Below are 531,566 nucleotides of genomic sequence, written 5' to 3'. Positions count from 1 at the left end.
ATACAACGGTACAAGAAAGTTCCGAAGGACTCATGATGGAGGAGGCTCTCCAAATCCAGGAAAAAAAGAATTGTGGAATATGGATGCTGATTGAACCATACTATTTCTTTTGTTTTGGGTGCTGTTTTTCTTTTTTGAGGTTTTTCCTTTTTGCTCTAATTCTTCTCTTATAACATGACTAATGCAGAAATATGTTTAATGTGATTGTACATATATAACCTATATCGGATTACCTGCTGTCTTGGGGAGGGAGGGGGTGGAGGGAGAAAAATTTGAAATTAGAAATCTTATAAAAACAAATGTTGAAAACTATCTCTACATGTAACTGGAAAATAATAAAATACTTTTATAATTAAAAAAAAAAGACATACGAAAGGGAGCTGAAAATGAGGAGTGGGAAAAGACTTTGTGAGGAAGTCCAGGCTTCCGCAAAATCGAGATTCTGGGAGGAAATCACCAATTAGAAGAAGGGGCAGAGAGGTCTTTCCAGGTGAGAAGGCCACAAGGAGAGAAGCAACTTTGGGAATATAGAAGGCTGCTAGGCCATGGTGGAGCTGTCCAGAGAGGCAGGAACAGGAGTCAGAACCCTGAAAGGGATGACTGGTAATGTGATGGGACCATTTATACATGATTTCAACAGTAGGTGTACCCATACCTCAGTAGACAATCACAGTTGCTTGCTGTAGCTTAATAAAGAATGTCATGTGGTTGTCAGTCTTCTGCTGATGAGCCTTTCACAAAATAGAGAGTAAGCAATAAACAGTTTAAACAGTAAACCTGCAGCCCACTTCCCCAGTTTTTACTCAAAGCCTTTCCACATCAGTGGGATCTGCTAGAGCTTGGACTCTGCTGCCACAGCCTTCTGCGAATCTAGCATGACCACAATGAGACATCAAAGTGGAGGACCTGAATGGAAGATAGTTGGCAACACTTCAAGGAGTAAAATGCTGCAGAAAATATTGGCCAGCCAGGTAGCAGTAATTCTGCACATTTCAGTAAGATGACTCCACGGAGAGGCAGAGCCAAAATGGCAGAGAGTATCAGGAAGAAGTATAAGCAAGCTGTACCCCACTATTCCACACAGATCTAGAAAATGCTTGGGGTTGGTAAATCAAAGAAAAAAAAAATTTTTCAGGGCAGTGAGAGTTAAGTGACTTGCCCAGAGTCACACAACTAGTAAGTGTCAAGTGTCTGAGGTCATATTTGAACTCAGGTCCTCCTGAATCCAGGGCCAGTGCTTTATCCACTGTGCCACCTAGCTGCCCCCAAGAAAAAAATAAATACGTTTTTCCAGCCCAGGTTAGTGCCTGGAGACAGAATTTAGCCAGGTGCAACCTCACAAAATACTCCAGCGCAGGGTCAGAAAACAGACTAAAACTCTGCACCAGAGCAAAAAAATGCCTTGGACCTATACAGCAGAAACCCAACCTAGTGCCAGGTGCAGGAATGTGTGCCAGCTGTCAGCTTTGTCACACCACCCAGTTCCAGGTCAGAGATCCTAGGTGGACATGGAGGGGACCTAAGGGTGGCAGTCCACGTTAAGGACTCCTGGCTATGTACTAAGCAAAAAACAAATTAAGAAGAGACATCTTTGTGACTCTGACACCAGGAGCTGAGCAGGGTCTCAGTTCTGGCCTCCAGCCCAGTCTGAAGCCTACAGTAGAATAACAAGGACAGAGATCATAAACCAAAGGGGAGCCTGCAATTCTGTCACTTCAGACCCTACACAGCTTTCCGACTGGCTGATGGTGACTGAGTACACAGCAGTCTACTGAAACTCCCAACCAGGAGCATCGCTCCCAAACCTAGGTCAGAAACTTGGAAAGCCAAGACCAGGAATGAAGTGATCACTTTGCCCTATATCACAATACTTTGGGAGCACTAATAGTGCATGGATCCCTAGTCTGAGCTGTGCCAGAGATCCTGGAATAACACAGTATTCAATACCCCTATCAGAAAAACACCATTAGGCCCCAGGAGAACACAAGGTTAACCCAGACATTCCCTCCAAAAGTTCACAAAGCCCAGCCCTAACATAAAATCTGAAGGGGGGAAAGAAGAAAAAGTAGATTAGAAAAATGAGAAAACAAATATTCCCAACATTAAAAAGCTGTGGTAGGAGGGGCAGCTAGGTGGTCCAGTGGATAGAGCACCCACCCTAGAGTCAGGAGTACCTGAGTTCAAATCTGGCCTCAAAAACTTGACACTTACTAGCTGTGTGACCCTGGGCAAGTCACTTAACCCCAATTGCCTCACTTAAAAAAAAAATTTTTTTTAAGCTGTGGTGGGGCAGCTAGGTGGCGCAGTGGATAGAGCACCCACCCTGGAGTCAGGAGTACCTGAGTTCAAATCTGGCCTCAAACACTTGACACTTACTAGCTGTGTGACCCTGGGCAAGTCACTTAACCCCAATTGCCTCACTTAAAAAAAAAAAATTTTTAAAGCTGTGGTGGGGCAGCTAGGTGGCGCAGTGGATAGAGCACCCACCCTGGAGTCAGGAGTACCCAAGTTCAAATCTGGCCTCAGACACTTGACACTTACTAGCTTTGTGACCCTGAGAAAGTCACATAACCCCCATTGCCCCGCAAGGAAAAAAAAAAGCTGTGGTGATGACAAACACACTGTTTTTAAGGATTAAAAAACAAAAGAGAATGACCAAAACATCTACAAGCCAAGCTTCAAAGTAAAACACAGCTTGAGCAAAAGTTCAACTGGAATTCTTAGAAGAGATATAGCAAGAGTTGTTTTGTTTTGTGCCTTTTTAAAAAATAATAATTAAATTAGTATATTAGAAGCTGAAATTGGAAAATAAATAAGAGGTATGGAAGAAAGATTTAGAAAAGGAATTAACAACCTGGCATAAGAGGTACAAAACCTTGCCCAAACAAATTCCCTGAAAAATAGGATGGACTGGGGGCAGCTAGGTGGCGCAGTGGATGAAGCACTGGCCCTGGATTCAGGAGGACCTGATTTCAAATCCAGCCTCAGACACTTGATACTAGGTTGTGTGACCTTGGGCAAGTCACTTAACCCTCACTGCCCCACAATAAAAATAAAAAATAGAAAGAACCAAATAGAAAATAAGGACTCCATGAGACAAGTATTAAAACAAAGTTGACCCTTTGATCCAGCAATACCACTGCTATATTTATATCCCCCCAAAAGAAAAATATCTATTTGTACAAAAATATTTATAACAGCTCTTTTTGTGGTGGCTAAGAATTGAACATCAGAGGAATGCCCATCAATTGGGGAATGGCTAAATAAGCCGTGTGTGGTATATGTGTTGGAATATTATTGTGCTATAAGAAATGACAAAGGGGCAGCTAGGTGATGCAGTGGATAAAGCACCAGCCCTGGATTCAGGAGGACCCGAGTTCAAATCCAGCCTCAGACACTCACTAGCTGTGTGACCCTGGGCAAGTCACTTAAACCCTCATTGCCCTGCCAAAAAAAGAAAAAAGAAAGAAAGAAATGACAAGCAACATGATTTCAGAAAAGCCTGGAAAGACTTGTATTAACTTATGTATAGTGAAGTGAGCAGAACATTGTGCACAGTGACAGCAATATTGTTCGATGAAGAACTATGAATGACTTGACTATTCTCAGCAATACAATGATCCAAGACAATCCCAAAGGATTAATGATGAAGCATACTATCCACCTCCAAAGAAAGAACTGATATTGATTGAACACATACTGAAGCATGTTATTTTTCACTTTCATTCCTTTTTCTTTTATTCAAGTTTTCTTACACAAAATGACTAAAATGGCAATGCATTACATAATTGCACATGTATAATCTATATCTGATTGCTTACCACCTCAGGGATGGGGGGAAGGAAGAAAGGAGGGATAGAATTTGGAAATCAAACCTTTAAAAAAATGTTTATTAAAAAAAACAGTTGAAAGACTTCAGATAAAAAAATGTAAGCTATCTCAGCAAAAAAATCTAACTGGAAAACAGTTTTAAGAATCACTGGACTACCTAAATACCATAAAAAAACAAACCCCGAGACATATTGAGGTAAAGTGAACATGGAATCTGCCAGTCACTCCCTGGAAGAAAACCCAGAATGAACTCTCAGGAACATCATAGGCCAAATTCAGCTCCCAGGACAAAGAAAAACTACTGCAAGGAACCAAGAAAAATCCCAGTACCAAGAAACCACAGTCAAGATCATATACAATTTGGGAGCCACAACTATAAAGGAGGAAAGAGCTTGTAATATGATACTCCAAAAGGCAAAGCTTCTTACAACTAAGAACAACTTGCCCAGCAAAACGGAGTATAATCCAAGGGGCGGGGTGAGGGGGGTGAAGAGTAACTTTAATGAAAGAGGACATCCAAACAGTCCTAATAAAAAGACCAAAACTGCATAAAACTTTGAAGTGCAAACATAGGAGTGAAGGGAAACATAAAAAGGTAAATAGGGGCAGCTAGGCGGCACAGTGGATAAAGCATTGGCCCTGGATTCAGGAAGACCTGAGTTCAAATCTGACCTCAGACACTTGACACTAGCTGTGTGACCCTGGGCAAGTCACTTAACCCTCATTACCCCCCCCCCAAAAAAAGTAAATAGAAACAAACTACCTTAATTTGGAGAGATGATATGTGATGATACATCATCAGGGATTACAGAAGGAGGTCTGATTAGATGGAGGACCTAGAACTGGTTATATTGTTCTTATCATCTGAATAGAAGAATGGAAAGGGAAGGGAAGGGAAATACAGTAGGAAGAATAAATTGGAAGGACAGGGGAAATTGTCTCATAATTGGAGTGTGCAAGTAGAATCCTATACAAAAAAGGAAGGAGTGGGGGAACAGGTGACACAAACTTCACTCTCATCTGAACTGATTTGGGTAAAGGAAACAAGAATATGCACACACAGAGTTGGCTACCAAAATACATTTCACTCATGGGGAAATTGAGAAAAGAGGAGAAGGATGGAGAAAAGATAGAGGGTAGATTAAGGGATTAGTCCTAAATCAAACAAAGAATTTACAAAAATATTTCTAGCTATTTATGGCTCTTCTTTTTTTGTGTGTGTGAGGCAATTGGGGTTAAGTGACTTGCCCAGGGTCACACAGCTAGTAAGTGTTAAGTATCTGAGGCCAGATTCGAACTCAGGTACTCCTGAATTCAGGACCAGTGCTCTATCCACTGCACCATCTAGCTGCCCCTTATGGCTCATCTTGAAGTAGCAAAATATTCAAAACTGTGGGAAGCCATCCCTTGGGAATGGCTGAACAAGTCATGGTATATAAATGTGATAGAAGATTAATATGCTGTAAGATTTACAGGGGCAGCTAGGTGGTGCAGTGGATAGAGCACCGGCCCTGCATTCAGGAGGACCTGAGTTCAAATCTGGCCTCAGACACTTGACACTTACTAACTGTGTGACCCTCGGCAAGTCACTTAACCCCAATTGCCTCACCAAAAAAAAAAAAAAAATTTATGAAGGAGATGGCTTCAGAGAAACGAGAAAACTTAAATGAACTGATGCAGAGTGAAGTGAACAGAACTAGGAGAACAATTCATACAGTAACAACAATAAAAAGACAAATAACTTTGAAAAGCTTAGAAATTAATCAATGCAGTGACCAACAACAGTTCTAAAGGACTGTTTACAAAGCATTCTATCCACTTTCTGAAAGAAGTGATGATGGACTCAGAATGCAGATTATGGCATTTTTTTTACAGTGCAGAAATTAATTTTGCTTGACTATAAATGTTTGTAATAGAGATTGTGTTTATCCTTTTCAGTGGGATAAAAAGTGGATTTTTATTCATTAAATTTTTTTTAATTTAAAAATACTACTCCATGTTATTGCTTTTTCCCCTAAATAGTTGACCTAAAAAATGAAGTTTGCTAAACATGAGACATTGGGAATCACTTAAAATCTTCTAATGAGCATTAGAAGACCAAAGGACCACACACAAGGACACAAAGGACCAAGGGGAGCTTTTTAATAATAAAATGCTATTGAATCCCCTTTCTTGTGTTGTTCCATAGTGTCTGACTCTTCATGATCACATTTGGGGTTTTATTGGCAGATAGATTGTGTTTTGTCATTTCATTCCCCAGCTCATTTTATAAATGAGGAACTAAAGCAAACAAGGTTAAGTGACTTGCCCAGGATCACATAGTTAAAAAGTGTCTGAAGCTAGATTTGAACTGTACCACTTTGCAGTCCAATCCCTTTCCTAGTAGGGGTGAATTTATCATCTAATTAACAGGTATTTATTGACCACCTATTTTAGAGCCAACCTTTTCATTTCTCTCAGGAAAAGGTATTGACACTAGATTTCTATGAGATTCTGCCCAGTTTTCATCCTTCTCTGAACTTCTAAGAAATCCAACAGGTCAATAGTTAATAACACAGTGAGATCACTGATAGCTTATCTTATAGCTTGGCTTGTGTCAGGCCTTGTTCTACATCCTACTCAGGTGTTGGGCCCTAAGGAACTGTTCTGTCTTCTTGGAATTAGTGATTAAATGTTCATATCCCTTAGCCATGCAGACAAAGAATGGAGACAGGCTAAATTTACTAAGGCCCTCTTTTGGGGGGAAGGGAGGTAGCTCTTCCTTACTGTTGTATTCTTTACATCTGGAGAGTTTCCCCTACATATACTTGGTGAATGTGTTTATCAGTCATCAATAAATATTTACTAAGGCCTACTATGTGTACTGTGATAAGTTCTGGTGATACAAAGAAAGGCCAAAGACCGTTCCTGTCCTCAAGGAGCTCCTGATCTAAGGAGGGAAGGCACATCAAAAGAAACTAAAAAGGCTTGGGGGCAGAGAGGGTACCACGTACAAGGACACAGTGAAGTCCACAAGTGGGGCTGGGTGGGAATTGATGACTGCCTGGGAGCCCTGTTTCCAGGAAGTGTCTGGGAGGAGCTCTCCACACTCTCTTCATCTTCCCCAACCAGAGAGAAGGGGGAGGCTCTGAGAGCAGAGGATACTGAGGGGGTATGAGATTCTCGGTTGATGTGACCTTGCAGGATGATGAAATTCCAGAGGTCATGAAGTCCAGGAAGGCAAACAGTGGAAGGTGGTGGTTGTTGTTTGTCCTTTGTTCTCAAAGAGGACCATGACTTGCAGTGAATTGAATGTGAGAGAGGCCTGTACAAGGTCACCAACTTCTTTCTCTCTTCCAGAGCCATCTGGGTCCAGTGGCAAGATAGATATCAGAATGACAGGACCCAGTGGGAAATAATGGTTACCCGGAGTGTATGGAAAATTACAAGATGGCGGTTCTGGGTGCATCCCTAAATGGAAGGTCTAGAAAGAACATCCCACTGTCCACCTTCCACCAGAGGTAGAGAGGGGCCCCAAGGCAGGTAATATTTACATAAGCAAGGGAAATGGCATCTCTAGAAAGAAAGAAGCAGAGAGTGTTCTTTTCCAGTGATTCCAGCAAAGAATGTTATTTACTGCTTTGCTTAGGGAAGAATTCAGCTGGAGAAGCTTTAATTATAAGAATGTATCAGAAAATATAGTAAGAACCATGTTACTCATTAGGGGAGGATCTGGAGCTGACTTCATCCTGCTTAGATTACATGTATAGACAGTTCTCAAACCACAGTCTTCTTCATCCCCTATGATCAGCCCTGTTCCCTAGTCATTGCCCTCCCTACAGAGTAAACACAAGGAGAGAACAGAAGGAAAGACTGTGTGGCTTACCACATCCGCCTCCCTTCAACAAAAAGTCCATGACTACAGGGTTTATGGTCTTAGCCTATGGAAAAAATAAACAGACCATCCAAATCTGCGTCACTTAATCTTCTTTGCTGTTATTAATAAAAACATAAGATTCTGTCACTTCACTCAGCTTCCAGCATGGGTGGAGGGAAATCCTGGTGTTTAGAAGGTACAGACCTTTGTCTCTGTATTCCACAGGTCACTCAATGGCTCTTTCTGTAACCTCCCCACTCCCTGCCACTAGCAGAAAGGGGCGGGGCGGGGTTGGGGAAGGGAGGGAGGGAGGGGGGAAAGCGTACATGAATCACCATGGAGTTATTACTTGCCATAATCTTATATCAAGAGTAAGTCAGCTTTTAAAATATTTTAAAATCTATCATTGAAAACAGCTAAAAGAACAGAGGAATGCAAATATCTGGCATCTGCAGGAAGAGGAAGAGTGAGGAGAGGGAGGAATTAAAGCATGTTGTTACTTTTCTCAGTCTCCCAAAGAAGAGATCAGCCACACCCATCCGAGCCCCAATCATAGAGGCAGAAGGCAATGGGATCAGTCACCTTCAAACACCCAGTCTCTAATGTGGACTGGAATCAAGAATTACCTGTTGGAATTTCTCTCCTTTTCCCTATTCATATTCCTGCACTGAAGTTTCTCTCTTTGTCCCCAAACTCCCATATGTAGTCCCCTCTTCTTGTCAATTTTCCCTTCTAGACAAGGGAAACTTACACTGCCCATCTGAATTGCAATATGAATGCATTGTCACCTCCGAAAGAAAATAAGTTCCTTGAAGGCAAGGACTGTTTCATTTTTGTCTTTGAATCCCCAGCATCTAGCAGAGAACCTGGCACATAAAAGGCATTTAATAAATGCTTTTTGCCTGATTAAATGTTGTCACTGTACTAGGTACTGTGGATACAGTAAACAAAAATTAAACAATACCTATCCTGAAGGCGTTTACATTCTAATCCAGGGAAACACCATGTACATGGATAGGTTTATGTCAAATTTCTGTTTTTCAAGATTGTAATTAGAATTTTATTGTCTACTTCTTTTTTTTTTTTTGGTTTTTTTTTTTTTTAGTGAGGCAATTGGGGTTAAGTGACTTGCCCAGGGTCACACAGCCAGCAAGTGTCAAGTGTCTGAGGCCAGATCCAAACTCAGGTACTCCTGACTCCAGGGCCGGTGCTCCATCCACTGCGCCATCCAGCTGCCCCGTGTCTACTTCTAAAAGATAATTTGGGAGGGAGAGCACTACTGTTGAGGGCACTTTCCACCTGGATGGGGTCACCTAAAGAATCAGAGACTCATCGTAAATCTTGTAAAACAAAAATTTAAATAAAAGTAAAAATAAAAAATTTATTAGGAGAGAGGGGAATACTTAACCCCAATTGCCTCAAAAAAAAATAAATAAAAAAGAGAGAGGGGAATATATGGCCAGGAGACAGAATCACTATGGAGACTGTCTCGCTGAGAAAGAGAAGAGTTGGTCTTTTATATATTTACAAAGTTGCCAAAACAGCTGGGAAGAGATTGAAACAACTGGAGGGGATACAAAGCAACTGGGAAGGTAAACAACTGGGAAGAATTACCTAGAATATGAATAGCACCCATCCATATCAATCAATATATCATCTTTTTTCCTCCCAGACAAGTGATTTTGTGCTCGGCCACACCACATTCCTGAAGTGAGGGGCAGAACTGTTTTTTCCTTGGGAAAGTTTAAGGATTCCTTTGGGGTTAGGGTCTTTGGGTTTCTTGGGGTCCCACATCTCACTACACTACCAGCTGGAAGATCAGAAAAGACAATGTAGTAGGAGTGCTTGAACTGAACCTTGAAGGAAATTATTGAGAATTTTCTCTGCTAGTGGAATATTAGACCTTATAACCAAGTGAGGAATATGTTTTGATACTTTCCATGATGTTGGAATGTTATTATTGACTTTTTAAAAGATTAACATTGCACAAAAAGTTAGCCTGGAATGGTGATTCCTATTTAGTGGTTCATGAACCCCTTGGGGGTTCCAATAGTCCAAGGGGTGTGTGCTAAGAAAAGAAAAAACTTTAAAGGTGCCTTAAACAGTAAATTGCTCTATTATGTTACTGTGGTAAAAATTATTGTAGTTTTAGCTGACTCATTTGGGAGGGGCCACACCTGGCCCACCCCGAAGTTACATATGCTACTGAGGTCAGAAGGAGAACTCTCCATAGGCAGTTTTTGAAGGACCTCCCCCTTTGGGGAAGGAAGATTGAACTCTTCCTGAGGGGAGGCTGAGGCACTTCCGGAATGCTAGCTCACTCTCTCTGGCTTCTGCCGTGTAGACTTTCCAGGTTTTGGTGAGTGAACACAGAAAATCCTAAATTCCTTTGAATTAGCTTAATTGGAAACGATCTGGGGATTGCATAGGCTAAGTTTAGAGTTAAGAGTATTTATCTGTATTTCTTTTTCCTATTTCCTTATCTTTGATTTTTATTAGTTTCACCTTTGTTGTTTAATTAATTCCCAAGTAATAAAATCTGATCCTTCTGTGAATTAAAGCTGTAAGGCTCTTTTCTTATTGGCCTGGGAGAAATATCTAAAAGGGCAGTTCAGAGGGGAGTGTGAACCTAAAGGTCCCTCATATTTCCGGGACCCCAATATTTTGGCAAGTCACCCAATTAACACTCTGTATATCAAATTTTGGCCCTCATATTACAAATATATTTGTTCTCTTCAAATAAAAATGCACATTTGAAGCATCTATGATGCTTCAAACCATTATATAGATGAAGTAGGGGATGAGTTTAATTGATCAAACTGATGGTGAAGCATCCCAAATAATTACAAAACATATCCTCATTATCAAAACATATTCCTCATTTGGTTATAAGGTCTCATATTCTACTAGCAGAGAAAAGTCTTTCCTTCAAGGTTCAGTTCAACCACTACCTACTACATACTCAATGATTCAGTTTCCCAAGTTTTATTAAAAGAGTAGTGACCACCCAAAGGAAAAAAGTGTCTCAAATAGGGAGATGAAAATGGTTATATTTATTATAGTGAGAAAAGTAGGTTATCTCCTCATTATCTTAATCTGCTTGTGGGAGGTTCATATCCTATTTTTGACTTCCTGGGGTCCTAAAACATCCTCCAAGGTGGGTACCTCTTTTCGTAGGGGTGTGTTTTTTGGGTTTAAACTTCATAAGACAAACTTAAGGACACATTTGGTCCTGCTGCACATGTTCATAAAACATGTTTAAACTTGTCAGATCTTAAGGGTCTTTCTGTTCAGGATATCTCTTTACTTTAAGATCTGGTTTCTAGGTATGGTTTCTGTTTCCTGTCATCTAGGATTATTAAGGGCTATTAATGGTTAATGGTCCCTGGTTACTGTCTCCTTAGGCTTCTGTTGATGATGTTGGTTGATAGGGACTCGAACCCTCTTGGTTACAGTACTGTTGATAAGATCTCAAACCTTAGTTTCTCTATTAACCCTTTTAGCTACTATTGATCAAGTCTTAGGTTATTTGTTAACTCCTTTTAGCCTCCTCCATCAATCCTGCATACAAGGATTTTAGTGTTTGTACAGATTACTTGAAACTCTGACTAGCATTTCTGACTAAACCATGTTTTCTTGCAGTTTCTCAAATGTCATCAAGTTGTTTCCAAATAGCTACAAGAATATGATGTTCAAATACAAACCAATTCCAAATGGACTGTCAGATGTGCACACCTACCCTCATTTGCATTCTATACAGTACAACAGAGTAGTTCCCTGGTTCCCCTGTGTTACTCTCTAATTATACCTCATCAGCTATATAATCATGAGATCAAAATGTTATGAATGTATATAACTTATATCAAATTGCTTACCATCTAAGAAAGAGAGGAGGGGAGGGAGAGAAAAAAACTGGAACTCAATTTTGTAAAAATGAATGCTAAAATTATCTTTACATATAATTGGGAAAAATAAAATACTATTTAAAAACAAAATGTTATGAATGTTTGCATTCTTGTAGCGCAAATGTCAGGCTGTTTGAAAACCATGATCACTGTTCATGTACATTATAAGCCATCTTGAAATTATCATGGATCATCACAAATGTTCTGCAAACCATTTTTCTATTTAAAATGTATCCCCTGCTTATGTTACTATCCTTCTATCTAGCAGTTTTTAGAAGAACTGATAGGCAACATGGGTCAATCATTTAGTGGTTTCTATGAGAGTGTGGCCAGTTTGCCAGTGGTAGGAGAGAAGAAATTCATGTCTGAAGTGATACTTTTCCTTACAAAATTTACCTTATATACAAATAATGTTGCATAAAAAAGAAATATTTGCAATTTAATGTTAAGCACATTTATCACTTAATATAACACTTGTCAGTGTAGCTAGGTGGTGCAGTGGATAAAGCACTGGCCCTGAATTCAGGAGGACCTGAGTTCAAATCAGTCCTCAGACACTTGACACTTACTAGCTGTGTGACCCTAGGCAAGTCACTTAACCCTTATTGTCCCACCAAAAAAATTATTTATATATATATATATATATAAACACTTGTCACTAGTAGTGTCAAGTGGGAGAAGGGGTTGGTTCTTAGGTATTCCTTAATAAAGAATTACACTCACACACAGTCCAATTAGAATAAAAATGGTCTTTTATTTGGTGCTAGGGAAAGTGACCAAGAGGTAAGTTAAAGATTTCGCCCCTCAGGGAGGAGGGCTTAGAAACATTCTCCTCTTCCCAGAACGGAAGGAAAGTAAAAGCTTTCATAGAGGATAGATGGGGTGTCCATTTGAAAACTGGAAAGTTCCCTTTTGGGGTGGGGTGGGGAAAGCTCAGATGTTTTTCATGAGGTACACATGTATAACATATTGAATTGCTTGTGTTCTTTTTTGCAGGGCAATGGGGGTTAAGTGACTTGCCCAGGGTCACACAGCTAGTAAGTGTCAAGTGTCTGAGGCCGGATTTGAACTCAGGTACTCCTGAATCCAAGGCCGGCGCTTTATCCACTGTGCCACCTAGCTGCCCCTAATTGCTTGTGTTCTTAAGGGGATGGGGGTGTGGAGAGGGAGGGTGGAAGAGAATCTGGAACACAAAGTTTTAAAAATCAATGTTAAAAACTGCTTTTACATGTAATTTAGGAAAAAATAAAATTCTAAATAAAGGGGGGAGAGAATACAGAAATAAACTCAATAAAATACCAGACAATTTTTTTTTTGGTGTTAACCAAACATTGAAAAACTTTGTACAAATTAAAAATTCAATATCAAAATTAAATTTACATGTGACTATTATATTATGTTAAGCAGCTTCAAAGTTACAACTTAATTCATTAAAATGTTTATATTCAAGAAAATTTGTAAGAAAGAAATTTAATATGAAATCTTATAGATAATAGTAAGCTTCTGAAGTCTTGCTGAATTACTTTCAATTCTTATACAACGGCCCTCATAAAACATTTGAAATTATTTTGTAATTAGTTCTCTTAATTTTGTATTTAGACCTCATATTTATAGGTAGGATAAAATTTTATATTTTATCATTATAATAATTTTCATTTGGAGATTGAGGAGACAAAAGTTATCATTGCGGTTATTGTAAACACTTAATGAGCGATTCTAGTGGTTCACAACATATTTTTCTTGTTGAAAGTTATGTGTAAAAAAAAAAGAAAAAGAAAGGTATATGTGGAATAAAAATCATTAGGAACCACTAGCTTGGAAGTTTTGAAAGGTTTGAGTCCAAGAGAAATCTGCAAAGTTTAGTGAGATTCTGACACCAGGTGGCACCATAAATGTACAAAGAACTCCTACTGCCTAAAAGCATACAAATGAACAATGCCCAGAAATTTGACTCCCTACCAAATAGGCACATAAATGTAGCTTGGCAATGGGGTGAGGAAAGTAAAACAACATCCACAATGACCATAGTAATGTAAATAGAAAACAATAAAATAGTTAAAACTGAATGTTACAAAATTATAATGACCAAGCTTAGCTTACAAAGAAAAAATCTGAGAGCTCTTGTCCCAGTCCTTTGAAGAGTTGATGGGTCTATGGGTGTAAAACATTTCCCGAAACAACAGATTTTTTTTTTTGATGTGTTAACCGGTTTTCCAGAAATTTTTTTTTTCTTTGTTAGAAAGGACGAGTCTTTGGCAAGGAATGGGGGAGTAATAAACATAATTGACTAAGAACTGACTGACTTTATCTAGTTTCTTTCCTAGGCCAATGAATTGCCTGAGACTAACCAGATTTTGTCAATTTTAGCGTCTGTTTATTTTGCAAATCTCCCCCCAAACTCTCTGTTTCCTGAGATTCCCAAGGTTTCTTCTCAATTTTCAGCTTTTGCAAATGAACCTGTTTGAAACTGGGAGAAACTTACTCTTCCCAAAAGCAATCTGTCAGTCTCTCTGTTCTGTTACCCCATAGGTACCCTGTCCCCAGTTCCCATTGATGGAGGAGGCTAAAAAGCGTTAAGAGACAACCTAAGGTCTGAGCTCTAAGACCTGAGCTTCAAAAGGGGCTAATGATAACCTAAGATCTGAGCTCTAATCAACAGTCACTAAAAGAGGTTAACAGAGAAATTAAGGTTTGAGTTTTTATCAACTGTAACTAGAGGGCTTGAGTCCCTATCAACCAAGACTATCAACAGAAGCTTAGGGAAGGTAACCAGGGACCATTAACCATTAATAGCCATTAATATTCCTGGATGACAGGAAACAAAAACTGCACCTAGAAACCAGATCTTAAAGTAAAGAGATATAAACAGAGAGACACTTGGGGTCTGACAAGTCTAAACATGTCTTTAGGAACATGCAGAGAACACCAAATGTGTCCTTAGGTTCACCTTATGTTTAAATCCCCAAAACACACCCCTAGTGAGAAAGGTACCCACTTTGGAGGATGTTTTAGGATTCCAGGAAGTCCAAATTAGGATATGAACCTCAATAAGTAGGAGATTAGGATGATAAGGAAATAACCTATTTTTCTCACTATAAATATAATATTTTCATCTCCCCAGACTGAGACACCTCTCCTCTGGTTGCTTCTCCCTGTAGCCTCACAGTATTTTAATAAAACTTAGGAAACTGAGTCACTGAATCTTGTAATTCTTTCGGATGCCTCTTGATCAATTTGATTAATTAAACCCATCTCCTACATATCACCATCTTCGGGTATTCTTAGCATCTGCTATGCAATACTCCAAGTTATAACTCCTCTGCCTCAATTAAAGACCTTAATTCTGTTATATTGATTGTTTTAATAATTTTCAGGTTGACAAGGAGGAGAATGAGGGGAAAACACAGCTGATATAAAAGCAAAAGATATCTATTTTTTAAAAAATCTCTTTTAAGAAGGAAGTCAATGGTCCAGGCCCTATACTTTTATTTATATACCATACATTTCCCATCCATTCCCAATCAATGAGCACCTATTTTCCTTCCAGTTCTTTGCTACTACAAAAGGTGCTCTGATAAACATTTTTGTATATATGGGATTGTTGCGGGGATGGGGGGGAGGTGACCTGGATCCGGAAGTTAGCTCACCCAAAGAAATGGAGGCTCATCACAAATCTTGTAAAATAAAAAGAGATTTATTAGGAGATGAGTATATGGCCAGGGAAAAGAATCACTATGGAGATGGTCCTGCTTAAGTAAAAGAAAACCTAGTCTTTTGTATGTTTATAAAACAAAGAAAGGGGAGGGAATTACAAAGCAAGAGGAAATACAGAAGTGGAAAGGGCAAGACAACTGGGAGGGGATCTTTGAATAATGGGGTATCAGCAGGATATGCAGTATCCATCCATACCTTGCATATCATCTTGCAGACTTTGGTATTGTTTAACAACATACCAGGGTCATGCTCTGTCACACCTTATTCCTGAGGTGGGAGGCAGAGCTGTTTTTTCCCTTGGGAAAGTTTAAGGATTCCTTGGGGGATTGGGGTCCCTCATCCCACAACAGGACCTTTATTTAAGGTGCCTTTAACCAACTTGGTATAAATATATGGTGGTAATATTGATGGAGATGGCCAGAAGGGTTAACCGATAAACTAAGGCTTGAGTTCTTATCAACAGTAGTTAAAAGGGTTAACAGAGAAACTAAAGACCTGAGTTATTATCAATCAAAGGGTTCCAGTCCTTACCAACATTATCAACAGAAGTTTAAGGAAATAGTAGACAGGGACCACAAACCATTAATAGCCATTAATAATCCTAGATGACAGGAAACAGAAACTGTACCTAGAAACCAGATCTTAAAGTAAAGAGATATCCTAAACAGAAAGACCCTTAGGGTCTAACAAGTTTAAACATGTTTTATGAACATGTGCAGAAGGACTAAATGTGTCCTTAAGTTCACCTTATGACGTTTAAACTCCAAAAACACACCCCTGGGGAGAAAGGTACCTACCTTGAGGGATGTGTCAGGAATTCCAAAATAGGATGTGAACCTCCCACAAGGAAGAGATTAAGATAATGAAGAAATAGCCTACTTTTCTCACTATAAATATAACCATTTTCATCTCCTTATTCGAGACACTTTTTTCCTTGGTGTTCTCCCTGTGGTCATCACGGATTTTTAATAAAACTTAGAAACTGAATCACTGAGTCTTATAACTCTTTGGGATGCCTCATGATCAATTTGATCAATTAAATCCATCCCTACATTAATATCACTGGGTCAAACAGCATATACAGTGTAATGACTTTATAGAATGCCAACCTGTCTTCCAGAACTTTTGCAGCAATTCATAGAGCCACCAAAAGAGCATTAGCATGTCTGTCTTCCCACATCAACTCCGACAGCTATCGTCTTTGTCTTTTGCTATCTTTGCCAATTTGATAGCGATATGGGGTTGGGACATATGGAGGAATTAAAGGACTATTAAAGTTTAAACTGGCCAACTATCAGGACAGACATATCCAAGAAGTAAGGGAGATGAGCCCATTAGGCATGGCTGCTGCCTGATCTGGGTCTGGGGACAGGGATAACTCCAGAAGTCAGGACCACCATCTCTCATTCAAGTCTTTCCCCACCCCCAAAGGTAACTTTCCATAGTCAGGTGGTCACCCCATCCATCCCCCCCATCCATCCCCCCCATCCATCCCCCCCATCCATCCCCCCACCACCCAACCTCTATAAAAGCTTTTGTTTTTCTTCTGTTGGACAAGCAAGATGCCTTTAAGATATCTCCTTCCCAGGGGTAGTTAGGTGGTGCAGTAGATAAAGTACCTGCCCTGGATTCAGGAGGACCTGAATTCAAATCCAGCCTCAGACACTTGACACTTACTAGCTGTAAGACTCTGGGCAAGTCATTTAATCATCATTGCCCCGGGGCAGCTAGGTGGCGCAGTGGATAGAGCACCAGCCCTGGAGTCAGGAGGACCTGGGTTCAAATCCAGCCTCAGACACTTAACACTTACTAGCTGTGTGACCCTGGGCAAGTCACTTAACCCCAATTGCCTCACTAAAAAAAAAAAAAAATCATCATTGCCCCACCAAAAAAAAATCTCCTCCCCTCAAGGGAAGTTTTTGACTTACCTCTGTCACTTTCTCTAAGTACCCAAATAAAAGACCATTTTATTCTAATTGCATTGTGTGTGAGAATGTAATTCTTTACAGAGGAATACCTAAGGACCCCCCACCACCTATTTCCCATGACAATAGGAATAAGGTTAAAAATAAAAGATGTTTAAATATATATTTTATAACTGATGATTTGGAACATTTATTTCACATGGTTGTTGATAGATGCATTTCTTCTTAAAAACTTCCTATTCCAGTCATTTGATGACTTCTCTATTGGGAAATGGCTCTCATTCTTATACTACAAATATATTTTAAATAACAAACCTCAGCTAACTGCTAGCTATCTCAAGGGGATGGAGGTATGCATATGTACTTGAAGATAAGGATATGTAGTGTGGAGTAGTGGATAGGGTGCTTGGATCAGTAGGGCCTAAATTAAAATTTTGCCTAACATACTTTCTAACCACGTGGCTTCACACAAGTTTTTATCCTCCCTGAGCCTTGACTTCTTCATCTGCAAAATGATCATAGGAAAACCTATTCACAAAACAGTTGTAAGGTGACACTGAAGAGACAACACCCTCAAAAACAAAATAAAGGAATAAGAAAGAAATTGCATGGAAGGAGGGGGGGGAAAGTAAATGGGGTAAATTGTTCCCCTCGCCAACCCTGACACACAAAAAGGAGGCATGAAAGAACTATCATAATGGAGGGGAAGAACCAGTTGGGGCAGGGTGGGGTGTGGTGGCCAAAGTTAACCCTTATTCTCATGGAAGTTGGCTCAAAGAGGGAATAATAAATACACTCAGGGGCAGCTAGGTGGCGCAGTGGATAGAGCACTGGCCCTGGAGTCAGGAGGACCTGAGTTCAAATCCAGCCTCAGACACTTGATACTTACTAGCTGTGTGACCCTGAGCAAGTCACTTAACCCCAATTGCCTCACCAAAAAAAATTTGTTTTAAAATAAAATAAAAAATAAATACACTCAGTTGAATATAAAAATCTATCTTACCCTGTAAGGAAGTTCAAAAGAGGATGGGGATAATATATGGGGAAGGGGGGGACTGATCCAAGGGAGTGTGAGAAAATAATGGATTTGGGGACAGCCAGAGGCCCCCTTCCCCCAATTCAAGAGGATAGTATTGAGATTGATTGGATTTTCTTTGCTGATTAACTCACTTAAAGTTGACTTGATTGAAACCACACCTACCTGAGAGCCCGGTCCTCAGTGGGTGTATTCTCTGAACTCTGACCTCAGCACGTTCTGCTCATGGACCGACCTCAAGTCCAGTGAACCAATGGATTTGGGTGATGCTAGCCAATTAGCTTGAAGCAGTGTGTAAGGACCGCCTCTCTGGACCCAGAAGAAGCTTCCACATGCAGTTACTCTGAGGTACTCTTGGTGGCAGAGGACTTGGAGGAAGAAGCAGGCCAGGCTGAGCTCTATTCTCTCCTCTAAACCAGATAGGCCTTTTGAACTTTTAGAGACATGTGTGCTCTCTTTACTAATATTTAATATACTTTAATAAATGCTTAATGCCCCCAAACTGGTGCTAAAGCTTCTCATTTATATGAAAGAAATAAGGTGACCACATATAATTTTACACATTACAGTTTTGGTGACCACAAAAGGGGGTGCTGAACCCCTCAATCTTGTGATCTTCTCTGAAAAACAAGTTGGGTAAGAAATTTTATGTTTGTACATTTCTCCTATTTTCACTGATTTTATATGTGTGTCCCCTTTAAATTTTCAAAGGGGTTTCTTCTACCTGCTTAAGTACCTAAGGACCTCCTAACTACCTGCTTTTTTCTAACTTTAATCTTGTTAATCAGACAAACAGGGGATAAGAAAAAAATTTTTAAATTTTTTTTATTTTTGAGACAATTGTGGGCTGTAATTTCACAAGATCATGTTAACACTTTGTTTTTGTGAATTTTCTATTCCTATTTTTATTTTTGTTATAGTAAGGAAATTTTTGGATTACAGGAAGGGGATTAGAAATAGCATACCCTGCAATATTCCCTAGGACTCTCCATTAAGAAAGCTACTCATGGATTGGGATGAGAGAAAATTAACAGTGAAATAAGACATGACCAAACTTATAATTTTAAACGCCACAGGAGGGGATATTGGGGAAGGCAGTTATCATAAGTAAAACATTTGTGAGGAGGGAAAGGGTGGGAAGTAAGAGTTTGGGGGGGATAAACAAGTGAAAAATAGCATGGAGAGAAACAGTCCTCATAACTATAAATGTGAATGGGATGAACTCACCCATTAAATGGAAACAGAAGAATGGATTAAAAACCAAAATCCTACAAAATGTTGTCTACAAGAAACACATTTGAAGCAGAGAGATACACACAGGGGAAATGTAAGGGGCTGGAACAAAATCTATTATGCTTTAGCTGAAACAAAGAAAGCAGAAGTAGTGATTATGATTTCAGACAAAGCAAAAGTAGACCTAGTTAAAAGAGATAAAGAAGGAAATTATATCTTGCTGAAAGGTACCATAGACAATGAAGTCATATCAATACCTAACATATATGCACCAAATGGTGTAGCATCTAAATTTTTGAAGAAGTTGAGTGAGTTACAGGAGGAAATAGATAATAAAACTATCCTAGTGGGGAACCTTAACCTTTCCCTCTCAGAACTGGATAAATCTAACCAAAAAATAAACAAGAAAGAAGTTAAGGAAGTAAATAAAATTTTTGAAAACTTAGATAGGATAGATCTCTGGAGAATTGAATGGGAATAGAAAGGAATATACCTTCTTCTCAGTAGTATCTACACAAAAATTGACCATGTATTAGGACATAAAAACCTTATAACCAGATGCAGAAAACCAGAAATAGTAAACACATCCTTTTCAGCTCATAATGCAATAAAAATTGCATTCAATAATGGACAATTGAAAGAGAGGTTAAAAATCAATTCGAAATTAAATAATATGATCCTGAAAAACAAGTGGGCCAAAGAATAAATCATAGAAACAATTGATGATTTCATCAAAGAAAATTACAATGATGAGACAACATACTAAAATTAATGGGATATAGCCAAAGCAGTACTTAATGGAAAATGTATATCCTTAACTGCTTACATCAATAAAAGAGAGAAAAAGCAAATCAAAGAATTGGGCATGCAACTTTAAAAAACTAGAAAATGAACAAATTAAAAATCCCAACTAAACACCAAATTGGAAATTCTGAAAATCAAAGGAGAGATTAATAAAATTGAAAGTAAGAAAACCATTCAATTAATAAATAAAACTAGAAGCTGGTTTTATGAAAAAAACAATAAAAGGTAAGCCATTGGTTAATTTGATTTTTTTTAAAGCAAAAAAGAAAACCAAATTAATAGTATCAAAAAAAAGGGGGTGAACTCACCAACCATGAAGAGGAAATTAAGACAATTATTAGGAACTATTTTGTCCAATTATATGCCAATAAATTTGAAAACCTAAATGAAAAGGATAAATTTCTACAAAAATATAAATTACCCAGATTAACAGAAGAAATAAAATATTTAAATATCCCAATTTTAGAAAAAGAAATTGAACAAACCATCAATGAACTTCCTAAGAAAAAATCCCCAGGACCAGATGGATTCACAAGTGAATTCTACCAAACATTTACAATTAATCCTAATATTATATAAGCTATTTGAGAAAATAAGTAAAGAAGGAGGCCTACCAAATTCCTTTTATGAGACAAATATGGTGCTGATACCCAAACCAGGAAGAGCCAAAACAGAGAAAGGAAATTATAGACCAATCTCACCAATGAATATAGTTTGCTCTATTGAACATAACTAATGGGTGAATTTGTTTTGAGTGAGTATTTTTTTTTTAATTTCTTCTTTTTTTTTTTTTAGTGAGGCAATTGGGGTTAAGTGACTTGCCCAGGGTCACACAGCTAGTAAGTGTTAAGTGTCTGAGTCTGGATTTGAACTCAGGTACTCCTGAATCCAGGGACGGTGCTTTATCCACTGCGCCACCTAGCCGCCCCATTGAGTGAGTATTTTTTAAAAGAAAATAAACATTTCTTCAAAGTCAGTCACAGCATACAAAACACATGTACATAAACAACGATCAGAAAAAAAAGTATAGAACAGATTAGGGACAGGGAGCTTTTTAAAATCAAGAATCACTAATTCACAAGGGGAGAAATTGTCTTCATTTATCTGCATTTGACAATGAATTCAAGCTCATGATAAAGAAGATAAATTAGGATCCCTAAAAGAAAGCAAATTTGGTAAAATAAATAAATAAATTTGTTAAAAGCTTTGAAATCAATAATTTATCAAAACTGCTTTGGGAAGCCACCTTTTGGGAGAATTTCCTTCTCTCCTTTCTCCTTTAATAATCCTGTGCCTTCTTTATTTATTTAATTTTTTGGGGGGGGTGAGGCAATTGGGGTTAAGTGACTTGCCCAGGGTCACACAGCTAGTAAGTATCAAGTGTCTGAGGCCAGATTTGAACTCAGGTTCTCCTGACTCCAGGGCTGGTGCTCTATCCACTGTGCCACCTAGCTGCCTATTCCTGTGCCTTCTTGATGTCAGACTCTTCAGAATCAGCTCAGGACTTCCTGGCACAGACTACACAGTATATTTGTTCTCTAGAAGATAATTTTTGAATATTCATTCACTGAGCTTCCAATTAAATATGTCAATACATTATAGCAACATATTATGTCAAACACCATTGTCTATTGGACTATTGAAATCACCAAATCTCAATGGCCACTCTTTCCTTTTATAGAGGGCAAAGGTGGACGTTAGGACCAGGCTAGAGTTCAACTGATAAGCAAAATACATCAGAATAATAAAGAAATATCAAAGGAAATTGGGGGGTCTAAAGACTTAGTACCTGTGCTCTGAGGACTCTCACAAAATGATAAGGTTTCCCAATTCCTGGAGCATGGTAGAAAATCCAGAGAAGTCTCAAAGTAATACAGCCAGGTGAGAAATGAGATGTCTGTGCTAAGCTCTTCTCTTAAATGGAGATTTTGAAGTTCATGAGTCTGCTCTCTGATCAGAGGGGCAAAGGGGAGTAAGGTGTGAGTACTAAGGCTGATTGGATCTTACAGGATGATCAGGTTTCCCAATGAGGAGCTCCCTAGAGGCACTGTAGAGAGACTGATAAATCCCAAAGGAGTGCAGCAATCAGAAAACTATTGAAGTAGTGAAGGTAAGAGGTGATGAGGGTCTGAATTGGGATGGTGGCTCTGAGAGGAGAGAAGGGAATGTATATGAGGTGCTATGACAGGAGAATCAACAAGACTTGGCTACTGATTGTATATGGGGGAAGGGATAAGTGAAAGTGAAGAGTCACAAACCTAGGTAACTAAAAGAATAGTGGTACCCTCAACAGAAACAGGGATATTAGGAGAAAATGAGGGATTAAGGGGAAAGATAATGAATTCCATTTTAATTTTGAAATACTTGTCAGACATCCATGTGGAGCTGTCCTTGAGGCAGTTGGAGATGTAGGACTGGAGCTGATAAGAGAGATAAGAGCTGGGGGCAGCTAGATGGTGCAGTGGATAGAGCACCAGCCCTGGAGTCAGGAGGACCTGAGTTCAAATCCGGCCTCAGACACTTAACACTTACTAGCTGTGTGACCCTGGGCAAGTCACTTAACCCTCATTGCCTCGTGCAAAAAAAAAAGAGAGAGATAAGAGCTGATTAGGGAGTCCTCTGCAGAGAAATGATAGTTGAATCCATAGGAGCTGATGAGGTCACTGAGAGAAACAGTATAGAGAAAGAAGACCCAGGACAGAGCCCTAAAACACAGTCAAACACTGAGGGAAGGAAATTAATTATGGTCTTGCAAAGGATATCGAGAGGGATTGGTCAGATTAGGAGGGGAACTAGGAAGGAGAGTAGAGGAACAAGGGGGTTATCAGTGTTTAAACACAGCAGAGAAGTCAAAAAGAATGAGGACTGAGAAAATATTTATTGGACTTAGCAATAAAAGGCTCAGTGATAACCTTGAAATTTCTTTCAAGTGAGAAATTTCAGTCAAGTGGTGGGATTGGAAGCCAAACTGTGGAGAGTAGAGAAGTAGTGAGAGGTAAGGAAGCAGAGATAAGTGTCAACTTTTTCTAGGACTTTGGCTATTTAAAAGAAAAAAAAATTTTTGTATGTATTTTGTCTTCCTTTCAATTTGATCTTTAAATACTCTTGGGGATGACCTTCCTTAGCTGGATATCACACCAAACTTTGTGCAAATGTTTTCTTCCACTACCTCTTGCTATTATGTGAGATGATACTATTTATAAACTTTCACTTTCCTTCTCCATAAGGCTTTATGATTGCATATATATTCTAAATTGGCATCACCATTAGTTTCTTTGTTTGTTTGTTTTTTGGGGTTGGGCAATGAGAGTTAAGTGACTTGCCCTAGGTCATATACCTAGTAAGTGTCAAGTGTTTGAGGCCAGATTTGAACTCAGATTCTCCTGACTCCAGGGCCGGTGCTCTATCCACTGCACCACCTAGCTGCCCCCACCATTAGTTTCTAAGATCAAGTGATTGGTGATTAAGGTAGCTTCTAAGATACTTTCATTTTCATCATCACAGTGATTACCTTGACTACCTGGTTACTATCCGAGTTAAATTTGTGTTGGAAATGGCAATAGCCTGTGTTGATAACTTGGTTAAACACATCAGGCTGAAGTTATTTTAATTGAACATTACATATTCTCATATTTATCCTTTCTTCTAATCTGGTTTTGATTTTAACATTTCTTTTTAAAAATATTGATAACAGTTTCCCAGCACCTGGAATGTGGTTTCACTGGTGTGGGTATTACCTCAACCAATAGTGCCTCTACAGCTTCGAAAATCTTTGATAGTTGCTAAGGCTAAAAATATGTATTTCTTCTCTGGTCATTTTGGTAATAGACCTCAATGAACTTTAGCCAGGCCAGTCTTCAGACAATGGGCAGATACTGAGACTATACCTGAATCTGATTCAGCTTGGTAGGACCAGTCAGGTCTTTCATTCAATTGGTATAACCTTTAAAAATCCATGGTTGCCTTTTTACCCTAATGAGGTAGCACAGTTGATCTTTAGTGAAGGCAAAGTAGAATAATTAGCCTTCTTAAAAGGGATAAGTGAAAAAAAGTGGGTCAGGCTCTTTATTTCCTTTTTGTCAGTTTTTTAAAAGTCTGTGGGGCAAGTAAATCATAAAAGCTAGACTGGCAACTTTCCTCAGGCTTCCTAGTTAGATAGCCCTAACTGAAGAAGAAACAGGCAATTCTTGTAGTGGGGACATTGAGTCATTCTGTTGCCCTCTTTTTTGCATAGGGGAATTTCCTCTTCTCTGTGTGTGTGTGTGTGTGTCTGTGTGTGTTTTAAGCATACTATATCACACCCACTCCTAAGGCTCTGCTGCCTGCCTAGTCACCAGTTCTCCCAAATTCACTGCATGACCCAAAATGAGCAACTTGAATAACTATATTGACTCTCCCACATAAGTACAACAGTGAGGATAAGGCAGTAGTTGCTACAAATGATTGCTTCCCATTGGGGCAGGCTTTTTCGTTTAGCTAGGGTTTTTCAACATGTAGGAACCATTTTTATCTTTGTATTGCAGCAGGAATGTGGCTTTAGTGGGTTTGAATAATTTTTTATTTGAAGCCAGCCTTGTTTTTCTGAATCTCATCACAGAGTCAAGTTAACATGTTTTGGTTCTCAATAGAGTCATTCCCACTAATGGATTGGCAATGACAATGAATGTGTGTGTGGTTTTATATAGGTACCCACATATATATATAACATATATATGCATATATGTGTATGTATGTTATATACTTTAGTACATAATATTGTATGCATATTATATGCTGTATAGTACTACATGCTATTTATAGTATATGATAAATAGATAGATGATAGATATCTTGATATGATATGATAGATTTGTGACTGAGCTAAGGACTGGATCTATGATTTCATTGGAATAGGAAACTCCTGGCATTTAAGGATACTTGGTTTTCCAATGCTGGCTGTCACTTTCTCTGCAACATATATATATATACACATATATATGTATATGTGTGTATATATGTATGTATCATCATATATATAATCTATATGTATATATATTATCTGTTATGTATGTGTGTATGCAACACATACATATGCACACACAATGTGTGTGTGTGTGTGTGTGTGTGTGTGTGTGTGTGTGTGTGTGTGTGTGTAATGAGAGAGCAGGAATTATTAACCTGGAGTATGTGAATATTTAAAAAAAACAATTTGGGCAATTGCATTCCAATATAATTGGTTTCCTTTGTAATCCTTTGTAATGTATTCTATTTATGTATTTAAAAACATTATCTTGAGAAATGATCACATGATTTCACCAGAGTGCCTGAGGGCTCCATAACCTACCTGTCAGAGAGTTTCCTTAAGAAGAGAGTTTAGTGGTTTGTCCAGGTTAAGTGATAACCTATATATGTCAGAGGCAAGATTTGAATTCATGAGCTCCTAGCTTCAAGGCCAGTTCTCTTTCCGCTAAGCCATTCTGCCTCATAATATACATGTACATATATAACATGTATTAACTGTGTTATACATGTCAATGTATGTTCACATCATTATACACACATATTTTTGTGTATATGTGTGTTTTGTATATAAAAACATACACATGTAAATGAATGAATGCATGAATGAATGAATGAGTTTTTAACTGCTTACTATTTACTTGGCAATGTACTAAGATCTGGGAATACAAATTCATAAAAATAAATATGGTCTCTGCCCTGGAGGTACCTACTTCTTAATGGTAGAGACAAAACACAAAGGGGAAGGGTAGCCAAGGAAGGGCACTTAAGTAAGAAAGTTACTGGGATGTTTGGTAGGACTATAAAAGAGCAGTGTGACACATTCTATCTAAAAACATGGCAGAGTTGAATCTATTCATGATTCCAGAACTTGTGGAGGTGAGGGTGGGGATCAGAGAAAAAATACTCAAGGAGGCAGCTAGATGGCGCAGTGTTTAAAGCACTGGCCTTGCATTCAGGAGGACCTGAGTTCAAATCCAGCCTCAGACACTTCACACTAGCTGTGTGACCCTGGGCAAGTCATTTAACCCTCATTGCCCCACCCCCAAAAACAAAAAGAAAAAATACCCAAGCTGGAGCCAAGCAGTCGGAGATGTTTTGGAGTTGGACATAAAGCAAAGTGAATTATGGCTAGGACTTTTCCTGAAATAATGGACTGGGAGAGGGAGACACGACTGAGAAGAGTAGAGGCCTCAGGATGGGAAGTAATGGAAAGTCTATGGAGAAATTCAGATCCCTATCCACTTCTCCAAGCTGCCTTTCTAATATATATGTCTTGTCTTATGTGGGGTGTTAAATCATATTATATTATTATAATTATATGGTGGAAGAAGTTTCTTCATTGGGTAGTTACCAATACCAATGAAATTGCAGGGCCAGTTCCTATGATATTTATCTATTATGTTTTATACTTGGAGTAGTGGTCTTGGAGATAGAATGTATATGTGTGTGTATACATACACATAGACATAAAAGTAGCTAGCATTTATACATTGCCTACTATGTGTTCCAGGTACTGTACTAAGTGCTTAACAAATATTATTCCATTTGATACTCACAATAACCCTGGGAGTTAGGTGCTACATATGTGTGTGTCTTAAACATATGTTTAAACACACACATATATGCCATTAAACATTTAAAAGCCTACTATGTGTCAGACACTGTGTAAAGTGCTGGGGATAGTAAAAGAGGCAAAAGACAGTCCTTGCCCTCAAGGAGCTCACAATCTAATGGGAGAGACAACAAAGAAATATGTACAAACAAGCTACATATAGGATAAATGGGAAATAATTAAAAGAGAGAAGACATTAGAACAAAAAAAAGTTGGAAAAGGATTCCTGTAGAAGATGGAATTTTAGTTGGGATTTGAAGACAGGGAACCAGTGAGAGAGTATTCCAGGCAAGGGGATGTGGGGAAGGAAAAACAATGACCGGAGCCAAAAGATAGAGTGTTTTGTTTATGGAATAGCCAGGGGACCAGTGTCACTGGATCAAAGAGTAAGTGGTGGAGGATAAGGTGTTAAGAAGACTGGTATTACAGGGTGGGACTGGGTACCAAACAGAATTTTGTATTTGATCCTGGAAGGGATAGGGAGCCACTAGAGTTTGTTGAGTAAAGAGGGGGTAACTTGGTAGGAGCTCCACTTTAGGAAAATCACTTTAACACCCGAATGAAAGATAGATTGGAGTGTGGAAAGTCTTGAGGCAGGTAGATGCACCATCAGGGTATTGCAATAGTCCGATGTGAGGTGATAAGACCCTGCACCAGGGTGGTGATAATATCAGAGGAGATAAGGGAGCATATTGGAGAGATGTTCAAGGGTGTTATATATCTATATGAAAAGACACACATGCATACGTATCCTATAAGTGTCTGTATATGTATATATACACACACATGCATATATTCATATGCATGTTTTATTCAGTTGATGTTTCAGTCATATTTGACTCTTTGTGACCCCATTTGGGGGTTTTCTTGGTGGAGAGAGTGGAGTGGTTTGCCACTTCTTCAACTCGTTTTACTAATGAGGAAATGGAAGCAAACAGGGTTAAGTGACTTGCCCAGGGTCACACAACAAGTAAGTGTCTGAGGCTGGATTTGAATTCAGAAGGAAGAGTCTTTCTGACTCCAGGCCCAGCATTCTATCTACTGTGCCACCTAACTGCCCACATGTACATATACATAAATACAGTCCATTGGATCAAAAATTCCTTAAGGGCAGTGCCTATCTTTTGCCTCTTTTCTGAAACATAGTAGACACTCAATACATGTCTGTGTATATATACACATATATATGTATGTACATATATGTGTGTGACTTTTACCTGAAGAAAGTGAAAAGGAAAAAGTCTATTGTATTTACATATATGTATTTATATGTGCATGCATACACACAAATACTTATCACCAGGCTTCAAAAACTAGTACATATTTTCTTTCCCTTAACAACCTTCTATGTGCTTAAAAAAAAAACAAGATAAATTTATACAAACACACATACACATGTGTATGTATCCTGTGAGGTCAAGACGATTGACCTCAAATGCTGACAAAGAATTCAACAGACTAAGTATAGAGATTATCCCTGGCTGTTACCAGGGCAACTGTGAATATTGAGCAGGTATCTTTTCCTGCTGAGAGGTAAAGAAAGATGAACACTGAGAAAAGGTCATTGGATTTAACAGTTTAAAAATTCATCTTTGGTAAATTTAGAAAAAACAATTTTAATTCAGTGGGGAACAGAAGATGGGGGAAGCCAGAATTTCAACTTCCTTGCTTCTCTTGCTTTCATTGTGATGTTGCCCAAGGCTTGGAATCATAGCCTGCTATGCTGACCTTTTCCCTCAAAACCTTTTATCTACTTAAATTTTTTTATTCCAGAGATGTGGAACTGCTTTGAATACTAGAGGGAGAAAGCAACCTAGTAGAAATGGCATCCCCAAACAAAAGGTGAATAAAAGACATCTTAACATTCCTGAGAAAAAGAGATGCCTCCAGAGACTGTTTTCTTTAGATTCTGGATTACATAAAATAAAATATTTAGGATAATAAAGGAAATAAATTATATTGAAATATAGTTATCAAAATGTAGTTTAACTCTACATATCCTTTGATCCAGCAAGACCACTGCTAGGTTTGCATCCCAAAGACATCCAAAAAGGGGGAAAGGACCTATTTATACAAAAAATATTTATAGTAGCTCTTTTTGTGCTGGCTAAGAATTGGAAATAAAAGGGATTCCCATCAATTGGGGAATGGCTAAACAAGCTTTGGCATATGATTGTAATGGAATATTATTGGGCTATAAGAAATGACAAGCAGGATGATTTCAGAAAAACATGGAAATACTTACATGAACTGATGCAAAGTGAAGTGAACAGAAGCAGAACAACATTGTACACAGTAAAAGCAATATTGTTCAATAAAGAACTGTGAATGACAACTATTCTCTGCAGTACAATAATCCAAGACAATCCTAAAGGACTAATGATGAAACATACTATCCACCTCCAGAGAAAGAACTGATATTGATTGAAAATTTATTTTTAAAAAAGGTCTTATACCTGAAGTCAAGAACTCTTGTTCTAAAGACTAAGAACTGCCTAGGCTCAGGGGAACACCAGGGAACCAATGAGAATGTCATACTAGGTGACTCCAAACAATATAAACAAGACACAGGTTCATGGTCTCAGGAGCAGACCTCACATTCTCTTCCAATTATGTCTTTGGAAATTCATCTATGAAATGTATAGGATAAAATGACTCATGAAACCTGCTTCCTACATGGTCTCCTTGGCCACTAAACTATGAATAAGGTCCTTGCCTAGGTATTCTGTGAAATATTGGTACTCTTTATATAAATGATTCAAGCTCTCTCCTCCCTTTCTTTCCTCCCCTTCATTTGCAGATGGAGATATTTTGCCCCCCCCTAGAGTTTTTGACCCCATGGATGTTTTTTATTGATCTTTTTGTTTTCTGTTCTGTTGATGTTTTTTTCAAAATCTAACTCTTCCTCTGAAAACTGCTGAAGTTGAGTCTCAAAAGCTGTTATGAGTTCTCTCATTGTTATCATTCTTTTATGCATGGTTATTGTTTCCATGATTCACTCTGTGTGGTCACTCTGTGACCCAGTTATTAATTAGAGTATTAAATAGCCTTTTAGGTTCATGTTGCTTATAAGTAATTACATTGATGACCATTTTTATTATAATTATTTTTATGAAAAATGTATTTAGTATAAAACAGCTCTAAGACTTTGGGTACATTAGCATTAATATGGGCATATATATATATTCTTTTCCTTTACTATTCTTATTCAGAAGATGGCACAAGACTTTAAGATTTAACTTCCCTAAAAATCTGTTTAGTTCTATACTTTCCTTTTTGTTTATCTTTCTGTAATACTTATTCGGGTCTGAGAAACATTAAAATCTCCTAAGACTGCAATTTTATAGATATATTTTCGCATTTGAGTTAATTTTTTCTTTATGAATCTTGATTCCATGTCACTTGGTGCATATATTGGCATTGTTTCATTGTTTATTCTACCTTTAGGAGTTGCTATAGGCGCATATATTCTTTTTTTTTTTTTTGGGCTGGGCAATGAGGGTTAAGTGACTTGCCCAGGGTCACACAGCTAGTGTCAAGTGTCTGAAGTCGGATTTGAACTCAGGTCCTCTTGAATCCAGGGCCAGTACTTTATCCACTGCGCCTCTTAGCTGCCCCCGCATATGTTCTTTATCCATGAGCCTCACTACTCTTGTCATTCAAGTTTGTGCCCAGATTCTCCCATGGATATTCTGTTCATTGGTGGAAGAGTAAACCCCAAGTTTATGAGTGAAGTATTTTGTAATTTTTATTCTTGATTTTCCTTTTTTCTAAAGTAAAGAAATTATACCAGTGGGGGCTCAGGGTTATAGCATCAGTAGGAATAACCACCTCTTGTAATCTTTAGAGTAGGAGTTATATCAGCTGCCCTCTCTTGGGAAACCCTAAGTGTAGATTGAGGAGTAATGAGCCAAAAGAAGGGTAGGGAAGTGGGGAATGGGGGAAGATAGAGAAGCAGGGGAGTTTCTATTAATGCTATCATAGCATTATAGGATCTTAGAGCTAGGAATGGAAAGGTAACTCAGAGTCCATCCAGTCCAACTCCTTCATTTAACAAATAAGGAAACTGAGGCCTAGGAAGGTTAAATGACTTGTCCAGCGTCATATGGCTAGTAAATATAGGAAAAACCAGATCCAAGCAAAAACATCTTATCTACAAAACAGCTGTTAGCTTTCTGGATGGAAAACCCAGGATACAGAGAAGAGCTTATTGGTAGCTTCTGACACTGGAATACCTCAGAGTAAGCAAAGGAACCCATTTTCTTCATTCTGAGTTGATTGGGACAGTAAAACAATAGAACTGCTGTGTCTAATGCATAGAATGGGAAAAACCATTTATTACTTGCTTTTGTTGTTATTGTTCACTCATTTCAGTTGTGTCTCACTCTTTGTGACCCTGTGTACATCTGTCCATGGAATTGTTTTGGCAAGGATACCAGAGTAGTTTGCCATTTCCTTCTCCATTGACAAACAGATGTTAAATGACTTACCCAAGGTCACACAGGTAAGAAGTTTCTGAGGCTGAATTTGAACTCAGATTTTCCTGACTCCAAGCCCAGTGCTCTATCTGACTGTGCCACCCAGCTGCCCCATTACATGCTTACTATGCGCCAAACACTGTGCAAAGATCACAAATAAAAAACTAATGGAGGGGCAGGTAGGTGGCGCAGTGGATAGAGTACCAGCCCTGGATTCAGGAGGACCTGAGTTCAAATCTGACCTCAGACACTTGACACTTACTAGCTTTGTGACCCTGGGCAAGTCACTTAACCCTCATTGCCCTGCAAAAAAACCCAACCAAACAAACAAAAATACTAAGCCATTCCCTGCTCTCAAAGAACTCACACTTTAACTGGGTAAGACAACACCAAAAAAGAAGGTACCGTTTTATGGATGCTTGAAAGGCCTGGAAGTGCTTCCTTCCACTCTGGTCGATGAAGTCATTTTATGATTAATAAAACTATAATTCAGTTGTCTTCCTCTGCCCTCCCTGGAATTTCACATACATACTCATAAGTGTCTTAGACATTCCCAATAGCCTGCTCGGCCAGCATTTGGTGAACTGGTAAAGAGGGAAGGATTCTACTTTAAATTCATGTGGGGTTGTCTAATGTACTCAAGTCCTGTAGATAACTGCCTGTAGGAGAAAGATTCTCTTGGTGATATCATGGAAAGAATATTGAATTTGGAGACAGAAGAGCGGGATTTAAACTCTAGCTTTGCCACATTTTTTGTGTCATGTTGGACAAGTCACTCCTCTCCAACTTCCTTAGGCCTCAGTTTCTTCATCTGTAAACTGAAGGGACTAGATTAGATGACCTCTAAGGGAACCTCTTGGCTATAAATACATGGACCCCAAATTTGTCTCCATAACCTTGCTCCAGGACTTTATACTCTATTTTGCCAACTAAGCACAAATATCTTGCAAGTGCTCAATTCTTCTCAAAAGAGAAGCATCCTCTGTCCCAGAAAAATGCAGTATTGGCTCCAAACACTGGACACTGCAGTGCCACAGATTTCTGCAGGGAAAGCTATGCTGTGCTGCTCCAAGACAGCAGAGCTGAGGACAAATGATCAGCGTGCTGACACAAGATGAATTATTCACCAAAGCCTCGACTCTGACTCTTTCTGCTTTGTGCATAGTTATCTCGGCATTAAACTGTGATGAACATACATAAGGGAGGTCTGCTTTGCCACACTCATGTGAAAGCTCTTTTCTGAGCCCCAACGTGTCTTTTTCAAGTCAATAGCTGGCAACTCTCTCCATCACAAGGGATCACATTCCCTGAAGCTGTCTTTGTTTTCCATTTGTCTTTGGTGTGTTCCTCTGCTCCCAATGCAGACAATTCCATTGCTGTCAGCCACTGAGTCTCTGGTAAGCACAGCTATTTCCACCAATCAGCTCTGGCCACCAATAAGGCCTATGATAGCTTCTAAAGATACAAGAATGCCTGTATGTGTCCATATTGAAACACTAATTTTCTTCCTATCAAGAAAGAACAAATACAAAGAGACTGAAGTATCCATGTGCCCATAACTTTTATGGCTGGAGAGAAGATAGGGCCGTTGCTTTCCCCATACCTGGATCTTAGGAAGGTGGCTCAAAGCAGTCCTCCCACTTGCTAACCAAAACGCATAGATGCCCACTGAATTCTGGTTCAGCAAACACTGAGTCATCAGTCTTTCAGGCTTAAGCGGTCAGAGAACTATTTTTCATCATCACATAGTATCACTCCAGCCCCCCTTATCCCAGTCATGGCCAAGAGTAGACTCACTCCAAGCTTCTGTGTGGTTGATTAAACTATAACCAGTGGGTGGGGGGCAGCTAGGTGGCACAGTGGATAAAGCACTAGCCCTGGATTCGGGAGGACCTGAGTTCAAATCCAGCCTCAGACACTTGACACTTACTAGTTGTATGACCTTGGGCAAGTCACTTAACCCTCATTGTCCAGCCAAAAACACAAAACACAAAAAACACACCACACACACACAAAACTATAGCCAGGCAGGGAATATCTGCACGTGCACCAAGAACTGCACCCCCGATGCCCATAGGCTACTATACCCTCACAACACAAGTAGTTATCATTTTAGCTAGTCAAACCTTTGTGTAACCCTAATGGTAGATGTTTGCTCTTTAAAAACAAAGCAAAACAAAAACCTTTTTCTGGCTAAACTTTGAAGAACTTTTCATTTCTCTGGATCATTGCCCCAACCCAAATAATCCAGGAATTTTCTTTCCAACAAGAGCCCAGGTTTTGTCACCAATTCCTCCTATAAGTACCTAATTCACAAAGCTCGAGAAATTTATGAGTTTATTTATATGTCAATGAAAAGAAATATAGTTCATCTGAGGTTCCATAAAGGTAACAATACCAACTGAACAATGAGCAAACTTTTCCCATAGGCCAATATAACAGACACTTAGAGCACACTACATCTCTCCTGTATGGCCTGTTTGGCTTCCTAAGATGTGTTTCCTATTTAGACTTTCAAAATAATAATAGCTAACATTTTACAGCCTTAAGGTTTGCAAAGCAAATTACATAAGCTCATTTGCTCTTTACAACTGTAGTAGGTAGGTGCTATTATTCCTGTTTATAGATGGGGAAATTGGTGCCAATGAAAACTAAAAGACTTGCCCGGGATCACATAGCTAGTAAATATATGAGACAGGATTTGAACTCAGGTCTTCCTGATGTCAAGTCCAGAACTCTGTCATCATTCTACCTGTGATTCTCCTTAACTCCCAGAACACTGCAGCAGTGACCCTTCTGCATCTTGTTTTCTTCCAGTAGAACTATCAGACTTTCCTAGGACTCCACAACACTGCTGTTCTCTCGAAGGAAGGGGGAATGGGTTGAAGAAGGCACAAGCTGTTGTCCTTCATTCTTCCTAGTTTTGCTTCTGACTCCCCAGACGTTGCCACTATGCCCACTTGACATTCTCTTCCTTCCTTCCCTCTTGTCCCCCACTGCCTGCACTTCCACTCTCTTTTTTGTGCTTGTTGTCTTCTCCCATTAGAATGTAAGCTCCTTTAGGGCTTGCTTATATTTTTCTCTCTAGCACTTAGCACTTAGCCTGGCACATAGTAAGTGCCTGGTAAATGCTGGTTGACTTGACTTGATGCTGTAGGAAGCAGCTGGTGGGTGTCGTGGACCCAAGTTTATATTCTTCCTCAAACACTTATTAGCTGTGTGACCTTGGGTAGGTCACCTCACCTCCATCTACCTCAGTTCCCTCACCTGTAAAATGGAGCCACTGACCTCCCAGGGTTGTTGTGAGGGGAAAATGAGATGTTGGTAAAACACTTTGCAAACCTTGAAGCACTATATAAAATCTTGCTATTGTGATGTTTAAAATCTAAATTGTGGTCACCTTAAATCAGAAGCTTCAGCACCAGTCTTTGGGCATTAAACATTTATTAAAGCATAGAGGTATTCACAAGGAGTTCAGAAAGTTAAGAAAAAGAAGTCCTACCTAGCCTAGAGTTCCAGCTTGGTTGGGTTTTTCCTGAAGTCCTCCTCCAGGAGCCTGCTTTAATCAGGAACTCTCCCCAGCAAACTGATTGTGGAAGCTTTTTATAGGTCTGGAACAGAGGCGGTCCTTACACACTGCTTCAAGCTGATTGGTTGGTGTCATCCAAATCCATTGGTTCTGAAGGTGTTCTCAAGGTGTGATTACAATCCAGTTAACTTGAAGTAGGCTAATCAGCAGTTAATCTCTCTCACTTGATTCAATCAGTCTAGATTAATCTCCAGGTGGGTCTTTGAGTATCTGCTAAATCTCATTATTTCATCACACTATTATTACCCACATCCATTAGTGCTTGAGTGTATGACTGTGCAAAGAATTGAATTAGAAATGCAAAAAGAAAAATCATCTTTGCCTTCGAGCAAATGTGCGTTGAGAGGCCAAAATGTTAATGTGATTGACCACAAGACACCAGTGATTGGCTTCATTTGATTGCCAGGGCCATGCTAATGACTGGTGAATAATCAGGCATGTTGTCATGGCACCAAGAACACTCATTCAGACAAACTGTGCCAAGTTGTTATTTTTTTACTGTTCTCAGATATTGCCTAATGTCAAAGGAGGAGAGAAATGAAGAGGAACAAGGCACCCTGGAGGGTGAGTTGTGGAACAAGATGAGAGTGACATGGGCCTACAATCAATCAGAAGGGGTTTCCCTGTGAGAAATAAAATCAAAGGTGCAGCAGGGCCTAGGAAACTCTTCCTGTGAAAAATTATTAACCTGCCAGATAATAGGGCAGACATATCAAGGAATCCAAGGGTTATAAAAGTTTCAACCAGGTCTGTCTACCACCTGGCTGGAGCCAGGAGACAGAAATAACCCCAAAATTGTAACTTTCCACTTTGAAGTCTCCCCCTCATCTCCCATCTATCCTCCATAAAAGCTTAGCCTTCCCTCTGGCTTTTTGGAGGAAAATGTTTTTGGTTTTTTTTCTGTTTGTTTATGGGGGGGGGGGGTTGCAGGGCAATGAGGATTAAGTGATTTGCCCAAGGTCACACAACTAGTAAGTGTCAAGTGTCTGAGGCTAGATTTGAACTCAGGCCCTCCTAAATCCAGGGCTGGTGCTTTATCCACTGAGCCACGTAGGTGCCCCCAAGTAAAATGTTTTTGAACTTTTTTTTTCCCTCCCCACGAGACTAAGTCTTTGACTTAGAACAGCCAGCCCAAAAGCAGAGATAGAAGATGAAGTGTGGTGTGTGAGGAAAACAGCACAGGTCGATGTACTACAGAGTCGGGGAATAGGAATAATGTATGATAGTAAGATTGGTAAGGCAGGTTGGGACCAGATCGTGAGTCAGTCGGGTGAAAAGTATTTATTAAGAGCTTACTATGCGCCAGGCACTGCACTAAGGACTAGAAAGACAAATAAAAGCAAAAAGAAAGACAATCCTTACTCAGAAGGAGCTTACATTCATTCTAATGGAAGAAAAGTACGCAGAAAAGGAAGCTGAAAAAGTGGTTGAGAAATGGAATTCCGTGACTGAATGGATCTTCCAGTTGGAAGAGTTTTCTGGGAAGAGTGCACATTGTAGCCTGGTGAGAAATTAAGAGGGCTTTAGACAACTCTTTCATCTTCCACCCGATCCTCTCAATTGAGTCCACCTTCAAATTCAATGGCCGGAAATATTACTAACAACAAAACTTTAAGATTAACAAATATATAGTTTGAACTTCACAACTACCCTATGAGTTAGGGGGCCATGCAACGAGGGACTGGCCAATAAGGATCCAGACTTCAGAGCATTCAGAACATTCCTACTGGTTTCAGTCAAACACATGGAAGTTCAGGAAGCCTAATTCCAGCCAGGAGTGACTTACAGAGCTGGTGCTTTGTGGTGATGACTAAGGTTTTCTTTGGTTTCAGAACCAGAAGGATTGATGATGGAGACGAATCTGAGTTCACACACAAAAGAACCTTTACATTCCTTCCATGGCTCTTTTTTTTTTTTGTATGTGTTTCTCTCTTCCCTTGTGACTTTCAAGGAAGAAGGAGGGAAGAAAAAGGATGAAGAACAGCTATAAGCCTCCAAGGAGGGGAGGGGAATGGACATCTAGGTGGTGCAATAAATAGAATGCCGGGCCTGGAGTCAGAAAGACTCATCTTTCTGAGTTCAAATCTGGCCTCAGACACTTACTGGCTGTGTGACCCTGGATAAGTCACTTAACCTGGTTTCCTTATCTATAAAATAAGGTGAAGAAGGAAATGACAAACCACTCCAGCATCTTTGCCAAGAAAATCTCAAGTGGGTTCACAAAGAGCTGGATGTGACTGAACAACAAAATGTATTAATCAGTAGTGCTGAATTTTTCCTCTCCCTTTTTTTTCTTTAAAAAAATTTTTTTTATGTCAGACAGCTCTCTGGGAGGGAGAAGAGATACTAGGGAAAACAAACTTTTTTGTAAAAACAAAACCAAAACAAAACAGAAGATGAATGTAACCCTTGGCTCAAAGGGTTAATTGCATAGGGTCTCTCCTCACTGATGGAAATTGATTACTCAATACCCTGCACCTGTGCAAGGGTCAGGCACAGTTAGAGTTGGTTAGAGCTAGAGAGAAGAAAGATCAGCTGTCTTCCAGCTTTGAGAGAGAATATGTACTATTCCAGCTTCTCTTCAGATCCCGAAAGGGAGAGAAAGATGCTGGGAAGAGCTGGCAATTTTTATCATGTCCCTAACCCCAGCTTGTTACATTAGAAACTTCAGGGAAATTCCCCTTGGGTGAAATCTGAGACTCTTCTCTCGGTTGAGCTGAGTTGTCTCACTCCCAATGAGAGCTCATTCACTCTATATTATATATAATCAGAAAAAGTATACAGAGGAGAATATACAGCAGATAGATGGATTTGGAAGAAGGAAGACCTAGATTTAAGTCCAACCTCTTATACTTACCAACTCTGATCTCCATGTACTCTATGATGCAGCAATCCTGAAATTCTTGGTGTTGTGCACACACTGTAATCCAACTCCTAACTGTGCTTTTTTCACTGTCTATCCTCCAAGCCTAGAAAACTCTCCTTCCGAACTTTCACTTTCTAGTTTCTCTGGCTTCCTTCAAGATTCAGCTCAAGGAGTTCTGAAGCACACGTGAGCAACAAGATAGTAGACTAAACATTTTCTCTGATCCCCATGGCATCTCAAACCTCTCTAAAACACCAAAGGAGGAGGGAATGGAACAATGTGTTCCAAAGAGCATTGGCACTCAGGATGAAGCCTGGAGGGACCTATCTTGCAATTCTGAGATTAACCATAAAGGACAAGAGATGAGCATTCAATAATAAAGAAGAGTTTGAAATACTTTTAGAAAGGAAACCTGAACTCAAGAGATTAATTGCTTCTCAAATACCCCCCAAAAAACCGGAAATTCAGGAAGTGAATAAATGAACACTGCTACAGCAACGAAAAGACCACCAAAAGACCTTTTTCTAAAGGCACACAAGGAGATAGAGGTGAAGGTGGAAATCTGATAGAGATAATGGTGAAGAGGGAGATGGGGTATTATGGACACCTTGCCTACAGATGAATGTTTCTTTTGTGGGATTACATCACAACTTGGGAGAGTACATGAAAGTGGGGAGAGGAGCAAGGGGATAGAGTAGAGTGAGTGATGTGCTGGGGTCAAATCAAGGACTAGCAACAAGGGAAAGGGGACCTCAGTGGTCAAAGAAAAAGAAAAATCGATAGGGGAGTGGGTCAGAAGTGGGGAAAGATTGAAAAGGGAGGATAGGAAGAAGGTCTTACTTTATTTATTTTTTCATGGGGCAATGAGGGTTAAGTGACTTGCCCAGGGTCACACAGCTGATAAGTGTCAAGTGTCTGAGATCAGATTCAAACTCAGGTCCTCCTGAATTCAAGGCTGGTGCTTGATCCAATGCGCCACCTAGCTGCCCCTGAAGGCCACTGATGAATGCTGTTATGGGTTAAAGGAGCTATGGACCTTACATGGGATGAGTCCTAGGAGATTTGGTGCCTATAAAGTCTACTTGCCCAGGGAGCTGGGAAGATGAAACCCCTGGGGGCAACTCAAATTTGGAGAAGTGGGAGAGCATGGACACAAGGAGAAGACATGGAGAGGACATAGAGGCAAATGAAGAAAAAAGAAAAGGTAAACAGGAGAGGGTATGGGAAGGGGCCCTACAGTGGTGCAGTGTTCTTTCTGACAATAATTTACCTTGTTCTGAGAGTGAGGCACAATGGAAAAGAACAATCTGTGGGTTAAGTAAGTCCTACAATGCAGTGTCAGAAAGTGTTAATGGATACCTTGGAAGCTTTGATTATATAAAGAAACCAGAAAAAAGAGAGAGGCCAGATGATCGTACAGGTGATGAAGCAGAGAATGAAGGTCTAGAGTAAACAGAAAGAGAAGCTGGATAATGAAGAGAGGAGATAAATCCTTTCTGGAAAGGGATGAAAAATGAAATAAAAAAACTAATGAGTAGGGCTAGCTAAAGGAGAGGAGAGGAAAAGGGAAGAGGAAGATAAGATAGAAGAGGCTGAGGGAGGAAAAAAGAGAGGAAAGAAATACACAATCAGATAAAAGCAGGAGAGAGAAATAAACAAAACCCTAAAGGGAAAAAGGGTAAGAAACAAGAAGAGGGGATCCAGGGATAGGGGAAAAGAGCTCATGGGAACAGGGCCACCTTTAAAAAAAAAAAAGATTACTGTGTTTAGGGGCAGCTAGATGGTGCAGTGGATAGAGCACCAGCCCTGGATTCAGGAGGACCTGAGTTCAAATCCGGCCTCAGACACTTAACACACACTTACTAGCTGTGTGACCCTGGGCAAGTCACTTAACCCCAATTGCCTCACTAAAAAAAAAAAAAAGATTACTGTGTTTATAGTAGAACATGGAGGAAAATCATAACTTTAGAAAAATCCCAAATTTAGAGACAAGTGGAGGAAAATATAAATCTCTTATAACATTAAATGTGAATGGATTAAACAATCCAATAAAATAAAAAATAGATTGGCTAAGAAAACAAAAACCTACGATCTGTTACTTGCAAGAAACACATTTAAAAAACAAAAACATGCACAAAATAAAACTGAGGGAATGGAAATAATGTATTATGCATCAAGTGAATACAAAAATGCAGGAGTTGCCACCACACTATAAAACAAAACAAAAAAGCAAACATTCAAAATATAAAAGAAACTAACAAACTATAACATGCTGAAAAGAACCATAGATAATAAATTAATAACAGTAATAAACTCATACACCCCAAATGCCTTAGCATCCGGATTCATGAAGGAAAAATTATCTGGGCTTCAAGAAGATATGGACAATAATACCATGGTGGCAAAAGACTTCAATATTTCTCCATCCAATTTGGATAAGTTTAAAAGAAATAAAAACAAAAGGAAAACTATGGAACTGAGTGAATTTCTGGAGAAACTAGAGTTAAAGGACTTAGGACAACTTCTAAATGGGACAGCAAAAGAATATACATGTTTATCGGCAGCAGATGGAACTTTTATAAAAACTGACCATATACTAGTATACAGAGTTATTGCAAATAAATGTAAAAAGGCAAAAATAATTAATATATCCTTTACAGAACATAATGCAATAAGAATAGAAATTGGTTCAGAGATTACAAACAAAAGAAACAGACCCAAATGGAGACTTAATAATGAAATCTTAAATATGATTAAAATATAGATATAGAGAAATACCTTCAAAAACATAAAATACTTAAATTATCAGAAGACCAGATAGAGATCCTAAATAACCTGATTTCAGAAAAGGAAATAGAGCTTTCTGTAAAAGAACTACCAAGGAAAAACCTGTGGACCTGATGGACTCAAAGGAGAATCTTATAAACTTGTAAAGGACAGCACCCATACTCGACAAATTATTCTCAAAAATTGAGAAAGAAAGGATCCAAACATAATCCTCTTATGAGACAAATATAGTTTTTGTTGTTGGTGGTGGTTTTTTTGCAGAGCAATGAGGTTTAAGTGACTTGCCCAAAGTCACACAGGTAGTAAGTGTCAAGTGTCTGAGGCCGGATCTGAACTCAAGACTTCCTGAATCCAGGGCTGGTGCTTTATCCACTACACCACCTAGCTGCCCCACAAATATAGTTCTAATACCTAATCCTGGAAAAGATAAAACATGAAAAGAAAACTAGGCCAATATCATTAATGAACATTGACTCAGAAAATTTAAACAAAATCCTGCCAAACAGGCTACAGTGATTTATCTAGGAAATCATTCATTATGATCAAGTGAGATTTATAACAGGGATACAGGGATGATTCAATATTAGAAAAAACAATTAAAATAATAATATTAAATCAAAACATTCAAAACCACATTATCATCTTAATAGACACAGAAAAAGCCTTTGACAAAGGATGACATTCTTTAGTACCCCAAACCCTACAAAATTTAGGCATAGAGGTACATTTTTTAATCTCATAAAAAAGTATCTATTAAAAACCAAAAACCAATCATCATATGCAGGGAGGCCACTCTTCCCACTATTATTATTTTCTTTTTTAGTGAGGCAATTGGGGTTAAGTGACTTGCCCAGGGTCACACAGCCAGTAAGTGTCAAGTGTCTGAGGCCGGATTTGAACTCAGGTGCTCCTGAATCCAGGGCCGGTGCTCTATCCACTGTGCCACCTAGCTGCCCCCGCCACTATTATTTTATATAGTTCTGAAGGTCTTAGCAATAGCAAGAAGACAAGAGAAAGGAATGAAAGGAATAATGATAAATAAAGAGGAGATAAAACTATCCCTGTTTGCTGATGATATGATGGTTTACTTGAAAACCCCTGAAGTATCAGCAAAGATACTAACGGAGACAATTAATGGCTTCAGCAAAGTTGTAGGTCACAAAATAAATTATTGGAAATCAATAGCTTTTTTATATAATAATAACAAAACACAAGAAGCAATAATAGAAAGGGAAATTCCATTCCAAATGACTACAAAAGAACAAAAAATCTTGTCTAGATTCAATTATAAAGCACTCCTTAAATAAATAAACATCAAACTAAATACCTGGAGGAACACTGAGTGATCATTGCTAAACAATGCCAATATAATAAAAATGAAAATATTACCACAATTAATTTACACTTGTAATTCTATACCAAGAGCAGTTTGATGGTGCAGTGGGTGGAATACTGGATCTGGAGTCAGGAAGATTTGAGTTCAAACCTTGCCTCAGATACTTACTAACCATATGACCCTGAGCAAGTCACTTAACCCCTATTTGCCTCAATTCCTCATCTGTAAAATGGGGACACACTGGAGAAGGAATGGTAAACCACTCCAGTATCTTTGCAATTCCAATTTTTTTGGGTGGGGCAATGGGGGTTAAGTGATTTGCCCAGGGTCAGACAGCTAGTGTCAAGTGTCTGCAGCCGTATTTGAACTCGGGTCCTCCTGAATCCAGGGCCGGTGCTTTATCCACTGCACCATCTAACTCCAGTATCTTTGCCAAGAAAACTCCATGAGCAAAGTCTATGGGGTCACATAAAGTTGAATACAACTGAACCACTGAACAACAACAAAATGGTATATCAATCAAATTACAAAGGGGATATTTTACAGAATCTGACAAAATTTGTTTGGGGGAAAAACAATCTAGAATATAAAGGGGAATGATAAAAAGAAGGAAGGAAGAAGAAGGAATAGCACTTCTGGACCTCAAATTGTATTATAAAGCAGCAGTCATCAAAACTATCTGGTATTGATTATACAATGAAAAGATAGATCACTGGTGCAGACCAGACAAGGGAGATTCAGAAACCATAGAATTCAATAACCCAGCATTTGATAAAATGGAAAATATAGATTACCTAGAGGAAAACTCCCCATTTGATAAAAATTACTGGGAAAACTAGAAAACAATTTGACAGAAATTGAATTTAGATACATGACCATCTTCCACAATGCATTATAAATGAATATACAATGTTAATAATAAATATCATACTATAAAAAATTAGAAGTGGAATAGATCATATACTTCTCATATCTATGGAAAACAAATTACAAAAGGTTAAATAGATAACTTTGATTATTTGAAACTGAAAGACATCTGCACAAACATTAATGCAATAATGAATACAATAGGAAAGGAATTGGTTGACTGGGAAATTTTTTTTGTTAAATTTCTCTGATAAAAGTTTGGCATCTAAGATACATAAATAATTAATATATGATATTCATTGCCATTCCCCAACATAAATGGTCAAAAGACATGAATAAACAGTTGTCAAAAGAACAATTGCAAAGTATTCACAACCACATAAAAAATATTGCCAATTACTAATGACAAGAGAATTACAAATCAGAACATTCCTGAGATTTTACCTCATTCTCTCCACATTGGCAAAAATGACAAAAAAGTGGCAATAGTCCACGTTGTAGGGGTTGTGAGAAGATAGGCACATCAATTCGTTATTAGTAGACCTATGATGTTATACCATTTTGGAAAGCAATTTGGAATTATGTAAAGTGATTAAAATGTCTGTACACTTTAAACCAGAGACTCCATTACTGGGCTTATATTCCAAGAGAGTCATGAATAAGAAAAAATTTCCATATACTCCAAAATATTTATAGCAGCACTTTTATGACAGCAAAGAATTGAAAACAAAGCAGATGCTCATCGATTGGAGGATTATGGTTAAACAAATTGTGGTGCAGGAATATAAGGGAGTACTATTTTTCTATAAAAACACTACATTTCTGTTGAATACAGAGAAGCATGGAAAGATCTATATGAACTGATACAGAGTGAAGTAAGCAGAGCCAAGAAAACAACATGCAGAGTAACTAGAACAATATAAATGGAAAGAATGACACCCTAAAAAATCAGAAGTAAATATAACAAAATTATAAACATCAAGAGGGACTCAAATGAAAAGATATGAGAACACACTCCTAACCTACCCTTCATGGAGGTGGGAGGTCCACAGGTGTTACACATTGCCCATGTTTTTGAAATGTTTCAATGTATGAATCAGTTGTAATGACTTTTCCCCCTTTTTAATAAAATATTATCATTCATATGGAATGACTTTCAGGAAGGGGGAAGGAAATAGATATACCAGATACCATGGTGATATAAGAAGCAGAAAATAGGAAAAACTTTTTTTAAAAAAAGATTCAACTCAAATTCGATGAAATATCATTCTCAGTTTCATCATCTCCCTCTCCCTAGTAACACTGCTAGTGCCTTCCCTCTGACAGTACCCATGTATCTTGTATTTACACAATAGTCTACATGTTGTCTCCACCATTAGAACAAGCTCTTTGAAAGCAAAGATTGTGGGGGGTTTTGCCTTTCTTTGTATACCCAGTGCTTAGCACGATGCCTTGTATATGGCAAACATTTAATATGTGCTTATTGTCTGACCTATTGACAGACATCCTAGTTCAAGCTCTTATCACCTTTTCCCTGTGAATGCTTCCTATTTGACCTCCCTCCCTCAAGCCTCTTCCCACTTTACTCCATCCTTCACAAACCTGAAAAGTGATCTCCGTAAAGTATAAGTCTGATCCAGCCACATGTACTCCCACTCAAAAAACTCCAGTGGCTCTCTGTTGCTTCAAGGGTCAGATATAAACCCATCTATGTGAAGCTTAAAGCTCATTCTAATGTAGTTCCTTTATATATTTTCAGTTTTTAATACTTTACTATCTTCCTTGCACTCTGTGATCCAGCCATACCAACCTCCTTGTTGCTCCATATGCATTCTATGCTCCATTGCCCATTAACATGCCTTCACATTAGCTGTCCACAATGAGTAGAATATGCTACCCTTAATCTCTGACTCCTGGAATACCAGTTTTCTCTCAAAATTTGTCTCAAGTGCCACATTTCTTCATGAAGCCTTTCCTCCTCTTATAGCTGCAAGTACACCCCCTTCCAAAACTACATTGTATTCATTTTGTATATACTTTATAGACTTCCGTTTGTATAAATGTTTCGCTCAATAAAATTTAAGCTTCTTTGTATCACTAGCACTTAGCATATTGGCTGAAAAATAGTGTATATTCAATGTTTGTGGATTAATTTATTAATGATGAATTGATAGACTAATATAATTTTGTACAGCATCTAGTATAGGAAGGATACTGCCCACAGTATTTGCCTTTATATTCTGCATCTTTGCTAAAGTTGTTAGTTTTCAGAATCAACTAGTTTTTTTAGTTGATTCTATGGGACTCTCTAAGTATACAATCTGTTTTTGTTAAGGGTAGCAAAGATTCTTTTCTCAATTCTTCCTCTAACTCTCTGATTTTTAAAAGATTTTTTGAGCTCTTCAGGCATTCTTGTTAGCCTTTTGTCCAATTCACATTTGGGCAATGAGGAAACAAAACATCACTCTTTATAGTTGATAGCCAGAGATAAAACCTTGCCTTTCCCTAACAGCCCACGTGAAGTTCTCTGCCACCACAAGTCAGTTCCAGACAAAAAGAGCCTGTTTCTCAGTGGCTTCTCCCAGAATCCCTCTCTGAAACAGGAAGCAGGGCCATCCCCAAACATAGCTCCAAGCTAATTGGCTGGTAACACTGATTGACACAACCCACAGGCAGTAGACACAACTTCTGGACGCCAATCTGACCTTTGAAACCCCAGAAAAGTCATTTCCGGATGCCAAGTCACATATTTTCTTTTGAGGCCTAATTCTCATGATGCCCCTCTTAGCAAGGGGTGTCATTCCAATTCTCACATTACCAAGCTGTTGACTCTTTTTTCATAATTTTGTTTGCATCACTCTCATTTCTTTTCTCAATTCTTCCTCTAACTCTCTGATTTTTAAAAGATTTTTTGAGCTCTTCAGGCATTCTTGTTAGCCTTTTGTCCAATTCACATTTATTTTTGAGACTTATGTTCTTCTGAGTTTGTATCCTGATCTTCCCTGATGCCATAGTAACTTTTTTTTTTTTGGAGAGGCAATGAGGGTTAAGTGACTTGCCCAGGGTCACACAGCTAGTAAGTGTCAAGTGTCTGAAGCTGGATTTGAACTAAGGTCCTCCTGAATCCAGGGCCAGTGCTTTATCCACTGTGCCACCTAGCTGCCCCATAGGAACTTTTTTAGAGTCAAGTTCTTTTTTCTTTTCTTTTTCCTTCTTTCTTTATTTCCTTCTTTCTTTTTCTCATTTTTTTTTCAGTCTATTTCTTGACTTTTAACTTTATGTTAAATTTTGGCTCTGCTCCCAGGGTGGAGGGGGCAATGTCCCAAGCTTCAGGGGTTTTATGATACTATTTTCAGAGCTAGTTCTGGAGGTCTGTAAGTTTTTGGTTCCTCCAAGATAGTATGATCTAAGGATAGGTATGTTCACAGCACTCTTGGCATGTGCTCTGGTCTGTGAATGACCACACTTATTTTTCTCTGCCCTTGACTTGTGTGACCAGGGCCCCTACTCCCCTATAACCACAAGTGCTAGTGCAGTAGTGCTCTTTTTTGCCCTAGGACTGCAACTCAGAACTGTGTCTGGGCCATGCAACAGGTTCCTGCACCCAATGCCAGCAAAGGGTTCCCTGTAATCTCCTTCTGACCAGTCATCTAGATGCCTTACAGTCTATGGTCTGAGAGTTCCCAAAACTGCTACTGCCACTGATGCAGCTGCCTTCAAGGCCTGCTGCTGACTTGCCAGGCATGGCCTATGCTGCATTGCACTTCAGACCCAACTACTACCCCAGTGAGACAGACCTTACCTGTTGACCTCCTAAGTTTTCTTGGGCTGGAAAATTGTTTCATGCTAATCTTTTGTTGGCTCTGCCTCTCCAGAATTTGATTTAAAGTATTATTTTAAAGTTGTTTGGAGGGGAATTTGAGGGAATTAAGGTGAGTTCTATCTTTACTTTGCTATCTTGGATCTGCCTTTCTTTCTGGCTTTTAAGAATCTCACAATATTGAAGTTATCACCTCCTAACCCAAAATAATTCATACCATGGCAAAGAACCAAGGCCTATATTCATGGGTTACATGCCCAACTTGGATGGGGAGTACCCACAGCTACTCCCTCCCAACACTGTCTCTCTTTCTCTCACTGGAGTGCCAACATTCAAGAAGAAGTCAGCTGAAGAAAAAGGCTGAGGCTCTAGTCAGCTACACTCTTTTTTTCTCTCTCTTTTTCCTTTCTTTTTTTAAAGTAATAAATATTTTTATTTATAGTTTTGGGTTCCAATTTTTATCCCCTTTTCCCTCCCTCCCCTCTCTCCTCTCTGAGTCAGTAAGCAATCAGATATAGGTTATATATGTGCAATTATGTAAAACATTACAATATTAGTCGTTTTGTGTAAGAAAACTTGAAGAAAAATTAAGGAAAGTGAAAAATAGCATGCTTCAGTCTACGTTCCATCAATATCAGTTCTTTCTTTGGAGGTTGATAGTACGTTTCATCAATAATCCTTTGAGATTGTCTTGGATCACTGTATTGTTGAGAAGAGTTAAGTCTTTCACAGTAGCCTTTTTTAATGTATCCCAAGTTCCCACCACACGAACTCCACCAATTAAAGAAGCTTCTCCTAACTGTATGATCAGAAAACCATAAACCAGCCACAGAACAAATGTACATGCTACACATTTCTCCAAGCCACTCTCATTACATGTCATTATAGCTCTCCAAGAAGCAGGTTTCTCAGCCTCTTCCATACAGTGAATTACATGGAAGACACTGTGAGCATGCTTATAAGGATTGTGCTCATTGGCCAATCAATCCTCATTGCATAAAAGTTCTTGCAAATTTAAATTATGTAGATACCTCCCTATTCAAATTGTCAGTGGGAAAAATGGAAAGTTTTTCATATGGAACAGAAGTGCCACAAAAATAAATGCTTCCTTGATCATGGAATCATTAGATCACAGATCCAGAGGTAGACATGATGATATGGTCATAGATTCATAGCTGGAAAGGATCTTGGAGGCCAAGGAGTCAACCCCCCCTTGTTTATAGTTGAGTCACAAAGAAGATAGCTTGTCCAAGGTCAACAAGTGTCTGATGCAATATTTGAAGTCAAATTTTCCCAACTCCAAGTTCAGCACTCTATGTACTACTACACCATTTAGCTGCCTGAGTAGCCCTACACGGTATTTAATCCAAACCCTTAATCCTAGATATGAGGCAATTAAGTACCAGAGAAGGTCTTTCTCCCCAAGGTCACACATGTCCTGTTCAAAAGTCCCCTTTCCCCTTTCCGTGAAAATGAGAAATGAAAAATATTAATTCTGGGGATTATTATAGACTCAGAGTACCATGTACTGCCTCCTAATCTCTGTTGCTGCAATGTGGAAACCTTCAGGTAGGTTTTGCCTTTGTATGTAGATAGGAGCAAAACACAAAAAAAGAAAATCCTTGAGCATTAATCAAGATGAAGTAAGGGTGTACCCCACTTCAAGGAATCTCAATTAAGCAACATTTGCTCAGCTTCAATCAGTAAATAATTAATCAGCAAAGCAATAGTTTATATTGAGCCATTGTGCTCAAGATTGTGGGGACACAGAAGTCATGTGATCACATTCCTTTTCTTTGTTTCATCTATACTTACCTTGGTCTTTAAAGCATTTATCCCTGAACTATAAGGGATTTTTGGCTTCAGGGATTTTATGATCAAAAATAGAAAAGATGTTAGTCTTAGACTTCACCTCCCTATCTTCAAGAAGGGACTGGTGGACAACTGAGTCTCTAAAATATAATCTCACAACTAGAGTGATTTTAGAGATCATACAGTCTCACTTCTTCCTTGTACATAAGTGAAAATGGCTTACAGAGAGAGGAAAATTGATTTAGCCAAGGTCATGCAACAAGTTCAAGGCAAAGCCAGAAAATGAATGTTAGTTTTCTCATGGTCATGTGGTATGGCACAAGGAACATTGGCACTGGAGTCTGTTAAGGGCTAAAATTCTAGCTAAACTGTCTAAAATATCTAATGAGTGGTCGCCAATAAATTATAAGCTTTAGCAAGAGTTAGACTTTAAGCATTTATTAAGGAGAATAAGAATTTGGTAAAGAGAGAGAGAAAGGCCTAGATTTCTATCTATTAAAGGGAGAGCACATTTTTAGCTCCCTTCTCCACCAGAGTCCAGAGGAAAGAGCGCGAGCCTGAGCGCCAGTCTCTTCCTTCCTCCTCCCACTAGCCCGCGTCACTTCCTGACTCCTGGTCTTGCCCTCAAAGACCTTCCCTTCATGGGCAGAACTCTTCTACAGTAAGTATCCAGCAGGTGGCATTATTCCAATCGTTACAAGTCAGAAGATTTGGGTTCAAATCCCACTTCTAATTCTTACTATTCATGTGACCTTGAACAAAACCCTTAACCCTGTGGGCCTTATTTTCCTTTCTGCAAAATTAGGCAATGGGATTAAATGATCTCTGAGGTCCTTTCCAGCTCCCCTAATTCAATGACCTTTCCACTATATTAGGCTTCAAAAGGGTAGCTATAAAAGCAAGTGAGAGTTCAGAAAACTAACAGCATGACCACTCATCACCTCCTCCCTGCCACCCACCAAGCTGAACAATGGGTTTACAACAGAACCCAACTCTAACCTCTGACTACCTGCATCCAAGGGGCACAGAAATCCAAACTCCAGGTCTATGAGTGGCAGAAATTTGTTGTCAGCTACAGTCATATGGCAGCATTCTGTGTTGCAACAGCTTTGAAGGAAAGCAGAGGAACAGAGGGAAAGGGCAGGTCATGTGTCCATAATAATATGTAACAGAGCTTAAATCTATTCCCTGATCTCTCTCCCCTTCCCACCCCACTCCTCACTCTTCCCAGTGTTCTAGAGATCCAACCTCCAAATGGCAGAAATTTGTTCAGGCTGATATGGCAGAAAAGCAGCACTCTGTGCTCAGAGAACTGAGGAATAGGGAACAGAGGAAAATGTGTGACACTCCACAAAACCTGAAGGACAAAGTTCAGCAGCCATCTGGGGACATTTCTATTCCTCCATAAACCACTTGGAGCAGAGGCCTAGGTTGGTGAACCAAAAATTGCCCCAAATGGGAGGAGGTGAAAACACCTTGAGATCCAGCCCCTAGGGCAACTATCATTAGAGAGGAGGGAGTCAGAAAGTGAAAAAGAAAGGAAAATATGTCTAACACAGACCACCTTGGCCACCTGGTTGCCAATAGCCTTTTCAAGGTGATTAAGTTTTTTGGTTTGGTTTTTTTTTTGGTTTTTGGTTTTTTTTAGTGAGGCAATTGGGGTTAAGTGACTTGCCCAGGGTTACACAGCTAGTAAAGTGTTAAGTGTCTGAGGCCGGATTTGAACTCAGGTACTCCTGACTCCAGGGCCGGTGCTCTATCTACTGTGCCACCTAGCTGCCCCAGGTGATTGAGTTTTAATAGCACAAAAATATTTTTTCTGATAAAGCATGCTATCCACCTCCAGAGAAAGAAGTGATATTGAATGAACACAGACTGAAGCATGCTACTTTGCATTTTCTTCTTTTTTAAATTTTACTTGAGTCTTTTTATATAAAATGACTAATATGGTCATGTTTTACATAATTGCACATGTATAACCTATATCTGATTGCTCACCACCTCAAGGAAGGGAAGGGTAGGGAGGGAGGGAATGAGAGAGGGATAGAATTTGGAACTCAAAACTATAAATAAATGAATGAATGAATGAGTGAATTAATTAATAAGATAAGATAAAAACAACCAAGAATAAAAGGAAATTACATGTCATTTTATAAGTGATAAAGTAATCACATGACTTTCAACTGCTCTTGGTTGTTCTGTAGTGGTTGCTCTGAGTCCCCAATCTAAATGAACAATTAGATAAGTTTGTTGGATGGGGAAAATGAATAGCACACACCTTTCTCCTGTATGAAAAAGTCCCCAAGTCAAAAAGCATGCACATGCAACAGTGTATGACTTAGAACAACCCAAAAGTGAGTAGTTCCAAAGTATACCTGTCATTGAACAGGCAGATGGGTGCATGTGGACTGTGAAGTATGTTCAGTTATTTAATGCATTCCCATTGAGACATGAGAATGTGAATTGTGAATCCCTGGGTTCTAGAAGGAAAATTCAAGTGAACTCTGTCTATTATATGAGACTAGTTCTCAAATGCTATTGAAAAAAAAGGCAAAGAAAAACAATGGCAAAATAGACAAAGATTATTTTAGTCAATCTACGATTGGAAAATGTGATCAGGTACCATCAGTAATAATATTGGGACCACTCAGTCAATGCCTTCTTTCTCCTGGCAATAACAAATAAACTAGTAGTTCATAATCTTCTCAGGTGTTAAAGGGAACCAAAGCGATCTTGAAATCTCAAACAAAAGTGAAATGCAATGTGGTGGTAATCTTTTCTTCCTCTGAAAATGTAGAGCTGTAACAATGGTTGGGCAACCACCTCTCTTCCCTAGGGCACTGACATTTATCAGGTGTAGACAAGTTATACTCCTTAATCAATGTTGAAACAACTGAACTTAGCACCTTCTTAGCAAGAATAATTAGTTAAAATAGGAAGCTACCAGATGGTCCATTTATCACTTAAGTGAAGCAATTAAATCACCACTCTTAGAGATCATAGGATCATATATTTAGAGCAATAAAGTCCCTTGGCAGTCATCTAGTCCAGCTTCCTTATTTTACACATGCAGGAATGAAAGCCCAGAGAATTTAAGTGACTTGTCAAAGATCACACGGGTAAATAATAAGCTGGGATTTAAACCCAAGCACTTTGATTCCAAATTCAGAAGCATTTCCCACTCCCCCCCCCCCAACACTGTACCATACTGCCCTCTTTGAGCTCTTTGGGGAAAAGAAAACTACTAGTCAGTCTTTGAGGAAAATTCAGTCACTCGCCTCTGAAGGTGAGGGCCTGGACTAAGAGGAACTCCTAAGATCCAGCCAAATGGTTACATAATTCTATGATGTCATAGAGATGAGGCAAGTAGGAAGGCCACCTCTGCCTTGGATGCTTGCTTACCTGGTTGGGGAGGAGAAATGAATGATCACAAGTGTTCCAGCTCAGTAGTCCCTCCAGTCACCTCATACTCACCACATTTATGGGAAGGAAGTAAGGCAGTGTGGGTAAACTCCACCTACACAGGAAGAATGTATATTATGGAACTGAACTAATAAAAACAGCAACATCCCCCAACCCTTCTGTTCTTCTGTTTCTAGAAAACTTAAAGAATAAGAGAAATTCAAACAGCTGGAGGAAAACATCTGGACAGTCTGTGATTGGTTGAATTGAGAATTCATCTGTGTTCTTTGAAATCCTAGGAATCTGCATCCTCATTACTCTCCTGATATGTGTCATATTTCTTCTCATTTTAATAATGATTTTATCATGCCAAAGGTATCAATCCATATTAATAAACTAGTTTAAGATTCCAATCCATGATGGAAGCATGACTTAGATCTTCAATCACATTTTGAAACTGATCAAATAATATCTTGGATATTTATTATTCTTCATTTCTGTATATTCTTCTTCTTTTTAAAATAATAAACATTTTTATTTCAAGTTTTGAGTTCCAAACTCTATCCCTCCTCCCCTCCTTCCCCTTCCCCTCCCTGATGTGGTAAGCAATCAGATATAGATTATACGTGTTCTGTATATTCTTCTTGAAGATACAAATATCAATGCCACTCTACCTTTTGTATATTTCTCAGTACCCAAATGAGGAAGAGACCTTTTTTAGGGAATATGAAGCTAGTCCATAAAAAGTTACATGCAGAGACCAAAGCTGAGATACCAGGTCCTTTACCTCCCATGAAGGACAGGTGAATTTTTTTCTTAGAATATGGCCTTACATGATAGAGTTTTTTTTAAGTCCTTGATGCTTTTAAAAACCCTTCCGTAATTGTTTTGTAGATCATCTCAGTACTGCAGTGTGTAGATGGTAACATTCCTGTGAAACCTGTCATTCTGGTGCAAAGACAGGACAGTAAACATTCATTGGTTATGCCACTGGAAAATGCAGAAACCAGAGAGGAAAAGAGGAAGATTATGGAGTTCCATATACCCAAGTGGTCGGATGGTGCTCCTGAGAAAGAGGTAATATGCTTTTCTGCTTAATCGGTCACTTCTTAAGCATCCACTTACTATGTGTCAGGTGCTGGGTATACAAAGACAAACTTGAAGCCCTCAAGGAATTTTTGTTCTCTAGGGGGAGAGGCACACATAGGAACACATACAAAATAAATACACAGAAATTTGAAAGGGAGGCACTAGCAGTTGTGGAGTGGAGTGGGTAGAGAGATAAGGAAAGGCCCCACAAGTTGAACTTTGAAGAAAACTAAAGGCAGAGGTGAGGAGGTGCTGCATTCCAAGCATGGGGGACAGACTCTGCCCACACATAGGATATTATCATATATTATATATTATAAATATTACCTCTAATTTACCTTCTGTGTTTATGTGTATACAATGTTTACACCCTATAGATACACAATGTGTATACATTGCATAGACACATGATGTGTATACAATGCATATACAAATATATACACACAGAAGGTAAAGTGGATTAATTAGTCTTAGGGGGAAGACACTAGTGATTTGGGAGAGAGGGAGGAGGACTAGGAGAGAGCTCTTACAGAAGAATATCTGAGCTGAATCTTGAAGGAAGCCAGAGAAGAAGGGAGACAGAGGAGAAGAAACATTCCAGGCATCGGGCAGCCTCCATTTCCTCGTCTGGTAAATAGGAGCAATAATTAGCACCTGCTTCGCAAGGTTGTTATGAGGATCAAATAAGTATCCTATTTGCAAACCTTAAACCTTATGTTAGTTTTATTGTCATTCATGTTTTGAGAAATATTGCTAACCTACAAAGGTAGTTGGCAAATTGACACCTTGTGACAACTCATAATATGTCTCTTGGTTTCCCTTGGATCTGGACAGGTAATCAGTCACTCAGTCTATAAACATTCATTAATTCTTACTCTGTACTAGGCACTGTGCCAAGCTCTGATGATACAAAGAAAGACAATAGTGAAGTCTTTATGGAACTGACAATTGAATGGGGGAGACAAGAGGCAAACAACTATGTAAAACAAGCTATATATTCTCATGTTCTTATAACATAAACTTCCTGGGAAGAAGGATATTAGTATTTGGAGGAATCTTGTTTCTCAAATAGGCCAATGTATTACAAAAGTATTATGGAAACATGGATGGAATGGGATTGTTATAATTTCTCATGACCTTCACACACCATTTATACAAGGATAGGTGATTGCTTCTAATATCACCCACTTTCAAATTTTAGATTTAAAGCACCTTGGACTTTATTTTGTTCATAAAGTATGGTATTGTTTGAGGTCTTTTGTCTTATCTTTTCTCTGTCACATACTCTTTTTTAAAATTTAATTTTATTATTTTCTAGTTACATATTACATATAAGCATAGTTTTCAACATTTGTTTTCACTGGATTTTTAGTTCCAAATTTTTCTTTTCTCCCCCCTCCCTTCCTTCCCTCCTCCCCAAAACGAAAAGCAGTCTGATATAGGTTGTATATGTACAATCACACCAGACATATTTCTACATTAGTCATCTTGTGAAAGAAGAATCAGAGCACAAAGGAAAAACCTCAAACAAGAAGGAAAAAAACAGTCCAAAAGTAGAAACGGTATGATTCAATCTACATTCATAATTCACAGTTCTTTTTTCTGGATGTTGAGAACATTTTCTATCACGAGTTCTTTGAAACTGTTTTGGATTGTTACACTGATGAGAAGAGCCAAGTCTATCCCCATTGTTCATCACACAATGTTGCTGTTACTATGTACAATGTTCTCCTGGTTCTGCTCCTCTCAGTCAGCATCAGTTCATATAAGTCCTTCCAGATTTCTCTGAACTCCTCCTGCTCATTGTTTCTTACAGCACAATAGTATTCCATTACATTCATATACCACAACTTGTTTAGCCATTCCCCTTACTGATGGGCATTACCTCAATTTCTAATTCTTTGCCACCATAAAGAGAGCCACTATAAATATTTTTGTACATGTGGGTCCTTTTCCCTTTCCTATGGTCTCTTTGGGATACAGACCTAGCACTGGTACCATTGGGTCAAAGGGTATGAACAGTCCCATAGCTCTTTGGGCATAGTTCCAAATTGCTCTCCAGAATGGTTAGATCAGTTCACAGCTCCACCAACAATGCATTAGTGTTCCAATTTTTCCACAGGTTCTCCAACATTTATTATTTTCCTTTTTTGTCATATTAGCCAATCTGATAGTTGTGAGGTGGCACCTCAAAGTTGTTTTAATTTGCATTTCTCTGATTAATAATGATTTAGAGCATTTTTTCATATGGCAATAGATAGCTTTGTATGTCAGATACTCTTAAAGAATTGCAAGATGTCAGAAGAAGAACACTTGATCTCTAACCCCTTTTCAACTGAGAACAACAGAAGACCAAAAAGAGAAGTAACATTTTCTCAAGAGGTCATAGTTGTGGATCTTGGGGAAGAAAACAATGACGAACCTCAGTGTTACACCAGAGAACATAAAGATAAAAAATGAAACACCTAAAAAGAAGAAGGGAAGAGATTGAACACAATAACTGTGGGCATGAATACAGTGAATTAGCAAAAATCAGGATGAAGCATTTCATCAATATGGCGGTTCTTTTATAAGTGAAACAATGAGAGCTTGAGTATAGTTTTTGAAATACCATACTTGAATTCAAGAAATTTATTGTGTATTTATGCATAAAATTCTCTTTCTGCTAGACCTCTGAACTAATCATGTGAATTATATCCTTTGTTTCTTCAAATGTTCAACAAGAGAGCAAGGTCAAGGTATGACTCTTTAATTTATTTTTCTTTTTTAGATCTGGGCCTGTGATTCATTGGTGGAGGGAACTACCTACTTAGGAAATTCCATCTACCAGTGCAGGTTACCACCTGTTCTGAAACTTATCTTGAAGAGTTTCTTTGGACACTAAGAGGTCAAGTGATTACACATTTGAACCCAGGTCTTCTTGAATCTGAGGCCAGCTCTGTATTAACTATATAATACTCCTTTACCTTTTGTTTTTGTTTTTGTTTTTTGGTGAAGCTATTGGGGTTAAGTGACTTGCCCAGGGTCACACAGCTAGTAAGTGTCTCATGTGTCTGAGGTCAAATTTGAACTCAGGTCCTCCTGAATCCAGGGTTGGTGCTCTATCCACTGAACCACCTAGCTGCCCCTTCCTTTACCTTTTAAATTACTCTCCTTAATATTCTGACATGTTTTGATCTTAGGAATGTACAACTAAATAAACTTATTGTCGATTTAGAAACTCTCATGATACATCATACCATTGTGTTATCTCTCAGTGTAACTATAAAAAAATATTTTTCTAAGGTTTTAGTACATAAAAGAATTCAATCAGCTGTGGAAAGAGATATGTGGGTTTCAATATTAATATTACTACCTAAATACTAAGATGGTCCTACTATCTTAAATAGTGATTTAATAGTGATGATAATGAAATTGATTATGATGATATAGGATTGATTATCTGTATGTGGGTTATGGATGAAGAGATCAATCCCTCTTCAATTATGATGGATCAGCAAAATAATGGTTCATCATTTCATAAATGTTTATAGTCTACCATCTTTTACTCTTAGTGCCTACTATATGTGGGCACTAGAATTCAAAGAGGTGTAAGATGTAGTCTCTGATCTCAAATAATTTATAATTTAGTTAGAAATGGTGTGGTTCAGTAGAAAGTACTCCACAGTCAGAAGACACCTGTCTTTTGGTCCTTAAACTGACACCTGATTGGTAACCAAATGCCTCCCTGAATTTCGTTTCCTTATTTGTAAATGGGATTAATAAAGCCTGAAGCATCTATCTCTCAGAATTTTTATGAGAGTCATCATGAGTCAGGTGATTTGTAAGTCTGTAGAGAGACCAACAATTTTGCCCCTCCATTCTCACTAACTGAAGCTACTCAAGTGATGAGTTGCATGGACCACAACCAGAATCAGCAGAATGCAAAGGAATTGAAAATAATTTTTTCATTCTAAACCAAATAAAGGCATAGTTTTCTCAAACAAAATCAGAAGAGTTCCAAAAGATGAATTGAATCTTATCTTGCCTGCTAGCTAGGCTATACTTTTGGTGTTTAAAGAGGCGGATAGAGTGAAATAGGTAGGGTGTGGAAGCCCCTCAGAGCAGGGGGCTTTAAAAAGGCAGGCAGCAATTTAGTAGAAGAGTCAGATAAGGTGTCCAGTAAGAGCTGAGGACCAGTTGATGACTGTCTTAACCCACCATGTACATCAATTGCAGTTCCTGGGTTATCACTGTGATGAGTCAGATGACATACAGTTAAGTCTGCAGAGGTTAAGAACCTGAAATTTCCCTGACTTCGACCGTGTTCTTGTGGCACATATGCCCTTGACACAAATGATCCTTCTCCCTGCATATTGTGGTGACCTGGGGACAAGTATACTCCTGGGTGGATGTGGGAGAGGATTTTCTCCCCCTTTAATTTGCTATGCTTTTTAACACTTTGAAATAATATATCCTCTAGTAGATCCAATAAAAGGGACATCTGTCAGGGCTTATGAGCTGTGTTTTTGAGTGGATACTGACCTAAATCAGGCCTTGAAACTGGGGTATCTTTCACAGAGCCCAAGGGGAAGATAAAATGCTACAAACTGAAGAGCACCATATTAATGTCAGCTATTATTATTTGAGGAGACAGGACAGATAAATAATACTACAAAGAAGTAAATTATGGTACAGAAAATAAGGGACATAGGAGGAAGAAATCACTCACTATGGGTTGAGTGGTTGGACATGTCTTTACAGAAAAGATAATGAAGCTGTGAACTAGTTCAACCATTCTGGAAAGCAATTTGGAACTATGCCCAAAAAGCTTTTAAACTCTGCATACCCTTTGACTTAGCAATACCACTACTAGATTTATACCCTAAAGAGATAAAAAAGGGAAGGACCCATATGTACAAAAATATTAATAGTAGCTCTTATTTGGGTGGGCAAAGAATTGGAAACCGAGGGGATGCCCATTAATTGAGGAATGGCTGAAACAAATGGATATATGAATGGAACAAATTATGGTATATGTGTGTTATAAGAAATAATGAAGGGATGATTTTTGGTTTTGTTTTTCCCCCGAAAAACCTGGGAAGATTTTATGAACCTTGCCAAATGAAGTAAGCAGAACCGGAAGAACAACTTATACAGTAACAATAATATTGTAAAGGTAATCAACTTTGAAAGACTTAGTAACTCTGGTCAATACACTGACCAAACATAATTCCCAAAGACTTATCACGAAACATGTTATCCACCTTCAGATTTAGAGCTGATGGACTCAGAATGCAGATTGAAGAATCTTTTTTTTCTCTTCCTTTCTTTTTTATGGGTTTTATTATTCTTGCCTTCTCAAGAGATGGAGGGATGGCAAGAGAGGAGGGAGAGTATTCAGAATTGAAAATAAAGTAAAATTGAATAACAAAATAAAAGTACATTGAGTAATCCAGAAGGAAATTTAGAAACAAAGACAAAAAAGAGGGGCAGCTAAGTGGTGCAGCAGATAAAGCACCGGCCCTGGATTCAGGACCTGAATTCAAATTTGAGCTCAGATACTTGACACTTGATACTTACTAGCTGTGTAACCCTGGGCAAGTCACTTAAGCCTCATTGCCCCGCAAAAAAAAAAAGACAAAAAGGAAAGACAGTTTTGAAAGAAATGGGGTTCATTTATTATATTCTCTTTTTAAAGCAAATTGTTATGGAATAAGAATTCATGATTTCATATGTAATTTTTTGTGCTCTTCTTTGTATGTAGAAAATTTCTCTTTTTTGGTGTTAAGAATAATATATGTCTTAAAAACAAATAATGATAGTAAAAAGGCTCACATTTATGTAATATTTTATGGTTTGCCAAGTGCTTTACATACATTAATTAGAGAACTTGATCGAATTCAATTCAACCTATGTCCATATACTCTTCTGTGAGCAGCATTGTGCAAGGCACTGAAGATCCAAAGTCAGAAATAAAAGTAGTCCCTTCCTTTAGGAAGAGCCAGAACTCAGGGTATGAATAAAAATCAGTGCCAACAGTTTGACTGTCCATGAATATGTAGGAGTGGAATCATGACCAACTAAGAGATCTATTAGCAAGGCATTTGGCCTCTTCAGGCTTGGTTGGAAAAAGAGAATTTATCATCTCAGTAAGTGCTTGGACAAAAGGAGGAGAAGTCATACTGGGTTCAGGAAAAGGACAGTTAGAGTAGGGGGCAAAGCAAGAAAGTCCCAATACTGAAATTAAAGCTAAATAGGCTTTGGGATTTCTGGGACTGTCAGGGTCTTTGTTTCTATGGAACTCAGTAATATAGATAAGTACCTGCTATCAGGGAATCAAGAAACAAGAAATCAACAGGAATCCGATGGCAATTTCTGATCCATGGGGAGAAGCTCATTAAGAAGGAGGGGAAAATTAGTGAGGAAAAGCAGTAGCTCTTAAATCATGTTTTACTCTTGGGGCTGAGATGACTTGGAGCCTTCACACCAGGCAATTGCGGAGGACTCAGATGTTGACTGATTCAGGGTCTTTGGGTGACCACAGTTATTCCTTCCATATCTCGACTTTCCCCATTGCTGGTTCAGTATACTGCAGGTCAGCATCAGAAATCAAATGGGAATTTGGGGGGAGTTTTGTGGGACCCAAAGATGACACATTAAAGTTTAGAAACTGAGAAATACATAAAATATGTGTCATATAGTATAATATCGGCCCAAATTTTACAAGGTACTGTAAACACCCCATAAAAAATGTAAAAATTAAGACTTCTCTGGTATGAAGGGTAGACCAAAAAATTTTATGTGGATTATCCAGATCTCAGGGGTGCTATGCCCCTAATCCCTGTGATATGAAAGGGATAACTGTAGACTTCTTGGAGTTGGTTTAGGAAATGATGAGTGGAGGCAGCTAGGTGATGCAGTGGATAAAGCACTGGCCCTGGATTCAGGAGGACCCGATTTCAAATCTGGCCTCAGACACTTGACCCTTACTAGCTGTGTGACCCTGGGCAAGTCACTTAACCCTCCTTCCCCAGAAAAAAAAAGAAATGAGTGCTCTTTTCAGATATGGCCATAACTAAGAAGGGGTAGCTATTGTGGAAGATGGTCCTCAGGTAGAGAGGCTGTGAAGTATAGTTCTCTCCCCCATGCCATGGAAGGAGGATTGGGTAACTTTGGGTATTACAAATGTGGTGGTAATTGAGGTAATGTTTGAGTTCCTTGGGTTCTAGCATTCAAGGTTGTTCAGGCCACTGATGACTTCTCAAACAGGAACTCCTTCAACAGACCGAAGATATACCAAATATTTTAGATTTTAGACTGGTTGTTGACCTCTGGGGCAGATACTAGGGCTTCCCTTCAGTACAGTGACTTGCTGGAGGGCTTTCACCAGAAGGGGTCTGAGAGAGAACCAACTACTTCAGTACTACCCTGATGATTACTTCATTATCTTCTGTGAAGAGAGGACTGTTTCTCACCCACTCACCACATACTATTCAAATTAATTTAAGCATTAAATGAACAAGACAATAAACAAGTGAGTTTTAAGGGAGCATATTCAAATGTAACCCCTATCCCTAAGCCCATTGGTATGGGACTCTCCTTATTGGTGGAGATGAATCTCCTACCCTGCATGAGGGGCAGGGCAAGACTTTTAGTTCTCAGCTAGTAGTTCCTTTGGGGACTATTCAAGCCAGAGTTCCCCTTTTAGAAATCTCTCAATGAGAGAACCTTCAAGAGAGAAGATGGAAGAGGCTAACCCTAATTCTGGTTGCTGAAGGAAAAGATTATGGGAAGACACAAGAAGGCAGTGTCTGAAATGTCCCTATTCCCAGGTTGCTACTCATATTGGTGTTGGTGGTCCTACACTTTGAATCCAACCATCCAACCAATTCTGCTACTCTAGAGACTATGGGGAGTTTCCCCTGGGGTAAGATGCAGGATTCTCTTGGTTAAGCTGATACCTTTGCTCCCAATGGGAGAGATCCTTTGCTTTATATTGTCTGGTATATTCTTCTCTGTGTACTTTCTCTGATTTCTGTTCTGCTAGGTTTTGAATAAATGGGTTTTTTTGCTATTTACTATGTGAGTTCATTGTAGAACTGGAAGTAAGTGGAAAAGGGGTCAAGCCTTGGATATAGAGTTTGGAGTTCTCTCCCCACCCCCCACCACCCCCCCAATGAAAAAGCAATCAGAAATTAGATGAAACCTGATCATATCCCCCAGAAGAATAATATTTAAGGCATGTTAAACAGAAACCTGTCCCCCATAAAAACAGAAACCTGTCCCCCATATAAGCAGAATGAATCACAGTTACAAAGACAAATACCCATTTTTATTTCTTAGCAACTCAATTACGTGCAATTGTATGGGGAATCTCTCAAGAGATTGCAATGAGATTTGAGAAACAAGAGTATTCAAGCAGTCCCCAGACAATTGCTAAATCAGTAAGGTCCAGATTGATTAACTCCCCAATTCTTAGTTTTGCAACAGGATGCTCTTAATCCCATTTGTACAATGCAAATCAGTCTGATAGTTCACTTCTTGTCACCACTTGCTGACACCTACATGGGCCTGGCAAAATTATAATGATTGGAAGCCTAGTGAGGGCAGTCATGTGACTGTTAGAGCGGCAAGACAATTGGTTGGGGGCTATGTAGGGTTTCGGGGAATAGGGAGAGTAGCCATTCTAGCTGGAAGCTGGAAGGCAACAGGAGCAAGGCTGTGTATTCTCAGCTGATTCCTGGTTGGTGGTATTTTTTTCAGGTTGTATAATTTCCCTTTCCCCATTTTATTTCCTTTCCCTTGATCCTACTGATCCTATTTGTGGTTTTTTTTAAGTTCGTTCTTGTTAAAATAAATCCTGTTCTGTTTTGAGGGAAGCTGCTGGTCTCTTTCCTTGCCCCAGTATTGCGGCGAGCCGCTTAGCTAACACTCCCCAATTAAAAATTGGTCCCTACAACCATAAGAGACCTTTGATTTGTTAGGCTAAGTTTTCATACAGTTCCTGGAAAAATAAGGGAATTTTACCAAATACTCATTATGATTTTCATACAGTTCCTCTGGAAAAATAAGGGAATTAATACTAAATCATTAGGGAGTAGATAGACATAATTCTAGTCTAATACCCTCTTCCCCTCTGAAGAGAGCAAAGTGGTCTCTGGCCCCAGCTTCCTACTTCCCCTCCTGACAGGAATGAAAGTCTTCCTTGGAAAAAAAAATGTGGGAAATGAAAAGGCTAGAGGTGTCTATTCTGTTTCCCTTCAAGACACACAATGAAAGGTCCCCATTACAGATGGGCTTCTCTCCACATGTGGGACCTTCTCTCATACACACACACACACACACACACACACACACACACACACACACACACACACACAAGCAATATCAAAGGGGCTCATTCCATCTTCCTGCTCACCAACAAGGACATCCAATTTTTTTTTGGTGGTTCTCCAAACTAGAGGTATGGCATACATCTGGAGCTAGACATCAACATTTAAATGAGGTTATAGTTCCCAGCTGCTACCCTGGCTTCTGTAGATTTCAGACACTTTTATTGAGGTTAAAGAAACAGGCATCTCCACCAAGGTGGGCTTGTGAGAGGGCCTTCTTAGAATGTTCCAAGATGAGGGAAGAAAAAAATCCTCAGACATAGTTAAATATTACAATTACATGGTTACTCTAACTTTCCAGTCTCATGAATGGAGGATATTTTTGTCCAACATGTTGCAGTCTTAGATGACATTCTGATCCTCTCCCAGTATGAGCAAGAGTACTTCTGGCAAGTTCATGAAGTACTTACTCACCTACTCTGCCAGTTTATATTGTAAAACTGAGATTTTTTTCCTCTCCAGAGGCAGGCAACCTTCCTGGAGTTAGTTTTGAGACTAGAAGGTTGATGTATAGCTTCATGGCTTACTTGGGGCCACCTTACTTCCCTTGTCTTTTCCCTTCAACCTCTCCTCCAGTTCAGCCCATCTCAGACTCCATCCCTGAAGGCTATGCATCATGAAGACCTGGCACTGTTGAAGATGTGCTAATCCCTTGTTTTTCCCTTTCACAAGAGCCACTTGACTGCTCACATGGCTTGGAAGGCACAGGAGTTTCCATTCCTTATGATGAGATGGAGCACCACCAGCCCTCATCATGTACCCTGCCCCATCTCCTAAGATGCTCTTGGCCTTGCCAATCTGCCCTGCCTCTAAACCCTACAGTCCTCTGGCACTGACATCTGACCTCCTGATGGAACCAAGGAATAGGCTTTGCTATCTACCCAAACATTGTACCTTTGGGACTTCTGGACCAATCAGTCAATAAATATTTATTAGGTGCCTACTGTGTGCCAGCCAGAGAAAATGCTCCAAGCTGAGAGATGAATTGTTTTCTTTCTGGTATAGCCAGGAGGCCAGTGACAACAGATCAAAGAATATATGGTAGGGAATGAGGTGTAAGAAGACTGGAAAGGTGGGGGTAGGCATAGATTGTGAAGGGCTTTGAATACCAAAAGATGGATCTTTATTATGATCCTGGAGGCAATGAGGGTGGTGGGGGCAATGGCATTTATTGGGGGGGGGGTGACATGATCATAATTGTCCTTTAGGAAAATCACTTTGGTGACTGAATGGAGGATGGAATGTAGTGGGAAGAGCCTTGAGGCAAGTGACTGCAATAGTCCAAGCATGAACTGATGAGGACTGTGCCACCAGGGATGGTGACAGTATCAGAGTATAGAAGGGGTTATAATTCAGCAACATTATATGATTATCAACTCTGAATGACTTAGCCCTTCTTAGAAATACAATGACCTAAGACAATTCTTAGGGACTCATGATAGAAAATGCTATCCATATCCAGAGAAAGAACTGATGGATTCTAAATGCAGATTGAAGCATAATATTTTCACTTTTTTTTTCCCATGGCTTTTTCCCCTTTTTGTCTGGTTCTTCTTTTACAATATGACTAATATAGAATTATGTTTCAGATAATTGCACATATATAACCCATATTAAATTGCTTACTGTTTTAGGAAGAGGAGTATGGTGGGAGGAAAAGAGAATATTTGGAACTCAAAATTTCATAAAAACAAATATAAAAATTGTTTTTACATACACTTGGGAAAAATGCTATTAAATAATTTTTAAAAGGAGTTATAATTGAGATATGCTGCAAACATGTAATTGGCAGACCATAGGAACATGAGAGAGACTGAAGAATCGAGGATGACACCTAGGTTGCAAGCCTGTGGGACTAGGAAGATGGCGGTTCCCCTTGACAGGAATAAAGAAGTTAGGAGAGGAGGGGGAGGGTTTAGGGAAGAAGATAATGAGTTCTATTTTGGATATGTTGAGATTAAAATATCTACTGGAATGCAGTTCAAAATGTCTGAAAGGCAGTTGGAGATGAGATATTAGAGGTAGAGATAGGTTAGTCGAGGCTAATTAGATTCAAGAATCTTCAGCATATAGATGGTAATTAAATACATCGGGGTTTCCCTTAGGTCTCCTATCACTTGTCTCCCAAACAATGTATTCCTTTTTTGAGCCATTTAATGAATGGACAAGGAGTAAAAGGTATAATTAATAGGGAAGGGAGCAAAATGATAATGGAGTGTTCAGATGGGGTATTAGGAAGAGTTGAGGATGAGAACTACCCAAAGAAGAGTAGGACATGAACAACAAGGAAGAGGACAAGGTTGATCAGTGAAACAAGGTACACAATACACAGAAGCAAGCAAGCATAGTTTCTTAATGTTCCATAAACCCAGAGATACCAGTTTTGGGGCCAAGAACTCACATTTGATTAAAAAAAAACTATTGGGGAAACTGGAAAGTAGGCTGGCAGAGACCAGATAGAGAGCAATATCTCACTAAGATAAACTCCAAATGTGCATTTGACTTAGGGTGAAACAGAGATCTCTTTCCTGGCTAAAGAGCAAGCAAACCTGTGGTTACTTACAGACCACAGCACAGGCCGGGGAAGGGCAGAATGTGCCTCTCCTTAAATCGTACCTTGTGGAACCCCCAGAAGCTTGGGACAGTGTACCCTAGAAGCAGTGCCCCACTTTGAGAAGGAGTTAAAAGTCAAGAAATAGGCTGGCAAAATGAGAAGACAGAAAAAGATGCTGACCCTGGAAAATTTCTATGGTAACAAGGAAGATCAAAATACACCCTCAGGAGAAGATAACAAAGTCAAAACTCCTATATCCAAAGCTTCCAAGAAAAATATGAATTGGTCTCAGGCCACAGAAGCACTCAAAAAGGACTTTGAAGATAAGGTAAGAGAGGTAGAGGAAAAAATGGAAAGAGAAATGAGAGTGATGCAGGAAAGTCATGAAAGAAGCCAAAAGCTTGAAAAGCCAAAAGGAAAAAGAGATACAAAAGCTCTCTGAGGAAAATAATTGTTTAAAAATTAGGATTGAGCAAATGGAAGCTAATGACTTTATAAGAAATCAAGACACAATAAAGCAATCCAAATGAATGAAAAAAAAAGAGGGCAGTGTGAAATATCTCTTTGGAAAAACAGCTGACCTAGAAAATAGATCCAAGAGAGATAATCTGAAAAGCATTGGACTACCTGAAAACCAAGATCAAAAAAAAAAAAAGAGCTTAGATATCATCTTCCAAGAAACAGTCAGGGGAAATTGCCCTGATATTCTAGAAAAAAGAAGGTAAAATAGAAATTGAAAGAATCCATTGATAACCTCCTGAAAGAGATCACAAAATGAAAACTTCCAGGAATGTTATAGCAAAATTTCAGAGCTTCCAGGTCAAGAAGAAAATATTGCAAGCAGCCAGAAAGAAACAATTAAAGTACTGTGAAGCCCCAGTCAGGCTAACACAAGATCTAGCAGCTTCTACATTAAAGGATCAGAGTGCATGGAATATGATATTCCAGAGGGCAAAGGAACTGAGATTACAACCAAGAATCACCTACCCAGAAAAATTGTGTATAATCTTCTAGGGGAAAAAATGGGAATTCAATGAAAGAAATGACCTTCAGGCATTTGTGATGAAAAGACCTGAACTGAATAGAAAATTTGACTTTCAAATACAGGACCCTAGAGAAGCATAAAAAAGTAAACAGGAAAAAGAAATCATGAGGGATACTAAAAGGTTGAACTGTTTACATTCCTACATGGGAAGATGATATTTCTAACTCATAAGAATTTTCTCATTATTAGTACAGCTGAATGGAGTATACTTAGACAATGGGCATAGGTGTGAGTTGAATAAGAAGAGATGATATCTTCAAAGCATTTAATTTTTTAGTTGTTTTTTTTCCTATGGCATAGTTGGGTTGCCTAGGGTTGCATAGCTGGTTAGTGTCAGATGTATGGGGACAGATTTGGGCTCAGGTCCTCCTGGATCCAGGGCTAGTGCTTTGTCCACTGCACCACCTACCTGCCCCACATTGATATCTTTTAAAAAATAAAATTAAGGGGAGAGAGGAATGCACTGGGAGAAAGGCACAGGGAGAGGTAGAATGGGGTAAAGTATCTCACATAAAAGAAGAAAGAAAAAGCATATGGATTGGAGGGGAAGATGGGGGAGGTGCAGGGGAGTGAGTGAACCTTACTCTCATCAGAATTGGCTCAAAGAGGGAATAATATACACACTCAATTAGGTATAGTAATATATCTTGCCCTTCAGGAAAGTAGAAGGGGAAGGGGATAAGGGGGTAGGGGTAAAGGAAGGGAGGACAAATTGGGGGAGGAAGCAGTCAGAAGCAAAATACTTTTGAGGAGGGATAAGGTGAAAGAAGATAGAAAATAGAGTAAATATCAAGGGGAAGGAAATAGGATGGAGGGTAATATAGTTAGCAGTAGTAACTGAAAAAAACTTTAAGCAAATTTGTCTATTGATAGGCCTCAGTTCTCAAGCACATAGAGGACTGAGTCAAATTTGTTAAAATGAGAGCCATTCCCCAACTCATAGATGATCAAAAGACATGAAGTTTTCAGATTAAATAATCAAAGTCACCTATAGCCATATGAAAAAAAAATGCTCTAACTCACTATTGATTGGAGAGATTCAGGTCAAAACAATTCTGTGTACTAACTCATACCTACTGGATTGGACAGTAGAGGAAAATGACAAATGTTGTGGGGTATACGGGTAAAATGAGACATTAATACACTCTTGGTAAAGCTGTAAACTGATTCAAACATTCTGTAGAGAAATTTGGAACTATGGCCAAGGGCCTATAAAACCATGAATACTCTTCGACCTAGCAATACCACTACTAGGTTGGTTTCCTATAAGAGATTTTTTTAAAAGTTGAATTCAAAATTGAGGTGATGCCTATTACTTGGGGGAAGGCTGAACAAATTGTGGGGTGAGATTAGGATGGAACACTATTGTGGTGTAAGAAATGATGAGCAGGATGCTTATCAGAAGGACTTAGGAAAAATGTAATACATCTACAGAGGAAGAACTGATGGTAGCTGAATACAAATTGAAGTACAATTTTTTTGTTAGTTCTTTCTAAAGTTTTTTTGTCTGTTTTCTTTCACAACTTGAGTAATGTGGAAATGTTTTGCATGACTGCACATGTATAACATATTGAATTGCTTGAGTTCTTAAGGGGGTGGGGAGGGAGGGAGGAAGAGAATTTGGAAAACAAAGTTTTAAAAATCAATGTAAGGAGGGACAGCTAGGTGGCGCAGTGGATAAAGCACCAGCCCTGGATTCAGGAGTACCTGAGTTCAAATCCGGCCTCAGACACTTGACACTTACTAGCTGTGTGACCCTGGGCAAGTCACTTGACCCCCATTGCCCTGCAAAAAAACAAAACAAACAAAACAAACAAACAAAAATCAATGTAAGGGGGGCAGCTAGGTGGCGCAGTAGATAAAGCACCGGCCCTGGATTCAGAAGGACCTGAGTTCAAATATGGCCTCAGACACTTGACACTAGCTGTGTGACCCTGGGCAAGTCACTTAACCCTCATTGTCCCACCCCCCCCCCCAAATCAATGTGAAAATTTCTTTATACATGTAACTTGAGGAAAAAAATCTAAATAAATAAATAAATTTGAAATAAAAAAAGAAAAATATATCTAGAGCAAATTGCTATGGGAATGGAAATCTTGATTCTTATGTTAACTTTTGGCAGCATAGGAAGTACTATTTGATGTTTCTTGTGATTTAAATGTTAATGGTCATCAACTGGATTTGACCACAGTATAAGTTTCTCATGTAAGAGTTGTTTTCCTTGTGATTCTGTTTTGAATTCATTAAGAAACATTATCATATCTGTAGCAAAAGCTAACTTCCAAAGCTATTCAGCATTCAATAATAGTGGTTAAGGGTAGATCTCATTCAGAAAAATTTCATTCTCAACCCTGGGATAAAAAAAATACCATATTAAAACATTTTCCCCCTCTTCTTTTGTTTTGATATTAAAGGTATGCCCTGATAATTTAAAAAAACAACAATGACAGTTGTAGTGTGGTGATACATGTGACCCCCAAAAAGCAGTCTGTCAGGTTATAATTGTGTCACTGCAATGTGGAGTATGACAAGCAGCAGTGAGAAGTGATGAGAGCCATAAATACTCAACTCTGAAATAGTTTGAAAGTAGCTATAACAATATGGAAATTGAAGACTGTGGCTGTGTTACAATAAAAATTTATTTATGGACACTGAAATTTTAATTTCATATAATTTTCATGTCTTTTTCCTTTTTCAACCACTTAACAATGTAAGAAAAAACCCATTGTCTTGCTATACCAAAACAGGCAATAGGCCAGAATTGGCTTACAGGACATAGTTAGCCAACTCCTGACTTAGACATTAAGTTTAATGATATATCATAAACAAATTAAAGGAGCAAATCTATGGATGGAGAAGAGTTCATGTCTAAACAAGAGATAGAGATGGTCACAGAAGATAAAATGGACAATTTTGAATATATAAAATTTTAAAGTTTTTTGCACAAACAAAACCAGCTAAAATTAAAAGAGAACCAAGTAAAGGAGAAAAACATTGTTGAAGCTAGTTTCTCTGAAGAAGGTCCCATTTGTAAGCTATATAGAGAAATGAATCAAGCGATTAATAGCCATATGGGAAAAAGCAACTCTAAGGTTTTACTTCATACCCATCAGAATGACAAAATTGACCCAAAAAAAACTAATGACAAATGCTTGATGGGCCATGGAAAAAGAAAATGGGTACCTTAATGTACTGTTGGTGAAGGTGTGAAGTGGTCCAGTTATTCTGGAACAATTTGGAAATATGGCCAAAAAGCTATAAAATTGCATATCCCTTTTGATCCAGCAGTATGATACTAAATGTATACCTCAGAGAGATTTTTTTAAAAGAGGAAAAGAACCTATGTGTACAAAAATATTTGTAGCAAGATCCATCCCCAGGCAGGCTGCACCAAAGAAACTTACCCCCGAACCTCCAAATCAGTTAAAGTGCTGGTGTCTTCTGGTGAGAGGGCTTAATGGCTGGGCAGGGGTAGGGATGGGGAGTCTACAGGGGTATATGTAGGAGCTAAGAGGGGATTTGGATGTCCTACCCCAGCGGGGAACCAGGAAGAAACCTTGAGTGGTGGCAGCCCAAGTCAGGGAGGGGTGCAGGCTTGTAGGAGCTAACAACCAACAGCACACAAAGTTTTGCTGCCTGGTTAATTAGCAAGTTGGCCTGGGATTATATACAGACCAGAAAAAGGCCAGGTGAGTGAAGAAACTGCCCCTCATTAAATTATAACACCTGGTACCCCCTGAAGCTTGGGACAGTATAACCTGATAGCAGGACTCCACACTAAGAAGGAGTTAAAACAAGTAAAAGACGGGCAAGATGAGCAGGCAGAGAAAGTTATGAACCATAGAAAGCTTCTTTAGTGACAAGGAAGATCGAGGGGCACCCTCAGAAGAGGATAGCAACATCAGGGCCCCTACATCTAAAGCTTCCAAGAAAAATATGAATTGGTCTCAGGCCATAGGGGTGCTCAAAAAGGACTTTGAAGATAAAGTTAGAGAGGTAGAGGAAAAAATGGAAAGAGAAATGAGGGTGATGAAGGAAAGTCATGAGAAAAAAGTCAACAGCTTGAAAAGCCAAATGGAAAATGAGATACAAAAGTTCTCTGATGAAAATAATTGCCTAAGAATTAGGATTGAACAAATGGAAGCCAGTTACTTTATGAGAAACCAAGACACAATAAAGCAAATCCAAATGAATAAAAAAATAGAGGGCAATGTGAAATATCTTCTTGGAAAAATATTTATAGCAGCTGTGTTTGTGGTGGCAAATAAACTGGGGAATAGCAGAACAAATTATGGTATGTGAATGTAATGGAACACTATTGTGCAGTAAGAAAATAATGAAGGGAATGGTTTTAGAGAAGCCTGAGAAAAATTTTATGAATTGATGAAGAGTGAAGTGCGCATAATCAGGATGACAACCTATATCATAACAATAATATCATGAGGACAAACAACTTTGAAAGATTTGGAAGACTGACCAACAATGAACAACCACAATTCTGGAGTAAACATACAACCTACCTCAAAATAGAGATGATGGACCCAGTGCAGATTGAAGCTGATGGTTTGTGTTGTTTTGTTTTTTCGACATAGCCAATTTGGGACTTTGTTTTTGCTTGTGTAGGGAAAGGGCTCTAAATGTAATGAGGTCCCATGGGTGGTGAAGGCTGTCATTAAGTGCTGTGAAGGGAAGCAGAATCAACATCTCTACCATTTTCTCTCCTCACCCTCCTTCCAAGGGAGACTTTAATTCCTGCTATTAGGAGAAGCAGGATGTTGGGGCTAGAGGTCTCCAAAAGGGAATGCTGGACTAGAAATATGTCTGATAGATATATAGAAATAGAAACAAATCTCCCTTAAGTATTATTAATATATGGGAAGTGATCAGGTTCAAGCTAACTTCTGATTGCTTTATCATTATTGGAGGGAAGGTTAACCCAAGTCTTAGATCTAATAGAAATTCCACAATGAACACAGTAGCAAATAAGCCCGTCATAGCAACACAAAAATTAGAGCGTATATACACAGGAGGATATATATTAGATAATATAGAATAGAGGAGCTCTCCCATTAGGAGCAAAGGAAGAGGGGGAGGGGGGAGTGGAGAGGGGAGGGGGTCTTAGATCTCACCCAAGGGAAACTCTTAAAGTCTCTATTGTAGCTGCCTGGGAATAGGGACATGTGAACGGAGACTTCCAGCTCTTCTCATGTCTTCCCTGATGTGGTTAGGTATTTCTCCTCCCCTTCTGGGTTAAATTTCTTGAGAAGATCATTAACAACAGATGCTTCCACTTCTTTTCCTCTCACTTGGTTTTAAACCCTCTGCAATCTGCCTTCCCACCTCAACATTCTAGTGAAATTGTTTTTTTCCCCAAGTTCTCTCAGGAAAGCTATATGGTTGTGAATTATAGGACATTGGTATCTCAATTCAATTTAATTTGAAGAATTTCTTAAGTTCCTACTATGCTTCAGACACTGTGCTAGGCTCTGGCCTATAAAGATAAAAATGAAAATCCTTGTGCTCAAGAAACTTGCATCCCACTATAGGGGAAATAACGTATCTAGATAAGTAAATTCAAAACACATATATGTAACATGGGTGATTGGCCCTACTCTCTCAGGGATAGACCTGCTACATTTTACCCCCTATAGCATTTTCCAGTACTTTGAAGGGATTGAGAAGTATTTTTTTCTCTGTCATCAGTTAAAACCCCACTGGCTTTGTTCATTGCTATTTTTAAGGGCCCAATGACTAAGAGCCCAGTTCCATTTAACATCAGACTGGCTTGTATAAAGGGCAAATTACTTCAGAGATAAAACAAGAACATCTCCCTTAACACCCTGGAAACACAACCCTCTCCTCCACCCCTTACCCATCTGCTGGGGGTGGGGCAAGGAGGAGAGGAGCAAGTAGGTTCAGAGTTTAGCTCAGTTCCTACATACCTTTAATTTCATTAAATTCAAGTCTAAAACCCTAAGTATTGGCTTCGATTGAGATGGATGATTACAATATTCTGCCTAGATTTCTAGACCCCTGAGTACCCATGCCTCCTGCTTCTAGGCCAAATTAGAGAGTCCATTCCCTGTACCCAGAATGGAAAAGAGTAAGTGAAAAGGCCAAGGACTGAGCTCTGTTCCTTAGGGTAATATAGCCCAGGTACTGTGATGGGGTGGGTTGGGAAGGAAAAGAAGTGCTAGGATCCTACCTGGTTGGTGCCTGGTCTCAAGACTCATTTTCACCCTCACTTGTGAAGGCAACAAAAACCTACCATGAATGCTGAATCAGGCAGTTTTTAAAGATGCCAAAAGTTCTGGCTAATCACTCATTAGACAAAGGTTCTTCCAACTGTAGAGCAGGCCAATACAGGATGTTCATGCATGTTCTAGTCCTCACTGTATTCTCCTGGAAACAGGTCCCTAGCATCTACACATGGACGATGCCACCTTAGTGTAACTAATGGTTCCTCCCCATTATATATGCAAACTAATTAAAAGGATATTCAATGGTGGGCAAACACTAATAATTGGAGGGATCAGGAAAAATGTCTTGTAGGAGATGGCACTTGAACTATGGATTCCAAGAGGTAGAAAGGATTCAGGCATGGCTGATGGTCTATGTGAAAACACAGAGGCAGCAATGCACGTTAGATACAAGGAACTAAAAGTCAGCCTGATTGGCTGGAATGTAGAGTGGATGAAGGGAATAAGGTGAAATTACCTTAGAAAGACAGTTAGAGCCAGATTGAGAAAGGATTTAAATGGCAGAGGAGTTTGAATTAGAAGCAATAGGAAACCCCTGGGGCTTCTTGAGGAGGGGATTGGCATGGCCACACCTGTTCTTTAGTAATACCAATTTTGTTTCTACTTTTGTGAAGGATGGTTTGGATGGGGGAGAGACTACAGGCAGGGGGACCAATTAGGAGGTGATTATAATTGTCCAGGCAAGAGGCAATGAGGTTCAGAAATAGTGTATCAGTTGTATGAGTGGAGCAAAGTGAGTAGATGCAAGAAATATCAAGGTGGAATCTATAAGACTGGGCAACTGATAGATGTTAGGGGTAAGGTAGATTGCAGAGTCAGTGATAACTTCAAGGATGTGAACCTGGGTGCCTGGAAGGATGATAGTGTCCTCGACAGAAATAGGGAAGTTAGGAGGAGGGTTGGGATTAAGAGGAAAGATAATGAGTTTGATTTGAGACATATTTAAGATCCATATGGAACATCTAAGTGGAGATGCCCTGTAGAAAGATAGTGATGCAGGGCTGGAGCTCAAGAGACATATAAGATGGATAGTAGTAGTTCTTGGATCTATCAGCATGGATGTAAATAGTTGAACTTATGTAAGCTAAAACCATCAAAGTGCAGAGAGGACAAAGGACAAGAATGGTGGGATACATTATTGGGCTGGGCATAGATGGTAGTTCTATAAATCAGAAAGAGTGGTGGTCTCCTGGCAATTTTTCTTTTCTTTTCTTTAGAAAATGATCCAAAGGTCAATGAAAATACTTATGATTGCTGTAAGTAGGTTGCAGCATCTTACCAACTCCCAGAATCCCAAAGGAAGCATGGTACAGTTGAAAGGAGTGCTAACTCAAGAAATCTGAGTTCAAATCCTGTCTCTGCCTCATTACTATCTGGAGAAACCTTGGACAAGTCACTTACCTGCTCTGGGACGAAGTTTTATCATCTCTAAAATCAGTGGGTTGGACTAGAGCACCTCTAAGATTTGTTCCTTCCAGCTCGAAATTTGAGATCTTGTTAGGTAAATAACAACATTCATGATATAGATGGCAAAAAAAGAAGTGGACAAATCATGTGACAATGAGGGATGCCAGACAGCGTTTTTAAAAAATTAGCAGACAAAGTTTAATGTGGTCTCATGCACCTAAGGGAGGTGGTGACTGATTTGGAGCATGGTTGGTCTATGCAAATAAATCTTCTATTTGGAATTAGAACACAGTAGGGTCATAGAGTCTCAGTCCCCTTTCTGCCAGAGGTTCTTTTAAGACCTGTAAAAACCATAAGCAAAATTGAAGCGTGTGGCCTTCTTTTGAGCTTCTGGGTAGATGTGGTTTACTAAATTGGTCAATTCTTTGAGGGCTGCATCCATCTACGTTTAGATCTGCAGCTTGCTTAAGGGCATGGTTCTGCAGGAGAACTCTTCCAACTCAGTAGTGTTGGCCATTATTGGTGGTGAAGACCTACAGGAGGAATGGGCACAATATGGCTCTATCTTCGCTACTCTACTGAAACTAAATTTTCAAAGGTCAGCAAAGATCAAATTGCCAAATTGAATCCATTCTTTTAAGTTGTCATTTTTCTTAAGATTTATGTAGCCTTTGACAAAGTAGGAACTGAATAGGTTTGTTAAATGGAATTTGTAATTATATTAGAGTATTATTATTAAAAATTTAGAATATAAGGACATGTGATATTAATTATTAGACTTATTAAAGGGTCATCATTTGTTATTATTAGAATACTATGGCATGGATCTCAAGAACAAAGTCAAGATTTTTGCTATTAGATACTATTAATTTTTTTTTTTGTGAGGCAATTGGGGTTAAGTGACTTGCCCAGAGTCACACAGCTAGTAAGTGTTAAGTGTCTGAGGCTGGGTTTGAACTCAGGTACTCCTGACTCCAGGGCCGGTGTTTTATCCACTGCACCACCTAGCTGCCCCTATTCTATTCTATTCTTTTTTTTTTTTTTTTTTGGTGAGGCAATTGGGGTAAGTGACCTGCCCAGGGTCACACAGCTGGTAAGTGTCAAGTGTCTGAGGCTGGCTTTGAACTCGGGTCCTCCTGAATCCAGGGCCGGTGCTCTATCCACTGTGCCACCCAGCTGCCCCTATTCATTTTTAAGAATGACAGAAGATGGTGGAGGAAAGGCTGTGGCTCTCTGTGCTCCCGGCAAATTCATCCACATACCTCCAAAAAAAAAATACCATAAGAATGACACACATAGTTGTGAAAAGATCCAACCATTCTGGAGAGCAATTTGGAACTATGCCCAAAGGGCCAAAAAACTGCATACCCTTTGATCCAGCAATACAGCTGCTAAGGTTATATCCCAAAGGCATCCCCCAAAAGAGAAAAAGACCTATTTGTACAAAAATATTTATAGCAGCTCTTTTGGTGGTGACTAAGAATTGGAAATCAAAGGAACGATCGTCAATTGGGGAATGGCTAAACAAGCTGTGGTATTTATGGTGATGGAATATTATTGTGCTATAAGAAATGACAAGCTGGATGACTTCAGAAACGCCTGGAAAGACTTGTATGAACTGATGTAGAGTGAAGTGAGCAGAACCAAGAGAACACTGTGCACAGATAGCACAGTGATGAAGAACTGTGAATGACTTGACTAATTCTCAGCAAGACAATCCCAAAGGACTACTGATAAAACGTACTATTCACCTCCAAAGAAAGAACTGATATTGATGGAACACAGACTGAAGCATGCTTTTTTCACTTTCTTTTATCTTTTTCTTTTAATGAAGTTTCCTTGTACAAAATGACAAATATGGTAATGTTTTACATGTATACATGTATAAGCCATATCTAATTGCTTGCCGACTCAGGGAGGAGGGGAGGGGAGGGAGGGAAGGATAAAAATTGGGACCCCAAACTATTATTAGAAATGTTAACTATGTATTAGAAATGTTAGCTATAGCAATAAGAGAAGAAAAAGAAATTAAAGAAATTAGAATAGGCAATGAGGAAACAAAACTATGATTCTTTACAGATGATATGATGTTATACTTAGAAAATCCTAGAGAATCAACTAAAAAAGCTACTTAAATATTAACCACATTAGCAAAGTTGAAGGATACAAAATAAACCCATATAAATCATCAGCATTTCTATATATTACCAATAAAGTCCAGCAACAACAGATGGAAAGAGAAATTCCATTTAAAATAACTGTGGCCAATATAAAATACTTGAGAATCTACTTCCCAAGACAAACACAGCAACTATATTACTAGAATGGCAAAACACTTTTCACAGAAATAAAATCAGATCTAAACTGGATGAGAGTTTAAGTGTGTGGAAAGTCAAGGAAGGAAAGGGTTTGTCAAAGCAACTTAAACTACACACCTTGCAGCAGCTGAGAAGAGACGCGAGGGATCTTGCATTAAGCGAGACGGCCAAAGCAAGTGGCCCCACTCTCACTTGTTCCCCCAGCGCCCCGTGTATCCCCGACGCAGTTGTGGGGAACAGTGGGGCGGAGCTCAGGCGGAGGCGGGGCCAGGGGCGGGAGTTTCTGGTACTTTCTCGGTGCTACGAGGATTTCAGCTCAGACACAGAAGGCCGGAAACGCGGGCGAGGATCCGCTGCTGTCGCCGCTCGCTCCAGCCGGGTCCGCTTCCACCTCCAGCGAGTCGGAACCCAGAGTTCTCGACTGTCACTGCGGCCTGAGACGCCATGGCCAAGTGGGGACATGGGGATCCGCGCTGGATCGTGGAGGAGAGGGCTGACGGGACCAACGTAAACAACTGGCACTGGTGCGGGGTTGGGAATGAGAGGGCCGGCGGGACGGGACGGGACTGGGGACCCCCGCTGCAGGTGAGGGCGCATAGAGGCTGGGGGAGGGCGGCGTGCCGGGGAGGCTCCCGGGACCACGTTCCATCGCACACCAGGCGCACGTTCCATTGCTCCCCGTCAGGGCTCTGGAGCGCCCCTTGACTCGTCTGCGTTCGAGCCGGTGACTAGGGTGATTCCGGGCTGCGGACACCGCCTGCCTCTCCAAGGCATGTGCCAGCACCATCCCATGCGTCTCTTGTCACCAGCCTCAGGATCCTTTCCCCTCCCTTTTCTTCGCACATCCTGTGTGCGCTTGCCTGACCCATCCTTCTTCCTCCCCATCCCAGACCCGCTCTTTAGAGCTTTAGGTGTGAAAGACACCCCTGGGACCCTCTTCTTCACTCCTCCCTCTCCAGTCCAAGGCGGACCTGGGTCAGGCCTCCGTTCCTACTGACAGCGTTTGCGGGGAGGGAAAGGGCAAGTTCTTTCGTTTCTCCCTGAGATGGGCGTGTGGAGGGGGATGTGGGAAGGGGTTTCTTATTTCTGCTCCCGTCTAAAGCAAAGGGGAGAAAAAAGGAACCTCAGCGTAGAGCATGTATGGTTCTGTGACCTTGGGTAGGTAACGACCTCCCTCCGCCTCTGTTGGACTGCAGAATTAAGATGTGGGAAGGTGGTGGACCTGTCACTGATCTCCTCTCCCTTTTTCTTTTGCAAAATCTCGGGGTAAGGCGCCTGGGGTCTGAGCGGGTGTAGAGGACATCAAATCCTCCATAGGCCTGAATGGCCTTTCGCCTTCACAGAGAGGGTTGTAAATGCCTTGACTAGTTCTTGCTTTGCACTATATTTAACCCTGTGTGAAAGGGTGACTGGGGAGGTAGGAAAGCACAGGAAATTAGGATTGATGCTTCACAAATCTGACTTGAGACCTAGAAAAGGTGGTGAGCTTAACTGAGAACCAAAAATATGTTCCTGGGGTTGGAATTGGCGGAGGGGGGGCGGTGAGGGAGGGGTCGCCGAGGAATGTATGCCCCAGACTTGTTCAGGAACCTGGAGTACTATCTTCTCCTTCTGGCTGCCTGTGCTGGCAAAAAGGGAACTAGTTATGATTTATAAGGTGCTTGTGGATGGTGCCTTCAACCTTGTGTTATTTAGGGGTGAGTCTGGGCCAATTAATGCAGGTGGTTAGAAGGAGCTAGGTACTAATTAGGACAAGGTCATGGACCAGTTAGAGAAAACAGACTTTCAGACTGCTTATAAGCAGTTATGCTTAAAGATTGGATGAAGGCAGAAATTGAGCCTTTGGAGTTCAGTGGAATCATTTGGATTAGCTTGATTTGGGTTTTACAGCATCCTTGTGACCACACATTACTGATTGTTTAAGAGATTAAGTGAGATAATGTATGTAAAATACCTTAAAGCTATAGAAATAAGAGCTATTGGTATCATAGATTTGGTGTGTGAAGAGACCTTCTAATCTTTTGAGTCCAAACACTCTCATTTTACAGATGAGGCCCAGAGAGACTTAAGTGGTTTGTCCTAAGTCATATAGATAGTGACAGAGGCAGGATTTAAACCCAGGCTCTCTTATTCCAAATTCAGGACTCTTTCCATTTTCATTATTGATTATTATACTTATGAACTTTAAGCACTGGTAGATTTATATAATAATAAAGCTAAAATTTATTTAGTACTTGCTCTGTGTCAAAGACTGTGCTAAGTACTTTACAAGATTCCACATTTGATCCTCACAACAACGTTGGAATGTAGGTGCTATTATTATCCCCAGTTTACATATGAGGAAACTGAGATAAGTAGAGGTTAAGTATCTGAGGCAGGATTTGAACTTAGGTCTTCCTGACTCCAGGCCCACCACTCTATCTACCTGTGCCATCCTAAGTCCCATATCCTCTTTAAAATTTTTTCTCAGGAAACTTATACACCACCCTTTATATGACAGTGACAATTACGCCTGAGTCTGGAAAATGACTTGGGCTGTTTTTTCACCAGTAAGGATGGGTTTGACCTGAGCTCTCCAAACCCTTTCAGCTCCTCCAGTGACCAAGCATAGGTGGCTTGATTTGGTGTTGTGGTTTGGGCCAAAGTTCACACTAGCATATATGGCAATCCAACTCAAGATCTTGGCCATGCTAACTCTTAGTGCAGCCCAACTATTTTATCCCTCTGTGGTGTATGTAGACTCAGATTTCATTGTTGCTTTACAGGTCACAAACACATTACCTTATTTAATCTTGGCAAGGAGTTTTTTCATGTGTATCCAACAAGACTTTAAGTTCCTTGGGAGGGTCACAATGTTAGAGCTAGAAGGGGCTAGTCCATGTCATTTTACAGAAGAGGAAACTGTGGTCCAGAGAGAGAAATATCCCAGGAGACCACAGAACCTCCATAACACTCTCCAAGAAGCCCCTAGGAAGGCACATCAGTATAGCTACTGTTTGCCTCCTATGTGCTTAGTAAGAAACTCTTATCACTATAGCACTTTAAGGTTTGTAAAGCATTTTCCTCGCAACAACCCTGTAAGGTAAGTATTGTAAGTATTACTGTCCCCAGGTTACAGAGGAGCCTGTTGGCTCTGAGAGGTTAAAGAGATTTGCATGAGGTCACACCGATAGTAATTAGCTGAAGTAGGATTCAAACTCGGGTTTTCTGACTCCAAGACCAACGGTTTCCATTGTACCAGGTTGCCTTCTGATGCTGTTGTAGGGGCCTTGATTTCATACAACAAAAGGTATAGGAAATGTGGTCCTCCTGTTCAAGGAACAGTCTTGTTGGAGAGGCAACCCAGTCCTAGTGCCTTCGAAACAATTCAAGACCAATGTTAATTGAGAGAATCTCTTTGAGAGGTCTTAGTTAACTGTAGAGCCATGTCTAGATACAGGTTGTATCCTTGAAGACTAGATCCCAGATAACTTGCTCAGTGTGGGAATTCAGAAGGGAATTAAGGATGGAGAACTTTGAGGTTCATGGAAGACATGCCCCCCCTTTTTTTTCTGGGCTTGGCAGATAGGATTTGGATAGGCAATGAGGGAATGTCAGAGGGCATTCTGGTGGAGCAGTGAGGGTATAAGTGAGGTTGAACATGCCAACTTTGTAGGAGGAGTAGGTCACCCTGGCTGGAGCAAAAGGTTTTTATTGAGAACAGTGGGGAAATGGCATTTGTTAGATAAGGTGGCTCTGTTGCTCTAACCTGGCTTGTCTTCTCTTTCATTGTTCCAAGGAACAATGGCCCTATATTCATCCCCTACATCCCCTACTACAGCTTTTGCTTGAATTATACCCATTTCCTATGGTTACCATACCCTTCTTCAAAGGCACTCCACCCATATGCTCTGTGAAGCTTTTCCTGGTGACCCTGCCCTATGCTGAGCACTCCTTCCTCTGAGACATCTATTGGCTCATTTCTCCACTTGTCTATGTCTCATGTTCTCTGCTAGACCAGAACTCCTTGAGGGCATAGATTTCCTCTCATGCTTTTCTTATATTCCCCTCAGTGCTTGGTGGTGATTTAGAATCTAGCTTCTTAAACTGTGGGTTGTGACCCCATATGGGGTCCCATAGCTGAATATGGGGGTTGAGAAAAATTTGGCAACAGTAAAGTTTATGTATACCTATATACCCATGCCTACATTAAAATTTTTGGAGCAAAAGGAGATTGTGACTGGAAAAAGTTTAAGAAGCCCTGATTTGGTATACTAGAGACTTGCTAAATGTGGATTGAATAAATGGATTTGGAGGAGGGGTCTGCATGCCAGAGCTGGTATCTTGAGGATTCTTTAAATTTGAAAGTGATATTTTAAAGACAAAGTATTCCTATACACATTCAGTAGTGAATATGGAACTTTAAGGAATGATATAAGCTAAATTTGCTTTATTTTCTTGTATTTAGATAAAGTCACAGAGGGCAGATTAGCAGCAGGTAACTGATTGAAATGATGTTATGGGGGACAGTGCTAGAGGGGAGCCCTGTTCCCACTCCTTTGGTAACCTTTCAGGGATAGAACTCGGGCTGGATGGGAGGTAAGCCTGACCCCATTGTGGTACTTTTATTCTTTGGTAAATTTCTGTAGTGAACTTCCTGCCAACAGGACAGAGCGGGATGCAACCAACTGGTCAAAGGGGAAGCTGCGGGAGCTCCTGGTGGGGGTCATGGTGGAGAATGAGGTTGGCAGCTGTGAGATCAGTGACCTGAAGCAGGTGGAAGGGGAGGCCTCCTGCAGCAGCCGCAAGGGGAAGCTGATTTTCTTCTATGAGTGGAACATCAAACTGAGCTGGAAAGGTAACCGGGGCAGTGTGGTATGGGGTCTTTAAGAACAGTGTCAGGACCACTGATGCTGAGAAGGAGCTGAAACTGATGAGGAAAGTTAAAGCAACCAAAAGGGTTGTTGGTTTGTGGTTGTTGTTTTAACTTTTGTGTTTTGCTTGTGAAGCTACACTGGGGAAAAGAAGAGTAAAAAAGAAATGGGACCACTGTTCACAGTGGGTGGGATGATACTGTAGCTAGTAATTGAGAAGAGGCAGAGATGTTCAACTTTGATTTCATCTCCTCTGTTGAGGAGAACAATCTTGAGACAAAAGATCAGAACAAAAATGGCTAATTGGGAGTTGTTACTTAAGATGATTAGGAAGAAAGCAGAGAACATCTAGATGCCTTCAATTGATGGATAAAGAATTTGTCAAGCACTTATGATATACCAGGCACCTCATGAGTTCAAGTTACCAGGTTCACATGAATTACATCCACAGGTTCTGAAAAGTTATGGCTGAGACATCATCAGTGTATTTGAAAGGTTATGGAGAATAGGAGATGTATTCTAGGAGGTGAGCTGAGTAAATTTCCTGGATTTCCAAAAAGGGAGGAGAATGGATACTGCACGCTATAGCCTGGCGAGCTTGACTTTAAGTCCTGGAAACATTCTAGAGTGTATTATTGATGAGGAGTGTGTTGTAGTGAGTGAGGTGTTACACTTAAGAGTCAAGAAAAGCCAGGTTCAAATCTTGCCTTTGATATTTTACCGGCTTTGTGATCCTGGGCAAGCTATTTGACCTTTGTGTGCCTGTGAGCCTGAGCTTCTCTAGGATTTACCTATTGAATCAAAGATAGGCTGTGCTCTGGTTGAAGAGTGTACTCTTTTTTTTTTTTTCTTTTTGGTGGAGCAATGAGGGTTAAGTGACTTGCCCAGAGTCACGCAGCTAGCAAGTGTAAAGTGTCTGAATCCGGATTTGAACTCAGGTACTCCTGAATCCAGGGCCGGTGCTTTATCTACTGCGCCACCTAGCTGCCCCTGAGGAGTGTACTCTTGAAGGTAGTTCTTTCAACATATTTCTAAATACTGACAGAATTCTTCTCTTCTTCCTCATTATTATTATTTTATTGTCTTTAGAAAGGGTAAGCAAATATCTAGAAAAGGGAATTGGGGTTACAAAGACCCATCCTGACTTCTTCAAGAACAGATCATGCCAGTTGTAACTCATTTCCTTTTTTGACATGATTACTTTGCAGGTAAATGAGGGGAGTGATATAGGTATAGGTTACCTCAGATTTAGCAAATCAATAACAAAATCTCTCACATTTTTCATGTGGAAGAGGTAGAGATGTGGTCAGGGTGATTGTACAGTGAGGTGATTTTGGAAATATTTGAATGGTTGATTGAGACCCAAAGGCAGTCATTAATGGTTTGCTATGAACTTTGAAGGTCTCTAGTAGAATACTTCAGAGAATCTGCACTTGATCCTATGCTTTTTTTTCCCTTTTTTTTGTGGGGCAATGAGGGTTAAGTGACTTCCCCAGGGTCACACAGCTAGTAAGTGTCAAGTGTTTGAGGCTGCATTTGAACTCAGGTCCTCTTGAATCCAGGACTAGTGCTTTATTGACTGTGCTACCTAGCTGCCCCAATCCTATACTTTTTAAAAACATTTTGATTAATGACTTGGATAACAGCATTGATGACGTGCTAGCAGATTTGCAGACGACATAAAGCTAGGAGGGATAGTTAACTCACTCCATGACAGAGTCACTGTTCAGAAAGATTTTGATAAAGTTAACTTAATAAGATGAAGTCCAGTTGGGTAAATGTAATATCTTATACTGGGTTCAAAAATATCAATTTCAAAAGCACAAGATGGGCTAGGCATATGCTTTAAGGGGAGCAATGACAAAAATAGGGACCTCACATTCATCAAAATATTTATGGTAATGCTTTTTTGTGGTAGCAAAGAACTTGAAACAAAATAAATGTTGGGGAATGGCTAAACACATTGTAGTGTGTGGATTTAATGGAATATTTTTATGCAATGAATTTGAAAAAAATGAATATGATAAAAACCAGGAAGCAGGGACTTATATGAACTGATGAAAAGCAAAACAATCAGAACCAGAATAAAAATACACACAATTAACTGGAACAATGTAAATGGAAAGAACAGCAGCCCATTTGAAGCTGAATGCTGCAAAATTATCATGAACAAACTTGAACCAAAGAAGAGTTATGAGAAGATACCATCTGATTTTTTTTTTTGCTGAAGTGGGGAATTATGAGTGTGGAATGCTGTGTATAATATTAGACTTCTTTGAAATGTGAGTTTTTCTCAACTTCTTCTCCTTCCTTTTTTAATTATTCATTTTAAATGATGGATTGGGAAGGGATCATGGGAGGATACATTCGGAAATGTAGGTGATGTAAAAACAAAAGAAATCAATACATTTTTAAAGTGAAATATGGTGGGGTGTTGGGGTGGGGGACATAGTTCCATCTGTAAAAGATCTGTGGGTTTTAGTGAACCACAAGCTCAATGAATCAACAAGGTGGTATGGTAGTCAAGAGAGTTAATTTGCTCTTAGACTGCATTGAAAGAGGTTATGTATCCAAGACTAGGGAGGTAATTGTCTCACCCTATTCAGTCCTCCTCAGATCACACCTTGGAATATTGTGTTTAATCCTGGCACCACATTTCAGGAAGAATGTTGATTGGTTAGAGAGCATATGAAGAAGTATGACTTAGGATGATGAAGGGACTCAAGAGCATGCCATATAATTGCTAGATGAAGGAACTGGGGATGTTTAACTTGGATAAGAGATAATATAGGTCAGGGCAGCTAGGTGGCACAGTGGATAAAGCACCAGCCCTGGATTCAGGAGGACCTGAGTTCAAATCTGACCTCAGACACTTGACACTTACAAGCTGTGTAACCCTGGGCAAGTCACTTAACCCTCATTGCCCCACAAAGAACAAACAAACAAACAAGAGATAATGTAGGGAAATTATAACAGTTGCTTTATTTGAAGGCAGCTATGATATGGAAGAAGAATTAAGTTGTCTAGTTTGGCTTCAGTTAGCAGAGTAGAAGTGAAGAGTGGAAGTTTGTGTGTGTGTGTGTGTGTGTGTTTGTTTTTGTTTTTTTTGAAGAGTGGAAGTTTTAAAGAGACAGGTTTAGGCTTTATGTAAGGAAAAACCTCACAATTACAACCTATCTAGAAGTAGAATTGGTAGCCTAGAGAGGTAGTGAGTTCTTCCCTCCAAAGAAGTATCCAAGCAAAGGCTGGGGGTACAATTTGGCAGATATGTCATATGGTGTACTTTTTCTAAAATAGGTGAGGCTTGGGGGCAGCTAGGTGGTGCAGTAGATAAAATACTGGCCCTGGATTCAGGAGGGCCTGAGTTCAAATCCAACCTCAGACACTTGACACTAGCTGTGTGACCCTGGGCAAGTCACTTGACCCTCATTGCCCCACAAAAAAAAAGAAAAGAAAAAAGAAAAGGTGGGGCTAACAGTCCCTGATGTCTCTTCCAAATCTGAAATTGTGACTTTGAGAAGCAGTAGGCATTGACTTAGAGGGAGCAGAATGAAAAATGAGGCCAACTGTTCCCAGGCCTGAGGAAGTCCAGGTTCTGGTATGGTAACCTGGGATTTTCTTCCATAATGGGCTGCTTAGGTAGATATAAGCAGCCTGATACATAGATTACTGTATCTCCTCCAGGCTAAAGACATAGTGAATGCTTATTGATTGTTACTGCCTAGGATAGAAGCTGATATTTAAGGAAAAGGTAGAGAGGGCTTGGGTCTCTTGCTTGGATTTGGTAATGCTTATAGTGCTATGGAATTTCAGCCTTTTGAGTCGCTACTAGCCTACAGTGCACCTAGATTTCCTACTCTGTAAAATGGGGATTATCCTTCCTGCCCTGTTGTCCTCTTGCTGCAGTTTTGGAGATATTAATTTATATTTGGTGAAGTGCTTTGTGGGGTGGAAAAGAGAGGGTTTAAGTGCTGGCATGTATTTATATTTGATTCTAGTGATACTATAATATAAAGTCCTCTGTTCAGCATTTAGGGCTCTTTATATTTTGATCCCTTCTTATCTTTCCGGTCTTCTTACACATTGATCCCTTTAAGGCATTCTGTGGTTCAGCCGTACTGGCATGCTTCTCACTCAGGATGTTATAGTCCTAGTCTCCATACCTTTCCACTGGCTTGTAGAAACTCTGGTTTCTTTCAATACTCACCTTAGATACCACCTTCTGAAGGGCTTGGTTGGGCTCCCCAGATGCTAGTGCCTTCTCCGCTAAGGTTACCTTTCATCTACTCTGTATGGTGTGTGTGTGCGCGTGCGTGCACATGCATCCTCACCCCTCCCTCCATTTACATACATGTTGTTTCTGCCAATAGAATGCAAGCTTCTTGAGGATAGGGTATGTTGGGGTTTTTTCTTCTTTATATTAGAGCCTGTTAGATGATGAAGGGGATAGAATAGTGCATTTAGAGTCAGGAAGGCCTGAATTTGAATCCTATCTCAGACACTCCTTCTCTCAGAGTTCATTTCCCACCTGTAAAATGGGGATAAATAACAGCACTTATCTCACATGGTGGTTGTGAGGATCCGATGAGATCTGTGCAGAGCACTTTTTCAACCTTAAAGCTGTCACGTAAATGTTTGCTATAATTAATATCTTTACTGCTTAGCACGGTGCTTGGCACACAGCATTTATTGATAGATTGGTTATAGTTAATTTTATGATGGATGAAGAGTAGGCACGAGACTTATGTAGGATGGTCCATGACGGAATACATGAACCTCTGAGATCATTCTCTTCCTCAGGATGCCTGGAATGTCTTCTTTCCCTTACTTACCTTCTGAGCTCATCTTGTCTTACCTCCTCCAGAATAACAGTGTGGCCACATTGCTCTTTGCTCTTCCTCAGTGTGGCCACATTGCTCTTTGCTCTTCCTAACTGAGCATGTAGAATCAGAACTTGACGATTTGTGTTCTGTCTTACATTGCTTTCTGTTTTTGATGTGTCTGAGCTGTATCTTGCTGGTGAGATGATTATGACCTCCTTGAGGACAGGGACTATGGTAGGTCTTCAGCTGCCCCACCCCACCCCCGCCACCACAGCCTTAGTTTTGATAAATATTAGCTGGGGAAAAGCAGCATATAGATAACTTTGGAATCACCTTTTAAGATTGGATTGTCCTTTAATGCTTGGGTATTTTTCTCAAACTTGGAAGTTAATTCCTTGTTGGGACACCCCGACAGTGAACAGAAGGGAGCAAACATTTATCAAGTACCCTGCTAAGTACCAATGCTGAACAACTTACAAATATTTTTTCATTTGATCCTCACAACAGCCCTGGGAGCTAGGTGCTTTTATTCTCCCCCATTTTACAGTTCAGAAACTGATGCAGAAGTTAAATGACTTGCCCTAGATACCTCTACCAGCTAGCTTCCTCTAACAGAAACAGAAGTCTTATGTAGGTTTCTGAGAGGCTTGAATAGCAGGTACTGGCAGATATTTTTCTAGAAGTCTCAGGAGTGAGTATCTTCTTCCCCAAATCAGGAAGGGCCCAGTCTTACATTGGGCAGGGATTCCACCTTATCAGAGCATTTGTGGTCTGTGGCAATTTCAGTAAATTCAGGCACTGTCACCAGGATCTCAGAAATGGTAGGGTATGTCTAGGAAAGACAGTTATTTGAAGGCAGTGTCTTGAAACACAGAAATGAATTTGGTCCTTGCCAAAATTAGGAAGTAGGTAGACCTCAGCATCCTCCCTTTTTCATTACCTTGGACCAATCCTTGAAGACCTTCAGCTATACTCTGCTCAGGGTGCCGTGGATTTAGAAGATTCCAGAGTGAGGGGGGAAAAAACCCAAACAACCAACCAGAATATAACCTTATCCAAAGCATTAATTCTCTCTATGATCTCCCTGATATTAAGGTAGCCCCTTCCCATTTGGGAACATCTTTAATTGTAAAAAAGTTTTATCTTAAAATTTATGTTTTTCCTTGTAACTTGTATCCATTGGTCTCTGTTCTTCCTTCTGGGGCCAAGAAGAACAAATCTCACAGCTGTGAGCTTTTCTATGATTGCATTTCAGATCTTTCAAGGCAGTTTTGTTTATCGTTCCCCCAAAATTCTGCTACCAAGCCTTCTCTTCTCCATGCTAAATGTCCATGCACTATATAGTAAACATTTAATAAGCACTGGTGTCTGCAGAGCTCTGTGGTAGTCACTGGGGGAATAATAAAATGTCGATAAATACAGATAATGACAGTACACATTATTGTACTTTTAGCACATTCAAGACTTGTAAAATGAAGTGGTCTTGGGGAAAACAGAGGTATGAAAGGGAAGGTCATTTTCAGAAGGGGAAAGTGAGAGTAAGATATCATCAGGGAAAGCTTCATGGAAAAGGGAACATTTGAGTTGGATTTTTTTTTTTTTAATTGAGGCAATTGGGGTTAAGTGACTTGCCCAGGGTCACACAGCTAGTAAGTGTTAAGTGTCTGAGGCCAGATTTGAACTCAGGTACTCCTGACTCCAGGGCCGGTGCTCTATCCACTGCGCCACCTAGCTGCCCCTGAATTGGATTTTAAAGGATAAGTAGGAATTCATCAGGTAATGAGAGGAAGTAAAGTGGACATTTCAGGTATAAGAATGCCATGGGGAGGCATGGAGGTGGGAGAGCACAGGGCACATAAAAATACCAAGTCCTTCACCTGATTAAGATATATGTGATTAAGGATACCCTGTATGTCTTCTGAACGGGCTGTAGTTTGTAATGTGGCAACTATATGTAGTACCAGTCATAAAGTTGCTGGGCTATCACTGCTGTTTAAACATTTAAATGTGAAGTTATAAAGCCGCATTGTAAACCTGCATACTTCTGTTAATGCAGCCTGCAATAGAAAAGCTTTTTAGCTTGCCCTGTCACTTGGCTGACTCATACGGAACCCTGTAATCTAATAAAACTCCAGGGACTTTTTCATATATGCCATTTTCTAGAAGCTTCTGCTCTGTGTAAAAGTTGGGCGGTTGATTTCTTTAAACCAAGTGCAAAACTTTATATTTATCACTATTGAATTTAATAATATCTTCAACCCTCTTTTTAGTCTGTCGAGATCTCTTTGGATCAAGATTCTGTCACCTAGTATCTCAGTGATTTCTCTCAGCTTTGTGTTATCTGCAGGTTTAAGCTTACCATGTCCAAGTCACCAATAAAAATGTTGAACAGGGCAGCTAGATGGTGCAGTGGTTAAAGCACTGGCCCTGGATTCAAGAGTACCTGAGTTTAAATCCGGCCTCAGACACTTGACACTTACTAGCTGTGTGACCCTGGGCAAGTCACTTAACCCCCATTGCCTGCAAAAAAATAAATTTAAAAAAATGTTGAACAAAAGAGAGCCAGAGACACAGTACTGAGACATCCCACTACAGACCTTCCTCTAGGCTGACACTGATTTATTCTTTGGGGCTTATCCTTCATCCAGTTCTGTCTAATTGTACTTCCAGCCTGCATCACTCCATTTTCACCACCAAGTTGCCAGGAGTGACTTTTATTTTGTTCAACTTGAGGTAAATACTGTCCCTTGACCAATCTCAATCTAATAATAATTCTGTCCCCAAAAAGAGTTTAGTCTGTCCAACGCTGCTCCATAGAGAAGCACCAATGAACTCTTATGTGTTTCATTAGTGGAGACTTTCCTGGCTTGTCGCTGATAGAACTTCTCTCCTGGTGTTGTTTTAGTGGACAAACAACCCAGCATAACCATTATTTGTTAGCCCCAAGTCCAGTACTGTTACTGGCTTAGCAATGGATTTGGGATTTGGAAAAGGTGGCTACCTCTCCCTGGTACTAGGTGAAATCTAAGATCTAAGAGTGTGTGTGTGTGTGTGTGTGTGTGTGTGTGTGTGTGTGTGTATACATACATACATAGTATTGCAATATTATAGTATCTATATGATACTTATATAAATGTACTTATAAATATTACGCAAATATGATTAATTTATACATATAGTATTAATATATAGGCATTCAAAATATACATTTATATAAGCATATTATATAGATATGTAAAATATATACATAATATAATATGTATATATAATGATTGTGTATATATATATATATCTCTATATATTGTACATTCTGAAGCACACGCACACGCACACACACACTCTTTCAAGGTTGCTCAATATTCCCTTGAGCATAATTTTGCCCAGATAGAAATGTGGTAAGTAGACTAGTAGGTGTGTCTTAGGTCCTGGTCTTCCTACTCCTCTGTCTTCCTGGATAGCTCTTAAGGCCCAGATAACAAGCTTTTTAAAAGATAGTGCTCTTTTCCTTCCCTTGGTTGACTGTTTCTTGACTCAAATGGTAGGACTGTCTAGTGTCCTGGGGGAGAAATTTTGGTGCAGGCAAAGCCCTTGGATAATCCCTGCTTACTACCCATAGATGGACTAGAGCTAGATGCTAGGAAGACTTGAAGAGCTAGAGATTCTGAGAATGTAATATGTGTTAAGTGCAGTAATGGAGCTTTGAGTTTTATATTCCTTTTGTTACATTTTAGTAGGGTGGCATGTGGGTTAGGCAAGGAGTGGCTGACTTTTGTGTAGGATGGGGGTTTGTTTTTAACTGAAGAATTGATTTTGTTCCTTTTAGGTACAGTCAAGGAATCTGGTGCAAAGCATAGAGGATCAGTTGAAATACCCCACCTTTCTGAAGAAAATGAGGTGGATGATACAGAGGTATGTGGTCATTTAAAAAAAATTGCTGTGACTTTGGGGCACTTGGAGTAATTCCATTTGGCAGTATTAGTGAATTACCACTGTCACATTGTTTTGTTTTGTGGGGCAATGAAGATTAAGTGACTTGCCCAGGGTCATACAGCTAGTGTCAAGTGTCTGGGGCTGGATTTGAACTCAGGTTCTTCTGAATCCAGGGCTGATGCTTTATCCACTGTGCCATCTAGCTGCCCCTGTCACATTGTTTTAATGAGTGAATTCTGTTAAGCTAGTGGTTTTCCTCTTCTCCCTCTCCTTCCCTTCTCCCAGAGTTTTCCTATATGGTTGCTTTTCTTTAACACCGAATAACTTTTAAAGAAATAAAATAGCTATTCCCTTGGTTAGTTTTGACTTGTTCGGATGTCCTTGACTTTTCATAAAAGGGGCTGGTGAGAGTTGCTTATTAGAGAACTCCTTCTTCATTACAGGTTGCACCATATATGGAAAACGTATGAGGGAGGAAAGCTCGTGCCCTTCTTATAGGGTTTCTGTGTTGTGCTGAGAGACCAAATGATGGTTTGAAGGCATTTGGCTCTGACATTAGAGGATTTAAAAAAAAAAAATTCCACTTTTTTCGATGATCACAGCCTATGGGAAATTGGGCAAGTCACCTAACTACCTAGGGCCTTCTAGTTTTTTAAATCTGCAACATGAAGAAGGTGGACAAGATGGTGTCTGAGGACCTTTTCATCTCTAGAACAATGATCCTGTGATGCATGTTATTCTAGTCTTAAGCCTCTGGAGAAGCTTTTTATAAAAGGAAGCGTATTCAACCCACTGTGATGATTCTACTTTTTAGAGATTAGGTTTTTATTAGGTTCATATTTTTCTGGTTTATAGATAAATGTGAGTAAAAAGAAAGGAGATGGAGATTCATTGAAGGATCTTATGAAAACTGCAGGCGTGGACAAGGTCAGAGAAGCCCTTGAGGATTACTTGAAAGCCCTGAAGACAGGTAAAGTCAGTGAGCTGTGCTGTGGTCTTTTTTTCTTTTTTTTTCTGTAACTAAGTTATCCCAATCTCCACTTTAATTCTCAAGCTAGTTTAATTTAATACCAGACTCTTCAGGAATAAATATAACTTTCTGCTCTGGGATTAAATTTTATTCTGGAAGAATGGAACTGATCACAGTAGAGACAAAAGACTTTTACTTGGTGGGCAGAATGGGACTTTGTGCATCAGTAGTAGCCACATGTTAAGTATGGTCTCAAAAAAAGAGTTGCTTTTCACACAGTAGGTGCTTATGACACACTAAGCAGTGTTTTTTACACCACAGGTTCACACTTAACACATGGCCACTACTTATATACAATGTCTCATTTTGCCTGTATAAATTCATATATAGTCTTACTTATCTGGGGGTGGTGGTGGAGCATCAGGATCACAGGCATCCTGATAATCCCTGTGGTGGATAATTAATAATAACTGAGTAATACAAGTTATATGATTTATTAGCAAAATAGACAAAATAAATGGGTCAATGGACTCCCCAGTCAGTCTAAAGATCCTGAATACGTGAGGCAGATTTTTATGTAGTAAAAACAATCAAATAAGACCAGTTAATTAATTAAAGTAAATAAATTAACCAGAATACAAAATTAGGTCATCTGATTTCTAATCAGAGGAAAGATAAGGGACTTTCCAAGGTGGGTGCAATTCCCTTAAACTGGAAAACAAGGTGCTCCACTTCCCCCAAGTGTTTGTATTCAGTCAAAGGAATATGGAAACAATAACTGATTGACCAGTATGGGGCCAGTTTTCAGATAAAGACATATGGATTGCTTGAGATATATAATTGTGAGAAAACTCCTTGCATCGATCTTTGAATATGACTGGGTTTCTGGTCAGCACAACCCAAGGTCCTTAAAGGTCTCTAAGCAACAGGTAGAAGTGGTCCAACTTCCCAGCCATGCAGAGATAGATCAAAACAATGCAAAAGTTTTCTCACAATTCTGATAACTGAATAAGATTTTCTCACAAGACCTACATAATTGAAGAGAAAGGGAACTAAGTTAGCTCCAAAATAGAGTCACAAGATGGAATTAGTGTGACTTACTCAATTCCCACATGCCTAAGTCATGTTTTAGTCTGATACTTCTAACCTTGGGCTCTGTAGAACCCTAATGTCTTCCATGATATAAATCCAGCTCAATATTACAATGCCTACAATGTGCAAGGAAAGCTCACTACCAGCTAGAATATAGAAAGATAAAAATTACAGTCCTTATACTCTCTGGGATTCCAGGGACAGGAGTGAGTGGAAAATAGGTATGACAGAAGGTGGGATGTGATAGGGCAAAGGAGAAATCAAAACAGAGTGCCCTAGGAATATTTGAGGAGGGAAACAACACATTCAGCTATCAGAGAAAGCCCCAATTAAATGAGTTAATAGATACAGGCTCTGAAAGTCTTCAAGTGCTATATAAATAGTATAGTGTTGTTGTTGATATAGCTGTTACAGAGAGGAGGTGGTGCCCAAGCTGAGCCTTTAAGAGAGAGAAGGCATTAAAGGATGGCCTAGGTAAATGCACAGAAACAAGAGAGGGTCTATTGTGTTTAGGCACTAGCTAGGAGTCTGTTTTGGCTGGATCATATAAAGGATGGGGAATAAGTATGAAAAACATTTGGGTGGTACAAGCAGATGAAGATAAGGACCTGAACGAGGGTGGTAACAGTATGAATGGAGCCATACATTGCTACTAGAAAAAACAACAACATAGCTTTGACTCTATGGTGGACCTTCGTTGGCAAGGTGAAGTCTTGGCTTTTTTAGTATGCTGTGCAGATTTGCCGTAGCTTTCCTTCTAAGGAGTAAGTGTCTGCAGTGATGTTTGAGCCCCAGAATATAAAATCTGACGCTGCTTCCATTTCTTTTCCCTCAATTTGCCAGGAAGTGATGGGACCAGTTGCCATGATCTTAGTTTTTTCTTTGATATTAAGCTTCAAGCCAGCTTTTACATTCTCCTCTTTCACCCTCATCAAAATTACTCTTCACTTTCTGCCATTAGAGTGGTATCATCTGCAACTCTAAGAGCGTTGCTATTTCTCTTGGCAACCTTAATTCCAGCTTGTGATTCTTCCGGGTTGGCATTTCACATGATGTACTCTGCAAGTTAGTTAAATAAATAAGGTGACAGTATACAGCCTTGTTGTGGTCCTTTTCCAATCTTAAACCAATCAGTTGTTCCATGTTAGGTTCTAAATGTTGCTTCTTGGCTCCCATCTGGGTTCATCAGGGGCCAAGATGATCTAGTACTCCCATCTCTTTGAGGACTTGACATATTTTGTTGTGATCCACACAAAGACTTTAAATATTATGTCAATGAAGCAGAAGTATATGTATATGTGTGTGTGTGTATGTATGTTTGAACTCAATTTCTCCATAATTCAGTGAATATTGGGAATTTGGTCTCTGCCTCTTGGAAAACCAGTTTACTCTTCTGGTAATTTTTCAGTTCACATATTGTGGAAGCCTAGCTTGCAGAATTTTAAGCATAACCTTGCTGGTGTGTGAAATAAGTGCAATTGTATAGTAATTTGAACATTCCTTAGCATTGTCCTTTTTTAGGATTAGGATTCAAACTGATCTTTTCTAATCCAGTGGCCAGTGTTGTGTTTTCCAAATTCGCTGACATATTGAGTGTGGCACTTTAACAGCATCATCTTATAGGATTTTAAATAGCTCAACTGGAACTCCATCTCCTCCACTAGTTGTACTGATAGTCGGGCTTCCTAAGGGTCACTAGACTTCCATTCCCCAGGATGTCTGGCTCTAGATCAATAACCATACCATCTAGTTATCAGTGATGTTAAGCTCTTCTGTGTATAGTTATTTTTTGTATTCTTACCATCTCTTCTGCTTCTGTTAAGTACCTAACATTTGTGTCTTTTATCCTGCCCATTTTTGCATGAAACTTTAATTTTCTTGAAGAGATCTCATCTTTCCCATTCTATTATTTTCTTTTCTATTTCTTTATATTGCTCATTTAAGAAAACCTCGTCTTTCCTTGCTATTCTCTGGAATTCTGCATTCAATTAGATGTATCTTTTGTTTTCTCCTTTAGCTTTCATTTTCCTTTTTTCCTCAGACATTTATAAAGGCTCATTAGACAGCCTTTTTGCTTTTTCTTTAGAATGTTTTTGTTGCAACTTCCCATATAATGTTGCAAACCTATGGTAATAGTTCTTTAGACACTCTATCAGATCTAATCCTTTACAGACACTCTTATCAGATCTAATCCCTTACATCTATTCATCACTCCACTTCATATTTATCAGGGATGTTACTTAAGTCATACCTATGTGACTGACAGTTTTCCCTACTTCAGTTTGTCTGAATTTTCAGTAAGAAACTCATGATCTGATCCACAGTCAACTCCGGGTCTTGTAACTCACTGTATAGAGTTTCTCTACCTTTCCATGTTGATTATCTGGTGATGTCTAAGTTTAGAGTTGAATTTTGGGTTGTTGAACAAGAGGGTTTGTTAGGACCAACGAGTTATCCTTCCATTTAAGTTCACTCACACCCAAGGTGTCAATGTTTAATCTTTTCATCTCCTGTTTGACCACATCCAGCTTACCTTGGTTCACAGATCTTACATTCTAGGATCCTATGCAATATTTATCATACTTTCCTTTTGTCTCCAGTTGCATCTTCAGCTGAGCTTCCTTTTGGCTTTGGCCAAGCTGCTTCATTAGTACCAGAGCTACTTGGAGTTGTCCTCCATTCTTCCCCAATAATATACCGGACACCTTCCAACCTGAGGAGCTCATCTTCTGATACCAACTCTTATCACTTTAGTACTATGCATGGGGTTTTCTTGGCAAAGATACTGGAGTGGATTACTTTTTGTCAGAATTCTCCACTATGATTTGTCTTAGGTAAACCTGCATGGCATAGCTCATAGTTTTGTTGAGCTTCCCAAACCACTCTGCCATTACAAAGCAATGACCCAGAGTGTGGCTTAAATACTTCAAGGATGTGTAATTTCCTTTGTGTGGGGCACTCCCTCTGTTCACCCAGGCTTTGAGAATCCAGGGTCAACTCCTTAATATGAAGGAACAGAGTGGTAACTTAGTAGCAGGTCTCACAATCATCAATTATCAAGAAAGATAAAATGTGTATCATTGGATTTTATAACAGTTCCTTATTTAGATCATTTTATGATTTGCAAAATTTAAGCTTTTCATCAGCCCTGTGAGAGTAGCGCAATCATGAGCCCCATTTTATAGATGAGGAAATTCAGAATTAGAGAGGTGAAGGGACTTGACCAGGTTTATACAGCTGGTAAGTGCCAGAACATTGATCCCAGGTCCTTTCAGTACAAATCCAGTGCTCTGTCCAGTTCATATTAGTGATAATATTCTGATAAGGAGACTTGAAACAAAATAGTCAAGTAAACATCTCAAAAAGGGCATTTGAATACATCTGGCTTCTATAATTAACTAGTTATTAGGATGAAACTCTTTTAGTATGCTAAATATGATTGCTTTAATGAACCTCAGGAGGCAGCTACGTGGTAGAGCCAGGAAGACCTGAGTTCAGATGTGGTCTCAGACACTCACTAGTTATTATGGTCCTGGGCAAATCACTTAACCTCTGTTTGCTTGAATGGCAAACCATTCCAATATCCTTGCTAGGAAAACCCCAATGGACAGGGTCACAAAGAGTTGGACTAAACAATAACAACATAGTGAAGAACCTCACATTTTTCTCAATGTGTCATTTCTAGAAATTCTCTTTCAATTCCTTTTGTTGCTTTGGCCCCTCTGCCTTCCCCATTTATGCTGAAAGAAAAGAATCTTTAATTACATGCCTTTTCTTTATAGAATTTACAACAGGAATGATTTTACCAACAAAAACTACACCTACTCAGGAACTGACTACAAAAAGAAAATTGACTGAACATACTTTTCAGGTAAAGGTTTGTTGGCTGCTGTGAGGATGGTACAACTGAAAGGGAAGGCTAGAAATGTGAATGGGATATCTAACCCACTTTTTCTGATAGCCTTCCTAAAACACTACTTCTTTTACATACAGACTACCATATTGCTGAGTAACTAGTAGAGTAGTCTTTATGTCTTTGTGTAGATGTACAAGCTGGGGTTTTGTGGGATCAGTATTAGTATATTTGAATTTCCCCGTTAGACGCCAGTTTGCCCACACAGAACTGGATTCACTAATGCCATCTGAAAAGCCAGTGTAACCATCCTATCGCTGGTTGAGAGGCTATGGGAGAGGGTGCCAGGTGTGCTTCAGCAGAGAGCTGCCTCTCCTTTCTTAATGGCCTTCTGGATTGGTAAATTTGAAATTAGCTTTCTAGGGTCCCAGGGGAGGTGGACAAGTCCAAACCTTACCTTTAGTGCTATTATATTCACATAATATTAAAGATGACTAAAGGTACATAGAAGAGTTCAGGTTGTGAACTTTAGTAGCCCTCCAAGATAATTGGCAATTAAGATATTAAACCTGACTCGGGAATCTTTAGTAACAGATTTTAACCAAATGAGCAAACCAATAAGGGGGGTAGACAATAGGTCTGCCTGGTGGTATCCTCATGAATTGTCCTTTGGGGCTTTTTTTCCTGCTTGGGTCTCAGGATTCCGTCTCTCCGATGGCTCGTGATGCAGTAGGTGTGAAAATTCCAACAGTGACAATACATATGAGGGAAATATTTGACACATCAGTAGAGCAGCTGTATCGCATCTTTACCACTAAGGATGTAAGTGTCCCTAAACACCAAATCTTTATTTTTGAGATGAAACTGCCTTTTGGTCATGTTCCTACAAGAGCATAATAAGACTAAAGTTTTCTTCTAACTAAGGGGAGGTACGGGGCAGCTTCTAATTAACTTCAAGGAAGAAACAGACATTTTAAGTGATATTCAGCTGAAGCACTTCTTCAGTTATTTAGTCAAGATTTTTTTTTTAAGGAAAACTGAAGATATTAATTTTTAGACTTGTTTCTCCCATGACTTTGTCCAGGTTAAAAAGCTAAACTGGTAGCTCAAGATGTGCCCTGCAGTCTTTCTCATGATAAAAGTGTTAAAAACTTTCACTTAATGGAAGACCCGCATATACTACAACAACCCCAAAGGCTTTTTGTGTATGTCTTGCTTGTTTAGTTGGTGCAAAAGTTTTCTAAATCTTCTGCTGTGATAGAAGCTGAAAAAGGAGGCAAATTCCAGATGTTTGATGGGAATGTTACTGGTGAATACCTAGAACTGGTAAGTTAACACTTAAATTGAAACTTGAGTAAGCTTATTGGTAGGGGCCAAATTCTCCCAGTGGTATTAGCTTTCCCTCTCCCTCCAAGTCCTTTTTTTCCCTTTAAGACACAGATCAAGCACCATTTTCTGATTGAGACCTTTACTGATAGTAACTGCTAGAGTATCTTGTAACATTTTTAATTACTTTGTATCTATTTAATTTTAATTATTTTGTATATATTTGTATTTAACTATATCACCCCCCCCCCAAATATAAACTCCTAACAAGTTGCTGTACCTGTATAACCAATGTATACACAGTACTTGGCCCCTAACAGGTGCTTAATCACTGCTTGTTGATTGATAGGATTTTTTTTCTTTTGTTTTTCTATTGGAGTGAATTAATATACCTCATAAATGAAAACATGTGTCAGGTTGGGACATACAGCCCATATCAGTTTATATAATAGCATACACAGTTTCTGTGAAATGCTTAAATTTATTTTGCTTGCTTTTTTTTTTTTTTTTGCAGGGGTGGGGTTTGTTTTCAAACTAGTAATCTTCCTTTAAGGAACTGAAGGCAAAACCTTGGACTTTAAAATTTCTCCTATTTTGAGTGGGTGGCTAAGGTAGCCAAGTCCTCTCAGGAAAGGGACACTTGTGGTGATACTGGCAAATCTATTGGCTCTTACCTTTGCTCTCGACAGTGCTTTTAAAAGAATTTTGTCGGGGCAGCTAGGTGGCGCAGTGGATAGAGCACCGGCCCTGGATTCAGGAGGGCCCGAGTTCAAATCCGGCCTCAGACACTTTACACACTTACTAGCTGTGTGACCCTAGGCAAGCCACTTAACCCCAATTGCCTCACCAAAAAAAAAAAAAAAAAGAATTTTGTCAGCATGCTCTAATCATGCAGTTAATGAGCAAGACTGTATCTAGGGTTTTTTCTTAATTCTTATAGTTTTAACTTGATGATTTTGGTGAAGTATTATTCTTGGAAATAATTTCAGCGAGTTTTCTTTCCTTGTTTTCAGTTATCCAATAAAAGGATTCTTATGAAGTGGCGATGTAAGAGCTGGCCAGAGGGTAAGTAGTTCTTGTCTTTGCTGTAGCCTAATTTAAACAAGCAGAATCTCTAACAAAAAACAACCCCTCCCCCCCCCAAAACCCCCAACAACACTAGCTCATTTAAATAATACTTTAAAGTTTACAAAGTATTACCCCCATTTTATAGATGGAGATGATAAATTATAGGGGGAAAATTTACTCCATTCTTTAAGGTAGTTTTTTTGCTAATATTATTTCTGCTAGTTTGGAGTGGTGGTCCTGCCATTCCTTATCTCCCTCCATCTCCAGCCTCCCACCCTAGTCTCTCTTAAACAAAAGACATCTTAGGAACTTACCTGAGATGTTTCCAAGAGTTGCAAGTCAAGCACAAGATATATGTTGCCTTCTCCAAAACTCTTATTCAACCAAACCCATATTTATTATAATACACCGAACCTAGCAGTATCAAATGAGATTTTTCTGTTTGGGGGGAAAAAAGCCCACAATATGCTTTCTATTTTATTTTCAGAACATTATGCAACTGTTGCACTGAATTTTGTGTCTGTGGTAGGACAAACAGAATTACAGCTAAACTGCAAAGGAGTTCCTGTTTGTAAAGAAGAAAGTATGAGAAAGTGCTGGGAGAAGCAGCATTTTGAAGAAATAAAGAGGTTTACTGTAGCTTTTGGTAACCCTGAACAGTTGAATTAGGTAGAAGACATTTTATAAGGGCATTACTTTTTTATAAGTGGAAAAAAGTTAATTCTTCACTAACCCTTTTTCTTTTTTAAAAAAAATACAAAACCCTTAATTTATTTTGTGCTGGTCAAAATTCATCAATACATACACACGATTTTAAGTATCACCTATGAGTCTTCACTGTGAACAAAATTATGAATTTAGAGCTGAAAGCTGTGAGCAATTTAAAATAAAACAGTAATTTTGTCTAATTTAAAACTCTGGGACTGGAATGGCAGTTCTGAACACTGGGTTAGTAGTCTAGATTTCCTAATCTAAAGTTTGGGCCTATAAGGTGGTATAAATTAAAGTTTTGAGGTTTCCCCTCCCCAGGGAGTTTGGGGTAGATTGGGGGTGGTAATTCTGTGTAGTAAAGGGCACATTTTAACTACAGCAAGACTAACCTGGGTGGTACTGGGGACACCTGGTCTAAACTGAGCAGCCCTATAGGTAAAGGCACACTTATTTGGTCCTCCTTGAAGGGAACTGAGAATGAATGACTTGCTTTTTAAATCCAATTCTCTACCACTGATACAATTAAGTGAAACATAATGGATTCCCTCCCTTCTTCCCCTGACCCAATTTATTTACCTGAAAAATCTGAAGACTGAAGCAACTTAAGTAAACAAATGAAAAGTAATCACAATCAGTTTAATGAAGTGCACAGAATAGCATCGGTCATGTCAATAAAAATAAAACAATTATTTTTACATCAAGTGTGCTTTATTTCCTCCACAGGTATTCTGTTAAATAAAGCACCATATATATACTGCCAGGCCACAGCTAAAGAGGATTCTTTACAGAATCAAATTTCTTGTGGTTGTTTCGTATACAAGTAAACTTAATTTTGATAATAAGAACCACAGCGATCTGAGGCAATCTGCCTCTATTATAAGGTACAAAACTGGCACAGAGGACACCATATTATACACAGTAAAAATGCCATAAGTTTAAATTACATTGTACAGGGCCACGAAACCCTGTTCTCCCAGACAGCCATATTAAATGAAAGCCACTACAGTGAACTCTTAATTACATAAAACATATCCATTATCTGATTGCCCTTAAGAAAAGTGTACTGGAGATGCAAAATTTCTCATCTGGAGTTCTGCCTGACCAAGAATTAAGCCTATAAATCTATCTTGCCATTCAAGCAGAGAGCACTGGACAAACTGAAGCACAAAACAGAAATAAGCAAAACTTATACAAACAGCATCTTGGAAAAAAAGACTTAAAAGCAGACATGCTACATCTAATGTCAAGAAGCAGCTTGGTTTCCTTTGCCAGCTATCCTCGTGACCACAAGAATCGTAGATTCAATGGTCCTACACAGGGTGTCTAAAATGTCATGTTGCTGCATGTGACTAAAGAGTCCTCTGGAATGGCCACAACTGAGTGATAAACTAGTCTCAGGATCCTGGGAGGACAAAGCTTGGCCATCGCAGTTTCTTAAATCGGTTAAGTCAGACAAAACCGCAGAAATTGATGTGGAAGGGAACTCAGGTTCCTCCTCAGTTATGTTAGAATCCTTGGAACTCTGGGGGTCTTTAAACTCTCTACAGACTTCTTCAAACTTGCCACTGCTGGACTGATCTTCCATATGCTGTGACCTAATATTTGAAATGTCTTCTGAAAATGAAGATGGAACTTCCATTCTGTACTCTTTGACAGAACTATTTTCAGGGGAGGGAGGATCTTGCTCAGTGCCTGGATCAATAATTGAAGAGTCTCTTGTCTCATTATCTGAAGTGCTAGTTGGAGTCAATACCTCCCTTGGTTCAATTTTCATGTCACTGATGCAGCTGTCTACGGTATGTTCCTCATCACTGCTAACACGCCTTCTTTTGACAGGAGTTGCCTCTTCATCATCTGTGAAAGAAAACATCCGGACTAAATGCTTTATTTCCTAACATAAATCATTAAACTCGGCTGAGAGTAAAAATCAAGTTTGCTTTACAAGAGAGTTACAGCATTTTCCTACTTGTATTTGAGAAGTAAGAAATCAGTTTCGTTGCTCCATGGTATACTTCAAGTTTTTTTAATTTCATCATTGTGGGCACTGCCTTCTACTGACACAGACTGTAAGTGCCCTAAAAACTCAGTATATGATCTTTAAGAGTTGTCCCTCCTCACCATAAATATGTCCGTAAAGGCCCATACTTGTATCTTTTCTGTCTTGGGAGTCTGACTTCCCAGAGGTGGCACTCCCTCTAATCACTTTCAAGAATCCAAGAATCATCTTCACCCCCCCACCACCACCAAATGAAGCACCAGAGGAAAACTTTAGAGAAGGTGATCTTTAGTTCAGCTACACACATATATATGTGTATGTGTGTATGTATATTATGTACACACACACACACACATATATTTATTTATTTTAAAAAGGAGGAAATGATACTATGAATAAGAATTTTAATTGGGCTTTACATGAATACAAATATGTGGCACAATCTCAGAATAGTGTCAGGAACTGATAAAACTTGTAAATCAGCTAGTGAAGAAACATCTTAAGATCAACAAAAAGGGGATAGTAAAAATTTTTTTAAAACCCTATATTCAGGAAAAGAGGATCACAGACGGATGGTGCTACTGAACCATGACAGTTGAAGAGAGGGGAAGGTAGAGATAATCAATTTTCTTAGCTTTTATTTTCTTTGCCAAGGAGAATGACCTTTGAACTGGATAAATAGGGAGATAGTGTCACTGAAAGGCTCTTGATGAACTCAGTTGTCCAAGATAAACAATATCTTTGGGTTCTAAAAGAACTGGTGGATTTGATTGCTGAGTCATTCTCAGTGATGTCCAAAAGATCATGGAAGACAGGCATTGCAGAAAAAAGTAGTATGTTTGGACTTTTTGAAAAAGCAACTAAAGTCAATTCCTCCTAAAATCTCATAACACATTACTACAGAGATAGGGAATATCTAGAAAAGGCAGTGAAAATCACAAAGAACATGACCTTAGGTCATATGAGATTAATATTTTTTTTTTGGTTTTTTGACAGTTGCTCAACTGAGAGATAAAAGAAATAATATTTACCAGGTTTTAGCAAAATGCTGATAAAATCTCATGCTATTTATGTATAAAAGATGGAGAGATGTGAGCTAGAGTATAATGTAGTTTAGAAGGATTTGGAACTGGTCAAATGGCCAGTCTCATCGGTGGTTTAATGTCAAATTGACAGGAGGTCTCTAGTATAGTGGTTCAGGGATCTATCTAAAAAAATCACTTATTTGGATAAAGGCATGAATGACATGCTTACCAAATTTGCAGATGACACAAATCTAGAGGGGTTATAGAACACCTTGAATCAGAGTCAGAATTCAGCAAGATCTCAATAGGCTTACTCTGGGCTTAAAATAGTTAACATTTATACAGTGATTACTATGTGCCAGGCTTTGTGCTAAACACATTACAATTATTGTTTATTTGATCCTCACAACCATCATGGGAGGAAGCTGATATTATAAGAACCATTTTACAGAGGAGGAAACTGAGGAAAACAGATTAAGTGACTTGCCCAGGGTCACACAGTTAGGAAATGTCCAAGATTGGATTTGATCAGTTCTTCCTGACTCTAGGTTTGAGACTATATCCACTGTGTCACCACCTAATAAGATAAAATTTAAAACCGAAAGTGTGAAGTCTTACAAGGAATAAACAAATCAATTTCACAAGTATAGAATGGGGGAAGGTATGGTTTGCCATTATTTTGCCTGAAAAAAGATCTGATGTTTTAGGAGTCTGCAAACTCAAAATAAAATGTGAAATGGAAGCCCAAACGAATGTGATCTTGGGCTAAAAGAAGAGGCAGAGTTTCTAAATAATGGAGGTGACTGTACCACTACACTGTTCTGGTCAGACCACAATTTCAGTTCCGGCTGACACAGTTAAAAATGGATACTGACAATCTACAGTGTGTTCAGGGAAAAAGGCCTTTAGATTATGTCATATGAGGCTTGGTTAAAGGAACTAGACTTAGTAGGGAAATGATAAATGGATTCAAGTATCTGAAGGGCCTCTATGTAGAAGAAGGATTATACCTGTTCTGTTTGGTCTCACTAGTTAGAATTGGGAACAATTGGAACAAGGTACAAAGAGACCAATTCATGATTTCAGGAAAAACTTTCTAATAATTTGGACTATATTAAAAGAGAATAGTCTGGCTTTGGAGGTAATGAAAGCTCAATGACCACTTATTCAGTAATGTATTGGAATTCTTTTTGGGTGCTGGCTGAAAAAGATGACCACTAAGATACCATCCAATGAAATTCTGAAGTTCTCAATAATCTCAAGATAAATACTGTAAGTATTATTTACATTTCAGAGAAAATAGGTTCAGATGGATTAAGTGATTTTGCCCAAATTCACAGAGCTAAGGGACAGAGATGGGGTCAGAATTCAGTTATGATCCCAAACCCTTCTAAGCACCCTTTCTACTCTGGAAGTCTCTATGAACTATACATAGTCTTCTTTCCCCACTCCAAAGAACAAAAGTCCAGACTCGTACATAACAACCAACCTTTAGTTTTCCTTTCTTTGGTTTCTTGTTCTTGGAGTGAATTTCTTTGTTGTTGACAAGTCCTGCACTTGCTTAAAAGCTCTTGAAGAGTTGGGATCAGAGCTGGGTTCAGTTGTTTGGGAGTGTGCACCGAAAGGAGCAAAGCAAGTGCCCGAAGGTCCTATAAAAATCCATGATAATGTGAAAAATTCTAAAAACAATTTTTTGGTACATAAAATTTATAGTTAATTTGAAAATCTTCTCATGAGATCTTTCCTGGGTTGTCTGAGTATATTAAATTCCTAGTACTAAGCACTCAGACAATTACATATAGGGTCGGATCAGGTTATAGAGCTAACTAGTAAACTCTAGAAGAAAAGAGAGTTAGCAAAAACGTAGGCCCACAGGAAGGCTTAGTGTTTCAAAATATAAGCCAAGGGAATTACCCATCCTATTATGTGAAGATGATTGGGAATTGCAAATGACTTATATTTGACTTAATCTTTTAATGTATAGTGGTTCATCTAGGATCAGAGAAGATTTCTTCTGTGTGTTCCATGATGTGATTTCTAGCGGATTTTTAAAACAGCAAGATTTTTCCTTCTAGGCAGTCTTTTCCATCTCATAGGTTTCTCATCTTAATAATATTATTGCTATTCAGCTTACCATATATTTTTCACACTGTTATGTATTACCGTGACAGAAAATATACAGTTGACTATGGTTATATCCCTAAAAGAAAATAGCCGAATAAATCCTGTCCTATTCAGTAGTTTTTATCGTTTTCACAATGGATAGTGCAAGAATCAAATGAATTTGACAGTCTTAAGCAATAATAGTTCTAGAACAGGGCTTCTTAAACTTTCCTCCCTTGCAACACCCAAGAAATTTTTATACAACCCCACGTATGTAGATACATAAAATAGGTATACATAACCTTTTACTATTGCAAAAATTTTCTTGATCCCCCACATTCAGTTAAGTAACTCCACATGGGGTCGCAACCCAGTTTAAAAAGCTAGGTCCTAGAATAATGGTTCTAGATTCTTACGTTTTGCTGGTTAAAGCAGATCACAATCGCAACATAATATAAAGATATTTATTTTCAAAAGTAAATTATGCTAAAGCTGAAACTCAAAAATATTAGTCAACCATAAGTGATTTTAATATAAATGTGCTTTATCTAAATCTTACCCCATTTAAGGAAGAACTTGCTTTGGAAATTTCAACTCGGTTGGTGAAATCAGACTGTAAGCTCTGATACTGATTGATTAAGTTTGTAATAAGAGTGCTAATCAAATTGGCACAATTTGCTTCAGAAAACACCTGACCTTGAACCTGAAAAAGAACACAAAATTTTAAGCTTCTAATGACCTACATTATGAAAAGAAACTTTAGTAACTAATAGGAAGAATGATTTTTTATTAAAAAGCAAATCATACCTTTAAGAGGAAGTGGGTCAAGAATGTATAAACAAAGTTGTTATTAAGGAAGGTCCTTTCATCCATTAGGATACATTTAATATACTCTGCGAAAACGGGATCTTCACATAAAAGCTTAATGCAGTTTTTTGACATAGCAGACTAAAAATGGGAAAAAGAAGCATTGAAATAACCTAAAACCTTGACATATACATATATTCCTATTTGAGTTGAGGAGTCACTTGCAACTGTTTCTCAAACATCTAACTGAAGTCTATGGGACTAACAGGGTTATTTTTTAAAGTAATCCTTTCCTTGAGATAGTACCATTTTATAGAGAATGAAGTTTTTATTAAATAATAGAAATTAAGCATATTTATTGTTATCCTCACAGTAAAGTTAAAACATTTTATTACTATAAAGTAGTTGGGGTGGGGGTGAGGTGAATAATCTCAATTTGTGAAAGGTTCAAATCATAAAATGTTTTTAAAGAGTAGTGGATTCCTTTAATACTTAAAAAAATCAATAGCACTAATTAAGACTATGGCTATAAAACATTATCCTTAGTGATAATCTTATAGATAAATATGATTCATGGATCAGAATATCAATTATGTGATTGTTTTTCAGATGCTAACAAATTTATTCTCAAATAAGCATTCATTTTCCTGTACTCTCCTAATCTGCTTCTTTCCCTCCACCTCCCCCCATAATATAGCATATAGGATAACTTCAACCAATCTCTTCTTAAATATCTTATCCTAAATTAGCCAGTTTAGATGAATAAGGTTTTACTCTAATTTAACATTCACATTTTTATATAAACAAAGTTCTTAAACACAAATATCTTTTAAACAGAAATAATTTTTACTTAATCCTTTTGAAGTTTATGGTTGTTGTCTATTAGTTACAGCCAAAAAATTAGGTAAAGTCAATAGTTTCCAAAGAGTAAACCACTGCCTCTTGAAGTCCAGGGAATACCTACTATAAATAAGTTACTTAATGACTGAAGTGTAAAAAGTGTATAAATGGTTTTTTGATCAATAAAAATACAAATTCATGGGAGTTTTTGGTCAATGCATTTCTTTAGAGGACAGTAACAGTACAAATACTATGTTTTGGGTCCAAGAAATTTTCTGATGTAAAACAGGGATCTGATGGGAACCACTTAGATCCCAGTTTCTATTTATGCCTTAATTTGGCTGTGTAGGGAAGAAAATTGGACAGGAATGTTATAGATTTAGAGCTGGAAGGGGCTAATGAGTAGCAACTTATATGTATGTGGTGCTTTCAATATATTCTTTCACTTGATCCTCACCATAACCTTGTGAAATGAGTACTACAGATCATTTTACAGAAGAGGAGACAGGGTCACAAAGGTTGAGTAACTTACTCCACAGTTAATAAATGTCAGAGGTATTCAAAAACCCAGCCCTCTCCTGTCTCCAAGTTCCTCTTTTCAACTAGAAAAAACAAAAATAAACATAAAATCCCCCAATCTTTTTGTTGTTTAGTTGTTTTTTCTGTTATGTCCAATTCCTTGTGAACCCTTTTGGGGTTTTCTTGACAGTAACACTGGAATTTTTTGTCATTGCCTTCTCCAGCTCATTTTATAGACGAGGAAACTGAGACAAAGAGGGTTAAATGACTTGCCCAGGCTCATACAGCTAGTAAGTGTCTGAGGCCAGATTTGAACTCAGAAAGACGAGTCTTCCTGACTTCAGGCTTGGCCCTCTAACCACTGATAGGAAGGAAGTTTTGTTAGGAAAATTTCAAGATGATAAACGCATGAATTCCACTTTTACCAGAACTATCAACTGCTGGGTTAAAGGCAGTATTATAGCAGATAACTAGTCTTAGATTTAGAGAATATAAAGAATTGAAAGGAACTTTAGAAATCAACTAGTCCAGGGGTTATTTAGCTGGGGTCTGTGATCTTATTTTAAAAATATTTGACAACTGCATTTCCATATATTTAGTTTCATTTGTAATCCTATTTATTTTATGCATTTAAAAATATTGTTTGAGAAAGAGTCTAGATTGCCCAAGGAACCTATGCCACACAAAAAAAGGGTAGGAATCTTTGATCTTATCCAATTCCCTCATTTTACTGATGAGAAAACTATGGTCAAAAGAAAGGAGTTAAGTTGTACAGCAAACTTTTTACTATAACATGCTGGGTAGATTCCTATAGTATAATTCAACAGTATAAGATAATGTGACCTTTAATGCAAATTCAACTTACAAGGTTAGGGAAAAAAAAAACCTAAATTATTACTTAGTCTCCTCCTTCAATTTCCAGCTCAGATGGCCAAATGGCTTATAGGACTCTGTAGGTCTGGAAGGGCTTTAGAAATCTCAAATGATTTGGAACTGCTGTTGGGTGTGCTAAGAAGTGTGAAACAGGAAAGGCAAAGGGAGAATAAAAGGATGCTTGCAAAACTTTTTTTTTTTTTTACTCCCTAAAATAGACCAGGCAATACTGAATGTAGAAACAGCAAGCAGACAGAAAAAAGAAATTCAATTAGAAAAGCAACTAACCTCAAACAGGATGAAAGAAATTCAGGGAAAACAAAACAAAAAACAAACAACTAATGTACTACTGAACAGACATCTCATTTTAGGAATCAACCCACAAATCAATCAACAAATATTTATTGAGTGGTTACTAAGTGCAAGGCACTATGCTCTAGACTGCGTACCATAAAATCTTTAGCATAAGAAAAAACATTATAGGTGAAGTATCTTGCTTTCTAAAAATCCAAAATAAAATGCCCCATAAAAAGTCTAAAAAAACCCCAAAAAACCCCACTAATTTAAAAAAGTTTTTTTCTAAGGGAAGAAAATCTTTGGTGACCAGTAACCTAAAGGAAGGAAATCAAAGGATTTTCCTCATCAGAAAAAAAAAGTCAGTATTTTATATCCCAGAATACAAGACTTTTTTGGGGGGTGGGGGTGGAGCAATGAGTTAAGTGACTTGCCCAGGGTCACACAGCTAGTACGTGTCAAGTGTTTGAGGCCAGATTTGAACTCAGGTCCTCCTGAATCCAGGGCTAGTGCTTTACCTACTGTGCCATCCAGCTGCCCCATACAAGGATTCCTTTACCTCAAAACAAAGGAGGCTGAGTATAACTATCTCCCTTCCCCAAACCAGAAGGATGAAAGACATATATCTATATCTATGACTATGTCTATATCAGTCTGTCTGTCTGTCTGTCTATCCTCTCCTGAACCCTGATTCGAACAAGAAACCAGTAATTCTTCCCCAGGCACTTAACAGAGTAGGCAAGGTCCTCTCTATGTAGATTCACTTTTTCTGTTTTCTTGACTTCATGAATTTCTCTTCCAAAGGATAATTAGCAGCCTGGTGCTTAAGTAGTTTCGGTATGAGCACATTGCTAGCATCACAGAGTACAAAGGAGGGTTGGCTAGGGTACAGTGGAAAAAGAAATTTCATGTGTCCTCCTCTCAACACATTCCTGCTTTAAACATTTTCTCAGGGCTGCTTGTCAGCTTTTGGGCCACAGTAATGAGAAATTCAATGCAAAATAATTGCTACAAATGCCTTCCTATTATACAAATACAGTAGAGGGCAAGAAAAATCCAATGGAAAATAGTTGCCCTATGCTTAATAGTTAATATTTCTCAGTTTCATTTTATCTACCAATATGCTAAACTTTACCAATTTCTAATCAGTTTAGCTGTCTACCAGCTGTTTCTAAAATGATAGATTATTGGATTAGAGGAGCTTAATGATCTGAAACTCATTTTCTTTACCTGAGTCTGGCATAGCTCAGTCCAAAGTTTGGGGAAGAGTGCAAGATGAAGTGGCAAACCTTCATAGGCAACTAGGACACCTAATATTTGAAAAGAAATCAGAAGAGGTTACAATTATAAATTACACTAAATGATGCACCGAACTTGCATTATCAATATCATAAGGTAATTCTGGTTTGTAACTATGCATATTCCCTATATCTATAGAGTACTTAAAGGGGAGCAGAATTCATTCTAATGTTTTCACTACTGAAAATTCTATTTCATTGATACTTTTTGAGTTTAATTGGGAGCAACATGAAAGTTGCTTCTGTGATTTGGTCTTTAGGCCCTTCTGGTTAAGTTGGTTAAGTGAGATAATGTTGAGAGAACACTTAAAGCTCCTAAGGGAGCTTCAAAGACAGAAGAATTGTCTCAGTCAGCTGTTATATAGTGTGACAACTCCAGCACCACTCACAGTCTTCAGAAAGTTTCTGACCTTGCCTCAGACTCCATTATGGATCTACACAAAATCCTGACAGTTTCCCTTGCCCTTTCTTGTAATAATAGAATTGACTGCAGTTGATTTCAAGTAGTATTTCAGGGGAGATTTCCCAACCTCCTCCTTCCTTCATATGAGCTGGTAAGGAACAGAATCAAACTCTACTTTCTGGGGGAGACTCAGGTTCTCCCCTCATATGGATAAAAAAACTTGAGTGTAATAAAGACATTGATGGAGTGAGAACTAGAATCAATCCTTCCAGACTTCCATTGTACGACACTGTTCTCTATTCGCTTGGAACATTCCAGCCACTGCCTTAAAGAAGGGAATGGGAATGGAGCGTCTTTTCTTTTCCTGGTGATTATCTATCTTACCCAGGGAATTAGATGCACTTAGTAACTTCTTTTTCTTATGACAGAAAAAAAGGCTAAAATGATAACAACCTTTAAGTATCTTTTTAAGGTTTACAAAATAGATTGATATGTATTATCTCAATTGATTTACAGAGTCCTACCTCTGAGGAACTTCTTGTTTCAATAACTGAACTCATGGTATTTTCTTAAAGGTGATGGGGGCCAATTAACAAATCTCCTAAAAAACAACTCTGAGCAGTAGTCCCCAAACACCTAAATCCAAGTGACCGGAAATCATTACCAGGCTGGTATCACTGCATCCTAAAACTTTAATTACATCATGTGAAAGATTCAGTACTAATGGGCCCTGTAGTTCTCCATGCCAACCAAAGCAACCAAATGTTCCAACGCGACCTCTTAGAAATCCCACAGGAATAACCTAATAACTTCTTCATGACAGATAATACTAGGAATTAAAGTATAGAAATGGCCATATATACTAATTCCTTTGTCTAGGTTCATGTGCATATGGTCTTACTGGTAAGTAGAAGCATGAAAAAGTCCCTACCACTTAAAAGGAAATAGGTTTGAAGAAAAATATGAGACCATTTTAGAAAAGGAGAGCCTCATAGCTTCCCTAGAATGCCACAGCTTTTCTGGGCAAGTATATAATTTTTCTAATAAGATACAAATATGTGTATACATACATACACACACACACACACATACAGACAGAGACAAAGAGAGAGAAAAAGAAAATAGAGTTGAGGGAACAAGAACTTCTAGCCTCATTTACATTTCTACACTGGTGGTTCAACTAGTATAGGAACTCCATTAACTGATGGTAGCTTGTAAGCTCCTCCAAAAACTTAGTCAACATTCTTACTGAGTTGATCTCATCACTCCTTTCCTGCCAAAAAAGAAGGCATTCATTGGCAGCCAAGCTTGTGGTAATGAGCCTTTGGACTGGTTCTCAGACAAAGAAGTCTATCACTGGGTCTGAGATCACACTGGCACAGAAACTAGGACCATCTTCCACAACATCATGAAGAATCAGAGTTGAACAGAGGCTCTCCATTTGACAAAAAGCCTGAAGCTATCCCTTTCCTACCCACTCCACTGACAAGTTGGGTGTCCCTAGATACATATACATACAAATACAGGAATAATGCATCAGACTAACAGCTTGCTATATAATACACATACACCAACCAGTACATTTAGCTCCTTCATTTCTGTGCCACAAAAAAATCTGGAAGCTGAGACATGAACCTTCTTACTGTTAATTCAAGCTACATAACTCACAACAAAATTTGTAGTATTTCAGTCTCTTTTCCTTTTGAAATATACCCAAACAAAACCAGTAAAACAAAAGGCCTCTTCTCTTATGCTGAAGAAAATGACTGAGAGGACCTACCTTTCTATAATTATTTACTCTAAGTCATATTCTACAATGTGAGACAAATTAACATTTTGGTTGGCTCTTGGGATCAATGGATTAGCTAAAGTAATTCCACTTATGTGGATTGTACATCTTCCCTTATACAGATGACTGGTTTAATATAAGTAAGGTGAGACAGGATTACATATGGACTTCAACTACTGAGTTGAGCTACCTTAACCTAAAGGTAATGAAACTTCGATTAGATCCCAGGACTTACCTCATTGACACAGCCAGGCTGAGAACACTGAGTTTAGATTTCATCCCTATATGCTTCATTCTATATACTGTAGCATCCATATTAGACGCTATTCCACATGAGATCTAGATATAGTAATCTATCTGAAATAAGAACAATAATGTGCTTTCTAAATTCCCTGCTAGCGACAAAGCTCTTCACTCTTTTAGCCAAAGTGGCAAAATTCATCAACACTCAAGGAGATGTTATTTCTTTGCTTCCCTTCCACTATGATACCACTGAAATCTAATGCTAGATAATTCAGAAAAGATTCTGAAAACAGGATATCACACTTAGCATATAAAGGCAATGGGATAGCAGATTCCTGAGTTATTAGCAGATGACCTATGTAAATAATCCCAGAATCTGAGGATTGGTGTATAGTTGCTTCCAGAAATAATGGCTACTAATAACAGACTTTTCTGATTTGAGGTAATTAGAAGATCCTACTTGAGAGACTTTTCAAATATAATCATTAAGAACATACTTAGACCTGCCAACCCTTGGATCATATGGTATTCTCATACCTTTGGACAAAATTATACCTTCTTGTTCAGGTCAAATTTATCATTCTGAACTGAAGATTCTCTCTACTTCTGGGGTTGGCATATCTTACTCAGTGTTTATGTACCTATCACCAGATAGGCATCCACAAATACGAAAGTGCTTTGCAATTGAGTGCATGTCTTTGTATATTAACTTATTTGACTATGATAGCTCTAATGTTCTTAAAAACCTTGCTCAATGGATTACTCAAACTCAAGACCCAACTAATCAAGGTTATCCCCTACCACTACCATTTCAGCATTCCATAAGGTAGGAAAGATTACTACCAAATTCATGTATGTTGAAGGGGCCCCTTTCAAATTAAAAATCAGCTATCTTAAGAAGGTCTTTAGTGAAGACCTTACTACATCAAGCCCTCTTTTAGTATCAGCTGCTTTGGTCAGAGAGGGTATCAAACTTAAATTTCTATTCACAACCTCCATATTTAAGTTAATTTTTAGGTATACATCTAGAAAGCCTTTAAGGCAATGTTAAAACAACCATTTGTGGCTTTTGGTATGAATCCTATGGGTCAACTTATTTCCAAAACCAGTCTATCTGGCTAACAACCTGCATTGCATCTTAGGATCATGTGATCTAATTCAACCCCCTCATTTTATAGATGAGGAAACTGAGGGTCAGAGAGGTTAAGTGGTTGGCCCTAAGTCAAACAGGTCCTAAGTGACAGAATTTGAACCTAGGTTCTCTGAATTCTAAGTACATAATTACTTCTACTGCATTGCACTTCCTTATGACATAAGAAGGTTGATTTCTCTTTGTTTCCTTTCTTAAGGTTCTTTTCCTCAGAGACCAGGGCTACAGTTTCTAGTCTTATCTGGACCTAGCCTACCAATGGGAATTTAAATTTGGCCATACATTCTTAGATAGGCTGTTCTCAGTTGAACTTCACAACCCAAACTCCTGGTGTTCCATTTCCAATAACCTAATATAACAGCTGACAGGGACAACCCATTCCATCTTTGGAGAAACTATAGTTTCTTACTAACCAGACAGTTTCTCCAAGAGTAACCATTTCTTTCAAGCAGGTCACACAACTGGGGAAAGCCTTGGGCATGGTTAATGGCTTTTAAAGACATCAAGTACTGTGAAAACGGTCACCTAATATAATAAGTGGCTAGAAAAAGGTCTTCTGTTTTCTTTTTTCATACATGTTCTTCCAATTCACTATTTCCTGAATGATAAGAAATATTCCAACTGGCTATACTTTTATTTCACTCTAAGGAACCAATACTACCTACTCTTGGTAGTGACATGTCCTAGTCATAGCTTGCACGTACTGCATTTCTCAGTCTACTTTCTCATTCACAAAAAATAGGAATGGGGAGGTGACAGAGAAAAGCAGTTGGAGTCTATTTAGAAAGTCACTCATGAACTGGGCAGTTTTCCCTGTAATATTGGGCAGGGAGGGGGCTAATGTTAAGCTGCTCTGAACTGAGGTATGACTGGAAAAAGCATAGGTCAGCTGTTTTACAAAGCCATACTCCTTTTTTTCTGAGGCCAGCTGTAATCTTGTGCTGGAAAACAACATGGAAAACGAAAATAGTAAGCTGGTGTTTTCTTAATAAAAATGGAAAAATTTTCCCCAAATCATAATTGTGATACACTGTTTTTTGTAAAAAGAACAAAACAAAACAAGGGTTGGGATTTTTTGTTTGTTTCTTGCTCCCCTTCCTGGATATCTTGGGTTTTAAATTATTCCGTGGAATTTACAGCTCATCTTGCATACTTACTCAGCTTAACTAATGTTTCAGTAAATTTTTCACAGTTGATTGCAACTCGGCATAAGAGATGGATGAATTGATGATAAGAAAAGAAGTAGTCTAGCAGCATACGATCATAAACGTCATCTTTGCCCTGAAGGTTAAAGATGATAAAATGGTTGCACTTAAATTGTATAATAAATGGAAGACAGTATGTGGCTAAAGTAATAAGTTTGCTGAAATTTTTCATGATATAAATAATAAGAAGAACTTGGTAAGAATCCCCAAATTTCAGTGACACTGTTAAGACATGTGGCCATGTCATTTTCAAGTACCTATTTTTCCTACATAATAAAAATTAAGTAAAATTTATTTGTTTGTAAATCTGTTGCTTTAGTTACCTATGTATAAAAATCAATAGAAGAATTCAATTAACTTTATAAAATTAACCCTGGAGTATTTATATATTAATATGGCAGTCACTATTCAATCTTTATAAACTAGATCCCATAATTTCTCTATTATTGCTAGACTCCAAAGATGAAAGAGGGAGTGGGGGGAAAGCATGAGTGTGGAGAGGTACAGGAAGAAAAATTAAATAACAAGTATAGTTGGGTAGAAAGAGAAGCGTGCATGGCAGGTATTTAGATCTTCTATCTGTTTAAAACTTCAGCATATGTATCTTGAAGACAGGAACCATAAAAAAAAGTAATAAAAATTATTATATCAATCAACCAAATTAAATATTCTTCTCAGGTCACTATGATATCATTTAGTACATAGTGACATAAAACAATTCCTGAAAGGGTTGTTTACTGAGAAAGTTGATAATAACCTACTTGACATTTTGGGGTTAAAGAACCACAGCCCATAATCACAGTTGAGCTATGGATAATACATGAAGCATGCTAAGAATGTTTCTTCTACTTCAAAACCAACTAACTAATTATAATCCTTATTTCACAGCACTAAAAGGAAAACAAGGTAAATGAATTTTATTTACTTAAAATGAACAAAAATGAACATTTCATGTGCCTATTTAAGACAGACTGTTGTGCTATTTATCTCTGGATACTCTGCAGTGCCCAGCACAGTGCCTTGTACATAGTAGGAGTTCAATAAATATTAGTTCAGTTGAAATGATGCTTCCAAAGGGGACAATGTGAATATCTTGATCTGGAAAAACTTATTTTTTCTGCATTCCAACATACCTTGCTGGTTTCCACCATTGTGGGCAAGAGGCACATGTTGAGTTCAGGACGTGGTGGACGGATATTGCTTTTCCCTCCCATCAGTTTGAGATTTTCTCGACACGGGAAATAAGGTCCAAGGGACACTAGGATATTAAAGGTGTAGAAAAGGAAATAGGGGAAATATGAAACTTCATAGTTTTTAGTGTCCAAAAAAGATCAAATGCCAAACATTAGGATATCATGCTATATATGTACATACTTGGGATATTACTGTGGTGATATGTGCAATGGTTGTGCTGTAGAAATGGAACTAGAGTATGCAGGAAATCATGAGGACTCAGAAGCACAAGTTCCTTAAGGACATCTGAAAATAAAAAAATTCAGTTTGGGCATTAGAAAGTCATATGTGTTTCTAGTTGTCTTCAAATTCATGAATTCCCAAACTGGACTATTAACTAAAGAAGTAAAAGACGATGGGGAAAGAAACTCTATTCATTCCTGCTACCAAGAGAAACCTTTCTGGAGTACAATAAAGTCCTGGATTAACATAGCTGTTAGGCACAACAAAACCTAACACTAATGAACAGAGTTTCTTTTTGTACCTACCTCTGTTGCTTCCACTTTGGTCAAACAATAATTCACAAATAGGAAACTACAATAAGAAAAAGGTCTTAAAAAATTAATGACATTGTGTAAACTTCAGGGAAATTAGGCTCTTAAGTCAGTGACCTCAGGTTTTGGGAAATCTTATGTAGAAAGTTTTTTAAACTAATAGATAATCCTGATTTCTTCTTGTGTTTTGGGATTCTAGTTGGGTTGACGACTACCAAAAAGCAGTCTGAATGAATCCCATGATGCCAGGTGGAGTATTTTGGGGTACAGGGTTACTAATGTCTTTTACTCCCATTAAAAGCATGTAAAAATGATAGGCTATTCCAGAAGACTGTAGGCAAGAGCCTTGTAGGAAAGTCTGTCCATAATACACAATGTTTAAGGTCAAATGACTTAGTGACTGAGCATTAGAATTTTGGGTTCCTAATCCCCAGTTCAGTGGTATTCTTTTTTTTTTTTTTTTAAAGTGAGGCAATTGGGGTTAAGTGACTTGCCCAGGGTCACACAGCTAATAAGTGTGTGTTAGGTGTCTGAGGCCGGATTTGAACTCGGGTATTCCTGACTCCAGGGCTGGTGCTCTATTCACTGTGCCCCCCAGTGCTATTCTTAATGTATAATAATAAATAACTATATTTGAAAAGTAATTAAATAATAGCTGAACTGAAATAATCTGATAGCATCCTGAAATACTACTACTTGAATAGTAATAGACAAAGAAATATTCTCTTTACTATTTTTAGCACAGGTTGAGTCCCTTTCATGCAACTTACCTATGCATGCATTTCTAAGTTCTGGAGGACTATAAGAATTAAGCAGAGTTAAGAGCTTATGGGCAAATTCAATTCGTTCCTGCCACTGAATTAATGCTTGTTTCACATCTGTAAACACAAAATATACACCAAAATACCATGAAATCCAAAACGTTACAACTTTCTGACAATCTTTTTCTTTTGTAAATAAAATACTAGCATTGAACATTTTCAAATGAATTCCAGGAACATCTTTTGAAAAGATATTCTTAATACTTCTATGAGATGTCTACTGCTGTCAAACTTAAATCTGATGGATTTCTTTGAAACCATGCCTTAGTGATTTTATTATGAGTCTCATTAATGTCATCATCTAGGAAATATAATACTTAAGTTACATACAGGGAGAAGAAATAAATCTATTGTGATAGTTATTTCTTTTATAGACAGAAAAAAATCCAGGCCAGTTGGTAAATTAGGCACAAGAGTTACCATTTGCTTACAGCTTTATGAAAAAATATGGCATCCCTTCTTGTGAGCAAGGAGAGAGCAAACAATACAAAGGGATAATTCTAACTTAATTCCTGGCTGACATTAAGGACATTTTATGACTGTACTCTCTCTGTTCCTACTTCCTCTGGAAGTAGTGAAGCTATATAAAGGCTAATCAATCTATTTTCTTTCATTCATGAAATTACCTAAGTGAAAATAGACAATGATAACCAAACCTTTTCTCTGAAGATAAGGACGTGTAGACTTCAGAACTGAAAGGAATATGGACAGAAGTTCTACTAAATCTCCAGTCACATGGCATGCAGTAGCCTCATGATACATCATGTGTAACGTGTTGAATGACTACAGAGAATGGAAAACAATGTATTAAATGACTATTTTTGATAGCACTATTATGGTTTCATTGTTTATTTTAGTGATCCATAGTAGTACAGTGAATCTCCTCTGAGGGATGCTCAGGGAAAAAACCGCACTAATATTCATATCTAATCCTGAACATTTCACGGTCAATGTTTCTTTATTTTCTTTAGGGGATTACAATGGCACAGAAAACAGTAGAGGAGCAAGTAAAAAAGAATGGGAAGTCGGATTTAACATTCCAGTAGCTCTGAAGAAGGTTGCAGACCAGGCTGTCCGTAGCTCCCAAAATAAGACAGTACTGAAAAAGCTCTAAAAAGATACTTATGTTTCCCTCCACTTAGTTATCTTTTAAACTCTAGCTTATTAGTTTTTGACTCTTGGTTTGTTGTTTTTATGCCTCATTCCTGTTTTTCTCTTTGTTCAACAGTGGTGTCCTTCCTTTCTCTATTGATCCTAATCCACAGCTCTCACTTCTATGATATAAAATGACTTAACATGCATTATAGGTCAGGTGAATCACAAACTCTTTGTATATAGGCTATTCATCTATAAATAGAGTAATAAATATACCCAGTCTATTTAGTTAACAGGTTTGCTCTAGAGGAAAAATGGAATGAGATAAAAATTACTTTACAAGTATTCACGAATTGATTAAAATGCATTTTAAAGTATTTACATTTAAAAAAATAAAAACCAGGATATAAAATAAATCCACATAAATCATCAGCATTTCTATACATGACCAACAAAGTCCAGCAGCAAGAGATAGAAAGAGAAATTTCATTTAAAGTAACAGTAGATAATATAAAATACTTGGGAGTCTACTTGCCAAGACAAACCCAGGAACTCTATGAACACAACTACCAAACACTCTTCACACAAATCAAATCAGATCTAAATAATTGGAAAGATATCAATTGCTCATGGATAGGCAGAGCTAATATAGTAAAAATGACAATACTGCCTAAATTAATTTACTTATTCAGTGCCATACCAATCAGACTACCTAAAAATTATTTTATAGAGCTAGAAAAAATAATAACAAAATTCATCTGGAAAAACAAAAAATCAAGAATATCCAGGGAAATAATGAAAAAAATTCACAGGAAGGTAGATTAGCGGTACCAAACCTGGAGCTTTACTATAAAGCGGCAGTCATCAAAACTATCTGGTACTGGCTAAAAAATAGAGTGGTAGATCAATGGAATAGGCTAGGCTCAGGAAATGCAGTAGTAAATGACACTAGTAATGTAGTGTTTGATAAACCCAAAGACTCCAGCTTCTGGGATAGGAACTCAGTATTTGACAAAAACTGCTGGGAAAACTGGAAGATAGTATGGCAGAAATTAGGCATAGACCAACATCTTATAACTTATACTAAAATAAGGTCAAAATGGATACACGATTTAGACATAAGAGGTGATACCATAGGTAAATTAGGAGAGAAAGGAATAGTCTACCTATCAGATCTTTGGAAAGGAAAACAGTTTTTGACCAAACAAGAGATAGAGTATATTATAAAATGCAAAATGGATGATTTTGATTACATTAAATTAAAAAATTTTTGTACAAACAGAAGCAATGCATCCAAAATTAGAAGGGAGGCAGAAAGCTGGGAAACAATTTTTGAGGCCAGTACTTCTGATAAAGGCCTCATCTCTAAAATAAAAACCAAACTACTTTAAAGTTAAAAAAGCATTAAAATAGCCATGAATATCTAATTATAGTTGTAATAAATCAGGATTCACAGGTTAATCAATTAAAGGATTATTACCTAACAATACAAATTATCCTATAAAAACACAAAACATATTTTCAAACAAGGAATGCTGATAACCCTTTGTTTTCAGTAAAATGCAATCTACATGCACACACACACATACACACAGATAACATATATGCTTATATAAATATATACCTCTGTCATCAGGATTAATCCTCGATTAAATATAACAAGAAGTCTATCTTCATCAGATTCTAATAGTATTCTGAAGGCACTGGGGAAATAGGAAAATATTTTTTAAAAACTTCTTGAGGCTTTTTATTTAATAAAGCACTAAACTTTCAATTTAAGATTACTGAGCTGGATTCTCTTCCTGGACTCACAAGTGACCTTAAGAAAATAATCACTGCATTTCAAATTCCCCATGTATAGAAAATTAACTTTGTTTTGTAAGAATCATATGAATATAAGTGAGAATAAAAATGAAGCCTGTAAAGTACCATGGGAAAAAAAAATACAGGAAAAACCAAATTAATGGATAAGTTGTATTCCAAAAATTCCCTGGCAATTTAGAATTGATTTCCCCATAGAAGCAAAGTTAAATGTTTCTTATTATGACTCACCAAAGTTTATTGAACTCATTTACTATTTTACTTTACATGACTAAAGTAACCAATAACTAATTTCTTAGTAACTAAAAACTGTATTACAGAATCCAACCATCAATTTTTTTTTTAAAAAAACGGGGAAATGGGGTTAAGTGACTTGCTCAGGGTCACACAGCTAGTAAGTGTCAAGTGTCTGAGGTCAAATTTGAACTCAGGTACTCCTGAATCCAGAGCCGGTGCTTTATCCACTGCACCACCTAGCCGCCCCAATCTCCATTTCTTTATGGCCTCAGGCTGCAACTAGGGAGGTAGGTAGATGAGGAACATGGAGGTCCAGGGCAGTATATAGAGTTATATGGAGGAGAGAAGAGGAATGCTGAGGAGCCAGGGATTCTTGAAAGTGTAAATCTACTGGGACCCTTTTCAGGCATCTATTTTCCCCCATGTACAAGTTATAGGCCTAGCCTCTCTGCCTGTTGTTTTTCTCATTGCAACCACCTGCCTTTGATGGCTAGGGCTGCCCTTTCCTTAGCCCAACTGAGAATAGAACACAGTGTATCCCTCTTGTCCCTCAGATTAAACACATAGTTCTTGAGGTTATCTAAGGATTTTTATGGTTATTAATTAACTATAATATAATAGGTAAAAAAGTCCCTCATTACTACAAATATTGGTAAATAGCTTTCAAATATTAATGACAAACAAGATTTGGTATCTATATATTTAAGATTGCTTATGTGTAATAATAATTAAAATAAAGAGAAATGTAGTATTAATTCATTTTAGGAGTAAATAAAATGTTTAAAAGCTCATTATGTTAAAAATAATAATTTTACATCCCTAATTAAATGCTTAACTGAGCACTTGACTGGTGGTAGTTGGTAGGACAGGTATGCAAAACACATTACTACCACCATAACTTTAAGAAAGTTCAGCTAACCATGGCCCAATTATCTTCACTCATTAAATAGAGGATTACTAATCTAAGTATCTTTAATTTGGGTATTGTGGTTCAGTACCTAAGACCCTGTTCATTCCTCATCTAAATTAACAACAGAGTTATTATAGTTTTAAAACCTGAGGCTGAGGGGCCAGTTAGGTGACACAGTGGATAAAGCACCAGCCCTGGATTCAGGAGGAACTGAGTTCAAATCCAGCCTCAGACACTTGACACTTTACTAGCTGTATGACCCTGGGCAAATCACTTAACCCTCATGGGGGAGAGAATGTAAAACAACAACCACCTGAGGCTGAGATTAAAGGGGGAGGGAGGGTAGAGAAGAGAAAGAATGTAAAACAAACAAAAAACTCCACAAAAAAACCCAATAATAACCTGAGGCTGAGATTAAAAGGCTAATTTTTTTTTCTTCAAAAAGCTCCTCATTATGTGCCATATTTCTAAGAATAAGGAAAGTAACTTTATTTGATGGGTCATATGAGTGTCTCAAAGCATTCTTGCTTCTTGATTTTTAATGATTAAATAAATGTTAACTCATTAAAAAATTATATGTTGGTCTTTATTCAATTGGATTGATATGTTCAATGTATAGCTTCTAAGAACCTGAATAAAAGCCAAATTTGAGTAGTGGTAAGAGGACCGGCATTAAAAATCTGGGTTTAAATTCTGCTTCTGTGATCAAGAGAAAGCTGCTTGGGGTGGCTAGGTGGCATAGTGGATAGAGCACCGGCCCTGGGTTCAGGAGTACCTGAGTTCACATCTGGCCTCAGACACTTGACACTTACTAGCTGTGTGACCCTGGGCAAGTCACTTAACCCCCATTGCCTCACCAAAAAAAAAAAAAAAAAAAAGAAAGAAAGAAAAGAAAAAAGAGAAAGCTGCTTAATACCTCAGTGCCCCCAAGCAACTTCAGTTGTAGACTAGTTGCAAAAAATAAAAAAATAAAAAGGACTAGTTGCCAATCTGCCAACCCCATATGGGTTCTCATAAGTGAATATGGGGGTCATGAAAAATTTGGCAACAATAAAAGGTTATGTATACCTAATTTATATATTTACATAGCTGGGATTGTGTAAAAATTCCTCAGGTGAAAAGGGGTTGTGAGTAGAAAAAGTGAAAAAAGAAGCCCTGCCATAGATTGATGAAACCACTGGTTCAGACTGAGGGAAAAAATTATGAGAAACAAAGAATTTGGGGACCAGAAGGAATCTTGTGGATCATCTAATCCAACTTTCTTACTTCAGATACAGGAGAGCAAGAACAAGATCTGCAGTTTCTGCATTCCTAGTTCAATGCCTCCCACTTTCCTGATGTATTTGGTTTAAGAACAAACTTTTAAGACTATCTTTTCAGATTAACTTTCTTCTAAACTTTGAAATCTTTACACATTCTCTCCCACTAGCAGAAGAATAAACCACCAACCCATAGTGAATCAAGAAGTAGTTCAAGAAAGCATATTATAACCTACTTGTGTAGAGAGTAAAAAACCAAAAACATTAGGTCTTCAAAGGAATTATTATCAAGGAGGGATAGTTAACAATTACGATTCAGGCCTATTCTCAGGAAGCACTGGAGTTTGGGGGTAATAAATGGTCTGCCAATATTGCTTATCTTAGGCTGATACATCTAAATTGAATTGGCTATTAATTAAAGCCTTTGAGAAACTAGAGAAAAAAATTTCTGCCTAACATAGAATTCTTTGTTAGCCTTAGAAAAAAATATTACACAATGGTATTCTGTGAAATCTTGCCTGAACATATATTAAGAGAATGAGCAAGATTTTTTTTTGAGGATTTCGATCTAAAACACTAACCGGCAATAAATTTAAAAAATTCTGTTTTCATGTTTTGTTATCACAAATTAAAACATTAGTAAAATGCTTTGTATTTGAAAGAGCACCTATTTCTCTTTTTTGGAGGGCAGGGCAATGAGGGTTAAGTGACTTGCCCAGGGTCACACAGCTATAATACATGTCAAGTGTCTGAGGTTGGCTTTGAACTCGGATCCTCCTGAATCCAGGGCTGGTGCTCTATCCCTGCACCACCTAGCTGCCCCCGCACCTGTTTCTCAAATGACTAAATTACTTACGATTCTAAATATGTAAAATAACCTCAACTTTCTGAAAGACAAACATAATAACAGCTAATAATATAACCAATTATCTTGACAAATGTTTCACATTTCATAAATATTAAATCTGATGTTTCAGGTAAAGGGAATGAATGAATTTATTCCTTTTTTGGTAGTTCATCAACTTGAAGGATATTACACATTCTCAAGCTAAATTATTAATCGGTAACAACTTCAAGGCATTACCTTCAATTACGAATCACTTAAATGTATGCTCTCACTAAATGAATGATGTGATCATTTTGGTTTCATTAAAAACACTTTTTTTTTAACCTTATTAAAGTTGTCCAGCAGGAGCGACCATCCAAGCAACGCAAATAACAACTGATAGTTGTTTTCTTAAATTGTTTAATATCTTCTAACTCCTCCTCTCTCATATCTGGCCTCTGAGCTACAAACAATTGCATCAGATTAAACAATTCTTCCACTGCCTAAAAGAACAAAGAAAAAAGAGGCAACAATTATACATACTATATTATCAGATAAAAATGCAACAAAATTAGAACTGAATGAATGAAAAGAGCATGGGCAAAAGTTATAAAATTGCACATAAACTAAAAACTTGGTAATGATTTGGTTAAACAGGAAATCTTGAAAAATGAGTAACTAAAACACAATGATAATAATTTTATGTATCAAAACCTCTGGGATTTAACTGAAAGTGTTCTTATACAAATCCCTACATTAAAATAAAAAAATAATAAAATAAGATTTTACTCAAAAATCTTTTTTTAAAAAAACAATATAAAACAAATTAGTGAATATTAAAGTTAGAGGAGAAATAGACTAGAGAATTAAATATATTAATTCATAAATAAAACCTGGACTTAAAAAAAATGAAAGTAACAAATATTTAGCAAAAAAGTAAAAATACAATTAAGAAAATTACAAATGAAAAAGGAGAGATCACAAAAGAAATCAAGATTAATACAGCTATGTATAGTATTTCCTAATATTTAACAAATTAGAAAATTTAAAGAAAATAAATGATCACACAACAATTAAATTTTTGCCAAAACTGATACCACAGGATATTAAAATCAAACAGACTAATAATTCTCAGAGGAAGAAATAAGACTAGTCATTAAGTAATTACCCCATAAAACAACACCTAACCTATACAGATTCACAACAGAATTCTTTCAAGCTTCTCAAGAACAAATAATTCCTAAGTTAATAGTGATTATCCATAAGTACATAGAGAGCTACGGAGCATTACACAGGTAATACTTTTTATGAGGCAAACCTGGTATAATTATGAAATCAAGTAGATGGAAGACTAAAAAAAGTATAAGGAAAATTGCCTAATTGATATATATATAAAAATCTAAGATATAACTCAAAAAATACAAAAATAGAGTAAGAAATTTATATCAGATGTAACAGTATTGTGTAATTTCCAGTTCCACATAAAAAATGTAAACAAAATAAAACAAAACAAAAAAACTTAAAAAAAAATCTATATACTTAAGTCAATGGATGGAGGAAAAAGCCTATGATAAAAATCTAACTTTCATGAATGATAAAAATACTAAAAAGAATGGGTAAAGGGGAATTTGTATTCAATACAAGTATATACTTTAGAACAGGGGGTAATATAATAACACAAAGGAGAAACACTAGAAGCATTCCCACTAAAACTGGCACAAATAAGGGATACCAACTCTCACCATTTTCATCTGAAATAACAGAAATCTAATGACTGAAATAAGACAGGGTTATCAGGAAGGAAAAGATCAAAATATCACTCTTTGTTGATATTCATAATTGTACATTTAGAAAAGCCAACCACGGAAACAATTCAACTAAACTGCAAGATTTAAAATGAATTAAAAATAATCTTCATTTTTATTTACTATTAATAAGAAACAAGAGAATACATCACATAGAAACCCATTTAACAATAATAAAACTTTTGAAATATTGGATAATTACTCTACCTACCTAAGAACATACTTTACCTATATGAGAACAACTGTAAAAACAGAATGACCAAGATAAAAGGAAGAACTAAATAACTAGAGAAAGATCTAACGTGTATGGTTGGGTTGGATTAATATAAGGAAAATGACAATGTTTTCTACCTGAATTTTCATCTATAATTTATTAAAATATGAAGAGACTTTTAGTGAAATTGTTATTCCTTGCTGGCATTACAAAGTGACTCTTATGAAAACTTTGGTGGTGGGGGGGGACCTGGAATGGGGCAAAATACATAATAGATCAATGGAAAGGAACAGACATGGCGATGGAGTCAAATAATTATATATGAAAGATTAGTGTTTAATAGACCTTTAGAAAATAAAAACAATGAAAGAATTCATTACTTAAGAAATGTACTTTGGAAAATTGGTTGTCAAGGGTAGAGTTGTGATGACTTGAGTGAGAGGAAGCATTTTTGCCTTAGCTTGCCATCACACCTTTACAATAATGAAATTCTTAACAAGAGGGAGTCATTTTTCCAGCATAGGCAGCTAAGGAAGACAGAAGTCTAGCAACATTGGTGTGGGAGCTGGCCAAGAGTGCACAGCAGCAGGGACAAGGAAGATTTCTACTGCCCAGTGACAGAGCCAAGACTAAACACCAGGGCAGGAAGCATCAAGGCAGAAAGAGAACCCAGAACCTCTGAAATAGGTAGTGCTCAAGCAAGAAGAGAAGCCACTGGGGCAGCACTGTTACTTATTACCCAGTTCTGAGTCACAGATTTAGAGTAGAAAGGAAGTGGAGGTGAGCCTAAGTTGATCACAGTTCCAAAATTAAGAATGTGGCTCTGAGCCCCGGAGCAGAGAGCATCACTCATTTATAACCTTTAGGCTCAGAACATAAACCCTCATTGTAATAACTAGAACAGGAGACCAAGACTAAAGAGGAATCTGAAATTTACTTGTTCTGAACTTGCAGAACCTCTAAGCAGGTTAATAGTAACTGAGTCCAGCAAGTCTACTAACACAACTACACAAAAGCCAACAGACACAACTTTCAGAGTTCAGACCAAGACTGAAAAGAAGAGACTTCCCCCCCCAGATCACATGACCTGAAATAAAAAGTACTGAAAAATTTCCGGACCCTAGACTAAGTTGTCAAAGTAGCAGAAAGATATAAAAGGACAAGAGCACAGTTAAAGACAAAACCCCTCTCCCCAGAAATGAAAAGAACGAAAGAAAGTCCAAAGTCCAAAGTAAGTTGGAAGAATGAACAAATTTTTAAAAAAAGAATCCTAAAGGTTTCCTATGAACTGCTGGGAAAACTGGAAAACAGTATGGCAAAACCTAAGTACAGACCAACATCTTATACCATATTCCAAGAAAAGGGAAAAAAGAATACCTCATTTAGATATAAAGGGTGATGCCATAAGCAAATTAGGAGAGCAAGGAATAGTTTACCTGTTGGATCTATGGAGAAAAGAAGAATTTGTGACTAAATAAGAGATAGAGAGCATTACTGGATATAAAGTAAATAATTTTGATTATATTAAATTAAAATGGTTTGGATCAAACAAAACCAATGCAACAAAGTTTAGAAGGAAAGACTGCTGGGAAACAAATTTTGCAGCAAGTATTTCTGATAAAGTCCTCATTTCTCAATTATATAGAGAATTGAGCTAAATTTATAAGGATACAGGTCATTCCCTAATTGATAAATGGTCGAGGGATATAAATAGGCAGTTTTCAGACAAAGAAATCAAAGCTATCTATAATAATCATATGATAAACATTGGAGGGTATATGAGAAAACTGGGACATTAACACACTGTTTCTATAGTTGGGAACTGATAAAACCATTCTAGGGAACAATTTGGAACTACACCAAAATGGTATAAAACTGTACATACACTTTGATCCAGCAATATCACTATGCCTGTTTCTGAAAGAGATTTTTTTAAAAAAGGGAATTAGACCTATTTGTACAAAAGTATTTATACAGCATTGCTTTTTGTAGTGGCAAAGAACTGGAAATTGAGGGGATGCCCATCAACTGGGGAATGGCTGAATAAGTTGTGGTATATGATTGTAATATAATACTATTGTGCTGTAAGAAATGATGAGCAGCCTAACTGGAAAAATCTGGAGAGACTTACATGAACTGATGCAAAATGAAGCAAGTCAAATCAGGAGAACGTTATAAACAATAACAGCAATTGTTGTTGCTGTTTGCCCTTCATTCTTTTTTTTCTTTTTGCAGGCAATGGGGGTTAAGTGACTTGCCCAGAGTCACACAGCTAGTAAGTGTCAAGTGTCTGAGGCCGGATTTGAACTCAGGTCCTCCTGAATCCAGGGCCGGTGCTTTAACCACTGTGCCATCTAGCTGCCCCCTTTTTTTTCTTTTTTAAAAAATTTTGTTGAGGTAATTGGGGCCAAGTGACTTGCCCAGGGTCACACAGCTAGCAAGTGCCAAGTGTCCGAGGCTGGACCCAAACACAGGTCCTCCTGAATCCAGGGCCGGTGCTCTATCCATTGAGCCACCTAGCTGCCCCATTTGCCCTTCATTCTTAAAAGGACCATGACATCAGAATCATATCACGAATTGCAGTGAATTGCAAGGTCACCAGACTCACTCTCTCCTTCAGAGCCATCTGGGTCCAGTGGCAAGATATATGTATATGTATATATTGCAGGGCAATGAGGGTTAGGTGACTTGCCCAGGGTCACACAGCTAGTAAGTGTCAAGTGTCTGAGGCTGGATTTGAACTCAGGTCCTCATGAATCCAGGGCCAGTGCTTTATCCACTATACCACACCTAGCTCCCCCCAGCTCTGGATATTTTTAAGGCAATTGGGGTTAAGTGACTTGCCCATGGTCACATAGCTAGTATCTGAGGTGAGGTTTGAACTTAGGTCCTTCCAACTTCAGGGTCAGTGCTCTATCCACTGCACCACCTAACAGCAATATTGTATGATAAAGAACTATGAATGATTTAGTTATTCTCAGCAATACAACAATCCATGAAAATCCCAAAGGGCTCATGATGAAACATGCAATCCATCTCCAGAGAAAGAACTGATGGAATCTGAATGCAGATCAAAGCATATTATTTTTCACTTCAGTTTTTTTTTCCCTTTTTTCCCCCTTTTGGTCTGTCTTCTTCACAACAATATAGAAATGTTTTGCCTGACTGCACATGTGTATAACTTACATCAAATTGTGAAGGAGGGAAAAAAATTTGGAACTCAAATTTTTTAAAAAGTGAAGGTTAAAAAAAAAAACCCAAAAAACCAAAACAAAACAAACAAAAATTTTTAAAAAGTGAATGTTTAAAATTGTCTACCTAGAATTGGGAAAAAAGAGAGGTACTATGTTATTCCTGATGAAAACAATATAGCAGAAGAGACTCTATAACATTCAAACAAAGAACCCAAAAGAGCGTATAAAGATAAATGTGTGAGAAACCGGGTAAACTATTTATGTTCTTCTAGTTGGGGAGGGCATAATATGTCACCTCTCATAACTTTAATATCATCAGGGGTCTTGGAGGGATTCTCAAGTAAATTCAACCAAACATTTAAAGAACAATTATTTTCAATACCATATAAACTATTTGGGAAAAAAAAAAGCAAAGGAGTCCTACCAAATTTCTTCTATGACATAAATATGGTGCTGATAACTAAACTGGAGAGAGCAAAAACAGAAAACAAAAACTACAGACCAATTTCCCTAATGAATATTAATGTAAAACTTTAAATAAAATAATACCAAGGAGATTACAGCAATATATCACAAAGATCATACATTATGAACAGGGATTTATGCTAGGAATAAGGAGAGGTTCAATATTAGGAAAACCTAATGGACCATATCCATAACCAAAACAACAAAAATCATAATAATCCCAATAGATACAGAAAAGCTTTTGATAAAATACAACTCTCATTCCTACTAAAAACACTAGAAAGCATAGGAATAAATGATAAGTGGCATCTATCTCAAACCATCAGCAAGCATTATTTGTAATGGGGATAAGCTAGAAGCCTTCCCAATAAGATCAGAGGTGAGACAAGGAAGCCCATTATCACCACCACTATTCAATATTGTACTTGAAATGCTAGCTGTGGTAATAAAGGAAGAAAAAAAAAAACTGAAGGAATTAGAACAGACCATTAGGAAACAAAACTGTCACTTTCCAGTCAGCATACTTAGAGAATTAACTAAAAAAACAAATTAAAACAATTAACAACTTCAGGATATAAAATAAATCCATATAAATCATCAACATTTCAACATATTACCAACAAAGTCCAGCAACAAGAGATAAAAAGAAAAATTCCATTTAAAATAACTACAAACAACATAAAATACTTGGGTATCTACCAAGTTTGCCTAGATAAAGCTAGGAACTATATAAAGACAATTGCAAAACACTTTTCACACAAATAAAGTCAAATCTAAACAACTGGAGAAATACTCATTGCTCATGGGTAAGCTGAGACAATATAATAAAAATGGACAAACAATAAAATAAGATATTATATATTGTAATTATATTACACATATATAATGAATAATTATGATATACAGTAATGCAATATATAATATGAAAAATAAAATACATAAATCAATTTACTTATTCAGGACTATACCAAATCAACAAAAAAATATTTTGTAGATCAAAAAAAATTATCTGCAAGAACAAAAGGTCAAGAATATCAAAGGAATCAGTTGAAAAAAATGTGAAGGAAGATGGCCTAGCAATTCCAGATCTCAAATTATATTACAAAAGCAACAATCATCAAAACAATATGGTACTGGCTAAAAAAACAGTAGTGGATCTGTGCAACTGATTAGGTATACAATACACACCACTAAATTACAATAGTATTCTATCATTTGATAAACCCAAATGTCCAAATTTGGGGGATAAGAATTCACTATTTGACAAAATTTACCAAGACAACTGGAAAGCTGTTGGGGAGAAACTAGGTATAGACCAACAGCTTACAGTATATGCCAAGATATAGTCAAAATAGGTTAATGATTTAAACATAAAATCTGATACCATAAGCAAATTAGGGGAAATTGGAAATGGAGAATTTTACCTTTCAGACCTATGGACAAGATAGAATTTATGACCAAGTAAGAGACAGGGATTATGGGATGAAAAATGGATAATTTTGAATACATGAAATCAAAAAGGCTTTGCATGAACAAAACCAATGCAGTCAAGATTAGAAGGAAAGTAGAAAACAGCAAGTTTCTTTGACAAAGACCTCATTTCTCAACTCTATGAGTCAAATTTATAAGAATGTGAGTAAATCCCCAAATGATATGAACAGACAGTTTTCAGATGAAGAAATCAAAGCTATCTATAGTCATATAAAAAAAATGTAACAAATCACCATTGATTAAAACAAATTAAATTAAAAAAACTCTGACATACCACCTCACACCTATCAGATTGGCTAATATGACAGAAAAAGAAAAGACAAATGTTAGAGGAGATGTGGAAAAACTGGAACATTAATGAACTATTGGTAGATCCAATCATTCTGGAACAATTAAGAACTATGCCTAAAGGCTATAAAACTGTGTATACCCTTTGACCCTAGTAGTATCAATACTAGGACTGTATCTCAAAGAAAGGCAAGGAAAAGGAAAAGGACCTATATGTACAAAAATATTTATAGTAGTTCTTTTTGTGGCTGCAAAGAACTGGAAATTGAGGGGATGCTCATTGATTGGGAATGGCTGAACAAGTTGTGGTATATGATTGTAAGAAACAATGAGCAGGATGGTTTCAGAAGACTTATATGAACTGATGCAAAGTGAGTTGAGCACAATCAGGGGAGCACGCTACAATGATCAACTGTGAATGACTTAGCTATTCTGAGCAATACTATGATCCTAGACAATGCTGAAGGACTTGTAATGAAAAATGCTAGCCACCTTCAGAGAAAGAACTGATAGAGTCAGAAATGCAGATCAAAATACTTTTTCTTTCTTTTCTTTTACAACAAGGCTAATCTCTTGCATGACTTCACAAGTATAACCTATATTACATTGCTTGTTTTCTCAAGGAAGGTTAAGGGGAGAAAGTAAGGGAGAGAATTTGGAATTCAAAATTAAAAAGAAATATGTTAAAAATATTTTACATGCAATTGAGAAAAAAAAGAAAAAACAATGAGCTGGTGAAAGAACAAATCAAAGCAACAATTTCATGAAAGGTAATATTACAATTTGTTGGATGTAGGCAAAGTAGTACTTAGAGGTATGTGTATATGTATGTACATATGTGTATTATGTGTGTGTATGTATGTGTATGTATGTGTATATATATATGTGTATATATATATATATATATATATTCCCCCCCTTTTTTCAATAATGGAAAGGTCAGATCAATGAATTGGGTATACAATTTTTAAAAATGAACAAAAATCAATGAAATTAATTAAATTACAATTAATTAAAAAACAAATTAACTTCTCCAATTAAACACCAAAATAGGCATTCTGAAAACTAAAGGAGAGCTACAAAATCGGAAAAAAAAAAACCCTACCCAACCAAAACATATTGAAATAATAAATAAAAACAAGTTTAAGAAAAAAAAATCATTGGCTAATTTGATTTTTAAAAAGAAGGAAAACTAAAATACCGGTTTTGAAAATGAAAAAGATAAATTCATAGCCAATTAAGAGGAAATGAAAACTATTTTACACAAATGACAATAAAACTGAAAATGCAGATGAAACTGAAAAAATATTTACAAAAATATGAATTGTTCATGTTAACAGAATAGGAAATATAATATTTAAATAACTATCTTAGAAAAAGAAATTTAATGTGCCATAAATTAACTCTCTAAGAAAAAACCCCAATACCAAACAGATTTATAAACAAATTCTATTAAACATTTAAAGAACAATTAATTCTAATGCTACATAAACTGTTTAAAAAAAAAAGAGTCCTACCAAATTCCTTCTATGACACAAATATGGTCTTGATACCTAAACCAGGGAGAGTCAAAATAGAAAAAGAAAATTATAGGCCAATTTCCCTAATGAATATTGATGCAACAATTTTAAATAAAACATTAGCAAGATTACATCAACACATCAAAAAACATCATACTCTTATTAAAAGGCTGGACTTATATACCAGGAGTTCAGGATTGGTTTAATATTAGGAAAATTATAAGCATATTAACCACATTAACAATGAAAACAATAAAAAAATCATGATTATTTTAATAGGTGCAGGAAAAGCTGTTAACAAAACACAACATTCCTATTAAGAACACTAGAAAATACAGAAATAAATGAAGCTTTTCTTAAAATGGTAAGTAGCATCTATCTAAATAAAAAATAAGCATTATTTCTAATGAGGATAAGCTAGAAAGAAGCCTTTCTAATAATATCAGAGGTGAAACAAGGATGTTTGTTATCACCACTACTATTCAATACTGTACTAGATCCTAGTTATAGCATTAAGACAAGAAACAGAAATTGAAGAAACATGGGCAATGTGGAAACAAAATGATCACTTTGTGCAGATGGTTTACTTGGAAAACTTTAGAGAGAAAACTAAAAAACTAACAGAAATAACTTCAGCAAAGTTGCAGGATATAAAATATACATGACAAATCATAAGTATTTCTGTATATTACCAACAGAGCTCATCAAGATGAGATAGAGAAATTCCATTTTAAATAACTGAAACAGTATAAAATACTTACGAATCTACTTTCCATAACACAGACAGGAAGCATATGAATACAATTATAAAACACTCTTTGCACCAATACAGATCTAAACAATTGAAGAAATATTAATGTCATGGGTATGCTGAGCCAATAATAATGAGGAAAATGCTATCTAAATTAATTTACTCATTCAGTACCAGATCGTATCAATCAAATTGCCAAAAAATTACTTTCTCAAGCTAGAAGCTAGAAAAAGGGTTTTGGTTTTTTTTTCAGGAATAAAAAGTCAAGAATATCCAAAAAAATCAATTTAAAAAAAGAAAGAAAAGGGCCTAGCAGTACCAGATTTCAAACTATACTACAAAGTTGTAATCATCAAAGAGATGTTACAGATTAGATACAAGATACACAAAAGCAAATGAGAACACTTAACTATTGTTTGATAAGCCCAAAGATTCCAGGTACTGGGGGAAAGAACTCACTTTTTGACCAAAACTGTTAGGAAACTGGAGAGTAGTCTGGCAGAAACTAGATATAAACAAACATCTCACACCACATACTAAAATAAGCTCAAAATGGGGTACGTAATCTAGACATAAAGAGTTATATCATAAGCAAATCAGGGGAGCATGGAATAATCTGTTAGATCTATAGATAAGGGCTCAGGAGTTCATGACCAAAAAAAGGGATTAAGAAGTTCACAGGAGGTAAACTGATTACATAAAAATTTTAAGACTTTGTCTTAACAAAACCAATGCAACTAAAATTAGAAGAAAAACATGAAACTGGGGGGGAAAATCTTTGCATTAAGTTTCTCTGATAAAAGTCTCATTTCACACATATATGTGTGTATACACACACACACATATAAACAGACAGACAGACAGACATAGAACTAAGTCAAATTTATAAGAGCCATTTACTAATTGATGAATAGGCAGTTTTCAGAGGAAGAAATTCAAGTTCTCATAGTCACATGAAAAATACTCTAAATCAATAATAATTAGAGAAATACAAATGAAAACAACTCTGAGGTACTAACACACACTCATCAGATTGGTTAAGATGACTAAAAAAGAAAATGACAACTGCTGGATAAGATGTGAGAAAACAGGTACAGCAATGTAGATCTGTAAGTTGAGCCAACAATTCTGGAGAACAATTTGGAACTATGCCCAAGGGGCCATAAAAACTGTGTATACACTCTAACCCAGCCAAACCCAGTACTAGATTTCTACCTCAAACAGAGCAAAGAAAAAGAAAAGGTACCTATGCTTACAAAAATACTTACGCCAACTCTTTTTTGTGGTGGCAAAGAATTGGAAATTGAAGGGATGCCCATCAACTGGGGAATGACTGGACAAGTTTTGGTACATGATTGTGATGGGATATTATTGTGCAATAAGAAATGACAAGCAGGATGGTTTTAGAAAAATCTGGCAATACTCATATGAACTCAGGTAAGTGAAATGAGTAGCACCAGAAGAACAATTTATACAGTAATAGCAATATTGTAAAGATCATCAACTTTGAAAGATTAAGCGGCTCTGATCAACACAATGACCAACCACAATTCCAAGGGACACATAATGAAACATGCTATTCACTTTCTGATAGAGAGCTGACAGACTAAGAATGTAAACAAGCATATTTTTATTTTTATTTTCTGTGGAGGATGAAGGGATGGGGGACATTGCTAATACAGAAAATTCTTTGGTAAGACTATATATTTTTATAATGGGTTTTATATTTCTCCACATTTCATTTGGTGAGGGAAGGAGGAAGAGAATTTGAAACTAAAAGTAAATGTAACAATTAAAAACAAGAAAAATTGTTTCCAATCTGCTAGGAAAGGGATCTTGACCTTTATCTTACACCACATACTCCAGTGAATTCCAGCTAGAAAATTTAAACATAAAAATCCCAATTATTAGTTTTTAAAAAACGGGGAAAAAAACAGAATAAAATATTTATTAAAATTGTGGAGGTGAGATTCTACAAATAGAAGGTAACTCATTCAATTAGGTATGTAATTGATGGGCTTAACATCATGAAAATAAAGTTTCTTTAAAAGAAAAAACAATATAATAAAAAACTAGGGAAAACATAAATGGCAGACAGATAAAACTTGGTATATAAAGGACTGTTAAAGTGTGATAGTAGTAATTCCCATGATATAATGGACAAATGGTCAAAAAGTATAAACATGTCATTTTGAGAGAGGAAGTAATTAAAATTTTTTAAAAAGCTAATCTTCACTAATAATGAAAGCCAAAAATGACAGCTTTGATATTTTGTCTTACCACTTCACACCCATAAAATGGGTAGAAATAATTAAAAAGCAATGAAACTAAACCATGGTGAGGGTATATATTTATTCTTTAAGGACCCAACATTTCACTGAGGTGATACAACATGTACACAATTGTGAAGTAAGGGACAGAGTAATGGGAAGAAAAGTACTCTTGCAAGAAAAAAAGGGATGGGGTTCAGAGAAGATAAACTAAAATTCGTAATAAATCTAAGAAAGCAAAGCTCCCAATTTAGCATTGGAGTTGACATCATCAACCTACATTTTTAAGTCATTTGAGTTAGAGATGACTGAATTTAACTGAGTTTTATAAATAGCAATGACAGTAATTCTATTTTCTCCTTATGTGATGGAATGGTAGAGTGAAAAGAATACACTGATTTTTTAATTCTGAGGCTGGGATTCAAGTCCAATTGTCCTCATGCATAGCTTATTTATATATAAATATATAAATAAAATTAAACAACTTGTGACAACCATTCTAGCTATGCCACTGTGGACAAGCCATTTATTTAGCTTTTCTGAGCCTTAGATTTCTTCTGTATACAAGAGAAACAATCCCTACTCGGGTCCCTCAAAGCATTACTGGCTTATCGTGGGACCAAAACAGGACAAATAAAATGTGTGAAAACAATATTTAAAGTGGTATTCACTTCTCACACTAATATGCATGTTTTAAAAGGGGTGGGGGTGAGATAACCAAACAAAAATCAGATTAAGGAACAATGTGATAAAAAAATAACTCAGAGACAATCTAGCATTTTTCTTGTTTATGTATGCTCATCTTTGTAATATCCAGTAGAATATTTTCCTATTTTAAGACAGGAAATATGACTGCAGTAGCCTAATTATCTATAGAAAAAGTAAGGCTCAGCTTTTATTTTTTTCACTACTTAATGTCATCTTTTTATTTCTTCTTTTATGAAAAAGTTTGAGAGGTTTTTTCAAAACTATATTCTGTAGGCAATCCATATTGATCCCAATACCATGTTCATGAAAATTTTACTTATATTACAAGCAATTAACATTACAAAAGAAGTAAATATAAAGATCTAGCTACTACTCTCTTTCCTTGGGTATTGCTAAAAAAAGCTTGCACTCACCTCAAGTTATTTTTTAAGTAAATATAATGGAAAATTGTTTACTAAAACCAAAGTCAACACAGGTAGGTGATATTCTATTTCATGATTCAAAACAATGTGACTACATAGATTTACATCAACAGATGTAAATGAGGCATCAAAATGATATTATAGTTCTGTGACATAATTTTACAAACTATAAGAAAATAAAACTACTTTAAAGGATTCCAGTTAATAACTACCACTTTCGAATAAAATATGTCTAAAGAAGTAACATTCTAAATTTGAAAATATAGGCAGAGAATCAATTTACTTACTCCAGGGTACTGGCTAGCATGTGGTGTAAGATTCTTAAAGGCCCACTGAATATTCTGATGAGATGCTAGCTGTCTTGTAAATGCAGGTGATTGCTCACAGCAGAGCCTCAAAATGCCATAGTAGGCAGGCAGCATCCCACGGTTAAAAAGCACCACATCCTGATCATCATGGTCAGCAAGGATGTAATTGAAGGCAATGTTCTTGGTCACCACTGGGTTCTGCACAATAAGGCGGACGTTCTCTGGACAGTCAACACATACGTTGTACCAAAAAGAAAGCAAAGCTTGCTTATTGTGGTTGGTAGCTATTGCTGGCTCAGAGAGTTTAGGTTGGAAAAGGTTCCACAAGTCCATGAAATATGTGGAAAACATAAGCTTCTCTGTTTTGGAGATGAGACAGTATGTCATGAAACTAAAGTAGGGCACCAACTTTGTGGTGCCATGAACAGCAGCATCAACATAAAGTTTGGCTCTGGAAAGCAAGCCAAGAAGTACATTGTAGACCTGATGCAGAACTACTGTGGTATCTGGACTGAGTGGCAGGTCACGTGTTGGGATGTGCAAAGACCGTGTCGACCGGAACATTTGACGAAATGAATTGCTTGGGATTAAGGATACCAGAAGATAAGCAGCAGCTAAAAGATACAAAACAAACTGTCAGAGCCTCACAAAACATATCAAGATGTTACAGAAAATTGAAAGAATTAAAAAAAAGGGACAAAATAGAAATTATGGTTTTACTTCATAAATATTAAAACGGTTACTGAGGGACTCAATGGAATTTTAAAAATCTTTTTGTCCCTGTAGGACCAATGAGATTAGGTACCTTTCATTATGGCATTACTGTTATTCATGCATTTTCAATAGTAATATTGGTAGAAATAGGAAAATGGGGAAGCAGCTTTGGCTAGAAGGCCAGTCATGCCCAATGGAAAAAAGGTAAACATTAGTTTATCACTCAGTTTTTTCAATTCTAGTGGGGACTGGCTGATAACATTTCAACATAACCAGTATCCTTTGTCATCCTGTGTATTTTATTTTATGCATTTAAAAATATTATTCTGAGAAGGGGTCCATAGGCTTCATACTGCCAAAAGGGTCCATGATACAAAAAAAGTAAAGAACCCTTGGCTCCAGTGTTTCAACCTGACATAAATTTTACCCCCCTCATTCACAGATAGGACAATAGAAGTCATTTAATCAAACATTCTAACCATGGGATTCATTCAATATCTTTGAAAGAAGAACATGCAGGTTCTTATGAAATCTTTTAAATGATGGAGAACTTATAAGGAAGTGATCCAATGAAGGTCAGTAATAACTCCTTAAAACTGTGTAGAAATTGAACTCTGTACATCCATTTGTTGTATTTTTTCCCCCTCTGGAACAACATAAGTTTACTCTTTCTTCTACATGACTGCCTTCAAATACTTGGAAGATAGCTAGTATTTCAACCCTTCCCTTCTTTAGGCTAAATATCTCCAGTTTCTTCAAATGCTCTTTATATGAGTTCTAGACTGTACTCTTTCTCTTACAACAGGGTTAGTACATAGTAAGCACTTAATAAATGCTTTTCTCTCTCCTTTCATCCCTCCCCATTTCATTATGGTCATATCTCTCCATAAAAAAATCCTCTACATCCACTTAACCTCAAAGATAATAACTTCAAGTATTTGTAAAATGTTGCCTATATATTTGTACCCTTGTACATTTCCACAAATCTACCTTTTGCTATTTGGACAAATTTCTAACTTACAAGTTCTAACTCGAGGATAATTATGTGCCAAAAGAAAGCGCTCAACCCAATTCTCCATATTCTGGAGCACCCAGCTATGTGCCAATTTATTGCGGGGTGTCTGTACTGCCAACCAATCAAGGCATTGAGAAGGGTTGTATTCAATCACCTACAAAATGAAAGAGAAAAAGCATTAAGCAAGTTTAAAGAAAAGGTTACAAAGCAATGTATTTAATAGGATACAAAGTATTAGATTTGCTTCTATATGCACATTTTTGTGTGTGTGTAAGGCAATTGGGGTTAAGTGACTTGCCCAGGGTCACACAGCTAGTAAGTGTCAAGTGTCTGAGGCCACATTTGAACTCAGGTCCTGACTCCAGAGCTGGTGCTCTATCCACTGCACCAACTAGCTGTCTCTCTGTATGCACTTGTAAGGAGAACATTTACTTAAATATTTTAAACCAAGAAGATTACTAAACCGGTCATCTTGGAGGGTGATCTCACCTAAGTTTTTGTTTGTTTATTTCTATCCTGTTATTTCTGATAATAGAAAACATGTAATGAAGAATTTCTCATTTGACAGGTGAATAAATTACCGCTTAATAAAGGATAAAAGAGGAAACAAACACAAAGACTAGTTCTGTATATTTCTCCAATTTTTAAGTGTAGGGCTGGGAGAGAGAAGCACCATCCACAACACCACCCATGTTCTTTAATTTAAGCCATTAATAAGGTAGCACTGATTTCTGTTTCACAGTTACATCTTCATTCCCAGTCCTGTTCATCCATTTTTAGGTGCCAAAGTGTTTTATGACTATAACTAAATTATAAAAGTCAACTGACTGGAAAAAAATATGAAAAACCAAAATCAACTTTTTTACATACCTCCCATATCCGCTGCAGAATATAAGATGCAAAAGGTGGCATTCCTGGAGGCCCACCAGCAAACTCCATTAACATAGTTAATAATTTAAAGAAAGGGTTGGCAGCCTGAAACACATATAAAATAAAACCTATACATTTTTATTTATAAAAGTTATTATTATGCACTTAAATTAAACATAACCAAATAAGTATACATTTAAAAATTATTACATTAAGAATGTATTCAATGTATGTGCATTCACAGACACACACACAAATAAAGAAAAAGTTTTATTAGCTGCTCCCTCTAAGTCCCCTTCTATTGTGAATTCATTCATCTTTATATATACTTGTACCATCAGGACAGTGCCTTGTACTTTTTTTGGCGGGGTGGGGTGCTATGGACTTGTAATTACATTTTTGTTGCAAATGCTGACAACCAATGAAATTTGGCAAAACTTTTTGTAACTTATAGTCTTAGAGAGCTTCCTGTAGCACTAAAAGAAAGATGACCAAGAAAAAAATGCCCTGCTAATGGTTAAACAGCTACATAGCTAAATTCCTTCAGAAAACTATTTACAATTAGTGCTTCCAATTCTGCTTCTTAATCTCTTTGAAATCCTCTTTAGTCAGACTTCAAAACTTCTATCTTCAGTTACTAATGATATCTTAATTGCCAAATTTAATGGCCTTTTTTCAATCCTCATCTTCTACCTCTTCCAAACCTTTGATGTTGCTTATTTCCCCTCGCAACACTGCTCTTTGTTCTCCTACTCCCTATGTGATCCCTCCTTTTTAGTCTCTTTTACTAGATCTTCATCCAGATCACGCCCAATTACTGTGAGTATTTCCAAAAACTCTGTCCTGGGCCCTCCTTTCTTCATTTATTATACTATTTCACTTGGTGATTCCATCAGCTCCATGGATACAATTTTCTCTATGCAAATGATATTTTAAAAAAAACTTTTACATTTTTTATGGAATAAAACAAGCATTTCCATTAAAATGGATAATAAAAATGATTGCACATGAAACTGAAAATCTTATGTACAACTTTTAAATACATAATAATCATGTGGATTTCTTTCCCCCCACCAAGATACTGGTTTTTTGTTTGTTTGTTTGTTTTTGGTTTTTTTGCTGGGCAATTGGGGTTAAGTGACTTGCCCAGGGTCACACAGCTAGTTAAGTGTCAAGTGTCTGAAGCCGCATTTGAACTCAGGTACTCCCGAATCCAGAGCTGGTGCTTTATCCACTGCGCCACCTAGCCACCCCCCAAGATACTGTTTTAAGAACAACTTTGAGCAAAGAGGTCTTTTCTACAATTATCAATACCCAAAGGAAATACTACAAAGGAAGGTGCTATCTGCATCCAGAGAAAGAAGTGATAAATAGAAACATTTATAGAATGATTTTTACATATATGTGTGTGTCCGATGGCATGCAGATGATTCTCATATTATTTATCCAGATTTAACTTTCTTGACCTCCAGTCTTGCATTTACAAATGCCTATCAGACATCTCAAACTGGGTATTCCTTGGACAACTTAAACTCAATATCCAAAACTAATATTTTCTCTTTTCCCTCCAAACTCTCCCCTCTTGCCAATTTCTATATTGCTGCCTAAGGCACCTCCTAATCATCCATACTCACAATCTAGGAGTCATCCATAACTCATTCTCTCTCATTCCTCTCACCCAATTTGTTTCTAAAGCCTGTAAATTCTACCTTCACAACATAACTAATATACTCTTCCTCCTCTCCTTTAACACTGCTGCAACTCTGGTATGGGCCCTCATAACCTCATGCTTTGACTACTGCAATAGCCTTCTGCTTGGTCTCCCTGCCTCAAGGCTCTATCTATCAATTCTCATGCCAAAACAACCTTCTTAAAATGTATGTTTGACTGTATGACCTCTGCAAACCCCCACCCCCATTCCCCACCAAATTCCAGTAGCTCTCTATCACCTCCATAATCAAATATAAAATTGTTTGGCCTTTAAAGCTCTTCATAACATGACCCTTTCCTACTGTATGAGATGATTATGGATTTGAGTCAGATTAAACTCTGAGGATGAGGGCTGGAAGATACCCAGCCTTGCCCCAGTGTAGTTAGTTTAAAAGTTTATTGCTTGAGGGGCAGCTGGGTGGCACAGTGGATAGAGCACCGGCCTTGGAGTCAGGAGGACCTGAGTTCAAATCCAACCTCAGACACTTAACACTTACTAGCTGTGTGACTCTGGGCAAGTCACTTAACCTCAACTGCCTCACTTAAAAAAAAAAAAAGTTTATTGCTTGTCAAATTCTCACTGTCTCCTTTAAGTTTTATTGCCAATTAACAGTATTTTTACTTTTGCTCAGTCTCCCCATTTGTCATCTACATCTTAGTTTCATCTGGAATCCATCATATGTCAGAACCCCAGTCCCTGTTGAGTGGGTTGGGGGATTCACCCACTGATTCAATATTCGGGACTCAAGAAGAAAGGACAAGGCTCAGCACTGGATGCGGCACTTAAGTTGAGACCAGATGTTAAGTGACATGTTTCTTTTTCTCAGAGGAGAATCCCCTTGACCCTAGGGTCCCAACAATGGATTATTCTTTTATTCTTTATTCTATTTCTTTGATTTCCCAACATAGCCAAAGATAAATTTTAACCCTGTCATCCTTCTAAAATTAACACTACTACAAAACAATGCTGAAACACCTGAGTGACTCTTTCTGTTATTCAAGTTGAATATCTTTGGAGATAGGGGCCAGGAGAGGGGAGGAGGGGAGTCAGTGGGAACTGTGATCCCTCTCATTGTCATTTCCCTGTCCCCTCTTCCTTTGGTTTGACCTTGTTCCCCCTCTCCTTTTCCCCCATATTCCTAGAACACATATACATGTCTCCATACGTTGATCACGAGCTAAACACGCACCCTGGGTGAAACAGGATTGGATGTTAGATTATGAGCTCGCCCTAGTGTGCAGGGGGGGGGGGGGGGGGGGGGGGGAGAGAAGCCAAACCAACATTCCTATAAAAGCTCAAGGCATGTATTAGCTATTGGGACTCAATTATTGAGTTTGCCCATTCCTGCAGGAATGTAATAAATCTGTCTCTGCTTGACTTGGTGGTCTCCTCGAGTTATTTGAGTAAACTGAGTTTGCCCTACCTTTCCACATACTTTATGATCCAGTGATACAGGTCTTCTTGATATTCCTCTTTTACCACATTCTATCTCCCTACTCAGAGCATGTAGTCCATCAGTCCATCAACAATGGACTTACTACCAGTCACTGTGCTAAATGTTGGAGATACAATTTCATTAGCAATGTATGATGGCACCTTTTCTCCACAAGTTGGTCAGCACTGAATTTTGCAATTTTAAAAAATTTTACAGGTATGAATAGGTATGTGAAAGTTTCTTTAATTCATACTTTTCTTATTATCAGAAAGGATGAATATTTCTTGAACTATTTACTACTTGAAGCAGCTTTTTTACATATTTTATTGCCAATTTCTTCTAGTGAGTAGTTTGAAATTTTATTCTTCACAACTGATAGAAATATATTTCCTTTCCTTCAGATTTTAAAGTTTTCTTATATTTTATTTTATAACAGAGCAAAGCTGCTTTGTTTAATATAGTATGAGGTAAGGATATAACTTTCCCCTCGACAATGTTAGTCAAATTTCTCTGTTTTAACCTAGAATGTCAAAGAGTAATTCTAATATTCAGATTTATATTCTGTTCCTTTTGTCTATAGGGAGGTAGGTGGCATTATTTTTTAATTTTTAAATTAAATTTTCTTAAATTTTCTCCTGTGTAAAACTGAGATAATTATATCTGATTTACTGATCTATCTCAAAGTGTTGTTTCAAGTGCTTGGCAAAGTTCAAATGCAAAGTTAAGCTTATAAACAACAAAATTGACTCCCCCCCTAACCCCTCCCCAAATAAAGCCACTGGATCTGAAGTCAGGAAGATCTGAGTTCAAATTTATTCCCATACACTTACTAGCTGTGTGACCCTAGGCAAGCTACCTAACTGCTATATGCTTCAGTTTCCTCATCTGTAAAATAAGGATAATAGCAGCCACCTTCCAAGTTTGTTGTGAAGCTCTAATGAGATATCTGTCAAATGCTTTGCAAACCCTAAAGTGCCACAGAGATACTAGCTATTATTGTGTCTATATTTTTTTCCTCCTCTTACCAAAAAACTAATATATTTAAAGCCAAGGGCTTCCTCTACGCATTCAAATTAACCTTTGATATTCTTGCTCTCTTATTTTACCACATTCTGTTATGATTATGTCCAATTTTTAAAATTAAACCAAATGGAATTTTATTATAATACTACTAAACCTATAAATTAATTTAGGAAATATTGTAAATTTTTTACTCATCCACAAACATGGATAAGTAATTATTATCAATTATTTAGACTTTTGCTTTATTACCATATGACATATAATGTGTTTATGTAAATTGATGACCACATTTTGTGTTGTTATACATGGGATTTTTTAATAATAATTTTTATTGGTCTCTATTTGTAATATGATGTTTGTAAATGATTTTGTGGGATTATACCTTGTATTTGTAACCTTGATGAACACAATTATTATCTATCTGAATCAGATTTTTCTTTTTTGTTGACACAGAGAATGAATATTGGACTTCAAGTTATGAGTTCAAATCCTGTCCTTGATATATATTAGCTATGTAAGCATGGGCAAGTCACTTACCTTCTCTGAGCTTAAATTTTCTCCTGTGTAAAACTGAGATAATTATATCTGATTTACTGATCTATCTCAAAGTGTTGTTTCAAGTGCTTGGCAAAGTTCAAATGCAAAGTTAAGCTTATAAACAACAAAATTGACTCCCCCCTAACCCCTCCCCAAATAAAGGAAAGAAAAAAAGAATTTTTAAAAAGCATAAAAGCCTTGGACAAAGTACAGCAGTCATTTATGTTAAACATCCTAAAAAACATCAACATGGAAGTAACTTTAAGAGTATAAATAGCACATTGCATACTAAAACAAAAAGAGCAGTCATTATTTGGGTCTCCAGTAACCGAACCAGAAAGAATCTGGTAGCAGGAAGCAACGAGTAAAAAGATAAAGGTGGGCTGAGTTGTAGCAGGGAAGGGAGAGATAAAAGAAGGCTATGAACTTTTTTTTGGGGGGGTGGGGCATTTGGGGTGTGCCCAGGGTCACACACCTAGTAAGTGTCAAGTGTCTGAGATTGGATTTGAACTCAGGTCCTCCTGAATCCAGGGCCAGTGCTATATGCACTGCACCACCTAGCTGCCCCAGCTATGAACTCTTGTAAGAATTTCAACAGAGTAGAGTCAGGTTAAAAACTACCTTACTGTACCCACTTTTTCAAGAACTAAAATTTTGAGAAAAGGTCTATTCTTCTGTTATCTTTCCCTCCTCATGGCCCTCATTCTACTGGTTTCTCACTGTAACACATTTTACTCACTTACCCCAATGTTTGTATTAATCTGAACATCTACTTTAATACGAGAAGCTGACAGCTAGCTAGAGATTAAAATAAATTTAAATTAGGGCAAAAAAGACAAATTTCTGCCTAAATTTTAAGAATTTTTCTAAGTGGAAGCTCTAAGCTATCATGATTCTATTCTTAACATTTCATTTAACATAATAAACAAACAAATAAAATATGAGCTCCAAGAGAGGATGGGTCCACTATATTGGTTGCAGTAATATAGAGAGCAGGAGTACACAGAGTTGCTGAGAAATTGTGATTTGCCCAGGATTAAACAGCCAGTATTTGTAAAAGGCAGGAATTGAAGGCAGATCTTCATAAAAATTTGCTCTACTGGTTCCTATATTAATTCTTCAATCTTTTTTCCCTGTCTTTCTACAATCCTGACAATTTCTAATTCAATTATTCTTTTTTCCTCATCCTCTGTAACCAATCAAATGTCAAGTCTTATCAATTTTACTTCTATAGCTCTCCTAACCATTGCCTTTTCTTTACTCCCATGATTAAGGTGACAGTTTAAGCCCTTATGACCTCTCACCTGGATACTGTTATAGCCTCCTAATTAGTCTCCCTCCTCCATTCTCTACCCTCTCTAATCTTCCACAAGTTGCAACACTGATATTCCTAAAGCAAAGGTCAAGACCACATGACTCCCTTGCTCAAGGGATACCTATTGCTTCTAAGATAAAATATAAATTCCTTAGCTTGAGATCTGAAGCATTTCACAATCTGTCTTCAGCCCATCTAGAAAGTTTGTAGAATGATTTCACATAATCCTCTCTCTCATTCTATGTATAATGAAGCCAAACAAATCAGTTTTTCACACATGTGCCTAACATATCGATAGTTAACATTTGTACAGGGTTTTTAGATTGCAAAGTATTTTACATATATAATAATAGGTGGAGTTCATGTAGCACTTTAAGGTTTGCAAAGTACTCTACAAATATTATCTCATTTTATCCTTACCTTGGGAGATAGTTGCTATTATTATAGCAGTCAGAAAGAAATTAAGGGAGTGCCCACGGTCACATAGCTAGTAAGCATCTGAGTCTGTATCTCAACTTGAAATTTCTTGACTCCAGGTCTAGAGCTTCTATCTACTTATTTAATCCTCATAATAAACTTGAGAAATAGATGATATCATTATCTCCATTTTACAAATGAAGAGATTCAGTCCCTACAAGGTTAAGTATCGGGTTTTTTTGGGTGGGGCAATGAGGGTTAAGTGACTTGCCCAGGGTCACACAGCTAGTAAGTGTCAAGTATCTGAGTCCAGATTTGAACTCAGGTCCTGAATCCAAGGCCAGTGCTTTATCTACTCTGCCACCTAGCTGCCCCAAAGGTTAAGTCACAGAATTATCAATGGTAGAGGGAGAATTAATTAGAACCTAGGTCTTCCTTACTCCAAGTATCTTTCTCCTAAACCATGATGACAATTATGTGCTGAGGCAAGTCACTTAACCCTCATTGTCCAGCCAAAAACAAAAACCAACAAAAAAAAATCAACAAAAACAAACCAAAACAAACAAAAAACCAAAACCCAAACCAAACAAAAATAAAACAAAGATTTATGTATTGTCTCTACTAACACATACTGCAACTCTTCATGCAATTAGCTGAAAGTCTGGAAAATTACACCTGTAAATCAATCAAGGCAAGCCCACATACTCTAATCAATTTGAATTTTTCTTTTTATGTTTAGAAACAAACAAAAACCCCTTATACCAAGCACTCTTCAATTTGATACATTGTCCTAACACAGTGTTTTATGTGGAAGACATGATACTCAGAACAAGTAAGTAAATGGAGATAAACTAAGTGTCATAGCTTTTCAACTGTCAATAAACCAAGTTCAGCATGTCATAGCAACTTTAACATTTCCACCAGCAATAATGAATTCTCTGTTATAACATGACTTTATTTGCTTCATTACTTTGTTTCAGGGACTGCTCCAAATAATTCTGTTTATTTTTTTGCATAAATTCCATTTAAAAGAACAGTGGGAGTAATAAAATAAAACATCTAGCGAATGTCATAAAGATAGCTAGTTAATTTGGTATATTAAATTACCTTCCTTTAATGAGAGGTTTACTACAATGCTAAAAATACAATAAGCATTAATATACATATTTTACTTTGAGAATAGCTTAAAAGATTTGTTTTGATGGCAGGTGTAGTAAAATTATTTAGTACATACCTCAGGTGTCAGTTTTGCTATGGATGTGAAAAGCATGGAAATAATCTTTAAAAAAAGAGAAAGAAAGATTTTCAAAATTTTTCTTAAAATATTAAAAAGCCTCTCTATTCCTTTGTAAGTCAGTATTTCTCAGCACTTACATGTTCTGCAAGTCGATTATTATATCGACAAAGGCTGAAAATCAGATTACAGGTTTGTCTTATATTGATTCCATCACGAATATGTTGAAACAAGAAGGGAAATCCCTGTAAAAAGTAATGTTATTAATTTTGCAAGCAATATTATTTGTGTTAAATATTCTATTTATATTATTTTCCCTCCAAATGTTTCAGAGATTACTTTACCTTTCCACCTGTTAATGCTGCCATATCATTCTGAGATAAAGTTAAGTGTCTGAAACAAAAAGAAAAAGAGATTGAAATGAATTCTCATTCCTTAATCCACCACTGCAGAAAAATGACTGGTTCTTTTCCTAGCATTAGTTACCTGAAAGACTAACAGTAGAAATCTGAGAAGATTCAGTTATTCTTTATCTACTTTACACCCACCAAGTTGCTTTTAAAAGATTTTGAGCTACCTAGGACATGGTTATAGAAGCCTGATTTGATACAGAAGGAACTGGAACCCTCAGAATCAAGCTGAGTTTTAAACAGCACTGCAAAACTATTTTAAAATTGCATAACATTCACTGACCAAAATATATTACAGGAATTGGATTAAAAATAATTTAAGTGTGTTCAAACTATTTTACCTTTCTGAGCGGGATTGTTCAACCAAAAGAGCAACTAAAGCTATCATCTTTTCAAGTGCAGCAGGCCTGTATTTTTCTTCTGCCAAAGACAGTATGTCTTCTTCTTCTTCTTCTTCTTCCCCTTCTTCTTCTGACAGCACTTCAACTTGAGGCTAAGGAATAAAAACAAAACTCATGGTTTCTGAATAGGGTTTGGTTTTATTGATTGTGGACAGCCCAGGGTTTTCTGGGAAGGAGAAGGGAAGAGATTCTCCATTCTGGTGTGTGTGAGAGGAGAGGGAGACGGAATACAGCTGTTTTGCTCTTTGGGAACAGCTGAGTCCACTTGGTGTGATTTCAGTTTGTATTATTTTCCTTCCCCTATTCCCTTTTTCCCTTGTCCCCAGTTCTACTAGGGACACTTGTTTTACATTTGTTCTTCTTAATAAACCCTGTTTCATTTTTTTTTTGGAAAAAGGTTGTTAATCTCCTTCCTTACCCCAATATTACAGCTCGCCGTCCAATTAACTTTCCTCATATTGAATTTGGCCCTTACAATACTAATGCATCATTTTACCATTCTGATTCTCTTTAGCTCATCTAGAAAATGTTGATAATGGCATTTGCCTTACCGGCCTTACAAAGAGATGATGTGAAGAAAGTATTTTATAAACCTTAAAAGTATCATATATATATATATATATATATATATATATATATATATATATATATATATATATATATATATGTCCCATGTAAATAGACACTTACACCAGATATAATATACTTCATGAATATATTGGTTACTTTAATTTTCTTATGTATATCCAGCTAGCTCTACTGAACTCAAATGCATCCAAGTCTGGAAGTAATGCTGACTTCTTGATAGCAATATCGACAGAATACACATTGAGTCAAGTACTAATCTGGAAAGGTTTCAAGGATGTGCCTGGAAATAGATTATGTGTGTTTGCTACATGAAGACTAGTTCAGGATTCTACGTAATTTAGGTATGATCATTACCAGATCCATACCATGTATCAGTTACAGAATTTTTCAGCCAAAGCAAGTCATGAAGAATGTTTACTAAAGTGAAAAGGAACTGTGATATATACTGGTGAAAGTAGTACCATTATAGAGTGTTAAACATTTGTATAAATGTTATTTGTATAAAACTTTAAAGTTTAAAAAGTGCTTAATAAGTCTGTAAAGCAGGTTTTGTTATTAACCCCATTTTACAGATTAGGAAATTTACTCAACAATGTTAAGTGACTGATCCAGAATCACAAAACTGATAAGCAAGTGCCTTAGGTGGGATTTGAACTTAGGCATTCTTGACTAAAGGTTTAGTATAGTATCCACTGTGCAATGAATAAAATCAACAACTTTATGGAGAGTTCCAGGTAATAGCATATGGACTTGAAAAATATATTTTTGCTGTCAAATGAAATTCTATGAAATCATTCTAAATTTTCATCAGCAGTACAAAACAAACAATTTTGTTGGGATTATTAAGTTGAGATGGATATATTCCCATAAGGACATAATACAAATACTCTTGACGGGAAACTGGATGGATATTTCCTTACAGATATAGCTTTGGTCAGGCTCTCAAGGCTCCCATTGGTTATCAGCCAAAGTGAAGAACAACACACAAACATATTTATTGTTCTAATGTCTCTCCTCTATACTAGAAAACTCTGCCTGGCGGTTGGCTTATAAAATGGCTTAAATTTTTATATCATAAAGACCAAACCAATATTAAGCAGTTAGTAAATATAATTTGACTCTTCTATACCCTAATAGAAAAATAGTCAAAGGATATGAACTGGTAGTTCAAAAGGGAAAAAAAAAACAGCAAAAACCATGAGAATGCTCTAAATCACTAATAATTAAGATAAATAAAAAAATTAAATATATTTGAGGTTCTTATAGCTAATTAAATTGGCAAAGGTGACAAAAAAGGAAAATGACAATTTCTGGAGAGGGCAGGGGAAGACAAGCACACTAATATACTGACGTGGAACTGTAAATTGGTTCAAGCATTTTGGGAGGCAATTTTGGCCTACAGCCAAAATGTCACTGAACTGTGCATACTTTTTGATCCAACAACATTATAACTAGGCTTATACACTAAACAGATCAAAGAAAGAGGCAAAACTTTCCTAAGTCCAAATATATAGCAACACTCGTTTTAGCAAAGAACTATAACAAAAGTAATTTCCTATCAACTGGGAAATGGTTGAATAATTTGTGGAATATGAATATAATGGAATATTGCTGAGCCATAGGAAATGAATAAAGGAAAGGTTACAAAAGAAACCTGAGAGTCTTATATGATCTGATGCAGATTACACTAAATAGAAGCAGAATTATTTATATCATCACCACAACACAACTTAAGAACTCTAATAAGTAAGGTTACAAGACTGATGACGAAGCACACTTCCAATCCTTTGAAAGAAGGTGCTGAATGAGACATATATTTTCAGATGCAACTAATACAACATAAACTTGCTTTTCTCAACAACACCTATTAGACAGGAAGTCTTTTATTTGAGAAAGGAACAATTTGGGAGTAGTGAAAGTGATGAAAAAAGAGGTAAGAAAATAGTGAAATTATATTCCTGGTTTCATATACAATCCTCTCTTTCTGACATTAAAGATAGAAATGTTGCTAATTTTCCACTGCATAATAAAAAGATTTGGCTCTTTTTAACAGGCACTATACTTACATTTTCAGGTCCTTTGGTTCCCATGTAGAAATGCACCATTGTTGAAATAGCTTGTAGTGAAAGCAAAAATTGGCTCTAGAAATAAATGAAATTTTAAAAAATAAATAAATAAAAAAACAGGGCATACTAATAATGAATTCCTCAATACATAAATGTATATATGTACAGGATATTTTAAGCATACAATTTCTGAAGTGAATAAGAAATATCCTTACCTCCTCTTCACCCATTTTTGCGAATTCATAAAGAAAAGCAAAGTACTCGGTGAGATGTTTACTATGAGGTTTCACACCATGTTCCATAATTGATAATAGCGTCTTCACAAATCTGGTGACACATGAACGACTTCCTATATCTTCCACAGGACCATCCATATCATCTGACCTGAAACAATTTAACGTGACTATAAGACTGGTGATAGAGAACATTGTGATAGTGTGAAAACATTTAAAAGAAATCACACTTATGAATTTCACCACTCTCACTGCAAACAGGAAGAGCAATGACATGTATTATAGAATATGAGTGCTGAGGGATCATTAAGATCATTTGAATCCATCTCCTCCCCTAGTTATGAAATTTTCCTTACTGTAAATGAAACCCAATGGTTGTGCTGGGTTCTCTTCTCTTGTCTCTCTACATTTTTTTCATGAAAGCCCTTATCAGGTCTCATGGATTCAATTTTCATCTCTATGTGGAACACTCCCAGATCTCTTCCTCTATATATCTAGCCCTGTCTACAGGACTTTTTCAAACTGGATCTCCTGTAACTACCTCAAAGTCACAACTACTTTTCTCCAAACTCATCCAATTTCTGAACTTCCTTTATTCTGGAATATATCAGTATGTGATTGATTAGTCAGAAAGATCTGTGACTTCAGTGTCACTGTCATCTTTTCAATATCACTCCCCAGAACTCAATCAGTTGTTACACCTTTCCTGTCCCACGTCTCCCTTCCATTCACACAACCACCACCTTAGCTCAGACCTTCATCACTTCCTTCCCGAACTATGCCAAGATAGAGGACTGGACCTACACTCAGAGAGGTTCAGTGACTAGCCTAAATTGCCCAGAGTTACACAATAAGTGTCCCAGGCCAGATTTTAACTCACTTCTTTTGGACTATAGGTCCAGTGTTCTATTTTGTCATAATTCAGGAAGGAAGTGACGAAGGAGTCAGGAAGATCCAAGATCAAGTCATGATTCTGGTACATACTAACTCTGGGATCACAGGCAAATTCATAAACCTCTCAGTGTTTCAGGCAACAATTAAAGATGGCAGCTATAGACAATTTGCCAATCTATATCAGTGAAGGGATTTCCCCAACTAATAAAATAATTATATCCCCAAAACATGATAATAAAGGAATACTGTGATGCACCCGTGATTTGTATTAATATATGCATTCCTTTCAATGCTATAGATTGCAACCTATTCATGCTTTCTCATCCTATGTAATTCTCATTCATATTCCCTGTAAGTTCTCCACTAGGATCCACTCATTATGCTAGGCGTCTTCCTTTAGCTCTCTTTAGGTCACATGGATGCCAATAGAACATACATGTCCATCTACTATCTCCTGCTATTTGTGTGACCAGTCCATATCGTCATTTCCCAGTCATATCCCCCTCTGATATTACTGCTCCCACATCTCCTGCACAATTTGTTGTTGATAGTGGGTTACAGCCTAACATGCTCAACTTGTCTTTTCATTGCCCTTAACGACCTTCAACTTTAATTCTTTTGAGAAAAGTCCTATACTACTTGTACCCATACAGTATTCTTACCAGACGACTATTAAAATAAGACAAATCCATGTTTCAGGGAGGAGTTTGCTGTCATTAAAAGCATTGTGTAATTGCCAAAAGTTAATCTGATCTATGCTCTTCCTACAGGCTGGCTCATTGTCCATTCACTGTGTAGTGATTTTCAAAGACATATTATGACAGACCAGTTCTGTGGGGACACCCACCCAATTAAAATGACAGGCTTCCTATTGTGGTCCATTAACCCAAAGACCTGGAGTAAGGACTCATTCTTCAAAAAAACTACTGGGAAAACTATAAAGCAGTAGGTTAAAAATGTGATAACACATACTAATTTCAAAAAGATATATCAGATAAAAAGTCACATCATTAAATGAATTAAAGAAGCAAGGAAGAAAATACTTTTCACAACTATAGATAGAGGAAGAGTTCATAACTACACAAGGTAGGGAATTACAGAAAATAAAATAAATAAGTTATCTTTTTATTTCTCTTTATCAGAGAAACTTTATTTTTTTTTCATTTAATGACTTCCTTTCTAAACTTAACTGCATTGGTTTTGTTTGTGCAAACCTTTTAACTTTATGCAATCAAAGTTGTAGTGGTAAAATGATATGAAAAGGTTTTCCTCAAAGGAAGAAATCTGATGGGGGCAGCTAGGTAGCACAGTAGATAAAACACTGGCCCTGGATTCAGGAGGACCTGAGTTCAAATCCAGCCTCAGAAACTTGACACTAGCTGTATGACCCTGGGCAAGTCACGTAACCCCCATTGCCCCACCAAAAAAAAAAAAAAAAAAGGAAATGTGAGCTATCAACAACAAAATAAAACCGTATTCCAAATCACTAATTACTAGAGAAATGTGTATTATAACACTTTAAAGTTCCATTTTATCTCCATTAGATTGAGAAAGATGACAAAAAAGGAGAATGGTGGTGGAAAGATAGGCCCACTAATGCATAGTTGGTAGGTCTTTGAATTTGGGAAAGCAATTATGAACTATTCCCACCTGGTCATTAAATTGCATATAACCACTGACCAACTGTAACGATTGGAATAATGCCACCTGCTGGAGACTTACTGTAGAAGAGTTCCGAAGCCCATGAAGCAAAGGTCTTTGAGGGCAAGACCAGGAGTCTTTTCTTTGGCATCAGGAAGTGACCCGGGCTAGTGGGAGGAGGAAGGAAGAGACCCTCGAGCTCACTCTCTTTCCTGGGGACTCTGGCAGAGAAGGGAGCTAGAAACCTGCTCTCCCTTTAATAGATAGATGAATGTAGGCCTTTCTCTCTCTTTACCAAATTCTTATTCTCCTTAATAAATGCCTAAAAGTCTAACTCTTGCTAAAGCTTATAATTTATTGGAGACCACTCATTAGATATTTTAGACAGAATAGCTAGAATTTTAGCCCTTAACACTAGTAATACCACTAGTAGGCATATACCTCAAAAAGATCAAAGAAAAAGGACCTATATGTAGAAAAATATAACAGCTCTTTTTATATTGTCAAAGAAGTAGAACTAAGGAAGTGCCTAACATTCGGGGAATGAATAAATTATGGTATATGAATGTAATGGAATACTACTGCATCATTACAAATAAAGGGATAATTTCAGAGATGCAGAGAGGAGTGAACGGAACCATGGCAATTTATACAACTATGATAATACTGTAAAGAACAACAACTCTGGGGAGCTGCTAGGTGGCGTAGTGGATAAGCAAGGGCCCTGGATTCAGGATGACTGAAGAGGCAGAATGTCTCATGTAAGAGGATAAAATTTAACATTCTGCATCTAGCACCTTTAGTATAAACTATAAATTTGACTCATGTTCCAAAAGAGAAGAGAACTGTGACAAAGTATGGATTATTTTTTTAAAGATATGTTGTCAGAAGACACAGTTGTCCAAGGAACTTTACTATTGGTTTTTTTGTTTGTTTGTTTTTTTAGTGAGGCAATTGGGGTTAAGTGACTTGCCCAGGGTCACACAGCTAGTAAGTGTTAAGTGTCTGAGGCTGGATTTGAACTCAGGTACTCCTGACTCCAGGGCCGGTGCTCTATCCACTGCGCCACCTAGCCGCCCCTTTACTGTTGTTTTTAAGTTGGTCAGTTGTGTGTCTGACTCTTTATGACCTTGTGGACCACAGTATGCCAATAATCTTCACGGGGTTTTCTTGGAAAAGATACTGGAGTGGTTTGTCATTTCTTTTTCAGTGGAATAAGGCAAACAGGAGGTGAAGTGACTTGCCCAGGGTCACACAGCTGCTAAGTTTCTGAGGCTGAATTTGAACTTGGGTCTTCCTGACACCATTCCCAGTGCTCTATCCACTAAGCCACCTAGCAGCTTCCATTATCTTTAAGATCAACTATAAACTCATTGGCTTGTGTCTCAGGTTTTTGTTTTTTTGTTTTTTTTTAAAAAAACAACCTAGATCCAAACTACTTCTGCAATTTTATTCAACAGTACCTTTACTGTACTCCATTGGCTAATTAAACTGCCCTTCTTGCTGCTGCTCACATTAGAACACTATTATCTTGGGGCAGCTAGGTGGAGCAGTGGATAAAGCACTGGCCCTGGATTCAGGAGTACCTGAGTTCAAATCCAGCCTCAGACACTTGACACTAGCTGTGTGACCCTGGGCAAGTCACTTAACCCCCATTGCCCCGCAAAACAAAACAAAACAAAACAAAATAAAATAAAATAAAAAAAAGAACACTATTATCTTTGTTTCTTGTCATCTACTTCCTTCCACACTGTACCTAAGTGCCAGCAGGTGAGTCTCTCTGTGGAATCTTTCCTGATTTCTCTAACTGCCAGGGCACTCTGTCCCACTTAAATTATCTTGATTTATCTTGTTGTTATTTATTTATACAGAGGTTGTGTTTTACAGAATTTAAGCCTCTTAAGTGAAGGGATGTCATTTTTGTCTTTACCTACCTACCATATTGTCTAGCAAAAAGCAGGTTCTTACTGAAAACTGAGAAGAGGCTCTAGAAAATGTATAGTTTATTTAAAACAAACAGGTAAGTCATCAAAAGGGTGTGACTAGAGCAGGGCAAATTTACAAAAGATATTCTTATGTGAGGTAACCAAAGACCTAAGAAGAAAAGCATTATAGACAACATTTAGGTAAACACCAAGAGAGCCAGGAAACAGAAATAATATCTAAATGTATAGTGGATGGAGTGATGCATTTGAGTCAGGAAGACCTGAATTAAAAACCTAACTCGAATACTCATTAGCTACATGACTCTGGTCCAATCACTTAACCTCTCCTTGCCTCAGTTTTTCCATCTGTTTTTACAGAATAGCCACCCCTGCTCCATAAGATTGATGTGAGGATCATGAGATCATATATAGAAAACATGTTTTGCCAATCAGAGCACTATATAAATGCAAGATATTATCACATAAATAAACTACATACTACTTGGACAGAAATGGGAAATATAAGAAGGGTTTAGGAAACTAATCACTACTACCCAAGATTTCATCTTAAAGCAAAGAAGGTAATAATTTCTTTATCTGTGATAACTTCATTTTTCAAGAACTAACAAGGGGAAATCTTAATTTCTGAATCTGATTCTCACCAAGAAAGAAAAACAGGTGGTTAAGGTGGAAATGAAGAGAACACTGGGAGAAAGTTATCATTTGTACCTAGAGTTTGGAATAGAGAAGTAGAAGAAAGATGGATACAGTGTAATATACACCCTCAATTTTGGGAGAGTATATTTCAAAGAGATGAGATAAGGATATATAGGATTCCATGTACCAAATTCTATAGGGGAAGTCAGCACAAATAAGAGTAACCAGTTCTCAAGAATGAAATTCTGAGCATATAACCAAAAAGGAGGAAAAGGGCAAGCTGCCTAAAATACCATTATGGAAACACAGGGAAATTGTACTTGAAAATAATAGTTGTAGCAATATGGGAAGAAAAAGAAATTGAAGGAATTAGAATAGGCAATTAGGAAACAAAACTATCACTCTTTCCACTGACAGCATACTTAGAGAATATGCCAGCATGCTTAGTGAAACCTAGAAAATCAACTAAAATAATCAACAACTTCAGTAGTTACAGGATATAAAATGAATCCATATAAATCATCTGCATTTCCACATATTACCAATGAAGACCAGAAGAAGGAAAAGTTCCATTTAAAATAACTGCACACAAAATAAAATACTTAGCATCTACCAAGTTTTCCTAGACAAACCCAGGAACTTTATAAAGACAATTATAAAACACTTGTTCACACAAATAAAGTCAAATCTAAACAACTGAAGAAATATTCCTTGCTCACCGGTAAGTTGAGCCAATATAATAAAAATGACAATTTTACCTAATTCACTTATTCAGGGCCATACCAAACTACTTAAAAATTATTTTATCGATCAAGACAAAACAGAACAAAATTCATCTACAAGAACAAAAGGTCTAGAATATCAAGGGAATCAATGAAAAAATGTGAAGGAACGTGGCCTAGCAGTACCAGATCTCAAATTGTGGAAACACAAGGAAGCTCAGCAATCCAAACTAGGGTAGTTACAATATGAATAGAGAGAAAGGGGTGAATGTGGACAATAATGTGAAGGTAGAATCAACATAACTTAGCAATTGATTAGCAAGCAGTAATGAGGAAGAGGGAAGGGTCTAGAACATTTTGAACATGGGTGACTGTAATAGACATAATATCTCCTTGAAATGAAACAACTACATTTATCATTCAAGGCTCTTCCTGAAAAACACCACTGCAAGCTTACATAAATCAGCTTGTGACTTATCAAACTATGCCCTGATAATGTGTTTAGATATAATGAATACTTCTTTGCTACATCTCCTACCTCAACCTTTATAGGATAATAATGTCATCAATTTGATCTTATATAGCTCATCTATTCCAACTCCCTATTTTTACAGATGAGAAAACTGATGCAAGAGGGGTTGATACCTACTTCAGGTGATAAAAGAAGGAAGAAGTGGCAGAGCTGATATTTGAAACCAGGTTCTCTGACTAAAACATCAGTGTTTTTTTCTACTTCACCATATTGCCTTTCAATAAGATCTACTCAGTAAACAGATAATATCTCTGACTAGAAGACTTTAAAATCTCTAACTTTCTACTACTACTTCATCGTAGGAATCCTATCATATTGGGTCCGATTTATTATATCTGTAATGATAACTCCAATTTTATATAATACCTAGATAGCAAATGAAAGAACTCTCTTAATTTAGGGTTTTGGTGAGAATTATGAATACACACTTATTTTACCAAATGACACCAATTCTTTCTACCCTATTTCATTTGGCAAGGGAACTTGAATGTCTCATGATGGAAATTTTAATGTTTTAAACTATCATCTAAATTAAGTTTTGAAAAAAGAGTTCAGAAGCAAACATTTTACCCATCTTCCATTCCTGGTTGTAAATAGAGGTGAGCATGTACAGGTCTAAGTCTCTGAATCACGTGAATACACAAACGCTGAAACATCTGTGAATGATAAAATATGAAGTATACCTTGAATTAATAAAGGCACATATATATCTCCTCAATGAGAAACTAACTCTTTCCCACCTATTGATGACCACTGAACATCTTTTACTTTTTCTTTTGGTCTAAAGTTCTGCCAAGAGTTCTGTCTGTGGAAAATGGACAATAGCAAAATGGAGTAACTTGGAATGATTCAAACACCATGTTTATAGTAATGGATACAAGAAACATTATCTCATGTTATATCCCCATAGAATCTGCATGGAAAGAGATGTTAGAAATTATCTACAGTGCAAACCTTTCATTTTGTAGTAGAAGAAACCAAGGCCCAGAGAAAAGAAAACTACTTTGGCTAAAGCCCTAACGTTGGTTAGCAATAAAGCCAGTTTTGTTTTCTAAGTTGAAGAAAAGGTTTTAATAACTCCTACGTTTGCTTCACATGCAAACCAGGTAAGATAAGCAATCAAATTTCTTCCCTATAATTACAGGAGGCAAAAGTACACTTTTGAAGTGGTACCACTGGTTTCTTTTTAACCCCCTAAGTGCCTAGATAGCAGATGGGGAAGCATACATGACAAGGGTACAAGAATGACATCCTGATATTTGAAAACTTGAATAGCTCTATGTTCAGTGTTATATAACACTTTAGCAATGATGATATCTATACATTTTTTAATCTTTCTAATCTCATATAACTTCTTTCTTTTTATCAAACCTTCTGCAGTTAAATTTAACATCAGAATATTAGTGCTTTTCTTTGCTTGGGCACCTGTTAAAATTAAATATTGTTAAATATTAAATATATATTAATGATATTCTCATACTGGAGTGACTGTTCTGGGTACAAATGAAAGCATACAATGAAAACATTTTTACATAGCAAATTATGACCAAATTTACCAGAAATATTACTAATATATTTAGGAAATTGGGGAAGTATTTGTTGTTTTATCTAATGTTTTTATTTATTCTGTTTGATTCTTCTCCATCTACAGATGTATCCCCACATCTTGTGAGTATAAGCTAAGATATGGGGTGACAGGGATTGCAAGGGATTGGTGAAAATTGTTGAACAGTAAATTTATGGTGACTAGTTTTCTCCTCTACAAAGTGAGAAGTTTGGACTAGACAAATCAATAAGCAAATGCCCAGGACTATTCTATGTGCTGGGAATATAAAAAAAGTTTATTTAAAGACTGTCTCCCTATCCTCAAGGAGTATCCATTGTAATGGGATGAACTAAAGGACCTAGTTCAAATTCTATGACTGTTTTTCCTTCTTCTAACACTCATAGAAATATTTAAGGGTAATAGAGTCCCTAAGTTTAGAGATCCAAAGCTGGCTCTGTAGTTTCATAGCCTCATTTTACAAAGGAGGAAACTGAGACTCAGAAAAGTGAGTGACTTTCCTAAGATCACATTATCTATACACAAAGCTAGGATGGAAACTACAGTCCTCTGACTCAAAAATCCAGGATGCTTTTCATTTTACTACAAATTTATCTCAAAAGACAACTTTCAATTGAAAAATGAACATTTTCCTTACCTGTCTCACAATCTGATTAGGGCACTTTATTAAGATTTGCATTGGCCACCAATCGTCATCAGCCATTCGGTCTAAAAACCACTAAAAGAAAAAAGGGTCTGATATGAGTATAAGAATACTGAATCATTACTTAATCGTGTATTGTGATTCAAACAATGGGACAAAAATCACATTAACTTAACATTATAAAGTCTTTCTTCTGTTTTGTTTCATTTTTGTCTTGTATTTTTTGGTGGGACAATGAGGTTTAAGTGACTTGTGCATGGTCACACAGCTAGTAAGTGTCAAGTGTCTGAGGCTGGATTTGAACTCAGGTCCTCCTGAATCCAGGGCTGGTGCTTTATCCACTATAAAATCTTTCTACTAACCAAGAGAGCATTATGCAGAGTCAGCAATATTGTTTGATGAAGAACAGTGAATCAATTAACTATACTTAGCAATACAATGATCCAAGACAATCTCAAAGAACTAATGATGAAGCATGCTATCCACCTCCAAAGAAAGAACTGATATTGATTGAACAGAGACTAAAGCATGCCTTCTTTCATTTTTTCCCTTTTACTCAAATTTTCTTGCACAAAACAACTAAAATGGTAATATTTTACATAACTGCACATGTATAACCCATGTCTGATTGGTTACCTTCTCAGGGAGGGGAGAGGAAAGGGAAAGAAGAAGGAATAAAATTTTGTATTCAAAACTATAAATAAAAATGATTATTACTCTTAAAAAACAAATAAAGTCTTTCTTCCAGGTGACGCCTTAAAAGTCTCAAATTCAAAACTTTGAAATATAACTTGTCATAATCCAGGAAAAATTTGTATAATCCTCCCTACTTCTCTCTACAAATGGGATACACACTCTGTACACAGATGGTGACCCCATGCTGTTAATGCACTCTTGTCCTAACATTAGCTTGTGGAATCCATGGCTTCCTTTAGGACTCAGCTCATTGGCCATTTCCTAAAGGACACCCATTCTAATTGCTTCAGTTACTAGTACCTTCCCTTAGAAGTAACTTCATATTTATTTTGCATTTATTTTCTTTGCGCTAATTGTTTAGATGATTATATTAAAAAGCTATGATGTGGGGCAGCTAGGTGGCACAGTGGATAAAGCACCAGCCCTGGATTCAGCAAGACCTGAGTTCAAATCCAACCTCAGACACTTGACATTTAGTAGCTGTGTGGGCCCTGGGCAAGTACTTAACCCTTATTGCCCCACAAACTGCCCCCCCCAAAACAAAAAAGCTATGGCACATTACTAGAATGAAATAACATTAATTAGATGTGGATTATGATTAGTAACTATTTTACCTCTATGTCTTGCTCCTACAAAAAAAAGATGACAGTTGGAAAATTACCAAGAAAGGCAAGCCAGAAGTTAGTTTAATATTCTTAATCAAGTATAATTCCAGGAGAATTTGTCCAGTCAAAAACTTCAGGAGTCTTTTTCAGATTTGCAAAAAAGATAAAGTATTTGTGGTGTTTTGTTAAAATTAGACCTTTCACTTTTTCAAAATAGTCTTGAGACCTCAAAAAAATATGTCATTCCCTTTATAAAGGGTGAAAGGAGTTCTTCTATCAATGTTGATGTCTTTATAAAATGGTGAGGTCATTATAAAATACAGGAAATAAGTTCTCTAACTGAAATTCACTAGAAATATAAAAAATGTTACTTAAAAATAGAGTAGGCAATCTATGACTTGTCAGGAGGATTAGCCCTGGTAATAAGGCCCATTGGTGATAAAGAGAATGGCAAAGTATGGGCAACCAGTAAAGTGAATTAGAGATTGTAATGCAAGGAGATAAGGAAGATGGTTGTGGTAGGGTATAATATAGACTAAATAAATAGGTCCAGAGTTGGTAAAATATCAAGAAAACAGGGGAAATCAGTGGAGGAAAGTATTCAGTACTTAATTTGGAAAAGGATAAGTGGAGGAACAAACAAAAGTGATCTTGTGGAAGAATACTATAGCCCAGAGTTTAGGAACTATATCACAAGCCTGGTGTTAAGGCCTGATATAACAATATAGTTATAGGGACACATCAACTGATATAATCATAAAAAACAAAGCATCTAATAAATTCTTAATTTGCATTAATGATAATTTCATTATTCAAAAGGAAGAGGAAACAAAGAGGTGAAATTCCATAGCTGACTCTGATTTTGATCATTAAGGAGGAAAAATTTGGGAATCCTGGAAAGAAGTAACCATTCCACCTTAAAATTAGTGAGAGAAGAGTATGTATTCTATACTCTGAGAAAGTAGATTAAAGGAAAAAAAAAAAGATAGAGAGAATCCTATGGACTAAAATTGCAAAGGAGAAATCATCAGCCCAAAGGGACTGGGAAGTCCTCGAAAATGAAATTCTAAAAGCTATGAATCATGTAATTTCAGAACCAGAAGGGATCACAGATGTCATCTAGTACAAGCTGAAATTGAAAAAGTGTTCCCACTATAATATACCTGAAAAATGGTCATTCAGACTTCACTAATGATCCAAGAGAAGGGAAATGCACTACACTTGCTGAGGCAAACTGTTCAATTTTTGGATAGCTATGTTGTACAATTTTTGCTCTAATCAGACCTAGATTCAACCCTCTGAATTTTCTAACCACTTTTCCTAGTACTGCCCCTGTGGAACATGCAAAACAAATCTCTTTCCCTTTTGCAAACAATGATCCTCCCAATACTTGAAGATAGCTATCAACATCTGATTCCACTCCAGGTCATCTGTTTCACAAACAGAAACAATTATGAGGAAGAAATAAGAAAAACTATGAATAAGACTCATATGTATATACAAGGACAACACAAACCAACTTAGATTTTTTAAAAGACATACAGAAAATAAGATGTAAGGGCATTGTTAAAACAAGAAAAAAGTAATACAGTGAGGGGCAACTAGGTGGTGCAGTAGATAAAGCACTGGCCCTGGATTCAGGAGTACCTGAGTTCAAATCTGGCCTCAGACACTTGGCCTCAGACACTTACTAGCTGTGTGACCCTGGGCAAGTCACTTAACCCTCATTGCCCCACCAAAAATAATAATGATAATAACAACAACAAAAAATTATGTTCCCCCTTATTTCACTGCAGCATATCAAAGAAAGGAGAATACCATGATTTGGGGTGGATAAAGACAAAACAAAGGAAAGAATATGACTTTTCTGTACCAAACAGAACCATTTTTAAATTGACAAGACTAGAATGGGTAATGGAAGAAAATCAAAATGAGCAGGGAGAAAGTACATATCTTGTTTTTGCTGAGTTTCAGTTATCAGGCCCCTAAAGAACTAAATTCTAAGAAAAAACTGGATGATGTGATTGTCGAGTCTATGTCAAAAATCTTAGAAAGACAAGAATAGGTAAGACACCTGATAGTCCTAATGAACAACAAAAGCTGTCTTAGTTGGGGGGTGGGGGATAGAGTAGAATCTATACTCCTTGAGTTGGCAAGTTTAACTTTATTTCCCAGAAAAATCCTAGAAGGATTATTAAAGACATGATTGGTAAACATTTACAAGAACCAACAGTGATGACAAAGTCAGCCCAGCCTCTTCATGAATAAATCAAGCCAGTTCATACTCAGTGCACAAAATCACAGAATTTGAGAGGTGGAAGGGCCCTCAGAAGTCATTTAGTCCAACCCACATGCAAAAGGAATCTGCATGATAACCTACTTAACAACTTCTGCTCAAAGATCTCCAAGTACAGGGAACATACAATCTCACCAGGAATTCCCATTTCATTTCTGGAAAACCTAATTACTAGCAACTTTTCCATGACATTAAGCCTAGATTTGCCCCTTTGCATTTTCTACCCATGGGTCCTGCTTCTGCTGCCCTGGCCAAACAGGCTAACCATCTACCCCACTGAGACTCCTTCAAATTCCTAAAGACATTTATCATATACTCCTTGATTATTCTCTTCTCTAAACAATTCTCTCAAATTATCTTCTTATATTATGGATTTCAATCCTTTTACTATTCAAGTTGTTCTCCTCTAGACACTCTAGGTTGTCAATGTCCTCCTTAAATCATGGTGCTCAGAAGTTAACATGCCATCTGAGGTCCCAGGAGGGCAGAGTTCAGTGGTACCATTACCATTATGATTTCAGGAAGTTATGCCTCTCTGAAGACAGGATATTTCATTTGTTTTCTATGTTTTTCAGCTCAATGAGACTAAGCTTGGAGTCCATTAATGTCCTCAGATTTTCTTTTTCCAATAGAACTGTTATCTAACCATGACTTCCTAACTTATAAAGATTTTTTGTACCCACAAATAAGACATTACGTTCATGCCTATTCTGACAGTTATTAGACTGGTAGAATGCCATAAACTCTAGACAGAGGTTATATAGATGTCAGCAAAATATTTGAGAAAGTCTCTCATGATATGGTGAAAGGATGAGAGATACATGGGTTTGACCAACTGTATTCCAGTCAAGTCAGATGTCTAGCTATTTCCTATAGCTATTCTTCCCACTTCATTTATTCACCATTCCCTATAGGAATTAACTTCCTCCTTAACTTTGCCTTTCATAAACCCTATCTTAGCTAAAATACTGAGAAATTTCATATATGAATGATCAACAATAAAGTAAAGGATTCAGTCTTTAATATTACTGAAAATATGATAATTTTATAGTCTATAAAATGTCTCAGTTTGCATAACACTGCTTTGAAGAAACTGTGAGATGAATCTGATAAAAAGGAATATTGTTCATAAAGAAATGTTAAGGGCTAAAATTCTAGCTAGTCTGTCTAAAATATCTAATGAGTGGTTGCCAATAAATTATAAGCTTTAGCAAGAGTTACGTTTTTAAGCATTTATTAAGGAGAATAAGAATTTGGTAAAGAGAGAGAGAAAGGCCTAGATTCCTATCTATTAAAGGGAGAGCGCATTTCTAGCTCCCTTCTCTGCCAGAGTCCTCAGGAAAGAGCCCAAGACAGAGCCCCTGTCTCTTCCTTCTTCCTCCCACAAGCAGATGTCATTTCCTGACGCCAAAGAAAAGACTCCTGGTCTTGCCCTCAAAGACCTTCACTTCATGGGTGGAACTCTTCTACAGTAAGTCTCCAGCAGGTGGCGTCATTCCAATCGTTACAGAAAAAAAATGTATTATCTTCCTCTTCTAGATCCTCAAAGTCCTACCTCCTTTTAAAGAAAGATATTCCCTCTTCAGGCTGCATTCTAGATTCCCTCTATCATGCCTGAGTTCTTCATTCTGAAGTTTTACTCCAGCCCTAGAATTCATACACTGAAAATACCCTGCATTCTTGCAGCCTCTCCCTATGATTGGATAGCTGCTTCCAAGACCTTTATTTAAAAAGGGAAACTAGGCTGATCATATCTCATTCTTTTTCCAGTCTGTGCCCCCTACTTCATCTATTACTAACTTGTACTAGGTACCCTTGTTTTTTTCTTCCCTGACCCTCAACTTCCCTTTATTTACTATCTTTCTCCATTAGAGGGTACACTCGTTAAAAGCAGGGACTGACTTTCCTTCTACCTGTGTTTATATTCTAGGGCTTAGTACATACCTGGCACATAGTAAGCACTACTTATGTATAACAACGTAGTATAACAACAAACCAGTATATTGCACTACTTCTTGAGCAGAAGAACTTAAATGTCAGCTTATCTAAAAAGTGTTTCTATTCACTGGCAATCAATCAACAAACATTTATTAAGTGCCTATTATTTGCCAGGCACTGTAAATATAAAGCATTTAGGATAATCAAGAAAGGCTTTAAGTAGAAGGGAGTGCTTGAGCTGCATCTCAAGGGAAACAAAAGGAATAAGGAAGTGCATTCCATGCACAAGGGATGATGCAGAATTTACTCATTTGTGAAGATATTGTATTCTCCAGTAAAACAGAAGTCTGAAAACAAGGCCTTATTAAATATTTACTGATTTTAGGTAAGGTTGTTATGAAAATGTTTGAAATCACATGTGGAAGACAGTCTCTAGTGGATTTTACTTTAGACTTTTTTCCCCAATGATTTAAAAGAAGGCATACTTCATTTTTATACAAGACAAATCTGGAAAGGATAGCTAATGCTTAGGATGGTGAGAGCACAAATAAGATAGCGGAGGTCCTTGGGATTATAACATATGAGATGTGGCTGAAGAAGCAAGGGATCTTTACCTAGAAAAAGAAGATTTATGGGAAAATAAGAGCAGTCTTCAAAAGTAGTTGGAAGGCTATCATGTGGATAAGACTTGACTCTGCTGAGTCCAAAGAGCAGAATTAGAATTGATGTTTGAGTTTATGACCAAACAAGAGATAGAGAATATTATGAAATGCAAAATGGATGATTTTGATTACATTCAATTTAAAAGGGTCTGTACAAACAGAAGCAATGCATCCAAAATTAGAAGGGAGACAGAAAACTGGGAAACAATTTTTATAGCCAGTACTTCTGATAAAGGCCTCATTTCTAAAATATATAGGGAACTAGAATCCAAGTCAATTCCCAACTGAGAAATGGTCAAAGGATATGAACAGGCAGTTTTCAGATGAATAAGTCAAAGCTATCTATTGCCACATGAAAAAAATGCTCTAAATCACTATTGATTAGAGAGATGCAAATTAAAACAACTCTGAGGTACCACCTGACACCTATCAGACTGGCTAATATGACAAAAAAGGAAAATAATCAATGCTGGAGAAGCTGTGAACTGATCCAACCATTCTGGAGAGCAGTTTGGAACTATGCCCAAAGGGCTATAAAGCTTTGCAATACCCTTTGACCCAGCAATACCACTATTAGGTCTTTTTCCCAAAGAGATCATAAAAAAGGGAAAAGTACCCACATGTACAAAATTATTTATAGCTGCCCTTTTTGTGGTGGCAAGTAATTGGAAATTGAGGAGTTACCCATCAACTGGGGAATGGTTGAACAAGTTGTGGTATATGAATGCAATGGAATACTATTGTGCTGTAAGAAATGATGAGCAGGCAGGTTTTAGAGAAAACTGGAAGGACTTGCATGAACTGATGATGAGTGATATAAGCAGAACCAGGAGAAGATTGTACACAGTATCAAGAACATTGTGTGTTGATCAACTGTGATAGACTTGATTCTTCTCAGCAATACAATGGTCCAAGATAGTTCCAAAGGACTCATGATGGAAAAGGCTCTCCAAATCCAGAAAAGAAAAAAAAAAACCAAACAACTGTGGAATATGGATGCAGATCGAACCATACTATTTCTATTGGTTTTGTTGTTGTTTTTCTTTACTGAGGTTTTCCCTTTTTGCTCTGATTCTCCTCTCTCATGATAACATGACTAATGCAGAAACATGTTTAATGCAATTGTACATATATAAGTCTATCAGATTATTTGCTGTCTTGGGGAGGGGGGAGGAAGGGAGAAAAATCTGAAACTAGAAATCTTATAAAAACAAATGCTGAAAACTATCTCTAAATGTAACTGGAAAATAATCAAATATTTATATGGAAAAAAAGAATCAATATTTGAAAGTTGAAGAACTTAATTCAAGGGATAACTTCCTAACTATATTCCTAATTATAAAAATGCAAAAGTTAGTGGGATAGCTACATTAGTATAGGGTTCTCCCTAATTTGAGGCTGAATTCAAGTGAAGGCTGAATAGACCCTTCTTGAAGATGTAGTTGTAGGGATCCTTGGTCTCTCAGGTCACTTCAAATTCTGAGATTCTGTTACTGAGAAAAATGTTATACTGAACATAGAATGGGTTAAAATGCATTTGTGCTAAGGCTTTACAAATAAAAAATATGTCAAAATGCATCAAAATCTGATTTAAAAAGTACATTTCAAGATTTTTTAAAAAGTGTATTATTTTAAAGCTTAGAAAAATGTTTAGATGATTCATTGTTAAGCCTATTTTCCCTATTAATATGGAAAATCAATAGCTGATTTTGAATAGCACTTTGAAGACCATTCTATTAAGTAATTTTGATGTTTTCGAAAAATTACTAATAGATTCTAGCTTTTACTGAAATTCGGTAATTTAAAAATTGAATTGCTTGAGTTCTTGGCGGGGAGGGAGGAAGAAAGTCTAGTACACGAAGTTTTAAAAAATTGATATCAAAATCTGTTCTTACATGTAATTTTGGAAATAAAATTCTAAATAAATAAAATCAGTTTAAAAGATGTAGGCTCCTGATCATCATTTTGGAATAATTCTCCAGGCAGCAATCTGAATTCTAATCTAGGGTTGTTGTTTTTTTTTAAACTAAATTTTTCAACTTACCTCACAAGCTGCCTGGCTGTTATTGAACTGCTTGGTCAGTAGTTCAATCCACTGAAGCATTGTGGGCTAAATAACAAATAAAAGGATAAGTCAAGCACATTACTACATAATTTAATACTCTCCAAAACAAACACTTTTGGAACAAAAGAAATGATGCTAGTGAACGACATGAGTTCATGAAAGAAAATACCCACCTTTTCCTTTGAGTGAATAAATGTCTCCAGGACAAAAGAAGTACTTAGCTGGAAAAAAGATATAAATAAACCAGGAGTTAACTGAATAATTATTTTAATATAACTGGTCTTGAAATTGTTCAAGGCTTAAATGTTACCTTTGCTGTCATTAGAGACACAGCTTTTGGATCAGGCAATGTACTTGGAATACTACTACATAACTGCCACATAAACCTAGAATTATAAAGCAACAATTCAACTTCCTTACCAAATCGTATTTATTTAAATAACTGTTTATTGAATAATCCAATACTGACCTGTGAGAAAAACTTACCCAAAATATGTGTGCTCAAAAATGTTCTTGTCTTGAAGAAATTGCATGTTATCATGCCAAATCCACTGAAGAAAAAAGGCTAACATCAGATACAAGAAAGCAATTTACTTCATTATACTTTACTACTTTATTAGGTTAAACAATAATCCTAAAAATACCCACCCAACTTATTTTAAATCCTAATTGACTTTGTGGGGCTTTATTTAATATCAAACAAATGGGGGCAGCTAGGTGGCGCAGTGGATAGAACACCAGCCCTGGAGTCAGGAGTACCTGAGTTCAAATCCAGCCTCAGACACTTAACACTTACTAGCTGTGTGACTCTGGGCAAGTCACTTAACCCCAACTGCCTCACTCAAAAAAAAAAAAAAAATCAAACAAATGACTAAATCTCTCCAAAGTATAACGCTCTTCCATATTGTATATTATTTGACCACACTTAAAAACATCAGAGCAGCAGAGGAATTATTATTTCTCAAGAAAAGCTATAAAAGCTTTTTGTGACAAATCTATTTATTTGGTATGTATATTTTACAAAATCTGGTAAATCGATTGATTCACTAAATGGAAAAGAGAATTAGTTCCAACATGTCTCTCAATCACTGACAGGGTAAATTTATTTTAGATTTAGATTTTTAAAGTTTTGTGCATATTATGTGCCATAAGGGCTTCCCCAATTAAAGTTTTAGAAAGAGCTTTTTCTTGAAGCAATTTTGCCATTTAATAAAAATAAATTTTTAATTCATCTATTGAATCGAATCTTACAATCTCAGAATATACAAATGAGGAAAACAAAACATTACTTTTAAATATTCTTATAGTATTATAATTTATTAGTGCATATTATACAAAATGCTACAACAGAGAAGGGCTAGATTTTTCATCCTGCTTTAATAATTAGTTAGGATAGGTACAGAATTGACTGCCCCAAATATCATCACCACTATATCTCTAATCTTTAACTTCTCTTTACCTACTTGCCTATAAATAGGTCCATGTCTTCCCCCATTCTTTAAAAAAACAAAACACCACCACAAAAAAAAAACAAACTGTGATTGATCTGGACATTCACGATCACAATTACATCTCTGCTCTCATTCACAGTTAATCCTGAGAAAGTTTTCTGTACTTTCTTCATTCACCTCTTCTCCTTTCACATGTTTCTTCACCCTTTGCAATCTGGCTTCTGATTTCAAACCTCAATTACAACTGCCTTCTCCAGTTACCAATGATTAAGGCTTAACTGACAAATCTAAAAGCCTTTTATTAGTTCTCATCTTTTCTTGACCTCTCTACTGCTTTTGACACCATCAATCACGATCTTATCCTGCATCTGCAAGATCTGACCAGTCTTTTACAGTCTCCTTTACTATTTCCATTAGGAGTTTGCCCTATAATCATCTCCTCTTTCTCTAATCTGCAACTTCTTTCTATCTAATGGCTAATTCCCTACAGTTTATAAATATTCCAGTCTACCTAATGCTTATAAGAAACTTTTTACCCAACCACACCCTCATGCTACCATGCTCTATCTACTCCCTTGTACAACCAAAGTCCAAGAAGTTGTATAGTCCTTTTTTTCTCTCTCTTTTATTTTTTTTAAAGTGAGGCAATTAGGGTTAAGTGACTTGCCCAGGGTCACACAGCTAAAGTGTCTGAGGCCAGTTTTGAACTCAGATACTCCTGACTCCAGGGCCAGTGCTCTATCCAATGCGCCACCTAGCTGCCGCAGTTGTATATAGTCTTATCTCCACTTCTACTCACTTTTTAAACCCTATGCCATCCAGCTTCTGACATCTTGTTGTTCAATTGTTTCAGCCATGTCCAACTACTCACAAATCCATTTAGAGTTTTCTTGGCAAAGACACTGGAGTGGGTTGCCAATTTCTTCTCCAGTTCAACACCTCCAATTCATTTGACAGATGAGAAAACTTAGGTAAGCAGAAGTGACTTGCTCAGGGTCACACAACTCGTAAGTATCTGAGGCTGGATTTGAACTCAGGAAGATGAATCTTTCTGTTTTCAGGCCTAGCACTCTACATACTGCACCACCTAACTGTCCTCTGACCTCATAAATAAACTAAAACTGCTTCCTCCAAAATTATCAACAGTCTAACTGTGATAACCAATAGCCTCTTCTCTATCATCATCTTTCTAGATCTCTGGACCACTCCATCCTCCTTCTGGATACTCTTCTCTTCATTCTCTTCATATCTGATTATTCCTTCTCCATTGATAAATCATCCAGTTCATGCCCCTAAGTGTGGATATACTCCAAGTCTCTCTGTATACTCTTTCAAAAGACTTCATCAACACCAAAGAGTTCAATTGTCCTATGTAGATCACTACTATATGGACATACTACTATCTACATAGTAATGATGCCAAGGTTTATAAATCCAGTCCTAACTTCTCTTCTGATTCCCAGATCCATATCATTAACTTCATACCAGATATTGCCAAATGAATATCCAATATATACTTCAGACTCAACATGGTAAAGAGATGATTTGTTATCTTATACTACCAAACCTATCTCTTACCTAAATATCATTATTTCAAAAGCAAAACCATGCTTCTAGTCACAAAACCTTAAAACCATCCTCAATTCCTCATTCTCCCTTATCTACCTCCTTCACTTTAATTATGAGGTAGCTCCATCTCTACAACATCTCTTATGTCTTTCTTCTCTCTTACAGCTACCATTCTAGTTCAGGCTCTCATCAGCACTTGCCTGGACCATTACAATAGCCTTATTAATTTGTCCCTTTGATTCAAGTCTCTTCCTCCTCCAATCCATCCTCTACTCAGCTGTCAAAAAGCACAATTCTGACCATGTCACTCATCTTTTCAAAACAAACAGTTCCCTCCGTTAACCTCTAGAATCAAATACAGATTCCTCTTTTTAGTATTTAAAGCCCTTTGCAATTTTTCTCCAAGCTACTTTTCCAACTTTATAACTGCATTACTCCACATGTACTCCTACAATCTATTCAAGTTAGCCTCCTTGCTGTTTCTCACATGACATTCTGAATCTCATCTCCATGTCTCTGTGCCGGCTTCCTCTTAACAATCTCTAGGTTCAGCTCAAGTACCACCTCTAAACCTTATGTTTCTGATCCAAAAAAAGTACTACTTATTCCCCTTTAAAACTAACACATCAAATCACATCAACAGGAATTTATTAAGCTCCTACTATGTGCCTGGCACTGTGCTAAGTGTTAGGGATACAAAAAAAAATTTTTAATGACCTCTGCCTTCAAGGAGCTCACAGTCTAATGGGGGAAGACAACAAGCAAACAAGATATAAAGTAGAATAAATTGGAGATAATCTACAGAGGGAAGACATTAACCTTAGTGTTTGGAAAGGCTTCTTACAGAAGTGGGGAAAGGGAAGGGAAAGGAAATAAGAATTTATATAGTACCTATTATGTGCCAGGGACTGTGGTAAGGACTTTACAAAAACTGTCTCATCTGAAGGTGGACTTAGGGGTTGTATAACTAGTTATTATACCAGAATCTTGATGGTTATTGGTCATGTTCCACTACCCACAGAATATAGAGAGCATTTGATCTCTTCAGTATCCATATATTTATATGTTTACATCTTGTTTCCCTAGGAGAATCTAAGTTTCATTCAAAGACTTCTTAATTTTTGTCTTTGTAGCATAAGAATGTATCTGACACACAGAAGATACTTGATAGATGTTTGATGATTGATTCCACTGGTCAATCGTTACTCCCTTTCCTTTCCCTTATTCTCCTATCTCTTCTCCCTTGTCATGAAATGGTTTACTAGTCAAATCTGCTAATATCCACAAATATTTTGTAGATCAGGTAAAAGGTTATTGACACTAGTTAAAAAACAGATCATGTACCATAAACAATATGCTTTTCATAACTATATAACTATGAACTACTATTGGTACTGAAATAAAAAGAACTTATACCTCCAGCAATTCTGATGAAACATCAAATTTGAGGTCTTTCCCATTTTCTTCTTCCAATTCCATCCGCTTATAAAACAGCATGTATGCACTGTGTGTCTTCATATTAAAATAGGCATATAAAAAATAAATGTTAACATATAATATACAAGTGGATAAAAAGACCTGAAAAAAATTTTAAATGTCAAATTATCATATATAAAATAAATAATTACCTTTTCAAAGGAGAAATCCATAAATTTATCTGTAACGGAATCATAGGTCTTGGTCTGTTTAAGAAAAATTAAATTATTTTTTCTTTCTTACTACAGGGAAGAGAAAAATAATACTTATATTCAGTAAAACAACTGTTATGAATGCTAAAATAATACCAGTAAACAAGTTATATTTATACCAAATAATGTTTCATTGTTATGCTTATGAATATTCTAATTAGTTAACAAAAATTTAGGTTTTTAATGAATTACTTATAAATATTCTAATTAGTCACAAAAGTTTTTAAAAAGCCACCATGTACCAACATTAACTCTTTCTCCCTTCTTTATTCATTTCACAAATAAATGACAAGACTGTAAAAATAAAGCAAAAAAGTAAATGGGGAAAGAGGTAAAGATGACATATTTTAATTAAGTTTTCTCTCTAATTCTCAAGAAGCTGACCAAAATAGCTCCTTTAGATTTTGTACAGGTCAGATTTGTGTTTATTTTCATGACTGTAAGACACAAGGAAAAAAAAAGGGGGGGGGGGAGTGGTAGAGTTTTTCCTTTGGATTTCGTAAGCTGGAAGTTATGATGACTTTTTCAAACCAGCAAAAAGAACTAGCACTACCTTAAAGTTATCTGGTCCATCATGCAAATATAGTTTCCCAAAATTTTTATATAGTAAAATAAGAAAATATGAAAGGAATAGTTTAACATAAAACTAACAGTAGGGAACAGTAGTTGTCAAAATAGAGGAGGCAATAAGCTGTCAGAGACAAAGTGAAATAGTAAGATCATAATGAAGAAAGAACATACTAAGAAAAGAAGAGAATAGAGCAAGCTTATGGAGATCATCATTAAGAGAAAGCTATAGCTGTGAAGAACTTTAGGATGGGATAAAGGAGGATTTAAAATAGTGTAGCAGTGTCTGGAGATGGGAAACATAGAAAACTTATATAAAAGCTGAGAGCTGGTAGTTAAGGGATAATACAGTTAATTTAAGGGGTTTCTATCTACTAATAAGTTGAAAATTCTAAAATTCTATCCCATGTTTGCATAAAGAGAAAGCCAAATACCTAGGAGAAAGTCATAGTTCTAGGGAGGTTGTGTAAGTAATGTGAGAAAGAAACAAGTAATAATAATGGTGAAATTATATAAGGAAAATACAGTGAGGGAAGAAAGACAGGCCAAAAGGCCATACCTAAGATACCCGACCTCCCCCCCCCCCCCATTTCTCTATTCTTAGAATTTTAGCAGCATTCTCTTCTGGTGTCTCTACTTTTGCCTTCAAACACTGTTTTGTAGAAGATTTGGGGGTTCCATTTCTAAATCTGCCACTAATTAGTTGTGTGACCATATGCAAGTCACTTAACATAGGCCAGCCACAAATATTTTACTTGCTCTGCTTTTTTTTGGAGCAGAGGTCACCTGGGCAAAAGGAAAAAAATTATTTGGGAAATATTCCAAATATGGCAGATAAAGATTTATCTTACTTTCTGCCAAAAGCAAAATCGCTAAAAATGTTGTAGTTAGCTATACAGCACTTAAATATTGCCTGTTTGAATGACTGATGATAATTCCATCCTTTAAAATGTAAAAGAAGCAATGAAGAGATACACTATTCTGAACCTCATACTCACCAATAATGAGGAACTATTTAGAGATATGGAAACAAGAGGAACCCTGGCTGAAAATGAGTACAGTTTGGTCCTGATTAATGTGAACAATTATAAGCAATTGCCAGATTTTACATTATCTTAATTTGCTGAGAATTTAAATACATGTGAAATACTTCAGGGATTCATTAGTGCCTTAATGAGGACCCATCCTCGATTAGTTTTACAGTTGATGACAAATAAGCAAGGGAAAGTCAGGAATAGTTTGAAAGTTTACTTTATATTTTAAATAAGCAGATTTACAATAAATAATTAGCAGAATCCCATGGATTAATAAATTCTCTATGGTGGTCAGCACAGGAAGTATGAGAAATGGTTAAAAAAACTAAATTCTGAAGATAGATAATAAGTAAATTCTGAAGAAAAATAATTCCACTGGAAAGAAAAAGGAATTATCTAAAGAAAGTGATATAGATATACAGGGAATAATAAGATGCTGAAAAGCATGGCATGACTCAGTAAATGTTAATGAATACTCAAGCTCAGAACAAGCTGAGGTTTCATGAAGAAATTTTAAGAAAATATGTTGAGGAAAAGAGAACACAAGAATTGACAAGACCACAGTTGAGATTGGTCCAGGACAAGAGAAAGGTAGAACTATTCAATTCTTATTTTCTTTTTCGGGGGGGGGGGGGGGAGGAAGGGGCCAAGATCATATTCTATAGCCTTAGAAAAGGCAGAGCACATAAAAGAGCAAGGCTGATGACTTTGTGCAGCTCTGCCTCACTCAAATCCAATTAAAGAGCACAAATGGAAAAGAGGAAGCTGAAACCTGAGATAAATTAGACAATAGTAAGAGAGTACCTAGATTCTTCTGATGAGCTCAAATCAGCAAGCAAAGATAAATGATATCTAATATCTGAACTTGTAAATAACAGTTCAGGCTGTACTAAATATGGCCTCTTCCACTCTCAGATACTCTGTGTTATAGTAGTGACTACTTAATGCTTGGAAAAATGGAGAGTGTGAAGATTTAAAACAAAACACTTAAAAAAGAGTTTGAAAGGTTATCAGAGTATTATTACTACTATAGTATAATCAACATCACAAGACCCTGTAAGCATCAAAATATAATTGCAAAGTCTTTCAACTTAAGTAATTATATTAATCTTAATTAAGTATCATTGTTATTAAACTGGAAAAGATAATAATTTGTTTATAATTTTTGCATTATCCTACCTCATACTATTTTGTTACAATTCCTATACTAGTATTCAAATATTTTCATGGGTAAAATGTCTTCTAAAAATCTGGACTATAAGCATACTAAGAGGAATGATAATGCATTATAGCAACACAGTGCCATGTACACAATAGGCATTCAATAAATGTGAGTAGAATGAATTACAGTTGATTGCAGTAGTTAAAAGGAAAGCAAAATGTTCATCATCAATGATGATCTTCTTCTACCTGTGCTTCCTTTTATTTTTTTTCCCCCCATAAAAGCTGGGACAATTAATTTTTTTTCATTTTTGATTTCTTGAAATATAACTCCCATAAACCAGGCTTGTAAAAAGCCCATCGTGTTTTAAATGCCTTTAAACCCAAATCATTCTTTCATTGAATGGCCAACAATAGCCCTAGCTAGTTTTGATGGACTGAATGAGTGTAAATAGCAACTACTTTCTGTTCAGGCCAGAAACTCAGAAGATTTTCCTCTCCCAGATTGACATCTTGGTGATGGAAAATTGGGCCATCTTTGGTCTCAGTTCTTACCTAGCCTGTAGTTATTGAATGTACATGGCCTCAGATAAATTGAAACCTGGGAAAGACCTTAATTTAGAAGCGCCAAGATTACCCACTGAATCCTTGGTCATTCCCAGCTGCCTTGACCTTTGTTTTGCCCCCTGGACTCAGATGACTCTACATAAAAGAGCAAGGCTGATGACTTTGTGCAGCTCTGCCTCACTCAAATCCAATTAAAGAGCAAGTCAAGACATCACCCTCTTGATATCACTGGTCCTCAAGAACAAAGGATAAACGACAAAAAGAAAATGGTCCTCCTGTTGTTGTATGCGTTAATTCGTTATGGAATGACACATAAGTCACTAATAACTTCCAAAAAGAACTTACTGTCATTTCCCCACCAAAACATTCAGAAGCAAGTTGAGCTGAATCAAAAGGTTTTACTTCAGCATCATTAAAGAGATACCTAAAAGCAAGCAAATAGTATTTTCTAATTATCAGTTACCACATTTAAAAATGGGTTGAGTTTTTCTATTACATCTGTTTGAACTATGTTATGGAGAGACATATTCAATACAGATGAAATGGCTATTTACAAGATAATCTCTGACTATCTTTTTCTTAACTCTCATGTTAACAGAAAACCTCATAAATCCACCAACTACATGGAGATCAGTAACGAGATGGATCATCATAAAAAAGAGGGAGGGTAGAACTATTATTCACATATCAAATCTCAAGAGATGTCTCCTAGATACTTAAAAATTTTAATATAAAATCATCAATATGGTTATTTTGAAAGATAATCTAAAGAGACCTAAATAATTAAATCGTAAATTTCTTAAGGACAAGGACTTTTCAACTTATTTTATCTCTGGACCTTTAGAACCTAGTACTTTTCACATAGTAGGCACTTCTTTTTCCTTTTTTTTTGTGGAGTAATGAGGGTTAAGTGACTTGCTCAGGGTCACACAGCTAGTGTCAAGTGTCTAAGGCCAGATTTGAACTCGGGTCCTCCTGAATCTAGGGCCAGTGCTTTACTAAAACTGTACCACCTAGCTGCCCCACTTAATAAATATTTATAAAATCATATCGAATTAGACACACAAATTGAAGTCTAATGACTCATTGTGCAGGAAGATAAGATTCTCAAAATTGGCAAGCAAACATGTCCTATACCAAGTAGAAACAGTTAAAAGTATAGGCCCAACAAGAGACTAGCCATGGCAGTTCATGAATCTGAAAATTAAGGCATGGAAGGATCAGTGGAAGGAATACTTATTCACACTGATTAAATCACAGATTCCAAGTGTCAAATTCTCAAAAATCCTAAACTACTAATTAGTCTCCACTTCCTCTCCTCATGTTATAATGGAATTACTACATGGAAAACTTGAAAATATATAATCCAATTTAAGTAAGTAAATAAGCATTTAAGTCCTTACAATATACCAGGTATCATGTTAAATGCTGGGGATAAAAAGACAGGAAATACAGGAAATAATTTAAAGGGTTATAGAATATATATATTTACCAACATAAATATAACTGCCTATCCAAAAATAAATTTTATAGTGCTCTTAACTTACCATTTGTTGTTCTTGTAAGCATGTGGATTCACGATATCCCTAATGAAGCTGTAATAGTGACCACCATCAGCTGTTCCTGTATGAACTGTCACTCCAATCAAATCATACTCATAGCTCTCAGTTTCTTTCCCAAGATCAACTTCCTCCTTAAAACCTGAAATCATTTGCATAATAAAAAGGTAATTTATTTCCTTTAAACTTTAGTGTATTTTAATCATATATATCACTGATAGCAATTTTAAAAATTATACCTTTGGTATAATTATAATTTTTGGTATACCTTTGGTATGCTATAAAATTTAATATATGTTATAAGTACTTTATTCAAATACACATTGAACTTTCTTGTAATTTACTAAATACCTATAACCTTATGAATATTATTTACATCACAACAAGGTACACATGCTTATGTGTTGCTATTAAGATGAATTTATCACATGGCTGCTACACAGTAAATTCTAAAAGAACATACAACTGTTTAATTTTTAATTTTGGGGGTGGGGTGGGGTAGTGAGGCAATTGGGGTTAAGTGACTTGCCCAGGGTCACACAGCTACTAAGTGTTAAGTGTCTGAGGCCAGATTTGAACTCAGGGCTCTATCCACTGCACCACCTAGCTGCCCCTTTAATTTTTTTTAAGTCTGGTTAATAATCATTTTTTCAGGTATATAAAAATGGATACACCTCCCCTGGTCTTGGGAGGATGTTAATGTGATTATGATCACAAGTGCCCTCATACACTTTGTTTTTGTTTTTTTAGTGAGGGAACTGGGGTTAAGTGACTTGCCCAGGGTCACACAGCTAGTAAGTGTTAAGTGTCTGAGGCCCGGATTTGAACTCAGGTACTCCTGACTCCAGGGCCAGTGCTCTATCCACTGTGCCACCTAGCTGCCCCTGTTTTTGTTTTTGTTTTTTGCCCTCATACACTTTGGAAAAAACAGTAACAAGCAGAGGTAGCCCCTTTTGGAGTGCTTCACACTAGTGAATACACAATAGTGAAGTACCAATAACATTGCACGAGTCAATCAAAAGTATTTATTGAAGCAGAGAACACATTGTATATTATCTATTTTCTAGAGATACTTGCAAACAGAAAATCAAAATATCATTCCTTCCAACAACAGGTTTACAAGCTAACAAGAAAGTTGGATATTTCAAACAGTGGAGTAAAGGAATTTCAACAGATTGAGAAAATTGGACAAAGTGGCAAAAATAGGTTGAAATCACATAATAAATGCAAAATAAAATCCAGCTGGATCAAAAAGTTAAATGGGCAAGCGTGCATGTGCACATACACACACACACATGAAGTTGAGTGGCACAGTGGATAGAGTCCTGACTCCTGAACTTGAGAGGACCTAAGTTCTTACTAGCTGTATGATCTTGGAAGCAAGTCAATTCACCCCATTTGCCTCAGTTTCCTCATCTGCAAAATGAGCTGGCAAACTACTCCAGTATTTTTGTCAAGAAAACACCAAATGGGGTCACAAAGAGTCTGACACGACTAAACAATAACTGTATATATGATTGTTTATAAAAGAAAAGCTAAAAAGGTACATGTTGGGGAAAAAAGTTTATAGTAAAAGTATAACAGAAAAACCCTGAAATACACCATCTATTATTATTACAAGAGTGATGAGTAAGAGGAAAAGAACTGATAATTTATACAATACATGACTGTAGACAGTAGTATCAGAAAATGTTCAATCTCACTAAAAACAAACATCTCAAAAGGAAATTATTATTTTGTAATTTTTTAGTCTACAATTAGCATGTAACTAGGAAGGGAAAACAATTTAAAAATCAATTACCTTCTTTTCTGTCACACTTGCCCATAAGAAAATCTTCAGTATAAGGAGTCATATCCAAACGTAAAGGGAATGAAAAGTGTGTGTTTACTTTCTCCTTCATCATGGTAACCATATTAAATGTGTATCTCATTGTATTGAAACTCAAGATACGAGGTAATTTCTTAAAACATGCCCTAAAAAAAAAAGATTCCAAAATTAATGAGTGTACGTGTGAAAAAAAATTCTTAAAAATATTTTCCAGTACTTTCATTTTGGATTTAAATACCTTCTTTAATTGTATTCTACTTTTAACTGAATGCAAGTTACATAATAATAAAATAATGCTTTCTAGATAATTCAGTACCTGGCTCATGTTTGCCTTACTTACATAATTCTTGGTGACTTTAACATCTATGTCTTTGCCTTCTGCTGATAACTCATTAACACTCAAAACAAGACAGCCAGGGTAAACCCTAAACTTTCAACCATAGCATTTTTAAATGTAGTTGTTCCTACTCCTCCAATAGTGATAATTTGTGATTTGCCAATAGTGATTTGCCCTCTCCAATAGTGCTAATTGCTCACCCTTTCTCAGTCAATTAGTCCTTTTACAGAAATTACCTTTTCCTCCTGGCCTTCTGCCAATTCACAACCCTGCATCAACTGCACAGAATATTTTTCTACTCCAATTCTAAAACTGCAGGATGCCTGCTGCAAGAGAATAACTTAGGAATTCATAGCTCTAGTGTGCTACACACTGTTATTCAAGTTAAATGGACCCCTTGAAGCAAATAAGGATTTCTTTCATTGATCATTTGATTCCCTAGTACCATCCTTTAAAAAGCAGCTATTACAAATCATTTTTTCCTTTATCTCTCAAATTTTACCTTTGTCCCCAAAGCAGAAAGTCTCATTTGATGCTTTGTTGAGAAGTTGAAGGCCACCTAACTGGAGCTCCTTCTGTAAACAACCCTCATGACTTCCATATAAGTATCTCTATAACTTTCCCTTCATCGTTCCACACCATGTTAGAAGTATATATTTTCCTTAATTAATGAAAACTACATGTGTCATGGTATGTGGAGCATTTGGTAATATTTAAATCACATCAGTTATGATTGTGTCTGAGGATCCCTGATTTCACATTTATTCTCCCCATTTCTTCAGCATATTCAAAGTCTCATATGCCACTGGACCCTTACTTTTCATCTTTAACCCTGTTTCCCTGTACTCAGAGATCCCAACAATATTTTTTCCTTTCACTGTTATACACAGTAAAGGTCAATACTTGATATGCATTATTGAATCCTTCCTTAACTTACTGTAACTTCAGCCCCGTCCATTCTACAAAACTACATACTCAGATCCCATAACTATTCTTTCTAATACCTAGTACATAGTAGGTGCTTAATGAATGTTTGCTGATTGGATGTCAAACCCATGAGACAAACCAGATCATAGATTCAGAACAATCCAACAATCTAACCATTTTATTTTACATATGTGAAAATTGAGATCTAGAAGCAAAACAAGAATTTAAACCCAGGTGCTCCAACTCTTCCTACTATGATATGCTCCCTTGCTGCCCACCTCTGTTTGTCCATGCTCTTTGACTTCTGTGGGGCATTTGACCGGGATGACCTTTCAGTCACATTTTGTAGCACTATACTACTTCTCTTGTAGGCCCTTCCATAACCTCCTTTCCACTCCCAAATCAGGGCATTTCCTGAGAGATTAACCCCCAGTCCTCAGATCCTAACATTCTCCATTTTTTTTTCTCTCAGAAACCTGTTTTACCCTTTTGATTTCAATTATGATGTGCAGGAGCTAAAATTCCTCTTATACAACTCTGATGCTGGAATGAAGGTAGAGATCATTTGATCTAACCTTTTCTTATTACTAATGAAGAAACTGAATCCCAGAGAACTTACTTGGGTCTTAGCTTCTTCTTTCTGGTACCTAGCACGGTGCCTGGAAGACGATAGGCTTTTTAATAGATGACTGTTGATCTGTAAAACTAGCAGCTTGAACAAAATGACTTCTAGGGTCCTTTCAACCTCTAAATCTGTGATCTTACGATTTTAATGTATACTATACAGATACTTAGTGATAGAATATGAGCTACAACTGAGGTTTCTAGGTTTCTAATCCATTCCTCTTCTTTGGCTACACTGTACTGCCTCCAACTGTCTACAGAACTTTCATAATTTGGACTGCCCTACACCTTATTTCCCACTTCTCCTCATTGCAATCAATAACTGTCCTCACTAGTTGATTACCTAAGCCTCAAAGATGAGGTTCACGCCTCTTGCTCATGCTGAAGATTTTATCTGGAATATTCCTCTTCCCATCTACATTTCACCCTTCCTTTAGAGTTTAGCCCTATAATGCCATTAGAACTAGTGTTAAAAACAAAGATAAAATTACACTGGAAAATATTTACATCAAACTATAGCAGCTAACTCTAGTATGAAGGCAATTCTTTGAAGTAACCCAAACTCAAGGAGAAATGAAATTAATCTCAGAATAAAATATAGGTCATAGATTAAATCTTAATTAAAATAATAAGTTATATGATTTATGTTTAAACAGGTATTAGTGAATAACAAAGCAATTCTGTTTTAAAGGGAGAACAGAGATAATGTACATAACAAAGCAAAGAAGTGAGGTGGTTTTATTTAAGTCACCAGGAATTAAGTATTTTTGCAAAAGGGTAAAAGGTATGAATGATGATAATGTAAACATACTTAATTTTAAAAAAGGGATTTAAAAATAGAAAAAATATGGAAGAACAATAAATAATTTTTGGTGGAATGAAATAAAAGATTAACATTGAAAACAAAAGGTGAAAGTGGGATTAACAGAAAAAGATACATCAGGTATATAAGATGTTCCTAGGGCAGCTAGGTGGTATAGTGGATAAAGCACTGGCCCTAGATTCAGAAAGACCTGAGTTCAAATCTGGCCTCAGACACTTACTAGCTGTGTGACCCTGGGCAAGTCACTTAACCCTGGGGGGGGGGGGGGGAGAAAAGGAAAAAAAAAAGATGTACCTTAAAATAAATTGATGAGTAAAGGGTTCAAAGTAAATTGACTTTCCCCAATAATCTCATAGGTAACATCTATGAGTCCTTTAACAGGTAGTTTTAAAATTCATTTTTACTTCTTTTCTATCTTGTTAATATCTTCCTAATAATCACTATTTAGAATGTCAAGTTAAAAAAATTTATACCTGATTTGAAAAAAAAATACCAATTTCACAAAAAGGATGAGAAACTGATAGCTAGAAGTTCATCTGAAAAATTTCTAGGGCTTTTAATAAATTGGTAAGCTCAACAATGAAATAATGGTAGCCAAAAAAAGCTAATAGGATCTTAGGCTGCATTAACAAAAACAGAGGGTCAGACTAGGGTAATACAACAACCCTCTATTCTGTCTTGCTCTGATATCTGGACTGATACATTTTAGAAAGAAAATTAATGAACTGAAGAGTGTCTATTCGACAACTGGGATGGTGAAAGGCTTTAAATTCATGTCATAAGAAAATCACTTGTAGGAATATTTAGTGTGGAGTTGAGACTAGGGGGAATATGAGAAGTGTCTTTAAATATCTGAAAGATTATCAGAAGGAAGAAGAAAAAGGCTTATTTTTGTTAGAAGAGGACAGAATGAGGACTAAGTAATGGGCAGAAGTTAAGAGATATAATCAATCACTTGCCAACTTTTCTTGTTTTTACCTCCAAAATGCTTCACACAAGGACACTTTCTCTCTATCAAAGAACTACCACGTTAGTTAAGGCCTAAATAAATCATCTAGGGTATAATACAACAATTCCTGCCTCCAATTCTTTTCTCCACTCTAGTCTATTCTTCACACATCTGCCAAAGTGATTACATTGCTAGACATAGATATGATTTGGTCACTCTCTTCATTAGAAAACTGCAATAACTCCTTGTTGCCTATAAGTTCAAATGTAAAACCCGTCTTTTAGTTTTGAAATCCCTTGACAACCTGATCCCAATGTATCTTTATAGTATCAATGTACATTAATTTCTCCTTCCTATATTCTGAAATAGAATCAAACTGGCCTTCTCTCTAGTTTTCACACATACAACTCCATTTCTCATCTCCTTTTCTTATACACATTGTGCCCCCAAAGCTTTCTATTCTAAACCTTACCTAAAAAGAAAATAACTATTTTTTTCAATATACAACTGAAATACCATCTTTTACACTAAATCTTTACTGATCCTCTCAATTGCTATTGTCCACCTCCCCAAAACTACTTATTTATTATTTCTCTTTATAATTATTCTGAATGTACTTCCATATGCATTTCTCATTTCTTATTAGGATGTAGGCTTGAAAGTAGAAATTGTTTCATTCTAATCACTACAAGCAATCTCAACAACAGTGTCTGTCACACAGTAGGCACTTAAATGCTTATTAAGGCAAATTTATACTTAATTTAAAGGAAAACTCTTTAAAAATCAGAATTATTCAAAATGAAATGGACTGCTTCAAGAGGTAGTACATTATGCCTCACTTGAGGTCTTGAAGTAAAAGCTAGATGAGTATTTGTTGGGAATTCAGAAGATTGTTTTCTAGGTATGAGGTAAATAAGTTAGCTTCTGAGATCCCTTCCAATTCTGAGATTCCATAATAGTGTAAACATTTTTTAAAAATCTGATAATCTGATTTTTTCATAAATGTACCTTTTTTCAGCTCTTACTTTCTTTCCACAATGAGAACAAGTATACATGTTGTCGCCTTCTAATGTATCTTTAATAGTTACTTCATCGAGAGATTCCTGTGTAAATAAATAATACAAATGATTTTTATTATTATTCACAACAAAACAAAACACAAATTGGTTAATTTTTCAGTATTTTGGAAAGGTAACTTCCAAAGGGAAAAACTGTTAGGTAATTGGCCTTTTTTTTTCTTTAATTTTTAAATTTATTTTTTTTGTGGAGCAATGGGGGTTAAGTGACTTGCCCAGGGTCACACAGCTAGTAAGTGTCAAGTGTCTGAGGCCAGATTTGAACTCAGGAAACTCCTGAATCCAGGGCCGGTGCTTTATCCACTGCGCCACCTAGCTGCCCCTGGTACTTGGCTTTTTAAACTAGAATTCTGTTTTTAGTTCTTCATTCCTTTGAGACTGGTGTTTTACAAATTATTGAATCTTCCTAAGGGACAAGTAGTTACATTTTGCTTGGGTAAAAAATTAACTATGGGGGGCAGCTAGGTGGCACAGTGGATAAAGCACTGATCCTGGATTCAGGAGGACCTGAGTTCAAATCCAGCCTCAGACACTTGACACTTACTAGCTGTGTGACCATGGGCAAGTCACTTAACCCCAGTTGCCCAGAAAAAAAAAATATCTCCTACTGATAACCTTGCCTTCTAATTCCAGGGGACCTAAGTTGTTTTTTATCCTCGACACCTCTCCTCAGGTGCTATGAAAAGATACCAAATAGCCTGAGTCTTCTTTCTTCTCCAAAATGTGTATTTTATTTTTCATTAAAGTACCTTTCCTTTATATGTTCTAAATAAACAAAGAAATGTTTTGCATTTAGGAAGGGGAAAAACATGGGAAAGGCCTAGCTAGAAGCCATGTATAACTCTTGCTTTAAGAATACAGTTTCTTCAGGAGGGTTAGGGTGGAGGGAGGAGAAATGGAAGAGGCAATTCCTTAGGTCTATGGAAGAAAAAGCAAAGGGAATACAAAGTGAGCTAGCCTAGAATAGAGAAAGATCCCAAGGGTTTAACCTGTAGGAAGGAGGACCAGTCCCTAACACCTCCTCTAAAAATCCAGCCTACTCCTCTCCTAAACTCTTCTGACTTAGTTCTCACCAGTAGCTTGGATCTAAAGGGAAACCTCATGCTTACTACGGCAAGCAGGTAGCCTTGAAGTCACCATTCCCTATGCAAGGATGGGAACAAAAGTATTTCAGAAATCAAAACTGTTAAGGGTTAAAATTCTAGCTAGTCTGTCTAAAATATCTAATGAGTGGTCGCCAATAAATTATAAGCTTTAGCAAGAGTTAGACTTTTAAGCGTTTATTAAGGAGAATAAGAATTTGATAAAGAGAGAAGAAAAGGCCTAGATTCCTATCTAGTAAAGGGAGAGCACATTTCTAGCTCCCTTCTCTGCCAGCGTCCTCAGGAAAGAGCCCTAGAGTCAGCGCCAGTCTCTTCCTTCCTCCTCCCACTAGTCTGCGTCACTTCCTCCCCGCCAAAGAAAAGACTCCTGGTCTTGCCCTCAAAGACCTTCGCTTCATGGGCAGAACTCTTCTACAGTAAGTATCCAGCAGGTGGCGTCATTCCAATCATTACAAAACTGAGAACTATGAATATATTTCCCAATAGAAAGACTCTTACATTGAGTAGTTTTGTTCTGTGGTACTTAGTATAGTTCTGAGTCAATATTGAACACTGATCTAGGGATCTAAACACTAATTATACTTCTACAGGAAAAAATTTTAAATAATAAACAACTAACTTACATATATAAACTTTTAGAACATAGCCTGTCTGAAAGTTAAGGATTGTCTTCATATAGTGACAGAGCTTAATAATTTCTTAAAACTGTGTCTGGCATCACTCACATAAATGTTCTTCATATCAGCCACCTGGCATCTCACAGTATAGAATTCTTCAGCAGTCTGACTTACATGTTCACAATCCTGACCAAACAATAATAGTTTAAAAAAAAGTTAGTAATTTGTTCATAGAACCTAAATCAGATATTTTTAACTCTGGAAAAAATGACAAAATACTTACCAAGGAGACAACATTGTTTGTAATGACACCACCAAACAAACTTTTCACTGTATTTTTCTAGAAAATGCAAAAAAAAAAGTAATACAAATTTGAACAACTATATATATAGATATATATATTTACATACACAACACATATATATCTCTACATTTCAAAGAACCTTACTAATATTCAGATATCTACCAGTTCTGGAGACATTTCTTCAATTTTTGTTATCAAATCAGTGAAGAATTCGGTCATGTCTTTTTGTTCACCAGTATTCAGTGGTTGTTTATCCATAGTATAAGTTTTACAGAAAGGTCTAGGATTATAAGCTTTGCATTCACTTTCCTAAAAAAGAAAATAACATGAAATAAATCTAGATGGACATATTATCTACAAAGACATTCCACATTATTAAGTATTAATCACAATTAACAATCATTCCATTCTAAAAATAAATCAAGCAATAGACATAAAGGAAGGTAAAAGAGCTCAGAAACCATCTAATACAACCATTATTTAAAGCAGGCAAAGCTTCTATAATATCAGACAGGTGTTCATCCAGACTCTGCTTGGAAAGGTCCACCAAGGTTGAAGACACTCTCTCTCTAAATGGGCAGTATCTCATGTGGCCTGTTTTATTCTCAGGTTGTTTTTCCACAAATTAAGCCAATATTTGACTATCTGAAGCATCTATCATTACTGCTAGTTTTACTCTCTGGTACTAAGTCTTTTTCTGGTAAGATATGTTCTTGCTTAACCTTCATGTCAACCCTATGAGGTAGGTGTTATTATTGTTTCCACAGGTAATAAATGTCAGAGTAAGGATTTGAGCCCAGTGTTCAAATCATCTTCCAATGTCCTTCCTGAAATGTAATACCCAGACAGGAACATAATGTCACCCAAATCTGACTGGTGAAGTGTAAAGAAGAATTAAAACCTCCATTATTCAAAACATTAGGCACTATGATCTAGTAGAAGAAGCACTACCCCTGGGTCAGAAGATGGGGGTCTAAATTTTACTTCTGCCACCAATAAGCTATGTGAAAAACCAAGGTGTCAAACTCAGTTTCCTATGTGAAATGAGGGTAATATCCTCATGTATCATAACGATCTAGTGAGATAATACGTAAATCACTCTATGAGTCTTAACCTAATACATAAATATAGGCTATAATTATTATTGAAATCATCAGATCATTTGCAAACTGCTCTCTGGCTATTCTTCCACTGACTTGTATTAGTACAGGTGATTTTTTTTATATCCAAGTGTGGGACTTTACATATATCCTGTTAAATTTAATAAAGGCAGCAGCTAGGTGTTATAGTAGAGATAGCGAACTGAGCCTGACATCAGGAAGACCTAAGTTCAAATCTGGCCACAGATACTTACTAGTTGCATGATCCTGGGAAAGTCACTTAAGCATAGTTTCCACATCTGTGTAATGTAAGGAATATAAAACTCTACTATCTACCTCCCAGATTTGCTGTGAGAACTAAATTAGATATCAATAAAGCACTAAACACATAGTAGGTGTTTAATAAATGCCTGTAACCCATTCCCACTTATTAAATTTCATCTTATGTTTTAGTTTTATCACTGTATCTCGAGGCATTTTTATATTCAGATTCTATTCTTCAACGTTAGCAATTTGATCCATCTTTAATATAAATATTCTGAATTAAATTAGATAGGTATCTGTGTAGGCTGCTACTTGGACATCAGAAATTTGATGATGAAAGTATTGGTACTGAAAAATCTGCCTGGCAAAGAGATATAAAACTGGAAGTAGAGAGACCTCTAATAACAAAGGCATAAAAAGCTAATGGTAGGGGCAGCTAGGTGGCACAGTAGATAGAGCACCAGCCCTGGATTCAGGAGTACCTGAATTCAAATCCGGCCACAGACACTTAACTGTTACTAGCTTTGTGACCCTGGGCAAGTCACTTAACCCCAACTGCCTCTTAAAAAAAAAAAAGTAATGGTAATGGTAACAGAAAGATAACAGAGGAAATTAGAGCTATTCTCGAAAGACTCAGATTGATTGGGGAATGAAGGAGGAGTCAGGGATCACCTCAATTACAAATAAATGAATGAAAGACTGGTGGTACAGATGACAGAACAAAGAAAAGAGTTAATCTGAGTGAAGGGGAAAATGATGAGTTCAGTTTCAGACATACTGATTTTGAGGTAAGAGAGTGACATTTCAGTAGTTCTATAAAGGTGAACTATGAGACTTACCATCAAATATGTAAACATTTTTTGAAGTTCCAGAAGAGTAGTCTTATGCTTTATATCTTCTGAATACTAGAAAAGAAAATGAGAATGAACTTTTTATTGATCCACCATAAAATTTTTGCCTAAAAAGTTAATATACACAGTAACTTTGATTTGCTCATTATGGGAACTCTGTCCTAGCAAATGTGCCCTCATACTTGAAATGTATCAGTAGCAACTAAGAGTACTTTTTATATGGAGAAGGTATCAAAGGCCTTGAATTTCTGTGCCAAACACAGTATATAGTCTAATTTCTAAAGCCATTAAAGCAGGGGAAAAATTCCATTTCTAGATTGGACCTGTTCTTCTTTAGAATTTACAGATTAAAATAGCAAAATGATACAGATATAGCCATCACAATCAAATTGAAAAATAGTTCACTGACACAATGTCAAAAAACCCCACACTTTCTGAGTGGTGGTTTCCAATGTTTTCATAAATATATCAACTTGGTTTATTTATTTAATTTTTTTTAAGTGAAGCAATTGAGGTCAAGTGACTTGCCTAGGGTCACACAGCTAGTAAGTGTTAAGTGTCTGAGGCCGGATCTGAACTCAGGTACTTCTGACTCCAGGGCCGGTGCTCCATCCACTGCGCCACCTAGCTGCCCAACTTGGTTTATTTTCAAGGGATATTACAGTGAGATTTCCGTCACAGTGATTACTTCTATATCAACTTTTATTCCCTTCCCTTTGCTTCTAAAACATAGGTAGCATTTTTCTTTAATCAGTCATAATTTGCTCCTCCATCTTCTGTAATATTCAATTTCTCAAATCTATTGATGTTTTCTATACTACAATCCTGCCCAGATCACCCCATTCTAAAAAAAAAAAAAAAAAAAAGAAAACCTTTACCCAGAAATTCCCCTATTTCTTTCTTCCCTCTGACTTTAATCTTTAACTCCACTCAAAAGCTGTCCACAGTTGTCGCTTTCATTTTTCACCTCCTATTTTCCCTCAATATCCATTTTGCCGCACTCCATATTAGGACAAAAAAAGAAGAAAAGTCAAACATACCTTTGCAGTAAAAATGGCTTGTCTAGCCTCAGGTATCATATAGAGTTGCTGAATAGTGGAAGCCAAATAACAAGTGGCTCCAAGATTGGTTAGGCCAACAAATCTACACTCTGCTCGAACATCATCGTGAGGCCAATAGTCCCATTTGTAAGGGGCATGGGATGCTGTGGGGTCGGGATGGGGGAAGAATTAAAAAATAATATGTTAGATATAAAACTCAAACAGTATACGATAACACTTTCCTAACAGCAGCATAGAACTGCTTCAATTACTTAACTATCACATATAAAACACTCTCTTGCTTTTGACAAGCACTAAATTGAGATAAAATGGTAGGTGATACTAAAGGCAAGATCTTCAATCTATTAAAAAAGTTAATAGCTTGGTTTTTACCTAATACATGAAGCACCTTTAAAGATATATCATTCTCCTTCAAAGATCTATTATTAGTTGTAGTAGATGGGAAATTTTTCGTCAGATTATCACTATCTGAGAAACTCTACTCATTTGGACAATAATTATAAAAATTAAACATGAACAAACACACTTACATTGCATATGCTGGGCCATTACCCAATTGTGTAGAAGCCTGTAGTTCTCAACTGACCCTTTTACCATTTCTACTAACAAATCATAAGCAGCAGCTCTTGAAGAATGAGATTTACACTTTGGCTGTTGTCGATCTTTTAAGCTTGGAAGCAAGAAGAGCAGATTGAAGATATCTCTAAGAAATTCCTGGAGGGGGGAGGGGGGGGAAGTAATATATTGAGTGGGTATGCTAAAAAAAGAGCTTTAATTTAATAAACAAACAAAATGATTAGTTATTTCAAAGAATCAGTTTTTCAAATAAAAGGCTAAAATAAAACTGTTTTACTAGGGACGTAGGATCCACTTACTGATACAAAGCTGATGGACTAAGAGTGCAGAGGACAGCCTATTTTCTTTTCTTTTCTTTTCGGGCGGGGGTTGGGGGGTCTGTGAGTGTGAAGATCGGGATGGACAACACAACAAATGGCTAATGTGAAAATTTGCTTTATTTGCTTTTTTTGTTGTTGTTTTTTGTTTTTTTTCCAGATGATGGTTAGAATTTATTAGCAATAAAGTATTTTTCATTAAGGGATGTACATTGTTTTTTTAGATGTAATTCTATTGTATATTTTTTTATTTTTTAAATAGAATTTTATTTTTCAAAATATATGTAAAAACAAATTTTAACATCAATTTTTTAAAAAAATTGTTCCAGCTTCTCTTCCTCCTCCATTCCCACCCCCCCACCCACTAGAACTCAAGCATTTCAAAATAAGTTATACATGAGTAGTCATGGAAAACATTCCCACATTAGCTAGGTTGTGAGAGAAAACAGTCAAAAAACTCCCAAAACTTCAGACTGAGGAATTGTCAAAGAAAAAAAAATTTTTTTTTTAAATGTGTTTCCAGGGGCAGCTAGGTGGCGCAGTAGACAGAGCATCAGCCCTGGAACCAGGAGCACTTGAGCCCAAATCCGGCCCCAGATACCCAACACCCACCAGCCACGTGACCCCGGGCAAGCCACCCAAGCCCAATTGCCTCACCAAAAAAAAAGAAAAAGAAAGAAAGAAAAAGAAAAAGAAAAAAAATGTGTTTCCATCTATTTTCAGATATTATCACTTCTTTCTCTGTAGATGGGTTGTCATTTTCCTAAGTCCTTCAGGGTTATATTGGACCATTGCCTTGCTGTAAATAACCACATGCTTCCCAGCAGATCATCTTACACTATTGCAGTTATTTTGTATACAGTGCATTTCACTCTGCTTCAGTTCATGTAGGTCTTTCCAGATTTTTCTAATAGTAGTTCATCATAACCTAAATAAAGTACCTTAAACCTGACAAAGAATTTTCTTCATATTAGCCCAGCAAAGTCATCATAACTATTTCCCTCCATCCTATTCCCTTCCCATGATATTTACTCTATTTTCTATCTTCTTTTAAACTATTCCTCCTCAAAAGTGTTTTACTTCTGACTGTCCCCTCCCCTACTCTGCACTTTTGTTTCACTCTTCCTTCCTTATCCTCTTCCCCTCATACTTTCCTTTAGGGTTAAATAGATTACTCCTCCCAACTGGGTGTGAATGTTATTCCTTCCATGAGCCAACTCTGATGAGTTTAAGGTTCTATGTTCCAAATTTTCTTCCTCCCTCTCTCCTCAACCCTCCCTATGAAATCAAGCAATTCATTTATTTGATTTTTAATGGGTACTTGTGTCAATGGGTAGAGGGGGGCAGAAGGAAAGAGAACTTGTAAGTAAACATAAAAGTGGAAAGAAATAAAATATATAAATTGTACTAAAGTAATAAAATTCTAAGTAGATAATTCATTTTTTTTTTTTGCGGGGCAATGGGGGTTAAGTGACTTGCCCAGGGTCACACAGCTAGTAAGTGTCAAGTGTCTGAGGCCAGATTTGAACTCAGGTGCTCCTGAATCCAAGGCTGGTGCTTTACCACTGCGCCATCTAGCTGCCCCAGATAATTCATTTTTAATGACATAATGTATATTTTCTACATTATTACATTTAGATATACCCAGGTACGTTCTAATACATAACTTAGTATTTTGAATCCTTCCTCTTCAGTTTTTTTAAATGAGCAGTTTTCCTTTTTTTTTAAACAGGTAAATAGCTTTTATAAATAACATATACATATCAATTTATATAAATGCTACATGACAAATTTGTTTAAATATAATTATATAAATAAGTCCTAAATAACTCATGTATGCACACGTATATTTGTGTGTATATACATACACACACACACACACACACACACACATATACATCCTATACCCTTCCCAGCACATCCTCCCCCACCTTCTCCCCCCCACCCCCAGTTAAACATTTTTATTTATATTATTCTGTTCCAATCTCTATTCCTCCTCCCTTCTCTTCTTCCTTAGGCGGCAAACCATCCAATATGGGTTATACATATATGATCATGAAAAACACCACCATATTTCTCACTTAATGAAATAATATGAAAAATAGAATGCTTCAGTCAGTTCTATCAATATCACTTCTAACTCTGGAGGTGGACAGTATGTTTCATAAATATTCTTTTGGGATTGTCTTGGATTGTTGTATTGTTGAGAATAGTTGTCACTTCCCAATACATCATTTTGTACATGTCTTTACAAGCTTTTTTGGAGTAATCTTGTTTTTCATTTCTTACTGCACAGTAATATTCCATCACCATCATATACCACAGTTTGTTTAGTCATTCCCCCAATTGATAGGCATTGCTTTGATTTCCAATTCTTAGCCACCACAAAAAGAGCTACTAGAAATATTTTTGTACAAATAGGTCTTTTCTCTTTTTAGGAATATCTTTAGGATATAAACCAAGTAGTGGAATAGCTGGATCAAAGGGTATGCACAATTCTATAGCCCTTTTTACTGCTCCCTCCCCCAATCTGCCCTTCCGTCCTTCCCCTCTTCTCCCCCAACCCATATCTCCTTCCTCTCCCACTTTCCCTGAGGGAAAAATATAATACTACACCCACTTGAGTATATATGTTATTCTTTCTTTGAGCCAATTCCGATAATAGCACAGTTCACCCACTCCCCCACTACTTTCCCCTCTTCCCCTCCCCTAAATAAGCTTTTTCTTGTTTCCTTCATATGAGCTACCTCTCCCTAGTCCACCTCTCCCCTTCCCCATCCCAGTGCATTGCTCCTACCCCTCAACCCTATTTTAAAGATGTCATCATGGGTTATCTAGGTGTCACAGTGGACAAAGCACTAGCCCTGGACTCAGGAGGCCCGGAGCTCAATCTGATCCCAGGCATAAGACACCCCACCCTGCCTGCCCCTCAAAAAAACAGAGATAAATAAAAAATAAGTGCTTTATAGATATCATCCCTTCATATTCAGTTCAGACCTGGGTTCTCTAAGTGTATTCCTTTCAGCTACCCTAATACTGAGAAAGTTCTTATGAGTTACTAGTATTATCTTCCCAGGTAGGAATGTAAACAGTTCAATTTTTTAATATCCCTCATGATTTCCCTTTCCTGTTTACCTTTTTACGTTTTTCTAGGGTCTTGTATTTGAAAGTCAAATTTTCTATTCAGTTCGTGTCTGTTCATCACAAATGCCTGAATGTCCTCTTTTTCACTGAATTCCCATTTTTTCCTCTGAAAGATTATACACAGTTTTGCTGGGTAGGTGATTCTTGCCTGTGGTCGCAGTTCCTTTACCCTCTGGAATATCATATTCCATGCCCTCTGTGGTCCTTTAATGTAGATGCTTCTAGATCTTGTTTTATCCTTATTGTAGCTCCACAGTATTTGAATTCCTTTTTTCTAGCAAGCTTACAATATTTTCTCCTTGACCTGGGAGCTCTGAAATTTGGACGTAATATTCCTGGATGTTTTCCTGTTGGGATCTCTTTCAGGAGGTGTTTGGTGGATTCTTTCAATGTCTATTTTACCTTCTACTGCTAGTATATCAGGGCAATTTTCCCTGACAATTTCTTGGAAGATGCTGTCTAAGCTCTTTTTTTTGGTCATGGTTTTCAATGATTTTCAAATTCTCTCTCCTGTATCTATTTTCTAGGTCAGTTGTTTTTCCAAGGAGATATTTCATATTGCCCTATATTTTTTTATTCATTTGAATTTGCTTTACTGTGTCTTGATTTCTCATAAATTCACGAGCTTCCATTTGTTGAATCCTAATTCTTAGGCAATTATTTTCTTCTGAGAGCTTTTTTTTTTTATTTTGGCGGGGGTGGGTGGGGATGGGGCGCGCAATCAAGATTAAGTGACTTGCCCAGGGTCACACAGCTAGTAAGTGTCAAGTGTCTGAGGCCAGTTTTTAACTCAGGTCCTCCTGAATCCAGGGCCAGTGCTCTATCCACTCCCATCTAGCTGCCACTTTCTGAGAGCTTTTGCATCTCCTTTTCCATTTGGCTTTTCAACCTGTTGACTTTTTTCTTATGACTCTCCTGCATTACTCTCATTTGTCTTTCCATTCTTTCCTTCTCCTCTCTAAATCTTCCTTCTCTCTCTCCTACTTTCTCTTCAAAGTCCCTTTTGAGCACTTCCATGGCCTGAGACCAATCCATATTTTTCTTGGAAGCTTTGAATGTAGGGGCCCTAAGGTTGTTAGCCCCTTCTGAGGCTGCACCTCGATCTTCCTTGTTGCTAAAGAAACTTTTGATAGTTCTCAACTTTTTTTGCTTGCTCATCTTGCTATCTTTTTCTTGACTTTTAACTCCCTCTTACAGTGGGACCCTACTTCCAAGCTACACTGTCCCAAGCTTCAGAGGGTCACAGGTTTTTCGTTTTGAGGGAGGGCAGGTTTTGCTCTCTCCTGGCCTGATGTTTGGTCCAAAGATAACCTCAAGCCAACTTGCTAATTAACCAGCCAAAAGAACTTTGTGTGCTGTGGTGGTTCTTAGCTGTTGACGAGCCTGTGCCCCTCCCCCACCTGGGCCTCCTGCCAATCAAGATTTCTTCCTGGTTCCCTGCTGGAGTGGGATAGCTGAATTCCTATTAGGTCCTGCAGACACCCCTGCACGTTCACCCCTCGCCAGCCGCTCAGCCCTCTTACCCGAACACAAGATCAGAAGACACTGGTGTTGCAGCTGATTTGGAGGCTAGGAGGTAAATTTCTTTGGTACAGCCTGCCTGGTGACTATGTCGGCAGGATCACGGGGTTGGACTCTTCTAACAGCCTAGCACGGCCCCCTTTAATCTGTCTTTGGCTAGAAAATAAGCTCAGCCCGTCTTTTTGTGGGTTTTGCTGCTCCAGGGGTTGTTTTAATGCTGTTTTGGGGGGGTGTCTGGAATTCCATGTCAAAATGTGTTTTTGCATGTAATTTGTAAAATAAAATTCTAAAGCCCTTTGGGCATAGTTCCAAATTGCTCTCCAGGAATGGTTCAATCTTTTCACAACTCTATGAAGAGTGGATTACCATCCCAGTTTTCCCACAATTCCTCCAACAACCAATATTTTACGTTTTTGTTATATTTGCCATTCTAATAGGTGATATCTCAATTGTTTTAATTTGCATTTCTCTGATCAATAATGATCTAGAGCATTTTTTCATATGACTATTGATAACTTTGATTTCTTTATTTGAAAACTGCCTGTTCAAATCCTTTGAACATTTATCAACTGGGGAATGACTTGTATTTTTAAAAATTTGATGCAGTTCTTTATATATTTGAGAAATGAGACATTTATCAGAGATATTTGTTTCAAAAATTCTACCCCCCCCCAAAATTCTTTCCCAGTGTTCTACTTGCCTTGTAATCTTGGTTACATTAGTTTTGTTTTTGCAAAAGCTTTTTAATTTTACATGATCAAAATGATCCATTTATATTTTTTTCCTCTTTATCTTCTTTGGTCTTAAATTCTTCCTCTGTATATAAATCTGACAGCTAGGCAATTCCATACTCCTTTAATTTTCTTATGGGATCATCCTTTATGTGTAAATTATGTACCCATTTTGACGTTATTTTAAGTATACAGTATGAGGTGTTGGTCTATACCTAATTTCTGCCATACTGTTTTCCAGATTTCCCAGCAGTTATTGTTAAATAATGAGGCGCTGTTCCAAAAGCTTGGATCTTTGGGATTATCATATACTAGATTAATACAGTCATTTGCTATAGTGTTGTTTCTATTTATTCTATTCCATTGATCTACCACTCTATTTCTTAGCCAGTACCAGATTTGTTTTGGATAATTACCACTTTATAGTACAGTTTGAGATATGGAACTGCTAGATCACCTTTTGTATTTTTTTTTCATTGATTCCCATGATATCCTTGAACTTTTGTTTTTCCATATGAATTTTGTTCTTAGTTTTTCTAGCTCTATAAGATATTTTTTGATAGTTTGATTGGTATTGCACTAAATTAAAAAATTAGATAAGATTGTCACTTTATTATATTGACTCTGCCTACCCAATGAGCAATTAATATTTTTTCAATTATTTAGATGTGACTTTTTTGTGAAGTGTTTTGTAGTTCTGGTCATATAGCTGCTGTGTTTGTCTTGGGAGGTAGACTCCCAAGTATTTTATATTGCCCATAGTTATTTTAAAAGGAATTTCTCTATCTGTTGTTGCTGGACTTTATTAGCAATATATAGAAATGTTGATGATTTATGTGGATTTATTTTGTATCCTGCAACTTTGCTAAAGTGGTTAATAATTTCAAGTAGCTTTTTACTTGATTCTCTAGAATTTTATAAGTGTAACATCATATCATCTGCAAAGAGTGATAGTTTTATTTCCTTATGACTTATGCTAATTCCTTTAATTTCTTTTTTGTCTCTTATTAGTATAGCTAACATTTCTAATACAATATTAAATGAGGTGATAATGGACATCCTTGCTTCTGCCCTGATTGTACTGGAAAAGCTTTTAGATTATCCCCATAACAGATAATGCTTTCTGATGGTTAGATAAATAGTACTTATCATTTTAAGGTAAGCTGCTTTTATTCTTATGCTCTCAGGTATTTTTTTTGTTTGTTTGTTTGTGTTGGGGGTTTTTGTGAGGCAACTGGGGTTAAGTGCCTAGTAAATGTTAAGTGTCTGAGGCCCAATTTGAATTCAGGTACTCCTGAATCCAGGGCCAGTGCTCTATCCACTGTGCCACCTAGGTGCCCCATCTCAGGTGTTTTTAATAGGAATGGGTATGCATTTTGTCAAAGGCCTTTTCTGCATCTATTGAGATAATTATGATTTCTGTTGCTTTTGTTATTGATATAGTCAATTATGCTGATAGTTTTCTTAATATTGAAGCAGCCCTGCATTTCCTGGTATAAATCACACCTGGTCATAATATATGATCGTTGTGATATATGTCTATAATCTATTTGCTAGTATTTCATTTAAAATTTCCCATCAATATTCATTAGAGAAACTGCTCTATAATTTTCTTTCTCTGTTTTATCTTTTCCTAGTTTGGGTATCAGCACCATATTTGTCTCAATTTGCACTTCTCTTTGAAGGTTCACCTGTAATCATTTTGTTACTGTCCTCCTCTACATTTGTGTCTTGATATTTCCTATCACTGAAGTAGCTGTCAACAGTCAAATATAGTCAAAATTTTTTTCATTTTTTTTTAAACTAATTTTTGTGAATGCCGCGTGCTGAGTTGCTAAAGCTAACAAAGGTTTTTTTTGGTAGTTGGCCATGGAGGAGTGATCTTGTTGGTCATTTAGCCCAGGGGTGGTATCTTACTGCTGGGTTATTATGGTAACGAGTCACTCTGGTAGCAGGCCCTGGAAGGGTAATTTTGTTGTGATCTGCTGAATCCCTGGGGCTGGTTTGCCAGCTAATAGATGCTAAGAGAAAGAGGAATAAAGGAGCATGATATGGGGACTGATAACAGAGTAAACAGAGATGAATGAAGTCATTCCTGTTGATTCAACCACTAAAAAACTTTTTGTGGATTCCTTAGATTCCCTAAGCCCTAGGGAACAATATTATTCTACTGACTACCTGTGTTCTACTATCTTGAATTTAGCTAAAAATCTATAATCTAAGCCACACCTGACTGAACACTATCAATGACACCTTGAACATCTGACCTAAATATTGAAAATGCCTTTCAGAGATTTTATTCTAATGCTCAGCAAAGCACTTGGAACATAACAGGTGATTAATAAAAGTTTCTTGGCTGACCATATATGATTCAGTACCTGAATTCCCAATTTGTAAAATGGGATTTGAACCCTGGCTCTGCCACTAACTTGTATCACAGTATGCAACACAGCTGACTTCTCTGGCTCAAGCCAAACAGGGCTATTCTCCATACCCAGGCTACACGGTGAATTTTCCCACCACAATAACACTCAAGAACTCAGAGTTCCCCATCTCAAATAATTACCATCAAATATTTGAAAGGCTAACAAAAGAAAGAGTGACTATTTCAACAAAACGACACATAAAGAGCATAGGAGTAATGGGTGGGGTACAAGTGGAAGTCAAATTTAGGATATAAGCAAATTTCCCCAGCCAGTAAAGCTAAACCAAAAGTGGAACAGGTAGAATCAGATATGGTCAGTTAACCTTGCCCACTACTTGTAGGTCTTCAAAAATGTACCTTGTATTTGTGATTTATATGTAATTATTTTTCTCCATTTTGCCTACTCCAATAGACTGTAAGCTCCATGAAGGCAGGAATTTTTAATCATGTTTTTCTTGGTATCCCTTAAATGTAGTAGAGTGCATAGCATATAGCAGGCACTTTAAAAAAGCTTGCTGACTAATTCAAACTAGATAATCACATTTGAGATGTAACAAAAAGAGAATCCTGGACTTTGAGGACCCCTCCAGCTCTCCAGCTCTTTAAATTCTTCCTCATTCTTGACTATAGATAAAATTCTACCCTTTTTGTAAAGCCCTTGTATGGCACTTCTTATCACACCTTTTTTGTATGAGTTGTACTCCCTCTACTAAGCTTTGTGAGGGCAGAGACCATGTATTATCTAATGTCCAGAAGATACTCTACACACAGTAGAAGCTTAATAACACTGAATGTCTTTATCTCTTAAAAAAAAAAAAGACAAATGATTTTTCCTCTGGACCAATGCTCTAATATTTCTCTTCAATCTAGAAAACCTCTTAAATAAAAATATGCTTCTTGATATTAAAAATTATCCCATTTCAGCTGTGAATGACTTAGCTATTCTCAGCAATACAATGATCCAAGACAACTCTGAAAGACTTATGAAAAATGTGATGCATCTCCAAGGGAAAGAACTGGTGGTGTCTAAATACAGATTGAAGCGCATATACATATACATATACATACATACACACACATACATATATTTTTTTAAAGCTTCCTTTTCTTAAGTTTTTCTGTCTGTTTTCTTTCATAACCTGAATAATGTGGAAACGTTTTACATGACTACACAGGTATAACTTATACTGAATTGTTTATATTCTTTTTCTTTTTTTTTTTTTTGGCAGGGCAATGAGGGTTAAGTGACTTTCCCATGGTCACACAGCTAGTTGCTTGCATTCTCAAGAGGGGAGAAGGGAAGGAGGAAGAGAATTTGCAACAGAAATTTTTTTAAATTGGCACTAAAATTGTTTTTACATGTAATTGGGTGAAAAAATTCATTTTAAATAAATTTTTTAAAAATTTGATAAGACAAACAACAAGTAGGTCTAGGAGTTGGGAGATGTGGATTCAAGTTCCAGGTGTACTATTAAGTGTAGGAACCCAGGCAGCAAGTCACTGGAACTTTCTAAGTTCCAATTGATTAATCTTGAAAATGAGAAGGGAGGACTTAACACTTTCTAAGTTCTTTGACATTTCTACAATTTTTGAGTTAATATTTGAGTTATCTTCCACATCACTGAAATCATAATCATAGACAGAAACTTTATTCAAAGAATTAGGTAAACACCAACAAATTTAGTGGTGATTTGGTGAGCAACTTCGTAATAAACTCTAGAAATTGTTTACTGATGCTGCGTTTGTCTTAAATATGTTTGGATTCATAAAACTTTCAAAAAATGTTAAATGCACTAATGTTTCAATAATCTCAATAATGCTTTTTATATTTGTAAACCATCTGGAAAATCGAGTATTTCTAATATGGGCATAGTGATTCAAACAGACACATGCTTTCGTAAAGCTACACATAACTACTTATTTTTTAGAGCATGGAATTTTACATGTAATGCAAAATGCTGCTTTAATACATTGAGTCCTATAAAATTGGAACCATAATTGCTTCAGAGTTCACTTCTTTCTATGTATGTCAGAAAAATGAAAAAGCATCTTGAAATCTGCGTTAGATTTGTATTTTCAGGATCTAAATGTTTAAAGGTAAATTCTAAATTCTAAAGTCAATTTTTAATGCATCCACATACAGAGTGGAGTAAAGTATAAAGCATGATAGCAGAATTAAATTGTACATAGAGACATATCAAATTTTTATTCATTCCTACCTGTCCTTCCCGTGAAAATTTAAAAGGTGGTTTGTGTTTAATAACACTTGTTGCAAGTCGTAAGAGTCCTGTAAGCCCATCATCTTCTATGTTACCATCCTGGTGATCAAGGATTTCCCTGCTACAATAAATAAACAAAAAGTTTGGGCAATTATGCTTTTTAATCATACCTTTCAATAATATAATTAAGAGTTATGTTATCATTACAAATCATACCTTCGAATACAGTCAGCCAGATGTCTTGCCAAAGCATCTAAGTCCAGTAAAGTTGTCTTAGTTTAAAGGAAAAAAAAAAGTATAAATCAAAGAGAAAACTACATATTTTATGCATAGCAGTTTATAGGCTACAATAAAAAATGGCAAGTTGGTAAAACATAATTTTACAAAAGGGCTATATGTTTAGAAAATTCAGTTAGCAATCAGCAGTAATACTGATAAGAATAAATATTTTTAAATGGTAAGTTTTATGGTATATATGCATGTAACTGATAACAGAATACTAACATTCTGTTCCAAAATATACGCGGTGCTGTAAAAATTTTAAATAACTTCAATTTATTTTAGAAAATGATCTCTAAAAAAGTTTACATTTATTGCCTACTAATTCTGACAATGTTAACAACGTCACTTCAACATAAAATCTAAACGCCTCCAATTGTTGAAATTTAATGAAAGAACGAAATATGCTTTCAGGTAGAAGATGGCACAAGAGATTTGGATTGGTGGTGTTTGGACCACTGATTTCATTGGTGTGGAAACTCCCTCCACTGAGTCAGAAGAACAACTCATCTATAACTGTTATAGAGAGTTGCCTAGACATTCAAGTGACTTGACCATTGTGTTCATGGCTATGATGTGTCAGAGGCACAATTCAACCTAAGTCTTCCTATCTCCAAGGCTGATCCTTTCCCTGACAATATCATGTCTCTTGCTACCAACTTTATGACCATAAAAATATGAAATTCCAGATGCTTTATTAAATATCAGTTTTTTTACTCAGAAGCAAAATGACTGATAGAAATGAGAGAAAATTTATGGCCAATCTCAGTATTTTCTCAACAAACTGAAGCTAAACTAATTATTGTTATGCTGTTAACATTCCACTTACAGCGTTAACTTCTGAAACTAAGATTTTTAATTGAAAAGAAGACTATGTCTTCCAACAGAAAAAGAAAACAATTTAGGTAAAAAATACACATGGATTTCTTAAGGTAATAAAGTTTAATACACATTCTAATAGACTTTTCTGTAGCCTTTGACAGGTGATTTGTTAATCACTCTCTTTTCCCTGATACATTATATTGTCCTCTCTAGATTCCTTTGTGATGCTATTCTCTAATGATTATCTTTCTACATGACTGACCAATCATTTCACTTTTGTGGGAATTTCATTTTGGGTGAAACCAACTAATCACAAATTTCCTTGTGCTACAGCTCTGTCCTGGGCCCTCTTCTACTGTTATACTATTTCACTTGGTGAAATTTCTGGATCCCATGGAATCAATTGTCAGCTGTATGTTGTAAATTTCAAATCTACTTATCCTTAACTTCTCTTCTAACTTCCAGTATTACATTTTTAGAGACCTACTGAACATCTAAAACTAGATGTAGCATAGCTACATGAAAATTCAACAGAAGTACAAATAATATAGCATTCATATAGCAACAACTATGTGCCAGACCCTGTGCTAAGTGCTTTACAAATATCATCTCATATGATCCTCACATCCCTGGGAGGTAGATGCTAGTATCCTCATTGACAAATGAGGAAACTGAGGCAGACAGAGCTTAAGTGACTTTCCCAATGTCACACAGTAGTTAAGTATCTGAAGGCACATTTGAACTCTGGTCTTCCTGAGTTGCAAAACCAGCTGTTTATCTAAAACGTATTCTCTCTTTTCTTTTTTGACCATCACTTTCTGGATCAACTATAAAATAATCTGGCATTTACAATCCTTCATTACCTTTGTAACTTTCCAGTCTTTTTATACCTTACTCTCTTCCACATACTATGTGATCCAACAAAACAGGATTCCTTGCTGTTCTTCAAACAACATACTTCATAAGCTTACTACATATTCCTTCTCTGGACCTCTCTCTCTCTCTTAGGCTCTAAATAATCCTAAACTTTGTTAAAGTCCTAGTTAAAACCCCACCTTCTACAAGAAGCCTTTTCTGGTCCCCCTCAATGCCAGTGTCTTCTTTAATTATTAATTATTCATTGTCATATCTCTTTTTTCATAGGTAGTTGTTTACATGTTGTCTCTCCCATAGATTATGTGCTCCTGGAAAGCAAGGACTGAATTTTTGCCTTAGTTTGGTTTTAGCACAGTGCCTGGATTATAAAAAGCATTTAACAAATGCTTGCTGGTTTGATTTTCACCTAAAGCAGGAGTATTTGATTCGTGTGTATGTGTGTGTGTGTCACAGAGACAGTGGTTTGGTAGCTCTGTTAGACTCCTCGGGAAAAAAAAATATTTTTAATGCATAAAATAAAATACATAAAATCACCTAGGAAACCAAGTATAATAAAAAACAATTATCAAAAAACTAAAAGTCCTGATTTTATGGACTCGCTGAAATCTATAAACCGACTCCTTGTGCCTCATGACTCTAAGTTAAGAACCCATGAACTAGGGGGCAGCTAGGTGGCGCAGTGAATAAAGCACCAGCCCTGGATTCAGGAGGACCTGAGTTCAAATCCAGCCTCAGACACTTGACACTAGCTGTGTGACCCTGGGCAAGTCACTTAACCCTCATTGCCTGCAAAAGGGAAAAAAAAAAAGAAAGAAAGAAAGAAAGAAAAGTTTAAAAAAAAAAGAACCCATGAACTAAAGAAACCTACTACTACTCTGAGAATATTTTGTATTATCTGAATCTGCTTGCAATTTACAAAAAGTGTATAGAAAACTTTCTATTGAAGATTTTTAAAAATAAAATCTTTATTAGACCATATCATATATAGTCAGAAACATCATTTAATTTTGGTTCAACAAAATGGTTAGTTACCAAATTCTGACATCTTCATTTAGGGAAAATGAAATCATAGGTTTCTGGTGACAGAAGTATTCTAGAGAAATCTAGAATTCAGTGGATAGAGCACCAGCCCTGGATTCAGGAGGACCTGAGTTCAAATCCAACCTCAGACACTTGACACTTACTAGCTACGTGACTCTGGGCAAATCACTTTACCCCAATTGCCTCACCAGAGAGAGAGAGAGAGAGAGAGAGAGAGAGAGAGAGAGAGAGAGAGAGAGAGATCTAGAATTCAAGTAACAAATAAATAACTAGTTCCAAATCTTATTAATAACCTTGTTAGGTGTACCAAGTAAAAGTCTCCTTTAAATATAGCTAAAAAGTATAACCACTTCTTTTGGGAAATCAGAAATTATCATAATCAGTAAGAACATAATAACACAGACATCCACTCTGACGATCACAAAAAAATCCTGGCCAATAAAGACTCAATGATGACTTGTGTATTAAAATTAGGAAAACCCATGAAGAAAGAGAGGGGAAACGATTACTTACAGTAATAAATCAATGTGAAATTAGTTTTACCTACCTGACTAGCATCTTTTACATGTATGTTGTCAATTAATTTGCATAATAACCAAAAATATTCTTTACATCCAGGTATTAGCACTGGTTCTTCTTCATAATCCTCTACCTGTGAAAAGAATTTTTTTTAAATTTATGTCACCGAAAAGGTGCCCAAAATCCTCAGTAACAAATCAATATGCACAAGAAATAATTTTTATGACTTATTTTAAAGTAAAAATTTTAATTTCCTTAAGATCTGGAGAAAAATTAAAACCAACATAAATCACAAACTTATTCCATGATTTCTATTAACCACTGTAATAAATGAAACTATTTTCTAGGTGTCTAACACACATACCAATCTGTAAAATATTATTTTAATATTGTTTGATATTATAGTTACAGTGATAGGACTCCAATACAGAATCACTTTAAGTTTAGAGGTCCTAATGACCATAAAGTATATCACCTATAACAGACAAGTTTGTAGTTTTCCACTGTTGTGACCTATGATAATCATGCAACAAGCATTTAATGCTCAGAGCTTCTAACTGGAAAAAACTATTGGATGACTGTAGTACAACATGAGTTATTCCACTTCTGCTGTTTCAGACAGCCAACTCAACGCTCTCCCAATTTCTTTTCCCAATAGAGAAACTCCCACTGCAAAGTGTCACCTAACTCTAATTTCAGTAAGTAACCCACTACATCTGTCTGATTAGGAATGCTTCTTCCAACATCTGGCATCAACTACCTATTCTCCACCAACCACATTTCCAGGCTTATAACTTTCATAATTTAAGCTTAACTTTGAAGATATTCTCTTCTTCCCCTTCACACTGAGTGAGTTTCTTGCATCCATGGGGATGAATCTCTGGTCTATATTCCCATATACTGTGTATTTGTGTTTTTATGTATATGTGTGAGCAAACATGTGGACTTTGCTTCTGTCTGCTTGCTGCACCACATAATCATGAGGCTCTTAATCATACCAGCTTCTTGAGTACTAATTTCCTATAAATTTCTGAATCTAGGTCTTTGCTTTAACCCAAGAGGTAAATAAAGCACTGCCACATTAGCAATTCAAGGGGAAAGAAAATTTCTTACCATTATGAAGTTTATTTTAAAAAAAACAATTTGGGGGGCAGCTAGGTGGCACAGTAGATAGAGCACTGGCCCTGGATTCAGGAGTACCTGAGTTCAAATCTGGCCTCAGACACTTAACACTTACTAGCTGTGTGACCCTGGGCAAGTCACTTAACCCTAACTGCCTCACCAAAAAAAAACAAACAAAAAGACAATTTGAGAAGAAAATACACTCATAAAAAGTGAGAAAGCTTTAAAAAAAAAAGCATACATAATAAGATGTAAAGTATGAGAGAAGTTTAGAGAAAAGATTTAAGATTCTTGGGGTATGTTTACATGGCTGCTATCTCCTACCTCTCTGACAGGACCTTTTCAGTCTCCTGTGCTCAGTCTTCATCTAGATCACAACCACTAACCCAAGGCTCTATCCTGGGCCCTCTTCTATTCTACTTCTATACTATATTGTTTTGTGATCTTTTTAGTACCTATAGGTTCAAGATGGCTTCCAAATCTAAATATCCAGATTATCTTCTTTTCCTGAGCTCTAGTTTTGCATAACTTAACTGCCTTTTGGCATCTCAAATTCAGCGTATGTAAAAGAAAAATCATTATCTTTTTCAAAAACCCTCCCCTCTTCTCAATTTCTCTATTACTGTCAAAGCCAATCCATTCTCCACTCAGTTTGCAAGATGATTTTTCTAAAGCACAGCAGTGACCTATTGAATTAGTTCCAGTGGCTACCTATTATCGAAAGGATGAAATATAAAATATATTGTGTAGAAATGTGACGCCCTTAATAGCCCCATCCCCCTCTTTCCACCTTTCCTTTCTTTTTGCACTCACTCTATGATGAGGAAATATAGGTCTTCTTCTTGATTCCGAAACACAAAATTCTCTTTCCCTATTCTGTGCCTCTTCATATATCACTCTTATCATGTCCAGAATGTTCCTTTCTTCACTTCCACCTCTTGGATTCTCTAGAATCCTTTAAAACTCAGCTCAGATTCTATCGACTACAAAGGCCTTTTCCAGATCCTCCTCCATAATAATGCTAGTGCTTCTCTTTTCATAATACCTTCCATTTACAATATGTGTATCTTGTATATATTCAGTGCCCCTGCCCCACTTCCCCCAACCCCCAATTAGAATAGAATGTTAGCTCCCTGAGGGCAAGGAGACCATGGGGGTTAAGTGACTTGCCCAAGGTCATACAGCTATTAAGTGTCAAGTGTCTGAGGCTGCATTTGAACTCAGGTACTCCTGAATCCAGGGGCCAAGCGTTTTAACCACTGCACCATCTAGCTGCCCCAAGGAGACCGTTTCTACCTTATTTTTTATCCCTAGCACTTGTCACATTGCCTGGCACATGGTAAGGGCCTAATAGTTGGTTATTCAATAAGCATTTAAGTACCTAATATGTGTCAGGCACCATGCAAAAGCCTAGAGACACAAAGAATGGAAAAAGACAGTCCTTGCCCTCAAGGAGTTCATGATTGTAAGGAAGACAACAAGCAAATAAATATGTACAAACTAGCTACATATAGGAAAAATAGGAAATAATAAGCAGAGGGAAGGGACTAGAATTAAAAGAGGTTGGGAAATGCTTAGTGACTGACTAGAATATTTGGCCATTGTTTTTAATTTTACAAAATCAATTTAAAATGTGATCTAACTAACTAGGCAGTTCATTAATTAAAATGAAAAACAGAATTATTTTACATTACTGATGAAAAGATATAGTAAAGCCTTAGTTGGTTAATGATTTATTTTTGCTCAATTGCTAGGTTACAACAGATTATTCATAATATTAAATATAAGGATTGCCATTTGTATCTATAGGTACTTGGGATTTTCACTTGTTTACTACTTCACTCAGTTCCTCTAAAACTACAAATTAACTTGCCCATGATAGCTATTCATGCCTACTACGCAGAACAAATGAAAACTTGAAAGTGAAAAGAAAAATGAAATATAAAAATGTTTTAATAAGTTTGATATATACATTATGGTTATTTAGTATGTCTATGCCTAAAACAAAAAGTTATATAACATGAAAGTGTTCTGGTTAGGAATTTGTCCTGTAGTCACTCAAAATACATTCAACTTTCATGATAAAGATAAATCCAGACAAAACAAACAACAACTGAATTGAATTCAAGTGATGTGAGATTTTTTTCCTTGTTATTAAACAGAATCTGGGGGTAACATTCTGGTCACCTTCCATTGTGGATAATCAAAATTCCTCTCTAAGAAAATTAAATGATGTCACAAATCACATAAATCCATCATGAAGATAGAGATGTACATTACCTTGAGAAATTTTGGAGAAATGGTATTTCAAAATGGAAATCACACCCATACCCACACCCACCCACCCCCCCCCTCCTACCTTAATGGGCTTTAAAGCCTGAGCATCAGGAAGAAATTTCAATAATGTTGAGGCAGCAAGTAATAGGAAAGATCTATTGATTGAATCTCCACCATCCAATCCAGATAAAGATAACTTGTATAAACCATTGCAAGATTCATGCCGAACAGCAGTCTAAAACAAAAGATCAGTTTCAAAGGAAATTCCACTGAATTAATACCACAACTTATTTTCTTCATATTATAACCAAATACTTATGAATTTCCTACTTTAAAAAATCCCCCCCCCCCAAGCTATGGGGCAGCTAGGTGGTGTAGTGGATAAAGCACCGGCCCTGGATTCAGGAGGACCTGAGTTCAAATCCGGCCTCAGACACTTGACACTTACTAGCTGTGTGACCCTGGGCAAGTCACTTGACCCCAATTGCCTTACCACCCCCCCAAAAAAAGCCCAAATATTATCTTCACACAAAAAAGTATGGATGATATAAGAGTTATCAAGAAACAACATGTACTTATTTTAGAGCTGTAAGGAACCTGAGAGATCCAAAGGAGTCTGTGGTAAAGGGACGATTAAGTTATGGTTTTTGTACTGATACAGAGAAACATAAAAGAAACATGTATAACTACATCTTTTTGAGCATGACATTATTAGTAGTAACTACAAAGCCTAAGTAATAAAATATCAAATGAAATGAAACTAAGAAATTAAAATTAAGTATTTAATTACAAATACTTGTAATATACTAAAAGTAAAAGTAGGTTAATATCAAGTAAAACTAATAATATTTACATGTTTATATTATTTAATTATACAATTTAAAGAACAAGAGAAAGCAAAAAACAATGAGGCACAACAACCATTTTCTGTCATTTGGGCTTACCTCAGGAATAAGAAGAGTCAGTTTCCTTAGCCAATCTTGTAAATGATCACTGTCAGCAAGGCTAGATTTTACTAAAGAACAGCAATGAGCCCAACTGACTAAAAGCCACATTGAATAATGTGTAACTAAAGGAGAGAAAAGTAATGATCATGGCATTAAACAAATGATACCAGGAATATTGTTTTATTCTTAAATTGTCATCTATTCATTTAAAATTAACTCTGTAGCATACTTACCTTCATGTCTTGACCTGTGATCAGATTGAGCTTTCAAGACTCTGCATAGGGGAAGAAACACATACACACATATATGTATGGGGAGGTTGCATATTATACACATATATTACATAAATATATAGAAATTAAAATGTAATGAACATAAGAACTTTTATCCAATTTCTATACACAAAAACACTTTATATAAAAGATGAAAGTCAAATATCATAACAAAAAAAGTCCAGAGGGCAGTTCAAATTCTTTTCTTATATTGGAACTTTTTTTATTGAATAACTACTTTAAATAAAGCATCTACTGGTATTTAGAATAATTTCCTGTTTTAAAAAAATATTTTGTTATTGGATATAGTGTTGTTTTGAGTTCTTTTTTTTTTTTATTAATTTTTTTTTTGCGGGGCAGTGGGGGTTAAGTGACTTCCCAAGGTCACACAGCTAGTTAAGTGTCAAGTGTCTGAGGCCGGATTTGAACTCAGGACCTCCTATATCCAGGGCCAGTGCTTTATCCACTGCGCCACCTAGCCACCCCTTGTTTTGAGTTCTTTGAAAAAAATAAGTCTTACTTTTTCTCTCATTTTAAATATGATACTACTTATAATCTATGTCTGGACATAGATTATTTCTAACAATGACAGAAAAATACATCACTGATCCTAGATCATTTCCTGTTTCCTGCCAAATTCTAAATAATTTGGTTTTTAAAAAATATTTAAATGAATAACTATAAAATTTCCCCCATGACTGTTTTAATCATTACTCAATTTGTATGTATGTGTGTGTGTGTGTTGGTTTTTGTTATGAAAGATAATTTTATTTTACAAAAGAAGACTGTAGAACAGGTAAAATATAATTTGACTTATAAAAAACAGAAATGCTCAGGATCATGATTTACATGTAGCATGGTACAGCAGTGCTGTTGAAACAAATTAAATTTTCTGAATATTAATTAAATAAGGACCAACTAATCAATGTATGATCAGTAAAACAAACAATCTCCAAGCATGTAAAACACTAAAAGTAGTTATAAAGGTCATTGAATATAATAATTATTGTCTTATGTCAGTTAGATAACAGTTGATCCAAACGTATTGACATTATTATGCCTTCCCATTCAATCTCATAGGTTAAGGAAATAAAGATAGGTAAGCTAATGTAGATAAAATCAATATATTTATAAATATTTCTTGTTGATTAAATCCTAAGATCACATATACTGTATCATAATAATAGAAACTACAAATTAATGAAACCTGAATTTTTAAAAATTACATCACTCTCTTTCCCCATCCATATAAATAAACAGGATATCATACCTAGGTGCCAAGTTATCATAAGTATAAGCAACAGACATAAGCCGCTGAATCAAACAGGTTCCTTGGACAAGAACAAGAAAAACCTGTTTAAAGGAAATGAAACAAAAAATGAAACATTAGTAGTTATTGACAGAGGTAAACATTAGAACTATATTTTTATTAACAATATCATGGTTAGATTTATAACTTCTCTGATAAAATAGATTTCCATAAGGTTATTTTAAAATATCACAAGTAAATAAAATACTTTGAAGTAAAAAATTTTGGGGCTGGGTTGGTGAAAATAACAATGACTTTGGAATTGGATGACCTGTGCTTCAAATCTTGTCTTACGTCACTTAACTTCATTGATTCTAAATTGTTTCCCCTGTTTAATGAAGTCAGACTAGACAACCCCTCAAATCCCTTTCAGCTCTAGATTTTTGATCCTGATACTGTTTTGTAATTAAATATTACATGCTACACAGAAATAGTAAATAATTAAAGATAGTAAAGCCTAAGTCTGCCTATTTTATGTTAAGATGTTGTCGCCAGCCTAGTTAGGATGGATCGCTAATTTTTGTGTCTCATTGAAAGTATACTTACAGTAAGAGAAGGCCTCAAAGGTTATTTAAATACAAAACAATTAATAACCTTGTGAAAATGTTAAGGAAGTAAAAGATTTTTAAGAATAGAAATCTCATACTTTACAGATAAGGAACTTCATCTTCAAACAGAAAAGGTTTTATCCCATTATGACATAATTAGTGGGGAGAACAGGGCAAGAACAAAAATGCACTATTGTCTTGACTCATGGTTCTGGGCACTTTCCATTAGCTCAAGCTTTTCTTTTAGGTGCCTCTCAAATGTTTTGAAAAAAAAAAACAGTCAAGTAATCAGCATCTCAATTTTCAACAAATAAGTTTCTTGTTCATTTTTAAGTAGGGGATAAATTAAGTATGACATGAATAAAATAAAAAATTCAAATACCTTAATACTGAAAAACTTAAAATGTTTATTGAGAAGGAAAAACAATGATTTAAAAAAATCAATAAAAACTAGGCTAAACATTTTCACTTGTTTGTATTTCCCAAAAGAGATTCTGTAATGCATAAACACAAAAATAACTTCCTTACTAGATTTTAAGTCACATCTTTCACTGAAACATCACCTCAGAAAACTGAGTATTTTTTTCCAAACTGAAAAAAAAAATGCTTTAAAAAATACAGAATTGGAACTACAATTTCTAATTTTGGTAAAATTTTTAAAAATTCTTTGAACAAGTAAATCCATAATAACTAAGATACTTATTTCATTACCAGGTTTAAAATATTGCCCCAAAAAATGTTAACGATGAGCCCAATCCCTTTGGTGAAAATAACACTTGGAAACAGTAATTAATTATATTAACGTCAGGAGCAAAAGAATGAATCAGTATACGCTCTACAGAGTGAATAAAGAATAACAACAGAGTAGTGCTGAGGAATAATCAATGGATAGCCTGAATGATTCACTGTAGCCATTTAATAATTCAGCAAACCGAGTTGAAGCCCTGTGGAGGATTTATGAGAGGACCTAAACAGCAAGTTATATAGGATTAGAAAAGAAAGTAAGGATTGATTGTGATCTCACACAAAGGATAAAGTGCTCACAGTGAGATGATACATCCCTAAAACAACAAGGTATAAAAATCTAAAATTGTTGCTTTCAACTGCTAAGGATGTAGGATTCTAAATAAATTGTAAATGAAAACTGACTATTTAGAATTAAATTCAAGATTATAAAGGAACAGGAAAAAACATTTTAATTCCTTCAGAAAAAGGAACTTTTTAAAAGTAGCAAAATTGTCACGAATATAGTTAGTGAAGCAATAAATAAAAAACAATACTAAATACTCACATGCACTTCAATAAAATAAAGAAAAACCACAGGCTCTATATTACTATTTAAAACAATACATATGAATTATTCATTTTCCAATCATGAACCAAAATGGCATGTACAAATTGGAAAATGTTTTCTAAAATTTATTTACCTGGTCACCAAATAAAGCTCTAACATAGAGGGCTTTAAAACCAAATTTATGTGCTTTAAAATGGTATAAAATGCATTTACTCATTTTGGAATAAAAAACAGATTTTTTTTTTCAGGCTTAACTGCCACTGATAAAAGACAGGATTATTTAGCATAAAAATAACAAAGAATTTCCTAGGAGTCTTAAAAAAAGTAATTTTAAAACAGTATTTTAAAAATCAAACTCTATTAAATTTATACCTATATTTTTACTGAACTACAAATAGAAGTTGGCATTTTACATTAATCTATACTACATCTTACCTCTGTTAATCGAGGAATATGAAGACCCTTGGCATGATCTCCAGTCACCTTCCTTGATTTACCAGGCCAAGTTCTTTTCCTGTGACTTTCTGCTACACCAGACCAGGCAAAGACATCATGATAAGCTAAATCCAAATCTGATGGATCTACTGCAAACTGGCATATTAACTTCAGCAAGCAAGCAAGACAATCTAGCTGCCACTGTGGATAAAAATAAAATGTTATTTTCTATTTTCATTTAACAATGCTGTAATCTAAATGGAAATAAAAAGAATAAAAGCAAAAATTAAAAGTTAGTGATAATTATTCCATAAACCAGTGTTTATCAACAGTGAAAAAATAGGATAGATACATCAAATCTTCTAAATCTTCAACCTCTATTCTGACCCCATAATTCTGCTAAAACTCCCCTCTGAGAAGTCATTAATGATCACTTAAATTGCCAAATGTGATGGGCTCTTCTCAATCGTTATCCTTCTTGACCTGTCTGCAGTATTACTCATGATAACCTCCATCTGGATACTACTTCCTCACTAGTTTTTCGTTTGTTTGTTTTTTAACTACATTTTCACCTGGTTTTTCTGCTCATTGCTCTTTTTTAGTCTCCTTTGCCAGCTTTTCACTCATGTCATACCCAAACTCTGATGAGCTCTCTTCTCAACTGCCTTGGTGATCTCATCAGTTCCCATAGGCTAAATTATTTTCTCTATGTATATGATTTCTTTATCTACATATCTACCTCTAATCTCCGGCTCAGCTATAGTCTCTGTCTACCAACTGACTTCAGATGGGATGTCCAAAAACATTTTAAACTAAACATGTACAAAGCATAACTCATTGTCTTTGCCTCCCAAACTATCCCCTCTTCCAAAATTTCCTATTACTGTCTAGGGTACCACTATTCTTCCAGTTACCCAGACTCACAAACTCCCACCTATCTAAAGATCTGCTGCTTTTATTTCTATTTTTATAGCATTCCTGACATATGGCCCCTTCTCTCTATTCTTACTGCTACACTGATACATGCCCATATCACCTCACACTGAAATTAATACAACAGCCTTCTGTTTGGTATACTAGCTTCAAGTCTCTGCCCACTCCAATCTGTTTTGTTATTCAAATTGCCATGGTGATTTTTTAAAAGTATATATCTGACAATGTTACTCTGCTAAATGAGCAGATCCTCCAGGATCAATACAAGCTCTGTTGTTTGACATTTAACATTCTTTATCAACTAGTACTTTCTTATATTTTACTCTCCTCCATAAACACAAGAATCCAGCCACAATGGCCGATGCAAAGTTCCCTGATCATGACCTTCCAACTATCTACATATTTTATTTTTACTGGCTATTCCCCATGGCTACAAAGTTCTTCTTCAACTTTGCCTTTTCTTAGCTCAAACCCCACATTTTCTGATAGGCCTTTCAATTCCACCACCTCATAATGCTGCCTTCTCTTATTATTCCTTCCATTTATATTGTATATATCATGTAGGTATTTGCATGTTATCTCCCTCATTAGAATGTGACCTTTTCAAAGACAGAGACTGTTTTTGCCTCTCTTTATATCCCCAGTGCATGACACAGTGCTTGGCACATAGAGCGTACTTAAATAGTTGTTGACTGCTAAGACTGAATTTATAATACAAAGTTCTCATAAAAATGCAACAGCAGTAGAAATAATGACAATATCAACAGCATATAATCTACCAACCCTCAGATTTAACTTCAACAGTCAAATTGCTGATTAGAATTAGAATTAGAAATTCACAAAATAATTTTGAAAGATCAAGAACAATAAGACACTTTTAATTAAAACTGCTTCAAAGTGGGGCAGCTAGGTGGCACAGTGGATAGAGCACTGGCCCTGGAATCAGGAGTACCTGAGTTCAAATCTGGCCTCAGATGCTTGACACTTACTAGCTGTGTGACCCTGGGCAAGTCACTTAACCACAATTGCCTCATGGAAAAAAAAAAAGCTTCAAAGCAGTACAGAATATGTCTGGAAGATAATTGCACTAGAACCTTCCATATCTCACACATGTATAATACATATTCACAGAATTCTTTTTTCAGACAAAATCACTGCATCAGTCATGAAAAGTAAACTAATGTAAACTTTGTTTTCTACATAAATTAATAAAAAACACATCAAATTTCAGAAAATTCTTTTAGTTGTTTGATAGTTTAAATTCCTCATGATTCTTTCTGGCCTTATCCTACCACTAGCTAGAATTACACATGAACTTGTATTACTGGATTCAGTAGCTTCCCATCATAATTATAAGTATTGTGGCAAAAAGGTGATAAAGTATGTCATTTTTGGATAACTTAACACCAATAAAAGAAGCTAAATCTTATGATGGTGTTCAAAATGCTTAAATCCCATATATAAGAAAATCTAGATCCCATAAAATCAAAACACAACAACAAAAATTGAAACTAATTAGAAAAATGGAAAGTCTCAAAGCATGTTTTGTTAAAAATCAATAAAACTCCATAATATTGATGAAATAGAGCAAAGAAAAGCAATAGTATTAGAAGCTTTTCATGATACTGTGAGGTGAATTCTACATCTTTATATATGTAAAGAACATAATTATAATTTGATCCAAAATATAATCAAATCAGTGCTAAAATTTACAAGGTTGCATGGTATCACAAATGCCATCAGCAGAATGTTATTTATGGTTTGTCAAGCCTTCCTTTATAGAGGGCTCAAAGAATGGCAACTCTCTATTTTCCATTGGATACTCTGCTTTTCAACTCTGGAACATCATGCTTTCCCTGCCCTCCAACCTCCAATAAGCTTACCATGTGAAATCTTATCATCATAGAGATTTATCCAGCTTTGGTAATCAATACCTTCTCAGTACTTTTTGACTGAAGGGATGGAGAACAGAGAAATGCACTCCCCTCAAAGCCTTACTTTATGGAAGATTCAGAACTTTCTAGCTAAACCCTTTATTTTTCATCATCTGCTCTGCTTTTATTTTGACTACAAGAATGCCTAGGCACACCCTGGAGGTCAGCCTTTCATATTCCTTTTGTCTATTTTCTTCCTCCATTAGAGCAGAAGCTCCTTGTGGGCAGGGACTGAATTTCTTTTTCACATTTGTATCTCCAGTTCATAGCAAATTGCCTGGCACAATAGATATTTAATGTGTATTAACTATTTGCCAAGAGATTTTCGTAACACATAATAAAAAGAAATAAAGGGTTGGAAATGCCTACAGAATAATATTATCCTGTGATGGCATTTCACTACTATCAATGGAGGTGGGGAGAAAGGAGACTCGAGGGTGGAGATAAGTTTAATTACCCATTTAAGCATAAGAAAACCTAAATACTAAAGAGAATACTCCAAAGTAATATATGACTGTTGCTGTGGCAATTCAAAGGAGGAAATGTTCCTCAAATACCCACCATGAAATGCCTTAAAAAGTTCTTAAATCCGAAAATCAATCTCATTCCCTTCATTTCTGTGGTATGTGCACACTGCCCTAAATGTCAGCTTTTCTACCCTCATTCATCAGCCTCCTCCCTGGTTTCAGCTCACTCTCTGTAATGAAATGAGTCATTTCAGGAATCTAGAATCCTAGAATCCTTCTTCATAAGTATTTATTGGATGACTTTATTAATTGACAATTTCTAAAGAATCATGAGTCTGTTTCCTTTTGTTAAGGGCTAAAATTCTAGCTAGTCCGTCTAAAATATCTAATGAATGGTTGCCAATAAATTATAAGCTTTAGCAAGAGTTAGACTTTTAAGCATTTATTAAGGAGAATAAGAATTTGGTAAAGAGAGAGAGAAAGGCCTAGATTCCTATCTATTCAAGGGAGAGCACATTTCTAGCTCCCTTCTCCACCTGAGTCCCCAGGAAAGAGAGAGAATCAGAGCGCCAGGCTCCTCCCTTCTTCCTCCCACACACAGACTTCAGATGCATGTTCTTGCCCTCAAGACCTTCCTTTCATGGCGGAACTTTTTTACAGTAAGTCTCCAGCAGGTGGCGTCATTCCAATCGTTACACTTTTCCCAATTATGCTACTGCTAGAGTACACTATGGACAAAGTAGAATTATGCTTATTAATTCCACTACAAATTCATACCTCAATTGGGGTGTCCATGATTCTTAGTAATACCATTATTCACTACTGGGTGACTCTCCATCTTACTGACCATGGTAGTTGTTCTAAAGCTTACCACTTTCAAAACTTAATTCCAACTATAATACTTTCTCAATGGAGGATCCCTTTTCTGTTCCAGAATTAGACCCCAACTCATACTTTGCCATAGGTCCCACTTTACTGCTTCTAAGAATTATAATTATCCTATTATTTTAAGTCTCTTTTTTCATGTTTGTGCCTATCCTTTACATAATTTTTATGAATAACATTCCCTAGACATTACTAGTCCCTTGATCCTTGAAACAACTATTCATTTCCTTGTTTTTCTACCAAATTTCTTAAGAGTTTATATTTGCTATCCCATCAACTCCCATTTACTCAATAACACATTTAAATTTGGATTCTGACTCATCTCATTGCTCTATAAAATTGTTCTCTCAAAGATCACCAGTGATCTCTTTTTCGATTAATCCAATAACATTTCTCAGTTATCATTCTCCTAAACTTCTGTAAAGAATTTAATGCATTATGACCACCAGAAACTGTCTCTTTTTTATCCAAGTTACTACATTCTCATAATGATTTCTCAAAGCTTTATTATTTCTTCCCAGTTTTCTTTGCTGGCTTCTCTATCTTGCCCTCTACTCTGCATATGGGTATTACTCAAGGTTATGGCTTAGGATTTTTCTTTTCTTCCTATACTCTTCCCCTCTGACAATCTGATCCAATTCCATGTCTTCAAATAATATCAATGGCTTTTTGTTCGTTTTATTAGTATTTTCTTTCAATTTTGTTGCTCTCTTCTTTGATTTAATAATTTCCAGTTTGGTGTTTTATTGGGGGCTATTAATTTCTTAGTTTTCTAAGTTAATTTTTTAAAAAAATTTTTATTTAATTTTTTAATTTTCATGTCCAACTTATTGATTTTTTTCTCTGTTTGTTGGCAAAGTGTTATAAATTTTAAGTACAATAAAGAAATAAAAATTTCCCCCTAAGGGACTACCTTGTTTGCATCTCCTAAATTTTAATCATATTATCTTTAAAGAAATTATCTATTGTTTTTATGGTTTGTCTTACGTCTTTTGAATAATTTCATAGGTATAGCAAAGATGTTCTTTACTGCCACAACTATTTGGTATAATGCTAGAAACGCTACCTATAAGAATCAGACAAGAAAAAGAAATTGAGACAATAAGAAAAGACAAAGAGGAAACAAAATTATTGCATTCTGCAGATGACATGAAGTCAATTATTTAAAGAACCCTAAAAATAATCTAAAAATTAATGCAACAGTTTATAGCTTTTTGGGTTTCAAACAGCTATTTGTATGGTGGAGTGGGGACAGTATAGTGGAGCTGAAATAAAAAAAGAATTGAGTTCAGATCCCATGTCTAAATGTGTGACCAAAAGCAGATTATGAAATGTCTCTAAGATCCTTCATCTATAAAATGACATAATCATACTTGTAGAATACATTACACATTATTATTGTGGAGCTCAAATGACATGATCTATGTAATGTCTTTATAAACTTTAAAGCAATCAAGTCAAAATCTTAAGTATTACCAATATTCAAGCCTCTTAAATGATCTACATCCATCTCCTCCAATTCAACTGATATTTCCAGTTTCCTACTGACATTTATAAAACAAATGTTTCAAATAAATCAGATTTTTTCACCTTACTAACCAAACTGATTATACAAATTCAGTCACTTTATGTCAGTTACCTAAATTTTCATCATCTATAAAATGAAGGACTAGCTAGCTGATCTCTAAACCTTATGAGCTCTAATTCTAAAATCTTATGAAAATTCATTACCTTTTTCTTCTTTCTGAAGTGACCCTTCTCATATAAGACAATAAAATACTAACATTTTTTTCACTCTCCAGCTCAAAAGCTTCTGTCACAGAAAGCTCCCCTGTGCCTGGAACATGATGCCTTTGCTGACTCCCTAGCTACTAGTGCTTTTTCTCATAATTCTTTAAAATCCAGCACACTGAAAGCACTTTAAAAATGTGTGTTGAATTAACTGATCGATATCCTAATTGCCCTAAAATGACTATGTTTAATTAGCCCTAGAAAGACCATTTTCTATCTCTCTCCCATGTATTCACAAAATATCCTTTTACAAATAAAAAAAAATATCTCTTACAAAACTTACACCTTGTATCCTATACCACAGTTACTTGTAGATATCTTACATGTCCTTTGATAGCCTGTAAACTCCTAGGTAGTAAGGGTTTCATACCCCCATAGTATATAGGCATGGTACAATCTATACAGAGTGATAGTATATAAATCATATTTTAAAAGTAAAGAAAAAAATTAAGTTGTTAAATTAATTCTAATATTTTTTTTAAAAAAACAGCTTGTGTGATAAGTATTGAAAATATACCAAAGCATAAATTTACATGCTTAATGAATTTTATTTTTCACCTCTTGGCCTTAATAATATTATCTCAGTGCTGGCACTATAGTACTTGTCAAGAAATCTTGGTATCAGAAGAGATATTGAAAGATTAGTTTGTGAAAAGATCAGATAGTAAAGATAAAATCATAAAATTTTCAAAAGTACAGAAATTTAAAATGGAGCTTCAAAGTAAATTAAGGTTTCCTTAGAGATCTTCCTATTTTGTTTATTTAATTTAAAAAATTGTAATGGTCAAGAGTTTTTCTCGTCTTATGACTGTAAAGCCATAACAAAAAGAAATATGCTTGTAAAATGTGAGTTGGAAATAAGCAAATAAAACTACATCAAGATTTATATTACAAATCATACCATTTGGTTAGCTAAATGGAATAGGTATATTTCAGAACTAACATTTCTATGATTGCTAACTTGACTATAATAGCTTAGAAGAATCTTCATCCCACAACAGATTAGATAGCTAGATAGTATGTGCTGTTGACAAGGGAGTTAGCTTATGCATAGGGTTAAACAATGAATTTTCACTTACCACAGTCCAAGATTCCTGCTCTTTAGGCTCTAGAATTCCAGAATTAAAGATTTCTAATAATTGCTGAAGTCCTCCAGCAGCAACAAACTGAATGAAAATTAGAGTAATGAAAAGAAACAATAGTTACATGATGTGTTGAAAAACTGCAACTGCTAAAATTACTTGACACAAATCAGTTACAATTTAACATTTTAACATATGGGGATCTTATCTGACCTACCATGAGTATAATTTCTGGATAAAAAGATGAAGTATGACCTTAAGAATGCTTCTGCAAAAGTCATAAATAAATCCCAAAAATTAAATTAACAATATAATATAGTTCGAGGAATTAGGGTTTCCTGACATGGCGTTTCAAAGTGAAAAACAGCATGAATGCTGACCAAAGAGTCCAAGACCTGACAACTCCAAGAAGTTAGGTTCTCATAAATGATAATAGAGTAATAAAAACAATATTTTAAAAATCTTAACCTTTTACTTAATAGCTTTTAAAATGAAATTTAAAATGAAATATAGCTGTTGAAATTTATTACATTGAATTACAGATCATGTTCACTAATCACTATTAATCCAAAAAGTTAATCAAACCTTGCAGCTCCAAGTATTTTTGCTGTTTTCTATTTGATCTTCACTTGAATCATCAGAGTCTGGATAAAGATCACTGTAACTTCCCTGAACAAAGATAGGGGACTAATTACAAGCAGTATCACTTGAGACTAGAAAGTTAATGTATTATATGTGAAAATTTTTTTACTTCGCAGCTACTGACAGAAATAACAAGTGGAATGTAATTACCGTAGACTCTCTTCTAATTCTTCTGTTAGGTTTGCCCAATGCTTCAATGATTTCAAGTGCATACAACAATTTGTGAGCACTCTTTATTCTTAGAAGTTCTTTCCAATTAAGCCCATCATTACCCTTCAAATAAGATGAATAAAATGTGGTTTTCAGGTTGTTTTAAATGTAAAAAGGAAAAGGAGATGCTTAAGAAAAGCTACCAATTATCAAAGATCAAACAAACATGTCCTGAAATGGGTTACAAAAATCTATAATGACTGACTGTTAACACCAGTGACCAAACTAAAACTGAAAGAGCTAAGATTTTGACTTTTGTATTAAAATTACTTTGGAATTTTGCTGGTCTTTGCCACAAAGAAATTTTTATAACTGTATATGACACAGCCAACAATTATTTTCATATACCTAGAGAAAAAATTTAATTAAAATCCTCCAAACGGATATTTTAATAAATGATCCCATAATCAGTAATGCTTTCTTAAAATAGAGACTTGACACTATGGGCTCACCTGCTCATCTGAAATTGTTTGGAATGCCTGTAGCATGTTAGGACATGTAGGAAGAAGCATTAGCAACTCCCAAACACGTCTGGATAGATTTTCTGCATGAAGGTGAAGCTCTTCACATCTTGCACTCTAGACAAATAAAAGTAGTACAGAATGTAATGTACAGTAAAATAAAGAATGTCTTTATTAACAATTTAAACTGAATGAAATTTTAAAATGGTTTTGAGACTAGTTCTCCTATCTTGCTCAGGCTAAAAGTGTGAACAGCCACTCACAGTTCCAATACAAATATTGACTGGCATAAAAGTTTTAAATTGTTCTGCATTTTTGACGTGGGCTGGGTGGCTCCTGCTTATAAGCCCTCTACTACCAGAAGCTCACCAGATCTATTTAGTGAAGAAACCTGATCAGAATTAGCCCCACTGTAGCTCAAAACTCTGAAAGATTAGGGATTCACCAGCTTCAGTTACCCCTCCCATAGTGTGGTAAAGCGGCTTTTGAAGGACTGCCCTTTTGGGGAGGAGACCATGAGGAACAGCCATGCATAGTCAATTTTAAATCTCACAATAGCTAAGATTACAGATATATGTAATTGTTCCCAGCATATTTTAACAAGCTATTCTAAAAGAAATACTTTGTTTCAAATGTGGCATTTCTTACAGAATTTATTTTCACAAATTGAATCTGCAATAATGTTAGAGTCCTAGAAGAAAAATAAAGAAAACTACTTATTTAACTATAATGGTTCAGACAAATGTAATCATAATATATTAGATGAACTACTGGAAATTTCTCTTCAGTCTTTAACATTAAGTATCTGAGGGGGGAGTTAAAATTTACTGGAATGTATATGTACTGGTATATGTTTCTCTACCAAATTTACATAGTAGTTTAAGGTTTGTGAAGTATTTTCCTCAAAATGCACAAAAAATTCTGAAGTAGCAAAGCATCATATCTCAAATAATAACAAAAGCTCTTGAAAATGGAAGTAGACAATACTGGAAAGGCTAACTAAAGTCTGGCTAATAGTGATAATTTTTTATGGCCATATTAATTCTTTTAGGAGGTTCTGCAATGTTCCCAGACTTTAAAGAATCATTATACCATGTGCAAATAGGGGCACTGGGAGGAACTCAAAATCCAACAGGAACACCTATTCAACTTGAAATTCATCACACTAGCAAAAACCTTTGGTGAGCATGTTTCTATTTTCTGCCTAAGATCGTAATATGTCACCACATGATGGTACTTCTTTTATAACTTTTAAGGAATTCTGTATGTTTTTGAGGTATGGATGGGAGACATCTTGATGGAATAGAGCTTTGATTTCAAAAGCAGTATTTTGCTCTAACAAATGCTTTTTCACAGTAAACAAATAAGCACAGTGTAATGTTGTATTCTATATATCTTTTAGCCAATTGCATGATGGTATGGAATATGGTCAGGTCCTCCCAACTTCTGGGTCAGTGTTCTATCTTTCATATCACCCACCTGTCCATATTCCCTATTACTATAGAGGAAAACATCATCCTCCCAGTTCCTCAGGCTAGAAACTAGGAGTCATCCTGGACTCCTCCCTATCTCTCACCGCCAAATGTAATCTGTGGCCAAGGACTGTCAATTTCATCTTTGCAAAATCTCTTAAATATGCCCCCTTCTGTACTATGAATTTGACACTAACACTCAGGTACAAGCCCATATCACCCCAAAATCCTGCTGGTTGGTGTGCCTGTCTCATGTACCTCCCTACTTTAATCCATTCTCCATTTAACGACTAAACATCTTCCTAAAATGTACACCTGATCATGTTATTTCTTTGCTCAACAATCTCTAGTGGCTTCTTACTACTTTCAGAAAAAAATTAAAAATGCTTGTTTGGCATTCAGAACCCTTGATAAGGTATCCCCCTCTTATCTTTACAGTATTCTTGAACCTTACTGACCCACACATTCTCTTCATTGAAGAGACACTGGGCTCCAGAATGTTCCATGAACAAGATATCCCAACTCTCAGGACCATTTTCTCTGGCTGCCCATCATGCCTGGGACACTCTCCCTCCTCTGGCTCATTACTGACCTCCCTGTCTTCCTATAAGTACCAATTAAAATCCCACCTGCTACAAGACCTTATACTTAACCTCTCTCAATTCAAGTGCCTTCCTGCTGAAATAGAGACTATCTTTTGTCGCTTTTTGTATTCTAAGTGTTTAGCACTGCTGGCCACATAGTAGATGTTTAACAAATGTTTACTGGATGAACCAAAGGAAGAGAGAGAGAGAGAAAAAAAGGGAGAGTGAAAGGAGGTTAAAAAGAGGGATGGCGGGGGGGGGGGGGGGGGGGGGGGGGGGGCAGTGAAGGAAAGATTGAGAGAAAGAGGATAGATAAGTGGAGGGAGAAAGAAGGAAATGGGAAGAGAGGGAAATGTGGAGCAGCTGTGTGATGAGGAGGAATAAAAAGGTGGAATGGGACAGGAGGCTATAAAATAAATTAACTTACTTAGAACTAATTTTAGCAACAAAAGGTATAAAGCAGAAGAACTTTATACCATATGACCATGACAATTATGCTGGAACAAAATCTGAAAGCTATTGCTGCTTCATTAGCTCCTTATATGTGTAAGGAATCACTTTAAAAGGATTGGGAAGACCTACAGAAACCTATGTGTTCTTTAGAATTAATGTGACTATTGTATTTTATAAATTGTTATTTAAATATTTATTGCTATTATGCCCATTTTGTGCTGTAAACATTTATAATTTATAATTAATATTATATGTCAGTAAAGAATTAACTACATGTCTTCTCTACTTCTCTTAGTCTCAGGCGTTCATAACTACATAGTCCTAAATTGAAAAGCCCACACCAAAAGAAAGCTTTCAGGGCCATGAGAGTGGATAAAGAGAAGGCCAAACTGTGAGGACCAAACCTAATATATGGAGAGTTAATTGGGTGGCTTGCCAAAATATTGGGGTACTGGAAATAATGAGGAACCTCCAAGTTCAAAGCTCTCTCCCCTCTGAACTGCCTTTTTAGATATTTCTCCCAGGCCAATAAGAAAGGAACCTTACAGCCTCTTTTCCACAAACAGATCAGATTTTAATTGGGAATAAAATAAACAGCAAAGGTGAAATTAATAAAAATCAAAGATAAGGGAAGAGGGGAAAAGAAATACGGATAATCCTCCTAGCTCTAACCTAAGTCTATACAATCCACAATTCACTTCCAGTTAAGCTAATTTAAAAGAAAGCAGGGCTTTTGTGTTAACTCAACACCTGAGCATTTTATACTTTGAACAAAGCTAATTGGTTAGCATCATTCAATTCCATTGCTTGACATGACTTGGGAGTGGTCCAAATTGAAATGAAATATACAGATGACAAAAGGGAAGTCCAGTACCTAGGTGTGGTTTAATCCTACCAGTTCACAGAGCTAGACAAAAAAATCTCCATTTCTTTTGCTCTCCTGACCTTGTCCCAGACAAGGGGTGAACTTTCGGGGGCAGGAGTCCCCCACAAGAAATTCATTATTAATAATTATTTTCTCACACCTACCAATCAATGAGGGGGGGAAATCTAATATTCTTTTTATAGCATGAAATCACTGAACTTATAATTAGCTTTATTAGTAATTTTCTATGGCTCACAAGGCACTCTGTAGGTACTAATAAACTAGAAAAATTAAAAAAAGAATTCAAGCAGATCCAATACAAAGGAAACATGAGCAGCTAGTTATAGGTTTTTCTCATTTTAAAGCAATTAAAATTAAATTTAAAAAAAAGTCATTTCTCCAAATCCAAATAATTTAAAAATCTCATGAAACAAAAAACTGAATTGATCACCTCAATATCTTCCATTGTCACTTCTCCAGAAGGAGGTTTAAATGATGCAAGCATTTCTAATAAATCAAACAGAGTGGTAAGATGAGGCTCTTGTAAAAGCAAAAGCATTGGAATGTTGTCCTTCTGAGGAGGTGGGAGGCAAGAAGCTGGTAACTGAACACCTTCCCCTTTCCGTTCTCTTCTTGGTGCTCCCAGTGATACAAATACCATCTAGAAATGGAGGGGGTAGAAAGAAACATGATCATTTTTCCATTTTGTGATTGCTGTGTTTTAAAGCTGATTTTCTTTTTTTCTTTTTTTTTTTCCTTTTTTTTTACATATAAGGTATTTTATTTTTTCCATTATATGTAAAGATAGTTCTAAACTTTTGTTTATACAAGCTTTACAATTTCAGATTTTTCTCCCTCCCCTCCCTCCCCCCTCCCCTAGACAGCAGGTAATCTGATATAGGTTATATCTATATCTATATCTATATCTATATACATATACAGACACACACATATAAACACACACACATATATATATACATTAATCCTATTATAAGAGAAAAAAATCAGAGCAGTAATGCAAAACCTCAAAATAGAAGAAAAAAAAAACATTAGCACCCAAAACAAAAGAAATAGTATGGTTCAATCAACATCTATACTCCACAGTTCTTTTTTTTTTCCTTGGATTTGGAGATCCTCTTCTATCATGAGTTCCCTGGAACTCTTCTGTACCATTGCATTGGTGAGAAGAATATATAGTCCATCACAGTAGGTCAACATTCAATGTTGATGATACTGTGTACAATGTTCTTATGGTTCTGCTCATCTCACTCATCATCAGCTCATGCAAGACCCTCCAGGTTTCTCTGAACTCCTCCTGCTCATCTTTTCTTACAGCACTCCATATACTCCAATACTTATAGTATTCCATTGTATTCATATACCACAACTTGTCCAGCCATTCCCCAATTGATGGGCACCCCCTCAACTTCCAATTCCTTGCTACCACGTAAAGAGCAGCTATAAATATTTTTGTACATGTGGGTCCCTTTCCCCCTTCCATGATCTCTTTGGGAAAAAGACCCAAAAGTGGTATTGCTGGGTCAAAGGTCACAGCTTAAAGCTGATTTTCTTAAAATTTATAAATACAGTAAAGAGAAATTTTTTTTGTATGATGAAATAAACTGAATTTGTTTTGGGGGGAAAAAAAGACAGGACTAACCTTTTCTCTCATTTATAAGTATCCTACAGTACTATACTCAATAGTGTAATATAACAAAATATTATAGCTAATGTATTAATTAAATATTAATATGTTGGCTGTATCATCCATTAAAAATGTTAATGTTATTTTAATATATTTTCATAAAGGTGCCTATCTGGTGCCATTTTAGAGCTAAAAGAGAAGGTGGCTACTTTCCAGCAGTTTAAAGCCAGAGAGTTGTTTGTGACATATCAGTGTGACAATATAACATTTTTCCAGGAAGCAAATATTAAATAGGTATGATAATAAATTCAACAGAATTTACCAGAAACCATACCCCACAAAACCAGGAAAATAAAAATAGTGTACCATGAAAATTAAAAAGTCTCTTTTGCAATGAGTACCTGCATATCCTTAAATCCCAGTTCATGCAGTGTTTTTTCATCATAGTCTGTTGTTAGTTCATGCCCAGATGAAATCATTCTAACAGGTCCCATAAGACCACCTTGAAAAAAAGCAAACAATGTAAGGAACCTTTTAAAGTTTAGTTAAACTTTGGATATATTTTTAAATCATCAATTTCAAAGAGTAGTGAGAGCAAGAAACATCAAAACTATTAACAGTTAAATTTCATTAATTCTATTCCTAAAATGTAAAAGTAGAAGACAGTGTGGTAATAATGCGTTTTTGTAAATGTTCTAATATCTGAGGGCTAGCCAATTACTAAACAGCTTTCTGAAAGTACCAATATAACTAAATAAGCCTACAACTGCTTTCAGTTACAGATAGGAATCCATAAAATTTTCTTGAGTAGGGTAAGGAAGGCTGCCAGTTAGTAAATAAATTGCTCCCCATTGCCACTTCCTTCCTCTAACATCAATCTAAAGGATTAGGATATCATAACCAAAAAGGAAAACAGGTTTTACAGAGAAGACAGTAATGACTAGTAGGGAATGACAAAGAAATGAGCTCTAGAAATCACAGAAAAAGAAACAAAAGGAACAGTGCCCTGACCCTCCTCCCTGCCAAAAATTGGGTTATGTGTCCTAGGCAATTATGACAAAGAAAGAGAACCAGTATGTCATCTCTGAAGGGCATATTTGAAACTTTTAAAAATTTCTTTATACTGAAGTCAAAGGATTATTGAAAAAAAATTCATATAAGGAGTATGATGAAATATCAAGATTCTTGGCACAAAATTTTACATGTCAGATGAATAAATCCATGAAATTCTATCCATATTAGTATTAAAATCTGTGTTCTTGGCTACCAAGATCCTCAAATGCTATTCAATCCTTTGATGCCTGCATGACTTAAAATCATAATATAAAAACCAGAAGGGATATTAAAAGTTATCTAGTCTAGGTTTCTTCAATTTACAAGTAAGAACCTTATCCTGCATTGATGGTACTTATTATCTTAAACTCCTAAGCAAGTGTTCAACTACGAGTAGACCATAAAAAGTTTCTCTGCCATGGTGATTTAGTGGCAAAAAAAGGGAGAAACATAGAGAGGTTAAGGAAACACAAAGAAGTGATTAGGATCAGGACCTCTTGAAGAAGCAGCAATACTAAGATAAAAATAGTGCACTTTGCATAAAATGTTGCTTCTTTCCCACTACTTCTTCCTCTTTTTGCTTTGAGAAGAATTTAGATGCTCTATTCAACAATTTTGACCTATCCTCTTTTCTCAAAAATTTCATCTCTTGAACACGGACCAACCTAGACAAATTAGAAAAGACTTGTCATTAGAATACTGGCTAGAAAAATACCCTTTGGTCAAAGAAACTCATGAAATCATCTAAGGTGTTGGAGGGAAAATAATATGCACATTGGGGAAAAAAAGCAAATATTTTCAAGTATGACTAGAATAATTTTATGAATAATCATTACATTTTCACTTTATGCATAGAATTGTTTAAGTATAAGGCTGCATGTTACAGAGTAAAGAGTCCTAGACAGGAATCAGGGAAGACATAGGTTCTACTCTAGATCCAAGGCAACTTACAACTTCTGTTTCTTTATCTTTCAAATGAGGATAAAAATAACTGTAGTACTTACCTACTATAGCACTGCCATGAAGCTCAAATAGGATAACTACATTAACAGCATTGGATTACTACTAAGAAATGTTAATGATCTATTCTATTCTATTCAGGTATAAATGTGTTTTAGTAGACAGTATAACAACTGCTAAGGTTTCCCTGAAAAAATGAAATATGGGAAAAGAAGGGATCTGGGGTTACACTTAAATTTATAGTAGTTCTTAATATAACGTTTTGGGTAGCAATATAAAGTAAGAAGCTGAATACACATTTAATGTTACTAAGAAAAAGGGGAAAAAATCAAGACATTAACAAAACATATAAGTTTGAGTAAGGTGGGAGGGGTTTCTATTTTTAGAAACCTAGACTTTAAAACATTGCAATTCTTCACATTAATAACTAGTTAGCATTCATATAGAACTTTAAGGTTTACAGTTTTTAAATATGCTATCTAATTTGATTTTCACATCAACCTTATGAAGTAAATACAATATCTCCATTTAACAGATCACTGATGAAGATTAATTTCATCATCAGGAGGCCCCAGAGCTTTCTGCTTGGCTCTGGGCTGTTTAATGTTTTCAAACTTAGAGATGATACACCAGTAGCTTATAGATGCTATAGGAAAGTTCTTAACAAGCTAAAGCACTGGGCTTAAATCTATAAAAATTAAATCCCAGGGGGCAATTAGGTGACACAGTGGATAAAACACCGGCCCTAGATTCAGGAGGACCTGAGTTCAAATCCAGCCTCAGACAATTGACACTTACTAGCTGTGTGACCCTGAGCAAGTTACTTAACCCTCACTGCCCCACCCCCATATTAAATCCCACTAGGACAAATGTAAAGTATGAAATTTGGTTCAGTAAATCAATTTTAAAAGTACAAGATGGAGAAGGCTTAGAAGAAAGCAGATCTGGGGATTTTAATGAACTTCATGTTTAATATGAATAGCAGCATGATCTGGGAACAAAAAGTTCATGTGATCTTGGGATATGGTAAGAGAGGCATTTTCTTATTGAATCGTTTTAGTTGTGATTCCATTTGGGTTTTTTGGGGTAAAGATACTGGAGTGGTTTGCCATTTCCTTTTTATAGAAGAGGAAATTGAGGCAAAAAAGGTTAAGTGACTTCATCAAAGTCACACAAAGTCTGAGGTCAGGTTTCAACTCTATCCACTGTACCACCTAGATGCCACAGGTTTCAAGATAGGGATTTTCACTTTCTTATTCCTAGAAACTATGCCTATGTGCTCTGTCCTGTCCAAACCACATGTAAAGAACTATATTCCTATTTGCATAGTACCAACTGGCAGCAGAGGTCCTTAAAAACTCTAAATTGTTTTTTCTCACAGTAATGTTTAGAAATATAATGAATAGTTTCCCAAAAAAGCTCTAATTTTTAAAAATGGAGAAAAAAAATACTTTTCATTTTGACATGGAATTAATGATTTCAATTCTATAAAAGATGCATTAGAAACTTTTCAAGGAACTGAGGGAAAAATAAAATATAATAAACTATACGAAGATACCACAAAACTGTGGGTATCATCTACTGCATAAAAAACAACACTATATGGTATTCTTAGTGAAGAGCTTTCTCTTATCTTTACTCCTAAATCAAATGGATTTCTTTGACAATTATTATAAAAGTATTTGGTCACCTCCTCTTCTTTCCTGCCCTTGTAGAAGGAATCTTTAGCATTCTAATAACTAGTCCTACCAGTTGCATTCCAAGTATTTCTCCAGAACATCCCTCCATTTCCTCCATGGAAGGATTACTTCTCTCTCTCTCTCTCTTTTTTTTTTGGTGGGACAATGAGGGTTAAGTGACTTGCCCAGGGTCACACAGCTAGGAAGCGTCAAGTGTCTGAGGTCGGATTTGAACTCAGGTCCTCCTGAATCCAGGGCTGGTGTTTTATCCACTGTGCCACCTAGCTGCCCCAGGATTACTTCTCTTAATATCACTTTTAAATTGCAGCACTGTCTCTTTCCTGTGAAAGGTTTTACTTAGATAATATAAATAAATCCTATTGATTGCCTGTATATTCCACATGAGCCAAAAAAAAAAAAAAAAAAACGATAAAAAATAAACAAAACTGTATCCTATGAAGCTGAAGCTGCTTCTAGCAAGTACTTCTTCTATGGTTAACTAAGAAACTGGTTTTGCTTTCATGTTGGCTATTTACTTTATTTGACCTATAGACTTTCAAAAAGGGTATTTGGAAATTCTGCCTGGGCCCCCTTCGGGAAGCACAGCTGAGCAGTACCCTAAAAGGTGACCAGTCCATTAGTTTTGAGAGAAGAAAAATGAGACTATGATCATCAGAACTGCCACTTACCAGGAAATTCTCCCTTTCTGCTGCTTTGACCAAACTCCTGAAGCTGTGCTTGTTGACTTAACTGCTCTTTTTGTAAATTTTCATACCAGTGAGTTACTTCTGCCCTAAGATCTGCTACCTGGTCACTAGGATACATTTCAATAGTCATCTGAAATATAAAATATGACCAATTAAAAAATATGAAAGAACAAACATTTACATGTGAAAATAGTACTAATTTAGGAATCAAATGTGTGATTACCTTGTCAGGAAGGCCAGCTGGCTGACATACAATTCTTAGTGGTAATGACTGTTTGTCACTAAGTGCTTTTAAATGACTACTAATGCCAGTCCCTTCAATTTGCCACTGTCGTAAATGATAAGCAAACCTAAAACAGATTTTTAAAACCATATCAAATATTAGTTCTATTTTGATGTTATATGAAAATTCCTAAAATTGAAAAAAATGAGGGGCATTTTTTAAAAATCTTCCAGAGTTGTGAGAATGAGACCAAATATGTAATGTTTTGTGAACCTTAAAGTGCTATATAAATGGCAGCTATTATTAAATATACTCTAGTTTAGCCTATACCAATGTTTAATCAAAATTAAATTTAAATTCTGATTTTCAATCTCAAACTTACATGTAATGAATTAAATATATATAAGAAAATTATGCATATTTACATGTATACACGTAGATAGTTCAAGGTCCCAACAATGTATATATCTTTTAGAGATAAACTATTTTTTAAAAAATCTCAATTTTTAAAAAATAGGTCAGCCAGTAATTAAAATTCTATATAATGTCATTGTTGCATATCTGTTGTAGATGAAGTCTTTTGTGAGATGTCTAATTCATCTTCATGGGTAGAAGAATTTTTGAGAAAAAGGTCTACCTTTACTTTCTATTAACATAAAATACAAAGCATACCCCATGGTGCTATGTGTATCTGATAATTAAATGTACAAAACAACTGTCAGGGAAATTTTAATTAGTTACAGCAGTTCATATTTATATCCACTTCCAGATACTCCTTTTGCTGCCATCATTCAAGAACCTCTCCTTACCTCATGTTCACACTATTCAAATGTATCATCTAATCAAGATTCCTTTAGTGGATATTTTTACCCCTTTTTAAAGCAGCTCAGGAACTGGCTTACCATCTTCTCCAACTTATCCCCTGTCCTTATATTAAGGGATTTGATGGCATCTCAAATACCCTAATAATTACCAGTTCCTGAAACTTCTCAAATCCCATGCCCTATTCCCTAATTTGACATCAGGTATAAAGTTGATTACATTCTTCCTGAATTAAACAGAAATGATCTATTTAGCATTCAAAGTCCTTCATTAGATACTCCTCTCCACTCCCTACCTTATTTGTTTTTTTCATACCTTTACACCTTGCCACTTTGCACTACATACCCCCTGCTATACTTCTCCCCGGTACTCTGTGATCTAATTACACTGGCCTCCCTGTTATTCCTCCAATAAGACACTCCATCTCACAGCTCCAGGTATTTTCACTGGCTATCACTTCCATATCTGGATTTCTCTCAAGTCCTAGCTAAAGTCCCACCTTCCAAGGGAAGACTTCCCAATATCTCTTGATTCTCTTATCTTTCTTCTGTTGATTATTTCCTATTTATCTTACATGTAGTTTGTGCAAGCTGTTTGCATGTCGTCTCCACTATTAGATTATAAACTCTGCAAGGGCTTTGTTTTCCTTTCTTGAGCCCAAGTGCTCATCCCAGTGCCTGGGCACAAAACAGGCATTTAATAAATATTTATTGACTGTCATCACCCACATGTGTTCTACTTAAATGATCAAAAGCTTTGAAATCCCATTAGATCATAATTTATCATTTCATTTGTCCCTATGCCTTACACCTTTATTAGTTTATCCTCCTCCTCATCCTATCCAATCCCTCTATCACTCAGTTTTTCTTCAAAACATCACTCGTACTGTAATATCACTTTCCAATCTCTACCTAATGATGATGTTTTCTCAAGCCTCAGGCTTCTTGATCTTTAAGCAATATCTGATACGAATGTCTCTTGTTTCTCCCAACTGACCTGTAATTTCTGCTGGTTCTTCAATTATAACACATCTTATAAACACGGGCATACTAAGAGGCTCAGTCTTGGGTCCCTTTTGAATCTTTCTATATTCTAGAATTCACTTGGTATTCAAACCAGCTACCATAGGTTTAATTATTGTATCAAGTCAAATGATTCCAAATCAAAAATATATCCAGCATTAGTCTTTTTCCAGAGTTTTAGTCACATAACTCTAACGGCCTCCTGGATATCTCAAACTACCTATCTTTTAGACACCTCAAACACATGTTAGAAAAAAAAAAGTTCTCATTATATTCATCCCTTCTACATCCACCCTTACTCCTAAATGTCACTGTTTTCTTTAAAGTCATCAGCAACCTCCTAGTCACAAAGGCTTGCAACTTCAGAACTGCCCTTAAATACTTACTCTTTCAGTCAATGTGACTTGCCAAATCTCATCATTTCAACCTCCCCCACCACATCTCATACCGGTCCTTTTCTATCTATTCAGTCACCACTCTCACCCACTACTGAAAAGTCTTCTAATTAGTCTCCATGCCAGAATTACCTCCTCTCTTGAATCTATTATAAATTCAATTGTGAAGTAGTTTTCCAACAGTACATATATTACATTAGTTACTCCTTTACTTTAAAAATTACAATAGATCCCTATTACCACTAGAATCAAATATTAGTCCTCTGTTTATCTGTAAAAGCCCTTTATAACCTGGTCCCAACAAACCTTTCTAACCATGGTTATACATTATCTCGAATTCTTACACTCTTCAGTCCAGGAAAATAGATTAAAAAAAACAAACTATTGGGGCAGCTAGGTGGCACAGTGGATAAAGCACTGGCTCTGGATTCAGGAGTACCCGAGTTCAAATTTGGCCTCAGACACTTGACACTTACTAGCTGTGTGACCCTGGGCACCCATTGCCCCACCAAAAACAAAACAAAACAAAAAAAAATATTAATCACACAGAACATTTTATTTGCTGATATTCTACATGTGAACAAGCTCCTCCCCATGCTCTTCCTTTTCACCTTTAAATATATTGTTCTTTCAAAACATTGCTCAAGTATCACTTTCTACATGAAATCTTTTCTGATTTGCTACTCCCCTAAAAATTTACATTGTATTTATTTGTATGATTTTAAATACATTTATTAATATGCTCTCCTTCCTCAATAAAATGTAAGTTTTTTGAAGGCACAGGCTATTTCACTTTTCTTTGTGTCCTCAGTATCTAATACAATACGTGACAAAGTGAGCGCTTGATACCTGCTCAATGAGAACTTGAAATTCAGTATTTTATACTCACTATAAGCCAGTGGCATCAAACTCACAGGGCCCAATGCAACCTGAATTAGATTCAAATATAACTGGGAAATGTTTAAGCAAATTAAAAATAAAATAGAAAAACACATCATTGATGTTAATTTGCAATTTTCTAAGTCAATATGCAGCCCACAGAGATCCATTTCTATTTGATTTTGACACCACTACTATAGGTCATGTTCTTTTTTTATGTTTTGTAGGATAAACAATGTAACAAATGGAAATAAAACTAAATGGAAATTACCCTAAGTTTTGCTGTCAATTATTATGCATTCTTATTTAAGAAATCTATACATAAAATAACTTCATTATCTTATTGCAGTGGAATGTGAATGATGATAGTCCTCAAAGTAAGTGGCACTTTCCAGTTATGATACCATTTTAATCACTCTAACAATGTCAATTATATGAAATAACATCTCATGGCATGTCTTTTAAAAGGAAATACTTAATTGTTTCCAAAATAATGAAGTCATAAGTTTCACAGAATATAAAATTTAAATTAAAAGGGGCTACGAAGATAAAAGATTTAAAACTGAAAGGGACACTAGAAGTTATTTAATTCTATTTTTCTACCCCTTCCCAAATCACATATTATATTAGCTCTATAAGTGTGACAAAATGTATCGTAAATATCTAGGTGACTAAAGTGAACAATTTCATGAACAAATTAGAAGGTAACCACTGAACACTTGTACAAAGAGTAATTTAATAAAACTATGGAATTACAGTCAATATTGTTTTATAGAAAAATGTTTTTAAACTCTGTTAAAACATTACGAGGCAATGGGATATCTATTAGAATCAGTTCCTTTAAAAAAGAATTAAACTTCTTATTGTATTGGAACTTGTCATTTACTATAGGTTCCTCAAGGTAACTCAATAACTCTTTCTCCCCAGAACTAATTTCCAATACCTTCTCATTTACTCAAGTAAAACTGTTCAGCAACTGGCACATTTTTTTTTGTACTTTTTAATTTATTTTTTTAATATTTCCCAGTTACTTTTTTTTTTAAGTGAGGCAATTGGGGTTAAGTGACTTGCCCAGGGTCACACAGCTAGTGTTAAGTGTCTGAGGCCGGATTTGAACTCAGGTACTCCTGACTCCAGAGCCGGTGCTTTGTACCATCTAGCTGCCCCAACTGGCATATTTTTAAAAAGAGAAAATCTAGAAGCATGAAAATGTTTAATACTTTTAATACACTAAACTTTAAGTCTGGGCTGGTTGGAAGAAATCATTCTTAATGGCTTTGAATGTTGTTAATGTTATTTTTAGTAGATTTTTACATTTATTCATAATCAGTTTAAAAATTACATTTGTTAATAAAAGCACTCTCTTTACCTTTCCTTTTATTTAATATTTTCATAAATGTTAATATATTTTATTTCGGTACTGAATACAATGAAAACCTAAATTATTTATAAAGACACTGAATAGCAATGAATATTTTCTTCATATTTCTATAGAGAACTGAAATGTAAAAAGAAAACACTATCATCAATTTTAGGAGGAAAAAAATCAAAGGCAACCAGCCAGTATACTTTCTTGGCATAGTGTGGGTATACTGAATTAGGCTGGTAAAGACATATTCAAATATTTCCCTGCAACTAGATTTTTCCCCCTCATCCCTCTTCTCACTTTTAGAGGCAATTTAAATTGAAACTTTTTGAAGAATGAAAATTGCCTGCAAAGTTTATAACTGGAATAAAGAACTTTTTATGTTTATTCATTATTAAAAGTTTTACAAAATTTTTTAAAATCTTGAATTCCATAAATAAGAACACAGGAGTTTAAAGGTTCAGAGTGGTAATGTAGGCAGTAAACATTAGACGTAGAATTTCCTAATATAGTAATGTTTTACGTAATTGTACATGTAAATATAAGGAAAAAAGAAATTAGATGAAATGTGTTACTGAAAAATTACCTTCTTCTAAATGCTTCAAGATGTGTCTTCAGCATAAGAAGTCCTCTTTCAATAATGGTAAGACTTGAGTGTGACTCTTGTTCAAGATTGCTAGAGGCTATCATAAGGCTTTCCATACACTTACTAATAAATTCTTGTTCTTTCTCCAAACCTGTTTTACCTGAAACCAGATTTTTTAAAAGCAAAAATGTGAATTGAAAAAGACTTGTGTATACTTTCAAGGCAATGAAAAATTGCCAAATACAAAAAATAGTACAAAGATTTCCACTTCATTTTAGACAGTATTACAAATATAGCTTTAATTTCTTACCATTAATATAATAGGAGTTGATATACTGAATAGCTGCCCGACTAACATCACCAGACTGTGCTCTTAAAGCAATGCCCCAGAATTGGTCCATACCACATAGCTAGAGAGAAAAATGCAACATGTTTGTCAAACTACTGACAATAAAATAAAAGCACATGGCATTAAAAATATTAATACTTTATCAAGTGATCAATTATGGTCTAGTAGTTGTAAATAATGCCTGTGACAGATCCTAATGATTAAAGATGTTTAAGTTCAAGTTATACAAAGTTTTTTATATCTGATAAAATTCTAGCTGAGTTTAATCCAAGGATACGGATATGAAACGTGGTAATTTTACCTATTCAGTTTGGTCTGGCTGGAAACAACCCAGTGCACATAGTTGTAATCTAATAGTGGTTTAGCCAATAAATACTGTAGAAAGCCTTATATTCTGTCACATACAGAAGTTTTTAAAAACTGTAATATTTACTTTAACGTAACCCCAAAACTAACTACCATGTTAAGCCTTCAATCAACTCAATGTGGGTACTTCGTCAACTACATAGAGCTCTGATAACTATCAATTAGCCCTGGACTAGGAAAAACAAAATGAAATTGTAGCTAGACAGTCTTAAAAGTTCAAAAACCTAAAGTGATGTAGAACACCAAAGTCTATAAAAGAAATCAAAACCGTTGCGAATCAATTTTATTATATAATGAGATTTCTATAAAAGCAGGTCATTATTTAATGACAGGTCAGGGACTTGCCCTGGGCAAAACAAGATAATAGATATAAATTTGACAACCACCCTGACTTCTTTAGGATAAGTGACAGGACCCATGGAATCTGGGGAGTTGATCTGCATAAATATCTGAAGCTGGCTAAAGTTCATAACCTTGGAATCCAAATAGCCACTTTAGACTAGAATAATTTGTTTAGATTTAGCAAGTATTTACCATGAAATAACCTGGATACAACAAGATCCCAATGAAATTGCAGCAGCAAAATGAAATAAAGTTGAAAGATTATCCAGGTATTAAAATCATGTTTTGTATACATCTTTCATCAACAAATCAGGATTTTCTATGTCTCTTGACAAAATATGTTTTAGTGCCATCTTTTGTTAGTCCTATGTTCTTGAAGAAGACTGTAACATCAGAGTAATGTCATGACTTGCACTTAATAAGACTTAAATTAAATGAGGGAGGGTTGTGCAAGGTCACCAACCGCACTCTCTCCTCCAGAGCCATCTGGATCCAGTGAAAAGATATCCATCAGGATGACTGGAGGTAGCCCCTGATGTTTAAGGCAACTGGGGTTAAGTGACTTGCTCAGGGTCACACAGCTAGTAAGTGTCTGAGGTGAGGTCTGAACTCAGGTCCTTTTGACTCCAGGGCCAGTGCTTGCTTTACCTACTAAGCCACTTAGTGCCACCTTAACTATAAAAGAACTATCTTTAAGAAATTAACAAGGAATGATAAAATTTTAGCAAAGTTTTGCTAATAAAGATTTCTAATAATTATATTTCAAAATTTGAGAGAAAGATATCAATGGATAGGAAAATGAATTCATTGTATTTATGTAAAAAGACCTTAATAAAAATAAACAACAAGTACACACTTAAAGGGTAGCTCCCAATGTCATACCTCAGAGTTTGAGCCACCATCATAGGCACTAGTGGCCAGTCGTGCCAAATTGCAAAGATGCTGAAACAGGTTTAAACCAGTCATACTAATAGTTTCAGGTTTTAGCTGTGGCATCTAAATAAAATAAAGATATTTTAATGTAAATATTAAATTGATACATTTTTAATCATCTATAAGAGGATATTGGTGACAATAAATCATTGAAAAAACGAATAATTTGTTGAGACTATGATGATTCAATCTGCATTTTATAAGTGAAACACAAGGCAACAGACAGAAAAAGAAAAACAATCCAAAACATGCATCACGTTTCTTCTATGTACCAAGCACTGTGATAGAGCAAAGGCACAAAAGGTAACATACTCTACTCTCAAGGAACCTGTGTTTTATTAGGGGAAACAATATATACTCAAGTATTGACAATTGGCAATTGGAGGGTGGGGGATGGGTAGGAGGTATGTAGAGGAAGGGTCAGAAATGATCAGAAGTAGGAAGTGAATTTTAAGCTCAGTTTTCAAACTAAAGAGAGATCCTAAGAGAGAGGGGTGAGGGAGCATTTTCCAAGAATAGATTGTCATATGAAAAAGCATAGGGATGAGACGTGGGAATTTCATATCTGAGAGTTATAATAAGTTATAATAAGGTGGGAAAGGTAGATTGCAGCAAGGCTGTGAAAGGATTTAAATGGAAAACAAAGGAATAAATATAATATCAAAGAGACTCTTAATGTTTTCTGAATAGGGGCAGGCAGAAATTTAGAAGAATCTTTTTGCAGCTTTTGGAGAAAGGAGATACCTGAGATAGGATTATCAATTAGAAAGCTATTTCAGTAATGCAGATGAGAGATGGGAAGGTCCTGAATTAAGAAAGATCCTATGTGAATGGAGAGAAAGGGACGGTACACATAAGAGATGTTGTGGTGGCAGAATCAACAAGAATTGTATACTGATTATGTAGAGTGAGGAAGAATGAGAAGTTCATGATGACTCTCGAGTTTAGAACCTAGGTGACTTTGAAGATAGTTCTACCCTCAAAAGAAATATGGAGACTCAGAAAAATTTAAGGGGAAAAATAAAAGACAAAAAATTTTTAAATAGTCCTACCCTTGAAGGTGTTTATATTTTAATGGGTATTCAAGGAATATAAACATATTGTTTATAAATGGGACAAGCAAAATTGATTTATGTCTTGTGAAAAACAAAGAATATGGTTTAATAATGTATATCTAAGTCACATTTAAAATAATCCAATGTACGTAAAAGAAATTTTATGAACAGAAATAAGTGATGGATAAGATATATCCTTATCATAATCACTAATTTATAACCACATCACTTAATTGATATATGCAAACGCTTATGCTAGAAGGAATGGGTAACATGGAAAAGTGAGAATTAGTAAAATAACCTGGAAAGCATTTTCTGATTCTGGAAACAAGGAAAGAAATACTATTATTCATGTTTACAGTCAACTTTTCACCATCAACATAATGAAAAGTACTATTAATATTCAGACATTAACTGAAAAGAGAAGATCAATGATTTGGCCCTCCTAGAGGAACAGGACATGGGGAATAGGACGATGCTATTGTATACTTAGTAGGTACAGGGGAATCATCTAAAATAACATACCCACTCCTATAGTGGAGGTGTCCTTCAAGCCTGTAAACCAAGGACATCTGGAAAGGAAGTGAGCTTTGTATCCAAGTGGAATCAAATTGATTAAGACTATAATTCTACTCTATTGTTGCAGCGACAACATCATAGTATCTAATGTCCCAAAATGGCATCATAACTATAAAACTAGATTACACTAGTATTGTTACTAACAATGGCAAAAACCCGGCATTGATCTCCTATGATGGATAATAATAATAATAAAAGGTATTTTGATGGCAATTTAAAATAAATGCCTTTGCTACAAGTAAAAGTATGTATGCAAAGTATGCAAAGTAGACATTCATTCACCTAAGACAGAATATTACTAGATAAAAATAAAAATGTGCCATACATTGTTAACATATAAAAGTTCAGTTTTATAGAAAAAGATAACATTCAGAAATATATATGTATACACATATGTGTGTAAATATACACAAACATGCATGCATATACAGGTTGGGACAAAAGTCATGATATTTTAATAACTTTGAAAATTATTTTTTTGCCATTTACAATTTGATTTTTCATACATAATGTAAATTAATTTTCTTTATATGATCCTATAGTATTATAAATTAAAAACAAAAAATGAGTTATCAAATAATCTAACACCTTCTTAGCTTTTGGCCCAGCCTGCATATGTGTAATATTTCTTTTCAGTAATTAAATCATCAGAAAAAATAATAAACTGAATTTTTTTCAATAGGAACAAAAAAACAGTACGTGAAAAAGATGTACAAAAGAATATCTGACAAAGCAAAAGAAGTGAATGTGAAATTTAGAGAACAATGATATAAAAATCTTAGAAAATATAGAGAAAAATTTAGAGCATGTACGCTTAAAGTGATTTTTATACCTTTTCTAGAAAAAGATGTTTGTAAGTTTCCATTCCCATTGCATGTTGATCTTTACTCCGAACTTGATTTAAAAACCAGTGAAGTGCATCATCATAACATTCAGAATCTTCAACTAAGCAGTGCCACAAAATGTCGACTTGTTCTAAACTTAGCCCTAAACATAAAAAGAATCTTTTATTTTCATGTATAAGGACTCTTCTCATAAAAAGAAATGCAAATGGAATGAACACACATCTCTTTTACAATGTATTCCCTATATGCCAATACCTAAAACTAACATACACAAATCATCTTATGTCAAACTGATTAGTTCCTTAAAACATGAGTGATTCACTTACCATGAATCACTAATAACATCAAGGGACAATATAGTAAAGGCACTAATGAAAATAATTCAAGAATACTTTAACAAAACTACCACTTTCTCTTATTTTAAATTATTTTTAAGTACAAAATAACCATGTACATACATCATTTTTTAAAAATTTACAAAGCATGAAAGTACTACTTGCTGAGAAAGTAATAACCTTATAGTAATCAGACCTTTTTTTAAATTTATTTCAGATATTCTAAAAATGAGATCCTTGTGTGTATTAAGAGCAGAATCACTGTCTATCAACATTCTTACTATAAATAAAACCAAAAGAGAAGTGGAAGTTGCAGCTAAAGGAAAGAGAGTTCCTGTAGTGTCAAATAATGGCAATGATTGGTTGTTTCTATAGTGCCTTCAAAGGCAACAAAAATATTATCACATTGGACACAATAAATTCTAACAGCAGTGCTCATGATAAATATTTGCAAAAAACTGAAAGGAAAAAATTCAGCAGCTTAGGCACCAACACCTGTTGATGTGTAAGGACAGAGAATGAGGAAAAATTCTATAAAAAGCTCATTAGGTAAAAGAACAAGGACCTACAATTTTGGTGACAGAAACAATTCCTGTATGAGGAAAACTCCCTTTACCAAAACAAGTTAACAACTTCTTTTCAACACATCATCTCAGGGAAGCTATTCTTGATCTTTTTCTTAGTCATGGACCTCTTTACAGTCTGGTGTAACCTGCAAATCTCTGTTCAGAATGCTTTTAAATGTATAAAATAAAATCAAATGTATTACAAAGGAAACCAATTATACTAAAATATATTTGAAAAAACAAATTCATGCACCCCAGAATGAAGAAGCTATCAGTCAACACGGATTTATCAAGTGTTTACTATGTGCCAAGAACTGTGTTAAGCTTAAGTGACATATGCAAGGTCATTTAGTCAATGTCAGAAGTGGTAATTAATCCCAGGTCTTCTAAGATCCTCCAAATTAACTTAAGTGTTAATAATCAAAGATTCTTCAAAGCAAAGAAGATGACAAGAAGGGGACTCTAAGGAAAAGATAGGGGAATATGACAAGGAATTTGAGTTAGGAATAAGAAAAGAGTATAGAAGGTTGTAGGACATAAAAATGTCTCATGACTATGTGTGTGCATGTGTGTATATATACACACACATATATATATATATATACACACATACATATATATGTGTGTAATATATATTGTGTACACTCACACAAGATATTATCTAAGCTAAGAAACCTTTGATCTCTTTATGAAGTAGAGAAATATGGCAAGCAAGGACAACAGTAGTTTTATAATGAAATGACTAACTTGTGTGTAAAATTTTACATTTCAGGATGATAGAGGATTATGAATATGTCCTGATAAACTAAGAGATGCAGGGGAAGGGAAAATAAGCTTGATTCATTATCCTTAGATACCAAAATACCTGTAATATTGCATTAGAAAACAGAAAACTGCACTGAAAAAAACATAAGATGAGAAGAGAAGGACTAGATCATATATCTGTATAGGAGACCCTGGAAGTAGGAAATACAATTGTGGGCACTGATGAATGATTTCTCAAGGTATCTGAAAGAAAGAGGGATAATAAATGCTTTGAAACAAGGTCTCATGTTATTACTCAAAGAAGACAAATGAGGAAATAACAACAAATACCAACACATATGTGAACTCTGCCATTTTTGAAAAAATGGTACAGAATAATCTAAAGGGTGTCCTTTACAGAAACTGGAACAAGAACCAGGCAAGTTTCTGCCATCAATACATCAGCATAGCTGCAAAACTGACTGAAAGACATGAGAATACAATCACCCATTCTGCTCACTTCTTTCTGACTAGAAAAATGCATTTGATTTGAGTGAGCAAAAAACCATCTTAAATGTTCTAGCCGAATAAAGCATTGCCCAGGCTTAGGTCAAAATTTACAAAAGTCCATGAATGATACAACAAGAGATAATTTGGTTTGATTATCCTCTGAGATTACTGATGTCCAGCAAAGTATAAAAAAGATGTATATACAAGCATCATGGAAGATGTTCAGGAAAAAGTCCAAAAGCTGAAGATTTTACTAAAGACCAGAGTTTTAAAATCTCTTATCAAGTCATGTTTTTCCCTCCTCCCTGCTATGCCCCTGCATACCCTAGTGAAGATTAGGGACCCTTTCTCAGAAAGAAAACAAAAACAAAACAAAACAAAAAACATGTTTTAAAAAAATATAAAATAAAATAAAAAAGATTACAAAGGAAAACAATTATATTGAATTAGTTATAAAACCATTTTTTTAAAAAGCTAATGAGGGGGGCAGCTAGGTGGCACAGTGGATAAAACACCAGACCTGGATTCAGAAGTACCTGAGTTCAAATCTGGCCCCAGGCACTTGACACTTACTAGCTGTGTGACCCCTGGCATGTCACTTAACCCCACCAAAAAAAAAAAAAAAAGCTAGTGGACCCAGGTTTGGAACCTGTGAGATGGCCAGGTCCTCTAGATGCTGCAGTGTACCTAGAGTGCATCAAAACCAAAACCGACCGAAATGATATTTATGATGTCATATGAAAAGATAAATGTTCTTGATAACTACCCAAAGATCCTTTTCTCTTAGTTGTTAAATTTACTAGTTCTGTGACCTTGTGCAACAAGTCAGCTACCTCCTATATACAATATGGATAAAGAGTATACTAATCTAAAAGGAATGTTGTGAAGAAAGCACTATGTAAACTGTAAAGAGCCATATAAATGGGGTTTACAATTAAAGTGTGAGCACAGTTCTACTTGATATAATATTACAAGAGGAATTTCAATGCCAGGGTGCTTTAGGTGATAATGACTGTGATTTAAAAGCAAAAGGTTTAAATAAACGTTTTTAAAAGTGATTGGGGGGGGGGGGGGGAGGCTCGCGCAGCCCCAGCTAGGTTGCACAGTGGATAGAGCACCTGTCCTAGAATCAGGAGGACCTGAGTTCAAATCCGGCCTCAAATACTTAACACTTACTAGCTGTGTGACCCTAGGCAAGTTACTTAACCCCAACTGCCTCACCAAAAAAAACCCAAAGTGATTACAGGGGGCAGCTAGGTGGCACAGTAGATAAAGCACTGGCCCTGGATTTAGGAGGACCTGAGTTCAAATCCAGCCTCAGACACTTGACACTTACTAGCTGTGTGACCCTGGCCAAGTCACTTAATCCCCATTGCCATGCCCACCCCACCCCCAAAAAAAGTGATCACAGAATAAGATGAGCAGTATCCAAAACTGATTCTTTTCACTTATAGCACAATTATTTATAGTGCTCTAACAATGGAATGTAATTCCAAGAACTTATAGCTCTAAGCGGCACTGTGAGTAGTCAGTCTCAAGGCAAATTCAAGAGAAGACCAGCCCTCAAATAATATACTTTACAATAATATGCCCAAAATGATACACATCCAAAGGATATGGATAGGCAGTTTCCAGAGAAAGAAATCAAAACTATCAGCTAAACATAAGGAAAAATCCTCAAAAAACTAGAGAAAAACAAATTAAAACCTGAGGTGTCATTTCACACATATTAGATCGAGTAAGATAACAGAAAAGAAATTGACAAATACTGGAAAGAATGGAGTAAAAGTGGTGGAACCATGAACTAGTCTGGAAAGCAATTTGGAACTATGCCCCAAAAGCTATTAAACTCTGCATACCTTTTGACTAAGCAATTCTGTTACCAGGGCTATACCCCAAAGAGATAAAGGGAAGAGGGAAAATACCCTTATTTATAAAACTATAACAGCTCTTTTAGAAGTAGCAAAGAATTAAAAACTGTCTTTCATTTGGGGATGGCTGAACAAGATATGACATATCATTGTAATATAATGCTATTGTGCTGTAAGAAATTATTTCAGAACAACTTTGTGAGACCTGTATGAGAACAGATGAAAACTGAAGCAAGGAGAAACAGAACAATTTCCTCAGACCAGCTATACTGTAAAGATAATCAACTGTGAAAAAGACTTAATAATAGCAAGTCTGATCAACAGTATGACCCAACCTCATTTCCTCATAAGGAAACACGCTCTACATCTCCAGACAGAGAACTGATCATTTCAGAATGGAGACTGAAACCTCTTTTTTTTTTTTTTGCTTTATAAAACATGGCTAGTGGGGAAATTTGTTTTCCATGACTATACATATTTGTAATAGGTTTTATTTTTCTTGTCTTCTCATAAGGCAGAGAAGGTGGTAGAGGGAAGGGGAGAATTTAGACCTGAAAAAAAGAATAAAAAGGTCTATTTAAAAACAACAACAACAACAACAACAACAATTAAATTCTCCCAGCCCCAATAACATGCAAATACTACTTCAAACTTTGAAAAGGAAGGTAAAGGACACAAAAATTCTACAGTAAAGTTAAGGAATCAAATATGAATTAAAATATCTTCTAACTGAAGACTTACTAAAATGATCTGGTGATCCAAGAGTAGAAAAAACACATGTCAAGAACTGAAGTCGAACCTGAACCTCTGCACTGTGACTGTATCTATATAAAAAAAAAAATCATTAATAATTTTTAAATCCTTTATTTCAAACTTTTTAAGGAAATAATTGTTTAATAAATGTTTGTCCCATCAAATTAAACTTCATATATAGAAAATAAATTCAGAAAAATTATTAGAATACACCCATCCAATTTTTAAAGAATTAAAGGCATGCATTAAATATTAATGTAAAAAAATTTAGCTTAATAAAATTTTCTTTCAATTTTGTTAAGATGACCTCCAAAATTATACAAGAAAAATCAAATCTTTCAAATTACATAAGAACTAAAGAAAAATAGGAATGAGGTATTATTATGAGATGCAAGTCTTGTATCAAAAAAGGAATATAGTATTGTATACCATAAAATCTTTGCCCTTATAATATTTGTAATCACAGGAGCAATATTGACCAAAATAAAAGCTAACCACCTGATGAATATATTCAACGAAGCAGTGTATTATAATGGAAAGGATAGTTTCTAGAAGTCAGAGGACATGGTTTCAGCTCTAGCCTCTGATGCTTACAGCTCTGCGACCTTGAACAAGTTACTAAACATTTCATGGTCCTTCGCTCACTTATCTGTTAAATGAGGGAGGGTACCTTATTGGATGGCCTCTCAGGTCCTTTTCTGTGAGAAATCTTTAAGCCTATGAAATACAAACTGATACTGATATTTTCTAAACCAATGTGAAGTATTTTATTTCACACAAAATATGACTAAAATTAATTAAGTTTAAAATGCCTTCACTTAAAAATTATTTCAGGGCAGCTAGGTGGTGCAGTGGATAAAGCACTGGCCCTGGATTCAGGAGGACTTGAGTTCAAATCTGACCCCAGACATTTGACACTTAATAGCTGTGTGACCTTGGGCAAGTCACTTAACCCTCATTGTCTCCTCCCCCCCCCCCAAATTTATTTGAATAACAGCTTCCTTGTTAGGAAGATAATGTGGATGACCTTTACAAGATTACCCTTGCTTTGCTGAATCTAGCTACAAAAAAGTAAGTCTAAGTTATAATAGAGCTACCACTTATTATTCAGGGGCCTCAGGTTCCTATCTTCTAGGTTGATTGCTGTTTGTTCACCACTGATGTACAATACTGATGAACTTCTCCACACAACCAAATTTTGCCATGATTTTCCATAAACCCTCACAACTGACATCAAAGGCCTTGGCCTTGATCGATGAAAAATGTATACCAACTGCTGTTCTGCTCCTGGCATTTCTTCCTGGCATGGAGTTGTTGAGCAGCAAAAACTATATAGACAATGCCTTGGCCCTTTCTGAAGCCACCATTTAGCTCTCATGTAGAAAACCATCTTCCAGGTGAAGAATAAATCCATTAAGGAGGACTCTGGAAAGAATGTTGCTGGCAATGACTAAGGGAGAGTCCTCTACCCCACTTCCATGATTGACACAGGACAATCTACTTCCCTTTCCTTTATAGAGATGGACAATGGAGGCATTCTTGAACTCCTCTTGCCATATAACCTGGAAAATTTCCATCAGTCTTTATATGAGCAGTGGACCCACCCGCCCCCCCCCCCCCCCCCCCCCCCCCCCCCCGCCAACTTCTAAATCTCAGCTGGAAAAGAATCAGCACTAAGTACTTTGCCATACAAGAGGGGCCTAATGGCATTCAAAACCTGAGAAATTCAGCTTCATAAAATTTTTCTTTGACCTTTTGTCATGGTGGGACCATATATATTGATGATGGTTATATGGCACCTTTCTACAAGTGGCAATCACATTGTCATGAGTTTATCGGTTACTCCTTTTGGTAGGCATACAAGATTGTTAACTAGATGAGTTTTGATTGCAAAGCCTATTACTGTGGCCACTCCAGAAAAATGTGTATTCAACTCATACTTAGGAAAGTTGGCCTTCATTTGCCAGCCTTGTTCCACTTGGGGCTACCATCTGGATATATTACCTGCCAATTTCTCTCATAAGAGTTGTTTATCTTAAAGAACTAGTAGATTTCATGGTGGATGGTGATCTTCACTGAAGTTTTAAAAATTTATTTGTGTTTTGACTGCCATAGAAGTAGGCCACAGTTGGGTGAAGCAGACAATTTTAAAAGCACCTTTTCTAACCCCTTCATCATGAGAGGAGGTGTAGGTCCCTTAAAAAGGCTGCTCAGACACTGACTAAGGCACCTGCTGAATCCCACTACTGCTTCAGGCCTGAGCCACTTGTGTGTGGGGTTGTGACTACAGCTCCCAACGTATCTGCATCTGCTGCTTTGCCACTTGCCTGTTACCATGGTTCTTTGAGGTGGTTAAAAAGGGGAAAATAGTATGAGTGATGTCTTTTGATTCACACATAAGATGGATTTAAGTGAGGCACGGTTGCACAAAGTCATTGGCCTCACTTTTTCATCCAGAGTAATCAAAATCCAGTGGCAAGGGCAGCTAGGTGGCACAGTGAATAGAGCACTGGCCCTCGAGTCAGGAGTACCCGAGTTCAAATCCGGCCTCAGACACAACACTTACTAGCTGTGTGACCCTGGGCAAGTCACTTAACCCCAATTGCCTCACTTAAAAAAAAAAATCCAGTGGCAAGACAAAAGTCAAGATAAACTAGCAAAAACTCAGGACTCAGTGAATGATCTTGGCATCTTCAAAGTCTAACCAAGTTCTAAGCATTCTATAGCGCCTATTTTAGCCTCCTTCATGGTCACTGGAACAAACTGTTTTCATGCGTCCAATCAGCCAGGGGAAGTCTTCACATGCTTGTGGCAGATAACCCCCTAACTCACCAACAGGTATGACACCTTTCTGTTACCTGGTTTAGTCTGTCTGCCAAAATGGTTTACTGAGGTGTGGCTGCTACACATGCTACAGCTTCTTGGTACCATGGGTGAATCAGGTGAACACCAAAGGTGAAAAGAATCCCTGATAAGGGCTTGGGAGACCTTACATCAGAGAAACTAGTCTTCCCTGACTATATACTTCCCTATATACCTCAGGGTATGTAGTAGATGGCCTTTCAAGTCCTTTTGAGCACAACACCTTTAATCATAAGAAATAAAATTGATATTGCTCTTTTCTACACCAATATAAATTACTTTAGAGTTTATTTCACACTAAATATAACTAAAAGGTTAGAAACTTTGTTGAACCTAACTATAAACAATTTTAAATAAGCCCAACAGAGGTAGAACTAGGTCAATGGCATTCACTGTTTAGTAACTTTTTGTGCATAATTCCAAATTGCTTTCTAGAATAGGTGGACAGATTAACAGAGTGGTTCAATATTTCTTTCTTTCTTCTTATTATGTGTGTAGAGATTGGAGTGAAATATGAATCCTTTATAATTAAAAAAATATAAAATAACTAAGTGTTGTTCATCAATTCTTAAACCACTTAAAAGGCATTTAAATGCCTATTTAAAGACTATATATAATAAAAAAATAACATTTATACAGCTCTTCCTATGAACCAGACACTGTCCTAAACTGCTTTATAAGTCTTATCTCATTTGATGCTCACAACAACCCAGGGAGGTAGGTATTATGATTACTGCCACCCATCACCCATCACCCATCCCCTTCACCTGAGGAAACCGAAGCAAACAAGTGGTGGTAAAGTGACTTGGCCGTGGTCACACAGCTAATAAGGGTCTGAGGCTGTATGTATATCAACAGAGGTATTCTGCAGCTCAAGTCCACCATTCTATCCAATGAGCAACCTAGCAGACTTGAGATATATTGAACAAATATTTCCAAATGGTTTTTAAAATAGAATACCTATTTTAAAATAACTAGATTTAGGGGCAGCTAGGTGGCGCAGTGGATAGAGCACCGGCCCTGGAGTCAGGAGTACCTGAGTTCAAATCCAGCCTCAGACACTTAACACTTACTAGCTGTGTGACCCTGGGCAAGTCACTTAATCCCAATTGCCTCACTAAAAAAAAAAAAAAAGAAAAGAAAAGAAAAGAAAAGAAAATAACTAGATTTCCAATTTGTGGGACTCTACCATGTTATTTTGTGCCTCGATTTTCTCAACCATAAAATGGACTTTATTGAGATGATCTCTTAAGACCTTCCCCAGGACTCAGTTTCTTCATGTGTAAAATGAGTTGAACTAGATAACCTCAGGGGATTATATACAACAAGGCAAGGCTTAAAATACATGACAATGGATATAATGAATTCTGCAATTAGACACAATGTCTAAATACTGCCAATTACTCTTTAAAGACAGAAGCTGAAAGGTCAGCAAAATTTTAAGTAAGGAAAAAAGGAAATACCTTAAAAGCCTTTAAAATGAACAACTTCATTCAAAAGTTTTATTAAGCCTACTTCCCTTTCTGTTTGTAAAGATTATTAATTTCTTTTCAAAGTAACTAGTCACAGGAATATCACAAAGTAGGGAAAAGGTAAAGAAAAATGGAAAAGAACATTGTCAATATATTTATTGATAGTGAGGAAAGGCATTGATTTTTATGTCTATAAGCTCATAGTATCAAGTACATATACTTACAGGGCATGTTTATGTCTCCCTTCTCTTACAGCTTGAATGTAGTGTACCAAATTATCAAAGAAAAGCTTCATCATGTTTAGTTCTTTTTCTGCCCACCTGGCCCAATTATTTAAAAAAAAAAGGGGGGGGGGAGAGAAGGGTAATTTTACTTTTTTTATAATAACAAAGATATCATACAACACACATTAAAAAGTTTTAAACAGAATCTCTACTATGTAAATTATCTTGAATTTAAATATTCTGTTAATCTTTAAAAAGCTTTTTCCTCTCCTACTTTACATTTCAAAATTACTGTTCATCATCCACTCTACCTTTATTCTTGTCTATCAGGAAAAGGTGGTCCTTGCGTTAAGTGCAGGCCTTGCTAACTGTATTACTGTATATATATACATATAACTGTATGATCTCCATTTTTTTCCCCAGAAGCTTATCTCTTATAAGTCTTCATTTGACCCTACCTAATGTTTTTCTACCAAAAGACTATGTACAATTTACTACATTCATTATTTCCATTTGATACTAAGCCACTTCTGAAGTACTTTAAATATGGTTTTCAACCCTATAACATGGCTTAAATTGTTCAACTAGTTCACTGAAGATCTATTAATCAATAAATTGCTTGTTTCTCAGTCTTCACACTGTTTGACACCTCTTTAGCTTTTTATACTATTAACTACACCTTCCTCTTTGATATCCTATCTCTCCATTGCTTCTATAACACTATTTTTTCCTGGTTCTCCTACCTGTAAAATTAATCTGCCTCAGTATCCATTCTTGGATCCTTATCAATATCCCACACCCACTAGAATGAGTATTTTACAGGCCTCTCATAGTAGCCTATATCTCTCTGTATTATTTCTACATGGATAGCTGATCTTAACTAATCTAGAATATACCATTCGCCGACTTCAACTAATCTTTTACAAAATGCTCTAGTCATTTTTAACTTGTCGTGTTTAAAATGGAATTCATGATTTTCCATCCTAAATTTACTCCTGATTTACTGCTTTGTGTTAGGTACTACCATCATATCATTCACTCAGGTTCATAACTTCAGAGTCATCCGACACTGTCCTTCTACCCTTACATTTCAATCATATGCCATGTTTCATCAATTCTACTACCTCCACATACTCTCTTATACCTGTGCCCTCTCCATTCACACATCCAACAATCATCTTGTCTGGAATACTTTAATAGTTTCCTAATTGATCTCTAACTTCACTCCTTTCTGCAATTCATCTCTCATGTAGATGCCTAAATAATCTTCCTATGGCACATGTTTGATTATCCAAGTTCTCCACTCAAAAAATGTTAATGGTGCTTTCCATTGTTTTAAAGAAAAAATACAAAATTCCTGGGGTTGGCATTTAAGGCCATCCACAAACTGGCTCCCATTTAATTTCTAGCCCTGATTTCATACTACTACACTTCAAAACCTTATGTGTTAGTCAAATGTTTTATGAATTTGACATCTTTTGTTTCTATTCCTTCATATAATTCATCCCTGTGCCAGAATCCTAGATTTCCCTTCAAGTCTTAACACACTATGAAGCCTTTCATGATGAACCTAGTTGTTACTACTTCCTCTGCTCCCTTTCCCACCCTCAACCATTTTTTTTGTATTCATGTTTTATCTCTGTTTAGGAGACTGTAAGCTCTAGAACCTTCAAGAGTAGGCACTATTTTTTTGTTTTGGTCTTTGTCGTCCCTAATACTTCTCACAATGCAGTACTTTGGATATAGTCTACACTTAATAAATTTTTGTTGAATTTCATTAAGATTTATTCTCCTTAGTTAAATTTTTTATTCTCCAATGACTCTTCAAAAATCCCCAAAACTCAGGATAGCCTTCTTAGTTTCAATATCTAACACTCATTGAATCAATCATTTAACAAGCATTTATTGACATGCCGGTTATTATTGTTGGGCACTATTGAGTCTAGCATAGAGATTATAAAAACAGTGATTGGAATACAGCCTGTTTTCTTCTCTGATACTACTAACACTCTGATGCAGACTTTCATCACCTGCTTCATGGACTACTGCAAGAGCTTCCTGAATAGTAAAGTATGCCTGCCACAAATCTCTCCCCACTTCACTCTATCCTCCACTGAAAACAAGGAGAGAGGGCATGTAATGAAGAGGTTTTTTCAATGCCAAAAAAACAATAAACCCCTTATATTTGATACTATAGGTCATAAAGAACTACTAGAGTTTACTGAGTAGGAGATGACATGGATAGACCTGTGCTTTCAGCAGATCACTTTTGACAGCTGAAGAGGAGACAGCCAGACCTGCACCAAGGTGGTGGCAATGTAAGAAAAGAGGATATAGCAATTTAGAATGACTTTCAGACTAGCAAAAACCTTTTATATGATAGGGAATAAAGATTCTTCCCTAATGGTCATCAAAATCTGATGGATTCACAACTATTTTATCCTGACAAGTACAGAATGCTGAAATAGACAAGGGTAACAAATTCTTGATTCAGAAAAGGCTGGATTCAAATACCATTTCTGACACTATAACTAAGTCACTTAATCTCTATGAACCTCAGATCCTAAAATGGTGTTAATCATAATTATAACTACTTTAAAAGAAATCTATGTAAAGTGGTTTTTAAAACTTTGTTATATAAAATTAACATAAGTTATTCAAAAAGTATTTATTAAGCCCTTACTATATGCCACCCACTGTACTAAACACAGATGATTAAGAGGAAAACAAAAACAATTACTGCCCATAAGAAGCTTAAAAAGAATATAGACAAATAGGTATGTAAAAGTAACTTTAGAGGGAAATAAGTGAAGTGCTTGAGTCTGGAAAGAAGTCAGCGATTCTAAGAAATGGAAATGAGGAGGGACAACAATCCAGATAAGGAAGGTATGAAATAGGAGAGAGCTAGAGTTAACCTATGTGAAGAATAATAGCGAGGTCAATAAAATGTAACTGGAGAGCATTCATTTAAACAACTGATACAACGTAAAAGTCACAGGACTTGAGGGTCAGGAGAGCTAAATTCTAATCCTGGTTTTAACACTAACAGAAAATGATTTTGAGGAAAACAATTGTCAGGAGCTCTAAAAATTTATCTGTGCACTAATTTGAAATCAAAAGTCCACTCTAGTGCTAACATTTTATTAATATATAATATCCTGTATTTACTTACATTGTAATCCAATGTGTATCATAACTGCTCCCAAATTGCTGAAAAGTACCAAATAATTTTGGAAGAAGACGAAGCGAGACTACCACAGATCTGAAAAACATAAGGAGCAAACAATTACATAAAGTAGATTTTCCTAACTGTAATTATTGATCAAAGTCAAAGTGATGATACATAATGGTACATATTAGACCAAGATTTACATTTTATGAAATTATAGTCTAATATCTTTAAATAAAAAGGATGCAATTGTACCTTGGTCAATACCAATAACATGAGAACAAAATTAGGTGAAGAACCATACTGTCAATTTGGGAATTCATTTTATGAAATTTAATATTCCGAACTATGTTTCAAATATTCTTGATTAGTAACATAAAAACACATCAAATGAAGGTTTCAATATGACAGTCTTAAGTCTTATGAAGAATTAATCTGATTTAAGTAGATAAAAAATTAAGATAACATTACATTAAGCATCTCAAGGTACAGAAAAATATATTGAAAACTTATTAGGAAAAAAAAGAAAATTTATTAGAATACAGAATGACAAATGTCTGTTAAACAGTGTTTCCAACATAGTATTTAGTTTATAAAAAAGCACTAGCAACCAATCCTCAGTAGGTCTTTGGATCATAAAAGCAACCTAGAGGTGGAAAATAAAACTCTGCATATGGAAAAAGATACCGACCTTCTCTTAGTTCTTTCAAAAAGATTGATAAATGCTACAAAATTAACAGTAGCAAAGATACTACTGAGATGTTGAAAAATAGGCATATCAATGTTATTTAATGTTTCCCAGAAACCTTTGAAAACTGAAAGCATGTGCAACATGTGCCAAGAGTACTAAATTTAAGGTTTGGTTTTTTTAAAATGAACACTCCAGGTGGTAGCTAGGTGGTGCAGTGGATAAAGCACTGACCCTGGATTCAGGAGGTCCTTAGTTCAAATCTGGCTTCAGACACACTTACTAGCTGTGTGACCCTGGGCAAATCACTTAACCCTCATTGCCACCAAAAAAAAAAAAAAAAGACAAGAACACTCTGTCAAAAATAATTCACCAACCACTAAATGATAGCTTTAAAAATTAAAGAAATGTTGAAAATTCTCAAACACAAAGCTGAACTGAAAATCTTATGTTGAAATTTTTTCATTGTACATGCAAACTTTCAAAAGTTATGACAAGTTTCACAATTTTATAAAAGTTCTTGAATTGTATAGACAAAAGTGATTTATAAATGAAGCTATAAAATGGACTTCCAATGAGTTACCTTTTAAACTAATTAGAACCGGAAATAGCTAAAAATGAAATATTTAACATCAGTGAACCAGAGTTCTATATACAGTACGATGAAAATACATATCAAAGCAGCCAAATAAACTGCTTAATTAGAAATGTTTGCCAGTTCTTGCCAAATGTCAACTAAGTTCCCCAATCTATTCCTGTAATAACTGAACTGTCAATATTTAGTCAAATAGCATAATTTTACTATGCCAGGAAATGGAACAAAATTATCCAAGGAAAACCAGATACTGCAAAGTCATTTCAACTGAATGGAAAAAGAAAAAATCTTGTCGTTGGTATCTAGACACAAGTGATTACACTAGGAGAAGGTACTCTTTCAAGAACCACAGTAGATTATCTGAATGTCTCATATACTATTTTATATACCTTATAGACTACTATACCATATACGGCTTTTTGGTCCATTGTTCATGTCACTGCATGCACACATCTATACATATGTTAGAATACAGCAATTATCATAAACATTTAAGAAACATTCCAACCTAATTTTTCTTTCTGATTTAGCCTGTTTTACATTTAATTTTAAAAGCCCAAATGATGTTTAAAAAAAGAAGTAACACTATAGTTCTGTGTTCCCAAAAATATCTTAGAATCAAAAAGAATACAGTAACATTTCTTCCTGCTTTTTACTTCAGGGAAACTAACAAGGGAGTCTGAAAAAGAAAAGAATTATGGAATTAAAGAAATTTTTGTTGTTGCTAACAAAGTTATACTAGGACAATTATAACTAATATGAAAATTATAGTGAATCCTCAAAGCATGGTGACCTTGGAGTGACAAAGACTTAGGTTCAAGTCCTTCCTCTGGCAAAGACTGGTTGAATGTTCATAAACAAGCCACTTAAATTCGCAGTACTGTTAAGTATCTAAGATAATTAATTACAGATGAATTACTGATCTTCATTGGTGAAAAAGATACTTCCACAACAAGAGTTCCTTATACATGGAAGGAAGGAAATAACAGATTTGGACTGTCCTTCCCATTTCTAAAAGAAAAAAATTCAATTTCCATAAGATACTGTATTATGGAATATATTCTACCATTCCAACAGCATAGTTGGCCTGCAGATTGGAACTGCATGTGTAATTATAACAATATAGGAAAAACTGGAGTGAAAAACATCCTCTACTAATGAATATTATTATCTTCTCCAAAATTCTGAATTTTATGAGGATTGTACAGAACACTGAGAAATTAAGTGACTTCTCCAGGGTCACAGAGCCAGAATATGTCAGAGTTGGGCACTTGAACCACTTCCTCACTTTGAGGCCAGCTTTCTACACATTATCTCCCATATATATTTACTAACCAAAATATTGTAAATAACCTATTTACCTGTTGTTCGCTAAATTTTCTAGACAGCCTTCAATGAATCTCATTCGGATCTGTCGATCTGTAAACCAGCACACTAAGGAGCAAAGAAGTTTCTCTGCCTCATTTATTAAGCCTTCTGAAAGATGAATCTATAATAAAATAAAATTATTACCAATCATCACATCAATATTTTATATATTTTGGTAGGGCCAAAAAAACCTTTCTTGCCACAGTACTTTACACTGCCTATTCTCATATTTGCAATTTAGGATTTTCACTAAAGGCCAGAATTCTCCAACATAAGAGTTACCCTTTATTCCCCTCTCCTAGTTCAGACTCTGGTGTACAATATTATTTCTTAATTGCAAAGGTACCTGCTAAAAATGAAGGAACTGATGTGGCAGAAGAAACTGATCAAGTCTTCTTCACTTCTGAAATTTCTCAAAATGAGCTATCATTCCACTTACTATAGTGAGCGGCCCAATTTTTTATACTGTTATTTAGTTCCATAAAGTAACTTACTGCATCTTCATCTTGGACTAAATCCCACAACAAAGTATTTCCTTTCTTGCAAACATTATCCAAATTAATGTCTGTCACAGCGTTGCTGTTATACTGATGTTTATGAACTGCTGGGCCTGTGAGGACAAAATAAGACATGGAATTAAATACAAGCTAACTAAACTGATATTTTATTTACTAAATTAATAAATATGAAGAAACCAAAATTTAAGAACAAAAATTCCTCAAGAGCCAGGTTTTTTTAAATGAAATTTTTCTATATTAAAAATGCTACTGTTTTCATCTCTAAGTTTTCTTCTGACAAGTACATTGAAGTTTTTCCATAGGAGAGTGCCACCAAAGAAACAAAAGAAGGTTTCAATCTTAAATGATTATATATGTTTTTGCATTTTGTCATTTACTGCTATAGGGAAAACTCCAGAGAAAAGTTGATTTACTAAACCAGACCAGTACCTACCAGCTGCTCTGCAGCAGATAGTCTAAAAGGCTTGCAAGGTGCACTGAAAAGTTCAATGACTTGCTCAGGGACACACAAGAGCCAAGACAAGGCTGGAACCTAGGTTGTTTTCCTGACTCCAGTCACCTTTCATCAGTATGCCATTCTACCTCCCTAAAGTAAACACTCTACGTTATACATCTTACTGCTCTGCAGCCAGTAGCAGGTCTGAAAATAGGATCCAACACTGTTATACAAATTCAGAATTATAGACCATTCTGATACTATATTAAACAAAACTTTTAAGAAATCAAGCACATTGCACATCATTAAAGCCTCTTCTCAAATATACCAATCATATGAAATACTATATCACATAAATGACTCTAAAAATTCATTTTAAAAACACTTTGTGGGGCAGCTAGGTGGCGCAGTGGATAGAGCACTGGCGCTGGATTCAGGAAGACCTGAGTTCAAATCCAGCCTCAGACACTTAACACTTACTAGCTGTGTGACCCTGGGCAAGTCACTTAACCCCAAGTGCCTCACAAAAACAACAACAACAACAACAACAAAAACCTACTTTGTAAAAGTGTTAGCATGTATAACCTACATGAAATTTCTTGTCTTCTCAATAATAGGGGAAGGGGGACAAAAGGGGGAAGGAGGAGTGAAATAGAGAGGGAGAGAGAATTTAGAACTAAAAAAAATTTTTGAAATGTTAAAAAATTTTTACATGTAATTTGAAAAAATACATATTTTTTAAAAATAAAAAAAAGTGTCATAACCCCCCCCAATACCTTTCTATAGCAATGTTAGCTTCTTCAAGTCTTCCCTACCATGTTGGGCAGAAAATTATAATTATAAATTATAACCATTGTGAGAAAGTGAAGAGAAGGTGTGGGGAGAAAAGAGTATGACAGTGTAATACTTTGTTGTCGGTATCAATATGTACCAATTCAATCTTAGCTTGCTTAATTATTCAAAATCTAATATGGTACTGTTAAGGACTCTCTCCTAGACTAGTCATAATTAAGTAAAAGGCCTTCATCCTTGCTCAACTTTACTAAAAGTCTGACGCAACTTATGAGAAAAACTATCCTAGCTTCCTTCATAATATCTCACCTAAACTATCAATTATGGAACAACAGGGATGATGATGATGATTAACATTCATTTTGATATATGGCACTAAAAATTCCTTTTTTTTTTTTAAGTTAGGCAATTGGGGTCAAGTGACTTGCCCAGGGTCACACAGCTAGTAAGTGTTAAGTGTCTGAGGCCGGATTTGAACTCAGGTATTCCGGACTCCAGGGACGGTGCTCTATCCACTGCGCCACCTAGCTGCCCCAAAATTCTAATTTTAATACCTTTTTGTTCTTCTCTTGATATTCTCCTTATTCCCATGTTCTTTCTCTTTCAACTCTTCAAACACCTTACACCTCTCCATCTACTTCAAACTTAACTTTTAACCTTTTAATTTATATTTTGCTTCCTTTACCAAAGTTGCTTTATCTTACTAGACCATTATGGTCCCTCTTGGAATGTTTCATATGGTATCCTAAATAATGTAATCATTTAATAAATCAACAAGTATTCATTACGCTGACCAGACACTAGAGATTCAAAGACAGTCCTTAATCCCTATGAACTTAAAAGAAAGCCAGAAGATATAATATATTTAAACAAATAGATATGCAAAATAACATTAAAATATGAAACAAAATACTTTTTTTTTTTAGTGAGGCAACTGGGGTTAAGTGACTTGCCCAGGGTCACACAGCTAGTAAGTGTTAAGTGTCTGAGGCTGGATTTGAACTCAGGTACTCCTGACTCCAGGGCCAGTGCTCTATCCACTGTGCCATCTAGCTGCCCCAACAAAATACTTTTAAGAGGGAGGGGAGAAGAGGAAGCAGTAGTTGCTGGGGAAAGGGATGTCAGTAAAAGTTTTTACAAAGAAGAATGTGCTTGAGCTGAACCTTAGAAGAAAATAAGGATTCTAAGAGATGGAAGAAAAGCTACTGGGAAGGCAGGGAGACAGAGCTGAAGTGGTGTGTGAGTAGAACAGCAAAAAGGCCCATAGATGGTGGGTAGAGTGGTTGTGAGATCAAATGAGGTAAAGTTCTCTGAAAACTTTAAAGAACTGTATATACATGGACTGTATAATAATACCATTTCAGAATAAAGAAAATTACTTCGGTTTTGGACTTTTACAAAAGAAGCTTTCTCGACTACTCATTTGAAATGTGCAATAGACATCTTTTGATGCCAGACTGAATCAAAGAAAAGAAATGAGGACATATGGTCCTAAGAACCATCTGCCTAGTGATGGAAACTGATGTTGTTAATGAGTAAGTATAGAGAGAAAAGGATTCTGAACATAGGGATCTAATATGGAAGATGATCCAGAGTACTCATAAAAGGAGAGAGCATTGTTACAAAAAAGACAAAGATTGGGTATCCAGGAGTGTTCAACAGTATTGACTGCTGCAAGACATAAAGGAAGGATGAAAACTGAAAAAAAGCAATCAAGTTTAGCAATTGAATGCTCACTGAAAACTTTGAGGGCAGTTTCACTTGAGTGATAAGGTGAAAGTCAGATTACAATGTAACAAGAAGAAAGTGAAAGAAAGGAAATGAAGGCAAAATGCATAGACCCCTTTTTTAAAGAGCTTAGTTGAGGGAGTCAGATGATGTAATAGAGATGCTAAGGAAATAGGAAGCTCTGAGTTCCAATCCTGCCTCCCAGATTTCCTAACTCTGTAACCCATCACCTCAGTTCTCTCAGTCTACTTCCTCATCTTTAAAAGGGATGTGATGGGGGCAGCTGGGTGGCACAGTAGATAAAGCACTGGCCCTGGATTCAGAAGGACCTGAGTTCAAATCTAGCCTCAGACACTTGACACTTACTAGCTGTGTGACCCTGGGCAAATCACTTAACCCTCATTGCCCTGCAAAAAAAAAAAAGGGGGGGTGGGGAGGATGTGATAATTGCATCTTCCCCATTAGGTTTCCTATAAGGATCAAAAGAGATTATAAACTTGGTAGAATGCACTGCAAAAAAGAAAAAAAAAGGGCTTATGTTAGCTATGTTTATTATGAGGCAGCATAAAACAGTGGAGAAAACCCTAGACTTGGAAGAAAGAGATGACCTAAAATGTCACTTCAGACACACGCTGGCTGAGTGATCTGAAGCAAAGGACTTCACCTTTCTCCATATCAGTTTCTTTTAGGTTGCTGCTACTTCTAAATCTATGATCCTATAAAAGCCAAAATTCTTTCACAATGATTCTTCAAAAGAGCTACTGCTTGCTGGTGAGCAGTTTCACTCATCTTATTGTTGGGGTCAGTTCTACCTTCAAGGAGCATCAGTGCCAAGCCCAAATGTAGCTACTCAAAAGCATTTATTTCAACCTCCCTTCTCCATCCATTATCAGGATATCACAAAACTCCAACAGCCCTCTTCGTTTTACTTTCTTCTTTTTCTATTTGCAAGGCTGCTCTGCCTTGAAACTCACCCAAAGTTGGAGGGGAAAAAAAAACCTTTGTAATGAACATGTATAGTATAATTGGCTATGTCTCATTCTGACCCTTGAGATCATAAATTTGTCAGGAGGATAGAATGCTTCATCGCTGATTCTCCAAAATTATTTTTTACTATATTGTTAAATTTCTCTTGATTCTCTTGATTTCACTTTGCATCAGTTTTTACAAATCTTCCCAAGTTTCCCTTAAATTTTAATTTTCATCATCTCTTAGTGAACAATAACTTTTATTACATTCCAATTCATTATACTATAAATTTGTTCATTCCCCAACATCTATATTTTAGTTTCCAGTTCTTTTGCTTTATAACAAATATGAATTTTATACTTTTTTTTTGTAGGGCAATGAGGATTAAGTGACTTGCCCAGGGTCACACAGCCAGTAAGTGTTAAGTGCCTGAGGCCAGATTTGAACTCAGGTCCTCCTGAATCCAGGACTGGTGCTTTATCTACGGCGCTACCAAGCCTCTATAAATACTTTTAATAGATGGGCTTTTCCCTGTTTCTTTGACCTCTTTGGGTTACAGGTCTAATAGCTGAAAGGCAGCATCAAAAAACAAGTACATTTTAGCGAATTAATGCATGGAATACTGATTCTTTCCTGAAAGACTTTACTAATTGACAGCTACATTAATGGTGCATTAGTGTGCCCATATTTTCTAATCATCTGCAAGAGTTGCCAATTTTTATTATCTTGTTGACATGGTGTGTATAAGGTAGAACCTCCAAGATGTTATAATTTGTATTTCTCTATTTCTTTTGGAGAATTTTTTCAAACTGTTTTTAATAGTCTTGAGCATTTATCTACTGAGGAACGTACTCATACATGTCAAAGAATTTCAAATATTTTGGATATTATTGTTGTTTTTGTTGTTCTTTGTTCTCAAAGAGGAGCAAAATGACATCATTATGTTTGGATCAAGGTACAGTGTGTCTGGCTATGGATGTTCAGACTAATACTAGCTAAGAAGGCTATATCACAGGTCAAGCACATTGGGGGAATGGGGGGGGGGGCCCCCGCCTGACATAATACAATTCTGCTTTGCTCACAGAGCATAGTGCCTTCTTTGATGTGGGCATTCCGTGCTGGGCAATCCTGTGCCAGGATCTCCCAAGTCTTACAATCGAATTCCAAGGTTTTTCAGAAAGACATTGAGTGTCCTTGTTATATCTTCTGACCTCCATATGAGCACCTGACTTGAGTAAGTTTTCTATTTATCATTTAAAAATGTGCCCAGCCCATTACCATTGCACTTTCTGCAGTAGAGTCTGATTGCTGGCAGTTCAGGTCCATAAAGTTCACTGTATGGGAACTTGTTTTGCCCGGTTTGCCAGGGATGGTGCTGGCATACTGTCCAGGTTTCACAGGACTACAACAATGAAGTCAGCACTACAGCGCTGTAAAAACATTCAGTCTAGTAGACAGTCTAATACCTCTTCTCACCCACACTTTCCTTTAGAACTTCCCAAACACTGAGCTAGTTCTGGCAATGTGTGCATCAACCTCATCATCTATGTGAACTCCCTGGAAAATATACTTCCCAAGGTAAGTGAAACTTATCCACAGAATTCAAAATTTCTCCATTTGCTGTAACTGATGGTTCAATGATGGATGGTGTGGTGCTGGCTGGGAGAGGACTTCTCTTTTCTTGGTGTTAAATTACTGGGCCAAAATGAGCAAAAGCAGCAGAGAATTAATCCATATTCTGTTGTGTCTCTGCCTCACAGGCCACATTGAGTGTACAGTCATATATGAACAAAAAAAATCATTCACCAACTCTTCCTGCACTTTAGTCTTGGTTTCTAGCCTTTACAAGTTAAATAATTTGCCATAACTGGAGTAGCTGGCCTTGATGCTGTTTTCTTCCTTGTTGAAGATGCCTAACCAGATTGCTGATAACAACATGGGAGGAGCACTTCACTCCACTTGTGAAAGTTCCAGAATGTCATCCATTATCCAAAAACCCATACAAGCATGCTATCATGAAACTGATATATAATATCAATGATGTTGATGAAGTTCTCCAGGCAACCAATTTTGCCATGATTTTCCATAAGGCCTCACAACTGACAACAAAGCCCTTGGTCGTGGTTAGATTGATGAACGTTGAATACTAAACCTCTGTTCTTCTCCTGGCATTTCTGATCAGCAAAAACCATATGGAACATGCCCAGGCCCTTTCTGAAGCCACGTTAGCTTTCACATAGGTAACCATCTTCCAGGGGAAGGATAAGCCTATTAAGGAGGACTCTGGCAAGAATATTGCTGACAATGAATGAGAAAGAGACCCCACCCCCACGACTGACACAGAACCACCTATTTCCCTTTCTTTTATAGAGATGGTCAATAGATGCATTGTTGAACTCCTGGGGGATAATTTTCTCTTGTTATATAACCCAGAAATTTTCCATCACTCTTTTATGTTAGCAGTGGACACCCCTACCTTCTAAATCTCAGCTGGAATAGAATCCACACTAAGCACTTTGCTACACAGGAGGACTTCAAAACCTTTTATTCAGTTGGAGGTTCAGGTAGAGAGGGAATGATTTCAACCTAAGGTATATGATCAATGACTTCAGCATTGAGTGAAGACAGTCTGTTGAGAACACTCAACCCACCTCTCTCCAGAATCATGTGCTTATCACTAATATCAATTTGGCTCCATCAGCATGAGTAGTTGAGAGGCACCATAGGTCTTTCATTCATAAATTGCCTTCAGGGTATCAGAGAAGTGCTTGGGATTATTACTATCATCATAAAACCAAATCTCATCTTTCTTACTGAGCCAAGAATCTTGAATCTCTCTAAGCTTCTCCTGCACTTTACTTTTAATTTTTTCACTCTTTTAAATTTTTTTTCATTTTCTTGCAGGGAAAAGAGAATTAAGTAACTTGCCCAAGGTCATACAGCTAGAAAGTGTCAAGTGTCTGAGGCCAGATTTGAACTCAGGTCCTCCTGAATCCAGGGCCGGTGCTTTATCCACTGCACCACTTAGCTGCCCCCTGCACTTTACTTTTGATAAAGATTAAACACTACATCTAATGCTGGTCCTTGGTTTTGGACAAATATTATTTACCACTTATTCTTCTACCTTGTTTTCAGGAATCATCAGTATGTTACTCTATCAAATGTTTTTTCAACATTTAATGACAGAATCATGTAATTTCTGCTGTTATTATTAATGTAATTATTTTTATGTTTTTCTAATATTGAAATGACCCCAAATTCCTGATAAAAATCCAGCCTCTATGTACTATATGATTTTCTTACTATTTTATTGTAGCCTCTGTGCTAAATTTTTTTTTAATCATTATTAACTAGAGATATTGATCTGTAACTTTTTCCTCTCCATTTGTCTCCTCCCTCCCCACTCTGTCTCACCCCACTCCCCAGCTTAGCTATCAAGGCCATATTCATATTATAGAAAAAGTCTGGTTTCCTTTCTTTGGAAAAAAAATTACATAATAGAATCTTTTTATGTATGGTAGAATTTGCTAAAAATCTACCTGAAGTTTTTTTGCTTGAAGAGTTGATAACATTAAGCTGTTAAGACAGCAAATTTTTCAAATAGAGAAATGTCAACAAGTGAAGAATACAGACAGAAGAACAACAGCAAGGGAAATTCTGTTTGTTTGTAACCACTGGAATTAGTGGTGATCTCAAAGGAACGACCTCACTCCCTAATCAGAGCTTTTTTCTCCTTCTTATTACAGGCTCATGGTCTGCTTCAAATAACCAGGAACGAAGTTCAAACCATTGGAAAGGAAAGAAAAGAAATAAATAAGAAATAGGTTTTACAAAGTCATTTTTCAAAATTGTACCCTAATGCCAACTTATGCTTTTTTTGTATTCATATCCACAACACTGTATTTAAGTTACAAGTTTCTGGAGTACAAACACTTTTTCTTACAACAGATATGCTTTTTATAGCTCCTACTAGAGATCTAACATGGGTGTTAATATAGAAAATTAAGAGTGATAAGAAAAAAAGTCTTTCAATGAAAAATCAAATTATCTTTCATAAAGGTCTGATATCAAAGCTATATATATAGATGTTTCCCAACTGACAAGTGATCAAAGGATAGGAACAAAATTTCAAAAAGAAAAAAATGTTAATGACAATAATATAGGATAGACTAGAAAAGCAAGTAAACTGTTCATACTCTAACCCAGACATACTACTAATATTGCAAATATACATGATATATATCAAAATATTTGAAGAGGAGGGAGGGAAGGAAGAAGGAAATCCCCACTGATGGGAGAATGCAGAACAAATTATGGTTTATGGATTTAATGGAATATTATTTCATCCTAAGAATTAGAAGGGAGCCATTTAAAGGAACTTACCAAAGATTTGAAATAAGAAAACAACAGACACCATGACCACAAATGTGAAAAGAAAAATAAAACTAAAAGGCACTAGAACTGAGATCAATTCAGTGGCCCTTCTTGACTCTAAAAATAATAATGAATTATAACTCCTTCCTTCCTATCTATAGAGATGCTACATGACAAAGTTCTCATACATGGTCAATGAGTTGTTCTATTTTGATTAAATGCAGTTCTTCACTTTAAAGGGGGAAATGGGGAGATAAGAGTTTCAGGGGATAGTACTGGGAAATATCAGCAATGATGAAACAAAAGTAATCAACAAAACTTTAAAAAGAAAAGAAATAGCTGGGGCCAGATTCCTTGAAGGTTTTAAATGCCATGGTAAAGAGTTTGTTAGTACGAAAAGCAAGTTCCTTGAGAAAAATTTTTGAGCAAGTGAATGTCATGGTCAGATCTGAAGTGAAATATAGCAGCTGTGTAGAGTATGGTTTAGAAAAAGAAGAGACTGGAAGGAAGGAGCTAATATTGGAGGCTACTCCAGTAGTCTATGTGAAAGGTGATGACAGGGAGGTGCTCAAGTAAGTAGAAATAAAGGAAAAAATACAAGAGGTATAGTGGAGGTAGAACCAATAAGATGTGACAACTGACTGAAAAAAGAGACTGAGAGGTAAAGATAAGAATGATCTTGAATTTGGAAGTGAAAGGATGACAGAAACAAGGAAATTAACTTTAGTGTGGAAAGCAAAGAATACTGTTTTACATATGATACTTTGAAACTTAAGATCGAAAAATTAATCAGTAAATATTAAGTGCTTAAAAAAATATTAAGTGCTTTTTGTATGCTATGTGCTAGAGATATATATTAAAAAGGGAGATAAGTCATACCTTCAAAGACCATATATTCTACTGAAGTATTACAACATGGTCAGAGATAAGAACAAATAGGAGATATAAAAAATTATTAAAAGGGGTAGGACAGGAGGCAGCTAGGTGCTACAGTGGATAAAGCACTGGCCCTGGATTCAGGAGGACCTGAGTTCAAATCCAACCTCAGACACTTGAAACTTACTAGCTGTGTGAACCTAGGCAAGTCACTTAACCCTCATTGCCCCACCAAAAAAAAAATTTTTTTAAGAGGAGTAGGGAGGTTAGGACTAAAAAGTTGGGGAGTCTTCTTCCTTCTGGATATGGCATATGAACTCAGTACTATAGGTAGATAATGGTTCCAAGAACTGAAGATGAGCATTCTAAACATAAGGATTAACTTATGAAAAAGGGAGGAGTTATCCTATACAGGGTATAACAATTAGACCAGTTTGGCCAGAGCATTAGCTTCCAAATTGGCCTGAACCTGCCTTCAGTTTTTCTCCCCTCAACAATCAATCTTCTACACAGCTGTCCAAATGACATTTCTAAAGTACAATCTGACCACTTCACTCCCCAATTCTGAACCTAATACATAGTATAAAACATAAAAGCCTATGACTTTTTTTTTTTAGTGAGGCAATTGGGGTTAAGTGACTTGCCCAGGATCACACAGCTAGTAAGTGTCAAGTGTCTGAGGCCGGATTTGAACTCAGGTACTCCTGAATCCAGGGCCGGTGCTTTATCCACTGCGCCACCTAGCTGCCCCCCTATATGACTTTTAAAGACTTTCACAACATACTCTCACTTATCAGTCAAATTGGTCTTTGTATTATTCTCCACTTTCTGTACCTTTCCAATAGAAGATCACTCTGGCTGAAGTGAACTCAACTTCTCTCCTCTGCCTCTTATAATCCCTGGATTCCTTCAAGATTACTTGATTCAAAGATCACTTACTTAGTGAAGCATTCACTGATGCACCCAGCAACTAGTGCCTTCACTCCCATAATTGCACTGTATTTATTTTATTGATATTCAATATAGTACCTATTTATACATTGTTCTCTCAGTCAAGAAAACAGAAGTTTCTTGAGAGTGGCAGTCATTTCCTTTTTCTATCTCCTAGTACTGTAATGATCGGAATGACGCCACCTACTGGAGACTTGCTGTGGAGAGCTCCACCATGAGGAAAATGCCTCAGAGGCATTGTGGCTTTTCCTTGGCGTCAGGAAATGACGTTTGCTCATGGGTGCTGTCTATCAAGTCTACAAGCCAATCAACTGGAGGAGCCTCCTATGGTCTGGGAGGAGACAGGAAGGAGGAAAGGGAGCCTGCGCAGAGAGCGCTGGCCTTTTTGGCTTCCGGACTTGATGGTGGTGGTGGCAGAGGACTTCACAGGAAATTTGAGGAAAGATAGGAGGAATGCCAGGCTGTTAGAATTCTGTTCTCAATCTTTTTCTTTCTATTTTCCAATAAACCCTTAAAAACCTAAACTCGTTTTATTAGTGATTTTTAGTCAGTTTCCCCCAAACTGGGGGAACACATTAGAATCCACATTTAGAATCTTAAATTACACAGTACCCAATACAGTGCACTGTAACAGTACATGCTTAATACTTGTTGATTAACTGAATTGGCCTGGAAAGAAAGATAGGCTTGAGCCAGATTGTGAAGGGCATTAAATGTCAAACAAATATCAAGAGTCTATCTTTTTAAGCAGAACCAGTTTGGACTGAGCTAGCTTTGAGCCCTCCACCCTTCATTCTGGTCTCCCTTACCCCTGGGGAGATAAATCTGGGTGTGGCTGTGGCCTTTGTGTCCCCCAGCTACCACCAGTGGGGGATGGTCCTCCCTCACTAAAGGAACTTTCCACAGTCAAATGGTCACCCCTCCCCACATCAGTCCTATAAAAGTACCTGCCAGTCTCCTGCTCCAGGAGATTGGTACCTCTGAGCCACGTGCTTTGTGCCTATCTCCCCATGAGAAGTCCAAGGATTTCTATCATGGTTTCCCTTCCCTTGCCCCTAAATAAACTACCACCTTATTCTAACTTTAAAAAAAAAAAAAGAGTCTATCTTTTATCCTAAAAGCAATGGAATACTACTGAAGCCTCTCTAGCAAAGGAATGACATAGTCAAACCTGTGCCTTAGGAGTATCAGTATGACTGGATATAGGGAACAAATTAGAAGAATATGTTAATAGTCTAGGCAAGATGTAATACGGTCTCCTGGATTAGGGTGGGCAAGGTGTTAAATGGAAAAATGGATGAATGTAAAAAATGTGGACAAGGAAGAATCAACCAAAATTAGCCACCGATTAAAGATATATAGGTATTGGGGAAGCTAGGTGGAGCAGTGGATAGAGCACTGGCCCTGGAGTCAGGAGTACCTGAGTTCAAATTCGGCCTCAGACACTTAACACTTACTAGCTGTGTGACCCTGGGCAAGTCACTTAACCCCAATTGCCCCGGGGGAGCGGGGGGGGGGGGGGGAAGAGATATATAGGGATTGAGGGAACTTCAACAACCAGTTGGTGATGCACAAATAGAAAGAAGGACTGGCTATTCAACATACCCATAACTATACTACCTTGTCAAATTCTCCGAGATCCCGATCCTGCTATCTAATGTAAGATTATTTCCTCTCAGTCTTATATCATCTGGATATAATGCCATTTATCATTTTGTGAGTAATGAAAATGAGGGAAAGCTATGTTTGAAAATAAATAACTTTTCATTTTTATATCAACTATTGTACCTCTTGCTCTTAAAGACATGATTCAGAATTTTAAGGTGGAGGGTAAACAGTATGACTTCTCCTTGGTGGCAAAATAGAAGAGTGAAGCTGCTGTCCTGGGCTTTTGATGCCTGGAATTAGAGGGCTCCTTCACCATAAGCCATTCCTGGCCACCATTACGAATGATGTTCCCATCTCCCACTCCAATCTGTTGAAGGAGCTCCATGTTGGAATGATGCCACCTACTGGAGACTTGCTGTGGGAAAACTCCACCATGAGGAAATGCCTCAGAGACATTGTGGCTTTTCCTTGGCATCAGGAAATGCCATTTGCTCATGGGTGCTGTCTATCAAGGCTACCAGCCAATCAACTTGAGGAGCCTCCTATGGTCTGGGAGGAGACAGGAAGGAGGAAAGGGAGCCTGTGGGGAGAGCTCTGGGGCTTTTTGGGTTCCTGACTGGATGGTGGTAGTGGCAGAGGACTTCACAGGAAATTTGAGGAAAGATAGGAATGCCAGGCTGTTGGAATTCTGTTCTCAATCTTTTTCTTTCTATTTTCCAATAAACCCTTAAAAACCTAAACTCGTTTTATCAGTGATTTTAGTCAGTTTCCCCCAAAACTGGGGGAACAGATTAGAATCCACATTTAGAATCTTAAATTACACAATGTAGAAATAAAAAATGCAGAAATGGCAACTGCTCAAGGCCTCCTTTACCATATAATATTGCTGGTCATCATTACTAATGACAATCATGGGCCCAGCTCCATCTTGGAGACATCATTACTGGAAGAACTTTTATTGTAATTAGTAACCTTGGGGCCATTTTAGACTATAAGCATTTCCAAAGGTGGAACTTCTAAGACTTTATTATTAGCGAATTACTACTTCTTTTTGCTCAATCAACATCAAGGGTCAGAATCTATTTGCACAGAAATCTGGAAAGAAAAAAAATCTTCTCCTTAAGTACCTCTCACCACCAACTTCATCGCTATGCAGCTTACATTTAACTTTTTTTCTAAGTTTCTTTATTCTATAGTTCTTCCCCAAATACTATGTCTACCTTGGGCACTAACTGGAAACTAGTTTTTTACTGAAGTTATCTCTTCCTTTTGCTGACAACAAAGCATTGTGCTAGATTGAGAAACTGGTACACTTCTGGTTCTACTGTCAAGCAATGACAGCCCATTACTCAACAGTCTCTCCAAAAGGTATATCTTACCTGTTCTGGTCTCATTTTATTTCCTTTACAATACTGACCTCATACATAAGGTCAAAGCACTGTCTTCCAGTCTTAATTACAAAGCTTCTTATGTCTTTGAGCTCTTTACATCTTGCCAATCCTTATTCCTTAATAACATTCACTCTTATTCTAAAGATTTTTCTTCCCACGCTGCTGAATACCACTAGAGAAAACCATGGAACTGCCAGGGCTCACTGGGTCCATTATGCATTTATATGTTAACTAATATATATATATATATATATATATATATATATATATATATATATATATATATATATATATAAAATGTTTTATTGCTAACACAGCAGTCTTTTTATCCATTGTCCAATTTTATGCATAATGTAATTCATTCACTGACTTTCAAATTCCTAATAGCAGCTAATGATTCTATATCTCGTGTCCTTAGTGCACATTCCATTACCCTATGTACTGGCTTCTTCCTAATTTCCTTGAAACATGCTCATATTTTTAATATGTAGAAAGGTTTTATTTGACCCTTCAGTGCACTCAAAGTCTGTCATTTTGTAGTATACATTTTCTATCTTCAATTCCTCACCACCTACTCAGTCAACAATTTCTTTAAGATGATGCTCATCTTAAAAAATCCAAAAATGAATTTACTATCTTTCCCAAAAAATCCTCCCCTTGCTTCTTATTGTTAAGTGCACCACCATCTTCCCAGTAGCTAAACTTGCAACACTGTTATCAACCTCAATTCCTCACCCCACATATCTATTCTGTGGCTAAATCTTCTCTTTTCTACATTTATATCTCTAGTATATATCTAATACAGACACAACCCGAGTTCAGGTCTTTACAATCTCTTACCTGGACTATTACATTATCTTTCTAACTGGTTCTCTTGCCTCAAATCTCTCCCTATTCCACTCTAGCTTTCACATGGTTACCAAGATGATTTTCTCAAAACATTGATCTATGCCACTTCTCCAGCTTAAGTTTCAGTAGGAAAGTGGTGCTCCATTTTACATCAAGGATCAAATCACTGAAAAAAAACTTCATGCCATGACCAATTCCTATCTTTCTAGTCTTTTTATACCTTATTCCTAACCCTCCATGTACTCTACAATTCAGCTATTCTGGCCTACTTATAGCTTCTCAAACATATCCCTCCAATTCCTATATCCATGTCTTTCCAATGGTTATCTCCCACACCTGGAACATTCTTGTTCCTTATCTCGACCACCTCCATGTTTCTTTGACTTCTTCCAAGTCTCAGCTCAAATACTACCTTCTACAGGAGAACTTTACCAGTAGCCCTGTTTTTCCTGCACAGATAAATTTCACCTATTCTGTATATAACGTTTATTTACCTAGTTACTTATATGTTATCTTCCTCATTAGAAAGAATGCTCCTCAGGGGCAGCTAGGTGGCAGAGTGCATAAACCCCTGGCCCTGTTCAAATCTGGCCTCAAACACTTGACAGTAGCTGTGTGATCCCGGGCAAGTCACTTAACCCTCAATGAGAAAGAAAGAAGAAATAAAAAAGGAAAGAGGGAGGGAGAGAAGGAGGAAAGGAAGGAAGGAAGGAAAGAAAGAAGGAAGGAAGGAAAGAAAAGGAAAAAAGGAAAAGCTCCTTGATGACAGGATGACCCCAACATAGTGCTATCATTCTGGATGTCCAAGAATGAAGGACAACCAACCAACCAACGATCTCCAGTGTTTAGTACAGTGCCTGATACATTATATCTAATAAATACTTGCTGATTAACATGTGTGATCATCCCATCTAAGTCTCTTTTGTTAGCTTATCAATCATCTCTTGCTCTCTCATCTTGGTTACTGATCAAAGTTCTAATTTAGGACCTCTTTTATTCTGCCTCTACAGTCTAACTTTTGGTGATTTTAGTGATTGAAGTATAAAGCATTACAATCATCCTTGACTCTTCAAATCTCCTATCCAATCAAATAAGCCCACTGATTCCACTTCTAGAACATCATCTGTATCCATCCACTTCTCTCTATTCATCCTTACCATTTCTCTAATTCCAGTCTCATCACCACATCTGGACTATCAGACTACCTTCTTAGAGGGCCTGACCATATCATTCATATATTGAAAAATCTTTGATGATTTCTTACTGCCTCTACCATAAGATAGAAATTCCTTAGCTAGCCATCCAAGAGATAGTGCACCACAGTGAAAAAAGCATAGGACTTGGGGATAAAAACAATATTCATATATCAGCTCAGACATTTACTAGTTTCACAATCATGAGTAAATCATTTAACCTCTCTTAGCCTGTCAGATATTGGACAGGAAGTTGGCTTTGGATGCAAGACAACCTGATTTTAAATCTTACCAATGACACATGCTAGGCAAGTCACTTAACCTCTCAGTGACACAGGCAGTGCCTTAGTGTTTCTCCAAGACTGTAAGTCCATCATGCCCTGCCGCCTTGTCACCCTCAAACAGCCCTCCACCATGCCAGCCCCTTTCTTCTACTTAATAGTTCTTCCCTGAGACTGGATTTTGAGGAGGAGCACAGTTTGAGGAACTTTTATTCTCTTCCTGATTCTGTTTTTGAAGGTTTTTTTTCTACCAAAGACCCTATATTTGTACCTTTCCTAGATGTCACTCTTCCCTTTCAGTTTGCTTTTGTGTTTAGTCTTGCCCTAAGGCCAAGGACTATCTCACCTTTTGTTTTCATTTGAATCCCCAGTGGTTAGCACACTACTAGCAGATAGCAAACATAATTGCTACTTCCTTGCCTTACCTATTATATTATATTATTAAATTATATTAATTTTATGTCCTGACTAGTGAGTTAGTATAAACTCACATAACTCATTACAACTAACCTTCTGAAAACCATGATTAATATTCTTACCAGTAAAAATCTACCAGGAAACTAGTGACAACTGGGGCATTTTGATATTTTTGCTGTTGCCTATATACTGCCCAACATCCCCCTACTATCACCAAACCACAAATCTCGACTTTTTGCTTTAGAAATAATAATTATATGAATTTAATTGTATTTATTAATGGAAAGGGCATGATAATTTTCCCATAAGTCATTTATATCACATATTATTCCAAAGACCAAATTCCCATCTCTGGACACTGTAAGCACTTAGTAAATGCTTTTTCTTTCATTCACTCAACAATTGCCAATCTTCAGTGGTAAAGGGAGTTTCCTCAAGAGAAGTTCCTTCTATAGAAAAATCACAGGTCCAGACTGATAAAAAAATGTGTGTGCAAAAGAGAATGGGGGGATTTGGGAAGAGTAAAAAGAATAATGGTTACAGCACCTACACCTCACAGGATTATTGTAAGAATCAAATTATAGGAGTACAAAAAGCATGTTACAAACACTGGAGCTCAATATAAATAGGTAAAAAACTCCAAAAAAACTAACCTCCCCCAAATCTAGATTAAAGTGTTCTCTCCTATCTCAAATAATTCTGGAGAATTGTCTGGCTCTGTTTTTTGATCACATAACTCTTTACCCTACAATTGCATCTCTACTTAGAATGTTAGATGAAGAACCATTTTATTTTTATCCTTGTAAAGTCATGCCTGTAGAGTAGGTCCTTTTAATACTGTATGTGTACTAGAAAAAGGGCTTTACCTGAGTTAAGGTAAAATCTTACCTTGGCTAAGATGTTCATGGTAGATAGATGCTAAATTAGGAAGATGCTGTTGGAGATGAGATGTTAATTCTGCATGTGAATTAATCTGTACTAATTCCTCTTCACATCCAGACTCTTCACCATCAAAATCAGCCATATTTTTTTCTGATTTTGCACTGACCTGGGAACTACTGCAACTGACGTCATCTGCACTTAGCATGTCATCAACCATATGTCTATAGAACGTAGACAAGGAAAAAGTTTAGTAATATTCAATCTGGTTTTCACATCTTTTTTTTTTTTGGGGGGGGGGGGTGCGCCACAGGGTAGTGAGGGTTAAGTGACTTGCCCAGGGTCACACAACTAGTAAGTGTCAAGTATCTGAGGCTGGACTTGAACTCAGGTCCTCCTGAATCCACAGCCAGTGCTTTATCTACTGGGCCACCTAGCTGCCCCTGATTTTCACTTCTTATTCCATTGTAAAGATTTTGGTACAAATTATAACGCCTATAAAAGATGTCAAGTTTTGAATCAACAAATGCATACAGGAATTTTTTAAAAGCTTAAGGTAAATGGACTGGTAACAAGTCGTTAATATTTGAAATATTAATTTCATCAAACCTGACTTTCCTTAAAAACTGAACTAAAAATAAGTTTTAGGCAATGCTTAGTATTAACTACAATCAATAAATTCAACAAAGGAAAAAACTTACATGAGAAATAAGTTTGGTTTTTTGCTTATATTCATGCAATAACACTTCTACCTTTAATTTATGTAATCATTTGGAATTTACAAGTATAATCAGAAAATTCAGAAATCAGAAATCAAAGGCTAACTGAAATCATGAAAAATTTAATAAATATTAGGCAGCATACCAAAATGAGAAATTTCTTAAGTGATATCCCTTTTGTTTTTCTTCCCTCTTTGCCTTAATTTCAAGGTTATCTATCTCTGTTTTGAATGAACACTGAGTATATTCTACTACAAAAAGAAACAAACATTCTTCTAGATCAATGATAAAAATGAGATGGGAAAAGTAAAATGTATAAATGTAGATAGGGTCATGATAAATTTTTTTTTTAAATTTTTTACAGGAGAACCAGAATTTGGAGGATGTCTGACTTTGGAAAGCCATCTGCAAGAGGGACAAAATGATTAAAATACCAAATTTAAGAACAGTCATAATGAATTTCTCTAAACTCCCAATTATCTTGGAATACTACAGATAGTGATAACTTACAAAAATTCTGCAAGTAATCAAAAAACTTTATTTTCACAATAGTTTCAACCTGGTTTTTTCAATATCTTATAAAATCTCAAAAATAGCTGGTCAAGGATATATTTAAAAAACAACACACACACCACTATTCCTATACATTCTTCAATGAAACAAGAAGTGATTATATATCCAAATTTTCAAAATCATGCAGTCGGGGCAGCTAGGTGGCACAGTGGATAGAGTGCGGGTCCTGGATTCAGGAGGACCTGAGTTCAAATCTGACCTCAGACACTTAACACTTACTAGCTGTGTGACCCTAGGCAAGTCACTTAACCCCAATTGCCCCGCAAAACAAACAAACAAACAAAAACCCACCATGGAGTCTGCATAATTCAAAAGCTAAATCAAACTAAGTAAAAACAGGATATTGCTAAATCAAAATTTTATTAAGAAAATTAGAGGGTAGGGGACAGATAGGTGGTGCAGTGGTAAAGCACCAGCCCTGGATTCCGGAGGACCTGAGTTCAAATCCAGCCTCAGACACTTGACACATTCTAGCTGTGTGGCCCTGGGCAAGTCACTTAACCCTCATCGTCCCGCCCCCCCCCAAAATTACAGAGTAGATTTCATCAGAATTAACTTACCCATCATGGTGGTGGTGATGGTGGTGGTGATGGTGATGGTGGTGGTGGTGGTGGTGGTGGTGATGCTGTGGCCCAATAAACTGTCGACAATTAAATAATTCATTTCCAATAGCTTCTCCAAGAAAGTCCCCAGTACGTGTGATACAAGAGTCCTGAGATGCTTGTGGTATATGTGCAGTGCTCATTTCTCCTGCTATAACATGTTCTGCATCTTCAGGGCGTGAACAGGTATCCAGCATTCTGATTCGATTATCCACTGATGGCACTGAGTCACTGTTGAAAACAAGTTCCTTTCCTGTTCCATTGTTTGTGCCACTTCTTTCTGTAGGGCCCTGTGATTCTCCCAAGCAAATTCCTGCCTGTGATTCAAGTTTTCTGTTTCGAAGGTCTGTACTACGACTGCTTTTGGGAGGATCATGGCCATGTTCATCTTCTTCCTCTTCCTCTTTGAGAGCTTCCATGTCCGCAATGTCCTCTGAGTGTACTTCACTGCCAGGGCTTCCAGCTGATTGGCTGGCATGGCTAGAATTGACCTCATTGCTAGACCCATCACTGTGCCCACTGCTGCTGCCAGGGCCACTACTTCCATCCTCACCACTATTGGCCGTTTCATCAGAACTCCCCTGCAAGGATTCCTGTATTTCAAAATATTTGTTATAGAAACATAAAAAAATGAAACTTTAAAAGCATTACAAAAGATAAAGGCCACAAAGTTGTGATTTAAACACGTAAGCCCTGTAGGTAGATTATTTAACTCAGAATTAAGCAACTTCTATTTCCTTCATATATAAATTTCTTCTAAAAAATATAGTTTGCAAATCTATCAAATTATACTTAAAAAGAGAATAAAGAGCATGCCCATGCATCCTGATCTCATTATGAGGTTTTAGATATCAAAGTAAGACTAAGACATAAAAAAAATTAAAGATAAACAAGATGACTTCCATACCTCTGTGTCAGAAAGTCGCTGCTGCACATGTTTGGTTCTGTTAATAAGTTGCTCATCCATTTCAATATCACTGCCTCCACTCTGATGTGTATCACTATTATCACTGCTTTGAGGACTAGCTGCAGGTGACCCTATGTTAAAGACATTTTATCTTTTATTTTTTTAAGTTAATGTGAATATAACTCTAATCTTAATCTTTTGATTATATCTACAAATTTTGTTCTTTCTGCTAGCACCCAAAAATCTAGAAACAGGTAAATAACCTGCTTCTATCAGAAAATGTGATAGTTATACTGGTTTTATAAGGAGGTGGGTAGAATTCCTTGTGATTATACTTAACCTAATTTATATCCCCCTTTGAAAATAAACTTCAAAACTCTGGCAAAAATTTTAACCCAGCATGTTACTCTAAAAAGCAATTAATTTTTTTTAATTACAAATAATGTTGCCGTGCATGTCTAAGACTCAACTTACAAGGCGACGGGGCTGCTCTTCTGAGCTCTTCTTCCTCTGAAGAAAAAGGAAAAAACAGGAGGGAAACATTCTAAGTGACTGAGCTTCTTTGGTACAGCATATCAGTTGTTCATATTACATAATCAACAGAGATACAGGTAGGGAAGCCTGCAATAATGTAAGTCCCCACCACCTGCAGTAGTTGTTGTGGGTGCCTGCACAGAAAAGCCTAAGAAAAGAGTAGTATATGAAGTCAGGAGAGAAAAATTGGGGTAAAATGTAGAAAAAGTTTAGAAAGCCCTTGAAAATTATATCTGTAAAAGATAAACAGAATAGTTGATACCTCACAGAAACTTTTGAAATATAAAAAGAGAACATTATATATGTTCTACCCTCAAAAGTGTTTCCAAACACAACTTCATCTTCAAAGATTTTTTTTTTAAAAGAAAGTATCAACATCTCTGCAAAGGGGAAAGTTGGGAGGACATAATTTCAGTTCTACTTATAATTTACAATTTTTATTTTACCAGAATATACCAAACACATAAAGCAAGCCCCAATTTATTAAACATTTTACATATATTCCCGTGCAAAATCATTATTTAATTTATAATTTAGCTCAAGAAGTAAGGAATATTTTAATCTAAAAATCAATTTGTTTTAGAACACTGAGGTACACATTATTTTTTCCTTACCTTTCTTATTTCCCATAGGGAGGTTAGTATTGAGTAAAGATGCAAAAGAACTCTGTTTTGAAAGTTGGGCCTTAGCTGCTAGTGCATTATTCCATAATGCTTTAATAAGCATAGATGCCAAATATAAGGTCTATAAAAATGAAAGGAAAATATGAAGTTAATTTTTCAAACGGTATTAAAACTTAAAATCATATATCTGAAAAAGGAATCTGCAAGTTCAGCAGCAATGAATAACTTTAGTCAGGGCTTCTTAAACTTTTTTCTGTTAGGGACCGTAACCTGCTGACAATTATGTGAAGCATATGGACTCCTCATAATAATTATTTTTACTAATAATAGCCAGCATTTACTCAACACGCTGAAGTTTGTAAAGCTCTTTAAAATTTCATCTTGGGATGTTGTTATTATTATCATCCCCATTTTACAGATGAAGAAAACTGATACAATCAGAGGTGAAGTAACACAAACCTCAAAATGTCTGAGGTTACATGTGAACTCAGTTCTTACTGACTAAAAGTCTAGCACTCTAACAAAATACATCAAGGATGTGATGTAAAACAATTGAAATAGTTATCAAAAAATGTTTTTTCAGTTCAGGGATACCAGGTTAAGGATCCTTGCTTTATTTAGTCAGTACATATTTTTCTCTCACAAAAGGAAATTTTAAAATATTTAGTACCTGTTCAGTATGACCACTAGGATGAAGAGCTGAAACAAGATTAAGGAGATGTCTAAGTGGGACAGGATCTAAGTTCTTGATGAGGGAAGGAAACAAGTCATGTATATACCGACTACAGTGTTTCAACTGGAAAACAAAAAGTACATAATATTTATAAGTAAAATAAACTTAAAAAGAAAAAGTACATTAATACAGGATATAAGTAAAACAATGTACAGTGATCTTTGCATCCTTTGTATGTTGGTAAAGGAGCATTTAATAAATAATTTTTAAGTAACAAGTAACAACTATCAAGCACAGAATTAATTTCAAGTATCTATGAAGTTCTAGGAACTATATAACTAAAAGTAAAATTACATGCACACACACACAAAAAATAAGTCATCCAAAAAGTATAATGAACTTGATACAAGTAGTTTTTATTACAATTTTATGAAATGTTAGTAAGTTTAACTCTTAATAAATTTATATGTTAATAAAAATATACAACAGTTTACACCTAAATGCCAAAATCAAACCATAACATGGATTATGAAAATACAGATTAAAACTGTGTTAAATAAAAGGGTAGTATTATTTAACTTAAGTGATACCACCTTGCTCTTTACTAGGTATATGTGTGTGTGCCTATGAAAATAAAACATAAGATTTCTTTTTCTGGGCTTCCATTATTAGAGAGAAAATTCTCTGAAGGTTTATAGCATGATAAAATCTAGAAAGAAGAGAAATCAGGAATTTCCATAGTTTACTGAAAAGCTGAAGTCAATTGGCTTTTCTATCAAGAATCCAATGTCAAAATTTTATTAATAGTTTTCTTGTCATTATGATAGTTTTACCAGATCAAAAAGCCAACACAGATTAGACTGAATTTAGTCATTAACTGCTTACCTTCTAATTCAAACTGAAATATATTTAATAGTTCATAATTCTCAGACTTTCATAACCAAGACATGGAAACTACTCTAATCTTTATTTGCCCCAATAAGAATGTACTCAATGCTAGACCACACAATTCAAAAGGTCTATTCATTGAACAAAGATAACTGTGGCCAGGACATATTTAATCATATTCAAAGTAGGCTACATGGCATTGATTCACCAAAAGTTATAAATTAGTTGTCTTCTTAATCAACAAACATTTCTGTAATATTCTGAGATGTCAAAATGATTTGTTAATGTGATTTACTTACAAAACATGGTAGCAAATTTTAAGTTTTCTAATTAATGCCTGAAAATAAATATTTAATTCTTAGGAGAAAAAAACAAATAGCCTCTAAAATTTTTATATATCAAAGGAAAATATTTTCTCTAATAATGGAAGAACAGAAAACTAAATCTTAGTGGAAAAGATTATAGGAACATGCCTTCCATCCTTGCTGCTTCAGCAAAGGAGTTCATCTCCCTTCTAAAATATTTTTCATCACCTAGACTTCATAGAATGAGTTGCAATAACAGCAACAAGGGGGTAAAAGGAGAAAAATTTAAGTCCTTTTGTTGATCCTACCTGCAACTCATAGCTTATATTCTTCTATATCCAACACTTATATCTCTCCTCTACATCTAATACTGAACTCCTAACAAACACAGGATATAAAGTTCTACCCAAATAGGGGGGACCTAAAGCATCTAAAGGGAAAAAAAAAAAAAACTCTCATAAAATACAAATGCCAGTGTGAATGAGTATGAAATGAATGAATATGAAATGGATTCCAAACAAGTTGTCAGGTCGGAAAGCATGCAATAAGAGAAAAAAAGAGACAAGTTTGACTCATAGTTACATGAAAAAAAAATGTTCTAAATCACTGCTGATTTTAGAGAAATGCAAATTAAAACAACTCTGAAGTACTACCTCATACCTATCAAATTGGCTAAAATGACAAAAAAAAAGAAAATGGTGGATGTTGGAGGGGATCTGGGAAAACTGGGGCACTAATGCACTATTGGTAGCATTGTGAACTGATCCAACCATTCTTGAGAACAATTTGGAACTCTACCAAAAGGGCTATAAAACTGTATATACCCTTTGGCCAGCAATACCACTAGTAGGTCTATATCCCAAAGGCATCCAAAAAAGGGGGGGATAAGGACCTATTAGTACAAAATATTTATAGCAGCTCTTTTTGTGGTAGCTAAGAATAGATAATCAGAAGGGATGCCCATCAATTGGGGAATGGCTAAACAAACTGTGGTATATAACTGTAATGAATATTACTATGCTATAAGAAATGACAAACAAGATGATTTCAGAAAAACCAGTCAAGACTTCACGTTGCATCGGTTTATAAGAAGAACCAGGAGAACTTTGTACATGGTAACAACAATTCTGTTCAATGAAAAACTGTGAATGGTGTAGCTATTCTCAGCAATACAATGATCTAAGACAATCCCAAAGGACTAATGATGAAGCATACTATCAGTCTCCAGAGAAAGAAGTGATACCTTGAATATAGATTGAAACATGCTCTTTCATACTTTCTTTCTCTTTTGTTCAAATCTTCTTGTACAAAATGACTAATATGGAAATATTTTACGTGATTGCACATGCAAAACCTTTATTTGATTGCTTACCTTCTCAAGGAGGGTGGAGAGGAGAGAGAGGGAGGGGATAGAATTTGGAAGTCAAAACTTAAGACATCCCAAAAAAGAGAAAAAGACCTATTTGTACAAAAATATTTATAGGAGCTCTTTTTATGGTGGCTAAGAATTCAAAGGAATGCCCGTCAATTGGCGAAGGGCTAAACAAGCTGTGGTATATGATGGTGATGGAATATTATTGTGTTATAAGAAATGACAAGCAGGATGATTTCAGAAAGGCCTGGAAAGAATTGTATGAACTGAGCAATTAGCTTGGTTTCATTAAAAAGAGGTCCTAGCAGTGAATGCTGAATAACTCTGCAATAAAATTACCTGGCCAGTACATCATGTGAATAGTGAAGATACATATGTATAGCTTACCTAAATTTTAGCAAAGCATACTGACAGTCTCTCAAACCAGTTATATATGAAATACTGGGAAATTTAGAGAAAAAATTGCCCATAAACCAAATCTATGGCCTCTTGTTTTGTAAGGTCCCAAAATTAAGAATGGTTTTTAGCTTTTTTTAAAATGAAGTAAACACGTAAAAGCCATTTGCAGCATTTAGCCTCCCATTCCCCCTCTCTCCCCCCAAAAGCAATGGGATGGATTTGGCTCTCAATCTGTAGTGGAACCCTGATTAGAAGACAGCTCAAATGTCAAAAGCAAAGGAATATTAATTAATGATTCATTGTCAGCTTAGAGGTTGGGTGAAGTATCCTGATTATATATTATTTGGCCTTATGTTATTTAACTTAATTAGCAATGACTTGGACAAAGACACAGATTCTATGGCTATTTAATCTACAAATGTAGATTAAGTAAGACAATATAATGCTATAACAATAAAAGTCAGCTTACCAAAAACAAAAAAACAAACAAAAAAAATTGTCAATGATGAGATAAAGTAGACAAAAAAAGCCAACAATTCCATACCATAAGAGTTGTTTTTTTCACAGAACAAAGGCTTTCTTTTTTTTTTCTTTTTATGAGATATTTTATTTTTTCCGTTACATGTAAAGATAGTTCTCAACTTTTGTTTATACATGCTTTACAATTTCAGATTTTTCTCCCTCCCTCCCCTCCCTCCCCCCTCCCCTAGACAGCAGGTAATCTGATATAGGTTATATCTATATATCTATATACATATACATATAGATAGATATATATATATATACACATAATAACATCAATCCTAATTCTGCATCAATCCTGTTACAAGAGAAAGAATCAGAGCAGCGATGCAAAACCTCAAAATAGAAAAAAAAAAACAACAGCACCCAAAACAAAAGAAATAATATGGTTCAATCAGCATCTATACTCCACAGTTCCCTCCCTCTTTTTTTTTTCTTGGATTTGGAGATCCTCTTCTATCATGAGTTCCCTGGATCTCTTCTGTACCAGTGCATTGGTGACAAGAATATAGTCCATGACAGTAGGTCAACACTCAATGTTGATGATACTGTGTACAATGTTCTTCTGGTTCTGCTCATCTCACTCATCATCAGCTCACGCAAGACCCTCCAGGTTTCTCTGAACTCTTCCTGCTCATCATTTCTTACAGCACAATAGTATTCCATTGTATTCATATACCACAACTTGCCCAGCCATTCCCCAATTGATGGGCACCCCCTCAATTTCCAATTCCTTGCTACCACGTAAAGAGCAAATATAAATATTTTTGTACATGTGGGTCCCTTTCCCCCTTCCATGATTTCTTTGGGCAAAAGACCTAAAAGTGGGATTGCTGGGTCAAAGGGTATGCACAGCTTTATCGCCCTTTGGGCATAATTCCAAATTGCTCTCCAGAATGGTTGGATCAGCTCACAGCTCCACCAACAATGCATTAGTGTTCCAATTTTCCCACAGCCTCTCCAACATTTATTATCTTCCTTTTTTGTCATTTTAGCCAATCTGATAGGTGTCAGGTGGTACCTCAGAGTTGTTTTAATTTGCATCTCTCTAATCATTAGAGATTTAGAGCATTTTTTCATATGGGAATAGATAGCTTTGGTTTCTTCATCAGAAAACTGCTGAACAAAGGCTTTCTTTTAGTTGGTTTTACATTACTAGAAGTTATCAAGCAATGGTTAGATGACTACTGCAGGCTAAAAGGGCTTTTCTTATTCAGGTATGTACTGAATACAATAGAAAGGTCTCTGAAGTTGACTCTGTGGCTAAGACAAGAATCCTGATACAGTGTATCCTGGCTCAAAACATATCTATGCAGGAGTGACCTTGATTAGCTATAAATGATCTGGAGATCAGGGATCAAAATTATGAAGGGGCTTGAGATAATGCTATATAGGTTGCTCTCTATAGTGTGAAAAAAGTGGAGATAAAAGGGAATATGTTAGGGGCAGCTAGGTGGCACAGTGGATAGAGCACTGGCCCTGGAGTCAGGAGTACCTGAGTTCAAATCCAGCCTCAGACACTTAACACTTACTAGCTGTGTGACCCTGGGCAAGTCACTTAACCCCAATTGCCTCACTTTAAAAAAAAAAAAAAGAATTAAAAAAAAAGGGGGGGGGGGAGAATATGTTATCCTCAACCAGACCACCTATTTCATGATCCATACTTGTTCATCCTTTTCACTATACCCTCTGGAATTCTTATTTCATAGTAAACAAGCTTCCCTTAATCCTGGATTACTTTTTTTCAAACTTTTCCCCTCTATTAGGCCTCACAGAGACCTAAATCCCAGCAATAGGAGAACCATCTCTCCCATTGGTCTTGGTGGGGGAGTCAAAATACTCATTACTCCCCATTTTCCTCATTGTAAGTCCACACAGTTCAAATTTTAGAACCAAATAGTAGGCAAAAGATTATCGAGGGCTAAGACATGCTAAAACTTCTTCTATAAGTCACCAATGACTCCTTAATTGCCAAATCTAATGGCCTTTTCTCCAACTTAATCCTTCCCAAAGAGGTACCTTTTGCACAACTGACCACCTTTTCCAATCATTATACTGTTTCCTCTTTTCTTTTTCATGACACTACTCTCATTTACCTTCTATTTGCTCTCTTAATAACCTTATCAATACCTTTCAGTTTAATTCTCTCTCTCTCTCTCTCTCTCTCTCTCTCTCTCTCTCGATTCAGTCCTGAGTAACCAACTAATGGATAATTTAAAAATGGATGTGCCTGGGCAGCTAGGTGGCACAGTAGATAAAGCACTGGCCCTGGATTCAAGAGGACCTGAGTTCAAATCCGACCTCAGACACTTGACACTAGCTGTGTGACCCTGAGCAAGTCACTTTACCCTCATTGCCCTGCCCCCCCATCCCCAAAAAAGAAAAAGAATCTTAAGCATAACACTGCTGGCATGTGAAATGAGAGCAATTGTTTGATAATTTGGACATTTCTTAAGAGGGGCAGCTAGATGGCACAGTGGATAGAGCACTGGCCTTGGATTCAGGAGTACCTGAGTTCAAATCCGGCCTCAGACACTTAACACTTACTAGCTGTGTGACCCTGGGCAAGTCACTTAACCCCCATTGCCTTACTAAAAAAAAAAAAAAATGGATGTGCCTGACACAAAGTAAATGCTTAATAAATGCTAGCTGACTCATCTGAACCTGAATTGATCATATCTTCCCTAAACTCTCCCCTCTTCTTACAAACTATATCCTCTTTCTCTCAAAGATGCCACCATCTTTCCAGTGTTCACAGGACTGTAATCTAAGCATTATTCTGGGCTTTACATTTCTCACACCTGGCAACTCTCCATCCACACAACTAGGAGTCAAGCCTAGACCCTCATCATTTCTTGTCTATTATTATTATAAGAGACTCTTAATTGGATCTATTTTAGGTCTCTTCACTATTTTTATCTGACTTTCTGCTGACAAGTAATTTTACTTGAACACAGATCTAACCATGCCACTCCTCCATTTAATCAACTAGTGGTTTCCTATTGACTCTAGAATAAAATCCAAATTTCTCTGTTTAGCTTTTAGTCCCACATATCCTGGCCCTAACCTACCTTTCCAAATTCATTGGAATATACTCCCTCTCCTGCACTCTGAGATCCAGCCAAACTGGATTTCTTTCTGTTCTTCACTCAGGACACTCCATCTCTCATCTCTTTGTCTTTGCATTGGTAGGCAGGCAACAAGATTATTGTGTGCCAGGCCCTGTGATAAGTGATGGGGATATAAATGCAAACATAAAGAAAGTCCTTGCCCTTAAAGAGCTTATACTGTAATGGGGGAAGACAACACATAAAAGGGAGCTGAAAAGTTTGAGGGGAAGAAAAGGGAAATTAACAGAACAGGTGGTGAGGTCTGGAAAGTGAGAAGGAAATAGAGCATGGCCAATCTTGGACTGAATCCACAATGAAGGCTCCAGAAGGAGCTCAGCAGTGGCCATGCCCATGCCTGGAATGCAGGCCTTCCTTAACGCCACCTCACAAAGTTCCTTTCTTCTCTTTAAAATGCAGCTTAGACAACATCTTTTGCATGAAGCTTTTCTTGAGCTACAATATCTAATGCCCTAAGCATGTATATGCACACACATGCACGGAGGCACATAATTTATATGCACTTGTCTTCTCTGTTATAATGTAAGCTCATTGTAAGTAAGTACTGCTTCATTCTTAATACTTGAATCCTCAGCATTTGGCACACAGCAGGCACTTAATAAATACTTAATGACTATGATATATTGCCAGACCGAATCAATATATGAGCGACTCTTCTGAATTTCTCTATTTCTAGAGAGGATATCATCATTCTTTCAGTAACCTGGGTTTACTACTTTGTTCAGTTGTTTCAATTATATCTGACTCTTTGTATTCCCATTTGGAGTTTTCTTTGCTAAAACTTGCCATGTCCTTCTCCAGCTCATTTTATAAATGAGGAAATTGAGGTAAACAGGGTTAAGTGACTTTGCCCACAATCATACAGCTAGCAAGTGTCTGAGACTGCATTTCAACTCAAGTCTTCCTGAGTTCAGAACTTCAGAACTTTATTCACTGGGCACAACACAATAACAAGAATGTGAATAGAAAGAAGAACTACTATAGAAGACTCAAAAAATGGATGTTGCAAAATTAGACCTCTTCCTACCTAAAATATTTAACACAGGAGATTTTATAGCCTCCTAATTAACCTCCCTGACTGGAGACTTTCTCTTCGCAAAACTAACCTCGATACTGTTAGAAAAGTGATTTTCCTAAAACTATAAGATTAACTATGCCTATGCCTAGACTCAAAAAAACCAGTGGTTCCCTATTACCCATGAAAAATATAAACCACTCTTAATGGCATTTAAAGCCGTCCTCATTTTGACTCCAAACTACCTTTATCATATTACTGCACATATTCTAGCCAAACTGAACTTCTTGATATTCCTTAAAAACAATATCCCACCTGTCTTCTCTGTGCCTGTGCACATGCTGTTCTCCATGCCTGAAATGCACTGCCCTCAAGTAGGCAACTCAGACTATCTAGTTCCCTTTAACACTTAACTGGAGTTAACAAACATATTTGTATGTGCAACAGATACCTAACAAATCACAAATGGGCATTATGAATTTGGAGTTTTTAAAAAAATATTAATGAATGCAGTAAATGTCGCAAAATGAAATAAGCATGACTCAAAAGAAACAAAACGAGATATTAGAAAACATTCTTTGACAAGGTGGAAGGTCCATAGATATGGAACATTTCACATTAAGACTTGCTCCACTCTATTGATGGGTTTGAGTTATCCACCCATCCTTCCTCTTCTTTATTTTTTCTATTTAAAAAATATTTGTTTGGAATGTCTCTCTGAGAGGGAAGAAAACAAGGAATATTGGAATTTTCATGATGCAAGAATAAAACATGGCAACAAAAATTCTTTTAAAAAAAGAAAAAATACAAGGTGAAACAAAAAAAGTAATAGCTGCTAATACCTGAAAATATTTAAGATAATTACAACAAAAACCCTGTAAGGTTTTCTTTAATTTGACCAATAATTTCTTTACCTGTGCTGCAGCCCAAATACAATCTATGTGCTGAGTACTTAGTCGTCCTTCTGCTGCCAGAAAATTCAAAATCACTTGGCACTGTTTGATAATCTGTAAAACAGACACACGGTCAATATACAAAATACTTTTATCTACCAAGACCACGGAAACCAAATGATTTTTTTTTTATACAAACCTCAATATGTAGATTTGGTCCAAATATATGTTCAACAACATTGTTGCTAATAAGCCAGTCTGCAAGTTCTTTTGCAATTGACCTAAAGTAAAATAGTAAAATTGGTTACCACTGCAGATAAACCAAAATTTAAAATTAAATTTTTGAAAAAGCTTTTTCATGAAAAATTAGTACTATTATCATTTATCAAAACCAAAAGAGTATCTTCACTTGAAAAGAAGACACATAGTCAGACAAATTTCCAGTGATGAAAACAGAAACATAAAAATTAAAGAATGGTAAATCTCTCAGAACTTTACAATAGGAGCAGCTAGGTGGCACAGTGGATAGAGTACAGGACCTGGAATCAGGGGGACCTGAGTTCAAATTTAGCCTCAGACACTTGGCACTTACCAACTGTGTGACCCCGGGCAAGTCACTTAATCCCAATTGCCTCACCAAAAAACAAACAAACAAACAAAAACAACTCTACAGTAAAGAATTTTAATTTGGCAGATGTCATCGAGGAAAATGTAAAATGAAGCAACTCGCTGGCTCCACCTTTCTGTTCGGGGCAATCTTGCCCGTGTCTTCATTTATACACGGCCTAATTTCAAACAAAAAAATAACACTGAAGACCCTACCAGTTCTTCAGTATGTTCATGTAAGTACTAGAAAGGTGACAAGCCTTAGAATTTGAAGGAACAAGAGTTATCCCTATAGCTACTACTGAAATAAATCCTTGATGAGGATGCTGCTGATGTGATTCCTGAAGAGGAATGAATATCAAGCTAAATATTATTCAGAGCAACTTACAACTTGGGAGTACCTTCTATGTAATGTATATTTTCTATATTTTTCCCCTTTTGCTACTATAAAGTACAACTAAGAACATCACTGTAATATTAAAGCACATGATGGCCTTTTGTCAATTATGAATGTATGAAAGTGATCTAATTACAGTTGAAGCAGTTAATCCAAGTTTTCCTAATTTTATAGATGTTATTAATGCCATGGGTACTTTCTATATTTTTTTTTTCCATCAAAGTATTATCAGGTCTTTTCTCTACTCTGCCCTTCATAAACAAATGACAGATTTCTTTAAATCTTCAAATACTAAGCCCTACCATCCTCAACCGCTATCATCTTAGTATATATTAGTCAAATTGCTACTTAAGTATACATTATTAAAGCATGTAATCATAATATGATTAGTAATTAAATATGCATTAACTTAATTCACATTACTAAAACATAAAACTGAAGAAAATAAAATAAGAGCAAGACAGGTGGTGATTTTATTTTTATTTTTAAAATGTAAAGTATGTAGATGTTAATAACAGACTATAATAATTTCCTCGGGAGTTAACCCTGAGGAAAAAAGGAGTCAGAGTCCCTTAGGCAGTTGGATGTTGGACATCACATCCCTCTGGTAACTCCTGTGGCAGCACTGGTGCCAAACTGTATTGGCTCTGCCTCTCCTTTGGATCCACCAATGTTGCGGAGAGGGAAAACCTGCTGCATGGGCAATAGCTTGTTTTCCATATTGATCTGCCCAGGCCAGTGCCCTGGAGAGGACACTCCAGCTACTCCTCATGGGGTAGATACAACACAGGACGTGGCAGTTACCAGTTATAAGTCACTCAGGAGCTGCAGCTCCCGTACTGGACTGCACAGCCACACTGTGGCCTGTGGCTCTTCAAGGCGCTGATCCATGGTCGTCCGTGACTGGTGGAGGCCTACTACTACTACTATAATAATTAATAACAAAGTATATATATATATATATATGCATATTTCTAACTCCTGAGTAAAAAACTTTTCTAATCTATACAATTCCATATTTTTGTGCAATAAAAAGATGTAGGAAATGATAGTATACTAAATACAGATATTGCTATACAATAATGTATAAAAATCTGTACTGCTGACTCAATAAGAATCAATAAAATCTGCAGGAAAAAACAAGTTATCTTGACTTGAGAATTAAATGTGCATCATACTAGAGTCAAAGAATTATAGGAAGAGATAGTTTGCCTAATTTTCAGTTTTAAAACAGAGAAAGTAGGGTAAAGTGTGTTTAATAGTAAGCAAAGGGGCAGCTAAGTGGCGCAGTGGATAAAGCACCAGCCCTGGAGTCAGGAGAACCTGAGTTCAAATCCCGTCTGACACTTGACACTTACTAGCTGTGTGACCCTGGGCAAGTCACTTAACCCCAAGTACCTCACACACACCCCCCAAAATGTAAGCAAAAAGAAGAGTGTGGTAACTTATCTGTAACCTAAAAATTATACCTGGAAAAAGTTATAGTTTCTCAGATTTAAGGAGATAAATTTAATCCTACTTCTAATTATAATTATAGTTTAATATTATCGTGCTGAAATATTAGTAAATTATCAAATCCTGCTTTGTCTACAGTGTGACCTCAACTCAGTTCTCTCCTCAGCATTGCCCCTGCACTAGTAACGCTCTCCTCCTTTGTCCATATTAACTCTTTACTGAACCAGTTCATCTCTATATTGTCCTCTACTAGAGTTCCTGTTTTATCATATCATTGTGCTCTACCAAGCTTAATCTCTGCCTTACTCTACCATCTCTTAACCTTTTCTCCTACACAAGTGATGGTGAATGAATGTGGAGAAATTCCCAAATTGGATGCACTAGAAATTTGTGTTCCATAATGTCAATTGGGCACTCACTGATACAAGGCAGTCCTTTTATATCTCCCAAATTAAATCATAATCCCAAACCTCCCGTGATTTCTTCCCCCTACTCTCACAGCTTGGGAGCTTGTGACATAGTTTACTGAAGAAATTGAGGTCATTTGTCCAAAACTCTCTCCACATCAGCTTTCATGTATTTAATTATCATCTCAATGCTAATATATATCAATATACTCCATGCTGATGTACCCGATATACTTAACTAATGCTAACCACTATAATGACCTCCAGTCTTACATCTCCAACTCTCTACTGGAAATCTCAAACTAGATGCCTAGTAAACACCTTAAACACAGCAGCTTGTCCAAAATCGAACTGGCCTCAATTTTTAGCTGTCTTAATGTTAATATCACAAGTCAGAGTAAGAGCTTGTTAATCATAACAGAATGTGATAACAGAACATTAAATAGTACAAAGCAAAATTTTTCATTATTTCTTTGTGGATATTGGTAATAGACATTATGAAAACAAAGATATTTAAACATTAGTATGTAAGAGTAGGGAATATGTACTATAGCAACATTCTAATACTTTCACAGTAATACGAACAATTACCATTTTGTAAGAAAAATTTAATAGATAAAAAGACATTATGTTGATCATTGCAAGGGAATAATTAAGTAGTTTGAAGAATAAACCAGATCACTGTCAGTTCCATTAAAGAAGAAATTGGTTTAAAAGTTATAGAAGAATTGGGGTTTTGGGGGGGAGGGGGGAATATAACATATCAGTAATATTACTTACTTTCTTAGCTTCTTCCTGCTTTGAAAGTATATAACAAGTCCACCTTCTGCATTCCCTTCTGTCCTGCATGTATCTCTTATCTATCAATGTCTTCATATACTGTCCCCAAAATGGAATGTTTACTCCTTGAGGTCAGAATCTTTTTTTTGTCTTTGTACTCAGAACATATTAAGTGCTTAATTAATCTTTAATAATTGACTTATTAAAATTTGGTTTTTTACATGCCACAATGATACTTTAAAAATATTTACCATAAATTTAAGATTCATTTGGCTTAGGGAACTTGACATCTACACAGCTACTGGGTTCTGAACCCTCTATTCCCAACATAGAACAGGTCTAGGATTATGTCACCCTGGCCCAGAGAACAAGCTTCTTCCCAGGGTGACTTAATCCACTCATCTTGAAATTTTATATTGGGGATGAACTAGATTGGCCAGTAAATAAGTATAACTGCCAGTTATCTGTGACAACATAGGCCCTTCAGATTCATTTACCACCACCACCACCACCACCACCACCCCAATAAAGCCTATGGGCTTCCACTCACTGTTTATAGTAACTAAGCAGCTAACAACCAGTATTCTCCCAGTGACAAAGCCAAAAGACATGGAATATGAGTCTCTAAAGAACTGGAAGCTGAAGTTAACCCAAAAGGTTACAAATGAAAAATTTTACAGGAAAAGCTGCATAAAAGATGTCAACAGAGAAATGTAAAACCACAAGGGGGGAAAAAGGTAGGAATTATAAGGAGGGAAAAAAGCCAGAGATAATTTGACAATCTGTGTTCTGCTGATGAAGACAGAGGAGAGAGGGGAGAGAAGCGGGGTGGGGGTGGCTGGGTGGTTCAGTCCTGTCCAACTCTTCGTGACCCCATTTTGCTGTTTTCTTAGCAAAGATGCTAGAATGGTTTACCATTTCCTTCTCCAGCTCATTTTAAAGATGAGGAACTGAGACAAATAGGATTCCATGACTTGCCCAAGATCAAAGAGCTAATAAGTGTCTGAAGCCAGATTTTAATTCAGGAAGATGAGTCTTTTTGATTCCCAAGCCCAGTGCTCTAATCCACTGCTGGGAGAAAGTATCCACACTAAAGAGATTTTAGGGGCAGCTAGGTGGTGCAGTGGATAAAGCACTGGCCCTGGATTCAGGAGGACCTGAATTCAAATCCAGTCTCAGACACTTGACACTTACTACCTGTGTGACCCTGGTCAAGTCACTTAACCCTCATTGCTCCACTAAACACACACACACATACACATACACATACACACACACACACACACACACACACACACACATTCTACAAGCAAGAGAAATACTTTTGGGAACAAGTATACAAACTAGACAAAGAATCAATAACAGCTAACATGTATATACTTCTAAAATTATAGAATGTAACTGAAACAGGGGCAGCCAGGTGGTGCAGTGGATAAAGCACCAGCCCTGGATCCAGGAGGACCCGAGTTCAAATCCAGTCTCAGACACTTGACACTTACTAGCTGTGTGACCCTGGGCAAGTCACTTAACCCTCACTGCCCTGCCAAAAAATGAATGAATGAATGAACGAACGAACAAACAAAAGAATGGAACTGAAACTAATCAGAACCTAGGAAATAGTTAAGACACAAGAGGGAAATCAAAAGGTCCTTCCTGGGTGATTTCCACATTAACTCAACCAAAAACATATCATCTTTATATTTCTCTAGAGTCTTGTATTTGGAGATCAAATTTTCTGTTCATTTCTAGTCTTTTTCTCAGGAAGCCTTGGAAGTCCCCTAGTTCAAATACAAGACTCTAGAGAAATATAAGGAGGTAAACAAGGGGGAGAAAAGGGTTGTTCAATGACATTAAACTGCTTGAGTCAATATGAGGGAGGATAATACTTTTAACTCTGGAGATCTGTATCTCTGTAAAGGTATTGTTATTAAATCAACTTTGACATGATGATATAAAGAAACTTAAGGAGCAGAACAAAAGAAGACAAGGGGGAGGAGAGGAAGGGAGAGATGGAATGGGGTTAATTATATCATAGGAAGAGGCACAAAAAGAATCCATTACAACAGAGGGAAAGAAGGGAGGGGTGGGAATTGTTGAAATCTTACTTTCATCAGACTAGGTTCAGGGAGGGAATAAAATACACTCCCATTTGTATAAAGAAACTTAGCTTACTCTGTAAGGAAACAAAAGGGGAAGGGGAAAAAGGGTGGTATTGATAGAAGGGAGGGCACAAGTGGGGGGGGGGGGAAGGGGCAAGAAAAAGAAGGGCAGCTGATAAAAGGGAGGACAAATTGAGAGAGGCAGTGGTCAGAAGCAAAACACTGGTCAAGTGGAAAAGGGAGAAAGAAGGGGGAAAAAGTACAAAGGGGAAAAGAAGATGGAGGGAAATAAACAGTTAAACTGTGAATGTGAATGCAAGGAACTCTCCCATAAAACGGAAGCAAATTGCAGAGTGGATTAAAAAGCAGAATCCTACAATATGCTGTTTACAAGAAACACATGTGAAGCAGAGAGATACACACAGAGTAAAGGTAAAAAGCTGGAGCAGAATATATTATGCTTAAGCTAAAATCAAAAAAGCAGGGGTAGCAATCCTTATCTCAGACAGAGCAAAAGCAAAAATAGATCTAATTAAAATAGATAAGGAAGAAAACTACATCTTGATAAAAGGTACTATAGATAATGAAGTAATATCAATATTAAACATGTATGCACCAAGTGGTATAGCATCCAAATTCTTAGAGAAATTAAATGAGTTACAAGAGGAAATAGACAGTAATACTATACTAGTGGGGGATCCGAATCTTCCCCTCTCAGAATTAGATAAATCTAGTCACAAAATAAATAAGAAAGAAGTGAAAGAGGTGAATAGGATACTAGAAAAGTTAGACATGATAGATGTCTGGAGAAAACTGAATGGAGATAGAAAAGGAATATACCTTTTTCTCAACAGTACATGGCACATTTCCAAAAACTGACCATGTATTAGGGCACAAAAACATCACAGTCAAATGTAGAAAGGCAGAAATAGTAAATGCATCCTTCTCAGATCATGATGCAATAAAAATTACATGTAATAAAGAGCCATGGAAAGGTAGTCTGAAAATCAATTGGAAACTAAATAATTTCATTCTAAAAAATGAGTGGGTCAAACAACAAATTGTAGAAACAATCAATAACTTTATCCAAGAAAATGACAATAATGAGACAACATACCACAATCTATGGGATACAGCCAAAGCAGTGCTTAGGGGAAATTTTATAGCTCTAACTGCTTACATGAATAAAAAAGAGAAAGAGGAGATCAATGAATTGGGCATGAAACTTAATGATTGGGCCCAATTGTATGCCAATAAATATGACAATCTAAAAAAAAAAAAAACCCCAGGGCCAGATGGGTTTACAGGTAAATTCTACCAAACATTTAAAGAACAATTAATTCTAATATTATACAAATTATTTGGAAAAATAGGTGAAGGAGTTCTACCAAATTCGTTTTATGACACAAATATGGTGGTGATACCAAAACCAGGCAGAGCAAAAACAGAGAAAGAAAATTATAGACCAATTTCCCTAATGAATATTGATGCTAAAATCTTAAATAAGATATTAGCAAGGAGATTACAGCACGTGATCACCAGGATAATACACTATGACCAGGTGTGATTAATACCAGGAATGCAGGGTTGGTTCAACATTAGGAAAACTATTAACATAATCAACCACATCAATAAGAAAACTAACCAAAATCATATGATTATCTCAATAGATGCAGAGAAAACTTTTGACAAAATACAGCACCCATTCCTATAAAAACACTAGAGAGCTTAGGAATAGGTGGAGCTTTCCTTAAAATAATAAGCAGTATCTACCTAAAACCATCAGCAAGCATCATATGTAATGGAGATAAGTTAGAGGCCTTCCCAATAAGATCAGGGGTGAAACAGGGATGTCCATTATCACCTCTATTATTTAATATTGTACTAGAAATGTTAGCTTTAGCAATCTGAGAAGAAAAAGGAATTAAAGGAATTAGAATAGGCAAGGAGGAAACAAAACTATCACTCTTTCCAAATGATGTGATGGTATATTTAGAGAATCAACTCAAAAATTACTTGAAACAATTAACAACTGTAGCAAAGTAGCAGGATATAAAATAAATCCACAGAAATCATCAGTATTTCTATACATGACCAACAAAGTCCAACAACGAGAGATAGAAAGAGAACTACCATTTAAAGTAACGGTAGGTAATATAAAATACTTGGGAGTCTACTTGCCAAGACAAACCCAGGAACTCTATGACACAATTACAAAACACTTTTCACACAAATCAAATCACATCTAAAAAATTGGAAAGATATCAACTGCTCATGAATAGGCCGAGCTAATATAATAAAAATGACAATTCTACCTAAATTAATGTACTTATTCAGTGCCATACCAATGAGACTACCTAAAAATTATTTTATAGAGCTAGAAAAATAATAACAAAATTCATCTGGAAAAACAAAAAGTCAAGAATATCAAGGGAAATAATGAAAAAAATGCACAGGAAGGTGCTTTAGCTGTACCAAAATCTGGAGCTCTACTATAAAGCGGCAGTCATCAAAACTATCTGGTACTGGCTAAGAAATAGAGTGGAGTACCAATGGAATAGGCTAGGCACAGGAAACACAGTAGTAAATAACATTAGTAATGTACTGTTTGATAAACCCAAAGACCGCAGCTTCTGGGATAGGAATTCAGTGCTTGACAAAAACTGTTGGGAAAACTGGAAGATAATAAGGCAGAAATTAGGCATAGACTAACATCTGACACCTTATACTAAAATAAGGTCAAAATGGGTACATGATTTAGACATAAGACGTGATACCACAGGTAAATTAGGAGAAAAAAGAATAGTCTACCTTTCAGATCTTTGGAAAGGAGAGCAGTTTATGACCAAACAAGAGATAGAGAATATTATGAAATGCAAAATGGATGATTTTGATTACATTAAATTCAAAAGGTTTTGTACAAACAGAAGCAATGCATCCAAAATTAGAAGGGAGGCAGAAAGCTGGGAAATAATTTTTATGGCCAGTACTTCTGATAAAGGCCTCATTTCTAAAATAAATAGGGAACTAAATCAAATTTATATGAATACAAGTCATTCCCCAATTGAGAAATGGTCAACGGATATGAACAGGCAGTTTTCTGATGAAGAAATCAAAGCTATCTATTTCCATATGAAAAAATGCTCTAAATCACTACTGATTAGAGAGATGGAAATTAAAACAACTCTGAGGTACCACCTGACACCTATCAGATTGGCTAAAATGACAAAAAAGGAAAATAATAAATGTTGGAGAAACTGTGGGAAAATTGGAACACTAATGCATTGTTGGTGGAGCTGTGAACCGATCCAACTATTCTGGAGAGCAATTTGGAATTATCCCCAAAGGGCTATAAAGCTGTGCATACCCTTTGACCAAGCAATACCACTCTTGGGTCTTTTTCCCAAAGAGATCATAAAAAAGGGAAAAGGACCCACATGCACAAAAATATTTATAGCTGCTCTGTACATGGTGGCAAGGAATTGGAAGTTGAGGGGATGCCCATCAATTGGGGAATGGTTGGACAAGCTGTGGTATATGAATGTAATGGAATTCTATTGTGCTGTAAGATACGATGAGCAGGTGGAGTTCAGAGAAACCTGGAAGGACTTCCATGAACTGATGAGTGAGATGAGCAGAACCAGAAGAACATTATACACAGTATCATCAACATTATGTGTTAATCAACTGTGATAGACTAGATTCTTCTCACCAATCCAACGGAACAAGAAAGTTACAAAGGACTCGTGATGGAAAAGACTCTCCAAATACAGAAAAAAAAGAACTGTGGAATATGGATGCTGATTGGACCATACTATTTCTTTTCTTTTTGGTGCTACTGGTTTTCTGATTTGAGGTTTTTCCGTTGTGCTCTGACTAATGCAGAAATGTTTAATGTTATTATAATTATGTTATTATGCATATATAACCTATATCAGATTGCCTGCTGTCTAGGGGAGGGAGGGAGAAAAATTTGAAATTGGAAATCTTATATAAACAAATGTTGAAAACTATTTCTACATGTAACTGGAAAATAATAAAATACTTTTATTTAAAAAAAAAGAAAAGCAACCAAGAAGGAAAGAGAGTAACTGATCTGCTACATTGCCTTGGGAAATGAACTTGGTGGAATGAATGCGTTATTTAAGAAATAATACAAATTTGATCGCACTCTTCCCAAAGGTTATTAGGGCAGAAGGTGACCTTGAGTGTTGGTGAAGGTAGAGGGAAAGAATGCTCTGTAACTTGTGTTCTTTATCTTCTCAGTAAACATCCATTTGTAAAAGTTAAAAAAAGAAAACAAACAAACAAAAAAAAAAAACCCACTGCATCATCACTCCTTTCTCTTCCTACCCCTATGATTCAGTCACCTTTCCTCTGCTGAGGTACATGACATTCATCTCTACTACCCAACTGAAATCCCAAGGTCACTTGCCCTCTTCCCTCAATAAAATCAGATCACAATTTTTCTCTCCTCCCCAACTTCTGCCCTCATACTAGGGAACTTCAAGAATACCTTAACCAATCAGATCCTCAACTTACTTACCATGATATATTTCTCCACTCCGCCTCAGCCATACACTAAGATGGTTATGTTCTTGGTCTTGCCATCATCCACAAATGTACCACCTGCATGTTCAAGAATTCCAAAATGCCCTTCACTGACCATTGACCTATTTTAGCCTCCAACCTCTCCCTGTCTTCCCATAGAAAATTCGGGGCAGCTAGGTGGCGCAGTGGATAGAGCACCGGCCCTGGAGTCAGGAGTACCTGAGTTCAAATCCGGCCTCAGACACTTAACACTTACTAGCTGTGTGACCTTGGGCAAGTCACTTAACCCCAATTGCCTCACTAAAAATAAAAAAAAAAAAAAAAAAAAAAAAAGAAAATTCTACTATTCACCTACATCATTACCTCTAATTTCTTTAGCCACTCACCCCTCTTTTCCCCATCTTCACTCCTTGATGAACCAATTAAACTCTTAAGTCTCTAACCCCTTATTCTTTTCACTGGTTATGCCCTGCTAAGCCTCAACCTTGATCATTCACACCATTCACCACCTTCACTCCTATATACCTGCTGCTAAACAAAAGTAGAGAAAAACTAAGCAGCTTTTCTGATATAATACGCTAAACATTTATGTTAAGTAACCAACCAGGCTCTCTTTACTGGCAGGCAATAGTACAGTACCTCCTTCATCAAGTCACTATCCCACTCTCCACAGTAGATCTTCCAGACCATTTATCTGTCCTTAAACTTCCCATGGCCTCTCTTCCTCCCACCCTTTCAACTGACAATCTTCCCTCTTATTTTACAGAAAAAAAAGAGGTTATTCACTTTGAGCTCACTTTTTTCTTCATCTCCTATCAGTAAAATACCTTCTGCTATCTCCACCCTTCACTTTTATCTTACCAAAGAGGTGGCCTTACTCCTTATCAAGGCCAACCCCCCTACCTGTTCAAATAATTCCATTCCACCCTGTCTTCTCAAACAGATTGTCCTATTTTCAATCTGTCTACTGGCTATAAACATGTCCTTGTCTCCCTCATCCTCAAAAAACCCTCGCGTGGTTTGTCCTACCCTGCTATCATCCTGTGGGTCTTCTGTCCTTTGTGGCCAAACTCCTTAAAAGGCCATCTAGGGGCAGCTAGGTGGCCCAGTGGATAGAGCACCGGTCCTGGATTCAGGAATACCTGAGTTCAAATCCGGCCTCAGACCCTTGACACTTAGTAGCTGTGTGACCCTGGGCAAGTCACTTAACCCCAATTACCTCACCCCCCCCCAAAAAAAGGGGCAATCTACACTAAGTGTTATACTTTCATTCCTCTTACTTTCTAATTAACTCCTTACAATCAGGCTTCCAACCTCATTTCCTTGAAATGGTTCTCTCCAAAGTAATCAATGACCTTTTAATTACCAAATACAAAGGCATTTTTTCAATCATTCTTTCCAACCTCTCTAAAGCCTTTAATATTGTTATTCACCCTCTCCTCACTAATACTCTCTTCTCTTGAGTTTTCAGAATACCATTCTTTCTCCTCCTACCTAGACTGCTGCTTTTCAATCTTATTTGCAGGATCCTCATCCAGGTCACACCCTAAAGGTGTCCTTCAAGGGTCAGTGCTGGGCCCTCTTCTCTTCTCCCACTATACTACTTAACTGGATGATGCCATCATCTCCCATGGATTTAATTATATAATTTCTTTGATGGTAATTCACAAAACAACCTATCCTGCCCTAACTTTTCTACTAATCTCCAATATCCTATCAAATGTGAAATCCCCTCTTTGGTGTTCAAAGCCTCTCAACTACCTCCCTCTTTTCCAGTCTTCTCATACTTTACTCCTTGCCATTTACTCTTTTAGTGAACACTAGCCTACTTGCTGATCCACTAAGACTCTCCTAACTCCAGGAATCTTTTGCAGCAGTCCTCTAAGCCTGGAATACACTCCTTCCTCAACTTTGCCCACTGACTTCCTTTAAGTCAAAGTTCCAGAAGGCCAACCCAGCAATCCCCAAAGCCTATTGTTTGTTGATTCAGAGGATTCTACCTGAAGGTATGTGCATTTCCATGGGACCAAACAAACCTAAGGCCCTCCAGCTCAAGGTCCAGTCCTCCCTGAGATCCTCCCAAACTGTTTTGGGTGGACAACTGCTTTACTGAACTTAATTATTTCTGCACTCAAAGTTCACTTTAAGGTGATGTTTTACCTTGTTTGTGGGTGAATTTAGGAGAGCCCAGTATTTCCTATCTTATTCCTTCATCTTCCTGGTATTATTAGTTCTTAAACATCAGTTTCTGTTTAGAGACATCAAGTATGATTGTTTAGTGTTGAAGAAGCTTAGTCACCAGGTGGCAGTTCCTAATAGATTAATGTTATTTAACATAAAACTCATTTAAATTTAAATATTCATATATCCACCATTATTATCTTTATATAATTTTGCCAATTTTATTAAGATACTTACTGCACTGCACTTATTTTTATGTATTTTGTTTTTAGGTATCTGTATACCTACTATTTCTCAGATGGAATTTAAGAATTTTAAGACTGAGAATGGATTCTTTTTTTTTGTTGTTGTTTCTTTATCCTTAGCATCTAGCACAGAACCTGGTACAGAGCAAATGCTCAATAAATGTTTTGTGAATGATTTATTTAAAGAAATCAGACACAGGTCATGCTACTGCTAACAATTTATAATACCATTATAAATTTTTGCTCACTCTAGCTGCTAAAACCCAAACTGAAAGTCAGCCAGAACTTAAAACGCCTTTCCCTAGAACTTGAAATTACCAGACTTCCCTGATGCAAGGGGAAAAGTGTATTTAACTTTAAAAGTCTTCAGTGAAAACTGAGTCTAAGAAGAAAGAACCCAAAAGTATTGCCTTCAGTTTCCTGGCAAGCCAGACTGTCCCTAAAGGCAACAAAAACTTCATCAAAAGAGCAAAGTAGGCTCCATTTCCTTTCTATGGAGATGAGAAATTTGCGAGAAGTGCCTGTGTACTTCCTTTTTTTTTTTTGGGGGGGGGGGGAAGGGTGGTGGTGGTGGTGGTGAGGCAATTGGGATTAAGTGACTTGCCCAGGGTCACAACAGCTATTACCTGCCAAGTGTCTGAGGCCGGATTTAAACTCAGGTCCTCCTGACTCCAGGGCCAGTGCTCTATCCAGTGTGCCACCTAGCTGCCCGCCTGTGTACTCAGGCACCAGATCAGGACTGAGTTAGCTCCAGAACCACCACCCTTCATTCCAGTCTCCCCCACCCCTCGGGGCTACTGCCTTTGTGGCTTGAGAGGGAGAGAGATGGCTTGAGAGATCTGGAGCTGCCCCTCGCCCAACTTCTACCAGCCACCACCATTGCGGGATGGTCTTCCCCCACCAAGGGAACTTTCCACAGTCAGATGATCACCTCATTAGATCACCATCAGTCCTCTAAAAATTATTTGCTTGTCTCCTACTCAAGGAGATAGGTAAAATCTCCTTGGAATGAAAGAGATGCTCAGAAAATGGAGTACTGAAATTATTCCTTCTATATTTCATTTCAAATTTTTTTTTTGAGGCAATGGGGGTTAAGTGACTTGCCCAGGGTCACACAGCTAGTAAGTGTCAAGTGTCTGAGACAGGATTTGAACTCAGGTACTCCTGACTCCAGGGCCAGTGCTCTATCCACTGCGCCACCTAGCTGCCCCTCATTTCAAATTGTAACAAAGGATTCTCCTAACCAAAAACAAATGTGTATATAGTCTTTTCCTATTCTTTAAAAATAGGTAAGATGCTCTTTAGAAAAACACAATAGGGGCAGCTAGGTGGCGCAGTGGATAGAGCACCGGCCCTGGAGTCGGGAGTACCTGAGTTCAAATCTGGCCTCAGACACATAACACTTACTAGCTGTGTGACCCTGGGCAAGTCACTTAACCCCAATTGCCTCACTAAAAAGAAAAAAAGAAAAACACAATAAAAGTCACAACATAAATAACAAATAAATAGCCTGTGCAGAAGTAATGAAGCACAAAACCAATTAACAACCTCGGAAAACCAAATTTTCTTTCTTTCTTTTTTTTTTTGCAGGGCAATGGGGGCTAAGTGACTTGCCCAGGATCACACAGCTAGTAAATGTTAACTGTCTGAGGCCGGATCTGAACTCAGGTTCTCCTGAATCCAGGGCCGATGCTCTATCCACTGCGCCACCCACCTAGCTGCCTCAAACCAAATTTTCTGACTGTGGATTAAGTCATTTAAAAGATTACATAAATTTGTATAAGAGGGGAATGCCAATAGTATCTATATAAAATTAGCAATAGTACAGAAATTAGCAGAGATAAAGAAATTACAGCAAGGTCTAAGTAATAAAACATAAAAATATAAACTACAAAAAGGTAATCTAAAGCAATTTCTTGGTTCTAAAAATAATTTCAAGCTTACCATATGCAATGACTGATGAGCACTGAAGTTATATTATTTTGGAATACTTAACTTTACTCAGATTTGACCTACACTGCATTTCAAATAAAAAGACCCAGAAATATACACTATCATAAGATCATTAAAATGATGTCATACTGTAGACCTATACCACCCACCTTGCTAAAATGCAAGTTAAATACCCCAGAAACTTTTTATAGTACATTGTTTACAATCTTTATTTCATTTGAATATTTTATTTTTTTAATTTAAAACCAATTATTTTTTAAATGCTTAAACATTTTGTTATAAGTATTATAAAAATCTTTCAGTGATGTTATATTTTAGACATTTGGCAATTACCAATAAAAACCTCTGGATAAAATGTTAACATTACATATTTTCCTCCATTCTACTATTATTTAAGATTGAAAAACTTAAGTATACAAAGGAAAATATTTAGCATTCTTCATGTGGTTAAATATTTTGTACTTTAAATCCATTTTTCTGTAGCTTAAGAAATTTCACTAAAACACCTAAGTTTTAAAGAAAAATCATACGGCAATAAAGAAAATAGTAAATTAAAGTAGATGTCATTAATTGAGCTATGGTACAGTAAGAAATATCACAGCACTGTCATATCCTGTTGCCACCAACTCAAACCTTTTACCCTTTTATTTATTTATAACAACATTTTTTAAAATTAGCTACAATTTTTATATGTACTTTATATACATTACTATGTATTATATACTGCAAGGTGATAAATTGGAGTTATGGACTCAACCTCTTTCCTCACCTGTAAAACAGGGATAATAATAGCATCTATCTCCCAGACAAGGATCAAATCAAATAATATATGTAAAATGCTTTGTGGACTTACGCACTATTATAAATATTAGTCATTATTATTATTATTAGATCCTCACAAAAAAACACTAAGAAAGATACTAGTGTTATCTCCATTTAACAGTTGAAGAAAATAAAGCTGAGATTAACTAACTTGTCTGGGGTCATATACAAAGTATCTGAGGCAAGATTCAAACCTTGAATTTATTAATTCCTAGTCAAGCGTTCTATTTGCTATATCATGTTATTATTGTTGAATCCTTTCATTCCTGTCCAACTTTTCATGATTCCATTTGGGGTTTTCTTGGCAAAGATACTGGAGTGATTTGTCATTTCCTTCTCCAACAAACTTTACAAATGAGGAAACTGAGGCAAACAGGGTTAAGTGACTTGCCCAGAATCACATAGCTAGTAACTAAGGGTGTTTTTTAACTCATTAAGATGAGATTTCCTGATTCCAGGCCATTGCTCTATTCACTGAGCATAGCTACCCCATGACCGCTGAGTTTAAATTTAAGAAACAAAACAACCTAAAAGTTCTTTAATCAGTTTAAACAGATAAAAATAATTAATCAATAAAATAGAGGGTGGAGAGAAGGAAAAGAAATATATAAAGTTACAGATTAAACAATAAGAATGAGACTATTAGAAATTTTAAAGGCAAACATGAAATAAAATAGCTTTACATGTTGATTAGTCACATTATATCAAGTTTCTACACAAGAGACAGCTGATGTGTCATTTTTATAAGATTTTTCTACATAAATGGTTTTACCAGTGATATTAAATTTTAACTCTAACACCATGTGAGTTATAAACATTAAGGATACTGCAAGAATTTTTAATAAGTTTTAATCATATGCTCCTTTCTGCCACCCTCTCCCTAGAAAAAAAAGAACCTCTTTACCCACAATCCTAGATACTATACAACATGCAGTATATTTTTTACTTCGTAAATCGGAAGGTGTTAGGTTTCTGCATCCTTTCATGCACAGAAAATCTCTGATTCCAAAGTCCAATAAATAAATACCTATAATATCTTCTACTGGCACACAACTCTCTCAATTCAAGGTTTCAAATAATCAGTAAACAAATAAGCATTTGTTAAATGGCTACTGCATGCCAGGTATTATATTGGGTTCTGATATTAAGAAAAAAGTAAACCTTTTCTGCCTTCAAGGAGCTTACAATTCATTAAGGGAGACAACATATTCACATAAGTCTATACGGAATATATATAAACAAGATCTCATGTAATAAACATCTAGAGGGATAAGAACAGGTTTCATGCAGAAAGAAACATTCATGCTGAGCTTTAAAAGCAGCTAGAGATTCTAACAGGTGAGTAAAGAATGCATTATGTCAAGGAGGGGATGTCACAAGGAGGGCACAGAGATGAGAAATAATATGTATATTTAGGAAATAGCAAGGCCAGTTTGGCCTTGGACTGCTGAGTGCATGAAAAGAATTAATATAAAAAGCTGGAAAGAGAAAGCTGTAGTTGGGTAGTAAAACGTTTCAAAAACTTCAAAAAAGAAGAGTTTGCATTTGATCCTAGAAGTAATAGGGAGGCAACAGAGTTTATTGAACAAGGAAGTGGTATGGTCAGGCTTGTGCTCTAAGAACAGTATTTTGGCAGCTGAAAGGAAGACAGATAATGATTGTAACTTATACTCTTGAAGGACAAACCATTATAATTCCCAGCTATGCATTTACTAACAATCCCAGATATGTCTCCTTGCAATTCCCAGCCCCAAAACTGTGAAACAACTTTAACCAACTAAAACATGTTTTTATTCTTTTTAAATATTTATTACAAAATATCTACCATATAATTCTCCCTTCTGGCATACTTTCTGAAATGGGCTAGTACATAAAATTTCAATATATTTAAGACCCTTTAACAGTTAAAAATTTTATTATTTTAACCTTTATTTAATTACTTATTTATGCAACAATCATGTCCTCACCTTAGAAATAAAGAAACAGAATTTCTTGATCTCAAAAAATATCATTCATTGATGTTTCTTTTAAGAAAAATTGACATGGGGTTGAATGCTTAATACTACTCTAGCAGCTGAATTAATAAGGGAAAAGAGGTAAGAATTATCTATGTACTTATATGTGGCTTTAAATAGCCATTTTGAGATAAGAAGAGTTTCTTGGAAACTTTATTTCCAAAACAGAATACAGAACTAATACAGTTAATATAAACGTCTTGTAAAGAGGGAAACCGCAAACTTTAAATTTCTTTCCCCAATGTTTTTTTCTGTTTTATAACCAGTGAATTTATTAAGACTACAGAACTAAGGCTGTTTTAAATACTAACTGCTTTGCAGAAAACTTGGGGGGGGGGGGGGAAGGTATCTGATAAAGGCTTCATTTCTTAAACATATAGAGAATGGAGTGAAATTTATAAGAACACAAGAATATGAACAGGGAGTTTTCAGACGAAGAAATCAAAGTCAGCTATAGTCATATGAAAAAAATACTCTAATCACTAATGATTAGAGAAAAGCAAATTAACAACTCTGAGGTATATACCTATCAGGTTGGCTAATATGACAAAAGAAGGAAAATAATAAATGTTGGAGGGGATATGGAGAAACAGACAGTAATGTACTGTTGGTGGAGTTGTGAACCAATACAAGATTCTGGAGAGCAATATGGAATTATGCCCAAAGGACTATAAAACTGTGCATACCATTGATCCAGCAATACCACTACTAGGTCTTTATCCAAAGAGGTTTTTTTAAAAAAATGAAAAGGACCTACATGTACAAAAATATTTATAGCAGCTCTTTTTTGTGATGGCTAAGAATTAGAAATCGAGGGACAGATAGATAGCCCTGGAGTCAGGAGTTCAAATCAAGAGTTCAAATCTGGCCTCAGACACTTAACACTTACTAGCTGTGTGACCCTGGGCAAGTCACTTAACCCCAATTGCCTCACTTTTTAAAAAATTTAAAAAAAAAAAGAATTAGAAATCAAGGGGATGTCCATCAATTGGGAAATAGCTGAACAAGTTATAGTATATGACTGTGATGGAATATTATTGAGGGCTTTCAGAAATACCTGGAAAAACCTACCTGAATTGATATAGTCAAGTGAGCAAAACCAGTTACTCTACACAGTAACAGCAATATTGTATGAGGAAGAACTGTGAAAGACCTGGCTATTCTCAGCAATACAATGATCCAACAGACTCATGATGAAAAATGCTATCCAACTCCAAAAAAAGAAAGAACTGATGTTGTCTGGTAACAGACTTAAGTATACTATTTTTCTTTCTTTCTTTCGGTCTGTCTCTTGTTCAAATCTTGCACAAAATGGCTAATATGGAAATGTTTTACATGACTGAACATATATAACCTATATCAGATTGTTTACCAACTCAGGGAGGTGGAAGGGGAGCAAGGGAAGGATAGAATTTGGAACTCAAAAAACATAAAAAACGCAAAAAACATTTTTTAAAAAGACACTTACTAGCTGTGTGACCCTGGGCAAGTCACTTAACCCCAACTGCCTCACCAAAAACAAAAAAAGAAAGAAAGAAGAATGCTAAAGTTTTTACAAGTAATTGGGGGAATATTTTGAAATATTAATTACTTTGAAGGATTTCTCATTTAAAATATGCTGTGACGCCTCAAAACACAATGTTTACAGTAGGTAGCTCATATATGTCATCATTGAAAGTTCTATAATCACAAAAGACCATATTAGGAGACTTGACTGTGCCTACAATGTATCTGTGCAGAAATATTCAAAATAACATTCTTACTTACGTTTCTGTGTCTGAAACTAAAGATTCATTATTGCACACATCATTGAAGGTGTGAAGCTGATTCTGTGATTAGAAAAAAGAAACATCACTTCAAAATGCAACCAGGAATATCTTCCGACCACTTTTTTTTAAGCAGTGTTAAGAAATTAAGCAATGTTAATATTTGGGAAAATAAGGTAACAATTAACAGTAAATAAATTATAATAATTTTTAAAAGATAAAAAGTATAAAGAATGGATTTCAATCATTTCTAACCTAGGCAAACAAAAATTTATCTAAAATAAATTACTAAAAATCACATGCAACTTACTGTTATCTGACTTAGTCCAGCCAACCTCATAGTCAATGTGGGTGACATAAAATATTTAAATGCAAGATCAAGGCTTTCTTTATCAAAGCACAAGGCTGTATCCAATGGTTCTTTCACTGTGCTCCACATTAAATCAGCCATGTTTCTAGCAGCACTCTGTCTTAAGTCCTGGTCAGAAAGTTTGCATAAATACCTGAAATAATTAGAAAGAAAAAATGAACCCCCAAAAAGGCAGATGTGTAAATAATTCCTTTCTACCTCAATCTTTAAAATATTCAATGAGAAAAATTCTGAATACTTTGCTATAAAACCAGAGTCCTTAGAATTAATTTAATACCTAAATAAGTAACTTCTACATGTCATGCAAGTAATGTTAGGGGAAAGTGGGATAGACATAGAAGGAAGGGAATCAAACAAAAGATCAGATTCATAATCAAAGTCTAAATAATGATAATCTACAAATGGCACACAATCCAAAAATATCTTGTCATGATGATACTGATAAGTAAACAAGGAATAAGACAGTATTCTTAGATAAGAAGAAAACATTAAGCTAAGATGTAGTAATTTCTTTAAAATAGGGGCAGCTAGGTGGCACAGTGGATAGAGCACCGGCCCTGGAGTCAGGAGTACCTGAGTTCAAATCCAGCCTCAGACACTTGACACTTACTAGCTGTGTGACCCTGGGCAAGTCACTTAACCCCAATTGCCTCACTAAAAAATAAAAAATTTTAAAATTTTAAAAAAGAATTTTCCCACTATAGCAAAATTAACTCAGGAATATAATAAGGGAATAGAACAATTTTATCTATAGATTTCTCAATGTAAAACATGTGCTTTGGTAATGAATGAGTTAATTCTCCCCCCATTTAAAAAAAATACAACTAAGAATTTCATGCATGTTGCTGTTTTGCACAATGCTGATATGAATGCCTACTAAAAATATGGTAACAATAGGCTCCAAAATATAATTTTATTATTTTTACTATGATGTAATTTTGCTAAAATGACTATCCTTAATATTTATATTCCTAGTCTGCAAGAGTCAGATGAAAATCATGAAATAATCTAAGGATCATCATCTCTAAGTGGAAAAAAAGTTACATTCAAAATCTGTGTGGGAAGGACAGAAAACTCACCTTCACCCTTTTGCTTTTCCAAACTGAGAGTTTTATGTTTTAATGTGTTTAGAAATTTATATGGATTTTGTCAATGGGCTATAATATTTATGGAAAGTTTAAAGTAAATTTCTATGTGATAAAAGGACAAAAGAAATGTAAAAAGATTAGTTCTTTTCTTCCTCCTCATCCCCAATCAAATTAGTTGATCAATCAATAAAATATACTGGTCTTTCCCTTCAAGATGTTCACAGATTTAAAAGGGGAACTAAAACCAAGAACATTATCAGAAAATAACTAAGTACTAAACTGTCACAGGATCATAACATTTAGAGACAGACTAACAAATGTTTGTTGACAATACTATTGTAACTTAATAGTTATAATAACAGAGAAGTTAAGTTGCTGAGTCAAAGTGATTAGCTCTTGAATTTGAGCATGGAGGAAGCAGAGATATGGTGGAAAAAATGTGAGATATAGAAACAGAAAGACAGTTTAAACTCTACATTCTCAATCAACAGGAGCCAAGGAAGAAAAAGCTGGGTGGCCCTAAGGTAATAACTTAACCTCTATGTGCCTCAGTCAACTCCCTAGGACTTATCTCTGAGTCAATGTTTACTAAAGTTAAAGTAACAGTTAAAGAATATAGATCATGGAGTTTCAAAGTTGTCAAAGACATTTACTTTGAATGATTTTAGGCAATAAAAACTGAGGTACTAACAGAGAAAGGTCAAATACACAGTTCCCTAGCAAAGCTACTATACTGGCACTAGCTGTATGAAACAGTAAAAATCTGGCTCCTTTACTTGGATTTCTACAGAGTGGACCAAAAGTAATGAAATCACTAACAGATTTCAATATTTAGTAACTCCTTTATTTTTTGTTTTTAATTTACAACACCATACCATGATATATAGTACATACAGGGACAAATATGTGTGTATAAATATATTCATATATGTGTGTATACACACATATGAAAAGAAAAAATAATTTTCAAAAAGTTATTAAGACATCAGACCCCTTTGTGACTTTTGGCCTACCCCATGGAACCTAGGAGATCATTTGCTGTGAACAGCACTGAAGTAAAATTTAGTACCCAGAATGGTTGGAATTCAGCTCAGGGCACACTAATTGCAGTCTCAGTTCCAGCACCAGCCTGGAACAGCAATTTTCACAATGGGCCAGAACTTACTATTATCTACCAAAGGAAATAAATGAACAATGTAGTTAAGTTAAAAGAGAAATATGGCAAAGCTGGAATACCAGGTGCATAGGCAAGAAAGATTCTCTCACAACACTACAGGGTATTCTGGCTCAAAAAGTTTGGGAGACAAAGAACAAATTCAATTCAATATTGGTGCTTAATGATTAGCTATATAACCCCAAACCAAATTTTCAGATGTCTTTTTCCTCATCTCTAAAATTAGGAGACTAACCTAGACAACTAAAACCTGTTCCTTCTCTAGAACTATGATCCTACAATCCTATAATGCCATACTCATCTTTGGCATTCAAAAAAGGAAGCTTCCCCCTCCAATACCTACCCCCCGAAATGAAAACAAACAAAAACAAAAATTGGCTTTGCATTAAGAAAAAAATTCCTAGAAGAGGTTCTAAAAATTATTTTAAGAAAATTTAGCAACAAAGGCAAGACAGAATTGATGATGGAATCTGAGCCCATAACTCCAAAAAAAATGGGAATTTTCTAGCTCTTAGGTAATAAATGTACCAAAAAAACCCAAAAAACAAAAAAATTAGATGATTAGTCTAGACGGTCTTTGAGGTAATAAATGTAACTGTTTGTATAATGTAATACATGTATTAAATGAATATATTTTATGGAAAAACTTACCTGATAACATAGGTCCTAAATGGAATAATATGCTGCATGACAGCAGGTATATGCAGCCATATTCTAATCTATAAGAAAAATAAGAGTATTACTTTCTACACAAATATATAATAATGATTACAAGCAAAGAATCGTATAAAAACCAATAAGGATTGGTATCTTGACACATAAAAAAAGACTTTTTAAAAAAAATTAAAATAAAAAGACTATTTAAATTGTATATTCTATAGGATATGAAAGGCAACATGGTATAGTAGAGAACTAGCCTCAAAACCTGAAGACCTGAGTTCAAATCCAAACCCAACTAAGGATAAATCATTTAACCTCAATGTTCTAGGCAACACTCTAGCAAAGAAGCTTCTCTGAAAGTGGGAGTTTCTTCGTCCAAGAGCTCCTTATACCAATGAAATCAAAGGCCCCATTCCTATTCCCCATTTTTAAAGGATAAATGATAATACTATATGCAGAGTAGTTCTTTGTTTTAAAAAATTATTATTTTACAAACAACTAGTTGTGCTTTTTTTTGTAGGCAACACATTGAGAAATTTCACATCTACCTTTCTAGATTTACTGAACATTACTTACTCTCCTTTTACATATGTTTTACTCAAAATGACCTTTCTTGTTCTTTCTCCTACATGGCATCCTATATCCTGTCTATATACATATGCACAGACTGCTCAGAAAGATTTCACCCCTCACCTTCAATAGTAGAATCCTTGGCTTCTGGAAGGGATCAAAGGCCCAGCCTGAAAATTTGTAATCTCTCCTCTTCCCAGACAAAATTGCATTGATTGATTTAAGTACGATCAGCCAGCATTTATAAGGGGCTGTACTAAGCACTGGTGATTGGATCAAGCACAATGCTAAGTGCTAGTGATTCAAAGAAAAATAAAATCAAGTCCCTGCTATTAAATTCTGAGAGAAGGGGGAAGAAAAGTGAATGTGTGTATCTATATAAGTAATACACATACATGAAGGCACACAGGCACACAGGCACACACACACATGGTGGAAGAAAGCCTTAGAGAGGAAAGTGGTTAGGAACCAGGGACAATAAGAGCCACATGCAAAAGATGGTGATTCACCTAAATCTTAAAGAAAGGCAGGGAATCTAAAAAGGTCTGGGTTGGGAAGGAAAGCATTCTAGGCTTGAGGAGGAGCCAATGCAAAGGCATGAAGATGAGAGATGAAGTTGTCTGTGAAGGACAAAAAGTAGGCTATTGCTGCTAGACAATAGAGCTGGTTATGAAGAAATTTAACTGTCCAAGAAAGGAGTTTATATTTCATCTTCAATATAACAGAGAGCCACTGGAGTTTGTTTTTGTTTTGTTTTGTTTTTTGGTGAGGCAATTGAGGTTAAGTGACTTGCCCAGGGTCACACAGCTAGTAAGTATCTGAGGCCAGATTTGAACTCAGGTACTCCTGAATCCAGGGCCGGTACTTATCCACTGCACCATCTAGCTGCCCTGAGCCACTGGAGTTTAAGTATTACAGAAAGCAATATTTTCAGGGGCTCTGACATGCAAGGTAGGCTAGCTTTTCCTATATTACCAAGGCAAACCCCTCTAAATAGATATGCAATGCCATTCTATCCTATCTCCTCCAACAGACTTCCCCATCATTCCCACTGCATCATCTTCAATTTCTCCCTCTCCAACTAGGCTCCTTCTCAATTGCCCACAAACATGTCCAAGTCTACCCCACTGTCAAAAAACCCTCATTTGATCCCTACTAAATATTGTCCTATACCTCTTCTGCCCTTTTTGGCTAAACTCCTTGAGAAGACCATCTACAATAGGTGTCTCAGTTTCCATCTCTTTCTAAAGCATTACAATATTGCTTCTGATCTCACCATTCCAAAGAAACTGCTGTCTCTAAAATTATCAGTGATCTATTAGCTACCAAATCCAATGTCCTCTTCTCAATCCTCATTCTTCTTAACCTCTGGAAAGGCACACCACCCTCTTCTCTTTGATAATCTCTTCTCTTTAGGTTTTCAGTACTCATTCCTATGCTACTTAATCGCCTTTGTTAAACACTTATCCAGGTCACACACCCTGGCCTCTCTAGTACCCTCCCTCTTCTATCACTTCATGGGATGATCTGATCAGCTTCTGTGGATTTAATTGTCATCTCAATGCAGAAAATTCTCAAATATACAAATCTTGTCCTAACCTCTGGCGGACCTCCAATCTCACATCTCCAACAGCCTTTCAAAATTAATGTCCAGAAGATATCTTAAACAATATGTCCACAACTGAACTCATCTTCACACTTTCCAATACCTTCAAGGTATTGAAGTCCTCCCAGGCTCAAATCCTAGCTGTCATTCTTGAATACATTGTTTCTCATTCCCAATATCCAATCTGTTGCCAAGGCCTGTCAATTTTGCATTCACAACATCTCTCAAATACACCCCCTTCTCTCCACTGATATTGACAGCACTCCAGTATAGCCTCTCATCATCTCATGTCTGGCTAATGCAAAAGACTGCTGGTTGGTCTGCCTACCATGGGAGGTAGGGGTGGGGATAGGGTCTGATCCTCTCCCCACCCCAATACATCCTCCATTCACTCATCAAAGTGATTTTCCTAAAGCAGAGGTCCAGCAATGTCAGCCCCACTAATTAATAAACTCCAATGGCTCACTCTAGGACCAAATGCAAAATACTGTTTGGCATTCAAAGCTTTTCATAACCTACCCAATCTCTAGTTTTCCTATCTTCTTATAGCCTACTTCCCATCACAGACTCTTTAATTCAGTGACACTGAGTGACAACTTTGTGTCCTCTCTGAATATCCTTGCTTAATAATTTTCTTTTTGTATAGCTAAATAAATGTTTTTTAACTGTTGAATGGTTGCTGGTTCTGGGAGGCAAGATGGCAGAGAGAAACCAGGAAGTTGCATGAACTCTCACAAATTTCCCTCAGAAAGTTAAATTAAGCCTATAAAAAGAGTGAAAATTTTCCAGCTTAAGATAATCTAGAAGGTCTTTAGAAAAGGTCTGTCTCATCTCACCTGGGTAAAAGGGGAATGCAGTTCATCACAGAAGTTGTCTGGGCAAGCCTGTAGAAGGCTCTTAGCTATAGCACAGATCAGATCAGCACATGAGGACCCTCAAGTTCTAGTTCAGCAAGCTAGTGGTGCTGATAGAAGGGAGGGTGTAAAACTAGGAGGCAAAGAGGGAAAGAAAAGGGAGGGGGGGGCAGCTAGGTGGCACAGTGGATGGGGCACTGCCCCATGATTCAGGAGGACCTGAGTTCAAATCTGGCCTCAGACACTTGACACTAGCTGTGTGACCCTGGGCAAGTCACTTAACCCCAATTGCCTCGAGAAGAGAAGAGAAGAGAAGAGAAGAGAAGAGAAGAGAAGATAAGAGAAGAGAAGAGAAGAGAAGAGAAGAGAAGAGAAGAGAAGAGAAGAGAAGAGAAGAGAAGAGAAGAGGGAGGTGGGATTGATAGAAGGGAGGGCAAAACTAGGAAACAAAAGGAGAAAGGACAAAAGGAAAATAGGGCTAATAGAAGGAAGGGTAGATTGGTGAAGGTGGTGATCATATGCAAAACACTGGTGATAAGGGACTGGGAAAGGAGACAGGAAAGTACAAACAAGGGGAAAAACAGGATTCAGGGAAATACACAGTAGTCGTAACTGTGAATGTGAATGGGTTGAACTCTCCCATAAAACAACAGCAAATAGAGTAGATTAAAAAACAGAACCCTAAAATATGCTGTTTACAAGAAACACATTTGAAGCAAATACACACAAGAGTACAAGTAAAAGGCAGAATATATTATGCTTCAGCTGAAGTCAAAAAAGCAGAGGTAGCAATCCTTATCTCAGACAAAGCAAAAGACCTAATTAAAAAAGATAAGGAAGGAAACTACACCTAGCTAAAAGGTGAAGTAATATCAATACAAACATGTATGCACCAAGTGGTACAGCATTCAGATTCTTAAAGAAGTTAAGTGAGTTACATAAAGAAGCAGATCACAAAACAATATTAGTGGGGTACTTCAACCATCCCCTCTCAGAACTAGATAAAATCTAACCACAAAATTAATAAGAAAGATAAGGAGGTGGGGCAACTAGGTGGCACAGTGGATAGAACACCGGCCCTGGAGTCAGGAGTACCTGAGTTCAAATCTGGCCTCAGACACTTAACACTTACTAGCTGTGTGACCTTGGGCAAGTCACTTAACCCCAACTGCCTCACTAAAAAAAAGAAAGATAAGGAGGTAAATAGAATTTTAGAAAAATTAAATATGATTGATAGACCTCTGGAGAAAACTGAATAAGGATAGGAAGGAATATATATACCTTTTTCTCAACAGTACATGGGACCTACACAAAAACTGGCCACATATTAGGGCATAAAAACTTCACAGTCAAGTGCAGAAAGCAATAATAAATGCATCATTTTCAGATCATGGAAAAACTGTCGAATGATGTGGTAAAAGTCTTTTGTTCTAATATCAGAACTAAAATACCAAAGAACATGGCCAAACCCATACTTTAAGACAATTACTCTGGTAACTGTGTCAACTAACAAGCTTTTACTTTTTTTTTTTTCTTTCTTTTCTTTTTTTTTGGTGAGGCAATTGGGGTTAAGTGACTTGCCCAGGGTCACACAGCTAGTGTTAAGTGTCTGAGGCTGGATTTGAACTCAGGTCCTCCTGACTCCAGGGCCGGTGCTCTATCCACTGCGCCACCTAGCTGCCCCTTACTTTTTTTTTGAGTGCTTATTAGTTGCCAAGCACTATGCTCAACACTGAGGACACAAAGTAAGGTAAAAATAGTTGCTGCCTTGAAGGAACACACATTATAATGGGAGATAAATGTGTAAATAACAAGGTACATACAAACATTAGAAAAAAAAGATAGGCCATTTCAGAAATATCACATGGTTAAAATGGTAACCTTGTTCTTTTTCTCTGGAGTGGCTTTCTAGCCTACCTTCTGTAAGAATCACTAGCCATAAAGATCTAACAACCTAATTGAGCAAGGTGCTATGACCTATCAAACTGTCAAGCCTCTTATGAAATCCAAAGTCAAATCCAGTAATCAACTTTCTTTATATGACAAAACAATAGCACATTGGTCCAACTAAGTACTATAGAATTCTGTATTGGCTATGTAACATAAACCCAGCACAGCTGTATAGCTACATTTCACTCAAGCTGAAGTCATAAAAAATTATGCCCTGGGGCAGCTAGGTGGCGCAGTGGATAGAGCACCGGCCCTGGAGTCAGGAGTACCTGAGTTCAAATCCGGCCTTGGACACTTAACACTTACTAGCTGTGTGACCCTGGGCAAGTCACTTAACCCCAATTGCCTCACTAAAAAAAAAAAAAGAAAAGAAAAGAAAAGAAAAATTATGCCCTTGGCAGTGAGCTCCCTCTTCTCTCCTGCTCTTCATCTCACATTATTACTTAAATGTCTTTTCCACCATCTCCACCTCTCTTTCACATCAAGAGGTAGTCTCTCTCCTTCACAAGGCAAATTCTGACATCATTAGTCTAGGTGAGTAATAGATAAAGGCCTGAACTAAAGTTGTGGCTGACTTAAATAGGGAGAAGTGTTAGATGTAAGAGATGTTATACAGGAAGAAATAACATGATTTGGCAACTTGGATTTATTATAAATATAGAATGAGGGAGAGGGAAGAGTCATGGATAAAACTAAGCTTGGAAGCCTAGAAGAATGGTAGTGTGCTCAATGGAAAATAAAAGAAATCTAGAAGAGGGGTGGCTTTGGGAATAAAGATAAATGCATTGTGATTTAGATGTTGAATCTGAGATATTCCCAGGATATCAAACTTGATGATATTCCCCAAGTAATAGGCAGTTACTTATCTGAAAGTGTCAGTGAGGAGATGGACTTGGGTAGAATATATAGATTTCTGATTCGTTTCTAAGGCATGAGTCTCAAAACTACTGATTTTAGTAGAGTATCCAATGAAAAGTAATACAAATTTTTCAAATTAAACCCCACCAGAAAAAAAAAGAAACAGCATGTTTTAAGCCACATTACATTCCCCAGTTGATGAATGATCAAAGGACATGAACAGGCAGAAGCAGGAAGGAGGTACAGTGGATAAGAGTACTAAAACTGGAATTAAAAATTCTGCCTCAAGACACTCACTAGGATGTATAATCTTGTATAATCTAATCTGGAAAACAAAAATAATAACATCTAAAAACTAAATTTGCTGTGAAGATAAAATAATATTTGTAAAGTGCTTAACAAACCTTTAATATACTATATGAATGCTAATTATTATTACTACCACTACTAATTATTTTTAGAGGAAGAAATCCAAGTTATCAATCAATGGCCATATGAAAAATGCTCCAAATAAACAATAAAAGAAATGTAAATTAAAGCAACTGTAAGGTTCCTTCTACTTCATACCCATTAGTTTTGCAAAGCTGGCAAAAAAGGAAAATTTAAAATGTTGGAGGAACTGCAGGAAAATAGTCACAATGATGGTAGAGCTGTGAATAGGTCCAGGTGTTCTGCTAAGTAAAATGGAACTCTGAACCTAAAGTTACAAAACTGCATATACCCTTTTTGATCCAGCTACAGCATTAATAAGTCTATAACTCCAAAGAGATCAAAGAAAAAGGACTCATGCATACCAAATATTTTTAACTATATACCGATGATGATGATGATAAATAATATTTATAGCAGCTCTTTTGTGGTGACAAAGTACTAAAAATTTAGGGGGTAACCTTGAATTAGGGACTGGCTTATAATTTTTCTCTCCTCCCCAACTCCTGCCCTCATTCTAGGGGATTTCGACATATATATTCACTCTTCCCTCAAATACCTCAACATACTTCCCATGACCTACTCCTACATCCCACCTCAGTCACAAACAAAAAAAGCATAAATCACTTAGAATAGCGTTAATAATAGCTACTTTTTTTAAGCACTTAGGATAAGCAAAGTCCTTTGCATTTAATTTGATCACTTATTTAGGAATATCAGGAAAGGCTTACTGTTTTTAAGCATTTATTAAAGTATATTAGGGGTTAGCAGAGAGAGAGAGAGAGAGAGAGAGAGAGAGAGAGAGAGAGAGAGAGAGAGAGAGAGAGAAAACCGCTTTTACCTAGCTTCCAAAGAGCAGGAAAGGCTTACTGTATAAAATGATACCTTCACTGGGGTTTGAAGAAGGATAAGGATTTCAACAGGAAAAGATGTGGAGGTAAGACTTGTGGTAATTTATTAGAGGCTTGGGGAAAGAAGGGAAGTAAATTCAAAGACATGGAGGTAGGAGAGGTCAAGATGAGAACAGGGAATGCAGGTTAGATAAAACAAAGTCAAGTTATATCTTTTCATCCCTCTACAAACTTCCCGTGGTTCTCTCAAAACAACATCCCCATCCAGTCCAGTCCCATACTGTCCTGCCCCCCAAACCCCTAGTGAGAATTTTGCATCATATTTTATAGAAAAAATTGAGGCCATTTCTGTCTATTCCCTCCTCTCTCTTCCTCATCTTCTATCACTCAAATGTCTTCTGCTACTTTCTCCTCCTTCACCCATCTCACATGATTAAGTATCCTTACTCCTTATACTGAGGCTAATCCCTCTACTTGTTTAAGGGATCCCACTCCATCCCATATGCTCCAACAGATTGCCTTCTCTGTCCTCCCCATTCCTTCAATCTCCCCCCTCTCTACTGGCTGACTTGTTACTATCTATAAACGTGTCCATGTCTCCCCTATCCTAAAGAAGCTCATTTGATCTTTCCATATCTGATAATTATCCTATATCTATTCTGCCATTTGTGGCTAAACTTCTCAAAAATGTCACTGTATTCTAGCTCACCCATGTCATTCTCAAAATGTAGTGCCCAGACTTGAATACAATATTCTCTTTAAAAGATCTGACCAGGAAGAAAACAAAGGGAATATAGCCTCCTTATTCCTCTTAAAATAGTCCAAGACTGAACTATTTTTTTTTTAAGCTTCCACATTATGTAGCTGGTTCATGTTGAACTTGAAGTTCTCTAAACAGATCTTTTCTAGCCAAACTGTTGTCTAAATAACTCTCCCTTCTCCAATCTCTTGTATTCATGAATATGATTTTTGAAATCCATATGTTATATTTATCCCTCCTGCCAATCACCCACTGAAACACAAAATGAGTTATCCATTAATTTATAAAGTTTATTCAGGGGCAGCTAGGTGGTGCAGTGGATAGAGCACCAGCCCTGGAGTCAGGAGAACCTGAGTTCTAATCCGGCCTCAGACACTTAACACTTACTAGCTGTGTGACCCTGGGCAAGTCACTTAACCCCAATTGCCTTACTTTAAAAAAAAAAAGTTTCTTCAAGGCATTTCATCTGTGCATCATAAGTGTCCAGCATGGTCCTTAGTATATTATTACTGCTTAATACATACATAATTGCTGAATTGGAAATCAAGGGAATGCCTATCAATTGAGGAATGGCTGAACAAGTTGTGGTATATAAATGTAATGGAATACTATTGTGCTATAAGAAATGATGAGCAGGCAGATTTCAGAAAAAGCTGAAAAGACTTAAGTGGACTGACACTGAGTGAAGTGAGTAGAACCAGGAGAACACTGTATACAGTAACAGCAACATTGTGTGATGATCAACTGTGATAGACTTGGCTTTTCTCAGCAGTACAATGATCCAAGACAATTCCAAAGAACTCATGATGGAAAATGTTCTCCACATCCAGAAAAAAGAACTGTGGATTCTGAATACAGATTGAACCATATTGTTTCTACTTTTTTGGTGTTTTTTCTTCTTTTTTGAGGTTTTTCCCTTGTGTTCTGATTCTTCTTTCACAACATGACTAATGCAGAAATATATTCAATGTGATTGTACATATATAACCTATATCATACTGCTTTCTTTCTTGGGAAGGAGGGAGAAAAATTGGGAACTAAAAATCTTATGAAAACAAATGTTGAAAACTATACATGAAACTGGAAAATAATAAAATACTTTTGTGATAAAAATAAATAAATGAATAATTGCTGAATTTAATTCTTTTGCAAGAGAATTTCAGATAAATCTTTCTTGAAAAGTCTATTTTCATGAAACACTTTCTAATCTCCTGAAGATTTGGAGTATTTCCACCCTGCTCTATTTTCACAACTATAACCATAAGAGCACATCACAGGGAAACCAGTTTTCCTGTATTTGCTTTAGGGGTATGGGAGTTTCTTCTCTCTTTGATAGTCTAGGCTTCAAATACTACTTTAAAAAAACAAACAACTATTTTATAAAAGCGAAATTAGGGAGAAAATAACTATAAATTCTGAATGGTGCCTATATGGATGTGAATATTTAACAGTACTTTTGAAAACTTCTTTAAATAACCATCCTGCTAGCATCACACTTCAAAACATAGCCTAAGAAAGCAAGCCATCAGATTTCAGAGTTCAAGAGATGCTAGTGTTTGATGTTCAATTGCTAAAAACTGAACTGAAATTACATCTTATAAATTAAAAACATTAAAGGAAAATAAACTTTTTAAACCTGCCCTTATTGTAAAGATTAATGCAGGAGAAAGTTTAAATTTTTAAAAACTTCAGCCCAACTCAAAAAACTCAGACACATTAAACCCCAAAGTTAGTTCCATTGGTACTAAAGCAATTTAAAAAGGTAATACTACCTTCATTAACTTTCTTTTAATTATACGAGGATAGATATTTGACTACATATGTACATATAAACAGACATATATGCAAATTGGTTAAAATAATCCATCCACCCCCTCTAATGGTCATAAATTCCTCATTTTCAAATATATCTGGTGCTTCAAGGATTGAAACAGGTCTGTACTCACATTAGATACCACTGTAATAAATGCATGTGCTATAAGAAACGGCAAAGTTTCAGGGGTTCCATATTCAAAGCAATCCTTCATGAGGGAAAGGCCATTTTTTCCACAAAACAAACAAACATAACGAAGCAAGTGCAATGGTACTTCTACATCCTGTGAAGATACAAGGATATATATAATCATTTGAAACTGTCATGAAGTTAAATTTTTATATTCAATACTTCTAAACACATTCTATCACTATATAAAAAATTCTAATGCATATTTAACAAAGGACTTAAATTTCAAAAATTTTAAATAAAAAATGCACGTTACTTACATTCATATCACAGAACGCCCCTAATATATTGCTTTCTTGAGCTGAAATATCCTGACAAAAAAGAAATATAATTAGCTCACTTATACTAAAAGACAGGGGAAGGGGTTAAGACAAATTAGAAGATATAATATGCAGTTCTAAAAATACTATTTATTCCAGATCAGCAGTTTTTAAAAATGGCCTACCACATTTTACTATCTTTTATTTGTAAAGTCTTACTTATCATCAAAATTTATATAAATGAATGTTATAAATAATTGATTCATACAAACTTCCCTTTTTAAAAACCCAAACTTGTCTCATTTTTATTAACCATAAATGAAAACTTGCCTAAAAAATTAAATGAATATATCTACTGACTGTATCTGAGATTATGAATATCATTATGAATATCAATTATTGTCCAAAAATACTTCATCTACATAAAACTTATCGGTGTAAAAGTAGTTAAGAAACAGATCTCAGGTTAATATAAAGGTAAAACTTTCTAAAAATTACATTTGGAAGGTAGAATGGGCTACTTTGCTAAGCAATTAGTTTGCCTTCAACATAAATGTTCAAGTGGGACTATAACAAATATTTGTCTAGAGATATTGTAGAGAGGAATTCTGTTCAAGTACCAAGTAGACTAAATAATTTTAAGGTCCCATCTAAGTGAGATTCTATGATTCTATCTAAAAGGAACATAACCAAGAACACAGAATTAAAGAATTAGATTTCTTTAATGTACAGAAACTAAAGTTTAGACATGCTACTCATAAGAAAGGCCCTCAATAATCCAGAGTCTATTTGCTCTCCTCTATTGTATAAGCAAGTAGCAGACAGGAAGGTAGACAGGACAGAAAAGTATTGGACTAATAGAGGCAGTTTCAATGACAGAATCTTTAAGTGATACTTAATTGAGAGCAAGGGAAAACACTACCTCTTATACATACAAATACCAACACCTACACACGCACACACAAAGATGGCCAACTAAATAAAAGCATCAAATAAAAAAAACCTCAAGCAGTTTAGCATCTGGGACCACTTACTTTAGTGAACACCCCCCCCAAGAAGTCTTAATGGCATTATAGCACAGTAAAAAAATTTGGGGGGAAGGAGGGGTGATCCTTATGATTACCCTAAGAAAACATTTAGGTACCCACTGTGGGCAGAGTACTAAACTGACTGAGATAAGAGTTTAAATAAGATCCCAGTGCCTTCATAGAAGTAATAGTCTAAAGAGGCATGTTACACATTCAGAAGTAACCTTAATGCAAAATAATTGATAAATGCATACATTATGCCATAACTTGTAATACATTTTAGAAAGATTTTCATCTAAAATTATCAAAATAAAAATGAATTTCCATGCTTAAGTGGGAAAATCTCTTGGCTTTCTAGGAAAACAACGATTCAAAAATCCCCCATTCCATAAAGATTCTAGATAGCTAATCCAGTGGTGTTTTCAGGAGCTTCTAGGTAAAAAGAAAAATTTGTTCCTACAATAAAGCTTCAACTTTTCTATTGTATTTTAAATAGTTCAATTTCTGTTCAACAAATGTATATATTCATATTAAGAATTTTAAAGTTCCTATTTTTATAAGGCAATAATTCCTTACTGCTGACAGCATACCTATTTCTAGTATGGCTTTGCTCTTCTCATCAGTTTTTCCAAACTGTGTTGTCTGAGACATTAGATAAATAATATGAACGTTAATACATAGACGCTGTTACATCTACTGGGGCTATTCACAAGATTTTTGTGCTAAATTCAGGTTTCTTGAAACTGTTACTGATAGCTGAGGATGCCTGATAAGGGAGACGTTACTAAATAATGATTTCAAATAACAGCACATTAAAAAAAAAGTCTAGACACCTAAGTAAAAGAGTCTCACTGGAAACTTTTGTCCCCTAACCTTTTGCTTTTACTCTAAAAAATTTCTTTAAGCCTGGATACTTTCAGATAATTTAAGAAATATGATCAGATATTATGAATAATATATACAATTTTATTCCAAAACTTTGTGTTCATCAGATTTAAGCAAAATACTCGGTTCAAAACTAAGAAACACGTGCATTTCTAAAACTTTTAACTCAACATATTTTCTATAATTAAACACAGGCCTAAAGATTTCTTTATCAAATCTTATAAAATACTGTTGACAGATGAGGAATAAGAAATATAGGGTTAAGGTCCTGTCAAAACTAGTAACAATTTCAACTTGTAGAACTGCAAATAAATGAATTGTTTTATTCAATATACGCATTATGAATAAAATTATAAGCAACTAAACAAGAAGCATAAAAATTCACAATAAACCTATATAACATATAAATATATCACAAAATAATCATCTGTAGAATAAGCAGCATTTATATACTGTTTTAAAGGGTGCAAACCACTTTAGATATATATCATTTAACCCTCACAACAACCCTGTGAGGTAGGTGCTATTATTATATTCATTTTACAGATGAGGAAACTTAAGCTGAGAGGTTAAGTGACTTGTTCAGGGCCACGCAGCTAAATGTCTGAAGCAGGACTCAAGTTGTCTGACTCCAAACACAGTACACTATGCCATCTAGCTGCAACATGAAAGTTAGCACAACAAAATTTACTGGAGCAACCATGAACAGACCTTTTTTACTCAATAAGAATCATGAAAACTACATTTGAATAATTATAAAATTCCAATTAGTAGAATTTGAATTAACATGCATTTATAAACATCTTATAAAGCCATACATTTTCATATACTACACTAATACAATAAAAGGTCAATTAATGTTAAGAACAAATGAGATTATAGCATTATAAATTAAAGCCACCAGGGGGCAGCTAGGTGGCACAGTGGATAAAGCACCGGCCCTCAGGAAGACCTGAGTTCAAATTCAGCCTCAGACACTTGACTTGACCCTTACTAGCTGTGTGACCCTGGGCAAATCACTTTATATATATATATATATATATATATATATATATATATAAAAATTAAAGCCACCTATTTGATTCCTCATCTTGCAGATAAGGAAAGCCTGGCCGGCCCTCTGATTCCAAATTTAAGGCATAGTTCTAGCCAAATATTTTCTTCTGTCCTTCCACAAGAAGTCCTATTGTGTTATAAAATATTGCTTTTCTTTTTAAAAAATTTTTAAAGAAAAAAATAGTATAATTAAGAGGAAAAAAAAAAGAGGAAAACATGACCCAAAATAAGAATAAATGGGCTGGCAGGCTACATGAATTTCTCCCAATTTCCCTGACAAAGTATTATGACTGAGCATGATTACATTTTACTAAATGACAATTATGGAAGCATCTAAAATTACAATTTATACAAGATCACTCAACAACAAATTGATAAATAATTAAGGAAATTCTTAAGACTATCAAGCATAATAGACAATTCAATATAAGACTATTCCTATTTGATCTTTGTCCTATTACCAAACATACTCAAAATAAAATATTTTACTTATTATAAACTGTATCACTACATCACAACATGAACTCAAGACAGTATTTCAATGATGCACCAGAGTACAAAATCTGTGAATATTTAGGTTTTACATAATTTATATTGTTAAAATATATTATAAAATATTACAACATATTATACCTTATTTGACCCTTCCTACAACATTATGAGATAAGATAGAAAAAGCCCCATTTTCTACATAACAAGAGATGTTGACATCAAAAAGCTGGTAAGAAGACAACCTCGAATGGAAGGAAGACATAGAATTCCTTACTCTTAAAAGTAAGGACCTGAGAGTACAATCACATTTAAATTAAGAAACCACTAACTTTTTGTGGTTTTTCTGTTTTGTTTTATTTTGTTTTTGCAAGGCAATGGGGGTTAAGTGACTTACCCAGGGTCACACAACTAGTAAGTGTCAAGTGTCTGGGGCTGAATTTGAACTCGGGTCCTCCTGAATCCAGGGCCAGTGCTTTATCCACTGCACCACCTAGCTGCCCCCTAGGGACCACTAACTTTTACAAATATTCATGCTTCTATTATTACCCTGCAAACTGCCAACAACAATTAGCATTATTATGGAAGGGCGGCAATCTTTTGGGAGATTTAATATTGGTTGAATATCCAAAATTTTACTATATGAGATTCTGACCAAAATGGGTTTTTTAAAAGAGCAATATTAATGAGATTAATATTTTGTTTCTCTATAATATAATTCATTTCCCTCTTAACTGGTTAATCTGTACTCATCTTTTAAACAACTAAGATGCCACCATCCTATGAAGCCTTCTGTAATCCCTGCATCAGTAATGACCTTTCCACTTTGGGACCTGATTTTTGTTTTGCCAACTAACAATCTAATGCACTTATTTAATATTATATTTTAATTTCATAAAGGCAGAAATCATGTCTTAAATTCTGTCCTCCCAAAATCTAGCAGAATCCTCTGTACACACAATAATAAATGTTTGATAAGTGAATGAAAATGGAATCTCTTTTTCTTTTCTCTGGAGGAAGGCTCTACATCAAAAACTTTTTTTGAAATCTATTTTTAAAATAGTCAAATATTTTTCAGAGATATTGATGTCCCAGACCTAAAGAATCACTCAGACAGAAAGGAATTATCTCCCTTACAAAGACTTAGAAAAACACACATTAGCATTATCTATGTTGAATTGTATTTTAATTTATTTTGTTAAATGTTTCTCAATTACACTTTAATCTAGTTCAGACATTATTCTGTTATACTTGTTCCAATATTCTGCCCAGAAGTATGAAATTTTGACACCTCTGCCCTACCTTACTTAGAGAGTAACTGCAGTATGCACTATTATAATACTGGAGTTACACTGAACCAATAAGTTTTTCCAATTCTACTGATATAAATCAGATTCACAACAGATTAGAGCTGAAAGCTATTTTAGAGATAACTAGACAAGGAAACTAACTCAGAAATTAAATAACTAGCCCAACAATAGAAATCCAATTGTCATAAAAAACTTGGGATTCCAGAGAATAATGAAACACATCTTTTTCCTTTCAGGAGAAAGGTGGAAACTATTATAGAATATGGCATAATATTAGTCATTATGTGAGAAGGTTTTGCTAAACCTTTTTTTAAATGAAATTTTTTTAATTCGAAAAGGTTAAGAGAAATAATGGGGTATAAAACCAAAAACACCAATAAAACTTTTTAAAATATAATTTTTTAAAAAGAATTACACAGCTAATTAATAGCAAAGGAAGGCCTTTTTTCAAAAAATGTGGTACCTCATGGATACTCTCTCTTCTCTAGGTTTTCAGGATACCACTCTCTCCTGCTCCTCCTCCTATGTGACAGTTACTTCTAACTTTGGATCTTAATTCAGGTCACACCCACTAATCTAGGGACTCTTAGGCCCTCTTCTCTTATCCCTCTACTATATTAATTCACTTAGTTATTTCATCAGCTACCAGAAATTCAATGAGCATCTTTATGCTAATAATTCTCTAATCTACTTATCCAGCCTTAACTTTTCTAATAATTTCCTGTTTTTGGAGGGAGAAAGATAACAAATGCAGTTTGGGAGATGGTGAGTATATGATTTTTAAAAATTTATTTTATTTTTTTTTTAAGTGAGGCAATTGGGGTTAAGTGACTTCCCCAGGGTCACACAGCTAGTAAGTGTTAAGTGTCTGAGGCTGGATTTGAACTCAGGTACTCCTGATTCCAGGGCTGGTGCTCTATCCACTGCGCCACCTAGCTGCCCCGAGTATATCATTTTTACAGCATATCCATTTTGAGATATTTAACAGGCCGTTGAAATCTTCCTGGTCTATCCCCCAAATGCCTAACTAATTTCAACTACCTCTAAGCTAAGTTATAAGCAATAATATCAAGTTCTCAACCTTTCTCCCCATTCAGCCAATATGATTATATCAATTAATAAGCATTTATTAAGCATCTACTAAATGTCAGATACTGTGCTAAGTACTGATTGGGTACTTAAAGAATAAAACAGTTCTTACTCCCAAAGAGCTTACATTCTAAAGGAGGAGACAAGGACATATATAAATATATTATATGCCATAAATATGAAGTGAACAGCTACAACTATACACAAAAGTAGTTAAATACAAGGTAGTTTGGTGGGAAGGCACTAAGTTGAAAAGTATAAGAAGAATATTCCTGAAGAAGGTGCTTGAGCTGATTCTTAAAGGAAGAGATGGAAGGTCTGGAGAAGATAAAAGGGAATAAATTCCAGATATGTGGAATAATCACTATGAAGGAATGAAAAAAGGGTCCTGAATGAAAAAAGATAAATAAGGTCAATTTAGCTGAATTCTCATAATGCAGGAGAGGAGATCTAGTAAGACCAGAAAGATAGCTTGGGACTCTAAAACCTAATTGAAGGAGTTTATTTCTTATTTTAGAGGCAATAGGAAGACCATGGAGTTATTTTAATAGAGGAGAAACTTTGATCTCATTTAAGTAAAAAAAAAAAAAAAGCTTTGTTAACATTTCGAAGGATAGACTGATAAAAGAGGACCAACTAGGAGGCTGTTGCAATAATCTAAGTGAGATGGGGTAAAGGCTTATAAACTAAGGTGGTAATTACGTCAGTGGAGCTAAAGGGTTGGCAACAAAAGATGAAGGAGTAAAAATATCAAGATTTTGGAGGTGTGGTATGGAGGAGATTAAGAAGAATACTTATACTTAATCTTCCATTGCCTCCACCACAAAGGACAACAGAAGAATCTGTGAGTTTTTAGTAATAAGTACAAAACAAATCTTACAATTAATTCCTACTGTCATTTGCTATTAGTAAAGTTTGTGAATAAATTATATACATATATATATAAGTCTTAATAATATCAACTCTGCTAATAAACATTAGTAATGCCCACTATAACCTAATTCTTTTCATTCAAAGATTTCAGGCCACATAAAAGACTCTATAATCTGTAATAATTCTTATCAATTAGAGAACATATCAATAAATGAAACAGACGGTTCTATTTTAATAATCCAAAGATTAACCTTTACAGGAACTTTGATTCTTAGTTATATAATCATTACATAAATATAAAAGTATATTTCACCAACTCACTCAAATCTGGTGAGAACCCTTTCAGCCAAGAAGTCAAGAACCTAAATTCTCTGAAGAACTTCTAGAAATGTTCCAAATGATAGGACTGTCTAACATTTAGTACATATTACTGCCTCCTAAAACTCATGCACTGAAAAAAACTAGTTATTACTAAGTTTCACAAAAGGAAAAAGTAGCTAGAATAGTTATGTATGATAAATTTTTATCTTGATAATGGTATTCCCAAATTCAACATGTTACTTTGTTTCTAATAAGTTTCAAAAAATATTCTCAAAATTCAATGATTCTCAAAACAACAGAAACATTAGAAAATAAGGCTTAACATAAATAACAGCATATTTATACCAAAGAAAAAGTAATGAGATCACTGTAAGAGAACAAGTTACTCTGTATAATCCCATATTAAACAATACATATCATGATGTTTTATTTCAACTCTAAAATTGTCATCTTAAAGGCAGTATTTCAAACACCGAAGAACAAAAACAAAACCATCAGTGCAGCATTATTAAATGGATATCTTGGTGTGAAAGTAATGATCTCAGTAATAAAGTTGTAATCATTTTTTTTTCCACATACACATTCTACACATCTTCCTTTCACAATTTTTAGACTTCTTTGTTTAGCATATATAAAAATTATAATGTGGAGCTCAAGTGGTTTACTATTATGAATTCTCCAAGAAAATTAGCAAAATATTAAAAAAAATACCTCTATTGTAGGATGAGTGTTATGCTTGTAAGCAGTATATAAGGGAAACTGAATCTGAAAGATTTTTGCCACACATAGCAAGAGTTTTTCCTTCTCATCTGTACTCCATAAATTAAAAGGATCAGAACTCTTCGTAGAATCCTCCTCCGTCAGGCTACAAATCCTTGTAGAGTCTAATTTTTTCTCTGATTTTTGTCTTTCTATATTTTCTTCTTCATGAGACTCTCTTTCTACATTCAATGGCTCCTCAGCTTGATTATTCTGATCTTGCCATGTTGAATCTATGTTAATAGTGCAATGTTTACAGAGCTGGTCCCGAAGTGCTTGAACTTGGGCAATCACTAAGTTAATGAGAGCACATACTACTTGGTTAAAAATCTCCAAGTGCTTATACTCCTTAAAGCAGCATAGACATTGCCTGAAAAAGAGAAATCAAAAAATATATTTGTTTCCAGGAATAGTTATGAATTATAATTAAATCATAAATATGTAGAAAAACTATTTAGAGAAACACTGAAAACCTCTTTACTTAATCATAGTTTCCTTAGTTAAATAACTAAGAAAAACATACAAAATTTAATAAATTCTGGCAAGCACCTAATGTGTGCTAAACACTGAGGAGACAAAGAAAAAAATCCTGACCAAAACCAAAGAAAATAAAAAACAGTGGCTAAAAGGATTAGCTGAAGATTTTTAAATAGATTTTTATTTAAGATTTAACCACAACTATATAAAACAATAAAATTTCAACAAAGTACAACACAAAATATACATTTCCACAACCCCTTAAGCCAACCCTCCAAAATTTTTTTTAAAGAAAAGGATGATACAAGTCTAGGAGAAAGAATAATGGGCGAATGACCTGGGATCCAAAAGAAAATACAACAATAAAACTAAAGCTGAAGATGAAATTTATGAGATAGGCGTGTTGTGTTACATTTCAGTTAAAAAATCTAACTGTACAAGTAAAATATAGGGCCAAAGAGGAAATATGGTTAGAGAATAGTTCTTATGAAAAAAATCTTAATGTTCAAGGGGACTTTCAGGGCAGGAATGTTATGTGTTAGTAAAAGAGCTAACAAGACTACAGATTATATGTGCAAAAAGGTCTAAGAGCAACAACTAGGGTTCTTTCTACCTTATACAATAATTTTTTAATTTCTTTTTTTTTGTTTGACGGGGCAATGGGGGTTAAGTGACTTACCCAGGGTCACACAGCTAGTACGTGTCAAGTGTCTAAGGCCAGATTTGAACTGGGGTCCTCCTCAGTCCAGAGCTGGTGCTTTATCCACTGCACCACCTAGTAGCCCCCTACTTTTTAAAATAAGACTTGCTATACAGCGATGCACTAGTATCAAGGGCCACAGGCCTGACCCAATGATATATATTACCTATGATCTCACTTTTACTGGAAACATACATTCTACTTAACTGGCATAAATAAATAAGAGAATAATTCCAGGAGTAGCACCAGCTAATGATGACCTTACATTTATTAAAATGGCAAGACAACAAGAAGAACCATAAAAATGAAGTTGATCACATTTTTTGACTTGTTTCCTATGAAACAAACACTGGCTCTATGCTGTGACATAGTGCCTAGTGACCAACTATATCAGTGAAAAATAAATACAAATCTCAAGCAAAGAATGTCCACTGATGCAACTTTAAACACAAAAAGATTTATTTTTCAATAAAATCTGTACTAATAAAAGTTTGTTTTTAACTTAGGCAATGCAGATATTACATTCTATGGTACTTCACCCCATTCCATTTCCACAACTGTCCTCAAGTACTATGTTCATTACTATGAAAACATAAGTCCTGAATGGAAGTCCCAAAGTTCACTATAGGTCTTTCTATTTTTTTTATGGGGGGGGGGGGAGAGATATCATGCACACCTATCAGTAATAAATGTGTAAATCTGAGCACAACCCCATACAAAGTATGAGTGTGTTTACATACACTCATTATCTGTATGACTGTAAGACTATTCAACCCAAACCAAAAAAGGTGATGGGGGTTGGTATGTAGGAGAGGGAAAGAAAGTAGGAAATGGAAGAGGAAGAGTCTCATTCACCAGTAACTGCACTATAATATAGGGGCCATCCAAGAGGAGACAGTTTTCAGCCAAGAAGTGATCTAAGAAGTGATCTAAAGGATAGGGAGTAGATATAGAGGCAGTAGGGAGAAAAGAATTTTCCCAATACCACCCTCACAGATGTGTTGAGTGCCCAAGTAGCAGTTCCGTTATAACTGATCTTAGGAGCCCATACCAAAAGGAAAATGGATGAAAAGCAGGTATGAGTGTTAGAGACAAGCCCTTATTTGACTAGAAAGGATAAGATTTATCCCATCTTCTCACTCTCCAGTATTTCATACACTTTCATTAGCATAGGGAATTTCTGATGAGGAAACTCCTTCTACTAATGCAGATCAGTTCCTGCTCTGCAGCTTCTGAAACTTAAATTATTTGTGATAAAATTATTATTGCAGTTTTTAGCTGACTCATTTGGGAGGGGCCATACCTGGCCCACCCTGAAGTTACTACTGAGGGTCAAAAGAAGAGCTCTCCATAGGCAGTTTTTGAAGGACCTCCCCTTTTGGAGGAGGAAGACTGAACGCTCCATGAGAGGAGGCAGAGGTTCTTCCGGAATGCATGCTCGGTCACTCTCTCGCTCTCTCTCTCTCTGGCAGCTGCTTTTCCAGTGGCACGAGCAACTGTAGACTGTCCAGATTTTGGTGAGTTAATTACAGAAAATCCTAAATTCCTTTGAATTAGCTTAATTGGAAACGATCCGGGGATTGCATAGGCCAAGTTTAGAGTTAAGAGTATTTATCTGTATTTCTTTTTTCCTATTTCCTTGTCTTTGATTTTTATTAGTTTCACCTTTGTTGTTTTATTAATTCCCAAGTAATAAAATCTGATCCTTCTGTGAATTAAAGCTGTAAGTCTCCCTTTTTTTTTAAATTTATTTATTTATTTTTTGTTTGTTTGTTTTTACGGGGCAATGGGGTTAAGTGACTTGCCCAGGGTCACACAGCTAGTAAGTGTCAAGTGTCTGAGGCTGGATTTGAACTCAGGAACTCCTGAATCCAGGGCCGCTGCTTTATCCACTGCGCCACCTAGCCACCACAAGGCTCCTTTCTTATTGGCCTGGGAGAAATATCTAAAAAGGGCAGTTCAGAGGGGAGGGTGAACCTAAAAGGTCCCTCATATTTCTGGGACCCCAATATTTAGGTGAGTCACCCAATTAATGCTCCGTATATCAAATTTTGGCCCTCACAATACCTGGGGTTATGTAAAAATTTGTTGGGCAAAAAGGGGTCAAGAGGGGAGAAAAGTGTTAAGAAGCCTGACCTAGAACACTGAGAGGTTTCATGACTTACCCAGAAAACTCTGTCTGAAGAGGTACTTAAAATAGAGTTTTTCCTGATTTCTGAGGCCAGCTCCTTATCAAATATACCAAAGATACTCTCTAGGTATCCTTACCCACCTAGAAAATGCTCAAAACTACATTAACCTAGTCAGTATAATTGTAGCTATATCGAACTAGTTTAGACAAGAATGACAATAACAATAGCTAGTTTTACATAGTGATTCAGTTTTGCAAAGCATTTTACATGTTAACTCATTAAATCCTCACAAAGGAAGTTAGGTGCTGTTATTATCCCCATTTTACTGAAGAAACTGAAGCATGTAGAGATTAAATGATTTGCCCAACAGGGTCATGCAATTACTATGTGTCTGAGGCAGGATGTGAACATAGATATTCCATATTCAAACACCTACATTATAGATACTGCTCCCTAAAACAAGTTTGGGTCAGGGATCTTCCTTTGGATCCACTCCCACAGGTAAGCTCTGGTATCCCTTTTAAATCCAGATCACAAAAATTGTCATATGGTAGGTAAGGAATGCCTCACACTGCCAATCAACAATTTGTACGTCTATTAAATAAGAAACCCCAAATCAAGAAACACAATGAGGGTTGGGAAAGGTGAAGAGTGATCCTACAAAGCTTAAAAAAGTTTAAGAGATGAAGTCCAACAACAGGCTGTATAAATCTGGTTTACAAAGGTCATCACTATGAAGTTGGCTGGGTGATGATTTTTTTTTTCTTTCCAGATCACAGGAACTGAAAATAACTGCTTTCCTGAATGTAACACAATGGAATCTACATAGGTGGTCAAAGGACCTACACCAATGAGATCTGTGATACCAAAAGTATTAAAATAAATAATATATGTAAAAGAAAAAGCACATGTTAAAAAGCAGTAAAAAAACCACCAGATTTTTTTACATTATAAAATCTATAATCAATGCTACCATATATATATAAACATAAAATATATTTTTAAACCATAGCATATTGAAGCCCAGATATGAACAACAAAAACAAAATGCAACAAGGGGGATGTTTTGTCATTTCGAAGAAATACTGTTAATTTCTTCTGTGCCAACTACATTGGGATAAAGTAGTATTTGACAACTTTTTATAAAAGACAAGTTGATATTCATGGGGAGGATTTAGTTTTCCCTTTGGTAAAAAAGTATGTCAAACTAGGAGGGGGATATAAAAATAATACAAATTCAAAATTAGTTCACTTGTTTAAACTCACAGATTTTAAAACTAGAAGAAACCATGGAGATCACCTAGTCCAAATGCTTTTACAAAAATTTAAAAACCAGAAAAGGTTAAGTAGCTTGCCCAAGGTAAGAGTGGCAGAAAGATTCAAAAGCAGGATCACAGAGCCTAGATTTATGGATATAAGGGATCTCCAAAGTCATTTAGTCAAACCCCTTCATTTTTAAAAAGATGAATTTAAGGTCCAGAAAAGTTATGTTATTTGTGCAAGGCCACAAAAGTAACTGGTAGGAGATGGCCTTTGGCTGAGTTTTGAAGGAAGCTGTGGGGTCTGGAAATGCGAATTATAGCAGAAAGACAAAATAATTAACAATGAAAAAGAAAAGGTAAAATTAAAACTCTTTGAAAACAATCTGATAATTTAGTTAGGAGGGCCTAGAGTCACTGAGGATAGTTAGGTGGCACCATGCATAGAGTTCTGGGCCTGGAATCAGGAAGATCTGAGTTCAAATCTGGTCTCAGACACTAGATGAGTGACCCTGGGTTAGTCACTTAACCCTGTTTACCTCAGTTTTCTCATCTGAAAGATGAGCTGGAAAAGGAAATTGCAAACCACTCCAGTCCCTTTGCAAGAAAAGCACAAATGGGGTCACAGAGAGTTGAATGTGACTAAAAAATGATAATAATAATCTAATCTGCTATTTTATATATAAAAAAATTGAGGCTCTTTTTACACATGAGAAAACTAAGACCTAAAGAGTTAAAGTGAAATGACTTACCCAAGATCATAGGTACAAATGGCCAGAGGCCGGATATGAACCTAGACCCTTTAATCCCAAGGCAATATTCTTTCCCCTCTATCATAACACCTAGAGAAGAGATACTTCAGAAGATGCTAAATGTCATATCAAAGTATTAGAAAGATCCTTTTATTGCAAATAGATAACTTATGAAACAAATACAAAATGCTCTCCTACAAGATCTCAAGTCTGACAGTCTGTCTTTACCTGCTATTTAAGTCCTATCTTTTTTATTTTTTGGACAGGGCAATGAGGGTTAAGTGACTTGCCCAGGGTCACAGAGCTAGTGCATGTCAAGTGTCTGAGCCCAAATTTGAACTCAAGTCCTCCTGAATCCAAGGCCGGTGCTTTATCCACTGTGCCACCAAGCTGCACCCCCCCCCCCAAGTCCTATCTTTTAACAGCCTTCTTCAACAGAAAAAAAAAATCTGAGGTAATTTTTGTCAAAAATATTTTTTAAAGCAAACTAAAACTTAAAAGTCACTAAAACACCATTTCAAAAGAACATTCCAAAGTTCTTTAATAATATTTAACGCTGAAATTATATGGTTGAGATTTATACCAGAAAAGCAGGGTTAGTTTACAATAAGGAAAACTATTAACACAATTGATTATATATCAATAACAAAATAAACCATATGATTATGTCAATATATCCAGAAAAAAGCTTCTGACAAAATACAGCATTCATTCCTATTAAAAATACTTGAAAGGGGCAGCTAGATGGCACAGTGGTTAAAGTACCGGCCCTGGATTGAGGAGTACCTGAGTTCAAATCCGGCCTCAGACACTAGACACTTGACACTTACTAGCTGTGTGACCCTGGGCAAGTCACTTAACCCCCATTGCCTGCAAAAAAAAAACAACCCAAATACTTGAAAGCATAAATATAAATGAATTTTTCCTTAAAATGATAAGCAGCACCTAACTTAAAACAATCAGCAAGCATCATTTGTAATGAGGATAAGCTAGAAGCCTTCCCAATAAGATTAAGAAAGAAACAAGGATGACCATTCTCACCAATATTATTCAATATTGTATTAGAAATGAAAGCACTAGCAATAAGAGAAGAAAAAGAAATTGAAGGAATCAGAATGGGCAAAGAAGTAATAAAACTATCTCTTCTTTGCGAATGAGAAAATCCTAGAGGTTCAACTAAAAAGCTAGTTGAAATAAAATTTAGTCAAGTAGCAGGACATAAAATGAACTCATATAAATCATCGGCATTTCTATATCACCAAGAAAACCCCACAAGAAGAGAGACACCATTTCCAATTGATAAATAATAAAAGGATATGAATAGGCAGTTTTTTTATGAAGAAATCAAAGCTATCTACAATCATATGAAAAGATGATGTAAATTATTATCAATTAGAGAAATGCAAATTAAAGGAATTCTGAGATATCACCTCACACCTATCAGATTGGCTAAAATGATAAAAAAGGAAAATGACAAATGATGAAGAGGATATGGAAAAATTGGGACACTAATACACTGTTGGCAGAACTGTGAGCTGATCAAACTATTCTGAAGAAGAATCTGTAATTTTGCCCAAATAGTTACAAAACTTTGTCACCCTGTGACCCATCAATATCACTATTAAGTCTGTTTCCCAAGGTGATCAGGGAAAAAGGAAAAGAACCTATATGTTCCAAAATATTGAACTGGAAATTGAGATGATGCTCATCAACTGGATAGTGGCTAAATAAATTGTGGTATATGACTGCAATGGAATCCTATTGTGCTTTAAGAAATGATAAGCAGGGGCAGCTAGGTGGTGCAGTGGATAGAGCACCAGCCCTGGAGTCAGGAGTACCTGGGTTCAAATCCGGCCTCAGACACATAACACTTACTAGCTGTGTGACCCTGGGCAAGTCACTTAACCCCAATTGCCTCACTAAAAAAAAAAAAAAGAACGAAATGATGAGTAGGTTGATTTCAGAAAAACATGGAAAGACTCGTATAAAATAATGAAGAGTGAAATGACCTGAACAAAGAGAACTATATACAGTAGCAGCAATATCGTTCAAAGAATTATTATGAATGACTAAATTATTCCAAGTATTATAATACTCAAATCAACTACAAAGGACCTATGAAGGATGATACTAACTCCAGAGAAAGAAGTAACAGAAGTATGTATAATATGGTGTTTACTTACACACACACACATATACTCACTCTCCCTCTGCGTCAAATGGTAACCTTCCCTAGTGCAGAGTGGGAAGAGAAAACGATTTGTAACTTAAAATGTAAGCCAAGAACTTTTTTTGAATTAAAATTTTTTAAAAGGTATGCAGAGGAAGTGAAGTGAAAATTAGTATTTTGGCCCAGCTCATCCAATATGTCTCCTCCACAACAACCTAGAAAACATGTCAGACCAAATTCTCATCAGAAAAGCCAAGACGAAGTCATCATACCAACCAAAAGCAGCTTCAGAAGATAGAGAAGTCTGTGGACACTGGGACAGGGGACTGGCCAGGAACACAGCAGTGTGAGCATTTCAACATTCAGGAATTATATGGGGAAAAAAGGCCAAACACCAGGTGACTTGTTACTAGATAAAAAAGAGATCCCAGGGTACCCCTGAACCAGCACTGAGAGCAGGAACAGATGCCAGAAACAGGCAACTCTCTCACCCATTATCCAATTCTAGGTCACATACCAAAGGTCAAGAGAAATGTTAATAATCAAGAGGGGCCTGCTGTATAAAGAGCAAGGAACAAGTTCCAAAAACTTATATGTATGACTCTTGTAGGGCTGTCAAAAGATTTCTCACCATAAAACACTCTTTCAGAAGTTCCCAAATACTGAGGACCACAGAGATGTAAAAATAGCAGGACATAGAAGAGAGTAGAGATAAGGATTCCTCCCAAGAAGTGAACAGAGCCAATACTAACATAAAGTTCAAAGTCAAGTCCAAGTAGACTGGAAATTTTAGGAAACAAACTAACAAAAAGAACTCCTTTATAAAGACATCTTCTGGTGACAAAGAAGCTCAAAATACAAAGACAAGAAGACAATGACTAGAAAACATACACAAAGCAAAATTTAAAAAAAGAAAAAGAAAAAAGAAAAACAAACGTAACAAAAATTCTCAGAAGAGTTAAAAAAGGAAAAATGATTTTTTGAAAACCAAATGAAAGACATGGAAAGAATTAATAATTTATAGACATAATCCAGAGCTTCGAGTTCAAGGAGAAAACACTGAAAGCAGCCAGAAAGAAAGAATTCAAGTAATGAGCTACAAGGAGTCATAGTCAGGATCACACAAGATTTAGCAACTAGCAGTATAAAAAGAAATGAAAGCCAGGGGAATATGATATAACAGAAGACAAAGGATCCAGCATTAAAATCAATACCTACCCAGCAAAACTGAATATAGTTCTGGGGGTGGGGGTAGATATTTATTAGAAAAGAGGAGTTTCAAGCATTCCTGATGAAAAGAACAGAGCCAAATAGAAAATCAAACATTCAAACACAGGAATCAAAAGCATAAAGAGTTGTACATGAGGAAAAAAACAAAAGAGACTAAACAAGGTTGAACTATTGACATTCTTATATGGGGAGAGAATATATGCAACCTCCAAGAACTTTATCATCACCAGGCATCTTAAAGAGAGTCTAATTAGACAAATAGCCTGGGTCTATTACATTAGGATGATCTCAAAAAAAAAAAAGAATAGAAGGGAAAGGAAGAGATGTACTAAGAGAGGAGGGCAAGAACAGGGGAAATTATCTCACACAAATGCAGTTTACAAGGAAGAGTTTTTACAATAGAGGGGGCAGTAATAAGGAGCTGAGAACATTTGAACCTCACTCTCATCTGAGTTCAAGGAGGAAAGAACATACTTAGACACAGGTAGACCTAATTAAAAGAAGAGAAACAAAAAACTACATTTTGCTAAAAAGATATTACAGGCAATGAATGAATATCAATACCAATATGGAACATACATGCACCAAATGACACAGTATCCAAATTCTTAAAGTAAAAGTTAAATGAGTCATAGTAAAAAAGAGAATACAAAACTGTACTATTAGAGGACCTCAATTTACCCTTCATACTTATATTTAGCCATAAAATAAACAAGAAAGTGCTGAATAGAATTTTTTAAAATTTTGATATGATAGAATTCTATAGAATATTGAATGGGAATAGAAATATGCCTATTTTTCAATTGTGCGTGGTACCTTCACAAAAACAGTATCAGTGGACGAAAACCTCATAAATACAGAAAAACAATTATTAAATGCATCTTTTTCTGACCACATGGCAATAAAAATTATATTAAAGATCTTATGTAGCAAAGATTAAAAATTAATTTGAAATTAAATAACCTAAACCCAAAGAATGTGTTAAAAAACCAACAATTTCATTGTTGAAACAATCAATTTCATTAAAGATAATAACGATGACATTCCATACCAAAATTTGTGAGCTTCAGGCAAATCAATACTATTGGCAAATTTTATATCTCTAAATATTTACCATAATAGAAGAAAAAAAAGAAGATCAATGATTTGGTCATGCAACTAAAAAACTAGAAAAACAAAGTAAACAACAAAATAGAAATTCTGAAAATCAAAGGTAAAATTAACAAAAATAGGGGGCAGCTAGGTGGAGCAGTGGATAAAGCACTGGCCTTGGATTCAGGAGGACCTGAATTCAAATCCAGCCTCAGACACTTGACACTTAATTAGCTGTGTGACCCCGGGCAAGTCACTTAACCCTCACTGCCTGGCAAAAACAAAAACAAACAAATTAACAAAAAATTTAAGAAAAAACAACTAACAAATAAAAACAGGAGGAGCTAGCTTTTAAAAAAATGACACATAAAACATTGGCTGATGTATCAGATTAAAGAAAAATAAAATGCTAAATTATCAGTATCAAAAATGAAAAAGATAAATTCACAAACAATAAAAAAGAAATATAAACAACAGATAAAAACTATCATGCCCAATTTTATCTCAGTAAAACTGATCATCTAAATAAAATGGATGGTTATTTACAGAAATGCAAACTGTCCAGATTAACAAAACAGGAAATAGCCCTAAGTTTTAAAAAATCTGAATAAGCCACAAATGAGCTCCATAAGAAAAATTCCCGGGGCAGCTAGGTGGCACAGTAGATAGAGCACCGACCCTGGAGTCAGGAGTACCTGGGTTCAAATCCCACCTCAGACATTTAACACTTACTAGCTGTGTGACCCTGGGCAAGTCACTTAACCCCAACTGCCTCACTAAAAGAAAAGAAAAGAAAAATTCCCAGGACCAGAGAAGCAAACTCTAACAAACATTAAAAAAAAAAAAAACCAACAACAACAACAACAAAACAAAAAAAAAATTCAAACACTACATAAACTTTTTTAAAACAGTTACATAATAAATTTTAACAAATTTCTTCTATAACATTAATATGGTCTGTATACTTAAATCAGGGAGAGCAAAACTAGAAAGAATAGACTAATTTCCCTAATGAATGCAGAATATATATATATATATATATATATAAAAATACACCAGAAAGATTATAGTATGTCACAAAGATTATATACTATGATACTATGACCAGGCTAGATTGATGCCAAGAATACAGGATTGGTTCAATGTCATGAAAATTGTATATCAATAATAAAAGCAAAAATCACGTGCTTATTTTATTAGATACAGTAAAAGGTTTTTTTTTACAAAATACATTTCTTCAAAAGCATAGGAATAGGGGCAGCTAGGTGGCGCAGTAGATAGAGCACCGGCCCTGGATTCAGGAGGACCCGAGTTCAAATCCGACCTCAGACATTTGACACCTACTAGCTATGTGACCCTGGGCAAGTCACTTAAACCCAAATTACCTCACACACCCCCCTCCCAAAAAAGCATAGGAATAAATGGAGTTTTTCTTAAAATAAGTACAGTAGGAACAAGCTAGAGGACTTCCCAAAAATATAAAAAATGAAGCAAGGTATCCATTATCACCATTAATATTTAATATTATATTAGAAATCCTACTTATAACAAAAAGAAACTGAAAAAATAAGCATAAGCAATGAGGAAACACAACTATCACTTTTTACAGATATGATGATTTACACAGAAAACTCTGTAGTCACCTAGAAAACTAACAAGCTATTAATAACTTTGACAAAATTTCAGGATGTAAAATAAACTCTCACACAAATCATCAGCATTTCTATATATTACCAATAAAACCCAGTAGGAAGAGAGAGAAAAAGAAATTCCACTTAAAATAACTGTGGACAGTAGAAAAATACTTGGGGGTCTATCTTCCAAGGCACACAAAGAAACTATATAAACACAATTTTAAAACGCTCTTCACAGAAATACAGACCTAAATAACTGGAGAAATATAAATTGCTCATAATCTAAACCAATAAGACAAAAATGACAATACTACCTAAATTCCCTTATTTAGAGCCATACAAATCAAACTACCAAAGAATTACATCATACAGTCAAATAAATAATTTTTATCTGGAAGAACAAAAAGCTAAGAATATCAAGGGAATTAATGAAAAAATACATTAAGGAATGGGGCCTAGCAGTACCAGGTCTAAAACTATACTACAAATCTATAATCATCAAAACAAAGTACAAGGTAAGAAACAGAGGGATTGATCAGTGGAACAATGATACATAATATAAAGAAGTAAATGACTACCATTTAATTTTCCCAAAGATCCCAGCTATAGGGATAAGAAAACCATGGCGGGCAGCTAGATGGCACAGTGGATAAAGCACTGGCCCTGTATTCAGGAGGACCTGAGTTCAAATTTGGCCTCAGACACTTGACACTAGCTTTGTGACCCTGGACAAGTTACTTAACCTTCATTGCCCTACCAAAAAAAAAAAAAAAAATCCATAGGGAAAACAGACAACCAATATGGCAGACCAATACCACACAAGATATATCAAGATGAGCTTAAAATGAGTGTATAATTTAAACATAAGGGATGATATCACTGGCAAACTAGTGGAACAGGGAAAATATTACCCGGACCTGGCACATAGCAGGTGATCAATAAATGTTTATTGATTGATTGATATCTATGGATAAGGGAAGAGTTCATGATCAAACAAAAGATACAGAGGTACACAGGAAGTAAAACTGAAAACAATAATAGGCCATATTTATATAGTGTTAAGGAGCTTTCTATATTATCTCAATTGATCCCCAAAACAACCCTGTGAGCTAGGCCCTTTCCTTATCTTCATTTTACACATTATAAAACTGAGAATGATGTGAGAATTGGAGCGCCATCCCCTGCTGAGAGGGACATTGTGAGAACCAGGCCTGAAAAGAAAACAAGTGACTTCGTGTCCAGAAGCAGCCAGGCGTTCAGAAGTTACCACCTGTTAGTCATGTCAATCAGTGCTACCAGCCAATTAGCTTGTAGTTGTATGTGAGGATGGCCTGCTTCCTGTTGCACAGGGGGCTTCCAGGAGAAGTAGCTAAGGATCTGGGTCTTTTTGTTTAGGAACTGGCTGTTGGCAGCAGGAACACTCTCTCTCTCTCTTAGATAGATAGATGAAAGCTGTTTTTCCTCTCTCTCTCTCTGCTAAATCCTAATTAATATACTTTAATAAATGCTTAATGCCCAAAGACTCCTGCCAAAGCTTCTAATTTAAGGCGACCACTCATTAGATTTTAAACATCACAGTTAGAATTTTAGGCCCTGCAAAAAGTTAAATAATTTGTCCACGGGTCATACAGAGAAGTGTCTGAAACAAATCAACTGCCCCACCTTGCTATTAGATTCATGCTAACAGCAATAACTGAAAGGGGAATTAAGGGATCAATTCATAAAGAAGGTGAAAATAGAAAAATAATCTTGGACCTTACTACTAAAATAAAAAGGTAACGGGATGTCGGAAACTAATGACTAGCACCCATGCCCTAGCTATTTAAAATCTATAGATGCAACAGAAGTATCACTGATAAACATTAATAGGGAAGAGAGAAGTTTCTGCAAATATTCCAGGAGAGATCCTATTATCTTTGACATCACACAACAGACTGAAAGACATCAGTTGTTGTTTTTTAAAAGATAAGCTTTATTTGAGAGAACAAAATACTACCTTTTAAGGTCCCCCTACAACAAGGTATTCTTCATTCACACATCAAAATTATTCAAGCTATAACATCATATACAATGTTGTTCAGTAACCCCCCGACAAGTATAATAGGCAACACCTAACATGAGTCTGGACATCTACTAACCTTTCTGGCTTTCTTTAAGTCTCAACTAATGCCCACCTTTTGTAAGAAACCTTACTGAACCCCTCATTTCCAGTGCTTTACTCATTTTAATTATTGTCCATTTATCCTGTATCTATCTTGTTTTGTATATAAGTTTCCATGTTGTCTCTCTCATTATGATGTGGGATGGAATTAGGGTCAAATTGATCATGAGTCGTCCCAAAAGAATTACGAGACTCAGTGACTCCATTTCCCAAATTTTATTGCAATACTGTGAGTGACAAGGAGAGAACCAAAATAGTGGAAAGGTATCTCTCAAATAAGGAAAGGAAACAGTTATTTGGTCTTTTCTGCGCATGTCTCTTTCTGGTTCCCATGACTAGTTTCAAAACATCTTCATTTTTCATTAGAATTTCTATACCCTGTCTTGTGTCTTATTGTTATATGGCCTGACCCTTTATGGTCCCGTTATGGGTACTGATCACTGTGGGCAGGACAACCCAGCATCCCGACCTGTAAGTTAACTAGTGTCTGAATCCCTTTTAGAGCTAATATCTGAATTAAAGCTTGGGTCTTAGGTTTTTCTATTAACCCCTTTTTTGCCACCTACATCAATTAGACTAAGCTCCTTGAGGGCAGACTGTCTTTTGCCTCTTTTTGTATCTCCAGTACCTGGCAAATAGTAAATATTTAATAAATGTTTAACAGTTGATCAATTGGTCCTAATTTACTTCTCCCAGAAAAATCAAGGTCATTTTATATGTACATGAATATCCTACTAGTGTTATGTAGCTCTAAGTAAAGAAACACTATAGGTCATGAAGAATTCAAATTAAGTAACATAAAGTGGGTAGTCAAAGTGTGGGAGCAGGCTATAAGACATAATAATTAAGGAAGTGGCTCAATGGAAAGAGGACTGGGCCTTGAGTCAGGAAAACATGAGCCCAAATCTGGTATAAGACTTACTAGCTATAAGAATTGGGCACAGAAATACATTTTACTCTGAGAAAAATTATTATTTCGCTTTTATATTAATAATCAATAATTGAATTAGGAGCACTATTTTGTCAGAAGCCTGTAGGCTGCTGTCTCCGAAGGGCATTTTTGATGGATGAGAGGACCCAAATCCCTGGTATACATGCCTTTCCATCCTGGGTGGAAACTAGAGAACCCTACAAAGAATTTAATTTCAGGTGAATTCCAGCCCATTATGTTCCACTCAGCCAGGTCAGAGCCCTTTTGTCTAGCTTGCCCTAGTCAGGTTCCCCAGCTCTTCATAGTTCATCCCTCATAATGCTCATTCTTCTCATTGTTAACCAATCAAAATTAATTGTCATGCTCAGGAACACCCACTCTTCCAAAGGCATATAATCCTCCAGTGGATACCAAGAGGGATCTTTGACATTTGAGAGTGTCACTGACCCTTTTACTATTGTTAGCATGATTAATAAAATGGTTAATAACCCAGAAAATTATGTCTCTCGCTATCTTTAGTCTCACTAGCTCCACCCTAGTTCACATCACATCTCAAGAGGGAAAAAGGAAGAAAAGAGGAGAAGTGGGGATCACATTTGGTGTTTTCTTGGCGAAGATACTGGTTTGTCATTTTCTTCTCCATCTCATTTAACAGATGAGAAAACTGAAGCAAACAGGGTAAAGTGACTTGTCCAGGGTCATACATGGCTAGTAAGTGTCTGAGGCCACATTTGAACTTAGGAAAATGAGTCTTTCTGACTCCAGGCCTGGCACTCTAACCACTTTGTCACCTAGCTGCCCACCAAGAGAGGGGGACTGGTCTTAAGCAAAAACCAACCCTAATGATGTACAAAAGTATGTATAGCTCTCCTTGAAGTAGTAAAGTATGGGAATCTATGGGGAATAAAAGCAAATAAATTCGGGAATAAACTTTATGATATGTAAATATTATGGAATACTATTATATTCCTATGTCCTATACTATATCCTGTAAGAAATTATATAGTATCAGAGAAACTAGGAATATAGTATTAAATAAAGAGAACTAGAAAAACAATTTATATAAAGGTAAACAATATAGTAAAGACAAAAAAACTTTGAGGAAATCAGGAACTCTAAGCAGTGTAATGACCAATCAAAAATCTGTTGCCAAGACCCATCAAATTCACATTTGCAGGGGCAGCTAGGTGGCACAGTGGATAGAGCACCGGCCCTGGAGTCAGGAGTACCTGAGTTCAAATCCAGCCTCAGACACTTAACACTTACTAGCTGTGTGACCCTGGGCAAGTCACTTAACCCCAATTGCCTCACTAAAAACAAAAAATTCACATTTGCAATATTTCTAGTATACAACCCCTTCTCTCCTCTGACACTGCCACCACCCTCATCACTTCCCACTTGGAAGAAGACTACAACAGCCAGTGTCAAGTCTCTTTCCATTCTAGTCCATCTTCCACTTGGTTAGCAAGATGATCTTCCTAAAGAGCAGATCTGATCATGTCACCCCCTACTCAATAACCTCAAGTGGCTACCTATCACCTCTAGGATCAAATATAAAAACCCTGTTTGGCATTCAGTCTTTCATAACCCAGTGCCGCACCCTCTTCCAGTTTTATTACACCTTACACTCTCTACCACATACTCTTCAATCTGTTGAACTTGACTCCTTAAGTAAACGTAGAAAAAGATACTCCATTTTTCAGTTCTGCTCATTTTCACTGGCTGCCTGTCCCTCATGCCTAGACTGCCCCCCACCCCAATCTCTACCTCTTTAGGTTCCCTGGATTACTTGAAGTTTCAGCTAAAAAAATCCCACCTTCTAAAGGATGCCTTTCCTAATCCCTCTTTTATACTTGTGACTTCCTTCTAATGGTTATTTCCAATTCTTCCTATATAATGGTTGTTCTATGTAGTAGTTTCAAAGTTGTCTTCTCTGTTGGACTATGGACCTCTTGAGGACAGGGGCTGTCTTTTGCCTTTGTATACTCAATGCTTAATAGCTTAATAAACGTGTACTGACTATTTAACATGGAGAAGAAAAGACTTAGGGGAGACTCTGATAGCTGACTTCAAGGATTTGAAGAGCTAGAATATGCAATAAAAATCAAACTTGTTCTGCTTATCCTGGAAGGGAAGAACAAGGAACAAAGGTTTGGCAGCTGTAAAGAGTCAAATTTAGGCTTCATGTAAGAAAAAACCACCATCCTAACAGAGCTATCCAAAAGTGATTGTCAAAAGAGTTGGTGGGTCCTCCCTCATTAGAAGTCTCTAAGCCAAGATTGAACTAGAAAACCAGTGAATTCCTTCAAACTAAAATTCTATTATTCTATGACATAGGTGTACATATATGTACAATACTAATAAGCTGGCACTTATATAGCACTCCCTTTTGGGTTTGCAATATGCTGCATATACATAATCTAGTTTGACCTTCAAAACAACCCAGTGAGTTAAGAACTACATATACTGTTAATCCCATTTTATATGTGAAGAAACTAAGGCTCAGAGATGTTAAGGAACATGCCTATAGTGACACCTTTTCTAAGTATCAAAAGAAGACTTTGAACCCAGGTCTCTCCTCACTCCAAATCCTGTTCAGTGTATATGCACACAACCATAGATGACAGATATCACAGATGGCAATGAACAGTCACCAGAGTTGAACAAGAGGAAGATGTCAGGTTGGAATACATTTGAGAAACTGCATCTTATCTTCAATTATCCCAAATTTCTCATAGCCACAAAAGCTGAACTCTTTAATACCAGTATTTTTTAATAAAGACATATAGCTTTCTGAAGTGACACAAATCTAAGCATTAAAAATATAAATAATCCCAAGGACCATGGAAAAGTATGTAGCATATATTTTTGTTGTTGGTCAGTAGTATCCAATTCTTTGAGACCTCATTTGAGGTTTTCTTGGCAAATATACTGAAGTAGTTTGCTATTTCCTTCTCCAGCTCTTTTTACAGACCAGGAAACTGAGGGGAAAAGACTTGCCCAACATCACACAGCCAAGTCAGTGTCTGAGGCCTGATTCCAGACCTAGCACTCAATCCACTATGGTGCCACCTAAGCTGGCCATGTAGTATGTATAAATGTCCTGTAAAATACTACCAAAAATTAACTGCCCAGAATTCTCGTCAATTATACTTCCAAGAGGGGCGGCTAGGTGGCACAGTGAATAAAGAACTGGCCCTGGATTCAGGAGGACCTGAGTTCAAATCTGGCCTCAGACATTTGACACTTACTAGCTGTGTGACCCTGGGCAAGTCACTTAACCCCCATTGCCCCACCCACCCCCCCAAAAAATTATACTTCCACGATATCTCTACCTTTAGTCTCACTACCTCTACCCCAGTTCAATCCCTCAAAGCCTCTTACCTAAAGTACTACAAAAACCCCATGGCCAATCTCCCTTCTTTAAGTCTCCCTTCTCTCTAATCATCCTCCACAAAGCTTCCAGGCTAAATAAAAATTCCTATGCACAGGTCTAATACACACCTCTGCTGAAGAAGTTGCAGTGGCTATTGAACTAAAGAAATATAAAAGACATCACACATACACACACATGGGCTCATCATATATGAAAATAAGAAACAACAGATGACCCAAGTGTTATGCTGGTACATTGCCAAAAATAAAAGAGCAGAAGTACTATAGTACATTAAGTGGATTTCCTAGTTGAGAACTTATGTAGACATAAGTAAGAACTAGATAGGACTGAAAGTCCTACAGGGATCACAGTTTGACTGTGCACTCCCAGTGATGAAATCCTATATCTATTTACAAGTATTTATTTACATTGACATATGACAAAGAAAAGAAAAACAACAGTAAAATTCAAAAGTTTCCTATACATTGAAAGTTTCCACAATAGATGTTTCAAGATACCTTTGTGTCCAGGAGTTGATATAAGCAAATATTTTGAGAGTATGTTCCTTTCTAAGTTGTAGTCCATCACCACCTTCAATGTCTGATACTAAAAAAAAAAAGGGGGATGGGGGTGGGGGGAGAAAATACACATTTAGAAATAATTGACATTTCAAAACTAAAATCGCATTTCAAAAATAAAAGTACCTCAGAGAATGTTTTTACTTTAGCATCAAAACAAAATTATTTAAACTATGAAAATTTAGCAAAGTCCCAGTTTGACTTACTGAAGTTACAAAAATTAACTTAAAGCACACTGAATATTCCTGGAATTTCCTTTACAGTTTACAAAACACTTTCCTTACAATTCTGTGAGACAGACCCTTTGTTGTAGCCCCATTTTGTAAATTTTAAGAAAGCAAGTCTCAGATAAGGGAAGGAAGTTGACCAAAAATACATGAGCTAAACTGGGATCTTTTGGCTAAATCTACCAATATCTTTCTACCATACTACCTTGAAAACAGTGTTCGATCAAATACAAATAAATATAAAGAGTGAGAACGCTTTAAGTTAACAGAAAGGTAATACTGGAAGACGAGCTTAAATTTTATCTCAAACACTTATTTAATAGGGTTACCAGGGCAAGTCATTTAACATATGCCTGATTATGTTCTTCATCTGTAAAATGGGGAGTCCCTGAGACAGTTTCAGGGGACCTATGAGGTTAAAACCATTTTTATAAAATTATAAAATATCTGAATTTCTAATGTGTTAAGTATAACTAAAACTCTCTGAGGCCCTTAATTGGGGGGGAGGAGCAATGAGGGTTAAGTGACTTGCCCATGGTCACACAGCTAGTGTCAAGTGTCTGAGGCCGGCTTTGAACCCAGGGCCAATGCTTTATCCACTACACCACCTAGCTGCCCCCAGGTCCTTAATTTTTAAGAATATAAAGAGATTCTGAGATTACAAAGTTTGAGAACTACTAGTCTAGTTTTCTTTTTGTGAAAGCTCATCATGGCTTGTAGTTGATATTAAGTTCATGAATACTATGCAAAATAAACCCCACATACTCCTACTCTCACCTCAAAAAAAACCAAAAAACTCACTTTTTTCAAGGGCAAGAAAGAAAAATAATCTAAGTTCAAATTAAACTAACAGTGCTACTATGAATAAGCTGAAGAGGCAAACAATTAAAAGAAAATTTAAAGAGAGGCTGTAAGGGAATGTTAATTATATGAGTATATACAATTCTTTTTTAAATGCTAAAACTTACAAATATTGGACATAGCACTTGCTTGCTGACTGAAAAAAGAAAACTGAATTCAAGATTTTAAGTTCTAACATTATTTGCTAAATTTTAGTCTCAAAACTATGAATGAAATCTCAACACAAGTGGGATCTATTCACAAACAAGGAAGAGAGAAATTCCAAACACTAGCAATAACCCCCCCCCAAACTATTCTATTGGCTAGCTAGGTGGCACAGTGGATAGAGCACCAGGCCAAGAGTCTGAAAGACCGGAGCTCAAATATAGCCTTATAATTCATTTAATCCTTTTTGCCTCCATTTCTGCATATGATAAATGAGCAAGAGAAGTAAATCGCAAATAACTCCAGTATATCTGCAAAGAAAATCCCAAAGGGGGTCACAAAGAATAGGACACAACAACCTTTTTTTTTTTTTTTTTGGTCTAGACCTGTGATTTCAATGGTGTAGGGAACTTTAGGTAAGGAAACTTACTCTAACAATACAAATCAATAATTATTAAGCAACCTGAATTTAGCCAAAGACATCTACAAAGGGTAGAGAGGTTAAATAACTTGCCCAGGGTGACCCAGCATATAATCAGTAAGTGTCAAGAGTCTAAATTTGAGTTCAGCTCTCAATGTGCCACCACATTGCCTGACAAGCTAAAACTTACAATATTTATGTATGAAAGAAAGGAAAATAGAGGTTTGAGGATAAAATTGCAGTTCCTTCGGGGAAGCTAGGCGCAGTGGATTGCAGCTCTGCTCAAGTATTTATCTTGCTATTATATTGAAGAGGAACTAAAACTAGTTCTGCCCCTAGATGGCAGAAAGAAGAATATAACTTCAGTGCTCTAGGCAATACTCTAAGGCTATAAATTGCAAAGAAAGTGCTAAAACTAAGTTGGTAGGCAGTTTCCTCAGTCTGGAGATGCCAATCGCAATGAAATCACAGGCCCAGTCTTTATTCCTATTCCTGTTCTCAATGACAAGGATAGTGCCTGCTCACAGAAGGTGCTTGATAAAGATTTGCTATCATTTTACCAGCTATATGAAGGACAGAATATAAAGTCTTGTTTAATTTAAAGGAAATACATAGGCACTTGTTCAGGAGGGTACAACTCTTTGTAATCCCAATTGGAGTGTTCTTTGCAAAGATACTGGAGTGGTTTGCCATCCCTTGTCCAGATCATTTTACAGATGAGGAAACTAAGGCAAAAAATAAGGAAACTAAGGCAAACAGGGTTAAGTGACTTGTCCAAGGTTACATGAAACCAGATTTGAACTAAAGAAGACTCTTCCTGACTCCAGGCCCACTGTTCTATCCACCATGCCACCTGGGCTGCCCTCACAGGCATAAGATATATTTATATGGTAGTTTGAAGAGGAATAAATTTAAGAAGTGTATTAAGATTTTAATCCTTCAATATTCTGATGCATGTTTTCTACTTGCTTTTTTCCCCCACTCCTAAAAGAAAACCCTGACTTTAAGATTCCATAGTTTTATTCTGGAGAGCAATTTGGAATTATGCCCAAAGGGCGATAAAGCTGTGCATACCCTTTGACCCAGCAATACCACTTTTGGGTCTTTATCCCAAAGAGATCATGGAAGGGGGAAAGGGACCCACATGTACAAAAATATTTATAGCTACTCTTTACGTGGTGGCAAAGAATTGGAAGTTGAGGGGGTGCCCATCAATTGGGGAATGGCTGGACAAGTTGTGGTATATGAATACAATGGAATACTATAAGTATTGGAGTATATGGAGTGTTGTAAGAAATGATGAGCAGGAGGAGTTCAGAGAAACCTGGAGGGTCTTGCATGAGCTGATGATGAGTGAGATGAGCAGAACCAGAAGAACATTGTACACAGTATCATCAACATTGAATGTTGATCTACTGTGATGGACTAGATTCTTCTCACCAATGCAATGGCACAGAACTCATGATGGAAGAGGCTCTCCAAATCCAGGGGGAAAAAAAAAAAAAAAGAACTGCGGAGTATAGATGCTAAATGAACCATACTATTTCTTTTGTTTTGGATGCTGTTGTTTTTTTTTCTATTTTGAGGTTTTCCATTATTGCTCTGATTTTTTTCTCTTATAACATGACTAATGCAGAAATAGGATTAATGTTATTATATGTGTGTGTGTGTGTGCGTGCGTGTGTGTGTGTATATATATATATATATATATATATATATATATATATATATATATATATATATATATATATATATAAAACCTATATCAGATTACCTGCTGTCTAGGGGAGGGGGGAGGGAGGGGAGGGGAGGGAGGGAGAAAAATCTGAAATTGTAAAGCTTGTATAAACAAAGGTTGAGAACTATCTAACTTAACTGTCTTTACATGTAACGGAAAAAAAAATAAAATACCTTATTAAAAAAAAAAGATTCCATAGTTTTAAAAAGACAATTCCTTGGCACTTTTTCTTTCAGAACTTCAGAACCACATTACAAAATAAAACTTACTGCACAGCTAAGTTTCTACCTGAAGTTCTTCTGCACTTATAAACCCACAATACCTACACCCAATATTAAAGAACAGAGTCAAATATGCAAGATTCTGAATAATCATGATGATTTAGCATATCAATTGCTTTAATATATGTGAGCAATTAATTATGAGTTATTAAGTACTAAAAACCTGATTTTAAGTTGAACTTTTCTTACAACCAATTCAAAAAACTAAATTCAGCAGCATATTCTTTAAAACAGACAACAGATTTCAAATCTTTCAACATATTTGTACTCAGGTCCTCCTGAATCCAGGACCGGTGCTTTATCCACTGCGCCACCTAGCTGCTCCCCTCGTTTGGTTCTAACCAACAGTATATAATAATTCTAAGATAAGTTTGGAAATGTAGTCATGGCTGGTTAACAGTATAAAGATGATAGGTCCCTATGTCATGACATGACTTCAGCAGTATCCAATACTAACCAACTCTGTTAACCAAGAGATGGGTATAAAACAGCACCATAGGATGAAAGATCAGGAGCAGGAAGGGACCATAGAGTCACCTAGTTCAAATCCTTAATTCTACATGAGGAATGAGGCCCAGAATACTTACAGTCAGAAAGGTATTAAACATCAGAGTCAGTATTTAAATCTACAACCTCTACCTCCAAATTCAACACTCTTTCCACTGTACTACAATGCTGATTTCTTGAACAAATAAAAACAAAATTTATAGTAGACAAAAACAGGAATGACAGAATGAAGTTGCATCATGGAAAAGAAAAAAAATGTACTTAGGGAACTCAGAGAAAAAGGTAGGAGAAATATGATCATAGAAATTAAGTAAGAAAATTTTAGCAATCATTATCAGCATTTCCCTCCATAATCTCTCTTTCCCCTGACAGCCCCCCAAAAGGCACTAGAAAAATGAAATATGCCTTTTAAAAGAAAAATTGGGTCCAGCTTCAACTGTAAATTAATTAGCACCACTGAATTATTATTTTTCAATACTCATTCCAAGAAAAGTAATGTGTATCGATTTAATGTTTATAAAATGTTCTAGACCCAGTAAATCCATAATGATATATTTAAAACCTTGATCTAAATTGAGAAGGGAGACTTTAGTATTTATTCTTTCTGTATTTACCAGGGAAACAATGTGTAATCTTGCTTTTATAAAAAATGAAAACATTTACCTGCTGTCATGAGATATTTAGAAAATCAACAGCGAGTCCACTGATAAAGTATACCCCCAAAAATGTAAAGTATTACTCCTTATCACAGGCAGTGTGACTTGGGGAATAAAAAGTGAGGACTATTTTGTCCCTCTGGGGAAATTACTTACCTTTCTCAGCGTCTCCAGTCAACACTTAAAGATCATATACAGATGTGGATATATTTGTACTAGTATCCCTACACTGAGTAGACAATAAATAAATGCTAAGTAACTAACAAACTAGAAGAAATTCCTCACCAGTAATGCCCTATATCTATAAAATCACAGGTCCATTCAAAAACTAATTACTACTTATCAAACTAAGAAATCCAGACTTCTAACAGAAGGACTTGCTATGAATGGTAAGGAGGATTAACTGCTTTGAAGCACTTGGCAGGTTTCTTTATAAGTATTTTAACATGGGGGCAGCTAGGTGGCGCAGTAGATAGAGCACCGGCCCTGGATTCAGGAAGACCTGAGTTCAAATCCGGCCTCAGACACTTAACACTTACTAGCTGTGTGACCCTGGGCAAGTCACTTAACCCCCATTGCCCCTGGGGGACAGGGAGGGGGAAGTATTTTTTTTAAGTGAGGCAACTGGGGTTAAGTGACTTGCCCAGGGTCACACAGCTAGTGTTAAGTGTCTGAGGCCGGATTTGAACTCAGGTACTCCTGACTCCAGGGCCGGTGCTCTATCCACTGCGCCACCTAGCCGCCCCAAGGGGTAAGTATTTTAACAGCCAGAATCTCAAGATAATCAAAAACTTAAATGTATGTTCAATAACTGATTCAAAGAGTCCCTCTTAATTCAAAGCATACTAATGAATCAGTCAAAAATACAGCCTTCCTTCTTCAAGGAACAATGATAAATGTATACTAAGCTAGATCAGGGGAAAAAAATGTTTTGAGCCAATTGATTTCATTTTTATACAACCACAGTTTCAGAACTCTGTACAGACTTCAGAAGGTAACTGAACTCAGAGAATATTGTCAACAACTATATGCCAGACACTGAACTAAGAGTGGGTTTATAAGTACTATCTCATATGATTCTTTTTTTTGGGGGGGGGGGGGGGTGAGGCAGTTGGGGTTAAGTGATTTGCCCAGGGTCACACAGCTAATAAGTCTTAAGTGTCTGAGGCCAAATTTGAACTCAGGTCCTCCTGACTCCAGGGCCAGTGCTCTATCCACTATGCCACCTAGATGCCCCTCATATGATTCTTTTTTTTTAATTTTAATAATAAACTTTTTTTGGCAAAGAATTGGAAATTGAGTGGATACCCATCAATGGCTAAACAAGTTGTGATACATTAATTTAATGGAACATAATTGTGCTATAAGAAATAACAAGCAGATGGATTTCAGAAAAACCTTTGAGAGGTTTACATGAATTGATAACAAATGAAATGAGAAGAACCAAGAGAATATTGTACACAGTATCAACAGCATTGTATGATGATGAACTGTGATAGACTTAACTCTTCTGAGCAGTACAATGATCCAAGACAATGCCAAAAGACTTACATTGGAAAATGCTCTCCACATTCAGAAAAAGAACTATGGAGTCTGAATGCAGATAGAAGCATACTATTTTCACTTTTGTTGTTGTTTATTCCTTCTTGGGTTTTTTCCCTTTTGTTCTGATTCTTCTCTTACAACATGACTAATGTGGAAATATGTTTAACATGATTGTAATGTATAACTTATATCAGATTGCTTGCTGGCTTCGGGAGTGGGGAGAAAAATTTGGAACCCCAAAAAAGTATCTTTGCATGTAAATTAGGAAAAAAATTTAATTAAAAAATTTTAAATAAACATTTTTATTTAAAGTTTTTACTTCTAAATTTTATTCCTCATTCCCTTCCTCTGACCCCTCCCTGAAGCAGTAAGCAATAAGATGTGAGTTATACATGTGCAATTATGTAAAACATTACCAAATTAATCATTTTATATAAGAAAACTTGAAAAAATGAAAGAAAGCGAAAAATAGCATGCTTCAGTCTGTGTTCAATTAATATCAGTTCTTTCTTTGGAGGTGGAGAGTATGCTTCATCATTAGTCCTTTGGGATTGTCATGGATCATTATATTGCTAAGAATACTTAAGTCATGCATAGTTCTTTATCAAACAACATTGCTGTCTTTGTGCACATTGTTCTCCTGGTTCTGCTAATTTCACTATACATCAGTTCATACAAGTTTTTCCAGGCCTTTCTGAAATCATTCTGCCTATCATTTCTCAAAGCACAATAATATTCCATCACTATCATATACCACCACATGTTTAGCCATTCCCCAATTGATGGGCATTTCTTTGATTTCCAATTCTTAGCCACCACAAAAAGAGATGCTATAAATATTTTTGTACAAATATATCTTTTTCTCTTTTTTGCCTGTCATTGGGATATAAACCTCACAGTGGTTTTGCTGAATCAAAGGGTATGAACAATTCTATAGCCCTTTGAGTATAGTTCCAAATTGCTCTCCAGAATGGATGGATCTTTTTACAACTCCACCAACAGTGGATTAGCGTTCCAGCTTTCCCACATCCCTTCCACCGTCCAATATCTTCCTTTTTTTCACAACTAGATAGCTTTGATTTCTTTGTCTGAAAACAGCCTGTTCATATCCTTTGACCATTTATAAATTGGAAAATGACTTCTATTTTTATAAATTTGACTTTGAGAAATGAGGCCTTTCAGAGATACTTGTTTCAAAAATTCTTTCCCAATTTTCTGCTTCCTGAATAAATTATTAATTCATGTGTAAATTCTACTACTTGTTTAGAAACTTCTTGACAGTAGTAACTGTACATTAATATAGACTTTTTCTCTCTCCTAGTTCCTAGGACAATGTCATTTTTTCAGTCATGCCTGATCTTTTATGGTCCCATTTGGGATTTTCTTGCCAAAGATACTGGAGTGATTTGCTGCTTCCTTCTCTAGGTCATTTTATAGATGAGAAAAATCAGGTAAACAGGGTTGAGTGACTTGCCCAGGGTCACACAGCTAGTATGTATCTGCTGTCAGATTTGAACTCAGGAAGATGAGTCTCCCTGACTCCAGGCCTAGGAAGCTACCCACTGCACCACCTAGCAGTGTATACTTTGTATATATTATAGGTTCATCAAATGTTTTGTTGCAAGTAGGTAGTGCATTAGGTAAGAGCTTCTGAACTAGAAGTCAAGAAGATCATGTTTAAATTTGGCCTCAGACACTTTCTAACTATGTGATAGCAGGCAAGTCACTTCACATTTCCTAACCTCAGTTTCCTTATCTGTAAAACAGGGATAATAACAGTATCTACCATACAGGTTTGTTGTAAGATCCAATAAGATAACATATATGTAAAAAATAAAAATAAATTAATTTTAAAAAAGATAACATGTAATGCTCTGCAAACCTTAAAATGCTTTCCAAATGTTAGTTTTATTATTATAATTATTATATTATGATCATCATCTTCTTTGCTATTGTAAGAAAGGCTAAAAAATTTCCATACCAATTTTCTGCTTATAATCTTGGTTACATTAGCTTTGTTTGTACAAAAACTTTTTAATTTTATATAATCAAAATGATCTATTTTATTCTATATCTGCTTTGGTCCTAAATTCTTCCTCTGTCCATAAATCTGACAGATAACGATTCCATGCTCTCTTGATTTGCTTATATCACCCTTTATGTGTAAATCATGTACCCATTTTGACCTTATTTAATATATGGTGTGAGATCTTGGTCTATATCTAGTTTCTGCCATAACCTTTTCTAGTTTTCCCAGCAGTTTTTGTCAAACAATGAGTTTTTGTTCCAAAAGTTGGGATCTTTGGGTTCATCATATACTAGATTACTATAATAATTTACTATAGTATAATTTCTACCTATTCTACTCTACTACTGATCCATCTCTCTATTTCTTAAACAGTATAGGATTGTTTTGATAATTACTACTTTATAATACAGTTTGAATCTCATATGATTCCTAAAACAACCCTGTGGGGCAGGTAGGTGGCACAGTGGATAGAGCACTGGCCCTGGAGTCAGGAGTACCTGAGTTCAATTCCAGCCTGAGACACTTAACACTTACTAGCTGTGTGACCCTGGGCAAGTCACTTAACCCCAAATGCCTCACTAAAAAAAAAAAAAACACAAAACAAAACAAAACACTTACTAGCTGTGTGACCCCGGGCAAGTCACTTAACTCCAATTGCCTCACTTTAAAAACAAAACAAAAACAACCCAGTGAGATAAATGCTATTATGGCCACAATTTTACAATTGAGGAAACTGAGGCAAAGAGCTTCTGTGACTTGTAGTGTTTTCTTTCTTTCAGGGCAATGAGGGGTAAGTGACTCGCCCAGGGTCACACAGCTAGCAGGTGTCATGTGTCAGAGGCCAGATTTGAACTCAGGTCCTCCTGAATCTAGGGTGGGTGCTTTACCAACTGTGCCACCTAGCTGCCCCTTGCAGTGTTATTTCAAATGCAAAATAAAGCAGCACGCTAAGTAATACAGAAGGACTAAGACATTGATCCTACATTAGCAAGCAGGACAACCAAATGTCCATTGCAAGGGAGAATTTAAGAGAATAATAATACTGCCACACACACAACATGGACATTATTATGTACAGAACACTATTATAGAAAAAGGCACTGGACTTGGGAGTCAAGGAGCTTTGGGTTCAAAAACTGTCTCAGACCTTTATTAGTTTTGTGACTCTGGGCAAGTCTCTAAAGCTTTCTGTGCCTCAGTTTGTCCATCTGTAAAATGAGATGAAACTTGATGGTTTCTAAGTTCCCTTTCCAAATCTAAATCTATGATTCTATGATCCTATGAAATAAAGACAGCCTAGTGTAGAGGATAGCTAGCAAGCCTGAGTCAGGAAGATCTGCTGGATTCAATTCCCACTTGGGTCACATACTGGATATGTGATCCTGAGCACTTAAACTCTCAGTGCCCTAGGCAATTATCTAAGAAAGGGGCTCAATGGATGTGTGTGGACCCCACTGGTAGTCTGATGAAGGATAGGGATACTATCTCAGAATAAATTTTTGAATGTATAAAATACAAAGAATTACAAAGGAAACCAGTAACTGAAATACAGTTGTCAAAATGTTAAAAGAAACAACCTCACAGACCCCAGGTTAAGAACTACCAATGAGAACTGATTCTAAGTTGGAAAGAAAATAATCTTGATAATCATCATCATCATTTATACAGCATCTACTATGTGCCAGGCACTATGCTATAAAATGTTTTAAAAATATTATCTCATTTGATCCTCACAACAACCATGGGAGGTAGGTGCTACCATTATCATTCCCATTTTACAGATGAGGAAACTGAGGCAAACAGTAATTAAGTGACTTGCTCTGGGTCCCACTGCTAATTAAGGGTGTGAGACTGCAGTTCCCCTAAACCAAAATATAAATCTATTCCAATCCCACTGTACCTAATTTCATTTAATCTTTACAAGAACAACGTTAAGTATGCAAGGCAGGAATTATAGAACTTCAATTCTCTTGTGAAATATGGAAGGATTTTTTTTTTAATTTAGGAAAATCTCTTTTAAGTTTTCTAAAATAATGGCTGGTTCCCCAACATATAAGTAGTCAAAAATACAAATTCAAAAGAATTACAAAGCATTTATAACAATATAAAAGAATGTTCCAAATCACTAATAAGAGAAATGCAAGTCAAAACAACCCTGAAGTTTTATTTCACACCCTACAAATCGGCAAAGATAATCAAGAGTTCCAATACTTAATGTTGGAAGTGTGATGGGATGATAGGTACATTAATGCAATGTTAGTGGAGTGTGAAATGGTACAACCATTTTGGAAAGCAATTTGGAATTATGCAAATAAAGAAACTAAAATGCCACAATCCTTTGAACCAGAAATTGCATGCCTGGGCTTATACTGCAAGAAAGCCATTGATAAAAAGAAAGTCTCCATGTATAACAAAATATCTATAGAAAAACTTTTTTGTGATGTCAAATAATTGGAAGCAAAATAGATGCCTACTACATGGTGAATGGCTAAACAAATTGTTGTATACAAATGCAATGGATTGTCACTGTGCCATAAAAAATGAAGAATGTGATGAATACAAACAAGCATGAGAAGATTTATATGAATTAATGAAGGGCCAAGAAAACATACACGGTGACTATAAACAATGTAAATGGAAAGAACAACCTTACATAAACACACAGAGACAAAAAAAAAAATCAAACACGTATTTAACGAATTAAGAAAGACTGGGGCAGCTAGGTGGCGCAGTGGATAGAGCACCGGCCATGGAGTCAGGAGTACCTGAGTTCAAATCCGGCCTCAGACACTTAACACTTACTAGCTGTGTGACCCTGGGCAAGTCATTTAACCCCAATTGCCTCACTTAAAAAAAAATTGTTAGAAGGAATGGAGGAAAGGCTAAAGGATAAGATAGAAGATGTAGTAAAGTTTAAAAAGGCAGTGGACTAGAATTAAGTTGAGTATTAAGATAACATCTCATTTGGGATCATTTGCTGTTCACAATAACCTTGTGAGGTAGGTGCTATTATTTTAATTTCCATTTTACAGTTGAAGAAACTAAGGTAGAGCAGTTAAGTGACTTGCCCTTGGTCACACAGCTACTAATTTTCTCAGACTAAATTTGAATTCAGGTCTACCTGAATCCAGGCCCTGCTGTATTAAGCTGCCTTAACACTGAAATGAAAAATTAGAAAATATCAATATGGATATATATTCTCATAAATGACATAATAAAGAAGTTGAAGCTAAATGGAAGGATGACTTGCAGATATTCTAGTAGAATTGGTTTCTTCATGCAATCAAGAGCAACAAAGTACACCATTTCAAGGCATACCTGGTCCTCTCATATTATATTATCTTTGTGAAGATCACAAGCATTTATTAGTTAACTACTATGTGCCTATTAAAGTCTATGGACTGGGACAGAAACACAGAAGTGAAACAGCCCCTGCTCTCAAGAAGCTTACTTTTGGTGTGAAAAGGGGAAGCACAACATATACATACATGGACATATGCTAAGTACTAGATACGTTTTTTGGAAACAGGGACACTATCAGTTGGGGAAACCAGTTAAATTTCATGAAAAAGGGATGGCATTTGAGTTGAGCCATAAAGGAAATGTCAGACTTTAAGAAGCAAAGGCAGGGGCAGTTAGGTGGCACAGTGGATAAAACACCAGCCCTGGATTCAAGAGGATGAGAGTTCAAAGCCAGCCTAAGACACTTGACCATTACTAGCTGTGTGACTCTGGGCAAGTCCCTTAACCCTCACTGCCCCACAAAAAAAAAGAAAGAAAGAAAGAAAGAAAGAGAAGAGAAGAGAAAGAAAGAAAAAAAGACACAAAGGTGAAGATAGCACTGTAGGCATGGGGCACAGCCAGTTCAAAGGCACAGAAACAAAATATGAAATGTCACATAAGATGAACAGTAAGAACGCCAGTTTCAATGGACCATTAATTGCATAAAAGAGAGTAACACTGAAAAAGAGTACTTGGGACCAAGTTGTGAAGGGTGGGTTTTTTGTTTTTTCCGGGGGTTTTTTGCAGGGCTATGGGGGTTAAGTGACTTGCCCAGGGTCACACAGCTAGAAGTGTCAAGTGTCTGAGGCTGGATTTGAACTCAGGTACTCCTGAATCCAGGGCCAGTGCTTTATCCACTGTACCACCTAGCTGACCCCTTATGAAGGGTTTTGAATATCAAATAGAACCTAGGTCAAGAGCTGCTAAGACTATCAGGGGCCATCTACTTTAATCACCTTACTTTATAGATGAGAAAACTGGATCTCAAAATGATTAAATGATTTGACCATTATCACACAGGTGTAAATGTGCAACACAGAATATACATGCAAGTACTCATGCTTATTCTACTACAAGTCAATGCTTATTTCTTTTATACCATACCACCTCTAGCAGAGGACAAAGTAGAGAAATTTTACAAGAGGTAGAAAAAAATTACAATTAACTCTATATAATTTCTTTCTTTTCTTTTTTTTCTGCAGGGGCAATGAGGGTTAAGTAACTTGCCCAGGGTCACACAGGTAGTAAGTGTCAAGTGTCTGAAGCCATATTTGAACTCAGGTCCTCCTGAATCCAGGGCCAGTGTTCTATCCACTGCATGATGTAGCTGCCCAACTCTATATAAAATTAAAATCATAATAAACTCTCTATAAAAAACAATACATACTTCAAAACTCAGAAAAACATTGATACAAAGATGGTGGGGAAAATATATTGGAAATAACTATAGAGGATTAAAAAACTAAAAATACCAAAGCCTCATAGACATAACAGAAAACCTCACACTCACATCAAGATTATACTTTGTATAAGAGTCAGAAGGTGTTGGACACAATATATGCTTAAGAATATCATCTTATTGATGAGTGAGATGAGCAGAACCAAAAGAACATTGTACACAATATCATCAACATTATGTGTTGATCAACTGTGATAGACTTGATTCTTCTCACCACTACAACAATATAAGAAAGTTCCAAAGGACTCGTGATAGAAAAGGCTCTCCAAATCCAGGAAAAAAAAGAACTGTGGAATATGGATGTGGATTGAACCATACTATTATAACATGACTAATGCAGAAATGTTTAATGTTACTGTACATATATAAGCAATATCAGATTACTGGCTGTCTTGGGGAGGGGGGGGAGGGAGGGAAAAAATTTGAAATTAAAAATCTTATAAAAACAAATGTTGAAAACTATCTCTACATGTAACTGGAAAATAATAAAATACTTTTATAATTAAATAAATATTTTTCTTTTAAAAAAGTATCATCCTATTAGAAACTGAAATAAATGGACAAAAAATAAACTGTTTTCTTCATCACTGACAAGGGGGTAAGGGGCTAAAATTCTAGCTAGTCTGTCTAAAATATCTAATGAGTGGTCGCCAATAAATTATAAGCTTTAGCAAGAGTTAGACTTTTAAGCATTTATTAAGGATAATAAGAATTTGGTAAAGAGAGGGGGGACAGCTAGGTGGCACAGTGGATAGAGCACCGGCCCTGGAGTCAGGAGTACCTGAGTTCGAATCCGGCCTCAGACACTTGACACTTACTAGCTATGTGACCCTGGGCAGGTCACTTAACCCCAATTGCCTCACTTAAAAAAAAAAAGAGGGGGGGGCAGCTAGGTGGCACAGTGGATAAAGTACTGGCCTTGGATTCAGGAGGACCTGAGTTCAAATCCAGCCTCAGACACTTGACACTTAACTAGCTGTGTGACCCTGGGCAAGTCACTTAACCCTCATTGCGCTTCCTGATGCCAAGGAGCCACATGTCTTGTCCTCAGACGCCTTCTCCTCATGGCGGAGCATTGTGCAGTAAGTCTCCAGAAGGTGGCGTCATTCCAATCGTAACAGTCCCCCCTTTGTTTCTTCAAGAAACACAGGGTGTTTCCTTGATGAAAAAGTCAAAAGCAACAAAATATAATACCCTATGCTAACAAACGATATGTTAATACCAATATAGAAAAGGGAGAAGGGAAAGTTTTGTCCAGAGGGGCAGTCCCTCATGAACAAGAATTTGGTAAAGAGAAAGAAAAAGGCCTAGATTCATCTATCTATTAAAAGGAAAGAACATTCCTAGATCCACTGTCAATCAGAGTCCAGATGAAAGAGAAAGAGCGAGAGCGCCAGCCTCGTCCCCTCTTCCTCCCACAAGCAAATGTCACTTCCTAACACCAAAGAGCCACATGTCTTGCCCTCAGACACTTTCTCCTCATGGCGGAGCATCCTGCAGTAAGTTTCCAGCAGGTGACATCATTCCAATCGTTACAAGGGATTCTAGCATCATGGTCCCCAGCATGCAGGAGGATGGAAGAAATGGTACTAAAGGAAATGGAAATGGCATTTATAAAACCAAGAAAGTAAGAAAAGCTGGCTCAAGTATCTACAGAAGAAATCATGATGGACAGGATAAAATTTGGAAGGAATTTTAGAAAAAAATGAGAGATTCAGGGGGCAGCTAGATGGTGCAGTGGATAAAGCACCGGCCCTGGATTCAGGAGTACCTGAGTTCAAATCCAGCCTCAGACACTTGACACTTAATAGCTGTGTGACCCTGGGCAAGTCACTTAACCCCCATTGCCCCGCAACAAAAAAAAAAATTTGTGGAGCTATATAGGTTTATAGTTATTGTTTTAGTCATCAGCTTTGCATTAGGAATAGCATCTGTGACTTTTTTCCTATTCACTAACTTTTATCATTTCAGACATGAGATCTTTCAGATGAATCTTTTGGGGGGGGGGGACAGGGCAATGAGGGTTAAGTGACTTGCTGTGCCACCTAGCCACCCCTCTACAAATTCTTAAGAGAATGATCTACAAGTGAGCATATAATAGTTGAAAAATGCACAAGTTAGGGGTAATTTGGTCTCCAAATGGAAGACTAAAGGGGAAAAGGGATCCTGATTGGGGTGGTTTTGTTTCCTAGCTAAGATTACTAGAGGGAGCTAAGGCCCATTAAGCAATTAACATTCCTTAATTGCCAGACAGGGCAGTGATCTTCCATATCTGAAGCCCAATCCACCTACCAGTTGGGACTGCCTTCAGTATGCCAGGGAAGTTCTGTATTATGTCCTGTCAGGCCAATCAGCAGGAATATACCCCTAGGTTTAAAAGACCATGCTGGCCCTCACTGGGGGTATTTGATCATCAAGCAAAGCCACTGGCCCAATTTAATGGTCACTGCTAACCTAACTAATAAATTCATCATGCTTAAGTCCCTGGCTTACTGCTGAGGTCCAGTTTACTAACAGTATACATATCATTTGACATGAATTAAAATTAAAATGATCTTGTCCTGGAGAGTTTATAACTACCTCAGCATCATTATTTTTTTTTTAGGCAATTGGGGTTAAGTGACTTGCCCAGGGTCACAAAGCTAGTAAGTATCAAGTGTCTGAGGCCGGATTTGAACTCAGGTCCTCCTAACTCCAGGGCCAGTGCTCTTATCTATTTCTTTTTTTTTCCTTTTTTTTTTTGCAGGGCAATGAGGGTTAAGTGACTTGCCCAAGGTCACACAGCTAGTAAGTATCAAGTGTCTGAGGCCAGATTTAAACTCAGGTACTCCTGAATCCAGGGCCAGTGCTTTATCCACTATGCCACCTAGCTGCCCGCTCTATCTATTTCACCACCTAGCTGCCCTTTTAGCATCATTTTTACTTACCACATTACCAATGATTTCATAATTGCCAAATCTAACTGATTCTTGGCCTTTTCTCACTGTTTTTGACCTCTCTACAGACTGTTATGGGCCCAGAGCATCCCAGAAGTTCTCTCGGGTACATTGAGGAACCTTCTCCTTGAGAAGCTAAACCAAAGGACAGACACACCTAAAGAGATAAGTGGAACCAGATCAGACTGAGCTAGCTTTGGGACTTCCACCCTTCATTCTAGTCTCCCTCAACCCTGGGGAGGGAAGTTTGGGTGTGGCTTCTGCCTTTGTGTCCTGAGGAGGTGGCTTGAGAAATCTGTAGCCACCCCTCACCTAATTCCTCCAGCCCCAACCAGTGGGGGATGGTCCTCCCTCACTAAAGGAACTTTCCACAGTCAAATGGTCACCCCCATCAGTCCTCTATAAAAATACCTGCCAGTCTCCTGCTGGAGGAGATTGGTATCTAAGAGCCACACTCTGCCATGCCTTTCTCCCCATGAAAAGTCCTAGGATTTCTTTCATGGTTTCCCTTCCCTTCCCTTCCCTTGCCCTTAAATAAACTACCATCTTATTCTAACTGCTTTTGTGTGCAAGAGGGTGTAATTCTTTAAAGAGGAATTCCTAAGGACCCCAAACCCCTAACCCAAACCCCCCTACCCCATTTTTCCCATGACAAGACTTTGACACTATTCTCTTTGACTGACACTCTTCTCTATGATTATAGGACACTACACTCTTCTGGTGCCTCTCCTCCTTACAGACAGCTCTTTTTCAAATCTCCTTTGCTGGAATTTCATCTAGTTCACACCCTGTAACCAAGGTGTCCCTCAGGGTGCTTTCTGGGGCTCTCTTCTTTTCTCCCTCCATACTGCCTTAAGTTCTAGCTTCTTAAACTGTGGGTTGTGACCCCAAGTGGGGAGATGAAAAAATTGGCAACAGTAAAAGGTATACCTATTTTATATAGGTATACCTATTTTATATATCTATATACTCAGGGTAGCAAAAAAATTTCTCGGGTGAAAAGAGGTCATGCCTTAGCTAAAGATATCATAAACTCCTATGGATTTAATTTCCATTGCTGTGCTGATAATTCTCAACTCTATTGATCTTGCCTTAATATCTCTGCTGTCTTCCACTCTAACATCTACAACTGCCTTTCAGGCATATCAAATTAGATGACCAGTACACAAATTTATGCACAAGATGGTACAGTGGAAAGTGTACTGGATCTGGAGTCAGAAAGACTTAGTTTTCTGACTTCACATCTGAGCTCAGCCACTTACTAGCTGTGTGACCCTGGGCAAGTTATTTAGCCCTGTTTGCCTCAGTTTCCTCATCTGTAAAATGAGCGAGGAGAAGGAAATGGCAAACCACTCGAAGAAAATCCCAATGGCTATGGGGATGCCCATCAATTGGGGAATGGCTGAACAAGTTATGGTATATGAATGTAATGGAATACTATTGTGCTCTAAGAAATGATGAGCAGACAGATTTCAGAAAAAGCTGAAAAGACTTAAGTGGACTGACGCTGAGTGAAGTGAGCAGAACCAGGAGAACATTGTACACAGTAACAGCAACATTGTATAATGATCAACTGTGATAAACTTAGCTCTTCTCAGCAATACAATGATCCAAGACAATTTTAAAGGACCCAAAATGACATATGCTCTCCACATCCAGAAAAAGAACTGTTGACATCTGAATGCAAATTTTTTATTTTTTGGGTTTTTTCCCTTCCTTGAGGTTTTTCCCTTTTGTTCTGATTCTTCTTTCACAACATGACTAACGTGGAAATAAGTTTAATGTAACTGTACATATATAACCTATATCAGGATTGATTGCTGTCTTGTGGAGGGAGGAGGGAAGGAGAAAAATTTGGAACTCAAAAACTTATAAAAATGAATGTTGAGGGGGCAGCTAGGTGGTGCAGTGGATAAAGCACTACCCCTAGATTCAGGAAGACCCGAGTTCAAATGTGATCTCAGACACTTGACACTAGCTGTGTGACCCTGGGCAAGTCACTTAACCACCACTGTCCTGCCCCCCCAAAAAAATGAATGTTGATGTACAAAAATATTTATAGCTGCTCTTTATGTGGTGGCAAGGAATTGAAAGTTGAGGGGATGCCCATCAATTGGGGAATGGCTGGACAAGTTGTGGTATATGAATACAATGGAATACTATTGTGCTATAAGAAATGATGAGCAGGAGGAGTTCAGAGAAACCTGGAGGGTCTTGTGTGGGCTGATGATGAGTGAAATGAGAAGAACCAGAAAAACATTGTACACAGTATCATCAACATTGAGTGCTGATCTACTGTGATGGACTAGATTCTTCTCACCAATGCAATGGTACAGAAGAGTTCCAGGGAACTCATGATGGAAGAGGATCTCCAAATCCAGGAAAAAAAAAAAAGAACTGTGGAGTAGATACTGAGTGAACCATACTTTTTCTTTTTTTTTTTGGTGCTGATGTTTTTCTATTTTGAGGTTTGTCGTCATTGCTCTGATTTTTCTCTTATAACATGACTAATGCAGAAATATGTTTAATATTATTATGTGTGTGTATATACATATATACACATATATACGTATATACACATAAATACACATATATACATATATACACATATACACACATATATACATATATACACATATACACATGTATACACATGTATATACATGTATATACATGCATGCACATATACACACACACACATACACACACACACACATATATATATATATAAATAAAACCTATATCAGATTACCTGCTGTCTAGGGGAGGGGGGAGGGAGGGGAGGGAGGGAAAAAAAATCTGAAATTGGAGAGCTTGTATAAACAAAAGTTGAGAACTATCTTTACATGTAATAGGAAAAAAAATAAAATACTTTATTAATTTTTTAAAAATGAATGTTGAAAACTCTTTACATGTAACTGAAAAAAAATACTATTAATATTGAAAAAAAGAAAAGAAAATCCCAATGGTGTCATGAAGAGTTCGACAAAATTAAAATGACTGAATTGAAACATGTCCAAAACTGAACTCTTATCTTTCCTCCCAAACCTTCCCATATTCCAAACTTTGCTATTACTGTCAAGAGCACCACTAACTACCAGATCCCCCAAGATAACAACCTAGGTGTCATCATTGACTATCCTTGACATCCTCACTATCCCTCTCCCTAATCCCCCACATCTAATCTGTTACCCAAGCCTGTCAATTTCACCTTTGTAACATCTTCTCAATGTGCCCCTTTTTCTGCAGGCCTTTATCACCTCAATCTTAGACTATTAGAATAGCCTGACAGTGGGTCTGACTACCCTAAGTTTCTCTCCATTCCAATCTCTCTTCCATTCCTCCAGTGAAATCATTTTCCTAAAGTGCAGGTCCAACTATGTTACCCCTACTCAGTAAACTCCAGTGAGACCCTATCATCTCTAGGATCAAATACAAAATCCTCAGTTTGGTGTTAAAGCCCTTCAGAACCTAGGCCATTTTTCCACCTTATTGCTTTCCATCTCATTCTCGATCAAATAAGTACTCTTCAATCCATCAGTATCCTTGCTGACTTTAGAATAAGACACTTCATCTCCAGGCTTCAGGCATTTTTTGTGGCTCTCCCCAATGGCTTGAATGCTCTCCCTCTTCATCTCTTTCTTTCCTTTTTTTTTAAATGGCTTCCTCCAAGTCCCAATTAAAACCCCATCTTTGGGGGCAGCTAGGTGTCACAAAAAGCTACAGCCCTGGATTCAGGAGGACCCGAGTTCAAATCCAGCCTCAGAAACTTGACACTTACTAGCTGTGTGACCCTGGGCAAGTCACTTAACCCCCACTGCCCCACCAAAAACAAAACAAAACAAAAAAAAAAACCCATCTTCTACAGAAAGCCTTTCCCAATCCCTCTTTGAGGGCAGGGACTGTCTTTTGCCACTTTTTGTATCCCCAATGTTTCACACAGTGCCTCAGATGTGGAAGGTGCTTAATAAAATGATTGATTATACATTACTGATGCACTTTTCACATTACATTTGAAAGGCATCTTCTAAGTGGGAATATTAAATAATGTGTATACAAAATCAGCATAACAAAATGCCTTTATTATAAAACAAAACCATGTGCTAGGACAGAAAGAAATCATAGACAATGTAAAGAAATATAAAAACTAAACATGTTTTGCAGACCAGAATGATAAACAAATTATATAAACCTAAGCAGAGTGTTTAAGTGGCAACATCCTGTTGTTGTTGCTTATCCTCCATTCTTGAAGAGGATCATGGCATCAGAGTGATGTCATGACTTGCAATTAATTAGATTTAAGTGAGGAAGGGCTGTGCAAGGTCACCAGCTCACTCTCCAGAGCCAGCTGGGTCCAGTGGCAAGATATACATCAAGACAACTGGAGGTGGCCCCAGATGATGTCAGGGCCAGTGCTCTAACCACTGCATCACCTAGCTACCCCCAACAACATCCTGAATGATTGGGTCAAAGAAAAAATAGTAAAAATGAGTAATAATGATGTAAAAGATGGTAACAATGAAAGACCACACCAAAATTTGGGGAGGCAAATAAAACAGTCCTCAGAAGGGGAAAAAAAAAAATCTGCCTCTGGAAACATGTTTCAAAATGTGAAATGATTTATAAATTGAGCATGCAATTTTAAAATATGGATGAAATCAATTTAACAAACTCCCAAAGAAAGGAATTTTAAATTTTAAATAAGCAATCTTTAAAAAGAGAAAAAATATATTAAATTTTTAAGATTACAAAAAATTGGAGCAGCTAGGTGGCACAGTGGATAGAGCAATGGCCCTGGATTCAGGAGTACCTGAGTTCAAATCCGGCTTCCAACACTTGACACTTACTAGCTGTGTGACCCTGGGCAAGTCACTTAACCCCCATTGCCCAGCAAAACAAACAAAAAATTACAAAACTGAGAGCTCTTTTAAAAATACTAACAAAAATCAATAAACTAACCATCAAAAAGTATATTACCAAAATAAAAAACAAAGAAAATTTATAGCAGAAAAGAGAATTATACAAAACCAATGTACTGAAACTATAAGCCAGCAAAATTTTTGCTGAATAATTTAAAGAAAATCTAAGACTATTAAAAATATATAAAATACCCAAATTTACACACAAAAAAATCTTAAACCCAATCTAAGAAAAACTAAATAACCATAATAAAAAATAACAAAGGAAAAAACCTCTAGACTTAGACAAATGTACAAGTTCGTTCTATATAAAAAAGAACTATTAATACCAATACTACAAAAGAACTATTCTTAATCTCTAAGAATGAATTCTAACAGATACCTTTAATCAATCAATCAACAAATATTTATTAAGTGCTTACTTTGTGCCAGGCACAGTGCTAAGTGCTGCAGATAGAAGTACAAAAATAAAACAATTTTTTATTCACACTAAGCTTATATTCTAAAAAGGAAGACAGTAAATACTTATAAAATATATCGCATAAATATAAACAAATATATAGATATATACAAAAAAATGGTTAAAAACAAAGTGGTTTCAGAGGAATGGCACTGCCTGTTGGGAATTAGGCAAAGCTTCATCCTCAAGATAATACTTGAACTGTATCTTTTGGGGGGAGGAATAAACATTTTTATTTAAAGTCTTGAGTCCCTGGGGCAGCTAGGTGGCGCAACCGGCCCTGGATTCAGGAGGACCTGAGTTCAAATCTGATCTCAGACACTTGACACTTACTAGCTGTGTGACCCTGGGCAAGTCACTTAACCCCAATTGCCCAGCAAAAAAACAAAAATAATAATAAAGTCTTGAGTCCCAAATTCTATGCCAAGCTGCATCTTAAAAGAAGAGAAGCATTTGGCAACTGACTAGATATGTGGAGTTAGGCAGAGTGAGGAATCCAAGATAATGCTAAAATTACTTATCTGGTGGTGCCTTTGACAGAAATAACAAAGTCTGGAAGAAAAGAGAATTTAAAGAAAAAGATGTTGAGTATAGTTTTGCACATGTTGAGTTTGGTAGGTCTCCAGGATTCCTAATGTGAAATAAAGAAATAAGCATTCATTAAGCACTTACTATGTGCTAGGCACTATGCTAAGCTAAGCACTTTACAAATATTATCTCATTTGATCCTTACAACCCTAGTAGACAGGTGCTATTATGATCTCCATTTTTAGTTGAAGAAACTGATGCAAAAGGTAGTTAAGTGACTTGCACAAAAACACACAGTAAATGTCTCAGGATGAAATGGAACTCAGGTCTTCCTCACTCCAAGTTCAGCACTCATCTACTATCTAGCTAGCTGCCAATAGGCATCGTCTAATAGACAACTGGTGATACAATACTGAAGCTCAAGCAAGAAACTGGATCAGGGAGTCATCAACATAATTATGACAGACCCATGAGAACTGATAAAGTTACTGAGGCTGTAGAGGGAGAAAAGAAGAGAGCTTCAGGCAGAGGAAATGTCCACAATTAAGGAGGAGTATTATGTGGCTGATGAGGTAGCAAAGGAGATTGAGAAAGAACATTCATAGAGGTAAGAAGAGGTGAATCAAGAGAAAAGGGTATAATGAAACCCCAGGAAAAAAAAGAGTATATAGGAGAAGAGGGTGATTACCAGTATCCAGCAAATAGGTCAGGTGGGATTAAGACTGAAAAGATCACTGGTGAGAGAGAAGTTTCTTTTGAGTAATAAGGTTAGGAGGCAGTATGGAAAGGATTGAGGAGTAAGAGTATAAGCAAGTGGACAATAAATATACACAATTCATTCAAGAAGTTTGAGAAAGGGAGAAGACATTTAGAATTCTAGTTTGAGGTGATGGTAGAATCTAGAGACATTTTGTTAAATAAGCAGGGAAGAGACAAACAGAAATGGATTAGAGTATGAGTTGGAGTCAAGAAGTCCTGAGTTCAAATCCTGCCTCTAATAACTTTAAATGTGAGCAGATAAACTAATCCAGAAAAAGAAAAAGAATGACAGAATGTTTACAAAAAATCCCACAATCTATTCCTAACACAAAAAGCTGAGTATTAGGGGCTAACGAAGTTCCCCTTTCACTGTTAGAGCAAAGCTCACAGACAGCCCCCCCCCCCAAAATATGCACTGATTCTTAGTTAGCCCTTGATAAGAGGGCTGTAAATCACAATGATCCTTTCTGGATGCAGATGCATTTGCTGAGCACCAAGGATGATGCATTTGCATAGGCGCCAAGGAAACTTCAAAGGACAGAAACATGCTCCTCACCATAGATAAGGCTGACATGGCCCAAGGTCTATGAACCATCAGTTTTCTGTACATTACCAATAAAACACAATAAGAAGAGATATAAGAGAAATTCCATTCAAAAGAACTGCATAATGCATAAAGTACTGGAGAGTCCACCTGTCAATACATAGAGGGACTATATGAATACAATCACAAAACACTCAACCGAAATAAAGACCCGAATAAGTGGCTGGCCAATATAATAAAAATAACAATAATGCCTAAATTACTTAATTTCATTGCCTTGCAAAGCTATTTAAAAATAGCAAAATTCATTTGGAGGTCAACAATGTCAAAGGAACTAATTGAAAAAAGCAGAAAGGAAGGGGGGACTTCTGCAGCATCAGACCTCAAACTACACTAACAAAACAATAATCAAAAAACTACTAGTTAAAAGTTTTTTTTAAAATCACAAAATCAATCAGTAGAAGAGATTAGCTACACAATTTACAGAACATATTAGCATAAAGGTCAATAAACCCAAAGATGTCACCTACTGAAGACTCAATGTCAAAAATAACTAGGAAAACTAGAAAATAATCTGGCAGAAATCATGTTTAGGCCAATTTTTCACACCATATCACTCTTCACACCTTCTTCAAGCTGGATTCTATGATGGATATATTACATGACCGTAGCAAATACTCTGGCAAGCAATAATGTCCCTAATATTAATAATCACAAGGTTTTCATTCAAGGTTTTTTCAGTCATTATCCTTCAAAGAATCTTCTCTAATTTGGCATATACCTTTTTTTTTTTAAGTGAGGCAATTGGGGTTAAGTGACTTGCTCAAGGTCACACAGCTAGTAAGTGTTAAGTGTCTGAGGCCGGATTTGAACTCAGGTACTCCTGACTCCAGGGCCGGTACTCTATCCCCTGCGCCACCTAGCTACCCCTTGGCATATACCTTATTACAACAGAAGCTTTAATATGTCCTTTTGCTCTACTGAATCAAATGGGATTTTTTAGACTCAATAGAGGGGAATCTTGTATCCCCTAAACCTTTCATTCAACCACAACCAAAAAAATAAGGTTCACTGTAACAAATTAATTGCAAAAGCCACGTGTAAATTATTCTCACAAACATTTTCATGTGTTATGGGCCCATAGCACCCCAGAATTTCTCTGGGGTACATCACGGAACCTTCTTTCTCCTTGAGAAGCTAAACCAAAGGACAGACACACCTAAAGAGATAAGTGGAACCAGATCAGACTGAGCTAGGTTGGGGACCTCTACGCTTCATTCTAGTCTCCCTCAACCCTGGGGAGATAAGATTAGGTGTGGCTGCTGCCTTTGTGTCCTGAGGAGATGGCTTGAGAGATCTGCAACCATCCCTCACCCAACTCCTCCAGCCCCCACCAGTGGGGGATGGTCCTCACTAAGGGAACTTTTCCAGTTAGATGGTCACCCCCATCAGTCCTCTATAAAAGTACCTGCCCATCTCTTGCTCAAGGAGATTGGTATCTCAGAGCCAGGCTCTGTGCCATGCCTTTCTCCCCATGAGAAGTCCAATGATTTCTCTCTTGGTTTCCCTTCCCTTCCCCTTCCTCTAAATAAAATACTATCTCATTCTAACTGCTTTTGTGTACAAGACGGTGTAATTCTTTAAAGAGGAATTCCTAAGGACCCCAAATCCCTACCCCTATCCCAAACCCCCCACCCTATTTTCCCCATGACAATCATTAAGATCACAAATTTAGAACTACAAGGGGCCACAGATCATCTGATCCAAACTCTGGCATTTTACAGGTAAGGAAACGGAGGCCAAACAAGGTTAAATGACTTGCAAAATTTCCCATGGCTTTACCAATTAAATTTTCACTTTAAATTATTACAATCTGTTTCAATGTCTTTTCTTCTATTTCCCAACTTTTAGCATCAATGATATTCATTAGGTTGTATTTTTTTTATTGCAAGTCTTATAAAATAAAAAACATTCCGGAATGACTCTCAAACCAGTAAAAAGTCATTTCTTGCTTGTTAGAACAAAAATCAGTTCATTTTCTGCGATGTTAAGTCCCCCAATTCTCTCAAAGAATGTATATTGGGATGCAAAGGCACTGAAATTTCTATAGAGCTTATAAGCCTTTTGAGGGGAGAGGGCGCAGTGCAATGAGAGTTAAGTGACTTGCCCAGAGTCACACAGCTAGTATGTGTCAAGTGTCTGGGGCTGAATTGGAACTCAGATCCTCTTGAATCCAGGGCCAGTGTTTTTATCCACTGTGTCACCTAGCTGCCCCCTATAAACCTTTTAACTCTCAAATTCCTTATTCCCAAACCACTTTTTTTTTCCAAGTATTTTTAAAATCTCATTCTGTTAAAACTTTTGCACTGTAGTCATGAGGCATGTTGTTTTAATTTGCTTCATTTAGTTCTTTATAAAATTTTTCTTCTTCTTCATTTTCTGTAATAATAAAGATTCCTTAATATACACTGATAGCCAGAGTGAAAATGTGATCTATAACTCCACAGAATAATGTAAACTACCTAGAGTAAATGTAAACAGCAAAAGAAGCTCCAACTATTTCATGGGAATACCTACACATAACACTGAGCCATCCCAGCAGTATACCTTCTTTGTTCTGTTTCTATATAATATCTGACCTGACCTGGAGTTGTTGAGGGAATCCATTACAACATTCTGTTCTCCTGCCACCAAAGACTGGGTCTCATGAGTAAACAACCTAATTAACCTGACAAATCCTAATAAGCAAGCTGGAATGGACCCCTTTTTCTTCGGTATCTCAGTGTTCTCACCAAGGGTTTGCATCCCTACAATTTGCATGTCAGGGAAGAACAGATCAGCCCCCTTATATTTGGCCTCACTATTGGCATAGCTGACTGGATAGTCTGCCCCCCCTACACATCTTGTGTCCTTACAGTATGCTGCTATTTTTCTGCTGAGCACTGAAATATAAGGTAGTCAAAGGTCACATGAAATGAGGTTTGAAGTAGCTTAATTTAAACTTGATAATTCTGTTGGGGGTGGCTAGGTGGCGCAGTAGATAAAGCACTGGCTCTGGATTCAGGAGTACCTGAGTTCAAATCTGACCTCAGACACTTAACAACTGTGTGACCCTGGGCAAGTCACTTAACCCCCATTTCCCCACAAAAACAAAAAACAAAAAAAAATTAATTCTGTCGATTCTTTTGACTTATCAAGGTGAACCCGACAGTTTTCTATTTACCTGAAATTTCCTTCTCTTTTTTTTATATCACGAATGTCAAGATTGAGATGATTTAGTTCTTTCACTTTGTCCACTCAATAACGATTAGAAAAGAATTTAATATTTGAAATACCAGCAGCTAAGTTAATGTCCATAGCCATTAACAAAAAACTGTTTTAAGCCCCTTGTTTCTTTTTCTTCCATAATCACTGCAGAATCAAAAGAGCCGAGTCATTTTATATATTTCCCTGTTGCCAAGATAAAAGAATTCATTACCAAACTGATCATCTGCTAGCAATGTAGCTCTATGTACTGAACTAGTGATCTTCAGAAAGTAGTATGAAAATTTTCAAATACACACATTTACACATACATGTCTATAAAACAAAGCAAAGATCATAAGTTCATAGATCTGAAGGTGGAAAAAAGATCTCCACAAACCCATTTAGAAAATAGCGAACCACTATTATTTTAGAATATCATAATAAAATTTCCCAGAAATACTGACATACTAGAATAGACTTTTATCAACAAACCACCATCAGTTGCACAAATGGTACAAGCAATCAAAAGAAAAGAAAAAAAAAAGGATCACAAGGGGCAGCTAGATGGTGCAGTGGTAAAGTACTGGCCCTGGATTCAGGAGTACCTGAGTTCAAATCTGGCCTCAGACACTTGACACTTACTAGCTGTGTGACCCTGGGCAAGTCACTTAACCCTCATTGCCCTGCAAAAAACAAAACAAAAGGATCACAAATTGTAACAGTCTTTCTTTCCTATAACCACTGCTTAATAAAGTTTCATACCCTAAATCTGTAAGTAACCAAGAACATAAATTTCTAAGAGTAACATCCATTCCCCAACGGATAAAAGGTCAGAGGACATTAATAGTTTTTGAATGCAGTGCAGTATCAAGAATACCCTGAGGCATTCAAACTTCCTCTTAAAAAAAGTCAAAGTAATCTTACACAACTTATAGGCAAAATTAATTATAGCTGATTTTTTTAAAACAGACTGGTGGGGCTATGGTAAAATTGACCCTTTATTCTTCCACTGATCAGCTATGAATTAGTACAATCTTTTTAGGAAATAATGTGACATCATATAATGAGAATTATAAAACTGTTTAAATCCTTTGACCCACTTATTCCCACTAGGCCTATATACTAAAGACAGAAGAAAAACATCCACCATACAAAATATTCCTAATAACACTAAACATAGTAACAAAAGACTAGAAACAAACCATGTGCTTAAAGATTGACGAATGGCTCTACAAAGCATTGTATGTGAACATAATGAAATATCAGAATCATAAGAGACAAGTATTAACAATACAAGAAACATGAAGAAACTATGTGATATAGTGGAAAAAGGCAGAACCAAAGATAGCAAACTATAACCATACACACAATAACAACTATACCACCTAGAAATACTCATAGAAGAAAAGGAAATGTGGAAACAAGGACAGCAATCAAGTTACTACTAACTTATTAAAACTAACAGACTTTTAATTTTAATTTTTATTTTCAGTTCCAAATTCTCTCTCTTCCTTCACACCTTCCTCTAACCATTAAGAAGGCAATAAATATGTTACTTATTAAACATATTGAGTCATGCAAAATATATTTCCACATTAGCTATAATGTGGGGGAGGTGAGGAAAGCAAGAAAGAGTGAGAAAATATGCTTCTATCTGCACTCAGAGTTTATCAGTAGTGACATTTAAAAGAAGAATGTGGAAATGTCTGGTTCATGATTTATTGTACAGTCTTTTTTATATTTGAATTTGCATATCTTTTTGTTGACCAAATTTATGATAAAAACTGTTTTAATAGCCATTAATTCAATGAAGTCTCCTACTTTGCAATGGTGATGACAAAGTGGCAGAAAAGATAAAAGATGAACAAAGTAAATCCTATCCAGAGTTGGTTTCAACATAAACCAAATGACAACAAAGTTAAATAAAAAGGTAAGAATAACTCAAAAGTTTGCTTCAGTGAAGCTAATAGAAGTACTGACATAACTGGTTTGATCTTAGGCCCAAAGAACTCAGAAGCATCATTTAATGAAGAAAAATGGTTATTTTTCCCTACAGTAGTCACAATAAGCATCAATAAACAAAACACAATCAAAATAACTGGATCATATAAACTATAGCAAAAGATGGAAAAAAACTGAGCAATCCTATGGAGAACGTCACAAAATCATCAATACTGAGTCGATGTTTTTCTTTTTACTTTTTGACAGCAATGTGAACACACCACTGGAAGAGAACAGTTGGGAGGGGAAAAAAAAAGGTTCGAAAAAATGGTCCAAGTAATGAAGCCAGAGGGTTCTAGATATACTTTGTTATACAGGGAGAATTTCTTTTTATCAATAGCTTTCTTATGACAGAAGCCCAGGGATGGTTCGTTGAGTATTGGCATTTATTAGAATTTATTTATTGTTCCCTAATTTGCATAATTCCAAATTATTTTCCAAAATAGTCATACAATTTCACAGCTCCACCAACAATGCATTAGTGTGCCTCTCATCCTATAACCTCCTCCAACATTGAATATTCTCAATTTTTGTCATCTTTGCCAATCTGTAGAGTTTAAGAGAAAAACCTCACAGTTGTTTTGATTTGCATTGTGTAGTTGTGAATATAATTCTTCTTTTGAGTTTGCATCCTCTGACCATTTACCAATTGGAGAAACAGTCACAATTTTTAAATACTCTGTGATTCTCGTTTCCACCACTGTCTTATAGACCTTGTCCTGAGGGTTCACCTTTTCCATTATACCTCACTTCCAGAATAAAGCCAATTTCTGTAGATGTCAGAGAAGACATTACCTCATGTTAGGAGTGCTGCCCCTCACTAGTAATTAATTATAAGTCCATGAGTGATTATTTCCTTCCCCTGGTTATCTTCTTTCCCCATTTGCCTCCAAATCTCCTCCCTGGATCCATGCCCTCACACTTTCCCCAGGTGCCACTTTCCTCCAGGAGTTCCAACTCCCCTCTGATGTAAGACAAGTGGTCTTTTCCAGCACAAAAACCTCCAGACTAAAACCAGCACCAAGTCTCCATCTTCCTTCATGGAACGTCTCTCTTCACCCACCGGAGCATTCATAAGCAAAACTTGTTACTACCACCAAAGTAAGGTCTCCCTCTTTTTACCACTCTTTCCAATTCTTCCTTTCCTGAAGCCTGGATCTAAATGGCAATAGAAAGAGACTGGAGATTAGGGGTGGACTTAGATGCAGATCTGTGGGGGTCAGGTCCTTGAGATGGCTACAGTGGTCTCACTGTGGAGCAGTGGGATAAAGGGTGCTCAAGATAAGTAATTCATATTCATGTTTTTGTTCTAACTTTTTCTGGATTCCAACTGCTCTAGACCATGAAGATAGCTGAAGTTGCTTTATCTCTGGCACAGTTTGAGATTTGAGAAGATTTGAGAAATCATGGGGAATCAAAGAAATTGTATAGTCTTCTATATTGTTATTCACATGACCTGTAAGTCCACCTGTTGAATTTCTACCCAATTTTTAAAGCTTAACTTGAAAACCATATTCACAAAGCCTGCCCTGATTGATTCCTTTTCTACCCAATCGACAAAAATGACTTTCTCCCTCCTGCAACCTCACACAATACTGTTTATGTCTTAAATGTGTTATGTACAGCTTGTATGTTATGCATTTTACATATATATACATATGTATGTATGATATATATGTACATATCATGCATTATTGTTCCTAAAACCAATGTTCATGCACCATGATCTCAAATCCCTTCATCTTCCTCCTCACTCTTCTATTAATGTTCTGAAGCTAATCAATGAATTTCCTAAAATGTGGTGCCAATAACTGAACACCCAGTACTCTAAATGTGATGTGGCCTGAGGAAGGTACACTATCTTCTTTCTAGTCAATAACACCATAATCGCATTTTTTTAACTTATCACACTAATTTAAATTGAGTTTACAATCTATCAAAAGAAAAATCTCCATATCATTTTCAGATGAAATGATATCTAGCCATACAATTAACTCTGACTGTCTAGGGGAATGAGGAAGAGATACATACCAATTGTAAAGCCTTACATTTATTCCTATTAAATTCCATCTTATTAGGCCAGCTAAGTGATGCAGTACATAGTACCAGGCTTAGAGTCAGAAAGTCCTGAGTTCAAATACTGCCTCAAAGATTTACTAGCTACATAATCCTGAGAAAGTCACATAACCTGTTTCCTCATCTATAAAATGGGACTAATAATACCATCAACTTGGCAGGGTTTGGGGGAACATCAAAGGAGATAACATATGAAAAGTACTCTGCAAAACTTAGGGTGCTATATAAATAACTAGATTCAACTAAACATGTTGGATATGCTTCCCAGCTTTATGTCTTCTGTAAATTTGAAAGTATGCTTCTCAAGCCTTTATTTTATTTTATTTTATTTTTTAGTGAGGCAATTAGGGTTGGTTAAGCGACTTGCCCAGGGTCACGCAGCTAGTAAGTGTCAAATGTCTGAGTCCGGATTTGAACTCAGATAGATACTCCTGAATCCAGGGCTAGTGCTTTATCCACTGTACCACCTAGCTGCCCCTATTCAACCAGTTCTAAATCCACATAATTCTACTCCTGTGAAGACCATATGTTGACATCTTGTCCACAAGAAGCACATGAGAGAATGTGTCAAATGCTTACTAAATTTAGGTGATTGATATCTACAGCATTCTCCTGATATACAAGTCTATTAATTCTATCAAAAAGGAAATGTGGCTAGTCTGGCACAGCCTGTTTGATAAAACCTGGCAAGCTATGATTATTACTTCCTTTTCAAAGTATTTTTTTTCTTAAAAAGGGACATTTGTTCTTCAAAGTTGAGTAGCCCTCCTAATTCTCTCAATTTTTCAAATCTAAATCAACAGGTACTCCAGTAAATATATCTCTACTTGGGAAGTTAATTCATGTAAGCTTGAAAACTCATTTTATCAATGGCAACAAATCTTTTACTATTACTAGTCATTTTTCTTCTCTTCTTCTGCCCAAAAATCATTCTCCTTGGTAAAGAAAATCAAAGCAAAAATAATAGTTAAGTAGCTCTACTTTCTCACAATCATTTATCATTAACATGCCATCCACTCAAGAAGTTTTTTTTTTCCTTTCTTTGACTCTTCTTTTCCCCTATATAATGAAAAAGAGTCTTCTTCTTGGTTTTTAGCTAACCTCCAAAAATTCAGCTTATACAGAGAATAGGCATTCTTGAAATAAATGGCAATTATACCAAATGTTTTCATTCATCTTCTATTACCTGTCCTTGGCTTTTTCAAAACCTAGGCTGGTGGCAAGTTCTCCCTTCAAACACATTGGTCTCTTTAGACAATTTCCATTTTTCTCCTTACCTCAAGTGGATTTTTGTGCGGATGTGTCTTCAAAATCTCACTCCTTCCCATTCCTCCTAGGCTGACATGCCCTGAAGAATTTTGATCTATAAGAGTCTATCTATTCTTTCTCTAAAGCCTTGGAAATCTTTCCTAAAATTTAGCTTATATGTCAAGTATACTGTACTTGACTCTTTCCTGTGTCAAAAGTTCCAATGAAGTGCTCATTTCCATGTAAGATTTGAAAAAGTTTACCCCACCAACCAGGTCCTGTTTGAGACTCAGGTCCAGAATAGAACTTATTAGGTATTCTACTTTTTTATTATTCCTTAAACTATTATTTAGTTACATACCAAATATCTATATTCATTCTCCACTACATGCCCTTCCTTGCCTTTTATCCCCCCCAAATCTGAGAAACTGTTTTACTTTGATCAGAAAGTTCCAAAAGATGGCAATTAAGCTGACATCTTCCCATCACTATTTTATCATGTGTTCATATTAGACTTGTAATCAGTTTCTCAAATTCCTTATCCATTTCCTCTTTCTATTCAGGGAGTCTGTACCTTTTGTTTCTGCCTCAGTTGATCTTCACTTAATAGCCATTCTCCACCATGCTTCTACAATACTATTTCATTCCCACTTTTATCTTTTCCGTAGCCATAATTCATTTCATCCCACCAAGAAGGATCTCTACTTCAACCTACATGATATCCATATTCCATGTTTGTATGTATAGCCATCTGAGTGAAGCCATTGGTCTTGTTTATTGCTGGTTTCTTTCTTGAGTTTTTGTCTCCAGAGAATGTTTTGGTGTCTCTGTTTTCTTCCTACATTGTAACTATTGTCTGTGGCATAAAGGCAACAAAATTCCTAGACTGTCTATATACACTGGCTTGATCCAGCATAAAAATGGATAAGCATTGTATTTTGCATTACAGAAAGTTCATTCAATATGTCAGGACCAGAAGAGATCCCTAATTTTATTCAGAGAGGTACTCCTTCCAATACTGCACATCATAAACAACTGAACATATACAAAGAAAATTAAGAACAGGATATTTAGGCATGTAAAGGATATTAGAGATCATCTACTCCAACACCCTCATTTTACCAGGTGAAATCCTCCCCAATAAATTTCATTATACCAATACTTTGAAACAACAGGTGCTATATGCTATACTACAATGAAACACCTTAAACAAAAGTGTGGGCAACCTGGTTTTATATTCTAACTCTAGTCGAACACTTACTAACCATGTGAGTCAGAGCACGTAACTACACCTTGGTTAAGTTGTAGTTCATTCATTTGTGAAATGAGGTAATAGTAGAAATACTGAATGAATGAAAAAGGAATTATTAAGCTGCTACATGGATCAAAAAAGATAATGCATATTATTATATAACATGTATTTTGTAAATTCTAAAATACTGGTGGCTATTATTAACACATAAACTAATGAAAGAGATTTTTTAAAGCCAAAATTAAAAGATTAGAAAAATTTTAAAGGTACAAAACAATAAAAAGAAATGTAAATTCTTTTTTAAAAGTCCCATAGTATCTCAATGTTATATCAGTCATAATAGCTGACAAACATTATTTATTTCATTTGAACTTTTTCCATAATCCTGTTCTCTTTTTAAAGTTTGTGAAAATGGCTACGTAATTTACCCATTTTCACAAAACCAGTATGAGAGGCAGGATTCTATCTACAATACCATGTTGACTCTCAAAAGTGTTTCAATACAAATTTCACTGCCTTCTTAAATACATGATAGGATCATGTCACTTAAAGCTGGGAGAAGCTTTAGAGATGATTTAATACATTCTTTACAGAAGAGGAAACAGATCTACAGGAAGTGGACCGCTTATATTCACAAAGGAATTAAACACAAGGAATTGTCATGTGAACCCAGATGTGGCAACTACAAATCTCATGTTCTTGCCACTAGAGATTATACAGGAAATAATGACTTTTTCTTGATGATTTATGAGAATCATTATGCTCAATTACTAGACTGTGCAATAATTAAGTGATGTCCTTAAGGGCTACTGAGGCACACAGGGACATCAATCTCTAAATGGTCCCAGACAACTATGCTTTTAAGCATCTTATCGGCTTTTACTTGTCTTCTTCCTTTTTGTCAGGATGTCAATTATCATTTTTGCTCATGTTATTCTTTCCACCTGAACTAACAATCCATCCTTTTTTTGGGGGGGGGGGCAATTGGGGTTAAATGACTTGCCCAGGGTCACACAGCTAGGAACAGAAAAGGGTCTATCCATCCCATATTCCAAAAGGTATTAAAAAGCAGTGATCTGGCAGCTAGGTGGCGCAGTGGATAGAGCACCAGCCCTGGATTCAGAAGGACCTGAGTTCAAATCTGGCCTCAGACACTTGACACTTACTAGCTGTGTGACCCTGGGCAAGTCATTTAACCCCAACTGCCTTACAAAAAAAAAAAAAAAAAAAAGCAGTGATCATTAAAACAACCTGGCACCTCTTAAAAGAGAGGTTGATTGATGGAATAAATTAAGCATGTATCATACAGAAGCAAACAAATACAAGAGAAGTTTAATGAACTCCAAAATTCAAGTTACATGGGGAATATCTCACTAACAAAAACTGCTGGCGGAAAAAGGACAGCAGCCTGAAATAAATTATGTTTAAACCAAAACCTATTATGATACACTAAGATAAGCATCAAAAGGGCACATGACCTAGACATTAAAATCACACCGTAAACAAATTAAAGGAGTGAGGAAGAAATTACTTTCCAGATCTATGGATAGGGGAGTTCATGACTAAACAAATGATAGAATCACACAAGAAAAACAGGGAAATTGTGATTATATAACACTTAAGATTTTGCACGAGATCCATTTCCCAATACATAAACAGTCAAGGGTTATGAACAGGCTGTTTTAAAAAGAACTCCGGAGCCAAGATGGCGGAGGAAAGGCAGTGAGCTCCCAAACTCATGACATGATCACTCCAAAAAACATCCAAATAATGCCATATGACAATGCCTGGAGCAGCAAAACCCACAGAAGATGTGCTGAAATCATCTTCTAACCAAGAACGGCTTGGAATGTCAGAAGGAGGGAGCTGCTGTGCTAATACAGGAGTGAAGCCCAACCCCACAGTCACCCTGACACAGATCCAGCTCCCAGGAAGGCCTCACCCGAGGAGACCCCCAGAGCCTCTGAATTAGCTGCAGCGCCAGTGTCATCTGGAACTAAGCTCACAGTCCAGTGAGAGGGCTGAGCCCTTGGCAGGGGGGGGAGTACAGGGGTCTATGCTGGTGCTAAGGCAGAACTTGGATTTTACACCCCTGCTGAGAACCAGGAGGTAGGCTTGAGTAGCAGTGGCCCAGGCAGAGGAGAGACACAGGCTCCCAGAGCTGACAACCACAACACACAAAGCTGGTTGATTAGCAAGTTGGTCTGGGGTCATCTACGGACCAGGGAACAAGCCAGGCAAGTGAACCAGGGAACAAGCCAGGCGAGTGAAGAACCTGATCCTCCTTAAATCATACCACCTGGGACTTCCGAAGCTTGGGATAGTGCAGCCTGGAAACAGTGCCCCACTTTAAGGAGCTAAAAGTCAAGTAAAAGAAAGGCAAGATGAGCAGACAGAGAAAGGTGAGGACCATAGAAAGTTTCTTTAGTGACAAGGAAGATCCACGTGAACCCTCAGAAGATGTCAACATCAGGGCCCCTGTATCTAAAGCTTCCAAGAAAAATATGAATTGGTCTCAGGCCATAGAGGTGCTCAAAAAGAACTTTGAAGATAAAGTTAGAGAGGTAGAGGAAAAAATGGAAAGAGAAATGAAGGTGATGCAGGAAAGACATGAGAAAAAAAGTCAACAGCTTGAAAAGCCAAAAGGAAAAGCTCTCTGGTGAAAATAATTGCCTAAGAATTAGGATTGAACAAATGGAAGCTAGTGACTGAGAAACCAAGACACAAATTATCAGTGATTTAGATTTTAGCTTTTTGAATCATATAAAGATGCCCTACATAATTGATAATTAGAGAAATGCAAATTAAAGCAACACTGAATGAATTTAAAGCCACATCCTCCCTATCAGATTGGCAAAAAGGAAAATGGCAAATGACAGAACAGTTATGTACCTACACTACTGGACTGTTGGTGAAGCTGTAAATTAGTCCAACCATTCTGAAAAATAATTTGAAGCTTTACCTAAAGTTAAATGAAGAATACCTTTTGACCTACTACTAAGCCTACTTCTCCAAAAAATTTAAAGAGGAAAAGGATTTATACAAACAAAAATATTTATAGCAGTTCTTATAATAACCAATGTGAGAACCAGGGGCCCCACCCTAGTTTTTATCTTTCTGAGGTTTTTAAGGTCGAATTGGCATCCGGAAGTTGCCTCTATTCATGTCAATCAACGGACTTGAATGGGACCAGCAAATTAGCTTGGAGCTGGGTGTGGGGACCACCCCTCTTCCATAGGGCACTTCCAGTCAAGCTGACTGGGATTCAGTCTCTTGGGAAGTGTGAGCGGCTAGGTGAAGGAGCTCGCTCTCACTCTCCCTTGAGTGAACACTCTTGCTCGCTCTCACATGCTCGCTTGCTCTCGCTCTCTCTCTCTCTCTCTCTCTCTCTCTCTCTCTCTCTCATAGGTCTGAGCTAGGTTTTTTCCATTCTTTCAGAGACATTCTCTCCTTCTCTCTTTACTAACTTTTAATATACTTTAATAAATGCTTAAAAGCCTAAACTGTTGCTGAATTTGTAAGTAAATCCTAGTTTCCCCCCCACACTGGGGGGCAAGTAAGGACACACACGTTAGATTTTTTTTTTTTTGGTGAGGCAATTGGGGTTAAGTGACTTGCCCAGGGTCACACAGCTAGTAAGTGTCAAGTGTCTGAGGCCTCATTTGAACTCAGGTCCTCCTGAATCCAGGGCCAATGCTCTATACACTGTGCCGCCTAGGTACCCCTACACACATTAGCTTTTAATCATCACACTAACAACTTAGCTGTCCTCTTGTTGGGAAAATAACTAAACAAATTGTGACATATCAATGTAATGAAATGTCATGTTATAAGAAATCATAAAATGGGCAAGTGAGGAAAATGAAGAGACTTCTACAAACTGATGCAAAGTAAAACTAAGTGAACAAAACTAGAATATAAGGATAACATTATAAAGAAAACAACTCTGAAAGACTCTAAACTCTGATCATTACAATGATAAAGCATGAATGTGATTGTCTTCTACCTACTGACAGAAAGCTGATCAGGAACAGTTAGGTGGCACAGAGCACTGACCCTGAAATTGGGAGGATTTTAGTTCAAATCTCACCTCAGACACTAGCTGTGTGATACAGTTATCCTTCCACATCATAACTTTTGATTTATCACAAGTTTCACATTTATCACAGTTTTGATTTATCACAGGTCAGCATAAGAGATTAAATGGGAATGGGGGGGGGGGGTTGTGGAAACTGCAGAAAACACATGAATGCCAATAGATGACAGAAAAATTTCTTTTTCATATAGTCTTTTTACTTAACATTGACCTACATATAGCCTATGACCAAATTTTACAATAAGGTACCGTAAATACTCCATAAAATAAGGTACCGTAAATACTCCATAAAAGAAAAAATTCAGATTTCTTCTCTAGTAGAAAGAGAGGGCCAAAAAATGTTACACAGATTTTCCAGGTGGTGGGGGCACTACACTGTAAGGGACAACTGTAATAACAATGGCTAACTTTAATATAGCACTTACCATGTATGAAGCACTGTTCTAAATACTTTACAAATATTTCATCTGATCCTCACAATAATCCTTGGAGGGAGGTCATATTTAATTATTCCCATTTTACAGACGAGGAAACGTACTAAATGAGGCTGAGTGTCTGGACCAGGTTCACATAGCTACTAAGTATAGGACTCTAAAATTGAACTCAGATCTCCCTGGATCTCTAACCACTGCACCACCTAGCCAAGATGACTCCTGAACCAGTACTGCTAGACTGCTACCATGTACCAGCAAATCTCTGAAGTTCTTACCACACAAAATAATGATTAAAAAATCCCATGTGAAACTACAGTGGCATCTTCTACACTAAAATTGCACCAAAAAAGTCATACAAAAGTCCATGGGCAATAGTAGTAATATTTTCTCCCATGAGAACATCAGATTTGGGCAAAGAGGAAGGGAACTAAGTTTATTTAGCACAAAAAAACAATAAACATGTAGATAGCTATTTGGAAACAAATTTTACTCTCTCCCTGATGGACAAGATGAGAAAGAGTTCTGTTTTCTTCTTTTCAACACCTAATGGTTAAGAGCTGCCATCAGGGGGCAGCTAGATGGCGCAGTGGATAGAGCATCGGCCCTGGATTCAGGAGTACCTGAGTTCAAATCCGGCCTCAGACACTTAACACTTACTAGCTGTGTGACCCTGGGCAAGTCACTTAATCCCAATTGCCTTACTAAAAAAAAAAAAAAAAAAAGAGAGAGCTGCCATCAACGCAGAACTAAGAACACTATCTTGAAATGCTGCTTTCTGAAGGGTCATTCTTTAAAACATCCTGGGAAAACAGTCATCTACTCTCCTTTATTTATATAAACTTCAGCAAAGAAGTCTTTCTCCAGGTTGTCATATATCTTCATTCTTTGTATAACATTTCAGCTTTTCCCTCAAAAAGGGTAAAATTGTAAAAACAAGAGTTTGTTAGTTAAGCAACAAATGGCCACCAAATAAGTCTTAACAAGAGCCTCTGCCCAACAGGTATGGAAACCATTTGTACATCAGTGCTAGGTAATCTATGAAATACTGACTAAAGAAATATGCTATGGGCAATTCTTTTTTAGACCCATAAAGCTAAAAAGTTTGGGGCCATAAGAATAGTTGCACGAAATAGAAACATTCAGTAAAGATGTAATCATGCAGCACTTTCTAAAACATTTCAAAACTTATGAAAAACATTTCTAAAACAATGTTGACACCATGTAAAATATGAAAAGACTCTAAGACATTATGTGTACATTAATAGCATTGACAGTATAAAAGACATCTTAAAGGCTATTTAGTCACTCCACTATAATGGATCATTAAGTAAATCCCAACACCAGCAGCTTGCCTTCAATGATCTGTGATATGTCACAGAACGTTATAGATTTTCTTATTCTGTGAGAAAACTGTACTCCCTCAGACTGCTTACTGTAAAATACTATATGGCTGTAAATCATAGAATACTTAAGCTTAGGAGAATAAAAGTTACAGGTGACCAAAAGAGCAATAAAAAACACAGATGTAAATTAAAAAACATAGATGTAAATAAGTTGGAAGGATTTGGTAAAATACATCACTAAGACTACATATGACTGGAAAAATGAGGTAAACAAATCGTATGTGCTCTACTGGCATTCATAAAACAGTACAACAACTATTCTTCTACAGAGAATTTACAAAAGGACATGGGAAAAAAATACACAAGATGAGCACCCATACTAGTGAAATCATGAATCCATAAAAAGAGAAGCTTAAAAACAGATGAATTCAAATTAATTTTTTAAATTAATTTTATTTGATTGTACCACAGGAGTTATTTAAGGAACCCTAAAAAATAATTATTTTATACAATCAAAGAAATCCCCCCAAAAACCTTTTGCAATATAAAAGCTCACTAGCTAATTTATATACTTTTTAAAGTAGGGATTATAATGTTTTTTGCTTGCTAGTATCTATCATGAATACCCCCCAAAATGATAGATGAACAGAAGCAACTAACTCTGTGGGAAGAAAAACTTATAAAAGCATGATTATCATCCTTCAGAATATCCAAATATCACTGCAGCTACCTAATCCAGGGCCAAAGTACCATTTTCAATACTCTGATAGATGAAATGTAATTAAAATCTGGTGGAGTAGGTTACTTGACAATTCTACAGCCACGCAAATTCTTTAAAATCCAATCTTGAGACATTTCCCATTCAAAGTTAACGCAGGGGCAGGTAGGTGGCACAGTGGATAAAGCACTGGCCCTGGATTCAGGAGAACCTGAGTTCAAATGTGACCTCAGACACTTGACACTAGCTGTGTGACCCTGGGCAAGTCACTTAACCCTCACTGCCTCGCAAAAAATTAAAAATAAATAAATAAACAAAATAAAAAATAAAAGAAAGTTAACACAAAAGATAGTTTTATAACTGTAGGCCATTAACAATAATAATAATAATGTTACTATTATAATTCTCAAAAAGTGTATGCCAAGGAGAGCGATAGAGTGATATGTAATACGACTGGAAACAGAGATTACAGCCAATATGTGAAAACTGTAGAGGAGTTTATGTTTAATCCCAATGGGAAAATAGAACCAATGGAGTTTGGTAGTGCACCAGATTCAGAGGTAGGAAGAAAACCGTAAGATTTCAGAAAATCAAGGAAATAGAATATATCAAAAAGGGTAACTTGTTTATAACAAAAACTAAATTCTACATCATAGTAAGAAATAAAAAACAAAGAAATTTAACCAAAGGAAACTTGAGTAAATAGAGCTTTAAATTAAAACAATACTGAAAAGCAGTATTGAAGGAAGACAATTATCAAGAAAAAAACTTTTAAATTACTTAAAATTCCAGGAAAGAAATTGTTTTTATCATAGAAAGTCCAGCAAAAATGTGTTACATTGACCTCCCTACTTGAACAATATGACTAAATAGCCTATGAAACTATTAGACATTAACTCCTAATGTACAGGGAAGGAAAGACAATCTTTTAAGGAAAAAAGTCATTTTGATAAAATACTTATTTAGAATATAACTTTTGTGGGGAGGGGAGGGGCAATGGGGGTTAGGTGACTTGCCCAGGGTCACACAGCTAGTGAGTGTCAAGTGTCTGAGGCCACATTTGAACTCAGGTCCTCCTGTATCCAGGGCCAGTGCTCTGTGCCACCTAGCTGCCCCCAATATAACTTTTAAAATCAGGGGATTTAAATATTTTTTGTCTACCCCATAAAAACATAAGCTTCATGTGCCCCCTTGTTCTGGAATTTTTTGTGTCATGTACACTTTTGCAGTCTTGGGAAACTTGTGAAGGTCTTTTAAAACACTGTAAAAGGGGGCAGCTAGGTGGCGCAGTGGATAAAGCACCAGTTCTGGATTCAGGAGAACCTGAGTTCAAATCTAGCCTCAGATACTTGACACTTACTAGCTGTGTGACCCTGGGCAAGTCACTTAACCCCCATTGCCCCACCAAAAAAAACCAAAAACCAAAAACAAACAAAACAATGCTGTAAAAGGCTGTGTGTGTGTATGTATGTGTGTGTGTGTGTGTGTGAATTTTTATAAAACAAGTCTATTGAAATAATTATGAAAATAATTTTTTTAAAGTAAGCTCGGGGCAGCTAGGTGACACAGTGGATAAAGCACCAGCTTTGGATTCAGGAATTCAAATCTGGCCTCAGACACTTGACACTTACTAGCTGTGTGACCCTGGGCAAGTCACTTAACCTTCACTGCCCCACCAAAAAAAAAACAAAACAGTAAGCTCATACAATTCAGGTAATGAACCCCTGTTTTAAGGTCATCTAAGACAATTTTATAATAGATGCTAGAAATATTTTATACCAACCTCATCTGTACTACATTATGCACTTTTATTATTTTATTTAACTTATGCAAGTTCAAACAGTATAAGACCATTTTAATAATAGTTTATTTAGGCTTCAGAAGACCCTTAGTAGGGTTTTGAAACTGCTCTCTATAAATTACTATTAACTTCTTAAATGGCCAAATACGCCAGCCTTTCCTTAATTCTCATCATTCTTGACTTTTTTTGGTAACATCTGACATTGCCAACCACCCTGACCCTCCTCATGAAACTCTATGCTTTCATGACATTTCTTAGATCTCCTATCTGACAACTCCTCAGTCTCTGTTGGATCAGAGCAGCTTCCACATCATGCCTCCCCAATGTGAGTATACCCCAAGACTCAGTACTGGGTGCCCTTCTTTCCTCTCTCTACCCTCTCTATGACATCAGCTTCCATGAGCTTGTCATATCATCAAATATGCAGATAACTTCCAGATTGTATCTATCCATTTCTGGTCTCTGTGTTAAGCTCCAGGCTCAAATTATCAATTGACAATTGAACACTTTCCACTGTATGTCCTATAAGCATCTCAAATTCAATATATCCAAAACAGAATTCACTTATCTTTCCCCCAAAATCCAGCCCCCTTCTCTGAACTTCTCTAGTTCTGTCAGGAGCATCACCATCCTAACATTCATTTGGGTTTGCAATCTGTCATCCTCACCTTCTCACTCTCAGTTACACCGCACATCCAAGAAGCTGCCAAATTTAGTCATTTCTATCTCCACTTCTCTCACATGAATCTTTTACTGTGTACACAGCAACTACCCTGGTTTAGACCCTCAAAACTTCTTGCCCTCAAGGGACTAGACTTGAATACAGGAGAGACACAAGTTTGAATCCTGCCTTTGACAATAATTATGTGGCTAGAGCAAGTCATTTAAATTCTCTCAGGCTTAATTTATTCATATGTAAAATGGAGGTATTACCTGTAGTATCAATTTCAGAGTCATTATGTTTTTTCTAGCACATTCCAATGGTTATTTCCTCATCTTTGTGAATACTCAATCCAAAGAAATGGCAACTTATCCATGCTGTGAGAGCCCTATGCAACTCTTGTCCATGTACTCCCACAAATCCACCAAAGGGGGGGGGCATCTAAGGTGCTCAAGTTTTCCCTGTGTGGATACCAATGGAACATGCAGGCTGTTAGATGGTTATCCCTAACCCTCATTATGTAACACAGCCCATTTTATTTTTTCCTATTTTTCTGAGATGATGTATTTTACACTACTTCTCTTTGAATAAATTCCTCATCTTGGATGTGGAAATGGTTCTGATTTCATGAAGGATATGTCAACAAAGCTCAAGTTCTGACAGGTTCTATCTAGATGCTGATGCTAAAAATGGGAGGCTCAAATAAAATAACATATGTAAGGCACTTTGGAAACTTCCAATCATTTATATAAATGCCAGTCACAGCTCTATCATTAAGCAACTATGACAACTTTGAACAACAATAATAATAACAATTTTGTACTTCTATCACTTTCATATATTATCTCATTTTATCATCTTCTCCATGCCTGTTTTCTAATAAAATAACAAATAAATTAAAAAATTTATTAAAGGTATATGATGTACCAAGTGCTGAGATAAGCATTCAGGACACAAATACAAATCACATACATCACTGTACTCAAGTAGCTTGCATGGGGGTGGGGGGGGTGTCAAGATTTGGGTGTAGGGGGTAGATTGCCACTACATATACAGTAGTACTAACTACGGAGTCTGGTTTAAGTTACAGGGATACTGAGTACAGCCCCACAGCAGTAGATTTAATACACGTTTTTCAGTAGCAATCCCAGTATTGATTTGGTTATGGTTCCAGCACTGCAAAGGGAACAGGAAATAAGGAATCTGACAAAAAGGTAGCTGAGGAATAAAATGAAGCATGGATGAGCCAGCTTGATAAAGTTGGCTACGTCAATACCAATGCAACCAAGATTAGAAGGAAAACAAAAGGCTGGGAAACAATTTTTACAGCAAGTATTTCTGATAAAAGCCTCATTTCTCAAATACATAGAGAACTGAAACAAAGGATATGAACAGGCAGTTTTCAGATGAAAAAATTAAAGCTATCTATAGTCATATGAAAAAATGTTGTAAATCACTATTCATTAATTTACTAGCTGTATGATCTTGGCAGATCTCTCAACTTGTTTTCTCATTTGTAAAATGGAAATATTACAACCTATATAACACCTACTTCACCAGGTTTTCATACAGTTCAAACGAGACCTTAAAGTATTTGCTACATATTATTATTATTATTATTATAGTTCAAAACTGAGGGGGACTATCATTTTGCATCCTCCACTAGCCTTATTCTAATGTTTTGCAGTAGCATGGAGGTTAAACCCTCGGTTCTCAGCAAACTGAAAATTCTCAGAGATCCTACCAAACCAGGAAGGCTTGGATTACAGGTCCCAGGTGTGTGAGCTAAAGCTCAAAGAGAAAAGTTGTTCAATGGATAATAAAAATGTTTCCACGACAACAATTATAACCATTTTAACCAAGAACTGAGGAGTTGCTATATGCTGACTGAAGAAGTAAAACCCTGTGACAAAAGCAGAGAGCAAAGAAGAATTATTTTGAACATAATTAATTACAAAAGAATTAGCAATATTTATATATAAACAGAAGGAAGTAAACCCCTTTTTTCATTTCATAAGGCCTGTTATGAAGCAATTTGACACTTAGCCCTATACAAAAAAAGAAAAAATACAGGTAGTTGAATGGCAGAAGCAGGTCAGGTGAAAAATTTTTGGAGGTTTGTTGTTTTGCTTCTCTATGACCCCTCAAAAAGAAGATGAGTCACTGGGGAAGAAACTCAAAAAAACCCTCAAATCAGAAGAGCAAGGAAGAAATTACTTTTCAGACTCTATAGATAAGGGAAGAGGTTCATGACTAAACAAGTGATAGAAAGGATTACTAAAGAGAAGAGGAATAATTCTGATTGCATATTTTTTTTTTTCAATTTTGCACAAATCTAAAATAAATAAATAACGGGGAAGTTAGGTGGCACAGGGACTAGAATTCCAGGCCTGGAGTCAGGAAGACCTAAATTCAAATCCAGCCTCAGACACTTACAAGCTGTGTGACCCTGGGAAAGTCACTTAACCCTGTTTGCCTCAGTTTCCTTATCTGTAAAATGAGCTGGAGAAGGAAATGGCAAAACACTTCAGTTTCTTTGCCAAGAAAACTCCAAACAGGGTCACAAAAAGTCAGACAAGACTAAAATGACTGAACAATAAGAAGACAGTAATAATCACAGGAAAACAGATAACTAGGAAAAACCTTGCCAACAAGTTTCTATAATAAAGTCTTATCTTCAAGACACATAAGGAATTATTTTAAATTTTAAAAAGAAAAGAGCTATTCCCCAATAGATAAATGGCCAAAGGGGGCAGCTAGGTGGTACAGTGGATAGAGAACTGGCCCTGGATTCAGGAGGACCTGAGTTCAAATCTGACCTCAGACACATGAGACACTTACTAGCTGTGTGACCCTGGGCAAGTCACTTAACCTTCATTGCCCTACCAAAAAAAAAAAGTAATTGGGGGGGGGGGGGAAGTATAATATGTTTGTAATGCTCTAAATTATTATAGAGAAAAGCAAACTAAAGCAACTTTGCTTAAAATCACCCACACTTTAACTCATTACTTCTGTCTGTTGATTATTTCTAATTTATCCTGTATATAGCTATTTGTGCATTTTCTCCTCCATTAGGTCTTGAACTCCTTGAGCGAAAGGACTGTCTTTTACCTTTCTTTGTATCCCCATCACTTAGTACCATACTAGGCACCTAACAGGCACTTAATAAATGCCTTATTGCCTGACTGACTGGCAAAGATGACTGAAAAGAAAAAGGCAAATGGTGGAAGAGCTTTAGGAAAATAGATATACTATTGTACTACTGGTGGTGCTGTGAATTAGTCCAGCCATTCTGGAAGGCAATTTGTTACTATGCCCAAAAAGTTAAACTGTCCATACCCTTTGACTCAGCTTTGGAACACTACCAGGCCTATATCACAAAAAAATCAAGTTAAGAAGAAAAGGATCCATATGTACAACAATATTTATAGCTTCTTTTTTTTGTGTATAACGTTATCATAGAGAAAAACAATTTTGAAATATTTCAGAACTCTAATCAACAAACACAATGATAAACCACAAGTCCAAAAGAAAGATGAAACCCCTGATTCACCTCCTAATAGAAGGTGATGAACTTACAATGCAGTAAGAGACATACATACATTTTTGGATATAGCTAATATGGAAATGTGCTTTTTCAGACAATGCAGATATGTACTAAGGGCTTTATGGGGGGAGGGGTACTTGTTCAATGGGAGAGGATACAGAGTGATAGGAAAGGGGAGAGTAATTTATGTACTTATTAATTGAAGAAACAAAAAATCAATGGGGGAAACGAATAATAGGGCAAGTTACTTACACGCAAATTTTTCTTGATACTTAAGCTCAATCACTTTTTTTTAAGCCTTTTTTTTTTTTGGTTATTTCAAATATTTTAATAAGAGTTCTCTGCCAGGCATTTAAAACACCAGTTTGTGAGGATGGACTCCATTGGAGAGAGAGAATACAGAAAGTAGGTAGCCACAAAGCTGAGGAATCTTCTTTATTTGGGGCAGGATCTGAGAATCCACTGCTTTCTGGTCAGTCTTGCGCTGCTCTGTAATCTCATATTTCTCTTTTTCTGTGTCAAAAATCTCTCCTTCTTGGTATCTAGATTTATGGAGCCTCTTCTTAAAGTAAGAATCAGTAAGACGATTTGGACTTTTCACACTTGAAAGGTTAACCCTGGTAGAGGTGGCAATGACAAATTTCTGATGGGTTCTTCGCAGAGGTACATGGTTGATGGTCAGAGGTCCGTCCAGTCACCAGTAGCAAGCCACTAGCCAGCTGCTTCAGGAAAACCACTCACTTGCCCCTGTGGCAGCCAGTGAGCATGATCAGAACCATGCCTGGGGTGATGCTAGATCAGAGTCTCCTCACATGCTGGCTGAAGGGCTTTTTGCCATGACTGAGCAGCTTTCTAGGCACATCCTCAGTAGGGTAATACCTAGGCATTTTGCGGATCTTCACCACTCGGTTTCCTCCATTCTTATCCCCACCAACTAGCTTTGAGATGGTAGCAGGTACCTTCTCTTTCTTTTTCCTTTCAATCCGGGTTTCGGGTGCAGTGTATTGTGTTTGTACATGGCCCACCGGGAATACACGGCAGACCTTGAGTATCTGCGATCCCTCTGGCCAGGACCGGGTTGCAGCTACAATGCTTTCAAGGCTTTTTCACCACCTTCTCAGCCACATCTTCCTTTCTGGGCTTCTTTTCCTTTTTTTCTTTTTTGACCTTTTTTTCCTTTAGTTCCTTTGGGGGGTTTTGGTCCGCCATCTTGAGAGAAGGGAAAGAGAGCCATTTTTTTTAAAGAGAGAGAAAGGCTTAAAATAGCAAAGTTAGCAGGGGAAGGAATTATTTACCATAGAAGACAAAAGAACAAAGGAGAAACATAACAATTATTTTCAAGTACATAAAGGGGGTATTAAATGAGCAATACTAGCAAACTGTTCTTCTCCTCTAGAAATATGCCAGAAAGAAACCAATGCAAAAGGCATGAGGAACTAGGTAAAATAAAAAGGCAATTCTTCTAAAGAGTACAATTGACTACCTAAAAATCTTTACAAATAAAACTTGTTTCCTTTGTGGAGAATTATTTAAATTCAAGGTAATCTGATCAGATGTCGGTGAAGTAAATCTGATGACCCTTTTTAAAAGTCTGCCTGTAAGATCCCATTTGCTTACATTGTATCTCTACCCATGTCAGTCATTTGATCCAAATTTAAAATGTGTCAGAAGCTGAGAAAACTAACTGACTGAGGCACAAAAACAGTATCTAAACCCCCTAAGAGTCTTCCCAGGTTTCTCTGAAACCATCCCCTCTATCATTTCGTACAGAAAAATGGTATTCTATCACATTCATATACCATAACCTTTATACTTTTCAAAGCACTTTCATAAATATCTCCTTTGAATACAAACCCAGGATATAAGTATTCCCAGTTCTATTAAAATATTTAAGTAATTCACTGCTTCAAAGCTCTGTGAAAAGCAAAAAATGCCCAACTATAGTTTAATATTCTAATTATTTCAATTACATTCAAATCAAAATTTGTAGTCTCTACTCAAAACTCTACAGCAATGCTATGAACACCTCAAAAAAAATCCACTTCTTAATTCACAGTATTTTTTTTTTTGGACAGGAAGTGAGGGTTAAGTGACTTGCCCAGGGTCACACAGCTAATAAGTGTCAAGTGTCTGAGGCTGGCTTTGAACTCAGGTCCTCCTGAATCCAGGGCCTGTGCTTTATCACTGCACCACAGTATTTTTTGAAAATTTCATACAGCAGTTTTAGGAGAAGGTTGTTTCAAGGTTTTCTTGTTTATTTAATCAAAGAACTACAAAAAGGGGGCAGCTAGGGGGTGCAATGGATTCAGGAGAACCTGAGTTCAAATCCAGCCTCAGACACTTGACACTTACTAGCAGTGTGACCCTGGTCAAGTCACTTAACCCTCACTGCCCCTCAAAAAAACCAAAAACCTACAAAAAAAACTTTACATCTCCAAAAGAGCAGTTCACTAATATTATAAAATCTTGAGGGGAAAAATACTACACAAAGAGATTTTTTTTTTAAATTATATTAACAACTTCTCTGTCATTTTGATGACATGTAAAGGACTTCCTGGGCAGAGCCAAGATGGCAGAGGACAGGCAGTGACTCCTCCGAGCTCTCCCCCAAATCTCTCCAAATCCCTTCAAATAATGCCATAAGACAATTCCTAGAGGACCAGAAACCACGAAAGGATGGGGTGAGATCATTTCTCAGACAAAGATGACTTAAAAGGTCAGCAGGAAAGGTGCGAATGAAGTGCAGATCCAGGTTGCACCATGCAGACCCAGTACCAGCCCCAGAGAGTCAGGCCTCTGGAGCTTTGGAATCATCTGAGGCAGCGACTACTTCTGGAACTCAGCTCACAGACTGGTGAGGGGGTCGAGTGGTTGGCCAGAGGGAGATTGCAGGCACTGAGGCAGATCCCTGTTGTGTTGTCCATGCTCAGAACCAGGAAGCAGTCTTGAAGGGTGGGCCCTGCTGGGGGAGGGGCACAAGCACGCCTGAGCTTGCAACAACAGTGAAACACATTTCTGATGAAAGAGCAAGCAGGCCTGTGGTTACTTACAAACCAAAGCACAGGCCAGGGGAGTGTAGAATGTTCCTCTCCTTAAATCATACCAGCCAAGACCCCTTGAAGATTGAGACAGTGTGCCCTGGAAGCAGTGCTCCACTTTAAGGAGTTAAAAGTCAAGAAATAGGCTGACAAAATGAGCAGACAGAAAAAAAATGCAGATACTGGAAAGTTTCTTTTGTGACAAGGAAGATCAAAATACACCCTCAGAATAAGATAACAAAGTCAAAGCTCCTACATCCAAAGCTTCCAAGAAAAATATGAATTGGTCTCAGGCCACAGAAGCACTCAAAAAGGGCTTTGAAGATAAGGTAAGAGAGGTAGCTAGGTGGTACAGTGGATAAAGCACTGGCCCTGGATTCAGGAGGACCCAAGTTCAAATCTGGCCTCAGACACTTGACACGTACTAGTTGTGTGACCCTGGGCAAGTCACTTAATCCTCATTGTCCTGCAAGAGAGAGAGAGAGAGAGAGGAAAAACTGGAAAGAGAACTGAGAGTGATGCAAGAGGGTCATGAAGGGGCAGCTAGGTGGCGCAGTGGATAGAGCACCGGCCCTGGATTCAGGAGTACCTGAGTTCAAATCCAACCTCAGACACTTAACACTTACTAGCTGTGTGACCCTGGGCAAGTCACTTAACCCCAACTGCCTCACTTAAAAAAAAAAAAAAAGAGGGTCACGAAAAAAAAGTCAAAAGCTTGAAAAGCCAAATGGAAAAGGAGATACAAAAGCTCTCTGAAGAAAATTAACTGCTTAAGGATTAGGATTGAGCAATTGGAAGTTAATGACTCTATGAGAAATCAAGGCACAATAAAGCAAATCCAAACGAACGAAAAAATAGAGGGCAATGTGAATTATCTCCTTGGAAAAAACAGCTGACCTGGAAAATAGATCCAGGAGAGAAAATCTGAAAATTATTGGACTACTTGATGGCACATAACAATTAATAAATGAAGATCACTAATTTAAATGTGTATTTGTTAGTGCACCTATTACATTTAATGCTCCACAATGAGCCAACATTATTCTGAAGAGCTCACTAATATTGACTGAAATGTTTACTCAACACAGAAGTGATTTAAGGAACCAGGAAAACATTCATATGAGATATGTTAACATATCAATGACTTTTTCTTTTTGGCGGGGCAACGGGGTTTAACTGACTTGCCCAGGGTCACACAGCTAGTAAGTGTCAAGTGTCTGAGGTCGGATTTGAACTTGGGTCTTCCTGAATCCAGGGCCGGTGCTTTATCCACTGCGCCACCTAGCTGCCCCATATCAATGACTTTTTGATTATTTCCTGACAGATATTGTTTCAACAATATTCTAGAAGTGACCAGCTGATGATGAAATCTTTGGTCATAGCAACCCAGCAAACAAATAAAAGAAAGCATCTCTCAGTCCTGTTTGAGCATCCTTCCTTTTCTGAAGTGATAGGATAGAGTGATGTTAGAAAGGAGAAAAGAGTGGTAAGAATAACAGTTTTCAATATGTCTACAAGCATTAATGGAGCTATTGATGTGCTTTAAATATGAAGTCCTTATGTAATTGCTATCATCATGTGGGCATATTATTTAAGGAACTGAATCATATATTAACCTCAAAATTTTCTCACTATGAACAAAAGCAAAAGACAAAAGAATACTGTAGATAAATGGAATCACAGGTTCTTTTTATAGAAGCAACTTAAGGGAGGTACAAGAATTGGTTTGTATTGTACATCCAAAGGAAATAAGAAACATTGTTATAATCCTATAGAAGAAAAAAGGCATTTAATGCAATATAACAATCAACAATCAAATCAATTCATTAAGGGCCTGCTAAGTGTCAGGCACTGTGCTAGGCACTCCAGATACGAGAACAAAGAATGAAATCACCTCTATTTGCAAGTTTACATTTTACCAGGGGAGGCAACAAGTATATAGAAAAAGACACAGCATTAATACAAAGTCAATAAATGTTAAATACAACATAGTTTAGGGAGGATGGGGCTAGCAGGAAGGTAGAAGGAAATATTTCATGAAGAAAATGTCACTTCAGCTGTATCTTAAAGGAAGAGAGAAACTCTATGAGGCAGAGGAAGAGGAAATACATACCTGGCATGTGAGATAGCCAAATACAAAAAAGATAAAAGGAGGAATAGAAAAGACCAGTTTGGATTGATCTGTGTAGGGAAGGAGTAATGTCCATTGACACTGGAAAGATAGGTTGAGACCAAGTTATGAGGGACTTTAGAAGCTAAACAGAGAAATTTATTTATATCCCTTCCTGGAGGCAATAGGAAGTCATTGTGTCTAGATGAGGAGGGAAATAATATGGTCAGACCTGTACTTGAAAATCACTTTGGCAGGAGTATGGAAGTTGGACTTTAGTAGTAAGACTTGAAGCAGGAAGGCTAATTAAGAGGACAGTTCAATAATCTAGGCAAGAGGTGATGAGGATCTTAAATATAGCTTTCAAAAAAATTTTTTTAAAATACTAAAGAGGCAGCTAGGTGGAGCAGTGGATAGAGTACCAGCCCTAGAGTCAGGAGGACCTGAGTTCAAATCTGACTTCAGACACTTGACACTTACTAGCTGTGTGACCCTGGGCAAGTCAGTTAACCCCAACTGCCTCACTAAAAAAAAAAATACTAAAGTAGTGTCTGTATGGGTTGAGAGGAATTGGATACTAAAAATGTTATCAAGGTAGAAACAACAAGATTTGGCAACTCACTGAATATATGGAGTGAGGTAGTAAGGAGTCAAGGAAAATTCTGGGGCTACAAACCTGGGAGACTGGAAGAATGGTGGTGCCTTCAGTAGAAAAAAGAATGTTTGGAAGAGGGAAGGATTTGAGGGAAAAGATAAATTAGTTTAATTTGCCTCCAGGACATCCATTTTGAAGTGTATAACAGACAAGATGCAGGATTGAAGCTTAGCAGGGAGATGGGGCCGGATATTTATCTACCTATAGGCACAGATATCTATTGGCCATCTGCAAAGAGGACTTCTAAAACATTCCTAATGAAAAGACCAAAGCCGCAAAGAAATTCTGAAAAGAAAATGCAAAGGCAAGACATGAAGACCTGATCATCTCCTCAAGCTCTCCACCCTCCCTTTCACTGCCAAATTCCTAGGAAAAAACTCTCTATACTTCCAGGAAAAAAAGCTGTCGATGCTCATTTCCTCCACTAACTTCCCAATATCTTGAAAATTCAAATAATTTAAGTCAAGGTATAATAACGGGAAGGAGTACAATTTCTCCCCACAAAACTCCTTCAAAGAAATCTAGAAGACACACCAGAGTAAATCCTAATGAGGAAATTCAAGAAAAAGCCACAGTAAATTGCTTTTCTAAGCCGTGGTCAACACAGGGAGAACAAAGAGGTCTGTAGGCACTGTGGATAGGGTCTGGCCATGAACATCTTGTGGAGCACACCAGCACAGGGAGAATCAAGGTAAAAAGAGGTACCAGACCCATAAAGGGACACTGATGGATATGGGAATGGGTGCCCAACTGGAAGCTTTGGTACCCACTGCATAGTTCTGAATCAAAAATCCAGGGCAAACGGAGGAAGAAACCTGCACCCTGGCATGGCAGAAATCACAGACCAAAGGGAAGATTGAAATTCTGTCATTCTAAACCAAGAGAGCTTTCCTGCTAAATGATAATAGTTGAGTTCAGCAGCAGATTACTGTTGCTCACACACAGTCAGTCCAATCCCATGTCAAGAACTTGCAGAGGGGCAGCTAGGTGGTGCAGTGGATAGAGCACCGGCCCTGGAATCAGGAGAACCTGAGTTCAAATCTGGCCTCAGACACATAACACTTACTAGCTGTGTGACCCTGGGCAAGTCACCTAACACCTGACCAAATTGCCTGACCAAATAAGAAAAAAAAAAGAACTTGCAGAGTTCAAATGAGTGGGGAAGTACTCAAACTCTGTCCTAGATCAGTGTCCTAGATCAGATCATTCTGGGAGGATAGAAAGCTTGCAGTTCTTTCTCTTTTTTTGGGGGGGGAGGGGAGAATGAGGATTAAGTGACTTGTCCAGGGTCACACAGCTAGTTAAGTGTCAAGTGTCTGAGGCCACATTTGAACTCAGGTCCTCCTAAATCCAGGACCAGTGCTTTATCTACTGCGCTACCTAGCTGCCCCTAGCTTGCAGTTCTCTAATCTGAGCTGTCCCTATGAACTGATAACAACATTACTCAATATCACTAACAAAGTAGCAACAGAACCTGGCCAGACCTTCTTTCCAGAAGTGCAGAGAACCTAGTCCTAACATTAAGTCCAAAGTCAAGAAGTAGACTGGAAAAATGAGCAAACCAAAAAAGAATCCTACCATGAAAGGCTATTATTGTGACAGGGACATTCAAAACACAAACCCAGAAGAAAATAACTCCAAAACCTAAGTGGATTATGGTAGAGAGGAGATAGATTAAAGATGGTAGATCTGAGGAAGGATAAACCTTAAACTCTAAGGATATACGAAAATATGTATAGCTCTTTTTAAGATGGCAAAGAATTGGAATCTATGGGGATGCCCATTGATTCAGGAATGGGCTGAAGAGACTGTTGCATATGGATGGGATAGTAGTCGTGTAAGAAATGACATAAGGGGGTTTCAAAGGACCCTGGAGAATCTCATATCAATCGATGTAGAATGATGCAGAACAATTTGTATAATGACAACAATATTATACAAACAAAAAGCTTCAAAAGACTCAAGAACTCTGATCAGCATAATGACCAATCACAATTCCAGAGGACTGAAGATAAAACATGCTCTATCCATTTCCTGACAGAGGGGTGTAAAGCTCAGTGTACAGGATTACTATTATGATAGATAATGTATAGATATATATGTTCTCTATATATTTTTTCTTTTAAACATGGCCAGTGCAGATATTTATTTTTGACCATACAACACATTTGTAACAGGGGTTGTGTTTTTCCTTCTTTATCAGTTGGAGGGAAGGAGGAAAATGAGAGAAAGATAGGGCTGATTTTTGCTGATAGAAAAAAATTAAATTAAATTTATAAAAACAAAAAGCTATTTCAGACTTCTAGGTCACTTGAGCAATTAAGAAAGAAGACTAGAGGGGGCAGCTAGGTGGCTCAGTGGATAAAGCAATGGCCCTGGATTCAGGAGGACCTGAGTTCAAATTTGGCCTCAGACACTTGACACTTACTAGCTGTATGACCCTGGGCAAGTCACTTAACCCTCACTGCCCTGCCAAAAAAAAAAAAAAAGAAATGAGAAAGAAGCCTAGAATTTTTTACAGTCCCCACAAACTAAGAGAATTAATGTACTAGTAGAGAAATTACAACTGCCCCCATAGGAAAAGAAACCAAGAAGATCAACAAAGTAACAACCTTATGAATTAACAGTGGACAGTCATAATTCCTGAGGCAATCACTGAGCATGCATACTTCTCCAGCCTCCACACTCCAGCAAGCCATACAAACCAACCCACAGGCTTATGCCCTGGGGCCTATTCTGAAATTTTTCTGCCGCTACAGTCTACACAATGCCTCTGCCCTTACCCTGGCATTCTGCTGCAACAAGCCTCAGACCTCAACTCTGTCCAGATGTGTGGACAGGAAAAGGTACAGGAGGAGAGGACTATGTCCCAGGTGACCCCTAGATTAGGGGACCCCAAGGTAATAGAAACTCTGCCCAGAAGACCCATTTTATCCTCACTCAAGACTACAAAAAGTGGCAGAGTCAATGTGGCTACAGAACTAAAGAATAAAGAGAATTGAAGCAGGGGGCCAGCATACATGTCTACAACAAACCTGAAGAAAAGAGAGACTAGCATCCAGCTGGGGACGGTCTTGTCCGCTATAGAAGTTAGTTGTAAAAGGACCAAGGGCAATAAAAAGACAATTCCTGAACATGGGAAGATGCTGAAGCAGTTTTTTAGTTCCCTCCCTGGGGGGTAAACCCACCACCAAAGGAAAAGGAGCTAGAAAATGAACAGGGGAATATAAAGAAAAAAGACAAAAATCACCAAAGACCTCAAAAGAAAGAAAATTCCGTTAAAAACTGAGTATAAGCTGACATATTAACAAGGAAGATTGATAATTTACAAGTCATCTAAGAATTATAAATGTGTCTAAAAAATACTCTAAGACAAAGCTTCTTAAACTGTGAGGTCAGGTAACTGAATGTGGGGGTCATGAAAAAGTTATGTATGCCTATTTTATATACCTACATACCAGGGGTCTCATAAAAAATTCTCCAGTGAAAAGGGGTCCAGAGTGGAAAAGTTTAAGAAGCCCTGCTCTAAGAAAAAAGGAACTGAACCAACACCTGATAAAAAAACAGAACCTGTGGATTCATTCCCAATACAGCATAAAAATGTAGCATAATACTCCAGAATAGCTCAAGAGAAAACCCTAAAAGAATTCAGACAAAAACAATTGAGAAAATTTATAGTCCGCACGGCAGAAAAAACTAGCAGACTAGAAAAACTTGAATCCACAGTGGCAAGTCTCTCCAAAGAAGTGAAAAAGAGAATTACAGGGGATATAAATATCCTGAGGTGAAGAAAATCTGGAAGAAAAGATGCAAAAAGAAATAATGTTGGATAGAGCACCGGCCATGGAATCAGGAGTACCTGAGTTCAAATCCGGCCTCAGACACTTAACACTTACTAGCTGTGTGACCCTGGGCAAGTCACTTAACCCCAATTGCCTCACTAAAAAAAAAAAAAAAAGAAATAATGTTAAAAGAATGCAAGCAAAATATCCTGATCTTGAAGACAGCATTATAGAGACAATTTAAGGATTATAGGTCTTCCAAAAGAACCTGACAAGTTCAAAAAAAAAAAAAACCCAACCCTGAACAATATAAAGTAACATTAAAAGAAAAATGCCCACAATTTCTGAGTACAGAAAACAAAGCACCAATTGACATAATCCATAAATTGCCTCCAGGGGAAAAAAATTAAAAGTATCAAACTCCAAAATACATATGTGGTCAAATTTCACAATTCCAGTGACATACAACAAATTCTGCAAAACACTAGGATAAAGACCTTCAAATATTATGGAAAGAAGGAAATGAAACGGCTGTTTCCAAAGTTACCAAGAATTGCCTAACTATCAAAACTTACCTTTTATCAATCTTCATCTTTCTGCAGCTTTTGGCATTATTGACCACCCTCTCTTCCTGGATACTTGCTCCTCTCTGGATACTCATGGGTATTCATGTTCTCTAGGTTCTCCTACCAAACAACTCTTTCTGTTTCCTTTACTAGATCATCATCCATAAACTACCCCTAAAGTGTAGATAAACCTCAAGGAACCACCCTAGACTCTCTTTTCTGTCTCTATACTGTGTGTTGGTGCCTTCACTTGTCATATTCTCAATTACTGTCTCTATGCACACCTACATCCAACTCTAGTTTCTCACATGAACTACAATGTTACGCCACTGCATCAACTTGCCTACTATATATATATATATATTTTTTTTTGGTGAGGCAATTGGGGTTAAGTGACTTGCCCAGGGTCACACAGCTAGTAAGTGTTAAGTGTCTGAGGCTGGATTTGAACTCAGGTCCTCCTGAATCCAGGGCCAGTGCTCTATCCACTGCTCCACCTAGCTGCCCCATCTATATATTTCTCAATGGATATCCTATAAAAATCTCAGATTCAACTTGTCCATGTAAGAACTCATTATCCACCCCGCTTCCTCCTTTTAAAAAAAAAATTTTTTTTTTAAATCCTTTTACAGTCAGGGGCACATGTTCTAATCACCTATTTTCAAAACCAGAAGATAATCCCCTCAACTCCTTACCCTCCCTCACTGCGTGTGTGTGTATATGTGTGTGTGTATGTGTATGTATGTATGTGTGTATATATTGTAGATGTGCTCTTTGGAATGTCTGCTCCGGAGGTAAAAGCCTTCCTTTTATTTTAAACCTTTTTCCTTTCCCACTCTGGCCATCTTCTTGAATTCAGTGAAACCTGGGTTCCTCCTGATGACATGGCATCTCTGGCCACACTTTCTAGCACTGGTTGCATTTTCACTCAATACCCCTGACTCACTCAATACCCCTGCTTATGGTGGAAAAGTCTGACTGTTCCTTGCTTCCTCTTGCCACTATTATCTACTGACCTCCAGTATACTTGCCTTTCTTCAGTGAGTTCAGTGTTTGGCCTACTGTCTGTCTGTCTGTCTCTCTCCTTCTCTCTCTGTCTCTCCCTAAATCCTACCCTCATACTTGGGGACTTCAACATATATAATGAAGTAACCTCAACTGCCCTAACTTCCCAGTTCTTCAGTTTACATTTTCCCATGACCTACTCCTTGGTGCACACAGATATACCTTTGATATTGCCACCACAAGAGTTCTTCTTTGTTCAAGAACTCTGAAATTCCTTTATATGATCATATCTTATTCCATCTTTTCCCCTTACAATTCCTAACCCTGTTCTTCATTCTCACTGTGATCTCTAGTCTCTTTATCTTTCAGTTCTTTCTGAAGTCATTACCCTGAACTAAGTACACTGTCCTCTCTTCTCCATCTTGACTCCTTGGTGCGCCAATTCAACTCTACATTGTGTTCTTCTTTGGAGTCTCTTGTCCCATTAGTTTCTATAGCTCCTAAATCCTGCTGCTGTCGCCAATCTGTGACTTTTATAGAGCTGGCTGGCTATCTGACAACTGCTAGCTGCCTAAGCCAGTCTGTGAGCTCCTAGCTGACTGGGGGTTTAAAAGAGATCCCCCAGGTTAATTAAGTCCGGTAAAGAGACCCAATCTGAGAGCCTGCCTCTTCCCCAATTGCTTCTCCCCGACTGATAAGAAAAAGCCTCTTTCAATTTAACAACAAAAAACAGAGTTTATTGATAAGAATAAACTTAGAAATAAGGATAAAGTAAAGTAAAATATACGACCTGACTGCATTTAACTTCCTCCCTGCCTCCCTGAAATCTCCTCCCTCTCTGTGGGTGTCTCTCCCCGCTCCCCTCTTAGCCAAAAGCCACCCTCCTTCAACTCACTGGAAACCCCTTCTTCTTTTCTCATCAACAGCCTCTTTACTTCTCAGCTCCCCTGCAACTGCAGCTCTTTCCTTCTCCACTCTCTTTCTGTGTAGCATTTCTCCCCGCCCCCCCCATCTCTACCCCCCAGGCTATAAAACCCTTTTCTCACAAATGAACCTCAGGCTTACCACCATGCACACCAAGCTAATTCACTGGCACCCCCAGGCCAAACCCAAGGCCAGCACAGGGAACATAGCATAGGGGAGCTGGAGGCTGGGCTGGCAGCTGGGGGAGCAAGCTGGGATCCCCAGGGCATATCCCCTCAGGGCGGAGGAAGCTGGGGCTTTCCAAAGCCAACCAGTCCGGCTGCCCGAAGCCCATGGGGCTTCTTAGCTCTGCTGCTTAAGTGGAGGGGGAGGGGCACCAGCCCAGCTTTCACAGAGAAAAACACTGAGAGCCCAGGGTTTCTAATCTTAGCCAAACATGGGGTCCCCCAAATGACAATAAATTCTTACACCCCTTAACTATGACTGATCTTATCCTGCCAAGCCTCAGTCTTCCTTGGATTATTATTCACATTTCTTCCTACTCATTTGTGGCTGAACCAAGCTGGAGAAATCACAAAACTGTGCTGACTGGGTCCAATACAATACAAATTCATGTTACGTAATCTCAAGTGGGTCCTTACTGAAAGGCAACACTTTAACACTTCCTAATTGATTCACTATCCCACTCACCACAGCTACTTTTCCAAATCTTTTCATTCCTCTTTAAACTTTCCAGGGCTCCCTATCCACCCACCCTTATAGCTGAAAAAAATATAACTATTTCTCCAATATCTCCTTTTTCCCCTCCTCCTCATTTCATATCCCTGAGATACCCTCCTCCAATCTCTCATCTTTCACTCATCTCACAAGAAGCATCCTTTCTCCTTCCAAGGTAAAGTCCTCTAAATACACAAGCTATTATATTTTTTTCCACCCTACCACTAATTTTCAGTTTCTCCTTCTCTACTTGGCCACTTCCCTATTGCCTACGAACAGGCCCACATCTGTTCAAAAACAAAACAAACAAAAAAACCCACCACCAAAACAACAACAACAAAAACATCTTGATTGATGCATCTATCCAAATAACTAACATCTTTTCTCTCTCCTTCCTTTCATGGAGGAAACTGAACTCTACAGAGTAACCAATGATATCTTAATTGCCAAATCTAATGTTTTTTTCTCAATACTCATCCTTCTTGAATTCTCTGCAGCCTCTAACACTGTTGATCATTCCCTTCCTTTTATGTGTAGACTTCCCCCATTAGAATATAAGTTCCTTGAGAGCAAGGACTATTTCTTTTTACTTGTGTGTGTGTGTGTGTGTACACACACACACACACACACACACACACACACATATATTCCCAGGGCTTAGTTTGCATAGTATCTGGCACATAGTAACTGTTTTATAATTGCTTGTTGACTGACTTGAAATCCCTAGCTCTTAATAAATGCTCACTGAATGCTACAAACAGGCAGGAAAGACCAAGAGTTCTCAAAGTGTCACCATGTCTCAGATCATAGATCCTACTTCTAGACCAACCACTGCAGCTCTCATCCTAGGAATCAACCTGCTCCCTCCCTGTTCCCTGTCCCCTATCCCATGGAGATGTAGTCTATTCTAAGTGCCTCCCTGGTGCTACAGCTGGGGCCTGCCTCCTCAGCAACTATAGTTACCAAAACTCAGAAAACAAATTTCTTGACACCAAAGTTCTTTGCATTGTAAAATGGTTCAACACCTTTAATATGATTTTAAATGGAAATGACATTAAAGATAATGCATTACCATCTGTTTTACTGCTGTATTCTAAGGCCTATGGGACTTTTCCATTTGACATGCAGGTGAAATGTTTTATATGTTACATTTCCCATTAGTATGTGATCTCCTTGAAACCAGGAGCTGTCTTACTTTTTATTTGTATTCCCCAGAACTTAACAAATTTTTTTTCAATTATTCATTTAATTCCAATTTACCATGTATCTTGGAATTGTCTCCTTTTCTCCACTCAGATGGGTCATCACCCTAGTTAAGGTACCTTCATCATCTCTCAATACTACTTCAATAGCTTAATTGGTTTCCCTGCCTCAAGTCTTTCTCCTCACCAATCCATCCTATACAGAGATGCCAAATTGGTATTCCTAAAGCACAGATCTGACATTATCATTCTCCAGCTCAATGGACTCTAGTGGTTCCCTACTATCTCTAGAATAAAGTACAAACTCCATTTTTTAGCATTTAAATCCCTTCACAAGCACTTCAGTCTTTCCAGGCTTATTATTCATTATTATTCTCTTTTATACACTCTAAAACTCAAGTAAACTGTCCTTGCTATTTCTCACACACATTCCATCTCTGTACCTTTCCACAGGCTACCTCCTACATGCATGGAATACGTTCCCTTCACCTCTTAGAATCCATAGCTTCCTTCAAAAATCAATTTAAAGGGGCAGCTAGGTGGCGCAGTGGATAGAGCACCGGCCCTGGATTCAGGAGTACCTGAGTTCAAATCTGGCCTCAGACACTTAATACTTACTAGCTGTGTGACCCTGGGCAAATAACTTAACCCCAATTGCCCCACTTAAAAAAAAAAAATCTGTTCAAGATGCTATATTTCCTACAGAAGACCTTTCCTTCCCACCCAGAACAAATTACCTTGTGCTTACTTTCTATATACTTTGTATACATTTATGTGTGTATATTTTGTTTCTCCTGATAGAATGTAAGCTTTTTAAGAGCAGAAACTATTTCATTTTTGTCTTTGTAGCCCCAACACCTAGCATAGTACTTAGCACACAATAGATGCTTCATGAATACCTGCTGACTGATTAATCACAACTCACCTCTACAATGCACTTGATAAACCTTAAAGGATTTTCTCCAACTAGATACTACTCAAAGCTTAAATATTATTATTCCTGTTTTATTTAGGATGAAACAAACTCAGGGGAATAAAGTGGCATACCCATGGTCACAGAGATGGAAAACGTTAGAGTCAGTAGAACCCAAATCTTCTGACACCAAATCCAATGCTAATTCCACTATTCCATAATGCCTCACACTCTGTACCTCCCCATAAAGTCTAGTAGAGTGCCGTGTGTGTGTGTGTGTGTGTGTGTGTGTGTGTGTTCTTAATGTATGCGGAAGTAAAATGTACAGAGACTAGAGTTTTTTTAAATTCTATTGTTAATCCTGAAAAACAATATTTTCGGGGGCAGCTAGGTGGCGCAGTAGATAGAGCACCGGCCCTGCATTCAGGAGTACCTGAGTTCAAATCCGGCCTCAGACACTTAACACTTACTAGCTGTGTGACCCTGGGCAAGTCACTTAAACCCAATTGCCTCACTAAAACAAAAAAAACAAAAAAACCCAATATTTTCACACATAAATAGCAGTTTAGGTGAGTGATTTTATAGTAAAGTTGGAACCTATTCAATTTCAAGGTTCAATGCAGTTAGGTGACACACTGGATAGAATACTCAACCTGGAGCAGTCTCAAGAAGACCTGAGTTCAAATATAACCTGAGACATGTACTAGTGTTGCAAAAAAACCTGGGCTCAAATATAACCTCAGACACTTACTAGCTGTGTGAGCCTGAGCAAGTCACTTAGACTCTGTCTCAGTTTTCTGACCTGAAAAATAGAGATCATAGTAGTGCCCACCTGCCAATGTTGTTCTGAAAAATAAAATAATTATTAATCACTTAACACAGTGCCTGACACCAAGTAGGCACTTAAAAAATGTTTATCCCCTCCTCAATCAATTAAAAACTTACCATTATAAAGAAGCTTATGTTACTAGTAGTAGTACTATAATAGATAAAAACAAATATGCCTGGTGAAAATAGATGAACATACTATGCTATGTAAATTTGATAGACTATTACTGTGCCATAAAAAAATTAAATATCCAGGGAGAAAAACTTGTATCAATCGATGAAGGATAAAAGAAAAAGAATCAAAAGAACAAAATATATACAACTTCAACAACATAACCAGCAATACTAAAAGACAACAAAACTCAACTTAAAACAGTGGACAATGGGAATTCCAAATATTAAAATTATTGCACATACACAGTCTTTCCTTTGTATTAATAAACAATAAACTATAAAAACAGAAAGTGACAAATATTCAAAGTTAAAATCACTGTTAGGCAATTTTACTTTTACACTTTCAAAATAGATAAGGTAATCTAGATCTGTACAAATAAAATTAATGAAAAATAAGGCATAGTAATATCACATATATATCATAATAAAGTAGTTCCTATGTGATTTTTTTTTAGAAGTCATATAGCAGCTCATGAAAACCTACGAAGTTGTCCATGGCTACCACAGGTATTACTAGAAAAGTACTCATGATGTCACTGTCCCTCTTAGAAAACAAAGGACAGGGGCAGCTAGGTGGTGTAGTAGATATCTTTCCACAGGCTACCTCCTACATGCATGGAATACATTCCCTTCACCTCTTAGAATCCATAGCTTCCTTCAAAAATCAGTTCAAAGGGGCAGCTAGGTGGCCCTGGATTCAGGAGGACCTGAGTTCAAATCCAACCTCAGACACTTAACACTCACTAGCTGTGTGACCCTGGGCAAGTCACTTAACCCCAACTGCCTCACCAAAAAAAAAGAAAAGAAAGAAAGAAAACCAAGGGCAAACAACACCCACACTAATGGAATCCCAGATCCTGCAAAGTATAAAACTATTCAGATGACCTACTTAAGATCATAAATCTAAAAGTGGAAGGAATTCAGAGGCCCACCTCATCTATTCCCCTCATTTTACAGATGAAGAATCTAAGGTAAGGTGGTTGAGTTGCCAAAGATCACACAGGTAGCAAATACCATATCAAAGACAGACTCACAGAAGCCCCTACAGGAGTCACCAAACAAATTCCATTAGAAAAATTCTTATGAATTTTCATACTAGCTTAGTAAGTATCCTACCTTTCCTACAGCTTAAAATAAGGTGTTTATTATGTAAATACTCATAGAATTAATTTATTTTCAAAGGGTCAAAGTTATTGATGTATAACTATCAACAATAATTGACATTTATATATCTTTTTCCAAAACATTTTACACCATCACTTACATACATCTCCTGTTTCCATGTCTAGAACTTAACTCCATGTGTTTGAATCCCTAGCTTTCAAGACTCATTCAGTTCTAGTGCCAAACTCCAACATTAGGTCTTTCCTGATCCTCCTGGTTGTTAGTGCACCCCCAAATCACATGCACTTACTTTATATATGTTTTATAATGACATCTCTGTGTACATGTTATTTCTGCTAATAAAATATGTTCCTTAAAATCAGAGACTTTCATTATTGTCTTTGTATCCCCACAGCATGAGTGCCTTGTACATAATTGACTTCCTCGCATATTACATGCTCCAAAGATCCCTGTGAAGCAGGCAATGCAAGTATTGGTTAATACTTTCTACAAACAAGAAAACTGAAACCAGAGAAGTAAAAATCTTTCTCACTGTCGTACCAGAACTAGAATCCAAGCCTTCTATTTCCACGTTTTTACGCTACATCAAGCTGGATCCCTACTGATAAAACCAAGTTACAAAAATAACCGTCACTAGTATCAATCCCAGGGCAGCTAGGTGGCAAGATGGATAAAGTACTGGGCCTGGAGTCAAAAAGACTCAGCTTCCTAATCTGGCCTCAGACTCTTAGTAACTGTGTGACCCTGGGCAAATCACTTAACCCTGTTTACCTCAATTTCCTCATCAGCAAAACAAGCTGGAAAATGAAATGGCAAACCACTTCAGGATCTTTGCCAAGAAAACTCCAAATGGGGTCAGGAAGAGTCAACACAGCTGCAACTGAATAACATTATCAGTACCACAACCCTATTTTAAAAACTATCCTAATAAGGCGGGACTCTAAACCCATAATTTTTTTTTTTTTGGTGAGGCAATTGGGGTTAAGTGACTTGCCCAGGGTCACACAGCTAGTGAGTGTTAAGTGTCTGACGCTGGATTTGAACTCAGGTCCTCCTGAATCCAGGGCCGGTGCTCTATCTACTGTGCCACCTAGCTGCCCCCCATAATATCATTAGTATAGAGAACTCCCAGGTAAGGGAACTTCCTACCCAATGCAGGTAGGAACCTAATTTATAGTTTAAGTTACCTAATGCAAAGCTTCTTAAACTGTGGGTTGAGACCCCAAATGGGGTCTAGTAACTGAATGTGGAGGTCTTGAAAAATTTGGCAACAGTAAAAGGTTATGTATATCTATTTTATATACCTATATACCCAAGGTAGAGTAAAAATTTCTCAAGCAAAAAGATGTCAATAGTGGAAAAAGTGGGGCAGCTAGGTGGCGAAGTGGATAGAGCACCGGCCCTGGAGTCAGGAGGACCTGAATTCAAATGTGACCTCAGACACTTAACACTTACTAGCTCTATGACCCTGGGCAAGTCACTTAACCCCAAATGCCTCACCAAAAACAAAACAAAACAAAAGAGTGGAAAAAGTTTAAGAATCCCTGACCTAGGGCACTTCAGTGTTCTGGCATGCCCAAGTCACATAGCTAGTATGTTAACTGAGACAGGATTTGAACCTAGGGCTTCCTGACTCCTGGGGTAAACCTCTTTATATAGATTCACTTCACCATTATAATAATTCAAAGCACTTCAAATATTCAAATCCCAACATTAAGCCATCAACTCCTAACTAAAAGGCCAGGAATGTTTTGTGAATTGTGATATCTATTTTAGAAAATAACTATAAAAGAAACATGCTCAATTCCTAAACCCTAATGAATCAACACAGAAATTTAAGTGATTAAGACTATTCCAAAACAAGAGCAAAGTATATTCAATAAATCTTTTAATTATTTACATTTCTTCCCTTCCTTAAAAAACATAGAAAATTAAGTAAAACTGAAAAGCAATTGTTTTTGTTTAGGTCCTAAATTCCTAAGCCAACATTTTACAATTCTAACATTAAGATTAAATGCTATTGTAAAAATTGACATCTGGATCCTTTTATTCTTATTTTCCTATTCCCCAAAGGTACCATCAGCTTTTCAGTTACCCAGGTCTGCAACCTAAGTCATTTAGAGTCTTCACTCACAACACATATCCAAGCAGTTGCCTAACTGTCAATTTTACCTCTATAATCTCTCTCATGCGTCCTATTCACTCAAATGGCCACCACCCTAATTCAAGCCATCACCTCTCCAATGACCTACTGCAAAAGTCTCTCTTCCTCAAATCTCTACCCCCCTCTAATCCCAATGAAAAATGTGAATTTCCTAAAGCACAGGTCTAACCCAGCCACTCACTCAATAAACTTTAGTGACTCCCTATTATCTCTTGGATCAAATATGAACTTTATAGTTTGGTATTTAAAGTCCTTCACAATCTGGCCAAACCAACTTTTCCAGTTTTCTTAAACATTATTTCTTACTCCCTTCCAAATGCCCTTTAGTTCAGCCCTACTGGCCTACTTGTGGTTACTCACACAATAAGCCCCATCACTGTGCCTTTGCACTGAATGGTCTTGTCCCCTTGGCCTGGACTGTTTTCTCTCCTCTCTCCACCTAAGAGATAGAAACCTATCAGATTCCCTGGCTTTGTTCAAAACTGAGCCCAATGCCTTCACCTGCAGGAGGTCTTTCCTGGTCCTCTCAGCTGTTAGTGCCTCCCCCTTAAAGTTGCTTTTTTTATCTACTTTGCAAGTATTTTGTACATACCTAGATACCTACATGCTCTCTTCCCTCTGTTCCCTTAGCTCCTTAAAGGAAGGTACTATTTTCAATTTTATCTTTCATTTCCCTACAAATCAGCACAGTGCCCAGCATTATATTAAGCACTTAATAAAAGCTTGGTGATTGACTGTAATCAGTAATAAAAACAGTAAGTCAGTTCAAATTTTGTTTCTGATGCTTACTTCCTGTGTGACCTCAGGTATGTCACAAACTGGGCCTCGATTTCTTCACCTAATGAGATAACATTTGTAAAGCACCTTACAAACTTTAAATCAATAAATAAATGCTATTATTATTATTATTATTATTCATCTCTAAAATGAAGGGAAAGCATTAGACAGTCATGTGAGGTCACTGAAGCTTTGGAGCTATGATCCTAACTCAAAACAGTGAGAAAACTCAATCTCAAAATAATCAGTACCTAGAAAAGAGAACTAGCCAACAAACTATTGTTCATTTATTTTTGGACAACTATTTCAATTTTTGCAATATACCAGTTTCTTTAAAACACATTTTTATAAACCATCCTTCATTATATCTTTACATTCATCTATGCACATGTGCTATGATGTCATGCTACAATACTTATACTTCAAGAATCTATCATTTGGAGGATATAAGTCTCAAATTTTCTATATCTTTGTACAATTTTCCAGGTCAACAGGTCCAGTCATTAATTAAGCATCTACATGCCAGACATTGTACTAAGCACCAGTTACAAAGAAAGGCAAAAGACAGTCCCTGCTCTCAAGGAGCTTATAGTCTCCTGGTTACCCGACAGCTGAAGTCCAAAAAATCTACTGTGTGTTTAACTATGCTAAGTGCTAAGGACACAAAGATAAAAATAACATCATCCCCGCCACCAAGTAACTTACATTCTATTAAAGGAAAAAAAATGTACATGCATAAAAATGTACAACACAAATACAAGGTAGGGGAGAAGAGGGGAGAGAAGCACTAGTCACTAAGTGGGTATCAGGAAAGGTCTATAGAAGGTTAAGCTTTAAAAGAAACTAAGGCTGGCTGTATGTAAAGCTTTTCCAGCTTGAATAGTCCCTGCCTGAAGTTTCCCTCCAATTAACATAGCCCCTTCAAGAACCCAGGGTAACCCAGGGTAACCACCACACCAAGATGAGGCATCCAATCAGGATATAGTAAAGTATTACTACTAAATACATTTAAATGATACCTTACAACAGAATTCATAAGCAATTCTAAAAAGTTAGCAAATATCTGGGCCTAAAAGGTAACAAATCATTTAGAATTTTAATAAATTACTCTCTTCCTTTAACTTCTAAACTGAAGCACATCACCTTAAGGATGCTCTATTATTAGGTGAATTCTGGGCAAATTTGGCTGCAAGAAGGGGGAAGATGTAGAAGGGAGAGAGAGGATAAGGGGGAGGAGAGAATACATAGTCTATTAATTTGTAGAACAATTATTCTTAATTTGTGGTGTTTCTACAGTTTCTATGAAAAAAGACCTGCTCAGTAAATTAGCAACAGCCACAATTACAAGAAAAAATGTTTAATCTTCTTCATTTCAATTCATGGTTTGTTTATCTACTGTCTAATAAGTGTACTGTCAGACCTGTCCCAAGTTGTGGTGGTGGAATAAGAGCTTGGACCAAGATGAGACCTAGAGAGATAGGTCATATATACTAGTAAAGCAGAACCAGAATTCCAGCCCAGGTTCTTTAACTTCAAATCCAGTGGTTTTTTCCACTATACCATGTTAAATTATCAGGGAAACTCTTCATGAAGTCAGAAATAAATACACCTGAGAGAAATAATCTTCAACCATTTCAGAAACACCATTTACAATAACATAAAAACTAATACAAAGGGGGCAGCTAGGTGTCGCAGTGGATAGAGCACAGGCCCTGGAGTCAGGAGGACCTGAGTTCAAATCTGGCCTCAGACACTTGACACTTACTAGCTGTGTGACCCTGGGCAAGTCACTTAACCCCCATTGTCGCGCCAAAAAAAAACAAAAAACCAATACAAATTGTTCTTTTATCCTCACACCATTATTTGGCTATTTTTTTTAGCCTAGTACAATTTACAATACATATTTGAAATAAAACGGCTTTTCTTTTTAATTTTCTAATTTGTAGTCTTATAACAGAATCTACTCATTTATTCATCAGGAGTTTCAAGCAAGGTTCTAACACAGCAAAAAAAAAAAAGGTAACCCATATGCAGTTCTTCAATAGGACCTTCTTCTATAATTGAGGTATAACAAATTTTCAAAGAATTCAAAAATTAATGATTTGAGGGTATGGGGCAGCTGGGTGGTGCAGTGGATAGAGCACTGGCCCTGGAGTCAGGAGGACCTGAGTTCAAGTCCAGCCTCAGACACTTAACACTTACTAGCTGTGTGACCCTGGGCAAGTCACAACCCCAATTGCCTCACAATAAATAAATAAATAAATAAAAATAAATGATTCGATGGTACCATTATGTTAGTAACATCTGGAAACAGTTACCCATGAGTTTTCTTATCAAGTTTAACTTCATAGTTTTAAAGTAGTCTAAAAATCATGGTAAAATTAACAACACTTTTACCCTAATATGTTAATTAAAGCCAAATCACCTTTCTAATGCAATAACAAAGCCATGATAATACAAGACACTCTTGTGCACTTGAGAAGCTTATAACTTTTGCTTAAACATACATAGCACTGTTTTTTCTATCACAGCATTCTATACCAATTCCATCAAAATTTTCATTCAAAATATGTACTAATGAAGAAATTTTATCAAAATTCCTGGAAAATAGACAATGAAACAAGTACTTGATATTCATTTGGATATGCTATTTTCAGGAAGTACATCAACCTGCAAGGCTATCACTAATAAATTCTACATTTATAAAGCATTTTAAGGTTTACCAAGCACTATCCTGGCAACTCTGTAAGGAAAATGGTATCAAGTATTACACCCATTGCTGAGACCAGGTAACAGAGGTTCAGGGTTCTTGCCCAGAATTGCACTATTGAGAATCACAACAGCTCTTTCCACTTCACCTTACATGACAAGAACGACTAAACCCTCCAGTTTTAAACTTCACTTTATCAAATCAAATGCTGGATAATCACAGATAAAAAACATGTCAAAACCTAGACATTACATTTTATCATTATTTCAGAGCACTGTACTAAATAAAGAAAACATGAAGTCTGAGTCTTAAGAATTATTGCATAAAAACAACTAGTTTGTTGGGTTTTAATATCAGTCCTTTTAATTACTTTCTTATCAAGTAAGTGAACATTAATCTTTAAATCTGATTCAGGTCTTCTAACCAGGCCTCTAGGCCTGACTGGTAGTTGACTTGTCCTGTATTTTATTATTTTAAAGATGCTTGATACAGAGAACAGATTTTTTAAAAAAAAGGAACTGACTACGAGCTAATAACCTTATGCACTTTTTTATAAAGTGCAAGAAATTGGAGGGGAGGGGTGTTGGAGGGAAGGGGAGATTAGGAGTATTAGGCAGGATGGAATCTGTAGTACACGGTTCTCCTTATTTCCGCAAAACAGGTTTTGCCATTAAATCCATGAATATACTCAAAAAATACATCGCTAAATAAAGAGGTTTAAATGTTATCTTCTCTCACACGGCTCATTTTCAACATTTACAAAGTGGCAGAAATGTTTCCTATACCTCCTCCCCCATCCCCCCCCCCCGAAAAAAATAAGGCACCACCCAGTGAGTTTAATACAAATTAACAGGTACAAGAGGCCTCAGGAACAGCCTGAAAAATCAGAAAAGCGGGGGGGGGGGGGGGGGGGGGGGGAGGGCAGGGAAGATTGGGCTTTCAGGAAAATACTCCTCCCGGTCCACCACCCCACCTCCCCTCCCCTCACCTTACCTCCCCCAGGCTGAGCAGCGATGGGGTAATTAACCCCTCATTAATTGACACCTGTAATGAGGAAAGTTTCCGGGAGCACATAGGCCCCGCTCCCCGAGAAGCTGTCTCGTTTAAAGGCGGGCCCAAGCCGGCGAGTGGAGCTGCTGCTTCCCCGCCCGCCAGGTAACTGAGAGTGCCCAGGCCACGCCAGGCCCCACTAGGCCTGGCCCGCGTCGGCCCGGAGGCCGCAGCCTCCTCAGCGGCCCGGCTCCCCAGCCCAGACACCTTCCCAGGGGCGCCAGGCCCGCACGCTCCCCGGCCCCGGAGGAACCGCGCTTTCCCTCAGGCCTCGGAGGATGGGGGTGGGGGGCAGAGGTTGGGACGGAGGAAAGGTGGGGAACCCCCCCAACACAACCACAGACACAGACACACACGCACCCCGAGAGACGGCGACGGCGGCTGCTACTTACTTTCATTTAACACCTCCACCAGGTCTGCGCAGTTCTCGCACATCGTTCAGCCGCCGCCCCCCCCCCTCCCCCGCTTCGGATCGCACGGACTGATCCTGACCGGAGGGGGGGGGGAGGGGAGAGAGGAGGAGGGGGGCCGGCCGGCCGGCGGGGGAGGGGGGAGGAGAGAGCCGGAGAGGGTGGGGAGGTGAAGGGGACGAGGAACTGCCTGTCCCGGGAGCGGGGGCGGTGAGGGGGGGGAGGCGGGGGGACGAGGGGAGGTGCGCAGGCCGGAGGGGCGCGGAGGCGCCTGCGGCGGCAGGGAAGGGGGGGAGGGAAGAGGGGGGGAGGGGACAGGGAGGGAGGGAGGGGGATGGGGGAGAGAAGCAGTCGAGTCACTTCACCGACCAGACGCCGCGGCCACCGCCGACGCCGACGCCGCCATTTTACTAGAGCGCTCGGGCTGCGCTCGGCTCTTTCCGACCAGGCGAAGGAGCCGAAGAGAAGAGACTCTCACTCTCATTCCTCCTCCTCCTCCTCCTCCTCCTCCTCCTCCTCCTCCTCCTCCCTCTCCTCCCTCTCCTCCCTCTCCCTCTTCCTCCCCCTCCCTCCTCTCTCCGCACACACGATACACATACACACACACATACACACACCTCTACATACACACACACATGCACACACCCACCCACCCCACACCACCTCTAGCTGGCTCACCTCCCTCCCTTTCCTCTTCCGTCCTCCCCTCCCCACCCCACCCCCACTCCCACCCCCACCCCCAACACACCCCTCCCAGCCCCGGATCTCTGTCAGCGGCCGGAAGGAAAACACGAAGCCAGCTCGGCTGAGGGGGGAGTTAGGGTGAGTAGGGTAAGATGGCGGCTTCAGCCTGGGCCGCTGTGGCTGCCGGTCGCCCATCGGCGCCCCCACCCCCCCCCTCCAGAAGCCGGAGCAGCTTCCTCCCGGCCCTCTTCGCATTGACATTGACCCCCCTCGACTGCCACTCGAGGAGGCAGCGCTGGGGTTCCCCGCCCCCAGACCCCCTCCAGGTCCCGGGTCCCCCCTCCGTAAAGGGGGGGGGAGGGGTCGCGAGGAAGAGAGGTTAAAAAAAAAAGCGGCGTATTGTGGAGAGGGGAGGTCGATCCCGGCTCTGCCTCGGGTCACTCACGTTTAGTCGCTGCCTCAGACAAGCTGTTAAAGGACTGCAGTCTTTAAGCCCCGCTAGACGGGCCGCCGACCCCTGCCCTTGGGCTGAGGGGAGCCCAGGGGTGTGGTGTTTGCCAGTCAGTGGGTGCGGCTTCCACCTGCCTAACCGCCGCTTCAGGACCTCAGATGGAGACGCCCCTCAGCACCCTAAGCTAATAAGCCTTCTCCATCCAAGATCGGGGAAACTTGAACTTGTAAAATGAGGGGGTGGGACTAGAGGACCCTTTCAGCTCTAAATCGATGATCCTATGAACTTGTCACCCAATAGAACGATACAAATGGGGGGGGGGGGCGGGGAAGAGATGAGAATACAGGGAGTGGTTGCTCAAGTGACACAATATCCCTTTATTCAAGATGGGTCCTTTTGATTGACCCATGATACAATTCCGAGGGACAGCCTTTTGCTTCCCAGTAAATCGTAAAGGAACAGGAAGGAAGAAAACAAGCATTCTTTAAGGCCCTACTATGTGCCAGGCACTGTGCTAAGCGCTTTACAAATATTATCTTATTTGATACAACAACCGTAGAAGATAGATGCTTTTATAACCCCATTTTACAGTTGAGGAAGAGATAAAAATAAAGGTGACTTCAAAAATTGTTTCCAGTTCATAACCTATGATCCTGAATAAGATGTAGAAGACAGAAGGACACAAATCTACCCTCATGCTGAAGTTTTGGTAGGTTTTGGTTGAGGAATGGTGATTTAAGCCTAAATTGGTACCTTTGTACAATTAGGGAAAAAAATGCTACAGATACCAAACTTGGATAATTATCCCTTTTAATTGAGATGTATCCTTGTGTAGGGGGAAGAAAACTGTTCTTAGAATTGGAATAGAGTTTATACCAGACTTCTCAATAGTCTTGTGACCTTGGACCATGTTAAAGGTTATTTTCCCATTTTACAAATAACTGACATAATTAACAGTCCTTTATTGACCGCCTACTTTGTACTAGACATTGGGAATACAAAACAAAAATGAAGCTCTTCTTGCCCTAGAACAAGAAACATTCTTTTGAGAGGGATAATATGTAAATATATTAGTGTATGCAAGGTAATATCTGGAGGGGTGAGAAGGGAACAGTATCTGCCAACCCTACCTATTTCACAGGTTGCCCTGAAAATCAAAGGAGATAATATATGGGAAAGGGCCTTAAAAAAAATACCTTAAAATTATAAAAGATTAAGTACTGAATATGATAGTTATGTCCACATGACTTTCTGGTTCTCCTCAAAAGACAAACCAATGAAACCATTTTTCCTTCTTCTTAGCTACCTAAGTGGCTTGCTTAGTCTTTACCTGCTTCTTTCTGTTATTAAAATTTAAGCACTACACCTCAAAAGAGCTTTTATCTAATAAATACAAAGTAAGACTTCTAACAAAAGTGGAATCTGAACCTCAGATTATATTTTATATTCTGATTTATGAACATTAGCAACCTACTAACTACCAATGAGATTCTCTCAGATTGGTGATACCAAGGAAAGGTAAAATAGTTACTCATAGAAATTGGTAGAGATAGCAAACATTGGATGTTGAAGTATTAATTCCAACTTTCTGGAGCGTTTCAGAAAAAGGCAACACATTAGCATAAAGTAACATTGTTCTTAAATCTAGGAAAAAACCCCCCTTGTATTTTTGTAAATATATATATATATATATATATATATATATATACATATATATATATATATATATGTGTGTGTGTGTGTGTGTGTGTGTGTATAATGACCACTGTATTCAACATAAAAATTTCATGGAGTTGTGGCTGCAAAGCTTGAACTGTAACCATTGTGTGGATTAGAAGTTGTTTCCATTTTTTTAAAAAGTCTATTGGATTTAAGGCTCAACCTGCTAAAACAGTGATTCCCATCTCAAGCATTTACCCAGATGTATTCTTGCTTAAAGTTCATGTCCTAGAGCCTCTAGTGTTTACCCTGGAGAGGAAATGTGACACAACAGTTAGGAATCAGCAAGACTTAGGTTCAGGTCTTGCCTCTGACATGCACATACTGGCTTTGTAACCTTGGCCAAGGCACTTCACCTTTCAGTGCCCCAAACAACACTTAAGACTAGATGATGCTGAAGATTGGCTTATTTGCATTGGTAGAGAGAATTTCCTCACCATTGAAATCATAGGTGCAGACTAAAAAAAAAAAGAAATGGTGACCCTTTCAACAATTGTTACACATGAGTGTGGCCTGAATGAGTTGCCATGCTGTAATCTTTCTTATGTCACTCAACTAAAAAGGGCTTTCAGAAGCATAGTTTTGAATATTAGAGTAGTAGTAGTTATACTTTAGCACTTACAATATTAGCCTTCAAGTGAAGAAAGCACTTATTCAGCACCTGTCAACATGGTTTATTGACAAGGCCAAAAAAAAAAATGCTTTTGAAATTGGGTAGCTGTGTGATAGGCCCATGCCTCACCATTTTGTAGATGTGTAATGTTACGGACTTTTTCCTAATTGGTTTTTTTTTGGGGGGGGGGGGAGGCAGTTGGGGTTAAGTGACTTACCCAGGGTCACACAGCTAGTAACTGTCAAGTGTCTTAGGCTGGATTTGAACTCAGGTACTCCTGAATCCAGGGCCAGTGCTTTATCCACTGCGCCACTTAGCTGCCCCCTTTTTCTTAATTGTTAAATTCTTTTTGGCCCAAGATCCATTTGCTATGCTTTCAGAGTTTAATGCAACAGATTTGTTCCTGAAATGTGTGCATTAATCTGGGTAGGTAACAAAGCATGCCTCTCAACTGAATTCTTCCTCTGATGTTTATTCAAGGTATAGAGCTGACTCTGGGTTCTTAGAACTTCAGCCAGCTGGACGTAGGTTCTGGTAGATCTGACCAAACTAGAAAGTTTCTCCAAGTTCAGTGTCTCATCAGAACACCAGCCCATTTAGATTCAGAGTGGTTTCTAACACCCTGCCCTTTTCTCTTTTCAGCAATAGCAGCTGGAAGGATTGTGACTTAAGATGATAGAATGATATAAATTTTGGTTATAATAAATAATCCTAACTTTTAAAAAGTCAATAAAGGTTTTCATATTAGTGTGTTTGAAATAGATCTCACCTGTGTGATTGCCAGACACCACCTTTATTTTTATTTAAGGATTACTACTTTCTCCACTAAAAACTTTCTTAAAGCCTAAGGTAGCAATGAGATAAAGGTAACCTTGAGTTCTTAAAGGCTGTCAGAAGACAGAACCTCTTTTAGGTCTAGCATCAAATTGTCAGAGGACCAGCCTAGTGAAATTTGGAGGGGTTCATCACCAAAAAGTTGTCCTCCAGGTGCTTTCTTTCCCACTCGCTCTCCCCACCCCACCCTACCCCCCACATCATGGAAGCTGTCTACATATTGTCATTGAGGAATTAAAATGAAGTCACCAATCATTTGACATTTTAAAGTTTATCACCACCTAGTGGCAGAATTGTATTTAAGCCACTATGCAGTGGTTCTCAAACTTTTTTCAGGATCCAAACTCTTTTCCCTTTAAAAGTTTGAAACCCTTGTTATAACATCTTAAATTACTTTTATTGGTACCAAAAAGCATAATACAGGTTCAAAAGATATTTTCACAAATCTTTTTTTGAAGTTCTTTTTTAATCGTATTTTATTTTGTTCCAATTACATGTAAAGATAGTTTTCAACATTCATTTTTATAAGATTTTAGAGTTCCAAATTTTTACTCCCTCCCCTCTCCCTAAGACAGCAAGCTATTTGATATATGTTATATATATGTAATCATGTAAACATATTTTCACATTAGCCATGTTGTGAAAAGAAACAGAACAAAAGATAAAAGCTACAAAAAACAAAAGTGAAAATATCCTTTGATCTACATTCAAACTTCATAGTTCTTTCTCTGGGTGTAGATAGCATTTTCTGTCATAAGTTTTGGAATTGTCTTGGATTTTTGTATTGCTGAGAAGAACTGTCAGTCATAATTGATTATCACACAATGTTGCTGTTACTGTGTACAATGTTCTCTTCATTCTGCTCATTTTACTCAGCATCAGTTCGTCTTTCATTTTTTCCAATTACATGTAAATATAGTTTTCAATATTTATTTTTATAAGATTTTGAATTCCAAATTTTTTTCCCCAAAGCCAACAAGCAATCTGATAGAGGTTATGTATTACAATCACGTTAAATATATTTCCACAGTAGTCATGATATGAGAGAAGAATCAGAACAAACAGAAAAAAACAAGAAAGAAGAAACAACAACAACAAAACTAAAATAACATGCTTCAATCTACATTCAGACTTCATAGTTCTTTTTCTAGATGTATTTTCCCAAATCTTGCACTTTACTTTCAAAAAGAATGTGTTCACAGCATAATGGCAAAGACAACATATATGAGATAATCAATGTAGAAAAGGTTGTAGAAACTGTTCCATAGCTTTGGTAGCTGTGAATTGGTCAAACCATTCTGAAATAATTGCAGTTGTAGTGAGAAAATAATTTAAATTTCCTAGGGTCAGAGATTTAAAACTTGAAGAGACCTCCAAAACCATAAAGTTCCCTTATTTCATAGGAGAAGAAACTAGAGGCATTTAGTGATTAAGTAACTTGCCCAGGATAATGCAGCTAATAAGTGTCCAAAGTGGGATTTAAATCAAAGTCTCTAGGTTGAGGCCTATCCACTATATCACTCTCAAAATTACCTTTGACTCATATCCTGCTTTTAGGTATACGCTACAAGGAATTTGAATATAGGAAGAAATATCCACAGAGAAAGCTGGGAAACAGTATTTCTGATAAAGGCCTCATTTCTAAAATATATCGGGAACTAAATCAAATTTATAAGAATCTAAGTCATTCCCCAATTGAGAAATGGTCAAAGGATATGAACAAGGCAGTTTTCTGATGAAGAAATCAAAGCTATCAGGGCAGCTAGGTGGCGCAGTGGATAGAGTACTGGCTCTGGAGTCAGGAGGACCTGAGTTCAAATGTGACCTCAGACACTTAACACTTACTAGCTGTGTGACCCTGGGCAAGTCACTTAACCCCAATTACTTCCCCCCCAAAAAAAGAAAGAAAAGAAATCAAAGCTATCACCAAATGAAAAAAATGCTCAAAATTACTATTGATTAGAGAAATGCAAATTAAAACAACTCTGAGGTACCACATCACACCTAATATGACAAAAAAGGAAAATAATAAATGTTGGAGAAGCTGTGGAAAAATTGGAACACTAATGCATTGTTGGTGGAGCTGTGAACTGATCCAACCATTATGGAGAGCAATTTGGAACTATGCCCAAAGGGCTATAAAGCTGTGCATACCCTTTGACCCAGCAATACCACTATTAGGTCTTTTTCCCAAAGAGATCATAAAAAAGGGAAAAGGACCCACATGTACAAAAATATTTATAGCTGCTCTTTTTGTGGTGGCAAGGAATTGGAAATTGAGGGAATGGCTGAACAAGTTGTGGTATATGAATGTAATGGAATACCATTTTGCTATAAGAAACAATGAGCAGGGGCAGCTAGGTGGTGCAGTGGATAGAGCACTGACCCTGGAGTCAGGAGAACCTGAGTTCAAATGTGACCTCAGACACTTGACACTAGCTGTGTGGCCCTAGGCAAGTCACTTAACCCCCAATTGCCTCACCAAAAACAACAACAACAACAAAATGAGCAGGTGAGGGGCAGCTAGGTGGCACAGTGGATAGAGCACTGGCCCTGGAGTCAGGAGTCCCTGAGTTCAAATCCAGCCTCAGACACTTGACACTTACTAGCTGTGTGACCCTGGGCAAGTCACTTAACCCCAATTGCCTCACTAAAAAAAAAAAAAATGAGCAGGTGGATTTCAGAGAAACCTGGAAGGACTTACATGAACTGATGCTGAGTAAGATGAACAGAACCAGGAGGACATTGTACACAGTATCAACAACATTGTGTGTTGATCAACTGTGATAGACTTGACTCTTCTCAGCAATATAATGGTCCAAGATAGTTCCAAAGGACTCATGATGGAAAATGCTCTCCAAATCCAGAAAAAAAGAACTCTGGAATCTAGATGCAGATTGAACCATACTATTTCTACTTTTTTTGGTTTTCTTTTTTGAGGTTTTTCCCTTTTATTCTGATTCTTCTTTCACAGCATTACTAATGTAGATATGTTCAATGCGATTGTACATATATAACCTATATCAGACTGCTTGCTGTCTTGGGGATGGGGGAGGGAGGGAGAATAATTTGAAACTAGAAATCTTATAAAAACAAATTTGAAAACTATCTCTACATGTAACTAGAAAATAATAAAATATTTTTATGACAAAATAGTAGCCTAGAACAGGGCAGTTAGAATCCCTATCAATTGGGAAATTGCTGAATATTTTTTTTCTTTTTAAAAAAATGACAATAAATTGTAATGCATGAATATAATAGAATTTGACTGTACCATAAGAAATGATGAATGTGAAAAAGACACAGGAAGAAATAGATAAACTGATACAGAATGAAGTAGTCAGAACCAGGGAAACAGTAAACACACTGACAGCATTAACATAAAGGAGAAGAAAACAAAAATGTGTAATTGAATGTTATATAATCATAATGACCAAATTTGGCCCCAAAGAAGATATATGAGAATGTACTTCCCTCTCTTTCCAGAGATGGAGGACTACAGATCTAGAATATTTGCACATATTGTAAAATTTAACTTATGTGTTTTGGTGAACTTTTTGTTATTGTTATAAGGGATGATTCTATGGTAGGGAGGGAGAGGAATATATTGGGAAATGAAATAATGGGAAAATTGAAGATATCAATAAAAATTTTGGAAACAAGTTCTGGAGGGAGAATCCCCTTTCATCTTTTACAAATTTTGCCTTCTCGTTTCAAAACTCATTGACTAAACACATGGAAAAAGGACTCTTTAAGAAGCAGGTTTTTTGGTCCCCTAACCAGACCTGTGAAATAAAAGAATCAAGGTATATAACTAGATTTACGAATTAACCCTAAATAAATGTAGAATTGAAAGAGAACCCAATCCTGTTTTCTGTTGCAAGAAGAAATTGAAAAACACATAAGGAATCCAGACTCCTTCCCTTCCCAAGTGGTTCCTCAGCATATCTTATTAGAACAAAAAGGAATATGGAAAAATAAGTCAAAATATTTCTCCATTTTGTGTTGCTTGGTATTAATAATCCAGAGGGTTTTCAAAGTTCTCACTTGTTTAATCTTTCAATTAATCTTGTATGATTTTGATGTACAATAATAGCTACTATTTATATAGTGCTTTAAAGTTTGTGTGCAATTTACAGATACCTCATTTTATCCTTACAACCCAGAGAGGTGGGTGCTATTATCCACTTTTTACAGATGAGAAAACTGAGGAAGACAAAGGCAAAGACTTGCCCAGTTCAACACCTTGAATTCTGGTGTTGCTAATTCCAGGTCTAGTACTTTATTCATTGTGCCACCTAGTTGGCTCTATATATGTTATGCATAGGAAAGAGCTAAGGGAGGAAAAGAGAAAGGGGTTTGGCATGTATACAATTATGAGTTCAGAGAAACATGGAAAGACATATGAATTGATGCAGAGTGAAGTAAGCAGAGCAAAGGAAACTATCCAGTTATCTGTCTTGGAAGTTAAGGACCAAAATTCATAACTATAAATTTCTAGGAACTTTCAGACCTAAAAGCACAATCTCTATAGACTTTGCAAGACAATTCTTCTATAACATTTGTTCTGCTAAGAGAATCTTCTTTGAGAATATTTTAAATTTGGGGCAGCTAGATGGTACAGTGGATAAAGAAAGCACTGGCCCTGGATTCAGGAGGACCTGCATTCAAATCCTGCCTCAGGCACCTGACACTCACTAGCTGTGTAACCCTGGCCAAGTCACTTAACTCTCATTGCCCCCCCCCCCCCAAAAAAAGAATATTATAAATTCTAGACTTCAGCTTTGTATTTCAGTCAGAAATTTGAAGAGATAATTTAAAATTATCCTAACATCTATTTGTTGAATATTTGCTGTGAATATGAGGCTGTGGCTATGATAGTGAAATTACTTTAGCTCACAGTCTTCCTCACCACTCCAATCCCTGGTTGATGACTTGAGTATTCATGTCAGTATCTCCTTTAACACCCTGAGCTCTCCATTCATCAGTCTCAGCCAATCAACATGTATTATTAAATATCTACTGTTAGCCCCTGGAGATACAAACACAAAAATGAAAATCTCCACCTTCGAGGAGCTTACATTCTGCTGGGGGCAGAACACTATATATTTATTGTATGTATACAAAAAGTAAATACGGTCATACCTCAGACATATTGTGGGTTCAGTTCCAAAACATCGCTATAAAGCAAATAGCACAATAAAGCAAGTGACACGAATTTTTTATTTTCCAGTGCATATAAAAGTTATGTTTATACTATACTGTAGTCTATTAAGTATGCAATAGTATGTCTTTGTAAGGAATTAATTGTGATTTGGGGTTTCTATGACCCCATCTTTGCTTTGTTATGGTCAGAATGAAAAGATGTAATCTTGAAAAGCCTAAAAGAAGATAGGGGTGTACTTGAAGAAATTATAGAACAAACAACACAAAGAACATTTATTGAGTCAAAGTATCCAACTAAGTGCCTAACCCCCACCAAGGAGTTCCCCCATGCCCACATGGGCCTGGCCAAATTATAATGGGGACAGCCCGGGGGTATGTTGAACCAGTTGGAGACTCAGCATGGCTAAGAACCTGCCTTCCTGTGGGAGAGGCAGGAAAGGAGAGAGAGAACTAGAAGAGGGATGGGGAGGAAAGGGAGAGAGAGAGAGGAGCTAGTGTGGGGGGGGGGACCTTCAGACCGAACCAGGAGAGACTGCACAGCTGATTCTCCTTAGAACTACAGATTCCAGGTGGTGGTGAGTTTGCGTTGTTGAGGCAAGGCTAGCTCTTTGGGCTAGCTGGGCTGGAGGCAAGTTTGTTCAAGGTGCCTGGGGGCCTTTTTACCCTAGAGATTTAGATTCTAATCATCTGGGAAGTGGGTCATATCTTTCCCTTTTCCTGTTCCCTTTCTTATTGTCCCTGGCAATATTAACTTCACTTATGTTGTGAATTTGTTCCCATTAATAAAACCTGATTTGTTTGTGGAAAAGAGGCTGTTAATCTCCTTTCTTATCAGTCTGGGAGAAATAACTAAAGAAAAGGCAAGGTTGACTCTGGACCTAGCGGTCTCTCATTATTTTCTGAACCCCAATATTATGGCAAGCCGCCCAATTAACTCTTCCCATACTGAATTTGGCCCTTACATCTTAAAAAAACAATGTACAGGGGCAGCTAGATAGTGCAGTGGATAGAGCACCGGCCCTGGAGTCAGGAGTACCTGAGTTCAAATCAGGCCTCAGACACTTAACACTTACTAGCTGTGTGACCCTGGGCAAGTCTCACTTAACCCCAATTGCCTCACTTAAAAAAAAAAAACACCAAAAAAAACCAATGTACGTATCTTATTTTTTAAAATACTTTATTTCTAAAATTGCTAACCATCATCTGGACCTTTAGCAAGTCTTAATATTTTTGCTGGTGGAGGGTCTTGCTTCAATGTTAATGGCTGCTGACTGACTGATCATGGTGGTTGCTGAAGTTTGGAGTGGCTGGCAATTTCTTAAAATAAGAAAACAATGAAGTTTGCCTCATCAATCTACCCTTCCTTTCACTTGAATACTTTAAGGCCACAATAGGATCATCAATTGGCCTAATTTCAGTATTGTTGTTTCTCTGGGAATAGGGAGGCCTAAGGAGATGGAGAGAGACTGGGAGATTGGTAGAGCAGTCAGAACACATACAATATTTATCATGTTTGCTGTCTCATATGGGAGTGTTTTGTGGTGCCCCAAAACAATTACAATAGTGATCACCATAACAGATATAATAATAATGATAAAAAGTTTAAAATATGTGAGAATTACAGAACACAGTGTGAGCACATGCTGTTGTAAAAATGACACGGAGAGACTTGCTCAAGGCAGGGTTGCCAGAAACCTTCAATTTGGAAAAACTGCAATATCTTCAAAGGTCAATAAAGTGAAACACAATAAAACAAGGTATGCCTATATAGTGTAATGTGGATAAGGCACAAGAAAACAAGGGATAATTAGGAAAGCCTCATGTGGCACTTGAGCTAAGCTTTGAAGGAAGTAAGAGATTCTTTTATTCGGGGGGCGTCATCATTTCCATTTCCATTGCAACACCTAGCTGCCCCCAAAGTAAGGGATTCTTAAAAAGGACAGGTAAGGAAGGAGGACATTCCAGGCATGGAGACAGCATGTAAGGAATAACAAGAAAGCCAGTTTGTCTGGACTACATAAAAGAAATGAAAGGGAGTCATGTTAAGAGTGGAAACTAGGGCAGCTTGGTGGCGCAGTGGATACAGCACGGCCCTGGAATCAGGAGTACCTGAGTTCAAATCCGGCCTAAGATACTTGACACTAGCAGTGTGACCCTGGGCAAGTCCCAACCCCAATTGCCTCACTTTAAAAAAAAAAAGTGTAACCTAGAGGGGACTGTTTGGTGGTACAGTGAATAAAGCACTGGCCCTGGATTCAGGAGGACCTGAGTTCGAATGTGACCTCAGACCATCATTCTCCACCAACCTAGTTACAGAGTTTTAAAGCCAGAGGAATTTACATTTAATTTCTGGAAGCAATAGGGAGCCACTAGAGTCTGTTGCGTAGGGGAGTGATACGGTCAGACCTGCCTAATCAAATACTATTTTATAATCAACAAATAATAAGCTTAGTGGGATTGTATATTCTTTATAACTTTCAGACATTTGTTGTACTTGCTCAATAGTTTGTGGATCAAAAATTTTAATTTATCTGATCGTAATCTCTTATTCCATCTCCTTTTCTTCCTTACCTCTCTTAAACCTATTCTTCAGCTTCACTTTTAGTTCAGCCCTCCACTCCTCACTACTTTTTCAGGCCATTACTCCTGCTCTTACCTCACTTTCCTTCCTTCCCAGTCTTGACATTAATAGGTAACCAATTCAACTCCTCACTGTCTTCTGCACTCAAATCCCTTGCTTCTATGTCGTATATTGCTCATATTTTGTCAGACCATGGATTATTACCCCCACTTTCCTTCTCTGCTCCTATTCACATGATGCTTAAAAGAGCCAGAGGAAGTCATAGCAATACCATATAGCCTAAATCTATTACAACTTGATGTTATCCAATTTCATTGCAGCAAAGCAGTTCTTTTTTTCTTCTTGATTATTTTTCTGTCCCATTCCCCATGGATGGTATTGCAAACCTCTTCTTAGGACCTCTCATAGTTATTCCTCCTTCACCCTTTCAGCTATTTGAGAAAATACAGGCTATTACCAGTAAGCATCTCTTTCTCTACCTCTTAATACTATCCTCCATTCTGTCCTTTGCTCCAGTCTCTGATACCAAGGTGGCCCTCCTCATCAAATTCAGTCCTCTATATGTACCCTTGATACCATTCCCTCCCATCTTCCCCAGCAGATACATCATCCTCCCTCTGATCTTCAATTACTCCCTACCTGATTCCTTCTCTGTTCCCTTCAAATGTACCTGTATCCCTCATGCTTAAAAAAAAAAAACCTTCATTAGACTGTACTATCCCCTTAAGCTATCCTCCTATACCTCCTTCCTTCCTCAGCCAAGCTCCTATAAAAAAGTTGTCCACATTTCTTTTCCTCTCACTTCTCAACCCTTTGCAACCTGGCTTCTGACTTCATCATTCAACTGAAACTGTCCTCACTAAAGTTCCCAGTAATATTCTTAATTGACACGGATGATGGTCTTTTCTCAATTCTCATCTTTCTTGATTTCTCTGCAGCATTTAACATGACTTCCTAAATACTCTTTCTTCCCTGGGTTATTGTAACATAACTCTCTCCTGGTTCTCTTCCTACCTGTCTGGCTGTTTTCTTTATTGTATCATCATCCATATCATAAGTCCTAACTGGATGCACTCCAGGGCTCTGTCCTAGCAAGCCTTTCCTGCTTTATCCACAAACTCAGTGATCTTACCAATTCACATTGATTTAATTGTTGTCTCTATGCAAATGATGCTCAAGTCTTTGTATTTAGCTCCAGTTTATTTCCTTTGTTCTTTCTGCCTTTTGGATATTTCATATTGGTCATTTCATAAACATCATAAATACAACATATCCAAAATAGGCCTTAATTTTTGCCCCCCAAACCCAACTCTTCTGAATCTATTTCATTCAAGGGCACCACTGTCTTTCCAGTTTCCCAGATCTGCAAACAGCATTATACCCAACTCCTTATTCTTTCTCATCATACATAGCTAATTAATTACTGAATATTGTTTCTACCTCTGCCATTTAACTAATCATTTAACAAATTTTGTTTCTACCTCTGTAATTTCCTTAAGCACAGGTCTGACCATGTCACTCCTTTACTCAAATTCCAGTGCCTCCTCATTTCCTCTAGGATAAAATCAAGCACAAACTCTTCTTCTTTACATTTGAAGCCCTTCATAAACTAATCCCAACTTACTTTTCCTGCATTATAACCCATTCTGTGATCCAGGACCCTCCCAGCACCTTCATTTTGTTGTGGGGAAAATAGGGTAGGGGGTTTGGGATAGGGGTAGGGGTTTGGGGTCCTTAGGAATTCCTCTTTTTTATTTTTTGGTGAGGCAATTGGGGTTAAGTGACCTTCTTCCCAGGGTCACACAGCTAGTAAGTGTTAAGTGTCTGAGGCTGGATATGAACTCAGGCCCTTCTGAATCCAAGGCTGGTGCTCTATCCACTGTGCCACCTAGCTGCCCCAGGAATTCCTCTTTAAAGAATTATACCCTCTTGCACACAAATCCAATAGAATAAGATAATAGTTTATTTAGGGGCTGGGGAAGGGAAACCAAGAGAGAAATCCTTGGACTTCTTCTCATGGGGAGAAAGGCATGGCACAGAGCATGGCTCTGAGATACCAATCTCCTTGAGCAGGAGCCAGGCAGATACTTTTATAGAGGTCCAGTGGTGGTCCGATGAGGTGATCGTCTGACTGTGGAAAGTTCCCCTATTGAGGGAGGACCATCCCCGACTGGTGGTGGCTGGGGGAATTGGGTGAGGGGTGGTTGTGGATCTCTCAAGCCATCTCTCTCTACTCCTCCTGCCACAGAGGCAGCAGCCAATCTTATCTCCCCAGGGGTGAGGGAGACTGGAATGAAGGGTGGTGGTCCTGGAGCTAACTCAGTCCTGATCTGGTTCCACTTATCTCTTTAGGTATGTATGTCCTTTGGTTTAGTTTCTCAAGGAGAAGATTCTTTGATGTACCCCAGAGAACTTCTGGGGTGCGAGGCCCTATAACAATTTGGAAAAGGATACACAAGCCAGCCATGTCTCATTCTTCTCTAGGCTGCACTCTGGACTTTCTCTTAAAAGGACACAGAAATTTCTTCATCCTGGAAACTCATTCCAGCCCAGAAATGGAAGACTAGACATTTTCTTTGATGCCTTCGACCTCTCAAAGTTCTCCAAAATAGAAATTATGTGCCAAAGATAATGAAACTTCATCTGTCTCCATGATTTCAAACACCCAGAATTCAAAAGTTTGTTTTTTTAAAAAACCCAGTGGGTTGACTTATACACTGAGCTCAGCACCCCTCTCCCATAGCCCACACTACCTACAGTGAGGCTGCACTAGCTTACCTACATAGGCCTACCCACACAACCCAACTCCCATATCCTCATCTCCTCTCCCACCTTCCAGTTCTGTGAAGATCCTAGTTCCAGGTTGACAAGTGTGCTCAGGCCAGGACAGTTAGCCAGGGCACCTTTGCAGCACTCCAGGGCTACAGAAGATCTCTGGGGCCACACAGCTAGTTCTCCAGTGGGCAATGTTATGTGCTGCAAAAGATTTCTGCAGGAGAGCCAGGAACAGAGAGAAAGAAGTAAGACAATGTCTGGACTGGATATAGAGCTCAACACCAAATCCCACCCCGTCCTCCTCTGGGAACCTCAGAGACAAAAACTACAAAAATGAACCCCATAGTCCCACTGCTAATGCTGGACAAGATAACTGAGGAACAAAGGGAGTAGGACAGAACACCAGGACAGAAAATAGTTTGGGAGGGGGGATATAAGGGGTGGGGGTTTGTATAGTACTCCACTAAGCCTAAGGGAAAGTATTCAGCAAGCAGGTAGGACCAGTTCTATCCACTGAAAAGTCACTTGTAATGGAGACCTATACTGGTGAACCATGAATTGACCAGCTAGGAGGAGGCTGAGAAGCTATGAGATTCAGCCCCCAGGGAAATTATCACCCCTAGAAGCAGAATCCAAATATAAGAAAGTGAACAATAAGAGGGTGCGAGAAGAGAAGACTGCAATTACCAAAGATCTCAGGAAGAAGAAAACTCAAAAACTTTGAACTTAAGAAGAAAAATCTACAGGAAAAACATAAAGAACAGAAATATGACCTCTAGAAATAGTAAGTGAATAAATACTGTAAAACAAAGGAAAGTGATCCAGTACAATAAGACATAGGACCGTGTGAAATCTGAGAACATGGAACCACAACATGCTGTTTTTGAGGGGCAGAATTTATGACCTACACAGCAAAAATAATGCACAGAATAGAAAAACTAGAATCTGCGATAGCAAATCTCACCAAAAAAAACCAAAAGAAAGAACAGTAGATTTGGAATACAGATGCACAGGTGTGAAGGACAGTCTAGAATAAGAGAAGCAAAAAACAGTAAAGTTAAAAGAAAATATGCTAACTGCACCCAAAACATACTGGGTTTGTTTTTTGTTTTTTGGTGAGGCAATTGGGGTTAAGGGACTTACCCAGGGTCCCACAGCTACTAAGTATCAACTGTCTGAGGTTGGATTTGAACTCAGGTCCTCCTGACTCCAGGGCCGGTACTCTATCCACTGCACCACCTAGCTCCCCCTAAACATACTGTTCTTGAAGACAAAATGCATAGAGACAACTTAACGATCATAGATCTCCTAGAATGAAAAACTTTAATGCCATAATGCAGGCAACAATACAAGAGAATTACCCAGAACTTCTGAGTGAAATACTAATTGAAAGAATTCACAGGTTGTCTCCAGGAAAAAACTGAAGTCTGCAAGCTCCAATACACATAGTAGTTAAATTCAACAATTTACTACAGAAACAAGTTCTGCAAGCAATCAAGAGAGACCTTTCAATACAAAGGAATGGAAATTTGAATTACATAAGACTATTCTGTATGCACTGAGGATGCAAGAGAGAGTGGAATAATGTGTTCTGAAGAGCAGTGGTGCTCAGGATGCTGCCTAAAAAGACCTTCCCTGACAATTGGAGCTTAACCATACATGAAAAAGATGGGCATTCAAAAATAGAGGGATTTGAAATTTTTTTAGAAAGAAAACCAGAACTGAAGAAATTATTTGCTTCTCAAAGGTCTTGACCAATAGAGATGCAGTAAGGGTCAAGGGCAAGTCACTTAACCCCAATTGCCTCAACAAAGGAAAAACAAAACAAAGCAAAGAGATGGAGTGAGGGGGAAGCAGAAGTCAGGTGGAGGTAACAGTGAAGAGGGTTAATGAAAAGGGAGAAGGGGAATAAAGAAGAGTGTATGATATATACATCAAATAGAAGGTTAGCTGTAATGGGAAGATGACTCTGCAGGGGAGTAAGTAAGGAGGTGGAAAGGATTAAAAAGGGGGAGGGAAAAGAGAGAGGTATTCTGTGAAGGGAGATGGGGATCTTGTGCTGGGCATCATCTGGGAAATTTAATGCTTAAAAAACCCACAAAACTATTTGTCCTAACTCAGGCAAGGAGAACCCAGAATGGATAACTTGAAAGTTATAATTCCATAAGGAGTAGAGAGGATAGAGAGAGACTAGATAATTATAGGGACCATGAACTAGAGAATGAGGGTCTAGAATAGACAGAAATAGAAGATAAATAATGAGAATTTTAAAAACCTCTCTGGTAAGGCATGCAAAAAATGAAATTTTTAAAATTAGTTAATAGGACTAGTTGAAGGGGAAGGGAAGAAGAGAGAATCTATTTGACTGGGGTGGGGGAGGGAGAGAAAGAATTAAATAACCAGATTAAAGCAGGAGAGAAAAAGAATCTAATAAGCAAAACCCCCAGGGAAAGAGGTAAATAATAAGAGCAAGAGATTGAGAGTGAGAAGAGAATCATGGAATATTAAAAAAAGAATAAACTAAAGTAACTGAAGAAATAGTACTGTGTTTGCAGCAGAAAATAAGAACCAAATCAATAATTTTTAAATCTCTAACATTTGAGATGAGTAGAGGAAAAAATAAAGATAATGCATAACTATAAACATGGATTAAGCAGTCCAATTTTTAAAAGTAACAGGCTGGATAAGAAAACAAAACCCTACAATCTTTTGCTTGCAAGAAATACATTTTTAGTCCAAAACTTGCAGAGATCACCTGATAGGGTTTTATGCTCAGGATTCTGGTCTGCTCAAGTTTGAGATTCGGGTAGGCCTGCTGGGCCACCACATCAACCACACAGTCCAATGCCTGGTCACCTTTACCTTCCACCCTTTTGAGCCCTTTTTCATTTCAGTGCAAAGGACTAATGCTGAATATGTTGCCAACTTCCACATGCAACACAGCTACACATAGTATGTGGCCCAAAGACTGGGGATCCACCAAACCTAAGTTGTCTTGCCTTCTAAGACATACGCTCCCTTCCCATCTCTTCAGATTAGTAAGCAAAGTCTTTCAGGTGCCAACTTCATTCCTTTGGAACTAAGGTCTGTGTTGGCAAACCTTGTTTGGTCTATAGTCACTCAAACATGAGCCAGAAGAGAGGAGCTGGACCCAGGATAACTTACTTAAAAAAACAAAAACAAAACAAAAACCCTCACTACAATCTAGCTATCAAATAATTTAAATGTCTCCTACTTTTTCCACAAGAGATTGCCCAGCATTAAGTCCTTTAATTATTTTCAGTGGGGGGGAGTTCTGTGTGTATATATTTTATTTAGGTGTAGATGAGAGAGTTTTCCACTACTTTTCCCTCTTTGCTCTTTTCTTCACAATGGTATGCAGCTCAAAGCAGAGCAATTGATTGCTATTGTCAATATAACTGATTAAGATCCTGCTTATTTCAGACATAACTGATTAAGACCCTGCTTATTTCTTTTCATTTAGACAAAAACCAAGGCTGTCTTTTTAAATAAAAATAAAGCATGTTTTCTTATTTATTAAAATTCTGTTTTTAAAATAAAGACATATACAAAATCAAAATGAAATGATGGGGAAAATTCACTATAGCAAATCCAAAAAAGTGGGAGTTGCAGTCATGCTATCTGACAAATCCAAAAAAACCAAAAAGGAATAAAAAAGGAAAATTCCAAAACTATCAGAAGGCCAGAAAGAGATCTTAAATTAAAAAGTAAATAAAATAGTTATAAAGGAACTACCAAGACAAACAAAAAAAAATCTTCATCTTTATGTATTCACAGAATTCTGTCATATTTTTAAAGGACAATACTTCACAAATTATTCTCAAAAATTGAGGAAGAAAGCACCCAACTAGAACATATTTATGAGACAAATACAGCCCTACTACCTAATTAAGAGGAAGATAAGACATAGAAGAAAAACTACAGACTACTATCACTAATGAATTTTGACTCAAAAATTTTAAACAAAATCCTGTCACACTACAGTGATTTATCCAAGAAATCATTCATTATGACCAAGTGGGATTTATATCAAGGATGCAAGGATGGTTCAACCTTATTAAAAAGTGAAACATCACCCCAAAATGATCATCTCAATAAATGCAGACAAATCCTTTCATGAAATACAGCACTTTTGTGCTAAAAATCTTATAAGGGTTAGGCATAGAGGGACCTATCTAACACCAAAAGCAAATATCATATGCCATGGGCATACACTAGAACCTTTCCTAATTAAATACAAGAGTGAAGCAATGGGGCAGTTAGGTGGCGTAGTGGATAGAGCACCAGCCCTGGATTCAGGAGGACCTGAATTCAAATGTGACCTCAGATACATGACACTTACTAGCTGTGTGACCCTGGGCAAGTCACTTAACCCTCATTGCCCTGAAAAAAAAAAAAGAGTGAAGCAAGGATTCCCATTCTTCCCGCTGTTATTTTATGTAGTTCTGAAAACACTATCAATAGCAATAAGGCAAGGGAGGGGAAGTAAAAGGCATAAAGATGGGTAAAGAGGAGATAAACTATTCCTATTTGCTAAAAATGTGATGGCATACTTGGAAAATCCTAGGGAATTACCAAGGATACTAAATGAAACAATTGCTTCAGCAAAAGTTGCAAGCTACAAAATAAACTCTTAAAAATTAACAAGAATTCTATATATTACCAAAACCCAAAAAGCAAAAATTGAAAGGGAAATTACATTCCAAATAACTACAAAATGTGAGGATCAACCTACCAAAGCACACAAAAGATGTATCAATTCAATTATGAGATGTTCCTTAAAGAAATAAAGAAGAACTTAAATAGCTGAAGGAATATTCAGTGCTCATGGCTAGACCACACCAACTTAATAAAAATTATAATACTTCCAAAGTTGATTTACATTTTTAATGTTATACTAATCAAATCACCAAGGGGATACTGGATAGAACTTGATAAAATCATAACAAGATTTCTTTGGCTGCTCTGGGTTTTGTTTGTTTTTTTTTACCACATTATTTGGGCATGAGTGGACTGCTTTATCTGGAGCTTGTGGGAGTCCAACAAAATTTCTTTGGAAAAGCAAAAGATCTAGACTTTTTTATTATGTAATCCATTACCATATTTGTCATTTTGTACAAAAAAACTTGATTAAAAGAAAAAAAATTAAAAAAAGAGAAAAATAGCATGCTCCAGTCTGTCCCATCAATATCAGTTTTTTATTTGGAGGTGGATAGTGTTTCATTAATAGTCCTTTAGGATTTTCTTGGATCATTGTGTTGTTGAGAATAGTCAAATTATTCACAGTTCTTCATCAAACAATATTGCTATCTCTGTGTACAATATTCTCTTGGTTCTGCTCACTTCAGGATACATCATTTCATACATGTCTTTCCAGGCCTTTCTGAAGTCATCCTGCTTGTCATTTAAAATATCTAGACTATTAAGGGAAGGATTAAAAGAATTAGGGATGCGGGGCAGCTAGGTGGCGCAGTGGATAGAGCACCGGCCCTGGAGTCAGGAGTACCTGAGTTCAAATCCGGCCTCAGACACTTAACACTTACTAGCTGTGTGACCCTGGGCAAGTCACTTAACCCCAATTGCTTCACTAAAAAAAAAAAAAAGAAATTAAAATTGATTATTTAAAAAAAAAAAAAGAATTAGGGATGAAAGAGAAATAGCACTTCCAGACCTCAAAATATATTATAAAGTAGTGGTCATCAAAGCCATTTAGTATTGGCTTTAAGATGTAGGGATAGGGCAGCTAGGTGGCGTAGTGGATAGAGCACAGGCCCTGGAGTCAGGAGGACCTGAGTTCAAATCCAGCCTCAGACACTTAACACTTACTAGCTGTGTGACCCTGGGCAAGTCACTTAACCCCAATTGCCTCACTTAAAAAAAAAAAAAAAAAGATGTAGAGATGAATCATTGGAACAGACTAGACAAGGGAGAATCAAAAGCATTGGAACTCAATCGCCCAGAGTTTGATAAAGTGGGAAACAAATTACCTAATTAAAACATTATTTGATAAAAACCACTGAGAAGACTGGAGAACAGTTTGGCAGAAAGTTAAAACATTCTTTATTTGATTAAAAAAGCAGAAATTAGACTTAGACCAAAATTTTACACCATATTCCACAATACATTCTAACTGGATATGTGATCTTAAAATTAATGATCAAACTCCCTCCCAAAATTATAAGAGAAGCAAATGATATACTTCTCAAAGCATTGGGCAGAAGATTTTATATATATATATATATATATATATATATATATATATGTATATATATATACATATATGTATATATATATATATATATATATATAAATTTGCAGGGCAATGAGGGTAAAGTGACTTGCCCAGGGACATACAGCTAATAAGTGCCAAATATCTGAGGCCGGATTTGAACTCAGGTCCTCCCGAATCTAGAGCCAGTGCTTTATCCACTGCACCAGCTAGCTGCCCCCTACAAGATATATTCTTTTTTTTTTTTTTAAGTGAGGCAACTGGGGTTAAGTGACTTGCCCAGGGTCGCACAGCTAGTAAGTGTTAAGTGTCTGAGACCAGATTTGAACTCAGGTACTCCTGACTCCAGGGCTGGTGCTCTATCCACTGTGCCACCTAGCTGCCCCCTAGAAGATATATTCTTAAGCAAATGAGAGAGAGGTAATTAGAAAATTTTGATTACAGGAAACTAAAAAAAACTTCTGCACACACAAAGTGCACCTGGGATAAGAAGACAAGTGGATGAATGGGGAAAAAATCTTTGTATCAGACTTTTCTGATAAGAGCTTAGTATATGAGATCTATTAAAAAATAGTAAATATATTCCTCAATATATGTGTCCTAAGGAATATGAACAAACAGTTCTTGAAGAATTTCAGTGTTCACCAACACATGAAAGAATGCTACAAACTATTACTAATGAGAGATGCAAATAAAAACAGTCCTGAAGTTTTACCTCACAACCTGAAAATTGGCAAAAAATGAAAAAAAAAATGACAATACTCAATGTTGGAGGGATTGTAGGATGATAGACATATTAATGCTAATAATTGGTGGTGAAGCTGTGAGATGCTACAATTATTTGGGAAAGCAATTTAGAATTATGTATAATTATTATTACCTTTACCTTATAAATGTGGAAGTTGTATCTTAAAGAGGTAAAGGGATTTAACCATGCCTACAAAGCTGAAATTTGAACCCAGATCTCTGATTCTGACCAGTATTCTTCCCACTAGACTACTGTGCCAAAGATCAAAATATAGTAAACACCAAATTAGACAAAGGATTGGAAGCACAGGAACTTAGAGGGGCACGATTCATAGTTTCATAGGACTTAGAACTAGAAAGTACATGACAGAACCTGAGAAGTTGCAACCTCCACGACCTACCCAAGGTCTTACAATATGTCTCCTGATTTCTGGTCCAGTATTCTTTCACTATCAACAAATACATATTAAATATTTACTATATCTAAAACATTGTGATAAACACTAGGATGGACACACACACACACACACACACACACACACACACACACACACACACACACACACACACAAAGCTTAAGAAATTATTCCTGTCATCACAAGTTTATAATTGGGGAGACAATACAAATGGAACAGGAATTCAAAAACCATTATTCTGGTATTTATAGTTCGGAGGGACAAACCATTTCCTTAGAGCTCTGAAAACAATTTGTACTATTGTGATCTTTTAGCTAGAAAAAGGATTTGAGTCATACCTGGAAGCCAAGCTGAAACAGAGAAGAGAGAAATGAAGAGGGGCCAAACTACTGTACCGATGTTAGAAAGGTTTGGCTCTCTACCCTAATTAAAATTTTGTGTCTTTCCAGCCAATCCTTCGTGTATACACACACACACACACACACACACAGACATATACATATATACACACATATATATACATATACATGTATATATTTGACCCTATATATGTGGGTGTGGGTGTGGGTGTGTATATACATATACATGTATATATTTGACCCTATATATATGTGTGTGTGTATATGTGTGTATATATATATTTTTTTTTTTACCCAAATTTGGAAACGGAATGTTTCAGTAAAAAAAAATTTTTTTGTTTGTTTTGGTTTTTTGCAGGTCAATGGGGGTTAAGTGACTTGCCCAGGGTCACACAGCTAGTAAGTATCAAGTGTCTGAGGTCAGATTTGAACTCAGATCCTCCTGAATCCAGGGCCAGTGCTTTAACCACTGTGCCATCTAGCTGCCCCCTCAGTAAAAAATTTTAAAAGTCATTCAAATATAGTACAGAGCTTGTTACTGCTATGAGGGAGCACTAAGGGGAGAGTAAGCCTTTCAAAACTTTTCTTCAGTCCTTGAAAAAGTGACTAAAACCAGAGCCTTAGTCCAAGTCCTCTATTCTGGAAGGCCTGCAGGGACCCGATGCACCCCACCCCATCCCCTTGATCTTTTATTTCTCTGTCATGGTGAAGTTCCTTTAGTTTCTCCTTCACCTGTGCCACTGATTCTTTCTTGGCTCATTCCATTTTCTGCCTTCTCAGTCTGATTTCTCACAGTCGGCCTGGGTCTCTTTGTAAAACTCCTGGGCCTGACTCTTGTCCCCTCTGGCTCAAAGATCATGATAGTGCAAACCACTTTAAGGGCAGTGAGGGAGTACTTTCCCCTCTGAATCAAAAATCCCAGGACAACATTCAGTTCTCAAAACCCTCATACACATAAGAAGATAACTAGCAACACAAGATGATACATGACCACTACCCACTTACTGGTATTAGAAGGGACACAAACTGGAACAAATGAAGAATAATGCAATGGAAGAAGCACTAAACTTGGAAACATAAAAACAAATTTGAATCCTGGATCTTGTTATTGCCTGTGTGGTGTTGGGTACATTACCTAGCCTCTCTGGGCCTTAGCTCTTTTTTTTTTTTTCGCCAGGCAATGGGGGTTAAGTGACTTGCCCAGGGTCACACAGCTAGTAAGTGTCAAGTGTCTGAGGCTGGATTTGAATTCAGGTACTCCTGAATCCAGGGCCGGTGCTTTAACCACTGCGCCATCTAGCTGCCCCCAGGGCCTTAGTTCTTTGTAGGTGTGTAATAAGGGAAAGATGAATGACAGTGAAGTCCTGGGAATATGTGCAGGGGACCCACATGGAGGTTTATGAGCCTGCTTCTGGGCCTTACTCTCCACTTCAGAGTATGTGAAATATTCCATGACTATTTCCAACTAGTTAACTTTTTCTTTTTGAATAGAATTTTATTTTCCAAAATATATGTCAAAACAAAATTTTATCCATTTTTTTTAAACTTTGTGTTCCAACTTCTCTTCCCCCCTCCCACCCCCCACCCACAAGAACTCAAGCAATTCAAAATAAGTTATACATGAGTAGTCATGGAAGAATTCCCAAACAGCTTGTGTGTACAAACTTCCATGGGGGAAGAGAAGAATAGGGAGAAAGTGTGATGCCCTGTCTCCTTCCTGGCTATCTTTGAATGAAGAAGACTGCTGTGAGAGAGGGGTCTTGGGCTCTTCACCCAATCATTAAGAAGCTGTGAGCAAGGGGCAGCTAGGTGGCACAGTAGATAGCGCACCGGCCCTGGAGTCAGGAGTACCTGAGTTCAAATCCGGCCTCAGACACTTGACACTTACTAGCTGTGTGACCCTGGGCAAGTCACTTAACCGCAATTGCCTCACTAAAAAAAAAAAGAAGAAGCAGCAGCTGTGAGCACATGCCATGGCTGTGGCTTCTACCTCACTTTCATCTATTCTTTCCTTCTGTTAGATGAAGGAGTACTCGAGATAACTTCAACCATATGAGTTTCAAAAGTTCAGAAGCACTAGATGCTAGCGGTCCAGGAACTAGAATCTATACCAGAGTTTGCCAGCAGCCAAGCTGGGGAACAACTGCTTGAAGTAATGTAATAGTGGAACCAAAACATTGTGTCCTGCTGAAGCAAGAGAGTCACCATTACAGGGGTTATTCCATGTTCAGAAATGAACTTGGTAGGGTGAGTACTTTGCAGCAATCCCTGTAATATTGCTCCTACTCTCCCCAATTACCAACATGGTATTGGGAGGAGTGTGCCCTCTGATGTCGGGGAGTATACTTTGTAACTTCTGTTCTTTCTAAATCTCAATAAATATCACTTTGCAAAAGTTAATTGATGTTAATTGGTTAACTGATAGTGAGGGTACAAATCACTGGATCGATCAGTAATATAAGGAGATACTAACTAGTGATTGATATTGGGATAACAATACTGGAATTGGAGCTAGAGCTGATGACATTAGATACTACCAAGCCATTAGAGGTACCCCTAGAATCTTGAGAGATGTAGCTACCCAGATCTCTGGAGACTTGACTCATCAATGTAAATGAGAGTCGGAATAAAGATCTCCAGGGTTTATAAGGGTTACCTGTAAAGTGAAGGGGTTAGACTGGATGATCTCTAATGTACTTCATTATTCTAAATCCAAAAGAAAACCATCAGAGTGGCAGGAAACTTGAAACCACATCCCAATGAGGTTTAGTTAAAGGAACTAGGTTATGTTTAACCTAAAGAAAAGAACTGATGAGAATCCTGTAGAGACCAAAGAAAGTGCAAAAGGGTTCATATGTACAAAAATATTTATGGTAGCTCTGTTTATAGTGGCAAGGAACTAAAAACTAAGGGGATGCCCACCAGTTAGAGAATGGCTGAACAAATTATGGCATATGAATAAAATGGAATACTATTGGGGGCAGCTAGTTGGCGCAGTGGATAAAGCACCAGCCCTGGATTCAGGAGTACCTGAGTTCAAATCCGGCCTCAGACACTTGACACTTACTAGCTGTGTGACCCCGGGCAAGTCACTTAACCCCAATTGCCCCACAAAAACAAAAACAAAATCAAAAAAAGCCAAACAAACAAAAAGGAATACTATTGCAGCATAAGAAATGAAGAAGGAGATGATTTCAAGGAAACCTGGGAAGGCTTGTATGAACTGATATAAATTTAAGTGAACAGAATCAGAACAACTTACACAATAACACTGTAAAGAAAAACAACTCAGAAAGACTTAAGAACTCTAATTAATGCAATGAATAGACTCAACTCCAGGGAACTGATGATTAAGAATGCTTCCCACTTCATGACAGAGAGACACAGGATTTGAGTTAGAGAATAAGACATGCAGGTCTGGACATGGCAAATGGGTGGGTTTGTTTTGCTTGAATTTGGTGATTTTTCCCAGAGATTGTGATTTTCCCTTTTTTACTTTGGTATGGGGATTTGGAGGGGAGAGGGAAGAACTGATGTTGCCAACATTATTAAAGAAAAGAAGGACATTGTAAAATGCTCAGAAAAGACTAGAAGGAAATTCAGAAGTATAAACATACAAGCAGGACAACTTTAAAAGTAGAACATTAAAGCAAGTTATACATAATAAAGATTCATTATTTACCACAGAATCCACTTTTTTTCTGTTCTACTTTGCATATAGAAGTTTTTGGTGTTTAAATTCAGAAAAAAGTTTCAAAAAGAATTCATTGGACATGATTGCTTACTTCAAATATATGAAGTACTGTCATGTAGATGTATGATTATAAATACTTTGCTTAGATACAGAAGGCAAAAATAGTACTAATGGGTGAAAAGTATAGGGAGGATGATTTCAGATTAGTATAAAGAATAACTTTCTAACTACTAGAAATATCCAAAAATAGAAAGGAAAGTTTTGGGAGGTAGTGAGTACCCATCTGTCACTACAAGTGTCCATACAAAGACTAGATGACTATGCGCCAGGGATATTATACAGGTCATTCTTGTTTGAGAGTTGACCTGAGGAGAATGACCCTTGAAGTCATCCAGTCCTCCATAGAGAGATGTATTCTATCTTCCCCAAACTGGCATTTCCAACTCAACATGTTCAAAACAGAATTCATTATCTTTTCCCCAAACGCCCTTCTATTTTTTTTTTTGCAGGCAATTGGGGTGAAGTAACTTGCCCAGGGTCACACAGCTAGTAAGTGTTAAGTGTCTGAGGCCGGACTTGAACTCAGGTACTCCTAACTGCAGGGCTGGTGCTTTATCCACTGTGCCACCTAGCTGCCCACTCCCTTCTGTTTTGAACTTACCTATTAGTCACCCAGATTTGTGAGTGATTGATAAGATTAAGAATATCCCAAAATTTGTCCAACTCAATGACTACTATTTATTCCTGATTATTCAACTGGGCACAAACAAGGCTGGCAAAAGAAAGAAATACTCTAGAAAACATAGCTAAGGATTATACAGTTTCCAGCAAGAAAACTGTTTTCTTGGTGTTTTCATCACTGCTGCCAATCAAAGATAAAGGCTATGAGAAAGGCTTGTTTTGGAAGGAAATAACTGGTTAAGAAGATGGTCTCTCAGTCTGGATTTCTGAACCATAGCATACAATAAAAGAATGATGGAGGCAGCTAGGTGGCGCAGTGGATAGAGCACTGGCCCTGGAGTCAGGAGGACCTGAGTTCAAATCCAGCCTCAGACACTTAACACTTACTAGCTGAGTGACCCTGGGCAAGTCACTTAATCCCAATTGCCTCAACAACAACAACAAAAAAAAATAATAAAAATTAAAAATAAATTGAAAAAAATAAAGGGATGATGGACTCTTGGCCAAAGATAGAGTGCACTGAATTAGACCTGATAAGAATGTATTTTCTTGGACTCTTGCCAATCAAATCCAATAGACTTTGAACTAAAAAGGAAAGAGGAAGAAGAAAACCGTTTTTGTATGCCTACCAAACCAGGTACCATAAAGACTAAATATAGTATGAAAAGAAAAATAGTAATAGCGATACACAGGAATTTACAAGACATCAAATCCAAGAAAGGAGCCAGAAATATAATGCATGATTTCAGACGTCTCTATGTAAAGGTACAAAGCAAGATGAACTAAAGACTCTAACTCAAGGAGGTAAATTTTACTTCATCCATCCCACACTAACTTTGTATAGTACCTATGACTGAAATACAGTTCTGCAAGGTTATACCTTTTTCAAAGGAAACTAAATAGGTAAGGAAGTAGGAAAGAGGAGATAGACTAGTTCTATGCATTGATACCCTTGTGTGAGGATATCCAAGATGCAAAAGGGGATCATAGGGTCATAGTACTGTGACAGACTTCAGAATCCATCTAGTCCAACTTCTTCATTATTTTGAGGAAATTAAGGGCCAGGGAAATGAAGTGACTTGCCCAAGGTCAGTAGTAAGTTTGAGAGGCAAGATCTGAGCCCAAGTCTTCTGACTCCAGAGTTCTTTTTACTCTACCAGACTGTCCAAAAGGAGTGAGCATTTGGGTGAAGACTTACAGAGGCAGAACCAGAAGCAATACGGTCATCAGATTAGGTTGTGTATAACCTGGACAAAAAGTGGCAACACATGAGAAATTCAAATAACACCACAAGCTTAGCATGGAGGCATGATATAAAAATACTGCAGTTTTCTGGTTATCTACTGGAGCTCTCAGACAAAAGCCTTAACGCTCATTTCAGTCTTCAAAAAGTGGAAGAAGCAGGGCAGCTAGATGGTACAGTGGATAAAGCACCGGCCCTGAATTCAGGAGGACCTGAGTTCAAATCTGGCTTCAGACACTTGACACTTACTAGCTGTGTGACCCTGGGCAAGTCACTTAACCCCCATTGTCCTAAAAAGGAAAAAAAGTGGAAGAAGCAAGAGACATTGCCATTCTGTACATTCTCACCTCTAAGGAATAAGATATTACAGCAGAAATGGCAGGGACTTTGGGGCACATTGGAGGACTTCATCTTGGAATCTGTAAAGACAGCCAGGAATAGTCTGACATGAACCCAAGTTTTTTGGAGAGCAGATTTCAGAGTGTTCAAAGAAAGGTTAGGGGGCAGCTAGGTGGCGCAGTGGATAGAGCACCGACCCTGGATTCAGGAGGACCTGAGTTCAAATCCAGCCTCAGACACTTATCACTTACTAGCTGTGTGACCCTAGGCAAGTCACTTAACCCCAATTGCCTCACCAAAAAAAAAAAAAGAAAAGAAAAGAAAAAAGAAAAGAAAAGAAAGGTTAGGTAGGATCCCATGATCCTATCTATCCTTCTGCAAAATTTTATAGAAGGGGCAGCTAGGTGGCGCAGTGGATAGAGCACTGGCCCTGGATTCAGGAGGACCTGAGTTCAAAGCCAGCCTCAGACACTTAACACTTAACTAGCTGTGTGACCCTGGGCAAGTCACTTAACCCCAATTGCCTCACAAAAAAAAAAAAAAATTATAGAAGATGCCATTCCAGGCCGGCTGGGAAGATCTCAGAAATAAAATTCTGAAGATACAAAAATAAGTAATTCTGATCAGTAGGAAAATGGGGTATGGTCTAAGATCTCCAAATATTTTGGGTCATGCACCCTTATTTTTTTTTGCGGGGCAATTGGGGTTAAGTGACTTGCCCAGGGTCACACAGCCAGTAAGTGTCAAGTGTCTGAGGCCGGATTTGAACTCAGGTCCTCCTGACTCCAGGGCCGGTGCTCTATCTACTGTGCCACCTAGCTGTCCCCCAGTTATTCTTAAAAACTAATTCAGGGGCAGCTAGGTGGTGCAGTAGATAGAGCACCTGCCCTGGAGTCAGGAGGACCTGAGTTCAAATCCGGCCTCAGACACTTGACACTTACTGGCTGTGTGACCCTGGGCAAGTCACTTAACCCCAATTGCCTCACCAAAAAAAAACCCAAAAAACTAATTCAAAGGTGTTACTTTTTTTCCCAAGGTTTTTTTAAGTGTGCAGATATGAAAGCTTTTATAGGTGACACACATTAAAATGAAAATAGTGAACACTGGAAAGATCACTGAAAGGGACACACACTAGTGTGTTGTTGACAGTACTGTGAATTGGTCCAACCATTCTGGACTTTTGGAATTATGTTAGGACAGAAGACAGTGACTACACTGCCTTTGATACATAAACTTCACTAGTAGATATGAGACCCAAAGAAGTAGAAGATAATAAAAAAAATTTTTTTTAATTTAAAAAGGAAGTAGAACATAAAAGAAATGTCTGATATATACTCTTTTTTTTTTTTGGTCGGGGCAATGAGGGTTAAGTGACTTGCCCAGAGTTACACAGCTAGTGTTAAGTGTCTGAGACCGGATTTGAACTCAGGGTCTCCTGAATCCAGGGCCAGTGCTTTATCCACTGCACCACCTAGCTGCCCCCTAAAGCAACTCTTTAACAGATTTTTTTTTTCCTAAATACTGGAGCTAGGACTGAAATAAAGATCCTTCCTATCACAATGTGCTGCTTCTTATGGGTCACCTGTGATAGGAGAAGGGAAGGCTGGACAGTGCCTCCCTTTTCTCCTGCTCCCACCCTTCTCTAGTGCAAAGGTAAAGTGCTTCTTCAATACAGCTCCGCTTTCCTCAGCAAACCCTGCTCTAGAAGTCCAGAAATGCTTGTGATGGAGTAGCAGCACATGAGACTAATAATTTTACGTATTAGATCTCTTCATACAGCTGCTGCTGCTGTGGTGCTACCCAGCCTTGCCACATTTTCCTCTGCCACTTTTGGAGGTATGTAATAAATGTGAATGATTCAAAGCCATAGTAACTATTAGCTGCTGCTACTCTAGCACTATTTTGTAGTACCAAGAACCAAAAAGAAAGCAGGTGGTCATCAGTTGAGGAATGACCAAATAGATTGTGGCACATAAATGTGATAGAATATATTACTCTGCAGTTAGAAATGAATATAAATACAGGGAGGCATAGAAGAACATGTACACTGATATGGAATGAAGTAAATAAGGCCATGAAAATAATATTTATAATGATCACAGCATAAAAGGAAAGAACAAATATCACAATTAAAGACTGTGAAATTACAATAACCAAGCTTGACCCTGAAAAAGAGATATTAGTTAGGTAGTAGTGCAATGGGTGGAGTTTGAAATTTTGAATCAGGAATACCTTTATTACAAGGGTTCTGATTTTTTTTTCAACGTGGGGGAGGGGAGGAGGGAGAGAAAACAAATTCTTGTTAGTTGAAAAGTTGAAATAATTTTTTAAAGAAATTGACTTAAATCTTGCACATGTTAAATATAAGAAATCTCACAGATGTCCTGGTGGTTTTAAAAAATTTTTATTCTGAACTTAACAAACATCAAATAAAATGGGTATTTCCATATACATAATGGAACAAAAAAAGAGAATCATGTATGAAACTGCAGATATCTATCATATACAACTTATTTTTCTTTTTAAGCATATGAGTTCGATTTGTAGCTTTTAAAGGTATTCCTATTTGACTCTGACCTTACTTCTATTCTCTGCATTAAAAAAAAAGTCTCAAACTTCTTTTCCCTTTTCTTTTTGTTTGCCATCCTATCCTATCCCCCACTTCCCAAATTGGGTGGGTGGGGGGAGGGGAACAAAGCCCTTGTAACAAAGATGCAAATCTCCAGATTGGCTGTCTGAATATACATGTCTTATTCTACATTTTGAGTTAATCATCACTCTGTCAAGAGATGGGTAGCATGCTTTATCATCAGTCCTCTAGAATTATAGTTGGTAATTTCAGTGATCATAGTTTTCAAGCCTTTCAAAGATGTTTTTTCTTTATAATTTTATTATTACTGTATAAATTGTTCTACTGGTTCTTCTCACTTCACTGTGTTCTATTTGACACAGGTCTTTCTAATTTTCTCTGAAATTGTTCATTTTATGATTTTTCAGAGCAGAGGAATAAAATACTGGCCATATGCAATAATTGGCAACACAAGTGCACCAGAACCAGATTAAAATGTAATTGAGAAATATTTAGCAGATTTAATATAAATAAAATAAAACATAGATAATGTTAATGTTTTTCTAAGTCAATATGCTCTCATAGGCATCTTTATGTAAGGTTTAGTGGCCCACACTTCTATTTGATTTTGACACCTCTATTTTAGAGGACATGCTTTCCATCCCTTGACAGATGAAGTAGAAGTATAGAAGATATAGCCAATTAGGATTTGTTTTCTTTACTATGTTTGTTGCAAAGGGGGACTTTTGAAGGTAGGATAATTGGTGGTAGGGCAGTTATAAAAATATCAAAAGAAAAGAAAGACATGACTGTAAATAAAATTTATTTTAATGCACGGAAGAGAATATAAGGATTTTCAGAGGAAAACAAATAAACTGGACAGTTTTGGAAATAATGTATTGAATTTATTACATATTTTAAGTATATGGCAGAGGTTTGTGATTTTATTTTAACACTTCTTATTCTATTCTTTGTATATATGGAAATGTTCATATTTGTTGATGTTTGCACATTTGGAAAAACAAAGAGGTCAACAAAACCAGGAAAGAGTCTTGGTTTTCAAGAATTCCAGAGTTGAGGACAGCTAGGTGGCTCAGTGGATAAAGCGCCGGGACTGGATTCAGGAGAACCTGAGTTCAAATCCGGGCTCAGACACTTGACACTTACTAGCTGTGTGACCCTGGGCAAGTCACTTAACCTTCATTGCCCTGCAAAAACAAACAAACAAACCAACAAAAAAAGAATTCCAGAGTTAAGGCATATGATGTGGATGATTATCCAGCAAAGGATACTAAGAAGGGAGAGTCATGCAGGTGGTCAAAGAACTAAGACAGAGGAGAATAGTCAAATGCATCAGAGAAGTAAAAAAGGATAAGACCTGAGAAAAGGTCACCAATTTTGTTAAGAGATTGTTGGTTAAAGGGCTATAAAGCTGTGCATACCCTTTGACCCAGCAATACCACTTTTGGGTCTTTTCCCCAAAGAGATCATGGAAAGGGGAGAGGGACCCACATGTACAAAAATATTTATAGCTGCTCTTTACGTGGTGGCAAGGAATTGGAAGTTGAGGGGATGCCCATCAATTGGGGAATGGCTGGACAAGTTGTGATATATGAATACAATGGAATACTATTGTGCTATAAGAAATGATGAGCAGGAGGAGTTCAGAGAAACCTGGAGGGTCTTGTGTGAGCTGATGACGAGTGAATGACCAGAACCAGAGGAACATTGTACACAGTATCATCAACATTGAGTGTTGATCTACTGTGATGGACTATATTCTTCTCACCAATGCAATGGCACAGAAGAGTTCCAGGGAACTCATGATAGAAGAGGATCTCCAAATCCAGGAAAGAAAAAAAAAGAACTGTGGAGTATAGATGCTGAATGAACCATACTATTTCTTTTGTCTTTGGTGCTGTTTTTCTATTTTGAGGTTTGTCGTCATTGCTCTGATTTTTCTCTTATAACATGACTAATGCAGAAATATGTTTAATGTTATTATGTGTATATATATATATATATACATATACATATATAAAAACCTATATCAGATTACCTGCTGTCTAGGGGAGGGTGGGGAGGGGAGGGAGGGAGAAAAATCTGAAATTGGAAAGCTTGTATAAACAAAAGTTGAGAACTATCTTTACATGTAACGGGAAAAAAATAAAATACTTTATTACAAATAAATTTTTAAAAAAGAGAGATTGTTGGTTACTTTGAAGAGAGCAGCTGAAATCAAAAGATGTGGTTGGAAGCCAGTCTACAAAGTGAAGGCAATAAGTATCAACCATTTTTTTTTTCCTTAGGAATTTGACTGAGAAAGGAAAGAGATACATAGTGATATCCTGAGGGAACAATAAGATTGAATGAAGGTTTTTAAGAATGGCCGACTTGGGGGCAGCTAGGTGGCACAGTGGATAAAGCATTGGTCCTGGATTCAGGAGGACCTGAGTTCCAATCCGGCCTCAGACACTTAACACTTACTAGCTGTGTGACCCTGGGCAAGTCACTTAACCCCAATTGCCCGCCAAAAAATAAAAAGCATAATAAGAATGGCAGACTTGGAATCATAGAAGTTTAGATTAGAAGGGACCTTGGAGGTAATTTAATTCCACCTGGAGCATGAATTTCATCTATGATAAATGATAAATGCTTATTTAATCTCCCTTGAAGAACTTAAGTGACCCTCCCTCCTTAGGCTTCTCATGTCACTTTTGGACAGTTCTAACTATTCTTTGTTGTGAGCCAAAACCTGTCTCCGTGTAGATTCTATCTAGTCATCCTAGTCATGCCCTCCAAGGTAAAATAAAATAAACCTAATTTCTTTTACATGCAGCTCTTCAGCTATTTAAAAATAACAGTAACTAACATTTATACAGTAATTGCAAGTTTGTAAATTGCTTTGCACAGATGAACTTGTTTGAGCTCCCAACAAATCTGTCGGGTAGCTTCTATAGTTATGATCATCCTATTTTACAGATGAGAAAGGTGCTTTGCTCATGGTCACACAGTGTCATAGGTGAGGTTGGAGCCCAGGACTTTCTGACTCCAGGTCAAGCACTCTATCTACTACGTCACACTGCCTTTCAATATCACTATCATTTGTCCCTTAAACACCCCCAATTTATTTAGCCAGTCTTTATAAGCCACAGTTTTAAATGTCTTCATCATCATGGTCGTTCTCCATTCTAGCTTATCAAGGTCCTTCCTAAAATGTGGCACACAGAATTGAACACAATTCTTTGGATGTGGCTTGACCAGGGAAGAGTCAAGCCACTGCCTCCCCCTGAACAGTCTGGTTCTATCAGTGGAGCCTAAGATCGTATTTCAGTACTTTAATGAATCCATGATCTCATCCCCTCTCACCTAGACTGTTGTAATGGCCTCTTAATTGGTCTTCTTGCCTTGAGTTTCTTCCTTCTTGAGTTCACCCTTCATACAATTTTACAATGAATATTCCTGAAACATAGAATTAACCATGTCATTCCCCTGCTCAAAAAGGTCTTCTGGCCCCTTCTTCCTTTTAGGATAAAATAAATATTCTTTTCCTTTTAAACCCCTTTATAATCTGGCTTCAGGCCACATTTCCAGGTTTATAGGATATTATTATACAGCTCCTTTTCTATGTTCTAGACAAACTGGACTAATGAATGTGACATTGCATGACATTATGTACATGGCATTCCTTCTCCTGTCAATGTACCTTTGAACAGGCTGTCCCTTCATGCTTAGAATTCCTTGCTCACCTTTGTCACATAAAATTCCCAGTTTCTTTCAAAACTTGGCTCAAAAGCTGATTCCCCTCAATTATTAGTGTCCTATGCAGTGGGAATTACTTTATATCTACTCTGCATATATTTTGTATTTACTTTTCTATGTGACTTTGTCCCAAAAAGATGTAAGCTCCATGAGTGGTGGGACTGTTTTGATAACTCTAGGGTCTAGCACAGTGCCTGGCACATAGTAGGTCCTTTATAAATATATGTTGACTGAATCAACAAGCAAGCAACCTCAGGGTGGCTGATTTAGAGCTAGAAAAGGCTTAGAGGCCATCTAACACCCTCATTTTACAGATGAGGAGAGGTGGAGTAACCCTGGGGCATCTGGAAAGTGTTTGAGGGCATTCTAGAGAGCACTAGCTCCTGCCCCTGCACCAGTCAGAGTTCCCAGCCATCATCACTGAAGCTGGAAAAGACAGTGCTCTTTGAACTTCCCATTGGCACTTCAGTCCTGGCACCAGCAAGCATCACAAAGGGCCCTAGCTGATGGTGGGGTAGGTCTTTGTGGTGGTAGATTCAATCTGAAGGATATGGGAAAGTACTTGCACTACGAGCTAAAAAGGCAATGAGCACCCAGCTTTTTGTATGAGGAGGAAGGGATCATCAGCTCTCCATGAGAACAGCTCCTCTTGGGAGGTGAGCCAAGGCTATGTACGACCCCACCACCTGTCCTTCTTTACCTCTGGGTCACAGGACTTCCTCCCAGCATCACCCTGCCCTGCCTCACCAACAGTAGCTTCTTGTTTCTTCTGCCCAGCAGCTCCTTCCCCTAAGGTCAAGGGCAGACCTTGGCAGTCTGGGTAACTGGTCATGCAGAAGGCTGTCCGCTCTCCTTCCCTCTGCCCCCTTGTGGGCTGAACCAGTCCAGGCTATGGGCACACACAAAAGGGATCAGAAAAACCTAGGGGAGAAGCCCCCAGGATGTGGGAGAGCAAGGAAAGCCACAGGAAAAGAAGAAAGCAGCAGCTGTTTAGCTCCAACCCTGGAGCAGGATCTTAGATCTAGTTCCTATCCTAGAATGAATCCTGCCACAACAAGAGAGGAATTCAGATCAAGGGGGAGCCTGCAGTTCTGTCACTCTATATCTACAGAGCCATCTAGCTAGCTAACAATGGATGAAGACAGCACTTCTAACCAAGGTCAAGCCCACAGTTGTTTTGTACAGACCCAAACTGGAGTCCAGAGCAGGGAAAACTAGACTAGGAAGCAGCAATCAGACTTAGCCCTGGATCAGACAGTTGTGGTGAATAAAACATTCAGGAGACATTATTTCTGGGTAATTAGTCATTTTGTTAATTATGGCTAGTGAATAATTAATATAAGGATAGTCGTTTGGCCTTCTCCTGTAAATCAAAGACCCTTCCTCGAGGCCTGGAGTGGATTTCCTGACAGGTGGCAGTTGACTCTGTGTAATAATTAATGAGAGAATGAATAGTATGTAAGGGGCTAAAATTCTACCTATACTATCTAAAATCTAATGAGTGGTCGCCAATAAATTATAAGGTTTAGCAAGAGTATTTAAGTGTTTAAGTATTTATTACAGAGCATTAGGATCAGAGGGAAAGGTAAAAACCTAACTATTTCTAAGAGACCCCATCATCTGATCCACCATGACGAGGTCAGGAACCGAAAAGAGCCAGAACTCCTCTGCCAGCATCCATTTCCTACTTCGTGTCCTCCTCCCAGAAATGGGAGGCTCCTCAAGTTGATTGGCTGGTAGCCTTGATAGTACCCATGAGCAAACGTCACTTCCTGATGCCAAAGAAAAGCCTCATGGCCTTGCCCTCAGAGGCCTTCTCCTCATGGCAGAGTCTTCCTACAGTAAATCTCCAGCAGGTGGTATCATTCCAATGACCTAGAGAATTTGACGCCAGTAAGTGTCAAGTGTCTGAGACTGGATTTGAACTCAGGTCCTCCTGAATCCAGTGCCAGTGCTTTATCCACTGCGCCACCTCGCTGCCCCCCACATTGCAAAGTGTAAAAGGAGATTTTGCAGTTTTCACAAAGTATCCCACATAATCTGATAACCTTATGTATTGGATAAAGATACCCATTACATTTAAATTACTGTATTCCACTGATGTTACAGCACACCCAAGGCAGTTTGACATAAAGCTGCAAACCTGATTTGACTCTATGCTATCCAATTTAGATTTTTAAAAACACCAAAAAAAAAAAAAGACATGTGCATAAGGTTGTAATTAAGAGCAGGTAAGAGAGGATGAATAAAAAAAAGATTCCATAAAATAATGTCAGAACTAATGAAGTTCAGAATAAGATGAGACTTTGGAGGAAAACTAAAGACAAGAGAAAGTTTTTTTTTTCTCAGCTTTGTTGAGGAAAAGAAGGAGATCAGAAGGGGCATAACATTAGTGTTTATAGCTCAAGATGGATGCTATGATGATAAAAGATGAAGAAGGAAAGGTAGAACTACTCAGCTCATACTTTGCTCCCCTTTTCTGCCAAGGAGAATGACCCTTGCCCTAGAAAAGATTGAACAAAAAAGTTAATAGAAAGTCAACACTCAAGACTGGGCAGCTAGGTGGCGCAGTGAATAAAGCCCTGGCCCTGGATTCAAGAGGACCTGAGTTCAAATCCAGTCTCAGACACTTGACACTTACTAGCGTCAAATTCTCTAGGTCCAGATAAACTACAGCGGAATAATAAAAGAAATGGCAAATATGATTGATGAGTCAATAGCATTCCAGGCAGGTTTTTCCCATTCTTCAGGCTTGGAGAAGGGCAAATGTTCAGAAGTGCAAAAAAGGGAAGCAAATGGAGCCTGCAAACTATAGGCCAATGAGTTCTGGCAAAATTCTAGAGCATATTATTAACCAATGATCTCAAAGAGCCAACCTGGCTACATCAAGAATAGTTCATACTAGGAAAATTATATTCCCTTTTTCTGATAGGATTACCAGACTGGAGAAATGGGTGGATGTTGAAAACAAACAAATTTAGCTTTGATATAAGGAAAACATTAAAAAAATTTGAGCTATCCAAAATAGAATATATTACAAACAAAACATAGTTCAAATTAGAAGAAAAAGAAATAGGAAAAATTCTTTTCAGCAAATCTATCAGAAGATTTTGTAGTTTATAAATGTACATATATGTAAACTATATATGTATATACATATGTATGTATGTATGTATCTGAAAAAGAACCTAGTACCTGATAAGAAGCAGAAGTATGGAGCTAGAAATGGATAAAACATGTGTTGCTGACATACCACAGCACTCCACCCCACGGTATTAATCCCATATTTGAATCCACTTCCTCTCATGGGGTTCTATCGTGGGAGCCTGAAGCCTTTTTCTTTGGTTATAGAGATGAGAATAGATGAGGTCATTTAACTTTCTCTGCTTTGAATACTACTTTGTTTTTATAAGCAGCAGCAAGCATCAACCACCTAGCAATTACTGTGAAGGTGTGCTTCTGAGGGGGAAACATCCCCAGAAACGGGATATGACTAATTCTGAAACAGGTGTTTTTCTAGAAGCACAGTCCTTGGCCAGAGACTTAGAGATAACAAAACAATAAAGAGAATTGTAAATCATTTTATACTACTTCCCAGAGTGGAAAAGGAGCCTTTACACAGAGGGAAACTCATCTGGCAATAAACTATTGTTCATGAGATGTTCCTTCAGAGTTGTTTTAATTTGCATATAATTTATTAGTGTTTTGGAACATTTTTTTCATGTAATTGTTACTGTCTTGCATTTCTTATTTTGAGAATCACTTGATCCATTGACCATTTGTTTACTGAGAAATTATTCTTATATATTTGAATCAATTCATCATATATTTTGGATATGAAAAATTTATCAGAGAAATTTACTGCAAAGATTTTCCCCAGTTAACTCTTTTCCTTCTGAGAAGTGCATTTACTTAATTTGTACAAGCCCTTTTTAATTTAAAGTAACCAATTTATCCATTTCATCTCTTTCAATCCTTATTTCTTTTACTGTCAAGAATTTCCCCCCTACTTATTATTGTGAATGGTATCTATCTTTCTGCCTGTCTAATTTATTTGCAACAAGTCTTTTTATATCTAGGTCCTGTGACCATTTAGATTTTATTGTGGAATATGGGGTAAAATGTTTATCTAAACCTAAATTTCAGTTTTCTAAGCTGTTTTTGTTAAATACTAATAGTTTGGGTCTTGAGTTTATTAAATACTATGCTACCATGTCCATTTGAGCTTGGAAAAAGTCTGTCTTTAGTTGTGTCTATGATGGAATCTTGTTTAAGTGAGCTATATTCATGAAAGACATCTTTGAGGCTGAATTTTGTTCTCATGAGCTAAATACCTATGTTTCAAATATGTGCTTCTTACTTTATGTGGGTACTTTGTTAAGTGACATTCCTCTCTAAGATGTACTCTGGACTTTTCCCTTCGTTTCTCAAAATCTTTTTCATCCTGGAAGCTCACTTGGAAATTCACACCTCTGTACCTCCCCTCTGCAACTTCCACCTGATTGGGATTTCAGGTGGTCTATTTCTTATGTAAGGTTTACCACTTTCACTTTTTCTTCTAAGCTATTTATTCTCTTAATTCTTTCCTCAAAGCTTTTATTTCATTTTTTAATCTCTTGCTCCATTTCTTTTAGGTATTCACGTAGTTCTGAAACATGTAGTCATGAGAAATCCTGTGGGTTTTTTTCTCTGAGTCACTGCTTCCAGTTATAACTGTTTCTCTCCCCTTTTTAGTGATCTCTAAATTTTCAGTATTTTTTTTGATACTGGTTAGTGTTTTCATTTATTCACTCATTCTTTCAACTTTAGTTCTTGAATTGGGACTTTGCATCAGAGCCAGGCTTTGCTTTTGGGTGGGGCGGTGATCCCTGTTTGGTCTCAACCTGGATCTCCTTGTCCTCTCTTCCACTTCCCAGTGTTAGTCATCAAAAATCTTTTAGGTTTAGAACAGTGAATCATCAGGGGCCTCTCTGGCATCTCAGGACAAAATGTTAAGGAATTTATCTTTAATTCCTCCCTTTCTATGGCTCCTTCCCTGCTGTCTATAATATGTCCATGTCTCCCCATCTTTAAAAAACCCTCACTTGATCCAACCACCCCAATAGCTTTTATCCTATATTTCTCTTTTTCTGTTGTGTGAACACCAGTATAAATCAATTCCGAACTCATCAACAGCAGTGTAAATGGATTCCTATATGAATGTTCCAGCTCTCTTTGCTCAGCTACAGTTAGTCACTCATCTCCAATTGTGTCCTGGACATCTTGAACTGGATGTCCCATAGGTATCTTAAATTGAACACATCTAAAAGAGAACTCATTCTTCCCCACACCCCAAACTTTCCCATTCTCAACTTTTTTTATTTAAAAATAAATACATTGATATCTTTTGTTTTGTTTTGTTTTAGTGAGGCAATTGGGGTTAAGTGACTTACCCAGGGTCACACAGCTAGTAAGTGTTAAGTGTCTGAGGCCGGATTTGAACTCAGGTACTCCTGACTCCAGGGCTGGTGCTCTATCCACTGCGCCACCTAGCCGCCCCTATCTTTTGTTTTTTACATTACCAGAAGTTCTCCCAGTGTCATTCTCCCTACCCCAAGAGCTATCTTATATAAAAATGTTTTTAAGGAAGAGGGAAAAAATCAGTAAAACCAATTGGAATATAGAAAAATATGAAAATATTGGCCAACTCACATAGTGTAGGAAGGGAAGTGTGTATGAACTGATCATAATTTTTATTAGAACTATAGTTTTGCATTTCCGAACCTGGGTTTGTAGAAGGTTCAGGCTGGCTGGCAGTGCTACTACCCTCAGTGAGGTGTATTTGTATCCAAGGAGTTTCAAAGACTAAAATAAAAGGACAAAAGGTGTTGCATCAGCTTTCAATTCTCTCCCATTATTTAAACTAATTTTTGAGATCTAGTAGACAGATTCTTCCTCCTTAGAAATTTCAGTCTCTAAGCTATTGTCTGGGTCAAGTAGCCTTTGCATGACTGGGAGGAGGGGAGGAGTGATTCACCATTTTATTAATCAAATTTATTTTTTTGTTTGTTTTATTGGGGTCATTTTAATTTTTCTTTTTTAAAAGAAATATTTATTTTTAACATTCTTATCTTTTTAAATTTTGAGTTCCAAATTCTCTTTCTCCCTCTCATGCCTTCCTCTACCCATTGAGACCTCAAGCAAATATGACATCAATTATACATGTAAAATCATGCAAAAGATCTTTCCATATTAGCAATATTTTTTAAAGGCAAGAAAAATAGTGATAAAATTATACTTCAATTTGCACTTAGAATTAATCAGCTCTCTGTCTTTAACACTTGATCATGATTGCAGCTTTGCTATTACAGTGTGCAATGATCAACTAGTTCTATTCCCTTCATTTCACATCTTTTCATATGGGTCTTGCCATGTTTTTCTGAATATTCCCCTTGATTTTCCCCCAGCACAATTTTACTCTATCTCAGTCATATGCCACAACCTTTTCACCCATTCTCCAACATTCCCTCTGTTTCCAATTTTTTGCCACCAGAAAAAAGGTTTCTATAAATATTTTGGTATTTGTAAATACTTTTCCTTTTTCTTGTTGTCTCTGGCATACAGACCTAGTAGTGATATTACTGAGTCAAAGGGTATACAGTTTTATACCCCTTTGTGCCTAGTTCCAAATTGTTGTTCAGAATAGTTGAACCAGTTCACTACTCTACCAGCAGTTCATTAGTGTACCTATTTTCCCCTCATCTCCTCTAGCATTTGTCAATTTTAGGTTTGAGGTGGTACCTCAGGGTTGTTTAAATTTGTCTCTTATGAATAGTCACTTAAAGTTATGAATAGTAATTTAAAGCATTTTTTCATATTAGTATAGAGAACTATGATTTCTTCTGAAAACTATCTGTTTAGATCATTTGACCATTTACCAATTGGAAAATGGCTCAGTTCTATACTCAGTATATATTTGAGAAATGAGGCCTTTATCAGAAAAACTGAGAAGCTTGATGGTGCAATAGATAGAGTGCCAGACCTGGAGGTTGGAAGACATCTTCCTGATTTCAAATCTGGCCTCAAATACTTATCAGCTATGTGACCCTGCACAAGTCATTTAACCCTGTAAAAAAGATATAACCGCTAATCTCAAAAATTATATCACTGGAATTATATGAAAAAGTATAACTATATGAAAAATTATAACTTTAGAAAAATTATAAGTGGGCCATAAGTCCTGCCATGGTCGCCATTCAAATGTAAAAATTATTACTAATTTAGGGCCCTAATCTGTAGACTTTTGACTGGCTGGCTGACTGCTATAAATTTCCTAAGCCCGTCTATTTAGGGCCCTTTAAAATTTCCCACACAACTGCTTCTCCCAAATTGATAAGCAAATGCCTCTTTTAATTAAATAATCAAAGCAGAGTTTATTTATAAAAATAAATGTAAGAGATAAGGGTAAAGAAATGCAAAGTTATACTAGACCTGACTGCTTTCCTGCCTGTCTCTCTCCAGCCCACAACTTTCTTAGCATCCTCAGCTCTCCATCCCGTTGTCTCTCTAGCTTCTCGCTAGCTTTCTCCATCCCCTCACTGCAAAAAGCCCCCCTGCTTCACTCTTTAACTTCTCTCTCACTACTGTAGTGACTCCCCCCGCACCCGTTTCTGTACTGTCGCGACGACCCCCCAAAGCGCTTCTTCTCTCACTGACCTTCTTCCTCTAGCGTCTCTACCTCCCAGGCTATATAATCCTCAAATCTCACCTCAAACCTTGGGCTCCCTGTGCCCCCATACACGCCAAGCTAATTGGCTGGCTAGAGGCTGCGGCTGTGGGGCTCCAGTGAGCTGTGCGCACCACACCCAGGGCTTGAAGGGCCTGTGCCCCTTTCTGTATGCCCGGGACCTCAGGACCTCCACACGGGCTGTGCTGTGCCACACCTGGGGCTAGCCTGGGATCTCCAGGGTGTATCCCCTCAGGGCAGAGGGAGCTGGGGCTTTTCGCAGCCATCCACCCCAGCTCAGAGGCCCCCCCATAGCTGAAATGGAGGGGGAGGGGCACCAGCCCATCTTATACAGAGAAAAACCCTGAGGACCTAAGGCTTTTTAATCTCAGCCCAAAGGCAGGGTCCCCAAATCACAGAAAATTCCCATAACCCTGTTTGCCTCAGTTTCCTCATCTCTAAAATGAGTTGGAGAATGAAATGTTAAGCCACTCCATTATCTTTGCTAAGAAAACCTCAAATGGGATCACATAAAGGCAGACATGACTGAAAAACAACTCATCAAAAAATCATAGGAACTTGCTGAAAAAATTTTAATTTTACTTCATTGTCTATGCTATCTTTTAAAGTGAGGCAATTGGGGTTAAGTGACTTGCCCAGGGTCACACAGCTAGTAAGTGTTAAGTGTCTGAGGCTGGATTTGAACTCAGGTACTCCTGACTCCAGGGCCGGTGCTCTATCCACTGTGCCACCTAGCTGCCCCCTATGCTGTCTTTTAATGAAATGTAGTTTTACTGATAATCCCTTTTAATTAGGTCTGGTTTTGCTTTTTTTCTTTTTTTACTTTGTTTTTTTCTGAGATCATGATTGCTGTTCTTGACTGCTTTAAACATTTTCTCTTTGACCTGGAAGTGCTAGAATTTGACTATAATATTCCTTGGAGTTTTCATTTTAGGATCTATTTTGGGAAGTGATGAGTGGATTTTTTCTATTGCTTTTTTACCTTCTGAACCTAAGATATTGAGGCAGTTTTCTTTCAAATTTGAAAGATGAAAAATGATGTCAAGGCTTTTTCATTGATCATGGTTTTCAAGTAGTCCAATAATTCTAAAATTATCTTTCCTTGATATATTTTCTAGATTAGTTGTTTTTCTGATATCTCGCATTTTCTTTGATTTTTCATTCCTTTGACTTTTATTATTTCATCATGTCTCATGGAGTCAGCTTCCACTTGTCCAATCCCAATTTTTAAGGAATTATTTTCTTCAGTAAGATTTTTATAGTTCTTTTTCAATGTAGTCAATTCTGTGGGGTTTTTTTTAAGGAGTTCTTTTCTTGAATGAATTTTTGTACCTCCTGATTTGTCAGGCAATTGCCATGCATTGCTTACTTAATAAGTTGACATGTTTGGAAGCTTGAGCCTTTATTTCCTCAGTCATTTCATTTTTACCCACCAGTTTCCAAGTCTTTAAAAAAAAAACAAAACCAAATAGAACTGCTATAAACATTTTTGAACATATAGGTCTTTCTCCTACCTTCTTTAATCTCTGTAGGATATATACATAGTCATGGTATTACTGGATCAGAAGGCATATGGACTTAATTAGCTTTTGGGGTATACTTCCAAATTCCTTTCAGGAAGGTTGGACCAATTCATAGCTTCATCAATGATGTATTAATGTTCTTGTTTCCCCTCACCCTTTTTAATTGTCATTTTTTTTTTGTCATCTTTGCCAATCTCGTGGGTATAAGGTGGAATTTCAAAGTTGTTTTAATTTGCACTTCTTTAATAATTAGGGATTTAGAACATTTAAAAATATGAATGATGACAGTTTGTATTTCTTTCTTTTTAAAAATATTATGTTAAATTGATCATATATTTTATTTTTAATTAAAAAAAACTTTTTATTTAAAATTTTTTATTTTCAGTTCCAAATTTTCTTCCTCCCTTACCTATTGAGAAGGCAAGAAATATGACAGCCACTATACATATAAAGTCATGCAAAACATTTCCACATTAGCCACATTGCTAATATATGTGTCTGCATTTATATACATAAATGTACACACACATACATACACACATACATATGTATGGAGGGAAAGCAAGAGTGAGAGCAAGAGAGAGAGCAAGCAAAAGAGAGAAAGCGAAAGCAAAATAAATAAATATATAGAATGTGTTTCACTCTGTACTTATATCAATTCTCTCTCTGGAGATGGATAGCATTTTTCATCATGAGTTCTCTGGAAATGTGATGGATCACTGTATTGATTAGAGTAAGTAAGTCTTTTATTGTTAATTATCATTACAATTTTGCCTTTACGATGTACAATGTTTTTTTTTAGTTCTGATTACTTCACTTTGAATCAGTTCATAGAAATTTTCCCAGGTTTTTTGGAAAACATTTTCTTCATCATTCATTCCCACAACAATAGTACTCCATCACAATCATATACCACAACTTGTTCAGTCACTCCCCAGTTGATGAGTACCCCCTCAGTTTCTAATTCTTTACTACCACAAAAAAGCTGCTATAGAAATATTTTCATATACATGGGTCCTTTTCTTTTTTCTTTTGATCTCTTTGGGGTACAATCTTTTTTTTTTTTTTTTTAGTGAGGCAACTGGGGTCAAGTGACTTGCCCAGGGTCACACAGCTAGTGTTAAGTGTCTGAGGCCAGATTTCAACTCAGGTACTCCTGACTCCAGGGCCGGTGCTCTATCCACTGCGCCACCTAGCTGCCCCTATGATGTTCTTTTAAAAAGCAAAATATACATGTTAGAAGTTCACAATTTCATATGAAATTATCCATTCTATTTTTTTGTTTGTTTTTTGTTTTGTTTTGTTTTTGAGGGGCAATGAGGCTTAAGTGACTTGCCCAGGGTCACACAGCTAGTAAGTATCAAGTGTCTGAGGTCATATTTGAACTCAGGTCCTCTTGAATCCAGAGCTGGTGCTTTATCCACTGCACCACCTAGCTGCCCCCAATTCTATTTTTTTTTAATGTAGAAACCCTCATTTTGTATGGTATCTTAAGTGCAAGAGAAATACATGGATAGAGAGATAGAGAGGAAGATAGAAAGGGATGCTTCAAGAATAGTTAGATGATTATTGAAGTGTAATCTGTAGGGCTCTTTTAGTGGTGATGAGTGTACTGTTCTCAGTTTCTCCTGACAATGTAGCCCAAATTTCAATCATATATTATTTTAATACGATTTTATTGGTCTTTTTAATATCACCATTTCTTTATAATATTGGTCTTTTTCATATCACCCTTGAATCTTTCTTTAATAACTATTCTTTGAAATGTTTTGCATGAATTCCTATGTATAAGTATGATATTGCTTGCCTTCTCAATGGGTGGGGGAGGGGTTGGAGGGAGAGATTTTAGAATTAAAAAAAATTTTTAAATGCTAAAAATTAATTAATTAAAAAAAGAACTTTCCTTTGGCCATTTATCTATGGGGGATATCTCTTGTTCTTATAGAACTGATCTGTTCCTTATATAGGGTGTCCCAAATATTTTAGTACATTTTAAAGCTTTAATAATTTAAAATTGCACTAAAACTTTTGAGACATCCATATTTCTTCTGGGCAGTCTAGGTGGCGCAGTGGATAGAGTACCAGGCCTGGAATTAGGAAGACATCTTCTTGAATTAAAATCTGACCTCAGACACTTACTAGCTGTATGTTCCTAGTCAAGTACTTAATACTGTTTGCCTCAGTTTCCTTATTTGTAAATGAGCTGGAGGAAAAAATGGCAAATCATTTTAGTATTTTTGCCAAGAAAACCTCAAACAGGGTCATGAAGAGTGAGACATGACTGAACAACAAATATTTCTTGTATAGCAGAGAAATTGGCTGCAAAAAAGTTCTTCTCCAAGTCAACTATTTAACTTCTAATTTTAACTATGTTGATTTTGTTAGTGCAAAATCTTTTCAATTTTATGTAAACTATATTTTCCATTTTATCTTCTGTGATCCTCCCTATCCCTTGCTAGGTCATGAATTTTTTCCCCGATTCCTAATTGTTCCTCTAATTTGTTTATATGATCTTTTATATATTCATTCACTTGGGAATTATTTTGGTCTATTTTATCAGATGCTGATCCCAAACTTTTGATTTTTATTGTTATTAATATGGTCTATTCTGTTTAGTGTTTTCATTATATTGAACCAACCCTACAGTCCTGGAATAAATCCTATCTGCCCATGGTAGATAATAATAATAAAAAAATATTGTTCTTATATTCTTTGTTCTAGTAATTTGTCTGATATTTTTATATTGATATGAATTAGGAATATTTTTCTATAGTTTTCTTTCTCTACTTGGTTTCTCTTTGATTTAGGTAGCAAGGCTATATATAGAATTTAGGATTCTTTCTTTTCCTATTTTGACAGTTTATATAATATCGAATTGTTCTTTGAACATTGATGGAATTTACTTGTAAAAAACCATCTGGTCCTGGGGTATTTTTCTTTGGGAATTTATGGCCTATCCAAAATTTATTTTTGGGGGGTGGGGGGAGAAATTGGTTTATTTTGATTCTCTATTTTTTGTTAGGTTAATCTGGCTATTTTCTTTTTTTTGTAAATATTAATCCATTGCATCTAATTCATTCGTTAGCATATATTGAGCAAATAAATTCTGATTTCCGTTATTTAATTTGTTCTGAATTTTCTTTTTCCTTTAGGGTTATCTTTTAAAAACTATTAACCATTTATTAGATTTTTACAAATGTCCCGGGTATATCAGTTCGATACTATTTTTACTTTTGATTTTGTTAATCACTAATTTTCAAAATGTCTTAATATTTTTGATGTGTTGGTTTTCAAGTTTTTTTAGTTGTATGACCATTTCATTAATCTTTTCTTCCTCCCTTGTAGATGAAAGTGTTTATAAACAATTTGTTTTTTTGTCCTGGACTGCTTTAACTGAATCTGTTTCAATATGTCATTTCATTGTCACTGTAAGAATACAATGGGTTTTGCCAACACCCAAAGGCCCCAGCTTGAGGGGATTGATTGGATTGGATTGGATTGACTGAGATTGACTGACTTCCTATGATATTTTTCCTAGGGACCTCTTGATAAGCTGATACCAGTCACCCTTCAATTCTTTTTAAAAATATATATATTTCTTTATTTCATTGAATATTTCCCAATTACACATAAAACTTTAAAAAATATTCATTTAGAAAATCCTAAATTCTAAATTTTCTGCCTCTTGCCTCTGGCTGACCCAATGAGAAGGCAAAAAATATGAATTGATTATACGTGTGAAGTCATGTAAAACATAACCCTTCATTTCTTTTTTTTTTTAACATATAAGGTATTTTATTTTTTCCATTACATGTAAAGATAGTTCTCAACTTTTGTTTATACAAGCTTTACAATTTCAGATTTTTCTCCCTCCCTCCCCTCCCTCCCTCCCCCTCCCCTAGACAGCAGGTAATCTGATATAGGTTATATCTATATATCTATATACATAGACATATATATATATATATATACACACACATATATATATATACACATAATAACATTAATCCTATTTCTGCATTAATCCTGTTATAAGAGAAAAAATCAGAGCAGTAATGCAAAACCTCAAAATAGAAAAAAAACAACAGCACCCAAAACAAAAGAAATAGTATGGTTCAATCAGCATCTATACTCCACAGTTCTTTTTTTTTTTTTCTTGGATTTGGAGATCCTGTTCTATCAGGAGTTCCCTGGAACTCTTCTGTGCCATTGCATTGGTGAGAAGAATATAGTCCATCACAGTAGGTCAACACTCAATGTTGATGATACTGTGTACAATGTTCTTCTGGTTCTGCTCATCTCACTCATCATCAGCTCACGCAAGACCCTCCAGTTTTCTCTGAACTCCTCCTGCTCATCATTTCTTACAGCACAACATTCCATTGTATTCATATACCACAACTTGTCCAGCCATTCCCCAATTGATGGGCACCCCCTCAACTTCCAATTCCTTGCTACCATGTAAAGAGCAGTTATAAATATTTTTGTACATGTGGGTCCCTTTCCCCTTTCCATGATTTCTTTGGGAAAAAGACCTAAAAGTGCTATTGCTGGGTCAAAGGGTATGCACAGCTTTATCGCCCTTTGGGCATAATTCCAAATTCCTCTCCAGAATGGTTGGATCAGCTCACAGCTCCACCAACAATGCATTAGTGTTCCAATTTTCCCACAGCCTCTCCAACATTTATTATCTTCCTTTTTTGTCATTTTAGCCAATCTGATAGGTATCAGGTGGTACCTCAGAGTTGTTTTAATTTGCATCTCTCTAATCATTAGAGATTTAGAGCATTTTTTCATATGGGAATAGATAGCTTTGGTTTCTTCATCAGAAAACTGCCTGTTCATATCCTTTGACCATTTCTCAATTGGGGAATGACTTGGATTCTTATAAATTTGATTTAGTTCCCTATATATTTTAGAGATGAGGCCTTTATCAGAAGTAACTGGCCTCAAAAATTGTTTCCCAGCTTTCTGCCTCCCTTCTAATTTTGGATGCATTGCTTCTGTTTGTACAAAAGTTTTTTAATTTAATGTAATCAAAATCATCCATTTTGCATTTTATAATATACTCTATCTCTTGTTTGGTCAAAAACTGTTTTCCTTTCCAAAGATCTGATAGGTAGACTATTCCTTTCTCTCCTAATTTACCTATGGTATCACCTCTTATGTCTAAATCATGTATCCATTTTGACCTTATTTTAGTATAAGGTGTAAGATGTTGGTCTATGCCTAATTTCTGCCATACTATCTTCCAGTTTTCCCAGCAGTTTTTGTCAAATACTGAGCTCCTATCCCAGAAGCTGGAGTCTTTGGGTTTATCAAACACTGTATTCCTAGTGTCATTTACTACGGTATTTCCTGAGCCTAGCCTATTCCATTGATCTACCACTCTATTTTTTAGCCAGTACCAGATAGTTTTGATAACCCTTCATTTCTTAATGCTAGACTGTGCCCACTCCAGTTACCAAGTGTTATGGCAGATGAGTCCTTGTCCTGACTTCTCCCAGGTATCCTGACAGCAGGACCTTTTTTGCCTCACTAATTCTTTACGATTATATTATTGTCTCCCAATTAGTTTTTTTCCAATTAAATTTTTTTTGGGGTGGGGCAATGAGGGTTAAGTGACTTGCCCAGGGTCACCCAGCTAGTAAGTATCAAGTGGCAGAGGCTGAATTTGAACTTAGGTCCTCCTGAATCCAGGGCCCATGCTTTATCCACTGTGCCACCTAGCTGCCCCCCCCAATTAAATTTTTTTTTTGAGGCAATTGGGGTTAAGTGACTTGCCCAGGGTCACACAGCTAGTAAGTGTTAAGTGTCTGAGGTCAGATTTGAACTCAGGTACTCCTGACTCCAGGGCCGGTGCTCTATCCACTGCGCCATCTAGCTGCTGCCCCCCCCAACTAATTTTTAATCCTTTTTTCAAGACCCTTTTACTAATTATTATACTCTGGACCTTGGGTAAATTGCTTAATCTTTCAGTTTTGTCGTCTAGTTTTGTGATCATTTGGGGTTTTCTTGGCAGATACTGGAGTAGTTTGCCATTTCCTTTCCTGGCTCATTTTATGGATGAGGAAACAGGCAAACAGGGTTGAGTTGCTCCAGGTGTCTGAGGCTGGTTTTGAACTTTGGTCTTCTTGAGTCCCTAATCTCCCAGTGCCCTAGGTAACTCCATACAACTAACTATACACTGCAAAGAACTGACTAAACAGGACCCATCTGTATCAGTAGATGGGAGTGTCCTTATCTGGGAATTTGCTATTCTAATGAAATCACAAGTTCTCTCCTAGCCAGTTACATTGATCCCCCCCCCCCCCAGCATGCTTTTAAATGTTATTTCTTTTAATGGCATTCATTTTACTATTACCTTGTCTAAATTTATGATTACTACCCCTGCTTTTGGCTTATGTGTAGTGTAAAAAAATCCCGCCATAACCCCTTATTTTGAATGCTACTCTTTTGTTTCAAGTGTATTTCTTGTAAACGTTGTTGAATTATGCTTTCTAATCTATTGTGCTATGCTCTTTGCTTTTATGTATGAGTTCATGCCATTCATGTTCTTGGTAATGTTCATTGTATATATTTCCTCCATTTTCTCATCTAATACTTTCCCCCAAACCCCCTTTTTTACAAAGGTAATGAGAATGTACTGTTTCATTCTACTTCCTCTATTGTTCCCCTCATCCAGACCCCGATTAGATTTTCTTTTTTTTTAGTGAGGCAATTGGGGTTGTGACTTGCCCAGGGTCACACAGCTAGTAAGTGTTAAGTGTCTGAGGTACTCAGGTACTCCTGAATCCAGGACCAGTGCTCTATCCACTGCGCCACCTAGCTGCCCCCCCCATTAGATTTTTACAATTTTTGAGGGTATAGTGTTATCCTTATACACTACTTATACATCCTGTGTATACTAAACCCCACACTCCTTTTTCTCTATACCTGTTTCCTTGTTTTACAACCACATTCTTGGTTTGTGTTCAATTCTGCTCTATCCAGTTCAGATTAAAATTGATTTATGTGATACTGGCTTCTTTCACCCAGATTTGTATAGCATTTTTTTTCTTGTAAACTCCAATTGTTAGTAAATTCTAAAACTCCTTCCTCTAATTCCTAGTATGATCCTTTTTCCTTTAATATGTCAAAACAACTTCTAGACCCAGTTGTCATATTTCACTGACTTGAAAATGTTGTGTGGTGATGCCCCCCCCCCCCATTAAAATGGAAAAATGCTGTTTGTAGTCCTTTTGGATTGCTCCAATTTGAGTAATTATCTGCTTAGGTTTCTCTTGACTCCCGTATTTGCATTTTAAAGATTGATAAGCTCAGCCCATTTTTAAAAATCAGGAATACTTGCAAATCCTCTATTTCATTAAGATCCATGTCTCCACTTTATCTTTTGTTTTCTGCCTTTTGGATTACATTCAAACTCATCCTTTAAACTGGTAGCTGCCCAACTGTCATGTGATCCTGACTGTGGTACCTTGGTATTTGAATTCCTTCTTTAGGTTACTTGGCAGTATTTTTTCCTTAGTCTGAAGGTTCTGAATTGTCTCACCTTCTTGGGACATTCCATTTTAGGGTATCTTTATGGAGGTGACAGATTTTCATTTTACCCTCTGGTTCTGACTTGATTCATTTTATCCAGGTTCTTTTCAGGTAGTGATTCTTAGATCACAGGTGCTGGCAAAATGCTAGTAGGTTCCAAGTTCATCTAAACTTTGGGACAATTCATATCAACTTGTTGCAAATTCTGATGTGGGGAGTGTTTTATGCTTGGGTGGCTCCCTTCTGATGGGGCCTAGAGCTCCAGGGGTGCTTATCTTCTCATGGAACTCATTACTGAATTAGTCTGACATTAGGAGAGGAGAGAGAGTGTGTACTTCACTGCCCTAGGGGTTCCTGGTGAGTAATATGAGGCTTTATGGAGCTGGAAGCAAATCCTATTATTCAAATGATACACCTTACATTTAATGCACATGTACCTAAGAATCTGTTTCCTGGAAATAGAAATTTTTTCTAAAAACCCCATGAAGCAGAGGTTGCACTAGTTTACCAACAAATACAACCTCTCTAGTTAAGAAACACTAATCAACATCAAGTTTATGAAAAACACTTTTAATTCCTGCTTGGAAATGTGGGCAGAATCCTTTTCAGGCTCTTGACCCTTTACTTCTACCTCCAGAAAGCAGGCATATCAAATCTTATTTGAACTTTATAAATAGTCCTTTTCAATAGTAACATCCCCACCTACCAGAACTATAGAATGTTACTTTTAATGACAAATTGTGTATAAAAGTATTAGGTGCCATTTTAAAAAGAATTATATAGCACATTGATTTGCACATAAATGTACATTTGTTTGTTGTTGAATGTCATTTCTGTAACATTATTTGCAGGATCTAGCCATTTTGCTTAGTGAACAAATATGCATACATCTATTAGGCAGTTTTGTTCTTTAATGTTGTATGTTCTTAATAATGTCATTTTCTAAGTATATCAGTGGCTTTTATTATAAAAGTATTCCTTGACTTTTAGTGCTTTTGCAAAATTTTACATGCCATAAAATGTTACTTTAGAACCTTAGCTAAGAAAAGTGATTTATATGTCATGTATCAATGTAGACACTACTCCCCAAATAACTTGTTGAAAAACAAGACTTTCTACTAATATCACTAACAGATTCAGTTTGGTAATTCAAAGTCTGAGCTGTCTTATCCTGTGATAATCAGAACCAAATTATTAGCCTGAGTACCCACCATGCTTGCTTATATATATTTTTATTCACATTTGCACAATAAAGTGTTGATGTACTTAAGTTCATTACTTCTCTCCCATGGGCATTTCTAAATAACACCCCTAATCATGAATAATTAAAAAAAACTTTTAAAGAACTTTGTGAATAGGTGTCACTTTTAAAACCAGCAAAACAAGTTTTGTAGGTATTAAATTTAGCATACAATGGAGCACAACACAACCTACTGAATTTGATTCAATAGATGAAAACACGGACAAAGGCTCTAATCATTATAACATCAAAAGGGATTAAAAAAAGGAGACAACCTCACCAATGGCATATTCAACCATCATGGAGATCACAAAATCCAAAGCAAAGGATAGTTAGTTCCTCCAGATGCTCTTTTTTGTGAATTACATCATGTAGATTTCACCCCCCCCCCCCCCAATTGCACAGCCTTCTAGATGAGATACATAATAGCTCATAAGTTCATCCTAAAAAGGAAGACAGGCACATTCATGTATTACTGGAGAAACTAAGTTGTACAACTCTTAAGAATTTGTTTAGAATCATACCAACTGACCAAATTGAACAAAATTTTTTAACCCAATAGTTTTACTATGCGGACTTAAAAAGCACATACCAAAATATTCATAGCAGCACTCTGTGATAGCATTAAAAACTGGAAAAAAGTTAAAGCTATAAACAGTGCATGAACTAATGGATTCTTGTGCAGTTAGAAATGAAGAGCAGTATGATATAGTAAATACAGCTGGCTTCATAGCCTCTGACATATACTTTATGACCTAGGGCAAGTTTAACCAATCCAGGGGTTGGTGAATTTGTTTTTATTTTGACAAAGATTTAAAGCCTTTACGAATTGTCAAAAGGATCCATCTCACAACAAAGTTTAAGAATCTTTGTTCTAATTAGATATGACTTACAGCAAAGGTGCTGCCCTGCATTGGTAGAGAGAGTTTCTTCACCAGGCAGTACCCTTTACCAATAGATTTAGTGCCTTTCCCCTTAAGAAATGTGGAAAGAAATAAGTCTAACTTATAGAGAGCAAAACCAAGTGGATATCCAATTTCTGTGAGTACATTAATGACAGCTCTAAAAGGATATCAAACTACTTGGTGGGGGAAAAAAGATACCTGATAAGAATAAAACACTGAAGTCTCTCACAGATGAAGTGGGAGACTACTAGGGACAATATTGTAAACACCCCAATTTTTCTTTCTAGTTTTTGCCTTTTTTTTTATCCCATGGGTAAGGTTTAATCTAGCATGGGAAGTATTTTAAAACAAAATGGCTGTAGTAGCCTGGGCCCATATAGGAAAAATTTAGTGAATGAGCATATAGACTGGCATCATGATACCTTGAAGTGTTCCAATCACCACATATAGCCAAAGAACTATGACCAGATGTACTAAACTCCATTTCTGAGGTTTTCCAGAGATTTACTACAGCTACAACCTAGAAATTGACAGCTTTAACAAGGCATTAAATAATTTTCTATTTAAATAGTTATAATACAATCTTAAAATTACATTCATTATCATGAAGTGATTTGTCTTACAAAAAAGCTTTAAAGTATATTTAAGATGTAGCATATAAACATTACACTACAACAACTTCTTTTTGGTTGAAGTTAAAACACACAGGTCACTAGAAAACAAATTCTGACAAATGCCTTTTCTGCTGCCTACCCAAAGAAGGTGGGCAGCTTTCAGTACCTGTGGTTCTGAATGACCAAAACCACCCCCTTAATACCAAATTCTCAGGGCAAAGGCATTGCATACATAGGATTTTCTTTCTTTAGGCTCTTTAATGTTTCCATCACAGAAGAAACTCAGGACAAACCCATGCCCTTTTCTGTACTCTGTTTCCCCAAGTCCTGGTCCCTACTAATTGTCAACTCATATGTTCAAACTCAAATGCTTATGCCTACCCCTAGCTCTTCTTTCTTTAATGAAATCATACAATTCTGCTGGAAATTATCCCTAGATATTAAAAGGAAATGGAAGTGGAATGAGCTTATTTTAAGATAGCAAACATTTAAAAAGGCAACTAGTTTTCCTGAAATTCTACCTAGTTCATTTTGGTTGACAAATGTTCTATTCCTTTACTTCCATTTGACAGAAAAAAAGAGAAAGGTTTATACACAGGCACACCCACAAAACTGTTTTGAAATAGTTTGACAATCTGCTTGGAGATATATACATATGTATTGTTTCTGTAATTACACAGACCAATTTAAAAGCTACATTTTTCTGTCCATCATACAACTGCTTCTGTCCCAGTTTCCAAACTTTTTTTTGACTCATCACAAAACTGACCACTTTCAATAATACATCAATAATTTTGAGTCAATAAAGGAAAAATAAATGTAAACCAAGTTTATTTTGCTTTTAAGTAGTGTTCTTAAAGCACTACAGCATGGTAAACAATGTAAATTAGTATAAGTCATCTCAAAAGCCAGGTTTTTTTTTTTAATGAGTTGTTAAAAAGATGCAACCTATTCTAACAGGATAAATATTTTTAACCATTTCACTTCGAGTTAATGAAGGCTCACAAATGAGCAACACTCCTCATTGAGGAAAACAAAAAGCTGTTGTCGACAAAGCGACAGCACACACACACAAACAAAAAAGAACGGTGTAAAAATAACTGACTGTGTTCCCATACTCTTTGAAGTTGCTTTACAATGGGATGATATGCACATGATCTTGCTGCAAACTTGCCATACAGACTTGTAATACATGTTGTCTAGCCATCTAATTCAGTCCAAGTGGTGCTACCTTCAAGACAATGCAGCACTATAATAATCCTTTAACAACGCAATTGTTTTACTCATTACCTTTTCTTCTAGACTGAAATATAGGCTAGAAAGAAAATTCTCCCTAATTAAAAATTGGTATTGTTACAGGAAAAAATTGTATAATTTCCAATAGAATTTACAAGTATATATTTTTTCAAATTCAATTTGCTTTTTCCCCCCATCCCAGCCACAAAATGGGCATGAAGTAATATTGTTTTTGAAAATGCCTTAATTCTCAACTTCATGCAAATCTAAATAAAGATGACCAAAACAAAAGCTTAAACATTGGAAGGATATTTCACAGAAAATTTCTTATACAAAAAACACATAAGAAAAAGGGCCACTAGGTGACATTTTAATTTACAAATTGGCATCATTTTGGTCAACAAATATCCAAATGCTGTTTTCTTCTACCACAACAAAGCAGCTGTACAGAAAAAAACAACAGCATAACTTGTTTTGATTTTTAATCGCACATTTCTTCAGGAATTTCATGTGGATTAAGGATGCCAGGGACAGACATCTGAAGTTTATGTTTCTCTTCCTGAGCCTGTCGAAGGGCTGTTTCTCTTTCTTCTAAAAACAGGTCAGATGTATCTTCACCTGCAAATTCCTGTAAAAAGGGTCATTTAAATGCTTATTATTTATGTATCAAAGCCCACCTAGAGATAGTAACTATTACATGAGATGAGGAACTGAAAGCACATTATATTAAAGTAACTAGATTCCTAGATTTAGAGGTATTGACATTTAACTCACTTTTCATTCAGTGAAATAGGTTATAGGGTGCCCCAAAATCTTAAGTGCAGTTTTAAGCTACTAAACATGAAACATTTAGCAATAAAACCTTAAAATGTATGTATGTATGCTTGCATGTATATATATATATATATCCCATATAAGTCTTACCTAACGTTATAAAAATGTAAGATTATAAACTGTATTTGGCATAGATGCTCATTCTCTTTATAAGCAAGATGTATTCTTGTAGGATTGAAAAGAATTTAGATGTGGAAGGGAAAGATTATTCAATTCTTAATTCAACCTCTTCCTTTTATAGGAGAAGGCCAAGGCCCCAGAAAACTTAAGCAATTTCCCAGGGTCACATTTAGACAGTGCTTGGTATTAGTAAATGGAAAAACTAGTTTTCAAAAATCTGGATACTCCAAGAGCTATTGTTTTTGTATCACATCATACTGTTAACACAAGCACAAATTACACAACAATTAGGTAAATTATTTCACTTGATCTTCTCAACAATTCTGAGGTAGGTGCTATTATTATCATCCTTCTTTTATAGATGAAGAAACAGGGGCAGCTAAGTGGCGCAGTGGATAGAGCACCCGCCCTGGATTCAGAAGGAACTGAGTTCAAATCCGACCTCAGACACTTGACGCTTACTAGCTGTGTGACCCTGGGCAAGTCACTTAACCCTAATTGTCTTGCTAAAAAAAAAAAACCCAAAACAACAAAAAACAAAGAAACAGAGTTAAAATGAGATTTGCCTAATGTCTGTGGCAGGATTCAAACCCAATTCTCCTTGGCTTTAAGTTCAATACCATCCACTGTGCTACCCAGTATACTGCTGTTTTAACTCTAAAATTCTTTTCTAAAGTGCTGCTCTTACAGGTCAAATGGGAGCCAATATAAAATTGTACCCTGTATTAAAAAGAATCAGTAGAGGGGGCAGCTAGATGGCGCAGTGGTTAAAGCGCTGGCCCTGGATTCAGGAGTACCTGAGTTCAAATCCAGCCTCAGATACTTAACACTTACTAGCTGTGTGACCCTGGGCAAGTCACTTAACCCCCATTGCCCCGCAAAAAAAAAAAAAAAAAGAAAGAAAAAGAAAAAAGAATCAGTAGAGCTGTGGTGTCAAATTCAAATAGATTTGAGAGCCATGAAACCGTATGTATGTATGTATGTATGTATGTATGTATGTATGTATGTATGTATGTATGTATGTATGGTATGTATAGTATGTGTGTACATAACCCAACCCACCACTGGAAGAAGCAGCACATTAACAGACACAAATTAGCATTATTTATCCTTTGCCTTCTTTTAAATGACATTCATTTTGACTATGGTGGTTCAAAGAATACACTAGTGTTATACAATTAAACACTATATACGTCATAGTGTTCCCCTATGATTTTTCCATGAGTTTGAACAGTTCAATTTAAGGCTCATGTGCACATTAAAAAAAAAAACAGAAAAATTAACTTATTAAGCTGTATATTTGTCATTTATGAATGCCAGAGAAAGCATTATGAGATCAATCAAAATCTCAATGGATAATCAAACACAACCTTTTAATGTAAAATATAGCTCAGCACAGCTTGTGGCCAATTGTAACACAAGGAACTCGTTATAATATAAAGTATTATAAAAAAACAGGAATTCCGTATGTATTATGTACAAAATTTTTCAAAGTGACTTTCTTGAGGTTAACCGGAGTTGGGGCAGTGAAATAAAGGTGGGGATATATGAAAGGGAATATAAGAGAAATGAGAAAATCAAACACCTTATATCTCTTTTCTATGGCACCCTAAGTATATGAGGACTCCCTCATTACAATAGTACCACTACTGCTTTTTAAATTTTTTTAACCCTCCTGTAAAAGCTTGGAACTGAATAAAAATCTTCCCAATAGATCCAAGGATATGAACCCTATTTCTATCCTTTAAATTCCCTTTCTATTTCAGTACAATTCTATGTGATCCCTTCGTGTAATTTGCCCAAATAGGATTGAAACTCTGATTAATAAATAGGATCCAAATGGAAAAAGATCTGACATGTAATGTTACTTTGTAGATATTAATTTTCTGATTTTCTATTAAAACTAAAATGATCCGGGGGCAGCTAGGTGAAGTGGATAGAGCACCAGCCCTGGATTCAGGAGAACCTGAGTTCAAATCCGGCCTCAGACACTTGACACTTACTAGCTGTGTGACCCTGGGCAAGTCACTTAATAACCCCCATTGTCTCACCAAAAAAACAAAAACAAAAACCCTAAAATGATCCTTTGAGGTACAACATGCTATCTGTATCTTGCTATTCTCCACAGCAATGAAGTGGGTATTAAAAGAAAACCTGAATAACATACCTTTATCTGTACCAGGAAATCCCTAAGATGTTCCTTGAAAGCAGGGATATCCTGATTTAAACTGAAGAGTCCTGTGACAAACAGTTTCACCTGCGCACTAAAAAGTAAAAACAATGATGAAATCTCAACATTTCTATAAATTTTTTTCAAAAGGCAAATTTTAAAGACTATGACTTACTCCTGCAGGTGAGGGAAAGCAGATTTGAGAAGATTAGCCACATAGTCCTGAATAAACATTTGGTTGTTAACTGGATTTCCAGGATTTAATGGTGTACTTATTTTTCCTTCTTCTACTAAATTAAACATGTATGCAAGAATTGAAGCATGCATCGTTAAACCTGTGGATAATATGAAAAACCATCAATATTTTTATATGCTACAACCAAAGATGATTATCTTCTTCAGAATTCAAAACTTCACCATTTCATGTTCTTACCAGCAGTATGTGAGGTGTCTGTTACAACCGAAAAGATGTGCTGAAGGATATCACAGAAATAGGTCTGATAGAAACTCTGAGCAGCAGCTTCTTCTTGTGCAACATTTTGCAAGAGTGTAAATAGTATTTGTAGGCCTGAAGTATATAGAACAAAAATTTTTTTATCAGTCTATTAATATTATTGAAGATACTCAATATTGATAAAACAAAATTATCTTAAAACTTGTGGAAAGTACACTTCTAATGAAGGGTTAAACTAGAACATATTCAATAAATACTGTTTTCCCATTAATCCTTTTATTAAAGCAAGAAAAGCAAAATAATAAAATTGGATAATTTAAGATGATTTCATTGCAGTCATTATATGCTCTTTCCACTATAAAATTCTGCAAATAAAATTTGCTTTTTGAACCATTCCAACCTCAAATGCATTATTTAATTTGTTAATTAAATTAAATGAGATTTATACATTTATATACATTTATACATGGCATGTTACTATCCTACTATGTTATAAATCCTACAAGGGGAGAAATTTTACTTTATTTAATACATAATTATCTGTGGACTCAGACACTTTTTGGGGGGTGGGGGTGGGGGTGGGGGTGGGGAATGAGGGTTAAGCGACTTGCCAGGATCATACAGCTCTAAGTGTCTGAAACCGGATTTAAACTCAGGTCCTCCTGAATCCAGGGCCAGCACTTTATCCACTGTACCACCTAGCTGCCCCCCCCCCCCGACATTTTGTACTGGTACTCAAGAAATGTGAAAAAAGTTCAGAAGGAAGCAAAGAAAACCATAGCAGTATTAAATGATGTGGGATTTATTGAGTTGTGAAAAGGAATATATAGAACTGGAGGTGGGGGGTGGGGTGGGGGGGCTGGCGGGGTCATGAAGAATTTTTGGTTGGGGGCAGCTAGGTGGTACAGTGGATGGAGCACCAGCCCTGGATTCAGAAGGACCTGAGTTCAAATCCGGCCTCAGATACTTAACATTTACTAGCTTAACCCCAATTGCCTCACCAAAAATTCAAGTTAACAGTATCAGCATACTCTACTCATACATTTTGAAATCAAATTTGCAGAGTAAAGTTAAGATACAGATTCCAGTTAATATTGTAGTTTATAAGTAATAAATACATCAGGAAAACAATTTTGGCAAATATATAATATCTTGCAGAGGTGAGAGACAAGGACTTGATTTTCAATATTCTTTACCTGTATCTGCAACATTCCTCATAGTATGCTTGAAAGCCCAGATAATGGAATCCAAAACTAACTTGAATTGTGCAGGTGGAATTGCCAGGAATGCTGGGAAACAATGAGAATTTACAGCCTGAAGCAGTAAGAAAAAGTTTGTTCTGTGTTCAGGATATTCTTCAAAGTCCTACAAATGGAGGGCAGAAAAGAAAAGAAAAAAAAAGGTTAAGTTTATATGCCACCCTCCCCCTTTTTATTACCTAGAGGTTGCAAAGAGCCAAAGAACTGTGAGGATAACTGCTATTTGCTATTTGACCTTGGGGAAATCACTCACTTCTGAATACTACAGACTTGTGTTACCTACTTCAAAAGGCAGTCATGGAGCTCAAGAAGAAATGGAAAAGCACCATAAAAATTAAGCTTTTACTGAGGTGTTTATTACCTTTACACAGTTTTTATATACAAACAGTTCTGGGCTCAACTTTTTCAAGGATAAACACTAAGGTGTAACTGAAAAGCTGCTGTAATTTGTTAATCAACAAGCATGTGCCAGGAGTTATGCTTTGTGCAAAAGACTTAAGTATTTCAAGTGCTGAAACACCATACACAAACCTGTTAACTCCTAGGAACATGACATCATACATACGATTAAATCTTAAGTAGATCTCAATTTAGTTGTGAAAGTATGCCATTTTGAATTATGAATCAACAAGTGCATTTTATTAATGAAAATAGTGGCTAAAAATCTTCTGGTTTTTTTTGGGGGGTGGTGGTGGTGGGGTGTGTTAATCAAACACATTACATTTATATGAGTTATGTTTCTTAGTTAAGTAAGGATATGAAAATGGTTAAGGGCATACGACTTGTCAGACATTTGCAGTCACACTGTGATCTCCAAAGGATCCTTGGCAGACAATAGTTTAGAGAATACAAAGCATATAGTAAAGGCAGCAACAAAACTAAAACACCTGCATTCTCCTATACTATTATCTTGTCATACTTCTTTGGGAAGAAGATAAAGCAATTATGACAAGGAATTCTTCGATATAATCTATGCCTAATCTATTTTAAGAATACGACCTTTTATATAATGTAGGTATTAAGTATCCTATGAATATTACTCTCATTATAACTAGTTACTTAAACATTATGCTATCAACATTCACGAAATTATGAGAAAGAACAATCACAAGTATTAGGTTTTAGCTCACACTGAGCAGAGTGAAAAGCTGACAATGACAATAGAAATTGTCAATAATAGAAGATTTGTGGAAAGACAGGGTCAATGATACACATGGTTGGCTGTTGACTTGAAGAGTAGTAAATTGGCTAAAACAGTTGAGTTATGCTCCAAATCTGGCAACTTTAGGAACATGGAGAAAAGAGAAGCAAAATAAGCAAAAATACATGGCGTGAATTATTTTCTGAGACTTGCACAAAACCAGATTTAGAGCTAAAAAGGACTACAGAAGTCCTAGCCCAAAGCTTCTCTAAGTATAAGTTCCAAGGAGATTATTAAGAAACACCAGTATTCATACCCCAATGATTCATAATAGTCCTTTTAGTAACAAAAAAAGGGGAAACTAAGTGGGTGCTTGCTGACTGGGGGTCAGACCAAACAAATTTATAGTATAAAAATATAATGGAGTATTTGTTATGTATATGTGACTGAAATATTATGCTATTAAGAATTATCAGATGAGGTTTCAGAATGACTACAACCATATAAAGGATAAATACTAAAAAATTAGAGTTCGGGGGCAGCTAGGTGGTGCAGTGGATAAAGCATCAGCCCTGGATTCAGGAGGCCCTGAGTTCAAATCCAACCTCAGACACTTGACACTAGCTGTGTGACTCTGGGCAAGTCACTTAACCCTCAGTAACCCACAAAAACAAAAAAATGAGATTTCAAGTTAAGGCAATGATTAACTTTCCCAAAGAATGATGAATTGGTATACCTCCTCTTTACTCTATAGGAAGATTAAAAAATGGGGCACACATTTTCAGGTGTTTGTTTCACTTTGTTACAAGAGGTTTTATTGAGACACACCTGAGAAATAAAAACAATGAAGAGATACTGAGTATTAAAAACAAACATTGGTGGGGCAGCTAGGTGGTGCAGTGGATAGAGTACTGGCCCTGGAGTCAGGAGGACCTGAGTTCAAATCTGGCCTCAGACACTTGACACTAGCTGTGTGACCTTGGGCACAAACACAAAACAGAACAAAAATTGGGAACTACATGGAAGCACTGATTTAAATGAGTAAAGATTAATGTGATTATGCCAATAAAAGTGTTGTCTGCAGAATTATGCAAGCAATTTATGCCACTGCTAGAATTATGGCCATTAGATTTTTTTTTTAATTAGGGTTCCTTGTTAACAATTTATAGGGTTATTATGCCTATACAAGTTATCGCCAACATCAAGATGCAAAAAAAGTAGCATACCTTGTTTATCATATTTAATGTGCATTCAAAAACAGCATCGAATATCTGAGGTATTTCAGCCGTTATGTGCCCCCCCAATTTGTTGACAATGATGGCCATTGTGCTAAGTACTTCTGGTTCTCTAGCAGCTGGAACATTTCTCTGGTAATCAATTAGAACTGCATCCAACAAAGGAGGAACAAAATTTTCTGCCACCTGTTAAGAGACAAGAAAATATATTAAAAAACAAAACAATTTTATTTATAGTTCCAAATTTGATCCCCCCTTGCAATTATGTAAAACATTACTATATTAGTCATTTTGTACAAGAAAATTCGAATAAAAGAAAAAAATTTTAAGTGAGCGAAAAATGGCATGCGTCAGTCTGTGTTCAATATTAGTTCTTCCTTTGGAGGTGGAGACTATGTTTCATTATTAGTCCTTTGGGATTGTCTTGCTGAGAATAGTTAAGTCATTCACAGTTCTTCCTCAAACAATATTGCTGCTTCTGTGCACAATGTTTTCTTGGTTCTGCTCACTTCACTATATCACTTCACACAAGTCTTTCTAGGCCTTTCTGAAATCATCCTGCTTGTCATTTCTTATAGCACAATAATATTCCATCACCACCATGAAAATCAAATGTTTAAATCAACATTAGATCACCATTTACTATATGACAGTAGATTATATCATCCCCCCCATGGGGGGGGGGGGTAATGAGGGTTAAGTGACTTGTCCAGGGTTACACAGCTAGTATGTGAAATCAGGTCCTCCTGAATCCAGGGCCAGTGTTTTATCCACTGTGCCACCTAGATGCCCTTAGATTATATAATCTTAACAGAAAACAGTTAAATCTAATGGAAAAAACTTAGAACTTTTACTGGTTCAACTATACTTAATTCTTCCTTGATATTTTCAGTTCAATATACTTCTAAAAGTTTCAAAAGCTTTAACCTATCTCCATATAAAGTATATAGATCAATATTTAAAAAAATTTTAATAAAAATTTCCCAAATTGCCCAATAGTTCCATATTGACAATTTTCAATCCTTAAAAAACAGTATGGGGGGGCGGCTAGGTGGCACAGTGGATAAAGCACCGGCCCTGGACTCAGGAGTTCCTGAGTTCAAATCCGGCCTCAGACACTTGACACTTACTAGCTGTGTGACCTTGGGCAAGTCACTTAACCCCAATTGCCCTGCAAAAAAACCAAAAAACAAAACCAAAAAACCAGTATGGGGGCAGCTAGGTGATGCAGTGAATAGAACACTGGCCCTGGAGACAGGAGTTCAAATCTGGCCTCAGACACTTGACACTTATTAGCTGTGTGACACTGGGCAAGTCACTTAACCCCAATTGCCTCACCAAAAACAAAACCAAAAAAACCAAACAGTATGAACACAGCACAGAACCTAGAAATCACCTATTAATACAAATGTAAATGGGATGAAATCTTACTTTCTCAATCCCAGTTTTGCCACCTGAAATCTCAAAAATCTCTTCCTTAAACTAGCCTTTGAAATATTTAAAGATAGCATATTTCTTGTAGTCATCTCTTTTTCTACCTAATCTAAGGTCCACTTTAACTATCACCTCCTGGGATGTGGGTTCTAAAACTCCTGTTTGTCTTCTCTCTCAAAGCATTTCTCATCCTGCTTTTGTAGGGAAATGAAGTTTAAGTGGTTTATAAACAACTGTTTCTACAGGAAAATTCTCTTCATCAACATCTTTCTTCCTCTAAATATACTGAAAAAAAATGAACCAATTTGCTTCTTGCAGTGTAAAACACTGAATATTCTTTTGGTTTCATAACTAATTTATTAGAAAATTGTTCATCTTTAATAACATTTTCCCTTACTTAATAGTTTCCCTTCAAATTTTAGTTGTACTGATCCTTTATATATACCTTGGTTGATAAAGAAATCTTCCATGCTTCAAATCAAATACAAAATTTTAAAGTTCCACCTCACATTCAAATTAGGAAAAGAAAAAAGAACCTTTGTTAGGGGATGTGGGAGGACACTAATAATGTAAAGAAAATAATTTTTGAAAAACTAAATAAATAATTCCCATAAATGCAACAACCAACCAGAATGCCAGAGGGACATGGATTAATGTTTGCTTCTCACCTTTTGAGAGGTGTAAAATCACACCCCCACACAATTACAGACATAGTCAATATACGGGTATTTTTCCTATGCTAAAAAAGGAGGGTTTTAAAATTCATTCCAAATATTTAGGAAAAGTTCGGTTCTATAATGTGATGGGGTCTTGTGATTCTTTTATAAACATTTCTAAAGCTTCTTTTGTTATTTTACATATCCTTCCAAAGGAGAACAAAATATCCAAAAGAAAAATAAGTATTTCCTACTTACCATCTGTGGATCATTAGACCGGCTCACCCAACCAGATATTAATTTTAAAGTTTCCCTTTTTACTGTTCGCATGCTTCTAATCAAGGGTTGTTTTGTAACCATTTCACCTACAAAAATAAACAAAAACACCCACAGATATAATAAAATTCTCTAAATTAAAAAAAAAATTGTTATATCTAAAAAACCCCCCAAAACAACTAATTAGAATATAGCCTCATGATGTTTAAGGCTAGAAAGTCCTAGTTACTGAGGTTCAATAATTGCTAATATTGAACTTAAAAAAAAAATTATTCACCCATGGCTATATTTCCAAAGTATATCTGCAACTAAACTCTGACCAAGAATTTAAAGGAAACTTTTTGACAGCTATCGAAAACTGCAATGAAGAAGCAGCTGTTTCACTCAGACTGAGTTCTTATAAAGGAATCAGAATGGGAAAGGAGACAATATCTTTTTTCAGATGATAACGATATTATTAGAAAAGCCTAGAGTGAAATTAAACTAAAAACCGAATTTAAACAATAATTTTAAGCAAAGTAGTAGGATATAAAACAAACCCACATAAATCACCCTTTCTATATATTATCAATACGACTCTGGCAAGAGAATAAGACACCTCATTTAAAATAAATCTCACACAATATAAATACCTGCCAACACAAATTGAGGAACTACACGAACATAATACTCTTTATACAAATAAAGTCAAATTTTAAAATTGGAGCATTTTAATTGTTTATGGGTGGGCAGAGCCAAAATAAAATAACAATTTTCCCAAAACCAATCTACTTATTCAATGTCAACCCAATTAAATTTCAAATTATTTTGGTGAAGGTAGGAAAAAATCCCATTCATTTGGAAGAACAAAAGGTCAAGAATATCAAAGAAATTAATGTAAATGTAAAGGAAGGAGGTTTAGCAGTACCAAATCTTAAACTATATTATAAAGTATTAATTGTCAAAACTATCTGGTGCTAGCTAAGAAATAGAAAAATGGATCAGTGAAACAAATTAAATGTTTATAGTAACCTTGTGTTTGACAAATGTCAAGATTTAAGCTTGTGGGATAAGAACTTGGTAAAAAATTGTTGGAAAAACTGGAAAGCAGTCTGGCAGAAATTAGGTAGAGGTAAATAGCTTACACCATTTACCAAAATAAGGTAAAAATGGATACATGACCTTTAGAAGAACATAGAACATATTACTTAAAAGACATAGATGGAACAATTTATGAATAAACAAGTGATGGAAAACATTGTGGAATATAGAACGAATAATCGACTATTGAAAGTTTTTGTAGAAATGAAACTAAAATAGTCAAGATTAAAAGGAAAGCAGAGGGGCAGCTATGTGGCGCAGTGGATAGAGCACCAGCCCTGGAGTCAGGAGTACCTGAGTTCAAATCCGGCCTCAGACACTTAACACTTACTAGCTGTGTGACCCTGGGCAAGTCACTTAACCCCAAATTGCCTCACTTAAAAAAAAAGGAAAGCAGAAAATTGGGTGGAAAATAGTTTTAGACAACTTTTGGGATAAAGGACTCATTTCTCAAATATATAAAATTTTGTCAACTTTATAAGAATGAGTCATTCTCCAACTAATAAGTGATCAAAAGACATAAATTAGTTTTTTGAAGGAAAAAAAAAACTAGTCATGAAAAATGCTCAGGTAACTGTTGAGAGAAATGCAAATTAAAACAACTTTGAGTATCTTCTCATACCTATCAGATTAGCTAAAATGACATGAAAAATCACAAATATTGGAGGGATCTGAAAAAATTGGGACACTAATACATTGTTGCAACTGTGAACTGATCCAACCATTTGAGAGCAATATGAAATTATGTCCAAAGAGTTATAAAAATGATACCCTTTGACCCAGCAATAGCACTATTAGGTCTGTTTCCCACAGTGATTAGGGAAAAAGGAAAAGAACCCTTATGTTCTAAAATATTTAGAGCAGCTCTCTTTGTGGCGGCAAAGAACTGGAAATCATGGGGACGCCCAATCCAATTAATTGGGGAAACGGCTAAATAATTTGTGGTGTATGATTGTGATAGAATATTGCTGTGATATAAGAAACGATGATTAGGGTGATTTCAGAAAGAACTGCATGAAATAATGAAGAGCAAAATGAACAGAGCTAAGAAAACATTCTAAACTGTAACAGCAATATTGTTCTAGGAACTTAGTCCTTTTGAGTATTAATTATAAATACTCAAATCAACTACAAAGGACCTGAGTTAGATGCTATCCACCTCCAGAGAACGCATAGTATGGTTTTATACTTATTTATCCCTATACAGGTTTACAAATTTATGTTCAATATACTTTTGAGTTTTAACTTTAGAGAATGAATGCCTTTGGTACACTCCTATGCTAGATGAAATACACCATATATTTAATTCTAGGAGCTATACAATAAATAAACATTAAATTGATGAGACTGAAAAGTCTTCCTCCATCAGCTGGCCTCTTATGAAGATAAACCAGATGTCAGGAAGGTCCAGTCCTCATTGATCCAGAGCCAGACACCTAGAACATGAACCAGTAATTCTAAAAGCCCCTCTATTTCACACTTTTGCTGTGCCTATATGTTTCCAGGGCACTTGGATATTAGAAATGTGTATTTTTCAGCTGTGTCTTTTACTCTGACTGGGACCCAGATTTATTTCAAAAAAATTTTTTTTTCCTATGACAAAGATTATATGCGTAGAGGAGGGGAAAAAATTAAGATAGATTATTCCCCATGTACAAAACCAGGCCAGACCAAATATAACCTCAATTCCCATACTAGCCTATGTCAATGCACAATGGACATTACTATACTGTCCTAATTTCCTGAAAATTAAGTCTTCTTTGAGGTAACTAATTGGACTAATCTTGGTCAAGTTGTACAAAGTGAAAGGAAATATACTTAGACTAGAAAGATTTTTCTACTTTATTGCAATAAAGAATTTAGAAGCACTTACCATTGGCCTGGATAGCTGCAGAAATATTTTCACTGAGGCACTTGTACACATTAAGCATATCTAAATAAATCCGTCCAAGTTGAATTACAAAGGGGTGACCAACAGCTTTACATGCTCTTACATTTGTTTTCAAAATACTTCCAAGCTGCTTAACTGTTTCAGGATCCTTAAGTATATCCACATTCTGTAACAAACAAATTATTCCATGTGGATAAGTAAAACATGGTTTATAAAGACAAACAGACAAATATATGACATTAACCCTTTAGACAAATTTCTACTAGTAATAGTCTTAGTAAAAATGCAATACAAAGGAGAAAATGTAGTAAAGTATACCATTCTTCATCAGTACCTATTTAAAAAAAAAAAAAAGGAGGGCTGGGCAGTGGATTGAGCACCAGCCCTGGAGTCAGAAGTACCAGAGTTCAAATTCGACCTCAGACTCTTAACAGTTACTAGCTGTGTGACCCTAGGCAAGTCACTTAACCCCAATTGCCTCAAACCCCCCCCCCATAGAGGGCAAAAGAACTCTATTATTATGCACAAGTAATTCAATATACAAATAGCACAAATACTGACCATCTAACAATGCAGCTTTACAAAAAAAGCAATTCACAGTGCTTTTAAATTCCAATCAAGGTATCTAGGGTGGTTTGTCATTTTAAAATGTAAATAAATTGCAATTCAATGTACTAAACTGATGGAAATGGGGGGCAGCTAGGTGGCCCTGGGTTCAGGAGTGCCAGAGTTCAAATAGGGCCTAGCTGTGTGACCCTGGACAAGTCACTTAACCCCGCCATTGCCCCACAACCGCCCCCCCAAAACCAACAACTAAACTGATGGAAATATAACGTGTTCAGTATCAGTATTTATTCTTTCAAAATACAATTCTCAGTGAGTACTTCTACCATTTTTATATACATCTGTTGTTGTTCAGTCATCTTTCAGTCATGTCCCCCACTTGGGAGTGGTTTGTCACTTCATTCTCCAGCTCATTTTATAGATGAGGAACTGAGGCAAACGGGATTAAGTGACTTGTCTAGGATCACCTAGCTAATAAGTGTCTGAGGTCAAATTTGAACTCAGGAGAATATTCTCTAGACTCTTAATTTACCCAATAAATATTATAAAGAAATTTCCCCATTTAAAAAAAACTGAGGTAACCAAATCACCATTTAGCATATCTACTCACTTTTATTTTTGCTACATAGGCCAAATGATCTCAGTAGGCGTTTGTATTTAAAACACATCCTTTATGAAACACTTTTTGCAAATGAATTCACTGAACCCAAATGTCATGAATTGAACTCCCTTCTCATCCCCAGCCTCTTAGAATCCCTAGTTTCTTCAAAGCCAAATACTTATTGATCAATAAATTCACTTGTCCAACTATCTAGCTGCATGTTATTACCTAGACAATATATTTTTCATCCATGTTGTCTTTCTCGTATGGATGGTTAGTTAGCATAATTGAGGATGCTTGTAGTATTCTCCATGTGTCAATGCAAAAAGCTTTTTAGAGAAGCTCAAATCATCTTAGATAAAGAAACCCCTTTACTTGGACTTCACAAAAGAGACTTTCCATGACAAATGATGAATGAATGCCTTTTCGTATGAACATCTTGCAGTGACTCAATGAAGTTACTGCTCTAATTTATCTACAGCAACATTTTAAAAACTTATATTAACATACAATCATATAGGCCGAATTTTCTCAGAAATCCAATATAGCATCCATGATTTAATTTGAGTATGAACGTGCTATCTTTTGTGACACAAATCACAGCTGTTACTTGATGACTTATTACATAACCTCACAGTATATCGGTTTTCATTTGAAAAACTAGGTCTGTGCTCATTTGATTGCTTTGAAGGGCACTTTCCCATAACATCACTGACTCCTAAGATTTCCCAAGAAAACTATAAACACTTACTTTTGTGGCTTGCTGAATTATGCTGTCCCACACCTGATTAGGAAGTAGCATATATTTTTCTATCAAATGTTCTTGTACTGTTTGGTCAGTTTGTGCACCAATCATGTATCCAACAGCTTCATAAAATGTATGAACCTATTACAAAAAGTAAATTACACTCACCAATTTGAAAAATCTTGGTGCTCCAAGATTTGAGCTTCCCTACTCAGTCCCCATTAAAAACTTGCTCCATAAGAATAACAACTCAAGAGACTTCATGTTTTCCTTCACCACAGATGAATGGCAACTAACATTTTCTGAATACCATTCTCCCACCTCCAAAGGTTAAAAAATTTTATCAACCCAAAACTACAATAAAACATCATCTATAGCATGTTCACAGTTCAACTTCTAGCTTTAAGTTTCATGCTTATAAAGATCCCAACATTGGAAAAGCTAAGCAATGCTCATTATGGGAACTATTTGACCTAAGGAACCACAACTGAACTTGGTAATTGTACCAACTAGCACTGATGTAGTTAATTTCTTTCCCATTACCACCAGTAAAACTTAAAAATTGCTACCAGCTATCAAACATACCTGCTGAGGCTGGAGATCACAAATGATAGTGTTAATGTTGTTCAAAATCTCATCAATGAATGGCATTACTTCTCCAACCTGAACCTGAACAAAATGCCTGCGGCATTTTTGTGCTATTTTTATGAAGGTATCACAGGCCATATCCTGGACACCATCATGGGTTTCTAAACAAAGAAAAAGCATTTAAGCACATTTTATTCGCGCACACAAAAATATATATTTTTAAAAAAGATCCATAATGAAAAAATAACAAAAAATCCTTACCATGCATGAATTCAAACAACTTGTTGACCACAGTCTTCAAAAATTTCCAATGAGCTCTCAAAAACCTTGGATACTGACCTACTATGTACATGATATTTGATGCAATAATAGCTTTATTATCTTTGCCTCTTTTCTGTTCACATAATCCTAAAAGATCCTGTAATTTAAAGAAAATCTCATTTAGAGATAGTCAACAAGACAGAATTTTTTTTTTTTTTTTTGCAACCAGAGTAGAAAGTCAGTTACCTGTTTTTCTGGAAATTTTTAGATTCCTCACACAAATTTTAGCAGGCAATAATCTTTATCTTTCCCAAAAAGGGCAAAAGCACAATGTATAACACACACATGCAAACATGTTTTTCTCTTCTCAACAACAAGTAGAAAGGGAAGCAACAAAGATGAAGATAAAGTGCTTTCGCCACTGCTGTTCTTATTCATGGTGTTTGTCAGAGAAAATGCAACATTGTTTGAGGTTTATAATGACATCTACTTGTATCCATAGTAAATTTTTATTTGGGCAGGGCAATGGGGGTTAAGTGACTTGCCCAGGGTCACACAGCTAGTAAGTGTCAAGTGTCTGAGGCAGGATTTGAATTCAGGTAATTCAGGTAGTACTCCTGAATCCAGGGCCAGTGCTTTATTCACTGAGCCACCTAGCTGCCCCATACATCCTTTTAAGATTAGTAAACTGTAGCAAGGAGGTTAGGCCATTTGGCCAGGATCACACAAGTCTTAGCTTGGATTCAAAATCAGTTTTCCTGACTCAGAGTCCCATCCCATCAAGCTTCATGAATATAAGAGAAACAGACACACAGCTCAAAATTCACATATACTTACATACCTTTATGACTGTAACAAGAAACCTTTTTTCATCCTCTTCATGCATCGCTCCACTAATTGAGCCTATTGCCCAACATAAAGTGTTCAAATTTTTCCAAGACCACTCTGTTCCATTCACCTGATTGTGAAGTTTTTCAGTCATTATTCTTTCAGTATCTGCATAATCCAGATGTGTAAGGTATACTGAAAAAGGGAAGCAGAAGGGAATAAACATTTATATTGTGCCTATTAAGTGCCAGGAATTGTGCTAAGCATTCCAAAGTATCATCTCATTTTAGAATAAATTTCAATGATAACTTAAAAAAAATACTTATACTGCCAACTATGTATTCAGTAAAAACACTCATTTGTTTACTGACTTGAATAAAGCCAGACAATAACACTTTCACCTCAACACACACACATACACATGGCTGCTGGACTTTTTACTATTAACTTACCCAATGTTTCCCTCATATTCTTATACAAATTAATGGAGTCTGTATCCTTCATAAATTCTCGCACAACTTCTCCCTGGTCATTTTCTACAACCAGCACTTCTTCAGGTTTAGCCATTCGACTCACCATCAATAAACGGACCTATTTAGAACATATCCATGGGGAAAAGTACCAAGATATCAGGTCTACAATATATCAATGGATTTATGATTGATATTGACAGTTCCCTCCATTGTTGATCACACCCCCATCCACATCATCTTATCCCAAGCAACTCTTCGCATATATTCCTCTAAAAAAGATCTACCTACTAAGTTGAGTATCTTTAGAGATTTTTGTATTCAGGACCAAAGCATGAATGGGCCTTTTCAATGAGATCCATCCTTACCTGAGAGAGCAAATTAAGGAGTCTAACAACCCATACAGTAAAAACAAATGGATAGAAATGTACTGACATAACCTGGGAAAGGCATAGCAGATAATCAATTGGTTGTTCCCAGAACTGACCAGGAAAGAGAGCAAGGCTTTTGTTTTTTGTGAAACTGCAATGCTTCCAATGACCACAAGCGGCACTCCAAAGACAGTTAGCTTTTATATAGCACTTTAAAGTTTACAAAGAACTTTACTAAAATGTTATCCCATTTGAACCCACAATAATCCTATGAGACACATACAATGACAAAATGCAGGCAGAGGAAGATTAAATGACTTTTCTAAGGCCCCACGGTTATGTCATACTTATGAAAATGTCTCAAGGCAGGGTTCAAACTCAGGCCCAAGTGACTCTAGTCATTGTGTTCGTTGTCTAGTTGCAGTGAAGCTGTATGATTGTGAATATTAAAATACCAAAACCTTGGAAAAGCTGTAGGTTAATCAAGGTATAATGGAGAGACATAGAAAGGCTTCTGGCTAGAGAGTTAAGTCATATCACCACAAATATTGTTCACTAGAGTGAACAAGTGCCAACAAAGGAATTCCTATGCTGGCAGCCAAGAAATGGGCACAGTCCCAGTAAGAAGTTATTCTCAATCTAAGTTTTCTACTACTCTTAAACAATTATCATAAATTCAGTTCATCCAACTAATTTTCTGGCAGGAGGAAGGACAAGTTTTTGAAAACAAGCTATGTAGTCATTTCTGTGCACATTAGTTACCTTGGATAATACAGGGAGGTAAAGTTGTCTCCTGGGAGGAACATCAAAATGTTGACTTCCAGAGAGCATTGGAGAGGCAGATGTTGAAAACGGACTTTCTCTGTATAGTTCAGCAGCCAAATGGTTCCAATACTCAAGACAAATCTTAAAGATTTCAGTTTCTTCTACTTCAGATACCAACAACATATAGTGAAGAGCCTATAACAAAGAAAGGAGCTAAGGTGTTAGGAAAAAAATTGTCCTCTAGGTCAAATTAACGTTTACACAAATAAGCTACCCTATATGACATGGTACTTTGATTAAAGCTGCCTATCTAAAGCTTTAGAGTTATTGTTATCTTTGTATATCATATCTTGTATATCAGATATTTTTTGAAATTCCCAAAAGAGCAAATGCTCTTTTGAAACCAAGCTCTGTTCTTCACCTTTTTTTGTAATACTACACAGTTAAAGTCTTTGTTTTTACCACGGGCTAACTGGCTCCAAAAATGACCAGATATCAACCTGTAAATGTTTTCTCTCATTACAAGAGACAGATGCTCTCCGTGTGAAAGGCATCCTTCCTACTAATGATTATCACTAGTTGTTGAGCCTTGTCCTCCCAATACCTAAAATTTCCTCCTATATGAAAACACTGCAATGTATAAAGAATTTCAATTTTGAAATAAATTAAATGGCTTTGCTTCCACCAATCCTTTCTTCTTGATTCCTTTATCCAATGGTTTCAGGGAATAAAGGAGAAAAGAAAAATGCATTCCCTGAGGCCATACTCCCAACTCATTGAAGAAGCATTTGTAAATAGGAAAAACCCAGGTAAATTTGCCATATTCAACTTTCTAAAGCTCAATGGTTTGGTCTTTTGTCTAGACCACAGGGGCTCACTGGGACTTCCTCCTCTTCTGATTCTCCAGCTCTATCCCATGTTTCATCTATGTTCTTACTCTGAACTGTCCTCATATAATGCTGTAGTCTCCAACTGGTAAGTTCCTCTAAAGTCCTCCATTTTGATGATAGACCAAAGTGGCTACTTTTTATTCCCTTCCCAGCTCTACTTTCCGAACATTCATGCCTCAGTGGTTTTCTCACCCTGAAACATCTCTCCATTCCTGTTTTAATCCCTTCCTCTGAATTTACTAGCTTTTCTTACTTATACCTCAAAAGACAGGTAATTTATACCAACTTATGCTAGCTATCTCTACTTGGGTGCCCTACCAACAAATTTCAAACATACATTTATAATTGCCCTGTCTTCCCATCCAAACGAACCTTATTTCTATTAATGGTATCTGTTTTGTATTGAATTCATTATTGTTAAGATTCATGAATTGACATAGAGAAAAGTGTGTAGAGCCAAAAGAATAATTTACATGCTGACAATCATAATGTATAAGAAACATGGAAAAACTGAATACAGTGAAGTAACAACTTCATAGGCTGGATGAAATTAGTTTCCTGTCTCTCATCAGCCATGATACACAAGGCACAGAATAAAAGCACACTTTTTAGACATTACCAGTGTGCTAATTTCTTTTCTTGACTGAAGGGACAGTAATTTTTTCCCAAAAATTTTTTAAAAAAGAAAGCCATTTGATGTTTCTTCATTGCCTAATAAAACAAAAATTCAACTCCCAGGGGCTTGCTCCTGGCACTAAAGCAGTGGTGGGCTGAAGCCTAGAAGAGATTAGGGACATACAGAGCTCTGAAAATGGGAGGGGGGAAGTATGCTGAGGTCAAACCTTTACTGATACTATTTCCCTCCAAGTATTTGACAAGTTGTAATTATAGCATTATATAGGAAGTCAAATGACAGTATTTATTTAAGCAACATCAGAAAAATATAGAACGGTGATTACATTTATTTCCTTTATGGAACCCACCAATTACATGTAGAATGTGTTTGGAGCAGAAATAACTAATATATCTGGAAGTCTGTCAAGATAAAGATGAATGAAAAATAAATTCATATGAAAACAATGAAAAAATTTCCTACCTCCATCAATGTTTCTCTGAGATTTAATCGCTTTTCTATAAGCTGACCATGTTCTTTAAGAAATGTACAGAGAAACAAACTGAGATTCTGGATGAAATTCTGTTCATCATCTTTTCCATTGGAGTAAGCAAGTCGAATATTGGTATTTAAAGGTAGCATCTGAAATTAAAGACAGTGTTAAGTTATATATTTAGCAATAAAAGCAAAGGTACTTCTTTTACCTTTCTTAACCGGTAAGTTCCAGAAACCTGTTATTCTGAGTAATATTTAAGCTCATATTCAAAGACTTCCAGGTTTTTCTGATATTATTAGTGTGGTAAAAAACCAGAAGTTTTAACTGAATCATTTGAGAGTTGAACGAATACTACTGAAGAGGCATTTGAAGGACTGCCCTTTTGGAGAGGAGACTGTGATGAACCAGCTGTGTGCCTGCAGCTGCCCGGGCCAAGCATACCATACTCCCGGGATGCCAACTTAAAACTGAGGAGTAGAACTGAAGTTCTCTCCCTGTCTTGCAGACTCTGGCTTGACAGTGCAGGCTTTTGGTGATCGGCTCTGGTTCTCAGCCAGGCAGGCAGTTTTGGGATTTGGTGAGTTTTATAAAAGAATATAGACTAAGCTTAGATCTAAGATTATTCATTTGTATTTCTACTTTCCTATTTCCCTAATCAGTGTCACCTGTTTGTTGGCTAATTAATTCCCAAACAATAAAAGCTAATCCCTCTCTGATTAAAGCTCAGAGGCTTCTTTTTCTTACTGGTCTGGGAGATATATAAGGGAAAAGTTCAAAGGGGAGTTTAATGCTCTTATATCCAATTTTAAATCTCACATTAGCTACCCCTGTAGGCTTAACCAAAATTCTGGTTTATAATTCAAAGCTAATCTCCACCACACTCCCACCATGCCTACTGAACTTTATTCTATCACCCAGGTACACAGTAAGTCACTATCAAGTACCTTAAGTAAAATTTCAACATCAAGCAAGATCTGTTGAATGTAAAGGACATTGTTTTTAATCCCTACAACCCAAAACTTTTGATTGAATAACAAGGCCTGAATGTAGCAGAATCATCTAATAGCACACCTATGCCCTTTTGATGAATATGAACATTTTGAAAATACTTAGACTTTATCTTCTTAGTTTCTTTCAATGAATTACTGTTAGCAAACTGATTTCCCCATGACGACTACAGAATTCTAATGAGTATTTTTACTGATCTACCTTCAACAATATAGTCTAATCAAAATTAAATCATTCTAATGAAGCATCACAAGTTACCTGTTTCAGCTGCATCATTGTCAGTGTAAATAGTGTTACAAATTGTTCCTCATATTGGCTTACACTCACACCAGCAATCTCAGTGAGGCACTTCAGAGAGACATTTCGAAACATTGGAACATTTAGAAACTATTTAAAGGAAGAAAAAAGGAAACAATAATGGGTCCATAAAAAAGGTTTTTAAGTAGAATCTTACCACATTGGGGGGGCATAAATTTAAGAGAAATGAAATGCCACATATTACTATTTATTCCCCTAGTATATGACCTTTTTGTTACTTGAATTCTTAAATTATTATTTATTCACTTGAAGACTTACCTCAAGTGTTAGGTAATATTAAGTAACATTATCCAAACAACCTCTTACTAACATCAATTTAGCACTTGCTCTCTCCAGGGTTGTTGTGAGGATCAAATGACTTGTAAAGTACCACAGACAGCACAATGCCTGGCACATAGTAAGTGCTATGTAAATGTTAACCGTATGACCATTATTAGCAGATATCAATACAATTAAACCTACTACAAAAACTACCATCCAGAAACACAGCAGTAAGCAGCCTAAACAATTTCCTCTTACCTTTCTAGATTAAGGGTATTAATTTGACTGAAGTTGCACATTCCCCACTGTTGAAAAGATACCATGAAGCAACTGAAAAGCACACAGGGATGGATTACAGACCCTATAGGTATGCAACATTACTCTCTTATCTACTACCATTAAAAGCATATATTCATTGGCAAATTGCATTAATGATTTACCCATAGTTGTGTTAATGGAATGATTAGGAAGGAAAAAATATTGAATATACCTTATATATTAATGTGCTGATTAACTTGGTTTCAAAAATATATCCCAGGGGAATCCAGTTTAGAAATCTTAGCAATGTTTCCAAAGTGGCGTGTACAAGTGGAGCATTTTGCGAATTTTCCTGCAACAAAAATATACCTACAGTAAGTATCTCCTAAAATAAATATTTTTCATTAAAAAAAATTGAAAATAAAATTACTCACCATCACAAACTGACACAGCTGAAATATCTGTGAGAATTCATTGCACATGCTATAAAAAGGGATCAAAATATTTAGAATAAATCTTTAATTATAACATCCAAAATACAAGTTAATTTCTTTTTTACCTTTTAAAATTCTTTTCTAAATATGAAAATAAGAATGTAAGATGATAAATATAATATTCTATTTTATGAACCACCCTATCTTATAGACTACTTTGGTCATAAAACAAAGATACATAAAAATAAGTTTGTGTATTTTTGTTTCTCTCTCAACTATCAATCATCTAAGGTGTTTTTTTAAAATAAAAGTATTTTGTTATTTTCTAGTTATATGTAGTTTAACATTTGTTTATATAAGATTTCCAATTTTTCTCCCTTCTTGCCCCCCCCCCATCCCTAGACAGCAGGTAATCTGATATAGGTTATATAGATAAAAAGGTGTTTACTTTTACGCAATATGGGCAATAATTTGCCTCCTAGAAGTGCTATATAACAATACTCTTGTGGACTATTAAACATCAAATAAATGTGTATCTTTCAGATGGCTGGCTTAATTTTGCCATCTGACTCTAACCTAAAAACTTCAGTCAAGTCAATATCTTTAATCTAAAAAGTTCCCTAGTGTCCAAACATTTGAAAGGGGGAGGGGTGGGGTGGGGAGGAGAGAAGTTAAGTTTCTATTGCTATTTCCCTTGAAAGTCTGAAAAGTTTCTCCTTTCCTAGTCATAGAAGAGAAATGTATGACTAAAAAGCTACCTAGCATTTTTTTCCTATTTAATACAAAGAATACACTGCAAAAAAAATACTGGCTATGTGAAGACAGATGATTACAAATCCGTCGATTCACATTAGACTGATTCCAGGGTAGTTTGCTTTAGTACTATTTTTCTTATTTGGTTCATTATATGCATATGGTTTTCTTTCTCTTTTACCCCATCATCTGAAAAATTCAAGTTCCCTTCATTCAGAAAGTCAAGACTCAAAATTTGCTATTTCCTAAATTATGTTAATACTACACCTTGACGAGTAATAGCTTTTAGACAATTCTATTATGAAACCATAAACGAATACTCACCTGTCTTTCAAATGTTTTGCTTTCACTTGAGTGATCTGCCCACTGGAGAAATCAAATACTTCCTCACTCAATAGTTTAAGGATCACCATATTATTCTGGCAGAGACTTTCACTGGTCCTACTTGCTCCTACAATGTCACTGATGAAAGTTGGCCAGTGTTTGGGCCATTCCTGCTTTAAGATCTAAATGTACAAAATTATTTCCTATTATTTATAGTTAAATATATAATAAATACAGTTCCCGCAACTAAAAAATAAGCCTTTAAAAAAAGGAGCAAACTGTATGTTGGTACTGAGCATCAGCTACCTGAGAACACTAAACAAGATTAAACTGTCGGTACCATCCATCCATATTCTCTGCCTAAATGACAGGCTTGACAACAGCCTCCAAGGACGTAAGAAGTCATGATTATCTTTTATTTAATAAACCTATTAAGTAGATTAGGGATAAAAAGCCAAAGTCCTCAAAGAATTAAACTTCTCCAAGGTCCTGAAATCCATAGGTATGTATCCTCTCCAGAGATGACTCAAATCTGGTGTCAAAGCTCCAAAATAGATTTTTTTTGGTTTGTTTTGTGGGGCAATGAGGGCTAAATGACTTGCCCAGCGACACACAGCTAGTAAGTGTCAAGTGTCTGAGGCTGGATTTAAACTCAGGTTCTCCTGACTCCAGGGCCAGTATTTTATCCAGTGTGCTACTACCTAGCTGCTCCTTCAAAATATTTTCTAAGGACTACCAGGTTCTCTAAGCATTATTGTATTTTCATTTCCAGTAAAGAAAGGGAGCTTACAAAATCTATATAAAATAACCTAATACAATTACAAATGGCTACATCTTTTTCTGGATCCACCCTCATTTATATATAAGCAATCTTACTCTAAGATTTAGCCAACTTCAAAAGTCATAAGACATATTTAAGATGTTAACTATTACTACATAATGACACTAAAGCAGAAAGCTTACCTGAACAAGAATCATATTCAATTTTCCAATATACACCTTTTCTTTCTATGGAAAGAATTGGGGGTGGGGGGGTGGTAGAAAGGTGAGGTCAGTTTACCGTTCTGATCAAAGTGAATGACAGATTTCTTTCATACTGTTGCTAACTTAAGGTATATTACATGGTTTAAGAAGAGGATAGGAAAAACACAAGAGGACAAGAGGATATTACTATGCTCAAGCCTAGTTTAAATAGGAACGTAAACCAAGTCCTAATTCCCCCCTAATTTTAGAGTTGAGGTGAAATGACCTGGAAAAAGGGTTGTAAGCTTCAGAGGTATAATTTGAACCCAGAGCCCCTGACAAGAGCTAGTGCTCATTTGACTGGACCAGCCTTGTCATGTTGAAGAGAAATCTCACCTCTACAGATGCTGGGTCAGATGAAGTCTTTATGATAAGGCCAACAACATATTTTTTGATTCCTGCAAAACCAAAATTATACTTTAATAATGACAGTATCTTTTTGAAGATGCCAATTTCATGTGTTAATAACTATTATGCCAAATGGCACATGCAATTTTTTTTATTTCCCAATTTACCCTGAATAGATTTACCCATATTAACAGCTAACAGTGCTGTGAAATTTATAGAACTCAAATGAGAAATCTCATTTGATATAGCAAACCTTCAATTATTGGTTAATTATTAATTAATTAATCAATTAATTAATAAATATGGTTAATTATTCTCTCTTCAGATGAGAAAACTGGGGTTAAATAACTTGCTCACTTGCTGCTCAACTAGAAGTAGGAGTAGAGTCTTTCCTGATTGTTCAGCTGTCCCTTCTAAAAGATGCAGTTTTGTCTAACTTTCACAGGTTTTTCATGGAAAATTTAATTATCTTCCACCTGCAATTTAACTGTGTTCTCTACAAAATCCACCTCTGATGCTTAATAATGTCATGGAAGTGACCTGGGTCCTTGAAGACTACTTACGATTCCAGTGAAACATAAGCTCTGAGAAGTTTCTACCATGACAGAAAAGCTTTGAGCATGGTGCTAGCAACAGATTGTTTACTTTCTGTTAACTCTAGCTAAATAAGGAGACATTCACCACCATGCAATGAACTCACTGGCAACAGAAATTTACAAAAAAAAAGATAATAGCCCTCTGTTCTTTGAAGCTTCTTTCCACTTTTGCCATTATGATGGCAAAGGGGCAGAAAATATTTGAATTAATTTTTTGATCACCTACAAGTAATGACAGCTATTAGTACTTCAAATAAGATCCTTATTCAGTGGCCAATAAGTAAACGTACTATTTAAGGAGAACTAAATTTAAATCAATCTTAATAGTTTTGTGATAAATGAACCCCGCCCCCACTCCTTTTTTCAGGGCAATAAAAGGGTTAAGTGACTTGCCCAGAGTCAAACAGCTAGTAAGTGTCAAGTGTCTGAGGATGGATTTGAACTCAGATCCTCCTGAATCCAGGGCTGGTGCTTCATCCACTGAGCCACCTAGTTGTCCCTAATAAATGAAATTTGAACATCAAACGAAGCTACACCTAACTCAAGAACTACATTAAACTTCTCCTAGGTGAGGCAATTGAACGTACTGCTCTTTATAAAGGACCCAAGAGCAATTAGGAACATTTCGTGGAATATATATTTGGTTATTTGTATTTCAATGTTCATAAGCATTTGTAAGATCAATTACCATAAAAATAAAGTGTAGCTGATGTATTAACAGTTGTAACTTAGGATGAAGAAGCAATACCCCACAAAGATTTAGGTTAAGAGACTCTCATTAAAATCAACAGTAACTTTTTTTTTTTGGTGAGGCAATTGGGGTTAAGTGACTTGCCCAGGGTCACACAGCTAGTAAGTGTCAAGCATCTGAGGCCAGATTTGAACTCAGGTACTCCTGATTCCAGGGCCAGTGCTCTATCCACTGCGTCACCTAGCTGCCCGTAACATTTACTTTTAATTCAGTGATTTTACTAGAGAGGGCAGCAGGAAAAAAAAGTTGGAAAACATGGTTCATGAGTACAAAACTAATTCAAAGTCTCATTACATAGAAGCCTCCCATCCAAATACTATACACAGAACAGTTAGTAACCAAACAAAGAAAGCATCAATTAACACCACAATACAAAAATATATACTACACACTGACTCAGGAAACAAATCTTTTACATATTAGAACAAAGATCAAAACCAAAAGATTGATATGGGATTATCTCAAAAAAGCAACCAAGAAGGGGCAGCTAGGTTGCTAGAGCACTGGCCCTGGAATCAGAAGTACCTGAATTCAAATCAGGCCTCAGACACTTAACACTTACTAGCTGTGTGACCTTGGGCAAGTCACTTAACCCCAACTGCCTCACAAAAACAAATGAACAACAACAAAAAACAAAAACAAAAAAGCAACCAAGAAAATTGTTACAATCTACATGCCTCCTTGCCCCAGGTATACAAGTCTTTGTAGTACAAAATGCAAACTTTAAAAGTTCTTCAACAAGACATCTATCTGCATATATCCAAATGGCATCTCAAAACAATTAACTGAATTAACTTGTTTACTCTCAATATCAGTAATAAAATGAGGCATAAACAAGATGTTTACCAAAGTGTGTGCTGTTTTCATATCCAGGGTATACTCCAGGCCAGAGGTTCGACCTAGGGAATTTTTATTTCAATACCATTGGTTTCCTTGGTAATTCCTATGTATCTTATGTATTTAAAATCATTATTCTGAGATGTCTGAGACATATTAGAACCAGTTGGCTTGCCTTGCAAAATTCCATAGTACTTTTGTTAAAGGCTGTTGAGAGTCAACCAAAGGATTATGACAAGATACGCTTGAATATGCTTTACCATATTGTCAACCATGAATTAAGCCAGAGAAATGAAGAAATGGACAAGTCACACAGGGGAGACCAGGATTCCAAATCTTCACCCCCAGGGAAAATAGCCACCTGCAATGATGACATCACAAATCCAATGGATCAAAGTGGTGGTGGGGGGAACCAACAACAAAAAAAACCCCCAAACCCCATAAACCCACTCTAAATACATATTTGTGTGTTTATTGTTAACTTTCCTTAGGAATCTAACTTAATGAAAACCTACAAACTGCTTTGTAAAACCATCTGGTCTTAAAAACATACCATGTAGAAATTAACACACTCTAAATTTAGCTGGCATTTCCCACTATTAGGAAATCTGTAAATAAATTTTTATAGTACATTGCATAACTATATTTTCAACCACAACCGTATGGACTTCTCACAACAAATTCAGCTATGTTTTACTGAAACATTCCCATGAAAGAGCAATAAGGCCATTCACTTTAATGATAGCATCCAAAATTCAGGAATGGATTTAAACTAAACAATATAGTACAACAAAGTTAACAAATTCCAAGGTGATTTTTGTTACAAATTTTTTTTTGTTATTCCATTGGGAGTGAGGATGAAATGAATGTATATGAATGACCTCAATTAAAAAAAAATCTAAGTATAAAAATTTATTACTTACAATTATCTTTTTTTAAAGGGGTAACCATCATACCTCATATAGTTTTTTTTTTAAGTGAGGCAATTGGGGTTAAGTGACTTGCCCAGGGTCACACAGCTAGTAAGTGTTAAGTGTCTGAGGCCGGATTTGAACCCAGGTACTCCTGACTCCAGGGCCAGTGCTCTATCCACTTCGCCACCTAGCTGCCCCCCCCATATAGTATTTAAATACAACCATCTTATTTTTTTAAAAAATTAGAACATTACTATATCAACAGTGCAAATTAACTATACTATCCAATACACTATATGAAATATGGTTTTGAGTAATTCATACAAAAATGTCATGTCTGCTTTAATGCTTAAATTTAAATTACTGTATTTTCCCATGAATTATTCAATGCTTTTTATCAGCTGGATTTAATAAGGACTCTAGGCTCAACAAAAACCATGTTTTAAAACTACAACATCTGGCCCCCACATAAGTATAAATCACTAGGATTTCATTTATAGTCACCTTGATTTGACTACCTTTGAATCCAGCCAGAAAAGTTATTGACAAGAAACAAGGATCAACAGCAGCCACATTATGTAAAACACTCTCCATGAGACAATCCTTAAACTTACTGGCATTTTTTTGGGGGGGGAAGGAAGGGGGGGGGGCCCCCCCACCATGGGGCAATCAGGGTTAAGTGACTTGCCCACAGTCACACAGCTAGTTCGTGTCAAGTGTCTGAGGCTGCATCTGAACTCAGGTTCTCTGGAATCCAGGGCCAGTGCTTTATCCACTGCACCATCTAGCTGCTTCTGGACTTAACTGGACTTTTTATTAAAATATATTCTTTGACATGCCACAATTCATCAGCCCTCTCTTATTGACTTGTTTTTTTTTCTCCCCAAAGCCAAGTTCTACAGGTAGCTTGGAAAATTTTAAGCTCCAGTATGGATCCCTTCTGAGCCAGGTGTTGGCCCCTTAGGGTAATTATAATTTAAACTATAACCTCAGAACAGGTGTTATTGGGAAAATTCTGCACCAGTTGCTTTTCTCCTTCCCCAATTCCCTAATTTGTTTCCCCTCAAAAGATAAGGCTCTGAGGTTGCAGACACTGACTCATAACAGTCCGACCTCATTGTCTGAAGTTAAGCAACCACAGAAGGATGAGAAGATGATATGGATTACAAATATTTTTGCATGCCCTGCCCTAACACTTTCCCCCAAACATCTTTGTTAGTGTCAAGGGTATGTAAGTTACCCAAATTTTCACAATCTCAGTGTTACATCTTCAATGCCTTATTTTCTCTCATCCCACATATTTAATCAGTTTTACCTCCACATCTCTCAAACCAGTCCCTTCTCTCTACTCACACAGCCAACCATACTAGACCAGGCCCTCAGCACCTTTCACCTCAACTATTTCCATCACCTCCCTAGATCAAGTTCACCCGCTCAAACCCATTTTCTATAGCTGTCAGTGATTTTCCTGAAGCACAAGTCTTCTCTACTCAATAAATTCCAACAGTTCCCTATGACCAGATTTTATTTCATCTTCTCAGTCTTAAAATCCAATAAAGCACTTAATGAACTTTACCCTCAGGAGACTTGAGATACGGTCAACCCCCCCCCACCCCCATTTTTCAGATGAGGAAGCTGAGGCCAAGAGATGAAGATGATTTACTCAGTTATTGATGCTGAGTGACAGGAGCAGAACCACTGTACCCACTATCAACATTGTGTGATCAACTGTGATAGACATTGCCTCTTCCATCCAACAGCGAGCAAAACCATGCTGGTAAAAAAAAAAAAAAAAAAAAGCAAACTATGCTTGGAAGGTATCTGGGTGAACTTCTCTTCCTATGTATATGAAGGCAGAGTTCACACACAACAGAATGGCAATTAGGGTAATGTTCAGAGCTCTCTCCCAAGGAGGCCTGGCTCAAGTTTACCCCCTAACACCTAGACATCCTTGCCTACGTAAACATTTTCTCTATTATGGTATTAGACAGTCTAAGAAATGAAAGCAAAGCATATTCTTCCCAAAGTTATATGAATCCCAAGTTTAAAAGCCATGCAAAAATACTCACACACACCAGAGACACTTCAAATTTAACACAACTATTATTTTAGGTATTCCTTCTATACCCATTTTTTTTTTTGCAGGCAACAGGGGTTAAGTGACTTGCCCAGGGTCACACAGCTAGTAAGTGTCAAGTGTCTGAGGCCGGATTTGAACTCAGGTACTCCTGAATTCAGGGCCGGTGCTTTAACTACTGCGCCATCTAGCTGCCCCCATTTTTTTTTTTAGTGAGGCAATTGGGGTTAAGTGACTTGCCCAGGGTCACACAGCTTTGTTATTCCATCATTCAACTGACATTTATTAAGTATGTTCCAGGCACTGTGCTAAGCTCTGGAAGATCACTAAACTGATTTCAATGAAGGATCAAAAAAAGCTCACTAACATACAAAGATTCCATGCCTGTCTCAATCAAGTGCTATTAAGGGAGGTTTTCCTTGCTCCTCCATTCTGAGTGTCTTGAGGCTGGATTTGAACTCAGGTACTTCTGACTCCAGGGCCGGTGCTCTATCCACTGTGCCACCTAGCTGCCCCTTCCTTCTATACTCAAACACTGTGTCTAAGTTTAAAAAATCTACTTGAATATTCTATATTTAAAAACTAGGTTTGTTATGCCTATGTCTTATCTCCCAAGAAAAAAAAGCTATGTGACAATCTTTTAAATTCTGAAGTTGCTCTCCTCCAAAAATAATAACATTCTATCAGAGTATTAGTGTCTGATAACACAAAATGAAATTTAATCACCTACCTAATCCTGCTTTGTATTGGAATTAATTGGCTTTTAATTGGATTTCTATCCTCTAGCCCCACCCCAACAGCATTGGTCTTCAATGAATATTTGGTGAATTTTGGTCATGATTATATTGAACCCTGCTTGGTTTTACAAAGTGAACTTGATTCAACTCAAATATTTATTAGGGACCACAGCACAAGGTTCCAGTACATTGTACATACAAAGGCTCTGTGTCAAGGGGGGGAGTTACATAAAAACAGGACAAGATCCCTGCTCCTAAAAACTTATTTATATTCTGTAAGTTCAGGCAAGTCCACAAATAAATCTTACATACTGAAATTTCAAGAAAAGACATTATTATAATATAAACATGTAAAACATGTCATACAGCAACATCTTACACAAAATCTTTTTGTCGTACAATAGAGAGTATTACCTGGTCAAAGACATCAAAAACATTATCCACCTCCAAAGAAAGTATTGACGGACTGAAGCATGCTATTTTTCACTTTCATCTTTCTCTTTTAATAAAATATGGCAATGTTTTTTATAATCATACATGTATAACCCATATGACTTTGCCAACTGGGGGGGGGGGGGAGAAAGATGGGAGGTCGAGAAGAGGGATAAAAATTGGAACCCAAAACTATAAATAAAAATGTTTATTAAAAAAAATAATAAAAAGGAAAAAATGAAAGGACATCAAGACACCCCTGCACCAAGGCCATGTACTAAGATTTTAAAAGACAATCCTTTTAGGGGCAGCTAAGTGGTGCAGTGGATAGAGCACCGGCCTTGGAGTCAGGAGTACCTGAGTTCAAATCCGGCCTCAGATACTTAACATTTACTAGCTGTGTGACCCTGGGCAAGTCACTTAACCCCAACTGCCACACACACACACAAAAAGACAATCCTTTTACCTCTTCTCAAAATGATTCCCTATTCCATTCCTGAGAGACAATTCCAAATCTCTTCTCTCACCATTCCCTTTCTTTACCACCCTTTTGCCTGAGGACTCCATCCCTTATTCTATGAAGAAAATTGAGGTCATTCACTGAACTCCCACTGAGATCCCTACCCCCACCCCCCAGACTTGAAAGAGATGATACAAATTGCCATTGTCAACCTGTGGGAAAGAGCTCTTTTCAAAGTTAGCAATAATCTCTTAATTGCCAAATCTGATGGTCTTTTTTTGTTTTTTGGGCGGGACAATAGGAGTTAAGTGACTTGCCCAGGGTCACACAGCTAGTAAGTGTCAAGTATCTGAGGCCAGATTTGAACTCAGGTACACCTGAATCCAGGGCCAGTGCTCTATCCACTGTGCCACCTAGCTGCCCTGATGGTCTTTTAGTTCTCACCCACAGCCACTCCACAACATTTGATCCTTATAACCACCCTCTGCTCCCAGACATTCTCTTATCTCTAGGTTTTCATTTGACTATTCTCTCCTGGCTCTCCTCCTCCTAACTTTCTCCCTTCTTAGTCTTCCTTAGTGGCTCATTATCCCCTCATTTATCCATGTTGTTATATCTTGAGATTTTGTCTTGGATCCAACTTTTTCAACACTCTCTTGGTGACCTATTAATTACCATGGGCTTTATCATGTCCCTGTTGGATGACCCATCCACAGCCTGTCTCCTTAACTTCACGCCCACAAGAAACTACACATGCCCCCAAAAGATTTATCTCCACTCTCTAGGAGGACTGCCCGGGGACTGTGCCTCCCTAGCTTCTTAGTCCTCATCTTTAAGAGCATATTCCATGTAATCAAATCATTATTAATACTGTCTCTGGAAGGGAGATTGTTGCACTCATCATTCAGTCTCCAACCTGGTGCAATTTCTCATTACCTCATTCCTGGACCAACTCAATAGCCTTCAGGTCTTCTCTCCCCATCCCAAACCATCCTTATTTCAGTTGCCCAAGTAGTTTCCCAAAAGTACAGGTTACCCACTACTCAATTCCAGTGGGCCCCTGTTACCTCTAAGATTAAATAGAAAATCTCTTTTTTGGCTTTTTTTTTTTTTAGGATTTTCAAAATTTGGATCCTTTCTACCTTTCGAGGCTTATTTATAATGAATATTCTAATAATTCAGTAAGTAACACTTATCTACTTGCTGTTTCTCAAACATGCAACTTTCCTCAAAGCCTGGAATGTTTTTCCTCTTTGTATCTATCCACTTCCTTCAAAACTGAGCTCAGGGGCAGCTAGGTGGCACAGTGGATAGAGCACCAGCCCTGGAGTCAGGAGTACCTGAGTTCAAATCCAGCCTCAGACACTTAAAACTTACTAGCTGTGTGGCCCTGGACAAGTCACTTAACCCCAATTGCCTCACTAAAAAAACAAACCAAAAACTGAGCTCAAATTCTACCTAATATAAGAGGCCTTTCCTAGACTTCCCAACTTCTAGTGCTCTCCCTCTGAAATTTCCATTTAGACTGCATATATCTTGTAAGTATATTTGTCTCTCCATTCTGTTTCTACCTTTCTTTGTATTCCCAGCCTTTAGCAAAGTATTTGATGTAAATCAAGCACCTGATAAATCCTTTTTGACTGACTAAATGTATTGTCTAGCCTATTAGAAAATAACCTTATAGTCATTAAAGTTTGCAACCTTAGTGTTATCCTTTACCTTTCACTATCCACCCCACATACTAAATTAAGATGGCAAATGTGGCCATTTCCTATCTTCCCATGATTTTTAAAAATAATTTTGTTATTCTTCACATGGCTACCACCATTTTTGTTCAGGCCTCCATTGCCTGACTATTGTGATGGCCTAATGGGTCTCTCTCCTGCCACAAGTCTCCCCCTACTCCAATGCATCTTCCACACTGCTACCAAAATGACTTTCTTTAAACAGATCTAACCATGTCACTGTTATCAAATTCCTAGGCTTCCTATATTGCCTCTACTATAGGATTAAACCTTCTGTAGGAAGCTTTTCCTGATCCCTGTAACTCCTAGTATCTTCCTTCCCAAACTCCGCTTATTTGTATTTATTCTAGATTTACTTAAATCTATATATGTTGTCTCTTCACAATTGAACATATAGTCTCTCTCTTTTTTTTTTTTTTGGTGAGGCAATTGGGGTTAAGTGATTTGCCCAGGGTCACACAGCTAGTAATTGTTAAGTGTCTGAGGCCGGATTTGAACTCAGGTCCTCCTGAATCTAGGGCTGGTGCTTTATCCACTGCGCCACCTAGCTGCCCCGAACATATAGTCTTTTAAATTGGAAATGGTTTCAATTTTTCATACTTGTATCTTTTACACCTAGCATGCAGCATACAGTAGCACAAATACTTGATGACTGAAATCAAAAAAAGTAATCCACTTCTACTCCTTTCCCTCTTTAAAATGACTAATTCTCATTTACTAAGAAAGCAAACAACTGCAAACGGGATACAACTTGAGTTGTTTCCATTTTTTGATATCCCAAATAACTATAATAAACCATATCCTGAACCCAGAGGCTTCACTTAAAGTCACTGAAAGAACCTCAAGGTTTAAAAAAAAAATCCAACAAGGATTTAATAGCAATTATAACATCAAATCAACATTAAATAATTTATTGCTTACAGACAGTTAGGTAGCATAGTATATAGATTTGCATATATACATAGCAATGTGACAGCGGGAAAAGATCTAAATTTAGAGTGAGAAGACCTTGGTTTGAAGCCAGGCTCTGCCAGCTTATATCAAAGATCAATGACTAAGCAAGTCACTTAAAGGATCTTGAAGGTTCCTTTTTGTTTTAATGTTATACAACTTGATGAACATTGTTAAGAGGAGTCTCATAAGTTTTGAAATCCCTTTATTTGTACCTCTGGAACAATTTTATGACATATTACACTAGACCGTAGCCTCTCTGTTCAAAGTAGGACTACACTACAACAACTTTAAATAGACATTTTTAGACAAAGTCTATAGTGTTTAGAGAAGTATCTCTGACCCTTGCTTTCCTTGTGTTATACTCATTGAATTGGTCATGAAACATATTTCATGCATAGGGAGGGGAATGCAAAAAGGCCATTTTCAAAGACTGCAAACAGTAAACTTTTAAAAAGAATTATTTAAAAATTTTTACTTTTCAGTCCCAAATTCTCTATTGCCCATGATACAGTAAGTATTTGATATATTTTTTTAATTAAAAAAAAATTTATTTTTAGTGAGGCAATTGGGGTTAAGTGACTTGCCCAGGGTCACACAGCTAGTAAGTGTTATGTGTCTGAGGCCGGATTTGAACTCAGGTACTCCTGACTCCAGGGCCGGTGCTCCATCCACTGCCCCACCTAGCTGCCCCATTTAATATATATATATATTTTAAACCATGTCCCTTTTTCAAGGTTACCTGCTAACTTCTTCAATGATTTTACCTCATGAAGTAGGTCTTTATCCATACCACCTCTATCTCTGTTACTCCCTAAATCCAATTACTTCCTCCTCCACCCCCAACTTCAGCCAAATACTGGGCAAGGCTACTTTTCAGATCATCATTTCAACAACTGTGACATCTTTCAGATCCTAATTCTCTCCCAACCTTCCTCTCCTACACCTTTCACTCTTTGTCTTCATCACAATCACTAATCACCCCTCTAGTCTATTTCATTTGCCATTCTGCCTGCATGTCTCTAGACCCAGATTTCATTCCATGATCTGCCACTTCAATACTAAGCTCTCTGCTCCTGGTTCCTAGTTGATCACCACCAATGGATAGTCAGAGAAAAAAACCTGAACCAGATGCATATTTTTGCCTCACAACCATTCTACTTGATCATTAAAAGCTCATTTCCCACTGCAACTACCCTATATTTTAACTGTACTCCTAAAGACCCTGACTACATTATACCCATAATGCTGTACTCAAAATAGCAGATAAATCAGTCTTCTTTATTGAAAACAGTATCCTCTACCTCTTCCTTCTCAACACCTTTCACTATTACTAATAATTCTCTTCACCTCTCTCAGATAAGGAGGTACTCTTCTGTTTGCTAATGCTTAATCCTCTCTGGACCCTTGATTGTGTCAATCTCCCTTGCTTCCTTCCAGGTTTGTGAAGTTATTTTTTTCCTTACTTTTTCTATCTCCGTTCCTCCCTCCCTTTCTCAATGAGCCCCCCCCCCTTATCTAATAACATACCCAGGTCTTCACAATGTTTTAAAGTCTCCCTTTGGCCCTTTTATTCCATCTAGCTATCTTTCCCCCCTGTCATCACAGGCCAACTGTCATGTCTAGTTCCATCAACCCTGTAATTTTTCTGCCTCCACCATTCTACTCATACTACCGTCTCAAAAATCACCAATATTCTTTCTGATGATTGCTGAATTCTTTTTAAAAGTCCTCTTCTTTCTTGATCTCTCTAAAGCATAAGGCAACTGATAAACATTGACCATTCTTTAAAACTTTATAGACACTACATGCTCCTGATTTTTTGTTTGTTTGTTTTTGCAGGCAATGGGGGTTAAGTGACTTGCCCAGGGTGACACAGCTAGTAAGTGTCAAATGTCTGAGGCTGAATTTGAACTCAGGTACTTCTGAATCCAGGGCCCGTGCTTTAACCACTTTGCCATCTAGCCGCCCCCTACATGCTCCTGATGTTGCTGCATTTAAAAACTCTAGCTCCTCACATCCTCTTTAGTGTTCCTCAAAATTATACCCTTAATTGTGTTCCTTCTACATTTCTTGGAAAACATTCACTTTTTTTTTTATGGTGAGGCAATTGGGGTTAAGTGACTTGCCTGGGGTCACACAGCTAGCACTCAAGTGTCTGAGGCTGGATTTGAACACAGGTCCTCCTGACTCCAGGGCCAGGGCTATCCTAGCTGCCCCCTGAAAATATTCACTTTTAAAGCTTCTACTATCACCTCTGTCAATTATTCACCTCTGGCCCTGACACTTCTTTTTTAGCTCCAACAATGACATGTCCAAAACCAAACTGTCTTTGCTCCCAAACCAGCTTTCTGACTGACTTCAATACTGTTGTTAGGGAATTCACGTAACATTTCATACTCAATACTTGGGGGTTATATTTGGCTCTTCCTTCACCTCTAATAACCAATTAGCAAATACTGCCTAGTCTTCCCTATTCTCCACACCAGTGGTCAGAAACGGGGTCCATTAAATCCTATGTAAGGATTCCTGGGGGCTGAGTAGTGACTTAGAAAAACACATATTTATATGTCTATTTTATTGTATTAAATATTTTCAAATTATATTTTAAGCTGGTTCGGGTCACACAAGGGAATGTGATAGATCATATATTGCCTGACATCTCTGTGCTACATCTAGTAGAAAGCCTTATGACCCACTATGTGAACTATTAACAGGTCTCCCTTTAAGGATGTGCCCAAGATTCATGCACAAATCTTATTTTATCCCCCTACTCAAATTCCTTCAATGACATGACAAAACTAACTACTCAGCAGCCTTCTCACTCTGGAAGATGTTGGGGGGTGGGGGTGGGGTTGCATGACTGGAGAATTCCTTGCAGAATTTCCTCCACTTTTTCTACTTTGCTCCTGACTTTATGGACTTTTTCACCTTTACCTCTCCCTTTTAATTACATTTTTTGGTGTTGTCTTATACCCTGTAAGAATGTAAGCACCTTATATATTGTGCAATCAGTGGTAGGATTTGAACTCGGGTTTTCCTATTACAATTCCAACATTATAACAACAATCTGCCAAGCCATAAAAGATAAACTCCTTTTTGAGGCACTTTTATCTCTCATGAATATTTTATTTGAATTAAAGTTATTTATGTCATGTCCCCTCAACAACACTACATTCCATCAGGACAAAGACTGCATCTCATCTAAACCTTTAATCCTTGTGTCCAGCACAATGTTCCATATGACTATTAATTTGAAAAGCAGGTTGAAGCAAGATTGTAGAAGGAACAGGAGCTAGAGTAAAAAGCCAGGTTGTGATAGTTTTGTATCCCATAAACGTCTCTGAAATAACATTTTGCCTACATTGGCATTCCACTTCTCAAGCCTCTTTTTTTTTTTTGGGGGGGGGGGGGGAAGGATAGCTATTAAATATCTACAGAATTTCTCAAGCATTATTTTGCACATAACAGGAGTCTGAACTGGTTGGTAGAAACAACCGTATACATCCATATGTACAAGATGTTTAATGATATTAGTGTAGAATAAAATGTTATGTTTATACTTAGTTTTGAAGTGTTCACATGAATAGTCAGTTATGAGGTCCTATTGTAAGATAAAAAAAAGCCTTTTGTTTAAGTGACTTGCCCAGGGTCACACAGCTAGTAAGTGTCAAGTGTCTGAAGCCAGATTTGAACTCAGGTGCTCCTCAACCCAGGGTTGGTACTCTATCCACTGTGCAACCTAGCTGCCCCTCACAATTACTTTTTTTTTTTTTAGTGAGGCAATTGGGGTTAAGTGACTTGCCCAGGGTCACACAGCTAGTAAGTGTGTGTTAAGTGTCTGAGGCCGGATTTGAACTCAGGTACTCCTGACTCCAGGGCCGGTGCTCTATCCACTGCGCCACCTAGCTGCCCCCTCACAATTACTTTTAACTTTTATTTTAAATAAGATAAAATAAAAATATCACATTAATTTGCTTGGGATTTTCCTGATCTTTAAATTTTATTGTTTCCAAGCAATCTTTATAAAGTATCTTGACCCTGAAAGAAAAGCTAACATATAAAACTAAATGAAAATCTGTAGTTTCAGCTAGGCAGGGATAACTTGCTCAGATCCCCAGGAACCCATTAAGCCTGCCAGTCTTGACAATCAAGAGTGCCAGAAGATTTTGACAAGTTGTAAAAAGTGACTATAATCTCACCTTTTCTACCTGCATTTGTGACTTCAAGGCCCAATAATAAAGATGAAGTAACCCAATATCCTTTTTGTGGGGGAAGATTGTAGTCTCAATTAAGGTAGAAACAACATGAGGTATAGCTCCTAACATAGCAATGCAGAGTTTTGCAATCCTCTCTACTGTCTTAATCAAGGAAATAGATCTACTCCCCAAGTAGTCAGGCAACTTATACAACAATAAATAAGGCATGTATGAGACAAAAATTCAATATTAAGGCTGAAAGGGCTTTTAGATGGTCTAATCTGATCCTTACACCTAATTTTACAGGACGGAAAACTGAAATCCAAAAAATGACTTATCCAAAGTCCCAAGGGTAGTAATGGAGGCCATGAAAAAATAATCACTTTCCCAAGGTGTCTACAACTTATTAAGTGAAATAAGAGGTTTACATACAGAACATCTAAGTATGGGCACTAGGCAACCCCTCTAAACCTATTTCCTTATCTGCAAAATGAGATATAATGCCACCTATATAAACTACCTATATCCATAATACAATACCGATAACTATCACTTCTACACCAGACATGTTATACTGATCAAATGAGGTATGTATCAAGCTTTTGGTACATAGTACTATATAGTACTATATAAAAGCCAGACATTTGCAATACACAAATAAATGAGTGTTGGTACTAGGAGCAAGTCATGAAAAAAGAATTCCCAAAAGAGCAAACCAAAAAACTATACCCCTAAATTTTGGCTTTGTTATGTCATCAATTATACCAGATGATTTTCTACAAGCAGGAAATGGATAAAACACATTTATTGTTGGCAGTTTTCTTTGTTAATTAGTTATAATGCTTACAGAACCAACTACAAATAGATTTTTTGTTTTGTTTTGGTGTCAGGGCTAGAGCAGCCACGGTTCATTCTTAGCTGTGCTTCTAACCTCCTCTATGGACTTTGCTACCATGTACTCCTTTTGCAAGTATCATTGCTATGGCTGCCAATGTTTTAGCTCCCTTTTAATGTGCAACCTTCCCCATTAGAAGGGACACTCTAATGAGGGGAGGACTTGTCTTTTTGCCTGTATTTTTATGCCCAATGAAATGTGCCTGACACACAGCAATTACTTAATAAATACAATCTGTTGTCTTGCATTTCCTAAAATTATATCAAAAAATGGCTAGAAATTAGCAAGCCATTAACTAGGACTTGTTATTAAAAACATTCATACTTAATAAGATTTTAAAAATCTTATTTGGTTCTTTGGTTTCATAACTAGTATTCTTCCTCCTTACAAAGACCTCCTCAGTCCCAAAAGAGGAGAAATAAAAACAAACTATTTAAATAAAACTAAATAATAAATAGCAAAAACCAGGAAAGTAGCAGTAAACTACAAAAAGTTTCAATCAAGTGAATTTAGAATGAGGTCATCTAAAATGCAATGCCTAAATGAACATAAACCACTAGCATTGATGGAGGGCTTGTAAAAGGTTTACAAAATGCTTTACATATATATATAGGGGCAGCTAAGTGGCGCAGTGGATAGAGCACTGGCCCTGGAGTCAGGAGGACCTGAGTTCAAATCTGGCCTCAGACACTTAATACTTACTTGCTGTGTGACCCTGGGCAAGTCACTTAACCCCAATTGCCTCACCAAAAACCCAAAACATACATACATACATATATATATATTTAGTTTGCTCCTCAAGGTAACCCTTATTTATCCCCACTGTATAAATGAGAAAACCAAGAGGGTAAATGTCTTGCCCAGGATCTACTAAGTGTCTGAGGCAGGATTCAAACTTGTTTTCCTGATTCCAAGTCCCACACTCTATCCACTGCAACACCTAGCTGATCCTAAAATATTAAAGCCCAAGACTGACACCATCCTTATTTACAATCATTTAAAACCCATTCCTACCTTCACACTGGTTCCTTGGAAGAATTTTCCATCTCGTCTTTATCACATTTTCCAAAATTTGTAGTCCATAATACTGAAAATTGGAGAACAGAAGAATGTGAACATACTGTTCTAAGGCTGACAGTAACTTTTCAGGATTCACATTCAGACAGACATTCACACATATATATCTAAAGTTTCAAAAAGGTATTAAACTACCAAATTTAATTATACATACATTAAACAAGAATCTATTCACCCAATTACTGAGTTGTTCATGCATTTTCCTTGTTTTACTGTTTACTATACTATATAAAGTCCTGCTGTTTGATCATGCTCACACCAGGAGGAAGAACCAAATAAAAAGCCCTTTGGCAACCAAATGGGCTATCTGTAGAAAAGAAAGTAGTAGCCAGATATAAACTCACAGCATAAATGACTGTTCATATATGCCCAAGTACTTTCACAAAACCATACTTCTATGAATTTAGTAGCTTGGATGGTATATCAAGCTTCCTACCATTCTCCTATGAGTTATAAGCTCTTGGCAAAATATAAGACACATTCTCATAAACTTCACTGGTGTGTTACTTAAGGAGCAGCAAGACAACCCACAAATTTACTTTAATTTTAAAGCCCACCCGTAAAGTAGCTAGTTCTACTTATTTAAAGATAAACTTTTGTACATAGTCAAAATAACACAAAATGTATGGTGCAATCAATTATTCTTTACCTTACAGGTATTCCTTCATAAATATAAAAATTATGACTAATAACTTGAGTTAAAAAGCATAAAGACCACTTGACAAGCCATTTCCCCTTCCTGCTACTCATTCTAAATAGTCAAGTATTTGTTCATAATAAATTATTACTCAAAATAACAAAGATGATCAATTTAGAATGATCAGGCAAGAAGGAGGAAAGGAACAAAAATGTTGTGGTTCTCTTAAGTATTTGGTTATGAAGGAAAATAAATAACAATATCTGAAAGGTAAATTCATTCACATACATAAGTTTAGATTGCAAATTTTGGCTGTGAATAAGAGTTCATCTTTAAAATGGTTAGTTATTACACAGTAAAATAGGATCATTAGTATTTCAACCAAAGGGATCATATTAATGTTCATTTTATCCAAAGCACAATGTAGACTGTCCCGAGCTACACTGTATTAAAAAAATATATACACGTTTTTGCTGTTTTCTTTCATTTTTACATTGCATACATTTTCAAGAAAAATTGGCCATTCTAGTTCTGCATTTGTAGAATATTTCTGGAAAAACTAAAAAGAGGCCAAAGTAATTCTGCAATCACGGATTAATGCAATTTATGTTTTCATAACCAGCAGTAAATATGGAAGCTTATTATCATCTATTTGTAATCCTATTAACTTTATCTTCCCCCTGGGGAAAGGTAAAACAAAAAAAAATGTACATATGTATTTCATCACTGAAATTCTGAAAAAATTCAAAGAATAAGCCAAGATGCATTCTCCTAAACAAGTTCACAAAAAACTTTTGTCCAATATGAAATTATAGCATGACAGATTCATATAAACCAATATGATGCAGTGTACATATAAAAATGAAAACTTGCAGGGGTGAGATGAGAGGAGAAAAACTTAATGCTGTTTCATAAACAACCTTAAAGCTAAAACCCAAAAAACTGCACCAGCCACACGTAGGTAGATAAGTCTGGGGGTTATCAAATCTAAATCATTTTTAAATTTTTCTACACAAATGCCTTCAAAGAAACTCAATTGTTTAAATAGAAATGAAAGGCTAACCTGGACCAATGGTTTACCTTCTTATCGCTGTGAAGAACATGAATTAAAACAAACACATCATTTAAAAATTATAAAGTTCATGTACATTTTCTCTCTTCCTCTTCTTGTTATATATTCTTTCATATTCCCAAACTTTGTTCCCTGCTTTGTGGTTCTTCTCCATCATTTAACTTTCTCTTTACTAGCTCTTCATTGCCCACCCCCCACCATTATTACAGAACAGAAGCTCTAATTTGAGCTGATTTTTTTCTTCGCTTCACTAGACAATTTGAGGGTAAAACCCAATTAAATCTTTTCAAGGAAAGTTCAAAGCACTTTTTGTACCACCAGGGTTTTTTTTATCAGGCTTGGGAAATCAAAATTTTAGATTACAGAAAATTAAGGAATAAAGAAGCCTGGAAAGGTGGTTAAATTTAGTTCGGAAATAATAAAAAAATCTTGAAAAAAGAAAATTACTATAAAAATGCAAATACTTTTAAAAGTTTTAAGACCTACTAAGTGGCTATATTTCTGCTTTACATTATCCCATGCCTTAATGCTTTTGTAGAAATCCACTGCTGAGTTATGAAGATGAGGGACAGATAACAGCAAAGACTAAATGAAAAAGAAATGTATGAAATGATCCCTATGGTAGAAATTTCTACTGTACCCTTAATTACTCATTCTATGCATCGAATCCCCTTTCCCCTCCCACCTCCCAAGAAACAAAAACAATTGATGAACAGAATTCAGTTAAAGGGAATCAAAAGGGTAGACCTTGTGGAGGCCTGCCGTCAAAGCCTAGCTGTGTCAGTTGCACAGGAAGACACCCCTTTTCTTCCTATTACAAGCAATCAACATAATGGAACATTATGATTAATATCAGGTAGTGTTAAACAGCTTTAAAGAAAAAAAATGATTGCATAAAAAGCCAAATGTCAGAGTGCATAAATTTAGCACCAAATCATTTGTAATTTATGTAAATTGAAGAATTCTTTACCTGTTGCTTTCTTTCTGTTCCTCTAATCATCTCATTTTTCACAAGACAAATTTGAGTTTTTAAAAATACTGTTGATAAATCAACTTAAACATTAGTAATGTCTGTCAGTATAAAAAGCAAAATTTACCAGGCAAGCAAACAGGCAAACACTGTTACTTAAGGTTAGCACTTTGAGGAAGTTCTGAACTGTATTCTTTCCCCTAAAATTTACAAGATTTAAAAACTAATATTTTAAAAACTGTTAATTAACACAATCTGATTTCAGAAACAAATTCTGAAGATGGCTAGTTTCTGTTTTAACACAAAGCATACACACAAGTAGAGGAATCTTTGTGTATATTAAACAGAATGCCAGGCATATAATTTTATTACTTTTAATTATTTTAAAGCAAAGTGTGAATCATCAAGCTTAAACAGTCAAAACACATTTTGATCAGCCCTTCTGTTCAAACTTTTAAGGAACAAAAAACAAAAAATTCAAATCAAACCAAAAAACAAACACCCCCCCCCAAAAAAACCTGAAACATACATTTTATTGCAGTTAAAAACTGAGTGCTGTCCATTAAAAGTAATGCTACATGGTGTGTGTTTAAAGCTAACCATACAACTTCATGTTGGAGAACCTGTACTGATTACTTGCCCAAAATAATCCCTTTGATTAGGTTATGTTTCGTCTCTAAAATAATAATCAGAATTTACACAATTCAGACCGGTATACACATAAACTCTTAAAAAAACAGGGATGGAAGGGAGAAAAACACACCTTGCATACTAGTCCTGAGAACAAAACTGCATTCATAATTTAATTTAGGACTATTTGTCAAGGGTACAGAAAGAAATGTTTTATCTCTTAGGGTAGATTTAAATTTGAATTAACTTTAGTAATTAAACAGGATAAAATAATTTGAAGCAACAAATGCTAGTGCACTAAATGAGATTAGATACCTTCCTCAAAGTTTAAGTATGGAAGAAAGGGAGAAATATGAATTTTAAAACCACCACTTGCTTACTTTCGTGTTCATATTCTGTGAAAATTCCAAAATTGTATCAACTCTTGTCCATGCATCAGGATGTTCCTTTAAGTGTGTCAAGACTTCCTGAGCCATTCTTTGCTAAAAAAGTTACAGAAAAACAGAAAAGATCTTTGAAGTTACTTTGCTTTTAAAAACCATTAAAGTATATCACCATTATTTTTTCTTAAACAGATTGAACAAATGCTTTGAGTAATTCCCAATATATACTAGTGCATTGTAGCGGTAGTGGAAGTCACAAAGACTCAAGTTCAAATTCAGCCACTAGTTTACTAGGTGGGCAAGTCACTTAACTTCAACCTGCCTCAGTGTCCTCAAATAGTAAAACTGGGAAAATAGTACCTACCTCCCAAGGTTATTGATGAGAAAATAAGGTAATATTTGTAAAGCATTTTGCAAGTCTTAAGTGCTATATAAATGCTAGCTATTATTAAATTGAAGTTTGAATACCTGGACTATTTTCTATGTATTTTTAAAAAGTATTAATTTTTTTTTTTAAATTTAACTTCTCAGAGTTAGGAGGACCTGAGTTCAAATCTGGCCTCAGACACTTAACATCTACTAGCTGTGTGACCCTGGGCAAGTCACTATTTAAAGCCTGTTCAAAAAAAAAAAAAATTTAAGAAAGGAAACAGAAGTACCCAAAGGACAAAGCATTGCTTCAAAACAGTCTTAAAGACCCAAGAGTGCTTATCAGAAATCTATCATTCAAAATAACAAAAAAGTTACATACAGATCAGATGTGGAAATATAACTGAGTCCTTACTTTTAAAAACCTCAAATCTGGTTTCCCCCCCTTTGTTCTGATTCTTCTTTCACAACATGACTAATATAGAAATGTTTAATGTGACTGCACATATATAAATTTATATAAATTATCAGATTGTTTGCTGTCTTAGGGAAGGGGGAGGGAATGGAGAAAAATTTGGAATGCAAAATCTTAGAAAAAACAAATGTTGGGGTGGCTAGGTGGCACAGTGGATAGAGCACCGGCCCTGGATTCAGGAGCTCCTGAGTTCAAATACGGCCTCAGACACTTGACACTTACTAGCTGTGTGACCCTGGGCAAGTCACTTAACCCCACTGCCCCGTAAAAAACCAAAACAAACAAGAAAAAACCCCAAATGTTGAAAACTATCTATATGTGTAATGGAAAAAAATAAAATATTAAAAATAAAAAACAAAAATCTCAAATGAACCATTCTGTACATTTAAGGTCCCTTTCTAATCTAACTCCAATTTTAACTTTTTTTTGGGGGGGGGGGGTGGTGGCAGCAATTGGGTTTAAGTGACTTGCCCAGGGTCACACAGTAAGTATTAAGTGTTTGAGGCCGGATTTGAACTCGGGGCCTCTTGAATCCAGGGCCGATGCTCTATCCACTGCACCACCTAGCTGCCCCTTCCAATTTAATTTTAAAGGCCTTAAATCTGCTACTACTCCATCCAATATAAGCCACACTATGGTTAGTTATATTCTTTTCTTGTACGCTCATTTATTAAAATGTCATTCACCTTTCAATACTCATCTCAAATGATACCTACTTGCTCTTCTAAAATCCTTTTCAAACACCCCCCCATATGAATGTTTTAATTTCCTTAGAATCTATTATAAACTTTGATTAAAAGCTGAAAGGATCATCTGGTATGACACTTACAGGGAAATCAAGATCTACAGTGGTTAAATGGCCCAAAATGACATTTGTAAATAGCAGAACTTGGTTTCATAGTCAGGTCCTGAAGTTAGCGTATCTTAACAATGCCAAATAGAAAGAATTTCATATTACATGTAAATCATATTTATATTTTTTATTTTAGCTTTGAAATTCATTACTTTTCCCTTAGGATGGGGAAGAAAGCTTATCTAAGCACTACCAAGAAAATGATTATGTGTAAACTTACTACTCTCTTTATTTCTACTATGTATAAGACTATCTACATGGGATCTCAATAGTCAATGCAAAAATCAAATTTTCTTCTAAAGTTATTTTTATTTCTCTCAACCAATATCTACATTTTGCCTCTAATTAGTTTTCTTTTTTCTTTTTTTAAAGTAAGGCAATTGGGGTTAAGTGACTTGCCCAGGGTCACACAGCTAGTAAGTGTTAAGTGTCTGAGGCCGGATTTGAACTCAGGTACTCCTGAATCCAGGGCTGGTACTCTATCCACTTCGCCATCTAGCTGCCCCTAATTAGTTTTCTTAAACAGCCTAGCATCACATCAGCAAAGTAGGAAAAAAAGAAAAAAAAGACAAGAATTTTTTAAAAATCCTAAAGCTATAAAATTCCTGTTGAAGTGTTTTCCTGAAGTTACTAATAGGCTGAAATACTGAGTTAAAATAGTGCTAAATAATCCTAAGAATGTTATATTTAAAGAGAAATGCCACATTCCCCCATGCCATCTAGTATCACTTCATACAGTACTTTCTAAAAGCAGTTATTTAGATTCTGATGAATTTTATGACATACTGACATTCTAGTTTTCATATTAGTCAAAATATTTAGTTTCTTCTATATACGAGACAAATCTGATTTTCAGAGCTCAGTCTACATCTGGTTCCTGGGCCTTTTGTTTTTTCTGGTCTGAGAAACTGCTTATAACTTGAGGTAGTATACTATTGTGTACTCTTGCCCTAGTGCTTCATGTCATCCATCCATTTGTAGAGGTTTCTATCCACATACTGAACCACCAGTAATATAAAAAACCCTTTCCTTCTCTCCAAAGTTCATGTTTCTCTAGTTAAGCTAAATAAAAACTAAACTCCCCTTCCATTTATTACCAGCCTGAAATACAAGTTTTAGCATCAAGAAAAAACTTGGTGAAACCATGCCATCATATTAGATCTTTTAATGACCTTTAAGGTCACACTAAAGAGGAAACTTTACGAGATTAGATAGCTAAAGATTCACTGGTAGTATCCTATGAAACATTATCAACAATGGGTTAAAGTAAAGACAAAAAATCATAGGTAAATCTCAAATCCAATCAGTTTTAGATTTTTATTAAAAACTGAAAAAGAATGACTCAGTTTGTAGGTGACTTATCTTTTGGCTACTGTCTTGTGGTGTGAGAAAACTTAAAAGAAACCGTTGGGGAGGCCATAATGCACTCTCATGATTCTGGTCTTAATAAGCCCTTAACATAATAGCAACTTTTTAAGAAATAGGTTTGCAATCTTAAAACCTTCAAATCAAATTTGGAATTTACTTCCTACTAAATCAACAGTAAGATTAATCTTTATATTATTTCATAGAGAAATATTAAATTTGGGGTAGCTAGGTGGTGCAGTGGATAAAGAACTGGCCCTGGATTTAGAAGGGTCTGAGTTCAAATCTGATTTCAGACACTTGACATTTACTGTGTGATCCTGGGCAAGTCACTTAACCCTCATTGTCCGCCCACCCCCCAAGGAGAAACATTAAATTCTATTAACCCATTATAGAGAACTTATATTTAGTAACTTTCTGAATTGTTAATGACATACAGGTTCTCTCCATTCTACTTCAATCTGTGCTAATTTTATTATATATGTAACACATAGATATACTTCAGATATGAGAATTTAAAAGATTATACTGCTATGGCTACCACCCCATATTATATATACATGAGTTTATCAATTCTTTTGACTATTTCAATTGCTACTGTGGCCTAGATATGGAAGGATGTTCTGAGCAATAACTCAGTGCAATCACCAATTTGAGCACAGTTCCCAGCCCCCATTTCAAAATACAAATGGTTCTTCCAAAGTAACCATTTTCATACATTTTTAGGTAACAAAGGGAAACTTGAAATTTACTGTTTGGTGATTTTAGTCTTACTTTAATTCTACACAGATACAATTTTTAAATAAATACACTTTTGTGGAGAGTAATATAAAGAGCAGTAAATGCTGAACAAAAAGATAGCAGCATCTAAGGGGTCCTGATCTGTACTTAAAACAAAACCTCTGGGGGAAAAAGTCATTAAGCTGACAATTAAAATTTTTTTTTCTCTTTTCCACCCTTGGACAAAAATTTGAATAACATTAAGTTGAAACACTATTGTCATTAGAACCTCATTTAAGGCTACAATTTATCTGCACTACAATGTATATATAGTTCATTCCTAAATATCTTTAAAATTGTGTTAGAATGACACATCCCATCTACCAAAATTTGGTAATCATTGACAAACTACCTTGGATTCTTAGTCACAGCTAATATCATAGTATAAAGAGCTTTATAGCTCCTTTTCTATAAAATGGATATCACTTGTTCTTACAGGTTATCATGAGAATATGTAAAAACAAAAACAAAGAAAATCAAGCTTTTTTTTTTTTACTATGTTGGCAAGCAGAAGAAACTAGGTAACAAGGTTTATATGATCAGGAATCTTATTTAGCAACAAAATAGTTATTGCCCTCTGGATTCATAATGACCAGATTTCTAAACAAACAATAGGCCACACAGTAAAGTATATTTGGCCAATAGAGTGTGTTACGAATTCTTACTAGTCCAACATGTATGAATGCCTACTGTATAGTATCACTATTAGAAAGTAGCATAATGCCCAAGTTTTCCAAATACTATCTGCCAGGCACTGTGCTAAGTGCTTTACAATCTTATTTGATCCTCACAAAAACCCACGGGAGATAGGTACCAGCATTACCCTCATTTCATAGATGAGGAAACTGAGGTAAACAGAGGTTCAGTGACAACTAGGATCATATTACAAATTATTAACCATAAACACTTCAGAGGACTGTTTAGTCTCAAATGAGAGAATGTATTTGAAATATTTTATAAACCTTCAGGGTCAGTCATTGTCATATAATTAGGAAATAAACCTTTATTAACTTACAGGGCTTACATATTTTAGGACATGACTACGTAAAAGCAAGACCACTATTACCAAAAAATCTAACAAACTACAAGAGGAAATACATACATACATGTGTGTACACATATATACATACAAGTTCCTTCACTTATTTCTTACCTTCAACCCCATTTGTGTGGCAAAGTCTCCTTTAAGAGTATTAAATTATATATTTCCTAATACTACCTTTATGTCCAAATATCAGAATGAGATAACACTTACAACCTATGTGACCTTGGGCAAATCATTTGAATGTACGAATGACTAAGCATTTACTAATCACTTATTATGTCCTAAGTGGCAGGAACTATGAATAATACTTTAGATGCAAATACAAAAAATTGACAGCCCCCCCCCCTCCTCCCCAAGCTAGGTCTAATAGGTGAGATAAAACAGGTAGGGAAGTTGTATTTTGGTCCCATTAAGCCACAAAGATGGTAAGTACTGATTGGATTACAGATCCCAGATCCCACCTCACCCCTAAGCTTCAACAATCTCTTCTAACTCTAGATACATATTCTCATTAGATAGATCTTTATTATATAAAATTAACTTAGACAAACCATATTGATATGATTTGAACTAAGTTAGCTAAGTGGCAGACATCATCAGAACCCATTTCAAGGTTCTAATATAACTTTTCACTGGTCATATACAATTTTAGCCTAAGAGAATATTTTTAGTGCAATTCAATCTATATCAGCCCCTAGTTTTTATACTTTACCTGGGCTCCTTCTCCATGGTACAAACAATTCACCACACTGTCTAAAAGATTGATATCCAGTTTTTGGCTGAAATCCAGCAGCTGACGAGCTGCATGGTCTGCTAACATTGTCATAATTGCTGGCATAGATTACTGCAAATAGAGAAAACAAAACAAAACAAAACAGAAGATCATACCATGAAGTTATTGTTGATCAAAAATAATTTCTATTTATAAAGGAATTTTACTTCAGCCATTTTATTTCAGATTCTAGCTAAAGCATTTACCAAAACCACCACCAAACTATTTTAGACATTATCTTGGAAAAAAATAATAGTAGGGAGGTAATGAGACTATCAAAGTTCAGGCTGAAGCAAAATTACTTAAGTAATTTTTCTAAGGTCACAACAATACACACACATCTGAGGCAGTTATGAATGGTCCATTTACTCATAGTCCACAGTACTTTTTCAACCAGATTAGCAGTATAGACTTCGTACTTTAAAGTACAACTATTTTTGCAATTTTTTAAAGCTGGGCTCCTTCCAAAAACTTCCATTAGCTCTCCCCCAACTTTAACTCATGTTTTAGAAGACACTATATCTAAGTTATGTACATACACATTCACATATATGTGTGTATACACACACACACACAAGGAAAAGAAATATAAAAGTCTCCAAAGGAGGTATGTATAGACTAGGGATAAAGATGAATGGGGTTCAGATTTCAATTCAGCCCTTATACAACGATGTCACCTTAGGTTTAAAAAAAAAAATCACTACGGTGGAACTCTTATCAATAAAAAAAGGTTAGCTTCTAAAGTGTCCCTTAGCTCCAACATTGATCTATGGGTAGTGAGGCAAGGTGGAAGAAAGCTCAGGATTGGGAATTTTAGAAGACCTGGTTTCAAATCCAGCTTCAGCCAATTATGTGACTTTGCCCTAGTCTATTCTTTAAAGGCCTTTCCCCAACTCTACTCTATGGCCCTCTGAGAAAAAAAATGTTCCTTTTTCCCCAAAGTTTATGTACTTGTTTCCTACATGCTTAAAAAAAAATCAATTTGCGTGTATCCAAGAAAACAAATTAAAAACACAATTTAGGGGGCAGCTAGATGGCACAGTGGATAGAACACCGGCCCTGGAGTCAGGAGTACCTGAGTTCAAATCCAGCCTCAGACACTTAATGCTTACTAGCTGTGTGACCCTGGGCAAGTCACTTAACCCCAATTGCCTCACTTAAAAAAACAACAACACAATTTAGGAGCCAAATTTTTAGTGCTCAAAAAGAATGAGTTCTCTAACTCATCAATGAAATGCACTATATTAAAATCCTAATTACTTTGTTTTCAACAGTTTACCTAGCCGGCTGAAAGCCTGCAATTTTGTTTTTTCAAAATTTATGTCTCTGAAGCCCTTCTATACCTTTCCCCCTGTCAATACTCTATGAGTGAGTTGTTGGGGTTTTTTGGTTACTTCTAAATATAACTAATATTTTCTATCAATAGTCATTCATGGTTTCAAGTCTAAAACAACTTCAATAAGTAGAAATGACAGAAATTTGGGAATTTTCACCAGCACATTAATACTATATTAATACTTTTAATCACTTAAAAATGTGAAGTCTATTTCATTGTAACTTTCTAAAATTAAAACTATAAGCAAAAGTCTAGGATTGAATGAGTGGTGTTTAATTTGTATTTGATGTGACTTATTTAGACTAGTAACAGAAGATGTATACTGTTTCTTTGTATTAATTTGAAAGTAAAAAATTAAGTCATGACAGTGAATGGTTAGTTTTAAGTAAAATGAAAATCCTAAAGTCAATAAAGTTTAAAAATGCAATCTATCCTAAGACAAAGAAAAAAGCAGAATTTTAAAGAAGACTTTCTACTGATTAAACGAGTAACTACTCTCAAAACATACTAGTCTATTAACTAGTTTACAACCAGGACATCAATTCTTTAAACCTAGGTGTTACACAACATATATTTTTAGAACACAGCACCTGTCATAAGCATAGCTACAAAATCTTGGGTCAAAAATAACTACTGACAAAAAGAAAAATGGAAATCTCTCACACACATAGTCCCAATGGTGCCAGTTACTCTTTCCTTTCCCAAATGTAATTTTAAAAAATTCTAAGATCAAGAGTAGCATCTTAAATCATTTAAGCTGAGAAAACAAAAGCACTCATATAGTACAGGAAATTCACATCCCAAAAGTTTTAAAATTAGGACTGAATAATTAGCAAAAGAATAGAAAACTAGGGGAGAAAAAAGTTACCTGTCTTCTGGATTTAGTTCAAGGTTCAGCTAAACGAGACAATACCCCCCTCCCCCTTAAGGAAAGCATTCTGCCACTTTCAGTACTAGGTCCAAAATGACCCCACCTATTCTTAAAAGTACAGAAATGGCGACTTTGTGGTCAATGTCAAGCACATTTAACTTCACCCCCCCCCCCTCAAAAAAAGGGAAAAATTCAACAATCCCATAACCATCAGTGTTTTAAGTTCCCCCTTCCCACAAAAATTTTTAAGTGTTAGCAAAACCCGGAAGAAACATCCAATTGCCAGGTAAAATACCTTTTTTTGCTGCCCCCTCCACTCCAAACACCAGTTAATTAGATTCCAGTTCTCCACACAGGACAAACATTTTATCTTATCTAGTGCTATCCAGTGAAGGCTTTGCACTTCAATAGGAACAAGCCAATAGCTATACACTGCCATTTCCTCCTATCCCCAAACCAAAAAGTCATAACCATTGCTTAAAGATAACTTCACAATAGGTCAAAGACAAGTCGCTACAAGGAGACAGCTACTTAGGTGTGTGGGAAGTAGCCAGCTTCATTCAGGAGAAACACACTCCTCCCTTCCTTTCCTCTCGCCTCCCACCCAAAATTGACGGTGCTGCACTTCTAACTATAGCATTCAGCCAGGGGCACTCCGTCATCCCCCCCCCCCCCCCGCCCCAACGCGCCTGGAGTTCACTGCCCTAGTCAGTGTAACGAGGAATGTACGTGATCAGAAGTGGACCATAGCAGAGCGAAAACGCCCGCAAACCCGCCCCTTTCTACACGCTTTCCCTCCCCACCTCAGACAAATACAGCCCCATTCCAGAGAAGGGGGTGTGTGTGACCAAAGCACCCACACTACCAGGCCAGCCCTAGGGAATTCGTTAATATCTTCGAGTCTAACAACGTGCATGTGGCCATCTCACTTCAAGGTGTTAGCATATAATGGCACCAAGCTCACGCTTTTCACTCAAACCTACTTCTTCCCCAAGCCTTCACACACACACACACACACACACACACACACACACACACACACGTACACACAGACACGCGCGCGCACACACATAGACACACACGAGAGCCTCCGAGTTGGCTTGCAGAGGGAGCAGCGACACTGCAGCCCCTCCCTCCTCCCGATCCCAGCTCTCGCTACCAGGGGCCACGTGATGCAGGCGGACGTTTCAATGCTGCTGCTGCTGCTCCTGCTGCTGCACTCAATATTTCTGGAAACTTCCACTCATAATAATTTACAGAGATGTTCCCCAAATCACCCCAGCCAACGGGAGAAGCCCTCCAACTACCACTCGGGCCCCTCTTCCCCACCACTGCCCCCCTCCTCGCACACGCTTGCAGCCGGACAGCAGCAGCAGCTCGCCTCCCGTGGCCGTCTACCCCACCTCCCTCCCCTCCCACCTCCCCAGTGCTCCATTCAATTGCAGGCACCACACCGCACACCAACACGCACCCCGAGGCCCGTACCCCGACTCGGAAGCCTTTTCCACCGCTGCGCCGAGGACCGCCCCCCCCATCCTCCCACTTCACCCCACCCAAGATCTCTCCTTCCACCGCTCGTTCCAGCTCTGGCTACCCAGCCCTCAGAATCACACTTCCCCCCCCCCCTCTCCGTCATCCCCACGACCCCCCAAGATTGCGATTCACATGTTTCGACTTACCCAGAGATTGAACCAACTGCCTCGTCCTTCCTTGTGGGGGGGGCTGGGAGGGGATGAGGGAAGGTGGGGAGGGGGGGAAAGAGGGGAGACGAAGGTGGGTTTCACTGTTTGCCCACCTTAAAAAAATAGGAAATTAAAAAATGAGGAGAGGAAAGGGTAAAAAAAAAAGCTCAATAACGTTTTACTCTTCCAATGACGCCTCCCCCCGCTCAAACGCACCTCCCCCCAAAAATAACGATAACGAAGCGGATGAATCAACGATCCCGCTGGGGTGGGGAAGGAGGGGCGGGGGAGGGGAGAAGGGGGAGTCAGGTCCCAGAGATTCAGCCCCAAGAGGACCCTCCGGCCAGGCAGCAGCAGCAAGAGGGGGGGGGGTGCCTCTGAAGTCCACACAGGGGGACGCTCAGTGCTGCCAGGTGCAGTCCGACTTCCCCCCACCACAACGCGGTCCCCTCTCTCACTCGGCTCCGGCGGGCTGGGCACCCCCAACCCGGCTCCCCTAAACTTTCTCCCCTCCTCTTCCTCCTCAGCGACTGGCGGCTCCCCCCTCCCCCTCCGGGTGGTTGCACGGACGGCAGCAGCAAAGGCTGGAACAGGCGCCGCTGCCGGGGCTGTTGCTATTGCTGTGGCTGTGGCTGTGGCTGTGGCTGTTGCTGTTGCTGTTGCTGCTGCTGCCGCCGCCGCCGCCGCGCCGCTTCTCCCCCTCCTTCTAGTGCCACAAACTCGGAACCGGTTGAAACCGGTTCAGACTGGGAGATTCCATCTCGGTTGAGTTTTCAGCCCATGGCGCCGCGGAGCGTTTGGAACCTGGGCCTCCTCCCCCAGCCCGCCAGCTCATTGGTCAGAGCCGGCCACCGCCGCGCCGGCAGACACGCAGCCATTGGTCGACGGACCCGTCAGTCCCACCTAAAGCCTCCACACGAGCCCGCCGCTCAGGCCCCCCGCCTCTTTCCAGCAGCGATTTGCCTGCAGAGTGGGGGAGGGGAGGTAGGACGGGTTTGAGAGGGAGTCTGGGTGTGTGTGGGGGGTGGTAGGCAAGGGAGAGAAGAGTGGAGCGGGGAGGACAAGGGGAGGGCCCCCCGCGCGGGGATTGGTCAACGCTACCTGCCAGTCAAAAGTAGCCTTTTCCCCACCTCCCCTTTCGAAGCCCTCAGGCCCCGATTTTCCTCTGTGCTCATTGGTCGGGCGCCTTTGGTGACGGAGAGGGTGGGGCGCAGTCAGTGTGCTGGTGGAAGCGCGAGTTTGATCTGGTAGCGCGCGGGCTGTGTTCCTTCTCTCTCTCCTCAGCCCCGGGTCAGCCCCGCCCCGCCCCCTCCCCGCCATCTCCCGCCCAACGTGTATAGCCCGCCTTAGCCCGCCCGGCTCTGGGTCCCGCCCTTTGCCTGCTCTGTGGGTGGGGGCTCTGGACTGGTAGCCCGGAGAAGTAATAGTTTTTAAATGGGGGGGGGGGCGAGGGGAAAAGGCGGGCAGCCGCGTGAGAGCTGCAGGAGCTGTCCTCCCGGGGCCCGAGCTGGAGCCCTTTGTGTCAGGCTGTCTGATCGTAGAGCGCTCCCTGGGAGCCGAGCTCTTGGGACACTTTGGGCAATGGAGTTCACTTGGCCGTAGGACTGTCGCAAGACCCCGGGACAGGGTCTTCTCCGCACCTCGTGGGCTGATGGATGGCTCGCGGAGGGGCTGGGCGGGGGAGACACCGTACGTTGGGGTTTATCCTGGGAGGCTCCTCTCCACTCAACGCGGGGTCCATGTACCTGCAGACTACGACGGGGCTTTGCTGGGAGGCTCCAGACGTCCGGTTCGCCTCCCACGGGCAGCCGCCCCCGCCTCCACGCTGAAGTTCTCCCGTCTGCGGGATGCCCTTCATTCTTGGACTTCAAATGAAAGCCACTTCCAGACACGTGGGATTCCACGGAGTTGGTCTCTCCCATGCCGTTCTTCCAGTTCCTCCTAGAACAGTTTGGTAAATAAAGAAAAAGCACACCCCCCCCCGCTGAAACTTTTCATTAAGCCCATTCTGCCCCCAAGAGGTAGTGAGAAAAGCAAAGTAAATTCAATTAGTGTCTTCATAAATGTTTATGTACATATGTGTATATGTATATTTTCTGGCACATGGCTCTATTAACCTGGCAAATGGCTACATAATTAGGCGGAGGGAAAAAGGCCTCCCCCGCCCTCCCAACATTTTCACCAAGTGCACATCCTGATCGTGCTGCGTGAATTCTAGACAGAGGATTTTAACTCATGGTTCAACATATATATATATGTATATATATGTATATATGTATATATATATAATAACAACCGCAATTGACCGAACATTTGAGGGATGGTGGTAAAGGGAAAGGAACAAGCATTTATTAAAGGCCTAATATGTGCCAGGTGCTTTATGAATGTCTCATGATCTTCACAAGTCGGTGATGTAGGTGCTATTATTATCCTCTTTTTCTGTTGAGGAAACAAGGCAGGAAGAGGTTAAGTAACTTGCCCGGGACCACACAGTTAGTGTATGAGGTGGCATTTGAACTCAAGATATTCTTCCCAGCCCAGAGCTCCATCTACTGTGCCGCCTAGGTGACTCTATAAAGGGAATGGATCTATAACTTCACTGCCACATGGACAAGCTATATCAGGGTTGGTTGTACCTTCTCTGTGAAATTTATATAGTTAATAGAGAAAGGTTTAGGGAGCTGAGAGGTCACACTACTAGTAATGTCCTAGAGGCAGGACTTGAATCCAGGTCTTTCTAGCTTCAGGGTGGCTTTCTACCCACTAATGCATGCTCACGGTAGAACATTTGAAAAATTGCACAAATGGTTTCAAATTGCTATGAATAAATAGTCTTGCTGCTCCCTTACTTGGCTCATCTCTATATGGCACTTAATAGTAATGAACAGATCTACAGGACTATAATGGTGAATCATTACATACAAGACGCTGAGTTTATCCATTGTTCCCAGCACTACCTTAAAGTAGAGCCTTGAATGGAAGCATCCTACAATGAAAACTTATCAATTTAACGATTCCAAAGAGCAATTAGACAAGAATGTCTGGGTATAACATTATACTTTGGTTGATCTTTGCCAAGGTGAACTGTTATATCAACCTTGAGAGTAACATATAGATGTAGCAAAAAGGCCTCCAGATTGCAACTAGTTTTGTCCATTATCCTGCTCATAGGCAAGATAGCAGCATGAGGCAATGGAAGAAGTCATAGATTTGGACTCAGAGGATAGATTTGAATCTTGGATCTGTAACTTATTACCTGTGTGACCTGGTAAGTCAATTAACTTCTCTGGACCTTAGTTTCTGCATTTGTAAAATGAATGGATTGGGCTAATTGCCCTTGGAGATTCCTTTCAGCTCTAAATTTAAAATCTCAGTATTTTCAAGATTATATTTATGAATATTTAATTTAGAAAACTAGGTGGTACAGTGAATAGTATAGAGAGAGCAAAGCTTCTTAAATTCTGTGTTGAGACCCCCATATGGTGTTGAGTAAATCAATGTGGAGGTCTTGAAAAATTTGGCAACAGTAAAAGGGTTTTCTCTGGAGAAAAGGGGTCACAAATAGAAAAAGTTTAAAAAGCCCTGGGATAAAGCAGTAGACTTGGAATCAGGACAGGCCTATGTTAAAATCTAGCCTCAGAAGCTTACTGGCTGTGTGACCCTAGACAAGTCATTTAACCCTGCTTATCCTCATTTTCTTCATATGAAAAAAAAATGAATACCTGCTTCCCAGGGTTGATTCAAGGAAAAAACCAAGATATTTGTAAAAAGTACTTTGCAAGCCTTTTGCTATATAAATACTAGCTATTATCATTCTTCTTACCAAAAGCAGTGACTATGGTCCTTTAGTTTATTTGACCTCATTTACCTCCTAATAAGAAAAACATTTTTTTTCTACTACTCTATTGATCATATAAGGAGCAAGTTACATGGCTCAGTGGATAGAACACTGGGCCTGCACTCAGGAAGACCTGAGTTCAAATCCAGCCCCAGACACTTACTAGCTGGGTGACCCTGGGCAAGTCACTTAACCTCTGTTTGCCTTAATCAGTCAGAGAAGGAAATGGTAAAACACTCCAGTATCTTTGCAAAGAAAGCCCCATGGACAATATGGTCTACAGGGTCAAAGAGTCAAACATAACTGAACGACAACAAAAAATTGATCATATGTGTATATGTGTATAGAGAGATATATGCACATATATATGTATGTGAATATTGTGTATGTATATGTGTGTATTTATATTTATATATGTATACAGTGTCTCAAAGCCTGTCATCCCAATTAATGTGATCAGCTCCATGCCCTGATAGCTTTATCAGATGAATGACAGAATCAATCAAAGGTGTAAATGAGGTAGAAATAAGTTCTTAAATAATTTAGAAGTGAAATACTTGAGTCATTGGATGAAAGCAGATGATGCTTCCTAGGAGTGGTAAAAATTATTTGGGGTAAAGATTAATATTCCTGTTTTTAGCTAACTCATTTGGGAGGGGCCACACCTGGCCCACTCCGAGGTTATGAAGGCAGCTTTTTGAAGGACCTCCCCTTTTGGGGGAGGGGAGATTGAATGCTCCTGCTCGCTTTGGTCTTTCTGCTTGGCCCAGTGGGGTGGTGGTTCTCCGCTGGTGTTTGCGCTCTATCCCCCGGGACTGCTGTCTCTGGTCAGCAACTGTGAACTTAACTGACTCAGGTTAGGTGAGTTACTTATGGAAAACCCTAAATTCCTTTGAACTAGCTAAATTGGAAAGGGTCTGGGTTAAGCTTAGAGTTAAGAATATCTATCTGTATTTTTATTTTCCTATTTCCTTATCTTTGATTTTTTATTAGTTTCACCTTTGTTGTTTAATTAATTCCCAAGTAATAAGATCTGATCCTTTTGTGAACTAAAGTTTAGAGGCTCCTTTCTTATCCAGCCTGGGAGAAATATCTAAAAAAAGGCTGTTCAGAGGGGAGGGTTAAACCTTAAAGGTCCCTCATTTCCAGGACCCCAATATTAAGGCGAGTCACCCAATAATGCTCACTATATCAAATTTTGGCCCTCACATAGGAAATGTCTTGTGGTTGGTTAAAGACAATCAGTCATGTGCTGTGGTGCTTGGCAAGCAAGGTCAGAATCTGGCATTCAAATAACTGACCAGGCTAATAGTGGAACAACTACAACTAAGCACCCTAGAGGGAATCACTTCAGGGCTGGGTAGGGAGGAGTCTCTGCCTTCATTGATCAGAGGAAAACTTTGTGACTTTGGAAAGGTTGGAAGATTTGGACATCTTTGCTGGTAGCAATGTTCCTAGAACAGCAATGGCTATGGCAGTATCTGCATCAGGAGCCAAAGATGAACTACTAGAGAACACTGAGGAAATGCAACTACAAGGCTCTACAAGGGCACCTACCTTCAGAACCCCACAGAGAAACACATACCCCAAAGTGAAATGTCTTGAAGAATCTACAAAAGGAGAAAAGCACTTTGTGAGTTAACTCTTTGACTCAGGTTCTCTAAACTGGAGCCCACTCTCCCCAAAGCCTTATATGTGCCAGGGGAGAGTTATTTCTGCCCAAATCTTCCTTGCTCTATCTGCTTTGTAAATACTCCTTTCTAAAGGCTAATTAAGTCTGACTAATAATCAAAGAGGAACACATCAGAGGAAGATTTGTGAGTGACACTACTAGAAAACTATCCCCCAACCTCTTACGGTTATTCCTAAAACCCTTAGGGCAGGAATAGTTAGCTGTTCTCTAGGGAACTAACGGTTGGGGAAATAAATATCTATATGTCTGTATACAATATGTACATGTTTACATATATATATATATACACAATATATACACATTTACATATATACACGCAATATGTACATGTTCACACACAATATGTACATGTTCACACACACAATATGTACATGTTCATACATACACAATATGTACATGTTCGCATATATAATATGTACATGTTTACATATATACACAATATGTATGTGTTTACATATATATATGTTTATATTACATATAGGGTTTGTGTTATCCCTGTAGTGGGTATATGTCCACATAGTTTGTCTGAATGTTGCTTATGAGTAGGCAAGACTTGCTAGATCTGGAATTTTGCCCACTCTTTTTCATGGGAAATTTTAGTTTTTGCTTGGAGGGGAAAAGGAGATCAGTGTCATAGGCTACTCATTCTGCTCTCCTCAGATAAGGAGTATCAGACTAGATTTATGCCTATCTTCTTCCTTAAATATTGCTAGTGTGAGAAAATAATGGGTTTTGGGATGCCCAGAAGGCCCCCCCCTCCCTTTGAAGGGATTATATTAAGATTGATTGGGGGGCAGCTAGATGGCAAGGTGGATAGAGCACCAGCCCTGGAGTCAGGAGTACCTGAGTTCAAATCCAGCCTCAGACACTTTTAACACTTACTAGCTGTGTGACCCTGGGCAAGTCACTTAACCCCAATTGCCTCACTAAAATAAAAAATAAAAAAAATTTAAAAACAAAACAAAACAAAACAAAAAAGATTGATTGGGATTGCCTTTGCTGATTGATTCACTTGGAGTTAAATTGATTGGAACCACACCTACCTGAAGGCCTGGCCCTCAGGGGGTGTGTTCTCTGAAATCTGGCCTCAGCATATTCCTCCGGACCACCCTCAAATCCAGTGAACCAATAGATTTGGATGATGCTAGCCAATTAGCTGGAAGCAGTGTGTAAGGACTGCCTCTTATTGGGACCTGCAGGAAGCTTCGGGTCATACAAGGAGAGAGACTTCCTTTTTGACCTAAGACTTGTAGGTGAAGGCACCTTTTTCTCCTCTCCTAGATCCTAGCTAGGCTTTCCTAACTTTCAGGGCAATGTGCTCTATATTTACTAATACCTAATATGCTTTAATAAATGCTTAATGCCCAAAACTGATGCTAAAGCTTCTAACTTATAAGCAGCAATATATTAGAAACCCCAGCTAATTTTCCCCAAACTTGGGACAGAAATAAGGCGACCACATATAGTTGTACATGCCACACTAGTCTAGGGGAAGGATTTCCCCCTCTTAGGTTCAAGCTGCTTTCTAAATCACTATTCCTTAAAGAAGGGAGTCCCCCTTATTTATATTTGAAAGCTTGAATCTGCCCCACCAAAAGCTAGTTATACAAAAGGCCATCAGAGAATAGTGAGTAGTGAATAAACCCATTTATTTAAGCAGAAAGCAAAAAGAAATCAGATTAGAAGATACCAGGCAATACACAGAGTGAATTCGTTCTTCCACTGAGAGCAAGCTATCAACTAAGAGAAGCTTTGATCTCACCCAAAAAGAAATTCCTCAAAGTTTCTGGGGAGGCATGCAGGAAATCAGGGACATGTTGAGGACCCAGCTTTATCCTACTTGTCTGTTCTCTCTTTCTCTTTGGGTCTATTCCTGTAGAGCCTCTGGTGGAGCTTTTGAAGCAAAAAGACAAAAACTCTCTTTACTCCCAAGCTTGTACACTAACTATTCTTCATGTAGGCTTGTAGTGTCAGTCATCAATCTCTTTACCAATGAGAAGAGTCTTATGCAAATTTTCTAGCCTTAAGATGTGGGTTGTATTCATACATATATAGCAATACACATATACATTTACATGTGTGTTTTTTTTTTTAATGAGGCAATTGGGGTTAAGTGATTTGCCCAGGGTCACACAGCTAGTAAGTGTTAAGTGTCTGAGGCCGAATTTGAACTCAGGTACTCCTGACTCCAAGGCCGGTGCTCTATCCACTGCGCCACCTAGCTGCCCTACATGTGTTTTTGGTTTTTTTTTTTGCTTGGCACATTTTATGAGTGTCTAGCCCATAGCAATTGCCAAGTGTAGGTATGTAAAAGAAAATCTACCCATATGATAGTGGTAAGCAATCCAAATATGCTTTATACAGTATGTATATTTTAGAAAACTTGTGTGTAAGTAATATTTAAAATTTTAGTAATTTGTGTCACATTTTAAATGCATTTAGGAATTGCTTGCTTTCTAAAGGAGGCCTCTGGTAAAATTTATTAATCAACGGATCTGTTCAAAAATTAATAAATATTCCTAATTTATCTGTTTTATAAATCCAGATTTCAAACTCAGAGTTTATGGTCATTGAAAGAGCTATGGACACCCTTTGATTATCCATATAAAAGGGAAATCAGGAGGGCAAAAATAAATAAATCCAAAAGTAGCTCAAAAATATTTTGTTAGTCATTAACTTATAATGTTTTCCCTTATCAAAATTTTATACTAGTTATTAACAAAAAGGAAAAATATCTGATTGGGTTTTACTTCCTCTAATTCTACCCCTTCCACCTTAACTTACTGAGAGCAATTTATGGCAGACACCCACACATATTCCCCATACAAATAAACAAACAAAAAAAACTAGAAGTGATGATGAGATAAGAGATGAAAGAGAGCTAGATACACACAAACTGGGTACTCATCACTGAATAATTCATTTGATTATAGAGTACTGTATACTGTAGTTTATTAAAAGTACCCTAGTGGCCAAAGAGTTAATGCATTTCATAAGTGTGAACAATTTATTGACTTCTTATGGAGTATGCCAAGTTTCTCTTTATATATTGATTGATAACTTGCTATTTTTACAACATAATGTCTTATTCCATAATAATAAAGCATTTCCCACAATGTTTTGTCTACCATAAAGTTAAGTTAGATGTAGTACTGTGAATAGATTTTATATACATATAAAAGATATCCAGGGAAAAAATGTGCAACATCAAATGATTTTTCTGTTTCTAAGGAGGTTTACTTAAAAATTATTGAAAATTTTGGAATTTTAGATAAAATATTTTCTTTTTGTGTCTTTTCAAAATATATATTATCAAAACCCTTTAAATTTACCCAAGATAAATTCCCTTGCAAATGCTTCTTGAATGAATGAATGGATGAATGACTATTTACATGTTTACCTTTAGAATAGGTTTAGCTAGTGTATTTTGGGAAAAGATACTTTAACTCCGTGGAGAAATATGGAGGAAGAAAGTAATAATGAGTGTGCTTTGCATAATTTTTGCTTAGACTAGAATTAAATTTATACCACCTATGAAATAGGAATATAATATATTCCCTACAAAGTGGTAGTCAGTATTGTACTGTTCTGGAAGGAAATCAAACATTTCTTTGATGTCCTGTGGGATAACCTTTTAGAGGGAATGAGGAGAATAGTAATGGCTTACCTGACAACACTGCCTAGGGGAATTTGCACAGGCAACTTTAGGGAAGTTGTTCCATTATGGCAATATTGCTAGCACCCTTACAGAATTGAACAAAGTATTTGTACGATATTTTGAAATCACCTTCAAGAGTAAATCCAAACAGCAGCTGATGAGCACTTGTTAGAGATGTAGAGGGGATTGAACTAGTTGACCTTTGAACTGCTTTCTAAATCATAGATTTATGATTCTATAAAAATAGTTTTTTCCTAATCCCATCTAAAATTAAACCAACCTTACCAGGAAGCTCTCCATATCATAAAAGTAGTATGTACCAAGGGCTTACTTAGTTATAACAATGATATTTGTCAAGGAAATGACTTTTTCCAATTTTTTTCTCTCTGAATTACTGATGTGACATTTCTGTAAAAAATGAAGTGAATAAAAGGATTATTTTTTGAAAAGTAGTTCTGGTAATTTTCTATTCTTCTGTATTAGGCATGCATAGGAATTGTTCACATATCTCCAAAAATAATAATTAAAAAGTGATATATACTAATAAGCAATGAAGATTGGTATATATCTATGTCTATATATCTTTGCTATATATTAGGAATTTCACTTTATATTTCTAATTGTAGTAAAATTTTTTCTCATGATTCATGCTGGAAGGTTCATTAAGGAAAGCATTGTTTTGTAGAAACATATTTTGTAGAACGTAGTAGAAAGCAATATTTTGTGATGTCCACAATGGAGTTCAGGTGACCATAAAGTAAAGGTTCCCAATTTTATTTCAGTGGTAAGAAGGTAAACATATATGAAGTCTCAGGAGCAAACTATTCTGCAAGTGCTTCTCTCTCATCTCTTTCATTTCATTTATGGGATAATTTACCTGTGTCTTTTAAGGCTATGAAGATTTCATTCATTTGAACCTAAAATAATAGCTAATATTTATATAACACTTTAAGATTTGTAAAGCACTCTGATTATCTTGTTTTAGTCTCATAGCAACCATCTTGGGTGGGTGCTGGTAGAAATTAAATGACTTTCCCAGTACATAGCTAGTAAATGTATGAAGCAAGATTGGAACTCAAGTCTTACTTGCCTCTAAATTCAGTGCTACATTCATTATACCACCT

The 531,566-nt window shown here is 36.9% G+C and overlaps 4 protein-coding genes and 1 pseudogene across 12 annotated transcripts; 2 read left to right on the top strand and 3 right to left on the bottom strand.

The window, feature by feature from the left end:
* Nucleotides 1-52,240: 52,240 nt before the first annotated feature.
* On the top strand, nt 52,241-55,423 carry C2H2orf74 (chromosome 2 C2orf74 homolog). The gene is made up of 3 exons (XM_043981120.1): nt 52,241-52,249; nt 52,769-52,951; nt 55,250-55,423. Exons 1-3 carry the CDS (start codon nt 52,241-52,243, stop codon nt 55,421-55,423), a joined length of 366 nt encoding a protein of 121 aa, XP_043837055.1.
* A 20,647-nt stretch (nt 55,424-76,070) lies between these two features.
* On the top strand, nt 76,071-99,242 carry LOC122740768 (activator of 90 kDa heat shock protein ATPase homolog 2-like). Of its 5 annotated transcripts, none has more exons than XM_043983448.1 (9): nt 76,071-76,428; nt 80,568-80,758; nt 89,421-89,506; nt 90,383-90,497; nt 95,372-95,460; nt 96,142-96,264; nt 96,667-96,768; nt 97,782-97,833; nt 98,324-99,242. In XM_043983448.1, the coding sequence occupies exons 1-9, from the start codon at nt 76,382-76,384 to the stop codon at nt 98,503-98,505; spliced, it is 987 nt and encodes a 328-aa protein (XP_043839383.1). In that variant the 5' UTR covers nt 76,071-76,381; the 3' UTR covers nt 98,506-99,242. The 5 variants fall into 5 exon arrangements, with proteins under 5 accessions (XP_043839383.1, XP_043839382.1, XP_043839380.1 ...); XM_043983447.1 differs by having other exon boundaries at nt 80,550-80,758; XM_043983445.1 differs by having other exon boundaries at nt 76,124-76,445; nt 80,550-80,758.
* Nucleotides 99,150-412,294, bottom strand: USP34 (ubiquitin specific peptidase 34). Of its 4 annotated transcripts, XM_043983440.1 has the most exons (81): nt 412,187-412,294; nt 342,276-342,363; nt 323,796-324,213; nt 316,034-316,084; nt 315,718-315,867; nt 305,885-305,952; nt 302,912-303,104; nt 302,603-302,664; nt 283,524-283,605; nt 283,346-283,438; nt 274,800-274,925; nt 274,121-274,250; nt 273,447-273,482; nt 272,973-273,103; nt 272,024-272,658; nt 270,181-270,395; nt 253,404-253,519; nt 252,903-253,030; nt 250,262-250,351; nt 247,090-247,185; nt 242,520-242,602; nt 237,740-237,894; nt 235,223-235,336; nt 233,594-233,693; nt 233,284-233,443; nt 228,214-228,340; nt 227,973-228,120; nt 223,993-224,093; nt 222,398-222,607; nt 218,564-218,689; nt 218,052-218,174; nt 217,845-217,928; nt 217,257-217,343; nt 210,168-210,368; nt 207,852-207,934; nt 206,543-206,583; nt 206,307-206,431; nt 205,445-205,597; nt 201,992-202,096; nt 198,643-198,698; nt 198,427-198,547; nt 188,024-188,207; nt 187,473-187,636; nt 186,421-186,486; nt 184,380-184,526; nt 184,197-184,253; nt 184,022-184,099; nt 182,126-182,220; nt 177,431-177,603; nt 175,618-175,771; nt 174,416-174,494; nt 170,682-170,735; nt 170,470-170,565; nt 166,520-166,584; nt 166,344-166,419; nt 166,207-166,254; nt 166,013-166,078; nt 157,766-157,846; nt 156,135-156,220; nt 149,176-149,344; nt 148,961-149,035; nt 146,247-146,398; nt 145,840-145,888; nt 145,636-145,740; nt 145,496-145,540; nt 137,824-137,928; nt 136,960-137,107; nt 135,204-135,838; nt 130,763-130,798; nt 122,134-122,291; nt 118,360-118,438; nt 116,297-116,423; nt 115,590-115,697; nt 114,467-114,571; nt 114,226-114,350; nt 113,045-113,168; nt 108,235-108,314; nt 104,479-104,619; nt 104,231-104,374; nt 103,058-103,217; nt 99,150-100,401 (listed from the first exon to the last, which is right to left on the bottom strand). In XM_043983440.1, the coding sequence occupies exons 1-81, from the start codon at nt 412,227-412,229 to the stop codon at nt 99,791-99,793; spliced, it is 10,704 nt and encodes a 3,567-aa protein (XP_043839375.1). In that variant the 5' UTR covers nt 412,230-412,294; the 3' UTR covers nt 99,150-99,790. The 4 variants fall into 4 exon arrangements, with proteins under 4 accessions (XP_043839375.1, XP_043839378.1, XP_043839377.1 ...); XM_043983443.1 differs by lacking the exon at nt 115,590-115,697; XM_043983442.1 differs by lacking the exon at nt 130,763-130,798.
* On the bottom strand, nt 388,357-389,317 carry LOC122740769 (annotated as a pseudogene).
* Nucleotides 412,295-465,094: 52,800 nt separating the features above from the next.
* On the bottom strand, nt 465,095-522,103 carry XPO1 (exportin 1). 2 transcript variants are annotated; one of them, XM_043988708.1, is made up of 25 exons: nt 521,251-522,103; nt 517,305-517,436; nt 511,703-511,804; nt 507,951-508,023; nt 492,331-492,392; nt 491,935-491,979; nt 490,972-491,153; nt 489,895-489,943; nt 489,693-489,812; nt 488,882-489,010; nt 487,603-487,761; nt 485,614-485,811; nt 484,463-484,601; nt 484,024-484,205; nt 483,183-483,339; nt 482,919-483,082; nt 482,340-482,474; nt 480,406-480,589; nt 477,435-477,541; nt 475,078-475,272; nt 472,648-472,816; nt 471,431-471,565; nt 471,173-471,332; nt 470,995-471,091; nt 465,095-468,501 (listed from the first exon to the last, which is right to left on the bottom strand). In XM_043988708.1, exons 2-25 carry the CDS (start codon nt 517,428-517,430, stop codon nt 468,355-468,357), a joined length of 3,216 nt encoding a protein of 1,071 aa, XP_043844643.1. In that variant the 5' UTR covers nt 517,431-517,436; nt 521,251-522,103; the 3' UTR covers nt 465,095-468,354. The 2 variants fall into 2 exon arrangements, with proteins under 2 accessions (XP_043844643.1, XP_043844645.1); XM_043988710.1 differs by lacking the exon at nt 521,251-522,103 and adding an exon at nt 519,867-520,173.
* Between the last annotated feature and the right edge of the window lie 9,463 nt (nt 522,104-531,566).

This window comes from Dromiciops gliroides, chromosome 2 (assembly GCF_019393635.1).
Source record: "Dromiciops gliroides isolate mDroGli1 chromosome 2, mDroGli1.pri, whole genome shotgun sequence".
Classification (NCBI taxonomy): domain Eukaryota; kingdom Metazoa; phylum Chordata; class Mammalia; order Microbiotheria; family Microbiotheriidae; genus Dromiciops; species Dromiciops gliroides.
This window is presented reverse-complemented; position numbering and strand designations above follow the sequence as displayed.

Coding starts and splice junctions, on each gene's coding strand:
- C2H2orf74 (XM_043981120.1), top strand. Junction 52,952..55,249: donor ATGGTGCTCCTGAGAAAGAG/GTAATATGCTTT, acceptor ATACTCTTAAAG/AATTGCAAGATGTCAGAAGA.
- LOC122740768 (XM_043983445.1), top strand. CDS start 76,366: ATGGCCAAGTGGGGACATGGGGATCCGCGCTGGATCGTGGAGGAGAGG. Junction 90,498..95,371: donor CTTGAAAGCCCTGAAGACAG/GTAAAGTCAGTG, acceptor TTTTCTTTATAG/AATTTACAACAGGAATGATT. Junction 95,461..96,141: donor TGACTGAACATACTTTTCAG/GTAAAGGTTTGT, acceptor CTTGGGTCTCAG/GATTCCGTCTCTCCGATGGC.
- USP34 (XM_043983440.1), bottom strand. CDS start 412,229: ATGTGCGAGAACTGCGCAGACCTGGTGGAGGTGTTAAATGAAA. Junction 247,186..250,261: donor GATACACATTGGATTACAAT/GTAAGTAAATAC, acceptor TAATTGGGCCAG/GTGGGCAGAAAAAGAACTAA. Junction 182,221..184,021: donor CTGATATGAAGAACATTTAT/GTGAGTGATGCC, acceptor TTATTTACACAG/GAATCTCTCGATGAAGTAAC.
- XPO1 (XM_043988708.1), bottom strand. CDS start 517,430: ATGCCAGCAATTATGACAATGTTAGCAGACCATGCAGCTCGTCAGCTG. Junction 491,980..492,330: donor CTGACCCAGCATCTGTAGAG/GTGAGATTTCTC, acceptor TTCTTTCCATAG/AAAGAAAAGGTGTATATTGG. Junction 485,812..487,602: donor TCAGAGAAACATTGATGGAG/GTAGGAAATTTT, acceptor TCTTTGTTATAG/GCTCTTCACTATATGTTGTT.